Genomic DNA, 557,841 nt, shown 5'->3' on the forward strand with positions numbered 1-557,841 from the left:
TTAGTGGGATTTGTGTGTGACAGACTGTTCCCCTTGCACACTATTGTAATAATCTTTGTCCAGTATATGCCTTGTGAGGTATCATTTGAAAACTCATAATTAGCTGGTCAATATTGTCCAGATACAATTTATGTGGCAACATTGTATGTAAAGTTATAAGATTCCACTGTGTGGTGTTATTAATACATGTTCCAAACCACCGCCCTGCTCAAACAGAAGTTGGCAAACAGGTTTGTTTCAAATGAAAGAATGTGTGCTCTGCTTAATTTGCATTTAAGCAGTAAACAAAATCATCAAGCAGGAAGGGTAGACAAAGAAACCACAAACAGGTGAGGAAAAACAGCAGGCATCATCTTCTCCTGTGGACTCTCTGTCTCCTGAATCTCAGCTAAAAATGTTTTCCAAGGGAGAGACTTACACTATAAAAATGAAAAGGAGAACTTGTGGCACCTTAGAGACTAACAAATTTATTTGAGCATAAACTTTCGTGAGCTACAGCTCACTTCATCGGATGCATTCAGTGGAAAATACAGAGGGGAGATTTATATACATAGAGAACAATTTCTATACACACTGTAACCAGAGTGCTCACTTAAGATGAGCTAATACCAGCAGGAGAGTGTGTGGCGGGGGACTTTTTTTAGTGATAATCAAGGTGGGCCATTTCCAGCAGTTGACAAGAACGTCTGAGGAACAGTGGAGGGTGGGGAATAAACAGGGGGAAATAGTTTTACTTTTGTAATGACCCATCCACTCCCAGTCTTTATTCAAGTCTAAATTAATTGTATCCAGTTTGCAAATTAATTCCAATTCAGCAGTCTCTCGTTAGAGTCTGTTTTTGAAGTTTTTTTGTTGAAGAATTGCAACTTTTAGGTCTGTAATCGAGTGACCAGAGAGATTGAAGTGTTCTCCGACTGGTTTTTGAATGTTATAATTCTTGACATCTGATTTGTGTCCATTTATTCTTTTACGTAGAGACTGTCCAGTTTGACCAATGTACATGGCAGAGGGGCATTGCTGGCACATGATGGCATATATCACATTGGTAGATGTGCAGGTCAATGAGCCTCTGATAGTGTGGCTCATGTGATTAGGCCCTATGATGGTGTCCCCTGAATAGATATGTGGGCACAGTTGGCAACGGGCTTTGTTGCAAGGATAGGTTCCTGTGTTAATGGTTCTGTTGTGTGGTGTGTGGTTGCTAGTGAGTATTTGCTTCAGGTTGGGGGGCTGTCTGTAAGCAAGGACTGGCCTGTCTCCCAAGATCTGTAAGAGTGATGAGTCGTCCTTCAGGATAGGTTGTAGATCCTTGATGATGCGTTGGAGAGGTTTTAGTTGGGGGCTGAAAGTGATGGCTAGTGGCATTCTGTTATTTTCTTTGTTGGGCCTGTCCTGTAGTAGGGGACTTCTGGGTACTCTTCTGGCTCTGTCAATCTGTTTCTTTACTTCAGCAGGTGGGTATTGTAGTTGTAAGAATGCTTGATAGAGATCTTGTAGGTGTTTGTCTCTGTCTGAGGGGTTGGAACAAATGTGGTTGTATCGCAGAGCTTGCCTGTAGACAATGGATCGTGTGGTGTGTCCTGGATGAAAGCGGAGGCATGTAGGTAGGAATAGCGGTCAGTAGGTTTCCGGTATACAGTTGTGTTTGTGTGACCATCGCTTATTAGCATCGTAGTATCCAGGAAGTGGATCTCTTGTGTGGACTGGTCCAGGCTGAGGTTGATGGTGGGATGGAAATTGTTGAAATCATGGTGGAATTCCTCAAGGGCTTCTTTTCCACAGGTCCAGATGATGAAGATGTCATCAGTGTAGCGCAAGTAGAGTAGGGGCATTAGGGGACGAGAGCTGAGGAAGCTTTGTTCTAAGTCAGCCATAAAAATGTTGGCATACTGTGGGGCCATGCAGGTCACCATAGCAGTGCTACTGATTTGAAGGTATACATTGTCCCCAAATGTGAAATAGTTATGGGTGAGGACAAAGTCACAAAGTTCAGCCACCAGGTTTGCCGCGACATTATCAGGGATACTGTTTCTGACGGCTTGTACTCCATCTTTGTGTGGAATGTTGATGTAGAGGGCTTCTACATCCATAGTGGCCAGGATGGTGTTTTCAGGAAGATCACCGATGGATTGTAGTTTCCTCAGGAAGTCAGTGGTGTCTCGAAGATAGCTGGGAGTGCTGGTAGCATAGGGCCTGAGGAGGGAGTCTACATAGCCAGACAATCCTGCTGTCAGGGTGCCAATGCCTGAGATGATGGGGCGTCCAGGATTTCCAGGTTTATGGATCTTGGGTAGCAGATAGAATGCCCCAGGTTGGGGTTCCAGGGGTGTGTCTGTGCGGATTTGTTCTTGAGCTTTTTCAGGGAGTTTCTTGAGCAAATGGTATAGTTTCTTTTGGTAACCCTCAGTGGGATTAGAGGGTAATGGCTTGTAGAAAGTGGTGTTGGAGAGCTGCCGAGCAGCCTCTTGTTCATATTCCGACCTATTCATGATGACAACAGCACCTTCTTTGTCAGCCTTTTTGATTATGATGTCAGAGTTGTTTCTGAGGCCATGGGTGGCATTGTGTTCTGCATGGCTGAGGTTATGGGGCAAGTGATGCTGCTTTTCCACAATTTCAGCCCGTGCACGTTGGTGGAAGCACTCTATGTAGAAGTCCAGTCTGTTGTTTTGACCTTCAGGAGGAGTCCACCCAGAATCCTTCTTTTTGTCGTCTTGGTAGGAAAGTCTCTGTGGGTTAGTATGTTGTTCAGAGGTGTGTTGGAAATATTCCTTGAGTCGGAGACGTCGAAAATAGGATTCTAGGTCACCACAGAACTGTATCGTGTTCATGGGGGTGGAGGGGCAGAAGGAGAGGCCCCGAGATAGAACAGATTCTTCTGCTGGGCTAAGAGTATAGTTGGATAGATTAACAATATTGCTGGGTGGGTTAAGGGAACCACTGTTGTGGCCCTTTGTGGCATGTAGTAGTTTAGATAGTTTAGTGTCCTTTTTCTTTTGTAGATATAAAAATGAGAGACAAACACCCCATAGGACCCCTCCTCCTCCTCTCTCACACTCTGTCGATCGATTGACGGCACCAGAAGGAACAAAGAAGGAGCCGTTACACAGAAGAAGGGGTCCTGGCCTAGAAGTTTGGCTAGTAAGACTATTGCGAGCATGTGGTGAGAGAAAATTTGCTTTGAATTTAACAGAGTTTGTTAAGTTAGACAGCTGCATTTTATCTTTATTTCTCTTGCAATCATTTCTGATTTTTATGCCTCATTACTTGTATTCACTTAACACCTCTTTGTAGTTAATAAACTTGTTTTATTGAAACCAATGTGTTTGAAGTGAAGTGTTTGGGATAAAAGGATTTGTGCATATCATTTTCTATTAATAAAATGATGGACTTTGTATGAGAGGGCTGGGCAGTACAAGATGTACATTTCTGGGGGGAAATCTGGGACTGGGAGTATGCTGGGATCACCCTGCAGTATAGTTCAGACTGATAAAAGCCAAGTGCACACGTACATAGCTGGGAGTGACTTCCATGCCAGAGGCTGACTGTGAGCAGTCCAGGAGTGGAGGCAACAACAGCAAAGGAGTGTAAAGGGTCCTCCGGACTAGAGGAGAGGGGTGACACAGCTAGTCACCAGTCACTCACTAGTCTAAACTAGATTGGGTATGTCAATTGTGCTATGAAGTTATGTTCATGTGCTGGAAAATACCATCCAATATAAATATACTTTTTGTTTAGAGTTCCTGAATTAATACATTCATTATGATAAAAAATTTGCAAGTATGGAAATAGGCAGAGGCCGAGGTATTTTGTTTTTGGAAAGAAACAGGAAGGTCTATAGGAAAATGTAGCAAGAGGCAGATGTTTAGGTAAAAACATGCAAGAATTACAAATACGCAGACATTAAAATCAAGTTGTGCACTAGGTAGTTTACGCGACTGCCTCATTTTATCACTTTACCTTAATCTTTCCACTTCCTCTCCCCCCACCTGATTTTTTGCTACACCCAAATGTTGCATCTTGTCTTAAATTAGATCTTGATCCTACAGTTGGCTCCATGCATGTGAACCCTTGTGTCCTGGAAGAATCAGTTGCTGTTTTGAGGCTGTAGACCCCGATCCTGCAAACATTTACATATCTGCTAAACTTTAAGAATGAGTTGGAGCCATGAACTGTAAGCTCTTCACGCAAAGATCATATCTTACTGTGCATTTGCACACTTCCTAGCACAATGGGACGTCAGTCCCGACTGGGGCCTTTGTATGCTATTTAATAATTAATAAATAATAATAATTAATAATAAATGGATTTCTGAGAGTTGGTCCCTTAGCTCTATTTCTTATCCTTAGCTTGTTTCTTCAAGGCTCCATCTGCTTTCTACATGGTACTCTTTTTCTGCCCACCAGGACTTCCTCTCTTTCTTTTTCCAAGGAATTGTCTCTTCTCTTTTTCTGCACAGTCCTGCCCTCCACAGCTGGAAAGGTCCAGGAGGCGCAATAGCCAGAAAGGTGGTGCTGACTGCTGAGGTAGATGTTTGTAAGACAGATGTCTATGAAGGCCAGACCTTTTGTGTAGCATGCTTCTTGTGGCCCCGATTCTAGCTATATTGAATTGCTGTGTGTCACACTCACCCCAACCCCATATATACAGGCACCACTCTGCCGTGGTGACAGCCCACAGAAGGGAGTTACTGCTACTTGTGAGCTGTATCTTTAACCTGATGCTTGAATCCATCTTTAACCTGGTGCTTTTCCACTGAGAAGGAGGGGTGGGAACCCAGAGGGACAAACGATTCCCACCTTATGCAAAAGATATATAAGTGGGTGGAAGAGAACAAAGGGGGATGGCCATCATGAGAAATCCCCTAGCTACCATCTGAGCTGGAACAAAGGCTGTACCTGGGGAAAGGATTGTGCCCAGACTAGGAAGGCGTCCAGTCTGTAAAAGAAACTTATTGAAACATCTCTGAGGGTGAGATTTTATCTGTAGTTAGTTCTATTACTGTACTAGACTTAGACTTCAGAGTAGCAGCTGTGTTAGTCTGTATCCACAAAAAGAAAAGGACTACTAGTGGCACCTTAGAGACGAACAAATTTATTAGTCTCTAAGGTGCCATTAGTACTCCTTTTCTTTTTGTAGACTTAGACATGCATGTTTTATTTTATTTTGCTTGGTAAGTCACTTTGTTCTGGCTGCTATTACTTGGAACCACTTAAATCCTATTTTCTGTATTTAATAAAATCACTTTTTACTTATTAATTAACCCAGAGTATGTATTAATACCTAGGAGGGCAAACAGCTGTGCATATCTCTCGGTCAGAGTTATAGAGGGCGAACAATTTATTAGTTTACCCAGTGTAAGCTTTATACAGGGTAAAATGGATTTATTTGGGGTTTGGACCACATTGGGAGTTGGGCATCTGAGTGTTAAAGACAGGAACACTTCTTATGTTGCTTTCAGTTAAGTCTGCAGCTTTGGGGCATGTGGTTCAGACCCTGGGTCTGTGTTGGAGCAGACTGGCGTGTCTGGCTCAACAAGACAGGCTGCTGGAGTCCCAAGCTGGCAGGGAAAGCAGGGGCAGAAGTAGTCTTGGCACATCAGTTGGCAGCCTCAAGGGGGTTTCTGTGATCCAGTCCGTCACACTGTGCATCAACAGAATTGTTTCACAAAGCTTCTCTTACAGAATGTGTACCCCCAGGTGGCGATATGTGAGTCAGAAAGCACACCGCTTGGCTTTCATGTCCTAAAGTGAGTTGTATTAGCACCTAGGAGCGCCAGTCATGGACCATGACCCTGTTGTTTGTACAGCACTTAGCACAGATGCTTGTAAGAACAAGAAACAACAAAGAAATATAGGGACATAGAACTGGAAGGGCCTTCCTGAGATATTGGATCTAATCCCCTGCTCCCGCAGGCAACCCTAACATATAATCCCATAAATTTGTCAAGCTACATCTTAAAACTAATTAGGTGTTTGGCCACACTCCTCCTAATGGGAGGCTGTTCCAACAACCTTCTTCTAATCTCCAGAATAAGTTTACTCATGGCCAGTTTATATCCACTTGTTCTTGAACAAACATTGTCCTTTAGCTTAAATAGTGCTTCTCCCTCCCTGGTGTATTTGTAGACAGCAATCATATCCCCTCTGCATCTTTGTCTTGGCCTGTCTTTGTCCATCTAACAACAAGAGGGATTACAAGGAAACAATGAGAAAACGTTGGTCAGCTTAATAGGCAGTGGTCTCAGCACACGAGCGGCCTAACCTAACCGTTGTCAAGATGTTTTGTAACTTTCCTGGCAGAGGAGAGTTTTAAGGAGGGATTTGAAGGAGGCTAATGAGGTAGCTTTGCATATATTTACTGGGTGCTCCTGGGGGGCAAGCATGAAGATGCTTGTTTGAATATTTAACAAGTGGGCGATGAAAGATGACATCATGGGCCAATAGGAGAGAGGAACTGACAGCTTGAGAGTGAGTAAGAGATAATAGGTGGGCTGAGGATAGACATTGAAGGGCCTTGAAAGTGAAGCTAAGTGGCTTATGTTTGGTGTGATAGAGATGAGGAGCAAATGAAGGCATACAAAGAGAGGGACGATAAGGTCAAAACAATGGGCTAAGAAAATGATCTTTGCAACAGCATTCTGAATGGATACAGCCAAGGATGAGATTGCATTTGTCAAGGCCAGAAGGGAAGGATGTGCAGTAATTGAGATGAGAGCATGGACAAAAGTTTTAGCTGTGTGGATGGATAAGAAAAGTTGTATTTTAGAGATTATGCAGAAAGAATCTGCAAGATCTAGACAGAGACTGTATGTGAGGATGCTCGGGTTATGGTTCTGAGTGGCAGGCAAGATTGTGATGGCTTTCATAGTGACCAAGAAAGGAAGCAATGGTGGTGGGTAGACAGGTGGGTGGAAGATCAGAGCTCTGGTTTAGCTATACTGAGTTTCAGCTGACAGCTAGACATCCATGAGATGTCAGAGAGACAGGCTGAGATTTTAGTTCGGACAGAAGGAGACAGGTCTGTCATAGAGAGAGAGATCTGTGAGTCATCAGCATAGGGAGGGTAGCTGAATTTTTGTTTATGAATGAGGTTACCCAGAAACAAGGAGTAGAGGGAGTAGAGAAGGGTGTCAAGGATAAAGCCCTGTGGAACCATCACAGAGTGATGAAGAGGATCCTCTGAAGGATACTTTGAGGGGGCAATTAGAGAGGTAGGAGGAGAACCAAGAGAGTACAAAATCATGGAAGCCAATGGAGGAAAGGAGCTTGACTTACTGTGTCAAAGATGTCTGCCTGGACAAGGAGGATGAGGATGGAGTACTGGTTTTGACGTTTAGCTAGGAAAGACTTGGTGAGAATGGTTTCAGTTGAGTGCCATGCGTGGAAGCTGGATTTGAGAGGGTGTTGGATGGAATTAGAGGACAGGGACTCCAGACAGTGATTCTTAAAAGCGTGTTCAGTGAGTTTAGAGATGAAAGGGAGTCTGAAGTGGCTGTTGGAGAAGCAAGTGGGATTAAGGGTGGTGTTTTTTTAAGATGGGAGAAACTAAAGCATGCTTGTAATGTGAGGGGAAAGAGCCAAAGAAAAGTGAGAAGTTAGGCACAGGAGAGTTCAGGAGACGGAATGGGGTCACTGGGGCAAGTGGTGGGATCAGAGGAGGAGAGCAGACAAGACACATGTCCATCTGTGGTATGGGAGAAGGAGAAGACTGTTGTGGTAGGGGAAGGGAAGCTGAGCTGAAGGGAGGGGGAAAGTCACGTCATTTTATCATTTTTTTTCTTGGAAGAAATTGGCAAGATCCTGTTCAGAGAGAGAAGTGGAAGCAGGAGAATGGAAGGGTTTGAAGAGTGAGACAAAGGTGGGGAAAGGCAGCTAGGATAAAGGACATGGGACTCCATTAATTTGAGAAGTAGAGCTGCTTAGCTAGGAAGATGGCAGAACTGAAAGGGGAGAGAACAAATTTGTAGTGAAGGAAGTTGGCCTGTTCATGGGACTTTTCCCCGAGACAGTCCACAGCACAAGAGCAGGAATGGAGGAAGCAGGTGTTGGGGATGAGCCAGGGCTGGGGGCTGGCAGGAGAGAGAGGGAAAAGAGTCACAGGTGAAAGAGTAAGGAATAGAAAGAATAAACAACTATATGATGGAAGAAAGGTGAGAGGTCAAGGAGGAGAGAGCTGAGAGCAGATAAGAAGTCATCAGTGTGCAATGGTCAATGTCAAAAGAGACCAGGTGATGGTTAGAGGGGGAACTCAGTGAGAGAGTGCAGTGCTTGGTGAAGACCAAGTCAAGTAAATGGCCCTTTTCTTGAATGGAAGAGTCGTACCCACCCTGCCTGTAGGTCAACTGAAGAGAAAGGAAGGCAAGGAAATGTGTAGCTAAGAGGTTGGATAAGCCTTCGAAGTTGAAGTCACTGAAGATATATGTGGGAGACTGCAAGGAAAGGCGGGGAGAGAGAGAGAGAGAGAGAGAGAGAGAGAGAGAGAGAGAGAGAGAGAGAGACTGTGCGCCAGGATCAAAACTCAGAGAGGAAGGCTGTTGGGGAAGGATTAGGTGGATGGTAGAAGACAGCACCACGGAGAGGGAAAAGAGAGACGAGTCAGATGCTGTTCTGTTCAATAGAAGACAGAGTGGGATGGGGAAGAGTTGGAAGTGTCAGTAACAGGAAAAAGCAACAGGAGATAAACATGGAATCTCATGAAACTGCTTTTACAGAGTGTCATGACACTTTAGTATAGTTTCTGATGGACAGGAAGAGGAACATGCATCATACAGCCTCTAACTTCTTCCCCTTTTCTTTGACCTCATCTCTCACTTATAGATTCACCATAGATGCTGAAGAGGGAAGAAAGGAAGTTATTAAGGTTATGAAGGAGGGAGAATATGCAACATAGCTGCTTTGCAGCTCTTCTGCAAGTTATGAACTTTTCAGCTCTACTCCATACTGCATATGTGGAAGGAAGGATATTGTAGTGGACTTTGAAAGGAGCACAACTGTCCTCTCCATCAGTGGGCAGAGCTGCTACAGCTTTGGGACTTGTCAGAGACTGATGGTTTGATGCACAGATGAGTCCCTTCCCCATAGCCAATCAGATCATGATGGAGGTGGAACTAGAAATGGGAGACAGCTTGGAAAATGTTGAGGCAACATTTGTGACACTGAGGAGAACAGGGGAAGCTCCACGGTGTGGAATGAGAAAGAAACTTTTCAAATGAGAGAGAGCCAGCTTCTGGCTTAAAGACAGAGGAGGAGGCTCCAGCGATCCAGTCTGGAGAAGAGGAGGCCTGAGCCAGGATGGTGTAAGGACCCAGAAAGGGAGGAGCCAGGAAAAGCAGTTTGAAAAGGGAGTATTGCGAGAAAGTCTCTGGGAACTCAGTTAATGGCCCTAAGGTAGCCAGGTGGCTAAGCTAGGGCTCAGCAAGACACCGTGGGACTCCGGGGGGACCACTCAGACACAGGCCTGTAGTAAGTGTTAGGAGTATTAGTGATCATGGCTTTTGATATTTTTATATTTTTACTACTATGTGTGAACAAAGACACTGCGTGTTACATCTGCCCACAGGCAGATGGGTGGAGAAGAGATAAGAGATAGAGCTAAAGTGTTGCTAGATAGAGTGGGAGTGTAATATACGAGTGCACATTGAAGGACAGTCCTGCCTGAACTCCTCTCCCAAGATTAGGTCTAGCACCCAGTCAGGATGGGCAAGGAGGATGGCGGGGGGGGTAAGGGGGGAGGTATAAGAAACACTAAAAGCCAAAGAAATGCCTGTCCCTGACCGAAACACAACCTCACTCCTTACCCCCCCCCCCCATGGGATACAAAAGAGGTGGTACCGAAGCCCCAAGACCCTCCAAAACAGAACATGATCATAAATTGTAAAGGGTGGGACCAAGTGTGTGCATTACAGGTATAATTATGCCTGCTAAGGAAGGAAAGAGGGACTCTGGGAAAAAAGTTCTACCAGCATGCAGAGCTATGGATAAGCTTGCTTGATTAACCCCAATAAGCATTTCATTGCCTGCACTTCGGACTTCTGGTCTTTTGCTTTCTGTCTGCATGACAAGAACCAGGGGAGGGTGAAGGGAAAGCCCTTAACAGTAGTCACCAACTCAGAATTCCAGCCTGCAGGGGGAGAGTGTTTGGGATTCTAATTCATGTTGTACCCTCACAGTGTTATCTATTGTTCAGCGTAATCCCTTTAACTGAACTACCCTGTATTCCCTTTGACCCAGGTCTTAAATTCTCACTGAGTATTTCCCAGAGCTTGGATCTCTGGGCTTCAGCCCAGTGGGGTGCACCAGGGCTCCCATGGGTTTGAAAAAAATTACTGGAGCTCTGCTCCATATGGCTCCGGCTGAATTTAAGCCCTGCTCTAACTCATGTCTGACTTCATCTCTTCCAGGCTGGGAGTAAAGATCCTTGTTCATTTTGTGATCTGAACATGTGGGTCTCCCTCCTACATTAACCCACTGAGTGTTAGATCCTCGCATAGGTCTAACACTTGGAGCACCTACAGAGCTTGCTTCCAGGTTTTCTACGGTGGTGGTCATGACTACTAAGTATAACCAATTTCCTTGTGCAACTATTCACACAAGATCAGACTTACAGCCAAGAAAGGGTCAGATGTAGTATGACCCTGATATCCCTGCCCCTGTTGCTAGACCCTGTCATGCACTATAAAAACTTGGGGATACTCCATGAAATTTTACAAAAAAGAAAAATGGTGAAATCTTGTTTGTACCTCTCCTCTCTGCAACAAAGAAAAATCAAGACCTAGCCCATGAAAATAGTTCTGGAAAAAATCTTTTCCAATAGTCTAAAATAACAGCCCCTTAGATCTACTGTGGCTTGTCTGTTCTATAGGTGTCCAATTTCCTGATGGGCTGGCACATTGTTCACTGTTTGTTAAACTGTATATAGACAGATGTTTTAAGCAAAACAGTTCCTAAAGGCTAAAGCACCGGTGAATGCTGACATCTGCAATGCACTGTACTACACAGCTTTGTCTCAGGCCCACGCAAGCCTTTTAGGCAAGGGGCCCACAAGTATGCAGCTCATGTCTGGAAGAAACCAGGATGACCATGAACTTCAGCACCTTCAGAACAAACTGTAAAACTCATTTCTTCAGCCTTCCCTTCCATGTTTACATAGCCTTATCCAACAACAGCAACAAAATCTTGTATTTATAAACTGCAAAGTCCATGCATGGTGAGGCAAGAGAAAGACCTTCTCTTACTCTTCTCTTTAGTCTCTCACTCTCCTCTGGCTCTTTCCCCTCACAATACAAGCATACATTAGTCTCTCCCATCTTAAAAAAACTCCACCCTACACCACACTTGCCTCTCCAACTTCCACCCCACCTCCCTTCTCACTTTCATCTCTAAGATCATTGAACACACTGTTTACATTCAGTGTCTGGAGTTCTTCTCCTCAAATTCCATCCTAACCCCTCTCCAATCTAGCTCCTGCCCCTTGCAATCTACTGAAACTATTCTCACCAAAGTCTCTAAGGACCTCTTTCTAGACTGATCTCAGAAACAGTGGTGGGGTGTTCGTCCCCCACCAGCCCCTGAAGGGGTTAAGGTGCTAGGTGGGTCAATTAACCTGCCTAGGCTGCACCTAGAGGAGGAGCCAGGGAGCAATGATTAAAGGATGAAGCTCACCTGGACAGGAACAGGCAGGGCTTGTATAAAGCCAGCTAGCTGAAGGTGGCTGCTGAGAGGAGGTTTGCAGTCATGCTCTCTAAGGCTAGGGAGAGGAGGAAGCTTAGAGCCACAGGGAAAGACTAGGCCTGGAGGAAGGTGGAAAAGGAGCTTGATACATACAATGTAGGAAAGAACAGAAGGGTGTGGGACAGTGCAGACCTTAGTTGCTGGTTGTAGGGTCCCTGGCCTGGAACCCAGAGATGAGGGCAGGTCTAGGTTCCCCTAGCAGCCCCTGGGTAAATGGCAGCATCGAGGGTCAGTATTTTATGTGTGTGTTGAGCAGGGAGTTTAAAAAGATGTTGCCCAGTTCTGGGGGTGGGAAAGGCTGGCACTGGGTGGGGGAGTTAGGTGGCTGTTATGGAGTATACCATCAGGAGCTGATCATTGCATCACCTGAAGGAAACATGGTTGATCCATAGTATCCAGCCACCATTGGGGTAAAGACAGTGACAGATGGATCCCAGATTTGATTTTTTTTTTTAATGAAGTGACCAATTATTGGGCATTTGTTGACTGTTTCTCTGGGAGGGGATGGGCATGGGAGAGGGGTTTGGCTCAAGGAGTGATCGATGGTGTCATCGGTGGTTGTCATGTTGTTGTTGTTGTAGGGACAGCATTGAAATACATGCATTGCTTAAAAAAAGGAAGAAGGAGAATCTGGGGAACTACAGACTGGTCAGCTGCACCTCAGTCCCTGAAAAAATTATGGAGCAGGTCGTCAAGGAATCCATTTTGAACCACTTGGAAGAGAGGAAGGTGATCAGGAACAGTCAACATGGATTCACCAAGGGCAAATCATGCCTGACCAACCGGATTGCCTTCTATGATGAGATAACTGGCTCTGTGGATGAGGGGAAAGCAGTGGACATGATATATCTTGACTTTAGCAAAGCTTTTGATATGGTATCCCACAGTATTCTTGCCAGCAAGTTAAAAAAGTATGGATTGGATGAATGGACTATAAGGTGGATAGAAAGCTGGCTAGATCATCGGTCTCAACAGGTAGTGATCAACGGCTCGATGTCTAGTTGGTAGCCGGTGTTAAGTGGAGTGCCCCAGGGGTCTGTCCTAGTTTTGTTCAACATCTTCTTTAATGATCTTGATGATGGGATGGATTGCACCCTCAGCAAGTTCACAGGTGACACTAAACTGTGGGGAGAGGTAGACATGCTGGAGGGTAGGGATAGAGTCCAGAGTGACCTAGACAAATTGGAGGATTGGGCCAAAAGAAATCTGATGAGGTTCAACAAGGACAAGTGCAGAGTCCTGCACTTAGGATGGAAGAATCCCATGCACCGCTACAGGCTGGGGACCAACTGGCTAAGCAGCAGTTCTGCAGAAAAGGATCTGGGGATTACAGTGGACGAGAAGCTGGATATGAGTCAACAGAGTCCCCTTGTTGCCCAGAAGGCTAACGGCATATTGGGCTGCATTAGTAGAATTGCCAGCAGATTGAGGGAAGTGATTATTCCCTCTATTCAGCATTGGTGAGGCCACATCTGGAGTATTGAGTCCAGTTTTAGACCTCCCACTATAGAAAGGATGTGGACAAATTGGAGAGAGTCCAGCGGAGGGCAATGAAAATTATTATGGGGCTGGGGCACATGACTTACGAGGAGAGGCTGAGGGAAGTGGGCTTGTTTCTTCTGCAGAAAAGAAGAGTGAGGAGGGATTTGACAGCAGCCTTCAACTACCTGACATGGGGTTCCAAAGAGGATAGAGCTGTTCTCAGTGGTGGCAGATGACAGAACAAGGAGCAATGGTCTCAAGTTGCAGTTGGGGAGGTCTAGGTTGGATATTACTATTTCACCAGGGTGGTGAAGCACTGGAATGGGTTACCTAGGGAGGTGGTGGAATCTCCATCCTTAGAGGTTTTAAGGCCCAGCTTGACAAAGCCCTGGCTGGGATGATTTAGTTGGGGTTGGTCCTGCTTTGAGCAGGGGGTTGGACTAGATGACCTCCTGAGGTCTCTTCCAACCCTAATCTTCTATGATTCTAAGACAGTCAATTGGAATACTGCCTGGGACAGTTGGTACAGAGACTTTGGTATGCAAATCGCCCCAGAAGGAGGAAACTACAGTGACCTGGTTGGAGGGCCAAGCCATGAAGAGAGAGCAGTTGAGTCCCAAGAGAGAGACGAAATGAGCACCTGCAGGGCGGGGTGTGAGACTGACAGAGCTAATCCCCAGATGCAACCACAAGGAAGTGCTCCAGTGGTGAGTACAGTACCCCATGACAATTCTCCTCCTCCTCCTTTACCTGTCAGTTGACTTTGACAGTCATGCATGTTCTTTTCTTTAAGTCTTCCCTTGGCTCACATGAGTCCGTTCTCTTCTGGTTCACTTCCTGCCTCTCTAATTGTTCCTTCAGTGCACCCTTTGGAGGATCCTCCCCATCCCTTCTCCAGCTTTCTGGGGAAGCTCTACAAGCTCTGTCCTTGCTCCGTATGTTACATCTAATCTCCAAAGGGTTAACTAGAACTGGCCCTAGGAAAGGGAAAACCCACACTGTCAGTCTTATACTAATATTTAATGCCTTCATCTTTTCTATTCAGCGCCTTCCTCCCCCTCTATAACTTAGAGCAGGGATTCTAATTAACTTCGTCCCATACCAATCAAAGCCCGGTGTTTAGCAATAATACAGATCACCCCGACAGGTCTGGACTTTTCGCTTGGGTAGTAGCTCCGAGGCAGGTCTCTTTAGAGACCTGCCTCGGAGCTACTACCCCAAATGCATTCTTACCATCTCCACGTTGTTATTAGAAGGGTCCTTCACTCTGTGGAGAAATAGTCTTAGTAGACATTTGAAAAGAAAAACACTAACTTTATTTAGCTTAATAACCTTTGCTGGGAATGCGGTTTTGCCATTAGTTTTTGAATCATAAACGTCAGTAGTGCATTAGTGCTGACTTACCAGAGGCTCCTCTCGTGCTTTGGAAAAAAGACCTGTTTGGGCACCAATTGCAAAATACCAATGCACCAAAATATGACTCTGAAAACCTTGAGTTCATCATGATGGGATACTCGGTCTTGAAATTACAAAAGCCACAAGTCAATATTTATAGATAGAGGGCTCTGTGTGTCAGAGATCTATCTTTTAATACACTACTCTGCATTTGACAGTACTAGCTGTATTAGTTTTGCACTGTGAGCCAGATTCTGTTCTTATTTGCATAGGTGTAAAACTGGAGTAACTCCACTGTCAGGTTTATGTATGTGTAAATAAGAACACAATCTGCCCATGGTCTTTTTAAATGTAGTACAAAGAAAAGCACCCTGCCATAAATCAGTTATATAAATTCATCTGTGTTGTACATTGAAAGCCACATGCTTTTTTTTAAATATACAGTTGGACATGTGTGGCAATGAAAAATTATTAAAGGCCAGACTTTGTTTGGTCTCCTGCATAACTGTGCAAGACTGGAGGGTCTTGTGATGAGGGGGGAAATGTGTCAGGATCACAACAAGGGCAGTCGGGACCAGGGGTCAAAGCTGGGACAAACCTGAGACTGACAGTAGTGGAGGAGTCCATAGTGAGGTTCCAGGCCTGAGTCAATGCCAAAGGTTGAGTCCCAGTCAGGTTTCAGGGTCTGGGTCAGGAGGCAAAGTCCAAATCAAGGTCAAAGACAGGAGTTTCTGAGCAGAAATGATCATGGCAGCTACAGAAGATCCACACTGGTTCTTGGATGCTTCCTGAAATGCCTCTTGCGTTTATATAGGGTGGGGAGCAAATCAGGAACCATGAAGCTGCTGCCTGTCAGACTCCTTGAGGGGGGACTTCCCATGGTGTGTCTCCACAGCAGGTTGTGGGGCCACGGACCACAAGCTGGTTACAGCTGCTGCTTGGTGGCAGTAGGGAGATGCTGGCAGCTCTACAGGCCTGGGTTCTAGGGCTGTAGGGGTCTAACATTGTTTTTAAAAATCAACTTAGTCTAATTTGGGACCACATGCTGTAATTTTATGGCTATTACATAGTATCACTAGAGGGCAGAATTAAAGTTGTTTGGGTACCTTAGTTGTGCCTTTCCATAATTTAACGCATTTTGATATTTTTAATTGTAACCTCAACTTGGAATTTTTGGTGGTGAGATAATTTCAACATCCCTCTAAGGTGTTACATTCTCAAAATGTACTCTCAACATTAACTCCATGTTAACAGAGTGGTTTCTGTTTGTTTTGGTCCAGGAGTAATATCAGGAGTAACAAATAATCTGCTTCTCAGGATAACCTCCCCTGCTAATGAATCACCTGCATAGTGGTTCGGTTTGAGGGGAAAAGGTATAAATGGACAGGTAATGAGAACTAGTGAGTGCTAGTACTAATTGCCAGTCATCTGCTCTCTTCACAGGTAACCAGGTGCTTTCTTGTTTGGATGTACCACAATACTGTAGAGATCTCCACATGCCCTTCATACCAATTCTAGAAGCTTTAAGATTTGCTACATTTTTGCATTTTCAGGTAGTGAGATTTCATTTTGGCAACATCATATGATATGAAATTCACAGTTCATAATTGTGAGGCATTTTTATTTACTTACCTTCTCAAGGTAACTGAATAATGTACTACATGTAACCTCTCTGCATCTTCACTCGGAACACAAAAAGGATGATATATATCTCTAACATATTAATTATGATTTTCATTTTAGAGGTTTTTGTAAACACTTTTTTGCACATCCCCGACAAAGTGGGAATCATTCTTCAAGAGCCTGCATATACAGGAGATCAATAGCTTTAATAATATATATTGAATTTTTAAATTTAGGTATTAACAGGTGAGCCAAAGAAATTTGTTTATATCAATGAAGTATGACCAACTGAATACACATCAGGAAAATGGCCCTACGGGCAGAGATTTTTGCATAGTAAAATTAGATCACAGCTCACAGGTAACTTGTTAGTTCTTTCAAAGTTGTGCAATAATTTATGGGAGATCTCTCCGCAGCCCCTTCACTTATACCTCACACAGTCATTTTAGAGTAAGCTGCATTTTTTCACATGCTATACCACTGAAGAGATTGAGTTCATATATTCCCAAAAGAGCTAAGCCCCTGTGCTCTTTCTAAAGACAATGAAAGTTTCTTCTTCCTGTTTGTTTCTGTTCCTTCCATGAGGCACTACATGCATACCTCGGGATGGAGAAGTAGCTGGAGGGATAGAAAGTTCATTTTCAAACAGGAAAAGATGTCAAGTATCAGCCATTCGAGCTGGTCAGATTTAATTTTATGAGCAAGTGATATGAGTGTCTGGCATTGGCCTTTTTTCCCCCTCATGATATTGCTTGACAAGTTCCATGAGGGGTGGATCTTACTGAGACAGCCATTCGTTGCTCTTCACCTACCTGTGGCCCACCAGGTCCCTCCAGTGTGGTAATGTGTTCAGAGTCCAGCCATGCTGTGTTAGCATTGTGAGGGGCATCTGCAGAAGCCTATGAGGAGCTGGGAACTTTCCCTGAGGGTCTTTGACATGGTATGGTGTGGCAGAACTACTCCCTTCTGATCTTAGGGGCAGTCCTGCTGACCCTTCAAGCCATCAGCCTTTGGTTGGCCTATGAGACTAAGCACTGAGCCTGAAGAAATGTAGCATATGATTCACAAGGGCAGGTTTCCATGCAGCAAATAGTGTATAGAGAATTCCATCAGATGTAACTATTCTAGGTATATCTCCATTCTGTAGTTGGGAGGAAAACTCAGGCATAGAAGTTAGGGCCTACATTTTCAACACTGTCAACTAATTTTGGGTGTCTACCCTATTCAATCCTCAATTGGAGGCCCCTTTTGAAAATATGGCCCTAAGTTCAGGATCATTCAGGGAGTTCTGTCACCTGCTTTAAAAACAAGGCCATTCTTCCTCTTGCATACAGCATAGGAATACTGAATGTGGGGAACTCATATTTATTCCAGGCCCAGCCAACCGTAGGAGTGGGTCAAAACACTGATATAGCCTCTTGCTGCCCAGTTTACCTTTCATGACCTCCCAATAAAGCCAGTGAAGCTGCTGAAATATTTGTCTTTTGTGGAAAGTAATTAAATACCAGATTAATGCTTTAGAGATTAACATGAGCTGTACAGCTGTGTGGGGGAAAAATTTCATTCTCAAACGATTAGCTAGCTGAATAGGGCTTTAAACTGTTTTAGATAGAACTATCAATATAGGAGTCTCTCTGTAGTGACTTATTTCAATAGGCTTTTGTTAATTATTTTCTCTCTCCTTTTCTTCCCATTTCCATCTTTATTACAAAGTTACTTCTAACAATATCATCCACTTGTACCAAGCAGCAGTCCTTGAAAGTATCCTCACACAAGGGTCCTGCAATGTGGTCCTGCAATGCTGGCTATTTTGAGAGCCCGATGGGGGGAAAGTTGCATTAATATGTCCCACTTTTTTTTTCATCCCCAGGTGGCATCTGGCCCAACAATGACCCTATATTATAGTGTGCCAAGGTCCCAAAAGCTATTATTTGCTAAAGAACAGATATTACTAAATTAAAGGAAATCAGTGACTTTTCGTGTGTGTCACAGACACATGCTTTCTTATTTTACTTATGGTCAGGACAGTTTCATCTGCTTTCTAGCTAAAGTGACACCACATATAACAAAGACTATTTTTTAAAGCTACAGAGAGTGAATTATTTAATAAAGAGAGGATCTGTGTAGGAGATTTAACTTTCTTTAATCCCTCAAATCTCCTTGCCAAATACGATAACATTCTGAAATTGCTTGACACTTTTTTTACTCAACATGTGTTAGGGACAAGTAGCCAACACCTATATCAGACGCATTAGGCACGTATTACATACCTAACCTACCTATCTGAGCATTATTTATTTTCCTTCTTCAAAATTCTTTCAAGTGCCGCAAGTCTAGTAAAATCTTCATGTTAATTTACACGTCATATTGTTGTTTTCCCCATGGTGCGTATGTTGAAAAAGGCATTGATATATATTTACTAAACCATTACCTCCCTAATTGGTGAATTTATTAGAGCAGATGCTTTCTTTCATAAATACTGTCATTAAATGCATGAGACTGTTGATCTAAGGCCCTTTTTTGAGAGGCTGCTTTGATTATAAAGAGCAGAGATGGTTCTCATTCAACTGCAAACTAGACTGAATTTCACAATGAAACTTTCATCATAAAAAAAGAAAAATAACCTCACTGTAATACATCAGTGACTTTGTTTCCAAGAAAGAGAGGGGTTTTTTTCCAATTAAAAAAAAAAGTTAAAGAGCAGGCTTCCTGGGAAGACACTGCTTTTGAAAGAAACCACCCTGCTACAGGGAACACTTGCCTCTGTAATTTGTAGAAAGGAGCTCTCTTAATTATGCTCAGTTTATTGCATCTCTCTCTCTCTCTCTCGCTCTCTGCGCCTGTCTGTGTATATGCAGAGGGCTAGAGAAAGCTGGCTGCACTACCTGAATAGCTCTTGAAAGAGTGAGACTTCTCAGCTCCTGCTTCATTACTGGGTAGCAGCTATTCCAGCGTGTAAGAGAGCCTAGCTGCATTCTCCCCTCGAAAACCCTTTGGTAAGTCTCCTGTGCCGACAGAGCTGCAGATTAACTCAGCAAAGGAAGAGGGTGGGGGAAGAGCTTGTGCGCTGCATGAGATCAATTAGAGTTGAAAGATTTTTTTTTTTTTAATGTGTTAAATCTTTTTCTGTATCATTGCAATGCAAAAAATTGTGTGGAGTGTTCTATGTGCTCAAGAGCAACGTTAAGTAAATTAAGGAGTGCTTAAAACGGAGCTGAAAAAATTACTAGAGATGAGATTGGTAATGCTTCTTAGAACTGCAAGAGGATTCTTTTATCCTTCACTTTTTGTCTGTTTATTGTACTGGATGTGTTAAAAGGCTCAGAGTAACAAAATTAGTTTTCTTGCTGGTGGATGGCTTTGGAAATGTAGAACTTTTAACAGAACAGGGATGACAGCTAATGATATAAAGGAGTGTGTGTGTGGGGGGGGTGTTATTTGCATGCACATTATTTTACCTGCTTCTGTTGCTTACCATGCAGATTTACTATGCTCAAGAAAAGTCTAAAGAACTAAGGAATGCACATCTACTGCTCAAGTCGCTGATGTGTATGCTTGTTAAGTATGCTTGTCACATGTTTTATTAGTCATCTGGCTGATAAGTGGTGCTGTCCAAGTCATTCACTTCAAAATAAATATTATATATACACACAGACAGACAGACATGCATTTTTATTTACCTTGACAGCATGGATCAAGTGCATTAGACTCAAGAGGAAATGATAGCACCTAGCTGAGAGGTCAGGTCATGGCTCTCCTGCCCTACCAGAACAAAGATAATGTGAATGCTAGATTTGAATTGTGCAGTTATTACAGCTTTCCAGGAAACTCAAGGCTTGAACAATTTGATTCAGAAGGTGTTAACAAGCTGCACTGGCAATGGACTAGAGGCTGTTGGTTAAATATAGGAAATAAGAGAACGATTGGCTCCTAACTGAATCCAAGTCTACTTCCCTTACAAATAAAGCCAATCTAGCTGCATCAGTATCAGGACATGGTACTGTGGACTCATCAATTACTGTCAGTCCAGTCCAGATCTCTGTTGGATACAGCTGTGCATTGGATCATATAGATGACACTGCTGTATTTAACTGTCAGGAGGGCTGTTCCTTATAGCTAGAAAATATACAGTGATAATTTTAGACTCCTGCTTCATGTCCTAGTCATCACTTTCTCTGTCCCTGAACAAACACGATAGATCTAAGGATTAGGTTTTAGGTCTACAATGGTTACTTTCAAGTCACTGTGGGTATATTCACTTTCCCTGTCCAGGGCAAAAGGGACCATATTGATTTTTTTTTCCAGGTGGCTTTATTTGTAGTATTTAAGGAGCAACTTTTATAAGCTAGTGTAAGAACACAGCTCAGCTCACTGGCAAAGTACAAAATAAGCACTGCTTCCTCACGCTCAGTAATTTCACATTAGATTGATGGAGGAATCATTCTGAAGGGTACAGGCTGACAGACTGAGCTAGGGAATTGATAAATGAGCTTGTATAACTAGTAGCTATAGAACTTATAAATAGGACTACTTCTGTGCCATGTGCTCCAGGTTTGGAGACCTAGCATTACTCTGTCAATAGCAAACTAAATTGTTGCTAAAATTGCATCATTGCCGAGGACATTTAGTGCATTAAATGTATTACAGGGGAGCAATAGATAGGGTAAAAGAAATGGGAAGCAGAGTCCATTTTTTCTTGCATTTACGTCGAAGTTCCATCACTGCTGAATACAATTACGCAGTGCGTTTTCGAAGGGTTTTTTGCTTTTGTGGGCCAGCTTTATCTACATGTATGAAAGTAAAATTACAGTAATGACAAAGAATTTCAGCACAAAGGGAATTAGGGGCTGTAGAGGACTAGGGAGCCCTAGCTATTGGTACATCTGGTTCTGAGTATTGAATTCATACTTGAGCTTCTTCCTGTTAACCAGGTGATTTTGCTGTTGGCCCTTTTGCCATGTAACAATGAGCACGAATCTTAAACCAACCTATCAGAAAATAGGTCTGTGGAAAAAACTCTCATTTTCTGGGGCCAGATTTAATTCCTTTATGCCTGCAGAGCAGACTCAGACTCTGTGAGCAGTTCCCAATGATTTCCGTATTATTCCTTGTAGAGTAAAGTGCTACTCAGCACTGGTAAGGGTAGCAGAATTGGGCCTTGGGTGATACAGAAGTTCTGTATTAACCACAGGATGTGTCTTTACAGGCCAGATTGTGGCTCATCCTTGCATGAGTGCTGGGGCAAAGTGCTCAAGGAGTCTTACCCCACCTCCATCCTTGCACAAGTGATGCTCCCTCCATGTGATTTGGTATTTCACATTGCCCCAAAGGGAGTGAGAAGAGGCAGGCCAAAAGTGATGTTATGGTGTCATGCCTTCTCACACAGTGGGCTAGGTATGCCTGAGAAACCGGCGTAGCCATCCTAAAGGCTGATACATTCTCTGCACCCACACACCTGTGTGTTAGGTAGGCTAGGGAAGGGATGGATAGCGCACACTGCCTCCAATGCAGAGCTATGCCTAATTCTCACATTTTGCCCCATGTTATAAGAGATGGTCAAAAAACCTGTAAAGCACGTGTGGGTTCAATCAAAAATCACATTTTGGTGGGGGGGGGGCAATTATCAATAAACGTAAACTTGGAAAATTTTGGCCTGCTCTCAATGTAACACAAAGTAAATGTGAATTCCATCCTAGGTAAAGGTTTAACCAATCCACCAAGCATAGAACAGGGATATTCCCTAGCAACATTCAAGACTGGACATTTTTCTAAAAGATACACTCTAGGAATCATTGTGGAGAAGTTCTATGGCCTGTGCTATGCAGGAGGTCAGACTAGATGATCACAGTGGTCCCTTCTGGCCTTGGGAATCTCTGAATGCCAAGCACCTCCCAGGTTACTAATATGAGCCTTTGTCCTATAAAGTTTAATGCTATACAGAATCTTCAGACACAGCTAGCATAAGACACAGCCACAGTGATCTCAACACACCTCCAAGCCAACCCGGGTTTTCATCAAAAATTTCCTCTGTTGCTCCTTCAGCTTGAAATGCCCCTCCTCCCTCTCATCCTCATCAAAGATTACAATTCATGAAGCAGAAAATGCCAGATGTTCAAGCACTGGCAAAGAGCTCCTCTAAATTGTTTCTAGTTTTTCACACATCTATATGACAGATTTTCATTACTCCCCTTTGTTTTTATATATTGAATCTATCAAAGCATTTCAGTACCCATCACTTAGCTATCATAAGGGTGCTCATCACAACTCCTAGTGGACAACTTAATTCATTTTAAGATAGGGCTTGACAAATTTATGAGTGGGATTGTATGATGGGGTTGCTTGTCAGGAGGGTGCATCACTCATCAGCCTTGGATAGTTTCTTCCAGTTCATGGCTAAAATCTCATACTGCAGGGCTTCAGCCAGTCACCTGCAGGGATCAGGAAGGGAATGTTTCCTCCATTGTCTTCTGGGTTTGTGGAGGCTGTTTGGTTGTTGGTTTTCTTTTTTCTTCTTCCTTTTTCTGAATCATCAGGGACAGCCATAGTTGAAAATGGGCAACTGGACGAGGTGGGCCAGTGCTCTGAGCGTTCTCTCATAGACTTCAAAGTCAGAAGGGACCATCATGATCATCTAGTCTGACCTCCTGCACATCACAGGCCACAGAATCTCACCTATTCACTCCTGTAATAGGCCCATAACCTCTGGTTGAGTTACTGACATCCTCAAATCTTGATTTAAAGACTTCAAATTAGAGACTCCACCCTTTACTCTAGTTTACACCAGAAAGTGACCCATGCCTCTAGCGTTCTGTACCTCAAAGCAGCACCCTGGAAAAAATATTCACCGTTTCATATAATTATGATATATTTCATACATAGCATGTCATGTAAGATACCATATGTAAGGTCATGATCTGCTGAAACCCATTATTCTGTCCAAATATGTATATCATTACTGTGTATGAAGTTATGAGATTTTGCTGTATGGTTGTTACTGAAATATGTTGTAAGTTAGAGAGTTTCTACTGCTAGGTGATGATCTACTCCCAGGAGGGTGTTAAGTGACCATTAATCAACAGGGGAGTTGTAAACAAGGGATTTACAATGCTGTAAGAGGGCTGCATAAGCATCATACAATGGGGGATTGCTCAACTCTGTAACTTAGCAAAGCCTACCAGGATATGTCTGCGTTAGTGTTTTCCAGGCACATGGACTGAGGATATAAAATAGCGGACAGTGGCATTATGCTTTTACCTTTCTCCTCCCCCACCTATGCTGGAAGCAACAAGAACACTGGAAAGACAAAGACTTGAACTGAGGAGACTGGTCCCAGGCTTAAAGAGAAAGCCCATGTATTAAGAACTATAACCTAACTGCAATGTCCAGTGGGGTGAGAAATTGCTTGACCCACATATTGCCTAGTCTAATAAAGTTTAAGATTTAGACTGTGCACTTACCTTTTATATTCTTTGGTAACTATCTCTGACCTTTTGTGCCTACCACTTATAATCACCTAAAATCTATCTTTCTATAGCTAATAAATCTGTTTTATATTTTACCTAAAACAGTGTGTTTTGCTTGAAGTGCTTGGGATATCGCAGCTCAGTTTACAAAGGCTTGTGTGTGTCCTCTCTACATCAAGGGGGGGCAGACTGGGTAATGAACTTACACTGGCCAGGCTGCTGACCAATGCAAGATGGTTATTTTGGGGGTGCAAGGCTGGAGGCTGGGGAGATTTGCTGGTGCCTTTCTCTGTATGATTCATGAGTGGCTCAGGGAGCACTTACGTAATTTTGCTTGGTGTGGGGCTCCACATGCTGTTGTACTGAGTGAGTTTGGAGCGGTTTGCTGTTTGTCACTAGCAAAACATTGTGAGAGACAACCCAGGCTGGAGAGTTAAGGGGGCACAGCAGTACCCCAGTTCTAAGTTGTAGCCCAGAGATCCTGTCACAATGCCCCATGCTGCAGCGGAAGGTGGGAGTCTCTGCCAATCTGACTTGGGGAAAATTCCTTCCCAACCCTAAATATGAGGATACATTAGACCTGAGCATGTGGGTGAGACCCACCAGCCAGACAGCTGGGTAAGAGTTCTCTGTAGCAACTCAGATCCCTTCCCCTGCTAGTGTCCCATCTTCAGCTGTTGGAGATATTTGCTATTAGCAGTTCCAGGAGGGCCATATGCCATTGTGGAAAACCTAATTGCACCAGAAACTTATGAAGCTCAGTTGCTCCCTCAGCTACTTGGCTGGCTTGATCTTGCTTGCATGCTCAGAGTCTAACTGACTGCCATATGTGGGATAAGGAAGGAATTCCCGGACCTTAAGGTTTTTGCCTTCCTCTGCAGCATGAGGTGTGGACCACTTGCCAGGATTATCCGGGCACTTAATCAACTCCCTCCCATTGCAGGAGCCTTAGGCATTGGTGCACCCCAGTCCCTCCAGTTCTCTGCCTGTGACACATAAGCATTTAGTCCCCAGAGGGCTGTAATACTATGATCTAATTCCAGTTTTTGGGTTTAGTTGGTGGTGGCTGGGGGTGTTAGTGGCCTGTGATTTACAGGAACCCAGACTAGATGGTCTGGTGGTCCCTTCTGGCCTTAAACTCTATGAGTCTATGACTATGACAAGTACCTGTTTTCAAAAAGGTATTCATAGTGTGGGGTGACTTTTGTGTGTTGTGACTATACTCAGAAAAATCCTGATGGATGCATCATAAATGCATAGGGTATGCTGGATTAGAAACAGTTTCCAACATATTTTCACTTTACATATTCTGCAAAGAGAGAAGCTCAGTGTGTTATCTGTGCCAGGGTTTGCCAGGGCTGAGCCCAGGCACCTCTGGGCTTGGCAGTTCATAGACTCATCACCTCTGGGCTTGCTGCATCAGTTATGAATGCAAAGAAAATTGCTTTGAGCCCTGGCACCTCTTTCATTACAAATTAAGCATTGGAGAAGCTGTATCGGGAACATTTTAGAACACAGCACAGGACGTATATGCACTCATTATCCCAGAGAACAAGACACCCCTGCTCCAAAATACAGAAACAAAAAATGAGACCTGCACCAGGAAACAACAATATAGTGGCTCTGCACATTCCCTTAACCACAGCTTTGTAATCCCTGCTTTAAGCAGGTGAAGCTCACTTACTTCAAAATAAATTAAAATAGGAATAAGATGCATTATTAGGTTTCAAAGAGCACAACCAGCTCTAAAAGACTAGAAGCCAGAGTCTGTCATCCTTTTTTTATCCAGAAAAATCTCAGTGACTTCAGTTGGAGTTTTCAGTGGGAAACTATGGCAAGATACATCCCCAGGACTAGAACAGATGCTTGTAAAGCAGCTTCTTTCAATTATGAAAACAAAGTTAAAGCATTGTAGCATATGCTGTGTTGATTCATGTCTTAAAAAATATCATTCTATGTAGATATATTTGGTAAATGCAATAAGAAAGCTGGTGTTACCTTTGAAAAATGTGTTTGACTGCAGCATTAGCCACTTCCATATCATACTTGACAAACACTCAGATGCAATATGGTTTAATACAATGCCATAGAACTTAGGGAGTTGACACAGAGGAATGCCATTCCCATCTTTTTTCTGAATGTATTAAAATGCTATTTGCAAATGTAAAACACTGGTAAACAATTCCGTTTATGGGAGTCTGACCCTGCAGGTGCAGTTCCTAGTGTTTACAACATAAAAAAGCAGTGCTATCCCCCATCTTCAAAACAGAGATAAAACTTCTTTTGTCCCACTCTTTAACTGTGTTGTTTACTCATACTGTAAACTCTTTGGGGAAGAGACTGTCTCCTAGATGAATGCATAGCACCTAACATAGGCAGTCCCTGATCTTGGTTGAAGCCTGCAGGTGCTACGGTATAGAGATAATATGTTCTACACATGACAGTAATGGACATCCTTGGCAGTCTCAGCCAATGGCTTAATGATGCCAATGACCTTCAGAAGTGGTCCTTCCAGGACACTGAGCAGAGGAATACATCTGTGACAGGTATTATTGCCCGTGCTGTACCTGTTCAGTGGTCAAAGAGGGCTTCAGTCTCCACACCTATTCATTTGACACCTTTTACAAGTAAAAAAATACACACACACACAAAGTAAAGAACAATAATAGCAATTCTGGAATCTAAGAGTTTGGAAATGTATGCGATGATGATATTGACGATGCCTGAGGAATACAGATTTCTTTGACAGTTATATATGGCTCTGCAGAAGTGACAATATTAAAAACTTGTTTTTGACAGTTAACTAAGCAGATGTGAGTCAGAAATCACAGGTGGAGCAGATATGTCTACCCACCCCATCCTGGAGCTCAAATTCTTTTCTTGCTCCTCTTTAATCTTTCTACAGATTATACACTTGCAAACAGTGCCTTGCATCTATGGTTATCTGCAAACCCTCTGATAGATCTCCAGGGAAATAGTTTTACTGGTTGCTTCTCTCCTGCTCATGGCTTTCAGATTCAAATGTCATCCACCCCTCCCCAAAATGACAGAATACAGTTAGCCACCTTTAGAGAATTAAACAGTCATTTGGTGGTGACATCTCTCAGCAATGGAGAGAGAACTTGTTTATTGATTGAATTCCTTATAGCCATTACCTGCACTTTCTGAAGTAAAGTTTACAGAATCAGCTGTTCATGTCAGCAAACAGCAGTGCTTACTTAGAATCTGCAAAGAGGTCCAATGTTATATTTAAAAATAAAAAATGGAAAACTGATTTCTGTATGAGAACAGCATGTAATGCAGACAAGCATTCATGCTCTGCTTTATTTGTTGGAAAGCACCATTGTATTACACTTCTAAAGCAACTCCAGACCGTGACACATATGTGAATTACTGCCTCACTCTCATTACAGAGCTCCCTGGAATCCTTTTGGGCACATTTTTCAAGTTGAATATCCTGCTGTTGTACTTTCTAAGGCAGGAGCACAGTGCTCCTCTCCTTCGGCTTACTGCCACCTTTTTAGTTTGACATCCCTTGAGGTGATTTGTAATAAAAGCAAACTAAAAGACAAAAAATAAGGACAATCAGATGTTTTTCTGAGATTTGATTCCATTGTGTAAGGTTTGGGACTCGAACAGAACAAAACCGAGATCTGCTCTAGGGAACAGTGAGGGGACTTATCCCATTCATTTAATTGTTGCCAGTAGCACCTCAGTTCTATAATGTGTTCAATTTTTGGAACATTGCTGCTTGCAGATTAGACAATCATTATAGCCATTGTCCTTTTTAAGTTAGAAAATCTGTGTACCACAAGCATAAATCAGATAAACTACACTTGATTATCTACAGTGATTTCCTCATGCCCCCAATAGTTCAGTTTATGGCATATGCTGCAGAGAACTGAGCTAGTGGGGGCATGAGGCTTACTTTTTCCTAACAAGTGACTATCCTACCCAGATACATATATTCTTCTGAGTAAAGGCCCTTACATCTCAACCACAAGTAATGTGTGTTGTTGTATGTTAACTATTAGAGATGAGGCAGAATTGCAAAGTTCTACTCTGGATTTGATCTTACCCAAAGTTTGGGGATGTTCAGTGCTAGTATGTTGGAGTTAAGAGTTTCTTGAATAAATGCATAGAGAGCTGTATCTGTACAAACCCACTGTCAGCTGTGCCCCACAGCAATTCTCACACAAACTCAGGACATCTGCATCTGACTCCAACACTGTCATGTTTTATTTTTTAAAAGTATGAATTGAAAGTATATCAGAGTAAATGGCTCCAGATCATAGAACCACTGCCTTGTGAAGTCTGTTCAAATCAGTGACACGCAAAGGACAATCACAGCTTCAGTTATTTTCTGCTAAGTTTTGATTCCACTAAGGAAGGGTCAGACTAAATCAAAACACTATTTACAACAGGATCCTTTCTTTTCAGCTCTACTGTTATTAAAGGCCTTTGGTCTGTCTTAGTAAGAGAGAAACTGCTCACATGACTTACTTAAGGAGATACATGTGGCACACAATTTGGACTTTTGAGTACAGTAATTTAAACAAGTAAGCTGCATTCCTTGCCTCTCTCATTTAAGATCTGTGGAATCAGTAATCTTCCATCTGGATTATGAACCTAAACTGGGTCACTTTACAGTTATGTGGCGGGGAGGGAGATTCATCAAAGACTGAGCATAGCAGGGTGAAAATAGTTGTTTGCTCATTTTTTCCAGTTGGACAAAAAAATGGCACTGGGCAACAGCAACTTATGGGGTCCTCAGTTGCTCTCTGGTGACAGTGGGGTTTTTGTTTTCTCACTAAGAGCTAGCAATCTCTTTGGTTTTAACATAGCAGTCACCTAGAATGAAGATCACACATTCGCATACACAATGCACAGTCACCCCCATTCCTCTGTGTAAAATATTAGCATACAAATATTTTAAGTATAGTAATAGCATAAGAGGTGCCATATGAGCTCAATCAGTGGTCCATCAAATCCAGCATCTTGCACAGTTTGAAGCAGCTGTGATTTTTAACAATGATTTCACAAATATTACTGTGATATTAACTCCCATCATTCAGATTTACAGCACAATGACTTAATAGTTATATAACAACTAATACTTTATGCTTATCTTTTTCAATTCAGTAAATAGTACTATAGAAATGTAGCACGCTCTGAGACCTGAAAAGGGATGGGGGTGGGGGGACTAAAGCTAGCTGAAATTTGGGATTTCTGCTTTTGCAAGAATTTTTGACACTTAAATTTTTCACAAACCAGAAAGCCCCAAAAAACTTCATTTTGGAAACACCAACACATGGCCTTTGATTTAAGGAGTGAGAGACAGAAAGCTGTTCGCTAGGAGCCACTCCTGTCCCACTGAAACCAGTGGACGTTTTGCTGTTGACTCCCAAGGAGGAAGGATCAGGGCCTAGTTTTTCAACTTTTTTCTTAAACAAAAACACTTCCTAGACCAGCAGGTGTTGTCTGAAATTGACATTCTTGTCAGTTTCACAGCCGATATTACCTTTTAGTATAATGACACTGTCAAGGTTCCTTCCCTACTCTGAACGCTAGGGTACAGATGTGGGGACCTGCATGAAAACCTCCTAAGCTTACTTTTACCAGCTTAGGTTAAAACTTCCCCATGGTACAAACTATTTTACCTTTTGCCCTTGGACTTTCGCTGCCACCACCAAACATCTAACACAGGCTACTGAGAAAGAGTTCGTTTGGAAACGTCTTTCCTCCCAGAATCCTCCCAAATCTTACCCCTTTTTTTCTAGGGAAGGTTTGATAAAAATCCTCACCAATTTGAATAGGTGACCACAGACCCAAACCCCTGGATCTTAAGAACAATGAAAAAACATTCAGTTTCTTAAAAGACGAATTTTAATAGGAGAAAAAGTAAAAAGAATCACCTCTGTAAAATCAGGATGGTAAATACCTTACAGAGTAATTAGATTCAAAACACAGAGTATCCTTCTAGGCAAAACCTTTTAAGTTACAAAAAGACACAAAAACAGGAACCTACATTCCATTCAGCACAGCTTATTTTCTCAGCCATTTAAAGGAATCAGAATCTAATGCATATCTAGCTAGATTACTTACTAAGTTCTAAGACTCCATTCCTGTTCTGTCCCCAGCCAAAGCATCACACAGACACAGACCCTTTGTTTCTCCCCCCCTCCAGCTTTGAAAGTATCTTGTCTCCCCATTGGTCATTGTGGTCAGGTGCCAGTGAGGTTATCCTAGCTTCTTAACCCTTTACAGGTGAAAGGGTTTTTCCTCTGGCCAGGAGGGATTTTAAACGTGTTTACCCTTCCCTTTATATTTATGACAGACACTGACAAGAATGTCAATTTCAGTACGTGCTGCCCAGGGCTGCCTGCTGGGAGCCAGCTGGCCAGAGAGCTTGAAAGCTCTGGGTCTCTAACCTGGTGGCAGTCTGCCTGGTGGGGCTGCCCCAGAGCCACAGATCCTGTAAGCCCAAGTCCCCAGCACAGGGCGATACTCTTGGTGAGGCTCCCCAGCAGCCCATCAGGAGAACTGGCAGGGAACCAGGCAGGCTTCCATTGGAACACTAGCAGGGTTGCAGCAGGGTGCCTTCCTGTGATGCAGTGGGAGTTTATCAAACTAAACTCACTTCTGCAAGAAATTTCAAGTTTGACGAACTGGCACTTACTGACGAAACTCTGTTTCATTGGAAAATTTCCTAGTCAGGCCCATTGGCACAAGTGGGTTCTTAGTCCAAGCAGGCCCCAAGACAACCCATCAAAATGACTGGAGGAACTTCCGGTGATAAGCCTTTTCTGCTGGAACTCGGCAGAGAAGCCACAGCTGCCTGACTGTGCCTGACAGAGCACAGATTTATGGCCTGTGTTTTAACAAGGAGCTCCTACAAACATTCTCTTCCCTCATCTGTGAGAAACTTCTTGGGCCGGGGATCATGTGTTGCAAAGAGGAGTGAGAGACATAGAAAGTTGTTCACTAGGGGCCTGATCCTGTCCCACTGAAATCAATGAAAGTTTTGCTGTTGACTTCAAGGGAAGAAGCATCAGGTCCTAGTTTTTCAACTTTTTCCTGAAACAAAACTATTTTCTTATTATCATAGCCAAGGTAGGAGGCAGAACTACTTAGCCTTTCAGATACCTTTCTGGTGCCTTACAGACAAGGATAAAGACAAAGCCCCTGGCCTGAACTGCTCACACCCTGGATGATATTAATCCATGGGGCTGGGCATATTGCCTATTATTAGGCTGCCTAACACTTCCCTTTGTAAAACTCTGAATTCAGGAGGTGGGGGGGGAGAGTGGGACAGATGTGATGAGGAGTGGTGTGCAGGGGATAAACCTGGAACTGGCTGGGTAAAGAGACTATGATGAGAAGCTGGGATTAGGTTGTGGGGAGACACTGAGCTTGGATGAGGAGTCCAGGCAGGGAGACTGTGACTGGTAGCCAGTGGGGAAAGGGAACATGGGCAGAAGGAGGGGCAACTAGAGACTAGGATTTTGGGGTGGGGAAGCGAAATGGCTCAGATGAGGAGCTGGGAGAGGGGCAAATGGGACTGGCTGGGCAAGGACACTGGGGACCAATTGCTGGGAAGAACTGGGAATGGCTGAGCAAGGAGAGTGGGAGAGGGAATGACTAGGACTGGCTGGGCAAGGGGAAGACTTACACAGGCAACCTTAATTCTGTCATTTCCTAACTTTTCAGAGCTTGACTCTGCAACCGTAATGATGTTATTTTAGTTTGTGTGTGTGTGTGAGAAAGAGAGAGATTCTTTGATATATTGGTATTAAAAACAGTTTTCTTTTTGTGTAACTGAAACAAGGGAAAGGTGTAGAAGTATCTTCCCTTGGAAATAGTAATGAAAATACCTGATGCTAGGTGTAATCTGATCCATTATAAAAGTAAAGGGAGGGGAAATGCTCTTTAGAAGGTATTTTTATGAGTCCCAGAGTTAAGTCATCTCTAGAAGGGATGCTTTAGCAGTACCAAGAGAAAGGTGCGGAAGCAGAGGAAGAAAAACATATTGTTTCTTAGACACTTGAAGATACTCAGTTCAAAACCAGGTAAGAGAATCTGTTGAAACAAGTATTTCATAGTGATAAGGAGAGATACAGAATCATGCGCAGATCCCCTCCCCCCCCACACACACCCCTTATAGGAAATGACTAGTGGGGGCAGCTGTTCTCCCTTGTTATGGAAGCCTAATTGTGCCAGCTGAAACAGCTTAGCAGCTCTTATAGGAGGCTTTGAATAAACCTGCGTCCCATCCCTATGCACCCTCCTGTCACTTGGGAGCAGGTTCTCTTGCTGGTAGCTGTCATGTGCGCTCCTCACATAGCCTGCATGTGAGGGTGCACCATTGACTGAACAGTCACGATTTCTTGGGGGGCCTTCTTAGTAACACTGACTGCGTAGCGCTGGATGCCTTTACTGTTTGTTTTTAATTCAGTTAGGATGAGGGTAGAATGTTGGGGCAAGTCAAGTGACCAGTGCTTCAGCTTTGTGAGATGGTGATGAAATTATTTGTTCCTTGGGCATATTTGCACATGGCAAGTTCAGATCTGATTTATACAGCTTCAGCTGAATTTAACAGGATGCCAAGTACACAGGGCCTCTACCAGAGTATTTTAAACATACTGAGCTGAATTGTAGCATTTAAAGACAGAACTGGTTAAGGAAAGGTGTGAGAAGGTACCACTCCAGGAGGCATCCTGCTTGCAGATGAGAAGTGCAGGCAGCATGTCTTTTGAGCACTTGTGGCCTGATCCAAATACAGGCAAAATTAACATGAGTCTTCCCATTGACCATAATGGGCGTTGACTCAGGCCCTCAGTGAGCACAGCAAGGAGATGCTCTTATACCTTCCTTTTGGAGATATAGAATATGCTAACTCCAGTGCTAAGCCAACACCACCATATAGAAGGCGGGGTGGGGGGGCATACACCTCTTTCTCCTCCACCCCTTTTGAGCTGTCTAGTCACACTGGTGATGCCATGCACCATTATACGAGTTTACACAAAGTGTAAGGTGATCGATATTCAAGCCCACAACGGCTGAAGTTCGATGTAACACAGATGCTACAGGAACATTCTTTATGCCAGGAAAACAGTAAGTCCCTAATCAATGACCCGTGCAAAAAAGATTTTTCTTCTGTTCACCCTGAGCAAATTATCAGTTTTCTGTACCAACTATAAAAGAAAGCAGATGTACAGGGATGGATTTAATTAATTAGAGCCTATTACAGTTAACTAAGAAAGATTTAAACTGTTATTTTCATTACGTCTCTAAGTAGGGGACACTTGGTACTGTCCAATGTTTGAAAGATAAGACAGTAATGAGACAGCATCAGAATCAAAAGCAGGTTTTTTAAACAATGTTACAAATAGTTAAGCCAAATGGATTTGAACTCTACAACGCCAATGTACTCCAAGTGCTAAAGTACCAGGATGAATCTGAAGATGTTATCCCACTGGGATCAGGAACCAAAAACGCCCACAAGGTGCTATCAGTTTGAGCCTGGGGAATTTGTATCCCTATAGTAGATGAAAAATCAATCAATTTAGCTTTGCAAGGAAAAGCACATTGTGAGATTTGCACCTGACAATATAATCTGTGATCTTTTATTTAGAAGATTCATGCAGCCTTGAAAGTGCGGGTTTGGCAGATAGTGACAGCATGGTTGTCAAAGGCTCTGTCTTTCTTGGTTATACTTTGTAGAAAATTGTGTGGCTGTCCCATTCGTTGCAAAGTAGGTTCAGAAAATGTTAGCATTAGCACTGCTTTTGCAGAACTTGCAGTTTCAGGATAGATGTTTTTATTGCTCGAAAGATGTATGCTCTGGCTCACCATATAAGAATAACAGAGACCTATATGTAAACTTGTGGAGTTAATATAGATAAAGGAATTTAAATTCAAATATTTGAATTTAGATAAAATATTTTAACTCTCTAATTTATTACAATGCTCTTATGTTGCTAACCCAGGATTGCCCCCTTTGCACGGGATATGAATTGTTTGAAGGAGTTATGCAGTATGATTTACTGTATATTTATAGTAGTACCACTTTTGGTTTTACTCTATAAAAAGAGGACAGTAAGGCTGTTTTAGCTATACAATGCAAAACAACAAGTGTGGCCAAGATTTTCAAAAATAGGCTACTAACTGCATATCTCGGCACCTAAATAAGCAATCTGATTTTCAGAAGTGCTGAGCACTAAATGTGGATTTAGGAGCCTGACATTAGACTCCTATTTTTGAGAAAGTTGGCCTCCGAGCCTACACCAAATGTTCACTTTTACAATATAAATTTTAGGGCTCTAATGTTACAACCCACCTGTACAAAGGAAATGTATGAGGAGTGAGGCTCTAGCCCTCCAACCCTTGAATATTTGTTACTCATGTGAGTAGTCCTATTCAAGTCAATGAAACTGCCGGCATGAGCAAGGACTAGCATGAATAATGTTTCACTGCATCAGGCCCTGGTTTTTCTTTTTGTTTTGTTTTCCTCATCTGTGCTATTTTCAGCTAACAGCTACTGCTTATTGTCATTATTAGGTAAGAAAAAGATGCCAGGGTTCTTTCTTTGTTTTCTTTTGTTGGGAAGGCATAAATCAATTCCGACACTTCAAGCAGAGGCCAATATCTGGCTTTGGAGGAAGCCAAAACACAAACCAACCAAACAAAGGCCTATAATACATTTCACATGGGGGAAGTGGCAGGGGGGAATGTCTTCCTGATAATAAATTACTTTTTCAGTGAAAAAGTATGAAATTTAATATTAAAACATTTTGCTCTACTTTCACATCTAAAAAAAGTAATTAGATGTGGTTATGTTAGTGGCTGAATGCATTACACACACTGTGTGGGATTGTCCCTGTCTGCCTTGTCTCACCCTATGAAGAGATGAAGCACCAGCTGTTACAGTTGCATTAGTGGATAGGTTTCTGCCAGTGGTCACATTTCACAGATCAATTGGTAAAATGTGTAAGGTTGTGTAATTTATGAGGAATTAATTGGAAAGAGACTTCCTAACAGAAATCAACATGAGCAAAAGCAAAATATCCAGCCTGAAATCTCTCCCGTACGATGTGTGAGAGATAAGTATGCATAAACATTATCATTTTCTACATATTCTTACCCTCATGAACTATAATATTCCTAGGAAGACATTACAGGTTTTTTATACTGGCAGACTCCTCCGGGAAGGAGTGGAGGCTGAAAATAAACAAGATTGGGAATGTATAAATAAATATATATTGAAGGTAACAAGCCAACCCAGTAGAATTTTGGGGATAAGAACAATTAGAGTTTCAGGAGTAAAAGGTGAGAGAGATTTCTGTGTATAAGGCTGTTCCTTACTGGAAATGGACACACAGATTTTAAAAATAACAGGGAGGTTGTCTCCGTTCTGGGCACTCTTTCATGCAAAAGGGAGGCGAGAGAGAGAAGAGAGACAGCAAAAATCTGCAGCTATGGAATATGTGAGGTTCTCACTCCCAACATTTCACTTTTGTAATGAAGAGATGTATATACCCAGCAACATCCACAGAATAGAAGCCAGTGGAGTGCAGATGTGCACACATCTGCATACCTTGACATAGATTGAAATGAATTTGCAGAGAAGTAGCTGGACTTACAGGAAGAGAAAGGGGGACAGAGAGAAACCGTGGTACTTCAATTCTCTTCCCCTGCCAAAGTGTTTCATTTTTCTTCCCCCTGCCCAGCATCAGCACCTCCTTCCAAAACCAATGGCAATTTCCCCGTAGCTTTTCCTTGCAGAGGAGCAGAAGAAAACCTGCAGTCTGTGGGAAGCCCTCCTGCACTGGCAGGTTTTCTAGCCTGTTCTAGTGGGCTGTGAACAATCCTTGCCCAGAAGAGGAGAGACTTGATGCTTTCCATGATTCCTTAGTTGCATCTGATTCCACTCTCTTTCTTAAATAAAAAGCATTTGATTTAATAATAGCTAAGCAGCAGCTCTCCCAACAGTCCTGGATACATGGGACTGTCCTGTTTTGACCTCTGAAACACCTTGTCCCAGTGAAATAGAGGATTTCCTACATGCCGTGGTGCCTGCAGCCATACGCATGTTATGCACGGTGAAGAGGTAAGGAGGGGACCAGCTTCAGCTGCTTGTGGGCAAGCTCAGCCCCCTTGGGCATGCTCAGTGGCTGTGGGGGAACTTTGGGGTGGAGTGTGATACTTCCCCAGCCTGGAAGGTGGGGGCTGAGTATGGCACAGACTTGACAGGCAAAACACTGGGGCCAGCACGGTTTTACAGGGATTGGCAGTGACACCTGACATCTCCCCTGTTCCCTCGGTGCTGGGCTTGGCAGCCGCCACACTTGGGAACTGCTCTGCTCTGAGTGGGTGACTCCCTTGCGTCCTGCTTTGGCCACGTGGAATGTTGAGAAGTACATTGCAGTGTTGTCAAGATCACCAAAAGGGGCTTGGCGTGGGACTGTGGTCCCTGGCCTTTCAGGTGTCCACATGCTTGTTGAGCCCCCTCAAAGAATTCTAATAGATGGGAGAGGCATGATTTTCCTTTACAGAAGCCATGTTAACTTTTCCCCCAACCTATTGTGTACATCTATTTGTCTGATAATTCTATTCTTTACTATAGTTTCAATCAATTTGTCTGGTACTGAAGTTAGGCTTACCAGCCTGTAATTGAAGGATTGCCTCCGGAGTCTTTTTTAAAAAAATTGTGTTACATCTGGTACAGAGGCTGATTTAAGCAATAGGTTACATACTACAGTTAGTAGAGCTTCAGTTTCATATTTTAGTTCATTCACAACTCTTGGGTGAATGCCATCTGATCCTACTGACATATTACTCTTTAATTTATCTATCTGTTCCAAAACCACCTCTACTGACTTCTCAATCTGGGACAGTTCCTCAGACTTGTCACCTAAAAAGAATGGGTCCGGTGTGGGAATCTCCCTCACATTCTGTGCAGTGAAGACCAATGCAAAGAATTCATTTAGCTTCTCTTCAACGGCCTTGTCATCCGTGAGTGCCCCTTTAGCACCTCAATCCCCTAGTGGCCCCACTGATTGCTTGACAGGTTTCCTGCTTCTGATGTACTTTAAAACAATTTTGCTGTTAGCTCTTGTGTCTTTTGCTAGTTGCTCTTCAAATTCTTTTTTGGTCTGCCTCATTATACTTTTCCACTTGACTTACCAGAGTTTATGCTCCTTTCTATTTTCCTCATTAGTATTTGACTTCCAATTTTTATAGAATTCTTTTTGTCTCTAACCGCCTTTTATGCTGTTGTTTAGCTATGGTGGCATTTTTTTGGTCCTCTTCTTGTTTTTATTTTTTTTAGTTGGGGTATATACTTAGTTTGAGCCTCTGTTGTGGTGTTTTTAAACAGTTTCCATGCAGCTTGCAAGCATTTCTCTCTTCTAACTGTTCCTTTTAATTTCTTTTAAATTATTAGCCTCTTCATTTTGTGCAGTTACTCTTTTTGAAGTTAAATGCTACTGTGGTGGGTTTCTTTGCTATTTTCCCCCACAAGGATGTTAAATTTAATTACATAAGGGTTGCTATTACTGATCATTCATCTTGGACCAGATGCTGTGCACCCTTTAGGACTAAATCAAGAATTACCTCTCCCTTTGTGGGTTCCAGAACTAGTGACTCAAAGAAGCAGTCTTTAATGGTGTCTAGAAATTTTAACACTGCATCCCGTCTTGAGATGACATGTATCCAGTCAATATGGGGATAGCTGAAATCCCTCATTATTGAGTTTTCTGTTTTTGTAGCCTCTCTAATCAACTGAGCATTTCACAGTCACTGTCACCATCCTGGTCTGGTGGTTGGTAATATATCCCTCCTGCTATACTCTTGTTACTGAAGTATGGAAGTTCTATTCACAGAGATTCTATGGTACATTTATAGTAATTTAAGATTTTTATTTTATTTGACTCTATGCTTTCTTTTACGTATAGTGTTACTACCCCACCAGCACAACCTACTCTGTCATTCCTCTATTTTTTGTACCCTGGTATTACCATGTCCCATTGATTATCATCATTACACCAAGTTTCAGTGATGCCTGTTATACCAATATGCTCATTTAATATGAAGTACTCAAGTTCACCCATCTTAGTATTTAGACTTCTTGCATTTGTATACAAGCACTTATTAAATCTGACAATATTTAGGTATCTGCCTTCAAGTGGTGTAACTGAATGAGACTCTTTTTTCATTTGACTGTTTCTCTTCAGTTCCTTCCTGTACTTCTGTCCTCTCCTCTTTACTAGGATATAGAATAACCCCTTTAATAAATCCTCCCCTAAGGGATGTCTCTGTTCCAACCGTGTGTTCCCCCAGCCCTTAGTTCAAAAACTCCTCCAGGACCTTTTTAATTGTACATGCCAGCAATCTGGTTCAATTTTGGTTTAGATGGAGCCCATCCTTCCTGTATAGGCTCCTCCTTTCCCAAAAGTTCCTAAATTCCTAATAAACCTAAATCTCTCCTCCAAACACCATTGTCTCATTCACACATTGAGACCCTGCAGTTCTGCCTGTCTAACTGGTCCTGTGCATGGAATTGGAAGCATTTCAGAGAATGCTGCCATGGAGGTCCTGGACTTTTGATCTCTTACATAGCAGCCTAAATTTGGCCTCCAGCACCTCTCTCCTACCTTTCCCTGTGTCATTGGTACCTCCATGACCACCAGCTCTTCCTCAGCACTGCACATAAGCCTGTCTAGATGTCTTGAGAGGTCCATAATCTTCTCAGCCAGTAGGCAATTCACCATGAGGTTCTTCCAGTCAGCACAGACCCAACTATCTATTTCTAATAATTGAATCTCCAATTACTATTATTACTATTATCTATTTCCTCCTAATAACTGAGGTCCCCTCACCCAGAGAGGTATCCTCAGTGTGAGAGGATGCCATGACATCATCTGAAAGGAGGGTCCCAACTAAGGGATCATTTCCTTCTGCTCTAGCTTGATGTTCTCCTTCCCCTAGACTTTCATCCTCCTCAACAGCACTGAGGCTATCAGACTGGGGGTGGTACTGCTTTATTGTGTCCTGGAAAGTCTCATCTATGTACCTCTCTGTCTCCCTTAGCTCCTCCAATTCAGCCACTCTGGTCTCAAGAGCCCATACGCAGTCTCTGAGGGCCACGAGTTGCTTGCATTGAATGCACACATACACCATCTTCCCACAAAGCATACATGCTGCATTCAGTGCAATAAACTGGATAGCCCCCGCTCAGTTGCTGAACTTTCTGCCTACATTCTCATTACTCCTGAAGGGTTTTTTGTTTGTTTGTTCTTAGGGGGTTTTTTGGGGGGTGGGGTGGGATGGGAGAGGGGCTGTTATTGGCCTAAATGTAACAAATGTTTGTTAGGCATATCTTGCCCTTGGACTCCCTCTCTAAGCTCCCGTTTGCTGCTCCTGTTCGCTAGCTCCTTTGGTTGCTTAGGAGCTGGCTTTTTAACCCCCTGTTCTCCCTGAGTTAGCCCCGGCCCCTTATCAAAGGATTCTAAAGCAATTAGGGATCAGAGAATGGCAGGCTGGAGCCTCATTATGAAGTTCACAGCCTTGCCTAGCAGGCCTCTAGGCTAAGCACTCAGCCCTCCCAAACACACCACACTATAAACTTCAATCAAGTAGGCACATGGCTGCGCACAACAACAAACATGCAGACAAACAGACAACAAACTTCATCCCAAGAGTCATGTAGTCCTAAGGTGACCAGATAGCAAATGTAAAAAATCGGGACGGGGGTGGGGGGGGTAATAGGAACCTATATAAGAAAAAGACCCCAAAATTGGGACTGTCCCCATAAAATTGGGACATCTGGTCACCCTACGTAGTCCCTCCTCCTTCACCTGGAGAACTCCTTGCCTTTGCATCAAACCAAAGACTTGGAAGGGGCTGTGAGGGAAAGCTGGAGACGAGGGAGGGGGAGGGCCCAATGGAGTAGTGCTTATATGGAAATAGTGGCCCCAAGATTGCATTATTGCAAAACTCCCTTACAGAGTAAGGAAGCGATTTGAAGTATTTCTATCAACCCCTGTGGAGTTCCTTATGCAAAATCCATTTAACTTTGGCTTAATGCTGATTTTGTGTATATGTGAACTTCAACCTCAGATAAAACAAAAGTACAGGACTCACCCCCATTAAACTATATAAATATACCGAGGGCTTAGAATTATACAGTTGTAAATACCAACTACAAGAAAAGAGTTCCAAGAATAATTTTTTAGAATATCTGCCTCCTTCATTAGAGCAGAGTTCCAGCAGGACAGACTCAGATTGCCAGACTGTAGCTCACAAATTATACCAGTGTATCTTACAAGAGTGTCAGGGAGGGTGATAACATATAGAATTATTGATCACAATGAATAGAATTAAGTCTTGAACAGAAAAATTCAAAAAGTAACTGGTAGAACAATGTAGATTAGGACAGGTATTACGGGATATCTTTTTGTTTATCTTCTGAGAAGATATAAGAGGAAATACAAAAGGATACAAGAGGAAAAGCATGAAAGAAAAATGATCACCTTATTTCCACTATAAATAAGCTTTAGTAAATCTCCTGTCAGGAAATGTTTTCCAAACTAGTTTTATTTAAAGATTCCTCCCAAAGTGCAAATAGTCTCGTAATCAAGTCATTTTGTGACTTAATTTACCCTGATTAGCATAGCAATTTGCAATACCTTTTCAAAAAGTGCTCATCAATTTTAGCTCCTACTAGACTGAAAACACCACACAAATTGCTGCCATAGTCTTAAACTGCTAATCAATTTTGAAAATCTAAATCAATCTGCATTTTTACACTATCATTTTTCAGTCACTGGTTGTAATGCCCTTCATGACCTTGAAGTGTGAGAAATGAGTTTTCATGAGGAATAATTAGTTAAAATTATGCCTCATTTAGGCATTGTAATTTTTACCCCCTATCTAGTTAAAATACGAAAGGCATACTAAATATTGAGATAGAAAAAAAGAATTATTTTTAGTAACCAAGGACACTGCAAGGAGGCTCCACTTCAGTTATTTTTTAAGGCTGTTGGGGAAAATTGCTACACTTTAAGAGTTTACATTTTTAAAAAATGATGGATGAATGTTGTATAAACTAAGCTACTAAATAGGATGAGTTGACAGGCCTTTTGAAAAACTAGATGCTCTAAAATACTTGTGTTAGTTTATCCTTGTCTTTAAAAAGCATGGAATCATCCCCATTAGTGCTGTGAAACAGTTGAATATGTAGCCACATAGCTTTCTGTGTCAGTGGCACCCCAGAAATTTTTCACATGCCAAAACAACTGAACTCCCTTGTGTCCACTGCGCAACTTCCCTCTCCTGACTGGCTCCCCATGTGGGCACTCACCTCAGCTCCCTGGACTTGTAGCAGGTCTGGAGGTTGTCGCTGAGCAAGTCCTGCAGGCAGAGCAGAAGGGCCTTGGGCTGCTGGAAGCAGGGCACGGATGGGCAGGCCTCTGGGGGGGACCCTGGTGCAGGAGGAGACGGTCCCACAGCAGCAGAAATGGGGAACAGTGATGGCCACCCCATTACCCACTCAAGTTTGGCCTCGCAGACTCCCCCCCCATCGTGCCAGGGGGTAGCAGGGCCAAAATTCAGTGAGTGGCGTTGCAACCTGGCAAACAGGGATTGCAGTGCCACTCAGGTCTGGCCTTATAGCATCTCCATCATAACCGGAGGAGTAGCGGGACGAAAATTCAGTGAGTGGTGTTGCAACTGGGTGCACAAGGGTTGCAGCGCTGCTCAGTGAGAAGCCATGGGGACAAACATGACTAGAGCTGCAACCCCTGTGTGCCAGGTCACAATGCCCCTCGCTCACATTTGCGCCCCCCCCCCCCTGCCCCGCAATGATGGAAGGGTCCTAGTACTAAACCAAAGAGAGCTGATGGTCAGCCTGTACTGCTTCTCCTCACTGCTGCCATTGGGTCAGCTCCTGCACCAGGGCTCTCCCTGCTTCCAGCAGCTTGAGCCTTGGGCATCCTTGCAGATGTTACACATTGTGGGTAATGTGTGTACAGCTGTGGGCTCCACTGTTCTGTACTATTATGGTTTCACTTCCACGTTGCCACAGATAAAAGCTATCACATGTCTTTATGCAGTGTGACTGCACCTCAGAATAATGAATGTTCAGATGTCAGAAGTCTAGACTTTTTTTTAGTAACCAAATCTAATAATCTACCATCTGAAGCTTCTTTTACTCACATATTTATTAGAAGGACATGGGGACAGCTCTTCTCTGGCAATGAAGGAAGTTCCCATCCAGATTCTATGTTTAGAGCCCACTGTACTAAAAAGAATTTTTGTGGGTGTTCTCAGAGTTTTAAGCCCATAAAACTTCTATGCTGAAGTCAGGCTGCTATATGTATTCCCCTTCCAAAACTCATTGCCCCAGAACACGCTGGTGTTTCTGCAGCACAGTGTGGCATCAGCAGTCCAGGGCATGCAGCATCAATAAAAGTAGCGTGGCCAGAGGCCAAGCAAAAGTGCCATATGCTCCCCAAAATGGTATACAGCAAAAGGAACATAAGTAAGGGCTGTTTGTCATGCAGATGGCAATGGTGTGTATACAGCACTGAAGGCAAGTTACTAAATAGATTTGTTGAGCGTCATTTGGTTGAAGGTTTGTGTTTGTGTTTCTGCAGCTCTGTTGACTGCTCATGCTCCCATGTGCCATGTTGCATGTGTGGGACTGTGTGTGGCTCACATCTGACATTCCCACTGCTGCTGTGCTGTGACCAAACAATAGATTGTTCACCAGTTCTACCTCCTCACATGAATTGTCTTCTCACTTGATGATGTTGTGTGTTGTGTCATGAACAACCGGACATAACCACCATATTCTCCAGCATGCCATGAGTGTATGTTTTACTGCTGAGCCTCTGACACGGCTAGTTCTTGGCTCTTCAGTCACCTGACACAATGAATGGTTTCAGTGACATTGTCACTTGCACCTCAACACTTTTGCCCCTTAAGCAAACTCCTGTGGAGGCCATCTCTAGCCAACTATTACGTTTGTCTGGAGTGTCACTTTTGTGGTTGGTCACAGCTGAGCAGGACTACTCAAATGGACCCTTGCCATCTGCCACTGCATACTAGCCATAGACTATGGACCCCTGGGGCACAATGTGAAGGCAGCATAACTTCCTTTTGGCATAATTTTTGTGCACTTTTGGCACTTCTTTTGCATAATGTGATAAACAGGACCCTATGTCTTCCCGTGTTGTGAGCCTGCATCAACTTTTGGCTGAAAGAGATGAGTATTTTTGCCTTTGCAAATACGAATTTTACACGGATGCAAATTTCTACCTTATTTACTACAAGCAAAGCAATTGTTAACTTAACGGTGTCAAAGTCCAACAAATTGTTATTCACAATGAGTTTATGCCTCAGAATGAATATCATCAGCTAAACTCATTTCTTTGTCTCTAATTTATCCTGTTAGGAAATAGTCCTATTAAGTTCAAGTGGTTATCTATAAGATTTTCCACCTGAAGACATAACAAATACCCAATGTTTAATAGAGTAGTGACAGTATTAGGAGATAATCCTGAGAGATGTAGGTGACTCAGAATATAGGAATGCCATTGGCAGCTACCTAATGGTAACTAAATAAAAGTAAATACACTAAAGATAAGCTGTGAGTGCTTTAAATAAAAATATGCACCATCCTCCCTGGGCCCTCTGCTGACAATGTCCTGCTACGGACATTCAAACACAGGGATCATGAGCTCCAGACTTTAAAATACAGCAATCGTTAGTGTGACTGTATCCATTCTTCTCAGCTAGTGTGATAGTACATAAGGAAAGAGGTGTGAAAAATACAGGCGTGCAAGTTCCCCAAATCTTGCTTACTTCATGCTCCAGTTTTATCCAACAAATAAAGTGAAATTTTGATATCTTTCTACCTTCATTTTCTCTTCTAACACCATGAACCAGTGCAAGTTCAGTACTCTACAATATTTTAGAAAAAATCATCTTCTTGCATTCACCACTCTTAATAGTAGTTCATTGATCACCGTTGGACAGAGGGAGCTGCATCTAGACAGGCTGATTGAGCCAAATGAATGACCAGTAGGCTGATGGTAACAGTATGAACAAACACAGAAGCACTGTGCTTACATTAAAGATGGGGCAGATGAGAGGGAAAAAGAAAGAGCAACAAAATTGAGAAGAGTGACAAAAGAGCATAAGAATTGTGGGGAATGGATGAGAATAGGTGAGATAGGGCCAGAGTATAATAGAGGAGAGAAAAACGTAGTAACAGGAGTTGCCATACCAGATCAGATCTTTGGTCCATTTTTTCCAGTATCCTGTTTCTAACAGCAACCAGAACGAAATGTTTCAGAGGAAGATGCAAAAAAACCCTGTAGTGGACAGCTGTGGGGTAACCTCCCTATAGTGTGTATAACTGCTGTCAGTTAGAGGTTGGTTTATGCCCTGAAGTGTGAGGGGAAGATGACAACTGAGATGAAAAGAGAAGAGTTCCTGATATTGTTACCCATTGTTGCCCTTAATAACAAATTCTATATGTATACACACAACAAAAGAACTTTTCTAAAAACGGTTGAACTGACAACTTTCCACACATCCCATGCTTGCTACAGAACCTCAGCTGAATTATATTGTTCTAAGGGGTAAGAACATTGTCTTACAATGTGTGTAATGCAATTTAATTTTACTAACAATGCCACATGATGGTTTCCACACAGCAGCTGCCCAGAACATATCTTTTCTCAGCAAAACACTTAGCCTGCAAAGCTCTCAGACTAAGTCTATATACATTTATTATTAAAATTAAAAATATTCTCTAGCGTGTGCTCTCATGCCAGGGAGCATTTCTAATGTTGTGGCTTAAATATAAATATCTATCAAGGAATGTTGTCATTCCTCTTTTAGGGCTTCCTTGTGCCATTTAGACACAGCTTCATATTAGAAGCAATGCAGAGCTACAACTCCCCCGGTGGGGAGCTCCTGGAAGAATTCTGACCCAGACAAGCAGAATATTCTTCCTAGCACTCTGTGGTATGCAAAATATAAAAAATAAAAAACTCAGTGCTGCACCTCTTCAGGGGGTGCAGGACACTCCCCGTCCAGCTCTGCTGCTGGTACATGGCGGCAGGTACAAAGAGCATGGCCTTGCTTCATCTCTGACCCCTCTGGACATGTTCATCACCCATCTTTAGATCCCTTCCATTTCTCCTGGTTCCTCTGTGATAAGGGGTGACTGGGACTGAACGTAGAGTTCCAGGGAAAGCCATTAGTTATACAGATATTTATAATTTTTTGTTATTTTCTATCCCATTTCCTATACAACTTAATAATTTGTTTGCTTTTCTGACTGCTACTGTCCACAGAGCAGAGGGTTTTCACTGAGGTGTCTATGATAATAGCTCTTTAATCTCAGTCGTTCCCATGGATACCGAACCCAGAAATGTGGACGAGTAGGCTCAATGATTCCTTTAAATGAGTTACTTTCATGATTTCCCTTCATGGCTGCCCAAGGATTTGAAATAAGAGCGAGGACAGGACAGGGCCTTGAGTAAACTCCGCTTGTCAGCGTTCTCGAAAAAAAGAAGCTGTTGCCTATCATGACGGCTTGGAATGGATAGGAAGGAATGAACTTTGCTGGTTTAGCACAATTCTGTCAACTCCTACCAGACATGTAGACAGAGCAGTAGCACCTTGTGATCTGCGTATCAGTGCTGACTGATATATCAAGCCGTGTCAGCATGCTGTTGAGAATACTTTTCATCATCTTTTCATTCACAGTTTAAGTGTCAGAACTACTTAGCCTAATTCTGCAGATGTTTTACCCCTGACAAAATGTACAAATTTATAAGAAAATAATTTCTATACAAGGTGCCCAACCACATCTGTGCATCTTGAACTTGCTTATGCTGTTGTAGAAACGTTCCTCGAACGGGTGTTTCAGGAGAATAACTGAAATTATATTTTATCCCTCTCTTCCCCCTAACCAAACAGGTATGTAATTTCCTAATCTTGCGAGAAATAAAACCCTATAAAACATGCTATGGTTTAATGTGAATAGCTGGCATAAATTCCCACGCACCAATCGCAGATGAGACCCTTTACAATGTGAACTTAAATAGCAATCATCTCTCCAAGATTGCACTAGCCGTGAATCTTCTTCCTCCGGTTAAGTTTTGCTCCTGGTATTTTGGAATTCTTATTCCACTGTTTGCTTTTCATTTTTTGGTCTTATATTGACTACGCTGTCTTAACCTGTAAAACTAGATGACCGTCTTGCTCTGACAAATTTGCTCAGGGTCAGCAGGGCAAAAAAGGCTGACAGAGGAATGATAACAAACTTAATGCATACAGACTTGCCCTAAAGGACAGAGAAGTCAGCTCCAGACTTTTTTTTTTTTTTTTTTGGTCTAGGTCAGTGGTTCCCAAACTTGTTCCACCGCTTGTGCAGGCAAAGCCCCTGGCGGGCTGGGCCGGTTTGTTTGCCTGCCGCATCCGCAGGTTCGGCCACCAATGGGAGCTACTGGAAGCGGCGGCCAGTAAGTCCCTCAGCCCGCACCGCTTTCAGCAGCTCCCATTGGCCTGGAGCAGCGAACCGCGGCCACTGGGAGCCGCGATCGGCCGAACCTGCAGACGCGGCAGGTAAACAAACCGGCCCAGCCCACCAAGGGCTTTCCCTGCACAAGCGGTGGAACAAGCTTGGGAACCACTGGTCTGTGGTATAGCCACCACATTTAGTGTTCAGGGTAAGGAAGGTGAATAAAAGATGTACTGGAGGAATGTGAATATAAAATAGAGAAAGCACACTTGTTTGTCATGGGACCAGTTAGTTCCTCTCATCACACAGAAGTCTGAGCGTAACAGATTGCTTTTTCTGTGAGTTTCAGATTGGAAGTGCTTGGCAGACAAAATAAAAGAATGAATGCAATCTAAAAATAGTTGATCTGTTTTCTGTGATAAAGCAAGGTTAGTATGGACACAAATTAATAAGAATATGCATTTCACATTCCAAGTTCTGACTGTCATATGTAACTCCTCACACTATACTTGTTTTTTTTCTCAAGAAAAAATTAAGTGCAAGAGTAACATTTTTCACACTTTCAAAGGTGACTGTTTTTCATTTAGAAAACAATGCTGCTCTTTGTGTAGATGGAAATGGTAGGGAGCGGGGAGAGAGATACTGGGAACCAACTCTCCACCCTGTGAAAGGACACAGCAAAATTAATGTTTGATTTAAAGCAAAAAATGGCATGATATTCATTAACCTCTGTTGTTGAACTGGAGAGGAAGGCTGCTTTTGTGGGTGAGGGAGCCTGGGAGGGCTGAGTTCAGTTCTCAGCTCTGCCACAGATTTCCTGGGAGGTGGTGAGCAAGTCACTTCATCTTTCTGTGCTTCAGTTCTCTATCCATAAAATGGGGATATTATCCTCCTTCCACCCTTTGCCTGACTTGTCTATTGAGATTTTAAACTCTTCACAACAAGCTCTTTGGTTTATGTGTTTATTCAGCGCCTAGTCCAATTGGGCCCTGACATCCTTTATGGCCTCTGGGTGATACTGAACCACACAGCTAAATAACAATGACTAGTTGCTTCAAGCTTGGCAAATTTCAAGTTTCACAATTGATTCAGCTGAGTGACCTGGCTTGAAAAAATCTTAAACAGGGAATCACCTATGACTTTGTGTTTGACAGAAATCCGACAAAAATCAACTAGGAAAACCTGCCTCCTACGAAATAGACTTTGCCCCCTGTTTTTGTTTATTGTTAGCAGCAGGAAGCACTGTGTCATGATCAGGCACCATAATGTTTTCATAAAGTCTGTTGTACTCATTCCACTGTTGATCCTGATGGTGTCTTAAAAACTACACCAGGACACATCAAAGGGGTTACTGTGAGGTGCTTTAAAAAAAATGCCTGTTGGAAGTTTAATTCAGCAGAAATTGATATTTGTGTTGGAAAATTGCTTCTGCTCCAAATTCGTGTACAAGTGAGCTTAACCTAAGGGAAGAAGGATGGCCTTGAGGCTGGAACTCACGGTTCAACTCCTGACTTTTCCATAGACTTCCTGTGTGTCCTTAGACAAGTTGCTCAATATCTCTGTGCCCGATTTCACCATTTATAAAACAGAAATAAAAACACTATTTCTTTCCCCCACTCTTGGTCTGTTTTGCCTATTCAAATTGTAGGCTCTTTGGGGCAGGAACTGTGTATCCAGCATCTAGCAGATCAGGGCTCAGAACTAGACACTAATCTATAATAGATATAATAAAATAATACCCTTTATTCTTTTTTAATTCAACTGTTCACCAGTTCATAGTGTTAGAGTCACAACAATCCCGTACCTGAAAGTTGCCACATATAATTTAGACTGATTTGGAAAACTGGACTATCAAGTAAAATATGACTAGTGATGGAGGGTGGTCAACATTTTGATGTCACTTTTCAACTTTGATAAAGATGACAAGTGAGGTAATTTTGGTAATCGCCATCTAATCCCTCCTAGACATGTTTCCCCAACTCAGGAAGGCCATGGCAGAACACAATTTGGCATTACAGTAGAACCTCAGAGTTACGAACACCAGAGTTACAAACTGACCAGTCAACCACACACCTTGTTTGGAACTGGAAGTACACAATCAGGCAGCAGTAGAGACAAAAAAAAACCCCAACCAAACAAAAACAAATACAGTGCAGTACTGTATTAAATGTAAATTACTAACAAAATAAAGAGAAAGCAAACTTCTGCATAGTAAAGTTTCAAAGCTGTATTAAGTCAATGACTCCATTCCCAAGGTGTTTGTAATTCTGAGGTTCTACTGTAATTGTATTAATGACACTCAGTGCTTAGAAAATTCATAGCATAACAATAGATTTTCAATCGGGCTACCCTGGCAGAACTGTGAGGGGAAATATGCCATCCTTGCTGGCCCTGCACTATGACTCATTCTAGTTAGTACTCTGAGCCCTTCAGAAACAGAACTGAGAAATAAATAGGGCAGAACAAAAGAAGTGTTTGCATCCCTTAGTTAAAGATTCAAACCCTATTCTTACTACACCACTTGGTCTTGAATTTCAATTCCTTCTCAGTCAAATTGACATTTACCCCATTTTTTTCTGCATCCCTATTTGAGAAATTAAATTTTACAGAAATAAAAGAAGCACATTGAGAATGGATGCACGTTTCATTTACTCTAATTATGCACAGTGAAAAGTTTCCATTTCAACAAGCCTCATTGATATTCTGCTGCAAACTTGACTAGAAAAAAAAAACACCACAAGAGGAGATTTTACCAGTCAATTGACTTTAACTAAAAAAAGCTTTTGTGTGTTTAAGAATATTACAGTCTTAATTTTCTTTTGTTTTGTCTCCCATAACGACTACTGTAATGACAAAACATCTGGAAAGGTCGAAGTGCCCTAATATTCTGGTTCTGCTATTTTATAGATTAATTCCAAACAGCGGGAAATAGTGTGTCAACACAAACCAGGAGTTTGAGCTGTATATGAACATGCCAGCTTTGGGAGAAATACTTATTTATCTCACAGATGTGGTTAAACCTTTCAATATTTCATGACCCCTGTCACTGAAGCAGTTAGATTCAACATGATCTTTACAGTGTTCATATTCAGGGATTTAATAGATCTAGGAGCAAACTTGAGAGTCACAGTGTGAAACATGGAATAATTTAGTTGAAAATATAGAAAACCTGAGAGAGGTTCGTCTTCTTTACAGATGAACACTGAATATTATTAACTATTAGGTGGAGTGAGCTAAATTCTGCGTATCCTGAAAGATTCTCTGTATAACAAATAATAATAAATGCATTCAAAATAATGTAAGAATATTGTTAAGTATCCATATTCTCTCTTCCTCCTGGAGCGAAGAAATTCTGAGTTAAAGCTGCTTCAGAAACATGCTTAATTATGGCAAACATGGTCCTCTCATGAAAAATATCATAATAAATAACCTTACATATGTTCTCAAACAAAATAGATTATGAAGCCAAAGTTAAAGTTGTAACTAGATATCAGCAACATGGGGGAGTTACTAAAACCTTACAGTTAAAAAGTCTAAAATCCAGGAAACACAAAATTAAGGTTACACTTTAATATATCACAAACAGTGGAAAGTGTGGAAATGCAGAGTTAATGTATCTCAAGTAACCTTAACTTCCCTCTGGTTCTACACCTCTCCCCCCCACCCCGCCTTCACACACACTAAAATTTTGTACCTGTACATACAATTTTCTGCACCCAAAAGTTTGTTTGAGCAGTTTTTACAGCAAAAACTGTGTCTTGGAGGTGCAAATGTTTTAGGCCATCTTTGAAAAGTTATCCCATTACATCAAAAGATTTTGGAGGTGTGGTTTGAGAGATTATAACATTTGATTGTTCTGGGCTATGATAAGCAGAAAGCCTTCTCTTATTGTACAATTAAGTCACTGGACGTAGTTAACAGGATAATATTCTGACCTCAGATAAGATGACACAACTCCCAATGACTTCTGTGCTGAGGTTCACATTGCAGAATTTACTTGATACAGGGAAGGGTGCAGGCCTGTCCTCTTCTTAGGATACATTCCATTCTCTTTTGTACCTTCCACATCTGCTACACTTCTATTTTTAACATGCTAGGTTGACCAGAGAAAGTGTGAGCATGTCTACCTGAACTGGAAATTACAGCTCCCGCTCCAGTGTAGACATACCCTTAGAAAGGTTTGGGACCCTATCCCTGTTCTCACCACTTCTTGTTATAGTGAACTTTTTTTTTTTTTGGCTAGAAGGTATTGAATGTGGCCTGCAAACCCCATTGATAGAAGAGATCTAGGGGTAAATCAAACAACACACCCACTAACAGCCAGCTTTGATGGAAAAATGGCTGGTCCCCCACCTTTTCACATCTCAGCACGGCTCCATAAGAACTGAATACAGTCTTGGCTGCTCCCCTGTACAGTCCTGTCCCCCAAGGAGGTTCAGGGGCAAATATCCACTGGGCTCTCAAGGGAGCAAGCTGCACAGCATAGCTGCTTCTGAGGACTCCTCATCACCCTCAAAGCCCCACCTTCACAAACTTGCTGAAGAAGTGCTTCTGCAGACTTCAGGGAACTGTCCACTCCTACTCCCTTCTATGTCCCCCACCTGGTGTCACAGGATTCTGTTTCCTGATGAGTGCATTAGTGGAGTGGTGGAGACAATAGTCTTGAACACACATTTGAAGCTTCAGCTGAGATTCAGAAATGGATTTTAATTTTTTTTTAAAATTGGCTTTTCTGTTTCCTGTACAGAATGTAACTGTACATGGCACCAACATAAAATGGCCGAGCTGTGAGCGCAACTGCAGACATCTCAAAGACTGTAAAATAGCCCTTGAATCAAGCCCAGTAAGAGTCCCCTGAAAGTGCTGCAAAAGGCTGAGGAAACTGTGTCTCTGCATTTGACGTATCTGAGGGCTAGAAAGTGCTTTTACTCTAATATTTCCAAATGCCTCCATCCAGCAAGCTGATCATAGCGAATATTTTTATGAGACCAAACAGGTGGGATTTTTTTAATGTCCGCTGTCTAAAAAGGAATAATGTTTTGACATTTCAAACATGAAACAGTCTTTAGGAAAAGATCTGTAAAGGTAAAATCAAGGAGAGTTAGGGCCTGATCCAAAGCCCACTGAAATCAATCAGTCCTTCCATCCACTTAGAATCATAGAACCATAGGGTTAGAAGGGACCACAAGGGTCATCTAGTCTAACTCCCTGCAGGATTGCAGGATTTCTTGTGCAGGGTTGGTCAACTATTTTTTGTCAAGGTCCAAATTTCTTGGTCAAGGTACAGTCAAGGTCCAGACTCCAGAGAAAATTTAAAAATAACAATAATGACAATAAGTAATATATTTCAGGGTGTCAAAAATATAAAGGAAAGGGTAAACACCTTTAAATCCCTCCTGGCCAGAAGAAAAACCCTTTCACCTGTAAAGGATTAAGAAGCTAAGATAACCTCGCTGGCACCTGACCAAAATGACCAATGCGGAGACAAGATACTTTCAAAGCTGGAGGGGGGAGAAACAAAGGTTCTCTCAGTCTGTGTTGTCTTTTGCCGGGACCAGAGCAGGAATGCAGGTCAGAACTCCTGTAAAGAGTTAGTAAGCAATCTAGTTAGAAATGCGTTAGATTCTGTTTTGTTTAAATGGCTGATAAAATAAGCTGTGCTGAATGGAATGTATATTCCTGTTTTTGTGTCTTTTTGTAACTTAAGGTTTTGCCTAGAGGGATTCTCTATGTTTTGAATCTGATTACCCTGTAAGGTATATACCATCCTGATTTTACAGAGGTGATTCTTTTACTTTAAGTAAAATTCTTCTTTTAAGAACCTGATTGATTTTTTCATTGTTCTTAAGATCCAAGGGTTTGGGTCTGTGTTCACCTATGCAAATTGGTGAGGATTTTTATCAAGCCTTCCCCAGGAAAGGGGGTGTAGTGCTTGGGGGGATATTTTTTTTGGGGTGGGGGGAGATGTTTCCAAGTGTGCACTTCCCCTGTTCTTTGTGTAACACTTTGGTGGTGGCAGCTTTTAACCTAAGCCGGTAAGAATAAGCTTAGGGGGTCTTTCATGCAGGTCCCCACATCTGTACCCTAAAGTTCAGAGTGGGGAAGGAACCTTGACACGGGGTCCATTCAGAAGTGTCTGGCGGTCTGGATTTGGCCTGTTGTCCATCTATGGACTACCCCTGGTCTAAAGCATTCAGGACAGATGGCTACCCAGCCTCTTTTTGAAAACCCCCTGTGAAAGAGCTTCCATGACTTCCCTAGGAAGCCCTTTACTTCAGTGGGCTTTGGGTCAGGCCCTAACTGTCCCTGATTTTACAGGTCCTCAGAGAGGGGGAAAAGCTGGACGAGAGAGTGAGGCGGAGATACTGAAACAGGCCTAGTGTATTAGAGACAATGTTAGTAGCAGGCAGGGGAGGAAAATTAAAGAGGTTCAAGACAGGCTGTAGAGAGCCATTGATCAGTTTAAGGTAGAACAGGTGACAGTTACTACAGCATAGTAAGAGCAAGAGGCATAGGTGAGAGGTTTTGCACAGGAGTGGGTGGGTGAGATTCTGTGGCCTGTGTTGTGCAGGAGGTCAGACTAGATGATCATAATGGTCCCTTCTGACCTTAGTATCTATGAATCTAGGCTAGATGGCAGGACTAAAGATAGCAAGAGGGATAGGGTAGTTTAAAGTCAGTGGACCCTCTCCTCTCAGCTAGCAAATAATGATTTACATGGGGAAGGGGAATGCTCAAACTGCATAGGAACAGAAGTATGTAAGGCAGCATGGAGAGTGATCATGCTCTGTATACCAATATGCTGCCTTGGTTGGGAGGGCCATGTCATGAGAGCGATATATGAGTACTAGACAGGTCTGAGCACAAGCCTTTTCAATGACAAATAGCTGTGACTCCCCAAGGCAGGTAGGTATTGAATTGTTTGGCTCACAAGCAACCCAAAGACTGGCAGGCAACGTGGGTCTGAGCATGAAAATGGCCATGCTGGCTTGTTCCCATGAACAGAAACACAAACTACTTCCAGGTCCAGCCCCTGTGTTAAGCCCGTGTTTGCATATCTTCAAAAGAGATATCCACTGCATTTATTTTCCTTTCCCAACTGAGAAGTATAGTTTTACCACTGTGGCCATGAAGACAACTCTACCTCACTGTGATCAGAGGAGAAAGTTTGCCAGGTTTGATACGTGAGATGAGTTAGCCAACTGATACTTTAAGTGCAGAATATGAGAAAAGAATAATTACAGCAGCACAATGTGCTTTGCTCTAGGTAAGGGCACATCAGCAATTCCATTGAAAAGCTTTGGAACAAATCTTGATGTCCTTCCTCAGTAACTCAGTCCTTCCCTTCTCAGACAAAACTACACTAGAGTTTGACTTGAAGGATTGAGCAGAAATGGAGAAAGAATTTGGCCTTTTATATTTAAGGGGCAGAGGGCAGGGATGGATAGCTCAGTGCTTTGAGCATTGGCCTGCTAAACCCAGGGTTGTGAGCTCAAATCCTTGAGGGGGCTATTTAGGGATCTGGGGCAAAAATTGGGGATTGGTCCTGCTTTGAGCAGGGGGTTGGACTAGATGACCTCCTGAGGTCCCTTCCAACCCTGATATTCTTTGATTTAGTAGCTCAGGACCTAGCTTTACAAATGTTGCTCTGGAATGTTATTATGCAAAGGTAATTACTCTTGCCTATCTTTAAATAGGAAGACTCCTATTTTAAACTCCTGGAATGCAAGAAATCAAGAATTTACAGTAAAAAACACCAGGGTTGGGGTGTGGCTTAAAGAAAAAATTATTTTGGTTTTGGTACAAATTGTTAATAAGCATACAACAATAATATTCATAAACACAGTAAATAAAGCATATATCACACATATTTTCTTCACTGCACCACCACCACAACTGACCCCTGCACTGGGAATTTCCTTGTGAGTTTGGGAAAGGAATCTTTCAAAATCCCACCAGCCACATAGTGCTACCAGAATGACTCCTCCTGGCTGCAGGGGACTATGTACCCCCTGTATTTCCCTCTATTGGGGTGGGGTGCAAATGGCTGGAGGATCCACACTATGACAAATGCACCAGGCCTGCCCCTAACAACTTTAGCAGTGGGACAAAGAGGGTGTCTGTGACATTCAGAGGTTGCTCCATTCCCATATATGTGTCCCATATCCTGTCCCTCTCCACTAACAACATGACAGTCCCACTTTTGATGCAGACACGACTTTTCACAATTGTAGGTCGGGTAGGTTCAGGAAAGAAATGATGACAGGATTTGGCCCATAATTCTTCCTAAATAGAAAAATGGTGGCTCAAAAGTGAACATGAATAACTGTAACTTATCTGCAAAGTACACCTGTAGCTCTAGGGTGCTTCTGGAGAAAAAAGTAGCCGAGATACTGAGATTTATAATGTAATTTCTTTTCATATGCAGTAGTTATTTTTCAAAATATTTTTGATAAACATTTGCTTGTGTAATACCGTGAGGTTTACAGCATCTTTCATACAAAGTATCATACCCTGCTTTACAGAGGCAGTATAATAGATAGCACAGCACAGATTCAAGTGCATTGACTTTCAGGCAGGCAGAGGGATAACTATACAGCGGATAAAGTAACAGAAAAGAAATATGGGGCAGGGGGTGTCAGATCTTTGGCTAGTGTAAATCAGCCCAGCTCCACTGCAGTCAAAAAAAGCTATGCCAGTTTCTATGAGCTGAGGATCTGCCCCTTGAAGTGGAAATGCTGCCCATTAAATATATAATTGTTTTCATATTTTTTTTAAAAAGGAGGTAAAGTAGGTGGAAGGCAGGAGAGGACATGTGGCTAATTTAACAGTTGCTGAGCATCAGCAGCACTTCTAAACATTCCCGTTGCTTGATCTGGACTTTTGTGAATATTGTAGAAAATTCACGGCAGGCACATATGTTCTGAATAAATTATGAGCAATGATACCAAAAATTCAGCCAAATCTTAATCGGACCATTGACATTTAGATTGAAGAAACAATAGCCCCCCCCCCCCCAATGGTATCAATGGTCCCATATCAAGAGGACTTATTTTTGTTCTATTTTTAATACTATCAAAAAAAGAAGAAATAAAAGGAAACTAGCAAAAGTCTGTTAAAACAACGAAGGGTTTACTGAAAGCCACAAATGGCAGAAAATTCTGTTAAACCTAGATGGCCGAAGGAAGATGTCCAAAATTCATCCCATTTTGCCTTGGAATTTCAGTGGGCCTCTGAAAAATTATGACTGATCTTGCATTTGCTGCCTGTTCTTCAATCAGCACAGCACATTAGGGATGGAGGTTTAGTCCAGCTGTGGATTTCATGGCTCTTCAGAGCTGAAGTCAGGCCCTTAGCACTACTTTAACATAATTTTTCAGAGGTTTCCTGACATACAAGTTATTACCTTCATTAGACATACTGTGTACAGTCGTCTTAGCTGGCACCCCTTCCAGGCTCACAGGGTCAAAATGAAAAGGGTGATTTTTTTCCTCAGTGTAATTGCACCATATGCTTTGTGAGCAGTGTCGCCTTCCACATTTCAAACTAGAAAACCTGGAGCCCTGTGAATCTGAATATCGGTGGGTTTAAATTTTGAGTCTGCTCTCTACCACCTCCATTTCAACTGATCCCACCTGAATCTAGACTTGAACAAAACCCCAGTTACTAGTTAAGCATTAAAGCAGAAATCACAGATAAAGGAATCCTACTGTATGCTAATATTTCATTTGCCGCCAAACTACTTTCCATAGCTCTCTGTAGGGATCTGACCTGCTTTTCAAAACAGTAAGTTGTTCATAAAATGGGAGCATGTATAATTACCAGGGCAATGACTTGCTAGGAAACTCTGACTACATGGGTACCTAAAATGACAGCTAGGTTAATTCTCACCAGGCCAATGTTTTAATATTTTCCAGAGGATTTTTTAAAATGTCAATGTTTTATATGTGTGCAGTATGTATTATTTGCTCTTTACAGCAGAGAGCCAAGGCAGGTAATAACACTGTAAACAGAAGTCCTTCATCTAAAAGCTATAGGCCATCATCAGCATATGCTTCCTACCAGTCATCTGCATCCTGATTTGCACAACAAGCTGAATTGAGATGATTTAGTCTCCAAGGTAGCTTTCATTTATACTTCCCTTGAATAGAAGTGGAAGAGTTCTCTACCAAGTGGTAGCTATATTGTGGAAGTTTTCATTTAAGTTAAACCCGTCCTGGAAAACTCTCCTGCTAGCAACAAACTATAACAAAAGGACTATGATATGATATGGTTTAAAGACGAAGGGATTGGGTACAATGGGGAGGTAAACCAGATTAAGTCAAGTTAGACCTGTTTGAAAACACTTGCCTGCACATTACACATTCATTATAGTGCACTAACTCCATATGTATCAGGCACTGTGGACTCCTTTTTCAACAGGAACTGAGTTCGCTTCAAATTGAATTTGTTCTGTCATTTGTGCGTACATAATGCTTCTGTGCACTACTTTGGCAGTCCTCCAACTGCTATCCCACACTGCTTTGCAGGCAACCATTAGTGACTTTTCTGTTTACCTGTGTGCCCCTCGCTACTCTAGTGTCAAGTTGGCTGGATTTCCCTTTGCCTATTCAAAAATGGGTGTGAGGCCAGCATTTGTCAGTTTGCTCCTGGATTTGAGGATATCAGCACTGTGGCCATATCACTCCAGCAGCCTCACAACATGCCTTGAGCAGCTACTTGGAGCCAGGCTGAGCCCCTAGATCTCACCACCGTTTGGGGAGGAGCATTGGTGCAAAAAGCCCTTATGGCCAGCTACCAGAATAAAGATCATTTTGTGGATATTGCTAAGCAGATGGTCACAGCGGGCCACAACCAGGATGCCAACCAGTGCTGGATAAAGTGCAAACAATGCAGGAAGACTTACATTCAAACCAGGCATCCCAGGGAAAAGCGCAGGAATGGAAATGCGACCTGCCCAGTTTTTGAGGAGCTGGAAAGGATTCTGTACAATTACATTGTGACCAAAGCCAGTGTCTGGCAGCAGGGCCTGCAGCAAAGCCAGTCTCCAGGCAACCTAACGAGTGCAGCTGGCCTGTATTAGGCTGCCGGATTGTGTACACTGCCTAACTGGGGGGGAAGGGTCAGCAGACCAGCTCTTAAACTCAACAGCAGCAATTCAGCAGTTACTTAAAGTATGCACCCACAGCTGTGATAGCTCCTGCACCTGCTTGTTCCTGGTCCAGCCCAGCCATGCTCTGCTCTTGCCTTCATTCACTCCAGGTAACCTGCCTCTGACCCCCCAGTTCTGATTCCTGACTTCTGGCCCATGGCTCTGGCATCTGGACTTGGACTCTGGCTCTGACCCAGAGCTCCTATACCTGGCTTCCAACTCCTGCTCCAGCCACTAGCCCATGTCCTGGTCTCTGACACCCAGGAAGGTTGTGTTCCTGCTGCCTGTTCTCTTCCCTGCAACACATATGCCATCAAGGATAACTAGCAAGGCTCCTTGGAAGATGAGCACAAGGAGGACAGTGAAAGACTGTCACCCCAAAAGCCAGGATCTCTTCAGGACTATGATGCTGGCCAGGAAGGAGGCAAGCCCAATTCCTGCCATAAAAGTAAATTTTTTTAAAAAGTGCTTAAGTGATTTAGAAGCCTACATCCCATTTTCACAGGTAACTTAATAACATGCTAATAATCCCGTTAAGATTTTGCTGCAGGTGTTAAAGCAGATGATTAGCATACATTCAGGATATATACAAAGTGTATGTGCTATGAAGGGGCTAAAGATTATCAAGTCATAGAGGATGGGTGGAAAGATAACCAGTTGGAGTTTGGGAAGAAGAACAAAAAGAGCCAAAAATACAATTATGGGGGCCTGAGGAAGGATGGGAAACGGAGGCTGGAGATGAAGTGAGAAGAAGAAGAAAAGCTCCGAGAGCCAGGATCAGAGTGAAGATGTCTAGATAAAACCACAAGTCTGTGGGCAAGTGGGGTGGTGGGAAGAATGGTAGGCAAAAGAAGATCCATAATGGCACACTGGGTGACTGAAGATGCTAGCGGGAGTTGATCTGTTAGGTAACTGTGGATGAGGAGAGCAGATGGACAGCTGAAAGCACATGAGCTTGATGTGGTCCACTTAACAAAGCACATCACAAAGGCAAAGCATTGGTACCTTTTTTCTAAATAAAGCATTGTTTGGAGATAATGTCTAGTTATTTTATTCCCAAATGGGAATATTATCCTACAAGTAATCAACTCCCCTACAGACAGAACTATATATAAGAACAGAGCTCTGATTGCTGTTATAGCTAATAAGCTACATCTGATGAGGAAATTCCCCTTAAATATATATTTATATAACCAATCATCTTGAGCCCCTGGCATTCGCTGACAAATGTTGCTTCTCACATTGTGATAGGTGCTCATCTGTTCTTTCAGCCTTCACTGTGGCAAAGTAATGTAATCTTTAGACATTTGGAAGTTTAACTACAATGGCTGGGGAAACAACAAACTCCCTTTCATTAACTACGGCTTTATCCAGGCCTTTTAGCTAATGAACCAGCCAAGCCAGTGAAAAGCAGTACCAGTATGTTAGTGACTACTGACCGATTAAAGGAAGATAAAATGTGCTCCCTAATAGCTCACCCATGTGCTTAACACTGAATCAATGGAGATGAGGGCAGTCAGCTGGAACAAGCCTGAATGAGCACAGCTCTGTCCTCTGGTTAGGATACTTCAATTCCATTCTTCCTTAAAAGTTAAATTTGAGGACCTACTTTCATCAGCCCAGCTTCCCCCTCCCCCTGTGCTCAGTCTCTGTGGCAGGTTTAATGACTATAAGACCTAGAAAGGGCTGGTATAGTAGTCTGTTCCTGCCTCATGTACCAGGTATTAGAATGAACTAATAGTGTGTTCTTGTTTACCCACAGGAATATGGATTACTTTTGCACTTGATTTTATAATTTGATAATTAGAAACCATTAACCACCTCTCTCCCTTTTTCCTCCTCCCAAAGGGAACTGTGGTAAAACTGCATAGCTTTTAACATGCAATAGCAAACAGTTGTTCAGAGGTTGAAGCAGCTTTATTAATGCTGGAATATAAATAGTCATCCCTTCCTAATTAGGAGTGATTTATGGAATGTGCAGTACAAACTCTGACACTGGTGGGAAGGAGCCTTTGCAAGGCACACTTAAAAGAGTGGGAAGGGAGAAAATGAAATGTGGAAAAGCATTTCCTGAAACCCCTGCCTGTAGGATGCTGTGAGCAGAAATGGGCAGGATAGTTGTTCCTTCACATCTACTACATGATCTGGTACTACTCAGACTTGTTAATCAACCCACATTCATACAGGGCAAGGTTGTCAAATTCATTTTGTAGCTGAGTCCAGTTTTAACTATGGCCTGAGTACCAGGTTATACATTTAGGACTCCGTGCTACCCTCAGACCATTGCAGATATCCCACTGATGTCAATAGGATGTTTGCACAAAGAGCAAGGGGAGAATCAGGCCTTTAAGCAGTATCTAAACCTTTAGCTAGTAGTGTTTTTTATTATTAGTTCAACTTCTCACCATTGCTGTGGGAAAATATTCTCCCCTTTAAGACCACTGCTATTTCCGCCTCTCATTCACCCCATTCTCCTTTCTTTGTTTCTCACCTTCTTCCCTGACTTTGCAAGAAGTCCCTTGTCCTTTCTTCCCTGCATTACCTTCCCTGCAGCAACTCCTCATTTGCAATCCCGAGCTTCACTCCTGTCCCATTTGACCTGCTAAAATGATCGGCAACGAAAATAGGCAGTGCTGACATTTGAAGTGTCTTCATCAGGCTTTAGAGTCAACACCCCGCTAAAATGAATGGGGAGAGGGAGATTCATGCTTCTCGGAGCCATTGTTTCAGACTGACAATACTGTTTTCTGTTTTAATTTGGAACGTTATATTTGTAACCAGGAGGACTAAACTTTCTTTAACAGATACCTGGGAGCCTGAGAATCTGCATATGTCATATAGGCCGTATATATCCCTCAAGTGGGTTGGATGCAGGGCCAGATTAATGCACTGGGAAACTAGGGCCCAAATTCATAGGCGGAGCCGTAACCTGAGTGGTGCTGTGACCTCATAGGCCAGGTTGCAAAGCCATTCACTCCAGTTTGGGGTAGCTGCCTCTCCATCATGCCTAGGGCCCAATGATTGATTAATCTGGAGCTGGCTGGGTGTTTATCAGGGTGACATCCCCAATACACAGCCATTAGTCTAATGGAACCCTAAACAAGTTTTTTACTATCAGATTGTCCACACTTACAGATATAGGAATCGCTTTACCACAACTATTAACACAGCCACTTACAGGGTGTAAATCAGCAACTGTTTAACAGTGCACCAGATTAGAACAGGAAGTGAAAAATACCATATCCAGCTAAAAGGGGGGAATTGAGATAAGGGAAGTGCAGTTATCCTGAGGGTGCATTGTTAAAGTCTGGTGGCTGACTTATTTCCGCCGATGTTAAGCTTGTATACTCACATTTGTGCATGCAAAATGGGTAGTATTACTTGTAAATAGGTCCCCATGGGTGCCAATTCTAATTTGCACATGCATCTACCAAATCAGCTGGTGGGATTTTGCACGCACAAATGCAACACACATTGTTTAATGGTGCAAATCAGATGCCAGGGTTTGAAAATTTGTCTCCAAATGTTCCATAGCACTATGACAAGTAATGATCCTTATCAGACAGCTGGATGCACAATGCAATTTAGTGGATCTTGGCAACAGAAGGTAAAAATAAATTAAGCTCTGTTGGTATTAAATTAAACATATTAACCCTTATTTAGCTGTTCATTATACCAGTATTAAGGACCATCTCCCTGGATCCATTTTCTGAGATATAGTAGAGCGCTTTGGAGGTGGTCACTGTAGACTCAGTTCCTCAATTTAGCATGTAGCTTCTGGTTTTGTTTTGTTTTGTTTTTTAAATCAGCCTCCATATAACAGGAAAAACTATCAGGAATATATTTATTTACAGATTTAAAAATAGTGGGTCTTGTTCTTCTCCCATTTTAACCTGTGTAAATCAGGAGTAACTCCACTCAACAGAGTTTCCACGATGCTGTTTTTACTCTGATGAAAGGATCAGGCCCTTGAAGATTAATAATGGATTATATATAAACGTACAATAATAGAAAAGGAAAATTAAACCAGGGTTGAAAGGATAACAATAATAAAATGATTAAAGAGACAACACTTTCAGTATACACAAGAACAACAAACTAAACATAATGATAACTTGTGAATGGTGATTACTATAGGAGAGATTCTGTGCTGTGCCCTCAAGAGATGCAGCACAGAACTTACATCCCAGGAGGATAGGGGCTAACAAGGTTTTCAGCTATTTATGCACTCTCCCAATCCTGGGCTGCCCTGAGGACCAAAGTGGCCTCCAGCATAACGCTGACAGCCCTGGGGGCCCGTGGAAATTATGGCAGCTTCCTCAGGTTGTCTGACAGGTTGCAACACTTCCCTGAGTCTCTGTAGTTTTGCAGCCATACCTTTCACCTCCCAAGCCCCAGTCCCAATATGAAACCTTTTGCCAGGGTCTGAGGGAGTCCCCAGAAAGACAGCCTATGACAGTCGTCTGCAGTGCCTGCACCTGGGGAGTTCTGCCCAGGCCAGATCCAGGACTTAGAGCCCCTTTACACCATTCCAATCCCTTTACCCAGAATAAAGGGACAAGATGAATAATTGGATGAATAAATGGAGCAGGTCCTCAAGGAATCAATTCTGAAGCACTTAGAGGAGAGGAAAGTGATCAGTAACAGTCAGCATGGATTCACCAAGGGCAAGTCATGCCTGACTAATCTAATTGCCTTCTATGACGAGATAACTGGCTCTGTGGATGAGGGGAAAGCAGTGGACGTGTTGTTCCTTGACTTTAGCAAAGCTTTTGACACAGTCTCCCACAGTATTCTTGCCAGCAAGTTAAAGAAGTATGGGCTGGATGAATGGACTCTAAGGTGGATAGAAAACTGGCTAGATTGTTGGGCTCAATGGGAAGTGATCAATGGCTCCATGTCTAGTTGGCAGCCGGTATCAAGTGGAGTGCCCCAAGGGTCGGTCCTGGGGCCGGTTTTGTTCAATATCTTCATAAATGATCTGGAGGATGGTGTGGATTGCACCCTCAGCAAGTTTGCGGATGACACTAAACTGGGAGGAGTGGTAGATATGCTGGAGGGTAGGGATAGGATACAGAGGGACCTAGACAAATTGGAGGATTGGGCCAAAAGAAATCTGATGAGGTTCAACAAGGACAAGTGCAGAGTCCTGCACTTAGGACGGAAGAATCCAATACACCGCTATAGACTAGGGACCTAATGGCTCCGCAGCAGTTCTGCAGAAAAGGACCTAGGGGTTACAGTGGACGAGAAGTTGGATATGAGTCAACAGTGTGCCCTTGTTGCCAAGAAGGCCAATGGCATTTTGGGCTGTATAAGTAGGGGCATTGCCAGCAGATCGAGGGACGTGATCGTTCCCCTCTATTCGACATTGGTGAGGCCTCATTTGGAGTACTGTGTCCAGTTTTGGGCCCCACACTACAAGAAGGATGTGGAAAAATTGGAAAGAGTCCAGCGGAGGGCAACAAAAATTATTAGGGGACTGGAACACATGACTTATGAGGAGAGGCTGAGGGAACTGGGGATGTTTAGTCTTCAGAAGAGAAGAATAAGGGGGGATTTGATAGCTGCTTTCAACTACCTGAAAGGGGGTTCCAAAGAGGATGGCTCTAGACTGTTCTCAATGGTAGCAGATGACAGAACAAGGAGTAACGGTCTCAAGTTGCAGTGGGGGAGATTTAGGTTGTATATTAGGAAAAAGCTTTTTCACTATGAGGGTGGTGAAACACTGGAATGCGTTACTTAGGGAGGTGGTGGAATCTCCTTCCCTAGAAGTTTTTAAGGTCAGGCTTGACAAAGCCCTGGCTGGGATGATTTAGCCGGGGATCGGTCCTGCTTTGAGCAGGGGGTTGGACTAGATGACCTCCTGAGGTCCCTTCCAACCCTGATATTCTATGATTCTAAGAGCGGAGGAGTATCTCGCCCTGTGACTCTGTCTATAAGCAGAAAATAGGTTCATTTTACTCTTAATCTCTGTCTGGGGAATTGATGATTTTTCCTCTCTGTAGTTTTCAGCAAACTCACACCCTGATCTGCTCAGCACCCCCTGTGTGGGACAACTGAGTCTGTTAAGCAACGTGTTCAGTTGTCCAGTTCATTCCACGGGACTTCATTCCCACTCCAAGTAAAGGGTGCCCCTGGATTTTTGTCTTCCTTTTAGCAAAACTTCTAGAAGACGTACCCTGTGAGTTTCCTTGGCAACTGGCCCACTGGCAACAATATTCTCTGGAGCATGCCCATTCAACTCAATAACTACCTTTTTAATATATTTCAGCTGTTTGTAGGAATAGGGTTTATTATTATCTGTTGAAAATGTAAAGTAGTGTACACCTAGCCAATAAATCTTACAGAGGCCTAGTTTTCCCTCGGTACTTTGTGCAGCCTTTTGTGCCCCCCAGATGAAAAGATTTAAAATATTCTAAAATTCTCAAATCCTGTTTAACAGCTACCCACCCCTGAGACATTGAAAGCCCCGATGCAGCGGTTCTCGAACTTTAAGCATCCTGAGGACCCCCATTTTGATATAAAATTTGTCACGGACCCCCAGGCCTACCACTGTTCCTGAAAAGCTCTATTGTTAATAAAATCACCACTAACACTCTTGTTTTTCCTTATTATTTATGATTAGACGGAGATACATAAATATGGCTGGGGAAGGGACTATTCTTTATTTAACACAAGGTTAAGAACTTGAGCTTCAAGGCACAGGTGCTGGCTTTTAATTCTAAGCACCTGGCCGACCCCTCCCCGCTGTGTGCCCCTGGCGCGCGGATTCGCACCTGGCACCTCTCTGGGAGTTGGTGTCTGCACTGCACCGCCCGAGCCAGTGGGGCTGCGTGCAGAATTCGGGCCGTGCTTTCAGACGCGCCGGCAGGGGCTGCTTTCCTCTGCTGCTGATTTTCACGGGCTCCAGGTGGTCCGCGGGTCATGCCCGGGGCCGCCGGCCCTGCTGATCAACTGCCCGCCGCGGAAGAGCTGTGCAGTGGGGGTGGGTCCTGGGGCTGAGCGTGGAGTTTATCAGCGGCCCCGGCCATGACTCAACAGCAGAGGAAAAGCCCAGGAGGAGCCGGCTGGCACATCTGGAAGCAGGGGGTGAATTCTGCATGCAGCCCCGCTAGCTTGGGCGGGCCGCTCCTGCTCCTCTCACAGCGGTGCAGACACTAGCTCCAAGAGAGGCGCTCAGCCCTGGGACCCACCCCCACTCCATAGCTGGTCCCTGGCTTGCAACTGACTCACGGCCCCCAGTTTGAGAATTGCTGACCGAATGTATTCTTCAAGACGGCCTTTTTTTATGAAAGTGCTACTCCTCCACTAGGGAACAGGGAATTCCATGTACTTTATAACTGGTCAGATAACTCACACGCAGGCATTTTAAGTGTTGACTATCATAAAAACGAAACAAAAAAACTTTTTTTGTGTTTTTATTGGTCAGGTGTATATGAAAACTGTATTCATGGGAGGAAATTGTACTCTGCTTCTGGACATTCAGCCAGAGGGAAAAAGAGGCTAAATTCACTGTGTATGTTATTCACTATAAACTATTCTCCAGTTCTAGACCAAACATTTCAGAGTTTTCATCCAATGTGAGTTAAGTTCCTTGGGTGAATGTAATCAATCCTTCAAATATTGTCTAATGTCACTTCAAAGCTATAGACCAAAGATTGCACATTTCCTGCCCTGCAGTCACTTTGCAAAAATCAGATGAGTACAAAGGGCATGTGACTCAGAACCAGGCCTGCTGGTTATATGAGGGCAGCCTGAGTTAAGTCAGGAGTGAGCTGTTTGCCTTTAAAAAGCAGGAGGCTGGACTAAGTTTGTAGCAAGAAGCCCTGGGAAGGCAAAGGGGTGGGGGCAGTTTATGCTACGAGGGCAGAGAGCCCAATTGTTTAGGGCTCCAAAGCCAGGAACCCAGGATAGACTATGTGTGCAGGGGACTTCCCCTATGCTGCCAGAGGTGGTACAGCCACCTCTATCAACTGGGAGGAAAAGGGACTGATTGGAGCCCAGGAAGGACGGACGGAAGCTAAGCCCAGCAGAGAGGCTAGAGGCAGGAACAGGACAGACCCTGAGAGGAAGGGCTGTGCTTGGCAAGAATTTTTTTGTATTTCCTTTTGGAGTTTGATTTAAACTCTGGAAGGAGTGAATTTCTGTGATTTGGCCAGTGACCTAACAGCACTGGAAACTGGTAAATTACTACAGTATCTGAGAAAGGAAATTGAGGCAGGAGAGGATTGGGCAAGTCCCTGCTACACTCTATCAAAATCCTTTGTTTGATACTTTACTTAAAATATATTGAATTCTTAATTAAGACATAGTGCATGAATTACAGTTATACTTTCTACATGTAATCTGGAATAGGGCTTAAGATGGGATCTGTGCTCAGAGCTACCATAAAGGATTTTATTCTCAATTACCCTCAGGGCAGACAACAGTGTAGAAGAGCCTTAAATTGGATGGAAGGTGATGGGCGCTCACCTGCCTTTCTCCTTGGGGTGGAGAACCCTCTTTTTGCCTTTGGGGAAACAGGCATTCACCTGGGCAATGACGCAAACACCTTTGCGCAAACAAACAGTCCAACTGCCCCTCCAACATCAGTCCCTTACTCTCAGATTGAGGCACCTCTTTTCCTTTAGACTTTGGCTGATTCTTGAGGGCAGGCGAGCTCCTAGTGGCTATATAGGCAGCCCATTCTCTGGGCCTGTCCTCCAGCCCTGAGCTCATATTCTCAGCTTGCGGTGTACTGGCAGCAATATGTGCCATGGATGGCATCCTCTACCTCCAGTCGGAGGAGAGCTGACAGCAGAAAGTAGGGGTGGGTTTTTCTGCCAGCCAGTCAGAGCTCTTGAGGATGGCCCTTGTATGCTGCTGATATATGGCATGCAGCCTCCATAATAAATTACATATATAGCTACTTTAAAGTTCCTTTCCACTGCCAGATGAGTGGGTGGAAGGGGGACCCTAGTGTGAATGAGAATCAGGCCACAGAAAATCAAGCAGCTATTTTAAAATGTATGCAACTTGTCTTCAGAATTATGAGCCATGTACAGGTGATGCTGTAAGTTTTCACTTCAAATTCCTGTCCTGCTTCTCCTCCCACCTCCTCTTGGTACCTAACAATGTGGTAACCGCTCGTGACAACCAGCGATTTTCTTGTCTGAGCTAGTAATGGCACTAAATGTTGATGTCATATAATATTGAACCAGGGAGAATTGTGATGAGGAAGTAGCTGTTGATTATATGCAAACAACGCACAGCTGGGCTCCTTTAAGGCAGGGGTGGCTAACTTGAGCCTCAGAAGGAGCCAGAATTTACCAATGTACATTGCCAAAGAGCCACAGTAATATGTCAGCAGCCCCACATCAGCTCCCCCCCACCCCCCATTCCCAGTGCCTCCCACTCACTGGCAGCCCTGCCAATCAGTGCCTCCCTCTCCCTCCCCCCACCTCCCGATCAGCTGTTTCATGGCATGCAGGAGGCTCTGGGGGGGAGGGGGAGGAGCGAGGGCACGGCAGGCTCAGGGGAGGGGGCGGGAAGGAGTGGGGTGGGGGCAGGGCCTGTGGCAGAGTCAGGGGTTGAGCAGTGAGCACCCCCCAGCACATTGGAAAGTTGGCGCCTGTAGCTCCAGCCCCGGAGTTGGTGCCTATAGAAGGAGCCGCATATTAACTTCTGAAGAGCCGCATGTGGCTCCGGTTGGCCACCTCTGCTTTAAGGCTTCAGGCAGATCTGGAGGCCTAAACTGATCAACACATCAAGTGGAAGCATACTTTTGTGCTCTGAGATCTTTTTTATTCTTCATTTGACTGGTGATTAATGGTATAGCTGAACTAGGCAGTGGACATATTTTTTGACAGACTAGTTTTTGAAGGTAATACCGTCCAAACTATGGACATATGCTAATTTGAGTTTGTAAATGTGTACTTTGGAAATTTCACAACACAAATTCTATATATATTACATGAAAAGATGGAGTTGCCTTACCAAGTGGGGGGTCAGTCTAACGAGACAATTCACTTCACAGAAGAATACCAAGGGAGGAAAAATCACTTTTTGTAGTGGTAATGAGTATGGCCCATTTCAAACAGTTGACAAGAAGGTGTGAGTAACAGTAGAGGGAAATTAGTAGGGTAAAATTAGGTTTTGTAATGACCCATCCACTCCCAGTCTTTATTCAGGCCTAATTTGATGGTGTCCAGTTTGCAAATTAATTCCAGTTAGAGTAATTAACCATTCCAAAACATTACCAAGGGGGTAAATTCTGCATCACGAGGGGTGTTTGGATCAAGACTGAATGCCATTCTAAAAGATATGCTCTAGCTCAGCTACACATTAATGCTCTAAACAAACGAATCCATGGGGGAAATTCTCTGGCCTGTATTAGAATCAGACTAAGTGGTCATAATGGTCTTTCCTAATCTTAAAAATCTATGAATTTGTGTATGTGTTCTACATTTCTCTCAAATTCAAAAAAACAATTGAAATATTACTAACATTGGCTTCATTTGAGTTCTTTCCTTTCATCTTCCTTCACTTCACCTTTCTTTCTGCATATGCTTGTTTCTCTATCATAGAGTGCATTGCCTCAGATTAATGTTTCAGTTATCACTTTAAAAATGTAGTTTATATTTCTCCAAGACAATCAGTTGTACATTTCTATGCTTAATGTTTGCCTGGCCTGGAGGAGGACAACATGGGTGCCAGGGGAGGCAGAGAGGAGGGGTGATTATATGGTCATGGATAAGAGTTTAGCTGTAAGGATAGAGAAGAAAGGCTGAATTTTGGAAATGTTTTGGAGGTAGAAAGAACAATCTGTAAATATGGCCTGCTTTAGTGGGGCCAGGATGGGGAGAGCATCAGAAAAGACCCGCTCCCCCAGTTCTGAGCCTGAGAGATAAGGAGAATGGCGATGGTGACAGTAGTGACACAATGGCGGAGTGGAGAACAAAGATAAGGAGTTCAGTTTTGCTATGGAAAGCTGGAGCTGACAGGCAGACACATAAGAAGAAATGTGAGAGAGAGAGATGAGGAAGGGACAGGTAGATTTGTGACTCCTCAACAGTAACTGAAGCCACGAAAGTAGATGAGGAAAGGATATAAAGTAAGAAGAGGAGGGAGCCACATCAGAGCCCTGTGAGATGCCCAAAGAATAGTCCTCAGCCCAAAGAGGAAGGATTTAATTAAATTGATGCATTCCAGTGCTTGTGCAATACCTTGCACTGCATGTTCTATGACCTCATCTGCTACTATGAGTGTCCGTATATTAGTGGATCATGGTAACGTTTCACTGAGAGCTGCATTAAAGCATTACGCAGAATCAATTTGCTGATTCATAAAGGGTTTATCAATGTAATTATAACTAGGGTCTAAAACTGATGTGAGCACTACAGTTCAGGAGCAAACACATTTGCAGATGAGCTTTTGGTGAAGTAGCAAGGTGACATCTATTATCAAATAATGTGGAATATTGCCAAGCTATACTGACTCATCATTACTCTAAGGGGGAGGGGGAAAAGCTTTGCTATGCATCTCAGATATTTGCAGGACCAGAGACTGAAAATACATAAAGGTTCCATAAGAGGGTATTATTATAATTCTGCAGGAACATACTGAAATTTCTTCTAAGCAGCTAAATATGTTGCCAGGATTAATTTATAGCCATAAATTCTCTCCATGACAAATCTGTTTTTTTTTGTTTTGTTTTTAAACAGCAGTGTGATTGGTCTGGACTCTGCATGGTTAATTGCAGTCTTCAGGTTGAATACTTTGTCAAGGTTCTTTAATCCTAACCTTCGCGGAACAGCTTGTAAAATATAATTGGATCTAATGCGCAGAGTTATAATGTGCATGATACAAGCCTGGATGCAACACATCACATTGCAGAATTAGGTTCTGTTCATTTTTAACACATCATTCCCATCAAGGAGGAGGTAATTTGTTTTATACCAAGGAAGCTCAACAAACTCACTGGCCCATTTTGAGGCATAGTCTCTGTGGAAAAGTAAATAATTGCAAAATATTTGTTTTATGATGTTTAAGTTATAGTTGTATCCTCAGGCCCCTATCAATAAAACCTGGATCTGATATGTCCCACTCGTCACCCCAAAGGTGCCCCCATTTTCCCTGACTTAGACGTTCTCACAGAACAGGCAAGGCGTGTGCTGGTCTGCTGGATGCTACAATATTCTGGTCATTTAATTGTACCGTTATGACAAGCACATCTCTGCGGGCTTCCAATAACCTTACCCCAAATGAGGTTCATGAGCTTGCTCTGGGAAGAAAAATACCAACCTCCCAATAACTACACTTCTAAATCTTTGCTGTGTGCAAGCTTTTATAGGGATGACAGCCATAAACCTACAAAACTGGAATAAATTACTCATTTGCTAGAGAAAATGGTACCCTTCTGTATTACATCAGCTCAGGTGAAAATAGCATTGCACTCTAAAATCATATGCTCAGTCCCATTCCTTATAAAGAGGGAATTGACTTAACTTTGTTCACTTTTTAGCAGCATGACACAGAAGTGATGGGTCTCCATTTTGTTTGTATTAATTGTATACATGCACTGGGAGCTGATAGTATAAGATTGATTGTAATTGAGCCATAAATTCAGCACATAGAAACACCATCCATTTAGCTGGACAGCTCTGTGATGAAATACATTTCTAGAGCCTGGATAGCAGGATAACAAATGACAAATGGCTCATACCACAGCTGCAGGGAGACAATCCTCAATAAAAATGAAATAAAATGGTGAATTCTGAAAGAGCTACCATAAGTTATTTTCCAGCTATTATGCTTTGCAGTGAATTTGTAACGTTAAATATTATTTATCACTCCAATTCCTTTTAGGTGATGAAAATATGCAGAAGATATTAACATTTCTGAAATCTAAAATGTTGTGTAACTTCCCATTGTGTTATGTGTCACTAACCTCCTGCCCCACAACAAAGCGCTTTCAACAATAAATCAGACTGCTGGTATTTGTATAAATATAACTAGGGGAGCTTAGTTTGGCTCAAAAGGGCAGAGCCTCAGCTGGTATACATTGTCTTAGCACCGTTGAACTTAATGGAGTCATGACCATTTTCATCTGCTGAGACTCTGCTCCAAAATCTATACACTGCCATTTGCAAACCATTCCCACTGCTGGTGAGACATCGTATTTTTAGCAATGATAACAGAGAGCATCATTTTCCCCTCAAACGTTTAAGTCTTTTCCACATAATGAGGAAGGTGAATTTCACAGGTGACGGCTGCTGTTTCCATTCTCAAATTTCTCTGCATTGCCATGAGAATGATTCTGCTGCTAAAAAAAGGCAAAAAGTTGTCCTGCAGAAAAGGTGTGAATTTTTAGTCTGACCTCAGACTAAATTGTCATTCTTGTGAAATTTTATAAAAGCTTTCTATCTGTCAAGGTAGTTGTAATGGCTCTCGACACCATAGCATTTGAGCACCTTCCGTTACTTAAAACATGACAATGCTCTTTTTATTCCTTCCATAACACCAAGAAGCTGACCTCAGGTTTAGGTTTTAAATGAACAACTCTGTGAGAATGAGGGTGCTATTGTGTGAAAACCTGGGCGGAAGGGTCAGGATTACCTATGGCTCTGAATGTGGCAAAGTTATAGCTGTTTTGACTTCTTGTGACAGTGAGTTCATTCTCTTGATCAAGTTCCTGTGAAGATTTTCTCTCAAGCGGTCATAAGCTGCCTCCTTGTTGGTTGACAGTATCGTTGTTCCAGCAGAATGAAGCTGTCTTGGGTAGCCATAATGAGGGAGGGAGAGAGTTTCTCAGGTAGCCATAACCTCTTTCATGTAGGGCTTTGACCCCTCAGTTTTACCATGCAAAATTCTTCACTGAACAGAAATAGTGTAATGTATCTCCGGAAACATAGAGAGGTATTTCAGAAGGCTACTTCTTTTGCAGACCCTAAAGACTTCCAGCTTACTATGTGTATCAATGCAAGGAAATGTTCATCACAAGCTAAGCACCTGGTGAGCTACATAGGCGGCTATTTCAAATTGTTCCTGATCTCCCTACCAGCAAAACAGTAAACATTTTTGACACAAACAATGTTTACAAGGAATATAAACAACAATTTATCTTAGATACAGCAACACAGTATCTACCATGTTGGAAAGGGAAAAAATGTAGTTTGAACAAGAGCCAAGATTATGATTCAATTGACGCTTTGGAATAACTCCCTTCAGTAAATACAACATTTACCTTTATTTCAAGTCTATGGTGTTAATTCACTTTATTTTCTTGTGTAATGCATTGAGCTGTCATCTGACAGCTGTCTACATAATAATTGGTTGACTGGAAAGGAAACATGCTTCTTCCCGTGTAAAAGATGCAAAAGATAAAGTATCCTTTGTGGAATGTTAGTAAAAAGCCATAATTTCACTGAAGAGTTCCATTGCTGAAATGCAATCAGTTCGATTAACTGGGTCACATGTGTTGTGTCTGTCCTCTTCTGTTCAGGTTCTTATACTGTGCTCATCACCATTGTATCTGAGAGTGGTATCTATGTCATGGGATTGGTGCTGTACTCCCAGTTGAGCTGGTCAGAAATGTTGTCAGTTATTTTCTTTCAGAAAATTTTTCTTCATTGATCGGAATTTTTCATGAAAGACTAGCTAGTTTTGTCAAAAACATTTCAGGTTTACATTAAAAAAACAAAGCCCAAAACTGGGGGAAAACATCAGTTTTTCAACAAACAAAACAAAAATCAAAGGAATTTTGACAAATGAAAAATTTTAGTTTTCTTCAAACTTTTTCACTTGAAAAAAGGATGATTTCCTGACTAGCTCTAAAAGTGCTGTCTGCCAAGTTAGGATGTGACAGGTTCTCTGTGCCTGGACCCTGAAATTGTAGGGATTGATATAGAGTTGGTTTCATTTTGTAGTGAGCCAAGCTCGAATGGTTTATAATTCTTGATTTGCAAACAAAATCCTTGCTTACAAGAGTTCAGGTTAAAAGTGTGTCCATCTAATTCCTGTTACATTTCCTTTTACAAATGTCTGGAAATTAACCAGTAGGGGACTCAACCTGCTTCCGATTGCCATAAAATTCTACACCACTCCCAGTTACCCCATCCGATGTATCATTGCTTGCCTGTTTTGTTCTGTAATGCTAATGAAAATAATCTATTGGGTGAATACTGTTGCATTTATGTATTGTTTAAATGTGGGATTTAAAAAGTAGCAGAGTCCCCAGGAATTTACCAAATGCTACACATTCTTTCATCGTATAATATGTTGGCGGAGTGACCAATATTCTGTCCTTTTCTCTTTGCAAATGAAAATAAAACACATAACCCCAGAACAACCACACATGAATACAACCAATTAATAGAATGTATAAAGAGAGCTAGGGATGGAGATCAGGGATGATGACGTGAAACTGATGACATGAAACCTTCTGATTCTTATTTGATACTGGTCAATAACTGTCTGAACTTCAGTGGTTTTCTGACCATCGGATCACTTTTGTTCTCAAAACAGTCCTTTCAGCCATGGCCTGCTGAGGTGGATTCACCACCTGGAGCTTGTTTGCTGCCCCTGGTGATTTTGATTGGCAATCACTGGGTGGGCATGTGTTACTTCTGTCAACACAGGAGCACTGTCTGCACATCAGGAAGCAGAGAGCTAGTGTCCTCCTAGGTTTTGTTTAATGTCTTCTGTTTCTCCTGTGGGACTGACACTCAGAGGTAGTTATGACACCTGACCTTGGTGCAGATGAAATAGCTCTTACCTTGGCAGGTTACCAGCTACTTTCAGTTTAAAATCTAACATTCTCTCTCACATACAATTAGGTAACTATCTGACATTCTTGTCCTAGTATGTCTTCTGTTCCAAGTCTCAGAGCTGGTGACGCTATAAATAGGATTGGCAGAATTTGATTTTTTAATTTTTTTTTTGTAATTTCAACAGATAATATTGACATTTACTTTTAAGCATGTTTACATTTGTATTGATTTACATTTTCAGTTGTGCAAAATGAGAGGTTTTACGCTTTTAAAATTGTTATCAATTTAATTTTTCACAGTTGTGGGAAATGATGAGGGGCTCCGACAATAATTATTTGATCACAGATGCTGATATGAAAAACCTCAAACTTTATGACTGTTAGAACACAAATTGCCAACATCGTATGTCAAAATATACAGAGTAAATTTCCATAAACTCCAAGTTCTCAAGCAGCATTTTTCTTACTTTGCCTATCTGTAAATTTCAGTTATTATAGATGGAAATATTTTTTCATCAGTTTGTGTGTATGGTGAAATTAATGTTTACTGACATTTTACTGATTAAAAATCTAGCCCTCCCAAGCATACCCCTAAAGCAGGGGTGGCCAATCTGTGGCTCTGGAGCCTCATGCAGCTCTTCAGAAGTTAATATGCAGCTCCTTGTATAGGCACCGACTCCGGGGCTGGAGCTACAGGTGCCAACTTTCCAGTGTGCCGGGGGGTGCTCACTGCTCAACCCCTGGCTCTGCCACAGGCCCTGCCCCCACTCCACCTCTTCCCGCCCCCTCCCCTGAGCCTGCCGTGCCCTCACTCCTCCCCTCTCCTCCCCAGAGCCTCCTGCACGCCAGGGAACAGCTGATTGGGAGGTGCGGGGAGGGAGGGGGAGGCGCTGATCAGTGGGGCTGCCAGTGGGTGGGAGGCTCCAGGAGCAGCAGGGGGTGGGTGCTGATGGGGGGCTGCTGACGTATTATTGTGGCTCTTTGGCAATGTACATTGGTAAATTCTGGCTCCTTCTCAGGCTCAGGTCCCCCCCCCCCCCCCCCCCCGCTCTAAAGCATTGCAGGCATGCAATATTCTAATAATGCTAAGCATGTTTCAACCATGATCTTCCATATTTATCTGGTTTTCTGGCTCAAAAATGAATGAAGAAAGTTCTGCTTCGTGCAGCAGCACACACTCTTTCACATGCTGTAAGTGGTCGCTGCTTTTGCTAAAGAGAAATGTAAAGGCAGCTTCACAGGCATGCCTCAGTGGCAATCCTATGGACACAGGCTTCAGAGCCCTTTAACCCCAGGGCAGCTCACCTGAAGAAGTAGAGGACCCCAGAGACGCAGACATGACCAAGAAGACAAAGCCTGCCATAAAATGACCTGATTTAAGGGAGTTCAGAGAAGTCTAGCCCCTCTTTCCATTTAGCCTGGCTTAGAATGAGAAATCCTACCTGACTTCCTTGAGGAAATATTACCCCCAGAGATCCCAGGAAATCTGTTCTTCAGTCCAAAATTCAAAGTGCCCCTGCCTTTCAGCCTGCTCATCTTTTTCTGGTGTCGGGGTCCCAAGACTCCCAACTAAAGCTCAGGCCTTTTCAGCCCTTTCCTTCTCTCTTAGCTTAGGTCCCAAGAGAGATGTGTATCAAATCTGACCCTGCTATGTGCATACATACCTAGGGCATGTCTCTGCTCTGAATGGGGGATTTGATGCCCAGCTCAAGGAGATACAACCACACTAGCTCTCAGCATACTAGCACACTAAACAAAGTATCTCCACAGTGGTGCACGCAGTGGGAAGAGCTAGCTGCCCTGAGTGAGTACCTGTCCAAGACACTGGGCACGCATTGGGGTGACTACCCCCTCCCACTGCTTGCATCTCCACATACATGCTCTATTTTTAGCACGCTAGCTCAATCAGAGCTAACAAGGGTATGTCTCCTCAAGCCAGGAATCACAACCCCATCCATACATGCGGGGCATGACCCAAACCTCATGGAAGGCCATGAAAAGATACCAAGTGACTTTCATGGGCTTTGGATCAGGCCCATACAGTGATATGCACACATGCACATCTGAAAATTTCAGGGCCTGATTCTCATTTACACCCTCCTTTCCATCACTCCTTTCCAGAGTGGTATAAAGGGACAGGCCTTGAAGCAAATGAGAATCAGGCCTCATTCTCTCTCTTGCAAGTTGGTATATGGATGGATCTGCTAGCAGAAGCCTATTTGGCATCACAAAGCTGACAGCTGCATGGTAATGAGCCCATTCCAACAGAATAAAGCTCATTACTATTAATATTAACCAGACTTGGAGTGATTCATTAAGTGCTTTTCAAAATTTGTGAAGTACTTAATCAAAAGGTGGGGGCAGAGGAGGGAAAGAGTGTGGGAGAACAAATAAATAAAACTAGTGTCAGAAATTTGTTTATTTCTGACTTTCTGTCTGAATCCAGCCCATTGTTTTGACAGGAAATGGAATGAAAAAAGTAGAAGTTCATTGATTTACTCAGCTGAAAGATTAGATTCTGACTATTTTATATATAAATGTGAAAAACATGCGAAGGATGAAATCCAAATGCCCTTGCTGTCAATGACACAACTCTAATTGATTTCCATAGGGCCAGGATTTTAGCCTCAGGGTCTAAGGAATTCAATGAATTTCCATAATATAGGGTTGTCTCTTGGTCCCATAAATTGTGGCTTCAGAGTTTTTAAGCATGCTGTTCGTAATTATTCCTGTGTGTATTTCTATGTACACACACAAGGTATGTGCTTTGTCACCCAAACTTTCAAAAACAAAATGACTTTGGGCTCATTTTATTCTTTTACAACATTACCAAGCACCACAGATAAATTAATGGGATCTTGGGCAGGAGTCAGGAGGCAGATGAGTTTTGGTGACTGGAGAGGGAAAGGTCAAGATATATGTAGCTAGCAGTATGGGAAGATTTTGTCAGCTGAGAGGACTGGGTGTGAGCACTGTCAGTGTGAGTGGGGCTTGCCTGTTTTATAAATCTTTCCTTACCTCTTCCTATCACCATTTTGTCTCCTCTAGCTTCTGAACCCCCTTGTCTCCTTCTCTGATAATGACTGCTCTTCCTTTTGCAGCACTGCACCTCAGTATGATGTTTCCCAGCTGAATGTTATACATCGTGGTATGCAAGGAAACTTGGGTCAATTAATCCCTGTCTTGGGCACCCCGGGATTTGGAGCACATCAAGGTACATGTTGCTTAGGGACCCAGCTCTAAGACAGCTGCATCCCATGCTAATCTTTATGGTAATGAAAGGAATATTACAGAAAGGGGGCAACAAGGGACTCAACCTGAACTTGCCCAGCGTCTGCCAATTTGTCATCACTATTTGGAAGGAAAGAAGAGATAGGGAAAGTCCTCCAAGTTTTCTGACCTTCATGGATAGTTCTCTTACATTTTATCTGGTGCCCTCCAAACTTCTGCCCCATCCCAAGGTGCCTTCTCTAAAGCGTGGATAGAAAGAGTATGATTTGCAGAGGTGAAAGGAAGTCGGTATGGCGTACCGGAAAGAAAGTGGCTGCCGGTACAGGCTGGTACACAGCCCAAGTTAAAGCACTGTTGTGGCAGTGCTTTAAGGACCGTATTGTCAAGACCGCTGAGGAGGGTGGGGGAAGGGGCAGCTGCCCAGGGCCCAGTGATTTAAAAGGGCCCGGAGCTCCCAGCAGCGGCCGGAGCCCCAGGCCCTTTAAATCGCAGCTGGAGCCCCGGGCAGCGCAGGCCAGGCAGCGCTGAAGGGCTGGCTGGGGGAGTCTGGCTCCAGCCCGTCCCTTCTGCCCAAGGCCCCCTGCCTTCTGGGGGCACAGAGCCACCCTCCCCCACCTTGCCAAGGAGCAATTTACTTTCACCGTGGATGATTTGTTCTGTTTTTTCCTGCCCCAACCCCATGAGCAAGCTGATTTTGAATAATTTTTTCCCTTCTGAAGTTTGGTCTTGTCTTTGACACGGTCAGGGACTTGTAGAGCTGAAAATGATCTCATTTGAAATGAGCACTTGACTCTGTTGTTGTTGAATAGCCTGTGTTATACACTGAGATTTTTTGAGCTAGCATTTTAAATAGATGACCTTTAGTTTGCTCTGACCTGTGGGAGGATTGTCTCTGATTATGACATGTTGACATGTGGCTTTGAAACTTGGGGATGTATGCCTGTAGTTTTGCTTGTGAATGTTAATTCTGCAGTGAATATTTTTCAGTCCACGCTGCTTACAGAGTACTGTTTCTGTTTATTGTCCTCTTGTGATGTTTTCCCCTTCAGCTAGAAACAGGAGCTGAGATTGGATAATTAGTCTGCAGCATGTTTTTTTGTTCTGTTTTTACACCAGAAAACTGAAATCTCATCTATACTTCTTGACTACTCTGTAGCTTTGCACATCCTTTCAATCAGTAGAGTCTGGACCGGGGGCAGGAGGGTAGTGACAGGGGAATGGTTTAATAGCAATTTCCAGATGGAATCTGTGCAAGCAAAGGAAGCACCTATGATCCTTTATTCCAGCTGTAATCCCAAACACCATAAGGAGTAGAAAATCTTTGTAGCAACAGGTATCTATCAAAGACTGACTTCTTGCAGCAGGATCTTCTCGGCAGAATAAAGGTTATATTTTTTTACAAAGAATTCTTGAGACATTTTCTTTTCTTCCACAAGTCTGGATTTTTCTTTCACCTTTTGTCATTGTCCAAATGTAATACATACATAACACTACAGCTCAGAAGAAATTACTGACTAGAATGTGTGTTTCTGCTGCCTCATCAACTAAGGAATATTATCCAAGCAGAACACCCACCAGTCACTCGAGTCCAGTTCATGATGCAGCAAGTTCACCAAAGCAGAGGAGCCAGTAAGATAGCTGTGTTTTAGATCCGGTCAGGAACCAGGATTGCATTCTATGGAAAATTTTGACATTAAAAAAAAAATTCTTCTGAATTGGAATGAAAAAACAAAAACAAAAAACTTCTATCTGAGAACATCAAAACATTTTGTTTTGATACTACAAAAAGGTTTCATTTCAGATTTTATTTTTAATATTTATACATACTACATAATAAGTATTGTATATAAATAAGATTTATATTAAAATTAATTTAAAGTCAAAATGAAGTTAAACATTTCAATATTATTGAAATGAAACCATTTTCCCAGCAAAAGTTGTTGAAACCAACATGTTCCCATGAAACACTGGATTTCATCTTACCTGCATTTTTTTATGGAAAACCTTTTCATCTAAAAATTTCCCATCAGCTCAATCTGTATTATCCTCAGCCCATTATTTCCTAGAGTTGCAGAAGCTATCCTTGTGCTTACCTCATTTTCTGAGACACTTCCCTATAAAGGCTCCAGTTCTGCCAACCCATGTTATGTTGGGACTAGTCCCATAAGCAATACTCCACACAAATAAGAGTGGCAGAATTAGGACCAAAATCAGGAGACTATCATAAAGAGAAAACAAAAAAAGTAGCATTAGAATGAAGAGATGTTTTCTGAAATAGCAAAACTGGAGACACTCTCTGTAACTGATGAGGGAGATTATTTCTTTCTTGGGTCTGGATTCTAATCTCACAAATGTAAATCAGGATTAACTCTTATGAAGTCAATGGGATTATTGTAGTGTTTAAAAAAAAAAAGGGGGGGGGATATCAGAATCAGACCACTTGTGTCTAGAAATATATCCTTAGATTTCACGACAAACTGTAAAGAAACTTCCAAGCTACTTGCATATTGTTGCTTCTTCCAGACTTTGAGTCAAGTCTCGCAAACCTGACCCACACAAATAATCCTTCCTCACAGGAGTGGTCCTGTTCACTTCCTTGGATAAGGGAAAGAATAAAAGTTATGGAATCAGCCCTTCATCCCCTTTGCAATAATCCTTTTCAATAATATGTTCAGCAACTTTGTGACATATCCATTATCACATATGCACAAAATTCCACTAATGATGATTTACACTTCCCACAGCTGCTGTCAAACCAGTAGTGACAAATGTCCTTGCGTAAGTCTTCAGGGATCTAGCATCGTGGCTTTGTTAAATGTCCTCCTGCTTGATTCGCAGCAGTATGCACAAGATGACAAGAACTGCCCATCTGATGGAATTCTTTATAGTCGTACTGACACACCGCTATGTAAGCCCCAGTAATTTCTGAAAGGTATATTAAAGTCAATAGTCTTTTTAACCAGAACTGGATTCATCCAAGTCTGAAGACTGTCCTGCTGTCAAATATATGCAAAGATGCCATTAGTGTACGCTTTGTGCAAATGTTGTAAGAGCCCAAGGACCCCAGATCATTCTTTCAGGACTGGCTTGTCCATCATGGAGCACAGGAAATTACACTGTGGGTTTCAATGGCATTAATGGACCAGCTTCATCTCTGTTGTAATTCCACTGACATTCAGCCTTATGATTAATGAGTATTAAATGCAAAAATCTGTTAATGCAACATTATGGCTGAAATGGTATTTGTGGAAATGTCATTCATGGCTTTTGCGTTGCCCTTTACTTGTCCCTTGGTGCATACCTAGGGCTGGATTCTCCTCTCATTTACATCAGCATAACTTCAGAGTAACTCCAGTGATGTTAAAGAAGTGACACTGGTGCAATCCAGTGTCAATTATTGTTATAACGTATCACTTATATTAGGGTAGTGCCCGGTGCCACAATTGGGGCATGGGGTTGCGGGGGGAGCTGACTGGGACTTGTAAGTACGTATATAGTACTACAGGGAATTTCTTGACTTGTGATATCATAGCTATAATGTTGCATTAACAACATTTCCTTGCATTAATTTTCCTGACAAAACAAAAAGGTGCTAACACCTTGATCTGAGTTTGTACAGACCAACATTGCACCGCAACTCAGCAGAAATGCTGCTTCGCTTGAGGCAGAGAATTCAAGGGGACTCACGGGGTGGGATGACTTGCTAGGGTTTGGAGAGGATCAAGGGCCCTGACTGACTATGCACAGTTATAAACACTCAAGTACATATATATAACTCACTAGCTGAACTCAAGCAGAAAATCCTTAGCTCACAGTCTGAGTAAATGGGTTTTGCCATTGGGAGGGGAGGGGTATGGGGTTGAGAAGGAAAGAAATCTCTCCCCGCAGGCAACATATCCAGAACAGTTCTGTAGACTCTACTGCAGCTTCATGGCTGCTTTAGTCTTAGTTCATGCAATATTGCCAATCCCTAGCACTGAAGAAGCATGAGTCAGGCCCCCAAAACATCATAAGTTTGGTTTAAAAATGATAAGGTTGGTGTTTTTTTTAAAAATAGACATTTGGTCCTTTTTTAATTTGCCTTCCGGTTTTTGAGCCTTTGGGTTCACGTTTTTAGTCTTTTCTCTGGCAGCATGAGGGACACAGACCTAATTTTAAAAAAGATGAAAGCTAAGATTCTTATCTGATAACTTGCCTCTGGGAGCTGGGGCTTTAAGAAAAACACCAAATATCATGAGAGTTGGCAACATGCTTTTGAGTTCATACAGTCACCCAGCCCCCATTTCTCACATGATGTGTGAACACTGTGTTTCAAAATTCCCCTTTTACTGCTGGATGTCGGAGTAACTGCACAGCTGTTCTCAGAAGCACCTAGGCGCTGGAGACCCTGTGGAATTAAGTTAAACTCAGTTCATCACCCTCCAGTTCTTAGGAAGAAAAAAAAACACAATACAAAATAGGACATTTTTCAATAGCATTGGAAACAATCAAAGAGTGAGTCGTATCATCAGAGGAAGATTTCATACTTCTAGGGGTATATTCTGAAGAGAACAGACAGGCATCCTATTCTTCAATGGAGTACCGGAGAATGACCTTGGTTTATTAAGTCCTCCCTATAACACACTCTGATCCTCTTGAGGAACTGAAAGACCCAGAACTCCACAGACCATGTTTGTTCCCTAAAGACAGGCTCTATAAATCCTACCCCTCCCGTGGTACCAAATCAAGGTTCCTCTCTGTCATTTTGGGGGGAGGGAGGGCTAGGGCAGGATTTTAGGGGGCACATTTAAATCACTATGGAAAAATAACATCCTGAACACATGATGTAACATGCTATTTGCACTCCTTTATAAGTTATTTTTTTCCCTAACATAGCAAAGCACCCGCTCTTCACTGAGGCAAACACAGGGCTAGTTCCTCCCCAGAGTAAATCAGCATAGCTCCACTGATGGCAGGCAAACCAGCTATAATCATTGACCCCCAACTGAAGATCTGGCCCATAATGTAGTATGTAAAGATTTAGATCTAATCCATTTTCACTGAATGAGGAACAGGGAGAAACATCTACAAATTTTTTGAACTAGGGAAAAAATCTGTTCTTTCATTCTTAGATAACTGAAATGGCTGAATGGATTTTCTTCAAACTTATCCCTCAAAATTACTTATGGGAGAAAAGCAATAATTAGAAACATCAATACAAAGGTAATTGGAAGAGCACTAATGAGAAACATCAATACAAAGGTAATTGCAAATAAGGGCTTAAAATGAAAGTGTGTTTTCAATCATATGAGGGAAGCCCAAGGCACTTGGCTTAAGTGTTTGGCACTGCGTTGCCCAGGGGGACGTGGCCTTCAGAAATGCCTTGGAAATTTTTTTAACATGCTACATTTTCATAATTATGAAAGTGCAGATAATAAATAAAGAACAGGAAGAATAAAAATCTGGAAGAATGTCAGTCATTTGGATTTTAATCATTTTTAAAATAGAAAAAAAGCAGCAGCTGAAAAGAATGTGAACTAGAGGTCGTGTTTTTTAGGAAGATGGCCTTGCCTCATGGGTCATATTGAATCAATCAGAATTATGCTTGCATAGATATTTGTTAGTCCAGAGACAAATCAAGTTCGTGGCTGGTTGGAGGCCAGGCTGTGAATAACTTGACTATGTTTTTATTGTATGTCACATATTGTATGTTATCACAAGTCTCATGATAGTTGGGGGTTTTCTTAAAGCCCCAGCTCCTGTATGTATTTACTGTAATTTTATTATATGTTCAGTCTATTTTAATACTTTAATACCTACATGAACACTTTTAAGCTATTCTGCTATTTGTCTTTTCTAGATTAAAAAATCAAAAATAATCTGTGAATAGAAAATATTAATTGGCTTGAATGAGAGTATTTTTTATTTTATTTTTGTTTATGGCACTCCTGTTATTAAAAAGCACCTTTTAATGATTTTTGTGAGCTATTAATCTATTATGGGAATGAAGCACACTTTGTATTTTGGTTTTCAATTATTTAGCAACAATTTTCAATGGTTAACTTATCTCTCTCTCTAAACTGGTCAGTGCTCAGATAGTGTAAAAGAGCTCAGAGCATTTATAACATCTAGTTGTATTTGCCTACTGTCTTTTAAAGTACAGTAGACATATAAGTCTTAATCTAAAGCCCTTTAAAATCAATGTGAGCTTTTCCATTGACTTCAATGGGCCCCAGCCTTGTGCTCAGTGCAGTGCCCAAGGCTTTGTATAGGGTATCTGAGAAGGTTTATGGGGTGGGACGTATTCTTCTGTGAGTTGGCACAGAGTGTCTCTGTGCTGTTACTTTAGTCCATGGCTTCATAATTAACTGCTGCCCCTAAGCACAGGGTTTACACCTGTGGAACGGATTGACCTGTGGGTATCCCTTGGCCACAACTTAGTGTGTCTCTGTCACGTCCTCATACCTCCCATCCTCTCCTCCAAACTGATGATGAGAAAGACACTGTGGAGTAGAGCTCCTTGGTGTCTATAGGACACACGCACAGTCTTCCTGCATGGGCTGCCCATGGCCTGCTCCCCGGCACAGTGGAATGCCTTTTTTAAATGCCAAATTTACTACTGTCTACTGTCTGCATCACTTTCATATAATGCAGTCCCCTAGGAAAACAGAACAAAAGACCTCATGTCAAATACTAAATGGAGAACATAGACTTTCTCTAAATCTAACAGCCTGCACTCTCTATCCAGTCTTCCATGATGAGCTGTCTGTATGGAGCTAATAGTATTCAGATGCACATCATTGATCTTCATCAGTAGAGTGCATTATCCTCAGTGAAGTATCCTTTGTGTTTACTGGCAATACACGTGCTACCATTCAACCCCAAAGCTTCTCCTTTCCCTTTGCGGATAACTTCCATTTTAACCTTTTAATGAATCATCAAGATAGTGACGTTGACTTTGAAATATCCAGACATCTTGGGTAAACAAAATAGAAATCTGAAGATGAGCAGCAACAGTAGCCCAGCGTCCTTGAATTGTGATTATATTCTAGAGGTGCATTTGTGAATGTTTATAATGAATTAATTTTACAGCAGTCTCTGGAAGTCCCAGTGGGATCTGGGTTATGCTGTGCTAGGTACCATACACGTGTAGAGACTGCAGGGTCTCTGTTCAGGTGAGCTGAGGCCGAGCGTAAAGCCACTGGTTGCCTCACTTGATAGGCATTCTCCACACGGTTGTCTTGAGCCAGTTAAGCCCTGATCCTTCCTGAAAGGCCACTGGCTCCATGACACTATTATAACTTGAAGGGTATTTGGAGCATACCACACATGTATTGGACCAGTTGTGAGCTTAGTTACCCTGACTTAAATCTGGAGTTACACCGCTGAATTCAGTGGAATACTTTGCCTTCAAATCAGTTTAACATAGAGCAGAATATTGTTGATGCCTTGCCAGAATGTCTACTTACTCACATCTTTTCGTGGGTAAGTAGGAGGAAAAAACTTTTAAAAGGTGGATTCTCTAGACTGTCAACAGACAACCCTGAAAAAATAAAATAGCTCTTTCTAGTGCTTCAGGTTTACTGGCAGCGAGATGACATTCTCGTTTCATAGAAGCCTGTGCTCTAGAAGGCTAATTGCACCATTTAGGCTCATTTGTTAATGTGAGTCAATTTCTCCCTAAGATGAGAAGCCCCCTTTTCCTGTGCTAGAACTTGTTAGCATTTTATGGGAAAGGGAAGAGTGCCAACAAGGCACTAATAGCCTTCGTTAGCAGTTAATTATAACTAACAGTTATGAATCTGAATCAGCATCAGAAACTAATGAATTCATCCTTATCATGAATGAAACTGACTAATGAATATGGTCTGCACATAAATAATAGTGACCCTGCCTTGTTAAGTTATCAAATGAAAGAGCTGATAATGCAAGATGGAGGGTCCAACCCTGCTCCCACTGAAAGGCTGCTGCATCCTTCAATAAGAATGGTACAACAGTGTCTAGAGCCTTGTGAAATTCTTTTTATTTTTTATAATTTTCTGTTTTATTTTAGGGGAATTGTGTTTTATTTCATTTTATCCATTCGGGGTGTCCAGGCCCTCCCTCCAGGAGGATGGGAGGCCTGAGGCAGGGGGCAGATTGCAGAATAAGCCTGCTCTGCATTCACCCCATAGCAGTAGCTCCTGTCCTGTGGGCATCAGGACCTGGCCTGGGAGGTCTTAGCGCCACTCACTCAAATTTGGCCCAGCTGGCCCCCGTTCAGACTGCGGGGGTGACCAGGCCAAATGTGAGTGGCACTGTGACCCCAGCACCAGGTCACACTGCCTGGGGTGGGGAGCCAGGTCCACTCCTGTGGGACAGGAGCTGCTGGCTGAGGTTTGAATGTTTCATTTTATTTCTTTTCGTACACTGGTTTTCATTTTATTTCGTGTTATTTCACTTTTGTGAAAAACCAGGGTCTCTAACAATAGCTACTTGAATCAGTGGCTACTGACTCCTATCCTGTGACAGGGCTTGGCATAACCTTGACCCATGTCACGTAACCAGTGCCAGGAAATAGGGAAGAGAGTTGAGGTTTTCAAAGCTATCCCAGGGGATGTGCAGGCTTATTTTCATTTTAACCTACACTACAGTTTACTTGTGACATCATATAAAGAACTATAGGGAGATTTTTCAAACATGCCTAGGGGATGTAAGCACCTGTTCCAGGCTTCTTCTGGCAGACACATTTCTGTGGCTGAACAGAACTCAACAGAAGGAACTGTTTTCACAGCAAGAACTTAGGCATGTGATTGAAAAACTTTCAAGGTGCAGCAGTAATGATTAGTGACAGATGTCCAATAAGAGTCATTCTCATTTGTCAGGTCTACCTCAGCCTGCAACCTCTCAATTTGTGTGCTTTAGTAATTGGCTGTATTTTTGGTATTTATTTCTAACTTACGTTGTATGTGATTTTTTTTTTAATGGGGAACATGTAACAATATCCACTGGAGTCAGGGATATTAACCCTTTCTAACCATAACCCATGGAAGATGACTAGAGTCCAGAACTAAAGACCCTCTTACCAGCATTTTAACAGAGTTAGCAAAATAGACTTCTTGGTATCTCCTTTGTTTGCAAAGGAGCTGAAAGGCTGCAGAGAAAGCTCCTTGTTGCCTAGAAGGGCAGTGGGGGGAGGGGTCTTCTGAAGATAAAAGTAATTCCCTTCTTTGAAGGACTTAAGGATTTCTTTTCTTTTCTCTGTTGCTCTTTCATTTGCAAATTTCCATTGTGTGCTCTGCAGTTTCTAGGGATTTGAGACCCGGGGCAAGTCTCAGCTGTGAATTTACATCTCTGGCTAGGCTATTGTGAAGATACTGTAGGAAGATTATGGCCTTTCTAGTGAATCAATATGTAGCTACCCTCTGTGTTCCTTATTATCTGTTTAACTGCTGTGTTATATTTCTACTGAATTAATCTCAGACTCCATCTTAAAGTTTTATTGGGTAATTGAAAGATAACAAAGGCAGAAGTAAAGTTAATAGGATTTTAAAGTTAGAATATTTGAATCACAACCTATTTCTGCTAGTTGTGGAATTGAGCATATGGGCGCATACATATAGGGCTAGATCTTCATCTCTGGTAAATCAGCACAGCTCCACTGAAGCCAACAGAGCTATGCCAGTTTGCACCAGAGGAGGATCAGGCCCAACTTGTACCTTTCGTTAATTAAAAGCAAATAGCTACACAAGGAAATCAGCACAATACATTTGGACTTTGTTGTACAACACTTGGAAGTAAGAACAGGTAAGCAGTTGCTGCTGCAGTTTGACTTTAGAATATTTGTAATTCTTTTGCTTTTGAATACCCTAACTTTTGTTCCAGTATAATCATCTTCCTGGGTTGCCACGTGTACATTTTCAACTCCCATTTGAGTTTTACAAAAGGACCAATTCTTAATTCTCTGAATCCAAACCCAACCCTTTGAGTCAGTTCCCAGCTTTCTAAGAGTATCCTCAGTCCCCTTTACAGCAGTCTCTCTGTTTAGACTCCTCCTGCTAGATAGAAACTTTGGATGCTTTATTTCCTCTGACAGCAAATGAAGGGATGCTTTGCTAGCAATTCTGACTTGCTGTTTATCAGTCCCCTCAAGCTCTTTTCCCAGTCCTCTTCCTGCATTTTCAATGTTTGTTCTATCCTCAAATGGCACCGAAAATGCCCTGATACTATTGCTGTTTATTATAGCACCCCCCCAAAGCATGCTTGATGCTTTCCAGCCCCTCAAGAATGGATGGACTCTGGCCTCAGGAGATCACATTCCAAGAGAAGACAGACAGACAGAGGTTAAGGGAAGGGGAACAAGAAATAGGGATTTTTATTTTAATAAAAGTCAATTAGATTCACAGTAGGCAGCATGGCAGAAGTAGGTCTATGGGTATGTCTACACTGGGGCTAGAGGTGTAAGTTCTAGCACGGGCAGACATACCCACACTAGCTCGATGTGAGCTGGCATGCTGAACGTAGCAGTGTAGCCACGGTGACAGGAGTGGCAGGACTAGCTTGCCATCCAAGTACGTACCTAAGGTTTCAGACAGGATCATACGCAAGATGGATAGCCCCCCAGCCGTTTGTGCCACTGCAGCTACGCTGCTATTTTTAATGCAAGAGCTCCATCAGAACTAGCACGGGTATGTCTACTGAAGTTGGAAATTACACCTTCAGCGTCGACAAAACCTGCAAATTTAAATGTGGACTGGGTAGAAGCTCTGCAGGTTAGCTCAGAGAGGTTATAATAAATACAAGGACCATGTGAAAGAAAGCACAGAGGTGATTATGTACCCTCTCATTCAGTTACACAAACATTTTATGATTCAGACTCAAAACCATATACAACTGTTCTATCACACATATAACAACTCATGAGTTTCCAGATCATCTGTCCATCCCTGAGGTGGGATTTTAGCCCCCTGAATTAGCAGATGCCCTGATATCCATAGTGTAGTTAGGTGGCCCTGATAAAGTTAGCTGGATTACCCAAGGTATTATGGGATGGAGCTATGCATCACTCCTCCCTCACTTCCTGTTTAGTTAATGGAGGTTCTCCCTCCCCTCCACCCTGCATAGTAGTGTGTTGTGATGCAGCAAAACAAAGCAGAAAGTTCCCAGCCTGCACTCCTTTGAATAGGCTTATTTTTTTGTTGTACTGAGTGGTCCCTTTCCAAAACATAGAATCTTAGTACCTGTGTATGGCTGCCTGTTGTTCTCCCCAATTGCCTTCTTTCTCTGGCAGCATGATACTTCAAGACCCATGTCAGTATTGGCTGATGATACCTCAAAATTACCAGTACAGTTGCAAAAGAAGGTTTATGGCTGTTAATGTTACATATCCCTCCTCTAGCCTCTCCTCCTGCCCCTCAAATCTGTGGAGACCCACTCCACACAGCACTGAAGGAGGAGTTCCTGCAGGGCACCAGGGCAGAAGCATGAAATGCAGCTGGTACATCTCCCTTTTCAATGCCCCAATTTCTGATGGCTTTGGCTTTTCTCTCCTTGTGGAAGGACAGGGGAGACTATTGCCCACAGACTTTTTATGTCTGTATTTCATTCCAATTATTGGTTCAGATCACATTTTAATACTCTCTGATTTGTCCTCAGTCAGTTCCAGTGCTGGATTTATTGTGAAATGTGATGGTGAGAACAATTAAACATTTTAAAATTGAGAATATACATCATTTTCTACATATTTTAAGTCAGGTAATGTGCTATTTCCCCTGAAAAATGCATTTTCTGCATCAAAGGCACTAATCCAGCACCTTGAAAGGCTAGAAAATTTATCAAGGACATGAGAATCTGAAATAATCAACTGCTTTTGGAGGAAAATCAGCCAAGTGCAACCTAATGCGTATTTTATATCTCAGATTAATCCATCTACCATTGTGAACCTTTAATCCTCAATCCCACTCTACATTAGGGACTGTTTGTAAAAATCCTTCAAAATAAGGATTATAAGGCCCAGCGTCAAATGCAGTCTCTGCTCTCAAATCCTTATGTTGTTTGCAACATGAATGAATTGGAGTCCGTTAAATGTAGCATAAATGAGGTTTTTGATGGACTAGGTCACATTTTATTGGCCATTTAAATAGCAGTGGTTGGACTGCATTTCCCTGGGGTCATCAATATTTTAAACATCTTGTTGTACTTGATAGCATTCTGAAGAAATGTTTGTAACCTATAATAACATCTTAGTCCAGCATGCTGCACATTGTGCCCTTTCCGTAGGAGAGAAGGTTATTTCCATCCAGGATGGGTGTATTAGGGACAGAAGATTTGTTTTTTACCATACCGTACTCTATGCCTTGTTGTTTTGTACAAAATAGGAAAACTAATTTCACAGAATTAACCTGAAAATCCTTTTTTGAATAATTCATTCTGGAACATCTTGCTGACTCATAGAGGCTTTGTTGCTGTGAGTAACTTTCAAGCCTAAATTGCTCTGAACATATCTGCATTTCCTTTGATTGTTAATATGACAGACAGGTTTCACACTGGTCTGTGCCAACATGAAGTAGCTGTGTCAAATGAAATTTACTCTGAATATGCCTAATGTTGCATGAGCTACAAGTTGTCTTCGACTGAAAGCTTTATTTCCCCTTTCATTGAACTTGGGAATATAAATAATTTGGTACTTATGACTAGCAGCTGGGTTGATTTACCAAAATCTGCATTAAGCCATTTCCTGGTTTCTTGTTAAGGTTCCTTGGATTTAGATGTTTGTTTCTAGTATAGAGTATATATATTTTTTTATTATTGTGCAGCAGCAGAATCAATCTGTGGGTTGAGTCAATTAGGCAGAGAAAAGTAATAGATGTTAAATGTACCAGTTTGGATATAATTTCATAAGCAAATCAATTTACCACACAAAGAATCGTCTTCCCAAATCTGGAATAGAAGTCTGCCTTCTAAAACTGTGGTATGGAGTGTTTTAAAATATCCTGCTGCAAAATGGTCACACTTGTTTGATACCTGATATTTAAAATCTTGCAGTCATCATAGTACCTGTCTTTTGTATCTCTCCAAGTATATTTTACAACTAGAACTTCCTACCCATTTGTTACTGTATATTGAATGCACTCTTCAAAAATATACAACAGTCAAGTGGTACACAGCACTGCGGGAATTACAGCTAAAGTCAATTAAAGCCCTGTCAAGTGAATGTGAGGTATGAGTGTGAAAATTAATATATATTAAAAGGAGCTTTTGAAGATTTATTATGAATTAAGTTGCAATATCAGCTTCTTATTATAGCATATGCATTATATAGTCAGTACAGGCTACATTGTGGCATAGTCTGAAGGTTGCTTTAGAAACTGATTTAAACTGGTGCAATAGTTGTGGGTAGACCAGGCCTAAAGAATCCATGTAGCGGGGAGCGGTTTGGGAGGGTGGAGGAATTAAAGCGCCGTCTGCACCTTTGCACAAGGCTGCCTGGACTATCACAGGACGGTAGGGACTGCTACTGAGTAACTCCCCTGCAGGAACAGCTTGTCAGAAAGGCAGTGCTCCAGGTCATACATTATTACTACCCTTGAGAATTCTGCTACATTCCCCTCATCCCATCCCTCCACCCCCAACCCATATGGCCCTGGAGAGCTGACTCTGAGGCAGAATGCCTTCCATGTTCCCCTTGGGGTGGTAGGTCCACACATCATCCCTTACAATGGCACAGTCTAGCTCTCTGTACTTGTGACTTTCGTGACAATCATTGCCGCAATAAAAGGTTATAAATGTTATTAATTTAGGCTCTGATCCCGCAAAGATAGATGCACATATTTAATTTAAAGTTAATGGGGCTACTCACATGCTTGAAGTTAGGTAGATGCATAAATCTTTCCTGGAGCATGGCCTATATGGTGCCCTGAGGGTACCCTGTACTTGTATTAGAGGGAATCGCATGAACAGACCAGACTATAGGACTAAAGGGAGGCTGAGTCTTTTTACTGGGAAAGAACAGTGAATGAGACAGGCTATAAATACAGTTACCGAGGGCAGCGAATAAACAAAATTATGTGACTAAAGTTAAGAAAGTTTCCCCTTCAGACACACCAGGGTACAATCCAGACTAATGAGTAGCTGTGTCACCTCCGCCTTGTAACCTGAGGTGCCCTTTACAATGCCCTGCTGCTGTAGCTTCCAGTCTGGACTGCTCACAAACAGCCTCCAGCATTAAGTCATTCCCAGCTATGTCTGTGTGTGCTGCAGCCAGCCAGCCAGCTAGCCACACCTTGCCTCTTGCCAGCCTCGGTTATGCTTGAGGGTGACCCCAATACACTCCCAGTCCCAGATTTCCCCCCAGAAATGTATGTCCTGTACTGCCCAGCCCTCTCCTGGACAATACAAATTTATATAGGTTCGTTATTCCTTTAAGGGAAAAATATACACACAACTTGTTACCCCAAATGGAGTCACCCAGACACTTCAGCTTGCACATACTGGATTAGATAAAAACAGTAAACCAAGTTTATTAAGAGAGATTTTAAGTGAGTACAAGTAATGAGGCATAAAACTCAGAAATGGTTATATGAAAAATAAAGATAAACTGCTTACTGGTGCCTAACTTAAACTATATTAGATTCAAAGGCACGTTTTCTTAGCACATGCTTTCAGCAGTCTTACTGAGCAACCTCTTTAGGTGAGAACCACTCTCACAGGGTGCAGTAGCTGCTTCCTTCGTCTCTTCAGATGCAGTGAATGTGATGGACAGGGAGAGAGGGGTCTGGTGGGGTGTTTGTCCCTCCTTCTTCATAGTTTCATTCCTCCTCTTGAAAAACCTCTCCAGCTGAGACCTAGGAGACAGAGTCTATGTCAGGGGTGGACAAACTGGCTCATGAGCCACATGCAGATCTTTTACAGTTAAAGTGCAGCTCGCAAAGCTCCCCGCGCCCTCCCCCCATTCTATACCTACCAGACTGGGGAGGGGGAGCTCAGGGCTTCTGTCTGCAGGAGGTGCCTGCCAGGGCTCGGGGCTTCAGCAGGAGCAGGGCTGAAGCCCTGAGCTACAGCAGGCTGAAGCCCTGAAACCCCTACTTCCCGCAGGGCAGAAGCCCCTAGCTGCCCCACCCCACCGCAGAGATGAAGCCCTGAGTCCCGGAAGTTGCGCCCCTGGCTCTCGAACTTCTGAAGATTGTGCTATCTGGCTTAGAGGGTGAGTAAGTTTGGCCACCCCGGTCTATGTGGAAGGAGATTCCCTGCTGGTTTTTTCACCTGTTTGAACTTCCTTTGTCTTCCCTGCTTGATGACTCTGTTTACTGCTTAAATGCAAATTAAGGCAAGTACACATTCCTTCGTTTAGGACAGACCTGTTTACCAAATTGTGTGGGCAGGGCTGTGGGGTTTGGGACATGTGTTGCTAACACCATTCAGGGGCATGGACATCAGGTTTGTTTAATTTTTGGTGGTGCCCAGAATGGGTCCAAGCAGAGCCATCCCATCCATAGGTCAGGCTGGGGCAACTGCTCCAGGCCCTGCACTTTGGAGGGGCCCCATGCTTCAGGGGGATGCAGGGTCCAGGGTGGCCTGGAGGGTTAGTAGGGGGCCTGGCGCCGGCAGCAACGAGCGACCCAGCCCCCGTCCACCCCTCTCCGCTCCACCCCGCCAGCTCCTGGCGTCACTTGGGGAAGGGGGCAGAAGCTGGAAAGAGGTGGGGTGGGGGCGGGCGCTTGGGGGAAGGGGTGGAATGGGGGCGAAGCAGGGGTGGGGGTTTAGGGAAAGGGGTGGAGTGGAGGTGGGGGCAGAACAAGGGTGGGAAGAGGTGGAGAGGGGCGGACTGTGGCCGGGTCACTTGCTGCTGCTGGCACCAGGTCCCCTGCTAACCCTCCAGACTGCCCTGGACCCCACTCCGCCCCTGAATCCCAAGTCCCCCTGAAGTGCGGGGCCCAGGGCAGTTGCCCCGGTCTGACCTATGGATGGGATGGCTCTGACAATATAAGCCCAAACATTGGTGGAGCCAGGCCCACCTTCCTGCGTATTGGTGGAGCAAGGGCACCATGGTCCCCTATGTTCATAAGAATCTTATAACTTCACATACAATGTTGCCACAAAGATTTTGTGAGGCCAATACTGATCAGCAGATAATGAGTTTTTAAATGATAACTCACAAGGCACACTTTGTACAAACATTATTAAAATTGTGTGTAGGGTGTGAATACAGGGGTATATTCTGTCCCACCCCATCAGTTTAATTTTAAAATGCAGCAGTTCAGTCATTGTAATGGACTAAATTAAGAGGTAGCTTCCCAACTTGAAAAATTTAAACATTTTAAAATATGTCTTAATAAAGTGTACAGTCTCGGGTGGGAGATTGGAGGAGCCTGGGCCAACTGGCTAGGGCATGTAACAGTACTCACCGCAGTTGTGGATAATGACCAATGCCATGTGACTGGAGTAAAACTTATGTCGTGTGACTGGTGCCAAAAAATAAACATCCATCCTTTACCAGAAAATGCTGTCCTTCTGTATGTTTGCCTAGTGGCCCATGCGTCTAAAAGACTGACTATAATACAAAAGAACTATGCTAAGACTGGGAAAAGTGATGATAGCAATTGTTCTTGTTTGTGAGTGGTTTTATAAATGTGTTGATGGAGAGAAAGAGGTCAAAGTAGATACAGACCATAAACCTTCAGAAGCCATATTACAGAAGCCCTTCTGCAAAGTACCACCTAGACTTCAGAAAATGATCAGGAAATTGCAAAACTATGCATTAAATGTGAAATACTGCCCAATAAAGAGCTTCTTATACCTGGCATGCTGCCAAGAGTACCTATAAACAGTGAAAGCAAGAAGCTGCAGGAAGGGGAATTTGAACTAAATGTAATTCAAGTACTACCCATTTCCAAAACAAAATTTGACAAGAAATGCAAAATGTCCCAGCTTTGCAAGAGGTTGAAAGACTCATTCTAGATGCAAACTAACACAAAAAGTCTAGGTACCACTACATTACTGGGACTATTGAGATGAAGTTGCTGCGTATATAAAAATATTGTGTTACAATAGTACATAGTATGAGGTCAGAAATGTTAAATATAATCTACATTGCATCCTAAGAAGCACAAGACTAGAACTCAGGGTATCCAGTATTGGTCACAATATAAGAACTTGAATAGGATTCTAGCCAGGCATGAAGGCTGTAATTAAAGATATGGTATCCAAATGTGGAATCTGTAATATATCCAGGGAACAGAATGTGAAAGAATCTCAGGAAACCATATAGGATTCCTGATCACCCTTTGGCTGTGGGAGGCACAGTGTGAATTAACTTAGCAACTTGAATACTTATATCCACACTTAGCATTGTTAGAATATGGCAGCACACTTCACAATGCTTTGTTAGGATCATCAGTTCAGAGAGTCATAAGCAGAAGGACAAAATCTATAGCAGAAGCTTCTAACCAGCTTCTTCAACCAAAGCCAATTAACCCTGAAATATTTACAAAAGAGCTGAATGCCAGAAAAAACTAGAACAATGAAATATGACAAGAATACCAAATAATTACTCTATAACAAGTGGAAGAGAATGTCAGATTCCAAACAGGAAGTACTGATGCCATCTGTACCAAGGTTATAGACGTTGTCGTGCCCACCCCTTAGAACCATCTCTACAGGAGAACGTAAAGATGCTTAAACAAAATCAAGAAGTATAGGTGTCTTTCTGAGGGCACCCAGAATGCTTAACAGCACTTTTGTGTTTCCCACATTTTAGAATAAATGTATGCTAACAGTGGGAAAATACAGGGGCTAGAAACCGTGAGGCAGTGATATACTCAGTTCTGAAGCAGATGGTTAACTGTGTCCCTCACACTGACACCTGTATTATCAGAGTAGTAACAGTATTTTGAGTCTCCTGGTTGGAGAATATCTTGACCTGTGTACACAACTTGCAAAACCACAAGGAAATAGATAAGGGATAATGGGTTAGTGCAGGGAATTGGTAATAGGAAATGGTTCTGGTCTCCTTTACTCTCTCTGTTTAATTCAGTGGAGTTACACCAGTCCAGATCTGGTGTAACAGAGATCAGACTCAGGCCCAGAGAATTTCACCACTAAGTTTCTGGTTCATATCGGCGTAGGTTGTTAGTAGACACACATAGGCAGGAAGTCTTGTGCTGTCCCTACTGCCTCTCTTTTGTGGGAACACAGAGAACTTTGACCAGTAGCTTTCATGAGCACTAAACTCACATGCAAACAAATTAAAGGAGAAACGAGGCCTTCATGAATAGCCAAGTTCAAGTTCAGGACCCTTTCTGCTGACCACCAGGATTTTATGATGGAACCAGGTTCCTTTTGCATTGAATCGCTCCAGCTGAGGGAAGATGGAGCAGTGTAATGTGGCAGCTGCATAGAGCTGGATAAACCTACTGATGAAGGTGGTTACCTATAAGCAAAACACAGAATGGAAAATAAAACTGGGATCTCACCAAGATGCTGCAGAAGAGTATAAGCTTTGTGAATCCCAACAATTCTAATGTAACTAGGGCCTGGTCTGCAAACAGTATACAGTATATCAGTTTGGAGTGTGATTTTTTTTAAAGTGATATATTTATACTGGTAGAAAGCCTAGTGTGGATGCAGTTATACCTGTATAAAGGTGGCTTATACCAGCATAGCTTATTCTCTTTCCCACTTTTTTATAAAAGCACTTTTTTACACTGGTATAACTGTGTCTACCCTAGGAGGGTTGTACCACTTCACCATACCAGTATAGTTAAAGTGGTAGAACGTTTTAGTCTAGACAAGGCCTAAGTCACCACTCAAAATGTTTCAAATTGGAGAAATTCTTAATTCATTGCCGGCAGTTTGATTTGAAAAGATATTGTGGCCTCCAATTCATTTTGCACCTAAGAGTTGGATACATTCAAAAAGAATGCTTTATTAACAGATTTTCAAGTCACTGCAGTGGTTGTGAATCTGGTTAAAGAGCAGTACCCGTGCTGTGACAGTCCCAACATCAGTTTAATGAGGTGCCAACTTAAAAAACAATGGTGGTAACGATGTAACTGCGGCAGTATTAAACAGTTGTTTGAAGTGTTGTTGTAGTAGTGTTGGTCCCAGGATATGAGAGCGACACAAAGTAGGTGAGGTAATAGCTCTGTGTAGCTCAAAAGCTTGTACCTTCCACCAGCAGAAGTTGGTCCAATAAAAATACGTTACCTCACCCACCTTGTCTCTTGCAATGTTAAATGCGTAGCCATAATGACAGACAACACCCAGCTCCAGTCACCACGTGCTGAATAATAAAAGGCAGCTGTGTCTGGATTGGCTTTTGACTCTGAGGATACAGTTGCGGAACAAAAACAATCCCACCAAACCAAAACTTGAGCTGTCACAAAGAAACAACGCACTCTGTTGAAAACTCTTCCTTATAATAATAAACAAATAAACAAACCTGAACCAAAACTTGAGCTGTCGCAAAGAAACAACGCACTCTGTTGAAAACTCTTCCTTATAATAATAAACAAATAAACAAACCTGAACCCGCTAAAAAAAAAAGAGTTTTCCAGGTTCGCAGGCAAGATCCTCAGGTAGTAAAATTAACATAGGTCCATTGAAATCAATGGATATAAACTGATTTACACCAGCTGAGGACCAATTCCCACAAGATTAACCAGAGCTTAATCATAGTTACTTGATACTTATAACATATGCATCCTCCTACTCTTCTCTCCAGTCTATGCAAAATAGCGGTCAGATCTTCATCTACCACCATGCTACTGCATTACTTTCCTCCTTGAATCTCTGCACTGGCTTTTCCTCTCCTCACACATTAAGTTCTACTTGCTCGTTCTCACCTTTAAGGCCCTAACATTTGAGTGCTAGACTTTGCAACCTTAATCATCATAACATAGTTTCTCGTGTGTAGTGTAGAGATATTTTGTCTCCTGTTTTTGATATTGTAGTTGGATAATACTAAAAAAAACCTAATTTTTTACTTTGGTAGAAGAAGAGACAGACAACCAAATCGCCAGTAAGTAATTCTATTTTTTCCCTGTACAAATGTGTGTGGAGATTTAGGAAATCACAAATTATTGCTGAAAGTAACTTTCTTCAACAGCACCAAAAGTGCTTTGGAACTGACTAATATTATCCATAATATGAATTGGCTTTAGAGTAATTCTTGGAGTAATGAGGCCAACAGGACATATCCATCTTCTTCATCATGTAAAATGATTTTAAAGTATTATTTGGCAATACTTTTACAACTTGGTTATTTTTGGCAAGCCTTTCAGCAAAGTTTTCCATTCTCACCCAAGGTTAATGTAATCAAGTCCTCTCTTTCATCCCTTCTGAAAATACATGGAATCAGAAAAAATGTGGAGGGCTTTGGAGCATCATAATGGTTTTTCTGACTCATTTTCCTACATATTCAAAATTGACTCCTTTACTTTATTCTGTTGTGAGGGCCTACCTGAGTCTATTGGCATCAGTTTAAGTTGTGTCGATTTCCCCATAGGAGAAATCAAAGGTTTGCATTAGCATTGTTATGACGGGTTCCCCCTGGGGTGCAGCCTGGGACCAGGATGCAGCCTGGGACTGTGCCCCCTGAACTCTCCCCAGCCTTGGCTGTCTCTCACAATGCCTTGCTAGTGATCAGCAGCAACTCCTCCAGGTGCTGTGATCACTCTGCACAACAGCATGTGGAGCCCCACACCCAGCTAGATTGCATGAATGCTCCCCGAGCCACTCATGAATCACACAGAGAAAGGCACCAGCCAAATCCCCCCAGTTCCCAGCACTATACCCCAGGAATATACCGTCTTGCGCTGCTCAAGATGGGCAGTGCACATGTATTAATTGGTTCACCTCTTCAGCAATGGAAAGTGGACATACACCAGCCTTTGCCTGAGCAGATTTGCCCCACGCTTCATACAAACTCACTGGTAAAGGTAAACAATTAAACAAACTTATTGGCTATAAAAGGTAGATTTTAAGTGATATGAAGTGATAGGCAAACAGTCAGAGTGGTTACCAAAAGGAAAGAAAATATAAGCACACAGTCTCAACTCTCAACCCTATTAGACTGGGCAACATCTAGATTAAGCAGTTTTTCTCACCCCACTGGATATTGCAGTCCTTAATATACAGGTTTGTTCCTTAAACCTGGGCCAACCTCCTCTGTTTGAGGCTTGTCTTCTCAGTGTCTTAGTTGTTTGCAGTGAAGGTGGGGACAGGAGAAGGGCCCAGTATGTGTCCACTCTGTCTGTTTTATACCCTCAGTCCATGTGCTTGGGGAGCACAAGTCCAGGTATGTCTGGGGGGCATTGCTGAGTCTCTCTAGGAAAGGTTGAGCAGTTCCCCTGGTGTGGCCTCATGCAGGTGAGTCTCACTGGATAGCCTGTTTGAGTATCGTTCCTGACAATCTTTTAATTCAAAGCAATGCCACTTCCCCCAGTGGCTGGTAGGGGCACTCAGGCTGTCCTGCTACTCCGGGTTCCAGCCTGGAACCTTTTAATCAGCGGACGAGGTTTGCACTGTCCTAAACCTTGCTGCCATTTCCCTGGGCTGCTTCCTAGTCTACCTCTATAGGCTTCTTTCTCCACCACCCCTCTGGGGAAACTTTTCTTCATGGCCTGGATCCCAGGGCTTCTGTTCTCCCCTGGGTTTCCTTCTTTCCCTGTCTAAGTCCAGAGAGTGACTGCAGCCTTCCACACTGCAGCCCTCTTCTGCCCTTACTTCCTGACCTTATACCAGCCCTGCCTGCTCCTGACTAGCTGGGCTCCATCCTCAATAAGTGCTTGCCTGTCCAGCCAAACTCTATCAGGTTACTTAACACTTTCTGAGTCACATTATCTCTTTCTGGGCTAATGTGGGGTGAACACCCAATCACAAAATCATTCAAATTTCACAATATCCCCATCACTACTCATTACCCTGTATTTGTCAACACTGAATTTCATCTGTCATCACACTGCCCATCCACTTCCCTTTGTTAGGTCCCTCTGAATTGCTTCATATTCTTTTCTAGTCTTGCCTAAGTCAAATGGTTTTGTCATCTGCAAATTTTGCCACCTCCAAAGGTATGTGGGGAGGTGAAGGCACCCATTATTACTGTTTTCTTAGGCTGTTTTTCAATTTCTCCATGTAAACCAGATAGAATTAAGTTTTGCTTGGAGCTTATGAGTTCATCTGAGCCTGAATTGCAAAGCAAAACTCATAAGGTACAAACTCATGTGCATAAAAAGAGGAAATAACCACATGTACCCGTGCAGAGCAAAATGGCTGACTTTCACACAGAAACTTGTGGATAGATACTTGCCAATCTATTGGGACGTATGTTCTGTCTGTATTTATTTAGTATGTGCTGGGGAAAGGTTTAAGGATAACAAATGGAAACATATAATAACTTGATTTTGGGTGGAGGGGTTGTGCTTGGACGCAGCTACCATCTTGCCCTAGATTCGCACACATTCTATCCCCTCTTTTCTTAGACTTGAGGCTATAGCTAGGTGATTACTACATATTTCTAGTTAAACAAAGCATTAAATCCTATGTTCTAAGCTTACTGAAACTAACTATTCAGCCATCCAACAGCATAGGTGTCTTCTCTCCGAAAGAGGGAATTAGTTTCTTGTGAAGCCATTACAACTAATCTGACCATGCTATTAGAGACTATAAAAATGATTAAAACTGTACAAAGAACTCTTGTCCAGCTGTTAGCTGATTTATCCACTAAACCATGAGCAATTCTTAGCATAAAAGTGTAATTGGTCTGTTGAGGTTTCAGACTTGAATTACCCAGAGGTTTACCGTAAGATGATTGGAATTCAGTATTCCATATGGTGAAGCACTTGGCTGCCAGGATAGTCTGGGAATATATAACAATAATAATAACCTTAACTCATAAGAATCAAGTTGGAGATTAGGAGGAAAACTTCGGTAAAGATAAAGAACTAAATAGCCCTTTGTTATTTTTTTCGTCTGAAATACTATGAAAGTGACAATCTTAGTGGTTCAGAAACACATGTCCTGCTGTGTGTCATTAGGCAACTGAACATTTTGATGGCTTTGTTATCAGACCTGATAATATGATGAAGTCAAAGTTTCTGCATCTGCTTTTGTGCATTTTCACATACAGGATACATTGTTCTAGTTTAACTGTAATAAATGAAAAGAACATCCAGTAATGTAAAGGTCATCTCTATCTTGCAAGGGAAAGCTAGTAGCTGTGAACCAAAACTTAGTAAACCTCATATTTTTAATTTTTGAAACCTCATGTTCATATTTACTATAAAGTCATCATTCAAATCACGCTAGGAATTCCTTCTGAATCCTGTGAAGTGTTTGATTTGTCCTAGAGCTCTCAGCTAGAGTACTGTTTCTGTACATACAATATTATATTTGTGTCGAAGCTCTCCATAGCAACTAATGAGCTCCTGAGGGTAAGAAAAGAAATAAAGCTCAAGTTTGATTTCCGAAAATGAAGCAGTCATTTTCCATTTTCAGTGCTGAGTTTGAAATGATTCACAATTCAGCTGCATTGTCATTAGCTTCCTGTACAACTGACATGGAAAACTTAAGCTAACCCTTAACAACTTTACTGTGCTCTTAGAGAACTACATTAGTAGCCTCCGCAAATGCTGTATGTGGAGCAGTATTTGTGCTGTGTGTGCCTTCATTCTTCTATGAATAGGGGATACATCTTGCAAGCTACATGAGCAGTACTGAGAAGTGGAGTGTCTAAGCTGAGCTGTAGTAAGGAGTTCACTGGCAGAGATGTTAGGGCTATTTCATTACAACTCCTCCTCTAGGATATAATAGCAGCCATTTAATTTTATTTTTGCTCTGCATCTGCCTTGTCCTTGTTCCATCATACATTTTTTCCCCCATCTGTTTGTTATCTGAATTCTGAAACTACAAAATGGAATCAGTGTCAAAAGTAGAACAGGAAGAAGACAGGAGATATTCCAGAGACTGTCCTGTTTGTGACACCTAATGGCACATCCTATACATCCAAAGGATGTATTTCTGTAAAGCACTGTGTTTTTGCAGAATGAGGTAGGAGCTAAGGTAGTTGCTTTCACTCTTTCTAGAAAAGGAAAAAAAAATAAAAATGTATTAAATTCATTGTAGTCCCTGAGTTTTACTAGTAATCATCTTATTATCTTGATTGTTGTAATCTTGTCAGGACTCTCTCCCCCTCTCCATGCAATGAGCCCGTATCACCCTCTTTTGCCTTTTCCAGAGTCTTATCTTTCTCTCAGGTTTCAGAGTAACAGCCGTGTTAGTCTGTATTCGTAAAAAGAAAAGGAGTACTTGTGGCACCTTAGAGACTAACCAGTTTATTTGAGCATGAGCTTTCGTGAGCTACAGCTCACTTCATCGGATGCATAGCATATCGTGGAAACTGCAGAAGACATTATATACACACAGAGACCATGAAGCAAAACTTCCTCCCACCTCATTCCCCCGCTGGCAACAGCTTATCTAAAGTGATCCTCAAGTAGAGCCATTTCCAGCACAAACCTACCTTGATTATCATGCGCATTATAAAGAGGGGTTTCAAAGGGGGATGGGCTGTTGCCAGCAGGAGAGTGAATTTGTGTGTGTGGGGGGGGGGAAGGGTGAGAAAACCTGGATTTGTGCTGGAAATGGCTCTACTTGAGGATCACTTTAGATAAGCTGTTGCCAGCGGGGGAGTGAGGTGGGAGGAAGTTTTGCTTCATGGTCTCTGTGTGTATATAATGTCTTCTGCAGTTTCCACGATATGCTATGCATCCGATGAAGTGAGCTGTAGCTCACGAAAGCTCATGCTCAAATAAACTGGTTAGTCTCTAAGGTGCCACAAGTACTCCTTTTCTTTTTATCTTTCTCTATGTCCCTTCTGCATCAGAATCTAGAACTATCCACTCTTTGTTGCTCTCCATGACTTTAGTGTATCCAAAAGATTTCCCTTGTAAGGTAAAATTTAGGATTCCTTCTGAGAGACAAACTTAGAAATTGTGAATGGAAAAAACCAAAGATCTAGCCAGTCCTCCTTCTCTTTCTGGCAAGTGTGTCTTGCTACTCAACAAACATACATACACTTAGGATTCCAAGCATATATCCATCCTTGCTGTAAATGCATCACAAACTGTACTACTTTCCAGTCACCATTCTCATGAGAAAAAAACTCTTAGCTTTAATTTTCTCTTCTGATGCTCTCATTTGTGACTCTCTATTATCCCCTGGCACTGCAAATAGAACTCTTAATTTCCTACTATAGATTTCTCTTCAAGTGTCTGAAAACTACAGTAAAATCTTCCCTTTTTCAGCCTCCTTTTATATGTGATAAACTTGTTGAAATACTACAGGGAAGGGTGCTAGTAATACCTAAGCTAGATAGATAGGTTCTTTATTTCTTGAGCCTTTCCTTCTACTGCAAAACAGCCCTTTTCATATCACAAACCAATCTCCTTTCCTTCCGAGACTTCTCTAAACCCTGGATAACCATTTCTATAGTGTGTGATCTAAACTGTATGCAATATTCCACTTGTGACCCTACATATTCTCTCTTTGAATTTGAAACATGGTCTGTTATTTATCCAATTTATGATCCTTTACCAACAGTATGCATCATGATTCTGCCTTCATTGTATTACTCAGAACCAAAATCCATTTATTTTCTCTCATCCATTTCATGAATATTTGCTTTCTCCCCACATCTGTACCAGCCTATATGTAACACATCAACCATTTCCAAACAATGAAAATCATGTCCCAGTTACCCACTCTATGAAAAATTCACCTTTTACCTCACCAGAAACGTTGCACTGTTCTCCTTTTTGTTTTTGAATGAATTTATACATTTGTCCAATGATGATTTTCATCATTTTAGACTACAAATACAGTTTTTTTGGGATTTCCTCCTGAAAAACTGCATGAGGTCTTGACCAAGTAAGCCTTGGAGGCCCAAAGAAAGTTTAAAAAAAGACAAAAACCAAAATAAACTAAGACACTGGAGTGGGACATAGGAGGTCTGGACTCAGTTCCTGACTCTGGCACAGCCTTCATGTGTGATGTTGGGTAAGTCACATGGTCTCTCTGTGCCTCAGTCCCCCATCTGTAAAATGGAGATAATACTCCCTTTCTCCCACCATTTGGTGTTGTTTGTTTAGATTGTAAGCTCTTCAGGGCAGGGACTCTTACTGGTTTATATAGCCCCTAGCACCGTGGGGCTTTGATCTCTGTTGGGGGTCTCTGGGCACTAATGTAATACAACAAGAGTTCTGAAGGAACTCAAATGTGAAATTGCAGAACTACTAACTGTAGTCAATAACATATCATTTATATCAGCTTCTGTCCCAGATGACTGGAGGATAGCAATGTGACGCCAATTTTTAAAAAGGGCTCCAGAGGTGATTCCGGCAAATACAGGCCTGTAAGTCTGACTTCAGTACCCAGCAAACTGATTGAAACTATAATAAAGAACAATATTGTCAGACCTATAGATGAACATAACTTGTTGAGGAAGAGTCAACATGGTTTTAGTAAAGGGAAATCATGCCTCACCAATCTACTAGAATTCTTTGAGGGGATCAGCAAGCATGTGGATCAAGGGGATCTAGTGGATATAGTGTACTTAGATTTTCAGAAAGCCTTTGACAAGGTCCCTCACCAAAGGCTCTTATGCAAAATAAGCTGTCACGGGATAAAAGGGAAGGTGCTCTCATGGATTGGTAACTGGTTAAAAGATCGGAAACAAAGGGTAGGACTCAATGGTCAGTTTTTAGAATGGAGAGAGGTAAATAGTGGTGTCCCCCAGGGGTCTGTTCTGGGACCAGTCCTATTCAACATATTCATAAATGATCCGGAAAAAGGGGTAAACACTGAGGTGGCAAAATTTGCAGATGATACAAAATTACTAAAGATAGTTAAGACCCAGGCAGACTGCAAAGAGCTACAAAAGGATCTCTCAAAACTGGGTGACTGGACAACAAAATGGCAGATGAAATTTAATGTTGATAACTGCAAAGTAATGTACATTGGAAAACATAATCCCAACTATACATATAAAATGTTGGAGTCTAAATTATCTGTTACCACTCAAGAAAGAGATCTAGGAGTCATTGTGGATAGTTCTCTGAAAACATCAACTCAGTGTGCAGTGGCAGTCAAGAAAGTGAACAGAATGCTGGGAATAATTAAGAAGGGGATAGAAAATAGGACAGAAAATATCATGTTGCCTCTATATAAATCCATGGTATGCCCACATCTTGAATACTTTGTGCAGATGTGGTTGCCCCATCTCAAAAAAGCTATATTGGAATTGGAAAAGGTTCAGAAAAGGGCAAAAAAAATGATGAGGGGTTTGGAATGGCTTCCGTATGAGGAGAGATTAATAAGACTGGGGCTTTTCAGCTTGGAAAAGAAACAGCTAAGGGGAGATATGATTGAGGTCAATAAAATCATGACTGGTGTGGAGAAAGTAGATAAGGAAGTGTTGTTTACTACTTATAACACAAGAACTAGGGATCACCAAATGAAATTAATAGGCATCAGGTTTAAAACAAATAAAAGGAAGTATTTCTTCACACAACGCACAGTCAGCCTGTGGAACTCCTTGTGATGTTGTAAAGGCCGAGACCGTAACAGGGTTCAATAAATAGATAAGTTCATGGAGGATCGGTCCATCAATGGTTATTAGCCAGGATGGGCAGGAATGGTGTCCCTAGCCTGTGTTTGCCAGAAGCTGGGAATGAGCGACGGAATGGATCACTTGATGATTACCTGTTGTGTTCATTCCCTCTGGGGCAGCTGGCACTGGCCACTGTGGGAAGACAGGATACTGGGCTAGACAGACCTTTGGTCTGACCCAGTAGGGCCATTCTTATGTTCTTAACAAAATAATAATACATACACTTCTGGTGGCCCTCATTACCTCCAATATCCTGTCTTTCTGTGGGGAAAGGCTAGCATTCTGACAAAGAAGAACGTCACCCCACAGGGTTCAGGGCTGAGTCCACTTTTGCCACCAGTGACAGCTTTGTTTTTATTGGACAGATTTTCTTCAGGCCCAGGCCTGCAGAAATGCCATCAGAATTAACAAAGTCTTTCAGCCATGCAGAAAGCCAGTTTTAATATAGGTAATTAAAAATGGATGTTAAATTTAGGTTCTGTTAAAATTCCATTTGAATTTACAAACTCCACTGTGGGTTTTATGAAAACACTACAGTGCAGGTTTCTAATTTTGCTTGTTTTGTTGGCACTGGCAATTGTTTTTCTATTGTGCCCATCAAAGCATTCAAAAGACAGAACACTTAGATAAATAAAGTTTGTGTAATTTCCTGAAATTCAAATTAAAAATATCTTTTTATCCCTACAGTTTTAGCAACATGGTAATACCATTTGATTGATGATTTGTTTTCCTGTTTCTTCGAGAAACTTCCCCCAATTTCCTTGTCAAATGCTGCTGATCATCTCAGAATATCAGAAAAGGCAAAGTTAATGAACTGCACATAGGAAATTCAACTGTGCTGAAACCATTATCACCAGAAATTCCTTACCACTCACACACACACACTCCTTTGATATTAGTCACTTCAGCCTGTCCTTGCTGCAAGCTAAGTAAGAAAATGTCAAAGATTTTTCATCTCCGAGATCTGATGAGGTTATACCCAGTTTCTTACTTCTGAAGCCTCGGTCTTGTGTGTGTGTTTGTGTTTAGTGTTCCTGTGAATTGATGAGGAAGGCTTTCTAGTTTAGCTGCTTCACTTTAAGTAGAACTAGGAATTAAGACATGCTGTGTTTGCCAATATCTCCTGGTATTCTTCTAGAAGCATATGAAACCAAGCATTTCCTGAACTGAATCTGTAGCGTATTAATATCTAGTTATTTGTGTAATTATAGAACTGATAACTGAACCCCAAAGAGTTTGGAGGTTTGTTTTGGTCCTGAGGAGAATAAAGAAGATAAAGGATTATCTGAAATTTTGTCATACTTAGAGCAGTGGCATCGATTTAGCAGGTCTGGTGAAGACACGCTAAATCGATGGCAGAGTACTCTCCCGGTGACTTCAGTACTCCACCTCAATAAGAGGCAGAAACTAAGTTGTAACTTACGTAACTCAACTAGTGTAACTTAGATTGATTTACAGAGTTAGTGTATACCAGGCCTAAGTCTAAAAAGCACTCTGGCAGACACAAATATGATAATTGTACATACAACTCCACCCTTTGTTTTCCTTGGCTATTCAGACTGTAAGCTCTTCAGGGCAGGGGACTGTATGTGTATGTATAAAAGTTAGCACAATGGGAAACTGATCTTTGTTGGATGCTACTGTAATACAAATTATTATCTATTATACTGTCGCCAAATGTAGACTTTTAAATGGTGATGACAACTGTGAGCTATAGACAACCGCAACTGAAGGGGACTGGAAAAACTGAAGCATGAAGTCAAGACACAGTTTAAAAAGAAGAGGAGAAAATAGGTGGAAAATGAAAAGGAGGTTACTTGAGAGGGAAAGATAACTAATGTTTCAAGCACACAAGGATCAAGAGGTCAGTGCAGGATATGCTAGGGCCTCTTCTAAGAAAGAAGGGTAATTTACTGATGTAAGAGATACACTAGACAGTGCAAAAACACCAAAATGAATCCTTTTTCTCTGTGACCATTTTTTGGGAAGGATGGGGAAAGATGCCAGGAACAGACATAAATTTCCCATAGGAGGAAAGGGGGAGGGGAAAAGAGAGAGAGAGTAAAAATTCAGGATCTGCCATAAAGGGAGATCAAAATAGAGTCGAAAATATTCCAGTGTGAACATTTCACATGATATATTTTTAGCTCTGATGGAAAAATTAGGCAATGTAATAGTAATTATATATAATATGAAGATATATTATCTTATGAGATAGCAAATAATTTTTAAAATGCAGTTCTAGTGCAGATTGCAACTGTGTGATGATAAACAGCACCTTCTTACTCCAGAGATCTGTGCACGAAAATAAGATTGTACTGTTTATTATTTCAGTTCCCCCTCTGCCCTCCATCCCAGGAATGCATAAAATTGGCACTTGGGCCCCCTGCAATTTCTCCAAAATGATTTTTGACTGATCGATTTCTCTTTAATTCTTTTACATTGCTCTTTACTCTCACTTTAAAAATCTCCCCCTCTTTCAGTAGTCCAAGGTGTGAGCATCTTTTAATCTGTTTATTTCTTGAAAGGTTTGATCATGAGGCATGTTTTCTCTCCCGCAGTAAATAACAAAATCTCTGCAGTATGCCCGAAGGGGGAAAGTTTTAAAAAAGATCACTTTCAAAAGAATGAAATACAGCCTTTTCAAGGCTTTGGTTCAAGTACTTATCAGTAAAGAGCACTGCAGAAACCTTTTATCCCATCAAAGCACATGTCCTTCTCCTTCACTGATGGAGCTCTAGAGGAAGGGCCATGCATAAGTTGTGTTGCTGTGGCATAAATAATAAAGATGAAGACAACTGATTATTTTAAAAATCTGCCACAAATACAATTAGCTAAGTCCACTGCTGGCTTTCTACTTATGTTTTGACCAGAGAAATGGTTCACTGCAGTGTCTGCTAGTGAAATGCGTTTCAGAAAGGACAGCAGGCTGCTATTGCCAGCACAAAAAATAAAGATGACAGGCTTTTCCATATCAAGACACTTTCCTGTCATGTTTTTATAATCAGTGTTGGACTTAAAAAAGAAAAACCTTTTCCCACTTAGTATGGCTGAGGGAGCAGGTGCTCTTATGGAAAAAAAAATCCCTTTTTTGTCCCTAATATCAACCATATGCTGGCCCCTGAAATGAGAAAAACTAAAGAGGGCAGTAAATTAAAGATCACATATGTTATTAAAATATGTTATCCCACTCAGGCGCATGGACCTTTGGAGTCAAGCGACCAGCCAGTTGTAGCAATGGAGTCTTACAAATACCAGAGTGCAAAACTGTGGTGGAGCAATGGTGTGGTTTGAATGGGGAAACAGTGAAGCACTGAAGCAGCAGTTCCTGGGGGCTGTTCTGCTGGGAAGCTGCTCTTGATACTCCCTGCCGTGCTGTTCTGCTGACAGATGTATAGAAGGGAGGGGCCCTGGCCATACAGATCTGACCTTCCCACACACCCTGAGCTCCTAAATATAGCCAGCATAGAATCATAGAATATCAGGGTTGGAAGGGACCTCAGGAGGTCATCTAGTCCAACCCCCTGCTCAAAGCAGGACCAATCCCCAATTAAATCATCCCAGCCAGGGCTTTGTCAAGCCTGACCTTAAAAACTTCTAAGGAAGGAGATTCTACCACCTCCCTAGGTAACGCATTCCAGTGTTTCACCACCCTCCTAGTGAAAAAGTTTTTCCTAATATCCAACCTAAACCTCCCCCACTGCAACTTGAGACCATTACTCCTTGTCCTGTCCTCTTCTACCACTGAGAATAGTCTAGAACCATCCTCTCTGGAACCACCTCTCAGGTAGTTGAAAGCAGCTATCAAATCCCCCCTCATTCTACTCTTCTGCAGACTAAACAATCCCAGTTCCCTCAGCCTCTCCTCATAAGTCATGTGTTCCAGACCCCTAATCATTTTTGTTGCCCTTCGCTGGACTCTCTTCAATTTATCCACATCCTTCTTGTAGTGTGGGGCCCAAAACTGGACACAGTACTCCAGATGAGGCCTCACCAATGTCGAATAGAGGGGAACGATCACGTCCCTCGATCTGCTCGCTATGCCCCTACTTATACATCCCAAAATGCCATTGGCCTTCTTGGCAACAAGGGCACACTGCTGACTCATATCCAGCTTCTCGTCCACTGTCACCCCTAGGTCCTTTTCCACAGAACTGCTGCCTAGCCATTCGGTCCCTAGTCTGTAGCTGTGCATTGGGTTCTTCCATCCTAAGTGCGGGACCCTGCACTTATCCTTATTGAACCTCATCAGATTTCTTTTGGCCCAATCCTCCAATTTGTCTAGGTCCCTCTGTATCCTATCCCTGCCCTCCAGTGTATCTACCACTCCTCCCAGTTTAATATCATCCGCAAATTTGCTGAGAGTGCAATCCACACCATCCTCCAGATCATTTATGAAGATATTGAACAAAACCGGCCCCAGGACCGACCCCTGGGGCACTCCACTTGACACCGGCTGCCAACTAGACATGGAGCCATTGTTCACTACCCGTTGAGCCCAACAATCTAGCCAACTTTCTATCCATCTTATAGTCCATTCATCCAGCCCATACTTCTTTAGCTTGCTGACAAGAATACTGTGGGAGACCGTGTCAAAAGCTTTGCTAAAGTCAAGAAACAATACATCCACTGCTTTCCCTTCATCCACAGAACCAGGAGAACCAGCACAAGGAGAATAGGGCAGTTTGTGTCTTCTATACCTTGTAATGGACTACGGTGCTATCCAAAGCCCAGTGAAGTCAATGGAAAGATCCCCACTGATTTCAATGCGCTTCGGAGCAAGCACCACACAGGCAGAGGCATAATTACATAATGAATGACCATATTAGATCAGACCAATGATCCATCTAGCCCATTCTCCTGCCTTCCAACAGTGGCCAATGCCAGGAGCTTCAGAGGGAATGAACAGAACAGGCAATCATCGTGTGATCCATCCCCTGTTGTCCACGCCCAGCTTGGCAAATAGGCTAGGGACACCCAGAGCATGGGGTTGCATCCTTGACCATCTTGGCTAATAGCCATTGATAGACTCATCCTCCATGAACTTTTCTAGTTCTTTTTTGAACCCTGTTATAGTTTTGGCCTTCACAATATCCTCTGGTAACAAGTTCCACAGGTTGACTGGGTGTTGTGTGAAGAAATACTTCCTTTTGTTTGTTTTAAACCTGTGGCCTATTAATTTCATTTGGTGACCTCTAGTTCTTGTGTTATGAGAAGGAGTAAATAACACTTCCTTATTCACTTTCTCCACACCAGTCACAATTTTATAGACCTCTGTCATATGCCCCCTTAGTCATGTAATTTCCAAGCTGAAAAGTACCAGTCTTTTTAATCTCTCCTCATATGGAAACTGTTCCATACCCATAATCATTTTTGTTGCCCTTCTCTGTACCTTTTCCAATTCTAAGATATCTTTTTTTGAGCTGGGGTGACCAGATCTTGAAGTATTTGATGTGTGGAGATACTATGGATTTATATAGTAGCATTATGATACTTTCTGTCTTATTATCTATCCCTTTCCTAGTGATACCTAACATTCTTTTCTTTTTTTTTAACTACTTTTTTTTTAATATTAGGCCCACAGTATTTTGAAACAAACATTAGTACTATTGGGAACCTATGCTTATGTAGATTGGTGTTTCCCAAAAGGCAGATCCTGATCCACAAGTGGGTCACAGGAAGGTTCTGGGTCTGTCACGGGGCCCTAGGCAAATATACACTTTTCCTGGCCTAATACAGAGGGGAAGCCCTGGAATGAAATGTGTTGGAAAGCAAATCTACCCTGTACTCACCCTGCAGTGGCAGCTCCTGTCCTGCAGGTCTGCTCCCAGTTCCCTCCTCCTGACATTGCAACCTGGTACACAGTCACAGCCCCACTCACTGAAGGGGGAAACTGAGGCAAGGAGCTGCTTGCAGGGTCTCCCTCAGGTCACCAGGGGGTATTTGGGAAGAGCCACTTATTGACAGGTAGAACATGGCCCTGATTCTCCACTACAGCCAAGCTGCATTCAGACATAATGGGCAGTGAAGGCCCCAGGAGGCCTGCTGTGGCTACCTGGTGGAAGTTAGACCAGCAAAGGGCCAACTCCAATCTCTGCCACTGCTGTACAGGAGCTTTCACTCACAAAAGATCAGGAAAAGTAGACCTTGCTTTGACCATGTCCCTGGTCTGTCCTTCCCTTGCTGAATCAAAACGTAAAGCACAGTGCTTAATTTGTAATGAAAGAGGTGCCAGGGCTCAAGCAATTTTTTTACAGTCATAACTGATGCAGCAAGCCCAGAGGTGCTGGGGCTATGAACTGCCAAGCCCATAGGTGCTGGGGCTATGAATTTCCAAGCCTAGAGGTGCTTGGCCATGGCACAAATTAAGCACTGCTGGCAGTAGGGGAGCCCTACCCATGTAGGAAGGCAGCAGAGAGAAAGGCAATATTTACTTTGTTGGAGACCGATTCTACACTAAGAACAGGAGTACTTGTGGCACCTTAGAGACTAACAAATTTATGTGAGCATAAGCTTTCGTGAGCTACAGCTCACTTCATCGGATGCATGCAGTGGAAAATACAGTGGGGAGATTTATATACACAGAGAACATGAAACAATGGGTGTTACCATACACACTGTAACGAGAGTGATCAGGTAAGGTGAGCTATTACCAGCAAGGGTTGGGGGGAGAAACCTTTTGTAGTGATAATCAAGGTGGGCCATTTCCAGCAGCTGACAAGAACGTCTGAGGAACAGTGGGGGGGGGGGAATAAACATGGGGAAATAGTTTACTTTGTGTAATGACCCATCCACTCCCAGTCTTTATTCAAGCCTAAGTTAATTGTATCCAGTTTGCAAATTAATTCCAATTCAGCAGTCTCTTGTTGGAGTCTGTTTTTGAAGTTTTTTTGTCGAAGAATTGCCACTTTTAGGCCCAATGAAGTGGGCTGTAGCTCATGAAAGCTTATGCTCAAATAAATTTGTTAGTCTCTAGGGTGCCACAAGTCCTCCTGTTCTTTTTGCGGATACAGACTAACCCTGCTGCTACTCTGAAACGATTCTACACTGTTACTCAACTACAGGTACCTGCTGAGTAGTACATTGCTGTATGAGTAACCCAGTTTTTAATCACCTCACTAGTACCGAGTAGCACCTTCTGAATAGCCTCCTGAGTGGACTTTTAAAATTATAAATTGGCTTTGCATTGTAGTGATTTTTGATCATTTCACGTGGCCAAAACCTGCTACAGAATCTAGTTTTGACTGTGACACTTACATTCCCTTCAGCGGTTTGATTTCTTGTTCCTCTACAGCAGTCTTCTGTGCTTGGCTATTATTGTTCACTTTCACTGTGTTGCTTTGGGTGACATGTCTAATGTTGGCCTCTCCCATGCTTTATACATGCGTCTTCCCTATTTCACTGTTGGACATAAGTGAAAAAGAAATCACAATGTTGCCATCAATGGTTGATCTCTCTGTCCCTGTTTGCCTTCTTTCCCTCTAGCTTCCATTGGCTAAGTTATGTGACCATAATAAAGTGAAGTGTCTAGACACTTGTTTTGATCTTTCCCAATGGGTACTATGATCCTTTCTTATAAGCTACAGGTGAGTTGCATCATACGTGCATTTAACTTACGCAAATTCAACTATACGCGCTCGGCAAAAAAAAAAAGAAAAATAACAAGATACCTGTAAATAGTGCGGGCGATTCCATCCACAATGAGCGTATGCCCCGGAGTGAGCGTGGGATGGGAGACGTGAATCTGCTGTTCCCTCAGTCGTTCTCAGTTCCCGTGTGCCTCTCATAGTGTGAGCATCTCGCCGCACTTGGTGTGATTCTAGTGTTTAAAGATACTGTACATATTTTTCCTACAACATGGCCCCTATACACAAGTCAACTACTTCGCTGTTTCTTCGGTTGAGCACCAGATGATCTGTTCCAATGGGGAAAAGCTGGCTGTGTTGGACTTATTGAGAGACGGTATGTCAGTCTCCAACATGGCACGTAAATATGGCCACAACAAATCTAGCATCCATGCCATCAAGATTCGAGAGAGAGAAATTCATCAAGCTGTGGCATCAAGTGCTCCAATAACTGCTAAGGTGACAAGTCAGGTGCGTGAAGACTGAAAAGGCATTAAACTTATGGCTGGGAGACATGAACAGTAAACGTGTGCCTATCAATGGCAACACGTTGCGAGAAAAGGCTCTTAGCCTCTATGCGCTGTTCAAACCTCCTGCCGAAGAGGGACAGCCTTCTGATGAGAAGGAATTCAAAGCCAGCCAAAGTTGGCTTAACAGTTTTAGGAACCGCTTCAACCTCAAAAACACACAGTCTACTGGTGAAGCTGCATCTGCCAATGAAGAGGCAGCAAAAGCCTATCCCGAACAATTAAAGAAAATCATAGAAGAAAAGGGCTATCATCTTCCAGAACAAGTTTTTAATGCTGATGAGACTGGGCTCTTCTGGAAAAAAATGCCCAACCGCACTTACACTTCGAAATCAGAAAAACAAGCCCCTGGCTTCCAAGCAGCTAAAGACCGCGTGACAGTGTTGTTTTGTGGTAATGCGGCTGGGCATTTCATAAAGCCGGGCTTGCTCTACAGGGCTTCAAATCCCCATGCCCTAAAAGGCAAGAACAAAAATCTCCTGCCTGTGTTCTGGCAATCAAATAAAAAGGCTTGGGTGACAGCAGCATTATTTCTGGATTGGTTCCACAGGTATTTTGATCTGGAGGTCAAGCGGTACCTCAAAGAGAAAGGACTTGACTTTAAAGTGTTGCTGATCATAGACAAGGCTCCTGGCCACGCCGCAGCACTCCGGCTTGCGCATAATGATGTTGAAGTCTTCTTTCTCCCCCACAATACCACCTCCATCCTCCAACCTCTCGACCAAGAAATGATTCGCTGTTTTAAGGCCATGTACATGAGGCTTACGTTCTCTGATACGTAGCACTATGGATGCTGATCCCAACCTTAACGTGACGGACTGTTGGAAGTCCTTCAACATTGCCGATTGCATCACTTATATTAAACAATGGATGCAATCAAGCCTGAAACAGTCAATGCATGTTGGCAAAACCTATGGAAAGAATGTGTGAATGATTTTAAGGGTTTCCAGACCATTGACAAAGAAGTGAAACACATTGTTCAGGTGGCCAGGCAAGTGGGTGGTGATGGCTTCATCAACATCCTTGAGGAAGAAATTGAAGAATTAATTGAGAGCCATAGAGAAACATTGACTAATGAAGAGTTAGAGGAACTGATAAAATCGTCTATAGAAGACAAAGATGACGACGATGACGAACAAGAAGAGCCAGCAAGTTGGAATCTTCATAAATTTGCTGAAGTGTTCCAAGCAGCAAAACACTTGAATGATTTAATTCCTGAATACGATCCCTCTATGGAACGAAGCCTCAAAATCACACGTATTATTATGGACGATTTGAGACCGTACCAAGAAATGTTTGAGCAGCTCAAGAGACAACAGCGACAGTTGCCAATCACCATGTTTTTCAAGGAAAAACAACCAGCAGCAGATGAGCCTACGCAATCAACTTCTCGAGCTGAACCAGAGCCAACCACTTCGTCTACGACTCGCTCTCTGTCACCCAAGCTCTCAGTCACCTCCGTCTCCTGGACTGACATCAAGCCCTGACGACCCCCTGTAATTACCCCGTGTAATTAAAAATACAATACTGTAAAATTATATTTTGCATATGTATTCTTTATTATATTCTGTACATTACTGTATACATTATACCTTTATACATATTACTGTACAGGGTTGTATATATAACCATGTACAGTATACAGTACCTTATGAGCAATTTAAGGGATTTTCAAGCGTAATTTTGACTATACGCAATGTTCGCTTTACGCGCTGACTTTAGAGCCTAACCCCCGCATAAGATGCAACGCCACTGTATATTTAGCGATCCATTTTGCTAAGAACCATTACAGTTCATACTGAATATCCTTAAACTTTATACATATACATAGATGAACTTAAAAGTCAATGTAGTGCTGTGTAAAATTACAGATTAACATTCCTGAATTTCTCTATTTATCCACAGATCAAGGACAACGTAAACACTGGCAGTTCAAGCTCCCCTCTCATCCTTCCACCTGCTTGCCTCAAGACTGATCCAAAGGACTACTTCTAGGGTGAACAGGTAGGTCACTCTCCATGCATGTCTGTTCAGTCCTTAGCACCTGTGCTAAGGCCTTCAAAAAGAATTCCAGTGAATGCTCATCCTGAGGATGGAGAAGCACTTCTCATCATGCATCTACTTATCGGAAACAATCATTATCATTTCTGAGCCTTGTTGGCCTTTTTGATGAAAAATGATACCAGTTTGACACTGGCATTATCAAAGTCCAATAAAAGGCTTCTTTAAGTTATTGTGTTTTAAAAGGTAACATATAGAAGAAAGAATTAAAATACACAATTAAGCACAAAAAATAGTTAATGAATGTATGAAACCAAGCAAATGGCGTAACAAAAACCACTCATTCAATGGCAGAAAAACAAACAAGAAATTATAACGAAACTCTCAGTAAGGCTTGGTCTACACGAGCAACTTATGTTGGTATAACTACATTGCTTAGGGATGTGGATTTTCCACCCCACTGAGTGATGTAGTTATACCGACTTGACACCCCCCTCCAACAGTGTTGACAGTACTGTGTCTACGGGAAGGCTTCTGCCATCGACATAGCTACCATCTTTCGGGGCAGTGGATTAACTATGCCAATGGGAGAAGCTCTCCCATCAGCATAGGTAGCGTCTTCACTGAGCACTGCAGGAGTGCAGGCAGCCATGCTGCTGCAGCACTGTAACTGTAGATGAGCCCTAAATGTTAAAGAACCGTCGTTTGTGACCCCTTTCCCTCCAAAGCTAATACTGACTGACCATCAGAGACCTTTAGCATTTCATAGTTGAATGGCAATGTTCACATTCTAAAAGGTTCTCAGCTAGGTGGCTTGAGTGGTCAAAAAGCCCATTAGGTTATAGTGGTAGAATAAGCAATGGACAAACTGCAAAGATTTAGAATTTGGGTTCTGTCCAGATAAACACCTAATAGTCTAGAGGATTATCCAAAGCTTATCAAAACCCTCTTGAGTCTGCAAAATTTAGCTAGAAATCTCACAGGAACATGTTTTCTCATGATATTTCCAGCTACATATTACAGACTTGGTTTGGATAAGCTTCAGATGATCCAAACTTATGGGTGCTAATCCAAATTGAACTGAACCTCTAACCTTTGGAGGGTCTCCTGACACTATTAACATTTCTGAATGACAAAATAAACAGAGAACCAAAAATGAAACAGCCAAGGAATTAAGAGATAAAGAAAGCAAGGCATATAGTAAATAGAAAAGTGCCATAAAAGGAAAACACATTGCCTCCTTGAGCAGAATGTACCAGTAGCATCGTGTAAAGAAACAACTTAATCAATTTTTGATTTATAGAGCTGTAGCAAGAGGGGGAAAATTCTCAAGGCTTTGCAATACTTTTATTTTACCTTGCTAGACCAAAAACAGATTAGTTTTCGCCAATAAAATGTTTACAGTGAGTTAGTCTATAATGTGGACAGGACAAAATCTCGGACTCTGAAATGAGGAAGGCTACATTGTGTGAGTTACAAATAAATTGTATTAAGGCCTCTAAGGATGAGTATAAAAAGGTGTAAAAATTTGAAAGCACATGTATAAAAATTACCATGACTGCAGCCTTTAAATTGGATGCTGCAAAAAGAGAAAGTTACTAATGATCATTCCGATGCTGCTACCCTCAGAGGCTTGAGATTTTTTTATTTTGACTTCAAAGGGAAGAAGGATCAGACCCAATATTTGCAATATAAAGCATTCTGCATGATCAGTCTGCAAAGCAACAGGAGTTGACACTCTTTCATGTGGACTGAAAAATATGCAAAGAGAAGGTTCCAGCTGAGCAAGTTTAGCACTGATTCTCTGACTGGGCCAGCAAGAGATTCTCTTTTGGATCATGATACAGATGCTGCTTACAGACCACAGAGGTCCTGGTCCAATTTTCAGCTGCCATAACATCGATACATACTCAACAGGCTAAACATTCTGCTACTGTAAATGGACTTATATCCAATGACACCACTGGATTTTCACCCATTTGTACCAGCAGACTATTTGGCCTAACAAGTTCAATCCTGAAAAAGGGGATTTTCTGTAGTGTCTTGCTACCAGTTAGCCCGCACAATAGAACTAACTTGTGATGTTTTGAAAACTGATATATCAGGATGCTGTGGTTACTGCATAACAAATAGCTGAGTAGAATATTTGCAAAACATTTGTCACTGAATTTTGCCTGTTTTCACAATAGCAAAACTTCTGTAAAAGCGTGGTATTTTTTCAAAATGTTTCGTATTTTTAAAAAGTGAAGTTTTGTGACATATTTTTGCTGAAAATTTTGCAGCTAATATTTGCTTTTTTTTTTTTTAATTTTTAGTTAGGTCAATTGGTGAGAGGTCACATGGTATAAATTTTGGTTCTTCGATTGGTTGAGCCAATTCTTTGTATTCAGAAGGGAGGCAGAGACCATTCTGATTGCGCTTTTTGGAAGGATAGGCTATAATTAGGAGTCTTCCTTCCAAGTAATAAAGCAAAAATTAGTTCATCTTTTTTTTTTTTTACATCAACGCAAAAGTGATCGATTTGATTCACAATTTACCATGTATTTCCCTTTCATTACCAATACATACTATGCCAGATGAGTGTTTGATGTGTCACATTTACATAGTGTATACCTATTCATAGTTTATAACTGTCTGCATTTTCCTTTCTTTGAAAGGTTTGCTATGTACTTTGATATTTTCCTCATCTCTCATCAGCTTTGATCTGACAAGAGTGTATTGCATCCACAGTGACTTTGTTATAATCTATCTGCTTACATCACATTTTGTTATATTGTATTCTAATGGCAACAGCTCACTGAGGTCTCTACAGTGGAGGTGTTGCCATCTCAGTCCCAGGATATTAGAGAGACAAGGAAGGCGAGTTAATATCTTTCATTGGATCAGCTCCTGTTGGTGAGAGATTCAAGCTTTCATGTCTGAAGAAGAGCTCGGTGCAGCTCGAAAGCTTGTCTCTCTCATCGGCAGATGTTGGTCCAATAAAAAATATTACCTCTCCCACACTGAGTTGAGTAAGGCCACCTTTCCACACAACAAAGAGGCACTTTTGCAGGAGCAACAGCATTGGCTAAAATATATATATATATGGAGGGATAAAGCACATCTTCAAAACAGGCACAAGTATCCAGGGGGGTCACAGCAGGGTAAAGAGCAGGAGGCATAACATCAGCAGCATGGCTTCCTGATCACGTCACATTCCATCCTAGAAGACGTAGAGAGCTCCTGCAGGCAAATATCTGGTTAATTTTGACTAGAATTAGCAAATAATCAGGGACTGGGGACATGTTTTGAGGCCAGAAGCTAGGGGCACAGTTTGTTCATACAGAGGCTGATGTTGATTTGTTGTTGTTGCTGTTTATTTATATTGTGGTAATGCCCCCCAATCAGATCCTTGTGCTAGGATCTCTACAGCACATAAGAAAACAAGATCCATGCCCTGAAGATATTATAGCCTAAAGAGATGTAAAACAGATAGAATGTAGGGGAAAGAGGCACACCAATCGGCAATCAGCAAGTGTCTCTAGTTTAAATGGTAAAGCCCACACACACACACACCCCTACCTGTCTAGCTGTCGGTACTTCCCTTGCTACTCCTTGATGAAGAAGGAGCTATTCCTAGGGGCTGGTTCTGCTCTCCTGCCCTACTGCAGAATCTGGAGAGGAGGATTCATTTTGGCAGGATTCATCGTATCCGATATAGCCAAGAAAATATTTCCCCCTATTTTGCCCAGCTCGTCATGGATCTGTAGTTATTGTTACAGCCTGCATTATTAGATAGCTAAGACACGTAAGATGCAGGAATGATTACAGGGCTGTAATTGCTGTACTTAATTAGATCTTGTGCGGTGAGATCTAATTAAGTGAGGGGTGAGGGGTCTAGAGTCAGTGCATGTCACTGCTATATTGAAATCTTCTTAATGCATAGCAAACACGAAAAACCAGATGGTACAATGCAAAGTGCAAACAATTCACTGCCAGGAACATTTCTGCATTGGCAGGGGAGTGTAGTAAATGACAGTCATCGGTCTTTTCCATCTCTGATATCTATATTTCTGTACTCAAACTGCTCTGCTGCTGTTCCACTACCCAACTTGCTGTGCTAATTCTAGTGGAATATATGAAACTGGAAGACTCTGGGAGCTCATTCTGCTAGAGGGGTCTGTTACTGTACTTTGGCAGCAGTTGGCAATCAAACTTAGCTGCTTTGTATTGCTTATTACAGCTTACTAACCACTGCCGCTTTGAAAGGCTCCTGTGGTATTCCACTCTGGAAACGGTGGGTCTGTCACTAAAAATAGAAGTTAAATGCTAAATTAATGACAGAGCAACAATTAAAAATGATCAGCCATAATGCCAAGAAAGCAAGGAAATGCTAAGCAAAGGCTATCACGGGATTCCTAATTCACACAACTGTGCCAGGATTTCATGGAAGGGGCTTCAAAACTTATTATTATTTATATATTTGTACTACAGTAGCACCTAGGAACCTTATCCGAGGAACAGGGCCCTATTGTGCTAGGTGCCGTGTGGATAAATGTCAGAGACAGTCCCCATCTCAGAGAGCTCACTATCTACCTGTCAGGTGGACACAACCAGTGAACAAAACAGACAAATGCGGTGGGTGTGGGTTGTCAGGATGGGGAAACAGTGAAACCATAGAGCTTAGTAGAAAAGCAGAAGTCGTGGTTCATCATTTGCCTAACCAGTGCCAGACTGATGTGATGTGTAGGCGTCCCAGCAGAAGTAGATTTTGAGGAGGGATTTTTAAAAAGAGAATGGGGGAGGGGTATAAGGAGTGGGGTTTATAAACCTTCCCCTGCATGGTGAGAGGTAGGGAACTAAATGCACAGAGGTGCTTGAGAGAGAATCAGACCAGTGGGTGATTGAGGCTGCGATCACTGGCAGGAAAGAGATGGAGGCCAACATGTGGACAAGTTAGTAGATCTGATAGATAGGATGAGGCTAAATGGGGAAGGGCCTTAATAGCAAAGGCAGATGCTTGTGTTTGAGGTGATAGTGCAAGCAGCCAGGGGAGGGACGCAAAGATGGGGGTGACTTGATTAGAGTAGTGAGCAAAGATGATCCTACCCAGAAGCGTTTTGAGTATACTTGGCAAAGGGCAATGTGGCTGGCATCCAGGCCAGAGAGGACGAGATTACGGTAATTGAGATGTGAGATAATGAGGGCCTGAACAAGAGTCTTGGCAGACAGATCAGAGAGAAAAGGTTGAGAGAGAAAGGTTAGGTAATGTAATACCTAATACAACAAAGTTAAGGCCTGTCTACACACACGGACTCATTCCTGATTAACTCAACATGTGGCAAGTTCCTGTTAAACTGAGCACACGTTCAAAGTGCATCAAGCTAAACAGCCTAGAAGGAAAATTCCATTTATTTGCTACTAAATACCACAATACATGGTTCCTTTATATATAAACTTATCTATATCTAACAGCAAAATTATTTTTATTAAAGTAATACACGTGGATATGTCCATATTTCTGTGGCAGTATATGGTGCTGAGTTTATTCCGTGGACACTGGCATCTTAGTCCTAAATGTGGTAGAGGGAATCCCATTGATTTCAGTGGGAAAATGCTCCACTTTACCGTAGATAGGGTATTGCTGCAGTAAATGAGAAAGGATAATGTGCTCCCTTCCCTGCCCCAAAGAACCGGGGTTCCTATGAAGTGTTTTCCGGTACCTGAATATTTTCTTTCCCTTCTCAATAACTAGTCACCTTCTTTTCCATTAACCTTAGTCAAAAATCCTGTGATTTCCTTAATACTTGCATAATACCAAGTAGATTTTGGGTCCTACTGAAATATAAATAGTTTAATATCCAAAAATAAGGAAAGATATAACAAAACCACTGTGTGGCAAAATCTCATAGTTGGCTACCATTGAAAGTAGTGTATAGTCTTGAAATTGTTTTTCAGTTATGGTGACTAGTCTAGGTAACAACAAATCCTTTCCAAATATACATTCCAGGGCACATTTAACAAACAAAACACAACAACATTTTGTTTACAAAGATTGTCATTTGAATAGTATTCTGCAGACTTAAATAACCATCCATGTGCAAATTAATAAACATATTGTTCGGTTCCTCTTTTTCCCCTCTTGCTGGCACCAACAATTTTTTTCCTCTATTTTATTATTATTTATTATTGTGGTAGTACCTAGAGAGCCCAGTCCTTCACTGGGGCCCTTTTCTAGGCTCTGTACAAACATAACAGCCTGGCCCCACTGAAGACAATAGTATTTTGCCACTGACTTCAATAGGGCCAGGATTTCACCCACAGGGCCTTTAGTAAGGGATTCTATACTTCTTCTACTGATGATTTCCTTACTTTTGCAGCTTTATGTCTGGCCTCAGCTTCATTTCAGTATGTGTTTCAAATTTTCAAATGGACGCACAATTTCTCAACCGCAACGTCAGTTTTTATTTCAGGACAGGCTTCTCATGAGCAAAAGTAAATTTCCTACAAAATAGAGTGATAGCCTGGGAAACTTGCATTTTAACAAGAAATGATCATTAACAAAGCAAAGTGTGTGGGTTTGTCTGCATGGGGAAATTGACCAGCATACTATAGAGGAATACTTATCACAGAATATCTATGCTGTACAGTTTCCTCCACGTAGATAAGGCCTATGATTCACCGTTACATTTCTATACCGACTAAACTGGAGCTGGTCCATCCTCATCAATGACCTAGGTAGCTGGGTAAGTGTTACTCTGAGCACATTTAAACCCTTTGGCCTCTTGCATCACAACCATGAATAGGGCGACACGGTCGCCATATTTCAATTTGCTCACAGTGAATGGACCATACAGAAAAGCTCACTTCTTTCGTCTCTTTTAGATGACTTGGTTTAATGCACCACAAATAACAAGAGCTTAATACATAAGACACGGAGTGGTGGGGGGAAGTGCTGCTGAAAGATTGTTTTAGTTGTCTTTAATGATTCCTCACTGCAAACCAATGATCTTTCAGTAGTATTTGTTAATTATCAAAACAGTACCATAGCCAATTTTTGCTCACCGGTCCACAATGTAACCAATATAAAGGAGGCCATGTCCCTGTATGTGCTATCTCTCCCCCACTTAGTGGGCAAGAGCTTCCAAATGCACACTAGAACACAAAATATTTAACTGAGACAAAAAGTCAAAATGCATTGCCTTATGTAGATACTGTATGCAGGGTTAAAAACCAAAAACACAGAGATTTCATTTGGTAAGGCTGTTTCACAAAATAAATGAGTATGCTAAATTAGGCAAAGCCATCATTGTCTGAACTGGCAGTGGTCTGGAACCAGGACCCTTTGCAGTGTGTTATCTTATGGCTGAACAGATTTACTCACTTCTTAGGAGAAAAATTAGGAGGGAAAGAAGAAGGTTGCATCCAGCTCAATCAATATTAGTCAATATTAGTCTGCATTGACAGAGCTAAAAGACAATTAGCGTGCACTCACCTCTCACTCTAATTCTGTAGTGGCAAAGATCAAATCAAATTGCAACTAATGAGCAGCTTTCAACCACTGGAATAATGGATGCCTACACGGGGCAACAATTAGCAACTTCAGCTAACTGAATTGCAATCAAGGAACTAAAACCAACTACCGTATTATCTCAACAGCTGCTGACGGTATCTAGTTGCTTGCATGATGATGTGCTGGCTTCTGCTAAATACCCTCTGAGATATAGGGCGGCTACATATTATATGGGGAATTGCATTCCAATTTTTTGGCAACAAATCTCTTTTGTTTCTACAAATTCAGCAGAGCTCTCCATTAGTTTAATCTCCTATTCATTCAATTTGTGTAAGGTGCTGAAAAGGATATGAATACAAGAATGTCAGATTGTTTGGTTATGCAGCATACACTGTAGAACAGAAATGTATTTTTTGTTATTGTTATTTCACTGGGATTGATAGATCGATCTTGCCTGAATACCCTGCATTATAGTTGCATTCCCCATTGTGTCTATTTAGTTCCTGGCATTTCTGTGGTGCTGTTGCCATTGGCATAGTATTTGGAGACCCAAACATTCAACCTTCCAAAAAGCAGATTCTTTGGGGATTTTTTAGGAAAGGGTTTGCTTTGAAGATGTAAGAAAGCAACATCACAGAATATAAAAGTCCATCTAGTGTAATTTTATTTTTGTATTCCATGAATTCCTGCTACTTTGCTCTGTCCATAAGAATATATCTCATTCTCCCCTGCTCAATGTTCACATAGCTATAAAAATGACATTTTTATTATATTTATCCGAATATTGAACAAAGGCTTAACGTGTTTTAAACTGAACCCAGGTTCATTCAAGACCACACTGATTTCTGTACTTCAGTTTTACCTCAATCTTCCTCACGCTCCCACATTTCTCCTTTCTTCCCTTGCTAACTCTTCCCCTTCCCCGCCGCTGCCAACACCACAATTAAAATTAATAGATGCAAATCCCTCTTTACATTTACAAAGTAAAGCATTTAGGGTTATGTAGTGCTCCCTTGGATTGTATTGTGCCACCCTTGTGGGCCCTACCTGTGTATTCCTCAGATTATTCTTTAACACAGTAGGTCACATCAACATCTGGTCAACTCCTCATGTTCAAGTTACCCTACCAATACCAGCATCCTCTGGTATAACTGTCAAATGAGCTCATTAAGTTTTGGCCGTCATGGAGAAATCTATGAGGAGCCCCATAGGGAACACTGATATGTTTGAGGTCTTCCTTTGAAGACACATTGCCTCTGATCTCAAAAAAAAAAAAAAAAAAGACAAAAAAAGACTGTGACCCTTCTGATGATTCTTCTTTCCAATCATATCAATATCCAGCTGTGCTGGCACAGTCCTCACCATTGCAGTGTGAGAGCTCTGCTATCATGAATCTTTCTTCTGAATTCTTTCCTGAGTGATTTCCTTTCTAGCTATATATTCAAAAGAGAGGAAGAAAAACGAGCACTGAGGTGCAGCTCGGTTTCTGGGTTGATGAAGATACATAGTGCATGCTGGCCAAACAGATTCTCAAAATATTAACCGCTTTTCTAGAAACCACTCTTTCATACCTATCAAGCAGATGCTGTTAAAAACAAAATTATGAATTATAGAGGATTTTTTGCCTCTTTAGTCCATAGGAATTAATTATTTGTTTTTAAAATACATTAGCCAATATGCTTCCCACTTGCTACTAAGGATTTAGGAGAACAAAATCAAGGAAAAAGCCAGAGTGTGTTGCCTATGTTGACTTAACAGACCTCCAGCAGCTGTCCCACAATGCCTAACACTGACTGCTCTGGTCACAGTTGTGAACTCCGCTGCCCAAGCGTCACAGAGCCCCCCCACCCCCCATACCTTTAAAACCCCATGCATTTTTAAATGCTTTTCCTTATTGTCCATCTTGGCAAGCCCACCTTCCAGCTCTCCATTGTTGTGTGCAACTGCCCAGCTGATAATGCTGGCTATACACTCCAGACATGCTCTGGTCTAGATATTGGATCTCCTGGGCCTGTGGGGAGAAGAGTCTGTGCAAACACAGCTATGGACCAGCCATAGAAGCATGGACACCGACGAGCAGACCACATGAGGGATGCAGGAGAAGGAGTATCACAGGGACGAGCAGCAGTGTCGCGTGAAAGAGACGGAACTGTGACAAGAACATCAGAGGGCCAGGGAGGCCAGCAGTCAATCCCATGCCAAACTGCAGACCTGCTGCTTTTACAACAAGCTGCATGCCATACTTGATGGAGACCTAACCAACACTCTGCATGCCACCACGGATACCTTTCAGGAGCCTGAGCCACAGACCCCCTGCCATGGACTAGAAGCAGGAGGTGGAGGAGAAAAAGGAGGAGGATTGGGGACATGCAATTGAGGGGGTCCAGCTATGCCATGAACCAGGACCTGTTTGAAATTCCACCGCACTTCAGTCAGTCCCAGCAGTCAAGCACAGGCGAGCTCTAGGCAGGGGAAGGAACCTCAGGTAAGTGTTTCAGAGTAACAGCCGTGTTAGTCTGTATTCGTAAAAAGAAAAGGAGTACTTGTGGCACCTTAGAGACTAACCAGTTTATTTGAGCATGAGCTTTCGTGAGCTACAGCTCACTTCATCGGATGCATAGCATGAAGTGAGCTGTAGCTCACGAAAGCTCATGCTCAAATAAACTGGTTAGTCTCTAAGGTGCCACAAGTACTCCTTTTCTTTTCAGGTAAGTGTGTAAATTTGTTTCCCATTACAGTGATGTCACCTCCAACTTAGCAGGACACAGCTATAAACTTCATTAATTTACTCATACAAGAGGCAGAGGCACAACAGAGAGGTAGCCTTGTTATCTACTTTTCATGCCTGTCAAGGCTGATTCCCCACTCTGGCACTTTGAGTGCAGAAGGTGGGGGCCCGTAAGGACTCTAAAAATTAATACTGACCACTCCAGGCTTGTATTAAACTCCCAAGGTTACAGCTTTTCTCTGACCTTGGGTTGGTAGATGCTTCCACCACCCAAGTGCAGAACCCCTTTGAGAGACCAGGAAGGTTCACTTGGGAATTCCTTCCTGTGGGATACCCACAAGCCCTCCCCCCCACCCTGCCCCCATCCAGGGAAGAGCTAAAAAAGAAAAAAAAAATAGAATCAGCTGTTGCCACCAGCTAATTTAAAAAAAAAAAACATGCACAGACCTCTTAAGACACAGAACTCCAATCCTGTTCTTAAAAAAGATTAATTTTATTTAAAAAGAAAGAAAGAAATTACATCTGAAAAACTCAGACTATTGCTAGATTTAAAAAGAGCAAATACAGTACAAGGATTAAGCATCAAGAATAGCTTTCTTGAGCTCCAGTTTAAGGGTTACAAGCAAAACAAAAGCACCTGGGGTTAGCACAGAGGAATCCACAAGCCATAAAGAAATAAGAGATAAACCTAATTGCGTCTTCCTAGACATTTCCTGATCTACTTATATATCTGGGGTTTCAAATGAGTAATTTTTATGTATGATCTGATGATTTTTCATACCTGGCCCAAGCTTTTTAGAGCATAGTTGCTCTGTCCCCCTCTTCCCAGGAGACCAACCACAGACAGACAAAGGGGAAGTTGTTTCTCAATTTTAAAAAGTTCTAGCCTTCCCATTGGCTCTTTTGGTCATGTGCTTACTCCTTCCTTTTACCTATGCATAGCAGGGAGACTTTTTAACCCTTTACAGGTAAAGCAAGTAGAGACCAGCTACTAAGAGGGATTTTATAGCTAACTGGCTGGCTGGGTGTCCATAAAAGGGAGCTACCCCTCCCCTCTTCATTTATCACAATTCCCCTGTACAGTTAGGCAGGGGGTGTGCGGGGTGGGGCACGTGAAGCAGTTTGATAACCTACATAGGGATGTCCCTTGAATCCTCCTGAAAGATCTAGATAAAACTTCCATGGAGGAACTCTGCAGTCCTCTCCTGAAGGTCTCTAAGGCTGGCAGCCTCATTTCTTCTTCCTTGATAGGACACTTTCCCACACCAGTCAATGATAACTTCAGCACCATTGCCATACACAGGCTAGCCACATACAGGCCTGAGCAGCTTCTGGATGCCAGCAGCAGCTTTGCTCTCTGTGTGTCTGTTGCTCTCAGGAGGGAGATATCAGGTAAAATCATCAACACCTGTAGAAAATGGTGCCAGCATTTGGTGCCGGTGTCCTATATTCATAGATTCATGCAACCGAACAATTCCCTCCTAATTTCCCTCAACTCTGGTGGGCCATACTTACCATGGTTGGTGCTGCAGGTGGCACCATGCACAAGGACTCCCGAACAGAAGGGGCAATAAGCGTGTCTCATTTAAAACTTTAGGGAGGAATGGAAGGGAGTTTGGAATCTTTGCTTTCTGCTGTGACTATCTGCAGCTGCTGCCACTGTGGTGTTGAGGGTCTCCCCTCCACACCCACAGAAAACCTGAGCTACATAAGGAGGATCAAGAAAAGGACTTGGGAATACATGTTCAGTGCTGCATCAGACCATGGAGCACCGGTCCTGGAGGGTGAACGTTGCAGACAACCTGGAGAAAGAAAGAGAAGAACGGAGACAGGCCCAGAAGTCCCAGCAGAAAACGGAGAGGGAGAAGCACCAGGACATAATGGGCCTTCTCCGACAGCACACACAGATGCTGCAGACTCTTGTGGACCAATAGGTTCAACAATCCCGAGCTTGCCCCCCTTTGCAGTCTATGAACAACTCTAGTATAGAAGCTCCTTATATCCCCCTCAACATTCCATCTGACATCAGGAGCCACATCTCTAGCCTACCCCTCCGTCCTGGGGGACATCAAGGACAACCACAGTTTCACATACGTCAGCTGTGGCTCTTATAGTGTATGGACATGAACGTTCCTTCCCCTTCTTTAAGCTCTGTTCCATACATTTATTAAGGTTTTAACTTGCACACCATTTCTGAAGTATTTTCGTTAGTCAATAAACTCTACAGTTTAGAAATTAATTCATCTTTATTAGTTCCCAACATATGCTGCAGAATGCCTGGTAGTGGTGAAAGTACCCTCTTAGTTGTTGACATAACTCTTAGGATCAGTGACAAAAACAGTGTAATAATCATAAATGTCCAGCAAGCACCACAAAATTAATAGGTGCATTGTCCATGTTATATTCATAGATTTGCACCAAGCGTCACACAGTTCCTAACAGGCCCCCAAACTGCAGATCCAGGTAGCGCACAGTCCACCACGCCTCATTATTGTGGCTTGCTATTAAAATAGTCTTTCAGAGCCCCCCCCCGAGCAGTTGAGCTCTTCTGATACCCCTTATGTCTGGTTGTTCAAACTCAGCAGAGAGCCACTCCACCTCTGTCCCCCACCCCGACAGAAACTTTTCCCTCTTTGCTTCACAGATATTATGCAGGACACAGCAGGCAGCTATAACCCTTGGAATATGGTTTTCACTGAGATCCAATTTTGTGAGTAAACAACGCCAGCACCTCTTCATTCTATCAAAAGAACATTCAACTGTCATTCTACACCTGCTGAACTGGTAGTTGAATCTTTCCTTGGTTGCGGTGGCCAGTGTACAGCTTCATAAGCCAGGGAACTAAGCAGCAGGATGGGTCCCCCAGGATCACTATTGGCATTTCAACATTCCCAATGGGAATTCTTTAGTTGGCAAAGAAAATCCCTGCTTGTGGATTTCTGAAGTCCTGTGTTCTTAAAGATTGGAGCATCATGTGCCTTTCCTGACCAGCCACCACTGATGTCCTTGAAGCATCTCCAGTGATCCACCAGCGCTTGTATAACCATAGAAAACTAGTCCTTTCTGTTGATGTACTCTGTACTCCGTGGCAAGGTAGTCTGGTGCTAAAATAGGGATATGCTTGCCATTTATCACCCCACGGCAGTTTGGGAACCCCATTGCTGCAAATTCATCCATTATGTCCCGCACACTGCTGAGAGTACCGTCCTGCATAGCAGGACACAATTCATGACACTCTACATTTGCATGACAACAGTCCCCAAAGTGGATTTTCCAACACTAGAATGATTTCCCACTGACCAGTAGCAATCTGGCATTGCAAGTTTCCACAGTGCAATTGCCACACACTTCTCCACTGTCAGTGCAGCTCTCAGTCTGGTGTCCCTGTGCTGAAGGGCTGTAGTGAGCTCAGCAGACAGATCCAGGAATGTGGCCTTGAACATCCAAGAGTTCTGCACTCACTGCTCGTCATCCCAAGCCTTCATTATGAGTAAGGCTGTGAGTCTTTCATGGAGGTCACAGAATCCGTGACTTTCCGGGACCTCTGGGACTTCTGCAGTGGCCAGTGTGGCTGACTCCAGAGCCGCCTGAGCAGCTGAGGCAGTCTGAGGCCAGCCGCACCGACCGTTGCTTGGGGAGCCCACGGCATCTGGTCCCAGGTGCTTCCCCGGAGCAGCGGTCTGGGAGCAGCAGCACACCCCGGGCTGCCCCATCTCTGGCAGCAGCAGCGGCATCCCGAGTCCCCCCTCCCCCTGCAGCAGTGGCAGGGCCTTGGCCCACCCCCCCCACCCAGCAGCAGTGGTGGCCCACTGAAGCCCCACCCACCCCCAGCAGCAGCAGCAACAGGGTCTGCCAGAGCACCGCCTCCTTCCTCCGAGCACCTGCAGCACCCTGGAGCACCTAAGGTTTAGTCGAAAGTATTTATAGTACAAGTCATGGACAGGTCACGGGTCCGTGAATTTTTGTTTATTGCCCTGTGACCTGTCCATGACTTTTGCTAAAAATACCCGTGGCTAAATCGTAGCGTTAATTATGAGGTGATCTCACCAGTCAGTGGTCATTTCTCATGCCCAGAAGCAGCACTGCTCCATGACTGCCACCAACAATCTTGAATTGGTTCTTGCTAGGTCTCACAGCCGTCTGCCCTCCAGGAAGTCACTATGTTCCCCACAGCTCTTCTTGTGGCTCTGCAAGTACTGGAGGATCAATGCTTATGACAATACTTCAGAGTTGTGCAGACTCAATGCTTCTGTCAGATGGCAGTCAGTGACAAGTCCTGTGCAGGTTTGTGGAATTTTCAAAAGAGGCACAAAAATTACGGGCTAGCGATGGCATTATCAGCAGGGAAAGTTTCATGATAGGAACTTGACCCCACAGTCCCAGTCACCCCTACACAATTCATTTCTGCCCCACCAGGCATTGCCAAAACTTCCCAAAACAGAGTGCGCTGGACAGTGGTGAGTTGCACACTGGGATACCTAGCCATGGTGCACCACACCTAACATCGAAACAAGCGCTGCTGGTGAGTACATGCAGTGTCGATGCAAGGAGCCAAGTATGCATGTGCACAAGTGCTATCCTAATGGCTGCAGCAAAAAATTGTAGTGTAGAAATGCCCTGAGGGCAAGGAGTGCATGTTCACAGTCTTTGGCCACCGTGAAACTCCACTGGTTTTTGATCAGTGTCTCTCTCTGCCCTGTTTCGCTTGGGAAGGGATCATGTGAATAACGATGAGTTAGGCCTGAACACGGAAGCTGCACAGGTGTAACTTAAATCAGTTTTTAATCTTACACAGGGCTTTGCATTGGTTTACCTAAATCAGTTATTAAACTGATTTAGATAAATCAGTGCAAAGCCCTGTGTAAGACACTCTTACTCTTATTTCAGTTTAGTTTAACCTTGTTCCCAATCAGTTTAAGCCACACTTGTTATAAGCCAGGTTTATATTAATTGAAGAGTGTCCAGACACAACTTTTGCACCAGTTAAAGGCCTTGTCTACCTGGAGAAGCTTCACCAGTTTAACTTAAAGCAGTTTCTAAACTGATTTTAGTTAAGCCAGTAAAACCCCCTGTGTGGTTACTCTTATTTCTGTTTAACAGTGGCTTATTTGGGGGGTAGCTTAAACCCATTCCCAATCAACTGAAAGAAGTGTGTCCCCACAGGAATTGGCAGCAGTTCAACTACATTGATTTAAAAATCACACCATAAGTGAAACTGGTGTAACTTTCTCATGTAGAAAAGCCCTCAGTTGATTTTTAAATCAGATTCCGGTTAAACTAGTGCAACTTTGTGGATAGGCAAGCCTTCTGGAACAAAATCAGCTCTGTCGCCGCAGTCAGTTCTAAAATATAAAACTAAGGGCTTGTGTACATATGGAGTTATTCAGGAACATCAATCCACTTTCACAGTGCATTAAGCTACACAGGAACAAGGCACCCTTACTCCAAAACATGTGTCCACACAAAGAGTTAATCAGGAATAGCTCTTCCTGAATAACTCCATGGGTAGACAAGCCCTAAGCATCAAATCAGTTCTTAACAGATGTGTCTGCATCACAAATCTACCCTGCATGATTAATGCACTTGCTGGAAGTCCCAGAAGAGGCCAAGGACTGAAGAGGCCAGGGGGAAGACTGAGGCCATGTCTACACTAGTGAACTTACAATGGCACAGCTGTACCGATGCAGGTGCGCCGCTGTAAAATCACTGTGTAGCCGCTCTATGCCAATGGAAGAGAGCTCTCCCATCAACATAACAAAACTGGCTCACTAAGCGGCGGTAGCTGTGTTGGCAGGAGAAGCTCTCCCACTGACATAGCGCTGTGCACACAAGTGCTTGTGCTGGCCAAACTTATCTCGCTCAGAGGGGTGTTTTTTCACACTCCTGAGTGACATAAGTTTTGCTGACATAAGTGGTAGCGTAGACATCACCTGAACCTACCCTATAATAATATGGGGAGTTAATCTTTCCAAAGGAGAGTTGAAGCATAATAATGTCAGCATTTAGATGACCCTCTGACATTGAATTTCATTCCTCTATTGCTGTGAATAGGTTCAGGGAAAGGTGAGTTTAAACTTTTGCTACTGTTCTAGGGTCTAATCCTGTGAGGTGCAGAACAGCCCAGATCCTTCAATGGCAAATTCCACATGAAATCAACAGGAGTTGGAGCACAGCATGGACTTTGCCAGCTCCAAAGGCCGGCTCTGACTACAATGGTGGTGTCTGCAATGCCGGGTTTCTTAGTCCTGGTCTGTACTTAACATTTAGATCAACCTGGCTACATCACTCAGGAGTGTCAAAAATTCAACCCCCTGAGCGCCACAGCTTAGCCAACCTCACCCGATGGATAATTCTTCCATCGATGTAGCTACCACCTCTCAGGGAGGTGGATTACTTCCATCTATGGAAAAACCCCTCTGTCAATGCAGGAAGCATTTACACTACATCACTGCTGCAGCTGTATTGCTGTAGTACCCGTAGTGTGGACATGCCCTTTGGTTAAAAGGTGCAAAGACAATAATAATCAGAGAGCCTCAGGGTTTTGACAAGATTAGCAGGAGCCCCACATTAACTAACCACATACAAATAAAATGGAACTCATGATTAATTTGTACATTTTTTGGCTGATACTCTTCGGCCAAATTCTCCTGCATTTAAACAGTTCCTTTTTCAACCACACCCATATGGGATGGAACCAAAGGAGTTGCATCCGATGAAGTGAGCTGTAGCTCACGAAAGCTTATGCTCAGATAAATTGGTTAGTCTCTAAGGTGCCACAAGTCCTCCTTTTCTTTAAACTTCAGCTGCTCTATGGTGATGAAAGAGCCCACTGAACTTGCTTCGTAACATGAGTCTGAATTTCCTGAGGTTAGAGCTGAGCCCTTGGCCTTTTTTTTGTTTGTTTTTTTATTGGATCTACCCATTCATCAACATCAGTACCCTGGGAGATCAGGGCTACCTTTTGTGTTTGAACTCCAAGGGGTTGCATATTTCACTCTAAACAAAAAACAACAGCGACAGCACCCCATTACACACTGAGATTTGATGCTATCTCTGCAACCGCTTTTGTGCCAGCCGCAATGGATGAGAGACTGTCAGGTTAAAAGGCTGCAAAACCAATACAGCAGAGAGGGCAAATGCTGACCTAGTTTTTTCCATGAAGATTCTTCAAGCAGGAAACCTTCTCTCCCCATCCCATTGGCTACATTAGAGTAAGTTACAATGTCTGAGCCTGTTCACAGGTATAAATCTACTGTACACAATGGGAGGGGGTTTTGCCTAGTAATATGTGTAGCCTCTTTTTGCCTCGGGAAGGGAACATTCCTTCATGTTGTTTTCACAACACTGAAGTTCACACACTTGGTGACATTGCCACCTGGTTGTGCAGCATGCAAAATTTAGTATTGCAGGACTTGATTCCTCATGAAGGTAGTCCAGTTTTATGCTGGTTCAACTCCATTGAAACCAGTGGCATTATGCCAGCGTAGAACTGGTGTAATGCAATGATGAATCAGCCCTCAGAGTCTGAGTAACTGCACGGTTTAATTTTCCAAGGGCAAGATTTTGATTTCTTGTTTACTTATGTTGATTATTTTCTGCACAACTCAGAAAAAAATTGCAAGGGCCAGATCCACACCTGGTGTAAATCAGCATAACTTCATTGACTTACTTGGAGCCACACCAGCTGACATCAAATGAGGATCCGTCCCAGCAAGTGGAAAGAGTTCTTCACATTTCATCCTAGTTCTGTTGTTTGTTTTTCCAGCAATGCTGCTACCCTTAATCCCTTTAATTTATTTATTATTTGTTTCTGGTAACATCCATAATGCATTCGTGTGCTTTCGAAACACAAAACAAAGAAAGAGTCCTTGTCACCAAAAACTGTTAAGCTGGAGCACATATATATAATTTTGAAAGTCCATAATTATTTTTAAATAGCTAGTTAACAGTATCTCGGCATATCCAAAACTATCATTTCAATATAATTGCATTTTTATATTGCCAAGGTTATCGGAAATTAAAATTCTAAGGATGTAGATATTTAACTACATACAGTATTCTAGAACTCTGCAAACAGGTGGCTCTAAATCACATAAAGCTGACAAGATTGTAGTATTCCATTCACTGTAGGTCAGATTTGTGGTACAAATTCTTGGCAATAGGTTTATCGTTGACTGGAGTATACAGTGTTGTTTGTTTCAGTTACTGATTACTACTACAGTAACATCTCTTGGCACTTAAATCCATCTAGGAAAAAACATGGCAGATATGTACAGGCACTCTATGTTAGGAGGAAGATGTGCCGCCCAAATACAAAATAACTGTACCTCACTGTTAACCTCCTTCCAAATTCTGCTCTCAGATATGATATGCAAGTACTATTGACTATTGACTTAGGCCTAAACTTGCAGTGAGCTCTGTGCAGGAAAACTGATGTGTCTGTAAGGATCTTATTGCGAGAGCTGTTAAATGGGGGTGGGGATGAGGAGCGCTGTGCATGTAATCACAGGTAAAGCAGAACCCTGATCAGTTAACTCTGTTTTGTTTTAAAGTTGCACAGAGACTCTTTTCATTTAATAAAGAGCAGCAAGGTGTTAAAAATGTGCATATTTAAAAGATTTTTTCCCCCAGTTTTGGAGAAGGCTTTTTCTCCTGGATGCTATCACATTAGATTACATTAGAAATGTCACATTACTGCACTTTGTGCTTGATGTGACATGATTGACTAAACGTGATGCGATGCAGTTTGAAGCAGTGTGACACACAGCGTCACAGTTGTTAATAAGAAAAAATAGAAAAGTTATCGCAGTGCTACAGTTGTGTATTGATAATTTGGCATGTATCTTTGCAAAGACACTGCCAAAGCTAGCATCCATTAAAACTAAATAATTAACACTTTGTGATGGGACATATTTACTTACCCTTTGGGGTTCAGGAAGGGATTCCTTCTAGGCTAACACCATCTCACTCTAAGCTGTCTCCAGAGAAGAAATTCCAGTACCTATCTTTCCATTACCATGGCTCTTTCAGGACCAGCAGGAGTTTAACCTCTGTCACTTCTTTAAGGAATGGCATTTAGTTCACAGATGGGCCTTTTGAACTTGCCACTTGTGGCTATGTAACTTGCAGACCTTACCAGGTGAGGCTGAAGAGGAAAGGCAGCAAATCAGTGATGTGATATGAGAGGAAAGTTCTCCAGTAGAATGTTTTGAGCTATTTGTTCAATAATTGCAGATGTTAAGATTATAATGAAACAGTGGGCCTGTGACTTGGTGCATAGGAGCCCATTGTGGTTCCATGGTTTTTATTATTAACATGATGGTCTGCAAAGGTGTGTTTTTTAATTTTGGGGTGAGGCTTTGTTGGATGGTGATTTTTTAAAACAGAGACAAAGGAAGGGAAAGGGACATGTCAGGGTAACTGGGCAGGGAGGGGAAGGACAGGTGCAAAGGAAGTATGGTGAACAGGTGGAGTGAAGTTGATGTGAAGAGACCCTGAGGGAGGAGGTGGGAAGGAGTTGAGAGCAAAAAGTCTATTGGCACAAGGCAGAGAATATCCAGAGTAAAACCTGTAAAAACTAGCCAGACCTGATGACCTCATCAGCATCCAAAGATCCCTGTTGCAGCTGCTTCTCTCTGCTCCTGCTGGCTCTCTTTCTGGGTGACCTTTCACAGCAGTTTCTTTTTTTCCCCTGACCTCACATGGCTGAGTGGGGGAATGGTGGGTTGCTTGGGCCCTGCTGCCTCCATGCCTTATAACAGTGGTTTTCAACCTTTTTTCATTTGTGGACTGCTACAAAATTTCAAATGGAGGTGCAGACCCCTTTGGAAACCTTAGACATAGTCTGAGGACCCCCAGGGGTCCATGGACCACAGGTTGAAAACTTCTGCCTTATCAGATTAGTTTGTAAAAAGCCTAAAATAAACACAGTGCTCCAAGAAGAGGAGACCTTGTTCTCTATCAAACAAAGGGTCTGGTGCGCCTGTGTGCCAGGGAAACCTGGGCATGCTTACATGTATGTGGTTATGTTAGACCCTCAATAGAGATCTCTCTATGGGATGGGAAGCAGGCAGATACTGGACACAGTGTTGGTATATAATACTCTAAAAATGCTCTTTATTGATTACAAAACAAACCTTACTCATTCCGCATTCACACCCCAAACATACTATACCTGAGTCCAAAGGTCAGAATGGTCCCGATGGCCAATTGAGATTCCTTCCGATCATAAAATGTGGGGAGCCAGCGAAAACCACATCTATATCCACATGGGGCTCTGGATCAATAAATGACTCCAATTTTCAGAATTCGTAGGCAACCATTTATAGTCCATTCTGTCACATCATCGGTTCTTTGCCTTTATTTATTAGGCCTTCTACCCACACAATTCTGAAGAGACAATCCTGGGCAGGCCGCCATGATCCAAGGCGCACCATATCCTCCAATTCTTCTACAATTTAATATCAGTCCAGCTGGTGTTGTTTCCTTTTCTGCTGATTTACCATATTTTTCTTGGAACATAACAAGATTGTTTTTGCAAAAATAGTTCTTGATCTTAAGTTCTTGCTTCAGTTGCCAACTTGCAACACATGTATTCATGTCAAGCACGCATCATTCATACCAGGCCTCAATGACCTATAACATATTACATGGATATATGAATCACTATATATATCCCAACAGTTAGAGCTTGTGAAAAGTTCAGAATTTCTGTCCTGAGGAAGATTTTGATGATTTAATACGTCGTTTTGTTACAAAATCAGGATGAAAAGTCAAAATATCTACATTTGTATTTGAAAAATGTCAGAAGAAACACTTCAACCTTTGATCAAAATGTTTCATTTTGGTTTAGTTCAACAGTGAACTGTGTCTGCCTAAGCTGCCACAGTGTCTCTCAGGAATTACAGTTGAGGTGCCTCATGACCCCATTCTCCTCTATGGGCCAGAGAACAAACTACTTCTTACATCGTGCACCACATCATGGACTCCCAAGAGGCCCTGAAGCAGTTCAGCCAGAAGGGAGGCCACACTGCACCATGGGAAATGTAGTCCAGGGAAGGAGTCTGGCCCAGAGAGGAAGATTGGTATGAGGCACCTGGACTATGACTCAGATGAGGCATTACAGCAGCTAAGACTGACAAAGATTAATGTCAAACAGACACAAAATGGCATGCTCAGGTTTGGTTTGGCACAGTTTTCCATCAGAAAGTGCTTATTTGACAGAATCGACACATTCCAGGGGAATATGTCAATTCAAATAAACGCTTCATATAAACCAGGCAGCGAGGCTTTTTCTGACTGTTCCTATTTGGAACATTAAAATCTAGCAATGCAAATTTTTCTGTGAAACAGAAATTCTGGTTCCTGCACAGTTCTAGTAGGTAAGGTAGGAAAATCTACAGGAATCTTGGAATGCTTCAAAGAGTGTCGAGCTTGTGATGAAATGGAACAGCCCATTCTTTTCAAAATCCAGTTCAAAGTTTCATTGCTTATTTCCCCTCCCTACCCTCTACCCCTGCCACTCAAAGTACAGGTATCAGTTTAAAGAGAAGTTTGGTAGGTTATATTTTTGGCCTATCATATGGACACTGTCAGGTTTAACAATGTTCTTGAATAAAGAATCATAGAGGCCAAAAGTCTTGAGTCAGATATTTGCCATTTAAAAATTTCTTCTGATACATCCAAATATCAGTCCTAATGGGATGCTGAATGGGCTTTGATTACTGCTGTTGGAGTACCAGGTAACTTGATAAGCACAGTTTAGTCATTCATGGATCACAGTTTGGTCATTCATGGGTCATAACATGTCAATAGCCTTAGTTAAACTAATGGTAAAAGTGACTGGGTGTCTGTGTGGGAGGATCAGAACATGTTCGTAATGAAACACTCTGGCCATGTCTACACATACAGCTAGGGTGACCAGATAACAAGTGTAAAAAATTGGGACGGGGGTGGGGGGTAATAGTTGCCTATATAAGAAAAAGCCTCCAAAATCGGGACTGTCCCTATAAAATCGGGACATCTGGTCACCCAACGTACAGCACTGCAGTTGGGTGGCTGCAGCACAGCTGATGAACACGTGCTATGCCAACGGGAGAGAGCATTCCTGTAGGCATAATAAAACCACCTCTGTAAGGAAAAGAAGCTATGTCATCAGGAGAAGCTCTCCCGCAGAGATAGCGCTGTGCACATGAGCACTTACGTTGTTGTAACTTATGTCACTCGGAGGGTGGTTTGTTCCCCCCCCCGAGCAACATAAATTATGCTGACATAGGCTGTAGTGTAGACATAGCCTCTGGTACACCCGTTGTGGGGGTGAAGAGGGGTGGGGAGGGAGATTAGAGGTGAGGGAAGGGGTGGCAAGTAGCAATTACTTATCGCTCTGGAATCCTTGGCTGAAAGGTGCTCAATATGTGTCAAGTATTATAAGGGGGTTGTTTAACTCCCAACTCATGAATGAAACCATATGGATCCAAGATTTCAACTCAAATATAAATAGTATTTGATGTGCACTTCTCCTAGGAGATACCGTGAGAAAAAGAGCATAGACAGGGCAGCAAATAAATAAATAAATACAATAAAACCATTGCGTTAAGAAATTAATCAGAATAAAATGCAAATACGGAGAGACTCAGTGTTGGTCTACACTCAAAAGTTATAGCAGCATAGCCACACATGCTAACTGACATAGCTAAGCCAAAAAACAAAACAAAACAGGTACCCATCACTATGCTGGCACAAGAGTGTTTTTATCGGCATAGTTAACGTCATTCAGGGAGAGGGTGTTCCTCCACCAGCAGAAAACTCTTTCTGTGGGTGCTCATTGAACCTACATTGGGGGCTACGCCAGCCTAGCTAGTATAGGCTCTGTCATATAGATATTGCCTGAGACAAAGAGGAGAGATGTGAAGAGAAATATTTTCTTCATTAGAACAAATGTAGTGTATAGGCAGCACTTACAGACCAACCACATGTGCCAGTCTGCCTTTGGGAAGATGCTTCTTCCCGTAATATGTAGACAAGGCTTCCCTGCTGAGAGAAAAACAGCCTGGGTTTTTTTTCTTAATAATTAAAAAGAAATCTAAACGTGCCTCACCTTAAAGGACAGGCTGCATGTACACCCTGGCCAATGTTATCCATGCCAGTTCTGGCATACCATTTTTATGCTGCTACTCCTGTTGGTAGCTGCCTCTCTTTGGACCTCCCTGGTCCTGCCTTTCACATTTTCCTGCTTCCCAGCACCCCACTATCAAACCTTATCTTCCTCTGCTTCTCACTCTGCCTCACTCCCTCAGCCTTCTGGTGCACCGGATGCGCCTCACCTTTTCCCATCCCTCCCCTCACCCAATCTTCCCACTCCTTCAAATCGCCATAGTTTCAACAGCTGATCCCTCCCCGTGTCTCCATGCTGTTGCTCCTTCCAATAAGCCGCTGGCATTCTACTTAGCTACTTGCTCTGCATCTGCAGCTACCATGCCCCAGCTGTACGTCTACGTTCAGCAAACTAGTCTGAGTTTCAATGCACTACCTCTTAAACAAAACAAAACACGTGAATAAGCACTTGTGGACAATTCTGCTTGCATGGTTAATGCCCCTCTGCTCCTCATTAGGCAGGTTCGGGGGTTTGGTGCAGTGCACATGTTTCTGGTTGACATCTCTGTTCAAGACTCCTGTGTAATGACACCACTGATAGTGTTTGACTGGAGTTCAAGGACTTCACTATTTTGTCTCTTTGCAGTTGCAATTGTCCTCATCCTAGTATATGCAATTTTGGAGTGTAGTTTAACTCACTGCCTACGATACAGAGACAGCCGTGTTCAGGACTGCGGCGATGGCACATCTGAACGAGCAATGTAAGATGCTACGGGTTTTGCCTAGTATCTACTGTGAAATGACAGTCTGCAGCTACAATAGGGGAACTGGGTATTCTGCGATTTTTGTGGCTGAGGAATTGGCCAACAAAATTCCCCTCTTGGTACAGAATTGTGCTCCAGAATCTAAGCGTTCATTGATAAAAATATAAAAAACTAAAAACAAGGAAAAACTTGGCCGCATTTGAGGCTTCTTTTGCAGCATCTTAGTCAGGGAAATCGGCTATAATGCTGCCCTAAAACAGGCAGCTGAGGAATCCTCAGGTAACATAGAGCCTTTAGAAGGCTTCACAACACCTACTCTGCTTGACTTCTTGTTGGGGGTGGGATGGAGCATGCCAAGGTGGGTCCAATGCAGTCACAGATTAGAGCAGTCCTCAGGCACAGGGCTGGAAGAGCGGAAATGGGGCTTAGTCACCTTCTTCTCCCCCCACCCTCTACCCGCCCTGCCTCAGCTGAGCAGAGTGCAAGCATGGCACATATGAGAATCTGGCCCTGTGTTTCTAGCACAGGTTGCAAAGAAAAGCTTGACTACATGAACAAAGTGTCACCAATACAGCAATATGTGCCTGAGTTTGCAAACAGCATGGAAACAATGGTTCTAAGAGGCATGGACTGTATCGTTTTGATATTGTCAAAAACAAAAATCAGGACACTTTTTTAAGGCTCTTTTTTTTTTTTGAAAGGAATGTGAAATACATGTGCAGCAGGCTCTCTCCTATCTTCCATCTGCTCAGTCAGAAAAGCTCCCCCTGGAGCAGCAGAGCAGAACAAAGACAGGCTAAGCACTGCCTCAACTTTCTGAGCCCCTCTGTCTCTCACTTCCCCCTCTCTATGTCGCTGATTGTAGAGAGAAGGGGAGCAAAGGACAGAGAGGCAATATCAGGTCCGCATCCTGCCCCTCCTTAACAAGAGACCAGAGCAGGGTTTTGCACTGACTAGATGGGGTCATTTACTCAGAGGTCTGCTGCTGCAAAGCTGTTTCCTGACAAGCTCTGATTTTGAATAGTGCTGGCATAAAACACACTCCCTATGTGCGGAGAGTGAAAGAGAGGCACCAAATACTTTATATCAGGGTAGCCAAATACTTTATATCAGGGTAGCCCCACAACAGAGACAAACATTTCACAGTTAGAAAATTATCAAAAGTTTTGTTTGATTAAATGAAAAACGAGGTCACTTCAGCCTCTCCCACGCCCCACCCCCCAAGATGTTCTTGGGAAACTGGGACAACCAATGAAAATGGGACATCTGGGGCATTACCTCTGCAACCTAGGGATGATAAATTAAATGTGAAAACTAAATGTTTCACTGTGAGTCACTTTGGCAGAAACATCTAACTAATTTGCATATCTCTGAACAAATACAGAAATACAGAATAAGTAGCTAAAACTGAATAAAAACCTTTATTTTTTTCTTCAATTTATCTGAGGCTGCCACAGAATTTGCAACAGTGTGCTGCAGAATCCAGAAGTTTTGCCACAGAGTTTAGGTCCACCTTGTAATGAAGGACACAGGCTGGACCTTGGCTGGACCATACAAAACATTGTAATCAGAACAAGTTAGAGCTCCTGTAGTCGACAAATGGACTTACGACTGAAGCACGTGCTGAAATAAGCAGTGCACTCATCAAATGAACTTGGAACATGACTGCATTTTTCTTTTGGTGATTACTGTGTGGATAATACACCTGTCTACCCATGTGTCGAAAACCTATAAAAATGAAAACATGTGCATTAATAAAATGCTGATGATTAGTCTTGTTGACCTCATGACTTCTGTAATCCTATGCTGAAACTCCTACTGTTTACACAACACTAAATCCCAGGCAATGAAGCTCAGTCAGAGAATTGCTCCCTCCCCCGAGCAGATGTTCTTGTTTTTAGGAAACTGGATCTTCATTCCTGCAGGAACAAGTACTGTAACAAAAAAAGAGGGAGACTCAAATGACTGATCCTAAAGTTGGGGAGAATATTGTTTGTTATTTGTATTGCACAGGTGCCTAGGACCTCAATCATGAACCAGACCCCATTGTTCTAGTCTCTGTACAAACAGAACAAACAGATGGCTCCTCTGCCCAAGCACTTACCACCTAAGTATAAGGTGAGGGGAAAGAGCTGAATGCAGCAAATTGAAGGGGAGCACAAGGTAACAATGGAATTGTGACCAGCACGATAAGCACTGCATGCCAGCAGACTGTAAGTACTGCAATAAAGGCGTTTTAAGGAAGAATTTGAAAGAGGAGAATATGGTGGCTTTGTGGATCCCTAATGGGGAGCTCCTCCCATGTATGGGGCCGGGGGGATGGCATAGGAGAAAGCACAAAGGTACTTGTTGAAAAGTTTGACAAATGGGCAATCCAGGACTTGCTTTAGAGGCGGAGCCGAGGTGGGAGTTGATATCTTGCTAGTGTATAAGAGATGATGGGTAGGCTGGGAATAGGCCATGAAGGACTTAAAAGTGAAGAGAAGCAGCCTGTGTTCAATATGGGGTTGGTGCAGGGGCTGTTGTTGGGGGAGATGTGGTTGAAGCAGGAAAGCAATCTTCACAGCAGTGTTTTAAATGGATAGAAGTGGGGCAGCATGGCTCCATGAAGTGGAAGCTCTCTACCAAATTATTCATTTCACTTTTTCTTAGAGTCAAGTTTCTTTTTAATTGGAATGAGGAACACATTGCTCTTTGGCAAGGCTGGGGAAAAAATTAATTCTCTAATCAAAAGATAAATTCAAGGAAGTAATTTGGAAGATTCAGGCATCAGATCCAACTACAATTGAAGTAATTTCTCTATTTTACTTACCATGGTTTTATTGTGCTGAAACTACCATTAACCGAAGTAATTGGAAAGGAGGGAGGAAGGAATTGCCTATTGCAATTTAATTTCCACACAGGTGCTGAACACTCAGTGTCCATATTTCAATGTACTGCCATTGGCAGACTAGTCAGAGAGAAGCCTCTGGTTTCTCCAAGAGCAAAATGGCTCTCTGGTGGGCCCTAGTATATACACGGATGCTGTGTCTACGCTAATGACAGCCTGTAGAGTACATACACAGCACACACCCCTACCACATGTATAAATAGCAGTGTAGATGGCAAGGCACTACTTAAACGAGTAACAACACACCAGAACTTCAGGGTATATCCTCTACAAGGCTCTCTTCTGTACACCCAAGCAGTACCTCCCACCGCTACTCTGTTGTTTTTCACAGTGTAGTATCCCACGGCATCTCTTCTGACAGAGCCTTTCCCCGCTGCAGGGAAAGGCTCTGGAAGTGGGAAAAGGCTCTGGACATGGGAAGACAGTGGGGAAAGGCTCTCACAGCTCCCCTGGAGCTTTTTTCACTGGCTCCCCACTGCCAGAACCTTTCCCTGTGGCATGTAGCTGCACACTACAGTGTGGCTACAGCTTGTTTTTCACTGCAGCGCATAGCTACACATACCGTGCATGCCATTGCCAGTGTAGACAAGGCCTATGGGTATGTCTACATGGCTATGTAAGCCCAGACTCAGGCTTGAGGCCACCCCCACACTCCCCAATCTGTCTACACACAATTCTGTCTGACTTGGGCCTGAACCCCAGGAGCCCATAGCGTGGGTGGGTTCAAGACTGGGTCCTGCTGGGACTCAGGACCAAACTCCCTGGTTTTGAAGTGTGGATGTAGCTCAGACCCCGGGCCCCCCAGACTCAGGTCCTGAGAGTCCACCAATACTATCCCACAATCCCATAGGCTCTGTTCTTTCTGTCCCAAGTGTAGCCAATCAGTTTCCAGGAAATAGAAGCATCCCCTACCCCCTTGTTCACGTACAGAAGCTTGGCATTTAACCCTTCCATTTTGTTCTGACTGCTGAGGTGCAAACCCAGTGAACCTTCTCCTACTTCTGACCAGAAGTCTTTTGCCAAGCGCACCACTTCCTGGTCGTGGGAGCACAGCCAGATTTGGGTGAATCTGTGGTGCGAGGCAAGCAAAAAGTTCAGTTTTAGTAAGATTACCAGGAATGACCACACATGCCAGGAACTAGTGGAGATGCTGGTAAAACAGGGGATTCACCAGACTAGTGCAGGGAGTGGACTAAACAGCTCAAGGCTGATTACTAGAAAGCCAGGGTTAAGAACTTATTAAGACTGAGTTTGATAAGTTTATGGAGGGGATGGTATGATGAGTTGCCCACAGTGGCAAGTGGGCCATCTGTGACTGCAAATATCTTCAGTGGCTGGAGATGGGACACTAGTTGGGAGGGCTCTGAACTACTACAGTGAATTCTTTCGCAGCTGTGTGACTGATGGGTCTGGCTGACCTGCTCAGGATCTGACTGATCACCATAGATTCTCTGTAACTTGAAGCTTAAGTCATGATTTGAGGACTTTAGTAACTCAGCCAGATGTTATGGATCTATTACAGGAGTGGGTAGGTGAGGTTCTGGAGCCTGTGATGTAGTCAGACTAGATGCTCATGATGGTCCCTTCTGGCCTTAAAGTCTATGAGAACAGCACTTCGGGCACCTCATTTGTCATCCTGCTCCTTTTTGAGGTGTTTGACCAGGTGGTGGGTACTGTGCTGAGCACAGAGCAAACTGCTTCATGAGTGCCTAGTCAGCCAAGAAGGCAATCTTCTGATGCTCAAACTAGAACAAGACTGGAGGGGAGCCAGCAGGCGCCGGATCAGGCTACCAAAGTGACACTGGTCCTGGAACTGGTCCCTGAGGAGGCTTTGCTACCGGAGCAGCTGCAGCACTTCCTGGGTCCATGCTCAGAGGCACTTTTTGATGCCTCCCCTTGAGGAGGAACCTGCTCCAGAAGGAACAGCCGAAACAGAATGCACCCCATAGCCTGGTAAGTTTCTGGCTCCATGTTTGTTTTTATTAGTACAGAATGGGAGCGATTGTCAGGCTCTGCACCAATGCAAAAGTTATTACAGGCCGTGGGCAGTTGTGGCTATCCACTAATGGCAGATTGCATGCCAGCACCTCGGCATCTTCCTCCCATATTCCCCCACCCCTGGAATTCAAAATGGAGACTGGGAACCACACTCTGAAACAAGCATGTAAAAATGAAGTTTTATTAGAAATGTGCACATTCTTGCTAAGATGGTCCAGGGTGTTAAAAATAACCCAATATTGCCTTCCCTGGTAGTGCACCATGCCATGCTAATATAATGGTGTAATGAGCTGCCTGTAAACAATGAACTGTCCAGGGGAGGTTGAAATGTAGTCCATACAAGCTAAATGGATTCTATGGATGTCTGAAGTACAGCTGGAGGTTTGCATGCAGTCCAGAAGTGTTCTGGAGGTGGGGGGCCAGTGATTTCTTCGCAAGCCTGTATTAGCATGTGTTTGTGTAACCCACACACCTTCTGGGTGTGGTGTTCTGTCCCATCTAGTGGCATCAAGACCACTTAAAGAGAGAGATAAAGTGAGTTTGCTCTACAGCCTTAGCTAAGAGCCACTTGGCTTTTAGCTCATGCAGTAGAGGCTCGTGCACTAAGCTCCAGAGGTCCCTGGTTCAATCCTGTCCGCCACCAACCAGGGTCTGTCTGTGTTATATTTGCATATGGTCATAAAAGCCTGTACCAAAGCTATAGGGAGGCAGTAATCCATGCAGATGCTACTGCAGCATCCTGTGGATTTTCTCCTCACATTTTGCCCCAATCCCAGATGCTCAGAGCTGCAAACTTTTCCTGTAGTGGAAACTTCTGATGGGTAGTCACCTTTTGGGAAAGGGAGTATTTTCCAGGACCACCTCAGTAGTTGACCAGCCCACTGCAGAGGTGTGCTGTTCAGTCACCATAAGTTTGACTACTCCAGTGGCATACATGGCTGGCTGGCCACTGGAAGTTTGGAATAAAAACCTCTTTGCCTCAGGAACCATAAGAATTGTTACATCCTCCAAAATGTAGAATGCCTGAGAGGACAGAGAAGGTTTATGTTGTATGCCACAGCCACTCTCTTTTCCCCAAAGCCCAAGGTGGTCTACAATTTTTAAACAATTGTGATTTTTAACTTACCCTTTTTTGTGTAGTCTTCTCACTACAGTTAACCTGGTTGCGTCCCCAGAGCTCCTAGGAGATGAAGCATTCCTCTCACAACAGATTGAAGTTCAGTTTTATAGAGTATAATTTTTTGTCCTTGAGATTCCACAAGGATTTTTTGTGAATCACTGAGGCAATAGCAGTCTGTTTTATGTCTGCTTAGGCACCTCGAGTGGCCATTGTACCTCAGCAGCTCACACATACTCCAGCAGAAGACTAGGTCTCCATACCATCACAGAGTGGTCCAAGAGGAAGCAGTTCTTTGATGAACTTATGGCTGATGTTCTGGATAGCAGGTTCAATACTCAAGAGAAGGATTCAGGCAAGTGGAGAGGCAAAGAGAAAGTCACGAGCAAGCGGCAGAGCTTGAAGACAGAACTGCTGGCTGTTCAGAGAGGAAGATAGATCACAGCAGAAAGACCTAGTTGAGTGGCTGCTTTCGCTAATGGCCTCAAGAATGGGGGCTCCAGCTGTGCCCATACCACAGCCTATGTCCCTGCCACACTACCATGCGCTGCGTACCAGGAACTCTTTGGACAGTCCCATGTTTGGGTGGCCCATGCAACCAGGACTTAGCAGCTGGACAGGGCAAATCTACTCATGGCATACTTCTGCCCCTCTGGTGATCTCCTCCTCACTGCACATATCCACCCCTTCCCACACATGGACCTTTCCCCCCTGCAGGTCTCCACACCTCTGCAATGGCAACAAGTATGTGCCATTTCACAAACAAAGGAAAGGAGAATATGGTAGGGGACATGCAAAATTAGGGGATGTGTGTGATGGCACTGTTCAGTGTTTGATTTATGCATTTTGTTTTACTACTGGTTGTGGTGTTGGTTTACTACTAGGGTCTCGGTTGTTCTAGTGGCAGCCAGCCTACCTGGCCATGCACTAATATTTTTGTAATACAAATAAAGGCTTTTGTTTTATTAAGAAAGTTTATTACATCTCGATACCACATCTTATAATGTGTAGTTTGAATTATAAAGACAAACACAGTGTAAGACACAATGGGTAAGTTGTATCCAAAACAATTTCTTGATACACATCAATGTAAATTAGGGTGACCAGACAGCAAGTGTGAAAAATCGGGACAGGGGGTGGGGGGTAATAGGAGCCTATATAAGAAAAAGACCCAAAAATCGGGACTGTCCCTATAAAAATCGGGACATCTGGTCACCCCAATGTAAATGCACAGTTCTCCCCCCCCCCCCCCCCCCGCAACACTACATTAAGTCATGTCATCCAAAATAAATATTTATATTAATACCTTCCTCATTCACTGTGTTCAGTGACAGTTACCCCCCACCCCCATTTCATTGTGTGATGTGGCATTACCTCCTTTACTGTACAAAAACATTCATAAATGTACCATTATCCTTCTTCCTTGGGCCCATGCAAGTCCTTCATAAGGGGGCACAGAGCAGCCCTGATTTCTGTTGCCGAGGTGCATCCTGCTCCAGCTGGGATTGGTGCATTTTCTGATTGAGTGTACTGATTCAGCAATCTACTACTGTCATAGGTCCATTCAAGGGCAAATAGCTCATCCTTGGCTTCACAAAGATTGTGGCTCGCTGTGCTCCTCTCAATAATGCAGACGGTGGAATCCAAATGAGTTTGTAAACAGCACCAGTGGGATTTCAGTCTGCCAAATGCACATTCAGCCACCATTCTACCCCTGCTGAGAATGTAATTAAGCTTTCTTTTGCAAGGCCTTCTGAGATCAGAATGTGGTTTCAGAAGCAAAGGCAAAGGGGGGGTCGGCAGGGTCCCCCAGAACAACAGTAACTCCATTTATGACAATGTCATTTGGTGAGAACAGTATCCCAGCTTGTCCGTGAAGGTAAATTCCTGTCTAGCAGAAAGCCCTGCCATCATAAACCTTTCCATGTTGGCTTCTGTGATCCACAAGGGCTGGCATAACAATGTAATAGTACTTTGTGGTTTATGCACTCATTTGCTCCTTGAGGAGGGAAGCTATGGGCACCTGAGTCCTATCAATGGCCCCCATGTGATTTGGCAACCCCATTCTCTCAAAGCCAGCAATTACTTTAGGAATATTTTTTGTGCCTACCACCATTGGGTAAATCTCAAATCTGAGCGCCTTAGAAACCTCCACCACCACTTTACCCACAGTTGACTTTCCAACACCAGTCAGTTTTGGTTCAAAACCAACCAAATTATTTGGGAGGGGGGTGATTTTTAGGTTTAGACAAAAAAATCAATTTGCTCAGCTCTACCACAATTTTGCAAGCAGAGCAGATCATTACACATCTCCATTGGTTTCAATGGGGCTCTAGTCTGTATGGAAATAAGGATTGGCCTGTGCGGCTCTTCTTACTAGATTGAGGCCTACATTTTTGGCAAATCAGGAAAGTGTCCATGCACTCAAGAAGTTTGAGAGTCACTGTGTGATATCATATTATGGCACTCCAGTGATCACACTAAAAGTTTTCACATTTTAGTAAGGGGTTAGTAAGGGAAGGGGTTAAGTAGTTTAAAGTAACTTGTAAATGGTCTAACTGACTTAATGGCTATTTTATTACTTGCTTCTCATGGGTTCCAGCTGCCTTGTACAATGTTTACTAGCTGACTCTAAGTACTGCAGGAAGAGTAATATGTCTGCAACAACAATAAAATGTCAGTTGTCTCCACAAGCCTGTTGTGGTGGAGACTATCAATTGAAAATACACTGAGTGCAGCCCAAATCTGATCTCTGTGATGCTCCTCTTACACCGCTGCGCCATTTACTTCAGTAGAATTACTCCTGATCTCAACGAGTATAAGTGAAATTGGACTCAGCCCTGTGTCACATCTCCTTTTCTCCAGCTCTGAGGCAGTTTCTGGATTTCAGGATTTACCTCCAACTAAAAGACAAAGGATTTCACAGTTTCTCTCTTCAACTATTTAATATTACACAAATCTGTTTTGTTGGGGGCAGATTTCCCCTTTCAATAAAGGAAGGGATTAAGAAACTCAGATTTGGAGGAATAATGGAAACTGATTCAAGATTCAAATCACTGGTATGGGTCAAGGGTGAGCTCTTGTAGCACATAAAAGCACTTTAGGAAGGAATCAAGGAAGGTCAAAATGTTACTTTCCACCATTTCCATAGTTCCTTTGCTGTTGCAGAAGAGCACACAAGAGAACCATTCTTCCATTCCCCCTTCAAACAATATTGTTCCTCATTACAAAGTCACCGTATAGAATTTCATGGTAGGTTGGACGTGATTCTTATCTCTTACATCATTGTAAGATAAGTCACTGACTTCAATGGTGTTACACCAGCAAACTGCTATAAGTTAGATGAGAATCAGGGCCTATGGGTCTGAAAGCTAGTTAATGGTATTCAAGTAGTCAAGTTTTTGTAAAGACCAAGGACGAACTGTTGCGCTGAATTCAGTTAAATTGGACAGTATTTCAAATATGATTCCAGAAAACAAGTGGTATGTAAAAGTGTTTCCAATGCAACTCAGTCTTGACCACTCTGAATGGCTTGGCATAATTTTCTTGTCCATCTACACACAGCATTGGGCCTGATACTCTTTTCATACTAGTACAACTCAATTGAGTTCTATGGAGTTATTCCTGATACATGCCACTGTAAGTGATCAAAGAATCAGTCCCCAGATTGTAAGCAGCTGCAGAGAGGAAGCCATTTGCAGTGCACAGACACAAGCTTTTAATGATCCTATAAAAAACTGGAGCACTCAAAAGTATTTCGTGTAGCTATCTACTGGCACCTTATCCAGTAACTATTTACATGTAGAGAGATCTCATTTATAGAGCAATCCTGTAACTGCTCCAGAGCTAGGATAGTGATCAGCTGTATGGCCAACAGCTGAGGAGACATCAAAACTAGAAACTATAACATTTTGTACACCACCCTGATATACCGTCTTTCATTTGATTAACTCCAAGTGCTGCAAATATGAAATAAACCTTTGAAAACCAAGGGGAGGCAAATGCAGTAAGTGAAGTATTATCCTCGTATTACAAATAGGAAACCTTAGGCACACAGAGACACTATTGTCAACTTTACTGAAAATCTCAGGATATCTGGCAGGTGTTTTTTCTTAAAGCCCCAGCTCCTAGAGTCAAGTGGCTACATGAGAATCTAAACTGTTTGTTCAAAAAGTCCATGTTGTCACATGGCTGTAACGCATAAAGGGAAATTCGTAAAGGGAAAATGGGTATGAACTTAAAAATTGGATGGTAACAGACCATGAATCCCAGTGAGGATTCAACCTGGTGATGTTCTGAGCAAGAAGAGCTCTCAATCATACTTGCCACTGTTTCATCATTTCACAGTGCCTCAGACATTCTAGGATTCAGTGAGACAGAGTGGGACAACCCTGTAATCTTATTCTATTGACAAGTTATAAGTTTCTAGATCTCAGGGTAGTTGATAAAAAGAGCTTGAAAATGACCCAAATGAACCCTAAAGGCTCAAAAGCCAGAGACAAATAAGACATGTCACAGAGTAGCTGGTCCCTGTGAGTAGAACAGGGCCCAGTGCCCCTGTGCCAGAGCAGGTGAGCCCAATCCAGCCAATTAAAGGGGGTGGATCACACCTGGGCCAAAGGGCAGGAAATGGAAGGGGGTGAGTGGGACAGGCTGTGCCAGGCGGAGGGAAACCACAGTGGAGTAGAGCTAACTCCTGGGGTATCTTCCTGGAGCAAGTCACCCTCAGGCTGCTACTGCTCCAGGAAGGAAGCAGAGCTGACTAGAACTAGGAAGCTGTTAGGAGTCAGGGACATCTGGGATAGATGGGCCTGAAGACAGAAAGGAGTGAGTTAGAAGACTGTTTTGTTGATTTACTTGTGTCAAGGTTCCTTCCCCACTCTGAACTTTAGGGTACAGATGTGGGGACCTGCATGAAAGACCTCCTAAGCTTATTCTTACCAGCTTAGATTAAAAACTTCCTCAAGGTACAAACTTTGCCTTGTCCTTGAACCTTTTGCTGTCACCACCAAGCATGTTAAACAAGGAACAGGGAAAGAGCCCACTTGGAGACTTCTTCCCCCAAAATATTCCCCCCAAGTCCTACACCCCCTTTCCTGGGGAAGGCTTGATAAGAATCCTCACCAATTTGCATAGGGGAACACAGACCCAAACCCTTGGATCTTAAGAACAATGAAAAATCAATCAGGTTCTTAAAAGAAGAATTTTAATTAAAGTAAAAGAATCACCTCTGTAAAATCAGATGGTAAATACCTTACAAGGTAATCAGATTCAAAACACAGAGAATCCCTCTAGCCAAAACGTTAAATTTCAAAAAGACACAAAAACAGGAATATACATTCCATTCAGCACAGCTATTTTACCAGGCATTAAACAAAAGAAAATCTAACGCATTTCTAGCTAGATTGCTTACTAACTTTTTACAGGAGTTCTGAAGAGCATTCCTGATCTGTTCCCAGCTAAAGCATCACACAGACAGACCCTTTGTTCTTCCCCCCTCCAACTTTGAAAGTATCTTGTCTCCTCATTGGTCATTTTGGTCAGGTGCCAGCGAGGTTATCTTAGCTTCTTAACCCTTTACAGGTGAAAGGGTTTTGCCTCTGGCCAGGAGGGATTTTATAGTTCTGTATACAGAAAGGTGGTTACCCTTCCCTTTATATTTATTACAACTTGCTTGTATTAAGAGACTAAACCTTTGAAGAGATTGAGTCTGGCACCAAGTTTTGGAAGCTGGAGAGGAGCTAGGCTCTGTGACAACTTAAAAACCACACACACAGTTTTGGTTGGGCCTGACTAAGGAGTTTTGAATACTCAGCTTTGGCAACACAGCAAATCTTAAGTGATTGGGCCAAAGTGTCAAAGTCTATGGTAGAGCTGGGCATAAAACCTGGGCATCCTGATTCCCAATCCCAGTCAGCTTCTGTACTTACTATTAGACTAGATTTCCCCCCTAACTATTCATGTTTCACTTTCATAGCTTTACCCCAAAGCAAGAGCACATCCACTATGTTTTTCTCCCTCCTCTTTGCGCCCCCACAACTTTGGTCAATATTACCAGCAGAAGTGTAACTTATTGAGAAATTACTCTGTACAATTACTGTATTGACTATTTTGCTCCATACAGCTACAAATGCCTAGAGCTTTGAAAAAGGTGCATTTTTATAGACATCTAGATAAACAAAAATAATTTAAGACATCAAATATTAGTGCAACATAGTCATTAGTATTTAGGATAAATTCTTAGCCTGCTGCAGAAACTCCACCCAAGATTTATACTGCCTGCAAAACTAACCAACTGTACTGAGCATACGGTTTAATGCAAACAATTTAACAAATTGTAAATCTAGTGCTAAATAAGCACATGACTATGAGCCCGGCCATTTACTCAAGCCTAAACCAAGATTTACTAAGAGTTATGAAACAGTGGAACCCATTATGTAGTACAGAATCCTGTTTATGACCACAGTTAAATCTGAGTTACTGTGCTTATTCTAAACACCACTTTTCAAGGATTTATAACTCAGCTATTTTATTACACCCACCGTTGAAACTTGCCGTTGATGGCCACAGCTCCGGAGCAATTTTCCTTCTAAAACTTTGTTCAACTAATTTCAATCATGTTTTAGAACTAGGGGAGTTAAAAACTCTAGTAGACTTTTTGACGAGCTCTATCTTTAAAAAGATGAGAATTTTATATGCTAAGATTTTTCATGCACTAAGGTGATCTGGTACTTTACCTACAGTATTGTTGTTTAAATGTAAATGGCTGAGAAATGTGCTTCTGAAAAGCAGCTACTGCACATTCATAACACAAGTAGTAACATTCCTAACGTGATTATTTTGCCCGTGTAAGTCTCATTGAAATAAAAATGTTTTCAAGTTATTCCATTGAGACCACAGTAACTAACTGAATGAAGAATCTGAGTCTGGGTCACAGGCTTTACTGTGTATTTAGAGCAAGTGATCTTATTTGGCTCAAGGTCTGTTCCAAAGTCGTGGTGTTTTGTGTCCTCTTCCCTTGTTGGACTCCAGCAGTTTATCGACTCCTATATTGTGGAACTGAGCCTAACACACTCTGCCATATAGTTTTCTTTATAGTCACGACATGCTCTTCATCGTATCATAGTGGCAGCAGCCTTTGTTAGAATGGAAATCTGGGGTCAGATCCTCAGCTAGTGTAAGTCCGTACAGATGCACTGAAGTCAGTGGAACTACAGAGGGGTGCAATATTTCAGCCAAAACTTTTAACTGACAAGTGCCGATACAGAATGACCAAAACACTGAAAATGTGTCAGATTCAGCAAAATTGTTCCGGTTGAAGGGGGAAAAAAACAGAAAGGTCAAAATGGATCATTTCAACATATCTAGCTTCTGGGGTAGAAAGCGCAGGGGTGGGGAGACGTTCTACAGTCACAAGGCAACTTAGGTGTCATTCAAAAAAGCCCTGGTGGTACTGCTATTCTTATACTGAATAGACAAGTGGTTATGGCACTCAGATTGGATGTGGGAGACCCACATTCAAAGCCCCACCCTAGAACAGGAACTGGAACCTCAGTATCCCCCACTCATAGGTGGGTGCCCTACCACCATGCTACAGAGTCATACACTCTCGCCCTCTGAATATTTAATACAACATGGAACAGCTCCAGCAGGCAGTAGAGAAATCTGCTTTAAAACAGCCACTTAGCCCGGTGGTTGGGAAGACCTGGCTTCGAGTTCCTGCAACACCACTCGTGTCTTGTGAATGTCTCCTAAAATCAAAATGAGGGATTCATTTTGGATTTAAGAAAACAAACACTTTGTGTGACCTGAAACACAAGTATTTCTGGTTTTTTTGATTTGCCAGAAATTCAGTATTTTGATTTTGGGTTGATCTGAAATGTGTGTAGAGTTTTTTCCTCAGAACTGCCAGCAAACCAAAAAATTGATTAGCCCACTTCTCAGAGGAGCTGTACTGGTTTACACACACAGAAGATCTCACCTGAGGGTATTTTTATTAAATTTTTATTTCCTGCCAGGACTCCAGGCCATAATACTAGCAAAATGTGGCTCTAAAAATGGCTTAATTAGGCCAGAGAGGATCACCTGAATAATAAGGGTGATCTTTTCATGGCTTAAAGGCTGAGTCCCCCTTGCCTCTCCTCAACTCTGTTTCCCAAGCAGGGAAAAGAAAAGAAAATATAGTTGAAGGAAAGGGGGCATGGCTAGAAAACAGATGACTCATGCTTGCAATAGTGTCGGGGGGCGGGGGGAGAAGCAGAGTGAGGACATGCTCAGTACAAGCCAAGCAGCAAATCTGGGGTGGTACATGACCCTGCACACCCTCTCCCTATGCATCATCTCTGCTAGGACAGCATATGTATTGACCAGTCTTCCTGGGTATCTTTGGCCCCGTGGAGCTGTTGTATCCCTTTGTAAGTTAGAACAGCTCTTAACCTGCTTTAACATGGCATGAGCTGCAGCAGTATCAGGTGACTGAAGTGTGAGCTTTAACCTGCAATGCATATATTCAGTTCCTCACATTCCTACTAAAGTGAGTGACTTGAATTCCTCCCTTCTGCTTTTTCGAGTACAACACCACATGCCTGTAGGGCTCACAGCAATCTGCCTGAGGTTGGAGCAGAGGTTGTAAGGCTCATAAGGAACAGGGATGTGTGGTGTGGGAGGCTGGAACTGGAAGGGAGTTTGTAGAGCTGAGGATGCTGTGTCTGAGTGTTATGGATAGATGGAGTGCCAAGGCATGAAAAGTGAGGTTAGTGTGGATGTTAATGTTCCCTCACTGGTAACTTTGTTTAGCAATTGCAACCTTCTAGTTTTAAGGAAGTAACTTGTCTGGGTCTAATCTGATTTTCTGACACATGGTCAAACTGAGTGGAGTTTCCATATACCGGGATTTTGAATGGCTGGCACCTCCTATATTAACTGTTTAAACAGCTCAACCAACATTCCTTTCTTTAAAAAACATATCACTAACAAAACATCTAGCAACTATGAGCCAGACTTCAGCTAAAATAAGTTGGCACAGTATCCCCTCAATTCTCCCAACAGAAGGAAAACAGACCATCATGGTTAATGGTCTTATCATACTTAGGCATGAACCAGAAAGACACGGGTCACGGAAATCTGGTTCCAGTCATGTTAGTTGTAGAGGTGAGGTCAATACTGGCATTACTGCTGCTGTATGTGGCTATATGCTGACTTAATGACATTTCTCACAGGAACATGACACTTGTGCTCTATAGGCTGAATGGGAAGCCAGTGCCAAATATTTGTTTTGATCTGTAAAGCCCGCCCTGGCTTGGGCCCTGTCTAACTTAAAGCATGAAGAAGTGCAATGTTTAAGTAGGCAGTTGAGATCAGCAAGGATGTTAAGCTGATACACCTTAAATATGGCATAACGTTCTTCTTGGAGAGGCCTGGACTCTGGAACTTATTCTGGGAGCACAGGGAGTTGAGTGGGCAGGGTCTTGGTTTTGTTATCTGGAAATAGTTTTTTGGGGTCAGCCTGAACTTGTAGCAGGGGCTCTTTAAGAGTGATTGTTGAGACACTTAGTGCTTGAGGACAAGCATATTATACAAATTAAAAAAAGATTTTGTACAGAAGGGGAAAGACTGCAGGCTTCATCCTGTCATACTTCTGTCCCCAGGGCACACCCCTAGCAGGGAGAATTTGTAGATCAGTTTCCCTTCTCTCCTCTTTAAAAGAGTATCAGTAAGGAAGTCAATCTAACAGGAGCTCACCTATTGTTAAACCATAGGAAGGCCCTTGCCCAGCTCTTCTGTCAAAGCCTGCATGACAAACAGATTTTTTTTTTTGGAGGCCTTGGCTGCATGAGCTATGTGGTGCTGAAAATGGGTGATGACCTTTTCCTTGTCACAGTTATTCAATGGGAAGGTAGAGCTTCTATAGTGGGAAACCTTTTTTCATGCTGGGTGGCATCAGAGACTCTTCCTGGTAATGGGAAACACATGGACTTCCTGTACGAGGAGTCTGGATGTGTATATATGAAGGTTTCAGAGGAATGTCTGACTCAAGCTTCATGCTTGATCCACCACCAGGGAGAATTAGAAGCTTCTTGAGTACATAGTGATCAATGGCTCCATGTCTAGTTGGCAGCCGGTGTCAAGTGGCGTGCCCCAGGGGTCGGTCCTGGGGCCCGTTTTGTTCAATATCTTCATAAATGATCTGGAGGATGGTGTGGATTGCACTCTCAGCAAATTTGCGGATGATACTAAACTGGGAGGAGTGGTAGATACGCTGGAGGGGAGGGATAGGATACAGAAGGACCTAGACAAATTGGAGGATTGGGCCAAAAGAAATCTGATGAGGTTCAATAAGGATAAGTGCAGGGTCCTGCACTTAGGATGGAAGAATCCAATGCACCGCTACAGACTAGGGACCGAATGGCTAGGCAGCAGTTCTGCGGAAAAGGACCTAGGGGTGACAGTAGACGAGAAGCTGGATATGAGTCAGCAGTGTGCCCTTGTTGCCAAGAAGGCCAATGGCATTTTGGGATGTATAAGTAGGGGCATAGCGAGCAGATCGAGGGACGTGATCGTTCCCCTCTATTCGACACTGGTGAGGCCTCATCTGGAGTACTGTGTCCAGTTTTGGGCCCCACACTACAAGAAGGATGTGGATAAATTGGAAAGAGTCCAGCGAAGGGCAACAAAAATGATTAGGGGTCTAGAGCACATGACTTATGAGGAGAGGCTGAGGGAGCTGGGATTGTTTAGTCTGCAGAAGAGAAGAATGAGGGGGGATTTGATAGCTGCTTTCAACTACCTGAAAGGGGGTTCCAAAGAGGATGGCTCTAGACTGTTCTCAATGGTAGCAGATGACAGAACGAGGAGTAATGGTCTCAAGTTGCAATGAGGGAGGTTTAGATTGGATATTAGGAAAAACTTTTTCACTAAGAGGGTGGTGAAACACTGGAATGCGTTACCTAGGGAGGTGGTAGAATCTCCTTCCTTAGAGGTTTTTAAGGTCAGGCTTGACAAAGCCCTGGCTGGGATGATTTAACTGGGACTTGGTCCTGCTTTGAGCAGGGGGTTGGACTAGATGACCTTCTGGGGTCCCTTCCAACCCTGATATTCTATGATTCTATGATTCTATGATTTGGCAGTTCCAAATGACAATGAAAACTGATTTAAGTTGACAAGGCTCTGAGAATACTGTTTTTTGGCAGACCTGCCTATTCTATGGTGATGCTGATTCTTTTCAAAAACCCTTCCAGCTTCACATAGTATCTTGGTCCCTCGGCATGAGGGAAGATCAGTGTGGGAAGAATTGGAACCTGACCTTGGAGGAAAAGAAGTCCCTTGCTGAGGGATGATGCCTCCATTTTCCTGCACATAAGAGATTGTTGGCCCAGGGGAGCAGTGCTGAATGAGAGACTGCCATCAAGGAGCAGAGACCTTGGGCCTAGATGGAACTACCCTTTGGTGTGATGGGGCGTACCAACCCCACACTAGGCCTGAAGGAGTAAAGGAGAACCTGTGGGTGCAATCAGCCTCATCCCAGTACACCTGCATTAGGTGTCAAGCCTGGAGGGAGGAGATAAAAGAAGAAAAGGCCAGGTTGGTGGTGGCTGACTGGGAGAGGAAGTAGACCTCTTGAGCTAACTCTGTGAATGTGGGCTTGGCTGGAGCCAGAGCCTAATTAAAGATTGCCTTGAAGGAATGGTCAGCTTGGTCTAGACCCTAACTAGAGACTCCTAAGGGTCAGCGCCTCCTTGAGACAGGTAGGCATGGTGCAGAACCTTTTGTTTGTTTTGGTTCCTCAATTAGTTTGATTTCCCTTTGTTTGAGGTCCTGCAGAAGAGTCAGCTGGGGAAAAAGACGGAGAAAGGCCTAGTTACAGGCCATAGCAGGAAGCAGCCCAGAGATACAGCAGAGAAGATAAATAAACAGACCATGTCTGCATCATACAGGGTCCCTGGGTCAGAACCCAGGCTAGAGGTTGTGCCTGGGTTACCCTATCAGCCCACAGACAGTGGGGGTGTGAAGAGACTGGAGTCAAGAGCTGGCTGGCCCAAATGCCTGAAGTTGGGCCAAACCTCCAGCCATAGGAGTGGCATGTTGGATTTGGGTTTCCTCGGAAGGGGAAAGACTAAAGGACCTAGCTGGAGGGCTAAGTCTCGTGAGAGTCAGACCACTGATAAGGCAGAGCATCTGTTGGTCTGGGGCAGGAGGGGAAGGGGAAGGGGGAAGGAGAGCCACTATGCTATGCCCAGCTAGCAGAGGGTGCATTGCCTGGCTCTGAGTTACGTGCCTATACTGAGTTGAGAGTGTGGGGAAAACCTTACGTTTACCGGCTGAAGTGAGGCATAACTGAGGGACTCTAAAAAAAGGAAGAAAATGTGGGAGGAGACAGTCACTTCCTTTGTAGGATGGGAAAAGAGACTACTGAAGGCCTTCAAAACCCTGGTCTACGGGGTTGATTCTGTCTACCCTTCTGTTGTCCAGAATAGGAAGGCCTCCTGCTATTCTACATTACTGTTTCTGCAGAGGACAAAATCATGAGAGGGGAAAGCTGAATGTGATAGATCCAGTAATTTCTTAATATATTTTTAAACCTGGAAACTACTGGCCAGATTCTCAGCTGATGTAAATTGACATCTCTCCAGCAACCCACTATTGTATTTCTGAACCTCAGTTACAGTTAACTTTTGAGTCACTGAAGTATTAGCACTGTAACTGTGTAGACAAATACATGTAGCTTTGCACCACAATTAAACATGCATCACTGTGGAAAATCTAGTGATGAGCACTTTTATTGCAGATTCGCTTGCAAGAGCATAACTGACTTTCCCCTAGAAAGAAATTATGTCTAAATGAAAGCGAAGTTAGTTGCAAATTGCACTAATTGCTGTACTTTGTACATAAAAGCAGCACTCGCTTAGCTGCCTTCACAAGGCATAACATGGAGTTTGGCACTTTTTAGGAAACTCATTACTTAACAATACATTATTGTATTTGATTAAGTTAGCAGGGACCTTCTTGGCAAAGTTGCAAGAAAAATCAGTGTTGTCAGACAAAGTGTTTGAGTAATGGGATCCCCACTCACCACTAGCATGCCCTGGTGCATCTGTCAGGGAATGCTCATGCTGTATTAGGTTCCCCCTTGCTGCTCATTGCTCACTTTGCAATACCTTTTCTTCTGGTAACTCGGCCCTCTGGCCATGTCATCATTTTGTCCACTGCTTCCAGGCTCGGAAAGGACAACAACACCAGTGTCAAAATGCAGTTGCCAGACGGCATTCAGTCCCTTCTCTAGCTCTGTGCCACTGTACCAGTGGCTGGTATAAGGAATCCAGGTCCACCCACTACACCAGGTTCCAGCCCAGGGACTCCATTACCCGCAATCCAGGTCCTCACAGTCTCCATCCTGGTTGCTGTTTCCCTGGGCTCCTTTTATCAAGCCTTCCTATCTTCTCTTTTCTGAGTCACCACAGCAGCCTACTCTACTCCCCTTAGCTACTTCATCCCTCCTTGCCTCTTGCCAGAATCAGATCCTAGGGCCTACTCTCCTCCAGACTTCCTCCCAGGAAACAACTACAGACTTCTTCCTCTGCAGCCTCCTTCTGTGCTCAGCTTCCTGGTTTTATAGTGCAGACCCAGCCCTTCCCCAGCTGGCTTCTCTTAATTGACCCAAGCCCGCGTCCTCTCAGTTGAGTCCAGGTAACCTAATTGGCCTCTCAGGCTTATGTTAACCCTATTAGGGGTTTGGTGGCCTGCACACCCATCAAAGTGTTCCAAGGTCTGGAAAGGTAATCCACAATGCATATGGTACTCATTTTTGTACTGTCCATACATACTTCAGGGAGATTTCATTAGTTCCTGAAAAATCCATTTTGGTAACGTACTATTGGAAGAGCAACTGAAGAACTATAAATATAAAATGTCTTTTTATCTATTTACCAGATAATGACCACACAAGTTTAATGTCTTTAGTGTCTGGCTTTAAATTATTCATAATTATTTTCAGAACTATATGATACATAGTGCCAGTTTCAGGTAACTGCACCTGTAATCCACCCACCCCCTTCAATGGTCTGCTCCAGGAATGCCCCTCAGGGCTGTTCACCTCTCTCTGGGCAGGGACCCATATCCTACTCCCTTCTGACTGGGGTTTTAGATTGGAGTCCCCTTGCACTTTACTGTGACGTCCCAAGCCGGTTTGACAAACATCCAGTCCCTGGTCCTTAGTTTCCGTCCAAGGACAATGATAGTGATTTACCAGTGACCCAAACAGCTCTTCCAAAGGAGAACGCATTTATTTAAAGACAAAAGCATGCAGAGCAAACCTATGACACGATAAAAAGATCTTGTTGCATACTACATGTCCCAGAAGTTGCCCATCAGTCCTCTGGTGACCCTATTGGGTTCAAGTCCTTCCAACCCCTCAGTACAGTTACGTCCTCCCTTGGAAATAAAGGTCATGTCCATTTGTTGAATCCAAATGGAAGGCCCTCACTCAGTTCAAGCTGACCCTTTTATACCAACAGCCTTTTGTCTGTCTCCTTGGTCTTTAGTACCTGTTTGAGCTAGTATATGCAAATCACCCCAGGGGATGGTACTTCTCTGGAGCTGTTTATAATCCCAGGTTCTGGACTAATTACCCCGCACTGTTACACTTCCTGGATGAGCTGTGCTAACTGTCTCCCATCAAGTAGAATACAATCCCTAGCCTACTGCGAGACACAGAACAGTCATAAATGTAATACAGTATGGTCCCCAAAGATACCGCATGTGGTTGCATATCTGTCACATATAGTATAACCATCTCCAGCTTTTATAAAAGAGGGCAGTGGTGGAGCAGAGCCTGCTTATTGGGGTTTTTTTTGTCTAAGTCTGACCTAACATTCCCCACTCCCTTTATATGTCAGCATCTAATTGCAGGTTTTCTGATGTCCTCAAAGGGAATGTAATTCTGAGCAGGCTGAGAAGAGAACACAGATGAGCAGAACACTGTTAGGTCTCTCCACCCGTAATGAGATTTTTAGAATGGGTTTAACTAATTCGCATCCACTCTTAGTGCAGCATGACTATGTGTTATGGGACTGGGATAATGACTAGAAAATTGGGACTGCCTCAGGAGAAATCACAGTAAAGGATCTTAACACTGTGTTTTGTATCGGTTTATGTTGGTTAGGTATGTGGCTTTTTCCTTACCAGATTAGTTAAATCAGTACAATCCCCTCATGCGGACACAGTTATACTAGTATAAAGGTGCCTTTTTAAGTGTGTAGTATGTAATAAGTGCTACACACTTAAATAATAAGCAACACCAGTATAAGGCCCCTTTATACTGCTATAACTGCATCCACGCTAGGGGTTTGTGCTGCTTTAACTAGACCAGTACTGTTACAGTCACACAACTCTGGCATGTAGACAAGCGCTTGGAGCCCTTATGATTTTTCCAGGCTTTCGCTGTCTGGTGCTCTAATACAGTTTGTGCTGCATCATTGAAGTCAGAGCCCATCCCTCTCACTGGAATGGGATTTTAAAAAGTCATTCTTGGTTGGATTAAACAAGATCACTCTTTGCTTTTGCCTGGCTAGGGATGATTTTTTTTCTTCCTTTAATGCCCCAGTTTCTGATATCTCTTCCCCATTCATTTTAAGACCTTCCTGCTCCCATCCTATCTTTACAGCTAATCTTCCTGATGCCTTTCCTGCCCCTGTTTTCTGGTATTCTCCCGACTTTAGCTCCCTACATTACTGCCCTAGTTAATAACTCCTTTCTCCTCTACTAGTAGTTTCTGAAAATCTGGACTTGCTCGTCACCTTCTTAAATATCTTCCCTTGCCAATGGCACATTTTCCCAACTTCCCCATTTTTAGCTTTCTCTTTCTCAGCAAAGTGTCTTTCTGCTGAGTCTGAAAGATAATACAGTAACAGTTCCTACTTTCTTCACAGGCACAGAGACTAGAAATGTAACTTTAAAAAAAAAGAGATTAAATCCTGCAGAAAATGACTGATAAGGAAATAGCTGGGTGCAATAATGAGGAGCTTCTCTTATTGGAACAAATCTTTCTGCTGCAAGTTTGGTACAGTGCTGACTCAATAAAGCATTCAATGAAAAAGTTTAAAACTCCTGATATTCAAATTGAGGTCCACAGTTGATTATTAGCTATTCTAGCAGGTCACAATGGGAAAGTTGTGAAAATATATGGAAAATTATAACTTACCCAAACTCTGAATCATATTTATTTGGGAATCTTCACACCTCCTCATGGTGCCATCTATCTTCAGCACTGGCACAATAGCCAGCATGGGGCACAAGAGGTAACAAAACTCCTGCCTTGACTAAATGTAGATGATCCACTTTGGCTGTGGTCTGATGGAGTATGGCACGACCTTTACCTTGCAACATTTGGGTTGGTTGACCCAATCTCTTCTATGCTGCCTTGAAACAAAACCACAACAAAGTTTCTGAAACTCTGCAAGTAAGCCTGTTTCACCATCATGTGACTATCAGGTTAGTTCAGCTGTAACTTTTCAAGCTACAATTGGACGTGCAAGGACAACTATCTTCCTTCTTTTCCCACTAACAGTGGCATTCTGTTTGAGCATGGGGACAATGGTCCCTACAAGTGACATTGCAGCTCCTGGAACAGCCTCCATCGGCTGGTTAGATTTTTTGTAGTCCTGCACAGATACAGGAGAGAGGGTGCAAGGAGCCTTCCCATCCTTCTGCCCCCTTGCAAGTGTAGGCACAGGGGTGGTCTGGGCACTCACGATGCACAAGGAGTAACAATGGCGCTCCATTCCCTACTGGCTGCAGAGCTGGGTCACCAAAAGACTGGGTGTTGAGTTATGATTGATGCTATAACAGGGTGTAGCAGCAGCAGCTTCTGCTGCTGCTTTTTGTTCTCCCACAGGCATTTTGCCTGTCACAGTCAGTATATCTTCAGGAGCTACCACCTTTGCCCTGTCCCCTTGCTGGTGGAGGTGGCTTCCAGCCACGATCTAGCCCTTAGTTTGTAAGTTGCTTGGAGCAGGGATTATGATTCCTTTCATGTTAGACAGTGCAACCCACACTGAGAGTGCTCATTAAAAAATCATGTTCAGAAGTGATCCCTGGGGCTCTAGTTAATGCTCTGTGCTCTAGCATGAAAGAGTCGAGTTGGATCCTCAGGACCAGCCTCACTCCCTGGTTTGGCAGGGACTGGGCATGCTGCAGAGGAATGTGCCCCTCTCCTAGCAGGAAGACCCCTATGGGTGATCTGTTGTGAGAGAGGGTTTTTTAATGGACTTCACAGTGAGACTGTGCTGCTCAGTTAGACGGATGGTGAATGGGTCATGGAACCCTGAGGGAGGTTGAATAGGATGACCATTCATGCAACCCCAGAATACTGGACTTTGCAGTACTTCCAGGAACAGCACGGGCCCACCCCCAGTGGCGTGACCTTGCAGTGGCGTGATCATGCTGCTCATGCGAGGTCATGCCAGCAGGGGTGGAGCGTCGTGATTTTCAAAATGCTAGCCCCCATCTGACACCAGACAACACCACATCCAGTTCTCTCTCGGTACCAGCTGGGGGACAAACCTCAGAAAAGGAGCACTGTTTGGCTTAAAACCTGATGAATGGCTTGCCTGTTGAAGAACAGGGACATGAAGAGATCCTCAGGCCTCTAACAGCTTAATGACCCATTTCCATGTCAAATAGCAGGGTGACTGGTGTAGTACAAGAACCTGACTGGAATAGTTCATAACACTATTCGTGTGTGACGTTTTGCAGGTACCTAGGAATATAGTTCCCTGCCCAGAAGCTCTAGCAATCTAAAAAGACACAATGCAAAGGAAGCAGGTAAAGGACTTGACTTAGAAGCAAGTAATTAAGCAGTTAAGTCTAGCCTGCATCACATTAGCTTCAATAAACTTTTTCCTAATGATTATACTCTGAGTTAATTACATGAGGCAAGGAAGCAGAGATAGATAATGGAGAGCTTAGTGATGCAAACGACCCCTAGAATGGAATACAATACATGTTCTGTTTGTCAATTAAAGTAAATATCGGTCACACTAGCTTTTTCTATTTCATAGTTACATTGTTGCCATACTACTCAGAACCCCAAACAGGACTGGGATCCCATTGTGCAGCCTGTTGTACAGAGACAGTTGCTACCCCAGAGCTTGCAGTCTAAAGCTTCTGCCTTGCAAACTGCTCCCGTTGACTTGTCTGGGCCTCCACACAGGCAGTGGGGTCCTCTCAGGCACAGCAGCTTGCAGGATCAGAGCCTACAAATGAAAATGACGTAGGGATGGTGGAAAGTTGTAAAATTACTTCCATTATAAGCTCTGTGTTGACAGGCTCATGACTTTCAGAAATGTTCACCTTTTGGGATGAGATTTTTCTATGCATGGTCTCTGCCTAAAGATTTTTGTTAAAGTTTAAGCCAAAGCCCTCTAGCCAGTGCTGAGTTTTGGGGAAATGGATGAAATAAACTGTTCTCACTGTTAGAAAATTGTAAGCACACTTTTTGAACAAAGCTACAGGGATGGCTGAAGTTTGAAACATGCTTGTTGGCAGAAACAGTCACCAGTGAGCAAGAACATCTTCTGCTTAGTTTGGGGAACAAAATTAAAAAGAGATAAGTACAGAAAGTGCTCTAAATTCCCAATCTTGAAAACACTCAAGGATCTGATTAGCTTTACTCATGTGTCTCCACTTTCCTCAATAAAACTACTAGCATGAAGTTAATCACATGCTTAGCATTTTCATGATTAGATCTGCATCTGTACTTTTAGCAACCCACTCTCTTTATGATGTATACTTTTTCCCTATATAGCAAAACAGGAACAAATTACTGCTGCTTCCTGCTAGCACCATCTGCATGAAAGCACTAGCCAACTGTCTTACTGGGAGGTGTGACAGGGTGCCTGGGGTGCAATCTGGACTGTGAGACCACTGAGCCTTCTGTCCCACCAACCTGGGGTATCCCTATTATACTGTGATGCTGTGTAAAGCCACAAATCCCTAGCAGATACTGCATTTACACACAGACATCCACAGGCAGGGATACACCCAACTGAGATACATGAATGCTTTTGCAGCCACTCATGAACCAACAATGGAAAAGCTCCAGCCAATTCCTCCCAGCTCCCAAGACTTGCACCCCAGAACTGTACCATCTTGCCCCCATCAGAAGCCTGGCCAGTGTAAATTCATTACCCAGTCCATCCCACCCTCAGTGTGGAGAGGACACACACTAGCCTTTGTAAACAGAGCTGAGATTTCCCAAACACTTCAACCAAAACACACTGTTTTAGGTAAAAAATAAAACAGATTTATTAACTACAGAAAGATAGATTTTAATTGATTATAAGTAGCAGGCATAGAGACCAAAGTTGGTTATTTAAGAAATAAAAATAAATTTGTAATCTGAGTTATACAAACTAAACAGGATTTGAATCAAGTAGTGTCTCACCCTGACAGATGGTACAAACAGGTCACAGATCTTCAATACACAGGCTGGGACCACCCTCCCCAGTTCAAAGTCTTTGTCCTCCAGTGGTGTTTCTGGTGAGTTGTAGGAGGAGCGCGTGAGGCCTGGTGATGATGTCACTTCCCCTCTTTATAGTTTCTTCCAGCTTGTGGGAAATATCTTTTGACGTGGGGATCAGGCAGTCCCCATTCGTGAAGCAGTCTCCATTGTCTACGTATTCTCTCTGATAAGTCTTCTGGGATGGCCATTGGGAGAGTGGATTGCCCTTAATGGGCCATCTGTGCATCTGGCTACTCCATTGTAGTACCTGAAAGGCTGGTTGTGGGTGTTCCCAACCTCCCAACATATTTCAGTAACACACACACACCAAAACGTCATAACTGCCAATACAAGGGCAGCACATACAATTCAACAGTATGTTAATGTTCAACTGATCAAGACTTTTAAGATGATACCTCATAAGGCATACTTTGTACAAAACATATCATAATTACATGACAGTGGTAAATACGGGGGTTCCAGGGTGCTGCTTTGAAGTATAGAATGTCACAGGAGAGGAACAGGAAAACACTCAAAATACTCTGCATTAACACTGTGGGCAAATGGAAAATATTGAGGAAGGAAAGAAAGGGGGCATACTTAGAACTTGCTGTTTTAGGTTGCCTAGAATTTTTGCTGTATCCTACCTCATTCTGAAAATGGCAGAAGCATTTCTATTAAATTAAAGCTTCCCTTTTTCTGCTGTAAAGATACTCCACTTGCAACATAAACAGATGTGCTGCTGACCTGCTAAACCAGCCTTGAAGGAAAATATCTCCAATGAAACATAAGCACTGGCCCTTTCCATCCTATTAACACAAAGAAGGCGTAGCTTTGTCAAACAAATTGGGATTTAATTGCTAACATTATTTAGAAGCATTCTTTCTTTGGAAAAAAATTGCAAAATGGGCTGAATTGTTCCCTGTGGTATCTACTGTTCCTGTTTTTATTTGTTGTAAAATGTCTGCTGAAAAACATATGCAGTGCAGCAGAGTCAATGTTTTTCATGGAACCTTAAAGTGTTTCTGCTCTGAAAAGTGATTGAGTAAAAAATGGCATCATCTTACTCAGCAAATCTGCCCTTCTCCCACTCTGTCATATATCCTTAATTACTGACAACAAAAAAAAGTCTGCTTGTTGTCTGTGAGAGCTCTACAGTGCTAGGAGAGAGTACTCTGGATTCTATTCCTTGCGGGGCTTCAGCAAAAGAATTATTTCTACACTGCAATATGTTGCACCTGAACAACTCCATTAAAGGCAGTGGGGATTGCCCTGGAGTCTCTGATAGAACCTGAAAATGCTGTAGCTGCAGAAGTGCCACTGAGCATAATTTGTCGGGCAGAAACTTTACGAAACATAGATGATGGGCACACCATTTCAATCACTATCTTTCTCTTGGCACTGGAAACTTGGCACTCTACCAGTGTATTGTCATGATGCCTGGGTAGTTTTGACAGCTGGGGTATGTAGACCATCTTGTCCTAAAGAAACAAACAGACTGTACAGCCTGAGTGCTCTCATTCTGTGTCACTGACACTGTCAGTGATCTGACTTTAGACCGAGGGTGCTAGAGAACCTTCCTCTGACCGAGAGTGCAAATGGAGCAAGAGGAAATGGGCCCCCCGTGGGAAAAAGACATCTGAGAAAGACTTGCTCATTTGTGCCTGAGAAGATAAGCTTTTGGCTCTAAAAAATATCATCAATTTGGCCTGTCATGGTACCATCTGGAGATCATTTGTAATTACTATAGTTCCATGGGGCTGCACACTCCTTCCAACAAGCTTGGGGAGAACTGATAACTACCATGAACTGGCATCTTTATTTATAGCAATGCTAAAAAAGTGCTTAATTGGTTCAAATGCTGTAAAATTGCTTTTCTTAATACTGACTCTAGTTCATCAACAAAAGCATTGGAAATAATTAGGAGTAATCCATTAAAAGCGATACCATTTTATGTTGCTGGAAATAAGCCACTGAGATGCTTTGAAATGAAAGTGGGTGTTTTGGTATCCTTTTAACAGCTTTCCACTTTTCAGGTGTTATTTTGCACCTCAATTTATAAATGACAGTTTACTGCTGTACAATGGGAGAAAGCAAGCTTGTAGTTCAGGGTATGCAGGCACAAGTAAACCAGTTCCTTCCAGCTGGAACTAGGCTATTGCTATAGCAACATCCAAATGATAGACAGGTTTTTGAATGTGCAGTGGTCTACTGTGCTGTAACAGAGCTTCTGGGATTTCTACCAAATGGCTTCAACCCTGAGTGCAATGATACCAAATTGTCAGATTTTTTTTAAAAATCAGTTTCCAAATACAGTTTAAAATAAACCCCACTTAAAACATGGCATTTGTATTCAAATACAATATTCTTATGCTGACAACTGTGTAGTGCACTAACATTCCAACTAACAGGCCATACCCAGGGCTTTCAGAACCCCCAACAGGGGCAACTTAACTATTTCACTCCAGGCGGTATAAGGAATAAATCATGAATCTTATCAGATGGAAGTGCTGTGTTCCTGCTGATTTATTCCTTACGCTGCCTGGAGTGAAATAGTTAAGTTGCCCCTGTTTGTTAGATTTAAGCATACACAAACATAAGCAATAGGTTTAGAACATGCCAGATATTTACCTAACATCTGGAACAGTATAGAGTAATTAACATCAGGTTCGCAGTGGCCAGTTGCTCACCCACCGGGGAGAAAGGGTGTCAGGAAAAGTCTCTCTCAAGATGGCTTCAGAGGACTGCTCCAAAGTACTCTCTATAAGCTAATCTTTTATAACTAACTTCTACAAAACACATAGGTCACAAGGACCCCTACTGGATCATCACTTTTCTAACTTTCAATAAACTTTTAATATCAGAGGCGTCTAGATTCAAGGTTTTCCAACCACCAAGGTTTTCAGACTGAGTTGTTTATTTGTCCGTCTCCTCCTCCCATTCTGATTAGCAGAAACTGCCAGCTAGATTTGACCTTGTCTCTAAAAGCCTGTCTCCAAATTAACTCTTAACTACATGGTGTTCTATTTCATTAATTCATAGTGGCTGAATGCACATAATATGGTTGCAATTAGCTTGATCACATTCCAGAGTATACATAGCCTTCAAGTCCAGGGCAACACTCTAAGCTTAACCCTGTCTACATACAGTCCCAATCATGTCATATGCAAAGTGTCTCCTATAAGATGCTTTGCCCTCAACTCTTGGTCTTGAATCAGTGGAGCTCCACATGGGCACAGAAGTCTGCTCGTGTGCTATCAATTGCAGCATTGGGGCCCTAGTAACCCCATGACTTAGGGCTCTGCAGCTGTGCCCTATAATCATGAAACATCCCATGAGACTTACTGGAGAGGCCAATACAACGCAACTGGCATAGGGAACTGTAAAATACATCCGCATCAGCCAAGCCCATTGCACCCGTGGATGGGGGAGTCTTCCCTCAGGTCAGCAGGCAATATTTCTGCCTCTGTTCCCTGGAGAGTTTCCGCTGAGAGTGGAGGGCAGCTTTAATTTGCCTGGCACCCCATAGAAATGCTGTAGATGGGAGCTCATTCAGACAACAGCTGCTACTTTAGCAAATTTCAGGAATGCTCTGTCCAGACCCCTTTTTCAGCCAACACTGCTGAGTTCGGGTGTAACAATGACCCCTGCAGTTTCTTTCTCAAGGGAGTTTCAGTGGCTTTTAGCCACTGCAACCAGTCCCTCGGGGAGAGCTCTTGTCCCAGGGAACTCTGCTACCAATGACACTGGTAAAAGCAACCAGTGAACTTAGCCTTATCTGGGTGGAAACTTCTGGAAATCCCCCCTCTTTTTTTGTTTTAAACATCTAAATGTAGTGTGCACTGATGGGCCACCTCACCCTAGGATCTAAGCACTTCACTCTCCAACTGGTTGAGGAAGAAGCAGCCAAAGCAGGGACTGCCCTACTGTTGGGAAGGGGCTAAAATGAGGCCCAGCTGGGGTCACCTCTCTCTTCAGCACTCCCCTGGACCTAGAACTGTGCAGGGGAGACACCCCCTTCCCCCTGCCAGCACGAGAACCCAGGTGATACCTCCCTTCCCCCTGCCATGCGGGCTTGAGAGAAAGCTGCAAAGAGGAGCCAGCCAGAGACTCCAGCTGGTGGAAGCAGAAACAGCCAAAGCAGGGACCTCATTGAAGGAACTTCCTGCAGTTTTGACTGGACTCTGTTTTGCCCCCTTCCCTTCAATATCCCCTTTCCCTTCTCTTTAGCTGATCCCCTTCTAACTAACCCCCTCTCGCCCCTGCCCACGCACACCCCACAATTATGGAACTAATAAGCCTGCTGCCATTGTTCACTCTGCCTGTGTGTTACAGCCTTTCCCTCACCCTGTGCATGTCTGGTCTCTTTTGATTGTAAGCTCTTTGGGGCAGAGACTGTCTTTATGTTCTGTTGTACAGCACGTAGCCCAGTGGGGCTCTGGTCCACAACTAGGGCTCCTAAGCGCTATGGGAATCCAAATTAATCATGAATCTATCCTTGCAACACTCCTGTGAGGTGAGCAATCTGGTGACCTTGCACGAGGCCCTGCAGGACGGCTCTGGCAGAGCTCAGATGTAAGCCCAGATCTCATGGGTCCTGTTATGGCATTTTGACCATAGCACTGTTCTTCCTCCAAACACTTTCCAGATAATAAAGAAGATAAAGCAACTTGTCCTGTTCCTACACGCTAAATTCTTCTTCCCTGCAAGAGGAATTACGTGTGCAAAGGGGTGCAGAACCTTAAACTTAAACCGATACTGGGATGTGAGAATAGAGCTGAAGTTTGTGAATGAACATAAAATGCAATTCTTGATTAGTTTCTGTGGTAGTTTCATTCGTGGTAGCTTTTTTTATTGTATTCTTAAAGCACTCTAAAACTCAAAATTGACTTTTGACCTATTTGTGCAGGTTTGACAACATCCTGTAGTTGGACTAAAGTGAACTAAAAGATAGAAAGCCTTTATAATTCACAAGACAATCTGGATAATGTATTTCTCAGCATTCATGGTTTGGCATGGCATCATCAATTTTTCAAAATATTCATGTTTTGCAAACATACCTTCTGCAGCCAGTCATCTTATGTCAGAAATCAAAATGGATAGTGGAGATATGAGAGAGCTATAAACATTTTTTCCTTGAAATTTTAGTGGTTGCATGCTGGTTTATTTCTCATGTTGAAAATTCTGTAACAGATGTGACAGAACAAGTGCTAAGAAGGAAAAGGAACTGTCAACGTATCTTTGATATATTTGAAATTGACTTTCTTCTCTTTTGTTAATATACTTTGGAATCTTTAAGCTTGTTGTTTTTACTGGGACTAAGAGCCAATGGGGGGGGGGCGGGGGGAGATGGTGAGAGGGAGGGGAAACAGATGAAGAGCTGGGGTGCAGAGTAGGGTGGAACTGGGACTAGCTGGGCAAGGATACTGCAACAAGGAGCCAGAGTGGGGGAACACTGAGATTGGGGTTGGGCAATGTGGACGGGGAAAGGTGAGGGGGCAAATGGAGGTCGGGCTGAGGGAGAGAGACATTGGCTGAGGAGCTGGGATTGGCTGGGCAAGGAGACTCTAGGAAGCCTGAGAAGTGTAGACTGGGATTGGGTAAGCAAGGAGAATGAGACTGGGACAAGGAGCTGAGGTGGCCAAGAGACAGGACTGGCACAGAGACAGGCTGGAGGGCAGGGAAGCAGAAGTGGTCACATGAGGTGGGAGAAGTTATTGCAGAAGAGTGTGTTCCCACTGGAGCACACTCCTTTCCAAAGCAAGGAATGGAGTCCAAGATCCCACAACTCCTATCTGCTAGTAGGTTTCACAAATACTGTATTTACTAAGGATGTGTGTCATCCTCTGTGTGGACCAACACTAGAGGAGGAGGACAACCTACTAATGCTATCAATGACTCCATTAACTCAAGTGGCAGAGGTCTGTGGTGGTTCTCAAGGCTCCAACCCTACTGATGACCCATGCAGTATATTTACACCCATTTGATGGAATTTATTTTTTCAGGATTTTTTTTTAAACAAGAGGAAATTACACATACACACACATCTGTTTAAAGTACACTACTAAGATTGCAAAGTCAAAAGTTGGGAAATGCCAGAATTAAGGTTGCCTGAGCAACTCTAATTCAGACCTCTTGTTCATATGCATTATGATACCATTTTAATTAAGTGATCACACACTATTTTTTTACACAGGATCCCTGCCTCATTCAGTACTAGCCAGTTGCCCGGAAAGTCAAGCAGCCCATGACAGCCCATCAGGACATGATGGGCTGCCCCAGAGCCACAGACTGTGGAACCCCTGGCTGCCTCTGAGTGAAATTGACATGAACTTGTCTGTTTCATGGCTGCTATGTGGTACACAATAGTAAAATGGACAAAAATCATGTCAGTTTCACTCAGCAGCTGCCAGATTCCATGAACACTTTTCCTTTTGGGAACACCATAAGCTGATGTTCCAGGGAAAAAAATCAGAATCTGTAGTTCACAGGAAATTTCAAAACATTGAAAGCTCTTGTAAACTAAAAATTCTGAGTTCTGGCCAGCTCTAGTCAAAAGCTCTATTGAGCATTATTGAGGGGTTTTGGCTCTCAGGCATCATGTGACGCAGGAAACAGGTATCTACTTTGCATTGAGCAGAAGGTACCTGCCTGTGAGCTAGTAGGGAAAGATTTGGGTATCCAGGAGGCAGAATCAGGGGGAAATCATTTATGCAGGATTATGTAGCCAGTAAAGAACTCCAAAAGGTTCAACAAAGTCACCTAGATTAATGCAGAAAAGTTTCAGCAATAAATTAGGCCAAAATCAACTTTGCACTGGATTGCACAAAATAGGGGAAGATTTTTTAGCATTGCCAGGCATGCATGCACAGTAACATATGAAAGAAACATGGTAAAGAGACCCTTGTAAACATGCCAGCTATGTGATCAGTCTCTCCACTAAGACTAGCACAATACTGCAGAGCCTGGCACTTCTCTCTGAATGTAGGCACTCTTCTTGGCCATGCTCTCTGATGAGTTAGCCCTGGTCTACATTAGAAAAGTGTTTATATTTTTTATACTGGTATAAGAATGTTGGGTAGCGGTGTGGTTTGTTTGAGTATTTTACTTGTACAGGATTTATAAACCCTAGTTTGGATGCAATTATACCAGTATAAAGATGCTTTATACCAGTATAGAATCATAGAATCATAGAATATCAGGGTTGGAAGGGACCTCAGGAGGTCATCTAGTCCAACCTCCTGCTCAAAGCAGGACCAATCCCCAATCAAATCATCCCAGCCAAGGCTTTGTATATCTTATAGCTTATATCACTTCCTGAATTGGAATAAACTATGCCAGTATAAGCGCTTTTAACCAGTGTAGCTGCATCCACCCTGGGGGGTGTGGAAGGTTTCTCTTCAACTATAGTGGTATAGTTAAAGCATCACATTTTTCTAGCATAGACAAGTCCTTGGATGAATCTGTTTTTGATACCTTTGTTCCCCAGCCAAACAATCTACCTTTCCAACTTGCTGGGGGCACAATTTTGAGTTTAGTGGGAGAACCTGGACCCTGACATGAACTCCATACAATCTCACTGAAATCAAAAACTACCACAACTAAATTAACCAGGTGCATGGGATGTAAGTCAGGGTCCAATTTGATCCAAACCATATTAGACAACTTCAGAGATAGTTGCAAGTCTCCTTTCACGTGATTGCCCTTAAAAACCAAATTCATTGAATGGCTAGGCTTTAACAGCGGCCCTGTTTTTGCCAGCTTGCTTCCAGTGAGTAGTTCCCCTGAAATTGACAGCACTGTTCATGCTCAGCATGAACAAGGTCATCAGGATCTGGCCTTAAATAAATTAAGATAACCTGATATTTAAAAAAAAATACAGACAGGACTAAATCCTGCTAGCTTTACTCCAGCTAGTACATGCTCTGGAGTCATTGATGGTGCTACATACAATCTTTTATACCATTCTGTTATAACTGGAGAAACAATTTGTTCTTCGCTCTGAAAGAAACTATTTAAACTTGGATCTTGCCAACCACAGGCTACCTCAGCAGAAGGAGAATAGACAAGATGGAATTTACTTTAAATAGAGTAAATTTAATTACACAAAGCAAGAGAACTTTGTCGAGACAGAAAGATGCCTTTATTTTGGTGTTTGGAAAGAATTGTGTGTGTATATATATATATATATATATATACAAACTTGGAGTAAAGGAACCAGATCTGGAAAAATCACCGTTTTCGTCAGGTTTTTTCCAAGTAAAACATTCACATTTTTTCTTTGTGGTTACAATTGTTTGACAAATTAACAACTGATCTGTAAATATTGTGGTGCTTAAATGAACAGTAACTTTTTTGCATCGAGAAAATTAGGTTTAACATTTTGACACAAGCTGACTAAATTCAAAATTAAGGTTCACTCCATCCTACGCTTCTCCTGTTGTCCTGAAGTACTGCAGCATAAAAATTCACACCCGAGAATCCTATGTAACCCTTTCGTAAGCCTGGATGACTGAAAGATGTAGTGCCAGCCTTTAGCCCGGATCAACTCTTCTCTATGGGGAAACAGTTTGGTGAGGTAAGTGCCCATGTAATGACACTCCCTTCCCCACTCTGCACATCCCCCGAGGATCCACACAGGTGCTGGGAGAAATGGAGAGGTCAGTGCTATTTGTGGGGTGGCCCAGCGCATCCCCACAAACTGCATCCTCTGGAAGTCTTTCTCCCTGGCAGCACAGAAATGTGGCTCTGCTGGCAGGGCTTCCCCCTGGCTGCAACTGTCCTAGGAACCTGGGAAGGAACAAATGTGGGGATTGTAATGTCTTAACATGAGGGTCTAGAGCACAGAGATGTGTTTTCCCCTCCCTGCCCATTCTCCAGTCCCTCCCCTGGCATAGACTCTGGACTGCATGGAGGTGTATCTGCAGGGTTGGAAGGCTTCTGCGTGGAACAGGGGTGATCCATATCTGCAGAATCCCCTTTGTACGCAGGTGTACAGGAAACTATCTGAGTCTCTGTACTTGCTTTGCTTTTTTAGTGTATATCGCAGCCCTTTGTGTTTCTTTTCCTTTGTTTCATTAACAATAAAAGCAAAACAAGAAGCTCTTCATAGGCTGAAACAATGGGCACCCCAGTGGCTCAATCCATTGTGGACTATTTCATGAATAGAGGCGTAATTCCTATGTTAAGACATATTTGTAAATACACATTTGGGGCTCAATCCTGGTCCCTGGGAATCTTTCACACATCAAAGTACTATAACAGGGGTAGTCCACCTGAGCCTGGGAAGGAGCCAGAATTTATCAATGTACATTGCCAAAGAGCCACAGTAATACGGCATTCCCCCCAGCTCCCAGCGCCTCCCACCCACCGGCAGTCCCGCTGATCAGCACCTCCGCCTCCCTCCCCACACCTCCCGATCAGCTGTTTCGTGGCATGCAGGGGGAAAGAGGGAGGAGCGAGGGCACGGCAGGCTCAGGGGTGGGGGAGGGAAGGGGAGGTGGGGGCAGGGCCTGTGGCAGAGCCAGGGGTTGAGCAGTGAGCACCCCCCGGCACACTGGAAAGTTGGTGCCTGTAGCTCCAGCCCCGGAGTCGGTGCCTATACAAGGAGCCGCATATTAACTTCTGAAGAGCCACAAGTGGCTCCGGAGCCACAGGTGGGCCGCCCCTGTACTATACTATGAAAACATGAAATGGCTGGAGACAATGGATTACACCTCCTCTGAAATCCACCCCAGTGTGGAGAACGCCCGTCAGATGCTCTGCATTCCACTCCAGCTACAGCCACTGTGCAATGCCCCTCTGATTGATCAGCCTGATGAGTCACTAAATTCATTGCAGATACCTATTAAGTCCCTGTGAAATGCTGTTGAATCCTAGCTATTGCACACATTCAGCAGCCTGTCTTCTAAATGGAAACAAATTCTCTCCCTACCCCCCCACCCCCCACCCCCATTTCCCCAGCAACTATATGTAGCTCATATTAGGAATTAATGCCCCCACGACTTCACTTCAGCCCATCTCCAGTCATCAATCCCTGCGTGGAACACGCCATTGATTTTTATACAATAGAAGAAAACTGCCAAAAGCAATTACTTAATTACAGTGAATCAAAAGTGCCTGAAGCCAAGCACTTTTTTTGTGCTCCTATAAATTAAAAAATGGCAAATTTGATTCCCTCTCCCCACACTCTGGTCCAAAATTTTTTAATAATAGCTAAGACCTAGTGTGTCAAGACTGAGTCTGGAGGAAATGTTAAGATAAATTGTAACCCCTGACCTAATTTAACTAAAGGTCCTCCAATAGGATTGCTGCAGTGTTTAGGGTTACCATCTTTCAGGTTCCCAAAAAGAGGACACTGTCGGAGGGGGAGGGAGAGGGAGCTGGAGGGAGGATACAGTTGCGGGGGTGATGCAGGGGTGTGTGTGTACTGGGAAGGGTATTTGTGGGGGTTGTGGGAGGGGGGTGTGTGTACTGGGAGGGGTACCTGATGTGCTAGAGGGGGTACCTGTGGCCTCATTCTCAAAGTGGGAGGCAGTGTTGCTCCCTGTCACAGTGGCAGAGCGGCCGGTGCAGACCCAGGCCGCAACGACAGCCATCAGTCATCACCTCCCTGCAGGGCTCTCCCCCTCCCCAAGGCTGGGAGCCGAGACCTGGGTGGGCAGCATCTGGCAACTGCAAGGGACCAATCAGCTGCAGATGCAGGAGAGGGACCAATCGGGGCTCTTTCGGAGCTGCAACATCTGCTCTGCAAAAACCCTGGACATTTCCTCTTATTTGAAAAATCCACCTGGATAGAGGGTTAAGGATCCAAAAGAGGCAACGTATGGGAAAACCCGGATGTATGGTGACCCTAGAAATGTTGCTTTATTCTTTCCACCTCTGGCTGATGCTGCAATAGGCAGCATGTGATAATTTTAAAAGGTGGCAAATCTGTGCATTAGCTTCTGCAGAGAAAGGAGTCCATCTGCTTGTTTGAGGGATGTACGCAAATAAAGAGTCCAAAAAACACACGTGGAACAAAGCAAGAGCAGAAGTATAACTTGGTAGCTCTTTGTGTGATATCCTGTGACAATGCACTGAATAGACTGGTCTTTAAATGCAAAAAATAGTATCTCTTTTGAAAATAAAATGCTGTACTTTAATTTGGGTGTGTGGGTTTTATAGAATCTCATTTTAATTGTGCGTTGGTGGAGTGATTACACTAGAACTTGGATTCTTTCCTACAAAACAGCTGCTGTTGCTGGAGTATCCAATTACCTCCCCACATCCGGTAGAATAATCTTAATATCTCTATATCACCACTAGGGGGTGTGGCCAGGCACCCCTTCTCTCCATCAATCTCTGGCTACTGGAATGGCCCCCTAAGGCCAAAGGAAGCTGTATGTAAGTCTGCCCTACATTGTGCCATGCCCAGAATTTGTACCTGGTCAGCCTCAGGATCAAAGAGCTTCCAAGTGGCCTAAAGCAATCTTTCTCTCCCACCCTGCAAAGTCCAATCTCATCAGAGAATCTGGACCAAGATGCAGTATCCTATACCACAAGCTTTGATTCTTTCCACATAATGCCACCTCTGGGCATGTCCCAATGCATGTTGCTTTCATTAGTGAGAACCATCACTGCAATCTCTGATTTCCTTATAAAAGTCTCTCATGAACATGCTTTATGTGGTGATTTCTCTAGAACTAGGATGGAGTTTCCAGCCATGGTACAGCCTCTTTTGGTTGAAGGTACATGTCCACAATTGGTGAATGCGAGCCATAGTCTGAGTACTCTTGGATTCCTTGCTGATGCTAAACTCTCACACAGCAACATCCAGGAGTAACACCTTGTACCATTTCCACTTGACTATGAGACTACAGCCATGAGAAATAACTTGGTGTGAAGCCTTCAGCACTTGGGAACTTCCAGCTCATACAGAACGTCGCAGCACATCTCCTTAGCGATCAGCAGCAGCAATCAGTGGTGAGGATGATCTCTTTCACAGGTTTTATTTTATCATGGGTCCTTTGGTGACTGAGGAGTCTGATCCTTGAGCCACAGGCTCGTTGGCCGATGTTCCAGGTGGTGTTGGAAGACAGGGTTGGACCACGAATGCTGCGTGACAGTTGCCTTTCCTTTCTTTTCTAGCATTTTCTGCGACCAGGGCAAGGCAATTTTCTTCAAAAGTGGACGTCCCCTCTCTGACAAGTCTTTGCCAGTTATCGCTATCCTGGGCTACTGTCTCCCAGTGTGTGGTGTTGATGCCACATCTCTTGATGTTTATCTTGAGAGTGTGTTTCAAGGTTCCTTCCCCACTCTGAACTCTAGGGTACAGATGTGGGGACCCGCATGAAAGACCCCCTAAGCTTATTCTTACCAGCTTAGGTTAAAAACTTCCCCAAGGTACAAACTTTGCTTTGTCCTTGAACCGTATGCTGCCACCACCAAGCGTTTTAAACAAAGAACAGGGAAAGAGCCCACTTGGAGATGTCTTGCCCCAAAATATCCCCCCAAGGCCTACACCCCCTTTCCTGGGGAAGGCTTGATAAGAATCCTCACCAATTTGTACAGGTGAACACAGACCCAAACCCTTGGATCTTAAGAACAATGAAAAATCAATCAGATTCTTAAAAGAAGAATTTTAATTAAAAGAAAAGGTAAAAGAATCACCTCTGTAAAATCAGGATGGTAAATACCTTACAGGGTAATCAGATTCAAAACACAGAGAATCCCTCTAGGCAAAACCTTAAGTTACAAAAAGACACAAAAACAGGAATATACATTCCCTCCAGCACAGCTTATTTTACCAGCCATTAAACAAAAGGAAATCTAACGCATTTCTAGATAGATTACTTACTAACTTAACAGGAGTTGTAAGGCTGCATTCCTGATCTGTTCCCGGAAAAAGCATCACACAGACAGACAGAACCCTTTGTTCCCCCCCACATCCAGATTTGAAAGTATCTTGTCCCCTCATTGGTCATTTTGGGTCAGGTGCCAGCGAGATTACCTTAGCTTCTTAACCCTTTACAGGTGAAAGGGTTTTGCCTCTGGCCAGGAGGGATTTTATAGCACTGTATAAAGAAAGGTGTTTACCCTTCCCTTTATATTTATGACAGTGTTTTTAAGGCGTTTCGTTTGGCCTCCCCATTTCCTTTCTCCTTTGGTGAGTTGGGTGTACAGCAGTTGTTTTGGTAAGTGTATATCAGGCATGTGCACACAGTACCCGCTGCACCTCAGCTGATGCTGGATAATCAGGGCCTTAACACTGAAGATGTTGGCCTCTGTGAGGACACTGACATTAGTGTGACGATGCTCCCACTTTATGTTGAGGATCTTCCGAAGAAAGTGCTTATGCTGGCATTCCGGGTTTTTCAGGTGTTTTCGGTAGGTCACCCAAGTCTCACAGCCATAGAGGAGAGTTGGGATTACCGCTGCTTTATAAACTAAAAGTCTAGTATGTGTTCTGATGTTGTGATTGTTGAAAACCTGGCAAGACAGTCTGCCAAAGGCAAGGCTAGTGCAAAGGATTCTGTGCTGAATCTTGACATCTGTGTCTGCCCTCTGTGAGAGATGGCTGCCAAGATAGGCAAAATATTCTACATTTTCCAGTTCTTCTTTGTCGACGTAGATCTTCCTTGCTGGGTCTGATGATTGACCAGCGACTGGCTGGTGGAGAACTTTTGTTTTGCCGATGTTCAGAGTTAGCCCTAGGTTTTTGTAAGCTTCAGAGAAGCTATTAAGAGCTGTTGAAGATCCTCCTTTGAGTGTGCAACTACAGCACAATCATATGCATACTGGAGTTCAGTTATTGTTGCCAATATTAGTTTAGTTCAGGCATGGAGACGAGAAAGGTTGAAGAGGTTGCTGTCAGTCCGATATTGGATGCCAATGCCCTGTGGTAGAGGGTCTTGGGTTAATGTTTTCATAGCTGCTAAGAAAATGGAGAAAAGGGTGGGTACCGGTATACAACCTTGTTTTACCCCGGTTCGGATGACAAAGGGGTCAGAGGCAGCCATCTGGTCATGGAGGAGTCTTACAATGGTGATAAATTTGTTTGGGCAGCCAAACTTTGACATGATTTTTCACAGAGCCTCATGATTGACAGAGTCTAAGGCTTTGGTCAGATCGATGAAGAGCATATACAGCTTCTGGTGTTGTTCTTGATATTCTTCCTGGATCTGCCTGGCTGCGAAAATCATGTCAGTGGTGCCTCGTGATGGCCTGAAGCTGCACTGGGACTCCGGAAGTACTTCCTCTGCAAGAGGGAGCAGGTGATGTAGTAAGATTATAGCAAGAATCTTTGCAGCGATGGAGAGGAGGGCAATGCCTCAATAGTTGCCACCGTTGGCCCTGTCTCCTTTTGTGAAAATAGTGACAATGTTAGCATTAGGTAAGTCAGCAGGGATTTCTTCAGTGCCCCAGATTTTGAGGAGCAGCAAATGAAGCTTGTTAATCAGTGTTTCTCCCTCCACTTTCAGTACTTCAGCTGGTATGCCATCGGGGCCTGGTGCTTTATTGTTCTTGATTTGTTTAATTGCTTTGCAGACCTCCTCAGGTGTGGCTGGGTTGGCAAGAGTTTCCCAAATTGGGTGCTGAGGGATGGAATCGATGCTGTTATCAGTCACAGTTGATTCTTGATTTAGAAGCTTTTGGTAGTGTTCCTTCCAGCGCTCTTTGATGCATTTGTTACCTTTAAGAAGGGCACTACCATCTTCGGATCTCAGAGGTGTGAGGCCACATGAGCTTGGTCTGTACAAGGTCTTTGTCTCACAAAAAGAGCTCTGTGTATCATGTCTGTCAGTGAATGTTTGGATTTCTTTGGCTTTGTCCTCCCACCATGTGTTTTTGATTTCTCGGATCCTCCTTTGAACTTCAGCTTTGAGTTGATGGAAAGAGCTCTGCTTCTGACTGGATAGTGGTTGGTTTTGCCAGTCACAGAAAGCTTTTCTCTTCTGGTCCAAAAGGGCTGTAATCTCAATGTTGTTGTTGTCAAACCAGTCCTGATGCAATGGGTAGCAAGGCCAATGGATTCCTGCAAACCTCATGGGTGGTCTGATTTAGGGCTACCCAGTCTTCTTCGACACTTTTGTTGTCATTTCCAGGTGTGCGTATGGCCAGTTTTTCACTGAGGACTATTTGGAAGTTCTCTTGGTGCACTGAGGATTGAAGTCTTTGGATGTTGTATTGCCATCTATGTGATTTGGATTGCTTTGTATGTTTCAATGCAATCCTGATGGACATGACTGAACTCTCTGGGCAGTGGTCAGTCTAGCAATCATACAGGGAACTGTGAGCACATCAGACCTGTCCTCTGCTTTCTACACTGGCTTCCCATAGCATGTCAAAGTCTCAGTCTTCATTTTCAGGGTGCTGTGTGGTCTAGGGTAACAGCGCCGGAATCGCAGTAGAAGTGGGAGGTCCATGAGGCCCTGCCCCCTCCATGGCCCCACCCTCTGCTCCTCCCCTTCCCCCTGAGGGCACCTCCCTCTACCAGAATGGAAGTCGGAGCCGGGCTGTGGTAAGAGCCTCCCAGATATCCTGGGCTGCTGTAGGGAGCCCCAGACCCTCCACCTGTCCTGGGCAGGGGGCCGGGGTGCCCAAGAACAACCCCTGGCTCATGTCCCCACCCCACACCCAGAACAGGTGGAGGATCCAGGGCTCCCCAGTGCACTAAGCACAGATACTACTGTGATGAGCACAGTATAAAAAGCTATATACAACAGAACACTCTGTTGGGTTTGGCAATACAAGCTATTTTGTATTTCCTTATTTAAGTCAAACAAAATGCTTAGGACTCAGTTCTAACAGCATGATTACAATTGATTGCAGGGCTCCGCCCCAAACAGCACTCCATGTTTCAAAGACTGCAGATTTTCACTTCTGTCAGTTACCTGTATTAGTGATGTGAGATCCCAAAGATGGGCATGGTTTAGTGAATAGTGAAACTAATCCAAACTGGGAGCAGTAGTCTAAGCACAACTGCACCAGAAAGAGTCCAACAAACTGTAGGAAATTTTAAAAAAAATCAGCAAATGATTAAAGGACTTGGGGGATTAATTTATAAAGAAGATTAAAAGAACTAAATATGCTTAGCTCAGTTTCTCTAGAGGGGATAGGATAACTCCGTAGAAGCATGTGAAAGGTATAAATTCTAGGAAATGAGAGGAATTGTTTAGGGTGATGTGAGGAGATAAGTGGTAGTAAAGGAATTAAACTGATCAAAGGAAAATTTAGACTGAACCAGAGGAAAATGTTCCTAACATTGATTCATAATAGGGCATTTAATTCTGTACTAAAGGACTTGGTGGAAGTCCCATTTCTTGAGTCATTTTCATCTAGAGTAGTCAAATCCTCTATCCATAAAAGGAGATGGACAAGATGTCTAAGTGACTGAATCACAGGATAAAACTGTGCATCTTAAGAAATACTACCACGCTGCTAGGAGAGGATGGAGATGCACAGCTCAGGTCTCAGGAGGCATTATTCTTTTGAGTCATAATGCCTCTGCAGTGACGTGCTGCCAAAAATTTACAAGGGGCTCTCTCAAAAATGTATTATCTCAGTCACTGATTCATGTGACATTCCTTGGGAAAAATGCAACTTCCTTCTTCATGCCCTCAACCTGTAGTCTGGTACCTCTTCATCCACCATGCTTCCCCTTCTCAGTACCTCACAGAGGCTCTTCTTGGTGGCTTCCCTACATGGGATCTGTTCCTCATGGTAGCAGTGGTGGCAGATAATTCATTCCATGGCCTCTAGCTAGGAAGTGGCTGGTCCAGGTGGGAACTGGGGCAGTTTTGATGGTGGGATGGATTGCCTTCTTTGGTTCCTGTGGTGGGCAGATCTCCCCTAGTTGTAGGAAGGTCTGGGAGCAGGTCTCTCTACAGTGGGGTCCCTGTCAGTACCAGCTCTCCCTGTCCATCTGTGATGGGTGTATAAACCCTTCATTGGACAGGAGAGGGAACAGCTATGGGCAAGGAGGCCCTGCCTCTACTCGTTGGCCGAGCATGCTTGGATTGGAGGCGGGGTTTAAAAGCCATCCAGGCAGCTCAGTCTGGGGCTGGCAAGCCAGGGTAGAAGACGTGCCCTGGGAGCTCTAGGGGAAAACTGAGCTGAGCCCACTGTGATGAGTTGGATCCCCCATCCAGGATGGTACCTGATGTGCTGGGGTTCCACTGAGCCCACCCGTTCCACCAGCTTGGGTTTCCTTGCCCTGTCCTTGCTGTGCCAGGCCCTCAAGCCTTTTCTAGCACACATGCAGGTAAGGCCATACCCAGCTGCAGACATAGACTGAAATCAGCTCTGTGTGGGAGGATTCAGCTCTGGACTTTACTCAGCACTCATGTGCACACCTCCTTTGGGGTGTAAATCCAAAATTATATTGCCTTGTGCTGTATAGAGAGATCTATATAGCAAAAGCTCATAAAAATTGCCCCCTCCTTCAATGTGGAGGGAGATATGCACAGTTTCGCTCCCCAAGCCCCCAGATATGACTTGCACAAACTGGGTTTTGAAATAAGCAAGAAATAAGTTTATTAACTACAAAAGGTAACTTTTAAGTGATAATAAGGGATAGCAAACAGAACAAAGCAGATTACTGACCAAATAAAACAAAACACGCAACCTAAACTTAATTTACTAAAGAAACAGGTTACAAAATGTAATTTCTCACCCTAAATATTGTTTTAGGCAGGTTGCAGAGTTTCTGAAGTTTAGAGTTCCAGTTATTTCTCTTTACAGGCTGTCTCAGCCTGGACTCAGCCCTTGCCTTTCCCCAGCTTAGTTCCTTTGTCTCTTCAGATGCTCTCAGCAGTCTTCCTTCTTGGGAAGAGAAGCAGTGGAGAAGAGCCTTGATTGACTTACTTCCCAGCCTTAAGTAGGATTTATATAAGGCGGGAATCCTTTGTTTCCAGTGGAAAAACACCAGCAGTGTCCAAGGTGGTACTCTGTACCAGCTGACATCCTCACATGATCCTGCAGTGTCAAAGCAACATCCCAGGAAGCTCCTCAGGAAGGTGGGAGATTAGTATCTTCAAAGTTCTATTGTCCTTCTTAAATGGCTCATTCAGGCTGATTGCCTACTGTCTGGTGGGCGTTCCCCCAAGTATACACACAATTGTAATTGTTACATAGTCAATATTCCTAATTTCAGATACAGAAATGATACATTTATACAGATTCGATAATCACATTCAGCAAATTATAACCTTTCCAATGATGCCTTACATGACCTATCTTACATAAAATATATCTTAATTATGCCATATTCATATTATAACAATATTTCTGTGAAGAATATGGGGTGTCGTGTCACACCCACATCGAGCTGGCAAGCAGGGGAGTTACAACACTCAGCAACTGGGATGAGAACTGGAAGCTCAGAAGGTGACATCCCCCAAAGACAGGCGGCAGCCAGATGAGTATGAACGGAGGTAGGGAGAGACCCAGGGAACTTGACTTAGGGCTGATGCCATACAAAACAGACAGACTCACAGGGCCTTGGGCCAGAACCCGGTGGAGTGTCGGGCCTGTGTTCCCCTACCCTGCCTGAATGGTGAGGGTAGGTGGGAGCCCTCTACACCATGCCCTGATCATACCAGCCTAACGGGTGTCATAGAATCATAGAATATTAGGGTTGGAAGAGACCTCAGGAGGTCATTTAGTCCAATCCCCTGCTCAAAGCAGGACCAATCCCCAACTAAATCATCCCAGCCAAGGCTTTGTCAAGCCGGGCCTTAAAAACCTTTAAGGATGGAGATTCCACAGCCTCCCTAGGTAACCCATTCCAGTGCTTCACCACCCTCCTAGTGAAATAGTGTTTCCTAACATACAACCTAAACCTCCCCCACTGCAACTAGTTTTACTAGTGTAAAAACACGAGTAGAGAGAGTTGGGCTGCAGTGTCTTTCAGACTCCCACACAGTTCAGCAATAACTTGACCCCGTCTCCCCTTGCTACTTTCTGCATGTGATGCTGGAGTGGCTGGCAATGTTAGGATTACATAGTGCAGGCTGCAGCCCATTGAGCTGCAAGAATGGAGTTCCCCTCACAGCAGTTGTCATTATCTTGGCAATAGTGGGTGAAATCAGAGGGCTCAAAACTGTAACAGGCAGAGCTGACCTGTCCATTTTCAGGTGTGTTGTAAAGCAACTTTTTGTGATCTTTCCTCTCCAGCCTTCCCCGTGATCTTATCAACTTTTGTCCATGATCATCACACCATTCTGCACAGAGCTGGCCTCAGCATTGTAGGGAGGGTTAGTGAGACAGCTCCTTAGACACATGCCACATGTAACTGACTACTTTTTACACACACATGGCTCCCACCCCATCCACCTGCTGCAGAAGTGAACCCTGCCTTCATATTGCTCTCTGTCTTAGCAACTGGTTAATATGGCTTTGAGGGAGAGTGCTTGCGACTTTCCTTTATGTAAGTATTTTTGAATGGCAGCCGAGGTTCTCTATCCTGGTCCCAAAGGCCAGCTCTTCAACATGAGACTCGTGCAAACACCTTCAAGTCCCCTCTGGCTTACGTGTTTGCTTTCTGAATGCTGGCAAAGGATTTTAAAAGGAGGAAAAACATCGAGCCATTGCTCCTCGAAATGTTCTTCTGACAAATGCCTCCTCTTTCCCCACCCCCTGTGGCTGTCAACACTGCACCCCCATGCTGTGCTTGCCACTGTGCCAACACCTGCCAGTTCCCCTAGATGAATATGTACTTTCATGGCAAAGAGTAAACAGTGTAGGCTGTGAGATGCTGCAGTCTGAACACTATGGGTTAAACACATAACTAATAATAAAAAAGCCTACTTAATCAGCCCAAGAGGAGCAGAGTGAAGATTTCATCATACTCTGCCAAGCTGGAGTTTCTGTGGGCTTTGAAACGCCACCTTCAATGCTGATATGCACACTTGTAAAAGTGCTCTTTTCCCTTCTAAGCCAAGCACATTTATCAACCCTGTGACTTGCATGTTAAGTTAGAGACTTGAATATAGTAAGAGAACCAATGGATTTTAGGGAATTTCTGGATACACCAGGGGGCAGATCCTGCCCTATTAGCTTGAGTGGGATTGCATATTTATTTAAGTAAGGGCAGGATTTAGTCTTTTCTGCATAATAGTTTATTACTTAGATATGCTGTTCCTAAAATTCTATCCAGACAGAGGACGTGAATGCTAGTACAAAAGATTTACATTCCCAAATTATGCATGGCTGAAGATTTTCAGAGTCTTAGCCATAGTCACCTAAGTTGCTGTTCACCTTCTATGTAAAACTGACTGCAAATACAGCATTTTTTAAAAAAAACTCCTAATGAAAATACAAAGGAATGGCCTCTTTCATTTAGAAAAAATGAAAGTCATTAATTGAACCCGATTTCCACAGGTTTACAAGCACGTGTGTATCACAGGGATTAGTGAGAAATGTAATTGTCAAAAATGTATTACCTTTGAGTGTACTGCCACATCCCATATCTACGATTGTTCTGATTTTGTTCTGCCTCTTCAAGCTGATGTCTCTGCCTGCGTTTCTCATGCAACTAATTCCTAGGTTAAGTCAAAAGAAGAGAGCTTAAGCATGTAGGGCATTAATATTAAAAGTGACTTTCACACTGGAACAAACTCAAAATTATTCTAATACAAGAAGCAATGTACTTTGTCGGTAATTTTTCGTATGGTTTTGGTATTATTTCAGCTGTGATTTTAAATGAGTTCTTTGCACTCAGCTTCACTTTCCTCTCAGTTCTCCAATGAAATCTGAACTCTGCATTAGTGATATCACATTTTGCCTTGCTGAGGATATAATTTGGGGTCAGATTCTGCTCTCAGTTTAAGGCCCTGATTATACAGGGAGTTTATTTCAGATCAGTGCCCTTTGGGCTGCCCACCGTAAAACCTGGGTTCAGTGATGGCGACATGGGAAAGAATCCTGTCCCACTTCTCATAGTAGAAACAGGTAGCAGGAGCACTGCCGGAGGTCCAGTTTTCACCTTGGATCTCCTGTAAGTGCTTTGAGCTCCTTACTTTTGTTGCAGCACTAAATAGGGTCCTGGCAGTGACCCCTGGGGTTGGGGCCATTGCCTTAGCAATGACTTTGTACACCTCTGTAATGTGGTGATTGTTGGAAAGGACTGCCCACCCCTTAGTCTTTCTGCAGAGGGCAAGGATATCTGGGACCTCAGCATGGCTCCATGTGGCTGCAGTGCTGACGTATGTTACTCTAGGAGCATGCATCCACAAATAGACTGATCCTGTCTTTGTACAGCATTTAAATGGGGAAATGACATCTGGTCAAGATGACCACAGATGTCTGGAGAGCACAGAGTCAGGCCAGTCCTAGTACCATGCAAAGCAGTGTGGAATGGCTGTTGGAGGACTGGTAAACCATTGCAAAGTAGAGACGCATCCCAAGAATGTTAGTCCTCAGTAACTCAATTTTCAATTAATTTCAAAGTGGATTATGGAATTCGTATTAACTGGCCACTTAATATACACTAAGAATTGTATTGTGTGGATGTGGGCCATTTTAATAGGAACAAATGAAAGTTAGTGCAAAATAACTATCCTGGCCCCATATAGACAAGGCCTAAGTTTGGAAGAAGGATGGAATATGATGAAAAAGCTTTTGTTCAACCACTCTGCTACTGAAAAACATACCAGTATGCTCAGTAAACCAGAATCTCCTATATGGCTACACATAACTGGAATCTCCTGAAATATCTATTGATTTTAATGTAACATCTATTTAGTGCAGCACAAAAGTGTGCATCTGGGCCTAACAGCAAAGGAGTTTATTGTGCTTTTAATCAAATGTGTTTATTCTAGTAATAAACATAGACCCAGTTTTATTATTTCTATGGCAGTAAGGATCCCAAACAGGGATTAGCACTCATCCTCTCTCTGACAAGGTGTACCAGGCATTCACTGTCCCCTCCTGGAGACCCCACCACCTTGGCACACTCCACCCTACAAAGGTCTCCTGCTGGAAGGAAGGAAGGGTGAATTCAGACCCCCAGGGGTTGCCTAGAAAAGCCTCTCATGATCAGCTGCATGCAGAATGAGTGAGAGTTGGTCCTGTGGAACACAGAAGAGCCAGAACCAGGCAGAGGCCAATCAGAGCCCTGCTGGTCAGATTAAAAAGGCCAGCTGCTGTTTCTTCTGCGTAAAGCCAGGACAGGGAAAGAAAACTGTCCCTGTCCTAACCCAAGTAACCTGGCCCAATCAAGGGCCTAACCTTGACAACACTGGTCTGGGATCTCTAGGATGGACACGTGTTTATATTATAGACTTAAATTCATCTCAAAATAGCCAGCTGGGCATTAGTCTTCTGTTAACCCCAGAAGGGGACTGGACTCAGAGCAGACCTGGCTGGAGGGCTGGGTCGTTGAGGCAGCACACCATTGTGGAAGAGGATGCAGATGGGCACTAAAGAGGAAGAGTCCTTGCAATGCTGCATCCTGACACAAGGGGGTGATAGTACACTATAATGCTCCGCCTGGCATGGCATCAGTGTTGTAGTGCACAAGACCCTTCCAAATATTTGCTAGTGTTGTTCTTTGTACCATGAGCTCCAAAGTGCTTCAAGCACTAGGCGCCACAGAGTCTAGTCTTTGGTGGGTTCTTGATAAATGTGCTCTCACACTTACTTCTGGGAGGGATAGCTCAGTGGTTTGAGCATTAGCTTCCTAAACCCAGGGTTGTGAGTTCAATCCTTGAGGGGGCCATTTAGGGACTTGGGCCAAAAATTGGGGATTGGTCCTGCTTTGAGCAGGAGGTTGGACTAGATGACCTCCTGAGGTCCCTTCCAACCCTGAGATTCTATGAAATCCAAAGAACGGGATCCTTTAGGAGGGCTTGCAGGGAGGAAAGGGTGCAAATACTCCAGCAGCAAGACTTACACAGTTGCTGTAAAAGATGACAAGTGCTTCCTACTCAGGCCCTGGGCATAGTTCAATAGAAGGGTATACGCAGTATTACCAACCTCAAGAATTAAAAGTCATGAGTCATGTCTCACAAATCACACAATTGGCTTAAAAATCATGAGAATTTTTTTTTTCAAATAGTGTTGGGGTTCTTTTTATTGGCCTTCTGGTTTCTGAGCCTTTAGGGCTCCACACTTACAAGCTTTTCTCCAGCAGCAGGAGGACTAGAAAGACTATTTAAAAAAATAAAAAGAAAGAAAGAATTAGAGCTGAAATTCCTTTAGTTCTAGTCAATGCGGCCTGAAGAACAACCCAAAAATATCATGAAACTCACAATCATGGGAGTTGGTCATACTGTCTATGGGTGAATATGCCCCATAGGTACATACTGTGCCAAATATCTGGACTGCCCCTTTACTCTAACCTCTGCAACCAATTAGGTATTGCTTTGTAGGTCTCACTGGCCAGAGCTGAGTCCTGTTGTTCTCTGTGGCTCATTCTGGGGGAGGGGCACTATCAGTAACACATCAGCAAGCTCATTACAGTAATTGTGTAGGCAGCACAATGAGGATATCTTCTTCCTTTACTGGTGGAGCAGCTTTCCAAAAAGAGGCTGAATAGCAATATTGCCATCTAATGGTGCCACTGTAACCTAATATTTTAACAGGCTGAACACTGGTTAACTCCCTGGTGCATTATGAAAGGTAAATATACATATTTGATAACACTTGCACATGCCCATTAAGAATTGTTGAAGAGCATGCAGAGATGTTTGCGCCCATGTGTATGCACACCCAACAACAGAAGCTGAGAAGAGGCCTACCAGACGCTGATTTTGGCCAAAAACATAGGATCTGTTAAAATAAATAAATATTGTATTGCTAGGAGCCTCTGTTTGGGGGCGGTTAGTGGTAACAATGTGAAATTATAAGAACCATGGGGTTACATTTTCAAAAGCTCTTAAGTGACTTTCAGTGAGACTTAGGCAGCTAAGTAGGCAAGTCACTTTTGAAAATGGGACTTAGGCTCCTAAATCATGCCCTTCTGCAAATTGTATCCACAGGTAATTATTGAAGTCTTTAAAAACAAACACCAAAAAAACCCTATTTTTTCTGTTTGTGTTTTTAATTGCAATTTCAATACTTACAATTAGAGGGGGCAATTACTGAACTATACCATATGCTGTATTTGTAACATAGTTGGGAGCCACCAGACAGGCTACTTACAATAGTACCAATAAGTTCTATTTAGCTCTAGGTGAAAAGCTTATTGTTAGCTGTTGTAGTTGGCTGCTGAGCATATAGGCATAGGGTGACCAGATAGCAACTGTGAAAAAACGGGACAGGGGATAGGGGGTAATAGGAGCCTACTTAAGAAAAAGTCCCCAAAAATGGGACTGTCCCTATAAAAACGGGACATCTGTTCACCCTATATAGGCATATTGACTGCCATTGTTTCTTTCACTGACTTCTTTCTTGAGGGGACAACTGCTGCCTACAGGATATACACAAAAATACAATTCATTAGTGGTATGAAAACATTACATTATTGGATGACTTGTAAATTTAGAATGAGTCTGTGGAAAGAACACTGTGCAGGACTAAGGAGTCTTAGCTGCTGAGAGAGACTGGGAAGGCATGAATCTTCCTGAGGAGTGGAAGAACTTCAGACAACATACAGAGTTCTCTTTGAGCATCCCCTCAAATCCACAGATGAGGAAGAAAAATGATATCTGCAAATCTGATCAGGAGAAAGAGGTAGAGACATATATACTGCTTGCTAGATGTCAGCTGAAAATCTGAGTGTATTACAGTAGGTTTTGATAAATCTATCACCCCAAAAGCTAATTCAGTGTTGGCATGCTATAAATTTCATGTGTCACTACAAGGTCCAAGTGAACGCACAGAATAGTTTATGACAAATGTGTTGGCTCAGGACTCTGCATTTGCTGACATGGAAGAAATTATTCAAAACAAGCTACTGTTTTTGACATATTTAACAAAATCTAATAGAGTGGGGAGCAAAGGCTGTTTTAAATAAAGCAGGAGACAGTGCTAGAGCATATGAAATGACACAAGTCCAGCTAAAATCAATTTCTAACATGGAGGCACTGTATGGAGTAGCAAAACTCTGTATGCAAGCAGGCTATAAATCTATAAGCAAAGGGACAGTCAGTGGCAAATGTGGGAGAACACAATGCCAGCTGGATGTCTATCAAAAGGACACATACCTTACAATGGTAAGAGGAAATCTCTTTGCAAAACTCTGAAAATCCTAATAAATGCATAGAAACCACAGTGCAACACCAATGATGTTTTAGTGAAAGTTATCAGCATCCACTAAGAACAGAAGTAGCACCAGTTTCAACTGTAGTGTCTCAACTGGATTAAATATTGTTACTCCTAGGGAGAAAAGTTGCCACTAAGTTCAAGCTGAATGCTGGTGCACAAATCAGTGTAATGGTTACATATGTATATGAGCAGCTCTCAAAACTCTTCCCTCTTCCCCCCAACAGAGACTGGCTATGCAGGTGACTGCTGCTTGTACAAGGTGTGTCTGTAAGCAAAATACACATGAAAAAACCTATAAGATATATCCTCAACTAGTGTAAACCAGAATAGCTCTGCTGGAGATATGAATAGTGCTTAGCGCTACCATGGAAGAACATGATGCAGATCTGTGTTATGCTCCAGACAGCTTGGGAAAAAGACATGGGCACCACACAGAATAAAGCATTTTGGTTACATTCTTTCATCTTAGGATATCCAACCCTACCCTAAAAAACTGGCAGAAAATTGTGTGATTACTATTGGATTTTAAACTAGAAAAGATTCATAGATTCTAAGGCCAGAAGGGACCCTTGTGATCACCTAGTCTGACCTCCTGTATAACACAGGCCACAGAACTTCCCCAAGATAATGGCTAGAGTGTAACCTTCAGAAAAACATGCAATCTGGATTTAAAAATTGTCAGTGATGGAGAATCCACCAGGACCCTGGGTAAATTGTTCCAATTGTTAATTATTCTTACTATTTAAACAAATACACCTTATTTTCAGTCTGATATTGGAGATGGTGATTTCTCACCACGTTTATACCATACCTTGCAGAAGCATTGATAACAATAAGATCTTTTGAAGACTGAGCTTCAGTGGGATACTAGCAAGAATCCACCTTCATTAAAATGAAGCAGCTAATTGTTAGCACACGCACAGTGGCATGGCATGATATAAATAAATATAAAATTCAGACGGATGCATCCAAGCAATAAATTGTGACTCTATTAGTGCACATAGAGCTATGAGTGGTTTATGTATTCAGGTCTCCCACCACTACAGTAATAACTTATTAACAGATGGGGAAAAAGTGATGTATGTAATTAGGTTCAGCTAGGAAGGCTTCCATCAATATGTGCGTGGGTGAAAAGAGCCTCTGGAATCTGATCATATGTTATCCATCCTAGTTGTGTTTTTAGCACCATCTGAGAGTGAATCCATAAATATTTGTTATGAAGTTCATATTTGAATAGTGTGGCTTGCAGTTAAATACCAGTGCTCTGAAATATCTTCAGCAAATCTGAAGCCCATATTAAAATAAAACCTTAGGTTTTTTTCATAAACACCAGATTTGTGAACGACCCATTATATGAACCATTTTTCCCAACAGGGAAAAAAATTGCATAATGAAGGTGATATTGATGAAGAACAACTCAATGTCCTTTCATATTCTGATGCCTTCAGTGCATTGGAAATTGCTTTGCAGTAGTTTGCACAAAGGATAAAATGATGCAGTGCACCAGACCACAACGTATGCACCATAGCTCCTGTAATTTTGAGAGGTTCAATTTTATGAACTTTTTGATATTGTTAATTCCTCAGTTTCCAAATTGTTCATAAAATAGGGGTTCTACTGTAATTGATTTGATACTTTTTTTCTATTTTTTCCTTTTATAAAAGGGGCAGCTGTAACAGGCCATCTCTTGGCTCCTAATAATGTTACAGATTTCTGAGGCCTGATTCACCTATGCCTGGTATACAGTTGAAATTACTGGTGTCAAAACACCCAATACTCCTGTGTATAAGGCAACTTTGTAACTTCTAAAGAGGGCTAAATGTTCAATAGCAAATACATTACCAAAATGACCTAGCATTTGACTGTATTTGTGTCTTATCAGCCTTCTGTTGAGAAAGGATGAAGGGCAAAGCACAAGAGTACATGTAGAGGAGAGGAGATGGTGCCTAGCATTAATTAATGATGTTAATCCTTCATAAAAAGCTCAGTGAATGAGACTATATCACTCTTCTTGCTACAACTCAGTTCTCTAGGATGCTATTAGACAGGTATACATTATGCAATCTTTCACAAGTTTCTTTGTGACAATTATATTCTCGATGGCTTAATAGACATTCTTTTATGCTGTGAATAGATCATCCAACTGCGTATCTAGCACACGGACAACCCTAAAACTAGACTCTCTGGAACAGAGGTAGCAATCATAAAGCTGACATTATTTTCCACAGTAACAGCCAAATTTTTCCCTCAGTTACTCCAGGGTAAATTTGCAGATAACTCTGTTGAGGCCAAATGAGCTACTTTGAATGTGTCCTGAAGTGTAACTGAATACAGAATCCAGCCCTCAATGTTCAAACTGAGCACTGCAAATACTAGATGCTCAGGTATACCATAGCTCTGTTTGATGTATTTGAAGAAAGTGGACCAACGTGACTGTGACATTCCCCAGGGTACAATCTGGACTGTTGAACAGCTGTGTCCCCTCAATTCTCCAATCTGGGGTGCCTTTTACATGGCTTTGCTGTGAGAACAACCACTCCTCGCCTGTTCACACACCACCTCTAGCATGCAAGAAATGGCTTTTTGTTATGTCTACATAATATGTAATCAGTGGAAAAATATGCTTCTTGATATATGCTATCACATTAAATATGTCTGAGGCCTCAAATTCCCAAAGGGCCCTCTCTTCCCCACACCTTATGAGAGCAGGGATACCCCAATCTAATGCTGTACATTGAGAATGTCTTGCGAAATTCTCAGTTACTGTGATAAAAATATTTTCGTATTACTTGTATGTTCCACAAATAGCAAGAAACTATATTTTCCCCGGCACTCAGCGAGAACCGCTGGATTTCCGCTTTGTGGTCACACGTTTTGTCTTATTAGCACAACATTTAATTCGTGCTAATCAGACTGAGGTGGGTAGAGCGCGAAATTAACTTGACTTTCATTTTGTGTTGTACAGTACACTGACTTTGTAGAATCATGGTAGAAATCTGAGTTGTGGATGATGGATGAGAAAAACCAGAGGGTAAACAGGGTACTGTGCCATTGCAACTGTGTGCTAAAAGGGACACAATATTCAACTCAGACTTTGCCAGAAAAGCCCAAGTTCTCTGACAAATCAAAGGGCAAACTCCGCTCTCAGTGGCCTGGGTGTCACTTTGTTATAACGGAGAGCAGTTTGGACCCAAATGTTTTTCTTCAGCATCTCCTTTGTTTTTTGAGGTATATATTCATCCATTTTTCTCTTTCTCTGGCATCTTACCCTGCTTCACTAAATGAAGCTTTTCAGAGATGGGAGACTCCTACATAGACAGAAACCACAACTGCCTCCACCTGAAATAACAAAATTTCCTTTTAAGCGCAGGAAAAATAAAAGTGATACTTCACAAATAATGCTCTCTAACATCTTAGTAAGATTTGAGCATATTTTTTCCATTGGTGGATACAAAGATTTGTCTCCTCATCAGGAGCAAACTGTAATGTGGGCTGGCAGTGCCGGGAAGCTTCAGAAAGGTCTTGGCACAGAAAGGGCAGCTTCTGGGAGAAGAGAGAGTAACTACAACCATTTCCCTCAAGACAGCAATATAAAATGGACAGAGGGTGGAATTAACCCAGGTGCAGAAGGCCTGTGCACCTCTCAAGCTGAGTGGTAAAAGCAGCCGTCAGACTCTCTGGGGAGGAGTTCTCTCTACTACTTGCATGCCTCAGAGAGATCTGTGTGCAAGCTCTCAGTAAGCCGAGGGCTACTTTGTTGCTGGTAGGTCTAGGGGCCATGGCAACTGTTCTTCTGTTAATCCAGTGGCTTAAAATCCCTGCTAGCTGGCAACAGCAGGGATAATGCCCTCCGATGCTCCTGCGATATTATAGGGCATGCTGTACCTCTGAGCCTTCCACAATCTTTCTGGGATTGTACCCTTCTTAGTGAAAGGCCCTGGGCTACCACTTTGATGAAGGGCAAACCCTGCAACTCCACTGCTCTAAGCCAGGGTCCTTGGCATCAGCACCTCTGGTCTCACCATAGCTTCTTCAGCAGATCCAAAGGACCTTGGCCCCCTGTTTGGTACCTATGGACCCAGCTGATGTTTTCCAGTAACACAGAACAGCCTTTTCAAAACAAGACATTATTTATTAGTCAGTAGCAGTACAGTGTTCAGGGACATTGGGTTAAAATGGAAAAGAAAAGCCTAAACGTGTACTCTCCCCTACCGGCCAGCTTCGTCTTGCTTGGTTAGAAGAGTCCCACTGTGTACTGCCTGGAAGACAGACTACATGCACCTTATCACCGTGTCTTTTGTTTCAAATCCCACTCATGCTGTTTTAATGTGGACTGCCTTCCTCTCCCCTCATCTAAGTTCAGGTCAGGGTGGGCTTCAGTGATATAGTGCTTAATTTTATAGTGCAGTAACCCTACAGAAATTATCTCAAATTGGTAATTCTATCACACATGAGTCTCCAAAATCCATCTTGTATGTGCTGTCATCATAAGGTAAAGCACCAGTATTCCAAAACCTAACTAACGTTTTACCAGTAAGTTTTATCTAATTGAAAATCTGTGCAACAACAATTATGAGACTTCACAGATTAGTAATAAATATATATTGTGTAAAGATCTGTTCTCATCAAGTTCTCAATTTTATTTCATTTCAGTGTGGTGATTTAGCTATTAAAACCTCTTTTAAACTCAGTCCATATTGGAAAGAAGCTGGCCTCCCTATTCTTAGAGTGAGAAATGATCACATCCTTTCAACTAAGCTGTTTAACTATAGGTTGTCATCTATTATTTACAATGTTATAGTGGTCTCCATTAAAGAGTAAATATTTGCCAACAGAAATCAGACATATAGTATCTGAAATAGATATCATGTAAAATTATAAAAGCACCTTAGAAATACCACACATAGCTTAGTATGCTTGACAGCTACTTCCACAGGAAATGTGTGATGCATCTAAGATATCCTTCTGTGGTAAATATTAGCAAATATTGATTATTTTTAATGGCAACCACTGTGCATGTATTTTATATCCTGATGTAAATAATATCAATGAAAATATTAGGCACTGAGATACAATAGACACAATTCAACTTAGCTGCAGAAAATATGACTTTGACTTTCAGAACATAGCTTTATTAGTTGCTTTATTGTTGGGAATTAGTTTAATAGCCCAGACAGTGAGGTTTCATTTTGATTAAACGGAAAGTTCCAGAAACTTCTGATACAATTTAAAAAACTTTGTCATGTTAAGAAATATTAAAACTTATGTCTGAAACAATTTTAAAAAAAAACCTTTGGTAGTGTGGATTACGCAACAGATGTGATCGGTCCAAGGAAGCTGATGGCCATATAACCGAATGAATTCCTGTAAGCTTAACTGGAAGGTGGCTGTTGCTTAATTGAGACTTAAGGGAAACAATACCATTGAAAACTAATGGAAGGTATTTTATTTCACTACTAGTATAGCCAAGTCTCATGTAACACAAGGGGGCTGTGCTCATTTGACCTCTCTCATCCCAGTCTGAACACTAACTGCTTAGTCCCATTTCATCTTCCTTCATAGGTGGGTTTAAATAGAACTCTTGGCTGCTGAAAGTCTCAGGCCCATTCACTGAGGAACGGATTCATTGTATATGCAGCAAATTTGCCAAGCGGACATTGATCCTACATCTCACAACTCTTAAGTCCACTATGCTATTTAAAGGGTACTGGACTGTATTTTAGAAATGGATATAAAACACTATCTTATCATTGCTCATCTTTTTTTATCTGGTATTTGTTTCTTTTGCTTGGGGCTGTCTGACATTTTTGTTTTCAGTGATAAAAGCAGTTATGGCTTATTTAAAAAAAATAAAAACCACTTGCAAAGTATATTACATGCAGATACACATCAACTTCAGTCAACTGGATAACTGCTGTTTCAAATATTTTTGTAAGTGTAATTAACCAAACTACACACACATATGGGTGTCAAAGTGTGTTTTCTGCATCTCTGCTGTTTTTCCAAATATAGCCATTATCCCTTTATTCAAAACATGATGGGCTGACTTCAACCTTTGGGGTGCACCACAGCGAGCCTCCAAACAAATTCAGACTGCAACTAAGGCCTCAATTTATAATGGTGAGAGTACTTAACCATTGGAACAACTCACCCTGGGTCACTGACCATTTTAAAATCAAGATTGGCTGTTTTTCTAAAAGCTCTAGGGATTATTGTGAGGAAGTTCTATGGCCTGTGTTATACAGGAAGTCAGACTAGATGATCACAATCACCACTTCTGGCCTTGGAACATATGAATAATCCAGTCCATGGACTCCCAAGGGCAGGAGAAGAAGGCAGAGTGGCACAAATTTCCCAGCAACCTTACTCTGCAGAGGAGCCTGAAACCAGATAATCAGTTCACGAGTGAGCAAGGCCATATGGAAAATGAAAAGGGCAAGCTGGCTGGGAGATTATTTGATTCACAGCATCTCCTGGAAAACATCTGCTGCATAGGTTCCTATGGACCCTCGCTGCTATGTACAGCTTCCCTCCCAGGAGTACTGCCACCTGTCCTCCCTCACGAGAGAAGACACCTGACAACATAACTGACCCAACGGAGGTATGGGGGTGCAATTTGCAGCCTCCTGTGCCTGAAGAAGAATTTGGCCTAATGAGTCTAATTCAAGTGTTGTAATTTTGAAAACTTTCTTTCAATTTAGGGCTAAGTCATCCTTGCCCTATCTACAGTATCCTGAATAAGCAAAATGAATTCAGCTTCTTTATGTACTTTAATAGGAATCAGTGCATCCAAGACTCGGACAGAAAAAGGAGAAGGGTTTGGAGGTTCCATGATGAAGAAGAAATACAGTATTAATGCTATTCCATATGGAGTGGATCCTTGTGACACTATATTTCTGAAGAAAATTGAGACTTTTCTGTAGACAAGTTTACATACCTTCTTTGGTTTTGCATGCACTTCTGAGTGCTGCTGCTTATATGGAAGACAATTACTTTAGCAACATAAGATGAAGAGATGGGAAAGAGAAGGACATGAGCTTCTTTTTGGGTAAGAAACAACTTTCTCCAACAAATGACCCTATGCCACAGATGCTATAGCTGATGTATTTGATGTATTTAAATGAAGAAACATATAAAACCAAATCTGGCTGCTTCTTCCTCCATAATGTCTCTAAAATCCACCCTTTTTATTCTGTCCATGCTACTAAATCTCTTGTGTAGACCTTCTCCTCCCTCATGCCACCTCCTCCTCTCTAGCCTTCCTGACACCCACCTCGTTCCCCTCAGATCCCTTCAAAACTCTGCTACTGAATAGTTTTGAATAGACTAGTTTCTACCCTGTCATTCTGACCACCCCTTCTTTGAATCCCTCTGGTGGCGTCCATTGCTCCATATCAAATACAACCTTTGGTCCACACCTTTAAGGCTCTTTATAACTTATCCTGTCTGCCTCTTCCGCTTTCAGTGTGAACTGCCACTGATGCTATCCTCCGATGCTTACTTGTCTGCTTCTTCCCCGAGGACCTTTATGCTTTTTTATACATGGAAACCCACTCTGAACTAATCAGTTCAGCTGAAACCCTGTCCTTCTAATCCTTCCACAAGACCCACTTCTATTGTGATACCTATGGGAAACCGCCAAGTGCTAATGGCTAGGTAGATAATGGCTATTATAACTATTACATTATATTTTGTGTGTTTTTATCTTATAACTTCTAAAAAGAAAAAGTAAATTGACCAACTTGCTCTTATAGCTGGCCTTTATAAACATACCTTCTTATTACTGTCTTTCTTCCTTCCAATTGTTTGTTACATCCACTTGTTGTACCTAGTCTTAGTCTGTAAATGTTTCAAGGCTGTCTTCTACTCTTTATCTGTACAGCAACTAGCACAGTAGGGGCTCAGTCCTGACTGGTGCCTCTACATATTACTGTAATACTTATACTAATATTAAGAGACAGGTTTATTACAGGTAAGAACAAGCTTTTGTCTACTATTTTACAAAAAGATTGTGTGATTGACAGTCATTCTTAAAACACTCCCCTTACTCACCACTTGACCTTCTAATCTCTGGATCCAGCCCTACCATAGAGGTTCACAGCTCAGGAATTCTGTAAAAGGGGAGTAATGCAATGGGGAATCAACCCCCAAATTTTTACAGCTGAACAGCTCCTTACCTCTCCCAACTGGCTTGAGCCCTGTCCCCCCACCTGGGGTCCCCAGAAGGAAGCTGTCTCCTCATCCCGCTCCTTTCCCCTCTCTGCTGGCTCTCAGCTTCAGGCCAGTCCCAAGCACTGAGAGGAGCTGCGCATGGATTCTGGCAAGAAGACCCAGGAGGCAGAGCAGGACCCAAATGCCAAATGCATGTGGCTTAAAGGGAACGTTGATGGCTGGGCCAAACTTGATTGGTGTTGGGAGGGTCCTATGCAACAAATGCCAGGGGGCTGCTCCAGGCTAGATTACAAGTGCCAGAGCAATGCTCAGGTTTGCTCAAGTAACACTACACTGCTGGAAGTCTTGTCATCAAACAGGTAGTCACTCCTCTGGGCCAGCAGTCATTGGTCTCCTTTGTATCTCATAGGTAGCTCTAGACACACGTTGATAGTTCTTGATAGTTCATTCAAACCAGCACATCTATGTGACCCACACCCAGTTCACTGTTTATTCTCCTGTACTCAATGAAAGTTACCCTTGAGACCAGTAGGTATCATTATAAAAGTGAATGGGTAAACTGAGTCACACCTAATTTTCATAAAAATAATAGACATTTCCTGCATTCTCCACAGATGCTCTGTATATGTGAATTCCATCTCTCCCCTGATATAAGGCCAAATTTTTCCCTTGCTTGTACTGCAAGGAGCTGCCAGGATATAACTAAGAGCAGAATTTGCCTCTTTGTTCCCTGAACAAAACCAACTAATTTAAGCTTTGTTCAGGAGAGAGGTGAATTTTGCCACCCAGTGAGAAATGCTGTTTACTATGTACTATCTTTGCACTGCGAAATGTAGTGGAAAATAAAGACTTTGATTAAAATTGTCTTTTCTGTTCCTATGCCTGGTAGCAGCCCTCTTACAGCATTTCAAAACACATCTTTCCTCCCTAGTCTATACTTATTTTTCCCCTTCTGATTATAATGTACTATTTAACTAACAATTATTTATGTATGTAACTTATTTAACTCTAAGTGTTACAGAATAAAGTTTTGTGATAGCTTTTGTGACTCCAGCAATATGAGGACCCAATATAAAAGAGACTGTAGAAAAATTTCATTCCTAGTTTAGCCTCAGAAGAACTTTCATCCTTTACTACATAAGCAAATTGTAAATGGTTATACTGTAAAGTTATGATAAACTAATATAAACTAAAAGAAAGTAGGAACTGATTTTACAGGCTCTTTCTCTGAGCTCTTATATTTCTGGAGTCACAAAGGCTGTCACTGACTGCTATCAGCAGTTGGCTCAAAAATGCACATTTTTTTAATGGGAGGTTTTTTAAATTATTTTAAGTTTCTTTTTTGTTATCTGAAAGCATATAGGTGTATATGTAAAGTATGTTTTATGGTATTGTGACAGGGTCAGGCCAGATGGCTACCGGAGAGTAATAGAAGGCAGATATATTAGCCCCATGTTAAGTAGTCCCTTTTCCCTGGGTAAGGTAATAGGGAAGGTCCCAGAACAATCAGGCACCTTCTGGAGACAATTAAGACAGACAGGCTGATTAGAACACCTGCAGCCAATCAAGAAGCTGCTAGAATCAATTAAGGCAGGCTAATCAGGGCACCTGGGTTTAAAAAGGAGCTCACTTCAGTTCGTGGTGCACATGTGAGGAGCTGGGAGCAAGAGGTGCTAGGAGCTGAGAGTGAGAACGTGGACTGTTGGAGGACTGAGGAGTACAAGCATTATCAGACACCAGGAGGAAGGTCCTATGGTAAGGATAAAGGAAGTGTTCGGAGGAGGCCATGGGGAAGTAGCCCAGGGAGTTGTAGCTGTCGCACAGCTGTTCCAGGAGGCACTCTAGACAGCTGCATTCCACAGGGCCCTGGGCTGGAACCCGGAGTAGAGGGCAGGCCTGGGTTCCCCCCAAACCTCCCAACTCCTGGTCAGACACAGGAGGAGTCGACCTGGATTGTGGGTTCACGAAAACGGCCAAACTGAGGGTTGCCGTGAAGCTCCAAGGTGAGCAAATCTGCCAGTAAGCGCAAGACCCACCAAAGTAGAGGAGGAACTTCGTCACAGTAGATATCATGTGCCACTTACAGCAATACATTAAAATATAGGTGTATGGATAATGGTGAGAAATGGTCAAATCACAGCAAAAAAAGCTAAAAGCTCTTGATACCATCATTCTAACAAAACTGACAGAGCTGTTCAATGAAGTTTGCAGGAAAAGAGACTCCTCCTGACCAGTGGAAATATGGAATCATTGTCAGAATACCCCCAAAAGGATGAGCTTACTGTTGGTAACAAGTGGAGAGAAGTTAAATTATCCTCTGTTGCAGGGAAATCTTTCTGCAGTATGATACTACACAGGATGAAAGAGGCAGTGGATGCAAGACTTAGAGAAAAACAAGCTGGATTCAGGCCCAAGAGATCACGTGGAGTCAAATATTCACACTAAGGACCATTATAAAAGAATGTACAGAACAGAAAGTTCCCCTCATCAATTTCATTGATTTTTTTTCCAAAAGGCATTGACAACCTGCACAGAACAGACATTGTAGAATATTCTTCAGTCCTACGGAATCCCAGCTAAAGTCATCAACATCATCAAGGCCAGGTACAGAGATGTGAAGTACTCTGTAAGGCTGAATAACAGTGGTTCAGCGTGGACACTGGCATGAAACACGGCTGTGTTTTCTCTCAGTTGTTGTTTGGCATTGCCTTGACTGGATAATGAAGAAATGTATTAGCATCATAAAACACTGGTCTAACATAAATAGATAACAAATACCTAGAAGACCTAGAGTTTGCAGATGATATTGCACTCCTGAGCGATACCTTAAAAAGTTATGGAGACAGACAACCTGGCAAAAACAGCAGGTCGAAAAGGAGTGACAATTAGTTATGCTAAAACAAACATCCTTGAAACCCAGGTGTCAAGCAGTGACATCACATTAGATGGCAAAATTTTCAAGAAAGCAGAACAGTTCGCCTATCTGTGCAACACCATATTGGCCACTGGAGACCTCAGGAAGGAGCTGATATCAAGGACAGGAAAGGCATCCACAGCATTTACTAAACTCAACAATGTAGGGACAACAAAATATAGAGCACTAGACAAAATGGAGAATTTTCAGGTCAAACATAACCTTAGTGCTAACATATAGTTTTGAGGGCTGAAGATCTATCAAAATGTTTGATAGAAAACTAGATCCCTTTGAAACTAAGTGCCTGCAAAAGATTCTGGGCATTGGTTGGAAAGACTTCATCACCAACAAAAAAGATCTGAGAAAATTCCCACCCAGCAGCTCATTCATACCAGAATCAGAAGGAAGCGCTGGACATATTTGGAGCAAGTACTCCAGATGCCAACACACAGACACCCACATGAAGCTGTCAAGTGGAAACCAACTGGTGTGAGGAAATAAGGGCATCCAAGAGAAACCTGAAGAAGAACCCTTAGCAGGGAGAGGAGAACAGTCAATCTCAATGCCATAGAGCAGATGGAAGCAGCAGCAAATGCCAAAGAAGAATGAAAGGGACTAGTTTCTGCCGTGTGCACGAACGTTGGCACAGGGAGGATTAATGTAATGTATGTTCAACAATATTCATATTTCATTATTTGTCTTAACATTTTGCAGTGCATGCATGTTGAGAAATGTTTTGTTACAATGTGACAGTCTAGACTGCTGTGCTAACAAAAACTAATAGTTTTCTTTTCAGCTAAATTCTGATGGGGTTATTTTGGACAGTAAATCTAACCTTCCCATTCCAGCTACAATGAACAGTATGTGAGTAACTAAATGACAATTCTACTCATGGGAAAAGCTCTTGTGGGGGTCTGAACTTCAAATAATAAGTAATTGAATCAACTGATTGTATACAATATTACTGTATTAAAAAAATCTTATCAAGTAAGGTCTTTTATGAAAGCTAATGACAGACTGGTGATTAATATTGTCATAAATATGTGTATTAACACTATATGAGGAATAATGGATACTCACTGATATAGTTTTAAAGTCTGTGACCAAACACAGGGAGAAAAAGGTTTTATCCCAGACAGGAGGGAAGGCAACTATCTACCTGTCTCTGGTGAAATTAAGCAAGGTGTGACCAAAAACAATGGAAGCCCCAGTTACATATGAATCAGCAGGGGAATAGGAAATCTATAGGAAGTGAAGAACCGCAGGAGTGTGGGGACAAAACAAGGAGTTTGGGAAAATATATGCTACAGAAGCAGTCATTTTGGCATCCATTGTTGGACAGACACACAGGGCCAGAGTTCTTGCAAGCTGAGAAAGATGGATCCTTCAATTAAGGGGACTGAAATTTCTGGGAACTGAGTATAAGTGAAAAACCTGCTTAGGCAAAGATCTTTCACCTAGGGAAACCAATACCTTTACTTCTGTGGAAGGCCTTGACTGAGAGAAAGTCAGCCATGGCTGGAAAGAAAGTTTAGTAAGAAATCTACCTTAAACCGAGACTGTAGGTTGTTAAGTCTTAGCTGCTAGAAAGTGCATTTTATTTGTATTTGCTTGTAACCATTTTGTCTTTATCCCTTGTACTTGAACTCACTTAAAACCTCTCTTTTTGTTAAATTTGTTTTATTTTTAATCTAAAGCAATTTAGATTACTTTAAAAGTTTTACTTTTTGTTTTACTTTTAACCAAAAGTGTTGTGTTTGAATCTAAGTGATTGTTAACTCAAAGCTATAAGCTGTGCTTTTCTCTATTTAGAGGCACAACAAGCCTTATTATTTCTCTGAATTGTCCAGGATATGTCTAAACACTTCAAGGCAGATGGTTATGGGGAAATTTGGGACTGGGTTGTGTGTAAGGATCTCCCTACAAATAGTAATCAAGACTGGTGGAGACCAGGATGGGGCTTTTATATTGCAGGCAGGCTGGTAGGGTCAGATCACGGAACCAGGCTGCACAACACAAACACATTCGGGGAACTGTATATTTGTCTTCTGGCTGTTGGTGTCCAGGTTGTGAGCCACAGAAGCAGTGCATTTAAGGCAGCCAGGGTAACAGAGCAGGCAGCGATACAACTGCTCACTGGCCTGGGTTGAACCCCAAAACGTGAGAGGCTCTAAAATATTAGCCAGTTGTTATCCTAAAAATGAATGTATGAAAATGCATACATTTCTGTGTTAGTGTGCCTTATTGGCACAGATGTATTTCCCATTCTGAATTATGCACACTGCTTTATTTTGTGAAAACTGTCATTCCAAATACAATCATCTTTTCATTCTCATTTTTTGATGAGTCAGCAGACATGGCATTTTTTTTTTCTTCAGAAACCTGTTACATGAAAAATGATTTTCAGTTAACCTTTTCAACAGAAGAAATGACCCATTGCAGCTCATCAATAATGCCTCCATAGGTCACAAAGAAGCATATAAATGCTGCATTATGTGTAGCACCCTCAACTTCTATTGAAGTCAACGGGAACTGCAGATGCAGAGTGCCTATCAAGTGGGACAGCTACGAATACATTTTTTTAAATGTAGCAGCTTCTAGGATCAGGCCTCTACAACTTCAGTGGAAAATGTTAGGAGACCTTTGGTTGAGTTCCTCAAAGTTAGAAATTTTAAAAAGTTTTTACTGCACATTTCCTTCAGATGCTAATCATCTCTTTCTTGAAAAGAAATTGCAATTTCGTTAACATGGAGTCTGTATCCTTATCCACCTGATGACTATCTGTTTGATTGTGCCTAAATTCTAGAACTATCTCCCAGTGCTATTGTGAAAAACTGATCAGACAGTGATCAGCTAAGGTTGGAGACTGAGCCTTGGAGCAGACTAGATGCAGTCTCCTACTGTGCTCATGCTGAAATCTTCTCCACTTTGTTGATTTCTTCTTTTACCTTGTATAAAGTCTGTTTGTGGCAGGCACATAATGGCTTACTGGCGATCTGAAGATATGACAATTAGTACAAAGTTTTAAATGACAATCAAATGTTAGGGTGTTTTTCAATTTTTTAAAATTTCTTCTTAGTCTTGTTCTTCTACTGGAAAAAGTCACAGGACAGGATTGTGACTTGTGCTACATGCCAATGCAAGAGAGTAAGAAACCCTTTACACCCTTATGCAGACATGCTGGATCTGCACACACAGGTGAGGCTAAATTCCTACTTCTCCTTGGAACAGGTATTGGAAGGGGTGGGGAGTAGGGCCTTGGCTGTACTTGCTGGCAGAAACAGCTAAGCCAAAGGGCTAGGAATTTACAGCAGTAAAATATGGCCCTTCAAGAGCAAGGAAGAAGCAGGAAAGGAATTATGACTGAGAAGTGTGTCTCTGAGTCACAGTGTATCCTGGGCCCATCTAGAATGGTGAAGCTTACATTTTATGTCAGATTTATTATAAAACTTACTCATAGTGAATAGCACTTACTCTGCATCTAACTCTTGTTCGTGCTGAATGAGTTTCAGTGTGTATCCGAATCTGGCCCATGATTAGATTGTTTTTCAGATACGTATATTTGAAAGGGATTTTTAACAAAATACCAGGCTTATTTTAGCAACAACCTGCTAATTTGGTAAGCACTGCATCCTTCCTGCCTCACCCCTCACCCAAATTCCTTTGAGCCAGGATGCTGTAGTCACTGAGTCCCAACTTGAGTTACCTATATTCTTGAATTCTACCCTATCATTCTGCTACTGAGTATTTCATCATGGTGCTTATGAAGGGCAGAGAAATAACTTCCCTTAGAGATAAAGCTATTCCACTGATCATCTTCTAGAAGATATGAAAAAAGAAAATTGGGCCACAACCTCTCCTGAAGGCAGGATATTAATTCCTTGTTGGCTCAGTTCCTAAATCCACGTACAAATGCAAACAACTGCAAACCCAATATACTTTTGAAGGACCAGGAAGTCAACTACAGTAACTTTGTTATTAAAAATCCACTTCACAATTAAAAACAAAACCTGGTTCAGCATTTGTCAGGTACACAATATATAAAGTCTTCAGAATTTCTTTTGGCTGCATTAGAGGTGGAACAGGGAAGAAGCACACTGAAGGAGACAAAGTATCCAGAAACAGTGCTTTTGAAGGGAAGCAGCGCTTTTGAAGGGATGCAGCAGGTATTCTGCCTTCAGAAGTACTTGATGGACCATGCTTAACAGGTCATATAGGTACATTATACCTATATGACAAAGAGGTATGTCATACACTTTCCCCATTGTAGCCTTCTATGCTTGCTGGTTTGCAGAGGAGTGGGGTCTAATCTACTTGAATGTGTTCCTATGGGGTGGTAAGCATTATTGGTAGGAATAGCAGTGCCCGTGGTGCTCACAAAACATGCAAAGGTGAGGAGGTAAGAGCTCCCTACACATCCCCACCCTCCCCCACGCCACCCCACATCACATATTGGGACAGCCATAATTTAGCTCTTTATGTTCAAAGCTAGTCTAATTCTAATATGTTCTTTTGGGTGAAATCCTGGCCCCACTAAAGTCAATGGCAAAACCTCTTTGACTTCAGTGGGGCTAGAATTTCACCCATTAAATTTGCTATTAACATGTCCTGGGAGTGATTAATTGATTTGTAACAGGGCTTTGGAGTCTTTAGTTATAAACTATATCTTGTAGGTTTAGATGATCACTACACTGATCTGTTATAACTTTATGGGCCTGTCTCTCAAGATCAGGCTAAATTAGGTTATTTATTCCCTTTATATATGTGCCACTAATTCAGCAACAAAATAATAGATGCACTTACACCAGTATTTAAACTCAGTAACAGAAAAGCAGAAACTATATCTGTGTGTGTATATAGTATCTGAAACTTTATCTTCATGCTAACTATATATAAGAGAAACGCTCACCCATACTCAAGCACTTGCATGTAGATTCTTGAACCTCTAGAAAAGCTGGACTTTCCAGCAATTACTGTCCTCTGAACTTCAAACCTTTTCTCCAGGTGTTTTGAAATCACTGGGGGGCTGATAATAATAATCTCACACAGTCTTTACTCCAATATAACTCCATTGAGTGGTTCTTTATTTACAGTAATGTAAGTGAAATCAGACTCAGGCCAGTGGTAGGAACTGTGGGATATATCGCTCTTTGTTCTTCAGAGTTCACTGGCTGAGCCAAAAGCAAAATGCACCCAAAGCTAGAGGCAAAAGCAAACCTTACCTGACTGCAGACAACCTCCAACTCCCTTCCCAGAGATAATTTTTACATTTAGATAGACTTTAATATCAGTAGCATCTATCTATGAGAGTTGTGCTCAAACAGTTTAACTCCCTATTGTTGAATTCTTCTCCTGTTAGGGAGACAAATTTCCAGGTGAGGTGCTGTCCTTATATCACATGTAGAATATCTTTGTGCTACCAGCTTTCTCATAATATTACTTAACTCATACTCTTCTGCTTCTAAATTGAAATTAATTTTCACTTGGAATAATAGAAGTGGAATGACTATAAAGAATAGCACATTTTAGAACTGTGATATACATATCAGGAGCTGTATTTCTATATAGTCAAATTCCTACTGTAAAAAAAGAAAATTGGGTTAGGAATATATATCTTGTACTGTATTTTTGTATGACACATGCTTATGATTAATTGTACCAGCCAGCAGGCATCTTTGTAGCGTGATGCAACAAATTTGAAAAAAAAAAATTTTACGTGGTAGGCAAAGCATATATAAATAAAATTTGGCATTAAGTTAAAATTTTAGATTTTTGAATGACTGTGGGAATAACTTTCAGGCAGCAACAAATGCTTAGAATGATTACCCAGCAGTTGCCAAACTCTTAATTGCATCTCTGGTAAGAACTTTTATTGAGGCTGCTTTTGCTATTAGTCTTCTGTGATGCTTAAGAAGTGTCAAACTATTTACTTCACATTTAATGTCTATATCTACAACTTACTACTTTAGTTCAGATAAAGTAACTTCTTTTCCAAAGCCTGACTTCATAAGTGTCCTAACTTGAAGAAAAATTATTTTGTTTTCTTAATCAGATTTATGCTTCACAAACTTCCTCTTTCTTCAGTCAAATACAGTAAATAGGCTAAGTTGATAAAGTGCTTAAGGATTTATAATCATTTGTGTATGGAGGGTTGCTTTGTGTATGGAGGGTTGTTTCAACAGTTTGACTTTTCTATTTTTAACCCTCTGCTTCTTGATCATGTTTTGTCTTTAACACCTTTGTTTTATTTGTATGGTATTAATATGCTATATTTTAATTTGTCTTAGCATGTTGTCTCCTATTTAACTGTAATGCTCACTGTTTTGATTAACTTTTCTTGAACAGTTTAAGAAGAAAATTCTTTCATAAACTTTGTTTTGAATATTTTAGATACAACAGATACAGACGCAATAAAACCCTAGTTTTGCAAAGCTTTATGTAGATGCTTAACTTTAAGCAGTTGAATAGTTCAATTCAAGTAAAAAGTGTGATCAAAGCACCCACCTGTCTGTGGTAAACTACTATTAAATCTGAAGTCCTTGCAGCACCTTAGAGACTAACAAATTTATTTGGACATAAGCTTTTGTGAGCTAAACCCCACTTCATCAGATGCATGGAGTGGAAAATACAGAGGCAAGTATAAATACACAGCACATGAAAAGATGTGAAAAGATTTATACCTGCCTCTGTATTTTCCACTCCATGCAGCTGAAGTGGGTTTTAGCAGACAAAAGCTTATGCCCAAATACACTTGTTAGTCTCTAAGGTGCCATGAGGACTCCTCGTTGTTTTTGCTGATACAGACTAACATGGCTACCACTCTGAAACCTATTAAATCGGAGTAAGGATAGCAGAATCTAGCCCTAAAATAATAAAATCAATGGCTTTCCAAATACTTGTCTAGCAAGGATTAGGTTGCAAATAACTTTCTAATACATCTGCTTGTGGGAGCTAACTGAGAATCCAGCAGGAATCAACCAGTCTAGGTTGGTTACTTACAAATGCAGAGGTACAAAGGCTTATTTACAGTAGTTCCTTTTAACATTTATTTTATTTTTCGTTTTCTTTGCTGGGGCTGATCTTACAGGCTTCATTGTATTGTTTTTGAGTCCTTAATACACAATTTGTGGACATGTAGATAATAACTTCAACCAAGCCTTTAGTAGCTTAAAATGTTTCCCTAATGAATGGAGTGTTATCTTAAAACCCTTTTCAATACTCCCTGCCTGCCATGCTTTCTACCGGGGTGGTGGAACGGTCACATCAGCCCCCTTTCTGGTGTTTGCGCCCGCCACATCAAACTAAATCGTACCGAAAACTTTCTTGCGTGGGCAAAATACGTCCCCTCTTCCCCTCAACCGCTGCTGCTACTTTGCAAGATGCTTTATATCATCCTCATGTAGCCTCCAAAGCTGCCAGTGAAGCAGCTGGAGGGCACTACTGGGGGCATGTACGGCAGGACGAGCCACAGGGCAGTAACTAAAAGGCAGCGTGGCGCCGCTGGACCTGCTGCGGATGCCCGAAGGTCACCTGCAAGGCAACCTGCGGGCTGTCTGCAGGCAGCGTCTTGCAAACGGAGGTTGGCATTGGCAGCGGTGACCCTCCAGCAAGCTCGCGGTTGTTAGAAACCGCAGGCTCGGGCCGGGGTTTCAACGCACCCTGCCCCGGCTTCACCTTCTCTCCGCACGCACAGGTTTTGCGGGATTCACCCCGCAGCGATCTCCAGCGGTTCTGCGCGGCCGGGCCGGAGAGCCCCGCTCACGCGGCCAGCTCCCCGTCGGTCCTGTCTCTAGCGGGGGGCGGCGGCGTGGCTGAGCGCCCGCAGGCCCCTCCCGTGTGTCAGCGGCCCCCCGAAGGTGCGGGGGGGCGGGAGAGGGCTGAGGTTCGGGGTCCCCAGCCGGGCAGCGCCCCGAGCCGCACCCACCCCCGGACACGCGGGGCCACAGCCGGCCAGGGCCATGGCAGCGGGCGGGCGTCCCCCGGGCACCCGGCGGCGCGGCTCTGCAGCGGCACATGCGAGGCTCCCCCCCACCCCCCGCAGCCCGAGGCGGGGCACCGCGCCCCCAGGCAGGCAGCCGTGACCCCGCCCCCGCCCTTCCCCGAACAATGAGCCGGGCAGAGCCGAGCCTGCTGCTGCCCACCCCTCCCGCGCTTCCCTCCCCCGCCGCCTCAGTCCGGGGCGCTGAGCCGGCGGCGGCAGCTCCCAGCCCGGCGGCACAGCAGCAGCAGCAGCAGTAGCAGCCGCCGCCTCAGCATGTCCGCCCCGCAGCAGCGAGCTGCGCTTCCCGCCCGCCGGGCAGCCGCCCTGCAGCCCCCGCCGCCGCGCCCCAGCGCCCCGCGGCTCTCGCCGCCCTGCTCCTGCTAGGTAATGGGGGGACGCGCCGCCCGCTGCCGACCGGGGAGGAGGCGCAGCAGCAGCGGCAGCCCCGCTCCCAGGGGCAGCGATGGGCGAGGCGGGGAGAGACAATAGCAGCATCCCCCGCCGCGGGGGTGGGGCGCAGGCTGGCAGCGGCTGAGCACGGCGGAGCGATGCCGAGGCGCCCCTGGGGCGGGCTGCGCCGCCTGGGCAAGGCGCGAAGGTCGGCGGGCGGGCGAGGCGCCGCCTTCCCGCAGCCCCCCGCCGGCTCGGTTGAGCCGGGGCGGCGCTCGGGCCAGCAGCCGGGTGCCCCCCGGCGCGCGCGGACGGGTACGGCCAGGCGCTGAAGGGGCTGGGGAGTATGTTGCCCTTCGGAGAAGCGCCGCGGTTTCTGCTCCCCCCCTCCCACCCCGTGCCGTTCTCGTCTGCCGATAGAGCAATCCGAATTCAAGCAAAGAGCTCCGGGTCTGGAGGCTACAAGATTGATCCCCCCCCGGTAGCGATCTCGAATATAAAGATGCGAGGAAAAGCCCGTGGTTGGGCCGCAAACACACACACTCGCTCATTCGCAAAATGTACTTTTTGCGGGGCGGTTTTCTGCTGTCCACCGTTTACTGGGTGGGCAATAGATACGTGACGCCGGACGGAGTCTCCCGGTGGCATCGCTCCGTCTCCGCGTTACAGTCGGCAGCGTGTGTGTTTTAGCAGGACTTGCCTGCTCAGAGAGCTGAATAGATATATTTAGAGACGCGGCGCTTTCCAGGAATTTAAATGAGACCTTTTCTGTGATACTGCTTTCCAAGGCTTTTTTACTAGCTCCCTCTTTGTTTTCTCAGGTTGAACTTGGAATAGTTATGCAACTGTTTAATATTGTAAGAATCAGTATTTTCAGGGGGGGGAAGATACTTCCTTACCAATGTACCTTTAATATGCAACTTTGGTCTTTTCTGTTGAATGATTATATTTTTATCAGGAATTTTAGCCTCAGTAATATTCAGCTATTCTTATAGTTATTTTAATTATAATTGGTGTCAATGGATATTAGAAAAATACTTTGAATTGATTACTGATATGAATGATTTCTTTAATCACTTATGGATAGGGCCCTACCAAATTCACGGCAGTGAAAAACGGATCTGGTCTTTTGTGTGCTTTTACCCTATGCTATACAGATTTCACGGAGGAGACCAGTGTTTAACAAACTGGGGGTCCCAACCGAAAATTGGGTTGTGGGGGGCGGGGGTTGTAGGGGAGTCATGGTATTGCCACCCTTACTTCTGCACTGCTTCAGAGCTGGGTGGCTGGAGACTGGCAGCTGCTGGCCAGGCACCCAGCCCTGAAGGCAGTGTCTCAACAGCAGCAGAACAGAAGTAAGGGAGGCAGGCAATACCATATATTACCATGCTACCCTTGCTTCTCTGCTGCTACATTCAGAGATGGGTGGCCAGAGACTGGCAACTGCTGGCCAAGGGCTCAGCTCTGAAGGCAGCAGCGCAGAGAGGTAGCAATACCATACTGTGCCATCCTTACATTTTCGCTGCTTCTGGCAGTGGTGCTGCCTTCAGAGCTGTGCTCCTGGCCAGCAGCCGCTGCTCTCCAGCCACCCAGCTCAGAAGGCAGTGCCGCTGCCAGCAGGAGCGCACAAGTAAGGGTGGCAGTACCGCAACTCCCCCTACAATAACCTTGCAACCCCCTCAAATCCCCTTTTGGGTCAGGACCCCTACAGTTACACCATGATATATCAGATTTAAATATCTGAAATAATTAAATTTATGATTTTTTAAATCCTATGACCATGAAATTGACCAAAACGGACTGTGAATTTGGTAAGGCCCTACTTATGGAGTATTAAGATTAATTTGTTTTTGCATGTAAAAATGTTAAATCAGCAGTGATGTTATAGTAGAGCCAGCAGCAATCATTATAGTCAAGGTTGCATAATAGTTTTTATTCTAGCCTTCTGTTTTTAGTCTCTCAGAACTTTGAGTTTTCATCTTTTGGGATGAAACTTTCCAGGCTTGGTCTCTGCCTGAAGATTATTTATTTTTGAAAGCTTGAGCAAAAATAATTCAGTGGTTTTGATAATGCGGGAGGGGGCATTTTCCCCACTTAAAAATAAAGTTCTTGCAATTTTTGTTTAAAATAACCCTTTACTCTGAATGGCTGTGATTTGGAATTTGACTTGGAACTAGACCTTATTCAGGAGAAGTGTTTTTGAGTTTTCTGGTGAATTTGATTTGATTTGACTGAAAATCACAGGCTGGGCATGTGTAGTACATTTTGCATCATCTTTTTTTTTTTTTTTTTTTTTAACCAAGATTGTCAGTTGTACAGCTGAGAATGTCTGTGTTGTGCATGTACGACTGGCTAATTTAACTATGTACTGAGAAGCGTACTAAAGTTGTGCATGGGGTAAGTCCTGTGCACCTTTTAATGAGCAAGGAATTAGGCCCTGATTCTGCAATTTGAGTGGGTCGACTACTACAGTATCCATGCAGAAGCCATTCAAGTCAGGGAAGCTCTACGTAGGCACGGCAGTTGCCTGTGGCTTGTACAGTATAAGATAGGGACTTCAGTGAGGGCTGCTCTGCACTTTGCATGATTTGTCGGAGGAAGCCTACTGCGATTTACCTTAGGAACTGTGCAGCTGCTGATATTGATGATAGAAGATGTTTTGTCAAGTGACCCCACCTGTGCACAGGCAAAGGTTATCCAGGGATGCCTGGGCAGATAATTCCAGATTTGGCATTTACACAAACTACTCGAAGACAGCAGGACAGCTGACTTGTGAAGTGCCGTCTCCTTTATGTTCTTGCTTTCCCCTGTGTTAAAGAAAAACTACAAAACCACACAATTAGGATATTGCATTATAAAATGATCTTAAGAGAATGTTAAGGTTGTCCATTTAAATGCTCAAGTAAGGAAATGCCAAAGTGAAAGTTACACACCAAACATAAATCTGTCCCTTAGGCATGTGTGTCACAGTAGTGTTTACAGGATTTCTCATTATACAATACAATATCACAGTGCATTTGGGGGCAGAATTAAGGTTGTTCATTAACAACATCTGCATATCCATTTCCTGATTTTGAGTGCTTTCTCATGCAAAACTTACATTGTCTTAATTTTTTTCATGGAATCTGATACTTCAATTCAATTTGGTAAGAGCTGTGGTAAATAAAACGAAGGACCAGACTGACCTTGCTAAATTAGGTCATGGTCGAGTTATTGAAGATTTACAGTACTGGAATACTCTGGATTTGCACCATGGTATATTAGCACAAGGTGCTGGAATATCTGCTTGTCTAGTCCAGAATTGTATGTAAAACTCTCAGCAGGAACACACTCCTCTGCTATAGCAGCAATTTTCAAACTGTGGTTTGGGGACTACTCAGGGTTTACAGAGCACGTACTGGTGGTTTATGTAGAGCTAGCTGGCATGTGGTGCTGGCTCCTCTTCCTTGGGTTAGTTGTCAATGGTATTAAGAGAAGCTAAACGTGTACTACTTTTTAGTATTACTTGTCCATGTAAGCAATTGATGTAGTTTCTGTTGGGTTTTTACAAATGGTAAGGGAGGGTGTTCACCAGAATACAAATGGACTGCAGATGATCAGTGAGACAATTTCTGGGATACAGTCTACCCTATGAAAAAGTTTGATTTCTCCTGTGCTCCAGTAACTTTGGAACTAAGGAGTTGCGACCTTGATACAGAAGACACAATACTTGGGTTTGCTCCCACTTTTTAAGTGCAGAACCAAATACTGTTTTGTTTGATCAGACGTTGGGGACTTCAGTGGGGTTTCTCTTCAGTAAGGGTTAGCAGGGTTAAGCCATTAAATAGCATTTTCTAATACAACAGTCCCTTTTTGTGCACTTAGTGTATTGGAAAATACGGGTTGGTAATGCTGGTGGTATTGATTTACAACGAAAGAAACTTAAAACAGGAGATTTTCCTCTAATTATTAAACAACTGTTAGTTATTATAAAGTACTAGACTGGCACAGTTCAGTTATAATTACTGTTATAAATGGTTTATTAGGTACCATCTGACCTTTTGTCTTGTTTAATTATGTAAGCTTAATGCAGTGATCTATGTACACTGTATCCAGCAAAAATAATTACTTTCCGATTTTTTTTATCTGCGCATGCTTACTTTTAGAGCAGCTGCATGCATTGATCTACCCTGAACTTTGTACCCTTAGGGCTCTGTTCTGTAAATATGCTTCTTGTTTTTCACACTTTACATAACTAAAAAAAGAGCCATCTAATATGATTCTCTTGGTTGTACTGACTCAGATCAATATTCTGTATTTCATTATATATTGTATATCTTGGGGTACATGAAAATTGGGTGCACATATCTATTAAATTGTGGGCACAGATTTACACAAATTAGCAAGTTACATGTGTTTACCCCTGAAAGTTTAGAAACTTAAAATATTTCAGGTGTATAAATCAGAGTTTCCCTTGGTGATTATTACATTCACAGATGTTGACTATTTTGAAAATAGCTTTCAAAGATACAAGAAGTTATGTTAGCTGCTGTACAGACACATCTGAGCCCTGAAGAACTTACAGTCAAGGCCCCAGTCTTGCAAACACTTATGCATTTGCTTAAAGTTAAACACATGCATTTGTTCCATAATGGATTTTGTTTCCCCACAATTGAACGATTTGTGTGCTTCCAGGTAAACACATGAGTGGTTGCAGGATTGGGGCATACGAGTGTTATAGACCATTATTATGACATAACATTAAAAACATGCAACAAGCTTTTTGTAAATCTTGTGGGTAATCTTAGATTACATTCTTGATCCGGTCCTGAAACTTTTACTCTAAGGTGCCACAAGTACTCGTGTTCTTTTTGTGGATACAGACTAACACAGCTGCTACTCTAAAACCTGTCATTTTGAAATATGAACACTTAACTTATTACCATCCCCCTCCCAAGCCAAATGGCAGAGAAACCACTTTCTCTGAATTTCAATCGTTTTTTAAATGATGACTTCACGCTAATATTTTGTTATGGAACATAATTCACTAGGAGTTAGGTATCTTATGTCTGTGTTAATATCCGTGTTAGTAGACCTTGTTAGTACACCTCCTTGTCATCCCTCCACGCCTGAATGGAGACACAAGGCATATTCTTCTTGCTCCCTCAGAGCATACTCACGTAAACTCTTACATGCACTCATAAGAATTAATTTTCAAATACTGGATAATTATAAACATTATAAACCAGCCAGCTATTTTCTTCATTCACCAATCCCTTAGATCCCACTAAACACCCAAAGCAATAGTAAACATTGTCAGTGGTAGAGTGGCACCACCAGCCAATGTAGATTATATACTTACAACTGGAATTCATCAAATGCAAGAATTTGAACGTAGCTGGCCCACAGCACTCTATGCTAGAATACTGAGTAGAGACACTGGCATTGACAGACAAAGCATGTACAGGTTGGCCCAACAAAAGTATTTGACATTAACCATATCTATTCAAGAGTGGTAGGCCTATAAGCAAGTTCACAAGGGGTTGACAAGAATATTTTGTCACATTAGTTAGCTCCAGTACCATAATCAATGTTCCCTTAGTCTGGTGACATGAAGATTGCTCAGGCTAACATAAAGAAACAGAAACTGCTATCACAATTAAACTAAGCAGTACCCTTGCGGTAAGACTCAGTAGAATGGCCAACAACTGAATGGCCAGTTCAGCACTTCCTATACTTTATGACACAGGAAATCTATCACTCACCACAAAAGCAGCAAAATGTAGAATCCACAGAAATACGGGAGAAATCAAGGTTGTATTTGAAGGCCATAGGAAAATTCCCATTGAGTTCAATGGGTCAAGGTTTTCACCACATATAATTATTGAGGGCCCAATCCAGTCCCATTGAAGGTAATGGAAGCAGGATCTCGCCAGGAATGTATGTCGGATACCAGTGCATTGACATAGAGGTCAGTGTCCAATTATTAACAAACAAATTTGCTTTGAATGTAAGTCCTCTTATACCCATTGTAATTTTATTGGAGGTTTATTGCATCCATCAGATGTTAATTCAGACATCTTGAAAACCCTGTGTCTTTGCAAAGTATATGTTTGCAAAAAACAAATGCACAGGATGGTTGCAAAGAAAAGACAATTTTATACAGTGCAGGAATATTTACCAAACTATAAGGTTAGTAATCCATACAGTGCATTATGAGCCTAATCCAAAACTCATCAGTCTGAAATAAGCTTTGGATCAGGTTATGTATGATTTTTAGACTAGTTTGTATTCTCATTGGAAGCTGTTGTCAACAGCAAACAGTAAACTTAAGAGGCAGGAAACAAACACCATAGAAAATATCCCTGAGTTAGGCTGACAAGTTTTGATGTATCAAAGAAGCTCACTGGTTATAAGAGAATAAACTGCCAGGGGTGACTATATCATAAGGCATTATAGTATGGTTGCCAACTTTCTAATTGCACAAAATGGCACACTCCTGCCCCACCCATCCCCGAGGCCCCACCTTTGCCGCTCCAAGGCCCTGCCTCCCCACCCCCCCCAGCTCACTCCATCTCCTCTCCCTCTGTTGCTCGCTCTCCCCCACCCTCACTCACTCGCTCATTTTCCCTGGGTTGAGGCAGGGGGTTGGGGTGCAAGAGGAGGTATGGGTTCTGGGCTGGGGGTGCAGGCTCTGGGGTGGGGCCGGGAATGAGGGGTTTGGGGTGCAGGAGGATGCTCTGGGCTGGGGCCAAGGCGTTTGGAGTGTGGGAGGGGGCTCCGGGCTGAGGCAGGGGTTTGGGAGGGGGTATGGACTATGGGCTGGGAGTGTGGGTGTCCGAGGTGGGGCCAGAAATGAGGGGTTCAGGGTGTGGGAGGGGGATCCAGGCTAGGGCAGGGGTTGGGGTGTGCGGGGCAGTAAGGGTTCCAGCTGGGGGTGCAGGCTTTGGGGTGAGGCTGGGGAATGAAGGTTTTAGGCTGTAGAAGGGGACTCCAGGCTGGGGCCGAGGGATTCGGCGTGCAGGAGGGGGCTCCGGGCTGGGGATTGGGGCTGGGTGAAGGTGCAGGCTCCAGGCGGTGCTCACCTCGAGCAGCTTCCCGCAAGTGTCGACATGTCCCTCACCTCCTAGACGGAGGCGTGGCCAGGCACCGCCCCCGCCTGCGGGCGCTGTGGTTCCCAGACAACGGGAGCTGCGGAGCCGGCACACAGGGCGGGGCAGCACATGGAGCTCCGTGGCCGTCCTTATACCTAGGAGCCAAGGGACATGTTGCCACTTCCTACCTGGCTCTGCGTGGCTCCCAGGGAGCCTGCCAGCCACGCACCAACCAGACGTTTAATGGCCCGGTCAGTGGTGCTAACTGGAGCCGCTAGGGTCCCTTTTCGACCGGGTGTTCCATTCAAAAACCGGACACCTGGCAACCCTACATATAGAATAAGCGTTTGGAATAGGAAAAATGGGGTTATAATAAGAGTTCTTGAAATATGTAATGTATACAATGTAACTTTCTAAAAATCGTGGCATCAGCAATCATTCTGTTTTACAAGTTACAGTCACATAACTGAAGTAGTTTACAATAATATAAATACAAATGTGGTTTGTACTAAAAATAGGTAGTGACAAATGTTAAGAAAATGTAACTCAGATATCATACAGTATATAAGATACAGATACAAGGCCAACCTAACCTAGTTCCATGCACAGACTTGCCACAAACATTAATGTGAGTTTAGTACAAAAATAAAGAACATGCCAAAAGATTGTTCTTATGCTGATGGGTTTGCATGACCATACCCGAGGTTGTATCAGCACTTCCTTAATAATCTACTTTCAGAGGTTTATGATTCAAAGTACACATATGCAAAAGACAGTCAACTTCCTTTGTTAAAGCTGCCTTACGTAAACATTGTCAAGCAATTAACTTTTATGTTTGTTAAAACCTTTCCTTCTCAGAGGGAGACCTTTAAAAAACAAGCTTCAGCCCAGAATGGATTTTGTGTGTTTTGGGTGCCTTCGACTTAAAACTGACAGATAGAAAGCTGCAAGTCCCCTAGAACAGTCAGTTTCTTTCATTATTTTGACAAACCTTTGAAAAGTGTCTTCTGTGCAAGCACAGTGCTAACATTTGAGAAACAGTTCTGAAGAATTTTATTACGTGTTGAAACATGTATTTACACCAAACACCATAATCTGTTAAAAAAAAAAAAAAAAAGAAAAAAAAAAGTGTCCTAAGAGCCATATGCTGCCATCCATCAATTGGGAGAAATACATCCTTATTCAAGTGTTAACCAGGGGTCAGACTGTGTCGGGCCTTATGTGGGTCTGTAGGGGGTGAAGATGCATAAGGAGCCTCCCCCAGTCCTTGCATGCCCTACTCTTTGGCTTGTCACAGTGCTGTCCCTGAGTGCATCCTGGTGGTTCACACCACTCCAAAGAGGGTGCTTCTTTCACACTGGCCCATTGAACGGGCCCAACACAGCAAGGGAAGTACGTTGTGCCGCCTTAAGAGATCTAGTAGCTGGTGTGCTTCCCTTGTGCACTGGTGAGGCTCTGGAGTTAGGGGGAGAGAAGCCTATCTTCCATAACTTCCCCTGGGAGCAGTATGGATTTGCACTGCTCCAACATCAGACAATGCCCATGCTGCTTGACTGAGCCCTGGGTATTCTCCTGAGACAAATGTCTCTCTCAGGAAAATTATCTGTGTTGTGTTCTAAATGCAGACAGTTTACCGGAGGAAAGGGTGTGTCTAAAAAAAAAAACCCCAACAACAATACAATACAGTGTTCTCCACGTCATAACAAATAAAACAGCCCTGACCAAGAGATGTGGAAAGTCTTTGTGCTACTCTTATCTCCTAAACAAATAACTTGAATTTTGTGGCTTTAGAGGTTTTGTGCCATAGCTTTAATGGTATTTAAATTTGAGGGGTTTTTTCATGGCACTGAGTCTAGTCAACTACTGCAGTCTATTGTTTCTGAAGAGCTGAGAGGAAAATGCAGTAGGGGAAAGAATGTGTCATTCTTAAAAAGTGCTTCTAGGATGGATCAATGTTTGGTAAATGTAGACACTTTGAAGCCTATTCTCCTATTGATGCACTCTCATAACTCCTGTCAATGGGAGTCATGCATCTGTGCATCTCAAAAAGAATAAGTCCCTTTGTAGCTGAGGTATGTTGTGTGCAGAAATGTACTTCATGGAAAATCATTTTTAAAGCAAGAATACATTCCTAAGATTTTCCACCATTGATCATCTGTACACTTTTAAATTTTCCAGACAACTTAGCTGGTGATTGTTGTTGTCAAAGAGAGTGACAAACATAGAGGGGAATTGCTGAAGAAGATAGTTGCCTATATTGATGGCCGTGTCAATAAATGCATGAGGCTGTCCAACTATCCTTTATCAAAAACAAAATGTTTGGGAAGCTTTACTTACAGGGCAGTCCCCGCTGGAAGCCCATTCCGGACGCCCGTGCTTTCTTGGGTTCATCCAAGCTCCAGATTTGTGGAGAGGAAATTGAATCTTGAGGGCTGAAACTCCCTCAAATCGTTTCACTGTATTTGAAGTTTAATGAAGTTTTTTGTCGAGGAATTTTAGAATGTTTAATGAGTTTAAGGACTGATCAACGACAGGAGTAATTGTGGAGCTTAATAGCTGGGCAGGGACACATAAGGTATGTTTATGCAGCCTGCAGAAACAAGCCTCCCAGCCTTGGTTGACAGGTTTGGGCTAGTGAGGCTTTATGCTAGGGCTCTAAAAATAGCCATGTGGACAGTGCTTTGAAGTTGTGTCTTGGGCTGGAGCTCAGACTCTGAAGCCCACTCCCATTCCCAAGGCTTCAGTACCCAAGCTGCAACTTCAAAGCACCATCCACACAGCTATTTTTCAAGCATTCACACAAGCCTGGAGAGCCTGCATCTGTTGACCCTGGTAGGCTTACTCCTGTGGGCTGTATAGACATACCCATATGAACATTATGGGGCATAGTTTAGCAGCCAGTGGGTATGTGGAAGAGGCATCCAGAACTGGAAGAGGGGAGTGGAGGCTGAAGGAGCAGAGAGAAAGAAAGTGCCAGGGAAGGGGAACAGGGACTGCAATAATGAAGCTGCATCCATCCAGGAAGCAAGGAGCCCTTTGCCCTGATGATGCTTATAAACCGAAGTAGAGCATCAGGCCAATAGGATACTTGTGAACTTCATAGGGTGTGAAGTTCCTTTCTTGTGGAGCTAACAGGTGCTTCAGAAGCTAAGACCGTGGATTGATGGTTCAGAGTGGACAGTGAGGTGAGGACAGATTTGCCATCCCTGAAGTGCTGGTGGTATTTGCAGGAAAGGAAATTCAGTCGTTGCAAAGCTTGTAGGCACCACAGAAACATTTCTGTCTGACTTAGGGAGAAACAGGTTGACTGTGAGCCTTGTAAATTCCATAGGAGTTCCTAAACCCCACTGGGCTTGAGAGCACCCAGTGTTTTGTTCTTACATTTTCTAAACAGCACATGGAAGTGATGAGTTGAATGAGGTAGCTTGTAGTCGGCCAGTATAACTTAGGTCCTACAGTGCACGAGCCAGCATGTGGTGTTAACAACACTATGGAGCTCGTAGCGTGCATGGAATCCATGTTTAATAACAGAATAGCCTGAAACTAGTCAAAGTCCCTCACCAAGATATATTAAAGCAAATTTGGATATCTAAGCCAAATAGTTCTTAAATTATGATGAGGGGGGAAAATGTGAAACTGTCCAAGAAATGAAAACAGCTCGCTTTTTTGGAACACTCATATCCTCAGTGCCTTATTTGATTTGCCTCAAACTTTCCAGAAAATCTTTACCCTGTTATAAGATCATCATGCCTGTGAAACTTCATGTGAATGTGTTTCACTTTGACGAAGCTCAAAGTTGGAGGTTGTAATGGGAAAGCTTCAGTATGGAAGGGACTAACATCTTTCCATGTTAAATAGTTCTACCTGCTTGTATTCAGTTACTTTCTGACTTTAACAGATAACTTTTATATTTTTACAATGACTAATTGCTCACTGCTCTTTCTTTTTTGGGGTTGACTGTGTTTTCTCTAATAATCTAGTTTAGAGAGAGAATAGAGTAGTGTAGGCTTGGAGTCTGTTCTCTTCAGGTTCACTTTTGGGTTGTTCTTTATAAGGTCTCCACAACATTAATCTGAGAGGTTTACCTGCCCAAACCACACATTTAAAAGAAAACTAAATATAGACAGAGAGACCACTCATGGGACAGGTACTGTAGATAAATTCACTATTTTAAAATGTTTTACTTGACAGTGTCCCTTTAAAAATGGAGAGAGGCGGGACTGGTGTGGATGTCATGGCAGAATGAGTGCCACACCATAGGGGACACCAGGTAGGGTGTGGTGATGGTCGAATCCCTGAAAGACTGGTGTTTGCATGAAATACCTGTCGGCAACTTTCATACATAGCCAGATCTATATAATTAGGGGCTTTGATTTTTAGATGGCCCTGTTGATCTTTTTAATCTGCTACTTTATAGGCAGCCAATGTAAAGAATGCAGGGTGGGCGTAATGTGATCACAGTTACTTAAACCAGTGAGCAGACATCCTGCCGCATCTGCAAAAGTTGCAAGAGTCAAAGAGAGACCCTGCTGGAAGCTCCGGTACCAAGGAATTACAATAATTAAGCCTTGCCGTCGCTTGGATATATGTTGCTCTTGCAAGGTTTTCATGAGCTAAATAAAGGCACAGCCGGAGCAAATTGTGTGTGTGTGTGGGGGGGTGGAACCGCCACCACTTTTGTACCATGTCTGACACATGGACTTTATAAAAGTTGTGGTCAAAAGTGACAGCAGGATTTTTCACTTGGTTCAGTACCTCAGTAAGCAGGGCCACAATGGAAGAGGGAATCCCCTCTTATCAATGAATTGTCTTCTCAGAACTGAGGCCAAGAGAGTCACATTCAGGTAGCATTCATGCATTCCTTCAGGGCTGAAACTGGTTCATGCTGCAAAAAACTAGTTAACTGTACATTATTGACTAGTACTATGCAAGTGACAATCCAGCCTGTGTTTAGAGATGAAGTTAGAAAAAAGTCCCATAGATGTTTTGAACAACGTGGGAGAGAGAATAGATTATTGAGGGACACTGCAAATCCAAAAGTACCGACAAAGTCAATAATGACGTTAGTGTCCACTGCCAGCGATTGACTGCTATCTGCTATGTATGCTTGGGACTGAAGGGAAGCCCCAGATGTACCAGTAGCATTTTTTAATAATAGGTGAAAAAGCCAATAGTAAATCATATCCAGAGCTGCTGAGAGAGTGAGTGAGCAAGGCTAAAATGGCTATCTGGTCCAGATTTAAAACCAGCAAGCGAGAACTCATGAAAGAGAAGTATTATTTTTGTGATATTTTGTATTTATCCATTGACAGTGCTGTTGTTTCCTCTACTACATTTCTAGAACTGCTTGCTTATTTATTGCAGAATCATTAACTTGTCTGAACCTAAAAAAACCAACAAAAATAAACCCTGTTAACTTTGTGATACTTTTGTAACTTTTATCTAATATCTCTCAAGTAAATGATTAATAGCCAGGGTGTGATTCAGCTACAAAACAAACACTAGTACATGTAATGGACCTTGAGAATTCTTTATATCATCGGGTGAGATTGTGCCTGTCCCTGGGAGAGCTGCCTAATTTGTGTGTGTGTGTTTGAGAAAGTGTGAGGTGCTTTCCTGGCATACCCCACATGCTAAGATCAGGCACAGTAGTTCAGTAACTCCTTGCAGTGAGTCTTCTACCTAGATTGCCATGACCCACCATAAAATGGAGGCACTGTGGGTTTTCACTCCTCTGGGCTGAGCAGCGGAGCTTGTCCTGCACAGAGGGAACCCTGCACCACTCCAACATCCCAACCTCCCTTTGTGTGAATCCTCATCATCCCCAATGTGAGCTAGTACCTTCAAGGCATAATCTGACACTGAATTTCTAATTCATATCTGCCAAACAGAATTGAGGTCTGTTTCCTCTTTGAAATGTAATACTTTCTCTAATCAAAACACTCAGTCGCTTTTCATTTATCTGTGGCTGAGACAGCAGAGGAAGAAGATCACAGAAGTCACTGACACTTCAAATGGTTTGGAAACAAACTAAGTGAATGAAAATTTCATAATAGCAAAGACAGGTTGGGTCAAGGCGTACCATTGTAGTAACTGGTTCACAGGTCTTCTTCCTGTGACAGATATAGTTAGGAATGCTGCTATTCAGAGGGATTTTGAAATTTAGAGTAGCCACCTTGGAAAGAAAGCATTTGAGATAAGATGCAGTTTTAAGCTTTCAGCCCCTGTGGTTTTTTCATGATCAAACACTATAGTGGGAGTAGAAATGGAGCACAAAGGAAGACAACAAAATTAAGTATGAATGATATTGGCAATGCTACAGCCACCCAAGACAACACTTTATAAAGTAAGTATGCTAAAAGAGTCTTCTCGAAAGGCTCTGATCCCCTACGAAGCCAAGCAAAATTAACTTTAAACTAAAGACACCAACATGCCCATTTCTTACAACAATGTGCTTGGCAGCAAACTGATATATTAGAATTCACATAAACTTGGATTCTGTGATTCCTGGAAAGGAAACTGCATCTGTTACCTGCTGCTGAAAATGCTGGCTCCTCTACAGCATGCCCTTGGGCATGTTCTATTTAAGTGGTTTGAAAATATGTGATTATGCTTCACATGCTTGTCCAGATTCGGTATCCTTATGGAGACAGTGACATTTATAGTATCTGCAGGCTGGCGCGTTTCTTTTGCTCTAGCTTTTAATGGTTATCCTTGTTTTGTTGCTGAAAACTTTAAGGAGAAATCCGGGACTGATGGGGGCAGAAAAGGTTTGACACACACAAGCTGTTACCTGTGTGTGGTGGTAATGTTAGAAATTCTACCCCCCTGCCCACAAATAGTCAGCATTTGCATTTGTTTGGCCGAGTCCACAGAAATGCTTCTTTAGTTTCTCTTTATATGTCTTCTATAAAGACACCAAAAATGATTCAGACCTGAGGGACACTTGTAATTGGTAAGTAATTAGTAAATAAGTCAGATAAACACTGTTCATTGAGAAATGTAGAAGCACATTGGACAGGATTAATAAAAAGCTTAATCAAATCCTAATAATTAAAGCTTCAAACATTATTAGCAGTTGGTGTGATAAGTCCATTTCTGTGTCAATTTGTTCACTGTTACTAATATCTGCCTCTTTCTGAGCAATCTTTGAAATGATTTTCAAATCTGGAAAAGCAGTACATGTGTTGGGGAGGAGGGGTAAGTCTTTAAAATTAGATCTTAAATAGTGACAACTTTGATCTTACGAATCTAGTCGCTGGGCCTGGAGAGTTTAATTCCACACCAGTCATTTTTTGCACGCATCTCTGGCTGAAGCTAATGGGAATTGTGTGAAGAAAAAACTGCAGAAGCAGGCTCCAGATGGGAGTGTGATAAAATTAATTCTCTTCCTTTAAATCATGTTCCTTTAGGTTCTGATACAATACAGGACTTAAGCATGCCCTTATTAAATAGCTAGCATGTTTTAATAGAAGCAGAGCTGTTTTGTCACTTCCTTACTCTGAAGTTAATGGAACAATTTATACACATGAGTGAAGTGTAGATTAATGTAAAGTTTGCAGAATTGGACCCTTTATGATTTGCCTGAGTTAAATATGTTAAGCTGAAACAAAATATGAGCTGTTTGAATATGTACAGTATAAAACAACCAGTCCGATGTACAGTTCTTGTCTTTGTTCCTGCTCAAATCTTTCTTTTCCCCACATACTAGTCATGGTAAGAATATACAGTGGGATTCCACCCATTATTCAATAAAAATACTGATAAATAATTAGTGAAGTCATACTGTATTCCTATATATTATCTTGCTTACTGTATTGTTATATTACTGTATTGACCTGAAGAAGAGCTTTGTGTAAGCTCAAATGCTTGTGTGTCTCACGTCACCAACAGAAGATAGTCCAATAAAGCAGTGGTTCTCAAAGCCAGTCCGCCGCTTGTTCAGGGAAAGCCCGTGGCGCGCCGGACCGGTTTGTTTACCTGCTGCGTCCGCAGGTTCGGCCAATCGCGGCTCCTCCTGGCCACGGTACGCCGGTCCAGGCCAATGGGGGCTGCGGGAAGGATGGCCAGCACGTCCCTTGGCCCACGCCGCTTCCCGCAGCCCCCATTGGCCTGGAGCAGCGAACCTCATTGGTCAGTGGGAGCCGCGATCGGCCGAACCTGCGGACGCGGCAGGTAAACAAACCGGTCCGGCGCACCAGGGGCTTTCCCTGAACAAGCAGCAGACCGGCTTTGAGAACCACTGCAATAAAGGATATTCTCTCACTCGCCTTGTCTCTGTACTACTATATGGCAGTAATACCCAAAATGTGCTGAGAGACATATGAACACATAGGAAGAAACAATCCCTCCCCTGAAAAACTGCACATGTTCATATCTGAAGTCTTTCCCTATCCTTCTTCAGCAAAGATTTATTAGCTTTAATAGCAGGTGCTGGATTGAGGTTTCCTATTGAGAAGACTTCATTATTTTTAGTAAATATATTTCATTACATTGACTAGGATACTATGCAGTATTATCATGAATAATTAAAATTAAGCATCAGTTGAAAAATAAATGAACTAAGTACATGTTTGTGATGCATAAATTCTGTTTATTTTACTTTATTTGTTCATTTATTCGCTAGTTCACAAGTTCAGTGATTCTTAACAGGTTTGCCAGTCACTAGTGCAAACTAGCAAGGTTCTGCTGTACTTCCTCATGTGCAGGTGTGAAAGCACAAACCGAATGCTCCTTTACCTGCGCTGCTCCTACACTGCATACTGTACTGTTACACAGCAGAGCTGTATATTGAAAAACTGAATACAGAATGTATTACTGAAAGCTGAGGGCTGAATGTAAAACTGAGGATTAGAACAATACTCTAAGTGAGTGGTCACCAACCAGTCGATCATGATCCACTGGTCGATCCTGGAGACTCTCCCAGTTGATCGCGATCTCCGGCCGCTAAAAGTCCGGCTGTGTGGTGCAGCGGGCTACTGCTAAGGCACGCTCTCTGCCTTCCCCGGCCCCCCACCGCTCCGGAAGCGGCCAGTGCATCCCGCCCCGCAGAGGTGTGGAGGGGCAGGGGTCTGTGCACGCTGCTCCTGCCTGCAAGCACTGTCCCCGCAGCTTCCATTGGGTGGGAACGGGGAACTGCAGCCAGTGGGAACTGCAGGGACAGTGCCGGCAGAGAGGGGCAACGCACAGAGCCATGTGCCTCCCCAGGGGTCGGGGTGCATTGGCCCCTTCCGGGAGCGGTATGGGGCTGGGGCAGGCAGAGTGCCTGCCTTGCTTAGCCCTGCTGCACTGCTGCCTGGGAGCCGCCTGAGGTAAGTGCTGCCCAGCGGGAGCCCACACCAACCCCCAGCCCTGAGCCCCCTCCTGGAGCTAGCCCCCTATAGCCCCTCCTGCACCCTGTACCCCCTCCTGCACGCCAACACTCTGCCCCAGCCCAGAGCCCCCTCCTGCACCCAAACTCCCTCCCAGAGCTTGCACCCCTTGCCCCCTCCGGCACCCCAACCTCCTGCCCCAGGCTCAGCCTGGAGCCCACTCCCACACTCTGAATCCCTCGGCCCCAGCCCAGAGCCCGCACCCCCTCCCGAACCCCAACCCCCTACCCCAGCCTGATGAAAGTGAGTGAGGGTGGGGGGGAGCAAGCAATGGAGGGGAGAGGGGGATGGAGTGAACAAGGCAGGGCTTCAGGGAAAGGGTGGGGCCTCAGGGAATGGGCGGGGTAGATCCTGGGTTGAACTTAAATTCAAAAAGTGATCTTGTGCATAAAAAGATTGAAGACCACTGCTCTACACTACCTTACACCCCAACTCTGTGTAGGGGATGTGCCAGGGTCAGGCTAGAATTCCTTATTATTCTAGACTGGCGAATACCTCTTGGGACCACTACCAGATGGCACAATTTGAGCTGCTCTGAGGCTGCTGTAAATTTACACCAGGGGCTTAACTGGACCCTGGCTAACCTCAGGTCCAAGAGAGATGTGAAGGTGGCGTAATGATATTTCTGTCTCCTCTCCCCACTTGGATCTTTTGACAACCGCAGTTTAGGTAAACATGAGAATCTGGCCCAGAATTTGACTACAATGCTCGTATATACAAAATATTTTGTGTACGTAATTACTGAAGAATTCCAGGAGAAACTAAGAGCAGGATGCCATAAGGGATAAATAAAACCAGAGATTCTTTGTGAAAGATCTGCGTTAGCCAATGCAAATTATTGGGCTCAATAAATAGGTAACTAGGTGAAATTTAATGGCCTGTGATATAAAGGAAGTCAGGCTTGGTGATCTAATGGCTCCTTCTGGTCTTAAACTCTATGAATCTATTCATTCCTCGTATTCATAAAAATAAGTGTAGGTTATTTTCTGTAAACTTGGTCTAATAAATTGCACTGCTCAGAACATTCTTGAGCTCCTGCTGCTGTATGAATAAATTTCACAGTGGTTCATCAGTGAGCTTTACATTAAATGTTAATGGCCAAATTTTACCCATGCACAGCTCGCATTGAATTGAGTGGGAGCCAGATTTCCCCCACGTGAGGGGGAAAGTTTAGTTCATAGGCACAGCTTGAGTCCTTTGTTGAAGGCACAGGGACTCTGCGCCTTGCAATGTAAGGGCCTCAACTAGGTGAAAATCTGAGAGAACAAGGGAATGAGGAAATACCTTTTATTGGACCAATTTTGGTGGTGAGCGAGACAACCTCTGTGCAAGCTTGAACGCTTATCTCTCTCACCAACAGAAGTTGGTCCAATAAAAGATATTTCCTCATTCGCCTTCTGTCTCTAATATCCTGGGATCAGCGCAGCTACAACAACACTGCATACAACAGTGAAAATCTAAAACAGATGGGAGTTAGTGCTGATTATACTAGGTCAACACTATGAAATTCTCTCAAGCTTTCCACAGCAGTTTGGAAAAGAAGAGTAAAATCTTCCAATCAGAAAGATGAGCCAAATAGTGGATATAGACCAGTTTGGATCTCTCTCTTTACTTGTCAGATAGGCTTTACAGAGGTGGGGCATTCCAGACTTATGAGGACTTACACTGCTCAGATACCTAGTCATTGTTCATCCAGAATCTATGGCTAAATATAAGCTGTAGTTTGTATGTCAAATGCCAAACATAGGCTTCAGAGTGTATCCTCCTCGCCTGGGCCTAATGTTGCCTGATGGACATTTATTATGAAAAATCAGGGCCACAAAAACTAAACGTGAAATATTGAAAAGTAAATTATTCAAGATAATGTTTTTTCAAGATCACTATGTATCATACATAGATTAAAATTCCTGGAGCTCTTCTTCTGGACCCTCTGTCCAGTCATTTTGATTGTGCTTGTAAGAAGCTAGACTTCATAGAAGCATGAAACAGAGGGTTTTTTGGTGGCATGTGCATCTGTGTTGGAGGAACTCTGTGTCACTGCATGTATATCCTTAAATTCTACTTAAAGACATCATTGAAGTGCCGTGAACATTGTTGGCACTAAAACAACAATTTCAAATCCATGCAATGGATAGTATATTTTTGAAGGTAGTTTGGTACTTGAGAAGCATGAAGGACATATAGTCTTCTTACCAGAACAGGTACAGTATGGTCAATGGCAGGGGTGAGCAAGCCTCCCAACACTTGGCTCTGCCAATGTGTTTTAGCTGTGACCATGAAGGACCACCTTTAGAGGCCAGAGGGTAATTGAGTCTTCATGCTTTTTCAGTTTTTCACCTTCCAGCTAAGAGCTTGTCTACACATGGAGCCATTCAGGAATAAAAAGGCATATTTATTCCAGAATAAGAGTGTCTACACATGGAGTATCCCACTTTAAATTCACAGTCTACCTTATTCTGGAATAACTTCCATGTGTAGATAAGCCTAGATGGCAGGATGTCAGAGGCTGGGACATGACCACGCTGAACTTAATGGAGGAAGACGTCATGGACAAGAATGAATGGTGGTGCGGTACTTGTCCTTGTTTCTGTAAAGATGCTTTGTGAGAAGGAGGAGAAGAAGAATTAACAAAGGTAGGCAGTGGGGTAGATTCACAAAAGGATTTAGGTGTTGAGATATTCAGCATCCCAATGTCTAACTTTCAGGTGCTTAGAAACTCACTGAGATTCACAAAGCTAGAGGTAGGCATTCAGGCTTCTAACGAAGGGAGGGTGATAGGTACCTAAGAATGGGATTCACAAAAGCCGACGTGCTAGGCAGTGTCCCACCTAAGCTAGCCAATGGGAGATGCCAAGGAGATGGGTGTATGCTAAATTCTGCGCCTCTCAGGAAGTTGGGTGCCTGAATCAGGGCTGGAGGGAGGGAACTACCTCTGCTTGGGATTCTCAGCTGTGACCTTTTTTGGAGGAAAAGGACAACCTCACTTACCTGAGAGGTGGCAGATTCCTGTTCAAATCCCTTCTTTCCCTTATCCCAAGTGAGTAACCTAACCACTGCGGTAAAAGTTCTGAGGGAGGTCATCCTCCTTCTTTCCTCCTATGCGTTCAGCCATTTTGTATGGAATTAGGTGTGGTCTGGGCACATTTACCAGATCAGGCTCCGGAGGCAAGTTAGGCAGAGGAATTCTCTGTCTTCTCCAAGTTCGTACATTGCATTGGGGCTTAGGCAGGAGATAGGTATCTGGATGCTGAGAGTGAGGCAGCAATACATATTCAGAGAGACAGAAACATAGATGCCTAGGAAACTTTTACAGCTGGGGTAGTCAATAAGTGGACCATGGTCCATATTTGGACCGCCAGATGCTTTTGAATGGACCCTGAAATCTTTTTGTTTACTTATTATTACCATTATTATTTCTTTTTATTATTTTCTCTGGAATCTAGACCTTGACCAAGAAATTTGGAACTTGATAAAAAATAATTGACTACCCCTGTTTTACAGAATAAAGTTTAGGAGCCTACAGGATTCGACAGAAGCTGAGCAGGGGGTTTGTGAGTACCAGTGGAGCTAAAATCTGTGATTTAAGCATTTAAAGTGGCAGTTAGACATCTCAGTTCCTTTGCGAATCTAGCCCTAAGAACTATTCAAGAGAGGAGGACCCAGAAAAGAAGATGGAGGATGGGCAGGCTGGGGCAAAGGTCGAGCAGGGGAAACCTACCACTTTTAGCTTCCAGGAGATCCCTCTCTGTGTAGATATTGTAAAGGGACTCCACCTTGTATGGGGATATATAATTTAGGGTGTGTTCAGGGTGAATCATCTGTTTTCTATGGAAAGAAGGTGACCCCGCTGCTGAGACGAAGGGGAAGTGCAAGTTGGAGGAGAAGGGAACGTTTGAGGGACAAAGGCAGGCCAGTGTGGAGTCTGAGCGAGAGAGTCTGTGAGTAAACTGAGAAAAACTGGGAGTGACTGAGAGAAACCGAGGGTAAGTGGAGAGACTGAGTTTTGGGCAGGACAGACCGCAGATGAGGGTCTCTTTAGTTTAAGGCTGGCTGGTCAAGTCAGTCCATGTGTGATGGTGTGTTCCTGAGCATTCATTCCTGTTTGTTCCTGAGCATCGGTTCCAGTCATCTCCTATCATTGAGTCATGTTGTCCCAGACATCCAGAACAGGAGAACCAAAGGTCCTTCAGATTCAGTGGGTCTGGTCTAGTGCTCAGCAACCCTCCCCCGACCCCCCCCCCCCCCGCAAGCATCCCTGGAGTTGAATCCATCTCTTCAGGAAGTCACAAGGGTGCTTGAAACTCAAAGACAGACTTGGGTGTTAGCACCCAGTGAGAAATTTGGGGAAAGAGGAACCTTGAACAAACTTATGATGACCTATAAGATAACAGCCTGTGCATATAGAGATAGATATAGATTTATTTATTTATTTAGTTAGTTAGTTATAGTTAGTTAAGTACACTTAGTAGTAAGTGAGAGTGTGTGTATGTGTATTTGAACCATTAATTTTTTTTTATTATATATATCCTTCATCTATTTAATGTTGTTGTAGGTCGGTGGAATCCTGTTCCATTTGTTCTGGTTTAAATAAAATCCCTGTTTTGTTTGTTTGTTTTGTTTTTTGTTTTTTTGGACAACCAGTTGTATTACCGTGGATACTTTTTATCACAGTGTAACACACACACACACCCCAGCTCTCTCCTGCTGGGTAATTATTATATCGCCACTGTGACGGACCATTACTAAATAAATCTTGGCCGGTGGTTTTGGGATGGGGTGACCCTCAGAAATAGTTCAAATTATAACACAATAAGCCTACTCTGAGAGATCTGTTTACAGGAGTGTAAGGAATTGGGTCGGGGGAGAGAGGAGAAGAGAACTTCAAATGTATCTAACATCTGCTAGCTGATATGAAGGACAGAATCCCAAGCAGGGCCCAGGGGCAGCATCTGGGAATAGGGGTTGTCTCTGGGCTTGAAGCAAACTGCCCACCAGCTGCATGTCTTCGCTTCCCCTTCCCTTCATGAGGAAAACATCTTAAGCAGAATTTGCTTATCCTTGTTACTTAAAGGTGATTAGAGAGACATGTTCAAGTGAAGTGAATGGTATTTCATAGATCTACTTATTGGCTGAAAACCAAAAAGACACAACATTTGAAACAAGTGCTAACAAATGTTGCGTGAAACCGGAGAATTTTACCTGTTGGGATAATAGGAGAAGGGGAATATATTCTACGTAAACTGACTGGCTTCCGACTTCAGTCATTATTTAAATTGAGCCTTTCCTCGAGAGGTAAAGGCACAAAAACAGCCTCGATCAAAAGTTGTTGTTGTTTGTATTAATGTAGTTCCTGAGAGCCCTAAATCACAGACACAGACTCCACTATGTTAGGTGCTGTACAAACACAGAACAAAAAGACAGTCAAAGAGCTTACAATTTAAGGCTTTAGAAGAAATATATTTACTGTTTAACAGATCTTCTGCACTGGCTTATGGATCTAAAAATACACCTGGGACCTGATTCTGGTCTCAGTTATACTGGTGTAAATCAGGAGTAAATTATAGAATTACTGAGGTGCAAAACTAGCATGGGAACAGTTAGGACCCTTCTTTTAAATTTCACAGCAAAAGTGACTAACCAGGCTAATTTTGCAGTCCAGACAGACTTGCTTACACCAGTTTTTCACCAATATAATGCCATTGTTTTCAAAGGGCCTGTCATAAATATAAAGGGAAGGGTAAACACCTTTAAATCCCTCCTGGCCAGAGGAAAAACCCTTTCACCTGGAAAGGGCTAAGAAGCTAAGACAACCTCGCTGACACCTGACCAAAATGACCAATGAGGAGACAAGATACTTTCAAAGCTGGAGGGCGGGGAAACAAAAGGTTCTCTCTGTCTGTGTTGTCTTTTGCCGGGACCAGAGCAGGAATACAGGTCAGAACTCCTGTAAAGGGTTAATAAGCAATCTAGTTAGATATGCATTAGATTCTGTTTTGTTTAAATGGCTGATAAAATAAGTTGTGCTGAATGGAATGTATATTCCTGTTTTTGTGTCTTTTTGTAACTTAAGGTTTTGCCTAGAGGGATTCTCTCTGTTTTGAATCTGATTACCCTGTAAGGTATTTACCATCCTGATTTTACAGAGGTGATTCTTTTACTTTTTCTTTAATTAAAATTCTTCTTTTAAGAACCTGATTGATTTTTCATTGTTCTTAAGATCCAAGGGTTTGGGTCTGTGCTAACCTATGCAAATTGGTGAGGATTTTTGTCAAGCCTTCCCCAGGAAAGGAGGTGTAGGGCTTGAGGGGATTTTGGGAGGAAAGACGTTTCCAAGTGGGCTCTTTCCCTGTTGTTTTTGTTAGACGCTTGGTGGTGGCAGCAATAAGGTCCAGGGACAAAAGGTAAAATAGTTTGTACCTTGGGGAAGTTTTAACCTAAGCTGGTAAAAATAAGCTTAGGGGGGTTTTTCATGCAGGTCCCCACATCTGTACCCTAGAGTTCAGAGTGGGGAAGGAACCTTGACAGGGCCTGATTCTGTACTGCCTTGCATATTGCATATTCACATGTATACAAAGTGAATATAAAGTGCTAAAAGTTCAGAATGGCAATGTTTTATATCTATGGCATGCACGTGTAAATGACTATACAATGTGCAAGGCAGGAGAGAATCAGACTCATAATCTTCATTTAATTTACAAGGTTCCTCACACTATTTGAATGATGATAATGCTTAGACCTCCTGCATAGCTGCAAAGTTTCCAGACAGGTAGAATTCATGGCCAAGTCCGGTGGTTAGCATCAGATTACATACAGAAGAAAAGATCTGTTGATCTAAAGTTGGTCTAAAGTAGTAAATCACTGAGCTATGCACACAACAGTGCCAGAATGGAGAAAATGCATTAATACCACATTATTTTGTTTTATAAAGCCAAACAAAACATCTAGCTAGTGTTGGTTGGCTTGTCATCAGCAATGTTGGCATGTTAAAGGCTGTAGTCTTTTTTAAATATGCAAAAGAAAAATGAATATATGTCATTCTAGAAAACTTCAGTTTTTGATTATACTTATCTAAAATGGGCCAAACTGATTTTATTCTTTAGTTTGGCCATCTTTCCCGCAGGATGAAATCTTTCATTCCAACTTTCAGCCCAGACGAAGTAAGTTTGTAGGGAAGACTGAATATACATATGTGCATGTGTGTGTATATAAATAAAACATTAATTATAATGGTGAAGACTCAAATGCTCCTTATAGTTCAATAAATTACATTATACAGTTAAAGAAGGATCAATTGAATTTACTTCTTGTGTGAGTAGTCCCTTATACTGCTAAAGATATGCTTGTGTAAGGCAAGTATTATTTAGCCTAAAGATAGAACTAAGAAATGAGAATTATTTTTACCACACTTCATATTTTTAAAGTTCATTTTAAAACAAGGTCTTGTTTCCTTTCTAGTACCAATGGAAAATGGCCAGTTTAAATGTGATTATAATTGAAATCTAAGATTTAAAAAAACCAAAGTGCTACAGTTCATACATTACCGGAGTATACAATAGAGATTTATTCTGGAGGTGTAGAATTTACCATTATATTCTGACAGTTTAAAGGAAGGAAAAATGTCAAGAGCATTATAGACTTCAAATGGAAAATCAAACTCTTCAAACCATTCCTGCTTAGATATCAGATGTGAGTTTGGGCTAAGTTTTTGTAATAATGTTTAAATAACTTTTGGAACCATGATTACTGTGTTCATATGATTGTGAGCATAAACATTTCCCTCTTCCAGGAAGCAATTTAGAGTTCTATTTTGTGCTGCGATAACTGCTGTGTTAAGTTAGAGTCATACAGCGACTACAAACCTTTATAGAGCAAAGAAAAGAAGCCTTTTATTTTAACCTGGCTGAAAGCAGAAATAAAATGAGCTGTTGCATACCGTGTAGAACTGCACAAAGACTTAAAACATTTTTTCTGGTGAGTCGTCACTGTGGTTTGTATGATTTGGTGAGACTGCAAATTGTTCATCCTGTCAAGCTTAAAACAAACAAACTCAAAACACTTCCTTTCTTTTGTTAAATTATGTGTTTCTGCAGAAACACATATCTAAAGCTATCCCTAAAAAAATATGCTGGTTGAGTATTTTCCTTTTCTTGAATGGGCCATTTATTTCCCTCCCTCTATATTTCTAGCTGCAATGCTATAGAAGATTCCTGTAGTCATGCTTGGTTAAGCCTGAGGTCAGAATACAGGAGCATGCCGCTTTGAACTGCAGTTTTGCAGGAGAAAAGAAATTCATTAACTTCTCTAAATTGAAAGGAGTGGGCAGGGGGAATCGGTTTCACAGAAAATCAGAGAGGATTGAAAATGGGTACAGTTTCCTGCTTGTGTTCTAAATGATTGGTCACACCGTGCCAATGCACTTGTATTTTAGAATTTCCTCTCTCATCAACAGTTACTACTGTGTGTCAAATAACACTCCTATGAGGCTTATGATAAAAAATATGCATTCTGTTTCAAATACAGACCAACAAGTCCATCACAGAACTCAGAGCAAGGAGGAAATCTGATTTAATAGAATAGTAGAAATAAAAGGGGCATGCTTTACCCACCAGGCCCAGTGATTTCTCCCTTCCTCATACACCATGGGCTGGGGGGACCAGTGAAGCACCTCCTTGGGATTGAGCCAGCCCTTTGGGAGGGGCAGGGAGACGCACAGCTAGGGTCCTGCAATTCACCCAGACTGTAATGTGGGGATTCCTAAGGCATCAGTGGCCTCCTTTTCCCAAACGACATAAGCTAAAGGAAAGCAGAGTAGGACACACATGGGTGAAGCCAGCCTTGCTCCAGAGCAGCAGGAACTCCCCCAGTGCAACTGGTGGCGGCAGTAGGACAGGAAGAAGCCCAGCAGAGACACATCATGCCCCTCTCCCATCCCCAGGTGTCACACTTCCTGGATGTGGGCTGTTTGTTTGTTTTTTTTCCCAGCTGAAACTGTGAACACTTTCTGTCTCATTGGCTGCCTGTTTCACAGTCTCTGTGCCGCCAGCTTCACTCTGTGCTGTTCTCTAGCCCAGGGGTTCTCAAACTTCATTGCACCGCGACCCCCTTCCAACAACAAAAGTTACTACACGACCCCAGAAGGAGGGACAGAGACCGAGACCGCCACCCCGGGCAGGGGGCCCAAAGCCAAAGCCCAAGGGCTTCAGCCCCAGGCAGGGGGCCTGTAACCTGAGCCCCGCCACCCAGGGCTGAAGCCCTCTGGCTTCGGCCCCGGCCCTGAGTGATGGGGCTTGGGCTTTGGCCCCAGCCCCAGGCGCTGGAGCTCGAGCTTTGATCCCAGGCCCCAGCAAGTCTAAAGCCAGCCTTGGCGACCCCATTAAAATGCTCTACTCTAGCCCTTCCTTCCTTCTGTCCTCTCTCTGACCCTCAATATCCCCTTTCCTTCCTCTTTTCCTATTCCTTTCATCTGAGTTCCCTCCTTCCTGCCATTCTCTCTCACTTTACTGTGGTCCCTCTCAATAAAAAGAATAATATAACTGAATAAATAGAAGAAGAGCTAACAAAGCACACACCCATCAACACAATTGCTTTACTTGTATGTTTCATCCTTATCCCCACCTTTTGTTTAGTTTGCGTTTTAGGTTTATGATCTTTGGGGCAGGGACTGCACGTAGATAATTAGGTATGTACAGCTCCTGGCTCAATGGGACCCTGATGCTAATCAGAGCTGTTGGGCACTATTACACTATAAATAAACTTTAACAATAATCTCTATTCCAATTCGTGATAGGCGAAGGGAAATAAAAAATGTCAGACTAGAGCAAATTGAAACAAAATAACATGCTACTTTAGGGCCTGAGATCAGTGAGACTGGACTGTTTATGTGTAAATACTACTCACATGAGTGAGAGTTGCAGGTTTGGGCCCTTACCAGGTACTGTTGTGACAAGCTGAGAAATGGATCTCTTTCAGGACTATGTGTAACAGTGTGGTAATGCTGAAGTTCATTTCTAGAAGTTAATCAATCTAGAAGTCTAGATTTCTAGAGGTAACTGACACTTTCAGCAGCTGTATATTGCTAACACATACTGATAGTTTCTGTTGATTAGACAAATAACATGCTGTTTTCTAGAAACATCAGTAGGTACTATTATATACTGTATAATGTTTTCCAGGAAACCTATTTGAAATGAGGATGATCTATATAATATCTCAGCTGATTTTTGGCTCTTCTCTGTATTCTTTGTACTCTTGTGGCATCAGAACGAGGATGGAAAGCTGGTTTAAACAGCCAGTTGGGGATTCTACTTGTGGAACCCACGGGTGGTGTAAAGCTGCCAACTCAATACAGTTGACTTATCTGGTAAATATGAGGCTGTCCAAGAGCGATTCATTAATTAGAAGGCCTAATTATAGCCAATAGACAAGTTCCTATGCCACAAACAAACCAATATATATATTTGGCAGACACCATCTGCAGGGGTCTGTCAGTTTTGCTGCATACTGTACAGGCCTATGTAGCAATAGTGAGATAATGCTAAAAAATAATTTGGCACCTCCCTCATGCAAGGGTGCGTGGCGTTTACCCTAGAATTGCAGCCTCCAGCTGTCTTGACTCATGACAGAGGTTTCTTAATACCATGGAATTAGTTGACTAAAGCAGCACATCCTATCTACTCAGGCTACGTAAGGTTTCCGTGAAATAAACTCTAGTCTGATTTCCAGCACCCTGGGAATGTCTGCCTGCAACTAACATTCAGTATCCCAAATAACCCCAAGGTGACCTGCTCTTTGTAAAACTGCAGCCAAGAAAAACCCTGTTTAACATAACAGTGCAAAACTTAGAACATCAACTTGAACCATGCCGACCTCTTAGCTGCTAGGGTCTATGCAGATTAATTTAACAATAGGCAGCCTTGAAAGGGAGGAATGTTCCAAAGGGATCTCCTTCACCCATCTCTTCTCAGTTTAATAAATAGTCAGGAGGCCTGGCTTAGAAAAACTGAAAGTGCTCCTTGTTACGAAACAATGGGAGTTACAGCAGAGAGGCAGCACACCAGTCACTTGAATCTTAGCAGAACAAAGTTACGCCTCCCATAGACTGCTGCTTTCATTGGAAAAATTGTGCTTGATTTAATTTTGATTGAGAATTAGGGTCATTTTCTGGAAATTTAAAAAATATACATGGTTTTGCCTTTTGCTGTCCATACATTGTTAGTATTTTATTAAATCAATAAATGACCCTCTGACCGAGATATAGTTTCAACTGGCTTTTCTGCAAGCAAACTGGCTGAAGACAAAAACTCTCCAGACAGGAGTTGGAGCTTAGACATCAGCTAATGCTTAGAAGTGTCGACTGCTCAGGAGAGATGCAGCAAGATAAGATCTTGAGCTACAGGGCTGCCAAAGGGACACTATTACCTTTGCTGAAGAAGATACTATCTTATCTTCAACTACATTCTCCATTGTGCCAGCCTTGCTCAGTGTGGGTAGCCTCTTAATACCCAAGTAGTCTCATTGTGTGTAAGTAAGGGGGTAGGTAAATCTGGGGTGGCACATTTAGAACTTATTGGACCAAGGAGAAGACATGGAGACTGGTCTAGATTTCCTTTTATAGTCTGAGATTTGCATCATGAGCTAGCTGCCTGGACAGAAGTACTGGAAATCCACGGAAGTCCTTAGTCCGATTAATTCGTATACTATGAGCTTGGTGTTATTTTTCTGTCTTTACTAAACATCTCTTGTTTCCTATGCAGCATTTTTGTCATCTCAACAATTGGCATGTTCATTTTCAAGAAACAAAAATCATTCAGGCCCAGTTATGAGCATCAGAGCTGCTCACAGAGAGACCCCCTCCATGTGTGACTGTTCCACCCCTTCTACTCTGGAAAATGTGGGTGGGGAAGGAGGGGTCCTGGACAAATCTGCACTGCCTTACTTCCTTACCTTCCCAAGACCTCACAAAGCCTGGATCTGTGAGATGGGAGGGGATTTGCTAGGAGTGGAGAGTTGGTAGCTGCATGCTTGGTGGAGGGGGCCAGGTCAGACTGATGGCTCTCTGGACTTGCAGGTATTCCTTGGGGCTATATTACTTGTGTCATGTGGCTCCCCTTTTAACTGGGGTAGTGGTGGCCAGAGGTCAATGCTAACTGTGGGGGAATGGGGTGTATATGTGGCCTTATTGGAAGCCCAGAGTTGGTGAAGAAGCACAGAGACTCACCTGGATGGCCCAGGTGTCCATGAGATCCCTGATATCCTTCATGTTTGGGGCCTGACCTCACCTCCTGTTCCATGGGATAAAAACTTTGCAAAGGATCTTATACATCCAAAGGTTGTTCTGTAAATTGTTGATGTTTTTACTAAGGTTTCTGATTTAAGCTTGATGTGTCACTACTTCTGTTTGCATTAACAACTATACAGCCGTATAAATGTCCGTTGCTTTTTGAAAAAAAAATTCATTGCGTGACAAAAAACAAGCCAACGCCTACCAAAACTGTTTTGCCTCTTACAGTCTTCTGGTAATAAAATGTAGTGAAAATGAGAAATATGTAAGATTTCATGCTGGATTATTTTTAAATAGATGTGTTTCACAAATCAGTGGAAAATGTTAGTGCCTTCTTCCTCAATGACTTAAGCCACTGAAAACTGGACTGTTAGAAGGGTTGTGAAAGATACTTCCTTTGTGAAACTTACATGAAATGTATAGAGACAAAAAGTGGGTGAGGTAGTATCTTTTATTGGACCAATTTCTACTGGTGAGACAGCTGTCTGATCTTAAACAGAGCTCCGAGACCGGAAGCAAAGCTCTGTGTAAGCCTTAAAGCTTGTCTCTTTCACCAAAGTTGGACCAATAAAAGACATTATCTCACCCCCCCCCGTTCATCTCTCTAATATTCTGGGACCAACACTGCAAACATGAAATGTATACTTAGCTAGAGGAACACCTGAATGAGCAAAGGGTAACTTATCATGTGTGCTGTCCGGAAGGCAGTCATTGAAAAGCAGAGGGTGGATGGAAACCAGCAGGGAAAATGATAAAAAGGGATGAGAGTGGTTCAGACAGGCAAAGAATGCTGATTAACAAATGCAAATCATTTGAACGCTGAGTGGGCAGGTTAGAATAACGTCAGTGCAGATCTAAGTTACACAACAATCACACTGTAAGCAGTCTCCTGACAGAAGTAGCCTTGAGCCTTTTAAAAGTGGAAACAGCACTCGTGAACATACTGAAGAGACTCATCTTGCACCGACAGAGTGGGGGAGTAGGAAATGGGTCAGTTTGCATAATAGGTATTTTTCCAGGTGTTTTGTATAACCCAAGCTGAGTGTTTGCAGCGCATGGGAATTATCTGTTCACTGTTACACTGATTAATTTCTTCTGTGTATTAGAAGTAAGTTTGTTTGCAGTGAAACTTGGCCACTCAGCTATGACACTGTGATATTGTGTCTCTACTTGGACATTTGTAAGGCCCCAAGTCAGCTACTCTTTTGCTGCTCGAGGCTTTGCCTAGACTAGAAAAATAGGAAATAGCTTTACTACACAGTTAACTTGGGTGATTGGCACCCCCGGGTCTTAGCATCTGCAAAGCCCCACTTGCATTACTGCATCCTCCCCATGTGTGTCTGGATGTATGGGCTGATCCTCTGCCCCACCCTGCCATAATATGCTCTTCTGTTGCTGGTCAGCTCAGTGGTAAAGAGCATCCCAATGTCTGTGACAAGCCAACAGCCCTGCAATGTATCTTCCTTGGAGTAAAGTCCTGTCACTCAGATTTTACTTCATTTTTCCAGGATTTTGTCCCTAAAAGTCCTCCACAATCCCAGCATTGTGGGTAAAGTGCAAATTTCCGAGCCTATACCTGATTTTTTTTTTTTTTTAAAAGTGTTGCTATCCTTGAGCTGCATATTTAGTGGCTTGTCCGATTTTGTCTGCATATTTAGTGGCTTGTCTAAAAGTTCGCTCTTTTAGAAATTGGCTAACTCTTGGCATACAAAAATCCACTGTGTTCTTTCCACTAATACCACAGAAAGTGTTGTACAGGGGATGTGAAAAAGACAGTTGTTTTGCATATAAAGGGCCTGATATTCTGCTGGACTACACCGGTTTTAAAGCCATTGGGCCAGATAAGATCGTTCAGATGGTGCAATGACGCAACACCAATTTACACCAGCTGAGGAAAATTTCAGTAGCGATACATCAATGTAAAACCAGTGCAACATGGGATAATCAGGCCATAGAAGTAGTAGTATAAGCATGAGGTGACACAGCTGAAATAGACATACACTGTGCTCGATGTTATTCTATGACAAATGAAATTTGTCCTTCAAAATACAAATGTGCCGCCAGCATATTACTACATGCAGCCGATTTCTGTTTCTGTAGGAGTAGTGGGCCTAATTCTCCTTTCACTTGCGCTGGCTTTCCTCCAGTGTTACACCATTGACTTCACATGAGTTATTTCTGATTTATACCTGTGTGAGAGAAGAATTGGGCTCAAAGTCTGCAGTAAGACCCATCCATATTTGAAATTCATGCTGAGGTTACACAGTTATCCACAGCACAGCCTGAGGCTAATATGTTGCTGAATAGTTTGTAGAACAACTTGCAGCGGTGTGTACATCCACTTGCATAATTTAACCATATAAAATGGAGGTATCCCATGTAAATGAATAAGGCCCCATCCCAGCCTGCCTCCCCTCACTAGCTCCTATGCACAGCAAGGCTCTGTGCCATGTAGAGGCCGTGTGTACTGTCTACGTAACTCCTTGACATTTATACAGAAGAATCATAGTAGTTTGACTGCACATAACCTTCCATGGCCACAGAGAGAGGGAGCTGGACTTTCTCCATAGTGCACATTATTAAGTTTGGTGTATTGGGTACAGCAGAAGCCGACAAGTAAATGACCTCCTCCAAAGCAGGTTCCAATGTTGCTCTATAAACTGGCCACCAGAGACGACTTCTGTAGCCAGCAGTTGTCACCATGTGGATAGAGACAAAGTGTGTCACCTATATGGTGTCCCAGAGTGGCTATGTTTGTTTCTTCCCCTGAGACTCCCACGCTGCTGTGTATGCACTGAGCCTACTCTTCCCAGAACTTGTTAATATACTTCTACGTTTTTTCTGTTTTCAGAACAGCTCTTGATTAATATTTGATATTTTTTTCAGGTTTCATTCCCCTTCACCAATACTTCAAGGCACAGAGGAGTCGGTACAGGCATTGCCATGAAACCTAACTTGAAGCAATGGAAACAACTAATGCTGTTTGGGCTATTTGCATGGGGTCTCCTTTTCTTGGTGATCTTCATCTATTTTACAGATAGCAACGCTGCTGAACCAGTTCCAAGTTCCTTCTCTTACACTGAGACGAAGAGGCTCTTGCCCATTCAGGGCAAGCAGAGAGTTATTATGGGAGCAATACATGACCCATCATCCTCCGAAACCATAGATAGGAACGAGGTGCTTCTTAACGAAGAGCTCTTAGATTCATTTAATTTGGGGACCGGAAGCATTAAAAAGTGGATTGATCTAGAAGATGGCTTTGAAAATGAAGAAGAGTATTTTCCTTCCCAGATAGGGAGAAAATCAAAAAATGCTTTCTATCAAGGGGATGACAACTATTTATTTGCTGCTGGCCAGCCTCGGCAACACAGCAACATTCAAGAGATAGTGAAATTCATCTCTCCCAATGAGGATGATCAGAAGGAAAATGTTTTACAGGAAAAATGGACCCATGAGAAAAGAACAAAGAAAAGAAACCCGACACACAGGAGAAGCCAGCTGTTTGATGAGTCTGATGATTGGGATGGTTTATATTCCACAATGTCAAAATCCGTCCTTTATAGGCTTTGGAAAGGGGATGTCTCCTCCAAGATGCTGAACCCTCGCCTGCAGAAAGCTATGAAAGACTATCTGAACACCAACAAGCATGGGGTGCGGTTCAAAGGGAAACGAAACTCCAGACTGACAGGAGACCAGCTCATCTGTGAGCTCAAGGACAGGGTGCATGTGAAAACAATAGATGGCAAGGAGGCCCCCTTTTCAGCTCTTGGATGGGAAAAGCACGTTCCTCAAATTCCACTGGGCAAACTGTATCCACATGGCTTCGGAAGCTGTGCCGTAGTTATGTCTGCTGGTGCAATACTGAACTCGTCTCTAGGGGATGAAATAGGTGGGTGAAAATGCTTCTCACTCATAAGTGTGTGTGTTGTGTGTGTGTTCATCTATCAAAGGGTCCATCCTTTTTCAGGGATAGGCCTGATGATCCTTATTCTTCTCTCTCCCCAGCTTTACATCCATATAACTCCATAGACTTCAGTGGAGTACTCCTGTATGAAACCAGTATAACTGAGAGAAGATCAGGCCCATGGTAGTCATTCATTTTAAGAGGGTGACATTTTATTTATTTTATTATGGATTGGGTCACAAAGAATGCATTGAGTTTAATAGAACAGTGACAGTTTTGCATATTGGTATGATGCACTTTTACTTCCTTAACAGGATAGATTTATTCTCAGGCTTTCATTTTTAAAAGATTCATTGTATTTCTGTCTATACATTAGTACATTGTAAGGAAAAGCTTTTGTTTTGTTTGTTGTCTTAGGATTTCTTTACTGATGTGACATAATCATAGTATGTTAAAAGGATCAAGAGAAGGAAGAAATGTATGCATCAAATTTCCTCCATTTGCTTCGGGAGGACAAAGAATTATCTGTCCCAACTTTCTATAGAAATCTTTGGATGTACACTAGTAATTCCTCCCATCATCCAGGATTTCTCATCCTCGTATCTGCTTCATCTTACTGCTTTGTCTCTTTGCCACGGGTTTCCCTTAAATCTCTGTGATCTATTAGAACCGCTGTCATTATTAAACTACTCTACTGGGCTTCCAGCACAGCACAAGTGCCCTGCCAGCCTGCAGCTAAAATCAAAACTGAGCAACCCCCAATTTCATGAGAAGTCCCACTGATTTAGAAACCTCTGAGGTGAAACAGCTCAACAATTCCTTCCTCCGACTGTGTGCTGTCACTGAAATGAAGCAAAATCCTTTAGTGTCAGAGTCTCAAACCAGCACAGGTATTTTCAGTGTGGTATTGGGTGCTCACCCTGACATCGTGGTGCCTTTAGTGCCCATTTGACTCCATGGCACTAAGCATTCCCTCATAACTATTCTGGTCATGGCAGCCTCATGCCACTCACTCCATATTCTTGTGGAGCCTTCAGTTTAATTGGGAATGTTCACCAGATGTGTCTCTCCTGAGTGGAAGAGTCCTAATAAAAGTTTCAGGTTTGAAATGCCACCATTAATAAGGCCGTCGTCTAACATTTCAAACCCCTCTATCGGAAAAGCCTGTGGGGAAGGAACGGGGGAATGAAAATTAAGGTTCCCCTCAGAAGCCTCTGCCCCGAAGCTTCTCCTTCCTGAGGCACAGATTTTCAGTCCCGAAGAGAGGCCATCTAGAAAGGGAGAGATCTGCTGATGGAAGGACATGGGGTGCAGCTCCAGGTTGCATGCGCCTTCTCATAGTTTGTGATGTGCATATCAGGGTTGTAACTAGATACCTTTCCAGAAGCAAAAAATTGATAACAGAGGATCACAGGGACTTTTTATTAGTAGCCCTTTAGCTCCCTCTTCTGTGTTCCTATTAGAAATGCTGTCACAGACTTTAATTTGCTTTTTGATTCTTGGACTCTCATCATAGGTGTTTTTGAAAGAAGATAGATGTTGCAACTGTAAACACTTGTATTGCAAGTCATGTTATTTAATGGAAACACAACTGTTTTGGCAGCATCACAGTTTGTTGTGAAGTCATGGGGAGGTTTTATTTTCCCCTTAACATGTGAACAGCAGTCAGTCATTTTATAGCTTTATCCTGAATACCTCAAAATACTTCACAAGGTTTAAAATCACTTCTCTTAAAAGCAGCTAATGTAAGTGTTAAACTGCATCCCAGTTTACTTTTCTTTTAAAAGAAAAGGTTTTTACACATGATATAAAAGCAGCACTAGTGGATGTTGGAAGTTTTAAGACGCTGTGCTAAAATGTGTTTACAAACACACAGTGAATTGTATAACTCCCCTTGTCACAAGATTGTGGTCAAAACTTTCAAATCTGGACACCTAAAGTTAGGGTCCTAAAATCCATATTTAGGCACCTAAATATAAGGGGCTTAATTTTCAGACGTGCTGAGCCTGCAGCTCCCATTGATGTTTCTGGGGGAAAAAATCAGGTCACTTATGTTTAGGTGGAAGGGGCCAAGATCTTTAGAGCCAGATTATGTGAGGCCATTGCATGGCGCACAGGGATGTACAAGAAGCCTCCCCTCCCTGCTTGGTACCAGAAGGAGCTGAGGTGCTCAGCACCTTGCAGATTTGCAGGGCTCAGTCCCGAATCTCACATTCACACAAGTAGCTCCGTTGACCTCAGAGTTGGGATGTGTTGCATTGCAGTAGCTCTCCACTGTTTTTCCAGGCAGAGGGCCTGGGTGAAGAGGGGAGAGTCCGTTTGGGTGGGACTGGCGTGCAAAGTGAATGCTGGGCTCCATTTTGAATGATTTTGTAGCTGTGCCCAGAGCTATGGATGGATGCATTTTAAATATAGTTAAATTAATAACTGTTATAGTAACTCATTGTACTCATCAGTTAAATTGTCATATGAGAAGAGGTGGGTAACATGCTTTGGCCTAGATCATCCTCTCTCTCTCCATAGGCCTAGGGACAAAACTTGTGTGAAAGCAGGAGAGTACTGTCTGTAGTGGGAGTGCCATTCTCACTAACCCCCTTTCTTATAGTTCCTCTGCACCCCCTTCCAACCTCTTCTGAAATCTACATAAGCAGTAGGGAATACTCACAAAGACAATACAGATGCAAGCTTCAATCCAGCAAAGTGCTTAAACTGAAGTCAATAGGACTTAAGCATGTGCTTAAAGATAAGCATATGGTTGACCACTTTGCTGAATTGGGGCCAAAGTCAGTTGTCTCTTATACAGAGCTCCTCTTCCTAATTACACGACTCCAGTTTGTGTGAAAGCCCTAGCAGTGCAGCCCTATTGGAGCCCAGGGTCCGGGAAGCCAGAGAGGGCCCTAAAGTTGCTGTGGAGGAATCAGGCCTGTGTGCTGACAGCTCTGCCCACCCACAGATTCCACACGAGCTGCACAGATTTGGGGAATGAGGTTGGATTTGCAGGTTTGGGGGACAGAATTCTGCTTTATAAAATATAAGCCTATTATAGACCTCTGTATCTAAGCAGTGATGATCATTACACAGCTGCATACTGACCTAATTTAATGCATCTTTGCATGAAGTATTTGTTTTAATATATTGCAGTAGAAATAATATGCAAAGTTGTGTGGACTAATAACCTTTCCATCCTAATTTTATCCAATGATGGTAAATCTGTATACATTGCAAGAGACAAGGTGGGCGAGGTATGACATGGCTGCAACTACACTGCATATGCATTGCAAGTTAAATTAGTATTGGATTGTTCTATATTTTTCCAGTGGATTTGAACAATTGTAGTAACATATGGCAGATAAAGAGGATTTTGGCTTTGCCTCATGGTAGAATATTTATCCTCTGAATACCAGGATTAGGAATATTTACAAATCCATTTTCCTTGAAATTAGATTGTTTTATCTTACTAAGAAATATATAAATGTAGCCCTTTTGTGCCCTTAGATTCTCATGATGCAGTTCTGAGATTTAATTCTGCTCCTACACGTGGCTATGAAAAAGATGTTGGAAATAAAACGACCATGCGCATCATTAACTCTCAGGTCAGAATCTTTTGTGAACTCATGTGTTTATTATTTCTATACAATATAACATTGCTTAATTAACATCTTAGAAATCAAACATTTTAAGGACAAAGATGGTTGGATAATCTGGTGAGCAACTAGTGATTTACGCCAATGACATAACAATGATGTAGAACTGATGAAACATTCAGGGTCAGTTCTCCCCTACAGGGTATTCTTGCATAGTGGCAGGAAACTTGATGAGTCTGGAATCACAGAGTTCCCCGAGACAAAGAAATCAAGGATGGGTTTGCAAAGTTTTGGATGAAGCCTGGAGATCTCAGGGTACCTGCTTAAGGCCAGAGTCATCACTGCAGAGGATTTGTGCCTCCATACTGCTTCTGGGTCCCCGTGATCCCGTAGGAGCATGGCTCCTGGAACTCCCCTATCTTCCATTACAAACCGCCACCCCACCTTTTCCTGGGAGTGAGCTGTCTTGGAGCATGACCTAGGCCAAGTCACTGCACCTCTCTGTAAGTCCAGTTGGAAATGTATACAAAATACAGAAACCTCAGTGAAAACTAAACAATGCATCTGAGCTGAACTTCCTCAAATAACCAGAAAAAAGTTTTCCTCCACAGAGGTTAACACTTGTTGAGTTGTAGTGACATCTTGTGGTTGAAGTATTTTTTTCAATTTTCAAAAACTGCTAAAACTGATTTCCTAAGCTCTGGCCTTGGACAAACCACTTCATTTTCTCCTTTCAGTTTCCCCATCTGGGGATTGTGAGGATTTAATTAGTTAGTGCCCTTACAGTGTTTTGAACATAAAACATGCTATATAAATTTTAATTATTATTATTTTTATTATTGCATTTTCAAAATTGTGTCATAGCAAACCTTGCGTAACAGTAGCATTACTGTTAAATTATTCCTTTTCTTAACTATTTGTTTTTAGCAGTGCCCCCAATGTGGTAGGTGCTGAGCAAACTTAAAAGAAGACATGATCTCTGCCTTAATAAGCTTATACTCTGAAGACAAGTGTTCACAGTATTTTAAAAAGCACTACCCATAGAAATGGAAGGTTAGGGATACTGTGGTGGTTTGGACTGATTTTTCTGGTATTGTAGAAACCTGATGAAAAGTCATCTAAGCTCAAAGTTTGTGGTAGGGAAAATACTGCTATGGCAATAAAATTATTTTTCTCAAGGAAATATGGCTCATTGAAACTAAAGGGAAATGACAATTAGTTTTGAATTCATTTGTCTGGAATTCAGATTAATAAAACAGCTGGAGCCAAATTAATGCTGTTTTAATCACTGTTGAAATCATTCTTCCCAATCCTCCCTGGGTTTGGATGACCCAGGGATCAGCAAGATCTGCTTTAGGAGCCAAAGGAATAGCAGCTCAGGGAAAGGATGGGCCAGGAGGAATGAAAGGAAGGCCACAGTGGGCTAGAAAGATTAGGGAGAAGATGTATTGGAGAGAAACAGAAGGGCAATTGACAGCAGTGGATCTGAGTTGTATTATTTAAGCTAAAAACAACAGAACACCAAAGTAGAATCCTGGAGTCACATCTCTCCTGTGAAAGTTGCTGGCTCCCCAAGAAAAGGTTCCGATGTGCAGTTTGGGCTAGTAATACTTTAATTTTAAATTTCCAAAATACATAGCTGTGTCCACACACAACTGGTGGGCTTCTGGGTGGGCCTGTAACATGTTCCTTACTGGTGATCCACTGTGGACACAGTTGTAATTCAGTGAACTGAATCTTCACACATGCACGAGTGCTGCTTACGGTGAAACTCTTAACATGTAAAATTGATAAAAGTTCACTGAAGGTTCAAGTAACACAAGTGCCTGAGGGAAGCTTTTATTTCAGAGAGGAACTCCTGACTATTTTCTGGACACACACCCTATGTGTATCCACAGGGCCACCAGATAACTAGGAGCATCTGAAGCTGTGGAGGGGGATGAGAAGGCCTTGGGGAAGTTGATTATTCTTTTTGTACTTCCTGTGGGCTCAGGTATTTTTACGTGTTTAAAAAAACCCAAACGCCTTGCATTTAGCCTTAGCAAGAAAAGGTTGATGATAACCCCCCTTTTCCCCCTCCCCCACCATTTTTGTTGGCTTGTTGAGCATCCAGCAACAACATGGATGTGTATCTGTGTTGCCACTGATGTGCCGTGTTTCAAAAAGCTTGATGCTCATAGAGTTCCTGGACTTCACTCTGGTACTCGTTTGCATTTACTAGTGCTGTTCTTTTGCATGGTCTTTTGTAGAGAGAGGATTCATGTTGCTCAGGTTTCATTAAAAACTTTTTGTGTGTGTGTTTCTTTGCAGATTCTCACCAATCCAAACCATCACTTCATTGACAGCTCATTATATAAAGATGTTGTTTTAGTGGCCTGGGATCCTGCTCCTTACTCTGCAAATCTGAACGTGGTAAGTCCTCAGTTTGCTCATTTCCTCCCAACCAGCTGAAAACGGTGGACAAAGTTACTTGCAATGAATAGTTTGATTCTACAGCCCATAGCTACCGGTCAGTTCAATGATCTCAAGATTTTAATGTGGTACTTATAACTAAGCACACCATTTCTATATGGAGATATATATTCACTGGGCAGTCTTTTGAATGGCCCTCACTTCTACCTGAGCAGACTACTTATTTTAAGAGATACTGAGGGCAGATGGATTGGTAGGGAGTTGGGGTGAGGTTTTACTGTTTTGTGTATTCAGAATGAGAGTTAGATAATAAATATGGGAGAAATTGCTGTGTGTGGCAGGTAGGGAAAGTGCCGTATTTTGTGGAGGGGCATGAGCTAAGGTAAATCATCACATCTGTATTTTCCATCTTCCCCTATGTCCCACCACAAAAACCCTACACTTAAATAAAAATACATAATACGCTTCCCTAGTCTCTTCCAAATCCATTGACCCTCAAGCACACCCCCATATATATTTATTCACAAGTCCCCAGACTTCCAAATTAATTTGCTGGTGCCCTCCTCTCCCAAATCCCTTTGTTTCCAGTCACCATCACCCCCCAAAAATCCATCTTGCAGTCTCTGGAGGGGCTCTGTAGAAAAGGAGGCTATTAGCAGTGGGAGCCCAGGGAAGCAATAGAGCTGAGCATGCTGCAGCTGGAGATAAGTGTGCCTGTTTCATCAGGTGAACCCCCTTTAGTGCAGCTGACAGAGTGCTTTCAGCCTCCTCCAGGAGCTGCTGCAGCTGGTGGGGACAGAGAGGTGCTGTAGCGATGTGATGTTTTGGAATGAAATTCTCTCCACTAAACCTATTTAACCCCTAATTAATTACTCAACACGGGTTTGTGAATGGTGCATAGGCCTTGTGTTGGTTCTGTGCACTGGAGTGAATTGCATATTGGGAGCACATGCATGTAGAAGGGAGCAGAGCAGCCCAAGTTCAGGACTGGCTCACTAAGAAAATGTCCAGCAACCCAGGCCGGCTTGGTGACTGCTTTCGTACTTTAGTGTCAACATAGAGCCGCTGGTCATAGAATCATAGAATATCAGGGTTGGAAGGGACTTCAGGAAGTCATCTAGTCCAACCCCCTGGTCAAAGCTGGACCAATCACCAACTAAATCATCCCAGCCAGGGCTTTGTCAAGCCTGACCTTAAAAACTTCAAAGGAAGGAGATTCCACCACCTCCCTAGGTAACGCATTCCAGTGCTTCACCACCCTCCTAGTGAAAAAGTTTTTCCTAATATCCAACCTAAACCTCCCCCACTGCAACTTGAGACCATTACTCCTTGTTCTGTCATCTGCTACCACTGAGAACAGTCTAGATCCATCCTCTTTGGAACCCCCTTTCAGGTAGTTGAAAGCAGCTATCAAATCCCCCCTCATTCTTCTCTTCTGCAGACTAAACAATCCCAGTTCCCTCAGCCTCTCCTCAGAGGTCATGTGTTCCAGTCCCCTAATCATTTTTGTTGCCCTCCGCTGGACATTTTCCAATTTTTCCACATCCTTCTTGTAGTGTGGGGCCCAAAACTGATGAGGCCTCACCAATGTCAAATAGAGGGGAACGATCACGTCCCTCGATCTGCTGGCAATGCCCCTACTTATACATCCCAAAATGCCATTGGCCTTCTTGGCAACAAGGGCACACTGTTGACTCATATCCAGCTTCTCGTCCACTGTAACCCTGAGGTCCTCTTCTGCAGAACTGCTGCCTAGCCATTCGGTCCCTAGTCTGTAGTGGTGCATGGGATTCTTCCGTCCTAAGTGCAGGACTCTGCACTTGTCCTTGTTGAACCTCATCAGATTTCTTTTGGCCCAATCCTCTAATTTGTCTAGGTCCCTCTGTCTCCTATCCCTACCCTTCAGTGTATCTACCTCTCCTCCCAGTTTAGTGTTATCTGCAAACTTGCTGAGGGTGCAATCCACGCCATCCTCCAGATCATTAATCGTGTTGTATTTTATATTCTGTTTAGTGTGTATTGAGAAGCACCCTAGGACTGATCAGTTTCTCACTTTTGGTTGTTTTCCCTCCACCCCCACCCCCCGCAGTGGTTTAAGAAGCCAGACTATAACCTGTTCACGCCTTACGTGCAGCATCGCAGGAGGAATCCAAACCAGCCATTTTACATCCTCCATCCCAAGTTTATATGGCAGCTCTGGGACATCATTCAGGAGAACACTAAAGAGAAGATACAGCCCAACCCACCTTCATCAGGTTTCATTGGTAGGTGTGTCTAGCAATGCCCTAAAAGACATGTTATCTAAATAATGGTTAAATAGATACACTCCTCATAATCAGGCCTGTTTTCATGCATTATTTATTGTGCTAGTATAATGACAATGACCAATTAAAATACACAGCATGGGAAACATGGTATAAAAGAACAGGGTGACTCACTGTGAATGTTATGGGTTCTTGACCCTTAAATCAATATTTTATGAAATGCTCAAGTGTATGGAGTTTTGCAGTGAGATATACGGGGGGTTTGTGTGAAACAAAACTATTACTTTTACTTACAGGTAAAGTCCACCGCAGGTTATAGATACATTGAAATTCCTGTTGGGCTATTACTGTCCATTGTAAAGTTTTAAAATCTTAAACCAACCAGTCAAGCCGCATGCTTCCTCCACAAACGACGGGGGAGGAGGAGTCTTCCTGCCCAGGCAGGGCTCTGTGGTACTACTCCAGCCTCAGAGTAGCTAGTGCATGCCACCCTCCCCTTACACTAGGAGGGACAGAATTTCAACTCAGTTTCTTGGCCCTTCCATAATATTTCCCTGAAGAAGGGATGATTTGGCCCAGAGGTCACATTTCCTGTTGTGTGATTGTCAATGCCTGGTAGATGCTTATCACTAACATGTAGGGATACATGTAAGCAATGCATTATGAAGTCTCAAGACCTGACAGGATTCATCGCTACTGGTGGATACACAGATAACAACAGTTCAGCAAGGGTTGCCTTCCACCTCTGGTTTGAGACTTTACCCTTCCCCCCACGGATAAGGATCTAACCATAGTGATCCATGTGTTTATCACAGTCAGAAAATACTGGGGCTGAAGATGAAGATTACCTGGATACTTGAGCTAGTACAACAGGTAGGAAAAGCCATGTCTCCCCAGTGCTCTGCATCCTCTGGTGGCTTCCCATTGGATTCCAGAGCCAATTCAAGGTCTTAGTGAAAGTTTTTAGGCTTTCAGTGGCATAGGATCGAAATCACCTGTCCAGTCATGATCCACCAGAAGAGCTGCGTTCATCAGAATGGTGAAGCTGCCAGTTCCCAGCGTGAAATTTTTGGAAGCTGGAGCCAAAGAATTCTGGAAATGATATCAGGGCATTGCTCAGAGCTCACTGTTCAGCAAAATCTTTCCTAGAATAATGAAAACTTTTAAATAAAATAAAATAACAGCTGCTGAACCTGGGAATAGTGAAGAGGAAGAGTCCAGTTGTCAATCCAGAATCTGTCTTTAGGAATGCTGCAAAAACGTCCTCTCTGAAAAGACCTTTGCACTGTAAGAGAGACAACACTGAGACATTTTCCATGACAGGCTAAACTGTTGTGGAAAACTTCAGCCAAAACTGTTAGGCTATTTCTGAGAACAAGGCTAGCAGAAAATACTTTTTTTTTTTAAACATTAAAAAAGTTCCACCTTGTAAACGCCTACCCCCCGCGCACACAAAACAAAAAAAATAAAAGCCCCAAAAAACCCAAACCAGAAATGCAGTCAGAAATAAATCAGCCTTAAAAAAAAAACCCACACCACCATCTTTACCTCATGCAGTTTTTTAATCCCAAAAAGGGAGCTGTGCCAGACTCCATGAAATTAACTAGGGACATTGCTTTTGCTGTTGATATTACACGAAGGGCACTCTGGACAGCAGTATAAAATGCTAAAATAGATAATTGGACAAACCAACTGTGAGCCTTAATTGCCTTATTTGTCATCTAGCTACTATTTCATTAGGTGCATTTGAAAGCTCTTCAAAATAGATATTTCACATTTAAGAGCATATTGAATATATACCTATACAGTGCACATGTAATGTAGTTTAAACTGAAAGCGAGCATACTACAGCAACTGTGTATTGTCAGTGGTAGATGTAAATGGGATAGGTCGGTGGTTGGAGCATTGGCCTGCTAAACCCAGGGTTGTGAGTTCAATCCTTGAAGGAGCCATTTAGAAATCTGCAGCAAAAATTGGGGATTGGTCCTGCTTTGAGCAGGGGGTTGGACTAGATGATCTCCTGAGGTCCCTTCCAATCCTGATATTCTCTGATAATGCATAAATAATGTAATTCAATTTGGCAGAAATCTGATGGGACATGTTAGTGTTCAGACTGGTTATCTATCAACAACTCAAGTGGCAAATATCTGTTTGGAACTGAAGCTGACAGACACAAATGAGAGGGACGGTATGATAGCCATGTAATCTAAATTGCACGGCACTGCTTGTTTGTTTGTAAATCTAAAAAATTAGCATATTTAGGGATGAATATCCCTAGCAAATATAATTCAGATTGAATAGAGGGACTAGATAAATGAAAGTTGTTATAAAATATAACAGTAACTTATTTTAAAGATGACATCTAGGAAATGATTTATTAAATGCCCATACTATCTTAGCACAATCTCATTATTAGCATGAAAACATCAAATTAAGAAAGATCCTGCTGTTTATAGTAGCCTAAAATGCACTTATGAATTTCCACAGGTAGAGGGACCTATTTCCTTTTAATCTAAGCCTGCATTTATAACTTGAACCAAAATAAGCATGCCTAAAATCAGTTTATTAGAATGCCTTTTTTCTAAATCAAGATTTGCAGCTGTACAGTTAAAACAGACGCATAGCCCTTGTCACTTATTTTTCTCCTAAAGGGACAGATTCTGTCATCCATACTCACATTGTGTAGCATGTTACTCATCATAGTCCTATTGAAGTCCTTGGGATTACTTCTGGAGTAAAGTTCTACTTAACATGGTTATAATAATCTGTATCTAACTAAACAAAGGAATAGGGGAATGTCGCTCTCCTGTTTAACATATATGTTCTGGATATTCTCCCATTGGAGGTGGTTCACCAAGTTTCCAGCTATTTATTATATACTGAGAAAGGGGTGTACAACTGAAAACAGTCCGGGGATGCAGTGAGAGAGAGAGAGAGAGATTCCAGCTGACCACGCTGTACAGAAGGATAGACCCATCCACATATTGTTAAGGTCACTAAGTGGCCCTTTTGCTGGCTGAGCTTGAAAACCTTCCTAGCACAATAGTCAGGATAGCAAATCTTTAGTGATGTTACTAGTGAGATTGCTCTGTATTGTCCACATTTCGTACATTGCAAAGGGTACATACTCTGAGCCCAGACCTGGGTAAAAGTACATCCATGGTATGGAGTCTTCAGGAGCTCTGCAGCCTTCCTGGTACCACTACCTATTATTAGGTTGCCCAACACTTCCCATAATAAAGCCCTGTTTTCAGATGTTGATAACTTTGCTGAATTTAAACGATCTGGGCTGAAATTTTCCATGACAGGCTAAATTGTTTTGGAAAACTCCAGCCAAAATTGTTCACCTATTTTTGAGGAGAAAATACTTTCCATTTTTTACATTAAACAAAAATTCTGGTGACCTTTCCTTTGGAAATGCTCTAGCGCTCCCATGTTGTGGAGTGGGGACTTGAAATTTGGCAGAGGAGTAGCCTTTGTGTCAGGGCTGTCTCCTTTACCATCCTCATGAAAATCTGCCCAAACTTGGCCAAGTTATAAGCCTTTGAAAAAATCAAATCTACGCAGACTGGCTTGCTGTGGATATCACAGTGGATGGCAGGGGCTTGTGCAGCCTTAATACTCCCAGTCAGAAGAGAATGGGACAAGGGTCCCTACCCAGTGACAGATGATGGCAGGCAACCTGAGACCTGACTGAGCACTCCAGGAGTGGACGATGGAGAGGGAGGGGGAAGATATAGGTGCAGTTACCTGGAACTGTAATACACACCTTCCACCTTCTGCAACAAATGAGGCCCAGGGGCCCTAGAGAAAACAGTTTACTTCATTACATAACCCTGATTCATCCCCAGATCAGCTCTGTCCTATACACTGAATGAGGCAGGGCCTCTGTGGGAAAAATACATAAGAACATAATAATATGTGACCATGTAATTAAAGACTGTATTCTAATGTATATGCACAAGGCTGTGTATGTGGCGTGGGTTGGGGGAGGGAGATTGCGCAGGCAACCTTAATTCTGGCATTTCCTAACTTTGAAGTGGTTGACTTTGCATACTTAGCTCAGTGTCCCACCCCAGTATGGGTGGACGCATGTGGAATTATTTATATTTTTGGCAGTTTCCAGAGGCCCCAACTGAAATCAGAGCCAGATTGAGCTTGGTACTGTTCAGACATATAGGAAGACACTGAACAGCTGACAGACTGAGTGTAAGCACATACAGAGGCTGGAGGGGATGCATACATATCTACAATTTTAATCTTCATGTTTTGTACCTTATATTAAAATAGAAAGAAAAAATGTTTATTAAAGTATAGCTGTAACTGCCTTCCAACCTCTCTTTGATTAGCTAGTGAGTTGTATGTTAGCATTTCAGAAGCACTGGTTCTCAAGGAGAGATTGGAAGAAGGAAAGGTAAGTGGCATTATGGGTCAGTTCAGGGAAGGCACCCATTTCTGGGAGGTAGCCAGGAGGAAAACATAAAGATGGCTGTGACGAAGAGCCCAGATCCACAAAGGTACTTAGGTGCTAAAGTCCTGTTTTGTGAGCCACAGCATTCCTGCTTCTGGCTGCTGAACCCTTTAGGCACCTAAACTCACTCAGCACCTAAGTGTTTGCAGTAAAAGTTCCCTTGATACGTGTGTTTCTAACTCTGAGCATATGCAACCTCCCTCCAGGTGTCAGGGCATCTATCTCCCCCATAAGCCTCAGAGCAATCCATGAACTTGGGGGAGGGCAGCGGCACTCCTGCAAGGCCTGATCCAGTAGATTTACACAGAGCTGGGGAGGAGGAGGAGCTCTATTATAATTTTTAGCCCAGTGGTTAGAGCACTCATTTGGGATGTGGGACAACCAGTTCAAGTCCCCCCTCTGCCTGAGGAGGAGAGAGGATTTGAAGAGAGATCAGCACCTCTCAGGTGAGTGCTCTAACCACTAGGCTATAGAGTCATTCTCTTTCTCTGGCCTAATTAATATTTAATTATTCATTTATTTAATTAAAAGTGCAGTAGCTTCCAAAGGAGACACTGAGGGAGCCCTTCGTGATGGAGCCCTTTATTCCATAGCTCAGTGGTTCAGGCACTCCCCTGAGAGGTGGCAGTTCCAGTCTCTTTTCCTCATGCCTGGGGGTGGAAATCGAACCTGGGTCTCCCCCATCCTGTGTGAATGCTCTAACTGCTGAGATTAAGGTTATAAGAGAGCTGCTCCTCCTCCTGCGAAAAACAGAGGCGGGGAAAGGCAGAAGGAAGGAGATCTAGTAGGTCTCTGAGCAAACCTACTGGATTGGACCGTGCATGCGAGTGAGGCAGAGGAGCACCTCTCTCCCCCCAGTTCATGGATCGCTAGCAGAGATAGGTGCCAACCTCGGGTGCTGGGTTTGTTGGTCACATTCATCGTGCCTGTCTCTCCCCATTCATTGTACAGGGACCCTAGGTGCCTAACCCAGGCTTTCTGAATTACCATGTTGTTCCTGGGAGTTTTTTTTTCCTAGACTCCTAAAAGTTAGATGTGGAGGTGCTGAACATCGCAACACCTAGGTCCTTTTGTGGATCTGGGCCAAAATAACTATACATCCTGATGTGGGAAACTTCCACATGCATTCCCTGTGCGTAAAACAGCTCCACTCCTGCAGCCTTGAGAATAGGTATGATTCCCCATTGGGCTGACTGCTCCAAGATTAGTCACCCAATGTACAGAAAGTTTATGCTGCCTTTTGGGGCTTACCAACAAACCCTATCCATTTATGCAATGGCACATGCTTCATCCATCAATGATAGGTAACACATAGTTATGGATTGTCATAATCAGACTGGATGATAATGAATTTCGAGCAGTGCACACATTTAAAAGAAATTCATACAAAGATCGCCATGTCTGTAATCATGGAAATATAACAAAACATGGTTTCAGCACCACTCCAGTAGTGTCTTTTAATTTTCAGCCATGCAATGAGACATATTACTGGGATGAAAGTTGCATTCACTGGATACTGCACATTATAAGAACCACAAAAGATGAAGCTATTCTGAGTGAAAAGTGAGACACTAAAGAGAGAGAGAACATAGAGTGTGAGACTTACAACATACAAGCAGACAGAGGTGCCGGTTTTGGCTTGATACGGCACAACACCATGACAGAGGTGCATCACTAGAGAGAAGAAAACAGCAGGAACGAAAGAGAGAGGAATGGAAGAAGAGGAATGAGTAAATGGAAAAATAACAAAAGAGGAATAAGCAAATGGAAGTACAGACGAAGTAAGAACACACACCACCTTGTTTAGAAAAATGGTGTGTTTCATTTACAGCACACAATTGTATCCTCGCCAGTAGCAAAAAGGCACTGAACAGATGGTGGAGGGGTGGGGAGGGGGAGCTTCATTATGATGTTTGTTAGAGAGGTAGGCAATCTTTGGAATGAATACCACTGCTTTTTTAACTAATTGAAGCACGGCTATGAGCCAGAGATAAAACAGGAACTTTTAGTTAGAGGAGGGACCACTGCATGTTTTTCATGACTCATAACCCCCTCAGCACAGTTCATCAGCACAGGAAGGTTGAACATGAATGGAACATTTCAGTTTTGTTTAATCTTCTACTTTGAGCTGAAGGAATTTTATCTACTCTTGAAAGGGATGTTGAATTGGGGACTTGGTAAGTTGGGAGAAAGTTGGGTATTTACTTCTGTTATGCCATAGTATAAAGCAACTAGTTAGAGCAAACTGGTGTTTGGAAGCCTATACGGAACTTCCCCCTCTGTGTGACTGGTGGCACTTGTTATTGCATCACGCTGGCCTAGTTCAGTACTGAAACATCCAGTGGCAGTGGTGGATATGTTGCTCCAAAATATTAATATACATGTTTTATACAACAGCGGTGGTCAGGGACCACAATCAGGGTTGAGGCCTCACAGTGCTAACAAACACACGGTCCTTGTCGCAGAGAGCTTATGATCTAAACTGGGCCACTGCACAATACATCAGGGTCACAATTCCAGTTCTACACAGAGTAAATACTGTTCTGCAGTTAGCACTCAGCTGCTCAGACTCCTTCACTTCCCATACACCAGAGTCAGAAGGGTTGGGCGGAGGAAGAAGAGGGACGGTTTTCTGACTTCGAAAGCAGCATATCCTTACTGGGTCTTATAAGGGAGCATTGGCCCCTGGTACAAGTAACTGCTGAGGTGGAAGAAGAAATGGGCCCTTGTTTTGTGGTGGGTACAGCCAGCATTCCAAGCCACAAGTTACTTCTAGCACTGTCCCGGAGTAACAGGCCATAAGCCATGGCTCGCTGTGACATCAGCACCCTTCACGTCCCACTGAATTTTTTTGTATTGTCGTTACGGTTCCTGTTAAGTCACTTTACAAGAGGCAGTTGCCTTTCTGTGGTCCCACCCTCGTGTGCTAAAGATTGTCGTTGGGACAGCTTCCCGTTTAGAACATGGAAAGGATGTGCCTTTGGCTGGCGGTGTATCACTGTATGGAGGCAACCATTCTCTTCAGCCGCTGCCTAGGGTAAGGGATTCTTGTGTCAACTGGTGTGCTCCAGTCACCATGTGCCTGAGGGATCTGCACCAGCAGTCTTGGGCATTGGAGTTGTGACATTTAATTGGCTAATGCTGTAATGGCCTCTTCCCTTTAATACAGTGGCTCGCTGTCGCCCATCTTCTGTGCACACACTGCGTTTTGTTGCTGTAAATAAGGATTCTACTTTTCACAGTTAATTTTTGGCAAGATGCCATCAGGTGTTGAATCACTCTGGCTACATCTGGAGTATGTAGAAGGGGAGCATACCTCTCTTGCTTCTAGAGCCTTTCATGACCCTTCATGCATGTGACATGGTACATGGGAATTATACCAAATCCACAGCATAGGTTCTTATGGCTGTGAGTACAGAGCCATACACAGTTGCATATCTGCCTGATTTGCAGTGTGGTGGTGGTAGTAAAATAAGTCAGTCTTATAGTAGCCTATGTGCTAAAGAACACCTGCTTCACCTATTAAACAGTGTCACTGCTACTAGTTAGTCGGACTTTACCCCGAGTAGGTGTAAGAAGGGAAATGAGATAGGATAGGGGAAAATTCAAAGAGAGCTGGGTTTTAAGAAAATATAAACCGTAACTAAATACATATATTATTATTGAAAAAGAAATTCTTGTTTCAGCATTTACAGTTCACGGTACAGTTCAAAACTACAGGTTGGCATTAAGGATTCTCGATAACACTACATTCAACTTCCTTTGCATGCATAATTCAAAATGACAACACAAGCAAGCAAATTATAACACTGGTACATTATCAGATTGTTTGTTTTCCTTCAGGACACGGATATAAAACCATTTCAAATGGCATGCTGACAAGAAGAATGCTGGGGATCTCTACCTTGGCTTAAAAAGAATGTTTGCATAACTTGAAAAGAAACAGTGACAATGTTAAACATATTAGTTGTTTTAAAACCATTTGCCTGTGTTATTGTTACTTTGGCTTAGCTAGTAATCTGGTAACTAGTTGCTAAAAACAAAATTGGACTGGTGTAGTGGTTACTCTTTTCAGATATATTATCATGCAGGCAGAAAACACTCAAATATTTAAGAAGCTTCAGCTTCCTGGTATACACAGAGAGGGGAGTAAACTCATTTCAAATAGCATTTCAGGCATTATGTTATTATCCATCACTTTTCATCTTTTCATTCTGTGTATCGGGTTTAATACTCCAGCATGTCATTTGACCTTGAATAAAACACTTAACAGCACATGGTAATCTTGGTTAGTATTTTCATATCTATGAATTTACAGAATACATTATAGTTATTGATAAATAACTTTTTGGGTTTACAGTAACATATATTGATTTCTAATCAAGCTACACGATGCAAAAATCTACATCAAACACCAGTATATTACTGCTTACGTCTAGGCACAAATGCCATTTGGTGACATTTAAATTCTTTAATTAGTGTTGATTTTCTGTAAATTCAAGTAGTGTTCTCTTGTGATTAATATTTGTCATCTTTGATTGACCAAACAGACATGAAATAACCTTCTCTTGAAAATGAACACAGCACTTTTCTTCATTTAAAAAGTCTATTAAACCCACAGAACTGTGGGTAACATACTGCGGTCAATCCACGTGGATATCTGTGGCATCGTATAGCCCCCTGTTACAAACATGAACAAATATTCCTGCATCCAGCATTCCTGAACACCAGAAAAAAGTAAATTTCATATATACATGTGTTTTGTAATATTACTAGGGATACACCTCAATGATAGCTTAGCTACAGTATTTACCATTGCTTCTGTTCTTGCCTTTTGTTTGTTAAATTTGACAGAGTCAGTAGCATCCACCTGAGAATGTCACTTTTACTTTGACATCCATGTCTCTTCAAAGAATGACAAACACACAGTGTACATATGCAGACTAATGTGCAGAAAACTGTATTTTCTTTATGCCCTATGTTCAAAAAACCTTAAATTAAAGTACTTAATTAATTAAATTAATTAAAAATAGTTAGTTACATTGTTAAACTTAGTTCTGTGGCTGCTACTGTGATGTGTGGGAAAACATTGGCGTATACTGAGTGTGTGATAATCAGATTACATATGTGATTTTGTTCAGTCTCTCTCACATAAGCTTGTTACGGTCTCTTTAATGCTGACTTTTTAAAAAAGTGAAATGGGCCTATGGGCCTCATTTTTCAGAGTTACTGAACATCGACAACTCTTAACAGAAGTTGTGAGTGCCCAGCACTTCTGAAAATCAAGTCCTGTATCTGTACTTCTGCACTCTAAATAATTAAACAGTTTTGCTAAATCAGAAGCAGAGCTGAAGTCTTGGTTAATGTTTGAATTAGATTCCTTACTTCAGATGCTTTTATATATCATCTGTTATACTCAGGTATATTAAATTAAATTTTATATATTTACAAACTAAGAAAAATGTTTTAAAAATTAATTTGCTAACCACAATGCGCAATTGTACTGTGCAAAAGATGCATGTTGGAAATTAAAAACCTCTTGAGTTATTAAAACCAATAAACAAATTAACACATTTTCTCCTTTTGATTAGAATCTGTGTTCATTTGCATAAGCCATCCATGCAAGTAACTTAATATTTTTCATTTAATTCTGTTTAAATATTTTCAGCCGCACAGATGGCAAAATCCCAAGAGTTTAGTTGTGCCATTTAGACTCAATTTAAGCCATATCTAAATATTCTAAAGTTAGTTTACCTTCCTTTTAATAGAAATATAATATATCCTATTGAGCATTTTGAAATATTTAAATTTTTATTAGTGTCCAAAACTGTAATATTATAATAAAGAAACAGCTGGGCAGCAAGCTTGATAACTTGATCATTTTATTTGAATAATATATATTTTAAAAACTCTTGGGGATTGGTCCTGCTTTGAGCAGGGGGTTGGACTAGATGACCTCCTGATGTTCTATGATTCTTTTCAAATGAAAATGTTTTAGTGCTAATCGTAATTTTCCCCAGAGTAACTTATCTACAGAATACTCATAAGTCACACACACATAGTCTATACAGCAACTTTTCTAGATTTTTCTGTATCTGGGCAAAACTGTTTTTAAAATGTCCTATTTTACAGCTATTGTAATCCAAATATGGCTTTTGGACCATAAAAAAAAAAGAGCTAGGGCAATAGCATAGACTAGGTTTGGCTTATCAGGAAATCTTTTCAGTTCCCTTTTTGCACGTATGGTAATACTATAGCCTCACCAGTTATTCTTGCCACATCTAAGGTCAGGTTAAATTTTTCTTTGTAATCTCCACAGTCTCTTTTATTTTCCTTATTAAAAATAGATGTGATGTTTAAGCTCCGAGAGCTCAAAAATAGCGTATTAGAGACATCAGAACTGGAAAAGGCCTATAAATCATTTTTTCTGCCCACTTCTTGATTCTGGATCCCCACGGCATATTCTTGAGTAGTCTGTCTGGCCTAATTTTTACATGAATCAACTGATAGGGCTTCCCCAATTTCCTTAGAACTAGTCCGTAGGGGAGTAGGTCTCATTGTTAAGTTATTGCTCATTTGAAATACAGTGTTCATTCCTGGGCACCTCAATGCCAAGCTACTGACAATATCAAGGGGGCTTGAGAAGACCACCCAAAATGCTCGGGGGATGAAGAAATTGAACTGTGAAAACTTAAAAGAAATGTAACTTGGCACAGCAACAACTAACTAGCTGGGGCCAGCTGACATAAACTTCCCATTTGAAGGTCATAAACGCTAAAGAAAATGGAAAAGAGTAGACTGGTGCAAAAGGATATAAGAGAACTAAGGAAATTAAGAAAGGGAGGCTGGACTGTGAGATTTACGAGGCTGTGGAATGCTCTCCCCAGATAAATGTTGGTAGCCCTATTGCTTGGAACTTTTAAAGAGCAGAAAGTGCAGAGCATTAGAAAATGCACAGTAGGGAAAAAATATTGATATTGGCAGGGGGCTGGACTAAGTGTCCTAGTTCTTTTGCATTTCTAATTTCTATTATTTGTTTTAGATTCCTACTATTTGCCTTCTATTTAATGTTTTTTCTAAATTTAGTCCTAGGATATCCATCAGACAGTAGGTTTGTTCTTCGAATGGTGAACTGTTATAAATATAAAATTTTAAAAAAAAAGTATCTAAAAGCTTTTAAATAAACCTAGGATGTCTAGTCACGCTCATGCAGAATGAAGAGGTTAACTTTCCTGTTTGTGCACTTTTTTTTACAGTTGTGTGAGGAAAGAATGGAGTGTCATCTCTAATTTAGAATTTTATTCGTTTTTTAGTTTTCATCGCTAGCTTTAAAAGATGTTTTACTGGATTATTAGGATTTCTTGGCAAGTTTTATGCTGTCAGTTTTATTAAGGGAATCAGAAGTTACAGATGGAAAAGAGCTATTCAGTCTTATAGTATATTTCCCTTGCCAGTATGTACGCTCTAGTGACTTAATCTTCTCCCTAAATAAGGTTGGTTAGATGCATTGAACTGTGAAGTACTCTGTACCAGTGACCCAATTAAAAGAACATCACTGGTTATTGTAGTTTTTATTGTTCTTTGTTTACAACACGTTTTTAGAGGCTTGAAAATAGAACTTTACCAATTGACTCTGTTTACATTTTAAAAACAACTAATATTTGTCCCTTCTGTTAAGCTTTGTCTTTACTTGCATGTATGTTCACCAGAATGAATCACAGTATTGTTCTCTTCTAGTCTTTAAATCAACTGCTATTGGAGCCAGGAGGATACTGGAAAAGTTGTGGAATTCTTTCTAAAATGTCTTAATAGTGGAATAAGCATTGAGGAAATGCTTTAAATATCTACTCACACTTCTAAAAGGTGACCCACCCCGTATTTGAGTGCATGCAACTTTGCAAGCACTCATTTACACAACTGATTTTTCGTGCCCTACCATTTGTGTGCGCAAATTAGATATTTATCACATGCACAGATGTATGCTTGATTTATGCAAGAAACTGTGTTTGCATGTGTAAATTTGATAATTTGCTTGCACAAGTGATAGTGTTCATCTGTACATCACATTTTGGAAATTTGGCCGATAAAGGATAATGGAAATAATTCCATTATGTGAGCAGTAAGTAGCATAGGTTTACATAAATAAATAAATGCAAACTTGATGCATTTATTCTAGTTTGGGACAGAATTAAATTAGTAGATGTGAATTCAATAAAATATTTCATCACTGCTCATGTAAATCTTACAAAATTCAGGCTGTGGTAGATGAGGGAAAATGTATCTGGAACATGAACAAGAGGGAAAGCAGAAGAAGGGCAAAGTGTGCCTCCCATGCCTTTATCCAAGCCATGGGTGGGGGAGGAGGGAGCTTTTAACAACCAGCACTTCCCACATCTCCCTTATTCTTTGGCTGGTACAGGGAGCACTTTCCCTCTTTTTTCCCCCCAAGTCTACTTTAGGCCCAGCAGTAAATGTCTGGCTGCTGGTCCTGGAGAGTTCAACCCCAGGAACAGACAGACAGCATGCCCTACCAGACTGTAATAGTTGCAACAAGCATTGAAAGAAAGACATTGTCTGATACCTGGGTCATCAACCACTTAAAAAGATTGAACTGCACCTGGAAATAAATAGGTATTAGCCAGGCAGGGTGAAGAATACCAATAAATAGCCACATGCAAATGTGGAATTGTTGTAAATGCTAAGGATGGAGATTAATGTTATAGGCTAAAGGGGTTTACCTAGGAGTAGTTGAGTGAAATTAGGGGGAATATCAGGAAAATCTTGGAGCTTTTTAGGCTTTGTCCTAAGGGAAGGGGTGGAATCTCCATCACTCACTTTATAAGTATAGGAGACCAAAATACTAGTAGGGAAAAATCTACTGGCAAAGGGATAAACTAGATGACACATATGTCCTTAATATAGATTGACTCTTGGAGACATTGCTCATCAGATTATAAAGATTTAAACCTTCACTGCTTTTCAGTTCTCCATTAAAGAATTAACTTTTACCTGGAAGGTCACCTGTTTTGTTTTAAAACTGCCATATCAAACAGTTTCTTCAGTGACTTTCAATCTTCGTTGCTATTAAGAAGTAGTAACAGAAGCCTGTTTTTGTTCTTGTCATGTTTTTTTTTTCCTATTCCACAAATAGCAGTTTCCTTTAGGAATGTTAAAGTAAACTGGGTAGCATGGCAATAAAGCAACGTACACTGGTTAAGGTGTGTGCCTATTCATCCGAGAGAATTCTCCTTTAACATCTGTGGTGTGTCTTCTGAAGCTGTCTCTACGTTTGACTCTGGGCTCCGTAGACAGGCCACTTGTTCATCCGTTTCAGGAAGTACTTGATTATTACATGTGGCTCCACTGTCCACTTTCTGATTCAGCTGGATTACAGTTACCTTAGACTGACATAGGGAGTCTCCATCAGCAGCCGAAGGAGGGTAGCAGTGGAAAAGTAGAAGAAAGCATTTGTAAAACTGAAAAACAAAATAAGATCAGAGTTTCTTTTTTACACATAACTGCTAGACAAATGTAAAATTCAGTGCATCTCTAGTTACAGGCTGGCGTCATGGATTCACTCTGAATGATTAGTCTCATAATTTTTTTCAATTTGTAATTCATCATTTCTCACTCACGTTCTTTGTTGCTTGTAAGTGAAACAGTAAATTTCACATATGTTTGGGAATCTTTTCTTTTGGATTAGTATTGTTACTCTTTAGAGTCATAAATTCCATCTAATGTAAAAGGAAACTTCAGTATAATTGAAAACATGTTCTAATCATTGCATCAAATGATAAAAGAAGAGTTAATTAAAAATACATTGTTTTAAAGTGACTTAAAAGGAAAGAAAAGAAAAGAATGGAAGCCACCACCTTGATTATCTGATGATGCAGGGCAGGATGAAAAGAATCAGCCTTTGCATTAATAAGCATTGGAAATCTGAGTTTTAATGCTGCAAACTACATTTTAAACAATTGTTTTGCTTAATTTTAGTAGTAAATTAACTTTTTTAATGTTGATTGATTTTAAATCGTGGGATTTAGCTCTCAACCCCTTTCTGGCTCTCTAATTCCAAAACTTTGTAAAGGGAAAGCTAATTATCTAACTTCTAATTTGTAACACCAAAAGTTGGACAGTATTATTTTTAATGTAGCCCTGCTATGAGAGACAACATTCCCATTCAGTGAACCAGGATATTTCCATGCATGGACATGGGATAGAGACAACAATGCCTGGAACAGTGGAGGTGACTGTTTCTTAGCTTTAAACAGGAAGTGAATCTCTGTGCTGATACTGGTGGATGTCTCAGAAATCTTGGACACAGTTGATGATACGGTGCTGATGATACATACGAGACTGAGCCAGAGTAAATGGGTCTGCATTATGCTGGATCCACTCATTCCTCAGACAAATCCCAGAGTGTCACAGTGGGCACCTGCTTGTCCTCATCTACAGTGTCCCTGTCACGTGGAATCCGATCCTCTTAAGCATTTATATAAAACTCTTTGGAGAGATCTGCGAGGCCACAGACTCTAGTGCTACCAGTACACAGATGACACTCAGCTATATCACTTTGTCCACCTTTGCAATTTCTGTGTCTCCAAAATGTCTCAATGCCTTGAAAGAAACCAACAGATGGATTAAGAGCAACTGGCTCAAACCCACTCTAAGAAAGACACCAATTATGATAACTGGAAGTAAGAAATGCTTTGAAGAACATCTTAGTCCTGTAACCTCACCATTGAATAGTAGCATCAAGACCAGAGGTTGTCAAAATGGTGGGAAGAATCTGGGTGAATGCTGGACAATTTAGCTTTTCCCATACCAATGACTTCCTAAAACTAAACTGAAGTCAATGGGACTACTCATATCTTTAAAGTTAAGAATGTGCGTAAATGTTTACAGGATCAGGGTACAGATAAACATCTGAAACCAGGGAGAAGAGAAGGGAGAAGACTCTTAAGTTTCTTTGCCTTTACATAATTTTGTTCATTGTTTAGATATGAAGATGATGGGTATCCAAGAAATACTTCGGGGGGGGGTTACATATAATTTACACACCATCTAGTGTGCTAGGTGCATCAGACAGATATAAAGATAAGGTCTGTATTGCTAAAGAACTATATAAATAGACAACGTAATAAGGGAATGCATTAAAGGGGGTAATAATGAAAAGTGATGTGATTTGAATAGTAAGGTTTAGGATATGCCTGGGTTAGTTCCATGATTTTGTCATGGAATTTTTGGAGGGGCAATCTCTTCGGTGAATTGAGCAGGATGGAGATGGTAGTCCAGGGTTTTAAAGGGCTTTTATGGGTTTCATAAGCCTGCTGTCCTATCATGTCAACACTGCAAGAGATCATGGTCTTTATATAATAGTGTAACGGGGCAACTGTTTTATTACATTTGAATATATTTAAACTAAGTACAATAAAGCATTTTGAAATGCAGTGGTGAAAGACAGTAGATCACAGGATTGCAGAAAAATTCTAAGGAGGTGAAATAGCTATATTTTTGTTTCTAAATTTCATTTCAGGGATCCTCATCATGATGTCCATGTGTAACGAAGTGCACGTGTATGAATACATCCCTTCAGTCCGACAAACTGACCTTTGTCACTACCATGAACTATACTACGATGCAGCTTGTACCTTAGGGGCTTACCATCCACTGCTGTATGAGAAACTGCTGGTGCAGAGGATGAACAAAGGGTTACAGGATGATCTGTATCGGAAGGGGAAGGTAATCTTGCCAGGGTTCAGGTCTGTAAAGTGCCTGGGACGGAATCACTTCCCACACTTGTAAAAGTGACTCGTTCAGAAAAATGTGCAATAAGGTACTACTGTCGTACTATAAACAACAAAGGAATACTTGAAAATGTATCTTAGACCAACCTAGTCTTGAGTCTATAAACTGTAATTAAGTAGCAGGCATGAGAGTTCCTTCCTTCCTAAGCCTGAGTATGTATTACTGCTTCGCAAATAGTTAAAGAAAAAAAGCTTCGCTCATGAAAGGTGCAAAGGCACAGTTAGGTAGAAATACAATGTATTGTTGTGGGCATGACCTGTCAGAAAACATCAGGTTTCTTATGCCACATGTACTAGATGCCAAACTTAACAGTTAAATCTGACATTATGAAGCAGCCTGTATCATTCATACACAGGGCTGTCTGCTGAGAGATGGATGATTTCTCTTCATACCATAGGATTTTCACATCTCACCCCCACCCGCCCCCCCCAGATAAAATAATCATGGTTTTGAACTGGGCCTGCTATGAGTATAATGGGCCTGATTCTCATTTACACAAAGCTCCCTTTACTCCATTCTGGCAAGGTAAACGGGCTTTAAAGTGAATGTAAATTACCAATATAAAGGGACCTTCATAAATAAGAATCAGGCCCAATAGCTAGTCATTGTATTCAGGTAGTTTCTACAGCCAGAAATTAACAAGTGATATTTACTCACTTTTAAATGGATATTACTGTACACACAGCCAGGTTATTTAAATAAATACAGTACTACTGCACAGATCTGTCATGGTCCATGCAGACGCTGCATTCAGGCACAGGGTGAAGAGAAGAGAATCTTCACCATTCTTCAGAAAGCTCTCATTCTGCCCTCATTCAGCTTGTGCAGAAGACCAGCAAGAGGGCGTAAGTGAGACCGAAATGGTGCATGGGCTTTCTGCCTGGGGGCAGTTCCCCCCTCTGTGCACATATGTAGATAAACACTCCAGGGGAAGGGAGACAATGTGCTCTGCTTGCACACATACATTTGAAACAGATTTCTTACAAAAATGTAGGCCTGCCTTTTCCAAGGAAATAAGCATTTTGGATGGGGAGATTTCAGAAATTAGGTGTTTGCCTATTTTGTTGTAAGCCAAGTTAAATTAATTTATTATTGCTTTTAAAAAAGCATGGCATTTCGTGTTTTGTTTTTGTGAGGAAAGAACAGGATGTCAGTATTTTTTTAATTCAAAATTATGAATATCCTGGAAACATTGTAAAGCCTTCAGCAATCTTACTCTGGCTTACACACTGAGACAATCTCATAATTTCATTGTAAAAACACAGCATGGGTATTCTCTAAACTACTTCTAAAATCCACCTGGATGTTAATGCATTTAAAATACGTTTTCTCTGGCAAGAGTTCAATTTCAGGCTGGAGATTGGTTAATGCTCTTGTTTGCTTTTTAAAATTTGGTTTTCCAGTGAGCAAAATTCAGTAGGAGTGATTACGTACAAGAAATCATACATATCCTATCCATATCCATTCAACAAAAAGGTGATTGGCTGGTAGAAACACTGTGTTATTAACAGCAGTGGAGTGGAAAAGCATATTTCACATATTTAGCTATTGGCTACTGAGAGAGAGCTGGCGATGGAGAAACCCATATTAATTATTTTCGGTCATCTTTGTTTATAAAAATCAGTGCTTTTCAATCTTTCTTTCTTTTTTGGATCCACTAAAAAATTTCAACTGGAGGTGTGGACCCCTTTGGAAATCTTAGACATAGTCTGTGGACCCCCAGGGGTCTGTCGACCACAGGTTGAAAATCACTGATATAAATATAAATCAGAAGAATTTTGTAATTCTCCCATCCAACCTTTCCTGCTGTTTTTCCTCCCTACAAGAGCAGAATTAGTTTACTGCATTTTAGCCTTCTTTTTTCAAGTTGTCATTATCTTGGGCTTTGCCGTCCTTCTAAAATTCTTCCTAGCTGACAGAAAGTGTGTCCATGTGTTCCAGACATGCCTTGTGTTGATTGGATAGGTATGTTCATAAAGCATTTTTTTCATACTGCCAAATGGACAGCATTCATTAATTTCAGCCTTAGTGTCTGGATGCATTACATATTGATTTTGGAAAACACATTATAATAATATTTTATGTCCATTTTTGTTTTTAACAGTATCCAGCCTTAGTAGTGCTATATAGCCTACAAAGGGAAAAAAAACCTTTCCCCATATATTTGTTTCACTTAATTCACCTTCTGTGAAACACGTTAAATCGTATTTTTTCTGCACGGGCAGAGTGGCACTTTGTCATACAGTGATCTTAGTATTAGATCAGGGTTTCCCATGTGCCAAGTTCAAATTAGATTAGTTCCCACACCTTTCAATAAATGGAGTTGATCATATTTCTAGTACAAATGAGTACCGTAAGTCACTGTGCCCTGTACAGAAGTCTCTAAGACTCCACAAAATAGCATGCCAGTTTCCCACTCATTTGCCCATGCTAAACTTAAACTCTTGTTTCCATCAGGAATAAAAAAAGCTAACCAGCAATACTCACAATTGTCCATAACAATAGGAGTGCATTGTATTACACGCTAGATAGTCTGTCATCACAGTGCAGCTTGTACGCAGCCCTGTGGACTCTAAAGATTCCCGTAAAGAAAAATGAGAGGCTGCATACTAGCACTCCTGCTTAAATGAAGTGCTGCCCTTTAAAATTCTCACACAACCCTGGGTATACATTCATCCAATGGATTTTATACTTGCATACACATCCTTTTTTGGGCAGTAATAGTGCGCACTTGCGGCACCTGAGCAGAAAATCTTTCTTGGCCAAGTGCAAATGCCAAGAAACAGTCACCTTTCCCTCGATGATATAATTATTTACATTGGTGTGGATCTTTCAAACACCATGTCATCTGTCCTAATTCTATCCCCGTGTATATTACAATTCACCAACCATATGAATGTTATATCTTCACGCTCGAGCTTAGCTTTGCTTTAGAGCTGTGCTAGGTGCACCAGCCTCTTCCCAGAAAGGAGGCCAGCATCAACTCTGTGAAGCACAGGGTTTCAATCGTCCCAAGGAGGGAGGGCCTTAAGGTGGCTTCCAAACCCTGGTTTCCCCTGTGATATTTCATTGTTCTACAAACACAGGCATCTTGACACTTTAAGATTTTCTCCTCCCACTCCTGCTGTCTATCTTTAAAAAAAAAAAAGAAAAGAAAAGAAAAAATCAGTACAAGTTTAGCTGAGCCTGATTTGCTAACTGAGAATTCAACTGAAATTTTACTTTGGAACAACAAGAGGCCAGCAGGGGGAAGCAAAGGGCAACATGAAGAGAACTACAGAACTGCTGCTTTCACCAACCTTCCCTCCCGTCATGGTGCCTCCCTCCTGAGTTTTGGTATTCTTTGCTTTTATGGGAGGCCATTGAGGTTTTTTTGTCTGTTGGGTTTTTTTAAAAACCTTTGAGAGCAGAAATCATTTATCAAAAATCCATACAAATCAGTTGCATTTAAAAGAGTGAATGAATGTGTATTAGGTGTTCAATAGACATCTGGATAGCTCTTTAATAATGGTAACTGGTGACTGATATTTTATATATACATAAGTGACGTGTGATACATTTCCCCATCCAAATCATTCATCGATATTTTAGGGTGCGATCTTGTCACCCCTGTATGTATGTAACTCCCACTTGAAGTGAGTGGGAGATTTGCCTAGGCAAGGCCTGCACATTCCTGCAACATTACACACATGACGCAAATGCTCAAGTTAGACTCATCCCCCTTTTATGCCTCTATAGTTACAAAAGCCTAGTTGTTGTGCACTGATGGTATACGATTAAGAGGTGAGACGGTTGCACTTAAAAAAAAAAACAAACAAAGAAAAATCACCCACAAAGCTTGGGTAAATGCGCTGAATTTATGTTAATTTTTGGTTTGCTGTGTTTTCCACTGTGAATTATGCAGCTTTTTCAACAGGTCATGGCTGTATTGTTTTATGCATGAAGACTTTAGATGGTTAAATCAAGGTATTCTTCTGTTAATTCCAGAGAAATTATTAAAGTTTTGACTCATTTTGAGCCACACGTTTTTAAGGGGGAAAATATTTCTGATATTCCATTCCTTCTGTTTTCCCAAGGCTTACCTGGCCCTCATTCTCCACACTGTTAGTCAGTGAAGTTACACCACTGTAACAGATTTGTATGTGGTAAAGAGACAGAGAGATCTATGTATAATTATATTGATCTACACACACAGGGCTGGTCTACACACTGAGCACAAAGATTTAGCTCAATCAATGCAACGTACTGGTGTTGACATTCTTTTGTTTCAGATTAAGGATTCCTTCTTGATTCTGTTTGCATCAATTTCTTGCCAAATTAAGCAAAATTGAAATAGTTCGTTTTTAACTGGAAGTGAGTGCCACATTAAGAGGTTGCACAGATTTAACTCAATCCATTTAGAAACAGTTTGAATTAAATGGGTGCTCAAATTGTGTGTAGATATGACCACACCTGGTTACTTGTGTGTTGGTCTTCCTCTTCAGTAAAGCTCTCATAAACCGGGAAATGCTATTCAGACACTGGTACAAACTTATGATGAAAGTAATGTGAAATACATTGTCTGTGAAAGTGTCACTTTGAGTTCTTTCCCTTCATCTCCAATCCATAGATATGTTAGACTGTTTTTTGAAGCAGACTGTGAAATGTCATTAGAGAGCATATACAGATTTCCTGAATGCTATCCTCTACAGTGCAAAGAGGATACCTGATTTAACTGTTTGAACTTTTAAAGTAGCCCATGTCTGGGCATGCCTCTCACAGGCTTATTTAATTAAATGAATTTTGACACTCTGAATTTCTTCTCTTCAACTTGGCAATCAAATCCAGAGTTTTGTTCTTTAAATATCAGCTATGTAGAAGTCTTACATGTATCCATATCATCTCATCCTCTGTGAAATGTAGTCATTGAACTATTCAAATATGGAAGACTGTGTACTTTTTTAATAGCTTTGAGAATTATTTTGTATGATGATTTTTTTAAATGAATGTGTACTCTTCAACAAATTAAATCTTAAGATTTTACAGGAGTCACATTTTTAAACAGTGTTTGTATACATTTTAACACTTTTCTATTTTCTATTTTGATTTTGTATATTTTTATGTATGCACAGTGTACAGATTTTTGCTGTAAATAAAACATTTGTTTTCATTTATTTAGCAGTGCTGGTCCTTAGCTTGAATGGATGAAATTGCACATGACATGAAATGAGGATGTTACTGGTCAGTTTTACATAGTGAGGAGACCAAGATTGAAACAGAGGTAGAGGCTGACAAGTAGCTTGTTTAATTAAAAATGGAAAACATACAATAGAAGTGGATTGGGATACAGAGCAATAAAAGGGATTATGGATGAAATGGTTGCTATAAACCACTGATCAATAAAAGGATGTGGGATGACTGTGAACAGACTTCGCTCAGCGACAAGAATAGGGAGAATACACAGACGCTGAGGGCTGGTGTACACAGGGAAGTTGGCCGGAATATCTATCGTGGAATCATTATTTCAGAATCAAGTCCCTGTTGCTATAGACTAGAGCGTCCTCATGGGCAGTTATTCTGGCATAGCTATAGAAGAATAGTTTATTTCACTATAGCTGTGCTGGTCAATTTCTCTGCTTAGACAAGTCCTAAGAAAAGGCTGCACTCTAGTGACTAGATGCTCCTAGTGACTAGTGACTAGATGTCCTAAAGTTAGTAAAGCAAAAATTTCTTTACACAGACCATAATTTAAAGTGAAGAATGAATGACAAAAGGGAAAACATAACTGCACAGACACTTAGGGGATAAAATACAACATTGTGCAACCACGAGGGGGCTGACCCAAAGCCCATTGAAGTCTATGGGAGTCTTTCAGCTCATTGTAAAGAGCTTTGGATCAGGCCCCTAATTTAGAGAGGTGGACTAATCTAGATAGCCTGCATTTTTTTTCATCTCAGAGAGTTCCTGTTTACTAGGTATGGTCAAATTGTGAGGCAGTCAATTAAACAGAAGTGACGTGTTAGATGTTGGATTGTTGTTTAGATAACCACAAAGCCATTACGAAGTCAGAATCCCACCTTTTATTACAGCATTTACTTGAGAGGAGTGTGCTCATGTGGAAACTAGCCATTTTCACTTTTTCAGAAAGGAAACTTAGTCATTTACACTTACCACACAACATGAAAGTAAGATAAGAGGCCTTTTTTGTTTAATAATGCTCTGATCAGCTAGGGGCTGAACAAAAAATTACTCTTTTGAAAAACTTGATTTGAAGAAGGCTTCCCCTTTCAGGCCCTTCAGATTAACTTAACTTGTGTTTTTTACCTGTATTTTTTCACAAGATCACTGCATTCTTCATGGTAAAATGAACCTAGCAAATAGGGGGCGTTGGAGGGGGAGATTTCTTGCTGAAGAAGAAGCGAGCACTAATTCTTGGGGTGAGTGGGCAAGCTTGTTTATCTGTTTGGTTTTTCTTTTGGCTTGCTTAAAATGTACAGTGTGGCCTGTTGGGAATTGTGTGTAAGGGGACAGTTGGAGTGGGGGCCAGGGGTTTACTAGCTGCTACCTGAGCAGGCACTAGCGAGGCTCTAGCCTCCTGTCCCCTGATCCTTGATCACCCTTGTGGCTACCCTGCCAGTGTGTGTTAATGAGGGCGCAGGTCTGACCTAGGAGAAAATGGCTTACAAGCTAGATGCTAAATGAACCAGGGATAGCACACAGGGGAATTTGAGAAGGAGTTTGTAGGAGGGGAAAGAATAAAATCACCAGGGTTTGGAACAGCTGTGATGCCAGTAACAACACTGCTCCTGGCTCCTCCACCTGTGTCCAGACAGAGAACCTGACCATGGATGCCTCTACCCAAGTCCTGGTGTGGATTTGCAGAGACTGTGGACTGCATTTCCCCATCAAAGAAAGCCAGGCTGGGGAGACCATCCAGAGTGAAAGGTGCCTGCTGGTGGAAACTCTCAAGAAGCAGGTGGGAGAGCTACAGGAGGAGGTGGCTAGGCTGAGGAGCATCCATGCACATGAGGAATTCACTGAAAACATGAAGGTTGAGGAAGCAATCCAGCTAGAATGGACTGCAGTAGTACCACCAGGGGAGGAGGAAATGGCTCCTTCACAGGGAGAAAACTGGTGCTCCACCCCTGCTCCCAACCCACCGTGCATAGAGATAAAAAGTGGTATGCTGCCCTGGCCATGCGGGATGAGGAATCTCCCCCAAAGGTGGAGGAGCAGAAGCCACGTACCCCCACTGGCCACTACTCCCACGAGGAAATGGAGGGTAGTGATAGCCAGTGACTCCCTTCTCAGGGAGGCAGAAGCATCGAGCGGCTGACCTGATCTGGCATCCCAAGAAGTGTGCTGCCTGCCAGGGGCCCATATTCAAGATCTTATGGAAGGATTGTTGAGAATCATCTCTGACCCTCTGATTACTCTCTGATGCTGCTCATCCATGTGGGCACTAATGATACTGTGAGGTCTGGCCCTGAGCAGACCAGAAGTGACTACAGGGCTCTGGGAATAAGGGTGAGGGAGCTGGGAGTGCAGATGGTGGTCTCTTCAGTCTTTCCGGTCAAGGGTAGGGGCCCAGGCAGAAACAGATGCATCCTGAAGGTGAATGCCTGGCTGCGAGGATGGTGTCGCCAGGAGGGCTTCAGCTTCCTTGACCATGGGATGCTTTTCTGAGAAGAAGGGCTGCTGAGCAGAGATGGGGTCCATCTATCAAGGAAGAGCAAAATATCTTCAGATACAGGCTGATTAATGGAGTGAGGTGGCTTTAAACTAGGTCTGACGGGCAGGAGACAAAAGCCCATAGGAAAGTCCAAAACATGGAGACTTGAGTGAAGGGTTGGAATATGTGGGGGGGAACATGGGCAACCACAGCTGGGACAAAGGCGAGACAACAGGGAACACAGACAAGAGGGAAATCTAATAAACATTTTAGATGTCTGTATACTAATGCAGGCAGTATGGGAAACAAATAGGAAGAACTGATCACAGTAAATGATCATAATTATGACATAACTGGCAGCACAAATGTTAACTCGATGGGATAATTCACATGCCTGGAATATTGGTAAAGAAGGGTACAGCTTGTTGGGGAAGGAAGGGCAGGGAAAAAAGTGAGAAGGTGTTGTCTTGTATATCAAATATGTATAAACTTGCACTGAGGCTGAGATAGAAGTGGGAGGCAGAACTGTTGAAAGTCTCTGGATAAGAATGAAAGGGGTTAAAAAAAAGTGATGTCGGAGTCGACTACAGACCACCGAACCAGGAAAAATAAGTGGATGAGGCTTTTTTTAAACAGGAGTCGGTGGTGATGGGAGACTTCAACTACCCAGATATCTGTTGGGAAACTAATATAGAAGGGCACAGGTTATCCAACAAGTTCTTGGAATGCACTGGAGACACTATCTTACTACAGACGGTGGAGAAACAACTCGGGGAAAAGCTAGTCTAGATTTGATTCTGACAAACTGGGAGGAACTGGTTGAGAATTTCGGTGAAAGTGATCATGAAATGATCGAGCCCCCATGAGTACAAGTAATGGTAAGAGGGGAAACAGCAGAATAAAAACAACGAACTTCAAAAAGACACAACTTCAGTAAATTCAGAGAATTGGTAGGGTGAGATGCCATGGGAAGCAAGTCTAAGGGAAAAAAGAGTTCAGGAGAGTTGGCAGTTTTTTAAAGAGACATTATTAAGGTTGCAAGAGCAAACTATCCCAAGAACAAATCATGTCAACCCAACCTAATAGCTTTCTTTGACAGGGTAACAAGCCTTATGGATCGGGAGAAAGCAGAAGATGTAATATATCTTGACTTTAGTAAGGCTTTTGATACTGTCTCACATGACCTGCTCATAAGGAAACTAGAGAAATATAGCCTAGATGAATCTACTATAAGGTGGGTGCACAACTGGTTGGAAAAGCATACTCGGAGAGAGTAATCATCAGTGATTCACAATCAAACTGGAAGGGCGTATAGAACGGGGTCCTGCACAGATCTGCCCTAGGTCTGCTTTTATTTAATATCTTTATAAATTATTTGGATAATGGCAAAGAGAGTACACTTATAAAGTTTGCCAAACTGGGAGGGACTGCAAGCGCTTTGGAGGACAGGATTGGAATTAAAAATGGTCTTGACAAACTGGAGAAATGGTCTGAAATAAACAGGATGAAATTCAATAAGGACATGCAAAGTACTTCATTTAGGAAGGAATAATCAATTGCACACATACAAAATGGGAAACGAGTAGGAAAAGGATCTGGGAGTTATAGTGGATCACAAACTAAATATGAGTTAACAATGTAACACTGTTGCAAAAAAGTGAGTATTATTCTGAGATGTATTATCAGGAGTGTTGTAAGCAGCAAGACACACAAAGTAATTCTTCCACTCTACTCAGCTGGAATATTGTGTCTAATTCCGGGCATCACACTTCTGGAAAGATGTGGACAAATTAGAGAAAGTCCAGAGGGAAGCAACAGAGGAAAGCAAAAGTGATTAAAAGTCTAGAAAACATGACTTACAAAGAAAGACTGAAAAAAATAGATTTGTTTAGTCTGGATAAGAGAAGACTGAGAGGGAACATGATAACAGTCTTCAAGCATGTGAAATGTTGTTATAAAGAGGAGGATGATAAAGTGTTCTCCTTAACCGCTGAGGTCACGACAAGCAGCAAAGGACTTAAATTGCAGCAAGGGAGATTTAGGTTAGACATTAGGAAAAACTTTCTAACTGAAAAGGTAGTTAAGCACTGCAACAATTTGCCTAGGGATGTTGTGGAATCTCCATCACTGGAGGTTTTAAAGAGCAGGTTAGACAAATACCTGTCAGGGATGGTCTAGATAATACTTAGTCCTGCCTCGGTGCAGAGGACTGGACTAAATGTCCTATCGAGGTCACTTCCAGTCCTAGATTTCTGATTCTATTATTTAAATTCCACTGTTTCATAAGGTGATAAGTGGTAATTTTATCTTATGGTGTGGGGCTTAACCTGCACACCTCCAGGTCAACTATCGAGAATGCAAAACCTCGTGGATTTCTACAGCTTTGGCACTGGTCACAGAGTAGGCCCTTTAGCTCATATGTGAAAATTCCATTTCCCTTAGTCTGCAGGGGACCTGCACTAATCAGCTGTCTGCATGGTGGGCTGAGGGCCTCCTGGGAGGTGCTGAACATTGTCCACTCAGGTTGACTTAATTGGGAGTTGAAGGTTCTTGGCTCCTCACTTGACAGAGCCTGGGATCACTTGAGTACTCTTCACTTTTATCAGGTAGATCAGAGTAAATGTAGTGATGTGGGAGCTATCCAGCATTTCAGCAGGAGGTTGAGAGCCATCAGGAAAGATGATGTGTTGTCTTAACCCACTCTGTGCTCAGTGATGATGGCTGTGGAAGGTGAGCCACTACCTTTCTGATGACACTGCAAGGAAACAGAGGTAACTGGTGTAGATGTCCTGTATAGATTTCATCAGTGTCAACTACTGTATGCTGTAGAATGACTGGAAGTTTGTCTTCTTGGAAGGAGGTTCTGATGATCTAATTTATTAATGGAAGTCAGAAGTTATTTACTAGACTTTAGCTATCATGAAGAGCATAGTTCTGTTTTACAGGTGGTGACGTTGGACATTCCTTAGAACTTCCAGGATCTCTTGTTTGGTAATTAGTCCAAATTTCATCATAACAGATGGTAGCAGACATTCCTCATACTGGGGTGGTTACTTTTATCCCAGCAAGGTCCTGTCTGGATTTGATACTTTTTGTCTCTGGAGTAGACCAAGAACTTCTTGTGGTAAGTAGAACTTGGATCTGGGGTCATGCATACATATTTTGCATCAATAATCCAAGAGTTTTAAAGGAACTGGCCGAGGAGCTTGCTGGACTGTTGATGATTATTTTCAATAAGTTGTGGAGCACTGGGGAAGTTTCAGAAGACTGAAAGAAAGTAAATTTTGTGCCAATTTTTAAAAAGGGTAAATAGAATGATCCAGGTAATTATAGGCCTGACATCGATACTTGGGCAAGATAATGGAGTGGCTGATATGGGTTTAGATTAATAAAGAATTAAAGCAGGGTATTATAATAAATTAATGCAAATGAACATGGCTTTATGGAAAATAGATCCCGTCAAACTTACTTTATATCTTTTTTTATGAGATTATAAATTTTGTTGATAAACATAATAGTGTGGATGTAGTATACATAGATTTCTGTAAGGCATTAGACTTGCTTCCGGCCAACATCTTGATTAAAAAACTAGAACAATATAAAATTAACATGGCACACACAGATCGGTTCTTGGCCTTATGCTATTTAACGTTTTTATCAATTAGCTGGAAGAAAACATAAAATCATCACTGATAAAGTTAGCAGATGACACCAAATTGTGGGAGTGGTAAATAATGAAGAGGACAGGCCACTGATTCTGAGTGATCTGGATCACTTGGCAAATTGGGAACAAGCAAACAATATGCATTTTAATATGGCTAAATGTATAGATCTAGGAACAAAGAATGTAGGCCATACTTACAGGATAGGGGACCATCCTGTGAAGCAGTGATTCTGAAAAAGATTTGGAGGTTATGGTGGATAATCAGCTGAGCATGAGCTGCCAGTATGATGCTGTGACTAAAAGATCTAATGTGATCTTTGGGTGCATAAAGAGGGGAACCTTGAGTAGGAGCAGAGAGGTTATTTTACCTCTGTATTTTGAAGTGGTGTGACTATTGCTGGAGTACTCTGTCCAGTTCCGATGCCAACAATTCAAAAAGGGTGTTGATAAACTGGAGAAGGTTCAGAGAAGAGCCTTAGAATGATTGAAACATTAGAAAACATGCCTTATAGTGACAGACTCAAAGAGCTCAATCTATTTAGATTAACAAAGAGAAGGTTAAGGGGTAATTTGATTACAGTCTATAAGGACGTACAAGGGGAACAAATATTCAATAGTGGGTTCTTCAAAACAGCAGTGAAAGGTATACCATGATCCAATGGTGGAAAGCTGAAACTAGACAAATTCAGACTGGAAATAAGACATGAATTTTTGACAGTGAGGTTAATTAACCACTGGAACAATTTACCAAGGGTTGTGCTGGATTCTCCAGCACTGACAATTTTTAAATTCAAGATTGGACGTTCTTCTAAAAGATCTGCTCTTGGAATTATTTGGGGGAAGTTCTATGGCCTGTGTTATGTAGGAGGTCAGATTAGAATAGATGATCACAATGGTCCCTTCTGGCCTTGGAACCTATGAATAAGCAAGTCTACTGCATGGAACAATTTTGCTGGTTGTGATTTTGCTGATGTAAGGAAGGTCACTATATCTTCCTTTATAGCTTCAGGGGCTCCTTCAGCTATTAATGAATTGTGGATGAGCAAATCTTGTGCCATGGGCATTCCAACCATCTTATGCAACTTTTCTGAGACTCGTGGTCCCTGCGGCAGTGATGCGAGTGAAGGGGTCACTTGGGGGCTATTTTGTCAATGGTTTTGTTAAGAAGTGAGTTGGAGTGTTCTTCTTCAACACATTAATCTTTTGATTTGGTGGGTTTTTTTATTCCAGGATCTTCTGGGACCAAAATCTACTGAGGACTAGCTGATTTGCTTGGTTCACTGGCGTGGCAATGATGGATCTCTTGAATACATATCATACAACAGGAATGTCTATTACAGACCTGGGTATATTTCCTTATTTAAATTCTATTTCACAATAAAAATACGTCACTTCATGCAATGCACTTCAAAGCAGTGATTGCACATCTCTGGAAGTTAAATTCAGTCAGTCTCTGGCTTTGTGCCTTGTTGCCCAAGGCAAGCTACAAATGCACTTCTTGTCATTTCTTCTTACTAAAAATGTATTAGTGCTCAATTAAATTCTTATCAAGATTGATGGAAATGTTAATTAGATTCATTAAAACATTTGAATCCAACTTTAATGTTTTAATGTAGATTTTATAGATTTTTTGGGGGGGTAGGGAGGGAATCAAAGATGTCCACCGAAAAGATTGCAGCTGCAACAGCAAGTACAAATAAGATATAATGGAAGATATCGAAGAAGCTATGAATGATATAACTAGATGTACATTAACAAAAAAATGTCTCATTCAGTCATGGCTGCTGCTAAGAAAACAAAGTAATTACAGAAATTACCGGTCAGTGAAATGAAAGATTTTTATTTTACTGGCAAAACATTAGAGATGGTTGACGTAAATTCATGAAAGCAAAATTTCACAATGATGGTGTGGGGGAAAGTATTGTTGACCTGACCCCAGCCCACTCTGTGACAAGATCTATGCACTATATGCAGCATAGGCAAGAGCGGTAACACAAGAGGCCTACAGGCCGGCATCCTGTAAGACTTAGCTTAAGCTAAGAGCATTTGCATATGATGGGCCGTGGTATTTTGACCCAGATAACAAACCAGGCCAACTTCTAGCCTAGCTCAAGTCCTTAGCTGTCCATTATATGCAACCCCCACCCCAAACCTGCAAAAGCCCCTACACAAAACGCTGCCACAAGCAAACCGCAGATCTTGATAATAATGAAGTGCGTCAGCACAGTGCTAATTATGAAACTGTTTGTTTTAGCTCCTTATAAGGCTTTATTAACAATGCTTGAGTGATAAAAAAAAATTAAGAAAATGTATTATTTGACTTGGATGTAAAAAAACTATATAAGACTGGTATTAAAGGGGCAGGACAGAGAGAGACCAGGGTGGCACCTGCGTGAGACCATCTCTATCTCCCTCTCCCTGCACGCTTGTATTCAATAAAAGGACCTCAGACTGTTTGAACCAAACAGATGGTGTGACTCGTTTTCCACAACAATGGGAAAGTAGTACCAGTAGCACTGGCTGACTAAAAGAAGAGTGGCTGGGACAGAATCTGAATTAGTTTGTCAAGATCAGGAGTGTTCCTGGTGTATTCAGTTGGACTGTGCCTCCAAATGAATGATGTACTGCTATGTCAGGGTAAGCACAGAGTATAGGCAATTAATGTCTATAGAACTGTAAATGTACATGACACTTTACAAACCACAATAGGGGAAAACATTTTCCTACCTCTAAGAACTTACTCCCTGAGATGCAGGACATGAGTTCCATTAAGGGGGGAGGGAGTGGAGAGAAGAATTGGGGAGAAGATAAGAATGATTTACATATGTGGTTCAGGGTTATCAGATTTCCTGATTCACTCCCCTAGCCCACCCAACCCAGCTCTTAGAGCTAACCTTTATAGTGAAGTTACAGATCCAGCTTGCTGCCTTCTGTTGGGCTTTTCCCAAGACCTCTTCCACTCAGTTCCCCAAGAACTCAGTTCGACTCGTCTCATCACTTAGGTTCTTTTATTTGGCATTAAGCAAAGGTATGCTGAGTTAATCAGACTCAAGCGTAGGGGGTGAGGGTTGGACATACCACACATCCAAAGTTACACAGCAAACCTCTTCCTTCATATCCATTGACACATTACACTGCATTTACTATACATTGCTTTACACATTTTGGGATTGGCTTGGTTACTTTGTAGGAATCAATTCCTGTATGGCATACTCTGTTTATGCACTGTCCGCGCTTGACCTACTTTTTATCTCATTTTTACATTTCCAGCTTATTTTGTCCATTGTTATTTTGCTCACAAGTAAATGGTTCCCTGTGTGTTTTCCCTCTTATCTTGGCTAGCTCAGACATTGTCTCTTAGTTTACTGACCCATCCACTTATCTTAGTTGGCATAAATATTGTGCTTTCAGCCTGCTAATTAATCTCCCTACGCCTATCTTCCAGCAAATGAGGCCTCCCCCACATCCCCATGTTTCATTTCTTATGTCAGGCCAGGCCTATGTTGTTCTAACATGCCAGAGGCTTTTCATCTTGGAAACTTGCTGCTGATATGGGTACCGCCTGGTGTGAGTTGTAGGTTTTAAGGACAAAGTTGAAGAAAGGAAATGGCACTTAGTGGACAAAACATGGAAACCTGTTTTACTTATAGGGAGCTACATCTGTGAAGGTGAGAACTGATGAATCCTGCTGCAGCCATTGAGGGTGGGAGCATCATCTCCCCCCCCCCCCCCCCCATCTAAGGAGAGGGCAGAGGCAGATGCTGACCTGTAGAGGGGGAGTGATGAGTTAATGAGTGGAGGGAGCAGAGGATAAAAAGGTGCTGGATCAATATGGATTTCTTAAATATAGATTCTGAGAGAGCAGGAAAAAAGGAGATGGGGAAGGATAGAAATAAGGTTAGCAGGAGCTGAACATAAACACTGGAGAGAGTGGGAGAGGATGGATGGGCATGAAAGGGTGGACCTGGATTGGAAGAGACATTACCTGAGGGGAGGAGGAGGCAAAGAATAAGTCTGAAATGACATGAAGATTTGTGAGAGTAAGAAAGAGAAGGTCACACTTAGAGTGATGAAAAGGTGGAAGAGAAGAGAAGCAAGTGAAAGAGAGGTTAGAAGTAATGAAACAGATAAAACTGCTGTTCCCTACTAGCTACCGCTTTTTTATTCTTTTTATAATATCTACAGAGAAACCTGACCAATCCACTGCTGTACTTGATGCTAGGCTTAGTGCTATCCATTTTATATGAATATAGAGAGTATTAAACACTAGGCCTGGTATTAAAAGGTTTAAAAGTCCATTTCTATTTGCCTGACTGCCCTCAGAATTTAGATGATCAAACCCCAGATTCACCAGAGTCTCTACATGAGGCATAAATCTAAGCACAAATTTTCTCATTGGGTTTTTTTTTGTTTTGTTTTGTTTTTTTGGTCTTTCATGTTCACATTGCTCTGACTTCCTGATTCAATGCACTCAAGTTTTCTGTTTGCTCTGAGGAATTCTTGAGGCAACCTTAGAATTGGTTAGCTTGTTCCATGCAAACATAACTTATGGATTGGTGACTTTCCGGAGTATAACTGTAACATTTTATACAAGTTCTAATCAAGCTCCACTGAACAGAGTTGTTCAAATGGCTCAGCTTGACACTTCTCCATTTTCTTATGACATTGTTGGAGTAAGTGATAATTAAGGGGCCAGATTTTGCCTGGTCCATACAAGGTGCATGCAGAAGGAGAGGAAAGACCAGGCAGAATTGCAGTCCCTGCTCTCTGGGAAGTTTAGGGGTTGCTCCCTCCCTACTACTCAAGTCTCCCAAAGGGGGCAGGGAAGGGTGGGCAGAAGGCAGAGCATTTGGCTTCCTCCTCATCTGACCCTACATGCATCAGCCAGCAAAGCTGTCCAACTGCACAGGAGGGAATGAACTGTATCGCACAAGAGGCTGTAGTAACAGGTGTTTGGAAGGTGTCCCTTAGGGTAATGTAGCACCATGCTGAGTTGTGCCTAAATGGCCCAGTTTGGCCTTAAATTACTAGCTGTGACAGAGTGAGATATTTTGTGTCAAATTGCCTCTATTTTTCAATGAAGGCAGGTTATTGTGATGCATTCCAGACAGGTGCCCTGCCCAAGGAAGATGTTCAACACCTTGTTGTAGGGCCATCAAGGAGAAGCATCAGACCACAATCTAAAGCTATTAACTGACTGTCCCTCAACTGCTGACCCACCCTCCTGGAACGATAGTTTTTTCTGCAGAGGGATCCACTTGGGGGTAGAGACAAGTGTTCCAACCAAGCAGGTGGCAAAGAATGCTTAAAAGCGGGGTGCTGCTCAGAAAAAGAGGTCATCCATTGCCACAGTACCAAAGGGCTTGCAGGGATGAGAGGCCAGGAGGGACTCTGCTGGGCCTGAAATGCTAACAGAACTCAGACTCTCAGTAGGAGTAAGATCAGATTAGGGAGGGCTACATCTCAGGACTTTCATTATTTTGTTAAGAGCTGTAACCCTTTCGTGCCTTTTAAGTCACTGTGGTTAAGAAATTCCTTTTGTTGAGTCTTTGTCCCTTGCTTTCCTGCTACATTGTCTCTGAAGGGCTTAAACTAGCCCAGGCTAGGTGGAATGTGTGTAAGTGACTGGGGGAACCCAGAAGACATGAGGCACTGGTTTCAGGGTCTAGGCCATCTAGGAGGCAGTGCCCCACATCTAAAGAAGGGGTCAGACAGGGTCTGAGCATGAGAATGTGACTAGACTCTACCTAGACTGAGTTGGCTTGGAAGCACATGGGACTCAGTGATTGGGCCCACTTGCAACAGACTGGTGTCTGCACAGTGTGGTGTGGGGCCAGATTATAACTCTTATCAAAGACTTCCTCCTCCACCTTCTCAGCACTTTGTTCCAACATAACTCTCAAAGGAGAAAGTCCGGGCTTCTGGGATTTTGTGCCTGAGTTTATGAAAACGTATGCAAGTGCACAGTGTACTGCCCTTTCTATTAAAGACTGTTGGCAGGTATGGGTTAATCATGGCGGAGGGAAGAAATCTCTTGTGCTGTAGCAAGGGGACTCCAGAATCCCAGCATGGTGGAAAGTCAGAGGGTAGGGACTGCAGCTGTCCTGATTTTGTAGAAGTAGCTGGAGGGGGAAATTGCCAACAATGCTGCCTGCAGAGATCTGACTTGAGACTGTTTCTGCTACCATTGATTCCTATTGGTCCTGGACTTTGGTCTTTCTAAGTGTGTTGTACCAATCGGTTGCAGTGTTTACTCACAGAGGGATTCCTGATTACTGTGTAATAGCTGGCAACTTATTAAAATCACCCTCTTTCTCAACATAATCAGCAGCTGCTGATAAAAAATAACACAACACACAGTCAAGCTGTCAAACTTGTTGCCAGGGGATGTTGTGAAGGCTAAAAGTATGTTACTATACCAGAGGATTTCTGTAAGATTTTTAATTTTATATGGTTTAAAGATCCCAAAGTAATGTTAATTAGAAGGCCTTTCCTTTTTCCTTTCTCTGTGAGCGGCTTACAAGGCCAAACTGCTCAGCACATCTTGGGACAGAGAGTCTGTTCTCAGAAGAGATAAGACTTTGCAAAAACTACTGTTCCTTGAAACAGCACACAGAGACCCCCACCCTTCTCACATTCTTTATCTTGCTTGTTATGTATGTTATATGGTAAGGGGGTTCAGCAGTTTCGTTATACCCTAAGAGTTGTTAAAGTCGGAAGAGATATATGTTGAAATAAAGCTCGAAAATGCATGTGAATGGATGTTGTGTGTAAATAGAAGATGAATAGTTTGGAGTGCCAGCCTAAGAGTTACCACTTCAGTATTGATTGGCTGAAGAATGCGCTAAGTGGAGATAATCAGATAATCCCCCGGAGGGCAGACTAGAACCCACCCAACGGCCTCAAGGATGGGAGAACCAAAGAACAAGATAACATCTGGCAGCAAGGAGCCGTCAGGGATGTGTCACCTGCTTATTGATTCAGCAACAGCATGATGAAGCCACCTTCACAGATTGGCATAGGAATAAACTCCTATAAAAACAGATCCTAAAGACTAAGAACTTTGAGTCTGGTTCTACAACCTCCCACCAGGAGCATCGGATGCGCATCTGACAAAGACTCGGCTCCACACTCACGCCCAGGTTACCTGGCCAGTAACTTGGCATGAGCAACCTCTAGGCTGGTAACTATAACAACTTTGCAGAACCTGTATGTGTATGTGTGTAGGAGTGAATGGGATGTAGTAAACATGACTGTTTACTTGCTTTGCCTCTTTTGGTATTTTGTGTGAGTACATGGGATAGAAAGTTTATGATTACTTGTTTACTGTGCCTCTTTTTGTATTCACAATAAACACGGCATTTTTTCTTATCCCCTTTTAAAAGATCCTGTTGGGTTTTATTTTATTGGTATAACATTTAACTGGGTTCAAAAAAGAATTTGGTAAATTCATGGATGATGGGTATTATAAGAATGGCCATGGTGCTCTGGGTGTCATAAGAATGGCCATACTAGGTCAGAGCAATGGTCCTGTTTCCTGACAGTGGTCAATGCCAGCTGCTTCAGAGGGAATGAACAGACCAGAGAAATTATCAAGTGATCCATCCCCTGTTGTCCATTCCAGCATCTGGCAGTCAGCAGCTTAGGGACACCCAGAGCATGGGTTGCATCCCTAACCATCTTGGCTAATAGCCATTGATGGACCTGTCTTCCATGAACTTATCTAGTTCTTTTTTGAACCCAGTTATACTTTTGGCCTTCACAACACCCCCTGGCAATGAGTTCCACAAGTTCACTGTGCATTGTGTGAGGAAGTACTTCCTTATGTTAGCTTTAAAACTGCTGCCTATTAGTTTCATTGGGTAACCCCTGGTTCTTGTGTTATGTTAACGGGTAAATAACACTTCCCTATTTACTTTCTCCACACCATTCTTGATTTTATAGACTTCTATCATATCCCCCCTTAGTCATCTCTTTTCCAAGCTGAAAAGTCCCAGTCTTATTAATCTCTCCTCATATGGCAGCCATTCCATACCCCTAATAATTTTTCTTGCCCTTTTCTGAACCTTTTTCAATTCCAATATATCTTTTTTGAAATGGGGTGACCACATCTGCACGCAGTATTCAAGATGTGGGCGGACCATAGATTTATATAGAGGCAATATGATATTTTCTATCCTATTTTCTATACCTTTCTTAATGATTCCCAACATTCTGTTCGCTTTTTTGACTGCCGCTGCACATTGAGTGGATGTTTTCAGAGAACTATCCATGATGACTTCAAGATCTCTTTCTTGAGTGGTAACAGCTAATTTAGACTCCACCATTTTGTATGTATAGTTTGGATTATGTTTTCCAATGTGCATTACTTTGTCTCTAGACCTCTGACTGCCAGAAGCTAGGATTGGACAATAGAAGAGAGATCAATCAATAAATTGCCCTGTTCTGTTCATTCCCTCTGAAGTATCTGGCAACAGCCACTGTCAGAATACAAGATACTGTGCTAGATGGACCAATACGTCTGACGCAGTATGACCATTCTTGTGTTCTTATACATTTAGTATGCTTATTAAATCCTACATTGCAGGAAGCTGCAATACACTGCTGCTGAGAGGGATAGGAGTTTGGATAAAGAAGAGATTTTTGATCTCTGTAGCACTTTCACTTGGTGATCTGTATAACAAGAATCCAACCAGTCTCCTTTTCATATTTTATGCATTATCCTGCCATTTTTATTGGCTAAAACAAACTTGGTGTGAATGTATCTAAAACTCACTGGGAAAATGATCATATATTACTTTTATGTGGTCTGGTGCTTTATAGATAAATACAAGATGATGGCCCTGCCCTGAGGTACTTACAATCTACAAGTTAAGACAAGGGATGCTGGCAAACACCAGGGGCAGATTAGGCAAAACGTGACACATGAGGTTTTGCTGAAACCAAATACGGTCTTTTAAGCTTCCCTGTGATTTTAAACTGCCTCTTTCTCTTCCCCCAACCTCTCCGAGATAAGATGGCCTTTTGGAGACAGTAAGTGGCCCTCAAGCCACCTTCAGCTCTCACTTTCTATTACAAAAACTCAATTACAAGCTCTTCAATAGTCCTAATTTAGATTTTACAAATAAATTGGGCTGAAAATAGATATTAGGCCATTAGGCTGGGTAATGGGCAACTGGGGCACATGGAGAAGAGAAAAGAGGATACAAAAAGGAAATACAGCAATGACATATGGCAAGAATTATATTAAGAACAACAGAGGTGTGCCAGCAGGAGAAGTCATTGAGAGCAGAAGAGAGACAGGCTCCCTGCTTTCAGTTCCAGTGCCCAGGCCCACCTGGCCCAGAGCAGCCATTACAGGGAAAGTTCAGCTTTGCCCCAGTAACCCTGGGATGGAGGGAGCATGTCCAGTTGCTCTGGGTGGATGGCACATGTGCAGTCTGGTTAGCACTAAGAGCTGTGAGAGGCTCACACATGCTCAGTGAGGGTGGAATCTTCAGAGGTTTTAGCAGCTAAAATCCAAGAAGTCTCTACTGAGCATGTGTGAACTAAGATTATTCAAAGGTTTATAACTTGGCCAGATTTGGGAGGATTTTCATGAGGATAGCAAAAGGCCATTCCCCTGCCAAAAGTCAAGTCCCTGTTCCAAAGCATGAGGGCCCAAGACCATTGCAAAGAAAAGATCTTAAGAGTTTTTTACCATGGCCAAAACAATGTATTTTCCCTAGCCTTGTTCCTGGAAACAGATAAACAGTTCTAGGTTAAATTTAAAAAAAATCAGCCTGAGGCAGACAATCAGCACGGAAAATTTCAGCACAAAAAGTTAAAGCTTGGCAAAGTTAAAAGCAACTGAAAAAATAATCTTATAATCGGAAGTGACAGGCAACCTTAATAATAGGCATTACTATCAGCCCCACCTATAATCCAGGAGCCATATCTAAAAACAATAGGACACCAGAGTTTACATTAGTTGCCTACATGCACAACTCTCAGGTGGTATAAAATATTTGGCTTGTCTGTGATGATCACTAACAAACATCTTGTTGTGACTTATTAATGTAGCATCTTATTTTGCATAACAGACCTGTCTTATTTCCTAGCACGCACACCATGATGTTCCTACCTTAGCTGCTACCGGTGTGCATGTCATAGAAACACTTCAGTGGAATTGCCAGTGGAATTTGCTTTTGATCTTACACAACTAATATAAAAGTAGCAAGTATTAATATGGCATTTAAAAATAATTCTATATAACCAATGATAGTTACAGGACTTTGTTTATAACTACAAAGTCAATTAAACGTTGTATGTATCTATCTAATACAAGCTACCCATCAGATTTCAATAGAGAAACTAAACCCAGTACATTACTTCAAGTCCAGCACATGCAACCTGAGATAAAGTAATTTGTAGAACAAAAACCTCCCAAACACTGAATTGAACAGTACTAAAGAAGCCATTGCATCTAGTTCCTATTCCTACCTTTAAGTCAGAATCATTTAGAACAGTGAAATCTGATTGATGGATACAGGCGGACAGTGCCAGAGGCAAATCTACCAGCCACTACGGCAACATTTGTTTTAAAGATAAAAAATAAAGTGTCTATTACTGCTATAACACTCAATGAGCATTTTCAGATTATTTTATTAGTTCCCATTTCTTGGAGAGTCCAAAGCATAAAAGTGGAGATATTTTGATGGTTTTTAAATATATCTTGGATATTTTTTTGAAGTAAGTATTACATTCTGCCTATCTACATTTCCCTTGTAATTTCAATTCTTCTCATTCAAAGTTCACTAAAGTCAATGGAAAGACTCCCACTGAATTCAATGGGCTTTGACTGTCCCCATGCTGTCCTGGACCCAGTGCAGTAACTACATCAATGGAGGGACGCGGGAGGCTATGATATCTGTAGTGCAGACAATCTCTTAAAGGAGTGAAACCTATCAAGAACTTATTTTAAATAAGCAATTATGACTCTGGATACACACAAAGGAAGTCTCTCTCTTTCTCGTTCAGGAGATCAGAATTTAATTTAGAGTAACCTGCCTGACTTTATTCAACTACATTGGCCTACCATTTTCTTGCATTACTTGATCCATAGTGTATGTGAACTCAGCACTTCATGACTGGCTTTCTTCTGAATATTTTAGTTCCATTAGCTTTCTGAATTAGTGGATTAATTAGTGAATTAATGTATGAATATGTTTGACAGTATATCTGAATCAGTACACATTTCTATATTTCAGCTCATTCCCAAATGTAGTACAAGTCAGAGCAGATGGGTGCACAAACACCCATTTATGCCTGGCTGAGCTTTTAAAAATGTTGGCTTCTCCCAAGGATACAGAGATTGTGGAAGAACCAGGAACAGAACACATATATCCTGGAGTACCTTAAATCACAAGACCATCCTAGATGGTGCCCTTAAAGCTGGTGCAGGAATAGAAGAGAACCTCAAGCTATATGAACAGTGCTGAGAGAGCTGTAGCACCATGCAATCTTTGTGCCACGATAGTGCACTATCTTTGGTTTAAGTTCTCTTTGTTAACACCCACAGATCAGCAGAAAGTGCAGAATCAGAATTCTGCTGTAATCCAAAGAGGGAGTGAATGCTTAAAAGGCCTTAAAATCTCTTTGCTTTTGAAGTGTCTGTATAGCCTAAGTTGGGCAATTTATCTCATAACGAATCAAGTTTGCTCAAAGTCAAGGGCATTAACGAAACTGTAAGACAAAAAAGAAATGTTGCTAGTGATGTTTCTTTCCTGTATCTTCTGCTACACTCAACATGCATCCTGTTCAATCCATCTCATTTTTAACCCATGCTGTACCGCCTAAAAGATATTGCCTGAAATCCAGTGTGACTTCTGTCCTGTGTGGGGTACTTCAGGCATGATCTTTGCACTCTGGCGAATTCAAGAGAAATGTTGTGAGCAGAATCAAGTCCTATATATAGTTTATGTCCATCTTACTAAGGCCTTTGGCTCTGTAAATCACGAAGGCCTGTGGACAGTCCTCCACAAATTCAGTTGCCCCGATAAGTTTGTCAACATTATTAAATCTCTTAATGCAGAAATGCAGGTTCATGCCTTTAACTAAGGGTGCTTCTCAGCTACCCTTGTTATTACCAATGGAGTCAAACAAGGCTTTGTTCTTGCTCTGAGATTATTTAGCATCATGTTTGCAGCTGTTCTAATAGATGCATTCAGAGACATTGATCACGGTCTTTATATGCGGTACCATATGACTGGAGGTGTCTTGAATCTGCATCACCTGGGTGCAAAGACAAAAGTTAGTAAGACAGTCATATGCAAATTACTGTTTGCTGATGATTGTGTTTTACTGGCCTATAACCTCAGGGACATTCATTTGCTGTGATTGCTTTCCACGTGCAGCAAAATGTTTTGGCTTAACAATCAGCCTGAAGAAGACAGAAGTCATGGGTCCAGCCTTGACCGGAAAGTATTGCAACTACTTCAGTTGTATCCATTGATGATGTACCACTCAGGGTCATTGACAAATTTTGCTACCTAGGCAGTGTCATTTCATGAGGTACAATGATTGATGATATTACAAAGCTCATTGGTGCAGCCAGCACTGCCTTCAGAAAACTTCAGAAAATGTCGTCTCTGGCATGAACACAGTGTCAGAGTGCAAACAAAAACTGGCGTTTTCTGCAATGTCATCATCACCACACTCCTCTACAGCTGCGATACGTGGCATACTTATCGATGCCACTCAAAATGCTTGGACCAATTCCACCTATGATGTCTACGGCAGATAATGGGAATTAAATGGCAAGATTTGGTTCTAAACTCTGAGCTCCTTGACTATACAACGTCACAGGCACTGAAGCTTTTATAGTGAGCACGCAGATGAATTGGTGCAGTTGTGTGGTCCATATGTCTGACAGTAGAATACTGAAGACCATCTTCTATGGACAATTGCAAACGGGAGCTTGTTTCAGGTGCAGACCAAGAAAATGTTACAGAGACACTCTCAAGGCCAACCTCCAATCTTGTAATGTTCATCTCAACGTCTGTGAGCTCTTAGCCCATGACAAGATCCAATGGCAGCCGCTCTGCCACCCTGGACTGAAAGACTCCAAGAGCTCACAGATTGTGGCAATCAAGGAGAGACATGTGAGGCATAAAGCTAAAAGCAGCTCATATTCATCTACAATTGCCTTCACCAGTGGCACTTGTGGATGGGACTGTAGGGCTGAAATTGGTGTTTGGTCTCATCTCAGGATCCACAATAAGTAACTGTAGCTCATCCATCAAACTCAACAGGAGACTCCATCACTGCTGTCTTGAATGGTAGGTAACAATCAACCCAGAAGGAGAGGGAGCAATAAGCACCATGGTACAGAGGGGTGAGGGAGGGCTCTGGCAAGTTTTAACTGGGAGTTGTTTATCTGAATATTTTTGAGAAATAAATGGGATGGAATTTTTAAACTGTGTGGCACAGTCCACATCTTGAGCAATGAGGGTTGGGGGGATTAAAAGACACAGAGGCGGAGAAAGGGTAGACCAACATGGCCGTGCTCTGACAGTACTCAGAACAAAGTTGTTTAAATCCTCCAGGACAGTTGTATTGTAATATAGCACAAAACACTTATTGGAAGAGGTCCCTTCCCCAAGTTGAGTCTCCATCTATGATTCGGGGGACTCCTGGGCTTCCAGCATTGGTTCTACCTTGTGGATTCAGCAAAGTGACAAAATCCGGGATTTCAGGATCATTCTCCTATGTCTCGGTGTCCTACTCGACAACCACAGAGATGTCCTGGATGGTGTCCATAACATGCCGTGGTTCAGTGACAGCATCTCTGCTAAAAATATGGTCCAGCTCCTCTTGGTAGCTGCAGACTTGCAAGCTCTCCCAAAACCTTATTGTTGTCTCTAACATTCTTAGGAACCTCTTGTTGTGGCATTGGCTCTGGTCCTAAGATTGCCTCCTCCCTTTATTTACTCTGATAGCCTCTTGTAGACTAGTGCACTACAGTGACTGCTCTTCACCAGGACCTGGACACACTCCTCTCCCCAGAGGGCAATATAGATCAGGACTTCAGCAAAGGCCCACATACAAGCACAACCTTGGCTGCTGAATAATTGTTTTGTTTTTTTTTAATTCTAGATATGAGAACTCACCATGAGTTTGACTTGCAGAGGGCCACACCTAGCTGTATGCCAACATTTAAATGGGGAGGTGACATCCAGTTAAGATGACTCTGGAGCAGTAGAAGGTACACAGGTGAACAGAGAGGCCAACACAGGTAGCCAACAATGCAGTGTAGGATACCAATGGGAGGCCTGCCATATAGACGTGGTACAGTTGTTTGAGGATAGGAGTGCATCTGCACCTTCTTGGTTCCAGGTAAACTCCTTCCACATCTCAGTAAATCTACTTCCAAAACGGGTTTATCAATGCAGGTTAAAGTGCCAGATGATTCACAACAACAAATGTTGCAAGGCACATTATCATGAAATAATTCAAATGAATCTGCAACCACTTTCAAATGTACACAAACCCACAGTCTCCCTGCAGCTTGTCCCTAAACACACTCCACTGGGCAACCTTTATTCACACCACTGAACTAATTATTTATGTGAGCAATCCTACTGCAGGCAATGGGAGTCTTTGCATGAATAGGTGCTCACCTAAGGCTTGCACAAATTTAGACCCATGTCTTGTCTAGAGGCAATTTCACATGCATTATGGGCCTGCTCCAATGTCCACTAAAGTCAATGGGAATCTTTGCAGTTTGATGAGTTCACTTATATTTTCCCACAATACTGTCCCTCCTCTGTTGTGTGAGAAGTTTTGGATGGTCACAGTATTAAACTTTTTCAAGTGATGTGCCTAGTCTTTTAAGCATCACTTCTTTCCCCAAATCTTTGAGAAAATTACAGTCAGCTTCTATTTTTATAAGCATAATTATTTTAATACAAAAAGACAGACTGCGTGGAAATCAAACCACTAACCAGGGACTTCACATTCACATCTAATTTAGCCCTTCTCATGCATGCTCTCCTCAGTTATGCTCAGAAGCACTTTTTCAACATCAGGAAGAGTTCTTTAATAATCACGGTATGATTTTTTCACAACACAGTATTACCCATACAAGCTTTAGTGGATGTCTTTTCAGGAGCAGAACTTGAAACAGTCAATATTTAGGAATGGCTTTTGTTCTGTGTAATTAGACATAGCTTCATTGACTTCAACGGAGTTTACGGTACTTAACATCAACAGAAGATGTGGCTTGTAATCTTTACACTGGCATCCAAGCAAGAGGTTCTACAGAGCTTTAAACAATTTACTTTGGTTTAAATTAGACTAACATGAAGTATATGGCACTTCCAGAACTCTTCAGATATTAACAGTGAAAGGAAAACCCCAGATTGAGCCTTATAGCATGAGAAATGCACTGACATCTCTTCTTTAGCTGCCAATATTGCTTAGCTGACAGAATTAGAACAAATGCAGAGTAATTGAGTTGTTATGACGATCCATGACCCAGCCGATCAGAGTGTTCCTGTTCTGAAAAAATGGTGAAAATATGGATTTGTATTGACCTTCTACTTTTGTGTTGAACTTACACACTTAAGTTCCACAGTTCGGAGAGAAAAAATCACTCTATTTTACTTCTGACTCAACTTTCTAAATGGTATGAGAGCTGAAAAACAGCTCTGTGGGCTAGAGGATTTAGAGGGTTCAAGGTTTAGGCATCCTGGCAATCACAAAAACCCTGTTCAGCTGTGTCCCTAACCCTGTAGGGACCTAAAGTCCCTAAGCACCAATGTTTCCATTAGTAAAGTCCCCCTAGGCACCTACATTTCTGTTGGTAGGCATATGCACAGTGTCAGAATCCTGACGCTGCACTGAGCTGGTTGGTGTCTAGCTCACACTGAAGCCCTAACAGGATTCACAAACTAAATATTCTCCTGCCCTCACCTGTGGGGCCTGATCTGGTCTCCCACATATTCAGTGTTCAAACCACCGGGCAGTTGGGTATGAGGGTGGTGGCACCACTGCTACCTCCTCTGTTTTTTCACAAGAAAGAAGCGAGCTGGCTTAGTTACCTAGCTGTGGGAGAGAGTTCATGGCTGTGCACCTTGAGTGGAGGATGGCATCTCTTTTCAGCCTAGAGTTTAGGCAGGGCTTAGGACAGCCACCTCTCTTCTGCGTTTCCTATCGGCTAGCTTAGGTTGCTTCTGGCTCAGTGTGATGGCTTCTATTAATCTCTTTTTAGGCACCTAATTCTCTCCATGCATCGTATAGGGAGTCTGGCTAATAAACAGGGTTGTAAATTCCACTAGGTGGCAGGGCACCTAAAGGTTAGGCACCGCAATGCCCAATGCCCAAGTGAATCGAGCCCCATTATTAATTATTATTATTTTGATTTCATTACACTGAAACCTGACCCAAGTCCTTTCTTAAAACTCACTCCTGCCATGAAGCTTACAAAAACTGAGAATGAGAAAAGTAACTATTAAAAAAAACCAAACCCCAAAACAGCAAGAAACAGCAACACAAAGAGTAGCCACAATTTTAAGCACTAGCCTTGATAGCTGTGCAGCTTTGTCCCTCCTCTTTGCTTTGCTAAACTCTGGCTATCATGTTAAGGTAGACAGTAAGAACAAGTGGTGTAAGCTGTCTAAGGGCAAAGATAAATGTAATACTCCAATATCCTATATCATCAGAGACTAAGCAAGGACATTTCAGAAGGAATCAAAGACATCTGCAACTTTTTCAAAGTTCCTAGCATCTCTGCAGACTGACTTTTCACTTCCTGATGTTGCCACACTGTAGACTCTTCCAACAGATTTTGTCCCTAAACAAAGAGACTTTCCTATGGCTCTTCCTCCTCCTTCCAAAGTTTATAGTATTTGGATCATGTAACTAGAACACCATCCCAATACAGTATCTACCAAGAAGGAAAGGGGAGGTGTTGCAACAGTAGAGTGTCTTGCTACTGTGCCAGCTATGTTCCTTGGGTATATGTGCTAAAAGTTTTTCTTCTTGAGAAACTGCCTGGCTGTATTTTCCCTGACTGTAAAGATCTTCTGTTGCAGGTGGAATCTATAACACAAACAATTTCAATCCAGTCTGATTTTCCTATGAGCTTATGACACTCTGAAAGACAGGGTTCTTATTACATGCTTGGAGCAGTGTGGTCTTTCCGATGCTCTTCTGACAAGACCTCAGTCCTGCGTATCTCTCTGGGTGTCAATTTATACACTACATATAATTATTCTTATGACATTGTTCCTGTGAAATTTTGAGATACTCAAGACACCGTGCTATGCTTATGTATTTCAGTATCTATATTGTTCCTCAGGCTTCCATAATTTTATCATTGATGATGTGGTTCTTTTGTGCAGATGATACCAAAACATATCCCCTTTGTTGAATCTTCCTGCAGCAATCTCAGTACTCATGGACTGAAACTAAAGACCTAATCATTCAGAACCCTTTCAGAATAAATACAGATAAGACACAGGCTGTTTCTAAGGACTACCCAGGAGCTTTTTGAGGTGTACGGAGGAAGAAAAGGAAGTTGCTGCTTTGCTTCCATCTTAGCCCCTTCCAGTAGGAGCAACTTATCCTCCTCCCCAATGGCTCAAAGAGGACTTCAGAGGCAAAATCCTGGACTTATTGAAATCAATGGAACTTTTGTCATTGACATCAATAGGGCCCTAGTATCTGCCTGGAATCTTAAAGCAAGCTCAACCCTTGATGCAAGAAGCATATTAGTTCCAGTCAAACTTCCTTTTCCTGTTTGGAAACATGGGTCTACATGAATCATAGTGAAGCAGCTAAGTGCTCTGAGGTAGTTTGATAAGAAAGGCAATGTTAGCATATCTTTGTTTATTACAATCTCATTTTTCCATATCTAAGCTGAACATAATACTGCTGGTCATGTATATTAATAGTAGATTCCAGTGGATATATAATAAAGAATCCAGAGCCACTATTTGTTTTGTTATAATATAACTAAATATGTTGATACTATATTGAACTGGGGGTGAAATTCTATAGTAATTTTAACACTTATAGTATCAAAAAAAGACATCTTTATAAATCACATGTGTCATAACCATATAGCTAAGGGTAGCCTAGAATTCCTCCTTACCTGTAAGGGGTTAAGAAGCTCAAATAACCTGGTTGGCACCTGACCAAAAGGACCCAATGGGGAAAGAAGATAATTTCAAATCTTGGTGGGTGGGGGGAAGACTTTGTTTTGTGTGTTCTCTTGGGAAGCAGAGAAGCATCAGGTCAGAAAACTCCGCCTATAAACCATCCTAAAAGTCTCTCGTATTACAAAAATTGTATGTAAAAGCCAGGCAAGGCGTGTTAGATTATCTTTTGTTCTGCTTATGAATTTTTCCTTTGCTGGAGGGAGGTTTATTCCTGCTTTTTGTAACTTTGAAACTAAGCCTAGAGGAAGTTCTGCTGTGTTTTTGAATCTTTTGTTACCCTGTAAAGTTATTTTCCATCCTGATTTTACAGAGGTGATTTTTACCTTTTTTTTTAAATAAAAGCCTTCTTTTAAGAACCTGACTGATTTCTCTATTGTCCTAAGACCCACGGGTTTGGGTCTGTGATCACTTTGTAACCAATTGGTTAGGATATTATTCTCAAGCCTCCCCAGGAAAGGGGGTATAAGGGCTTGGGGGGATATTTTGGGGGAATTGGAACTCCAAGTGGTCCTTTCCCTGATTCTTTGTTAAATCACTGGGTGGTGGCACCATACCCTCCAAGGGCAAAGAATTTGTGCCTTGGGGAAGTTTTAACCTAAGCTGGTAGAAATAAGCTTAGGGGGTCTTTCATGCAGGTCCCCACATCTATACCCTAGAGTTCAGAGTGGGGAGGGAACCTTGACAACATGGAACTTTTAGAATTCATAATTTCAATGTATGTTTAGAATTTACAACAATGGATTCACAATTTTCAACATCAAAAACATCCACAGATTTTTCCCTATTGCAAATTTAGCACCTGTGGCTAGAAAGCACCTGCTGGAGGATCTAATTTGTCCCTTGGGTTTCTACAGTCCTGTTCTGTAGAAAAATATGTGGGTCTTTTATCCAGGCTATTTTTGAACATCTCTGCAGCTGGTGGCTCAACAGGCTCCCTCAGCAAAATATTCCATAGTTGCACTGAAATTGTTGCTAGATGTTATTTTTAATGTCTTTCTTTTAATTAACAGTTTTGTTTTCCAAAATAACTAGCACCCACTATTTAAGTTCTACACCAACTCATTAATTTCAAACATTTTGGGCAAGATCTTCAGCTGGTGTAAATCTGTGAATGCACTTCAATGGAACTGTGCCGATTTATACCAGCGGAGCACTTGGCCCGTTAAGAGCCAAACTCTATCCTCATACATTAGCATTCAGCTATCTCTGCATTTGAAGGGGAAGAATGTAGCATTTGGCTCTCAAACTTGCAACTGTAATGGCAATTTGTTTTCAAGGGTCATTGTCAAGACTGATAAATAATAAATATTTCTCCAGCCTTCTTTTCTTGTATATCCAGGTCATGCATTTTTAAAAACCCTTCCCCGCCCCGCAAAAAAACCCCAAATGGTTCAAGGGCTCTTTCTGGTAAATATATGCCAACATACCCCACTTACATAGGGAACTCTGCAACTTACAAATTAACATCCAGTGTGTGTGAAAAAGAGAGAAAGCAATTTCAGTAAGCAGATACATTTCCAGGGTGGTATTACATTGGTCTCAAACTTTTCTATACTGGGATCCTGCCGATGTTGCTTTTCATCTAGCTAAAACACCCCTTTTACTTAGCAATATGGGAAGGGTAGGCTGGTTATGACCCCAGACTGAGAACCCCAGGTGTATTGTGAACAGAGTACAGTATCCCTAAGGACAATGTACGTCTCAACAGAGCGTCTGCCCCATGTCTTCCAACTGAAGAACTGATCTCTCAGACCATCATGCAATTCCTCTTACATTCTTACTCAGTCCTGTCTAGCTTCTGTAGGGCTTTCAACCAACCATGCCCAATTAAAAAAGACACTTTAGACATCATGTATATCATGCACATCTTTTTCCACAAGGCAGTAAATTGGCACCACCACAATGATGCAGCTCTTTGAGTAAAAAGGCTAGTGGAGTACTTCATTTACTAAAGCACCCAAAACCTCTTGACCATTTTATTCTGTTTGTTACTCTGGCTGTGAGGTGCTGAAATAATACTTTGCACCTTTAATATAAGAACTACTTTACAGAGCTGGATATGGGTTATCCCCATTTGAAGATGGGGAATAAGAGGGTAGCTGTGATGTGGGATTCTGTCAGATATGCAGAGGATGTTGGGATGGGGAGAAACCAATGATAATCATATAAGATCAATTTGAAGACAATCAGTACAAATATTAGGCATTAATCCCTTTAAATGAGTCCAAACTATTTTCAGCCCTGAGGTTAACAGGACATGAGGTTTCCTTTCGGTTTTGATCATGTAGTAACAGATGAGCCATTTTAAAAGACTGCTAATCAGTAGTGAATACGTAGTGACAGCAATGTTCCTTACCTGCTTGTTCATAAGTATGTAGATAATTGGATTGCATACGGTACTGCTCTTTGCCAGGATGGAAGGTATGATATATGCTACTGGAGAAACTGCACCTGGACTACCAAATGTTGCGAGCAGTGCTATAACTCCATAAGGCATCCAGCATATTAGATAACAGATTATTGTAGTAATCACCATAAAGAGGACATGGTATTCCCTTTTGCGGGCAGCATTCTTCCGGATTTTTCCAACCTGGTGAAAGGTAAACAATAATATCAACTTATGAAGAAGCTAGAACAGTCATTTTATCACTAAAACAGCTTATAAATCTTGGACTACAATTCAAAGTATCACATTCTGACTGACAAAAATAACTATAGAAGCAAACTGAGGGCCTGATCCAAAACTGATTGAAGTCAATGGGAATCTTTCCACTGATTCCTCTGGGCTTTGGATGATGCGCTGAGTGCATAATGCTGTCAACAGAAACCAGAATTCCATTAGAGTTTTAAGAAAAGGTAGGAAAATGACAAAGTCATCACTTAGTTTTTCTTGTCTCCTAAAACATCCCCAGGTGTTTTATAAAAGATGTACAATAATTTAACTCAGTTTTTTCCAGCATACAGGACTTGTTTGAAATGGAATAACTTCATGATATTTACAAAGGACCATTAAAAGTTTATCTGGTTGAGATATCAAAATGAACAAAACATTATTAGCACATCTCCTGAGAGTTATTACAAACTTTCTCTTACTGGACTGTTTCGACTATATCCATACCCCTGATGGCCTTGGTAATATTAGTGAGTGCACAGAAAACACATATTCCCCTTAGGAAGAAACCTCACTAGATATTGAAGAGGAATAGACTGTGTTTTGTGAATATATTCCCTTTTTTTTGGTTTCTCTACGTGCCCCCTAAACATGGAATTTTCTTCCTGAACATCTACGCCACAGAACCTCCTCGCTCCCCCATCCCCCATATTTACAGCCCAACTTTTCCCACAATATTTTAAACAATGATCCTCTCATTAATAACATAAAAAGTGTAATTCTAAAAGACACTCTCATTAAGGCCTCTTAGCCATGGCAGGGGGGTATGGAAGGGCCTTGGTGAAAATGACTCAGACCCAAAGGATCTAGAACTTTGAGAATTTGTAAACAAAAAGGCAGCTCGCATTAATATCAATTATCAAACACTTCAAACAAAAAACAGATAAGAATTTGAAGTGAACTGATTTTGGACAGATTCTGTTGTAAACTGCAGAAATGCACATAATGAAGGCTCTGTTTCAGGGGAAAAACATGTACATTAAATCATTAGAGCCGAAGGTGGTAACTGTTGACAATTTGAGAAGTATAGCATCTTCCATTGCAATCTGCGGCGTATAAGCCACGCAAATTCTAATGACAGTTGTATACTCAACCTTCTATATACTAAGCTGAGAGAGAGAGAGAGAGAGAGTATATACACCCCTGACTGCAAGTTATCAACAAATATTATTATACACTGTGACTAATGTTAAGTTACGTGGAAGGCAGAGTAATATGATGTGATGTCAGTCTTTTTGGTGTGGCGTTTGTCTGGTACCACAGTAGCAAAACAAATACATTTTACTCTAGAGTGTGTACATAAAGCAAACACAATACTGCACTACACAGAAGGATTTTGCCAAATTTCCCAGGGCCCTCTAATACCAATTCTCTCTGTAAGTAGCAATAAAGAAATCCGGCTTTTCTGAAAATGTAGGGGGAAAAACATTTAGTAGGAACAAAGCTGCTTATATATAAATTGTATCCTATGAGACACTTTAATAGATAAAAAGGTCCAATCATGCATTGCTTGTTCATATAAAACTCCCACTGGCTGTAATGGAAATTTTGTCTGATTATAGAGTGCAGGTCCAGCTCCTATGGGAGCTGGAATAATATTAGGGACTTAATATTAATAGAGGCAGGCAAAGTCCCCAGCTCAGCCATGTTAATCAGAGTTAAAGATTGCCAGTGAAGGCAGAGGCCTCAGACAGCACATTTGTGCTCCCTGTTTTAGATAATGGCCCTGCCCTGAAGAGTTTACAATCCAAGTAGATGAAATAGATGAGTGATAAGGAAAGGGATGCCATGTAAAAGCATCGTACTGTGGCTGTGATGTTTGGCACACATCTAGCTAGTTCCATTGTTTTTATGGGTTTATTTTTACCGGTGTTGCCAACTCTTGCGATTTTATTGTGAGTTTCACAATGTTTGATGTTTTAGTTAAGGCCCCAGCTCCTGGAAACAAGGGATTATGTGAGCACCTCAACAGTCATTTAAAAAAGGAAATTTCTAGCCCTCATGGTCGCAGAGAAAAGCTTGAAAATGGGACCCAAGTGAACCCTAAAGGCTCAAAAGCCACAAGGCAAATAAAAAAATTGCCTAATGTATATTTTTTAAATCTCATGATTTTTAATGGACCTGACCCATGATTTTTTAATGTTTGTCGTTGGCAATATTGTTATGTGTTTATGTGATCATGCAAGTTAGGTAAGCTCTCTTCTGCTTCCTGATTTTTTTATATCATGTTCTTCCCTACCCTCCTTCTTAATAATAACACCTAGCTCTTATATAGCACTTTTCATTCGTAGATCTCAAAGCAGTTTATAAAGGAGGTCAGCAGCATTCGCCCCATTTTACAGATGGAGAAACTGAGGCACAGAGGGGGGTGTCAGGAAGTGCTGGAAGGTTTAAAAGGGTAGCTAAAATGTAATTGCATTCTGCAGGGCTGTTCAACCTACAGCCAGCAGGCTATGCACAGCCCACCAGAGCATTTCATAAACCCCCCAGCCTGCTTCAACACAATATACTAGAGGTCCATTCATTAGTGTTTTGTCATCATGTTTACATCATTTTAGTTTACACAAATAAACTTTAATAGCTTTAGCTTTCTTGACAGGATAACGCCTTGTGCGTGGGGGGAACTGGAAGATGTGGTATATCTTGACTTTAATAAGACTTTTGATACTGTCTTGTATGACCATCTCATAAAGAAAGTAGGGAAATACAATCCACTATAAGGCGAGTGAGTAACTCGTTGGAAAACCATTTCCAGAAAGTAATTATCAGCGGTTCACCATCAAGCTGGAAGGGCATAACAAGTGGAGTCCTGCAGGGATCAGTTTTGGGTCTGGTTCTGTTCAATATCTTCATCAACTATTTAGATAATGTCATAGAGAGTACACTTATAAAGTTTGCAGATGATAAGCTGGGAGGTGTTGCAAGTGCTTCGGAGGACAGGATTAAAATTCAAAATGGTCTGTACAAACTGGAGAAATGGTCTGAAGTAAATAGGATGAAATTCAATAAAGATAAATACAAAGTACTCCACTTAGGAAGGAATAATCAGTTGAACACTTTAAAATAGAAAATGACTGCCTAGGAAGGAGTACTACAGAAAGGGATCTGGGGGTCAGAGTGAACCACAAGCTAAATATGAGTCAACAGTGTAATGTTGTTGCAAAAAAAGCAAACACCATTCTGGGATGTATTAGCAGGAGTGTTGTAAGCAAGACATGAGAAGTAATTCTTCCGCTCTTCCCAACGCTGATTAGGTCTCAACTGGAGTATTGTGTCCAGTTCTGAGTGCCACATTTCATGAAAAATGTGGACAAACTGGAGAAAGTCCAGAGAAGAACAGCAAAAATTATCAAAGGTCTAGAAAACATGACCTATGAGGGAAGACTGAAAAAACTGAGTGTGTTTAATCTGGAGAAGAGAAGACTGAGAGGGGCATGGTAACAGTTTTTAACGTAAAACGTTGTTACAAGAAGGAGAGAGAAAAATTGTTGTTCTTAACCTTTGAGGATAGGACAAGAACCAATGGGCTTAAACTGCAACAAGGGCAGATTATGTTGGACATTAAGAAAAACTTCTTGTCATGGTAGTTAATACTGGAATAAATTACCTAGGGAGGCTGTGGAATCTCTATCACTGGAGATTTTTAAGAGCAGGTTAGACAAACACTGAAAGGGGTGGTTTACATAATACTTAGTCCTGCCGTGAGTTCAGGGGACTGGTCTAGATGACCTCTCGAGGTCCCTTCCAGCCCTAGAATTCTATTATTCTAAGTGTGTAAATAGACAATACTGTACAGAGAAACAATATATGTAAATACATATTAAATAAGCTGAACTTAAAATATAAATCAGTACAGGTGACTTTAAAACTTATTAATGAATGCTGTTTGGCCCACGCAAGGTCATGCTTAAGTTTATGTGGCCCTCCTGTGTAATAAGGTTGGGCACCACTGGTGTGCCATCCCAACAGTCTAGTTTTTGAGGACATACAATGTATTTTTATGTATTTAACTCAGTTGTCATTGCAGCTTTATAGTTCACCTTTAAAAGGTGTTACCTTTTAAAGTTCACCTTTATAGGTGTCAGAGAGCCTCAAATACAATACACTTCAAGGTTATCAGAGGCCTGAAAAGTTATGTTTTTGCCAGGATCAAGAACACTAGGCAATAAAACAATAAAGAAGTGGTTACAGTCCATATTTTAAAACAGATATTAAGAAAGCCACTAGATCTTATTTGCAATAATCAAATATGAACCCCTCCCAGAGAAAGCTTTGTGTCTAGACAAAGAGAGTATTGGACAACAACAACCGAAAGAGTGTTCAAAACCTGTTTCCATGTATATGGCAACTGAGTTTATGTTAAGCCTAAATTAATTGCAATGGGGTTCAAATGTTTTGTTTCTGCTATTTTGAGTGAAATGTATTTTAATTAAATAAAGCAGTAAACTGAAATGATAGTAAAATATATATATTTGAAGTCTGTTTTCGTATCTATAATAGAGATTTATCTACACTGGGCTTGAAACCACTAGCTACCTCTGTACAGCTGCCCCAATGCAAATTCCTCGGATGAAACTCTTACTCCTGCTACAATCCCTGTACTCTGAGGGGAAAGGCTGAAGCAGTGTGAAGTGGCTCTCTAAGCCCCAGTTCTGATTCCCCTGGCACAGCTGCAAGTCTGCCTTCTCAGGGCAAGCCCCGACATAGGGAGCATACCTATAGGGCGTGGAAGGGGTGTGTTGGGGCTGCAGGAGCTGCACTGCAGGGATTCCAGGCTGTGCAGCAGCCCAAAGGGCAGCACTCACAGGCTGCTGTGACTGTAACCCAAGTAACACTAAGGGCTGAGGAGCAGCCCATGACTGGGAGAAAATGATCTTTGCTTGAAGCCATCATAGCTCCCCTGTCAAATGAGGCACAGCAAAGAATCTCACCCCTAGTATAGATATGATCTGTAGCAGTGCAGTTTATTTGCCCTGCTTTTATCCTGGATTAAGAAGGATGTGGTTCTACAAATCACGCTGCATTGGTGTAAACCATGGCTACGCTAGGAGTTTGCATCAGTTCAACTATGCACATGGCTGAAATCCCAGTGTGGGGAAAGTTTGTATTTGTTCTGAAGATTAGGGAGCCAACACGTAGATGGACTTGTCCTGGGCCAAAATTTACATGTCTGCTTTGTTACCACTGATCTTAGAAGACAAGTTATAGTTACAGCCACTCCTGGAAAGGACGTAGTATGGCTGAAAACACTCATGTAGTGACGACTTGTGCCTGTCATCATAATGACATTTATACTTCCTGTGGTCTCTAGATTCTAGACTACACAGGCTCAGGATGGGTTTCTAAATCAGATGAAATATCAGGATGTTGCAAACTCCTTCTATATTATACATAATGTTCTTTTAACACAATTTGTTTGATAAGGTTGTGAAGTCAAGCACTCAAATGTTAGAAAAGGCCACAATTAAGGTTTCTTGTGCAACCTTAATTCAGCTTTCTTGTACATATGCCTTATGGCACAATCTTTAATTACATGATCACACATTATTTATTCCATTATTATTATTAATTTCTTCCCTCATTCAGTACAGCTCCTTGTCATATATGCTCTCCTGCCTCCCCTGCTTCCTAGTCCCCTTGTCCAGCTACTCCCTGTCTTCACCATCCTGCAACCCAGCTCCTCATCCAATCTCAGTGTTCTCTATCCCCAGTCAACTGGCTCCCAGTCCCCCCTCCAATTTCCCTCACTAGCTCTGAATACCAGTCTCCACCACAGTTCCCAGTCTCCTTTCCCAACCAGTCCCAGTCTCCCGCTCCAACTCCCAGTCAGAGTTTCTCCCTCTTTGGTCCCAATCTTATTAGACTCCTTGTGCCTATCGAATCCTTTCCCTGTCCCCCCCATTCCAGCTCTGCATTTGATTCCCCTTTGCATTCCAGTCAGGCAGCTTTCTCCTCCATGGGGCCACTGAGAGCACTTGAGACGCTGGCTCCCTGCTCTCCGCTCTGGAAAAACCTCCCAAATGTTAGTTCTGAACTCTTACTTGGACATGACCAAATATTTAGCTATACTACCAAAAACCGAGACATAATGCAATAATCATAATCAAGTGCCAGTCCCGGGTTATCTAGTCAGTTAAAACTTCTGGAAATGAAAAGGAAAAAACAGAAGGGAGCTAGACTTTTTAATGGGAAAGTCACAGCAGAGAAAATGAGAGCAGGGAAGAATCATTTTTCTTCCTTCAACAACTACTCAAGTAAACCAAATAGTCTTCTCTTTTAACTGTCAATCATTAGACACTTAAATACTTCACACACTTTCTATAAAAGCCTAGGCATCTCCCAAGATAGGGAGTGATTACAATGTTGGTAGCCAGCAGTTGATGACCTTGGTTCTCTCTCCACAATCTGGCTACCAGTCTCAAAAAAATTAAATACGAGCTGTTAAAAAGCTACTGGAAAAGACAGGAGATGGAAGAGGTAATCTGTCTCAATGTAGCTATCAAGCCTGGTAACATAGTTATTGGCACTTTATGAATATCAAGCTATACACAATGTCTTTGAGTTTACAGTAGGTAGATTACCATGGGAAAGCTGGTAAAAAGGGGTATTTAACTTCAAATGACTGTTCAAAACAAATGCTAATACCAAAGATATGTAAGATCCCTCTAGAAATTAGGAATCAAACAAAAACTTCTGCTTTACCAATGGCCTGTTACCCACCTATGGGATCTGATTCAACACAGCAATTTAAGTACATGCTTAGATCCCACTGATTTAAATGGGATGTGCTTGGGCTGAATTGGAATCATAATGCATTTGTTAAAATCAGCAGAAAACACAAAATGAATAAGTCATGACATCATAAAAAGGGTGCTTTACTCTTATTTATTTTAATACCGTTGTTATGATTATAAGGTCAAGTCGAATCAAGGATATTTTATTAACCTAACTCTGGCATTATTGGAATCTTGGGTATTGAGGCTGGAATAGTTATTGATCCTAATATTAATGTTTCAGCCGAAAATGCAAATACAATGATAGACCCAAATTGAGGGCCACGTACAGTCCTTGACCCACAGATGTTATTCATTAATATCAATTAAACTCTCTTGTGAACTTAGGGAAGTCTATGTTCCTCTACCATTAATCATTTTAGCTGAGAGGATTCTCTTACCATAGTAGCTAAATGTTTCTTAATAATATTCTGACTTGGTGAACACCTTCTCATGCATTAAGTCTCATGCATTGCTCCATCACATACTGCTGGTAGGATTTATTTCCCAGGACCAGATTAGCACACAGCATAGAAGTCCTAAAATAGTTAAATTCATGTGTTTTTTCTTGCATATCTTTGAATTACAAAATCCAGCGAGTACAGTTATTTTGGTTTCCATAATAAAGCCTGGTTTTGAGAAAGTGAAACGTGTTGCCCTCTTTTGGTGCATCAGATTTATGCCTCATCCATTTCTTGTTCCAGCAAACTGAAGCTAATGGGCATTTATCACACTGAATGCAAGCCTTTCTATGGGGTGGCACTGAAATTAATTCAGTTTGTTGGAATACAATTTAAGCTCTTTCATTTTCAGGATCAGCAAAACTATACGATACTGATCTCGCAGAGAACTTAATCTTCACCTGTGCACTAAACCACCTTTCTACTCACTGATCCTGGCTGTCTAGGAATAAAATCACCCCTGGAATGACATTCATGTACTTCACAGCGTTAGACTTTTAGAACTTCCCTGCACCCAGCAGCCACAGCTAGCCTCACCACCCACCAGAACCAACTCATAAGGTGGTTGGGGTTTCACTGGAGCACAGCAAGTAGCTACCCTCACTAGAGGGGAGTCAGGACCATTGTGGCCTGTGCATTCTGGAACTTCATCCCTGACCTTTCCTCATGCCTCCACTGGGACTTGTGAGAACCATTTCTAGGAAATAATTCAATCTATGCGTCCATTCAGTCCTGAGTGTGAGGTGTGACAGCAACCAAGTACAAGCAGAGCTTCTGACTGTTACCCGTCTGGGTCAGACTAGAGTTGATGATCTCAAAGTGAAAGGTCTAGTATCTTATTAAGAATTTCCCAAACCATCTAGTCCACAGAAGATACGGAATCTTAAGAAAGGACTGGGTGTGTTCCCACCCCAAATTTTGTAACAAATAGTTTCTACTGATCACTGCTGGTAGAAAAATAATTTGAAAGTAAATAACCTTGGATGTAACATTTGAGAATTAATATGCCCGCAGGCTTTTCTGGCAAACTGTTGTATTCTGAATATCAAATACACCTCACAGTCCTTTCAGTCTCCATTTTCCACATCTTATTTTCTTCACATATATGATTTTTTCAGACAGATGAATGATGTGGAAGTGCTGCTGTAAATGTCAGCTAATGCGCTCTATTGCCCTGGCTTGCACCAAACATACTCCACTACCACTAAAGGATATAAAAATAACATTTCAGAGACGTGAATATTGCCATAAACAATACATCTGGTTATGAAATTAGACAAAAATGCTGCAGGGACTTCATCTTTAGCATTATCCTTCTTGACCCTAGAAAGAGGTTTTTTCCGTTATTACCCCCACAGACTTTCACACTTCATTGTCTGACTTTCTCTTTTTCCATCTACTTGACAGTTTCCTTTAGCCTCTTCAGTTCATCAGTCCCCTGGAGAAAGAATATTTTCAATGGGCCAGATTATGCTTGGCCTGGCCCACACATGAAGCACAGGGGCTTCTCCCTGCCTTGTCACCCCATGAAAGGACCAAATGCCCCAGGACCCCCTGTTTGGTGGAGCAGCAGTCCTTGATTTGTAACTGTGCGTCCGAAGGATTGTTCTCCAGAAGGCAGTATTCTAGACTGCCGGAACTCATCAGGGAGCTGCAGACAACAGGCTTTGGTTACTGTGTTTTGCTACAATTAAATAACAATAATTAAATTGTAGTATTGCCAACCCCAAGTGTTCAAACTGTATGAGCCAGGCCTCCCCAAAATCATGAAATTTTAACAATTATATTACAATTTGTCTCCTGATGTTGAAGCCTTTAGGTTTCATCTTTTTGACTTTTCTCTGCAACAATGAAAGGTAGAAATGTATGGGTTAGAAGGGTTTTTTTTGTTTTTGTTTTTAATGAAAGCGGAGATGCTCAGGTTATAGCATGATTCCAGTAGCTGGAGCTTTAACAAAAACACCAAATATTAGACTATGATAAAACTGAGAGTTGGCATGGGTGTAATTAAATATAATCTCTGTGCCTTAATGCTAGGGCAGTGGTTCCCAAACTTGTTCCGCCACTTGTGCAGGGAAAGCCCCTGCTGGGCTGGGCCGGTTTGTTTACCTGCCGCGTCCACAGGTTTGGCCGATTGTGGCTCCCCAGTGGCCGCAGTTTGCTGCTCCAGGCCAGTGGGAGCTGCTGCAGGTGGCGGCCAGTACATCCCCGCCTCTTCCAGCAGCTCCCACTGGCCTGGAATAGCGAACCGCGGCCACTGGGAGCCGCAATTGGCCGAACCTGTGGACGCGGCAGGTAAACAAACCGGCCCGGCCCAGCAGGGGCTTTCCCTGCACAAGCAGCAGCACAAGTTTGGGAACCACTGTGCTACGGTGAGCAGACAGCAAGTGTGAAAAATTGGGCAGGGGGTGGCGGGTAATAGGCACCTATATAAGCCAAAACCCCAAAAAATTGGGACTGTCCCTATAAAATCGGGACATCCGGTCACCCTACTTAATGCAGAGTAAACTACACCTGTGAGCAGGGACTGCTTGCCATCTCTTACCTCTCTAGAGAAAATTACCTGAAAGGGGACAGGCATAAGTGGGACTGAGGTGGGACTAATTCCTCCTCTATAATACCAGCCTGCAGAGCAGAGCTAACATCCCAAGGCCAACAAGTTGCACCATCCCAATGGATGGTGCTGAATGCACACTCCTGAGGCACACCAGGAACTCTGGGAGAGACTGTGTCTCCTGGAGCAGTTTCTCCTGGTGCTCTCTCAGCTCCGCACCATTCCTTGCACGCAGCAGTGTGTATCTTGCACAAACTATACCTAATAGTTGGATTTTTTTTTGTAAATAAAAAATGAAAAGCAGAGTAACCTGTAAAAAGAAAAATAGATATCTGCTATCCTTCCTGGAGGTGGAATTGGCAGCAAGAAGACCAGAGTTCAAAATCTAGGGGTTCATCTTAACAATACAACACAGACCCGGCTCAAGTACCCACCCAGTAATCTAGGAAAACTTAACACCACCCCGGGTGCCTCAAAGAGGCAATACAAGCTCTGAGTCTTGTACAACAAAAAGAGAACTTTTATTAAAAGGGAAAGGGAACCAAACATTAATTTGGGAAAACACCACAACCACATCCAAGAGCATGAGTTCATGAGCAAAGCAGACCCCACAGTACATTGGACAGTGTCCCTTGCCTCAGTTTCCCAGTCCAATGAATGAATGTGCCTTTAGCACAACACTCCCCTCTCCCTCCACTGCATCCCATTCTCAGTTGGTTGTCCTTGACCCAGAATTCAGAGGTTCACCTCCTACCCTTTGGCAGTGGAGCACTGAGCAATGCCTCAGCTCACAGAGAGACCAGAAAGGGGACGTAGGTGCAGCTAGCTCTGTAACTGTGATTTATTGGTGGCAGCGTGTGGGCGCTCATGACAGTGGCAAAAAATTTCCAGTAAGTGACAACAGCAATAGAAACAAGTATTGCAGAAGGAACAAACAAGAGGGAATTGTGTGATCTTTTTGGGAAGAGAGTAGGAAAAGGCAGACAGGGAACATGATCTATGAACAGCTCAGGAATGGAGCTAGTGGAGTTGTTCTGGGGAACCAGACTAAGACACAGTGCCCTGCTAGGGGTGACTGAAGAAGTTACGCGTGCCTACTCTACCATCAGAGAATGGTTAGACTTTAGGTAAGACATGAGTATAGACTGTGACACTGGTAAACCGAGTGCCAGCTCTGGCCAAGGCTGTAGGCACTAGCTAAGAACTGACAAGCTCATAGCTGGAAACCAAACCAGCTCACCTATATGTTAGTTTTGTTCAAAATAGACATCAGTCTTATAAGAATGTATTTAGTGTTCAGACTCTGTGAAATGCTTGTAAGTTGCTGCATGCATGAATCTCACTTTTAATGTTGGCATTCCATGCTATAAGGAAATATGTAAGTTTTGCTTCTTAATTTTGAAAATGTTTGCTCTGAACTTGTGAAACCCAGGCATGAGAACCAGCTCCCCTCTGCCTCCACCCATTCAGGAGGCCTATCAGGATTAAACAAGCCTTAAGGAACATCACAACACAAAGGATTGGTGAATGGCCCTATGTCATAAATATAAAGGGAAGGGTAAACCCCTTTAAAATCCCTCCTGGCCAGAGGAAAAATCCTCTCACCTGTAAAGGGTTAAGAAGCTAAAGGTAACCTCGCTGGCACCTGACCAAAATGACCAATGAGGAGACAAGATACTTTCAAAAGCTGGGAGGAGGGAGAAAAACAAATGGTCTGTGTCTGTCTGTCTGTGTGATGCTTTTGCCAGGGACAGAACAGGAATGGAGTCTTAGAACTTAGTAAGTAATCTAGCTAGATATGCGTTAGATTATGATTTCTTTAAATGGCTGAGAAAAGAACTGTGCTGAATAGAATGAATATTCCTGTCTGTGTGTCTTTTTGTACTTAAGGTTTTGCCTAGAGGGATTCTCTATGTTTTGAATCTAATTACCCTGTAAGGTATTTACCATCCTGACTTTACAGAGGTGATTCTGTTTTACTTCTATTAAAAGTCTTCTTGTAAGAAAACTGAATGCTTTTTCATTGTTCTAAGATCCAAGGGTTTGGGTCTGTGGTCACCTATGCAAATTGGTGAGGATTTTTACCAAACCTTCCCCAGGAAGTGGGGTGCAAGGGTTGGGAGGATTTCGGGAGGAAAGACGTTTCCAAACAATGTTTTCTCAGGAACCCAGATAAAGTTTGGTGGTGGCAGTGGAAGTCCAAGGGTAAAATAGTTTGTACCTTGGGAAAGTTTTAACCTAAGCTGGTAAAAGTAAGCTTAGGAGGTTTTCATACAGGTCCCCACATCTGTACCCTAGAGTTCAGAGTGGGGAAGGAACCTTGACACCCTATCACACCTTGGAAATGCTATGTGCAAGGGAGCTCATTTCATGGGCTGGAAGGCCAAATGTAAAAAGATAAAAAACAGTCACAAGAAAAACATTTCATCTCTTTGCTACTTGAACTCTCACAGGGCCAGAAACTCTAAACTGAAGTGAGAGATTCCTCTTTAAGGTTATCCCTGGGTTTGCCCTGAAAGACATTTTGAATTGACAGATCAAATTGTTTGCATGCTTTAACCTGTAAATAACACTGATTTCTTTTTCCTAGTTAATAAACTTTTAGATCATTTATTGCAGGACTGGCAACAGACATTGTCTTAGGTGTAAGATCTAGGATACCAATTGATCTGGGGTAAGTGACTGGTTTCTTGGGACTGGAAGCAACCTGAATATTGTGTGATTTTTGGTGTGACCATTTATCACTGAGTCCAGCTTGCCTGGGTGGCAAGATGGACTGGAGAGTCTAAGGGGACTGTCTGTGGCTCTGTGGTAAGACTGTTACAGTGATCCAAGAGTTCACATTTGTTACTGGCTTGGTGATGTGTAATTATAGTACACATCACCAGTTTGGGGTGTCTGCCCTGTTTTTGACAGTCTGCACTGAGGCAGGCACTTACAGTCGTGAGTCACTCCAAACAGCATGACATTGTTATTCTCTGAATGATTTGTTTTTTCTATCAAAACAAACAGTTCTTTGGTTTTAGTAAGGCTGTTTTGTCACTGAACACCACTGATCAGACTCCTGAAGGGAAGAACCACAGATGCTCAACTGAGTTGGATCTGCAGGGTGAGAACACTGGATACGCAGGGTCTGTAGCCCAGAGCCCAGACTAAGACTGGGAGAATTGCAGAATTCAACCCCAGGATTAGTAAAAGCACAAGGCCTGACACCAGAGGGGCTGCACTCAGAGAGGAGACGGAGGTGCAGCTAGTGCTGTAACCATGACATGAAGTAACAGGAAAAAGAATATAAATTATTACATGCTACTCAGCTATGAGGCATGCTGTTATTGATGTCAATGGAAGATCCTGGGAGCACTTTCAGAAATCAGGGAACTAATTTAGATGTCTGAACATGAACTTATGTGTCTAACGTAAGGATCCTATTTTTGAAAAAACTTGGCAATAAGCTATGCAGAAATTTTTTGCATTTTTCCAATAACCAAGTTCTATTATATTATTCTCTGTTTTTATTAAATCTTTTAATGCTTTGAGCTGATCTAACTGTTCAGTGAGAGCTAAGAAAAATGGAAAATAAAGCAAGCCAATATTTAAAAGCTGGCTTCAGTGTATTTTGCATTGACTGAATTGCTAAAACAGAGTGTGAAAGGACCTATACTCAGTGTCAATCATTCATTCCCTGCTCATTTATATGCACCTTCTCTCAGAGATAGTATCTATTCAACTGGATAGCTGCAGTATTGCAACTGTGCTTGAACTCTTCAAAGACTGAAGTTAAATTACAGATGAGAAGCTTCAGTTACAGAAGTTGCTATTGGTTGCCAAGCAATAAAATGTTAAAATTATTTGTGTGTAGGAAATAGAATTTGCACCTACACCTGGAAGTGTAGCATTGGACGTCAAGAGTAAAACAGTGTCAAGATAGAGTGAAACAACGATAACTGAAGTAGAAAATAAGAACAGCCACATGTCTTCATTAGACAGCTGGTTAGGAGAAGGGCAACAGTTCATTTCAATTGAGATGGGCAAAGTGATTTGGCCAAAATAAGAACAGACCAATAATCTTGTCCCAAAACTCAAATTGGACAAAACTATTTTTACAGTTTGGTTCACATCCTCTTCCTTTCTTTGTTTTTAATTTCCGGTTTGCCTCCTTACTTTTGTATTCCAACCAGAACGGAATAAGTACTGGAAATTTCACCTGGGAGCCTGTTCTCACAAGCTTTTGTGCCCCATTTTGCAGACTGACAGTATGCCTGCACTGCAGTGTAAGCCCAGGGTTGGAACTCAGGCTCAAGCCTAACCCCCATTCCATCTACACCCAAATCACGCTAACCCAGGGTTTGGGCCTAGGGTCCGAGGCCTCCACAGGGGTAGAGGGTCTGAGACTGAGTCAAGCCGGGACCTGTGGTTCAAGCCCCATAGCTCTGCAGTGTAGATACAGCCCCACTGGATTTGTGCTCTGGGAATCCACCAAAAGAATCCCACTGGCCAAATTTCTTTGTCCTCTAGACAGTCAAGTTTAGTGGACAGCCAAGTTTTTCCACAATGCAGCACAAACACAAGGTTAGAGTGGCCACATTTTGGAAGGGTGCTAGGAAGTCTGGGATATGAGAGGTTGGACTTGGGCCCACATAATGCAGTGTAGACACTGGAGCCTCAGGTTGGGACCCAGGTTTCAACAATTCATAACCTGGGGTTACAAATTAGTATAGATCGAACCCTAAATTACAAACCCAGAGTCTGCTAACTCAAGTTCTACTAACCCCTGGGCAGTGCAGATATATCCTTAGGGCACAGATAGTTTGAAGAACTTTTGGTTGTTTATCCTGACAGAAAGGAGAATTTCAAAAGGTTCATCCAGTCATCACTTTTCAGTTCACTGCAGCCTAGTAGTAACAACAAAAACCTCAACAGCAATATGTTCTCAAGGGTCCTAGAGTGAATGTCCTAAGTAAGAGATTAAAGTCAAGGACCAGTACGGTAGCACTCTCTGAAACGCTTCCAGTTCCACATGCAGGGCCCGTAACACAAGCATAACTGCAAGGTCTAAATTAGTGGATCAGATGATGATGTAGGAAAGATAGATTTAGGTTCATTATGAACTGGGGAAACTTTTGTGGAAGGAGGAGCCTATACAGAGGGATGGGCTCCACTCAAACAAAATGGAACCGGACTGCTGGCACATAAAATGAAAAAGGTGGTAGAGGGTTTTTTAAACTAAAGTCTCGGGGAGAGCCAACAGGTATGGAGGAGCACACAGTCTGGATGGAGACGTCCCTTAAGGTAAGGATGAATTTTTAAGCTGGTACTGTGACGGGATGGCCTAGGCCCTGAGGCCCCCGGCTGGAGGCCTTGTGGCCCGGCCACACTGCCCCAGAAAAGGGCAATAGAGAGGTCCTCCAAGCTGCCTAGAGCGCCTGTGTGGGAAGCAGCCAATCAGGGCCCAGTGGTGGGTACCAGTGATGTGCCAGGCATCCAGAAGGCCCCCTGCAAAAGGAATAGGCAGCAGTTTAACAAAGAAGTGGGCGTCCTGTGGCACAAATACTAAGATTCCATGCACAACGGAGGCTGCAATAAGGGCAGTAGCCCCTCAGCTACCCAGCAGACTACAGTGAATAGCTCTCCAGACAGAGGTCTGAGAGGGACCCAGACTAACTGGGGCAAAATATTGTTAAACGCTCTCCAGGTAGAAAGAGACCTGGGAGAGAAACCCTGATAAACAAGGGCAGAAATTACTGTGACTAGCTCTCCAGGTAGAAAGGCCTGAGAGAGAACCCGGATAAAAAGGGGGCAAGGATTATAAAAGCTCTCCAGGAAGAAAGGCCTGGGAGAGAAGTACCCTGAGGAAGCAGGGCAAAATTAGTAGAAGGTGTGTCACAGACCTACTTAAGGAAGGAGCCTGAACTAGAAAATCTCCCCAGGTAAGAGAGGCCTGGGAGGGAACCCTGACCAAAAGGGGCAGAGATTACAAAAGACCTCTGGGTAGAAAGACCTGAGGGAGAAGATCTTGATCCACAGGGGTGAGAGACTGCCAGATTACCCAGGCAGAGAGGCCTGGAAGGGAAACCCTGAGAAACCAGGGAAAGGACTACTAAAGCTCCCTAGGTAAGAGAGACCAGGAAGGGAGAGCCCGGACAAATGGGGGCACAGGCAAAGGAACTCTCCAGACAGAAAGGTTGGAGAGAGTAAATACCCTGCCAAAGCAGGGTGAAATACTGGGTAAGCAGAGACATTACCTGCAAGGGTACCACTTCAACCTTGTCTGAGGGAGGTGGTGTGTGACGGGTGGACTAGGCCCTGAGGCCCCCTGCCGGAGGCCTGGTGGCCCTGCCACACCATGCCCCAGAAAAGGGCAGTAGAGAGGTCCTCCAAGGTGCCTAGAGTGGCTGTGTGGGACGCAGCCAACCAGGGCCCGGCAGGCTAGTATAAGAAGAGCTGCAGAGGCAGAGTGAGTTCAGTTCCTTGTTAGAGCTGGAGGAGAATGGATAGTGCTCCAGGCTGGTTGCTAGGATTGAGTCAAAGAGAGATTGCTAGCAGTGACCGGGGAAGCAATGAAGGAGCTCCTGGCTGGCTGCGGGGACTGAGTAGGTACTGAGCCTGGGGAGGGCTTCAGGAAGGTAGTGTCCCCAAGGAGGAAGCCCTGGGGATATGGCCCCATAACAGGGCTGGACTAGTTTAAGACTTCAGACGCACCCAACCAGAGGGGGTGCTCGTGAGAGGTGAGTGCTGACCCCGTTACAGATACTTGGTATCCTACTGCAGAAGATAGGAGCTAGTGAGGAAAAGTCAAATGTGAAAGAGTCCCAGTTAGACATAACACATGAAGGCAAGCGACTAAATATTGACAAACTGTACAAGTACTTGTATATAAATGCTAGAAGTCTAGCTAGTAAGATGAGAGGACTAGAATGCCTGCTATTATATGAGGATATTGGTATAATAGGCATTGGGGATATTGGTAGAATAGGCATAGTGGAATGAGGCTAATCAGTGGGACATGGTAATATGAGGATCCAAAATATAGAGGAATGACAGAGTGGGACATGCTGGTGGGAAGTGTCACTCTATGTAAAAATGAATCAAACGGTACCATAGAATCTCAATGGATAGAAATTCTATGCTTGAATAACAAGCGTACAGCCAGAAGAATATACAACTGACCACCTGACTAGGATGGTGATGGTGACTGTGAAATGCTAAGGATGGTTAGAGAGACTACAAAAGCAGAAATAATAATGATTGATTTCAACTATCCTCATATTGACCATGTAAATGATACCTCGGGGTGTGACATAAGGATAAAACAACTGCTTCCTGGAGCAGCTAGTCCTAGAACCTGCAAAGGGAGAGGCAATTTGTGATTTTTGTCCTAAGTGGAGCCCAGGAGCTGGTCCAAGAGATACCTATTTTACCAAGCAGTTCAGTTAGTGACCATAAAGCAATTAAATTTAGCCTGCTGGGAGGGGAGAGAACACAAAAAACAAGAAAACCGCATAGTAACATTTAACTTTAAAAAGGGGAAGCGTTGTAGTAATTTAAATGGAATATATGGGCCAAAGGTGTTAATATACCCCAGTCTGTCTAACATTAAACACTTTTGGGTTTGGCATACAGAGACCTCAGTCTGTTTAGTACCATGGCAAACAAAGCATTAAAAATCCTTTTAATCTTAAAGATACAGACAAGAAGGAAAACCATTTAAATCATTTGAAATGTAAAGTATTAAGTAAGTCTTTCCTTTTAATAACATTTCTTGTTCCCTTTCCCTTTAGCTGGAGAGAGTTTTGGAAGGAAAAACCAGCTTGACAAGTAATAACTGTCCTTTTGGACAGTCTCTTAGATATCAAAGATGGTACAATGGGGGCTGCGGGCAGTTCATTAGTCACGTTAGTCATGCTTACTGCACCACAAAACAATGTCCCCAGAAGTCCAGGTAGTACACACAGGGGAGCACAGCACCAGTGAGGACACAGTAACTTGGGTGGGGCTTTGCAGTGGGGCTGCTCCCACCTAGCCCAGGCTGTCCTGGGGGACTCAGGCACGGGAGCTAATTGCCCTGGAAGTTGCACTGAAATTGGCCATAAGGGCCTCTAATCCATGCTGCTATTAGTTCATTTCTCTCAAATGTTGGCGTGTTCACCGTAATGGAAACGTACTCTGTAACAGCAAAGTTACATACGCTGACTCCGCAAAGTGTTGCGTGTCCTCAACACCCATTCCACTGATGCCAGTGGAAGTTAAGAGGGCTCAGTACCCAGGCAGGTTTCATTCATTTACTTCCTCACTGCTTGTGGAGGAAAGAAGGTTTCAGTGTAAACCTGAAGGAGATAAATATTTCTACATCAAATTTACATGTCAAATAGATGTTTATTTGTTGTTTTAATAGGGAGGTCATGTATCCAGGACCATTAAATGCTTGAAAAAAATAATTACATCTTAACTGGGAAGAGTTAGGTCTCTCTAACCTCTGCCTTGAGAATATCCGAGATGTTGAACATAAAGAAATTACTTCAATGAATTATATTCAACCTGAGTATTTATAAAATGAATGCACAATAACATCATGATTTTCTCCTAGACAGAATTAAGTACTTCCTAGAGTTTGGGTACTAAAGACAATCTTCTAGAAATTAAATTTACAAGCTTCCAGTTAGGATATATATTTATTTTGTAATAAAGGTTTATATTGTTTTAGATTATCTTATCTCTATTTTCTCTGCTTTTCCTGACTTCTGACAAAACTATTGTTTTTATCAGTCTGATAAACTATCCTGTAAGTCAAACATTGACTGTGCAGAGTTATTTCTGCTTGCAAAAAGCCCTTGTTGAACATACAAATAATAAACAAAACCAAAGCCTATGCTAAATACTGTGTAATCCTCCCACCAAATCCCTCACAGTTAGGGGTCAGGAAGTCTCCAGAATGTGATGTTCATACAAAATTGTCCAGTAAGGATGTATGGGGCTAAATTTTCAGAAGCTTGGGCATGTCTAAATCCCCACATGAGCATTTAATTCTAGGTGCAAGTGGGATATGAGCATGTATTGGATTTTTTAAAGTTGGTGGTTGGGTATGTGCAGGAACTGGGTGCCCTAGAGGATATACACACACTAATGAACCAAGTTCTGGACATGCTCACGGACACAGATGGGCCTTTATTCTCCAGAGTTTTGTTTTGTGTCTGGGTGCTGGTGATATACAGAAATTCAGACTAGATGATTGGGTGGTTCCTTCTGGCCTTAAATTCTATGACTTGATTCTGTAGAGGCCCAAAATCTATTTTCAGAATTGCTTGGGAAAGTGCCCATGCTAATTTGGATGAGTGCCAGCTAGCCTATGAGCATATGGGCTGTCTGTATCATCAGGAAGGCTTTCATTGTTCTGGTGGCCCAACACTTGGAAGCCACAGTTGTTCATTCCAAGGAGGCTGGTTGCTGGGTGAGGCTGCCCTGAGTCACTTTACATAAAAACACATGTACTTACATAGTGTGTAATCATGAGTAATCAAGCTACACTCATTTACAGGATACAGAGACTTTGTCCTATGCGCCTGGCTCCATGGTCCATCCCTAGATCTGTTAGAGATCTGAAGGTCTCCTCTGTACAAAGAGAACCTTTAGGTATGAAATATTCCAGGCACCACTCTGAGTGGCAACAAAAGAGTCCATCCTGGCCGGTTTGTCAGTCTGAGTGTGGCATTGCAGCCTGTCACAATATGCAGTAGATATTTTTGTGTATCAGGCCAATTTGCATACGCTGATGATGGATTTGTATATGCTAACAAGATGGGTATGGCTGTAGTCATAAATCCATGGGCAGTCAGGCTCATTGACCTCAATGTTTTGGAAATTTGTCAGCCAGGTGGCCATGTTGCTGGGTGAGCATACCACAGACATTTGTGCACCTGAGCTCTGGCATAGAGAAACAAACCAGCATGAAAATAAAGGCCTGGTTGCCTAGCAACTGTAACACAGGCCTCCCAAGGGGGAAGAGCACTGTTGTGTCTGTAAATGCAAAATGACCATTTAAAATAGGCATATTACACTCTTGGAAACAGGATGGTCTATCTGCTTTTGAGTGAATAATACCGTAAGTTTTGCACCTACACTAGCAAACTTTGTAGCTGTAATTCACCACCAGTGCAGCTCGACTGCTAATAGAAATGGTGGAAGCTATAATGTTGACAGAGCTCAGGTGTTTTTAATAGGGCATCTAACTCTAGTCTGAGGAGGATGAGACAAGTGGTGAAAATGACTGAGCCCTGTCTGTACTACAGCTTCCACTGGTGGTGAATTACAGCTACAAAGTTCGCTAGCATAGGCAAGGCATAGCTGTGTTCTCTTGACCTTGGTTGGGCACTCCATCCCAGGGCAATCTCTTCCTTCTCCCTGTACCCTTCACTAGTCATCCTGCAAAGAAATTCATGCTAGTCAGTAAGAGTAAGGAGAAGTAGGCAGAGGTAAGCCTGTACATAGAATCATAATAAGGTAGGACTGCAAGGGAACTCGAGAGGTCATCTAGTCCAGTCTCCTGCACTGAGGCAGGAGTAAATATTATCTAGACCATCCCTGACAGGTGTTTGTCTAACCTGTTGTTAAAAACCTCCAATGACAGAGATTCTACAACCTCCCTAGGTAATTTGTTCCAGTGTTTAATTATCTGTACAGTTAGGAAGTTTTAAATCTCCCTTGCTACAATCTAAGCCCATGGCATGACATGGCATGGCAGAATGGATTGCCAGTGCTCCTAGCCTGTTTCATTGGAGCTGGACAAGCAGAGACATAGGCAGCCGTTCAGGAGAGAAATTGCTCTGATATTTCATGGTGTCTGAAGCTTTCTGAAAACTCTGATGTGCAGGGAAGAACAGGACTAGCCCACTACACCTCTTGTCCATTCGTTGTCATGGCCCATTGAATCTGACTCACAAAATGGCATTTACACACTGCTTTCAAAATTAGGAAAAGTTTAAAAGACAACACTAAGCCTTTTTAGGCCAATGCTTATTTGTTGCTAATAAAGATGCTTCAGGCAGCAAAGGCCTGGAGAAATATTTTTGAAAACAAATTTGTAAGTCATTATTAATGACAAAGTTTTAATAAAGTAAAACAAATTCGCTTTATGAAACATTGCTTAATAAATTCTCAACAACTTTACCTTGTAAGCTCAGGTGCTGCACTGGGTCTCTAATAACTCCACTAAAAAACCACAGAGCAGTAGTGTGAGGTTGTGTATGTTTTCAATCTATGTAAACACATTTATTTTACAGAATCCCTTTCTAGTGTCTAGACTGTGCCTGCCCTCTCTGCTCTACAGACTGTGACGCTGGCAGACCAGGTGCCAGCTCATGCCAAGGCCCCTAGGTCTCAACCAAACCCTGATAAATTCATAGCTGGAGACAGTGACTAGACTTCACCCAGATCCAGGTGGCTTGGAAGCATGTAGGACCCAGCAATTGGGACCCACTTGTAACAGACCGGTGACCATACAGAGGAGTTCTGTGCTAGTTTGTAACAGAGTCCATGCCACAGTCCTCATGAAGCACTAAGTGAAAGGGAAATTTGCTCTCTTGAGCATTTTTGAAAGAGAAAAATAACACTCTTTGCACAAGTCCAGACATGCTACTTTTTACGTCCTTATGTTTAAAAACATGGGTTGGCTGATCTGCTTTAAGACTTCCACCCATATTTATCATGCACATAGATAAACATGATATGTTATGGAAGATATTAAGACAGAAAACATCATAATGCCTCTATATAAATCCATGGTACGCCTACATCTTGAATACTGCATGTAGTTCTGGTCGTCCCATCTCAAAAAAGATAGATTTGGAAAAGGTACAGAAAAGGGCAACAAAGATGGTTAGGCTTATGGAACAGCTTCCATATGAGGAGAGATTAAAATGAGATGACTAAGGGGGGGATATAATAGAGGTCTATAAAATCATGAATGGTATGCAGAAAATGAATAGCAAAATGTTATTTATTCCTTCACATAACACAAGAACCAGGAGTCACCCAATGAAATTAATAGGCAGCAGGTTTAAAGCTAGCATAAGGAAGTACTTCTTCATACAACGCACAATCAACCTGTGGAACTCATTGCCAGAGAATGTTGTGAAGGCCAAAAGTATAACTGGGTTCAAAAAAGAATTAGATAAGTTCCTGCACAATAGGTCCATTAGCCAAGATGTTCAGGGACACAATCCCATGCTCTGGGTGTCTCTAAAACTTTGACTGTGAGTAGCTGGGACTAGATGACAGGGGATGGATCATTTGATTATTACCTGTTCTGTTCATTCCCTCTGAAGCACCTGGCACTGTTGGAAGACAGGATACTGGGCTAGATGGACCATTGGTCTGAACCAGTATGGCCATTCTTATGTTTTAGAGACCTACTGGTATCACTAATGGGCCAAGCATGCAGAAAGTGGTTTTGCAATACTGACTCCATCACCATCAGACAAGTCCCTGTCCCCTCTCTGTGGAACATCCAATACAAATAAGGTATTGGAGAACATTTACAAAATATACTGTTAGTCTATAGGCAAGATGGGAAGATTATGTACTGAAGTAAAGTGCTCGGTTTTGCAAAGATTGTTTTATACGAAAAATTGTTGTTGTTTTTTTGTTTACAAGAGGAGCAGGAGACTACCGATTTATACAATAGGCCCACTCGGTTTGAAAGAAAGGAATGAAAGACATTAGCACTTCTGTCACTTTGCATTGACTTTGTTGAATGCTGCTGCTATGAGCTGAGTGTTATGGATTGAGTTGAAACCTCATTGAGATTGAGAGGTGTGAACTCATCCTTCAATAAATATAACTAAAACAAGGAGTAGGTGAACTGACCCAGGAGCTTTTGCTGAGTATTGTTTTGGGTGTGTATGGGAGGTAAGGCAGAACACACAAGAACTGAGTGAAAGAAAGTGAAAGAAAGACAGAAGGAGAAGTGAATCACGATGTCTGACCCTAGAAGAAACCTGGGGTAGAGGTTTTTGGGACAGGGATGCAGGCTGAAAAGCGTTCTTGGTGCTGTGAACAAAAGAAGCTGTTTCCTGCTGTTTGATTCCTTCTCTGTCCAGGTACACTGGATTTTGTATATATTCTTTGTAAATAAACAAAACTGCACCACAGAAATATCTATTGTCAATTTCTACTCCCAACTGAAACAGCTCCAGGGCCCCAAACATTGATTAACCACTCAGTTCCGACATGATATTGGAATCAACCACTAGTGGTCTGAGTCTTTCTATCTCTGAGAAAGGGCTTTAGAGAGATTGACAATAACTACCTCCAAGAGCAGCTGGATATGAGACATCAGGCACTGTAGCCTAAATTTCTAAGAATGTTGTTTTCTCCTTTAAAAAAAAAAATCCCATAAAGAAGAAAACTAAACATTTCACTAATGCATTTCTATGCTGCTGCTGCTCTGTTGCCCTGTTCTGGATAGCACATTTTACCAATGATGTATGAAAGAAGCATAGATTTGTGTTATACAGATTCTGCATGGAGTGAAGAATAACAGTCAAAAGATTGGTTTCAGAGTAACAGCCGTGTTAGTCTGTATTCGCAAAAAGAAAAGGAGTACTTGTGGCACCTTAGAGACTAACCAATTTATTTGAGCATGAGCTTTCGTGAGCTACAGCTCACTTCATTGGAATGTCTTCTGCAGTTTCCACAGTATGCATCCGATGAAGTGAGCTGTAGCTCACGAAAGCTCATGCTCAAATAAATTGGTTAGTCTCTAAGGTGCCACAAGTACTCCTTTTCTTTTAGTCAAAAGATTGCTGTAGGGGGTGGCAGCTCAAAAACCAGTATAGATTGAAAATCTCTTTTGTATGCTTTACCAGAAATTTGGTACCGTATTGTACCAATTCATCTGGGCTATTGGTAGGTATGCAAGCCCCTCACACACTGAGATGGGATAAAGGCACATTAGGAGGCAGTCTTATCTTTGGATTTTTGTACTCTTATGAGTTAAAATTGACCACAATGTTACTTTACAGATTTTTTTTTGTATTTAATATTTAATAGGTTATAACTGCAGAGAAGTGTGGTGGCAGTTTAGTAGATAACATGCTAATTTTTCACCAGTAAGGCCATCTATGATATGCATAATGCAGTACCTGCTCATACTCTGGCAGCTTTTAGTCAGGAGAAATATAGGAGTAATCTAAGATAAGAGTCAGAAATATGCTTCCATTCAAGCTTTCAGACAGCAAAAAGGCAACGTAGTCATGTCTGCACCTTAATATACTTGTGAATTAATATAAAAACAGTTGTTTTCAGCAAACTCTCTTTTAACTAAAGCTAAAATGCATCTATCTGAAAACAAAATAAAGAAAAGAGATTAAAGGAAAAATGGTCCACAATTCTCACTTGTGAAGCACTATAAAAGAACTCCCAACAAAGAGGCAGGCCCAAACCTTTCAGTATCCTTCCTGCATTCAGTCTCTAAAACAGTTCTATGACATGCCCATGGACTGGAGGAGCTGCAAAAGAATCATGAAAAAGGAAAAACTCATTTGTTATTAGAATTAGCAGAATGTTATAGATTCTCCATCTCTTGGTGCCTTCAAGACTGGATGCCTTTCTGGAAGATGTGCTTTAGCCAAAAACACAAGTTATTTGGCTCAATATGGGGGACACTGGGTGACATTTAATGGCCTGTGTTATTGTTGTTGTAGTAATAAACACCAATAAATTTCTGGGAAAAATTAAATAAAATAAAAACTGAAAACACAGGGTTCTAGTTATAACATACAGCTTATAAATTCTATTTGATGTTGGGGGCTGTCTCTGTGCAAACACCATTCTGGGTCTTGTTTTCCTTCTCTGTTGTCTTCTTATCTCCATGTTGCACTAAAATTCTGGGGGATGGTGACACTGGGCTAACAATGAAGGGCTGTGAAACCTTGATGGTCTTGTAGTCACAAGAAAGCCCGCTTGGACAAAGAGTTGGCCAGGGCAACTAGTTTTTTTAAGTCTGAATTCCAAGGGGGAAGTAACAGATCACCTAGTGGGGGTCACCTGACAAAGGGGACTTGCGCTTACAGACGAATCTCTCACTGGCTCTTGTAGAGAGAGAGAGAGGGAGAAGAGACCAGAAGCAGACTGCAAAAATGACAGGAGGCACCAAGTTCCAGAGTAGAAGCCATATGCAGGAGAGAAGTGGGAGAGGATGGATTCTGGATTCCTTAAGACTCTGACATAAGCCAAAGAATGTTCAAGTGGTAAGAAGCCATCACTTCTATGTGTCACATCTTTTATTACATGGGGTGAGGGTCTTCGGTTTTCAGAACTTGGTCACGCATTCCTAATTATTGGGGTCAGTAGTATAGTAGAAAGAGAGAGCCTGAGACTTGAGGCCCAGTAGGAAAGGGCTAGTGTAAGGCCTAAACAGAGTCAAGCCCTGCTGATATAAAGCAAAGTTAGCAAAAAAGTCAAGCTGTGAGCAGAAGTCAGGCCCAGTTACAATACATGCCTACTTGCCAGTTCACAAAACCTGGCAAGAACAGGGCTGGTACTGCAAAAGCACAAGCACTCCTAGGCACTAAGTATTCACGTAAACACATTCCAGAAAGGTAGTACCAGAACACCCCAATACAAGGTTATGGTGTAAACACACTCCCTGAAGATAATACAAGGACAAACCGACCCCTCTTAAAGATCAGGATGGCAGGGTGAGGAATAGAGAAAGTCAGAAAGTCCTGCCGTTCACTGAGTGGGTCCATTGCAATGGGCATACATGTCTTGGTATCCCTGTAGAGTCTACAGGTGCTATTACCATGCTTCATTGACAATAAACCTGGCCAAGTGCCTTCGCTACTGAACCGAGTCTGTGGTCATTTTGGGCAGTTTGATAGAGTGTGCTGTACTGGCTACTTGACCAGAGCCAGCACAGCACACAGAGAAAACCAACACACAGCTGACAACTGATGGCAAGTAGAAAGGGAGGTGTTGCTCATTACGTTGTACCATTTACAGCTCTCCATGTTAAAGCACTCTATCCTCATGCAAAACACAACTGCACTGACGGCAACTTGAAAAGTTCCGCCAAATGACTGGGACAATAGGTTCCATGATGGAAGCTATTTCAGGGCAGACTAATTAAGGGGATTACATTCAGTGATACATGTGCCACTAACTTTAAAATCTGCTGTGTGACATTACTGATGCAGTTCAATTTTTGGTAGGGCTCCAGCAGCAGAGTTCTGTGCCAAAAGACTCTGTCATTGTGCAGTGAATAATTAGTGTAATGGCTAAAATTCAAACACCGTTTAAAGCCAGAATCTCAGCAGCCCACAGCAAAAAGGATGGCGTAATCTTAGAAAATTCTGTAATTTGGATATAAAGACCTAATCAAGCAAGTCATGAGCCTCCCTAAGGAAAGGTCAGAGTCAAAAATAATGCTGAGATAACCAGATGATTGAGCAGGTTGAAAGCATATTTCTTGTAACTTGGCATTTAGACGGAATTAACATTCTAAACGTACTTGTCAAGGGCTGGAGCTCAAACTAAATCCATTCAGTTTTATATTAAAATGTGTCAGGTATCCATGACTAACTGCTTAATGAACCTGTGGCCTGAAGGGGGTTAAAAGGCAATGCTGGGCCCATGTAGCCCCACCCCTACAGGCCTGCTGAGCATGCTCCAGAGGAAGGACCAGGTTAAAAGGAGCTCAGAAGCTCCCAGTCAAGGGGTGGTGGACAGGCGAGAGGAGAGGAGAGGAGAGGAGAGGAGAGGAGAGGAGAGGAGAGGAGAGGAGAGGAGAGGAGAGGAGAGGAGAGGAGAGGAGAGGAGAGGAGAGGAGAGGAGAGGAGGTAGTGCCTGAGGGGGGGGGAGCACAGAGCAGGTAAGGACTCTCCTCTTCCACCCCCGCCAACCAGGTAGAGCCTTCTCCAACCACCACCCACTCTGTGAACCATGAGGTTTTGTAGGGCTTTGGATTTTGTGTGACGCTATTGACTCTTTAAACTTTACGTGCCCCAAACTTAAGGAACGTATAGGTAGGAAATAGCCCAAGGGCATGAGCTTAAACTCTGTGTAGGGAGGATCCTGCTGCTGTTACTTTCTACAGGGCCCTGGGCTGGGCCCTGGTGGAAAGGGAGGACATGGGGGCCCCTGCCATGCCCCATTTAAGGACAAAGGCCTAGATGAACTGGGAGGCCCAAACACTCCTAGCCTGGGGTTAGCTGCTACTTCCCCCCGATAGACAAGGGGTTGGTCAAGTGTGCTATCTACTAGGCCACCCGGCTCTCCAAGCTCCCTATCACAGACCCCTTGTCCATTCCAGAAAGAGAATAGTGAGCAGGGGCAGATAAGTAAATCATCATATGCTGGGGATAACTGTTGGTAGTAGAAAACGACTAGAAGGAAACCCACAGTAGCATGCAAATATTAAAGAGCTGAGGTCCAGATTGGTGGCGGCGGCAGCAGCAGGAATGCAGGGTTCCCCACGATGGGCCTAAAGCTTGATTTGGAGAGACCAGGTTGAGAAGATAGTTCATGAATATTCAATTCTTGGCCTCTCAGTTGAGATGGCTTAAAAGTGCGTCAGTAAGTGCCAGTTGTTTTGGGTTTTGTTTTATGCAGACTCCTCTCCCAGGGAAACTAGAAGGAGGCCCCCAGATACACATCCCAACAGCCATCCGACATTAACTTTATATCTCTTCAGATTGTCATGCCTGATTGCACTAAGACAACATTCACAATACCCAAGAAAGGATCTAGCACACATGCAAGCCCAGCACATGGTGAAACTTAAAGCAAAATTCAGTTGTGCTAACCTATTATGCAGCTCCTAGAACTGAAGGTGGATAACTCTTAGGGCTCGGCTCCTGTTTAGGCACCAAAATAAGTGGAGCTACTGGAAGCTGAGCCATTTTGAAAATCCTGCCTTTACCTGCTAACAGGCTGTACCCTAGTGAAGGGTGTGGCCGAAAGCTAGTGGCATTATCAAACCCCTTGTTCTGATTCCTATTACAATGGAGCACTGATTTCTTGTGTAGTGCTTGACAGAGTACAGCCCCAATCCTGTACATTCTCAGTGGCGATACTTATGTGAATAGAGTTATGATGTACTTAAGTGTTTGCAGGGTTGGGGAAATCTCCATGTTTTTTTTTTCAAAGTAATATTTACCTTCTTATCTTTTAGGCTCAGTGTATTGATAAGCTGCTTTTATTTCTGCTTCCAAATAAATCTCTCTCCCTCTCATTTAGCCTATTGAAGATATTAAAACTCAGAATAAATAATGGTGTTTATTGAATGTAACTTCCTCTCCATGCACAAAGGCCAATATTAGGAGAATAGGTTATATTACTAGTTAAAACAGATGTTACAGCCTTCTGAAACATTTTGGCATTATGTGTGCAGTCTTACTACCAGTCTCTTGGTAAAAATCTCACAAACGTTTTTCAGCTAGAATCTACTTGCATAGCTGAGAGAGATCCAATTTGAATTTATATTACCAGTCTTAACCTGAACATAAGGCCTGGGATATACCCTAAGGGCAGCTGTAACAAATATACAGCTGGTTAGCGGATATCAGTTCTATTAGTTAAAACAAATGAAACACCATTTCATCAGCTAAAAACAAACACAACTCCAAAAAATCCTAACTCTAGAGACACATTTGTTTAGCCCCATGGTTTTAAGATCGTAATCAGATGCACACTGTCTTCTGTAAGAATAATCAAGGGAAAATGTTCAACCAAATGTACAGTTCAGACTTAAAACTGGAAAAAGTCAAGGTTAAGACTCTTTATTTTGATACTATATAGCACAAAGAACAGAGTGAATTGAGGCTGTGAGGAGACTGTATGTAGACAGCCCAATAAATTATAGTAAAATGGGTATATTATCACCCACGATCCTGTTTTATATCTACTATATAAAACTCCAAAGCATTAGGAAGTATAACTTTGCATACAGAGCAAAAGACTGTGTGTGTGTGTGTGTGTGTGTGTGTGTATATGCACACACACATAATATGTAGGAACCACACAGGCCCAGTGGGGTCCAAATATCAGCATTCACTAAATATAGAATGTAAGGCCTAGTTAACTGTACACATCCTGCTCAGGCAGGGTTCTGGTGACTTGAGACATAGAAGATAGTGAGGACTACTGGAGGGCTCACAAACTATTTAAAGGGATAGTACCCACTTTTGATACACTACAGTTTACCTTCAGGTTTTGAGAGTTTTTTTATTTCATGGCTCGTTGTGGACATTTTATTGGGTTTTTTATTTCCTAATTTTAAACAGGTAGGGAGAATTGACACAATCAGCTGGTGTAAATACGCACAGCTCCATTGACTTCACAGAATACCAGAACATCATGTTTGTAGCATGCTCTCCCCACAAATGTGGGATGCACCATCATTGCAGATTAATTGCTTTATTAGATTTCTGAAGATCAGTCATCATCTCAGGTCAATTAACTGTATGAGAAAGTTTTAGAAAACTAAGTTTATCCACAAATATAGGCATACTATAGGCATATTACCGTGTGATGGAATAAATCTATACTTTACCTATCCTCCCTCATTTGATTAATCTTGTGAAGATAATGTATTTTATTACTGAATCACTGGACAATTTTTCCTAACACAGCTTATCATAACCAAATGGGCCTGACAGTTGGATAAACTCTCAAAATCTTTTCTTTATGCATTCCTGATTGTTTTAAAAGGCAGCTCATGTAATCTGATTTTTAACTGTTCCAAATAACAGGGCCACAAAGCAAAGGAAGCAGTCAGAAATCACTAATTCATAACCTCTTCTGTTCTTCAGATCTCTGACATTGTTTACCCGCACAGAAAGTTTCAAACTCACCTAGTGGTTCTCCATTTCCCATTCTATTTCTTTGGTTCTGATATGGAATTCCTACACGGCTTTCCTTTTAATTGTGTAGTAAAATATTATGAAAGACATAATAAAACAATAATGCTACTTAGTTTGTCTGAAGATCATTCAAAATAGCATTACATCATACCTTCTGACCTGCAGCATTTACCAACATCCCTCGCCCTAAAATGGACAGTGTGACGTTTGAAGAATGTTTTCTAGATACAGTGTATCAGTCAGTGTTCTGAAATGCAGGCATGCGGAAGTGCATATGCACAAAAATGTAAATATATGTAGATCTCCCTCATTGTGAGACATTCCTAATCTGCTTCCCAGAATGTGATCACTTTCAAATAACTCTCAGGAGCCTTTGTGGCATCATGTGCTCTCTCAACATTTTTCTATGTAGGCTATGAATGCAAATTCCAGAACACGTCAGCATAGTTTATCAAAGGTGACCTATGTGCCATGGTTCCAGAGCTAACTGGATTTCTGCCCCCTTCTGGTCTCTCTGAGAGCACCCAGCTCAGGTCTCGAGCCTCTTACCTTTACCTGTCTCAGGGTGTAATCACACACTTTGTCCACTCTTAGGGTATGTCTACACAGCAAAGAAAAACACGCAGCTGGCCCATGCCAGCCGACTCCGGCTCGCAGGGCTCAGTAGACTTTATAACTCAGCAGGTTTTATAACTCTGTAGACTTCCCGGCTCAGGCTGGAGCCTAAGCTCTGGAACTCTCTCACCTCGCACAGTGCTAGAGCCCAGAAATCTACAGAGCAATGAAACAGCCCCACAGCCTGAGCCCAAGTTGGCTAGCACAGGCAAGCTGTGGGCTTTTCTTTGCTGTGTAGACATACCCTTAGACTGGGATCTGGGGACACTAATCTGTATGTACCAACTACTTATTGCTGAGCAGATCTGACTGGGTTTGGGCACCTGCTTTTCTCCCCTTTGCTCAGTGATATAGTGACTAATAACCTTCTTAAAATATTTTTTATTTAGCAGTAGAAACAAAGCATTAGCGAGAGAGAGCTTTAAAACAAGTAGTCCACATGCATGTCTCTTACCTAAAGTCCTACCCCCCCCTATGGCAACCTAGGCAAGCCTAGCTTCCCCAGACACTTCCAGTGGGTTCCTGAGTCTGCTTTTAATCTGGTTTTCCCCTGTGCTCTTTTTAAATCCTGCCAGGATTCTTTCGTCAGACAGTCTTGACATTTTGTTTTGGGGGGCTTTCCTCCTAGTCAAACCAGTCCAGCAGAGGACTAAGCCAGAGTTGTCAGAGCTGGCTAGTTCCGGCCTTCCACTTTAATGACTCTGAAGGCATTATATTATCTACTTTGTACATATTCAATAAATTTACACTCTGTTTGCAGAATCTATGATTGGTCAGGTAAATCACATGGTATTGTTTCTGACTGGATGAGTGTGCAAGCACTTACAGAGCAAATACTGAAATTCATTTTCTGTGAACACTGGGGTCAGTAAACCTAGAAGGCTTGAATGCTCATGGAAAGCATATGCAAAAGGAGAGTAACTACGACCATAAGAGAATTTTCATATTTTCAAATGAATAGTCATGAATTTTTATTACCCTCCCAGCTCCAGTTAACAGTGTCTTGATCTTCTGTACATTACCTTTAAATCAAAAAAGCAACTTAGTATCTGTGTTTCTATATTTTCTAAGTGACTCCCAGTAATCAAAACTAATGACCAATACAGATCCATAAATAAGGAAATAGGAAACTCCTGGATGATGACACTGATTTAAAAACAGCAGCCAAAGGATTCAAATTTGAGGGCCCATAGTGAGGATCCATATGTGTGGAGAAAGCGGCCAGGGTATACATTTAATATATGTTTTAATTCAGTTATTCACTACTATGAACACAAACTTGTGGAAACATTATCTCATTCTTATGAGCATGACGTTATCACTAGATTGTCTTCTAAGTTCTTAGTATATCACACTCATTTGTGGTCAAATAGATTGGATGTGCTTTAATTACAACCTTTTGAAGATAAGGCAGAAAAACTTAATAGTCAACACTGTATTTCTCCCTACTTAAGCTAACCCCCAAAAATACACATGTTGGTGTAAATTCCAGTTAAGCAGAGTATTGTAATGTGAGACGAAGTATCTTTAAAGGTTTTACTACTAGAAATACACGACAGGTTGAAATTCTGGCCTGATTCAAGGGAACCAAGATTTCACACTAGGACTTTATTCCTCCACAAAATAGTGAAAGATCTGTAATTTTCTTTTGAAACCTTTAGAAGTTTTACATCTTGGAGGGGAGTGGGAGAAGCACAGCTGGGCAGCCTATGATGTGGCACTTTTCTTTGGTATGTCAATTTTGCTAATGACTTAATATTTTATTACAAAAAAAAACAGTAATGGTCAGGGAACAGGGTCACAAAAAACCTAAAGGGCTAGTTTCTCCAACCAATCTGGTGGGGTCCAATTGAAAGCAGAGTCCCTGGCACTTTTTTAATAGAACAACAGTAGTATTGTACTAGAAACAAATATTTCATTTCCCAGGTGGCTTAATTAGTGGCTTTGAGGGGCAAAGTAGTAGTGGTAGAAGAAGCAGAGTATTGGAGGGGCACTGGGGAAAGCATTACCAGACTGCCCATTTCTCACTCAAGTGGGCTAGTTTATTTTCTCCCCACATATTCAAAATTGTTGTGGGCTGGTACCCAATTAGGAGTTAAATCTGAACCTTTGGACTATACTTCTCTGGAGATATGTTAAAAAACAAATTTCTACAATGGGCAAACCTTCAAGGGAGAGAAAGAATGAACGAGTTCAAAGTCAACTTCTCTTCTTACTCTTTATGAATTACAAAGCTCTATCAATCTTAGTTTTGGGGTTTTTTTTAATCCTACATATGTAGTCACAATGGCCATCCCTATTGCAGTAATTCTTAGCTTTGTGATTCTAGCCTAAAGTGGGCTGTGAAGTTGTTTTGTAGTGACCACAAAATACTCTACAGCTTTATGTCTACACTACAGACCTTACAGCGGCACAGCTGTACCCTCAGTGAACGCTGGTAGCTATGTTGGCGGCAGAGTGTCTCCTGCCAATGTAGTGCTGTCCACATCGGCACTTACGTCAGTCGGGTGTTTTTTTAAACAAAAGGTCTCGTGTAGACATAGCCTTAAGCTCTCTCTCCTTGCCCTTCCTTTCCCCCCTTCCCCCCAGCATTTCCAGATGACATCTCTAAAAAAACTAGAGCTGGATGAAATTTTTCAACCAAATGTCTTTTTCCTTATAAAAATACAGTTTTGTCAAAATTAAACTGTTTGTGAAAACAGTTCAATTTCGACATTTCTATGAAAAATCAAAATGAACATTTTTCATGTTGTTTCACATTCAAGTTTCATTTTGTTTCAGTTTTCAAAAGAAATTCAATTTTTAGTCTTTGTATTTAGGGATCTCATCTCTCCTTCCCCCTCCCCCCACTCGCACCTTCTTGCACTAGAAGATGGGGGGGGAGTGAAAAAAGGGAGAAAAGATGAGGAAAACAGATTTTTCTCTAGGTTTTTTTTTCCCTCTCTCTCCCTTTTCCAGTGGAAAAAGGCAGAAAAAATAAAAATGGAGAGAAGTGGGAAGTGGAATCTAAAAATCTCAATCAAAAATGGGAGGAAAAAATTTTGTTTTTGAAAACTAAACAAAAATCAAAACTAAATAAAAATTTTCATTTTTGTTGAAAAATTATATTTTTTTCTTGGGGGCTGGGAACTAATTTTTTTCCTCCAACCAGCTCTAAAAGGAATCAGTCTGACCATTGGCCATTTTTCCTTGTTCCTCAATGGGACTGTTCACTTAAGGTCTGTTGCATGAATAAGAACTGCAGGCTCAGACTTGTGTGTTAAATTGCACATTTCATTGAACTACTACTCACACTCCTTTTGTAAGGCATTTTTGAGCCTTGATGAGAGAGAGTCTCCTGATGAAATAGATTAGGAGATTGATTCCAGACTGGCTTTGTGTGGAATCTCTTTGTTAATGGATCACTTTTCTGGCTTGTCATTTGTCCTTTTGGCAGGTCTCTCAATACTAATCTGTGTAATTCTACATTTGGGAGTCAGGTTTCCAAAGTATAAAACAACTATGTCAATTTTATAGGTATTTTTTTTCAGAGGTACACAATGATAGAATTATTTAGAAGTATCATAATCCAAGGACCAAAAGAAAAACAAAAACCCAAACTGCAGTTTAATGAATAAACTGGTTCCAATTCCCTCTACTGTTTAAGGTGCAAAATGTGACCAGAATATATGTGAATAGTGTACTGTGATAATGGTGGTAGTTTTTCTGTCCCCTCTCCCTTCCAACAGCTCCTCAGTCCAAGTTCCTCTAGTGATCTTGCTCATCAACAAAAATCTTAAAGTATAAATGAAACATTCAACATCTGCAACAGGGAAAAAGTGATTCTCATAAAAACATGATATAAACTTTACACAAGCTTAACAAGAATGTACTTGGAGACTTTGAAGGAAAGTCAGATAAAGTGTTTGTATCTTTGTGTCTATCTTAAAACTTTGATATACCCGTGAGAAGCCTAACAGCTTCTCAAGCCATGGTTTATTTTATAGCTCTCCATACAGAATATTCTCTGCCTAAATTATGCTCTCACAATACAGAACGTTCTCTGTTTTACTGTTTCCCAATCACTGTCCCATGACTCTTTTGTAGTCCAGCCCTTACTGGGGTGGACACCTCTGTTTCCCAGGTGCAGCCCATGAGATTGGCAGCACACAGTCTAACCAAACCCAGCCATCCAGGATAAATCTTCTTCAGGAAAACCTATCCTAAGGTCACATACTTGAAAAAAACATCCAAAAGTCTTCTGAGACCCTTAAATCACAGGGACTCTGATAATAGATCAGTCAAGTTTTTTTAGTTTAGTTTAATACTATTTGCATCTAAAAGGTGTTCTTCAATATTCATACACAAATTCTACTGACATGTAACTTTCTATAAATTTATTACATTCTTTGGGAAAAGTTATCCTTTATAACACCCGTGTGTTAATGAAATTCTTGCAAAATTCTGCCAATGAATTACCTACAAATGACTACCCAGGGTACTAATGCCTAGTATCCCAGAAAACTATAATATCCTGTTAAATTTTGAAAAGGAAAAGAGAAAAGTAGATCCACAATTACAGTCCCTGAAAATAAAATGTAGGCACCATGCCAGTCCTTGCATTATCTATTCCCTGTCTATTAAGATATTTCTTCTACTTCAATGAATTTACATGACAGGATTAGTAGTGGCATAACTCCTGTGTTCTTAATCTCAGGGTATAATATAATTTATGCATGTAATTTTCTAATGTACAAACTTCTTTCATAGCTTATAAAAATGTAATAATGCATACTTAGAAAACTTGCCAGCAGCTACAGTATAGTTATTATGCTTATTATGGTGTGTTGCAAACCTACATCACTTCTAACGTATTACTGGTAATGTTACAAAAAGACTCACCTTTTCATCTATAAAACAAGAATATGGTTCTGCTTTCTGGTAATGGACTCTTTTGCTCACTCAAAAAAGTAAGAACATTAACATGCATATAGTAATCTCTCAAATATTTTTCTATTACCAAAAATACTCCCTCTTTCTGTATAGAAAGGAACTAATTTCTTATCACCCACAGCTCATCTGTACAGTACATCAAGCCATAATGTTCTATAGCATTTTATAGAAGATGGTTGCATATAGTAAGATTATGAATAGTTAGATAACATGAAACTGGAGAAAAAACTCTCTATCTTCTAAGTAAGATTGCTATAGAAAATTTTTGAAAGTTATATAGAAGACAAAGGTAGAAACTTCTGGAAACCATGGAAATCTTCAGAAAAGTCATGTCACATGAATGTGTTACAGCAAATTCATACCACTGAATATTAAGTACACATTATGAATGTGGTCAGAATTTTGCCATATTATTTTTCAGCAACAGAAGTCTTACTAAGAAGATTTTTAAAATATTGACAGGATGTGAATTAGATGTTGTGTCTAACAGTTCAATGTTTATCTGATACAGACTTTGTAGTAATCAAATCACTTCTGTAGACCTGGATCTATACATCTTTTATGTATTGATATGGTCTAATCCAATATGGTAATTCTTTTGTTTTGAATTAATCTGAGCTCCCCATGTCTCCTGGGACCACCCCTCTAAAAAATATGCAAGACTCCTATTTGACTCCTTTCCACTTCCATCATTTAATAAAATCCATGTGTTTCGAACATAAATGTCCCAATGTTTTCCAGTGATCTTCTGACTTGACCAGAAACCAGTCTTTTTAAAAGCCTCAGGAGAGAATTCACACCTTTCCTACTGCTTATTTCTCAGTTATGGTCAATTACCAATAAAATCAAGACTTTTTTCTATATCACATGCTGCAGAAATCCCTTTGGGTCTAAATTCAGTTTGGCTATGGATTGTATTCAAATCTTGTCTCCAATATTCTGCTCTTTCAGCATGCTCACTATTCCAGGTTGAGACCAACCGCGCATACGTAAGAAAAGAATATTACTCATTTTTTAAAAATAAAACTTTGAATAAAGTGATATTGATGTTTACAGTGGTACCTAGCAAATGAGGCATATGCCAGTGGTTCTCAACCAGAGGTCCAGGGCCCCCTGGGGGGGCCGCCGAGCAGGTTTCAGGGGGTTTCAAGCATGGCTGGCATTAGACTCACTAGGGCCCAGGGCAAAAAGCTGAAGTCCTGCCACATGGGACTGCAGCCTGGGGCCAAGCCCCACCACGCAGAGCTAAAGCCAAAATCTGAGCAACTTAGCTTTGCGGTTCCCCCATGGTGTGGAGTCCCGGGCAATTGCCCTCCTTGCTACCCCCTAACACCAGCCCTGGCATATATGCCGTAAAACAGTTATTGTGGCACAGCTGGGCCGTGGAGTTTTTATAATATGTTGGGGGGCGCTTGTAAAGAAAAAGGTTAAGAACCCCTGGCATATGGTATTGGCACTTTATCTATATAAATATTCGTATGCTATGATGATGGATGATAGTACAAAATATTTAGGGAAGCAAGAGATGAGTATGAAAATGATACTTTTGTGATCACTGCTAGGAGTATGCACTCTATTCTGGGCTGCCTCTAAGAGCTTGTATACACAGGGACACCCAGGAGAGTTAAGACTAATTAACTAAAGATGTAAAATGAATCCCCAAGGCTTACACCAAAGCAGGACCTAAGGCTAACTTACTTCTGAATGACAGCATCCACTCAGGGAATGAATGCCCTTTAACTTCACACCTTTAGTTAATCCATCTTAAGTTTCCAGTGTTCCCATATAGACAAGACCTAAGCATTCACTCCTTCCTTCCTTATTCATCACAAAGCTGCACCACTGTTCCAACAGTAAAACTTCAGTCCCCTATCTTCCAGCCAGCTATGTCTGAAGATAAAATTCAGAGTGCCTGATACTCCATTCTCTTCTAAGTAAGAGGGGGCTATGTATTGAGTCTTTTTTTTTTTAAATCAATTTTTTAAAAGTGTATCAGAGTTGAAAGGTCAAACTCCTCTTTAGTGTAACTTCACTGCCTGCAGTGGAGTTAAGTGAGTATTGAATTCGGACCTAGTATTTTAAAAGACAGAGATATGAGAATGTAATCTATGTAGGACTGAAATGGGGAACAATGATGAAAGTCCTCGTTATGACTGCAGGGCTCATCCAAATGCATTGGCTTGTTTAACATATAATATTTTGCTGTTCCATTTTGATAATCTGAGAGCCTGCATGCTCTATAAGACCTACCTCGCTACCCAGACATCTGTTTCAAGTTGAGAAAAATAAGAAAACTTGGTGCGGTCCATCTTCCTTCTCCACAACTTTTTCTGCCTTTTTTTTCTCCTTATCAGTACTGCATCTTAAAACCAGATACTTAAAGGAAAATATTTCCTAGAGGTAACATCTCTCAGATCATTTATACTGCCTATATTTAGCATATCATAGCTTACCTGTTTAACAGCATAAAGGAGACGTCCATAGCAGTATATCATGACCATTACAGGGATGACCAAGCAGAATATGAAGAGACAGATGATATAGGAGACAGACTCAGCTGATTCGGAGGTCCAACGTACTGAACAGCTTGTGCCGGCCCCCTCAATCCCATAACTGCTCCAGCCAATGAGCGGTGGTACTGTCCAGATCAGAGAATAAAGCCAGGAACCACCAACTGCTAGCAGAGCCTTCTGATAATCAGAGCCCCGTTTGTTACCTAGGGTGATGGTGCTATAGCGTTCATAAGACAAGATAGCCAAGGAGATCAGGGACACAATACCTGCAAAAAAACCAAACAATTTAGGGATTTAGTACCCCTGTTTTGTATGGCACCAATGTGACAGATACGACAATATCCTAAACACACATTACTGAATTATAAGTTTAAACCTTACTGAATTACATTTAAGTATTTTAGGAGTACATTGTATTCAAAGTGCAAATGTTTTCGTACTATTGAGGGATTGTATGAATTACCATGTGGGAGGGGGACCACAGTCTTCCAGGAACTAAGAACAGTGGGAGGGTGATTAGAACAGTGGGAGAGGTGCCACCAACTGGTGAGATAATCACTAATATTGGTTCAGACTAGATTCTCCAGAGACCAAAAGTCAAAGAAAAGATTTTTGGTTAAATAGCCTGAGTTAAAACTGACCCAGCGCCTTCTCTCTGATACAGTAAACAGACAGAACCTTCTGTCCCAAGGGGAGGGTTGGAAGGTCTTTGGCTCACTGAAGCCCCATAAGAGTTGGGAGCTAGTTCTGCGCTGAAGCTTTGATGAAGTTGTGACCACAGGAAAAACCACTGTGTGAGGTTTGAAGGACTAATCACCAATCAGAGCCCTTGTTGGGAGTCACAGGGAGATGCCTGATGAACTACACACATGCTAATCAGTTTAAATTGTTTTTAATATGTTTTCTCTGCAGCACTTTCACCTTAAGAATAAAAGTGCTTGCTTAGAAAGGGCCGTGTGGTAACTTAACTGTGGCAATTACACTGTGTGCCGTCTCTGAGGAGAGAAGCGAAGCAGGCCTGCTTAGGCAGTCTGTCTTTGCTGGGAAGCTCACAGTATAATCGGGGAACTGTGCAGCCTGGAAACACCTCGCTCAGAAGAGGGAGAGACACAAATCTCTGCCCAAGGAAGGTAACAGCTGAGGAGCTGGAAGCCTAGAGTGGATACCTTTTCTGGACTATAGAGTGGGGAATACAGCTGCAGTTGCACTGGACTATGACTAGCAGCAAAAAACTAAATACCCTTTTCTACATTATTAGAGTATTTGATGTATCAGTGGAAATGCCTTTTTGCATTGAAATCCACACTAGAGCCAGTAGCTCTATACAGTATATCAAATTCTTCTTGACTAAACTGTTCTTTAAAGGCACTCATTCTTTCAAAATACTAACATTCAAGATAACTCTCTGAAGCCCTAACATTTTTAGTTTTTCCCAATGGAAATACATTTTCTACATGAAGTAATAAATTTCTTGAAAATATTACTTTCCAAGGTGTATTACTACTTTATAATTGGGAGAATTTTCAAATAGCATATTGCTAGTCAGTCATACAAACAGCATAAATTCTGGATTGGAGGAGCTGGAGGGTGTAGAAATTTCTGCTGTCACTACACCCAAAATTATACATTCTTCCTCTCATGAGAGCCTGATTCTCCTTGTCTTGCATCTTGTATAGTTATTTTACCCCTGTGCAAAGTGAGATGAACATGGATAACCACTTTAGGCCTGCTACCATTCTGGCCTGATAACATTTTGCACTCAGGCTGCACAGGCATATATGACTATGTAGGATGGAAGACAATGGAAAGTCAGGCCAGCAGTATATGTACACTTGCAGGTGTGAACTGTCATAGCTCCACTGACTTCATTTGAGCTACAACAATTTACATAATCTGAGGATCTGAGCCACAGATTTTAAAGCCTGGAGAGACTACTGTGGTTTAGTTTGACTTCCTGCAAAACACAGGCCATAGAATTTCACACAGTAATTCCTGTATCAAGCCCATATCTTGTCAAAGAAAGACAGCAAATCTTGATCGAAAGACTTCAGGTAACTGAGAATCCACCACATCCCTTGGTAGGTTGCCAATTATACTCACTGTTAAAAATCTGAACCTTATTTCTAGCTGTATTTATTTAGCTTCTGCTTCTAATCTGCTTTCAGAAATCTTTTTTCCTGTGCCAATACTTATATACTGTGGTAAAGTCAACTCTTATCCTGAACTAAATAGATTGAGCTTCTTAAGTCTTTCCCAGTAAAGCAATTTTCCAGATCTCAAGTCATTCTTGTAGATCTCTTCTGAATTCCAAAATATCAGCCCTCTACATTTCTCAGTTTGAGTTAAAATGTCTTAATGTGACTGATCAGTGTTATAGCTTAGTCATTATAATATAATTGATACTGTAGCTGAAACTATTTTGTTATAGATTCTCACATATGCTACCTTGTCACAACTGTAATTGTTTGCAGTATTGGTTAGCCATGTTGATCACATGATATGAGACCAGACATGTGAGGTAATATCTTTTACTGGAGCTCTTCTTCAAGTCTGTGTGGCTCAAAATCTTGTACCTTCCCCCAGTAGAAGTTGGCTTAATAAAAAATATTACCTTACCTACCTTGTGTCACTTGATGATTACCTATTCTGTTCATTCCCTCTGGGGCACCTGGCATTGGCCACTGTCTGAAGACAGGATACTGGGCTAGATGGACCTTTGGTCTGACCCAGTATGGCTGTTCTTACGTTCTTATAACTTTAATTGCTCTTTCACTTCTTTGCACTTTTATCTACCAAATAATTAATATGAAAAAGTACGCTTAGCTTTTCTCATTCCCATATTGTTGATGGATGTGATTTGAAAATAATTACAGGAACATAAGTAAATGATTCCTTTTGTATGGAACATAGGCCATATTTGAATTTAGGCCTGAGTGACTTTATTTGGCAAAATGTTTAAGTTACCTTTATTAAGAAATGCTTGAAGCAGCTTTCTGGCTTGTAGGCAAAAGGGTAAGGTCACTCATTCACCCTAGGCTCTGACTCTGCCTTTCAGAATCCCTTTATCCCGTGCCGTGCATACTGTCATGAGGATATGTGGAAGTGGATAGGCAGGGGAACTACGGGTGTGGGGGTGCTGCAGCACCCCCAAGTTTTACATGGGATCCCGGCCACCGGCCCCGTACCCAGGGGCTCCTCTGCCACCCAGGGTCCCAACCGCCAGCCTCGCACCCGGGGCTCCACTCCTGGCCTCAGCCTGGGGCTTCGCCCCATCCCCATCTGTAGACCCAGCCTTGGCCATCTTAACCCAGTCCATGTTCCCGCCTCCCGGAGTAATGGCTCTGCTCCCAGCCCCAGCTGTAGCACCCCCACTCTAAAACCTATTCCAGTACCACTGTGGAAGTGAGTGAATGTTTAATGCTAACTAGCCATTAAATATATTTAAACGATTAAGCTACTTATGTAGGGCCTAAACATAAATCTGTTACCAGTTCCTTCTCAGATGGGCCTCTTACATGTCCTGCTTACCAGGAGGACATCTGTTTGTGATCATCAAGAGACTTCTGCAAGAAAATGTCCATCTTAGACTGGAATCTTTTACTGTGACCTCAGATCAAGATACCAAATTATTGGTCCCTGATGAGGTACAGCCAACATGCTCAACTCTTTTATTGGAAAAGGGTGGTCCCCAAGATGCAGCAAGAGGACACTGAACCCTACAAAAGACTCTATGTGGAAGGAAAAGGTGGGGACTCTCAAAATAAAAATTATACCTGAAGTTATATCCTGCTCTCATCCCTGGATTGGCCATCCAGAGAAGTGAAAGACCCTGACCATCAGCTAAACCAAGCCTGAAGCTACAAACAAGGCGGGGACACCTACCTGCATGCTAAATGAGCTAAAGTTATTTGCAACATCAAAACTACTTCTTAACTAAGACAAACCACGTGAGTTTGAGAATGTCTACACTACAGCTTATGTCAGCAGAACTTATGATGTTCAGGGGTGTGAATAAACCACCTCCCTGAGAGACATAAGTTACACCAACATAAGCGCTGGTGTGGACAGCTCTATGTTGTCAGGAGAGCCTTGTAAAGAAAAAGGTTGAGAACCCCTGGCATATGCTATTGGCCCTTTAACTACATATCCTACATAGCTACCACCGCTCATAGCTATATGCCTATGGGAGAGCTCTCTTCTGCCAGCCTAGAGCATCTTCACCAGATGCGCTGCAGCACTCCACGTGCACACATGGTGCCGTGAGTGCTTTTGTATAGAATTCTCCAACAATGCCATAGAGTGAGTGTGTGGTTTTGTACATCCCTAACCGTTTCCCCATGAAGACAGTAATCCACCCCCTGCCCCAACACACACACACACACACACACACACACCTGGCAAGTTTATCTGTAAGAGACTAGTCTGGGTTAAAAGTGTTATTCCAAAGCTGCTAAATGCCTGATTTAACACTTCTGCCTCTTTGTAAAAGTGTCAAAAAGATGCAGATGCTGTATAATGTGTAAAAAGAGAATAATTTAAGTAAATAGACTAACATGGGTTGTATGTTCAGAGAAACTTAGTGGAACACCAAAGTGGGAAGCTATAAAGAAATCATTCTGAGAGTTATACTTCCTTAGAACAAAGGCAAGAGTCAGCTTCTGTCTTTAGCAGACTTAGCCCAACTGGTTAGATGAAAAGAGAGGCATTTTTCCTTAACTGTCCTGTGAAATATTGAATGAATTCTTGTGTCAACCTTATACATTGACTTAATAGTAATTGCCAATTCAGATAAATTGAACCACTGATTTACTGACTGAATTCTAATTGTAACCTTGATTTGATCATGGCATTGTGTTGTATTTGATTAGTTTAGGGAAACTGGAAATAAATTAGTGACATTTTGCTTAAATTTATTTTTGTTTGCTAAATTATCTTAATAAATCCATAAAACACACAAGACTGGTTCCTCTCTCAAAACTTCAGCATGGGAACACAACCTATTTACAGGTAAAGGTAAATACATTGAGTAAGTCCCAGACCTGCATTTTAATTATTTGATAAAAATCTTATTACCACTGCACTTTCTTTGAACTAAAGAAAGTTCTCTTTTGAAATAACACAGAATTGAAGTTCAGCTACTAAATTAGGACCAGGGCATTGTCAACCATGAACAATAAAATATTAGCAATCAGTTTAAACATAAACTAGCCCCAAAACTCATTTTCTTTAGAATATTGCATAGGAAATCATTTTTCTTATCTACACAAAAATTTACACACATACATTCCTTGCCAAAAGCCTTTTCAGTTTTACTTCTCTTTTATTGAGTTTCACTGACATAACTACTCTCTGCAGGACCAGGGCGATGATATGTGATCCCACAGTACAGGAGTTCTAAAAATTCATATTCCTCTTTTTGTTACCATAAGACTTTAAACCATGTATTGTAGTTGAGCATATAACGGTGTTGAAACTAATATCAGGCCACACTGAGTCCTCGGGCTTTTAAAAGAGTAGATAGGAATTCAGAGAAGAGCGGGGAAAAAATATGGAGGTGCTAAGGGGGGACTGACTTATGCATGGAATATTAAAGAACACACTGTAACTTGGCTAAATAAAGACTAAACAGTTATGAGACAACTATCTCTTGAAGACTACAAATACTGATGAAAGGGAAAATGGTTGTACAAGGGACTGTATAAAAAGGAGCAATGAGATAAAATTAAGAGCCAGAAAAACCCAAACCAAAAAAAACCCAGGGTTATCATGAGGGAACACTTCCTAAGAATGAGATGTATTTGAATGAAATAGGTTTGTAAGAGAAATAATGGAAGCCCTTTCACTTTAACATTTAAACAAGACCAGACAAAGTAGAAGAAGATACACAATAAGGACCAATCTTATATCAACACAGAGGTGGAAAGGAGGACTGGGGACCAAACAGTTCTCTTCAATCTCTACTTTCAAAGATTCTTTTATTTAAAAGAATTTTTATTTTATTTATTCTTTTATTTGTAAAAAGTTAAGTTCTTCACCATCACCACTGACAGTTGAATCACCATGAAAACGTGAGAAATAACAGGTTTAACTGGCTAACTTGGATTGAAAGATTCTAATTTCATACCAACGGAAAAAAACAGGTACTGATTTTCTAGTTTGAAACTGAAACTACATAAATACCAAGGAAAATGTAACAAATAGCGAATGAACTCTCAGGATAGAATGAAAATTTACCACTGGATCCAAAGAGTTTTTTGGGTAACTCTCCTAAAGATGATTCTTCACAAAACTTTCTGCATATTTTTTATACTTTATGTATTAGTTGGCAATGAAAATAAGACGGTCCTAAATGGATTTCACAAGCTTCAGAGGGTGCCACCAATGAAGAACTGGTGTATAGATTGAGAAATAGATTGTCAACAACTTTGGAATCCTTGCTTAGATAAAGTAGTATAAATCATATTACTCCGTTATATTTCCTATGTTTATAAAATCAGTCTACTTGATGCAATATAAATATCAACTCTTGTGATTTTCTTATTGTGACTTTCACGGCAATTGATGCTTTCCTAAAATCCCCAACTGCTGCAGTCATGTGAATGTGAGAATCAGCTTTTTAAAAAGAAAAGCAATGTGTTAGCTTGCATGGTTGCAGAGAAAAGCATGAAAAATGTGACACCTTCCCCAAGTGTACGCAAACATTTCAATCACCATAATGGAAATGAAAACAACGCAAACTTCAGTGTTGGCCTTTTTCTTAATCTCATGATTTTTAAGCCAATCATGATATTTCATGGCTTGTTTGATGGTTTGCCCTTTGGCAACGGCAACACGGTGAATATCCATGTCCATAAAGAAATGCCTTCTATAAATAGGGACCAAACTAAACCCACTAATTGTAGACCTGAATCTGTTATCTTTAAATTGAAAACAGCAAAAAGGCTCAGGGCCAAATCCTCAGCTGGTATAAATCTGTCTAATTCCATTGGAGTAACTGGAGCTACACTGGTTTATACCAACAAAGGATATGGTCACCACTCACTTCAGTTGGAGCAGGACTGAGCCTTCCATTTGTACTCTTGGAACCCTCAGCTCACCCATTTCTGTAGTTTTGTTTTATTCATATTTTGAAAACAAGCAATAGCATAACAAACTGCAGCACAAGTTTCTCTCTGAGTGTGGCCATGGTTAGGGCTTCCCTTCTGAACTTTGGCCCAGATCTACAAAAGGACTTCAACACCTAAATCCAACACTTAACACCACCTAAATCCTACTGTCATCAATCACAGTGAGTTTGTTAGTTTTCTTTTATACAACTGTAATATGTAGACAAGGTTTGCTCAGCTGTATAAGCAGCCATACAGAGATATAACTGAAATTCCAATCAGCAACACACAAGATTACCTGTAGAGGTTCTTTTCCCTTTTCTTAAGACTTCCTTAAGGCCTGTAATTCTGCTGGTGACCCACCATGTTAGGAGGTTTTAGAGTCTTGTCAGGAGACACTGGCTGCTTCCCACTGAAGACTCATTGCAGCAGATGTGGCTCACTAACTCCAACCTGAATAAAAGGGAGGTGGAAGAGCCCCCCTGATGAGTGAACCTTGTCTATATAGAACAGTTGTATAAAAGAAAACTAACAACTCAAAGTGACTGGTGACAGTATTATTGGATACTTGCTGAAACACTTAAAAATCTTTCTATATTTTCTCTATACAGATAAAGGGAGAGTGGAGTGACTTATGCATTGATGCCTTTTACTGGTCTCAACATTTTGGTATGTGACGAGAGCTAGGAGGATGTCCGGCTCAGTTCCTGATTGTCTGGGTAGGTTTGAAAGCCACATGAAAGAGATGAAGATTAGAGAGAACCATAGTGAATTCTTTGATAAAGATATTGTACCCTCATGCAATTTCCTCCTGAAATTATAATGTATTTCATTATAATTAAAAAATAACTTATTTGAACATTTCCAGTCAAGCTATAAATGTGTGCTTATTACAAATAATTCAATTACCTTGCTTTTTTAATACTTACATGAAATATTTTCAGTTTAATTATCACTTGCTAATCTACAAAATAATATAAAAGAATGGACTAATTATTTTTGGATTAACAAAGAACTGACCCAAAACTTTGTCCGAAGCATTAATAAAACTTCAATAAAAGTTTAGTAGGTTTTTTACATATTTATTCTCCCCTGAGTTGTTTTCACTGTAGTATGCCTCTTAACCTCAGTCTCCTGAAATGGAAGTGCTGAAATATTCAGAGAGATAGTACAAGATTTCCAGCCCAGCTTTGCAAATCCAAGAGGTATGAATGATTTAACTTTTTTGAGTAAGCAACATCATTATAACAAGAATAACCATGTTCAGCTCTACTAGTAATGAGTTGTCCTTGTGCTGCCTTTATGAACTAAGGAATTCATTTATGAACTGCAACTTATACTGGCAACAAGACATGACCAGTGATGAACAATAACCTCCTCTTTAACAAATTGAAACTTTTACATATCTATCCCACTACAAACTTGACTTGAACAGGTTGTGTTCTTTCTTGATAAATTCCATGTAGACCCCATTAATGCTCATAGAGATTGTGTCCATGAGAAAGTTGTACCAAATTAGTTAAATCTGTTTCTTGTGTAGACAAGACCTCCAGTTTCATTTGCAAGTTCAGCCCTGGTTATTTTCTGAATAGTCACATTACTGACTATTCCCATTTCTGCCTGATTCTTTTCCAAGTCGATTAAAAGGTGGAAACGAGAGTTTTTAGAGGGACTTTAGAGAGGGTGTTTGAGAGGCTTGCTTTCCAGGTACAGTTCTACTCTCAAAACCATGATGGGCATCAGTGGAATAGTGTTTGGGACTTCCAATAGACGTGCCATGTTTTCATTTTTGTCCGAAGCCAGAAGGGACTTCCTGAGTATGAACTGATGGCTGTGCTGGAAGAAACAATTCATGGATTGGAAGGCTAAGTACAGACACTACAGAGTATCAGAGAAGCTGAAGAGTTCTTGGACAACCACACTTGGAAGAACCTCAGATTCAAGGAAGAAAGGAAACCCAGAAAGAGAAAATCAGCAGTTCATAACTAGAATTGGTTGACATTTTGTGGGAAATTGTGACTTTTCAAAATTTGTTTTCATTCTGAATCTGAACAAAAACACACTTGCAAAATTTCCTGCAAAATGGAAGCTCTGAAAAACTATTTAGGAAACTTCTGTTTCCAAATTTACTTTGTTTTCAGTTTTATATTATTTTATTGTATTACATGTCATGAGTAGTGCATAATATGAGATAACATAATAGTTGAAATATTCAAGTTTATTTTTAAAATCATTAAGGGCAGCTGCTACTTAGTATAGATTAATCATCTTATTTTATTTTCTAGATCAAAGGATCTCCTGTTTATTACAATGCAGCAGTTTGACACTAATACCTTTTTTTTAACAAGAAAAGGTGAGGCACACAATGCTAATTAAAGGAGCAGCTCTTCTCAAAAGCCTAGAAAAATATTGAAAACAGCTGCTCCTCTCATTAGTAGATTGAAAGAGTAGACTGTCCAAGTGATCATCTTGGAGATTCTTCCTGTCCCACTGGCGATGGAAGACAGAAGGCAGAAGATTCTTGAAGAGAACTGCTGACTAGGTATGTAGTGTTATGGTAGAGGGTTTTCATTTTGTGGAATACTAGTCCACCTTGCATGCGGAAAGGAGGCGATACAGTTTGGATGGTCTCTATCTCGTTAGAAGGGGAATCTGTCTTCCAGGGGAGAGGCTGGCTAACCTAGTTGGGATGGTCTTAAACTAATTAAAAGAGGATGGTTAAAAGAGGGAGCAAATTAGCATTTATTTGGCATAAATCAAGATGTTGAGAACAAAATTAATCAAGTCCCCAAAGGATGTGAAGGAAATTCATAAACTATACACCAGTGCTAGGAGCTGGAGTGAAAAACAAGAGAAATTGGAATTTCTCACTTATGAGCCTAAATTTGACTTAATTGGTATTACTGAAACCGGTTAGGAAGATGTGCCTGATTGGAATGTTAAAATGCACTGGTTAAAACCTATTTAGGACTGGTTAAAACCTGTTGGCACTGTCATAGGGTGGGCTGGGCCCTTTAAGAGAGAACAGGTCCAGCCCACCTCATTAACAGCTTCTTTATGGGGCCTGATAGAAATCAGCTGCCCTCTATGAAGAGCAAACAGAAAGCTGCAGAGAAGAGGGGGATGCTCGAAGAGCCAAGCGTGGCGTGGAACACTGAGAAATCTGGGACTGGAGAAAGACAGGAGCTTCCTGCAGGAACCAGAAAGCTGCAGGAGCATTGGAGACACGAGGGGAACAAGGCTCCAGCCAGGTAGGAAGTGGGAATTGCTAGAAAGAGGGGATTGAGTTGGACTTTATTTTAGGGACTTTGTGTTTTTGTTCTGAATTTTTATGTTAATAAACCCAGACCCTACAGAGAGATGTCTGCACAAATACAGGCCTATGCAAAGTTTACTGAGGAGCCAAGGAAGAACAGAAACTGAGGTAGGGTACCTAGTCATGAGGGGATGCTTGGGAGGCAGCAGACTCTGTTGCAGGCACTCTGAGTCAAAAATAGCATTAGCTGTTTTGGGGACACTGATAACTCAGAAGCAAATGACCTTGAATGCTTATGGATTAATGTTCTAAGTGATAAAGGACAAGACGGGATACTAACTGGGGTCTACTACAGATCACCAAATCAGGTCATCCTGTTCGCTAGCATATCTTATAATGTATAGGGAAAGAGCCAGTACAAAAATGTCCTCTTTTCTAAAATGTACAGATGACAATTTCCTAACTCAAAAATGGTGCATCCAACATGGGGGAATTCTATATTAAACCTTATCTTGACAAATAAAGAGGAATTGATTACAGAACTAAAAGACAGTGGCAGCTGAGGTATAAGTGATCATATTTTTTTTTTACAAACCAGTAATATACATCTGTGGTGCTGTAGAAGGGCCAACTTTCACAAAGATGAAAACAATTATGAACCAAATCAGTTGCGAGAGTTTTTTAAACAGAAAAATGTGAATGATAAATGAGAACTATCTAAGAACCCTTTACTAGATGCCAAAAAGCCACAGATAAGAGAGGCCACACTAGTTTAAAAAAACAAACAAACCTGACTTGGGGGGGGGGGGGGAGTGAAAGCAGCTATATTAATAAAAACAAACAAAACAATATAACAAATGGGGGGAAGAAAGGAGAAGCTGATAGTAGTAATAATAAATCAAAAGTTAGTAATATCAGAAAATAAGGGAAGCCAAAGAACACATGGAGAAATCTATGGCCAGCAGAGTTAAAGAAAATGAAAATGAGCTTAAGGAATGAAAGAAATCCTAACAATGGTATTGGTCCATTACTGGATGGAAATGGCAGAACTGTCAATAATATAGAAAAGACAGAAGTGCTCAATAAATATTTCTGTTCTGTACTTGGGTAAAAAGCAACGATGGAATACTTTCCGTTCCAACAGTAACTCAGGAGGTTGGTAAACAGCAGCTACAAAAGCTAGAAATTTTTAAATCAGCAGATCTGGACAACTTGCATCCAAGTGTTTAAAAGGGCTGTCTGAAGAGCTTTCTGGACCACTAACGTTGATTTTCAGTAAAGCTTGTAATGCTGGGGAAGGTCCAGAGGACTTGAAGAAAGCTACTGTGACAATATTCTAAAAAGGTAAATGGCATGACCTGGGTAACTATAGGCCTGTCAGCCTAACATCAATCTGTGGGCAAAATAATGGAGCGGCTGATATGGGACTCAATTAATAAAGAATTAAAGGAGGGTAATACAATTAATGTCAGTCAACATGTGGTTATGGAAAATAAATCTTGACAAACTCACCTGATATCTTTTTGGATTTGATTACAAGTCTGGTATTGGCATTAACTCAGGGAAGTCCTAATGGCCGGTGCTATTATACAGCCGTCTGAATGGATGAATGCAATGGTGCCTTCTGGCTTTATATTATATGAATGAATCATTGGCGGGGTTAGGTCTATTTGATGAAAGATCTAGGGCCTGATGCAAAGCCCATTGAAGTCAACAAAGACTTTCACCGACATCAGTAGGCTTTAGATCACAAAGTGTCATTAGAGGCTGGAGAAAGACGACTTATGCCTCTGTGCATATTGCTTTGCCTGATGTAAAGTGGGGGTGTTTGTCAATCATATATGTTGTAACCTCCAACCTCCCAGCATTGTTGTAAGTTAGTCTGATAAAAGGGTTGTAAGAGTTAAAGGCGGTTACCTGCCAAACCCATACGATCCCTGTCTGTATGTTTGCCTGTATTACCTTGACTGTATATCAATGTAGTTCAGTGCTTTATTTGTAATGAAAGAGGTGCGGGGGCAGAAGCAATTTTTTTTTACATTCATAACTGATGCAGCAAGCCCCGAGGTACTGAGGCTATGAACTGCTAGGCCTAGGTTCAGCCCTGGCACAAATTAAGCACTGATGTAGTTAGACTTAAGCTCATCAGGGCAAAGACCATGTCTCATTTTGTATCTTGTATAGCACTAAACACCTGGTAGCGTTTGACCCTTCAACTCCTACTCCCACTGAGCAGCACTTACGCATGTCAGTGTCCCACTGAATTCACTTAGCGAGAGGAGAGGTGGGAGAATTGGGCCCCATGCTATTAGTAAATGGTTGCTACTTGAAGCACATGCATTTTTATATACTGGTCCTAAAGTGGATGAGGCCTTTGTAGTGTAGACAGTTTTCTGATGCTCTGCTATAAAATAGAAAATATGGCCAATATCCTGCATTACATAAAAATACTGTATTTGTAAGATCTACAAATCTACAGTACATGAAATAAATAGAGAGCTTTTAATGAGTTTGTTAGCTGTTGCATATTAATATAATCTAATCTTAGTGAGTGAAACTTCTAGGACACACTGAAGAAAAAGGCAGGTGAATGGGATAGTTGGTCAGTGAAGTACAGCTACATTAGAATAACTAGTATCTGTTATTACAGTTACATTTAGCAATTGTGCTATATTGCTAGTCCAGATAGAACTCGGGCAATCTGCTCAGTCTGAGAATCTGCTCATAGGTTAAAGTGTCATGTTCTAGGACTTCTGCTATTGATACTGATGTAGCACAACCTCTGAGGAAGTTACTGTAATAAAAGTACTAATTTTTCTAGTATATATACAAGGCTTTAGAAAAACCTGTGTACAAAAGCACTGAGACTGGATGAAGAGCTGGGAGGAGGGAGAGACTGGAACTGTTCTGAGAAGCTTCAGGAGGGGATTCTGAGACTGGGTAGGCCACGAGAATAGGCCTGAGACAAGGAGCAGGGAATATCCGCACTAATACATAAGAATGGCCATAGTGGGTCAGACCAAAGGTCCGTCTAGCCCAGTATCCTGTTTTCTGACAGTGGCCAATGCCAGGTGCCCCAGAGGGAATGAACAGAACAGGTAATCAAGTGGTCCGTCCCCTGTCACCATTTCCTAGCTTCTGGTAAACAGAGGTTAGGGACATCATTCCTGCCCATCCAGGCTAATAGCCATTGATGGACCTATCCTCCATGAATTTATCTAGTTCTTTTTTGAACCCTGTTATAGTGTTGGCCTTCACAACATCCTCTGGCAAAGAGTTCCACAGGTTGACTGTGCGCTGTGTGAAGAAATACTTCCTTTTCTTTGTTTTACAACTGCTGCCTATTAATTTCATTTAGTGACCCCCCCCTCCAGTTCTTGTGTTATGAGAAGGAATATATAACATTTCCTTTCTTTCTTTCTCACATCAGTCATGATTTTATAGACCTCTATCATATCTCTCCTTAGTCGTCTCTTTTCCAAGTTGAAAAGTCCCAATCTTATTAATCTCTCCTCATATAGAAGTTGTTCCAAACCCCTAATCATTTTCCAGTTCCAATATATCTTTTTGAGATAGGGCGACCATATCTGCATGCAGTATTCAAGTTTGGGTGCACCATGGATTTATACAGAGGCAATATGATATTTTTTGTCTTATTACCTATCCCTTTCCTAATGATTCCCAACATTGTTAGCTTTTTTGACTGCTGCTGCACACTGAGTGGATGTTTTCAGAGAACTATCCACAATGACTCAAAGATCTCTTTCTTGAGTGAAAACAACTAATTTAGATGCCATCATTATATATGTATAGTTGGGATTATGTTTTCCAATGTGCATTACTTTGCATTTATCAACATTGCATACAAATCTATTATTAAAAGAGCATCATTAAGTTTGCAAAGTCTAAAAGCTAAGAAATGCCAGGATTAAGGTTGCCTGTGATCACATAATTAGACTATTACAGTGCATACAAACAAATTAGCATTGTATGGGCAACCTCAATTCTTGCATTTCCTAACCTTTCAATGCTTGACTTTGCAAGCTTAATAAAGCTATTTTAATGTAGATTTACATATATAGTTACTTATTCCTGGTATTGTGGTTGTTTCCGGAGACTCAAATCAGTATCAGGACCCCACTGCACTAACACCTAGTGAGTGACAGATCCTGCCCCAAAATTGCTTAGGCTCAGTCTATACTAATTACCAAAAAAAAAAAAAAAAAAAAAAGCAATAGGTTTCAGATAGTACAACATTGACGTAAGTCAGAATAGGGCTTAGTGTGGTTAAAATGACATTTGAAAGCACTATTGGGACTATACAGTGCCAATGTGTACATACAGTGTTATTCATAGAGTTCTGCTCAATGCATTTTATTTTTCTCACATACATACATTGCCTTCTCTTGACAGTTGTTTTTCAGAAAGGTAGCTTACTCATATGTGCTCTGGCCACACTGCAATTCAAAACTGAGCTGGCTGTAATCTGGTCTTGTTAGCTAGAGTAGATGTTTGATCACCATGGCTTTAGGTTCTAATTGAATAGCTAGCTTTCATAATGCTTTCCTATATACCCTGAAATGGGCCCGAAAATAGAACAAGCAGGTCTCAGATGTAACTCCCTAACCCCCATTCCTCAATATAATAAACAAGCACTGGACAGAATTCTCTCTAAATGAAGTGTCAACCAATAAAATAAAAGCCTAATAGCTAGCTAAATTGGGTCTCAGGCATAGGGAATTTCTTGTGTGGCAATTAGTTGCAGGGAATAGGTTGTAAGAAATTCAAGTTAATATCACAAACTAGGACATTCAGACAAATCCAGAACTATTAACTGAGGCTTAATTATACATTATATGTAAGGTGGGTATACAACTATTTGAATGACCATATTCAAAGGTAATTATCAATGGTTCACTGTCAAACCAGAAGGATGTATCTAGTGGAGTCCTGCAAAGATTAATCCTTTGTCTGGTACTATTCAGTATTTTCATTAAGGACTTGGATAGGACAATGTGCTTAGGAAACTTGCAGACGACATCAAGCTGGGAGGGGTTGCAAGCACTTTGGAAGCCAGGATTAGAATTCAAAACTACCTTGACAAATTGGAAAATTGGTCTGAAATCAACAAGACAAAATTCAATAAAGACAAAGTACTTCACTTAGGAAGGAAAAATCAAATGCACAACTGCAAATGGGGAATAACTGGCTAGGTGGTAGGACTGCTGAAAAGGACTTGGGGGTTATAGTGGATTACACATTGAAAAGGCCCCAAAAATATGATGCAGTTGCAAAAAAGGCTAATATAATTATGGGCCGTATTAACAGAATGTAGTGTGTAAGACATGGGAGGTAATTACCACTCTACTTGGCACTGAAAAAGCCTCAGCAGGAGTTCTGTGTCCAGTTCTGGGTGCCACACTTTAGGAGAGATGTGGACAAACTGGAGAGAGTCCAGAGGAGAGCAACAAATATGATAAATGGTTTAGAAAACCTGACCTATGCGCAACAATTAAACTGGGCATGTTTATTTCTGAGAAAAAAAGACTGAGCAGGGGACCTGAAAAGTCTTCAAATTGTAAAGGGCTGTTACAAAGAGCATGCTGATCAACTGTTCTCCATGTCCACTGAAAGTAGAACAAGAAGTAACGGTGCCCATTCCTAGCTTCTGGCAAACATATTAGGGAAAACTTTCTAACTAAGGAATAGTCTGGAATAGGCTTCCAAGGGAAGTTGTGGAATCTTCATTGTGTTTTTAAAAACAGGTTAAACAACCACCTGCCAGGAATGGTCTAGGTTTACTTGGTCCTGCCTCAGCACAGGGGGCTGCACTGATGACTTCTGAAGGTCCTTCCTGTCCTACTTTCTTTGATCTATTACCTCTGTTCAAAATATATTTGTACTCCCAGAACAAGTACAGTAGATAGTAATATGCTAGTGGAGGGACACAGTAAATCACCAGGCTTCTGAGCCCCCATTTAGAGCCTTAAAGTCATATTTTCCTTTTTGCCATTCTGAAATGCTCACCCTGTGAACTGACTGGAATTTGGATGCATATGGCTGAGACTTCTTGGGATTGCGAAGAGCCGGCACAGCCCAAAGCTCCAACATGTACTTGATAAGGTTTTTGGCTGCTAACTGATGAATATCCTCTTTCTTCAAGTCTCCTGGGTCACAACCCCAGATCACGGCTTGATTCCTGCAGCACAGGGCAGGGCTGCATGATAGCAGGCCTCATCCTCCTACATATTCTGGCTATGAATGGCCAATAAAAATGAGTGGAAGCCCCAGCTGAGCTGAGCCAAGGAGTGTTCAGATGCTCCCTCGTCTGTGCACCAATATGGTTGATGGCCAGCACTCAGCTTAAGAAAAAAAGATCAGCTGCTGGGTCTGGAGCCAGGCAGGGGAATCAGCTGTGAGACAGGGTCAAGGCCAGGAATCAGCTGTCAGGTGGCACTCCTCGTCCCTGGCCATGCTGCTGCTGCTGCTCCCCAGTACTAGGGATGGACCCCCCCGGACTCTCTGGCAGTAGCCTACTTTTCATGGATCTAAATTTGTTGATTACCCCGGTCCATGTCCAGACACTATCTTGATCCACGACTCTTGGGCCGGTTCTGATTCAGTAGGATTGAAGGTATGACTGATTGTGGAGTTTTTCCTATACTGTGTAACAATATACAAAGATCTGTTAAGTGTTGGAATTAATAGGAAATAAGTCTTACTTTCAACACCCATGCGAATTATATTAATGCTGAGTTTCAGGCCTGTTTTACGCCTCCAAAAGTGCTCTATTTTTTGTGGAGGTTCTGCCTTAATGTGGGAAATCTTAATAGTGCATGAAAAGTTAAGAAGACTATTGGCAGATTTTATGTAAAACAGGAGCAGGATTTGTTCATTAGTTAGTAGCAAGGAACTGGTTGAGGGTGAGGATGGCAGGTTGCCTTAAAAGAAGGGCTACTACACCCTCACGGTACTACACCTCTTAGTACTCATGTACTGTAGATTGTGTGATGACACTCTTTACACTGGAAGATGTTCCCTTCTCAGAAGGTACACTCACTTCAATCTAGGCCCTCAGTTTAACTGCAGTTTGCAGAGAGCTGGCTGGTCACATGATGCTGAGTCTCCTTGTTTTCATCTAAGATATTGCATTAAGAGAAAGCTAAAAATATACTAAAACTTCCCTAATATTACTTGTAAGTAACTGCTTCAGTAGCCAGAGTGTGATCATAATTAAGAGAGGATACTCTTGGGTACTAGAGTGATTGGGGACACAGAACCTCTCTCCTCTCAAATAAGATCACCCAGATCATCCTCCCCCTCCACTCCTCTAGCTGTTTTTTATATTCTCCCCTCATGGAGTTGTTGTACTAACAAGGGCTTCCTTCTGAGGCTTGGTGCTGTGCTCAGTACCAGAGTCTGTCTCGGGAGTCTCTCAGTGCAGTACCAGGTATGACCTAGCCTCCAAGACAACGGAGTATGAGTGCCTTGAGGAGGTGCCCCAAGAGTTCCAAAAGGGCCACTGCGTAGCTGCCAATCCCCATGGACCTGGTGGCTAAACGTTTGGAGGTACCACTGAACTCAAGGCCGTGGATTGAATAGGAATGGCCCGGGGAACAGCAAGGTTGGCTGCTCCATAAGGGGAATAAGATCCCACCTCCAAGTCCGACGAGCTGCTCTGCAGAGACCAAGGTGGTGGTGTGCCTCTCAGTAGGGAGAAGGTCGCCGGGGTGGAGATCTTGAGGCAGTCAGTGGAGGTTTTCCCCTAGACAGTGGCCTGGGCACCAGGCAAGGACCTGGTGATAATTCCCTGCTGTTCGCCTGCACCAACAGTGCCAAATCTTGACCCTCCATGGACACTGGTACTGGTAGGGTAAGAAGCTCCCCAGCTGCTGCAAAAACCTCAGGGTTCGACAACGCCGCAAACAGGCTGGTATGCCATCTTCTCTGGGGAGGTGGCTCCAGTGCAGGTGACAGGGGAATTGATGGCAGCACCAGAGTTGCAGGCACCGGACAATGCAGTGCCAGGGACAAAGAGTGCCCCAATACACACATCACTCTATTTTTGTTTCCTTTCGCCTTCGGCACCAGGGACCAGCTCTTCTTTTTGGTGCTTGTGGTGCTGCTGCTTCAGCACCAGGGAAGAGGATCGGTGCAGAGATTCACGGATCGTTGTAGGAGAGCTCTGCACCGAGGCGGAGGTGCTTGGTGCGGAGTCGGAACGCGACTCCAAGGAAGGTCTTAAGGCTGCCTCCATGAGGAGGACCCACAGTAGCTTGGTCCTACTTGGTTCGGGGTCTAAAGTGCCTGCAGATTTGGCAGTGGTCTTTCCTATGAGCTTTCCCCAAGTACTTGAGACAGCTCAAGTGCAGGTCACTCAAAGGAATAGACTTACCACAGGATGCGCAGGGCTTGAAATCTGGCAACCGAGGCCTGCCCTGGCACCGGGGAAGCGGACAATCCCACTAACTAAGCGTGGAGGCATCCACAACTAATTCCTAACTACTAAACTACAACAACAATTTACACTAAAAACTGGGGAAACCCATAGGAGATGAATTGCCTGAGCAATGAGGGGTTCCAGCAGCTGTCACGGGCGGTGAGAAGGAACTGAAGAGGAGCGGGGTTGTCAGGGCCCTTTATATTGGTGCTCTGAGCACGCAGCACCAGAAGGCGGTGGAGGTGAGCCAATGGATATCACTAGGGGGGAAAATTTCGGCAACTAGGGACATATGCAAGCACTCAAAAAAGAACTTAAATATCGGCCCCGGGAGAACAATTTGTACAGCAGTTCCAGTCCTGATAATACCTTGTACATTGAGGCTCCTTGGGTGGCTCCATTTTAAGATTTCAGGCTTAAATCAACACTGTTAGGAAGTGGTAGTTTTTGAATATCTGCTTCAGTTATATAAATAATTTGCTCTGACCCAGTGTGAGAAGGCCTGGGGCTGGCTTTCAGGGGAAATAGTTTTCTTACTGTATTTAAACTAGTGTGTTTTATTATAGTCTCCTACGGGAATAATGCACTGTATGTATGAAATACATAGTTTAAGCAATTCAAAAGTGAAAAGGTGACCTTTCAAGCACACTCATCCTTCCATTTCTTTTCTGAAAACCTTTTTAATCACACATTCCCGTAATCAATAGCATATGAAATACGAGCACAGGAAGCTTTATGTGAAGTGCATACAAGTGGGATTGGAGGAAAAGGCAATTGGTATGAAGATGTCATTTTCAAATAGACATCAGGCCCAGTTGCATCTTGCCTACCACCTGCTGCAGGTCCGTGGAGACCTAGAAGAGTGTGTAAGGTGTAAGCCAGGCACCATTTGGGCCTCTGGGATCATTTCTCATGCAATTGACTAGTTACTGTACTGAGCAAAACTCCTTCATCAGGTTTACTATAACAGATCAAAGCACCTAGAACACAACCCCCCAGAGGTTTCCAAATCTACAACAGCTGCTGCTGCCAGCATTTTTCTTGTGAGTGTTGATGTAGAAATAATATAACAGCAACAGCAGAAATTTCCAAAAGCTAACTCACTGTGCAGAATGGAGGTAGGGGGAGCTTGATGACCTGGCAGTTGAAGTCCCCATAGCAAATATGAGCATGTTTGCAGAAACAAGAAATTATTATTGCAAAACATAACGCTAAACATGAAGGAACAACAAAACTTGCTCACTGTACGAGTAAAATGTTTTATTCTAACTCTGAAATCTGCAAACTTTCTGAATTTTGACAGTCAATCTGGATTTTCCCCATCATGTACACAATCACCAGTAACATGTTCTGCAGATTAAATCATATCCTCAACTACAACTGTGCAACCCCATCAGCATTTAGGGAGTTTACAGATTATGCCCTCAGCAACATCTGTGAACACAACAGACTTGCACAGGTGGAACCGAGCATACTTTGCTCTGCAAAATCTCTCTTATTGGAAACGGTGCAGAGGATGAAAAGAGGTTTATCTTGATTGTTAGAGCCCAGTTTGAGTTTGTGGGGCTGACAGAGAAGAAAAAAATCATATACACTGAGCAAATTTGATATGGAAATGAGTGAGACACAGTGAATACAGAAGACCACAATGCCATTTTTTCCAAAGTCACTTTTTTTAGGATAGAACCACAAAAGTAGGGGGCATGCACTGGAGCAGAAATATAAATCCAAAGCCAGTGCAGAGCACAAGAACTCCAGCAGATGGCCTTCTGTCCTTACGCCACCCTCAGAAAATATATGAAATCAATGAAAAGGAGGACTTGTGGCACCTTAGAGACTAACAAATTTATTTGAGCATAAGCTTTTGTGAGCTACAGCTCACTTCATCGGATGCATTCAGTGGAAAATACAGTGGGGAGATTTATATACACAGAGAACATGAAACAATGGGTGTTACCATACACACTGTAAAGAGAGTGATCAGGTAAGGTGAGCTATTACCAGCAGGAGAGCGGGGCGGGGGTGGGGGGGGGAACCTTTTGTAGTGATAATCAAGGTGAACCATTTCCAGCAGTTGACAAGAACGTCTGAGGAACAGCGGGGGGGGTGGGGGGTGGAATGTTTATTCCCCATGTTTATTCCCACCCCCCCTTCCTCAGACGTTCTTGTCAACTGCTGGAAATATCATACTCAGTATCTCTACTGAACATTTTTGATAAACTTAACTATCAGCCAAAACCAAAAAATACTTTTATATTTAGATCCTTTTATTCCAGTGTGATACTCTCAGACTTTAACTACCAGATTACCATTTCTTTTATGTCTTACGTTCTTCCAGAGACTTAAACTTGGAAAAGCATTTCATACAGAATCACTTACGATCAATTAGTTCTAAAACCCAGCTTTTTAATGTCTCTGAATTAGTCTTTCAGAATAGAGCCAACTTCAGACATCAACTACATCTTGTGAGTCCAGAACTTGTTATGCTTTTTTGCTTTTTTTCTTCTTCTACCTGTATAACTGGTAGTAGTGGTCTATTAAACCAGCACAACTTTGCAATCATTTTTTTTAAAGCATAGCTCTTCTCTATTTGACTCTACCAGACATAAGATCAGTTGAATTCTGACTATATTTGAAAGGAACTGCTATGGAACCATCCCACAGCCCAACCTTCTAAGACAAGCCTGGAAGCACAAAGTACCAGTCTCGTTCAATAATTTATCCTACTCTTTTCTCCTTACCTATTATTTCTCTTCATCTTCCCTTACCTGAAATTCTGTCCTATCTTTGCTTCTCTTCTCTTTATCTGGTAAGATCTTTGGGACAGGGAATAGGTTTTACTCTAATTGTAAAGCACTATGTAAATGATACCTTAAAAAAAATCAGACCACTTTTTCCTTATCTTTTTTCTGTAGAGCGATTTAATATAAAGTTTTTCTGCTTTGCATTAAGGATGATTCTAATTGTTATTCCTGCTTGGTGATTTGACATTTTCTAATACATAGCACCATTTTTAATAATGTTTTTAACATACACATATACACCCACTTTCCTTAAAAATGTCTTAATGTAGAAAAGAGTTCCCTCTTGTGTCTGAATGATATCAATACAGATATCAAAAATATCATTACCTGTAGATTTCTGTGTATACTGCATTTTCATTAGAGCTTACAGAGCACAAAGAAGATTAATTTTATATTCACTCTCCAGTATCCAGCTCCATCATGAAATACAAAGCCAGCGTGTGAACATGAAGCCTCCTAGACTCTCAGCAGGCCACCATGGTCCTTCTACTATCCAGCTGCCTTTGGGTTACAGAATATGTAAAGTAACATTGCTAATACTAGATGATGCTCTCATATGACATGATAGAAATAGCTTTATACTAAGTATTTAGGCTTGGAAGAATTTGATTTTCTATTTTTATAATTTAATTGGATAATCTATTTAGTTTGTTTCTATTTTACCTATTTAAATTTAAATATCCTTCAATTAAACCCTACTAAGTTCTCAAGCACCATTTTTCTTTCTTTGCCTATCTGTAAATTTCGATTATTGATGGGGGAAAAAAATGTGTTGGCTTGTGTATGTATGGTAAAAGACATTTACTGCCACGTACTGGTTAAAATTCTAATCCTTCCAAGCCTGTATGTGTAGAAAGAATAGTAAATATGGCAGGCGACCAGCTTGGCTTAACACAAAAAAGCTTACAAGATGTGGAAGATTGGACAAATGACCAGGGAAGAGTATAAAAATATTGCTCAGGCATGCAGGAGTGAAATCAGGAAGGCCAAATCACACCTGGAGTTGCAGTTAGCAAGAGATGTTAAGAGTAACAAGAAGGGTTTCTTCAGGTATGTTAGCAACAAGAAGAAAGTCAAGGAAAGTGTGGGCCCCTTACTGAATGAGGGAGGCAACCTAGTGACAGAGGATGTGGAAAAAGCTAACGTACTCTATGCTATTTTTGCCTCTGTCTTCACGAACAAGGTCAGCTCCCAGGCTACTGCACTGGGCAGTACAGCATGGGGAGGAGGTGACCAGCCCTCTGTGGAGAAAGAAGTGGCTCGGGACTATTTAGAAAAGCTGGACGAGCACAAGTCCATGGGGCCGGATGCGCTGCATCCGAGAGTGCTAAAGGAGTTGGCAGATGTGACTGCAGAGCCATTGGCCATTATCTTTGAAAACTCATGGCGATCATGGGAAGTCCCGGACGACTGGAAAAAGGCTAATGTAGTGCCCATCTTTAAAAAAGTGAAGAAAGAGGATCCTGGGAACTGCAGGCCAGTCAGCCTCAGCTCAGTCCCTGGGAAAAATCATGGAGTAGGTCCTCAAGGAATCAATTCTGAAGCACTTAGAGGGGAGGAAAGTGATCAGGAACAGTCAGCATGGATTCACCAAGGGCAAGTCATGCCTGACTAATCTAATTGTCTTCTATGACGAGATAACTGGCTCTGTGGATGAGGGGAAAGCAGTGGACGTGTCGTTAAAGTTAAAGAAGTATGGGCTGGATGAATGGACTATAAGGTGGATAGAAAGTTGGCTAGATTGTCAGGCTCAATGGGTAGTGATCAATGATTCCATGGCTAGTTGGCAGCCGGTATCAAGTGGAGTGCCCCAAGGGTCGGTCCTCGGGCCGGTTTTGTTCAATATCTTCATAAATGATCTGGAGGATGGTGTGGATTGCACCCTCAGCAAGTTTGGGAGGAGAGGTAGATACGCTAGAGGGTAGGGATAGGATACAGAGGGACCTAGACAAATTAGAGGATCGGGCCAAAAGAAATCTGATGAGGTTCAACAAGGACAAGTGCAGAGTCCTGCACTTAGGACAGAAGAATCCCATGCTCCGCTATAGACTAGGGACCGAATGGATCGGCAGCAGTTCTGCGGAAAAGGACATAGGGGTTACACTGGACGAGAAGCTGGATATGAGTCAACAGTGTGCCCTTGTTGCCAAGAAGGCCAATGGCATTTTGGGATGTATAAGTAGGGGCATTGCCAGCAGATCGAGGGACGTGATCATTCCCCTCTATTTGACATTGGTGAGGCCTCAGCTGGAGTACTGTGTCCAGTTTTGGGCCCCACACTACAAAAAGGATGTGGAAAAATTGGAAAATGTCCAGCGGAGGGTAATAAAAATGATTAGGGGTCTGGAACACATGACTTATGAGGAGAGGCTGAGGGAACTGGGATTGTTTAGTCTGCAGAAGAGAAGAACGAGGGGGGATTTGATAGCTGCTTTCAACTACCTGAAAGGGGGTTCCAAAGAGGATGGATCTAGACTGTTCTCAGTGGTAGCAGATGATAGAAAGAGGAGTAATGGTCTCAAGTTGCAGTGGGGGAGGTTTAGGTTGGATATTAGGAAAAACTTTTTCACTAGGAGGGTGGTGAAACACTGGAATGCGTTACCTAGGGAGGTGGTGGAATCTCCTTCCTTCAAAGTTTTTAAAGTCAGGCTTGACAAAGCCCTGGCTGGGATGATTTAGTTGGGGATTGGTCTTGCTTTGAGCAGGGGGTTGGATTACCTGACCTCCTGAGGTCCCTTCCAACCCTGATATTCTATGGTTCTATGTATTACATCTCTCAATTGCCAGGGGAAGGAATTAGCAGACCATAATTACTTCTGCTGCAATAGTACCACTTCACTGTGCCAGGGCCATGCTTCTAACATGGTGTTAACATTGCTGAAGTCCATTGCCGAACAAAGTAAACACTAACAATACAGGATATGCTGAGTTAAGGTTCTTTCACCACCTTTTAGAAATTGCTTTATTTTGAATACATAATGTTGCAGTCAATACTCACATATAGAGATGAATAAGAATAAAAATATACATAGCAGCGTTAGCTCTGACCTTCGTACATAGGGCTGTTTCTCATGCTATGTCAGCATCCAGCACCTCTAATTGTACATAGGGGAGTATGGAGCTGCAGGGCTCAGAAGACTGGTCCTGCCCCCAGAGCCCTGAATGACTGGAAATGTGTTAGAAGGAAAAAAAGGAGCAGGTTGACCCAGAGGCAGATTTGAGTATGGGCTTCTTTATTGCGATACTTGTTCCCCTTGACCCAATTGTCGAGTAAGCACTGGATTAGTTACAGCACACTCTTTTTAGCTGAGTTAGTGTGTAAACACCTACATCTGCTACAACACCCCAAAACCCCTCGTTAAGTAATAGACACTCCCATACTATGATCATACTCACCCCTCTTGACTGATTACAGCATTACGCATATTATACACACATTTTTACCTTGAAAATACATCTCTTTGCAGTAATTTGTTGCTACAAATTCCCTTAATCTGCAGTTCTAAGGGGAGGGAGGAAGGGGCCATGAGCAGTCCTCAGGGGAGGGAGGAAGGGGCATTGACCCAGGGCTCGCTTATGTAGCTGGGAAAGGAAGGGAGGAGGAGATAACACTTCTTTACCCAAAAGGTATCCTTCAAATCCCCACATTCCTTATGCAGCTGCAACACTTATCAATCCTTAAAAGGAGAAGGGAGGGGAAAGGGGTAACACTTTATCTACCAAGCGAAGGAATAGTGCATGCCTGGTCCTACTCTCTGATACCATGCCAGAACACTAGCAGTTTTCCATGTCTTTACTTAACCCTTATGTATCCCAACAATGTGCACTGAAAAGAAAGCTCACTTTTCCTCTCTCATAGAACCCTGGGTGGCTAGGGAGCTGGCAGGAAATCCTGTGCTTATTTCTTGCTCTCTGGTTGGAGTGGGGGATGCCATTTGAGAGGGGAGGGCATGGGCTTTAAGAGAATATATGTGCTGCTGCTTCAGAAACACAGCAGGCTCCAGTGGAGCCTGAGCGGGGAACAGGCTCAGGGAGCAGAGCGACTCGGTGGTCTCCTCTCGGAGTTTTCTGCGTACACGATTCTGCCACTGTTCAAAGGGAAGGATATGGCTTAATGCAGGACTATGAAGCTGAGACTGGAGGGGCATTAGATGTAACTGATGGACGCAGACTCTCTTTTAGGCATCATGGATTTATGCCTTACACACATTGACTCTTCTTTGTAATGATGCTGGGGTTCTGCCTGCACTAATGATGGCACTGGGTTACAACTAGGCATTGGCAGTGCTTAATTTGTGCCAGGTCTTACCAGGGCTGAGCCCTGGCACCTCTAGGCTTGGCAGTTCATAGCTCCAGCACCTCTGGGCTTGCTGCATCAGTTATGAATGTAAAAGGATTGCTTGAGCCTTGGCAGCTCTTTCATTACAAATTAAGCACTGGGTGTTGGTGTGATTCCTGTGTGAGTTCCTGCCTTCTGGGAGGCAGGAGGAGTTTGGAACTGCCTAGCAAAGAGGGGAGTCCTCACCCCAGGAGGAAAGAAGGAAGTGTGTCTTTAGCAGGTTGTTTTATTTGTTTAAATAAAGTGGTGTCTCTTGAAAGCTGCTCAGAGATATGGAATGTGAATAGTCCCAAGGGAGATGGATTAATGGGAGGAGTATGGGTGCAGTGGTTTGCTGTATATGACAACTGCAGATTACCAGAACCTTAATTTTCTGAGTTGTGTGCAATTGTGCAACTCTAGGTGGTTTATTTTGGGGGGATGGATAATGTATAGTATGGACAGACATACACACTCTCCATGCTCCCTCACAATGAACAATATATTGTACTTTTAAAACGGTAACAGGTAACAGTAGGACAGCTAGGTACAATGATCCTCCTCCACCAACAACATTATTCTTTATATCTCAGTGGTCTTGTAATGAGCTGTCCAGTCCTAAAGAACACAAAGTCCTACTTATGCTCATCCTCAAATTCAGTTTTAAGCTATCAGTTGTGCTCTGTCTAATGCAGGCAAAGTTTCATAAAGTATTTCCACTGTCAGCTCTCACCATGAAGAACATTTAATCCTTAGCTTTATTTCTTGTGTGATAAAGTGTTTGTATACAACAGGGTGTGACAAAAAGACTATTTAAATCTGGACTAACAGATATTTTTTCCTGGCATGCCATCATCCTATTCCTCTGCTGCAGTCCTGTAGGTGATGGAAAAGCAATACACCTATATGTAAAGGAATATTCGCAGGACAGTAGAACCCTGGAGTTACAAACACCAGAGTTACGAACTGACCAGTCAATGACCACGTCTACACTACCCGCTGGATCGGAGGGTAGTGATCAATCTATTGGGGATCGATTTATCGTGTCTAGTGTAGATGCGATAGATCGATCCCCGATCGCTCTGCTGTCGACTCCGGAACTCCACCATGGTGAGAGGCGGAAGTGGAGTCGACGGGGGAGCGGCAGCTGTCGATCCCGCGCTGCGAGGATGCGAAGTAAATGATTCTAATTCGATCTAAGATACGTCGACTTCAGCTACGCTATTCTCATAGCTGAAGTTGCATATCTTAGATCGATCCCCCCACCCCCAGTGTAGACCAGGCACACATCTCGTTTGGAACTGGAAGTACACAATCAGGCAGCAGCAGAGACAGGGGGAAAAAAAGGCAAACACAATACAGTACTGTGTTAAACGTAAACTACTAAAATAATTAAGGGAAAGCAGCGTTTTACTCCTGAATAGTAAAGTTTCAAATTTGTATTAAGTCAATGTTCAGTTGTAAACTTTTAAAAGAACAAACATAACGTTTTGTTCAGAGTTACGACTATTTCAGATTTATGAACAACCTCCATTCCCGAAGTGTTCGTAACTCTGAGGTTCTACTGTACAATGCTCTACCTGCTCCTGCTGCAGCTGATGCTGTGACTGTTTCACCTCAGCCTGAGGTCTGAGATGCTCCACACTGCTCCACACTCTTCCTTTGGAAAATTCTGCCAGGATTTACCAAGTGGTTTGTGAAACTCAGCAAATCTTTTGGTGAATTAAGGCTGAGTCCTGGGGAGTTGTTACCAAAGGCCTGTACAGACCAAACAAAATTTTAATTGTAGCTGACTTGGGGAAAAGAAGCTGCTTCTACACTCATCAAAGTCCTAGACATATTTACTACAATTGACTTTTTTACTATATGGACATTAAAGCCCCAGAGAGACAGTATAAAACCACTTATGTCTCCTCCCTGAAATGCTGAATTCTGAGAGGGTTTATATGTAACTTGTCAGCTTTGCTATGCTAGTTTCTAGTCTGTATTACATTTGCTGCTATGTGGCGCTCTAATGAATTATTTAACTTCATTAGGCTTATTAGTTAGGTGGATTTAATGAGGTCCTCTGTTAACACAGTAGGCAGAACTCAGAAGGCCACTGATGTGCACATTATCGGTTCTGTATATAAAAGTGAGGTGTGAAACTCACGAGCTTCAGTTTGAGTAACAATTTAGATGCGTATCCAAAGTCAATGCCAACCCCTGGCTGCTAGTTCTAGAAATCTCATTAAAGTACACTATTTTCTAGTTCAAAATACACTAAAAGTATAATAGGATTTGCTCCCCCACTGGCATTTCAGTATTTCTGCTTCAGGCCCAGGCAAAACCCAGAAGTGTAGAAATAACTGATGGTTTTGAACCTTATAAATAATTACATACATATTTTATGCAGAGCCATGAGCTAGTGCTGATTTTAAAAGACGTTATGCGGAAAAAGTTATGCTACCTACTTAGCTTTCTTTTTTCTGTTCATGAATTGTTCATAAATAGGTTTTGATTTTTACAAATATATTTAATTATCCAACCAGCTTATGCAAACAAATTTCAGCCTATTGGTTGATTGAAGACTTGCCACTTTGTCTAACTGCTGTCTGTGTGGCGTGATTGATCCCTTAATTACATGTTGTCTCTGCTCCTGACTCTATAGCTGAAATGTTTGAACAAGAACATGGTAAATAGTAAAAAAAATGGCAGCCTCTAACAAACCTCTGAGTATGTGCAAACTGATATCTTTTCAGATGTTTACAACCAGGAAGATGTTCCTGCTTCAAAGCACCTAAGTGTTAGAGCAGGGATCTCGAACTCAAATCACCCCAAGGGCCACATGAGGACTAGTACATTGGCCCGAGGGCCACATCACTGAAATCTTTTCAAACAACGATACAAAAGTATAATAAAAAATGAAGAGTAATATAGTATGCTATTAAAAGTCAAGGTATTAACTTTTTAAAAACTGTAATGCGAAGAGGGGTTTTAATAAAATATAAACACCTGTAACTATTCCTTATGTGGTCAGTAACACCGATGATGATCTACACTAACAGTCTATCAACATAGCTGTAATGGCAGGAACTTTTTAAAGTAACTATTCATACAAAATACATTGCCACTTTTAACAAACCTTCTTCCCAACTACTCACAGCAAAGACTCATACATGCTGAACTTCATACCTCAGACTGCTCATCTAGTCCATGAGGCCACACCCCTGCCCTGCCTCTTCCCATCCCTTCCCTGTCCCCATTCCAATCCCTTCCCCAAAGTCCCCACCCCAACTCTGCCCCCTCCCTGCCCCTATTCCACCCCCTTCCCCAAATTCTGGCCCCGGCCCCGCCTCTTCTCCGCCTCCTCGCCTGAGTGCACCGCGTCCCTGCTCCTCCCCTCTCCCTCTCTAGATCAGGTATCTCCATTGATCTCATCTGGGGTTGTGTGGCACTGGGAAAGAGGCGGTCTCTTGAGTAACCAGATCCCCAATCACTTAGGGTCCATAAAAATTAAATGCAATATGAACATTTAAAAGAAAAAATAGGACAAGGACGTCAGTGTATTGCAGCTGCCCCCAGAGTGACTCTCCCTAGCATTTCCAGTCAATCGCTAGCGTCCCATCTGTGTCAATTATGGAAAAGATTAAAGCAACAAGAGGTCATATTAGTTCAATAATCCAGAAAACTTCTGATTCCCAGGTGGGGGTATAGATTATTTAAGTAGTACTTCTATTGGCTGTGAAATATACAAAGATTATAAATGGCTTGTGAATCAATAGAGGCTGTGGTTTATTGACTCACATGCCATTTACCGAATAAGTGTGTTTGGAAGATACTTCCCCTGTAATGTTGGTCCCTTTTCGAAGTATAGGAAAATACAAATCTAAACAACTTAGATATATCATTCAGAAGCCCCCCACTTTTCTTCAACAATACACTTATTTGACAAAAATTTGCAAAGTATTTTTTTTCATTTCAGGAAGTGTTCTTGTTGGATAAAAGCAATAATTAATACATTTATGTTATAGGGGAAAGTATGAGAAAGGGAAGGCTCAGAACAGACCCTGGATTTGGCCTGACCATTAGAAAGAAATATGCTTCTCAGCCTGACTGAGTCTGTGCTAATTGAAATATTGCTGTCAAGTTTACAAGGTCTGCATTAATTACAGGAGAACATCCCAAGACAAAAAGTCTGTTCTAAAGTGATAAGATAACATTAGGACAGCTGTTGTTACAACTCTGTTTTCCGGAACTCAGGAATAAAATTTGTTAACCCCTCACTCTTTCATTCTTATCTTGCTTGTTTTCTTCTCATATGTAACAAGTGGTATGAATGGGCTTACTGAAGTCTGTCATGCCCCAATGATTTTAGAATGGTTATGTTAAAGAATGAATCGGCAATAAAATGTAGATGTGATAGGAAATATGTTAAGTGAAATAGCTTGTGATTGCGGTGGGATGTTTGACAGGTAATAAAAGGTTGTAGTGCCGGCCTTAGAATAAGAAAAACAACTACCCAAGATCATTTGGCCGAAGAATGCGCTGGCTGAGACAGTCTGATAACCCTGAGGGCACACCAGAATCCATCCACAGCCACCCCAAGGACAGGGGAGCCGAAGAACAAGATAACAACAAGCCGTCATTGCTGTGCCATCTGCGTGATTGACTGTCACTTCAAACGTGAGACCAGCATGATGAAGCAAACCCTATATACTTGTATGAGGATAAATCCCTAAAAACAGACCCTGAAGACTAAGGACTTTGAGTCTGGTTCTGCAACCAACTTCCAGGAGCATCAGATGCGCATTTGACAAGGCCCCACTCCCTCCTCGTGTCCAGGCCACCTGGCCAGTGATTGGGCATGAGCAGCTCTAATGCTGGTAACTATAACAACAACCTTGCAGAACTTGTGTGTGTGTGTGTGTGTGAATGAATGTGTGAGTGAATGGAATATTATAGCTATAACTGATTGCTTACTCTGATTCTTTCTGTATTCACAATAAACGTGGCACATTGCCTTATCCCCTGAATAAGATCCTGCTGGTTTTTATTTTCTACATATAACTTTCTTACTGAGATGTTTCAGAGTAGCAGCCATGTTAGTCTGTATTCGAAAAAGAAAAGGAGTACTTGTGGCACCTTAGAGACTAACAAATTTATTTGAGCATAAGCTTTCATGAGCTACATCTCACTTCATCGGATGCATAGTTTTCCACTGAATGCATCTGATGAAGTGAGCTGTAGCTGACGAAAGCTTATGCTCAAATAAATTTGTTAGTCTCTAAGGTGCCACAAGTACTCCTTTTCTTTTTACTTACTGAGGACACTGGCAGACACATTAACAAGCAGAACTGTAATAGCTCTACATGAGAAATATCTTATGGCTGAGAAGTTGGACAATCTTAAATATTTTAATTATCACCTATCATCATGTAATTATTTGGAATCATTGAATCAATGACTGTCTATGAGCATTCTCTAAGCATTCATTTGGCTCGTGGTCTGGAAAACGTCTATGTCCTAATTAAACATTTCCTAAAAGAAACTGTAATGGAAAATAAATGTCAGTCATTATGAAGGAGCCATTTGCCTAATTAATTGTAATTTAAATAGGCAGAGAAAAGGCAATGTCTCTCCCCGTTGGCAAATTTCAGAAATTGCTGCATGAAATGTTTTTAACTTACAAAATTTAGGAAAGTGATTTTAACGACCTTCAATTAGGAGGTGCTAGAGCAGGTGGAAGAAGATCAAAGTCTACTAAAATCAAAGAAAATTAATAGCTTTTCATGATAAGCAGTTAAGAGCTCTCCCATGTTTGTTTGCTTCTTTTGCTTGATTATATAGAATACATTTTACCATACAGTTCCTGGCTTCACTTATACCCATCCACTTCCATGGATGTCAATGAGGATGCAGAGTTATAACTGAAGATAGGATTTGGCCTAATATATTTCAATAATATATTACTTCATAGATAAGTTAAATGATTAAAGACACGGTTGGCCTCGGCATTTTATTGCATCAACATGAGGCCATTAATACAGCATGTTTGACATAAAGCACAACATTTCCTGCATTAACACTGTGCACTAAGATTAAGGAATAGTGCTATCAAATGCAACTGACTAAATCTAACTTCACCAGAAAAAATGTTCCATCTTTTTAAAGAGAGCTGACAACCATGACCTTTTATAGTTGGCTCGTATTCAACATCACTTTGCAGGAAATCCTAGATCTAAGCCCCTTTCAGCTAGCTATGATCTGATATGTTGTTTACATATTTTCTCTACACATTATAGATGTGTATTCTGGTTGCTGCAAGCAAGCAATCAAAAATGGCCCTCACATGTGACCAGGTAATGGAACCTAAAACATGCAACAATACCATGAGTTTCTCCATTTCAGTGAGTATCAAGTACAGAATAGGGCTTTGTGTTCTGTTGTTTGTGTGAGGGTCTACACTTAAAAGTTAAGTTGACACAGCTAAATCGGTCAGGAATGTGTAAAATCCACATCCCTGACTGAAGTAACCATGCTGAAATAACCCCCAGTGTAGATGCAGCTATGTCAACAGAAGAATGAGAGGAGGTGGTGAAAAAAAACCCTCCTATAGGTGTAGGCTGCATCTACACTATGGGGTTACGTGGTTACATTTAGACTCTGTAGTGTAGACATACTCTAAGTCAGACTGGACATGGACTGAACATGTTTTACAAAACGTGACAGTCAGCAACACAGAGACAACCGCTAGCAGTGAGGCAGGAAGCCTAACCTACATTACAGACGGAGCACAACTGCCCTGTTTACTCGTTTTGTGCTTCTGTGTTTCGATCACTTCCACTGCACAGAAAAAAAGACTACATGCCACCAGAAACGGATTAGGGTATTGTGGGGCCCTAGGCCAGAGCAAGTGGGGCTCCCTCCCTACCCCTTCTGCCTGTAGTCCCGTCCCATCTCTCCCCCCGCCCGCAGCGCTCCTGCCGGGAAAATGGGTCGAGGTCCAGGGGCTTGCCCAGCTCCGCTCGCCTGGCACGTCTGCCAGGGAGTGGGATTGGGAGCGGGAGCTTCCCCTGCCCTCCCAGCACTTCTGCTGCGGAGAGAGGGGTCAGGACGCAGGGGCTTCCTCTGCTCCATGGCAGGAGTGCCAGGCAGGCAGAGTGGGGTCAGGGGTGCAGGGGCCCCCAATTGGTCGAGGCCCCTGGGCATGGGCCCCGTTGGCCAATCCGCCACTGCATGCCACCCTTAACTGTTGGTATGTCTGCATGCTGTTGGGCAGAGAATAAGTAACATGCTCCAGACCTTCCTCTATCAAAATGAGGACAATTGTTTTCATAATCCCCAAAGGCTGTGAACCAGGTAGAGCAGACAGTGCTAACAACAGCTACCTGACAATGAACAGAGACCTGGCCATAGTGCTTGAGGCACATTGAGCATAATGATGTTAGCAGGAATAGCTGCACCTCCCGGCACCTACAAAAGGATTTCCCTTTTTAAAAAATAAGGCTGATAAATGTCATCTGAAAGTTAGCAATAGGGCAGAGAATGGGCATATATCCTAACATGGGCACACTTCCTCTGACCCTCAACTCCGTACCCTATTCATATATGAGTATTCAATATTAATGTTTCAAACAGTGCAGTACAACTATTGTAGGCTATAATGCTTTGCAGCATTCCTACGGCATATGATTTACAAACTCACACAAGGTGCTACCAGGAGACTGCTCCCAGCTTCTGACCCCGGTCATAAGTATATGGCCCATAGGTCCAAATTAAAGTCCCAGCTCTTATGCATTCCAAACTCTCTGAATAAAGCCAAAGGGAGGTTTTGGTGCACAATGGATGTAGGATCAGGCTCTAAGGCAGGTTTCTGAGTTATCTTCTCATGGAAATAAATGGTAAGTTTCCTGAACATTCATATTTAGCCAAATATTCCCTATTTTTAAGCTGTCAATAGGAGCTAGAGATGATAAAGTAACAGCAACCAATGTCCTGGAACAGGGCCTTCTGAACAAGAAAGTATGTGATGAAAAGGAAAAGTGGGGAGAGAACAGTGAAAGTTTAAGAGGAAGAAGAAGGGTCAACAGACACCAGGTCTCAATCGGTGATCAGAGCTTCACATTTAGATGTAAAAATGGTTTTAATAAGCACAGGGATTAGACTACACTAACAGAGGCTCCAGTCCTGCCAGTTCCTCTGCACAGGCAGAGCCCTGTATATATATGGTGCTGCACTGACTTCAATAGGACTCCATGTGGGGTGCAGGGATCCAGGCATTGCGAGAAATTTACAGGATCAGGACCACAGTGTTAGTCACTGCATTAGTATTATTAAATGGATATTTTCATTCTGTCAGCCTTACTCTAGAATTAGTCATTCTTTTTAATAAAAAAGAAGAATGTCCTACAAAATTACCAAACCTGTTTCAACATATGCACAGCCCAAGTCTCCAAACCCATCCTTCAGGAGTTGCTCGCATGAGTAAATACTAATGTAAGTATGGGTTTGCTGGATCAGGTGCTTAAACTGGTAAGAGACTATTTTGTGTGGTGTCAGTGTTACTTTTTCTCTCTGACTATGTAACATGTATTTGGCTTAGAGGCACCCGGGTAACCATGCTGAGAGGGCTTACATGAGTTGTACATGGTGTTTGCTTGTATTACAACAAACTCAAGTGGAAATTGTTTTGTCACCCTCACCAGGAGCTGAATTCACAACACCAAACTTCCAAGTGCCTAGAAAATCACAGGAACAACACTACAATCCACAAAGCCTGAGGGTCCCTCTACAACAAATGGGGAGATAGGGTCACTTTAGATTGCAATCCACAAAAGCCAAAGCCAACATGCTAGGCGCGGAACTACCTAAGCTAGCCCGTGGGAGATGCCGATGAGAGGGCTGTGTCTTAAACCACCGCCCTCTCACTGAGTTCAATATCTACACTGCAAAAACAGATCTGCAACAGCAAGTCTCAGAGGTCAGGTCAACTGTCTGAGGCTTGTGCTGCAGGGCTAAAAATAGCAGTGTAGTCATTGAACCTCAGACTCACCCAATGTGAGTAAGGATTCCATAATCTGGCCCCCAAATTGGTGATATGGGTGTTAAATTAGAAAACTTTGGTACTTCTTCACTTAAATGAAGTGCCCCCTCCACCATGAGGTATCTGTAGATTCCAAGGTCAGAAGGGACCATTGTGATCATCTAGTCTGACTTCATGTATAACACAGGTCATGCAACTTCCCCCAAAATAATTCCTAGAGCACATTTTTTAGAAAAAACATCTGATTGGTTTTAAAATTGCCAGTGATGAAGAATTCACCATAACTCTTGGAAAATTGTTCCAATGATTAATTTCCCTCACTGTTAAAAATGTACATCTTAATTCAAGTCTGAATTAGTCTAGCTTCTACTTCCACCCGTTGGATCATGTTATACCTTTCTAGGCTGAAGAGCTCATTATCAAATATTTGTCCCACATGTAGGTACTCATAGACTGTAATCAAGTCACCCCTTAACTTTCTCTTTGTTAAACTAAATGGACTCAAGGAGCTCAATCTATCACTATAAAGCATATGTTCTAATCCCTTGAGCATTCTCATGGCTCTTCTCTGAACCCTCTCCAATTTATCAACATCCTTCTTGAGTTGTGGATACCAAAACTAGACACAATATTCTAGTAGCAGTCACACCAGTGCCAAATACAGAGGTAAAATAACCTTTCTGCTCAAGATTCCCCATACATTTGTGGTCCTAAGGTAATATGGGACTAAGGTATTTTGGCTTTCTAAACTATGTCCAAGCAGAGGCCCTGTCATTATTTATAAGCTGTGTTTAGCTTACTGTTTTGAGTGCAAGCACCAATTTTAACATTGTTCGCTTGAAATTTTACAAGTACATTCTCCCCTGCAGGTTTTAATATTATTTCTGGGGGTATAAGGGAAATGGCATTGTAAAAATAATGGTATTGTAAGCATCCGAAGTGCACTCCCACTGGTTGTCATCATTTTTCTTCATTTGTTTAAAATAGTAATATATTTTTAATGAAAAACTACCACCCATGAAAACTCATTTACGTCACACTGATGACTACAGGCGTATAAGTGCAAGAGAGAGTCAAGTTTACTCACTCAGAAAGGAGAGCTTTTAGGCTAGGCGGGGAACTAAAGCTTCTGTAACATAAGACTTCATGCTATGCTTCATTTCAGACTTGTTTATAACAAGCATCCCTTAAACCACAGTCTGAGTGCCAACCAGCAAGATGCTAAGCAATCTTAACGGACTTCATTGGGAATTGGGGATGCTTAGACCCTTGCAGGATTGAACCCTTTTGTGACGGGGTGAGCACCCCATGCAAAGCTTCGAGGGATTAAAGTGGCTAGGCAGGCCAATTAACTGCCCGGGCTGCACCTGAGGAAGAAGACAGGAAGCAGGTCACTAACTGGAAAGAGGCTTAGCTGGGCAGGAATAGGTGGGACCCATATAAAGCCCAGGAGCTGTGAGCAGCAATAGGCTGTTAGGACATAGTCTACAGTCACTCCCTGGGAGGACGGAGCTTGAGGCTGGCAAACCCAGAACGAGAGGGAAGCCCAGGAAAACAGCAGCAAGGGGTAGGACCATACAGACCTTGGATGGTTGTTATAGGTTCCCTGGGCTGGAACCCAGTGTAGAGGGTGGGCCTGGGTTCCCCTACCAGCTGTGGTAAGGTGAGGCCCTTGCATAAGCCCTTGTATCAGAGGCCCGGTATGAGGCCTAAGGCCTGAACTAAAGTAATGGTCAAGACTTTCCTCACACAAAGCAAAGTTAAGCTGTGAGCCAGAGGCAGGCCCTGCTCACAGAAGCTGGCAAGAAGAAGGCTGCTGCTGCAATTAAACACATACCTGAAAGGTGCTAAGCACTAATAATATAAACATGCACCACGATGGTACCAGAACAGTCCGGGACAAGCACATTCAACATAGATAACAAGGAACAGGCTGACCATCCTAAAGACAGGGGCAAAAGGGTAATACGATGGATAGAGTTGCTTTGTTCGAACCAACATGTACAAGGTGAAAGGCAGCACCTTACTACATGGAGGGGTTGTACCTCAATACGTGAGGAGTGATGTGTAACTTGTTTGTACTTGTGTATAAGAATGCATCCCTGGGGCGGTGTCTTTGTCCAGTCTAGGCGGAAGTGGAGAGTCCTGTCACTGACTGAGACGGTCCATTATCAGGGGGCACATATTAGTAGTATGTCCTATAAAGTCTGCAAGAAACTACTACTGTGCTTCATTTGGCAATAAACTTGGCCAGGTGCCTCGTACCTTATCAGAGTCTATGGTCATTGGGGGTTCTCTCGGGGTCTGCTGTGTCAGCAACCTGCAGAGCCGGGGCAGCACACAGAAGGAACACATGCTCGCAGCCGACTGTTATCAACATTAAACAGAGCAGAGCACCACACCGGTGATGTCTGACGACACCACCCACTGGGAAGTGGTACAGGGCGTTGGAGATGCCAGCCAGTCTGGAAGGACTTTGATTTCCCCAGAAGGAGAGGTCCTTAGTGACCTGGCCGGAGGACCAAGCCACAAACAGGAAGCTGCAGCTCTGAGAGTGAGAGGGGCACAGGCTGAAAGAGATGATGGAGAGAGACACCACCAGAGGAGGGCAGCATCTGGCAAGAGCTAATCCCCAGAGCTGCATTGGAGGTGCAAGATGCAGTGAGTGAACCCCGTGACACCTTTTTACAGAAGAGAATTAAGACCTTGCTCCTGCAACAAGCTCTGCATAGACAGAGCCTTGAGTGGCATTATTATTATTTATTTTATCATAGCAACTAGAAGCCCTAGTCATAGACCAGGATCTTACTGTGCTAGGTGCTGTACAAACACAGAACAAAACTGTCCCTGCCCCAGTGAGTATCACGGAAGTCAATGGGATTTGATTTACATGGAGCTCCTTAGTTCGTGCAATGCAAGATAAAAAGGTGATAAGTAACCGTATAAAATTCTCACTACAGGATTTACTTTGAAGGAGCACGTCATTGTCCTTTAAATTGGTGAAATAACTTACAAAACCTTCTGTAACAGCAAAGGAGTTGCCAATAACTTCAAACTATAAACAAAATGGAAACATCTGATTACCCGCCGTGACCTTTTCTGGAATACTGCTTCCTTAGTTCTATTGCCTACAATATATACAGCCATTTCTTTGACTAATTTATTGTTTTGTTCAGTGTTTATTTTAGTAAAGTCACAAGGTCATGTAGATCAACTCAAACTTTATTACTGATATATAGGCTTTCTACAGTGCATATTGCCATGGTATCTGGGCTCCTCACAAACACTGATAGATTTAGCCTCAAAATACTTGGTGAGTTAGGAAAGTATCACCCCACTTTCCCGATGGGAAATTGAGGCACAGACAGGTCAATCCTGCAAATGCTGAGCACTCTGTCCCTAATCCAGCAAAGTACTTTAAGCATGTGCCTAATTTAAACATTCAGTATATGAACGGTCTACTCATGTTTAAGTTAAGCACATGCTTAATCCTCATCCACATTCATGGAGTAATGTTGTACTCTGCAAGCATATATATTGCAATAACTCATGAACTAGTAATCCTTCAACCATGCTGTTTTAGGACACTGTCACCTCAGTACATGTAATCAACTCATCCAAAAAAAAAAAAAAAAAGAATATATGAAAAAAAAATTGTATCAAAAATGTATGTGGGGTACAAATGTACCCCCAGGCGTTGCACTGTTATCCTGTATTTTTAGTAGTTCCATGTTCTCGTTCACTTCTAGTGAGAGTATCTTGCAATAGTTAGCATATGGTAATTGACAATGCATTGCAGTGACAGTGGTTGCTGCACACAACCACCCTAATATAGAAGGTACTCCAGGGAGGTTGGTCCCTTCAAACCTGGGCACGTTAGGTATCTTCAGCACAGAGTGGATTGACACTGGTTTTCTTCTCCTAACATTCTTGCAGGGATTTTCTGGCTAGATATTGTGCTTCAAAACTACAGACTCAGGAGATTCTTGAGGCTATTTTCTGTGATGCACATTTCAAGATGGCAAACAAATGGGCACAATTTTCTGCTTCTGAGCTTATCAAAAGGATTTTCAACTCTGAAAGTGAGTTGTTGTGTGATGACAACCTATTAGATGATAGTGACTTTGTGCCGGATTGTGTCAAGAGCTGGTCTGAGATGGAAGACCATACAGTATTTCTGTTGATTTATCATCAAGTTTGTGTTCAGACAGTGAGGAGTTCATGTTCAGCCCTGGTATAAGACTGAAAGAGACGTAGTTGGTGATAACTTCTTCACTAATATTCAGCTTGTTGAAGGTCAAATTTTTGTTGAGTAGATCTATATTGGAACAATCTGATGAAAAAAGCCAGATATATCTATTGAGATGCATCCACACTGCAGCAGAGAAAAACTGTCATCCGTGTTCAGCTATGCTTGGCCATGTAACCTAGTTTCCAGTGTTCCAAAGAAGGGCAAGTTGGTGATGATTCATCATGACAATGTTGTAGAATAAGACAAAAAGAAACCCCACATAATTCTCCACTACAATGCTACTAAAAGTGGTGTCGATAACATGGACCATCTTGTAAGAATGTTCTCCCGTAAGTACAAGATAAGCAGGTGGCCAGTGGTTCTTTTCTTCAGCATGCTTGATGTTTCTGGCATAGGAAGTTTCATCTTTTGAGTCGGCAACAATCCTGCTTGGCAACACACTCAGCCAAGACAAAGAAGGTGCTTGTTCATTTTCAATTCAGGAGAACAACTAATAGAGACACTTATCAAGGATTCCTCTCTTTATACACATCTCACCACGTCCATCAAAGCAGCACTCTCAACCCTTGGCTACCATCGAAAAACAGCGACCATGGGAGCACCCAGCAAACTTGGTCAAATATGATAGTGTCCATGCCAAGATCAGCTGACTGGAAGAGCCACAAGCAATGTGAAGAGTACAGTGAATTTGTATGTGCTGACCACGCCATGTTGATGCTGATGTGTGAAAATTGCATCTAGACTCTCACTGAAAGAGACTCCTGCTAGTTCTTTCAATTTGCTAGTTAAATAAATTGGGGGGGGGGTCCCTAAAACATTAAAGAATTGTTCTTAGTTTCTAAATGCATTTGGGGTACAAATTTTTACCCCACAACACAGTTAATTCATCTTTTTTCTTGACACTGGATGGAGGTTAAGTACTTTGCTAGATCAGGGACAGAGGGCTGAGAGAGGTTTAGGCCCCTATTTTAGAGACCTACCTTAGCTTTACACATGTGAAGTGCATAAAGTGAACATGCAGAAGTGCTTACATGATCGAGGAATAAATTACTTACCCAAGGTCACTAAGCAATGTCTGCTGAGGACCCCAGGAATAGAATCCAGTGCTCCAGAGTCAGTCCAGTGTCTTAATCATAAGTCTATCTTTCCAAATAGTGCTTTTACTTCAGGGCATAAACCAACCACTGACTTGATGTGATTAAAAAGAAACATCTCCTATGGGCAGATTATTCCATAATTGATGTTTCTGATTGAGCCCTGGTTCAGGGATGGATCCCCATCTGGGAAAGCACTTAAGCACATGCTTAATTTGGACTTGAATAGGCATGGACTTAAGCACATGCTTAAGTGCTTTCTTGAATATGGGCCAAAGATAGGATAATGGACTGAAGGGTATGATCTGGTATAGCAGAAGTCAGATAGGAATTGCCATACTGTATGTTCCTCTCTGTGCACTGGTACAACCTGTATACCACATTATCCCGTATTTGGTATACACCCATACAATTCACAGGAGAAAAACAAAACTATTTTAGAAACATTTGAGGGTTTTTCTTAACTATTGGAACTCTAGTCTTTTTATCCCTTCAGAGTTCAGAAATAAAAAATTAAAAACTAGTAATTTGTAAACATCTCTAAAAGTGAGCCAAAAAGCTTTTCTATGCACAACACTGTCTTCATTTCAGAGTCCAATATTTGCAGCGCTTTCCAGGTCTAGAATCCAGTGCTGGGTTCTACTAGGCAGGGAAGAATCTCATATTTCCAATGGCATAAGGCTCCTATTTAATTTATAGTCCTGATGGGTCACTGGATATCAGACATTAAAATGGTCCCTGGTTGAATACTGCCTATCCTACTCCTTGGGAAGGTTTAAATTTGGGCAATAAAACATACGTTTGGGGAAAAAGAAGGAAATATGTCTTTGCCTGAAGGATGTGGATGTGAGGTCAGAGGGTGTTTTTGTTTAAATGACAATTGCTTGAAACTGCCCGGCGGATTGAAATGTCAGAAATTGCCCCAGAAGCTGGAGGTCAGTGGGCAGAATGCAAGTGAGATAGGCAGAGTTGCAGGGCAAATTGAATCTGAGTGGATATCACCCCCCACATACATTGTCTTCTTTTTCCCAAAAAATTCTAAATCGCAATGGAAAAATTGTCAAATTGTGAATTTTGAACATTCATGACCAGCTCTACTCAATATCTGATGGGATCAGGCCCGTTGTAGGTAACCATAGTTCACAAATCGAGCTCTTAGATATTTTCCTGCAGAACTGTCCTTTTGACATTGAGAGTGCATCAGAAACTCTCGTGAGCACTAGAGTAAACTTGGGGTTACACATAAACACTAACTTTAAATATGAGCTGAGGACTCATCTTCAACTCTACCACTACTAGTTTGGTTATTTAGGTAAATTTTGATGTGATCAGTTCCTTTAATCTAGAAAAACTGATCAATAAGTAGTTTTGTCTCTGTTTTTCTTTTGAGTGAAAAGAGCAACAGTAGCAGATTATAACTAAGACATCCTTTTATTTCTGTTTTATTTCCAGTGCCACAACAGAAGAGCTGGTAACAGATAGGAGACCTGACATGCCAATGCACTACAAATGTCACTTCCATGTACATTTGCTAACCCCTTAAATGTACATGTTATTCTATTCTTTCACCTCCACCTCCCTCCATGAATGATAGCAATAAGCTAAATTATAAGGAGGGGAATACATCTTGAAGTTATTCCTCCCCATCTATTATCCCAAAAAGCACTGGACGGAGACTGAATTTTTCAAATCTCCTGTTCAGACCCTCCAGTAGTAACAAAGATCAGGGCAGTAGAGGATTTGGTGTGCGCATGTATAGGCTGAACTAAAGTGACACAAGCAGTGGTGAGCTGGAGCCGGTTCGCACTGGTTCGTGAGAACCGGTTGTTAAATTTAGAAGCCCTTTTAGAACCGGTTGTTCCGTGAGGGTTCTAAAAGGGCTTCTAAATTTAACCGGCCAAAAGTGGCACCTTAGGCACCGACTCCATGGGTGCTCAAGCCCTGGAGCACGCAAGGGGAAAATCTGGTGGGTGCAGAGCACCCACCGGCAGCTCCCCGCCCCACCCCTGGCCCTAGCTCACCTCCGCTCCACCTCCGCCTCCTCCCCTGAACGCGCCACCCTGCTCTATTTCTCCGCCCCCCCTCAGGCTCCCCGCAAATCAGCTGTTCAGCAGGAAGCCTGGGAGGGCTGAGAAGCAGGCGGCGGCTTCGTGCTCAGGCCCAGGGAGGCGGAGGTGAGCTGGGGCGGGGGGGCGCGAGGAGGGCTGCCCGCGCCGCAGGAGGTAACCCGGGGAGGGGGAGGGGCCATGCACAGGGGAACCGCTCCCTGCCCCAGCTCACCACCGCCACCCTCAGCCTGAGCGGGAAGCCGCCGCCTGCTTCTCAGCCCTCCCTGGCTTCCAGCCAAACAGCTGATTTGCGGAAAGCCGGGGGAGGGGGCGGAGAAGCAGAGCGGGGCGACGCATTCAGTTGCGGAGCACAGCGGAGGTGAGCTGAAGCCGGGGAGCTGCCAGTGGGTGCTCTGCACCCACCAAATTTTCCCTGTGGGTGCTCCAGCCCCGGAGCACCCAGGGAGTCAGCGCCTAAGGCGCCACTTTTGATGTGATCAGTGGAGGAGAAGCCGCTCCCCCTGCTCCCCCCCCAGCTACGCTCCCCCACCCCTAGGAGCCAGAGGGACCTGCTGGATGCTTCCTGGGAGCTGCCCCCGGTAAGCACCGCCGGGACTCCCCACCTAGCCCACCGGCAGGTGCCTCTGGCTCTTAGGGGCGGGGTGGGCACCCACTACGGTGGCCCACGAGACCCTCCTGCCCGGTTCTGGGGGCAGTCAGGGGACAGGGGAGGGGGGTGAATGGGGCAGGGGTCCGGGGGGGCGTCAAGGAACGCGGGGGGGTTGGATGGGGCAGGAGTCCCGGGGGGCGGGGGTGGGCAACGACCCCCTCGTGGGGTGAGGAGGGAACCCGTTGTTAAGATTTTGGCAGCTCATCACTGGGCACAAGGGTCATATATCTAATATATTCATGTGAGCAGATTGGGTACTAAAGTATACAGCAAACCTGATCTCCAATTAATCTAGAGAACAGAATTCTTGTATATTTCAATACATCGGTGGCTCACAAAAACAGAACTGACAGGCAGAGCAAGATGACAAGCTGATCTGGATATGTTTTTAAAAAACAAGACAGTCTTAGTGCTGAGAATCTATTTTCAGATAATCTAAAAATACACTTTAATTATACACTGCCACTTTACTATTGACAGCTCACTGTGGTAAAGTGGCAATTGCCCAGTGGAAGATGGCTGTCTTGGATGTTTAACATCAGTAGAGCATCAGTCTGGGGCTAGGAAGGCCACATTTGGTGAAATTATGCTGCATGGGAGCATGACTATACATCAAATACTACAGGGGTGTATAATCCAAAGTGGTACGTGTGGTCTTAGAAAGCTAGAAGTCTTAGAACCGTGCTAGTCGCACTGATGGTACACATACACTTTCCACAGCCACCATGTTATAAATAATAGTGTAAGACAAAATCTTTAAACTCTTACCAAAGCAGGAATTGACAAAGCCATACCACATGCAACCATACTCTCCTCCAATCCATCTGCCGTGGATGTTGGATGCAAAACTGAGTGTGGTGCCAGAGATGCACACTAACATGTCACTGGCACTGATGTTCAGCAGTAGCATGTTCACAGGGTTGCGCAGGGTTTTAAACTTGCAGAAGAGTATGAGAACAATCAAGTTATTCATGAAGCCAAATGCCAAGATAAATCCAAGGAAAACAGCCACTATGGTGTGCCCTGTTCTGGAGAGTCCAGTTCTTGGCTCATGAGGATCTGTAGATGCTCCAAAGCTCACGTTGGCTGTCCAGCTGGTACTCATTTCTGACATTATAGTAGGCTGGAGAGTGCAGAAATATTAAATGTTCTACTCCCAGATCTTCTAGCTACTTTACAGAAGTACTTTTAGACCAAAGGTAGAAGGCATCTTAAAAAACTGCCAGGTCTTCAGAGCAAAGCAAGTTCTAGTAATTGTGATCAGTCCCATTGTCACAAAGGAGTTCTTCATGGCAAAAACATCCTGCACACATGGAAAGAAAACAACAAGCATTATCTCCAAGACAACTCTTTTCATATTAATACCAAGAGGCTACATTGTCTGTTAACAGTTCTTCCCCTTTGGCAAAAAGAACTTTTGTTAAAACTCAGTCTTTTGTTTTCTCTCTGCATAAATAAAATCCGTTATTTGAAGTCTTAGAGTGCTTTTTGTATTTATGAAAGCTATTCTAGAAGGATTCCCTCTAGCCAGCAGTCTATTACGCAAAAGACCACTTAGGCACTTTATAACCCAGGCACTAGCGTGAGAAAATATTTAGTAAGGAATCAGTGATGAGCTGCCAAAATCTTAACTCCTGCCCCATCCAACCCCCAGCGTTCCTTGACGCCCCCACTCCGGACCCCTGCCTCATCCATCCCCCTCCCCTGTCCCCTGACTGCCCCCAGAACGGGGCAGGAGGGTCTCATGGGCCACCATAGCGGGTGCCAACCCCGCCCCTAAGAGCCAGAGGGACCTGCGGGGGGCGAGGTGGGGAGTCCTGGAGGTGCTTACCTGGGGCAGCTCCCAGGAAGCACCTGGCAGGTCCCTCTGGCTCCTAGGGGTGGGGGAGCGTAGCTGGGCGGGGGGGGAGCAGGGGGAGCGGCCGCTCCCCCACTGATCACATCAAAAGTGGCGCCTTAGGCGCCAACTCCGTGGGTGTTCCGGGGAAAATTTGGTGGGTGCAGAGCCGGGCGTGGGGCGGGGAGCTGCCGGTGGGTGCTCTGCACCCATCAAATATTCCCCATGGGTGCTCCAGCCCCAGAGACCCACGGAGTTGGCGCCAAAGGCACCACTTTTGGCCAGTTGTTAAATTTAGAAGCCCTTTTAGAACCGGTTGTCCCCTAAAAGGGCTTCTAAATTTAACAATCGGTTCTAACGAACCGGTGTGAACTGGCTCCAGCTCACCACTGTAAGGAATATGTTTTATTTAAGCTCTCCAGTGTCTCTCCTGCTGTGTTTGTGCAGCTCCCAACACACCAAAGTCTCAATCCTGACTGGGGCCTTGCGGGGGGGTGGCAGGGCCTACTATACTATATGTGATTACTGATTACTAACAATCTGAAGGGAAAGAGGAAGAATTTTCATATCCAAGCAGCAGCATTTTAGTGCATCCCTTGAAGGTAGAACACATTGCAAGATTGAAAGACCTATTTCATATGAGATCTATTTCATCTACTGCATTCACTGGCTACTAGACATTAGTCTCCACGATTCATAGACTCCAACCAGCTTCTCAATGCTTTTTCCCCCCACAGCCTTGAAAATGTATATCATATATTCATTATATAAATATATTGTATTTGATTAATTAAATTGTAATTGATTAATACCACAGAGACTATAACACAAAGAAAAAGGAAACTAGTAAAGTACAATATCATGAAAGATGTATTAACTCTTTAGCCACAGCTTTCAGAACAGGTTGCTGAGAACATAATTAGTCTATATTCTTATTTTATATAGATTTTTTGTTAAAGGGGAACTACAAGGACAGTTACGATGTTGTAGAGATTTCCATTCTGAATTTAAAAGTGCATGGTATCTTTAGCTTCCTGAACTAAAAGACAAATGAAAAAAGGGGAGTTAAAATTTCTGTTTCTGAAGCCAAGTGTTCCCAGAAAGATTATTCATTAAGAAGAAGGGATATAGATAAATGAAATGTGTTAACCCTTGCATTTCTTCTAACTAGCAGTTTCTCTGAGAAGTACATGCTAGAAAGATGCATCAAAACAGCAGAAAGGTATGGCACAAAACAGCTAAACAGAATTTACTAAAAATTCTGTTTAGCTGTTTCATGCAATGTCTCTCTAGTGTCATGATGCGTTTTTCTAGCATGTATTTTTTCTTTATATTGTACCATACTTACAAGTCATTGTGCACTTCCAAACAGCCATATTGCTACATCCATCTCATTACTGTAATGATTTTATTTAAAGTACACAATGTATTATGACTTTACCTTTGTGAATTATAAAATATAGATGCTTTTCAGATCAATCTAAAAATGCAGTCTACTTTTTTCCCATAGCCCATACAGCTTTACCCACCTCTTTTGCATCTGATCACTTATTTTAGACTCATCCTGCTCTCAGCCCCCCAACTCTGTCCTTGTTTACACCCAGACAATAGTATTGAAGAATTTGGCTTCAAAGTTCATCCACACACAGATTTTGTAGTAGTATAACTATTTCAAAGGCCACATCTACACTACGAAATTAGGTCGAATTTATGGAAGTCGGTTTTGTAGAAAGCGTTTTTATACAGTTGTTTGTGTGTGTCCCCACACAAATGCTCTAAGTGCATTTAGTCGGTGGAGTGCATCCACAGTACCGAGGCAACCGTCGACTTCCGGAGCGTTGCACTGTGGGTAGCTATCCCACAGTCCCCGCAGTCTCCGCCGCCCATTTGAATTCTGGGTAGAAATCCCAATGCCTGATGGGGCAAAAACATTGTCGGGGGTGGTTCTGGGTACATATCGTCAGGCCCCCCCTTCCCTCCCTGAAAGCAACTGCAGACAATCATTTCGCGCCTTTTTTCCTGGGTTACCCGTGCAGATGTCATACCACCGCAAGCATGGAGCCCACTCAGCTCACCATCACCGTATGTCTCCTGGGTACTGGCAGACGCAGTACTGCAATTGCTACAGAGCAGCAGCTCATTGCCTTTTGGCAGCAGACAGTGCAGTATGACTGGTAGCCATCGTCGCTGTACTCCAGGGTGCTCTTTTAGCCGACCTCGGTGAGGTTGGTCAGGGGCACCTGGGCAAACATGGGAGTTACTCAGCCAGGTCATTTCCCTTTTAAGTTTTGTCTAATGGCGATTCAGTCCTGCGGCAGTCCTACTGCACCGTTTTCTAATGAGCAGCCAGGAGACGACGATGGCCAGCAGTTGTTCTGCACCGTCTGCTGCTAACAAGATGTATAAAGATAGATGAAGTGGATCAAAACAAGAAACAAACCAGATTTGTTTTGTATTCATTTTCTCCTCCCTCCATGAAATCAACGGCCTGCTAAACCCAGTAAGCCATGTTGTCAGTCACCCCTCCCTCCGTCGGAGCAATGGCAGACAATCGTTTCGCGCCCTTTTCCCTGGATTGCCCGAGCAGATGCCACAGCATGGCAAGCATGGAGCCCATTCAGCTCACTGCAGCAGTAATGACCATTGTAAACACCTCACGCATTATAGTGCAGTTTATGCAGAACCAGCACCTGAAAAACCAGGCGAGGAGGCGACGGAAGCACAGTGAGGAGGACATGAACACAGATTTCTCTAAAACCGCAGTCCCCAGCAATTTGGACATCATGGTGTTACTGGGGCAGGCTCATGCCATGGAACGCCGATTCTGGGCCCGGGAAACAAGCACAGAGTGGTGGGACCGCATAGTGTTGCGGGTTTGGGAGGATTCCCCGTGGCTCCGAAACTTTTGCATGCGTAAGGGCACTTTTATGGAACTTTGTGACTTGCTTTCCCCTTCCCTGAAGTGCAAGAATACCAAGATGAGAGCAGCCCTCACAGTTCACAAGCGAGTGGCAATAGCCCTGTGGAAGCTTGCAACGCCAGACAGCTACCGGTCAGTCGGTAATCAGTTTGGAGTGGGCAAATCTACTGTGGGGGTTGCTGTGATGCAAGTAGCCAACACAATGATTGAGCTGCTGCTATCAAAGGTAGTGACTCTGGGAAATGTGCAGGGCATACTAGATGGCTTTGCTGCAATGGGATTCCCTAACTGTGGTGGGGCTGTAGACGGAACGCATATCCCTATCTTGGCACCAGACCACAAGGGCAGCCAATACATAAACCAAAAGGGGTACTTTTCAATGGTGCTGCAAGCACTGGTGGATCACAAGGGACATTTCACCAACATCAATGTGGGATGGCCAGGAAAGGTTCATGACGCTCGCGTCTTCAGGAACTCTGGTCTGTTTAAATGGCTGCAGGAAGGGACTTACTTCCCAGACCAGAAAATAACTGTTTGGGATGCTGAAATGCCTATAGTTATCCTTGGGGACCCAGCCTACCCCTTAATGCCCTGGTTCATGAAGCCGTACACAGGCACCCTGGACAGTAGTATGGAGCTGTTCAACTATAGGCTGACCAAGTGCAGAATGGTGGTAGAGTGTGCATTTGGATGTTTAAAGGGTCGCTGGTGCAGTTTACTGACTCGCTCAGACCTCAGCATAACCAATATTCCCATTGTTATTGCTGCTTGCTGTGTGCTCCACAATCTCTGTGATAGTAAGGGGGAGACATTTATGGCGGGGTGGGTGCTTGATGCAAATCGCCTGGCCGCTGAATATGCGCAGCCAGACACCAGGGCAGTTAGAAGAGCACAGCAGGAAGTGCTGCGCATCAGAGAAGCTTTGAAAACCAGTTTCATGACTGGCCAGGGTACTGTGTGACACTTCTGTTTGTTTCTCCTTGATGAAAACCCACCCCCTTGGTTGCCTCTAAATTCCCTGTAAGCCACCCGCCCTCCCTACTTCGATCACAGCTTGCTTGCAAAGGAAATAAAGTCACTACCATTTAAAAAACCTGTATTCTTTATTAATTGATTATAAAAACAGGGAGATAACTCACAAGGTAGCCCGGGTGGGGTGTGGGAGGAGGGAAGGAAAAGGCCACTTTAAAACTTCTTGAATGACAGACTTCTGTTGCTTCGGCTGTCCACTGGGGTGGAGTGGTTGGGTGCCCCGAGCCTCCCCCACCCTGCATTCTTGGGCGTCTGGGTGAGGAGGCTATGAAACTTGGGGAGGAGGGAGGGCGGTTAAACAGGGGCTGCAGCGGCAGTCTCTGATCCTGCTGCCGTTCATGAACCTCCACCAGATGCCGGAGCATGTCCGTTTGATCCCGCAGTAGCCCCAGCGTTGCCTCATGCCTCCTCTGATCTTCCTGCCGCCACCTCTCCTCACGTTCATAGCCCACTTTCCTGTACTCTGCTATTGTGTCCCTCCACACATTCTGCTGAGCTCTGTCAGTGCCAGATGACTGCATGAGCTCAGAGAACATTTCATCGCGCGTGTGTTTTTTTCGCCGCCTTATCTGACATCGCCTTTGGGACGGAGGAGGGAGGCTTGAAACATTTGCAGCTGCTGGAGGAAAAAAAGGGAGTGAAGTATTTAAAAAGATACATTTTACAGAACAATGGCTATACTCTTTCACGGTGAACACCACTATTCACATTACATAGCACATGTGATTTTGGTACAAGGTCGCATTTTGCATCTTATATTGAGTGCCTGTAGCTTTGGTGCTAGAGATCACACATGCAGTGCCGGGCAACAAAATTCAGCTTGCAGACGGCCATGGTAAGCCATAGTCTTTCGGCTTCTGCAACCTTCATAACAGCAGTGCCCTCCTCTCCCATACCAAGCAAAGCACGTTGAGTTGGCCATTTCGTGCCGCTGTTTTCCTGTTAACATGCAGCAGCAGAAACCAAACTAACCCCCCCCCCACCATCCAATTCTCTGGGATGATCGCTTTACCCCTCCCCCCACAGTGTGGCTGGTATCAGGGAAGATTCCTGCTAGCCAAATGCAAACAGCTCAGTGCCAATGCCCCTGCCCCCAGCTAACTGTGGGGAGGATTTCTTTTCAGCCACAGGCTAACAGCCCAGTAGGAACGGCCACCTCTGAATGTCCCCTTAATTAAATTCCCCTATTTCAACCAGGTTACCATGAACGATATCACTCTCCCTAGGATAGCACAGAGAGATAAAGAACGGATGTTGTTTGAATGCCAGCAAACACTGGGACCATACGCTGCCAGGCTTTGTCATGCAATGATACCAGATTACTTGCTACTAGCATGGCGTGGTAAAGTGTCCTACCATGGAGGACGGAATAAGGCTGCTCTCCCCAGAAACCTTCCACAAAGGCTTTTAGAGTACCTCCAGGAGAGCTTCATGGAGATGTCCCTGGAGAATTTCCGCTCCATCCCCAGACACGTTAACAGACTTTTCCAGTAGCTGTACTGGCCACGAATGCATCCAAAGTCCTCAGGGCTACTTAATCATTAAAAAACGCTTTCTTTTATAACATGTATTATATTTAAAAAGGTACACTCACCAGAGGTCCCTTCTCCGGCTTCATTGGGTTTGGAGGGTATTTCAGTCAGGGTGATAAAAAGATCCTGGCTGTCAGGGAGAATGGTGTGCTGTGTGCTCTCCTCAAGCTCGTCCTCCTCCTCATCTTCCCCATCCACAAAATCTTCAGGCATAGCGGAGAATACCCATCATCGGAGTCCACGGACAGGGGTGGGGTAGTGGTGGCAGCCCCCCCTAGAATTGCATGCAGCTCAGCGTAGAAGCGGCATGTCTGGGGCTCTGCCCTGGAGCATCCGTTTGATTCTTTGGTTTTCTGGCATGCTTGTCTGAGCTCCTGAAGTTTCACGCGGCACTGTGTTGTGCCCCTTCTGTAGCCTCTGTCCCTCATGGCCTCGGAGATTTTTTTGAAATGTTTTGGCATTTCATCTTTTGGAACGTAGTTCTGATAGCATGGATTCCTCTCCCCATACAGCGATCAGATCCAGTACCTCCTGTTCGGTCCATGCTGGAGCTCTTTTTTTCTATTCTGGGACTGCATGGTCACCTGTGCTGATAAGCTCGCCTGGCCAAACAGGAAATGAGATTCAAAAGTTCCTGAGGCTTTTCCTATACACCTGGCCAGTGCATCCAAGTTCGGAGTGCTGTCCAGAGCGGTCACAATGGTGCACTGTGGGATAGCTCCCGGAGGCCAATACCTTCGAATTGCATCCACACTAACCCTGATTCGAAACGGCGATGTCGATTTCAGCACTAATCCCCTTGTTGGGGAGGAGTACAGAAATCAGTTTTAAGAGCCCTTTATGTCGGAAAAAATGGCTTCGTTGTGTGGATGGGTGCAGGGTTAATTCAATGTAACGCTGCTAAATCTGACATAAACTCGTAGTGTAGACCAGACCATAGGGGTGTGGAATATTTTTAAACCAAAATAATTATATTGGTACAACCCATAGTGTGGATGCAGCTATACCAGCGTAAAGGTGCCCTTTATACCAGTATAGCTTATTTCCTTTCACGTGGTATGGAAATAAACTATACCAGTATAAGCACTTTCATACCAGTATAATTGCATCTAAACAAGGAGAGTTGTATCACTTTAATCGTACCAGCACACAATATAACTTTTGTGCACAGACAGGATCTTAGGTTACAAACTTATAAACAAGCATGTGAGTAACTCTACATGGGGGGGGATCTCTACTGAGTTCATGAATAAATCCTTGGTGCACAAAGCAATATACCTGCATATTTGCAGAGTTGGGACCTCAGACTATCAACTCCTTAAGGCAGGGTATGCGTTTGTCGTTGCTGTAAAGTCCCATAGACTCCTTATGTATATGACAATAATACCTAGCTCCTATGCAGAAATATGTATGGGCTAGAGAAACAAAATATTATTTTTTTTAAAACCACACACACATTGGGGATGTCTGCTGATACTGCCAAATAAAATAAAAAGCAGGCTGAGTAAGGTTTGCTTAAGTCCCCAAGAGAACATAAGGGTATCTAATGGGGAAAATCTGAAGTTCCGTTTTAGCTAAGAATAGGTCCCATATTAAAAACACAAATGCAGATACAAATATCCCAAATTTCTTTATAGATTTAGACAAACCACACGCCAAATGATGGTGTCAAGAAAGCCCTGGGCTTCATTTAATTTATTTATTTATTTGAGACCCTGAGTTGGATTTATCCTGGCTTAATATTAGTGTATAATTGAGTAATATGGATTTGATCCTCCCAAGTACTCAGTTCTGCTGTGAGATGCTCAAGTACTCTCAATGCCAACTTACTTCACCACTGTGCAGGATTGAGCCCTAGATCAGTATGATTTTTCAGTTCTTCTGATTAGGAAATTCTTAACTGAACAGTCAATCCCATTTTTTTTTTTTTTAATATTAGATCTCTAAGTGGCTTTCCAACTTTTAAAAAATGGCATTAGTAAATGAATTGCATAGCGTTCATCAAATGGCATGGCAAGGTCTCTCTGTATTAACTTGCTTTTGGGTGGGAAGGAAAACACTGAAAATGATCTAAAGCATTTGGTTTAAAGAAATGGCTTGGACATCAGTACAAGTCACCAACTAAATTCAATAGTGCATTTTTTTATTTTATGCGTTACAAATTTCAAAAATAGTTCTGACAAATACGAGTCAACAAGATGCTGAATGCAGGGACTCCCATCACTGTTGGCAGTTTCTTCTGAAGCGATCTTGTGGGAAAGAGGGAAATAAGTATGATCAGTGCTTTGCGTTGATTAAACAGTTCTTTCAACTTTGCCCAGAAAGAGGGACGTAGCTTGTGACTTGAAAGTTATTGAGCTTGCTAGCATTAAGGGGTTTTTATTTATATTTTTGAAATTGCATTTTTATTTCCAGTTGAGAGATTCTCAATGTACATTATCTTGCAAAGTTGTAAACTATGCCAGAGAATGGTCCTCGATTCACTTCCAAACTTAATTGTTGATAAAACTGTAAAAAACACATTCAGATGTCCAAAACCTCTTGCAAAAAAAAAAAAGATTCATTCTACTGGGACACATCAGAGCAGTATAACAAACTTGTAGCTTGTTGTGGATATAGCCCTGAACAGTTACCTGATTTAAGATTTCACAGTAAATGCAGTGGTTCATTTAAAAAAAATAATAACTTTAATACATTTATTCAGCATAAAAGTATATTGAAAAATGTAACATTTAAAACTGTTTTGATATTTCAAAGTAGATCTTGGCTGAAAGTCTTTTAAAAATGCAAACAACTAATTTCTTGGATTTTATGCTGGATTAATGAACATCCACCATTTATCTTAATCTGTTGAATAAAAGGCTAAATTTTACTTTGAATTTTGAAATAGTAAATATAAGCACGATCAGATCTGACCTTTTTAGTTTATATATGACAAACCAAATTAATATAATTAATTATTTGAGTTCTCCACATACAAAAGGGGCAGACAAAAAGAATCCCTCTTGAACACTACTGAGAGAGAGAGAAAATTTATGGGACTTTCAAAGAACAACCCAGGATACACGGGGATGGTGGAGCCTTGTAAATGCCCAAAGCGACATTTGATGGCACAGGAAAGATTTAGATTCAAGTGCTTAGAAGCAATTAAGAAACAGAACTCAGGCCAAATTTTTTGAATCACTCACAGATCCCATTGATTGCTGGGTCCCCAAACCTCTGAAAATCTGAAAATTACTTGTTTAGATAATTAACTTTAGAAACCCACATTTGAAAAGTTTGTCCTCTCTTTACACTAGTGTAGTAAAACAAACTATAAAACCTAGACTATTTAGCCTACCATGCTTAGGGGAAAATGTACTAGTTGTAAAGATGGGCAAGGAATTTTTGAATATTAAAGCAATGGGGGGTGAATGGGTTGCAGGAAAACTTTGAGCCACCTTTGTAGCTGGAACACTTCTTTAGCACCTTAAAAATTAAACTCACACCCTAGAGATCTTTGTTATTCAACAAGGAAAAGCAAACAATTGTCAGTACAGTTCAATTCTAACTGCCAACTAGACAACACAGTTAAGATCAACAATTGAGCAAAAGTGATGAAGAGGTGCCATTTTGGGGAGTTGGGGAGTAATTCTGGGATAGTATTTCAGGCTTTACCAACTGCAACAGGGCAACTCTTCAACAGATTAATAGACAGCATCTTCACTGAGTACCTTAAAACGCCCCAAGCATGTAAATTCCCTCACATTTGTCAGCAGATGTATTTGGTATGGCCAAATACCACGGGAAAGAAATACCACACTGACTAGATCTTTGTTTGTGACTTAATCTGATTTATCAAAACTTTTTTATAGATTTTTCAGACAACAATTTTAATCCGGCATGGAGAAAAATACATCTACATCTGTTTAGAAGTCAGGGTTTAAAGAAAATAAGGTCTTCCGCCCGGGGATTCTTAGATATGATGTAGATGAGATGTAATCTCCTGCAGTTCAGTCCAGGCTGCTTCTCCGCAGCCCGAGGAATTAGAAAACAAAATCATGTCTAAAGGAAAGGAGAACTTGTGGCACCTTAGAGACTAATAAATTGGTTAGTCTCTAAGGTGCCACAAGTCCTCCTTTTCTTTTTGCGAATACAGGCTAACATGGCTGCTACTCTGAACAATAATCATGTCTGAAAGTTACATGCAGGTTTCTCAGTTATGGGTAGGAACAAGGCTAAAGACATGGTAAGTGAAAAAATAATTCTGATCGGAAAATGCCCATCGCCTAATGAGCTCATCCCCACCAGCAGGGAACCCTGCATCATTTAATTTCTTGCTACCAGTACGCTGCAGAGGGGCAGAGTTGGAGGGAGCCTGACGACCCCTAGCAAGACGGAGTTAGCCTCCCTAGTCCTCAACGCAGAAAGGCTGCTGCTCCGGGCCGTTGTAATCCCCCCCGCACTCACCGTCCCGGGATTTCGACTCGACTCAGCCCAGCCGGGCAGGCGGGAGGGAGGTCGGTCTATGCAAACGCTACTTACTTTCCGAGGTGCTGGGGGCTGTCCAGCTCCCGCTCCGCCCAGCCGGAGCCACACGGGGGAAGTGGGAGCCGGCCCCGGGCAGCCTTCAGCGGGCGCCCCGAAGCCCGCCCCGCGTGGCGCGGCCACCGCCGCGAGGAGGGTCCCCGCCAACTTTGCCGGCTGGTGAGTCTCCGTCTCCCGCCCCGCTCCCTGCGGGCCGGGGGCTCGGCGCTGCCGGCTCGGGAAGCGCCGCTCCGCAGCCAGCCCGCCCCCGCCAGGCCGGCGCTCAAAAAGGGCGAGCGGCTCAGCCCAGCCCCCGACCCCGGCCAGGCTCCTCCCCGCTCTCGGCCCATGGCGGGGGCGGGGTCCCAGCGCTAGCGGCTGTGCTGCCCCTTCGCCGCCTCCCCGCGCGCCCCTTCCCTGGGGCGCCTCTGCCCGCCCCGGCGGCGGGAGCTTTGAGGGGGGAGCGGTGGCCGGGGCCAGCGCAGGGCGCCCCAGGCGCCTGGCCGGGGGGCCCTAGGAGCCTTGCAGAGAAAGCTGCAAACGCAGCCCCGCCCCCAAAAGCCCCCGGGGTAGCAGCAGCTGCTGGAAGAGACGCCGCTGCCAGGGCTCAAGCTGTGGCCGCGGCCTCGGGCACTGACATCCAGCCCGGCTCCACGTGCCTAAGGAGAGATGACAGACGCGCGCATTTGTGTGCCTGGAGTGGGGGCTGCTTATCCTGTTTTGCGTTCGGCTTCTGGGTGCACATCCTGGGGGGGGGGGCTGATCCTCTAGGAGACACTTCTCCCCCACCCCCACCCCCACCCCTCGCCGCCCTTAATGCAACACCTTGGGGAGCTCCGCATCTCAGTGCCCTGGCTTCTTCCCTTTCCTAAGAGCTGGAGGAGGCTGCGGGTTTATGCTCTTGCTAGGGTTGCCAACCCTCCAGAATTGTCCTGGAGTCAGGGATTCAAGATTAATCTTTAATTAAAGATTATCTGGAGATAAAATGTCCAGGAATACATCCAGCCAAAGCTGGCAAACCTACTTGTTGCCCCTGCACATTAAAAACCAGCGGGGGCAGAAGGAGGACTGGACACTGTGTTCCTAAAACACTGTCTGAAATCACTGGCACTTTCTGTCCCCTGTTGCTCCCTTCATGAGAAGGGTTCCGGCAATTCCTGTCCTCCCACTTCAACCCCCAGCGTGGGCTCTGTGTGCCTCTTCGGAAACGATCGAATGGGGAAAGAGACAGTTTTGTCTCTCAAACTCCAGGGTTTTGGTCTCACACCGTTTAAATAATAACAAGTAGCCTCCCCGTTTAGGAGAAGACGCTTTGCCAGAGCAAAATACAAGGAGTTAGGGAAAATTCGTCTCTGAAGGGAGAAGCAGTCATTTGCTAGTTGAAAGGCCATTTTGGAAAACAAAACAGAAGTGAGATCACGAGATTATCCAGCAATCTGAATGACCTGGGCTGTGGATAATCCACAATTCAGGCTTTCAGCACAGATCCTCCCAGTATCTGCTGTACGGCATACTGATGTTCCCACTTGCTCCGTGTGTATACAGTCACTTTTGAGTTGTGTCGCTGTGTAGTGTTGTGTCACGTGATTTACTGAAGTTACACACTGGAGTGAGCCAGCTGAGTACAGTGATAATGTGAAGCTGGTTACACATAGATCGTTCTTTCAAGAAAGAAAACACAACCTGCAGCGACTGAGGAACCCAGCTCCTGAATATTTAACGTGGCAGAGTTGCAGAGAAGGCAGTATCCTTCAAAGAGTAATACAATTTGATCAAAGTGTGTGTGATAACAAATGTAGGTCTTTACGTCTTTATAGCTAGATGATAAACTGGGTTTCCAATATTTCTTTCTAATCCCTTATATCTCTCTACTAGGATTGCAAAAGTTAACTCTAGGGTCTTGGACTTCATCAATTTAGGGCAGCAGGTGAAAGGGCTTTCCCTCAGGGCTAATAAGCCCGTTCTCCTTCCCTCTTGTTGCTGTGTGAAAGACCCACTGACAAGGGGGGAATTGATTAATTGTCTACACTGGGGAAACAGTAATATTGACTAGAGGCAAATTAAACTATAACTGGAGCAGGGGGACGGGACTCTAGGACTTCCCTCCTAGCCACCAGGTGGCCCAATGACTATCTAAGTTTTTATCCACAGTGGAAGACATTTCACCAGATGAGACTGAGGGAGCCACACATCAGAATATCCCATAACTCAGCGCTTAGGGCAGAATCCTGATGATTTGTGAGATGGTCTCCCACTTCTTTCTTCCCTTCTGGTGGGGGGCAGGGGAAATAAATACAAGTTTCCCACATCCCAGGGGAGCGCTCTCACAACTGGGCCACAGGTTATAAAGTGGGCACCACCCCCACCACCTCCTCCTCCTGTCGCCACTGCTGTTTTGTGTGGATTAGAAGCTTACCTAAGTCATTCTCACAAGAAACACTTTATGTTCCTGAGCCACCTGACTCCTGTAGAGGGGTTCCTAGTTCATGAATTCCAAGCAGAGGCAGGCAGGTCCCTACAGCCCAGACTCTACAGGTACCTCTCTCTGTTAGAGGAATGGGATCTAGCACACACCTGTCTGGTCCGCATTTCTCATAGGCTAGCTTAGGTGGCTCTCTCCCTAGCATGCTGTCTTTTGTGAATTTCATTCTAAAGCCCGTCTCTCTCCCCCATCGTCATACAGGGATCTCAAGCACACAACTCAGGCTTTGGGAAACTCAGTGTTATTGCTGTGATTTTCTAAGCACTTATAAATTAAGCATTGTGATGCTCAGCGTCAGTAAGCCTAAATCCCTTTGTGAATCTTGCCCTCAGAGACTTATTTTGCATGCAGTTATCTGTTTGCAGATTTATCCACATTTGCCAGGTGCAGCTTTGTCTATTTTTGAACTTTCATGACTTGGGGTAAAGTAGGCAATTCTAGGCTTAGGTTTATTCTGTGCTGAAGTATATATTGTCCAAAAAAGATCAAAACATACAAAAATACAAATTTAAAATTCAAAAACTTATACCATCAATAATTCCTTCTAATGGGGGGGAAAGACTCTGGGGAGTGCATCTGTAGACAAAATCCTTACAGATAAAATTATTCTGGGGCTATACCTTTCTTAACACGACCCCTGCTAGCTCCGTTTCTTCCTGAGCTTCTGACATGAGGCTTTTTAAAACTGTAAGTGGAGATAAAAGCCTGCAGTTGAACATCCTCCTCCTACTCCACCTCAGTTAGGTAGAACAAGATCCTTTATAAAACTGGACTCAGGCAGTTCTCCACTTCCTCTGGCTGATAGATGGCTAGTCTGATGCATGTAACAGGTCAGAAAGAGAGGTTATTTCAGAGATTCAAGCAGAAACAATTGAGATAAGCTTGGTTTTTGTATTTGTTTGTTTTTAAATTGTCTAACACAATGGGGCCTTGATCTATGACTGTCATCCTGATAATACAGACAATAAATAATGGAAAAGAGTCCTGTGGCACCTTATAGGCTAACAGACGTATTGGAGCATAAGCTTTCACAGGTGAATACCCACTTCGTCGGATGCATGTCACATGCATCCGACGGAGTGGGTATTCACCCGTGAAAGCTTATGCTCCAATACGTCTGTTAGTCTATAAGGTGCCACAGGACTCTTTGCTGCTTTTACAGATCCAGACTAACACGGCTACCCCTCTGATACTTGACAATAAATAATGTTTCTCTGAAATAGTTTTGAAACAAAGCTACTTGAGGCAATAAGCCGGAGAAAACCTAACACAGGCCTGCCAGTCCTGTGAGCAAAGAGACAATATCCCACTTCCACTAATTGCTGGTTGGAAGTCCCCTTCCAGGTAAGTTAAAAAGAACTGGATGGCCCCTACAAGTTTTCAGCTGTTCAAGGCCCCCTTTCCATGTGAGTCCGAATGGATCCGCTATGTGGAGGGCAACCCAAAATGGGGGAAAAATTGAATGGCCATTTTTTCAATGTAAGTCATAAGGAATGTGCCTCCACCCCCATCAGCTTGGTGTAGCAGTGTGCAAGTAGATACACAGTTACCAAACTGACATATACTAATGCCCTTTCATGTGCATGAAAGTGATCTTTTGCAGGTATTAAAGAAACCTTATTGTCAGATGAAACCAGGTCAGGTCAGTCTCTTGTCTAAACTTTGAAAATTCAGTCCTAAATATCAAGTCTCCAAGCCACAGGAAAGATAGGAGTAAGCTGTCAAAGGAGGGTACACTTTCAGATAACCTATATCAACAATAAGCAGGTTGCTAAACAATTTACATGCCCCCTTGCCGCCATGAGATTCCATTGGTTTCTCAGATCAGAAGCCCCTGTAGTGGCAGATCTGTGATAGTGGAGAAGAGGCAGGCAATAAAATGCAAGATGATCTCTGTTTGGGTTTTGGTGTGTGTTGGTGAGGTTCTGGGTGGAATGCCTGGGAAAACAGTGTTGTGACCTGTGATTTGGACCACATCCTTCTCGGCTTGCAAAATCTTGTGAAAAGATAGTGGGTGTATTGCTGCTGGAGATTGTCAAAGTCTGCTAAGGTGCCAACATCACTCAAGTAGGTGGTTGACAAATACCTATTAAAAATCCATGTTGTCAATTGGTTGGTCTCTAATGTTGCTTTTGGCGGAAGGACAGTGAGAATAGGGGGAAACCTTTCCCTTCTGTCTGTGCACAGCTACCAAGAGATCCGTAAACAAACACTGGACTCATGTGTAAGTCTTGAGCTTCTTATTCAAAAGGTTCTTTGTATATTTTAATTCAAACAGAAGTATCTTAGAAAAGTCACAGCAGTTTATAATCTATATGTGCAAATCCAAATAGCTGATTTGAAGAATACTTATTTACAGCACACGACAGGTACATTGGCTTGGAATACATGTTTAAACACAATTTGGATGGCACAGAAAGCCTATTTTGTGACTTTTGGAGAGAGAATAGTTGAATTGAACCCAAGATGAAACTGCTCATAATCCTCTTGTTGTGCACAAAGCATATGATTATAAACCTCAAAAGGCTGCTATAACAGCTAGGATTAAATATTGATACAATTAACAGAAGTTTTGGAATATAAAATAATAATACTTTGAGATCTTCGGATGGTGAGTGCTATAGAAATGCCAAGAGCTTTGCAAACATGGATTAAGTATCCCAGTAGTGCTGTGTAAAGCTGCGTGAATAATTGGATTTTTCAGTTCAGTTCTGAAAAATTGAAAAACTATTTATTTCAAGGAAAGCCTTGAGTGAATTTTTTTTTAATTGGCAAATCAAAAAGTGGGGAGGGGGGTATTCTTTTTAGGTCAAGCAAATCATTTCATTCAATCCAAAATGCACTGTGAATTTTGATTTTGAGCAGTTAATTTTTATGTTAAAAAAAATTCAGAAACACTAAAGGAAATTTTGAAATGAAGTTATTTAAAACCAAAATACTGAAATGCTTAAAAAAAAAATTGACAAGCAATTCAGGAAAATTTGTATGAATATGTTAAATGATTTGGGGTGGCCAAATCTGCATTTTTCACCCCCAAACAATTGTGTGTAAAAGATTTTGCCCAGCTCTAGTGTGTATTGGCTTACTCCACAAATTGGGTAAACTACACCACAAAGAGTTTCAATAATTTGCACAAAGAACTCCAGCCAATAGACCTGATCATAAATTTTTCAACAAAAGTTTTAATCCAATTTGGAACAAAAGCAAATTCCAAAAGACCACATCTTTTTGAGAACTGAAACCTCCACGTTTCAGCCAGCTCTACCAGCAATAAAACCCAGATTTCCTAACTTTAACCACCAGATTATTCTTTATGTTTGAGCTGTGAGAATTATTGAGAGCCATAAAATGGTTAGTGTGCTCTTAGAGATTGCTAGGACATAGAGTCCCACTGTCAGGATCACTAGTTACCAAACTTCTGTTAGTGAATTTTAAGTCACACAGAAAAATGATGAAAGACAAAAACACCCTATCACCCATAGACAAACACTTTTCACAAAGCAATCACTTTATATCTGACCTCTCACTTCTCATCCTAAAAAAAGAAACCTGCACAACCCTTTCAACAGATGAGTCTAGGAACTTAAATTCATAACTCTGCTAGATATTAAAACACACAGACTCAAAAGAGACACAGGGTTTATGGCTCATTACAACAATTTGTAACACAACCTATTTCCTACTAACCCTTAATTGCCCACTTCATCTTAAATGATGCATGTGATGCTTAATCTGACCCACCTGGTATTTAGCTTGAACACTCTGGTTCCTTTCCCCACACCTGAGAAAGAGCTCTGTAACACTCAAAAGCCTATTCCTTCCTCCAACAGAAACTAATCTAATAAAAGATATTATCTCACCCACCTTGTCTCTGTTGTTTCAGTGAAGTATTCTTATAGTTTGTCTTATTCCTTGAGGATGCTTTTACTCAGTATCCTGGAAGGCTTAGAAAAGCTTGGTTTGTGTAGTTGATCTAAGTTCCTTAAACAAACCTGCTGCTGTCCAATTCACTTGCAGGCTTAAATTGGACTGGAGTTGTCCTCCCTGTGGTGATTCTCACTTTGAGGATTATGGTGAGTCCCAAACAATTCATAGTCCTATTTTACATGTCTATACATTTTAATTTAGCTATTTTGGGGGCACCTCAGACAGACTCTCAGCCTTGTCCATGAATAAGTCCTGCCTCATGTTGAGAGTTGCTTGCCAAGTCATGAGCAGGAGGGAGCAACAAGAGCTATTGAAAGTCAAGGCTCAATCAGCAGCAGCCCTTAGAAGATTTGCTGGTTTGGGTAGTAGGATGGAAAACAGAAATAACTGGAGACATCCCTGTACCTTACCTGTCCTCAAGGTCTGGTTGCAGGGGAACAGATGATAAACATTCCCCCTCTTCCGAAGGGGAAAACTCTATCGGTGTATACAGATAAGCCTGACTGGTGTGAAGAGCTTCAGAATATGTTTGCTTGGAACTAAACCCAAATAAACATCGCATTGCCTGTACTTCAGACTTCTGGTCTTCTGCTTTCTGTTTGCATGACAAGAACCAGGGAAGGGGGTGAAGGGAAAGCCCTCTTATATCTTGGTGCCATGACTCAGATGCATCATGTTGGATAGGAGAGTGGCAGCCAGGTAAATCCCCCTCCCTAACAACCCGTACAGCTGTTTGGAGGGGTATGGTGGGCTCTCATTATGGTAGTTGTGAGTCCTTGAAAGCTGGGGTAACTGCCCATTCCAGCTACGTGGATGAGATTAAAAAGGAAATGGGGATAGTGTTAGGGGACCCAGAGGGATGGGGACTGGCTGAGGAACCCGGCTGAGGAGCCCACCCTCCTTGGTAAATGGAGAGCAGAATGAGGTCTGTGCCCATGGGGACAAGATGCCTTCCAGGGAAAAGAGGCACTTAAGTCCACTTGTAAGAGGTTTGAAGTAAAGACAGCATGATGGGAGGCTGCCAGTAATCTTTCAAGTTTGGTGCTACTCTGGCAAAGGCAACTGGAGGATTGTAAATTAGAGTTAGGGGTGGCTAAAAATAATTTGGCACTACAAGGTTTGGATTCAAAAGCAGAGTGAACAGACCACCTTAAGAGAGAGGAGCTGGGACTTGGTCCTAGGGGAGTGAAGGGGGAAAAAAAGTTTCAAAGTGGAAAACAGAGAGTGAGCAGGTTAACCCATAGAGGTGCTTGGAAGCAGTTAACTGCAATGGAGAGGGGCACTCCTGCAATGCACTTGGGGTGCAAACAAAAGAAACAGACTCTGGGGGAACAAATTCAGGGTTTACAAAAGCGAGTAACGACCCCCACTCTTCTCCCAGAGGAAGGATACAAATCTAAAGGTAAGGGTTCCTAACTGTTTTAACTGTTAGCCTGTACTGTAAACTAACCTCACAGGGTTAATCGTTGCTTTCCAACCCACCCACCCCTCTCCCACTTTTGTTCTTCTGAAGTTTAATTGGATACTTATGGGAAATTTTTGGACAAAGCAGGACAGAGGTCTGCTATATTCCATTGAAATTTTTGGAGTAAAAGATCCCTGAGCAACCATGGAGACAAATATTTTACTGCCTTTTTAAATAATCCCAAGGTTGAAGAAGCACAGGGTAAAGCAGTTGTGTCTCAGGGGTTACAGGCAAAATGTACCACCTTAAAGAACTGAATGCAGAAGTAAGTGCTTTAAAGTGAGTAAAAAGTTTCAAGTAGCTTTTGTAGAAATTAATACTACAGAGTTTGGAGGGAATTTGGAGGGAAGTAAACAGTTGGGAGTTGTGGAAATATTAAAAGGTAACAGTTGTGAAGATGTTAAAGAGTAACAGTTGTGGTGTCATGAGAAGGAAGTTTGTGGTTTGAGAATAAAACCCAGTTATGTAAATGTAATATATGTGCAACTCGGTACAGTCACATTGAATGGAACACTGGTAGTTAAACAAATTATACAAAATTATAGTAGTCAGGTGACTATTACCACCACTATGTTTTTGTCCCCAGGAGCTTTTACAGCTATTCTGAAGGAAATGGGCCCTTTTCCCACATAAATGGTTTGTAAATATGATTTAATCAAAATCACTAAAGAAATATAAGGGGTTTCTATGGAAACTTGACTGTCTCTGATTGTACAAGGTGGGAATGTAATCTGGGTAGAGTTGTGTAAAAAAAATAATGAAAGCAGTGCAAGGGTTGTTGGGCAAAACAGAATTTTGGGGTGTGAATCTTTTTGAGTAATTATGTAAGGTTTTAAGGGCCTAAACCAGCACTCATGGTTTGTAGATTTAAGAAAAATTGGTTTTGTTTTGTTTTTTAAATTAAAAACAAACCAATGCCACTAAAAGTTCATTTGAATCTCTCATTCAAAGTTACAACACTGACGGGGGGGGTACTGCTGGAGGTTCCAATACAACCTGAACTACTAGTGCTGCGGCTGCAGCCAGGCTGGCAGAATGATCCAGACAAGGAAGCCTCGATTAGCATGGTGATCAGGGGAACACAAACCTGATGGCACACCAGAGATGGGGGGCTTGCCCCTCCAAGCTCAGCTGCTCACAAAACACCCCAAGGAGAAGGAGGTACTCTAGTTTGGGAATTGAAGCTGGAAGGCGGTTTGGATTACCTGCTGTTTACATTAGCATTATTCTGTTATTGAAGTGGGAAGAGCTCTGTGCATTGTATCCTTGCTGGGATTATATGTGTAACGAGTAAATTTTTTAATTGCTTGACAGCCCTATTTTTAAAAAATCTCATGGTTTTTAAAGCCAGTTGTGCTATTTGGAGCCTGAGCTGTGCGATTTTAAGCTTTTGTCTTAAAATTAAAGTAAATCTTTAGCTATTATGTTTCCAAGAACATAAGAACGGCCATAGATCCATCAGACCAAAGATCCATCTAGCCCAGTATCCTGTCTTCCAACATTGGTCAATGCCAGGGGCTGTAGAGGGAATGAACAAAGAAAGCCTTTGATTAATAAACTGAGTGCAAATAGATGCCTGAGTTTACAGAGTCCCTGAAACAATGAGGTGGAAGGACTACCCCAAGGAGACTCTCTCTCTCTCTCTCTCTCTCTCAAAAAAGACCAAAAATATCACCAGTGCCCTCCCAAAATGTCAGATCAAAAAATTGTTTTCTCCACCTGTGAATGTAGCTTTCTTCTGACCTTCTATGTTGTTCTTGGTCATCACCATCACAATTTAACGATTCTGTGCTTGTTTACACTAACATCTTCACAGAATAAAGGGTGTATATATCAAAACGGCCTCCTATCATCGCTCACCCCTCTTAATTTGCCATTTAATTCTTGTATGAGATTCAGCAATAGTTGGGCTGTGATTTGTGCCTTAATTATAGAAATGTAAAAAGTTAACTCACTTTTGTGTATTTTGTGCATTTAAGAGCATCTACTCCTGTGTAGATTTTAGTGTAATACTACTGCCAAAAAAGCAATCATAATTCTGGGATGTATTAGCGGGAGTGTTGTAAGCAAGGCAAAAGAAGTAGTTCTTCTGCTCTACCCCACACTGATTAGGCCTCAACGGGAATATTTTGTTCAGTTTTGGGCACCACATTTCAGGAAAGATGTGGACAACCTCAAGAAAGTCTGGAGAAGAGAAACAAAAATGATTAAAAATCTAGAAAACATGACCTATGTGGAAATAGTGGTAAAAAATGAGTTTGTTTAATCTGGAAAAGAGAAGATTGAGAGTGGACATAACAGTTTTCAAGTACATACAAGTTTTTTTACAAGGAGAGGGGGAGAAAAATTGTTCTCATTAACCTCTGAGGACAGAACAAGAAGCAATGGGCTTAAATTGCAGCAATGGCAGTTTAGGTTGGACATTAGGAAAAAATTCCGAACTGTCAGGGTAATTAAGCGCTGGAACAAATTACCGAGGGAGGTTGTGGAATCTCTGTCATTGAAAGTTTTTAAGAACAGGTTAGATGAACTCCTGTCAGGGATGGTCTAAATAATATTTAGTCCTGCCTTGAGTGCAGGGCACTGGACTAGAAGATCTCTTGAGGTCCCTTCCCTACGTTTCTATTATTCTATGATTCTATAGGTGTATGTGCCAACAAGAAGTCGTATCTTTAAAGTTTAAAAATGGAAAACAATTTTGAACTTCCTATTTTAGAGTTGCTTATAAGATAAGATTCAGCTGCAACTTTACTACATCTTGCCAGCAGCAGCTACCTTACCCCAGAAGATGAATGTTTGCAAAAATATGTACATTCCTTTAGCACAATAACAGCTGCTTTTTCTTGGCAATGGTAGTTTACAAACCCCATGAGAGAGCACTTTGGGATTTTTCTTAAATCCTTGTCAAAATATAATTGAATAAAGATCAGAGTTTTTGAAGAATGACTTGCTGGACAATTGTGGGGTTTTGTGTTAGACTTTGGTGCTGAAGCATTTTGGTGTTAAGCACTGTTGTTGAATGAGCTGGACAGAAAATCCTTCAGTAGAGTGTGGATGACTGAATGTTACATTGTGAAAGTCTTGGGGGAGAGGGTGTTGTATAATGTAAGATTTCCTTGATGTTGTGGGAACAGAATAGTTTTTATGAGCTGAGCAGTAAGAAATCAAAGGAAACTATTTTGCCATTAGAAAAGGAGTATTTGTGGCACCTTAGAGACTAACCAATTTATTTGAGCATAAGCTTTCGTGAGCTACAGCTTCATCGGATGAAGTGAGCTGTAGCTCACGAAAGCTTATGTTCAAATAAATTGGTTAGTCTCTAAGGTGCCACAAGTACTCCTTTTCTTTTTGCGAATACAGACTAACACGGCTGTTACTCTGAAACCTGTTATTTTGCCATTATAATATCTGGGAGGGGGTTGTTACTATTATGCAAACAACTTTTGTTTTTGTGAATCACTTATGTTTTGACTTTAAGATGTTACAGTGTTAGAATGTTGAAAGGCTTAAGAAAGAGAGAGAGACTATATGTCTAAGATGAATGTGTGCGTGCCTATGTGTGTGCTTAACTTTTATTGTAGAATTAAGGAATTGGGCCTGATTCAACCTTGAGATCTGCACTGATAAACGGAGAGAGGCAGACTGCTCCTGGAGTCAGGCAGTGCACTAGGAGTGTAGGGGCAGGTCTATACTTAAGATGTTTCATTGGACAGGAGAGCTCTCCTGTCAGTGTAGTTAATCCACCTCCCCGAGAGGTGGTAGCCATGTCAGCAGGAGAAGTTCTCCCGTCGACACAGGGGTTAGGTTGGTATAACTATGTCACTCAGGGGTGTGGAGTTTTCATACCCCTGAGTGACGCTATACCGATATAGATCTGTAGTGTAGACCTGGTTTTGGTGCAGCAATGTAAATGGCCCACAAAACCTGTTCTGCCAGGAGGCCTACAGAGCAGCTACTCCCTACCATGGGATGGGTCCCCCACTCAGGTGCCTGCTCTCATGGGTATAGGGAAACAATCTGAATTTGGCCTGTTGTCTCTGAGTTATGTATACAACTACTTCAAAGTCAGTTTATGATTTTGTTAAGCTAATTTTGGTAAAATTATGGAAAATACAGTTATATTTACAGAACTGTAGTACCTGTGGTTAATGTTTTGTGTATTTAATCACATTTGTAGGTGCCAACGTTGTTTTAATGTAGGGTGACCAGTCAGCCAGTATGAAAAATCGGGATGGGGGTGGGGGGGTAATAGGAGCCTATATAAGAAAAAGACCCAATATCGGTACTGTCCCTATAAAATCAGGACATCTGGTCTCCCTATTTTAATGCTGCTTCTTAAAAAAGTGTAAAATGTACCAGTCTACACTTCCAGGATCTTTGGATACTTAAAGACAGAGAATCATTGGTAACTGGCAAACAGGTGATGTTTGCAACCCATGTTTATAAATATTACATTATTCACAAGTACAGCTGGATATAGGCAGGGATGAGCATACATTTTACAAACAATGATATGCCAAGATAAAAGGCATACTCTTCTTGACATAGCAAGTGACTGATGATGACAGAAGGAGAAGGAGAACTGGGAATGATGCTTGTGAGTGTGCTGTGCTTAGATTCAAATGTTTATGTTTAACAAATGAGAACTAGCACTATAAGTTCTCTTGCACGCTACATGCATAACAAGATTGCAGACATTTAAATAAGTAATTGTGCTTGGTCACTAACCACTTTTATGCCTGTGTTTTGAATATGATGTTTGTGAAACATTGTGGCATGACCAAATATCCGATAGAGGCATTAGCTACGTTGAATCTACATCAAACAGAAAAAAAACTTTATTATATGTAGCAAGGCACCTCCTCCATCTTGCCGGACTCAGCACTTCCCCCTCTGGCAATGGGGAGTCTGGGGTAAATCAGCCCCACTCTGGACAGTGCTTGGCTTCCTCCACTCTGGTTTTACTTATCAGTATTTTCAAGGTAGGCCTTTGGGCAGCCCAGGAGTGCTCCTCCACCAAACAAAGAGAAACAAATTTACAAACACAAAAACAAAGGGGAGATACCTTTCCCTCGCTGTGGGTGTTGTCCTGGTGTTGTCCCCAGGGTGTCAGCCCTTCCCCTAAACGGGAACACAGGTTTGGTTGTTTCCCCTATGGGGAGGAGAACAGCCTCTCACCCTGGAGAAACCTATCTCCCTGCTTCCATTAGCCCTGCAGCAGCTTGTGTCTCCTCCCTCTGTCACCAGAGGAGGGGTTTTGAAAGGTCTCAGGCAGCCCTTAATTAGACTCGGGTGGCAATGCCTGGGGGAGGGGCATACAGGGTAAAGTGCCCCCCCTACCTGATTGGCCTGTCGAGGGTGGAAGGGTGAGGGGCTCTGTCCTGCTCTCCCTGTGCCTCCCCCCGGCACAGTAGCTCACCCTGGAAGCCGGGCGGGGAGTGGGATGGAGCTGCTTCTGGCTGGGGGGCAGGACTGGCCCGCTCCCTGCCCAGGCTCAGCTGACGGGCACAGGGGCCAAGCGAGCCAGAACCTCCTTTTCCCTCCCTGGCATGTTCAGCCCATGTCCCTGGCAGCTGAGTTTAGGCAGGGAGTGGGCTGCTGCTGCCTCCCAGCCAGGCTCTTTCAGGCAGAAGCATCTCTGTCATGTTCCCCACTCGGCTGATAGGGAGAGTGGCTGAACAATCCCAGGTCGGAGGCATAGGGAGAGAAGGACAGAGCCTCCCCTCTGTGATGTTGCACCCCACAATGCTTTATGGGAATATGCTTATGAATGTACATATAACATAACTAGAATATGTTTTATGCTACATATGCATTGTAACATATCTCTGTAAAGGTTATGATCTACTGAATCTATTCATCCTATTTGTATGCATGTGTCATCATTGTATTCAAAGTTATGAATATTGGCTGTGTACTTGTTTGATTTTAAGTAGCCTTTAGTAAGGCATTTGGTCAGCTTCTTTAGAGAGGAATGTGCAAGTTAAGTGCCCAATCAAGAAACATTTAATGGACAATGGATCTTGGAAGGCTCCAATCCGCATAAGAAGTCTACCTGAGGACATTCAAGGTAGCATTTGAACAATGGCTGCTACCTGTAAGTTCTGAGTCATGCATGGACATGTAACTTGCCCATGTGACTCCAAATCTCCATTTTGTAGCTGGATTTTACACAGGGTGGGGAGGGGTGTCCACCCACAAGAGAAAGTCTATTTAAACCCTGGGGAGACCCTCTCCACCCCCAAAAGATACCTGAAAGAAACTGGAACAAAGGACAGTAACCACAGGGGGCGTGAGTGCTTGCTGGACCCAGACTAGCAGGGGACTAGTCTGTAAAAGAAAGCTTACTGGAACACCTCTGAGGGTGAGGTTTTATCTGTATTCACTTTTCTTACTGTATTAGACATAGACTTGCGTGTTCCATTTTATTTTGCTTGGTAATTCACTTTGTTCTGTCTATTATTACTTGGAACCACTTAAATCCTACTTTTTGTATTTAATAAAATCATTTTTTATTTATTTATTAACCCAGGGTATGTATTAATACCTGGGTGGGGGCAAACAGCAATGCGTATCTCTCTCTCAGTGTTATAGAGGGCGAACAATTTATGAGTTTACCTTGCATAAGCTTTATACAGGGTAAAAGGGATTTATTTGGGGTTTGGACCCCATTGGGAGCTGGGCATCTGAGTGTTAGAGACAAGAACACTTCTTAAGATGTTTTCTGTTAAGCCGGCAGCTGTTGGGGGACATGGTTCAGACCTGGGTCTGGGTTTGCAGCAGGCTAGCATGTCTGACTGGCTCAAACCAGTCAGAGCACTGAAGGAGTCCCAACCTGGCAGGGAAAACGGGTTAGAAGTAGTCTTGGCACATCAGTTGGCAGCCCCAAGGGGGTTTCTGTGATCCAACCCATCACACCCCCCACACAGGTAACATGGGGCAGGGAACGCTGGAAGCCCCAGGCTTGGCTCGGGGTGGGGGGTCATTGGGGAGAAGAGACACGTGGGGCAGTCACGTATCCCCCCCTTTGATTGTGCCCCCCCATTATGGGGAGGCATGAGTCGCTTGTAGAGAAGGGCCTTTATCATTTTGGAGCTAACATACCTGCTTTCCACCACCCTCTTTCAGCTGTCCAGCCTGACTTTGTCACTTACAGAATGGATTCGTCCTTTGAACTCCAAAATGTAGGAATGGAAAATCACCCTTGAGATTTTTCCCCCATTTATTTATTGCAAAGGTGTTATAGAGCTGGAAGTTTCCCAGTGTAGCACACCCTTCTGCTATATTAGAAAAGTAAAGAAAATTCCAGAGGATAATCTCCTGAAAGGAAACACCAGATGGAATAAACCACAGAAGGTTTATCCTGCAAATGTCATTTTACTCATGCAAGTAGTCCCACTGAAGTCCATAAAGGAGAGTGATCTACTTATAGTCCCACTGATCCGCTCCATTGAACTCTACAGGAAGAGAGAGTACAGTTACTTGTGTACATGTTTGTGAGATCAGGCCCCAAGTCAGTACTAGACGAGCTTTACTAGTAGATGAAGCTCAGAGGGGTCAGGGAAAACAATGTTCTGTTGATACCAGCTGTAGTTAAAATTAGGCATTATCTCAGTGCAAAATTATAAGGCACATTTGGCCCAAAGTTTATCAACAGGTTTTTCAGTTACATTTCCTTTCTTGTTGTTGTTTTTTTTTAACGCCCTTTTAAAGGGAGGTGAATAACAGCCCTACAGACATAACAAAATTTATTCAGACAACTGTGGAGCTGAAACCAAAGAACTAATTATGGTAGATAACCCTTCCTTCAACTCTGCCCATTTCTTTGTGGGAGGAAAAAAAAGGCAACCTTTTAAAAGTACAAACAACAATTAACTGTTAAATAAATCGTATAGTTAAAAACAAAGCCTCAAACCTGAAAACATTCAGTCAGAGGAGTAACATTATGCAGTTAAGTTGTGTCATTGGATTAAACTGGGCAAATTCTGCTCACATTTCCTCCAGCATCCATGCAGAGTACAGTGAGTATGGATATTCTGCTGTATCCGATAGTAGAATTCAATCCAGTAGCACTACTTAAGTGCATAAAAGTAAACCATTCATTAAAGGTTTGTAGGATCCAGACCGAATGGAGAGGACAAAACGTCTCCATAGTACACACTCCTATAGTCATGGAAAATTGCACTACAATAATCAAGAGTTGCAAGTGTGAATTCTGACAGCTGAAAGCTAAAGCTAATGGTAATGTTCTGGTTGTCTTTTCAAGCTCTGGTTTCAGACTTTGAAGAATCTATAAAATTCTTCAAAGCAGAGCTAGCTAGCCAATGTTGTATCAATATAACTGTAACTTTAACAGTTTGCTTCATCCAACTAAATTCTTTTATTTATATAACTGTCCACATTTCACTTGTGATATTTCTAGAAATGACCCCCCTGCCATGCTCATTTAAATAGTGATAGATGGCATTTATGAAATGAAATACTGAAGTTCCAAAGCAACAGATAAAAGGATTCACTTTTACACCACACTGAAATCGTTTCGTTCCCTAGAATTTGAGCAAAGTTGTAATGAAAATGCTCTTTCTCAGGATATTGAGTGCTCTGCATGAAACTTCAATCGTGGACAAGCATTTAGGTAAAATCTGGTCTTAGACCTTGAAGTGTCAGCCAAACCTCTGCTGGTGCCTTGTAAAATCTTGTGGCAAATTGCTAGGTCCATAGTGAAGTTAGCTGGGAAGCTGATATCTGTGTATTGTCAATTTCCTTAAATGCAACCCCTCTTTCCCTTCCCCCACCCTTTGTTTGTCCCTTCAGCAGACAATAAAAAGTAATATTGAAACGTTCATGTCATATTGATGTATTTTTCCCCTGCTTTCTTGGAAGCATTTGTTACCTTATTAGATTTCAAAAGTTTAAGGATATGTAGGCAGATCTGTGCTTGTGTTATTTCTGCCGCTCTACCCCACCAGTTTTGGATCTGACACCCTGCGTGAGGCCTTCCTACGTAAAGAGTGGGAAGCTGAGGGTTCAGTTTAAGGGTGTCAGAGAGCAATTTCTGAAGAAAACCAATAGCACCTCTCTTCACACAGTTCTAATATATAAATGTCGTTTTTTCTAGGTCTGTTTGCCAGCCTGTCCTCTTTCTCTTTGTATTTGTCCATTCTGGGTTTTTTTCCAAAGAGGCAGTTGCATCCATAAGCTTGTTCATTTCAACTGCAGTTTTTGTAATACGCTTTCCAAGTATGGCATGTAAGATTTAATATCTGTGACATCGCCAGAAGGTCCAAGAATATTTTTTGTAATCCTGGCCAGTCTCCCTGTTTGGTGTCTTTCAGTGCTGCTGTGCCTTCAGCAAAGATCCACAGAGGTGCAGCTTTCAATGCTATGATTCAGCTGGCCTGGGACTTGTGTTACCTTTTTATTAACAGGAATCCATCTTTTTCTTCAATTCTATTCAGGCAATTAATTTAAACTTTTTATGGCAAACTTGTTGCTTGTCCAAAATATTGAGGAGCGAGCAGGTCAGAAATCAGGCAGTCCTCTCCTTGCCAGGTACCACATGACACACTCTTACCCCATCAACTAATATAATAGAGGTTGTTAAACAGCCATCAGTCTGTTGGGCCCAGATTCTCAAAGGTATTTAGGCTCCTAATCTCCATTGTACTGCCTGATTTCTGACCTGCTCACTCCTCAATATTTTGGACAAGCAACAAGTTTGTCATGATTTCATTGGGAGTCAGGAGCCTAAATACTTTTGAAAGTCTGGGCCTTGATCCCTACTAAACTGGTGTGGAATTGACCCAAGAACCTTCCTCGGCATTAGTAGCCACCCAATATGTTAGTTTCATCCTCAGGACAATGACGCAAGCATTTGTTGCTATCCAACTTAAATACTCTGTTTCAATTCATGACCATGTCATATTTTAGCTTGAAGAGACTGATTCCAAAACATTTGAGGGTTCCCATTGTAAATCATCATTACATTTACTCACAGTGCTCCTTTCTGTCCCTGCTGTGCCAGCCCAAAGCTACACATGTTAGTCATGTTGCTTAATATACTGCTGGAAGGCTCTCTAATACTACAGTGATGAGAACATGCATAGAATAGAAAACTGAGACCTCGCAAAACTGAGTCAACTATGCTAAAGTCAGTGGAGTTGCAAGAATTTATATTGTCTCAGCTGAGTCCATTAAATTATTGAAACCTCTTTCTTATAGATGTCCAAAGTACCCTGTTGCTCTTCTCATTACTTGATTGGATTAAAAGGAGCAGGGGTGAGAGAAAGAGTGTCACAAGAAAAATAGTAGTAACCATTGTTAGGGGGGATAGGAACCCTGCTCCAGAAACATAAACTGAGGCCTTGCCATGAATTTGTATTTCAGTTATTCAGAACAGTTGTCTACCTTCAAAAGAAAAGAAGAATCTTCTAGATATCTGTACCTGCTTCTGTTGACTACAACCAAAAGATGGCAGCATTCCACTGGGCACTGCTATGCAGGCCATAAAACTGCACAAGCTGCAGTTGTCCAAACCCTTCAAGGTGATGCAAAACCTGCATCATTGTATAAACTGAGGCCTTGCCATTGTATTGGCCTGGAGCGGCGAACCGCGGCCAGTGGGAGCCACGATCGGCTGAACCTGCGGATGCGGCAGGTAAACAAACCAGCCCGGCCCGCCAGGGGCTTTCCCTGAACAAGCAGTGGCCCTAGTTTGAGAACCACTGGTCTAGCTGACACTACTAAACACATTACATTTTGTTGTCATTTTTAAGGATAGCAACTGCGTTCATTTTTGAAAGAGCTGAATGCTAAAGTAGTTGCATACCAAAATACAGCCTTGTTCTTAAAGAGCACTTTATGAAATAAATGACTGGAACATCAAAACATGAAAGCGTGGCTGGGTGTAAGCTCAATAGCAGGATATTACTGATCCAGTGACCAATGTGAAAACCTTAACAATATTGATACTTAATTTTAAACTCTGTTGTGATTGTCCCTTAACTTGAGTGGGTTATTAAGAGATCATATTTTGGGTGATGCTATTGTCTGTCAGGCTCAAAAAGTCTACGATGCACTAGCTTACATTCTAAAGCTTATCAGCATATTTAGAAGAGCTGAAAACTCTAATTTTAAATGAAAGTTTAGATCATATACACTGAGTTCCCTTTACATCACATGCTAGATGTCTGATTTCAGAACTGTAGGATCAATGAGGTAACTATAATAGGACCGCTTGGAAATAGTGACCATAATATAACAACATTTAACATTCCTGTGGTTGGAAGAACACCTCAGCAGCCCAACACTGTGGCATTTAATTTCAGAAAGGGGAACTATGCAAAAATGAGGAGGTTAGTTAAACAGAAATTAAAAGGTACAGTGAGTGAAATCCCTGCAAGCTGCATGGGCACTTTTCAAAGACACCATAATAGAGGCTCAATTTAAATGTATACCCCAAATTAAAAAACACAGTAAAAGAACTAAAAAAAGAGTCACGGTGACTTAACAACCATGTAAAAGAAGCAGTAAGAGATAAAAAGGCATCTTTTAAAAAGTGGAAGTCAAATCCTAGTGAGGTAAATAGAAAGGAGCATAAACACTGCCAAATTAAATGTAAAAATGTAATTAAAAAAGCCAAAAAGGAGTCTGAAGAACCGCTAGCCAAAAACTCAAAAGGTAATAACAAAATGTTTTTTAAGTACATCAGAAGCAGGAAGCCTGCTAAACAACCAGTGGGGCCCCTGGACGATCGAGATACAAGAGGAGCACTTAAAGATGATAAAGTTATCACGGAGAAACTAAATTAACTCTTTGCTTCAGTCTTCACGGCTGAGGATGTTAGGGAGATTCCCAAATCTGAGCAGTCTTTTGTAGGTGACAAATCTGAGGAATTGTCACAGATTAAAGTAACACTAGAGGAGGTTTCGGAATTAATTGAGAAACTTAACAGTAACTAGTCACCGGGACCAGATGGCATTCACCCAAGAGTTCTGAAAGAACTCAAATGTGAAATTGTGGAACTATTAACTATGGTTTGTAACCTGTCTTTTAAATCAACTACTGTACCCAGTGACTGGAAGATAGCTAATGTAACTCCAATATTAAAGAAGGGCTCTAGAGGTGATCCTGGCAATTACAGACCGGTAAGTCTAATGTCAGTACCGGGCAAATTAGTTGAAACAATAGAAAAGAATAAAATTGTCAGACACATAGAAGAACATAAATTGTTGCGCAAAAGTCAGCATGGTTTCTGTAAAGGGAGATCATGTCTTACTAATCTATTAGAGTTCTTTGAGGGAGTCAACAAACATGTGGACAAGGAGGATCCAGTGGACATAGTGTACTTAGATTTCCAGAAAGCCTTTGACAAGGTCCCTCACCAAAGGCTCTTACGTAAATTAAGTTGTCGTGGGATAAGAGGGAAGATCCTTTCATGGATTGAGAACTGGTTAAAAGACAGGGAACAAAGGATAGGAATAAATGGTAAATTTTCAGAATGGAGAGGGGTAACTAGTGGTGTTCCCCAAGGGTCAGTTCTAGGACCAATCCTATTCAACCTATTCATAAATGATCTGGAGAAAGGGGTAAACAGTGAGGTGGCAAAGTTTGTAGATGATACTAAACTGCTCAAGATAGTTAAGACCAAAGCAGACTGTGAAGAACTTCAAAAAGATCTCATAAAACTAAGTGATTGGGCAACAAAATGGCAAATGAAATTTAATGTGGATAAATGTAAAGTAATGCACATTGGAAAAAATAACCCCAACTATACATACAATATGATGGGGGCTAAGTTAGCTACAACTAATCAGGAGAAATATCTTGGCGTCATCGTGGATAGTTCTCTGAAGACGTCCATGCAGTGTGCAGCGGCAGTCAAAAAAGCAAACGGGATGTTAAGAATCATTAAAGAAGGGATAGAGAATAAGACAGAGAATATCTTGTTACCCTTATATAAATCCATGGTATGCCTACATTTTGAATACTGCATATAGATGTGGTCCCCTCATCTCAAAAAAGATATACTGGCATTAGAAAAGGTTCAGAAAAGGGCAACTAAAATGATTCAGGATTTGGAACGGGTCCCATATGAGGAGAAATTAAAGAGGCTAGGACTTTTCAGCTTGGAAAAGAGGAGACTAAGGGGGGATATGATAGAGGTATATAAAATCATGAGTGCTGTGGAGAAAGTGAATAAGGAAAAGTTATTTACTTGTTCCCATAATATAAGAACTAGGGGTCACCAAATGAAATTAATGGGTAGCAGGTTTAAAACAAATAAAAGGAAGTTCTTCTTCACTCAGTGCACAGTCAACCTGTGGAACTCCTTGCCTGAGGAGGTTGTGAAGGCTAGGATTATAACAGGGTTTAAAAGAGAACTGGATAAATCCATGGAGGTTAAGTCCATTAATGGCTATTAGCCAGGATGGGTAAGGAATGGTGTCCCTAGCCTCTGTCTGTCAGCGGGTGGAGATGGATGGCAGGAGAGAGATCACTAGATCCTTACCTGTTAGGTTCACTTGCTCTGGGGCACCTGGCATTGGCCACTGTCGGTACACAGGATACTGGGCTGGATGGACCTTTGGTCTGACCCAGTATGGCCATTCTTATGTTCTAATGCACTAACCTGCACTCTCCAGGCACATGTGGTCTAGTAATTCTGTGGTCATTGTAGCAATGGGTTTGTTGCAGAACGTCTTGCAGCTGAGTTTTCAGAATATCATGCCTGGTTGCCAAAAATTATGTACTGGCCCAGTTGGGAGGATCCAATAGACATTCCAGGAGCTCTGGAATTGCAGGTTATTCAATATACTCACTATGACCCACTAAGTAGGAGCTCTTAGTTCAAGTTTCAACCAGGGTTCCATTATCAGACGATTTTTTTATGCCCCTTATATTTTTGAAGTGGAAAAATGCATTTTCAGCTTTCAACCATTATGGTTATGCTCAGGGCAGACTAGAATTAGAGTCTGAACATTTTAAGGCAGCTAGTTAAACCATTTCTTGGTGCTTAAAAATGACTAACTCTCTTTTGGATCCCCCTAGTCAAAAACAGTTCAGCTGTAACAATTCCAGCTTTAAATACAGCTAAACATCATTAAAATCTTGATTAGATATAATCTAATCCTTTAATGGACTAATTAAAATACTTACCTATAAAAATTATCCTATTGTTTGGTCCACTTCATAAAATGGGCATGACCCCACGCATCCCTTTTAAGGTGTATTCCGGGCAAGGAGAGACAAGGAGCAGCCTCTAAGGGAGGGGGAACTGGTTACATCAGAACTTCACTGGGCCGGGCAGATGAAATGAGGCTGAGCTGGAAGTCTTCAAAGATGTAAAGCTCAGCAATGGATATGAAGGTAAGGAGAGCCAGTTCCCCCATGGACCTTCATGACAGTCACTTGTGCCAGTTAAGTCCCTAGGTAGAAACCTACTGAGTCAGTTTGGGGGTTAAATGCCAATAGTGTTTCCAGAGTCATTGGAACTGCCTAAAAGAAACTAAGGGCAGCAGCCCAAGGCTTCGCACCCAGACATGAGATAATCCAGTGCTCCTCAGTCTGGATAGGAGAATCAGGCCCTAGAGCCTTGCACTTATGTCTGAGTAGATCAGGAGTAATCCCACTGAATTCAGTGGTGTCTTACCTGTGTGAAAGAATAGTCTAGTTGAGGGGTTTTGTTTGTTTGTTTGTTTGTTTGTTTATTTAAGAGTATAGGCTGCTTTCAGGAAGCTCTAGAAAAGACAGAACCAAGTCCAGGGGTTCTGGAGAGATTTAAAGTTGTCGTGTCCATATTATTTTAGGGCTTGAATTTTCCAAGCTATCCAGTATTTTGAATGTGTGAATTGTGGGGTGCCCAGCACAAGACTCCTAGGGCTGACTTTCAGAGGTGCTGAGCTTATTGCTTGTATTGAAGGCGCCATTTCTGAAAATGAGACACTAGGTCCCAAGTGGGGCACCCAAAATTAGTGAGCATGTTTGAAAATGATTCTCAGTATGGAGTATATTTCCTATTGACTTGTGTGTGATCAGTCCTGCACAGGCGTGCAAGAGAGACCCTTGTGCATCTGCAGGGGACAGCAACAATTTCCACTGGGAATGGAAGTGCTGTCAGTGATAGTGTCAAGACTGAATCCCCACTCTGTCACTCCGCGTGCAGAAGGTGGGGGCCCACAAGAATTCTAAAATTTAATACTTGCCACTCCAGGCTTGTATTAAACTTGTATTACAGCTTCTCTCTGACCTTGGCTTGGTAAACGCTGCCATCACCCAAATGCAAAAAAACCCCTTTGAACCTAGGCAGGAGCACTTGGGGTTTCCCCCCTGTGGGGTACCCTCAAGCCCTTTCACCCCCCTCCAGGGAAGAGCTGAGAAAGAAAACAAAGGAAATTAGCTGTGGCCACCAGCTAATTAAACAACATATGCACAACCCTCTTATGACACCAAAAATCCAATCCTGTTCTTTAAAAAGGTAAATTTTATTAAAAACAAAAAGAAAGAATATACATCTGGAACTTAGGCTTTTGCTAGATTTTAAAAAACAGTTCCAAAAATGAAGCACTCAAAATAGCTTTCTCGGGGATTCAGCTTAAAGGTTACAAGCAACAAAAGCATCTGGGGTTAGCACAGAGGAAATCCACAAGCCAAAATAAAGAATAAACCTGATCGCATTTATTTAAATGTTCCCTATCCAAATGATTCCTTCTAGGCACAGAAGATAATTTTTCATACCTGATTCAAAACTTACACAGCATTCCTGCTTATAACATTGCTGCTCTGCCCCTGCTTCTCTGGAGAACAGACAAAGGGAAAGTTTCTTTCCCATTTTAAAAAGTTTTAGCCTTCCCACTGGCTCTTTTGGTCAGGTGCCCACTCCTTTTCTTTTACCTGTGGGCTTGTTAACCCTTTACAGGTAAAGCAAGCAGAAAACAGCTACCCAGAGGGATTTTACAGCTAACTGGCTGGGTGGGTGTCTCTCAAAGAGAGCTACACCCCGCTTCATTTATCACAGATAGTCTCTCAAAAAAGACAAGGGATGTCAGGGTGGGAAATAAGGGTATGGCCCCTTTTCCCTCTTTCTGCAGAGCTGGCTCTGTGTGTGTGTGTTGGGGGTAGATACATTGTTCTCTCAAAGGATTGTAGGGCTGTTGATCCCAATATGTTCTCCCCCTTGTTCTGCAACATGGCCCCTTCTCACAACCCAGAATGTGGGCCAAGTCTTGTGTAATATTTCTGCAAGCTGTCAATTTCTAGCATCATTTGGCATATATAGCTGAAGATTTAATAAATAGGCAGTAAAATTGCAAGACATCACTGTTTTTATGAGAGCCCTGTGCAGGCCTAGTGTAAAGCCCTGCAGAAGAATGATAAGACATTACATTTATAAAGCACATTTCAACCTGAATGATTCCTAAGGGTTTCCAAATTATAAAAATACACCATTGAAAAGGAGATACTTATGGGTTGTGGGGCATCAGTTGTCTGGTACAGAGCACATTTCACACCAATTTGAGGAGGGAAAGTTTTGGCTAAAGCTACTTGGGAAAAGATCTAATCCAGGGATCAGCAACCTTTGGTACGCGGCCCATCAAGGAAAGCCACTGCCGGGCCGGGACAGTTTGTTTATCTGCAGCGTCCGCAGGTTCGACCTATTGCAGCTCCCACTGGCCGTGGTTCGCTGTTCCAGGCCAGTGGAGACTGCGGGAATGTCCATGCAGAATAGACAGACCTCTGTTTCTGAACCTTGATTTGTAGAGGGGAAAAAAGGCAGAAGCATTTATCCCTAGTCATAGGAATCAAAGTTAGTTGCCTGAATAATATACCCAAATAATTGAATACATCTTGATGTTAGGTCAAAGGGAAAAGAAACAAACATCAGAAGCACTTAATCTTCTGTAGGGCAAAATTTGGAAAAAAAAATTGACTGGTGTACAAAAGACAGCAGCAATCACGGTGATTTTTATAACTATTAGAGAGATTAATTTAATTTGTGTAGGCTGGGACTTCCCAAATTGTGTCACAAAACAGTTGAGATGACTAACCATGACGAGATAAGAATGAAGTGCTAAAACTGGACGGGACTACTATATTCAAGTCTTGTTAGTTAGCACAGGCTAGGCTACAATGAAGCTATGCTAAAATCTGTAACAGTAAACATGGATTAAATATGGGAAGGTCCCATACATTATTAGAGAGACAATTGACAGGAAGTTACATGAGAGATGGCAGGGTGACGGAGTCACTCTCTGTGCATAATGCTGTATACCTGAGCTAAGCACCGCCTGAGCTAAGGAGCTTAAAATATAAGGGTCATATCCAGTACTTAGGGCAGAGCCCATGTAACTATGTTACGCACTGAGGGTATGTCGACGCTGCAGTTAGACAGCCGCAGCTGGCCCATGCCACCTGACTCTGGCTCACTGGGCTTGGGCTGAAGGGCTGTTTAACTGGAATGTAAATGTTTGGGCTCAGGCAGGGGCACAGGCTTTAGGACCCTACGAAGTGGGAAGGTCCCAGAGCTCAGGCTGCAGCCGAAGTGCCATGAGCCTGAGCTTACAGAGCAGCCCCAGAGTCTAATTGCAGTGTAGACATACAGAGACTGTGTAGACAGCAGGGATCCTTCCTTCAGACTCTTGCAGAGAAGCCTGGACTCCTCAAACTTAAGGTTACTCCCTTCTGAATTTCAGCTATTCCTACCAAGAACATTTCCCTCTTCTTCCTTCCAGTGACACGATAAATATGAAGCTGGGCATATTTTCAATTAGCTATCTTTTGTTTGGTAAAGTGCCCAACCTCTTACTAGACAGAATTTCATTAACATGCAAATGAAAAATTCTCACTGGTCCATAAAGCAGTGGTGGTGTAGCCGTGTCGGTCCCAGGTTATTAGAGAGACAAGGTGGATGAGGTATCTATCTTTAATGGGCTACTTCACCTTGAATATGCGTTAACTACTTATGCATAACAATCGGTTCCATCTTGTATTTAGCTGTCACACTCTGGGGGCACGTCTACATTTAAAATGCTTCATCGGCGCAGATGTACCGCTTTAGTGTTTTAATGCAGACACTCTACACCGACGTGAGAGAGCTCTCCTGTGAATGTAGTTAATTTACCTCTGCAAAACATGGTAGCTGTGTCGGCAGGACAACCTCCTGTTGACATAGCGCTGTCCACACCGGAGCTTAGGTTGGTATAACTGCATCACTCAGCGGTGTGGATTTTTCACACCCCTGAGCGATGTAGTTATACTGGACTAATTCTGTGGTGTAGACCTGTCCTGAGAGAGTTTCCCAAACCTAAGAAGAGCTCTGTGCAAGCTTGTCTCTCTCACCAATTGAAGTTGGTCCAATAAAAGATATTACCTCACTCACCGGGTCTGTAACACATTTCTAACTCCCATGAGCAAACTGCAAGGAAGATGGTTTTCATGAAACTATAGTAAAGAAAATAATTAAGCAATCTGCTTGGTATTTCCTCTTGTGTGACTAACTTTTTTGTTGAGTTTTAGAAAAATATGCAGGCATCCACTGAGGCCAAATTTGACTTCATGCAATTGCTTCCAAGTGGTAACTTTTGTGCCAAATAGAGAGTATGTAACTTGCAGGGAGTTTTTTCCATCCATTTGTAATTCCCAGTAGCCTTAATTTGTTTCTTAACACTGACTCAGTGAGAGAGATTTGCTATTCATAAAATAAATACTTCAAAGTTATATTGGCCTCTTCCCTTGCATCTGTGCTGCAAAAGGTCACGCTGTGGGAAAGTCAGCTAGATATTAGGTACAAATACCTCTGATTTCTGCATCAAATTCTTTTCAGTTGACATTTAAAAACTATTACTGGGCTTTTTTCCTTCTTGCCAGCAGTGCTTCTGCAAATTGTGAGTACCCTGTATTATTATTATTTTATTTTTATTTCATACCTCACCACCAATAGTACACATCAGAAATTCTGTAATTTGTCCACTATTGTTTGATTCATGAAGTGAAACAGAGAACAGCTCAATAAATGCCTGCAACGTAGACTCAGTGGACCTCAGAGTTGCGAAGCTTTCTGCCAGATACTGTCATCCGTTGTTATAGTAACTGTATAGTATGTCTAATTTGCTGTTAGGCCTTTTTGAGGAAAACTCTACAAAAAACTGAGAGAAAAATGAGAATTCTCTACATTTGATTGAGAATAAGGACGAATTTTTGTGAACTCTTAAATTTGAAATAGTGATGAAAGAATTCCGATTCTGAGGTGTCCATTTAAATGTGTTTCTTTTCTTTTTATAGATTTTTTTTCAGCCCCTATTCCTGTAGCATCTGGGTGCTATACACAATGTAAACAAAATATACAAACAAATAGTGTATATTTAAACAGACTTCTGTTTCTACTCAATTCTGTTAGTTTTGTTACCTGAACCACACACCTTTACCCGTATTTACTACCTGCTAGTTGTACAACTTCTTGTATCTCAATAAAAAAACATTGTGGAAATAAAAAAATCCTTGTCGGAAATACCGTGAGGTCGATAGAACAAAGAATCTATTTTATGAAACTTCTAATCTGATTTCTAGATGGAAAAATGATTAGAAAAATGCAAATAACACAGGAAAGCCTTGTATAAACATCATAACTTTTGGATTTTTCTTCAAACCATACTTTGGGCCAAAATCACTAGCTATTTTTGAAAAACTTGATCTACCTGTGTTTTAATGAAATATGAATTATACTGTTCAGAAAATATATAGCATGCAACAAAAATAGTTTATGGGAAAATTTGAACCAACACTTTATAGCATGTATTTGAGTGGGTGAATCCCTTGATAAGCATCCTTTGAGACAGAGTCCTGTCAGGTTTGTTGTGTATCCATTACAGAAGTTCCAGTATTGGATCCCCTTTCCTGGATGTTACAGGAAAATGACAGACTTATGTGGGCAGTAACCCTGAATTTTTTAAGGTTGAATTATAAAACTCGACAGCAGGGCAGTGCTATTAATTTGTAAATGCCAGTGGTGGTTCTAAATGTACAGGCATTCTAGATTACCGGAGGTAATCAATTGTAATTAAGAGCACTTTTGAAAGTGCTCTGATCCAACCAAACCAGCCAATCAGTGCTGTATCCAGCCAAGTTTTTCAAAGCAATCCTGTTGCTGACGTACAGTGCTTGACTGGAATGTGTTCTATATAATCTTATACAGTAGGAGCAGCTGACTAGGGGCTTGCTTCAAAGCTCATTTAAGTTAATGGGAGTCTTTCAATTCACTTCTGTGGGCTTTAGATCAGTCAGTAAAGGAAGAGCAGCTAGTCAATGCTGACCCTGAAGACCAAGATCATCTACACTGCAATAAAAGACCCACCGCACGGCTGCAGCTGGTTCAGGTCTGCTGACTTGGGCGTGGGCTGCGGGGCTATAAAATTGCTGTGTTGACTTTTGGGCTGTTTTTCATCTTTGAATGAAGAGGCACTTACAAAGTTTGGGTTTTTTTTTTAAGGTAAGTTCCATTAGTTTTAAAAAAATCAAGTTTTCTCTTTCAATAGCTTTGAAAGTCTCCGGCTTGCTTATGCATCCAAATGGTGAGCTGTATAACATGATTCCTACTGAGAAGTATCAGAATAGCCGCTGGTAGATCATTTAAGTTATGGAGACATTGAAACAAGGGCAGCTATTTCTAAAAGGTAGTTTGAACATTCATTTTATTATGTATATTTTTCAGGAACCGTTTATTTAACTATTGAAGTTGTGACGGGTTGGACCCCCCTTCTGGGACACCACCTGAGGTAGTGGGATTTCACTGAGCCCGTCTGTTCCACTAGCCTAGGCTCCCTCTCCCTGTTTTGCTGAATTAGGCTCTCCGGCCTCTGGCAGCACACACACACAGGTAGGGACGCACCAGCTATAGAATCACAGAGTCTGCAAACAGCTCTCTATTAGAAGACTCAGCTAGGAAATCGCCCAGCATTCAAGTGCAGCTCCCCTCTGGAAAATGCACCCAAAATAATATTGTCTTGTGCTGTAGAGAAATGTATACAATGTAAGTTCATAAATTCGCCCCCTCTCTCAATGTCTAGGAAGGTATGCACAACTTCTTGCCCCTTGCACCCCCCAGTTAGAAATTGCCTGAACTGGGTTTAATAATAAACAAAAACAAGTTTATTAACTATAAAAGGCTGATTTTAAGTGATTATAAGGGATAGCAAACAGAACAAAACAGACTACCAAGCAAATAAAACAAAACACATATACTAAGCTTAAGATCTTAAAGAGACTGGTTTCAAGAAATAATTTCTCACCCTAAATGTTGTTTTAGGCAAGTTGCAGAGTTTCTGTAGCTTAGAGTTCCAGATATTTCTCTTTACAGACTAGACTCCTCTGTCTCAGTCTGGACTCAGCCTTTGCCTTTCCCACAGCTCGGTTCCTTTGTCCCTTCAGGTACTTTCAGCAGTCTTTCTTCTTGGGAAGGAAGGCAATGGAGAAGAGTCCTGTTTGCCTTACTCCACAGCCTCAAACAAGATTTACATAAGGCAGGAATCTGATGTTTCCCAGTCTTACTCTCCACCTCCTTTGAGTAGAATATTACTAGAAGTCCAAGATAGTGTTTAGTACCAGGCAGCAGGACCACCTGACCTAGTAGTGTCACAGTTACGTCCCAGGACGCCTCTCAGGAAGGAGAGAGATTTGTATCTTTAAAGTCTTCTTGTTTCTTCCTAATGGCCCATCAAAGCTGATGGCCTGTTGCCTGGTGGGAGTCTCCCAAATACACACACAGTTGTAATTGTTACATAGCCAGTAGCCTAACTTTAGATACAGAAATGATACGTGCATACAAATTGGATAATCACATTCAGTATATTATAACCTTTCCAATAATATCTTACAAGACCCATCTTGCATAAAATATGTCTGTTATGTCATGTCCATATTATAAGCATATTTCCATATAAGAATATGGGCGGTAATGTCACAGAGGAATTGTAATGACTCACTGGAATCTTCCTTTAATCACTGGAGTTTCCATGAAGCAGATCTGAAATCCAGAATGCCATGTGTGACACTTGTGTATGTGTAAAATGGGGTAGGGGAATCTTATATATAAGAAATTTTACACTCGTCTTTCTTGCACCTCTATTTAACTCTGCTGAATCACAGGACACAGTTCTGTCTTCTCAGGACTTTTCCAAAAGCCCTGCGCAGAGTCAGATTAAGGACTATTGTATTTGAAGTCCTGAATTTACTTCGTCCCAGTTGCCTTCAGAAACACATCACACAGTTGACATCAGTGGAAGATCAATCTCAAAGCCTTCAGCACCATAACCACAGGTCTCTACTACTTGATCTAAAGGAGAACTCCTTCAGTTGTAAGTTAATTGTAGGGTGTATTTTTGCTGAAACTAGCCACTAGAGAGATCTACAATATACTGGCCAAGCATGTGATGATAAAGTAATACTCTATTGGATGAGCTCATCACAGGTGTCTGAGATCCACAGAAGTTCAAGGCCCATTTAGAGTGCTATTTGTTACAAACCCTGCATGCATTCCCCAGAGGGACACCACCTGGTCACTGGTGGAGATGGAACCAGAGATTCTCAGCACTAAAATCACAGGCCTTTATCACACGAGGCGTCTATCTCTCTTAAAAGAAAACTCTGGTTTTAGCTGAGAGAGAGCACTAGGTTGTTTGCTGTTGGGACCATCCTTTAAGGTGGCACATGAGCACATACACCAGGCTGGTGTGTTACATTTCCATAACTTATTTTCCTTTGGATCTTTAGCATATAAATCAGTCAAGTTGAGCTGTATCTGTTGGAGATTTTGTGTCTTTCGCAGCTCCTTTCCCCCACATACACTCAAAACAAGTTTGGATAGCTAAAATGCTTGGCACCATACAATACCTACAATAAGTCCTCACTTAACATTGTAGTTATGTTCCTGAAAAATGTGACTTTAAGTGAAATGATTAAGCGAATCCAATTTCCCCATAAGAATGAATGTAAATGGGGGGGTTAGGTTCCAGGGACATTTTTTTTTTTTTTTTTTTTGCTGTACAGTACAGTACTATAGTTGGGAGGTGCCCCCGCCTTACCCCACACAGGCACAGCCCACTGGCACTGGAGACAATGGGGCAAGCAAGGAGGCTGAAGGTGCTGTAGGCTAGGAGAAGCACATTGCGCAGCAGCAACAGCAGCTTCCCCTACTTTGCAAGCACCAGGGGCGGGGGGCTCAACCCTTAGCCTGCCCACTCCACCCCTTCCCTCTAGCCCCCACCCTTAACCTGCCTCTTCTTCCCCCCACTCCTCCCCCTTTACTCCGCACGCCGCGTCCTCACTCCTTCCCCCTCCCTCCCCTGCCTCCTGCCCGCGGCAACCAGCTGGCTTGCGGTGTTCAGGAGGCAGGAGGGAGGGGGAAGGAGAGAGGACACAGCGCACAGGCTCCCCATCCCTCCTCTGCCTCCTGAATGCCACAAGCCAGCTGATTGCCGCAGGCGGGAGAGGAGGGGGAAGGCGCTGATCCGCGGGGTCTGCTGGCGGGCAGGAGGCACTGTGGGGGGCTGTAGGGGAGCTGATAGGGGGGCTGCCAGCTGTGGACAAAGCAGGCAGCCAAACGACGTTAAGCATTGCACAACTTTAAATGCAGCATGTTCTGTAATGGAGCAGGGACGTGAGATGGAACCACGTTAAGTGAGAGGACATTAAGTGGGGAGTTACTGTATTTATAATAAAAGGAGTACTTGTGGCACCTTAGAGACTAACAAATTTATTTGAGCATAAGCTTTTGTGAGCTACAGCTCACTTCATCAGATGCGTTCAGTGGAATGCATCCGATGAAGTGAGCTGTAGCTCACGAAAGCTTATGCTCAAATAAATTTGTTAGTCTCTAAGGTGCCACGAGTGCTCCTTTTCTTTTTGCGGATACAGACTAACACGGCTGCTGTATTTATAATACCAATTAGAATACCAATTTATTTATTTTGAAATTTAAAAATAATTATTGAACCCTAATTTTAAAATATTTAATTAAAAACATCAACCTCCAATACATATTCTTGTGTTTTTTTCCTTTTATGAGAAATGCTGAAAACTGAAGAGTTAGGGCATGTTGTGAAATTAATTTTAAAGGTAAGAATGACATGTAGCCCTCCCCCATCCTTCTGTCCCCACACAGAAGGAACTGTCTACCCGGCACTGGCTGCATAGTTCTTATTTCTTAGTTTACAAAATTGTGAAATATGCTGAAGTACAGATAGCAAGAAGCAATAATTTGACTAATTATTTTGAGTGCATAACTTCTACTTTGGATTTTGAATCCTTTCATATTTTTATGGCGTGCCTAATTTATTTGCTAGTAAATTTGGCTCTGGATATTTGAATAGTGTGTGTTTTAGCAAAAGCCTCAGCAAATGCCCAGTGTAAGTCAATGGAGTTATGCTAATTACACCATCTGAGGATATTGCCCAAAATGTTGCAAACTGCTCTGAATCTGATGCACCCTGCCCACCTGCAGGTTGTCTAACCAGTGCTTTTAAAACACCTTGAATACCTGTTTGTGGGGGCAAGGTGATGTATAGGTGTTGTAACTTAAGGTGACCCTACCACTTAATTGTTGCCACACTTTCTCACCTAGCATAGACAAGGACCAAGGGAACCATGCTCAAATTCAGTTCTAGTTGGAAAGGTACTAATATAATTGGAAAACTCAGTGGAGTGGAGCCTTTGAGGGGCACTTCCTTGTCCCATCACTATTGCCACACATACTTAATGTTAATGGGAACTGCTTATGTGCACCCCTGGGACAGACGGGACTCCTGGACCAAGCCCAGTACTGAAGTCCAGAATCTTCTAAATTCTTGTTCCCAATTTGCTTTGTGACCTCTACCTCTCTCCTAGTAGTGTTTTAAGGTTGAGTTAGTTAAGCAACTGGGCTTCCACCATTTTCATTTGGAAATTTAAAATTAGACTGGACAAAGCATTAGAAGCATACTACAGTAAACAATTCTGCATTGGCACAAAATGGACTGGACGATCTAAAGGCGCTTTTATGTGCCCAATGGCCATGATTCTACAGGTCTATATAAAATATGGCAGTCAAAGAAAACACAGTATCAGCTGAATTCGACTGCCTATTGAAATGTTTAGATCAAGCTTTCTGAATGAAGGCTATTTTGCTTTTAAACACACTCTCTCAATCTTTTCTTGCAGTTTTAGTTCTAATTTAGTTTTTACCTTTTTGAACAAGTCTGCCACTCGGGTTAAAGTCTGAGACCTTTTGTTCCGACTGAATTCTACACAAGACACCACAGACTCTGGGGCATGTATTAATATAAACAAATCTGATTCTGCTTTTATGTCATAATAGAAGATGACCAAACATCAAATTAAGTAATATTAAATACTGGCCTTTGATGTTTAAGGCTCAAATGACAATAGACTACATATTTTAAAGGTTTTTTTATTAATTTTGAGCCTGTTGACAGAGCAAACTCAGAAATATTAACTATGGATATCACCTGGGGAGCTAGGAAATCCTGGCTCCTTTGAAGTCAATGGGAGTTTTATCATTGACATCCTTGGAACCAGGATTTGGCCCTTAGGGAGTACAATCTAGTAAAAGGCTTGCTAGATATGCAACCTCTAGTGAACAAACCACTCCAAGCTTACAAACTACAGTTTTTCATGAAGGCTTTATAAAGCTTCATGTTTGGAATTCTTGGATTTTCTCTTACCCAAAGACCAAGTTATACATTTTTCTGTATAGATGTTAATTATTTCAGCTTAAGGGGGAAACAAAGAAGGAACAGAGTCTCCAGGAGAGAGACAGAACAAAATGATTTATTCTCTCTCTGAACTGAAACACAGAAACAGCAGATGCCCCTCAGCTACATCCATCATACTTCTCCCCTGTAATTTTTATAAATCTCTTTATTAGAAGTTCATGTTTACAGGAGGTCTGCATTGGTGATGTGGCTGGAGTATCTGCCAGGTCTGCTGATACTTACTCTTTCTTGCCCCCTGCAATTCGTCTCGTAGAGTAACACTGTATCCAGTTGTTTTTCTCTTGTCTTATACTTAGATTGTAAGATCTTTGGGACAGGGTCCATCTTTTAGTTCTATGTTTGTGCAGTGCCTTGCACAGTGGGGTTCTAGTCCATGACTAGAGCTCCTAGGTGCTATGGTAATGCTTATGCCAATAATAATAATTAATAATCAATACTACTTTAGGACAATAGAAAAAGCATAACCATTTTTCCTTTCAGGAATTGTATTGTCATTAGAGCTGAGTGAAAATCGGAATTTCTATCCTGTGGGGAATTAGAATATTTGATACTTGTTTTTGTCCAAAACAGGACAAAAACTCAAAATATCAAACTTGTTCCAAAAAACAAGTTCAAAAATATTAAAACATTTAATTTTCACATCTTTGATCAAAACACTTCAACATTCCCAAATCAAAACTTTTTCATTTTCATGATGAACTAAATCAAAAAATTTTGATTTAATTCAGTTCAACATTAAACTGCATCTACCTATGGAGCTGCAGTGCCTCAATGGGAGTAGTAGTTTGAATACCTCATGACCTTATTCCCCTCTATAGGTCAGGTTAGCCGGCTGGACTGCATCTCCCATGATACACCAAGCATTCAGTTAGAGGGGAAACCACAATGGATCATGTGGTCTAGCCAAAAAGTCTGCCCCATAAGACTGAATGGGAGCATGAAACAGTCTTACTAGAATTCCCAGGAGGCACTGGGGCACCATAAGCATATATTGTTTAATGTTGAACTGACTCTAAAGGAAATATTTTGGTTTTGCTCAACAAATGGAAATGTTTTGATTTGGATTGAATCTACCCGAAACAAAGTATTTTGTTTCAATTTTCCATCAGGAAAATTGAAAAATTCCAGCAAATTAAACATTTCCTGTGGGGAAAAATTTCAATGTTGCAGAACGATACTTTCTGTCACCAAAAAAAAAAAGAAAAAGAAATCATTTCATGGAAAATTCCTGAGCAAGTCTAGTTGTTAGCTTCAGTGCCTTTTTCCCTTTTCTAAATCATCTAGTAAGAAGTGATCAGTACTTGATTCCTCCCCTCCCCATTTCTACCTCAATCAAGTAAGTCACTGGTGCCAGTACTGACCTCATCACAACTTTTCCCTACTTCCTTCCTCCCCTGTAATTGCATGCCCATACCCTTCAAGTCCTAGTAAAAACTGACACAGTATATGAAGGTTTTACTCTTCAATGATGCAGTTTCTAACAGTGCTAGGTTCTTTTAACAATCTATTTGTAATATTCAATAATAAAATTTACCAGCTATGCTAAAAAGTTCTCTGGGCATTTGTATCTTCTTGCCCTGCATTTGGAAAGGGAGATAAAGGGGTACGACTGGATGATGTGTGAAAGAGAGAACAACTTCCTGACGTGTTTTTGAAAAGGCATCATTCTTTTGCAGATTCTCATTTAGGGATAAGTGCATCTCACTGAACTTGTCAGGTTGTCTCACCCAAACAACAAAAACACCAAATAGCTCACATGAGAGCTGTGTGAAACCTTCTTTATGAAACCATGCAAAAAAATACAACTGGTTAGGGGTTTCACTATCAACCAAACTCAGCGTAACTAAGTTCATGAACCTGTCAAATAAGTATGGCCATCTTGGTCTCAGTCCATTCAGCATTGCTTTCCACAAAAACATGAATGGTGTATCTGTTTTTGTGGTGCTCTCTGAACCTGTGACTTTTTAGGTTACGGGTTGGGAAGAGCAGGTCAAAAACCAGCAGAACAGATTTGTAAAGCTAAAATTGTAAAGCCTATTAAACCCATTTTTAAAATGTGTAAATTTTTATTTCAATAAAAAAAATGGACCAGATTCTGCTCTCCAGGGTGAATCTGGAGTAACTCTACATAGATTTCAGTGGTGTTTGACTGGTGTTTCAGAGAGCAGAAACTGGACCATTATCTCTGTCCTCACTGGACTGTAACAAGTACTTCAATACTTGTCTAGATAGTGCTAGACACATTTCAATGGATCCTGTTCTGTAGGGGCAAAAAAACATTTTTTCTGTTTTTTTCCAATGTCTTGTACCTTTCTGGAAATACTGCCTCGGGGGTATGTGAAAAATAATGTTTCACTGAAGACATTTATTGTGTTGCTCATGGACTGAATTACCTTGGAAGTAGCAAAACTCAGCTCTAATCTGAGTGCATTGCAAAGTTAATAGGTTCATCTAGATATCAGTGTCTGTAGTCTTTCTTGTATGCCATGTGTCCTGTAAATCTTAATGTTGTGAGAGCCTGGGAGCCCACTTTTTATAATAAAAACATCTTACACATTTGACTGAACTTAAACTTAAGGAATAATTTCAGAGTAAGGTTGGAAACGAAAGAGGGCTCAGACTAAATTGATTACTGAAATCAGCTACATTCTGTGGGAGTGGATGCGGCAGAGGACTGAACTGGTATAGCGGAATGTGAGAGCAGCCAGACTCCTGTTCCTTGATGCAGGGGAGCTCTCCCCTCAGGAACCCATAATTAATTACATCAGCTATGTCTGATAGAATTCAAAACATCAAAGGGATCACTATTCGCTTTTGTCCCATGTGTATTAAAGCACTGCGCTGGGTCTGAAAAGTATGATATACTTCCTAACTCCCTCCTTAGACCTTCTCAAAAGCAAAATCTATTCAGCTACCAGCTTCCAGGTGGGTGTGGCTAGCTACCAAATGCATCTATCTAAATATGACTATATGAACTAGGACAAACTGTCTTAATTTGTGGTCAGGCTATCTCAAGAATTCCAAGAGGAACTAAAGACCATCATGTGTAAAGGACCACTGATAACCTCTACTTCCTCATGAGCTGCTCTGAATGCGTCCAATGCAATGACGCATGTTGTGGCTACATCAGTGACCAAGAGAAGATATTCCTGCCTCCAATCTTTAGGACTTCTCAGGGAGGCCCAAACAAGAATTGAGGGTTTTCCTTTTGAGGACAATTGACTTATTAATTCCAAGACGGATAAGGCCCTCCATTCCTTACAGGAATCTAGGGCAACTTTGTATTCCCCTAGGTCTCTATGTTCCATGCCAAAGAAGGAAGCAAGCAGGACCACAGACTTCCTTTAGGCAATATTCCTCTGCTCAGCACTATTATTCGCCTCAATGCCCCCTGGAGCTGCTGAGAAAGAAGCAGAAATTTCTGTGACAATGACACTCTACTTCTGCACAGTCAGTGTCTTACATCAAGCAGCAGGTTTGATGCCAGCGTTAAAAGCCTGGCAGAATTTCCAGAAGATCTCTTCCCTTTTACCCTTACCCTCCATCCCCACTTTGGCAGCTGTCTTTTTTATTATTATTATTTATTATTTTTGCAAAGCCTGGACAAATAGTCTAGTGTGATTCTTGAAATTGTAATGAAGAGGTATTTTATGCAATTCCAGTCCCTTCTCCTTCTTTCTCATCCCTTTTCAGGTCCCTTTGCATGAGATACTCTTAAAACAAGAAGCAGACTCCTTTCTACAACTAGGACTAGATGCCCTTAGAATTCAGGGGCAGAGAGGTTAATTCCCATTATTTTCTTATCCCAAATAAGAGAGGGAATTGGTATCCCACTCTGGACCTTCAATGTCTCACTAAATTTAGCCATCATTTCAAGTGCAGGATGGTGCCGCTGGCCTCCATAATTCAATCGTTAGATCCTCAAGACTGGTTTGCAGCTCTTAACTTGCAAGATGCTTGTTTTCATATATCCATTAATCCAGCCTATGTGAAATACCTCAGGTTCCTAGTAGAAACTTCTTGCTACCGGTACAAGGTCCTTCTCTTTTGTCTTTCCATGGCACCAAGTGCTTGGCAGTTGTGACAGCTCATCTAAGAAACAAGGACAAGTGGCTGAACCAAAGATCACTCCAACAGGTAACCCACTCAATCCAAGTAACCTTAAACTCTTTGCCTCTCTGAACCTCAGAGTCAACAGAGAAAAATTCACACTTATTCCGACTTATAGCAGGGAGTTCATAGCAGCCATGTTAGATTCCAGGACAGTGAGAGTTTACCTTCTAAAAGAAAGATTCTAAATTACAGTGAACCTCATCAGTTAACTTTAAGTTCATCAAAAGACATCAATGAGAGAATGCCTCAGAACCCTGGGACATATGGCCTCAATGCACCTGCATGATGCACTTTATCACATTTCACCTATGCTCCATGCAACGGTGTTTAAAAATCAGTGTTATCTGCCTGGCAGACACCATATGAACATGGTTGCACAAGGTCTTGCACAAGTCCTTTCTTCATTAAACTGGTGGACAGATCCATTTCAGGGATGCAATGGAATATAGTCCCCTGCACCTCCATCTACCAATACAATTGTGACAGACACCTCCATTTAGGGACAAGGGAGCTCATCCAGATTGCCTTCAAACTCTGAGCAAACCAGTAGTCCCCTCTGGAAGCTCATCTGCACATAAATGTCACAAAACTCAGTGCCATCCATCTGGCATGCATAGCATTTCTGCCTTTACTCCTGGGATCCACAATCCAAGTCAGAAAGACAACACCACAGCTGTGCATTACGTCCACAGACAGGGAGGAGCCAGGCCTTCTCCACTCTGTTAGAAGGCCCTTTGGCTCTGGACTTGGTTCATTGAGAGCCACTGTTGTGATTTGATTTGCAATCATCTCAGCTTTCAGAACCACCTCAGCAGATCAACTCGGCAGACAGTTCTCAGACAACCACGAGTGAGTGGTCTGTGAAAGACTGTCCAAAACAACATTTGCAAGATGGAATTCCCAGAAATAGATCTGTTTTGCCAAAGAGCAGAACAACAAGTGTCAAACATTTTCTTCAAGCAGGGGTTTGAGCCAAGGTTCCCTGACAGACATTTTTCTCGTATCTTTGTCACCGGTGTATACTTTCCACTGATCCCCATGATATTGAAGGTACTGAGTCAAGATGCAAGACTGGTGATGATGATAGCCCCAGCCTGGGACAGGTAATCTGGTGTTAGGTTCTGTTTGAACCTCTGAACACAGTCCCCACTCTACCTAAAACAAGCTCACAGAACAACAGTTTGATCCTGCACCTGGACCCAGCACCATTACACCTGAGAGCCTGGATGCTGGCTTGATGACATTCACTGAAAGAATCTGTTCAGCTGAGGTTCAGAACACTTGGCTCCAAAGCAGGAAACCTTCAGCCAGGCTGACATATAAAGCAAGTGGAAGAGGATTTCTACTGGGGCATCTCAGCACAAGTTGTCTCCCTTGATGTGACATTGGAAGACCAGCCAACCTGTGTATGACCTATAACAACTTAACAAGAGACATTACAGCTGTAATCAGGACAATTCACTTGTGTGGATAGCAAATACATCTTAATTAGGCTAGCAATCTCTAACCCATTTGTTTGTATCGATAAGAATTAAAAAGTAGATGCTAAATGTATTTGTCTGTGGTAACCTATGTCTTGTTAGAAGAAACCAAATTAGCTTGTAGATGCTAAATCCTTTTCATGCCTTGTAATGCTATATTACTATACTCAATTGTCTCTAGATCAAAAGAGATATTAATATTTAAATGAAGCTTGGGAAGTAATAATTGTCCTCATCTCTCTTTGAAACTTGTGATTCCACATTGTGAAACATCTGTAAACTATCTTGATAGTTTAAACGGCTGTTGCAAAAGGCATTATATTTGAATAAAGATCACAAACTATTGGCATATGCTTTTCTTCCATGCCCATATGGTGAAGTTGCCTGTCAGCTTGCCAGCCTGCTTCAGCTATGAAAAAGGAACCTTGGGCTGATCCTACATCTCTAGTCTGCTGAACTTTGAACAGGGAAAGTTTAAGCTGTGGGACTGAGATCTTCCAAATAGTTCTATGGAATACCCTGGAAAATGCATGGAAAAACTCTAACAGACTACATCTAAGCTGCCTTTGGATTCTGACCTGTAGATAATTCCAAAGAGACTTTTACAAGCCTGCAGATATAACATCATTGCTATGATCCTGATCTATGAATAGTGAAAGTCACTTGTATGTATATGATTCCTTAGCCATTTAATAACTCTCCCTTCTCTTCTTTTATTAATAAATCTTTAGTTTATTAAGGATTGGCTGTCAGCATGACATTTGGGTAAGATCTGAACTATATATATTGACCTGACAACACGTAAGGTCCCAGCTACCTTTGCTTTTTACAGTGATTTTGTTTAGCTCTGTTTTATATTTTGCTTGGTTTTTTGTTTTTTTTAATTCTCTCTCCAATTATTTTGGCAATTAAATGCTGCATTAGTTAGGACAGATGCAATTGTAGTGGCTATATTTGTGGGAAAATATGACTGGATTTTACGTAAGTGAAGCAGTCTGACCTTTGAATAAACTGGGTCAGGGTTGAGGTCCAGCCTAGACACTCTGTCAAAGGCAAAAGAACATCAGGGTCTCTTCCTAAAAGTGGCCATGAGAGAGCAGGCAGTGATGAGTCTGGGCAAAGATAGAGCTGTAGGTCTGAAGGGTGGGAGGCACAGTTACAGTCGGGAATACAACCTCTCACTTTACTTCAAATGGTTTCTATCCTGCAGTTGGTTTTATTGTTTGTAATACAGTATTGGAAAAAAATGAGTGCACAATATCACCAAGCATAAAGCAAAAGGGGATATAATTATAGATGAGGATCAGTTTTTACACACAAAAGGGAATTAGTCACCCATCAGTTTAGAATTAAATTGAAGCCCTTTACATGAATTGTCCAGAACTACATTTGTTCTTGCCATAACATAAGTACTAAGATAGTAAATGAAAATCAAACCATATCTGGAAAAGGCTAAGGTGCTAATATATCCCTATATTATAGGCAGGGCTGGTAACATTGCCTATTTGTTGCCTGGCACTTCCCATTATGAGCCTCTGATTTCAGTTGCTTATAACACTAATCCACGTTAACCATTTGGGCTGAAATTTTCCAAGCCAAGGGTCTGCCTTGGGCTGATTGTTTTGGGGAAAGTTTCAGCTAAAACATTTCAGCCACTTAGAATCATAGAATCACAGAATATCAGGGTTGGAAGGGACCCCAGAAGGTCATCTAGTCCAACCCCCTGCTCGAAGCAGGACCAATTCCCAGTTAACTCATCCCAGCCAGGGCTTTGTCAAGCCTGACCTTAAAAACCTCTAAGGAAGGAGATTCTACCACCTCCCTAGGTAACACATTCCAGTGTTTCACCACCCTCTTAGTGAAAAAGTTTTTCCTAATATCCAATCTAAACCTCCCCCATTGCAACTTGAGACCATTACTCCTCGTTCTGTCATCTGCTACCATTGAGAACAGTCTAGAGCCATCCGCTTTGGAACCCCCTTTCAGGTAGTTGAAAGCAGCTATCAAATCCCCCCTCATTCTTCTCTTCTGCAGACTAAACAATCCCAGCTCCCTCAGCCTCTCCTCATAAGTCATGTGCTCTAGACCCCTAATCATTTTTGTTGCCCTTCGCTGGACTCTCTCCAATTTATCCACATCCTTCCTGTAGTGTGGGGCCCAAAACTGGACACAGTACTCCAGATGAGGCCTCACCAATGTCGAATAGAGGGGAACGATCACGTCCCTCGATCTGCTCGCTATGCCCCTACTTATACATCCCAAAATGCCATTGGCCTTCTTGGCAACAAGGGCACACTGCTGACTCATATCCAGCTTCTCGTCCACTGTCACCCCTAGGTCCTTTTCCGCAGAACTGCTGCCTAGCCATTCGGTCCCTAGTCTGTAGCGGTGCATTGGATTCTTCCATCTTAAGTGCAGGACCCTGCACTTATCCTTATTGAACCTCATCAGATTTCTTTTGGCCCAATCCTCCAATTTGTCTAGGTCCTTCTGTATCCTATCCCTCCCCTCCAGCGTATCTATCACTCCTCCCAGTTTAGTATCATCCGCAAATTAGCTGAGAGTGCAATCCACACCATCCTCCAGATCATTTATGAAGATATTGAACAAAAACACTTCTGAGAATGAAGCTAGGAAATAGTTGTTGTTTTGTAATTTAAAAAAATTGACAACCTTTTCTTTGAAAAGTTCTATCACTATCATGCTTTAGAGTAGTGACTTGAAATTTAACAGGGGTGGCTTTAGTATCAGGGATGTTTCTTCTGCTGTTTCTGTGAAAATCCACCCAAGTCTGGCCAAGTTACAAACCTCCAAAAAAACTCGGTTTCCATATGGTCAGTAGAAGCTTCTTAGAGTGTAGCAGCAAAAATCTTCAAAGATTCTGGGCATGCTCTAGCCCCTCATAGTTTCTAGCGCTCACCAAATTGCACATGAACCATCTCCACAGGGAATGAGCATGCGAAGCAGGATTTTCCCTGTGATTGTAGCTCCCAGCTGCTCTTTCAAGGATCGGGAGATGCCAGGCACTAGAACTGAGAGCAAGGAGCTTGTCTCCCCTGTGCTCTGCCATGCACACACACCTTCCCTGCCGGCACCAGGAAGAAGCAGCGTGACTCGAATACAAGGGGACAAGAGCCAGACCCTGAGGCTGGGGGAGGGGAGGAAGGAGGAGAGAAGGAAAGGAAAAGATTGGGACAAGGAGCCTGGTGAGATGGGGAAGGGTGGGGGAAAGAAAGAGAAACCATGACTGAGAATAGTGGTAGAGGGAAAGAGAGAGAGTGGGACTGGAGCCAGAGGAGGCTGGGACTATGGGAGCCAATGAGGGAAATGGGGATGGGGGAGAACACTCAGACTTGGGGGGGGGGGTGGAGTGAGGGAATGGGAGACGTATCTAACAAGGAGCCAGGGTGCAGGGGGAGAACTGGAACTGACTGGGTGAGGAGACTGGGACAAGGAGACAGGGAGGGAGGAAAGAGTGGCGAAGGGGGAACAACCAGGCCAGTTTGAGGAGCAGGGTCATTGCTAACTTTCAGGGGGCACCACAGTGCTGTACCATTCAGTGGCTTTTTTTGTTTGTTTGTGTTGTTGAAAAACATTTTCCGCCCAGGGCTGGCTGGTTGGCAAAGCACCTAGGGCTGCCATGGGAGCAACTGAGGCCAATTGCACAGGCAACCTTCATTCTCACATGTCCTTACTTTTGAGTGCTTGACTTTGCAACCATGATATTCTTTTAAGGCAGTTGGGTGTTGTGTATTAGTAGTACTGAGAGGAGCTGACTGAACAATGGGAAAATAGGTTTGACCATATTTACATATAACCTGATTAACATCACCCCACGGCTATTTGTGAAGTGACCTTAGTCAGATGACTGCTTAGCAGGTGTCAAAATGTTCTCTAGTTCTATGGATTTTAGTATGAATGAATATTTCTCCAGAAATTCATGATTCCCTGTTGGTCATTTGACATTTTTCTGTTTTTAAAAATGTTGTCATCTAACGAGGGAGCAGAAACAATAGCTATATGGGAGAAATTCTGCCCATTAAAACCAATGGGAGTTTTGCTATTCACTTCAGGAGGGCCAAGATTTCACCCTAGTGTGACTTCATAACTAATCACACACCATAAATATTGAATGCAGAAATTAAGAAACACTCTCAAGCTGATCAGAAGGTTCTCAAAACTCTCTGAGAAATCCGATTCTTTCTTGAGAATAGACTCTGCTAATGACATTTACAGTGCTTCCAGTTTTCAGCCTCAGTCACAATTACTGCAAAAATAGCCTCTTATTATGTGTTGGTTTTCCTGTTCCGCATGAAATGCCAGCGTGCATAGAGCGGTGGGGGGGCAATTGAACAAAACTGTAAATGGCTTTTTTGAACTTATGCAAAGGTTGAGTTTGATTTTCATTTACCCAAACCAGTTTGTCTATCACTAATTATGAGGCATCAACTGACTTTAACCTTCTGGGAAATTCACAAGTTGCTGGGGAACTTTGTTTGAATCATCGTATTCCTATTGTAAAATGGAATTTATAAATGGGGAAGAGGGGAGAAAACATCAGATTTTGTCCTGACCTGACTATCCAGATCTCTGAGAGAGAAAGAAATAATGTAACTTATACATTTGAGAAACCTATGAAGTTACCTGAAAACCCTTGTTCAGTATGTAACAATTTCTTTAAATAATCATTTCCTTAAAACAAAAATGTTGGAGTCCAGTTATTAACTCAGCCCAAATCCTCTTTTGCTCCACCATCAAAAGCCAAAACAGACCCCAAAACATTCGAGATAGAACAACAACAAAACAGCAATGAAAAAAACAAGGACAAAAATGAATGCATGACTGAAAGACAAATAATTTTTAATAATGAAATCTTCATTATACAGCAGGTATCCCAACAAATATGATAGCAGAATATCATGTTTTCATGCTTTAATTCCAGACTCAACTATATACTCTATATTTCTCCTTTTAACTGGAGCGATCCGCTAATATTCTGGGTCTTGCTGCAGCTTGTTTATGTTAGGAGAAATAGATGATGGACTCAGATATTTCTTTGATTCTTTGTAAATAAATATGACAAAGTCCTGCTTTCCTGAACACAGTAGGAATCTGACAATAGGTGGTGTTTTCTTTGTTCACAATTCCAAGCCTCTTTCCAGCCAGCACTCTGCCCATCAAGCTCTTTCTTGGCCTTCTCTCAGGGCCACATTACGTATACACCTTCACCAAACAGTACCCACCTTCATGTTTGCATTTGCCCTGCAAAACCCCACTACCCACAAACCTCAACTTCTGATCAGTCGGGCATGTTGCTTGGGTATCTAAATCCACCATTTAGGAGCCCTGACATTTTTAAAACCACTGCTCACCTGTCCCCTAATCCCAGGGGCCTGTTTTCCCATCCATTGGGACTCAGCGGCATCTAACCACCAGTGTTCTAAGCGGTGGTGCTATTCCATGGCAAACAGCCTGTCATAAATATAAAGGGAAGGGTAAACACCTTTAAAGTCCCTCCTGGCCAGAGGAAAAACCCTTTCACCTGTAAAGGGTTAAGAAGCTAGGATAACCTCGCTGGCACTTGACCAAAATGACCAATGAGGAGACAAGATACTTTCAAAAGCTGGGGGGAGGGAGAAACAAAGCCTCTCTCTCTCTCCGTCTGTGTGATGCTTTTGCTGGGGACAGAACAGGAATGGAGTCTTAGAACTTAGTAAGTAATCTAGCTAGATATGTGGTAGATTCTGATTCCTTTAAATGGCTGAGAAAATAAGCTGTGCTGAATGGAATGGATATTCCTGTTTTTGTGTCTTTTTGTAACTTAAGGTTTTGCCTAGAGGGATTCTCTATGTTTTGAATCTAATTACCTGTAAGGTATTTACCATCCTGATTTTACAGAGGTGATTCTTTTTATTTTTTCTTCTATTAAAATTCTTCTTTTAAGAAACTGAATATTTTTTCATTGTTCTTAAGATCCAAGGGTTTGGGTCTGTGGTCACCTACGCAAATTGGTGAGGATTTTTATCAAACCTTCCCCAGGAAAGGGGTGTAACGTTTGGAAGGATTTTGGGTGGAAAGACGTTTCCAAACGGACTCTTTCCTAGTAATATACCAGTTAGACATTTGGTGATGGCAGCAAAAGTCCAAGGGCAAAAGGTAAAATAGTTTGTACCTTGGGGAAGTTTTAACCTAAGCTGGTAGAAGTAAGCTTAGGAGGTTTTCATGCAGGTCCCCACATCTGTACCTTAGAGTTCAGAGTGGGGAAGGAACCTTGACACAGCCATAGCCACAGGGTCTGGGGCTCACACCTAGGAACAGCTACAGTCTCAACTAGCTGTACAGATTAATCCTGGCCCCCTACCTGATGTGGAGTTCCCTGAGCACCTATTGGCATTTTTAAACTAGGCAGGGGCCTGCCTATCTTGCTGTCAGCAGCTAATCATGTAGGCCTGCTTGGCTCAATCATAACACCCAGTACCTATAATGGCCTGAATCCAGAAGGCCCCCTTGCAGGCCACCATTAGGTACCATTGCAATTGCTCAAAAAGCAGCAGGTGCAAAGGGAAATTGAGGGCAAAAGTGAGCTATCTATTGAGTGTGAACCAGCAACAGATGCATGTTGGAGGACAGTTTTCATTTAGACAGACAGGCTGTAGGTTAGCTGGTCAGGGTCAAGGATGGGGTTGGCCGAACACTTGGAGGGGAGAAGAGAAATATATAGGTTCAGGCCAGGTAATTAGACAAGGCAGGGAACCCAGATAAGTAGGTCTGGGAGGGCATTCTGGGGGAGGGGTGCGCAGGATGGGTTAGGACTAGGAAACCGAGAGAATCACCAGTGCGGGGAAGAGGGAGCGGACTGCTAGGTCTGGAGGGGGAAGGCTGGAGTGCAGAAAATCATATGGAATGACTGCATGGTCCTGTACTTGCTAGAAATCAAAGCAGCACTCCAACCTGAGCCCAAATCCAAGGAGGGGCGGGTGACTCTTATACCCAAACTCTCACACCTACCATCTGTACAGCAGCTTTCTAAGCAAGTCTGCGAACAGAGATCTAGGCTGACCCAGAAGAACATCCAAAGCCTCTGCAATCTCCTCAGTGATGATCTCGAGTCTGTGGCGCAACCGTGCCTGTCCAGGTTACCACTGCCCTGGGTATTCTGGCTACTGGATTGTTCCAGAGGGTCATAGGCCAGACCACAGGAATAACCCAGTCTGCTGCCTTCTGCTCCAATTCCTGAGGGCCCTGTTAAGACACGCCCTCGACTTCATCCATGTCCTAGCAGATGGACCCATACAGCAGAGGAACATGCAGGAGTTTTCTGTATGTCAGTTCCCTATCTGTAATGTGGTGGTAGTAATGGTTTTCCTACTTCACAGGGGATTAATACATTAAAAGATTGATAGATGCTCAGATAATGGGGACCATAAAATAGAAATGTAGGATACATAGTTTGTATTTCAGTTGCTTACGTTCATGAAGAACTTATTTTAGGATGAAGGCACCACACAGATGTAAGAAATAAACATAATGAAATATCTACAAGAAACTAAATATCTGAACCTTGATATGGCAGGCTTACAAAAAAAAGTTAAAATCAGAATCTGAAACCCTGTCCTCAGACTCAGTTAGCTCTCCTTTTGGACAGTTGTTTAACGGAATATGCAGGCCGTGAATGACCAGGGGGCATGTTCACGGTAAAATATAAAACTCCTCTGTTCTCCTTTTCCTGTCCAACTTTGCATCAATATAAAAATTAGATAAATTAGTCACTGAAAACTGGGGCAAAAATTATCATCTTTCACAGTCACCTGGGTGGTTTCTGCAGCTCCTTCCCAACTCTGAATTTAGTCAGCTAAACTGGCTCCCATCAAGCCTTGCCCATGATAGCTTATAAGGACATAATGTAACTCTGCTGACACAAAAAGAAAAGGAAGACTTGTGGCACCTTAGAGACTAACAAATTTATTTGAGCATAAGCTTTCGTGAGCTACAGCTCACTCCATCGGATGCCTACACAGGTGACACAGCTGTTGAATTCACAGATGCTCTTTAGCTCCTGCTGATTAGCGTTGAAGCACCGCGCCTAAAGGCACTTGACGTGCATGCAGAGATAAACCAACTCTCTTTCCTTCTACCAGAATAAGTCTTTCAAGTTCTTCTGAAGACTCATTTATTTCATCTAAACAAATTGAGGGGCAGACCTACAATGTAATAGGAAAGAGAAACAGCCTCGTATGTACTTAGCATTACAGTATATGGGATTTATAGCTCTCATCAATAACCTGGCATTCCAGTTTTAGCAAATCTGGTATTTTTTTAAAAGGATAGTTCCAATATCTCCATGTCCCAATGTTTATATTGGCTCGTTAAAGTGGTGGTGGTGGTTCTGAGGTTGGTTTAATTCCAGCCTGAGTGTTGCCCTTCTCCCCACAAAACCATTTGTAGTAAGGGGGCGTGGCCTCCCTCAGAGACTGAAGGGGAGGGGTGGTCACAGCCTCTTACACCATTTAATGATTTTGCAAGTCTGTGGGCCAGATCTTCAGCTAGTGTAAACCAAAGTTGATGGAGCTATAAGGATTTATCCCAGCTGAAGATCTGGCCCTAAGTTTCCCTGATTACATCCAACATATAAACTTGCCTGTCAGATTCTTCAGGAACTCAGTTCCTGTGATATTAGTCATGCTTTAGAGACACAAGGTTTGATTCTCTAGTGCTTTGTCTAGATATTTCCTACTGCACACAGTGAGCGTAATAGTATGCCTTATATTTGATAACCACAGGAGACTGGAAATTGGGAGTTGTTTAGCACTGGCTCATTTTACTAAGCAGTATATTAGGACATGCATGTCACTGTATGATATTGTAACCTCTGACAACGAAAATGGTGGAAAACGTATAAAGTGGTGTTAAAAATGGAGATTACAACAATTAAATTAATGCACAGCTCCCTCCTTCCTCTCTCGTGTTGCTGCTTTTATATCCCAATCTTAGAGCACTTTTCACCTTCCCCATCACCCTGAATATACAGCACTCAGCCCTAGGGCAAGAGAAATGCTGCTTCAAGAGGCTGGGGAGCCATCACTGCAGTCTCTTGATGGGATGCTGCCTCCAAGCTAAGTGCCAAGTGACCAACAGGGAAGAATTGGAATAAGCTCCAGCTGAACTCAGCAGCACTGTTCCCAACTAGGGTTGCCAGGTGTCTGGTTTTCAACCAGAATGTCCGGGCGAAAAGGGACCCTAGTAGCTCCGGTCAGCACTGCTGACCGGGTTGTTAAAAGTCCGGTTGGCCTCCCCCAGCGGGGCAGGCAGGGGGCCTGCCTGGCTCCACGCATCTTCTGGGAAGTGCTGGCAACTCCCTCTGACTCCTAGGTGCCGGGGCGGCCATGAAAATTCCGTGCGCTGCCCCTGCCCTGAGCACTGGCTCTGCAGCTCCACTGGCTGGGAACCATGGCCAATGGGAGCTGTGGGTGGCGCTGGCAGGCAGAGGCACCGCATGGAGCCACCTGGCTGCCCCTCCACCTAGGAGCTAGAAGGGGGACGTACCTGAGGTAAGCGCTGCCCGAAGCCTGCACCCTGAACCCACTCCCATGCCTCAGCCCTGAGACCCCTCCTGCACCCCAAACCCCTCATCCCCGGCCCCACCCAGAGCCACATCCCCATCCGGAGCCCTCATCCCCTCCTTCACCCCAACCCCCTGCTCCAGCCTGGAGGCCCCTCCTGTACTCCAAACCCCTCAGCACCAGCCCGGAGCCCCCTCCTGCACCCCAAAACCCTCTCCCCAGCCCCACCCTGGAGCCCTCACCCCCTCCCAAACCCCTGCCCTAACCCAGAGCCCTCTCCTGCACCCTGAACCCCTCCTTTCTGGCCCCACTCTTGCCATGAGCCAGTTCCCATCATCCTTCGCGCTTTCTTGAATTTCTATTGATATTTATAAATATGTACAGAAATACCATCTTAATCACATCAGTTATATGTAAACTGAGAATCTGCCAGGGAAGAAATTATCTTTATTGCCTGGAGAGCCAGAAATAAAGGAGGCAGATGCCGTGACCTTCATTTTCCATCTTTTTCCTTCCCTCTACCCCCAGCACAGGGAGAGACACTCCATTGTGTCATCTGTTTCTGTATCTCACAGCACGTCAAAACCTATTTCCTAATCAAAGCAGCACTCTCCATGCAGGCATGAAAAACAGCATCAACTTCATTTCAGCAGCCTTATTCTCTGACTGTGTGTAAACGATCAGCAGAAACTAAGCAGCTGACCGTGACCTATACCTAACAAACTGCTATTACTGACATGTGAGAGAAATTAAAAAAAAAAAAGGCAGCAAAAGAAAATAGTGCAGTAAAGCCAGACATTAGTCACATGGCTACTTAAAACAAAAATGATGTATTCCATGAGCCCAATTTGATCAGTAGCATTTCTGATGTAAGGTCCAGGTCCAAAGCCTGTTAAAGTCAGTGGACAGACTCCAACTGATTTGAGTGGGCTTTGGATCGGGAGCTACATGCTCTACAACAATAAACATGAAATAACATGAGGTTGGTGTGGAATGGGGGTTAGTTTAGGCAATATTTTTGCCAATAAAAAAATTGGGCAAGATTCAAGATCATTTAGGGCCAGAGCATGAGACATTCTAATCTGCAACTTCCTTCTCTGAATAATAAAATCCACCACTACTTCCATCAAATGCCAAACATGCAAGAAATTCACTCTTTATAGCTGTATGTGGGACCTAGTATCTAATAATCATTAGTTGGTGAAACGTGGTATTGTGAATAATACAAGAGAAGTCATTGTGGAGCTGGTTCTTTTTCCAAATGTAGAACAAAGCATCTGTAATCTGGAGGCCATAGCACTAAATGGAGGGTACTCTCCAGAGTCAAATGGCTAGGACATTTTTTTGAAATTATGCAACATAATAAACCCAGTAATCTAGCCTTGTAACTATTATTATGCGAGTTTATTTAAGTTGCACGGCTGCACTGTTAGACAGTTGTATAATTCATTAATACTTCATGCATAGTAAAGTGGATTAAAATGTAGGCATAGCTGCTTACACCAAAGGACAAGTTAAAAATAGTAAATGAGTTATGAAAAATTATTTTAGCTTCCTTAGTTGGAACTGCTTTGACGCTGGATTTCAACTGAATGCGTTGTTACTAGACAAGGAGTATGTGCTAGTCTTGGGGGAGAGGGGCTCTGGGAGGGAATGGTGTATACAGAGCAGAATATTCATACATAAAACAAGGGTGTTTGATGTTTTCCCACAAAAAACAAAGGAGTCTTGATCCTTCTCTGTCTTGACTAAGGTAACATTTTGTGTGAAAGTGGACAAGACTTAGTTTCAAGGTCACTAAAGATAGAGGGGTTTTAGTAAGAGATAGGAATCAATTCCTAGAAGTAAAAGGAGACAAAGAGAAACACAAGTGCAAGCGCGCTTGAAAGTAACAGGCAACTGGACTAGCCAGTATGTAGCTACAAAGTGTATATAGGGTGAAAGCCTAGGCTGAAGGTTTAAGTTCCTCCAAGACCTTCTTCAGCAGAAGCTGACAACTGACAATGTCAATACATACAATGCGTAAAATGCTCCCTCATCTGCATTTTGGTTGGTTTTGCAGTGCGGTGTATGAACTGTACATCTGCATTGTGCTAAGATACAGCATCTGCTTTTTAAATTGAACTTTTATTATTATCAATAAAGAACAACAAATCAGTTTACTATATGAGGAAATTCCCAAGTCTTCTATCTTGGCTATACAGAATGCTAAATTTTTTTTATTTTTATTTTTTTTTGAAGGAAAAGCAGCCTTATGATAAACCTTCTAAAAAGTTAAGACTTTGTTTAACTTGGGTTCCAAGTGACTAACAGGGCTTGCAGAAACATTGCAATAATGAAGAGGTGCCTGATTCAAGGCCCATTGACTTCAGAGTCAGTCTGCAAAAACTTCTTTTCATTTATTCTATAGCCTATTTCAGCAGCCCTGAGAGGTTTGCTTAAATAAATTATTTATGATCAAATCACCAGATCTTCTTTATTCCATGACTAAAGAGCAATCAATGATATTCCAAAGTGCAGTAAAAATAAAAATGTCTGTTCCACTGTGCAGATATTATAATGCTTTCTGACTTCTTTAGAAGAACATTTTTCTAATATACTATAGCACACACTTCCAATTGTATTATGATTATCCCACATATATAATGCATACGTTAGTTATATTTTCTCCGACATACGAGCTACAAATTTTCAGAATTTTTTGCTACACCTCTTCAAAAGAATACTGTTTGGACAAAGGAAGTTGTAGCATGTAGTACATTCTTCACTAAATCAATATTTTTTAAAAGTACTTTTTGACCCTTGTTTTAAAAATTAGATACACCGTGCAATGACGTAACCTTGATAAATAACGAACACATCTTGCGCTGTGCTAATGATATTTACATGCATAAATCAGGTAGGTAGGCAGGCTCCAGCTGTTTGATTTGAACATGCAACTGTAATGCCCCCTCTCCACCCAGTTACCTCCTTTAATACCAGTCTGCTTATAGGTTTTGATGGACAGGCCTGGGTTCTTCCGGATCCCGCCACCCACTTAGCAGGGCATAACTGCTTTATTTTCTTCCCATATGAATATATTTGGCAGTATTCTCCACCCCCTTCGCTCTTTCCTGACAGGGGCAGCTTGGGAGGAAAATTCTAACCACAGGGTAACCCCCACTTCCTTCCCAAATAGTTGGAGACTCTCAAGAAATAACAAAAATACATACAATATATTCAACACAGTAATTATATTAAACGGGAGATAGAATCATAGAATCATAGACTATCAACAGAACAGAGTAAAACACTAGTCTTGGGGTCACCGGTAGCGATGCTGATAATACCTGTGAAGTTCCCCAGTCACATGACTGATATAGCAAATGTCAAATCTGGGTCTCGTTGGTACGCATACTTTGTTGGGGGGCTTGATGACCTGTGACCATGATATCTTCTGTACAGTGATTAGCAATGTGGCTGACTGGGTTCAGTACAGCCTAAAGGACTCACAAGTAGGATAAGGTGGTAAATCCCTCCTCAGGTTTCATAGGCAGCAGGTAATAAAATCCCCAAACCCTTCCCCCTTGGTTTGAGGACACAGTTCAAGGAGTGAGGGGGTCTCCCAAACTATTTCCCTGACTAGCTAACTAAAAGATGGTGCACTCGCAAACTCCATGAATGATCCTCAGAGATGGCTCTGGACTCCTCAGTCTCTGCAGGGGGGCTGAGGATCACTGCTGGCAGGCATCCTCTTCATGCAGGAGTCAGGCTGCTTCTGGTGCCAGATTTCCCCTCACCACCTAAGGGCTCAAGGTGCAGATTACAAAACTATCCTAAACTCCTAACTTTAATCTCAGACACACTCAGAGCAGGCAGCAGCCCTGGCCTAGCAGCCAGAGCAGAACTGGCCATGTGGTGACTGATCTCCTGCAGGGCTAACTCAGCCTGGCTGGCAGAAGTTTTCCCAGCAAAACTCTACAAACTGGGAGTCACCTTGGAGAAGGAAAGGGCCAAGCTGAGGGACCTTGCTTTCAGGTCCCCAGAGGCCAGGTCTCAGGGGGAATCCTGCATGCAGGCCTGGGACTCACCAGCTCCCCACACAGCCAGTCCTGACCCCTGGCTGGCTCCAGACCTCTCCAAAATGGCTTCTCCCCTCTCCTCAGCTCCCTGGGAGGCTCTCTCACTCCTTACTGGTTGCCAAGCAGACTCTGAGTCTGCCCTGGGCTCCCCCTCCCAACCAGGTTCAGTGTGCCTCTCCCCGAGCTACCAGCATACAGAGCCCCAGAAACCTAGGTAAGCTCCTTGGGGGTTACACAATGTTGTGGAGTGCAGGATATGGAATGGAAAATCACTTGTTAATACCCAGAGCTAAAACTCTGCACTGACCCAAGTGATCTGTCTCAAGACTGCCAGGCTGCAAGCGGCTCTACTCACACACCTATTCCTAAAATAGTGAAGGAGGTGGTGTGGCCCTTAGCATTTCTTTAATAAAAGCCCTACTGTGGAGGTTATAGTCATAGTGAGTGGTATTTCTAGTGGAAAGAGCTCTCTTCGACTGCATCCTGTAGTGAGGGTGGAAAAATTCCTTTCCAGAAAGATGGATCCTTGCAATTCATCCTACTGTACAATGAAACAGAAGAGAACTACAGAGAAATCGACAGAAGGACTTGAGAAAGTGGTTGATTTGGACAGGACAAAGTTATTCATTTTGGAAGCAGTTACTGATACTCCTAGGAAAGATTATTTAGGTGTCTACATATGGTCTTCCTCATTATAGTATCTGAGCACCTGTCACTAATGTTCTGGATTAAACACAATAACAGCGCTGAAAACACCTCATAACTTCATATGAGCCCAGGGATTTCCCAATGTGCTTGGGGGAAGGTACCCAGGATAGATTTAAAATAAATTAGTTACTTTCCATCTCTAAAATCTCTATCCAGCCAGGAAGGCATATTTCTGGCCAGTGTAAAGTGTCACAACCTGTGGAGCCCGCAGCCAGGGAAAGATTAACTGGGGCATCTGAGAAGCACGTATCTGAAACTGTGATACAAGAAGTTCCCATCCCAGACAAAATGTAAGGAAACCTGTTAATAACATTTCTTTTCTCTTACGAAAGAGACTAGAGCTTCTGATTGGTCCACCAATGCTGCCAGAAGTTGTTCTACGGGATAAAAGTTCTCGTCATCTCTAGAGTTACCCTAGCCAGAAAAAAGAAAGATTTTTGATGTAAACAAGAGATATTCAACTTGGGAGCTAAGTTTTCTTTTTTATATATTCTCTAATTGTTGGGTGGTCAATTGGTCTGCATGTTCTATTTTTGTGAAGTAAGTAGAGCGATGTGAATAACAGATTTTATGATTTACTGGTAATTCTGAAAAATTTAAAAACAAATAATTTTGGGTCGCTCAAAAAAATTTTATAAAAAATGTCTGAACCAAAAAGTGCAAATTTTGTATTGAATGAAATGTTTTGTTTCAATTTAAACATTTTAAAAATATTTGTATTTTAATAAAACTGAAGAACATGTTTAAACAAAATAATTTTAAATTGAGAAATTGATATGCTTCATTCTGAAAATGTCAAAATGAAACATTTTGATTTTTTTCTGTTTTCTTTTGGGGGGAAGGGTGTTTTGTTTTGGATTTGGAAGGGGAGAGGGTTTTTTGGTAAAATCAACATGAATTTGAAATGTTTTGGTCAACCTGAATCAATATTTTTTTTCAGCCAAAAAAAAAAGTTTTGGACAAAAGATTTTGCCCAGTTCTAGAAGTATAAATATGGAGCTGAATTAAGAATTTCTGTAAAAGCATATATTCTTGTGTCGGATTGCTCATTCGCCTGAAATGTGTCAGGTCTGATGTGGAGTGAAGAGATGTCCTTTCTGCTAGAAATATGCTGTATTTTAAAAATGTACATTAATCTAAATGAGTCTTACTATTACAAGGGAATTGATGAGGTGCACATCATGGACCATAAAGGTAAACGGACAAATTAATTGAGAACTAGGTAGGGAATAGGCTAACATACAGGTAACTCATCAAAGGAATTTAAAATGTTATGAAAATGTGAGACCATGTGGAAAACAGAACGAGCAAATTTAAAAGGTTGGTTTACCACTGTGCCAAAGTATTCTTAAAATAGTCAAAGAGACAAGATGGCTGTTTACTTTACTTCAGCTCACAGACTTCATACTGGTAAAACGTAGAGGAATCATCAAATTCCATCAAGGTTGCCCAAGTCCTGTCTCATGCTGTTCTAGTCTCTTGTAGACTGTCATAAAGTGATGCAACATGACAAGACACACAGGGTGAGTGTAAAACCACAGCATGTCAAAGGCAAGGCACCCAATGTGAGATAAATATCTGCTAGGGATTGTTTGTTTGTGCATGTTTGCTTATCTGTTTGATTAATGGATCTGCTGTAGGGGATGCATTCATTATAGCACATATTTTACCCTAAACTATATCAAATGAGATGAAGAAAACTGAAGGATGAAGCCTTCTGATATATGGGGATGGCATCTGGATGGCAAATTGACATAAGCCACCAGTAGAGGTTAAAAATCATGAGGAATATTGAACTGAGGACTAAAACAGGACCTCAGAGTCCACTCTGTCCATCTTTGCAGATTGGTGCCACAGGGCTTTTATGGGTTTCCTGATATCTAAATGAATTTGCTTCAGTGGCTTGCTGGATCACCAAATCAGTTTCAGAAAAGCAGTGTTTTCCTTAGAAATTAATTTGCAGAAACCTGGAGCAGTAGAGAAGTGTGGGATGGCATATAAGATGGAGAGCACTTCTCGATGGACCTCCCATCTCCATGCAGACCACACAAATTTACCTGATATTTTGGCACTACAACTATGGCAGCAGAAGGAACTTTATTAGATCAAAACTAGAGTCTTTCCTGTAGATGTGGGGAGTGGTATAAGGAGTCTCTCCCATACTCCCCCTTTGCAAGGCCTACACAATAGGTAGAATTGTAGCCTTTGAGCTCTGGGAGCACAAGGCATGCTCACACCCTACTGTCCTGGGGATGCATAGCACCCCCAAGTGGACAGGAGGGAGACAGGGCCATGGTGGAATTGGCCAACTCTGCTTTCTAACAGTCAAAAAATGTGCACTAAAACATGAAAAATACAAACCGTTATTTGGCCTCATTGGATACAAATATCACTTACAACCAGCCAAGTTTGCTAAACCAAAAAGAACTATTTACATATTCCAGAACTATTTACTATCAAAAAAACTCTTTACTGATCCTTCTGTTACCAGTATGTTTTCTCTCTGCTAAAAGGCATGCATTGCACCTGTATAGAATTAGAAAACTTCTGTGCAGAAGAATTTCAATTTGAAGAACTTTTCAAGTTAACTATTAGTTGGGTTAAAGCTGCATACTTTTACTCAATTGGTTTTCTCATATAAGACATTTATTTGGTGCTCATCAAAGCTGAAAATATTGTACTAGGGGGATGTCATCTGAAAAAAAAACGAACTAAGACTAAGAACAACTAGATGCAGTGTGGCCAGCCTTTGTCCCGTGTTCTGTACTTGCACAACCCTAGAATCAGAAAGGTAGATTCAGATAGGTACCCAATAATTTAAACAATGGACCATGTTGTAATGAACCGTGGGGGAGTGCTCGAGGGAAACCTGGTATCTGAGAGTAAGCACATGATTTTCCTTATGCTGCAGTAAATTTGGATTTTTTTTTCCTGGTATTTACTTGTCCTCATAGTCCAGATTAATTAGATAGGTAACAATGATCCGCATTACTTTCTGCACAACAGTAAATGGCTGTGTTCTCTATATTAGAGCCATGACCCTGGCACACATTCATTATCAAAAATGACTACAACAACAAGCAACATTAAGGAGATTATTGCTACTATGTCATACACTGTTATAAATGCTTCGTCCAGTTTTATACATTTTTAAGTGTATCAGATAGGGAACATCTGTATTGCAAAAGGGATTTATTTACTTAAGGGCTACCTGTTTTGATGCAAATAGCAGAAATAAACAAATAACATGTCATTGTTTCATGGGCCATTTATGTTATTACTTATTCTGCAGGGAGCACAGTCATTAATGCCATGCTTCCCTTCAGATGTATTTCTTTCATCTAATAAAACCACCATTGACTCTTTCAGAGTTAAAACTAAATGTGTGTGTTAAACGCAGGGCCGGCTGCAGGCAGCCTCTGGAGTCAGCCTGCTGCCGAAAGCACCCAAGGGCCACCAGCCATTAATTTGCTACTCTTCCTGGCAGGCAGTCGGCAGCTTTGGAGACGTGTCCTTTTCTTTCTTTCCTTTCCTCCCCTGTCTACACTGCCAAGTTGTCAACAAAACTTTTGTCTTTCACGGGTACTTTAAACAGCCCCTCCCCACCCCAAAAAGACAAAAGTTTTGCCCCGGCAAGTGGCAGTGTGAACGCGGCTTTGTCGGCAGCCGCTTGCGGGGCTAGCAGTATTTGGTCAGCAAAAGTGCCAACAAAGAGTGCTTACACATGCCACTATTTAGCAACAAGGCTGTGTCGACACAGCCTTGTTGCTAAAAGATGTGTGGTGTAAGTCTTGAAAGCATGTCCATTATGTTTGGGATGATCGTTTATTTTGTTGTTCTGGCTTTATTTCTCATCTAACGTAAAGATTCAACCTACGAATACTACAGTTTTAAAGCCTCACCACTATAAGCGCAGAAATATTCATCTGGTCACAATGACACAATCTAGAGACAACTCCATTGAAATCAAGGACGTTTACACCTGCTTACGCCAAATGTGAATGTGGCCTAATATCAATATGAAATGAGTCCTAAAAGACATCATTTAAGTATTGCCGTGCAGTTAATAAAATACAGATGGGCAAGTCCTATGCTCCAGCTGGCATCCTGGCTGGGAGTTTTGCATCAGAGTTCAATGGAACCACAATTACTACCACTGTTCTAGCCTTGCAGCAATTGTGTGAAGATCCACTCCTCAGTAGCACGGAAGAGGAGGAGATGTTACGCTTACAGTCCCCAGATTACACTGTAATACAGTTAAATTGAATCTCCTTTAATTTAAGGGAGTACAGCATCTGCTTTTTGACCCCAGAGTCTATAATTAAAATCCTTGCAGAATCATAGAATCATAGACTTTAAAGTCAGAAGGGACCATTATGATCGTCTAGTCTGACCTCCTGCACAATGCAGGCCATGGAATCTCACCCACCAACTCCTGTAACAAACCCCTAACTTATGTCTGAGCTATTGAAGTCCTCAAATCGTGGTTTAAAGACTTCAAGGTGCAGAGAATCCTTCAGCAAGTGACCCGTGCCCCACACTGCAGAGGAAGGTGAACTCACAGACTGCAAAAACACTTGGATGTAAAAGGGACTGATTTAATACTGCTATATGAAGCACTATTACATCACCAGCGGCTTATAAAATATAGTCATTATGATCGCCATTTGCTGCTTATAAATTCTGCTACAAACTGTGAAGTGTGCACAAAGATATATTTCTCTGACCCCTTCATTCAGCAGGGACGAGACTGGACTGTGTTTATTTTGTAGGATTTTTGTTTGATTATGTGTTTTATTTTTTAAAAAAATATATGATGTTACAGAGGAAGAGATCAGTCAAAGTACTGCATTTTGCTCAGATACACTGAGGTTCGTGGTGGTTCTGATCTCACCCAGGAGTGTGTTTCAGATTTATGGGCCAGTTGCTGAGGAAGTTCTGTCTCCTGAATGCGCAAGTTTCACTTGATTGTTCTGGGGGAAGGTGGCTGTCATGGGACGTCGTGTGAGCACAGGGTGATGATCAGTCAGATAATCTGGGCCATTTCTATGAACAGCTTTGAAGATAAAAACCAAAACCTTGAATTTTACCTCGTATCCCATAGATAACAAAGCAGACCACTGGGAGGATGTATTCTAGGTGTCCTGTATGACTGAGCAGATGGCTTCTGTGTTCTGAATCAAAGTAGCTTTTTAAAAGATGATGGGTCCATAATTAGCTATGTAGAATCACCATAACCCAGACCATTGTGGATCACTGTGGCTACATCCAAGATTGCCTGTGGTGTCCCCAGTGGAGGATGATGATATAAACTCTAGAGATGAAATTGTAGCATGCAAACTCCCTGCATCATATCTCCCCTCATCTCCCTCCTTGCTTGCTCCGCCTGGTAGAAGTGTTAGTCATAAAACATGGTAATTCCCAGAGGATGCAGAGTGGGAAATGGAACATAGATGCTGCATTATACACTGACAGAGGAATAGTCTGATTTGAGTCATAAATATAATGACGTTGAATGAAGTAAGACAAAAAGTCAGAGAGAAACTTCCAGGTGTGACAAACTGCCGTCATTAGGAGAAAATATAAATTGGCAAACCTAGCTTTATTACTAAAGCTGTCTGAAACTCAGGATTTTTGGTTAATAAGAAATTTCAAGATTTCGAAATGCAACCGAGAAACAGCCAGGGAGGGGGGCATGCTGCCCCAGAACCATGGACCATGGAAATCCAGGGGAACCTGGCCCTGGGTCAATCTGTATTGCAGGGCTGCCCTGGAGCTGTGGACCATGGAAGCCCTGGGCTCCTTGGCAACATGACAGGGATCCAGGCAGGTTTCTCACAGAAATCTGCCTTTGACTTGAGTAAAGTTGTCAAAGCTGACTCACTTTCTTCAGACATTTTTCAGTGAAACTCTGTTTTGTTAGAAAATTTCCAACCTGCTCTATGACACATTATGAAAATATTAAATATACCTAGCAAGTTGGATGGGTACATTTTTATAAACTGAAAATAATCAAATGAAATATACATATAAAATCTGACCGTGACACAGAGTTTAAATTTTTCATGCAGTCCACATCACAAGAAGCAGTTCTGCCTGAATTATATCAGAAATTTGTGATTGAAATAGCATCTTCCCTTCTGAAATGCAAATAACAGTGCTGGAAAGCATACTTTAATGATACATGAAAGACCGTAAACCTAAAACAACTCTTTCTATAACATATGGCAATGACATATTGAAAAATAATATTTAAAAGCATAGAGATTATTCCCTTTCTGCCTAATGCTACCCACAAGAAGAGAAGATTTGCCATCAAACCCTGGCCCCTGCTTTCAACAATGATGTATGTTTGACACTTCAGAGTAAGGTGGAATAAACCCATAATGCACTTGACCCATTGTGTAATACTAATGCTCGAAGACTTCATGTGTGCATTGCTGGCTCTTTTTGGTCCAAATTCTTGGGTAAATTTGTAGACCTAATGAGAGTGCATAGTAATGACAGATGCCACAAAAGGTGTAATGTTATAATTGCATTAGAAAGATGCCATCCTTAGGAGTATGCTTTTATTTCCATCTGGTCATTATGACTGCAAAAAAGAACATGGCTTAACACAAAAGTAGGGTCTGTCCAGTAGAAAGTCACACAGGAGTCAGGTACTGTCTTTTTTTGTTCTATTTGTACAGCGCCTAGCACAATGGGGTCCTGGTGCATGACTGGGGCTCTTAGGAGCTACAATAATATAACTAATAATTAACATAAGCAATTTAGGATTTGTATGCAAATGAATTATTGCACTCTGCTACACCTCCCTTCACAAAACAACAAAATCCTTCAGATGAAATTGACTCTTTTACCAATCATTAGCAATATAAATAAAGATGATGATGACAGGAGTATATAGCCAGACATTTCAGACTTCACCGTGAAAAAAATATATAGTGCAGATGTGATCATATTTGATGCCTTATGGCCAATTCACCTGTATTCCATTGGCTTATGTAGTAGTGAAAGTTGGGAACAGAATCCAGCAGAACATTTAAAGCAGTTGCATTAGTTTCGTATTTTCTTCAACTGTCAGTTTAATTTCTTGTTACAGGCACTATGTTAGGGCATGAGCCAAAGCCCACTGAAGTAAATGGGAATCTTTCCACTAACTTCAGTGGGCTTTGCAGCAGGCCCTTAATGTAGCTTGAAAACTCCCCAGCTTGGTGTTCAATCCATTCTTGGGACCCCAATTTGTGTAGCCCTACATTCCCACAAGCATTCTGCTTCCTCTGTCGCCCAAGAATACACTTCTATAGCCCTCTGCAGTGGTGTGAGGGGAAATTGGGCTGAAATGTAATCCTTTAATCATTGGAGAGCAGGTAGTGGTTGTCAGGGCCGGCTCGACAGTTTTTGCCGCCACAAGCAGAGAAAAAAACTACTGCCGCGGACGGCAAAGGGAAGAAGCTGCCGCCGGTTTGCCGCTGCGGCCGGCGGGACAGAGGAGCTGCCGCCGAATTGCCGCCGCAGCGGAAACACTGCCGCCCCTTTCTGACTGCCGCCCCAAGCGCCTGCTTGGAACGCTGGGGCCTGGAGACGGCCCTGGTGGTTCCAAGGCCATGATCATAGACAGGATACTGGGTTAGATGGACCATTGATTTAAGAGGGAATCCCTCTGTTACTGTTCAGTCCTGATCCTCAGGACCAGTTGAGCTATGCTAGGTAAAGAACCAAAGTAGGAGAGCAAAGGCACACCAGCTTTATTTTGGGGGGCTCAGTCGCACAGTTAACATCCTCATTTTCCACATGTCACTCTGAATACTGAACAAGCAATTAATAAAATAAATGTGCAGAAATATGAACCATACCCTGAAATCTTCCCAAAGGGCCTGGCTCGTTTTCTGTCTGATCCTGATTCAACCAGACAGTGGTGTGCTTTCTTGGTAGGTCATATTAATTCTCAGAAATGTTTCCCATATCTGAAAAGACATTGGAAAATAGAGACTTTTTCATGCATTTTATTGCAACATTTTTCCAAAATAATACCAAGCATGTAACCATTCAAATGTAAACATGTTGTTCAGTACATAACAATTAAGAAATATTACAAACCATAACAAATGTAAACCCAATACATCAATCTCAAGGAGGAAGGAACCCCTTTATTTTCATTGTTCCAGATGGCGTTCAAATTATTTTCATCACCTAAAGCGTATTTCAGTTTCTTCCTAAACTTCTTAAAGATCTCTTATGAGGTGAAATTCCAAAGTGTTCTGTACAGGCTTTTTCAGAAACAGTCCTGGATGCTTTGTGGTAATTGTTGAGTAAATAGGTACCAAGGCCTCGCCGTGTCTCTATTTGCTCAGATGCAGGTAAGACCATAATCGGTGACATATTGCATAATAGCAAGGGATTCAAAGATAAAAAATTCCTTGGGAGCCCATTTCTTTAGTGTACACCTCTCTGCTATGGGAAAAAAAAGAGTACCCTCTTCTGTAACTCCTTGGCTATACCAGGTGTTTATGATTGGGTCGGGGGGGGTGTATACTCCACTCAGGAACAGGGAAACAAGGGGTTAATTCCCTACAAAGGAGACCAGGCAGGGGGCCCGCCTTTCACCCTAGAACTTGTATTCCCTGCCAATTGGAGTGAAAAAGCTTTCATCAGCTCAGGAGGGTGAGTATTCAGTCCAGACCAGGAAGCAGAGAGAGGGCCTCTCAGGGGTATGTCCACTCTGCAGCTGGGAGGGAGTCTCCCAGACCAGGTAGACAGCTTGAACGAGTGTACTAAAAATAGTAGTGAGGACATTCTGGGCTCTCAAGCCCACCCGCTCCCCAGGTGTGAGAGCCTGAGCTCCAGCTTGAAACTGAACTTCCACGTGACCGTTTTGAGCCCCATGAGCATGAACCCCACTTGGGCGAGGCGGTCTACCCAGGCTGGGAGGGTCTCTCTCAGCTGCAGCATAGACATAAGGGGCGCTGGAACAATGTGTATAGTGGGGGTGCCATTGAACCAAACTGTAAAGCCTGTATATAATGGAAACCCCTTCAAGCCAGAGGGTGTGGCAGCACCCCTAGTTCCAGCACCTATGGTAGACATAACCTCAAAGGGGAAGAGAATCCGCTCGCTCCCCCTACTTGGTTAGGAAGGAAAGGATCCGGGCCAGACCAAGGAGAACCCGAGTGCCTCTTGGATGCCAAAGGACTGGATTGGGCCTTGAAAGACTGCAGATATTGAAGATTCCTTATTTCCTTTGTTGGAGAGATGGAAAGGAGCCACCCAGCAGGATTTTAGGGGATTCCCCTGAACTGACCCATAGCTAAGGGAATTCTGGTTTTTCGTTTTGGGGGGATTTTTTTCTGTTTAAAAACAAGCCAGTGCGATTAAAAAAAAGAGGGTGCTATAATTTTTCTTTATTTTGGAGCATGATGTTGCAGTCCCCAGTTAGCCCATGCACAAGGTCCATATTACATTCGTACTGCAGTCCTTAGCCAAATACTCAGAACCAAAATCGTACGATGCCCTTACTCAATAACAGTACAAGCTGCATTTAAGGCAAATAACTGAGTTCAAAATACCAACTTTAAAACTTTGGTAGGGCACATGTACATTCACCTTAACCATTATATCTGCTGGCATAGGCCTCAATCAGGAGTATAGACAAGGAAGAACAGAGGCATCTACCTGTTATCAATTCTCCAGAAATAATTCTTTTTCCAGTATCAGGCTCCCAGGTGCTTTAAAATAATTCCTATTTTGGAAGATATTTACTCTTCATAACTTTGTAAAGAAGAGGATTTGAGAACCAGCCCGTGATATCTAAAACACAGTGAGAACTAAATTTCTTTTTGTGTAACCAGGACTAAAATATTTCAATTCAATGTAACCAAAAGAGATTTGGGTTTGGTAAATTTTAGTATCAATTGTGGAAAGGAGAATGCTGTTGACTAGACCTGGCTGCATTTTTTCATTCTAAACCTTTTGCAGTGAAATATCACCATTCCCCCCCCCCCCCCCCCCAAAAAAAATGAACATTTTCATGGAGAATTTTGTTGTTGTGGAATTTTTCTAATTTTTCAATAAAAGAGCAGAGAACTTTTCATTTTCTATTTTTTCCATGTTTGTATTCTCGCTCCGCATCCCTACATTCTTTTGTCACTAACAGAGGTGGGGTAGGGAAAAGTGTAGAAAAAGGGTAAAAACTGAACACTTTTAGGTGTTTGTTGTTTTTGTCAAAATATCGGAAAACTTAAAACTTTTTCAAAATTTCATCAAATATACTTACCGTTTTTTGACCAGCTCTGTCATTGACTAATCTAGCCAATCATTTCCATTAGAATTGCAATGTTTTTCCTAAGTAACAAAATAAATATTTTGTGTGCTAGATACAAGATGGCTGTTGTTGGTGAAACATCAGAAGAGAAGAGAAGAGTTCCCAAATGAACATGAGCCCTTCTCCATGCTGGCTAGAATACAAAAGCAGCATTAGAGTTTACTGATGCAGGTAATGCTGTGTATTCATCTCGAGGGTTTTAAGACAGTGTAATTTAATGTGTAATCACATGAATAAGTAATTAAACTTCTTCATCTTGCTTGGCTAGTACCTGATGTGCTGTAATTGGAAACTAATGTTGCAGCTGTTATAAAAAGTTGTTCTGAAAAGCACTTGTGACATTGATTCAGCAGCTGCTAACACATTTGTGTTGTGTGGGTGTTTGTAACAGGGAAAAAGACAATTTCAGGGGCAGATCCTCCACCCTTTACTCAAGAAAACTCTAGCTATATAAGTAGGGATTGCCAGATTAGGCCATCAATATTTATCAGTTCCAAGGGCCTTTGAGACAAACAACTGGAAAAGTGCAAATAATTGAAATGAAAATGAGTAACTACAGCAATATTCTCCATATATTTGTAGCTAAAAATAACAGGCTTTTTAAAATGAATGGGGGTAATTGTAGAGCATAAAGGGTTCGATTTTGAAAGAGGCTGACCACACAAAATTCTCGTTGCGGGTGCTCACCTCCTCCCGGGATAAGGCCCACTGTTCCCAAATGCGTACAGCATGTGGACAAATTTTCAAAGTAGCCTCAACTTGGTTTCTTAATTTCTATCTTCAGTTTTGTATGTGGATTTTTTTTTTTTTGTACACAAAACACCTGCATCATTGAAGTCAACAGGAGCCTCTCCTTTGATGTCAGTGAGCATTGAACCAAGTCCAAATTGTGTAAACTTCTGACGACCTAATTTAAAAGTGCCCAGGGGATCAAAACCATGTATGCAAATTTATGAGCTGATTTAAAAATTGAGACCTCATGGCGGGCAGAAGAGTTTGGAGACACTGGAAAGAATTCTATAATTTTAAAATTGTGTGAGAGAGGTGGTGGGAAGGGGGGGGGGTCCTGCACTAAAATAAAAGCCTGCACTTCAAGAGAGCCAGACAAAGCTCCACAGGCTGCCAGATTTAAGAACTGAAAAGTCTAATCACAATTTGAAACCCTGCCTAAACCCCCTTGTTGCAGCTAGAGAAAGGTTGCGTTAAATATTCATGGTGCTCTCCACCTCTGCTATGGTAACCTGCCAGTATCATGTGGTCACCGTATTTGAACGGGGCTCACTCCTCATTACGTGCCAGGCCAATTCCCAATATAAGCCAGGAAGAGATGCTTCTATTCCCTCATGCGTTCTGGAGTGAAGGGGAATATTTCCAGACCATACTACTGGCTGTCTCTCCTTTAAACTGAGGTCAGGAATGACCAGGCCAATCAGACAGGAAAAACAGGTAATATTAAAATAGCAAGACTGTTGATAAATTATATACTCAATTTCTTGACCACACTTTGGTTCATTATTTCGTTGTGAAATATTCTCAAGAGACCAAATAACCAACAACAGTCATTAGAAGCAAGAGGAAGATCAAGGACAAGGTAGACCCGTTATTCAATAAAGGGAGACAGGGAAACAATAACAGAAAATGTGGAAATGGCAAGTGACTTTTATTTAACTGGGTGGATATTTAACTGCTTGGAAAACCGTTCCCAGAGAGTAGTTATCAGTGGTTCACAGCCAAGTTGGAAGGGTGTATGAAGTGGGGTCCCACAGAGATCAGTTCTGGGTCGGGTTCTGTTCAATATCTTTATTAAAGACTTGGATAATGGCAGAGGGAGTACATTTCATAAAGTTTGTGGGTGATATCAGACTGGGAGGGGTGACCAAGAGGCAAGTGAAGGATAGGATTAAAATTCAAAATGATCTGGACAAACTGGAGAAATGGTCTGAAGTAAATAGGAATGAATTCAATAAGGACAAATGCAAAGTACTCCACTTACAAAGGAACAATCAGTTGCACACATATAAAATGGGAAATGACTGCATAGGAAGGAGTATTGCGGAAAGGGATCTGGGGGGTCATAGTGAATCAGAAGCTAAATATGAGTCAACAGTATAACACTGTTGCAAAAAAAGCAAATATCATTCTGGGATGTATTAGCCGGAGTGTTGTAAGCAAAACACAAGAAGTAATTCTTCCACTGTACTCCATGCCGATTAAATCTCAACTGGAGTATTGTGCCCTGTTCTGGATGCCACATTTCCGGAAAGATGTGGACAAATTGGAGAAAGTCCAGAGAAGAGCAACAAAAATGATTGAAGGTCTAGAAAATATGACCTATGGGGAAGATTGAAGAAATTGGGATTGTTTAGTCTGGAGAAGACAAGACTGAGGTTGGGACATAGCAGTTTTCAAGTACATAAAAGGTTGGAGGGAGAAAAATTGTTCTCTGAGGATAGGACAAGAAGCAATGGTCTTAAATTGCAGCAAGGGCAAATTGGGTTGAACATTAAGAAAAACTTCCTGTCAGGGTAGTTAAGCATTGAAATAAATTCCCTAGGGAGGTTGTAGAATCTTTGTCGTTGGAGATTTTTAGGAGCAGGTTAGAAACACACCTGTCAGAAATGGTCTAGCTAATACTTAGTCCTGTCTTGAGTGCAGGGGAACTGGACTAGAAGACCTCTCAAGGTGTCTTCCAGTCCTATGATTCTATGCATGAATGTATAATTTCTGTGGAATCAGGCATTGCACACTCTAGTGAAGTGCAGAGCACTCCTAACCTCCCTGTGTTTGGGCAACATATAAAGATTTTTTTAAATGGCTTTCACAAATTGGTTGACTTGGTACTTATTCTGCCAACTGGGAGTACAGCTAGAGCTGGTTAGGAATTATCTGATGAAACTTAGCTTCGTAGGAAAATGCTGATTGTCAAACCTGAAATGTTTCATGAAAACATATAAGATTCAACAAACTTTTGCTGAACTATTTGCAGAGTTCCAATGGAGGACCCCAGAGACTGGGCACCTCAGTGCTCCCAGTGTCTGCAGCTCTGGGACAGCCTCACCATGTGTACTACCTCAGGTTGGGGACCCCAGAGCCTCCAGACTCCTGGGCCATCTGGCTCCCCAGGCTGCTCAACCTCTGCCACTTGGTAAGCCAACTGCCCTAAGAGTTGGGAAGCCTGCCAGCCAGGAGGACTGGTAGCTCCAGGGTCTCCAGTCTGGGGCAGTCCACCTCAGAGAGCTAAGCCAGAGCGGCACAGATCACTGAATTCCTGGCAGCTGCTGTGGGAAATTGACATGCTTCTTGTCAGTTTCATGACCAGCCACCACTGAACAGTGGAGATTTGTTTTGGAAATAGCATGCCTCTGTATTTTTGAAACAAATGTTTTTCAGAGTACAGTTTGTGGAAATTCTGAGTTTGGGACAGCTTTGTGTAAAGCCCATTTTCATGGCATCAGTAGATGTGCAGAACTTTCTTCACTGCAGTATCCAGACTTTCCCCACTTCCTACACACACACCTTAACTATGGTCCTAATTTGGAAAAATGTGCTGACAATTGAAGGAAAAAGTAAATAAAAGTGGATCTGACAACCACCATTTTTTTCTCCTCAGCAAATAAAAATAATCAGCTCTTTAATCTTGCATTTACGTTTCAGCTCTATCCATGGACAACTTGTCCCTAAGCGGCATGACTGTTATCCTGTTGTCCCTGACTACTTATATTACGCAGTCACCACACTTATGAGAGATGTCAGGGCATTTGGAGTTGGTCAGATATAGTACACCTGCAGAAACATACATTTTAAATATCCTTTGTTTTTAAAACCCATAAGGGGTCATATTTTTTAAAGGTTGTTTATTTGAAGATAAGTAGGTAAACTGACAGATGAACTCTCTAAGGTTCTGGCAAGCTGCATTTTAATTAATGAAATGTTATGCTTATACAGAGAAATAATTTTATTTTTAAAAGACCTTTCAAAGCCTGTAGGAGCTAAAGTTATTTCAGTTTCTGCTCAGTTATTTCAAATAATCAGTCTTGGTCCCAGCTCTGTACTATCCCTTCTCTATGGGGATCTTTATTCTGTTGGGCATAAACAAGCAGAGAACTGCAGCTGTTCTTGCAGTAGAGCAGGACTTATATAAGAGGAGAGAGACAGAGTTAACACTGTTGTGGAAAAAAAATTCAAGATGATTAGGCAGTCAAATTAAATGCACATTTGTTCATAATCCTCAAAACACCACAATATTATTGGATTTAGTTTTGAATACTAAGAACCTCAGTGTTTGATCGTAATGACTCTAGAATGTACACTGGACATTTTAATGAATAATCAAATTGAAAAAAGTACCGGAGCTTTCCTATTGAATGGATTTAATCACATTGCCAAGCAGGGCAATTGATCATTTGGAATAGTTTTGCAACCTTCTCTCACTTACAAAAGTAGATATTCAAAGAATTGTTGAGGTTTTTGCTATGGGATATGTCATATTTAGAATTCCTAATCCTTCTATTAAGAGTGTGGAAAAAAAACCTACATAGAACTCTATATGGTTTGTGCAGTGAGACATGAAGGACCATGCTATAAGTAAAGCAGTGACGTATGACAAGATGTGCAGTTTGACCAGGTATCCGCACATTACAATGAATAGTATTGGGAGTGGGTAGTTCAGTAAAGGGACATAATGAGGGGGCAGTAAATAAGTTATTTAAATAAATTAATTTCAATAAATAAGCCTTAAAATTTGAGAAACAGATTCAGCTCTCAATTGCCTGCATGGAGCTCCCACTGCCAGTAATGGGAGCCCCACATTCACATCTAATGCCAGAACAGATGTCGGAATAGACTACACAATAATCCCTCGAAACCTACAACATTTAGGAAGAAAATGAACCTTATGAAATGCACCATTTTATAGAGGGATTTGGGGGGAACCTCCAGAGATATTTAATCAAAGTTAATGTAAAAGCTAAATAATTCCCTTTAAATATCTCTTTTTTTCCAGCATTTCTCTATGGCTAGACTCTAACAAGTCACATGAAACTGCAATTAAGATAAATTTAGTCTTTTTATGTAATTAGAATGAGGTTGGATTTGTTCTATTTTGCCTTTATATGGCTAAGATTTGTATTTTTGTCCAGCGAAGATCTAGTTAATTTCTGTGCTTGTTTAGAAACTCGCTTGCATGGTTGATCCACCCATCTGATGACAATCTGTCTTAAATGATTATGCCATGCTCTTTCTGTCACTGTATAATTCCTGCTATAATTTTATTGGATTCTTTCTAAATGTCTTGTGCAAAGATATCTCACTTAAAGCAATTCTCTGAAGGCATGTTCTTAAAAAGCTTCCCTTACAAGTCACATCATGAACATTTGTATAAATCATAAGCTTTGAATAGATTAGACATTGCTAGTTCCCAGCTCTATAAAATATACAGGAAAGATATGCTGAATTCAGAAACCACTGATTTGGCTTTTAAACCAAAATGGCATCAGCTCCTTGTGCTGGAATCAAACCAAGCTTCCCAGTGGCTGCTACATTATTCACAATTAAGACTTCACATTTTTCAGTGACTTTATTCTACTGTAATTCCATCAGATAGTACATGGCATGGTGCCATTAAAATATAGGCATATTAAAATATAGGCACTAAATTATACTGGATTTGTAAATATATTTGTTTTGCATTCACATTTGGAAAAAAATGTCCATCATTCTCTGAAAGAGAACATTTCTAGATCTTAATTTTTAGTGTACAAACAATGTTAACTTTCAGGTTGCACAATAAAGCACTCCAGTCAGATATTGCATGCTTTAGACTGAAGCGTGCAGCTTTAACTCTTCCACCCCTTCTTCAGATGCATCCCAAAACAGTCTACTTTACTGGAAAAATATTAAAGAGTAATAACTCAAGAAGGAGGCTAAGCCAGCCTAAGAGATGAAAAATATCAGCATCTGAAAACAGGCAGTTATAATGAAAACTGTTTTGTAACCTTAAACAAAACAGTGTTTATCACCAGCAATTTATCATAATGAAAATACAAGTATTTAAGGCTTTCTGCTCTGCTTTTGTTTTAGATTCTATCTGTAGCATACAGCTCTAGACTTGGGTCAGGTTCCACTTATGTTGGAGCCTTTTTTTATTCTGATTGTATGTGCGTAATTATTATCATTACAGTTACTTTTCTTTCAAATATCAGGGCTGAATGAGGTGAAGTTTTAGCATTTGTCGACGTCATGTTATTTCATTGTCTCACTTGGGCTGGGCTGAATGAAGACTCTGCTCTGGAGATGCATGTAGACATTCCTTGCCACTTTCCTCAGGTAGGCTCCAAACCTGTAATGAGCTTTGGGGCTCTCTGAGATCACACACAGCTCATTGCATGACTGGAGTCTCATTTTGTACCAAGAGCTGCTAAAGAAGAAACATTTTCCTCAAAGAATTGTGATGAGGCTCAATAGCTAAGCACTATAAGAAACGTACAGAGAATTTCTGTGGACCTCTGGTGTCAAAGTCTAGATCTAAAATCCTCTTTTTTTCCTTCCTTAATGCCATTGACAGTTGACATCATTACTTATAAGTCTACAAATTATATTTGTGTCCATATTTAATATGGGTTACTTTATAGAAAGCAATAGATGCTAAGCATATTGTCTGAATCTGCTCCCTGTTTGATTAAAAAGGGTGAAGCTTTGCTCCAGTCCTGCAAAGTCAGTTCTGCACAGAGTTTAGAATCTCTCTGTAAATCCAAGGCAAAGCAGGGCCCCCGGAATAGTCCACCCGCCAGAGCAGCCATGGTCCACTGGCCCCAGCAGCGGTCCCCAGCTGGCCGGCCAGCTGGAGCAGCCAAGGTCCACAGCCCCCAGCAGCTGGTGCTGCTGGCCCTTGGTGTTGCCCCCAAGATGTCTCCCCCAGCCATGGACCCCCTACACTCCCCCATTATCTCCCCAAGATTTAATCACAGGTATTTTTAGTATAAGTCATGGACAGGTCACAGGCCGTGAATTTTTGTTTATTGCCCATGACCTGTCTATGACTTTTACTAAAACTACCCATGACTAAATCGTAGCCTTACACAGAAACATTCAGTAGTTCATGTGTCTCAGTAGCTATTCAGCTGCTATATATTTTAAGGGCTTTGGTTTACAACACATCAATCTGCATATCATACACAAGAGGAATCAGGCAAGGGGATGTACTCCAGTGAAATTATGCACTCTCTTGCTTCAGACAGCAATGCACAAAAAGTCAAGAGGGTTCTGTGGTACCAAGATTCAAAACATGTTCCAGAGCCATTGACACCCCCCCCCACACACACACACACCAAGAATGTCCTCCCACCTGCCCCTGCCTGCTTATGCCAGGTGTTTTTAGCTCACGTACTCTAGATGCTTTCCACTTCTGCAGTGTCACAAGAGGAAGGAAGCAGGACCGTCCTAAACCATTTAGGGCTGTATAGACAGAAAAACTATATTTTGATTTGCAATTGCCAGTCAATACAGAACTTGAGTATAACATGTTCCTGGAGGGAAATACTGCTTAATAAATGGGCAGCCACATTTGACACTAGCCATAGGTGCTGACTCCGTGGGTGCTCCAGGGCTGGAGCACCCATGTGAAAAAATGGTGGGTGCTTAGCACCCACCAGCAGCCCCCTATCAACGCCTCTCCTTCCCCCAGTGCCCTCTGCCTGCCAGCGGGCCCCGCCGATCAGCGCCGTCCCCTCCTTCCCAGCGCCTACTGCCTGCTGCAGATCAGCTGTTTAGCAGCATCAGGAGGTGCTGGTGGGGAGGAGTGAGCGAGCGAGCAGCGTGCTCAGGGGAGGGGGCGGAACTGGGCGGGGAAGAGGTGGGGAGGGGCAGGAAGAGGCAGGGCAGGGTGAGAGCAAGAGTGGGAAGAAGCAAGGCAGGGGCGGGGCATTGGGGGAAGGGGTGGAGTGGGGCGAGGCCTGGGCGGAGCCAGGGGGGAGCACCCCAGGCAGATTAGAAACTCGGGGCCTATGACACTAGCTATAACATCCAATGATTTCAAGGTGTAGCCCCAAGTACAACACATTGTAACAATCTAACCACAAGGTGAGGTCTGCATCTGGAAAAAAAATACCGCCTTCTTGCCAAGTGCAGAAAAAGAGGCCCAGTTGGCAGCTACTCCTATCTGGATAAAAAAACTTTAGTACTTCCTCAAACTCCCCCACAAGCCAAATTTGAGATGATACCACCAGAGCAAATCTGACCCCTGCTGCCCAGGAAGGAGCTGATTGGGAAGCTAGAATGTCCTACTGGATTCTGAATGATAGGTTCCCCCTGTGTAGCTCAGTTGCACCCTAGGGCTATTTGTCTTCTATGTTTGTCAAATAGTTCTCATCTCTGACTCTGCCATTTGCATGTCTTGTGCAGCATGTAGGCTATTCCGATGTGCTTAAATGTAGATCAAATATTACTCTTTTTAAAAATATCCAAATGGATAAAATGTCATTTTATTAAAACAAAATATTCCAAGTCCCTCCAGATTTTTAGAGGAACAGATGTTTTAAAATAAATATTCCCTGGAGACCTTAAAAACATAAATTTGCTTTAGGACAATAGCTTGACAAGCTTTATAGCAAACACAAAACCTCTTATATCAAACAACTTACTACTTCCTGAACATTAAAAATTGAACTCTATTTTTGTGCTTCTTTACTCGTAATGTCCTCTTAATAACTTATCTTTTACTGGTTGGAACTTTTCCAAAGAAACGGACTAACCTCATTTATGGAGCTGGTTGGAATTTTTTTGTTGAAACAGTTTGCCAGTGAAATATGCCATATTCTTTAAAATTGGAATGTTCTGAAAAGCGCGTCTATTTTGATGAAATTTTATTTTGAAAACCCCCTGGATGAAACATTTCAATTATTATGTCAAAACATCCCATTTCAACATTTTCTTAATATAATATTTTGCTTTTGGTTTCAAAAGAAATTCATTGTTGTTAGATACAAAAATTTTAGAAAGTTTAAAAAAGGTCAAAATTAGAACAAAATGTTTCAGACAACCAAAAAAATTGGTGGGGGGGGATTTCATTTCACAGGAAACTTCCCTTTTTTTTTTTTTTTATTTGTGTGTTTTTGTTTTACAATGGGAATAAAATTAAAAATCACAGATTTCCTTTGAAATGGAAAATCTGGTTCCCACCCAGCTCAGATCGTTTATATCAATTGAAAAATAATGACCTATAATATCGTTATCGACTACTACTGAGACATATTTTGGCATCCAGTGTTCAGTGGTGAATATGCCATGAGGAATAATCCTACTATGGAAGGAGGATAGACCAGATGTTTCAATGGACCACATTTTCAAAGGTGCATCAAACCTTCTTCTAATCTGTGCACACAATTGTATATGCACAGACATTTGTGGCTGCCAATAGAATATTGAGAGCAGAAATATTGTTTCTATGTAAATCATGTAGTTGAGTCACTCTTCTGTTGCGTTCACCCACACATGATTATGCATGTGTCATTAATTGTTTTAATTATTAGCTTATTTTCCATTTTATTTTGCACCATACATTTGAAAATATGTGAATTTGGACAGAGGCACCAGGAGGGAAGGCTTTGGGTGGGAGAGGAAAGGAAGGCACATAATCTTGTTTATGCATCATGCTACATGCTATTCAAGGACTTGCAGGGTCAAGGCCTGGCTGTATGTCTCAGTGCCTACACAAAAATCTAAATATCTTTTTTTTTTCATAAATTAGGAAGTATTTGCCCTAGTAACTATTACTATATGTTGCAAAAAGAACATTTTAAAACTTATAAGCCATGAATGTTACCTCTTTCTATGACAAGATGGCATTGTAGTGGTGCCATTTTGCCAACTTGATTAAAAAAAATCTCAGTCATAGAAAGTTCATTTTCTTAAAGTATTGCTAGTCTGTTAACCAGTGTACATCCAATCCACCTGTAGTATTATTATAAAATAGATCCCAGCTTCGTTTTATTCATTTTTTACCATCTGGAGTTATTTTGTTTTCCCAGAATGCATATTTTTGTCAAAGTAGACACTTACAAATGTAGGGAAGGGGTCAATCGGAATATCGTGTTTTTTCTGAAATATAATGCATTTTGATAGGAAAACACAAGAGGTATTTCTTGGTAATTCGTTTGTCTTTTGCTCTTTACAAAACAAAATCAATGTGAGGAGCCACGCTGAATTCTTGGATCCCAAATAACCCTGTTCACTAAAGATACACAAACATGCAAGGCCTAGCTACATACTTATTGCTGCTCTGATGGGTTTCTGGTAACCTCTAAATACAGTGAGAAACACTGGAAGGCTCACAAACTATTTAGAAGGATACTACCCTATGCGCTATATTTTCATGACCTTATTTCACAGGATAGAACTGTAAGAATTATTTTAAAAACATTTTTAATATGCCTACAAAGTTGGACTACATTTCATGGAATAGCTAACATTATGATAATAGATTTTTAATACCACACTGTTGTGATGCTACAAACTGTAAGTGAACCAAGGCACTAGGTTATGGGCCCTGTCACGTGAAATGCTGAATGCTGTAAGATTTCACTGCTAACCTTAAGCTCTGATCCTGCAAATACTATGCATGTGAGCAACTTTATGCACACTGGTAGTCCTGTTTCCAGTGGCTGTCCACAACAAGTCTTCCCAAAAGTTCTTGCAGTTGTGAACAGCTTGCAAAGTATTCAACTGTCACGTGTCTAGGTGACTGAACTGTAAAGGCAACTTCCTTTTCAGCAGGGAAAGAAACAGGCACCAAAGTCTAGGCCACGGGTCGGCAGCCTATGGCACACATGCCAAAGATGGCACGCGAGCCTGCTGCCGAACCCAGGCTGGGACCCCGGCGGGCAGCAGCGTGCCATTAAAAATCCTGCCCACCCCAATCCTCTCTTCTCCTCCCCCACCCCCACCCACGGGGGCAGGGTGAAGAAGCTTGGTCCTGCTGGCTGCTGCTGCAGGGCAGGTGAGCTCCCCCCTCCCCCGCCTCTTCCCCCACCGTGTGGGGTTCCTGCCCCTTCTCCTCTCCCTCCCTGCCTCCCATCAGCTGATGGCTCTTGCCAGGAGGGGAGAAGTGGAGCCGCAGAGCGCTCGTTGCTCCGGGGAGGAGGCGGAGAAGAGGTGGGGACGGGGCCTTGGTGGAGGGGGATGGAATCAGGGCATATCCCCTCCAGCCCCCTGCTGTGAGCCGCTCTGGGCAGGGGGCTGGGAGCACCCCCACGACCCTACCCCCCCCGCCCTCTGCCCTGACCCCTGCACCCCCCTCACAAACCTCCAGGCCTCTGCCCTGACCTCTGAACCCTCCCACACCCTAGCCCTGACCCCTGCACCTCCCACGACTCCATCCCTGACCCCTGCATCCCCCCACACACCCCAGCCCCCTGCCCTGACCCTTGCACCCCCCTCACACACCCCCAGCCCTCTGCCCTGACTTGTGCACCCCTCACACACCCCAGTCTCCTGCCCTGACCCCTGCACCCCCCCACGACCACAGCCCTGGCTCCAGCACCGCCCAACATACCCAGCCCCCCCCACACCCCAAGCCCTGACTCCTGCACCCTCCTCACACACCCGCAGCCCCCTGCCCTGACTCCTGCACCCCCCACACATACCCAGGCCCCCCACACCCCATGCGCTGACTCTTGCACCCCCCACATTCCCACCCTGAGCACCAAACAGGAGCACCTGCACCCCCCCACACACATTCCCACCTGCCCCCCTCACACCAAATGGGAGCTGCCCTGGTAAGCACTCCACACCCAAACCTCCTGCCCCAACCCTGAGCCCCCTCCCTCATTCTAGCTCCTGAGCAGACCCTGCACCCCAACCCCCAGCCTGCTCCTTCACCCCCAGCCCTGTGCTCAGTGCAGAGGGAGAGGAAGAGAATGGGCTAGAACCAGGGAGAAGGTAGGTACCCACTCTATGTGGGCAGGGCCGGGATCCCAGACCGGCAGTGAACTGAGTGGCAGCAGGTTGAGCCGCTCAGCCCACTGCCAGTCTGGGGTCCCGGCCGCCATCCCCGCTCAGCCCACTGCCGGTCTGGAGTTCTGGCTGCCAGCCCCTTGCCAGCCGGGGTCCTGGCCGCAGGCCTCACTCAGCCTGCTGCCGGCCTAGGTGAACGGAAACCCAGGCTGGCAGCCGGCTGAGCAGGCCGGCAGCATAAGATCAGCATTTTAATTTAATTTTAAATGAAGCTTCTTAAACATTTTGAAACCCTTGTTTACTTTACATATGACAATAGTTTAGTTATATAATATCTAGACTTCTAAAAAATGTTAAAATGTATGACTGGCATGCAAAACCTTAAATTAAAGTGAATAAATGAAGAGGACCTGTGTAATGAACATCAATAAAACCTCTGTATATCCAGGCCAGCTTCTGTGACAATTAAGATCCATTCAACAGAGCGGTTTGGATTATTTTCCTTCTCAGGAAAGCACAGAAAATTAGAGGCTACAGTCCTGGTAATATAAAGTCAGATGTGAACATTAAGAGAAGTAGTATGCCTAATAGGATTAATGTCATCATGCCTAGACATAGTTCCATGGGCAAGGCTTCACTCATACTCTCTATGAACTTGCCTCTAAGTGCAATTAGCTCAGCATCTGGACTGAGTGATGTTTACAGACACATAAAGAATTCCCCCCAGGTGGTGGTAAACATCAACAATCTGTTAAGAGGATGTACTGACAAAGCTGTTATGGGTCATAATCAGTACACACTCATCCTCTCTGCAAGGCATGTGAGTAGTTCTCAGGAGTCACTTTGTGGTTGTGCAGGACAAATGTTCAAAGCAGGAGAAGAGGAAACGTTTTAATGAGCCAGAACTCGAGGCAGTGCTTTGAGCAGTGCTGGATCCAAAACTATTCAGTATTTAAAAGGTAGTGCTCATGAGATCAGACAACACTTCCAAGGTGTCATATCTGTGTGGCCAAACAGAGGGTCATGAGGACCGTCTGTAATGTCAAAAGAAGTGAAATTACTGTGGTGGGCAGAGACCCGTCCGGTAGCTCTAAGTCAGCAATCAGTTTAGCAGGAACTCTGAAATGAACTGCGGTTTGGCTGAGCTGGAAAACAATCTTTCCAGGACCATGTCTGAAACAATCTTGAAATTGGATTTACTGAAAGATGTACACGTTCATGACAAAGGACAACTCAAAATTACCATTGTTCTGCAACTACATCTAAGAGCTAATAACTTAAGTGATAGATGCATTCTCCTCTCTCTTACCACGGCTGCTGCTTGTCTTTTCTTTCCTTAATGCAAGGAATTCAGAAGGTTCACAGGGACGTAAAACAGCATAAAATGCTGATAGCTCCAGAGTGGTCTTGGAGGTCATGAGGTGCCAGGCTCCTGGCGATGTTTGTCAAATACCCTATTCCCTTTCCACTGTCAATAGAAATCCTATAGGCCAAAAGGGCACAGGAATGCAGGGGCCTAAGACTCAAGAACATGGAGATATAAGTTTGTTTAGAGCAGTTTCAAGACCTAAGTCTGATTTGCTCCTGTTTACTCCACTTCAGAGTTTTTGGGCTAGAGCCTCAGCTGGAGACTTCAATGGAGCAATGCTCACCTAAACCTGCTGAAGACCAACCCTAAGTCTGGTTCTGAATAAACTGTGTTCCCCTGACTTTGAGCTTTTTTCACTGGTGCTCCTGAACTTAGGGGGGCAGATTCACTAGAAGTCATGAAAGGAGTAAACCACACCTCTTTGCATCTCACTTGCTTCGTTTTACTCAGCTCTTTTTACTTAAGCTGTTACTGAGACTTCCTGCAGTAGGAGCAGCTTTAGTTCCCGCTGAAACTCATTAGGAGCTCAACTGAGTGCTGTCATTTATTGGAGGCGCACTCCCTGGCTTCCATGGCCAAACCCTCCTCCCAGACAGTGGATATACTGGCCTCCTACAGTTTTCCAGGCATATCTGCGTCTACAACTAATATAACCTCGACCAAAAGTCCATCAGGGACCTTCATCAGGTTCCATGCAGGTAGAGGCATGGGCTCTGTAGTGAACCTATATGTTCGCTACAATATTAAACCTCTTCCTGAGTAGTGTGTCAGATACTATGTAGTTCTCTTAGGCCATTCACTGTATCAGGTAGGCATAGTGATAATAACACCTACCATGTATCTAGCACTTGTCATCAGTAGATCTCAAAGTGCTTCACAAGTGCTTCACCTAATGCTCGTGAGTGAACAGCTAATTTTCCGAACAACAGTATATCAGAGTTAAGGATTGCATTGCCATGCGTATGTCATACATTAATATATTGAACTGTACTATAATTTTGCACCACATAAAGGCTTTCATATAAGTAGCTTGAAGGGGTAACACTAACTGCAGTCAGTAGCCCTACACATTTCGTTATTGAGGGTGACTTGATTATAAAATGCCTGACATTGTCTTAGCCAATTTGACAGAAGGGGCTAAATAATGCTGATAAATTGTAAAGGAAGAGATTACCAGCTGTTCGAGGTAATGACTGTTCATCAATCATGCGATCTAGTGTCACGTACAAATCTCACCTGTTTCTCGCAGTTTAAAGATTCAATGGTTTAAAAAAAGATAATGATGCATGGAATGTAAGATCTTATGGTTACAGATGTTGGCTGCTTCTCCACCTTTATTTTAGTATGCCTCAGTCCATTTGTACAATGACAATAGATGAAGGTTACAAAACCGTCCTAGCAGAAATGCGCAAACATTCACTGTAATGTATATTTTGGTACCGAAAACTCTGCGTTTATTGTTGCAATCATTTACACGTCTGTAGTCCCACAGAAGACAGTGGTATTATAAGGCTGTAAATAAGAGCAGAATTTAGCCCTCACTTCTCAAGCTGGTGACTTGGTGTGTATCTGCTTAGTATGGTTCTCACTGCCATTATTCAGTATGCCTGTATTGCTAGTCATTAATCTTGCTAACCTACTGCTGGTTCCACTGCATCAGGCCCTTTGCATTCACTCTTTTGTACCTTTGGTCTGCCCTCTCTCCAACCCCACTTCCTACTGCCTGGCCCTTTCACCACCTCATGTTGGCTAGGCAAGGGTTAATGAGCTGCTTTGAGCCCAGTTAAGCTCAACCTGCAAGGAATGTCTGGCCTGGAGGGTGAACCTAAAAGGGGTAAGCCCAGCTCAGCAAGTGGCAGACCTGGGAGCAGAGCAGACCTTCAGTCCTCAGCTCCTGGAGCTGAACTGAGAGCAGGAACTGCTCAAACGACTGCTGATGTGTCCCCTCTTGCACCTCTCTCCCCCCTCAGGGGAAGGTGGGCCTGGTATGGAACAATCACCTGGGGATTATCACCAGTGATCACCTGTGGGTGCTGAACAGGACTATGGCCTACCATAGGCTCCCTGAAGGAAGGGAAGGCTACTTGGGGCTTGTGTTCCTTCATTCATGTTTCTTTTCCCTTTGAATCTTTAATAGCCCTCAAAGGGGACAACTCTCATGGGACTCAGTTGGAGGGCTGAATCTCCCACAGCTGGAGCTGTGTTGTTGACTGCCTTGACATTGAGGACCAGAGGCTGGTGAGTCCCCAAGGTGGGAGATCAACCCTGTGACAGTCAGTGACCTCTCTTCAATAAAAACATGAAATGAAACAGGCTTTAGTAGAGTCATTATGAAACAAAAATTACTCGTTAAATCTAAACTTGGATAGTAAATTCTTTGAGGCATGGGCTGTAGGGCCCTGAAGTGGCCTCAGCCACTGACTGGAAGTCAGTGGAGGGACTGGAGCACAAGGTTGATTTATTCACTGTGGCCTAAATAATAGAGGAAGCGTGCAGCTGCATTTTACACCAGCTGAAGACTTTGCATTGTGTTTGCATTCAGCTTTACATCCAGTGAATTACAGTAGTCCTGCCTGGAGGTGACAGGTCCTGCATCCAAGTTCTTGCTTGAGAGGAAGTGGTGACATTTCCTAGTTAGCTAGAGGAGATATCTTTAGTCACTGACGCTATCTGGTCATCCACGCTTAGCTGTGAGTCAACCGGGACTCCAAACTATCTAACCACAGTGATGAATTAGGGGGTTTCTCTTCAGTGGAATCCAGTCCCTTCAGTGGTAGAGAAGCAATAACGTCCCAACTGGTTCTTTAGTGTTTCTCCTCTTCTGAAGAGAATCACTTTGGTCATGCCTGGGTCATGAATTTGAGCCAGCTGCTCTTCATTCAGGAGATTATATATGTTTTCACTTGAATGAATTTGCTGCTTATAGAAATGACGGACTGACAATACTAGAAGGAGCCAGATATAACCTATCTCCCCTCAAAACCTACCATTCTTCTGATGCCTACATATTACTGCCATCTGGCACTAGTTAGATTGAAATCATGTATCTTCTGTGACCAGTCTGTTGGCTAATTTCTGCAAAAATACCTGTCTCCTATATCGTCATATAGCCCTCCCATATTATCTGTTTATTCATGTTTTGTACAAATGTTAGATTTGAGCTTTCTGGGTCAGGGATTGGCTTTGTGCTATTTATTTGTAGGCTGCCTCGAAGAACGGACTTCTGATTGGAGTCCTTAGATGTTACTGCAGTAGACATAATAATAATGTGGACAGATGATTTAGAAGTGTCACATCAAACAGCTCCACTGATGCTTTTCAACATTGACCTGCAACATGCTTAATTTCTGCATTTAAGATACAGATACTTCTATGGTTTCCCCAGACCAAAGTTTGTTAAGCAAATGGTCAGAACAGGCATTCTAGAAACCTGATGTAAAAGCATAGTCTTCATAAAATGTGTATGATTTTCATTTAAATTCCTGAAAGGCATTCTGCTTCTCATAGTGTAGCTGAAATAATCCGCTCTCCCCCCCCCCCCCCCGGAAGTTTTATACTTTAATGTAATGCCAAGTCAAGTAAAACATATTTTTAAGTAAAAAGATGATGACACAGAACAACTGGTCTTTGAATTAGACATGCAAACAAGGTGAAGTGCAGAATGGATTCATTTTTTCAAACAATAAATACAAGAATTAATTTAACAGCTAGGCTTTCAAAAACACAATATAAACAGTATGGGTCTTGCTTATCAAATATTTGTGTTATAAAATGCATACTGCCCTTACATAGCCTCCCTTTTTTCCATCCTATAAGTAGAAATATTTGAACTGCATTTCCAAATGGATCTCCTCTAGAAATGTGTTAGCACTAACACAGAAGTATCAGTGCAGCCATGGTCATGGCATGACCCCTGCTGGTAAGAAAGAGGGCTTACATGTGATAATTATATCTACTAATGTATGGGGGGGGAACACCTTCTTTTGTTTTTAAATTAATCGTGCATTTATTTGCAATAGTAATTTAGAGAAGCCATAAGAGGCAACATAGGGTATATACATAACTTCTGCTAGCTTCTTAAGCAAAAGGTACAAATGGGCAAAGTACATTGTTAACTAGATCCCATCACAAGAGGAAGAGAATATCTGCTCTCTTAGTCCTCATGTACTTGCCAACATACAGCAAGTACAATATGTATTGCTTTATGCTGAAGTAGAAGTGCCTCAGATAGGTTCTAATGTGCTTGAACACCTGTTTCAGATGCTGGCTTGACAATTTGTTTTCTTTGTACAGCTAGGACAGAGGCCCAGTGCCCAGAAGTCTCGTCTTGCATCTGCAACGCATTGTTATTATCAAACATATCACAAAAATGTCTGTCTCGGTATATTAAGGTAGTGAATAAAGCTTGGTCTCTGTGTAGAGTTTCTCTGTTCTACTATTTTGGCATGATTGCTGGTTACAGTGAATCCCTTCCGCAGTGAGCGACGCTCCAGAATTGCACTCTGCCTTCTGAAGCAGATTGACCACATTACAGTGTCTCATCTAACCATTGACACACATGGTAGCGTATTTCCTGCCGACAAATGGTTTGAGGCTGAGTAGAACAGAGCGGTTAGAGAACAGAGGTTTCCTCACTGTACGGTCTCACAGAATCTGCAATTTAACCACACATTCATGCTGATATGAAGATGAGACATTTTATTTGGATTACACATTATATCCCCTTTCTGATGCAATTAAATTTAATCTCTCTTAGCTTACTTTATTGTACATTTTGCTGATGACAACTGCCTGCAACTGGTTCATATATCACCTTTATGGGGATGGGATTTACCTAAAACCATTGTCCAAGTCATGTCTCTTCCTTGGTCATGGTGGCACCTCTCCAGATGTTTGCCCACCACAGCCTGATGGCAACACACTTTACTGGGAAAGAACAGCTCTGCCTGTGTCCTTTGATTGAAACTGAGTATGTCATGTAGGTCCCATAAGCTCTTTCTCCATTCTCTCTCCTTCCAGGTTGCAGGGTTCTTTTACCCTTGAAATCAGTCTGAAACACCCATACAACAGTAAAATTATTTGTAAAAGATTTATTAAAAAATAGAATTCAGGCACATCATTTATGATACCTAGATTTACACTTCTCATAAGATAAACTAGGAAGGCATTCTGAGCTGCAATAAAGAAACAAGCAAGAATTTTGTATGGTTAGAAAATAATCCTTCCTAGTAACATTTCTCTCCAAAACCTAACAGGTCTACACCCCTCCCCTAGCTGGGGCACCTCCATCCCAGTGGGAGTTTTTTCTCTGCTTCTAAATCTTAAGTATAGTACTGCACAAGTCATCCTGCACGTATTCACCTGACCCACCAAATTGGCTGCTTTCTGATGAGCCTATCCATTGTTCTTGGGGATAAGTAGTTCTGGCTGGAGTTTTCTTAATCTGATGCTCACCTGCAAAATTTCCTCTTGCTGAGATGCAAAGTGAGCCAACTAACCTGAAACACCCAGCTTTACAGGGAATATCCCTCTAAGCTAGCAGTCCCCAAAAACCTGAGCTACCACAGGCATCTGGAAGCCAGTTCCCCTGCAACAAGTAAGCACTAGCCACCAGCTGAAACTAGCAGGTACAGAAGACATAAACCTGCCTAAGCCTGGACAGAAGAGAGGAAAGCAGAAGCTCCTAGATTCTACTATCCAGGGAGAGAGAGACCAGTTTTATCCATTAGGTCTTTTTTGCACTAGAAGTCAAGGGAAAGCCAAAATTCGAGCAATTCAGGGTCTTGTTCCATTCCAGCACCCCTTGCAGTGGGACATCACAACCACTGTTCCTTCTAAGCTGTGCGCGTGTGGACGCGCACACACATCCTAAACCCCGCACACACAGCGAAACACCGCACGCACAAAAATTTGCACAGAAGCGCAACAATTTGCACAGAAGAAATTTTTTGCGCACACGGCCTGTCAAAAATTAGAGGGAACATTAATCACAACTGTATTTCCTATATTGCACTTAGGGTGTGTCTTCACTGCAGAATTATCCTGGGTGATCAGTGCCCAGGTTAACTGATCCTGGGCATGAGTGGCCGCACTGAAAAGCAAGTCACTGGGTGCTGTACTCCCCCACGAGAGGTGCTAGGAATTCTGGGGGCACATCCCATGTTTCTCTGCATTTCAGTAAGCAGAGCTGCTGCATGATTCTTTCCCAGTAAATTATCTGTCCTTCTTGCACGCAGGGAATTGTGAGAAGGCATTGGAAAAAACAGACAGACAATCAGCACTGGACTGGTTTACCCTGTGTCCATCATGCATAGTGGGCAGGTTATCAGGGACTGTGAGCAGCAGCACCCAGGCTTTAGCCTATACCCTAGACCAGTGTTTCCCAAACTTGGGATGCTGCTTGTTCAGGGAAAGCCCCTGGCGGGCCAGGCCAGTTTGTTTACCTGCCGCGTCCGCAGGTTCGGCCGATCGCGGCTCCCACTGGCCGCGGTTTGCTGTGCCCGGCCAATGGGGGCTGTGGGAAGCAGTGGTCAGTAACGTCCCTCGGCCTGCGCCGCTTCCCTCAGCCCCCTTTGGCCGGGCACGGCAAACCGCGGCCAGTGGGAGCCGCAATCAGCCGAACCTGCTGATGCGGCAGGTAAACAAACCGGCCCGGTTTCCATGAACAAGCGGTGTCCCAAGTTTGGGAAACACTGCCCTAGACAGTCAGGCAGCTCTGTAGAGTTCCAATGAAAGGAATAGTGTACACACACCAACTACCCATCTCATAACTTTTAGCCCTGTGATTAAAGCACTTGCCTGGGATGTGGGAGATCCAGGAAGTGACAGAGGAGGAGAAAGACTTGGGTGTGCTGGTTAGTCACAAGAGGACTATGAGCCACCAATGTGATGCAGCCATGAAAAAGGCTAACGCAATCCTAGGATGCATCAGGTGAGGTATTTCCAGTAAAAGCACCAGTACATGGCACTGAAAAGACCTCATCTGGAATACTGCATGCGATTCTGGTCTGCCATGTTAAACAAAGATTAATTCAAACTGGAACAGGTGCAGAGAAGGGCTACTAGGATGATCAGAGGAATGCAGAACCTGCTTTACAAGAGGGGATTTAAGGAACTTGGCTTGTTTAGCCTAACAAAATGAAGGCTGGGGAGAAGATATGATTGCTCTCTGTTACTATATGACAGGGCAAACACCAGGGAAGGTGTTTTTTAAGTTAAGCACCAGTGTGGACACAAGAACAAATGGACATAAATTGGCCGTCAACAAGTTTAGGCTTGAAATTAGATAAAGGTTTCTAACCATCAGAGGAGTGAAGTTCTGGAACAGCCTTCCGAGGGGGATAGTGGGGACAAAAAACCTAACTGGATTCAAGACTAAGCTTGATAAGCATATGGAGAGGATGGTATGATGACACTGCCTGTAGTGGCATGTGGCCCACCTGCGACTGCTAGAAGCAAATATCCCCAACAGTCAGTAATGGGACGCTAGATGGAGGGCTCTGAGTTACTACAGAGGATTCTTTCCCAGATGTCTGGTGGGTCTTCCCGACATGCTGAGGGTCCAACTGATCACCATATTTGAAGATGGAAAGGAATTTTTCTCCAAGTCAGGTTGTAGAGACCCTGGGTTTTTGTTTGGTTGGTTTTTTGCCTTCCTCTGCAGCATGGGATGTGGGTCACTTGGAGGTTTAAACTAGGGTAAATGGTGGATTCTCTGTAACTTGAAGTCTTTAAATCACGATTTGAGGACTTCAGTAACTCAGCCAGAGGTTTTGGGTCTATTACAGGGGTTGGTGGGTGAGGTTCTGTGGCCTGTGATGTGTAGGAGGTCAGACTAGATGATCATGATGGTCCCTTTTGTCCTTAAAGTCAATGAGTCTATGAGGGTCAATTTCCCCCTCTCTGCCTGATGGGGAGAAAGGATTTGAACAGGGGTCTCCCACCTTTTAGGATAGTGCTCTAGCCACTGACCTATGGGATATTCTGATGTGGGGCTCCATTATTCTCTACCATTGAAACCGGTCCACTGCGGATAAATAATGAAAGAGGGATTGGAGCAGGGGGACTGGACCTGGGGTCTCCCACCTCCCAGCTTGGTGTCCTAACCACTGGGCTACAGAGTCATTTTTTCTCTGTCTCTTTGGCCCAGTGACTGTTCCACTGAGAATAAATACTTAAATAGTCACTGGGCCAGAGACAGGGAGAGAGCAAGCTAAAAGTTACAAGGTGGGCACCACCAACATCTCCTTCATGCTTCCCCCTACTCCCGTTTTGTGTGAAGCAAGGCAAGCACCCACTTATTCCTACAGGAAACTGATCAGGTGCCTAAGCTACCTGACTCAAAGAGAGATGTTTCATGCGTCAATCACTAAGCAGAGCTAGGCGCCTCCCTGCGGCCTGGACTTAGGCGCCTATCTCTGTGAGAGGACGGGGCTTAGCACACACGCCTGTCCTCAGCATCTCCGATTGGCCAGCTTAGGCAGCTAGCGTGATGGCTTCTATGGATCACATTCTGAGGCACTTCTCCCTCCCATGCATTGTATAGGGAGCCTAGGCACCTAACTCAGCTTTGTGGATCACAGCTTTGTTCCAGGGATTTTCTAGGCACCTAAAAGTTAGGTGTTGCAAGGACTAAATCCTTTTGTGGATCTGAGTTGTAGGGCCAAATTCTATTTTCCTTATTCCCCCAAATAATTCCAAATAAGTCAATGGGACTACTTGTAATTAAAAAACCAGGATATGGCCATAAGTTGCTGCCGAAACAAGGAAAGAGAAATATTCTATACATCTAGGTACTGCACAAAAGAGACAAAGAGATGAAGAGAAAATCATGATTCATTATCCTTGTTAAGAGGAACATAATTACTAGTAATACGTTTTTTTCTAGGTCGCTGACATGATGTACCACAGATAATAAGTACCTTGATGATCTGTTCTTAAGTGCATTAACTAGATGAAATGAAAGCTAATTGAGAACGATCTTCCTGTGAAAGTCATCAATAAGATGACTAAAGCAATCCAGATATTGGTCATCTAGCTGTAGGCATTGAAAGGACTTCATTAGGATTTAACCTTGTGATACTACTTACAAGCAGAATCGGTCATATTAAAAAAAGAACATTACCGTATCTCCAAAGAAATCTGAAGTGAAACTAAAAGTTTAATCAAAGAAGTTTGTTTGTGTTACAGCTTATTTGGAATGAGATTTCTAAACGAGAGGTATTTTGTTAAGAGTATGTAAAAGGAAAACATTTCACAGGCCAGTTTGGAAAAAAAAAAGGAGTTAAAAATGTCATAGCTAAGAAACATGCCCATTAGGAAAGGATTAGCCTTTTAGAGGGTGAAGTTAAAATTAAATTTTATTCATCCTCCCTCCTCAATTCAGAGCTCCCATGTGTAGTTTTATTGATCTTAAGGAGCGGAACAAGATGGGAGCAGGAATATAGGGGAAACATCTCCTTTGGGGCAGAAGCTCTCCCAAGCCCTGGTCTGCACATCCCCAAACTGGAGAGAGAGTGTAACAGGGTTCACTCACCATTGTGGCACCTCCTGCTGGCTGTCCTGGGGATAAGCTTTGTCGGCCAATGTACCCTCCTCTGGTGGTGCCTCACCGCCATCACTTTTGTTCCAGGACCTGAGCCTTTCCAAGGCCCAGGGCATCCTCTGGCTGTGCCACACACTGTACTCCCCCTTCTGGGGGACCTGCATTCAGTTGTTCAGCCACTTCCCTTAGTGGCTACTGCAGCAAATTGTCTGGCCATTTCCTCATGGCCCCAGCATCCTCTTTGCCCTTGCCTCAGGGCCTCAGCCTGAAAACCCCAGGAGCCAGCCAGGAGCTGTCTCTTGCTCCCCCGGTCCCTGCTCGCAGCACTGTTCTGTCCAGGGTGCTGGCAATTCTCTCAGCCCTCCAGAGAAACAATCCTTCCTCCCTGGGCTTCCAGTAGAGAACTGCCCTCCTCAGTCCTGCAGCTCCCTTTTCATATGGGCCTGCTTGGCCCTGATTGGCTGCTCAATTCAGCCCTTCTCTGATAGGCTGCCTCCTGTGCAGGGCTCTATTAACACCCTTAGAGCCCAGTGTGGTGCAGGAGCCCCATCACAGACAGAAATAATGATGTGTATTAGGACAACAAAACTAGATCAAGACCTTCTCAGGACTATAGGAGATTTCCAAGACTTGGGCCCTGATTTAGCAAAGCACCGAAGAGTATGCTTAACTTAAAGCATGGGAGTGGTTCCAGTTATGACAATGGGACTTAAGCACATGATTAAGGTTGAAAATGTACTTAAATGCTTGGCTGAAAAGAATGGGGGTAAGCACATGTTAAGTCTGTGTTAAAGTGCTTTGCTAAATCCGGACCTAAGTTCTGAATTTCATTAGCCACGGTTGCTTTACAAGGTGGGGAAAAGTAGTCTGCAGCAGATTCCACATGGCCTGGTGCCCTCTTTCATAGGAAGATGGAAGCTTATTTACAAATAAATGATGGTCTAAAACCACAGATCATAGGATACAGATAGCAAACAAACAATAAAAAATACTTACATTACTGTAGGGGATGGTCTTGCCATTAATCACAACTGGAAACCAGAATGATGACTGCCATTCGACCTTACAGATGTTTCCTTCCATCAACAACAACAAATGTATTGAGCATGGAAATGAATTCAAAGATTATTCTTTGAAAATAATCTGGTTTTGCATTTCCAGGCTATGGAATAACTGTTTTTACTTGCAAAGGCAGGAGAAAATCACCAAAGGCCACTAGACACACATTTCTCTTAAAACAAAACAACACTTACCTCCTGTGCCGGAAGAGCAAGAACTCTTCCTCAGTGTGGTCTCTCTCATATGCAGCAATTCCATTCTCTTTATAATAGGACTTTTTAGTTCATAGTTGTAACAATATACCGTTCTGATAAGAGTTAACATCAAAAATAGAGCTCTCTATATAATTGGCAATTCATAATTTTCTTTTTCTGCTTGCAGAACATCCAATCAGATCACAATTTTCTTGTTCTTAACAATTACATGACAAATGTGTTCACAATATTTTTACCATTATTCGTTGCTTCTGAACAGATTACCATGAGTATTTGGTACTCATGCCCAGTTTCTTGGTTCTGGCTGTTCTGCATGCAGGGCAGAGCAATTGTGATGATTGTGCAAAAGTGGCGTAAAGAGACATAACTATGCCAACCTACCCCTAGTGTAGACAGCCCTCTACCTCTTGGGGAGGTGGATTAAGTACAGCAACGGGAAAACCCCTCCCATCACTCTAGTGAGTATCTACACTGAAGCGCTACAGCAGCACAGCTGTGCTGCTATAGCATTTTAAGTGTAGACATAGCCAAAGTCTAGGGTTTACAACTGCTTTGGCTTTACTAGGACTGTAACACAGGTGAATTGAATATGAATTAAAAATGTACCTTTTATTCTTAGTGATAATACACTTTAAAATCCTAGTCTAGACAAGGCCTGTGAAGCTCAGCAAACTTATCAAGTGTTACTTATTGAAAGTTACCACCAGTCCACAAAAATTTGGAAAAAGAACAGGAGGACTTGTGGCACCTTAGAGACTAACCAATTTATTTGAGCATAAGCTTTCGTGAGCTACAGCTCACTTCATCGGATGCATTCAGTGGAGTCCACCTCTTTTATTGTCAAATTATTTACATGAGGAAGGCCCTACCTGATCACGGGATGATTGTCCAAAAATTGCAGCTGAGTTGTGGACAAGCCATGGAAAATCACAAAAAAGTAATAACGGACCTTATTATTTGCTGCAATTTTCTGCAGTCAGCCACCCAGAGCTGAAAGTGGGAGTCACCTGGGGCTGAGAGCGGGAGCTCGGGGAGTCCGGGGCTCCCACTGCCAAAATTATGATGGAAGCCTAGTATTGCAGGATCAGCAATTTCCTCAATATCACAAATTAAGTAGGGCCTTACACATAAGAAATTACACACACACACAAATCCTGGCATTGAGGTTACAGAAATAGTTATTTGCACCAAAGGAATGAAGCTGACAACATTTTTAAGTTTCCTCCATGAATAATTATGTGTGTCCCTCATTTTGGCTCTTTGTCATGCATTGGGTCCCACCTTTGGGCCTTGGCAGGTTGAGCGGTTCAGCGGTCTAGCCCATCTCTATTCATAACACACTGTAATGAAAACAATACGAAACCAAATCTATTCAGGAGAGAGATTTCCCATAGAAGGTTTACATTTTCAAACCATTACTGGATACTGAGCCAACCCACTAGCAGGCATTTAAATGAGCAATGTAAACTACTGATACCACTCCGTCTCCCTGAGAGAGAGCTCAGAGCACCCGTTGTCTCAAGGACAAAGATTCCTCTGAACTGTGAGGATGGCTTCCTTTGGTCTAATAGTGCGGATACATGTGCTCTATTCCAAGGCTAGGGTAATATTGATTGACATCTGGGCTGCTTGACTGGCAAGGGTGGGGGAGTGATCTTCAAAGCTTGACTACAAGAAAAAATTGTAAAATTTCAAAAATGGTAAAGCTTTAACCATACCAAAATAGTCAAATAGTTAAATCAGTACAACCCCAGAGTGCGGATATAGTTATTACTCCCACAAGCTGTACAAGCATAAGGCACCTTTATACCAGTATAACTGCACCCACACGAGGGGGTTATACTGATTTACTATTCTGGTAAAATGTTACATTCCTCACTGAAATAGTTACATTGGTACCAAAACTGTGTGCACACCAGATGGAAGGACAGCATGAGCAGAGGAGATAATAGAAAGGATTTAAGTGTGCGTGCCGGGGAATTAAATAGATAAAACCAACTGGAAACAGAGTTTACTTCACAGTTCTGATTAATATTATTTATCTGACTGCCATTGTAATTGCTTACTGCATCCTCTGTGTAAAAACCTGGGACCAATGCTGATCTCATTTACACTGATGTGAATCTGGACTAGGTCCTGAGAAGTACACTGCTTCTGCAGCCTTAGAAGGTGGACTGCTGTAGAGAGAGGTTGAGCAGGGAACCCTTGCATCATTCTGCAGACCTTGAAAGGTGTGAAGCATTTGAAAAAATGTGGTAAGATGTGCACAGGAGCTCTGAGCCCAACCCTTGCACATCTTAGAAGGCACACGGTAGTGGTGCTCCTCTCCTTTGGCTCACAAAGGTCTCCAGAAGAACAGGAAAGCGCCTTTCCTACAAACCTTGAAGGGTGAGGGATGTAGAAAAGGAGCTCCTACAATTGGAGACCTCCTATTTTTATAAGAAAACCCGGATATATTATTTGAGAATAGTATGTGATTACATGATTTAAAGACTATATCACAATCCATATAGACTAGAAAGTAGGGTTATGGTAGCACATCCAGTCTTTACTCTGTTAGTCCCTAACCTGGGAGTGCTTAGCCATGTACTTTCCTTGAATGTAGCTTTTTGCATGGAACAGAATATTACATCTCAAAACTGGAGCGGCAGCAGAAGAAGAAATGGCATCTCACATGCTAAACCAGAATGCTTCCTCAGAAAGCTACAACATTTAAATAAGTCATAGGTGGACATGTATGTGCAGGGGCATCAGAGTTCCCTTCTAGTTGGCTACTTCCCATCCAGTCATTTCTACCTTCAAATATCAGAAAACTGCTGCATTCAAATGTAACAAACTTTAAATATAGAATGGGGAACTCTCAATGAGAGAAGAAAGCAGGGGTCAGATGCATGTGCATTCTAAGTTTTTTAACACCAAAGGTTTGTGATTCTATACTTCTATGGCTACTAAAGAAAGAAATTCAAATTAGGCTTGCTTTGTAGACCATATTGAGAAGAAGATTAGCCTAGCTGCTATAGGCTGAAGGCTTAATTTCTCTTACATATTTTCCTGTTGCATAAAAGTGGATACCATTTTTCTGATAAAGAGACTCAACGGCACATATCCAGAGGTTCATAACTTTTATTCCACAATCATGTTTTTTTCAATTTTGAAGACTTTTATACTTCATGTCAAGTTTCATCTTCTAAGTTTAGCTATTTTTTATTTAGCCCCCACAAAAAAAGACAGTGAGGACAATTGCAGTGAGAAGAAATGTACCTTTTTCATCCTTACTTAACTCAAAAAAGAATGAGGGTTTACTCATATTTTCCAAAACAATCTACCAGGGGACCAAGATTGAGATGGGAACATTTCAGTACAAAAAGTGAAAGTTTCAAAATTATGGGTCAGACCCTGAACCCACTGGAAAGACTCACACTGACTTCAGTGGACTTTAGATCAAGCTCTAATTCAGCAAAACACTTAAGCATGTGCTTAAAGTCAAGCATGTCCATAAGTGCTTTGCTGAATAGGGATGGTCTGATGGACCTAAATAAGCACCTGAACTTGGGAAGATCTATCTGCTCCATGCCCCCAACAGTGTAATATCTGAGCACCTCCTTCTCTGAATGCCTAGAACTATACCCTTAGCTGCAGTAGCTATTGTCTGCACCTCCTGTAATAAGTGTAAAACATATTGACTGTCATGAAATGGGTTATTTAACAGAATCAAAATTATAATGTAATTCTACAGTGTTTACAGCATTCATTTACAACTCATTCATTTAGTAAGGAGTGTTAAAGTTGATGCTCTCTCATCTATAGTTGTTATTCTGTACAGAAAAGTTATCAATCAGCTTATTTACAACTAAATAAATAACAGGTGTGCTCAAGAAAGGACAGCGATAACAACTAACAATCAAGTTACATTTCAATAATGTAAGTTCTTAGTGTAAGGGAAGTGAAACAAAGTTCAGAGAGTCTGACTTTCTTTGTTAGTCAGCCTTATGAGAAAGCTCAGGTGTGATCATCCCAGCAAGTTACAGTCCCCAAGAAAGATTATAGAACTCCTTCAAGACTAAATCAACCACCGGGCCACAAGACTCTACTGAATGCCCCAGGTGTATTTTTCCATTGTTTCATTTAGCTAAACCAAAGAGCATGTAATTGGCCCAAAGGAAAGAGCGCTTTTAAAATAGGTTCATGTGAGTCAGACAAATGGATTCTTCATTTGCAAATGCACCGTCTTTGGGACCCTGGAGGGTTGCGCACTTTCTCACTTGCTTTATTGCATGTTCCTTACTTTAATGGTGACTGAGCGGCATCCTGAGGAACAAGAGAAAATTTCATTTGGAAATACACTGGGGGAAACCACTGCAGTAGCTTTCAACTCTAAATAATCTCTTCTGCTCTATGAGGGAGTCATCACTGGACCCTGCTATCAGTTGAGGAGATTTTCACTTTTTCCCGTGTGTCTACTGAAAGGTGCAGCCAGAAATGATCAGACATGAAAAGAAACTGGTTTCTTTCCCAGTTGTTGGCCATGCACACAGAGCCTAATCTTGTGAGGTGCTAAGCATCACCTGCTGGTTACGAAGTGCCCTCCATTCCCATTGGTTTCAGTAGAAGGTTAGGCAGGATCAGGCCAGGGTTTGTTGTTTTTTCCCGGAAGTAAATCACTGCTATTATCCCATTTAAATTAGACATGGGATTGTCTCTGGGAAGAGAGGTAAACATTTTAACTACAGAAAACTTCTGTGCTTTCATGAAAATGCCTGCTTTATTGCAGAGAGATTGTGAAATTTCACATGGCACTAAACATGACATAAAACAAGCATGGCTGAAAATCTTTCTCTTATGATTGCGAGATGTAAAAGGTTCTTCTCTGCAGAGAATAAGGTTTGATGAAGAGAGTAAACTTTCACAATCAAATCCAAACTTACTCAATTACAAATCTGAGCAGTTTGCCAAGGCTGGTGAACCTTACAGGAAAACTGAGTTTAGTTTTGAGTGAACTTGGGCTGACTTTCAGGGGACAGGAATTATGCCTTGGAATCAAAACCACTCCACGGTTTTTGTGCTGAAATCAGAATAAATTGCTGTATAAACCATTTCCTCTGACATTTTCCATTAGAACCCAGAGCTTGCCGTGAAATTCAAGGGGCAGCATTTAATCACGTACAAAATGAAACAAAAAAAGTTGTTCACACTGCTGAATTTCACACAGCTCTGTTTATAAGGCACATTAACTTCATTTCCTGAAGGATCACGGGGTTTTCATTAAGGTGTTTTTCTCTAGCTAATGACTGGCCTACAAAAGAAAACTGCACCCATATAATTTAAGGTGTGAATGTAAACAGACATAGTTAAACTGATGCAAAAGGCTGTGTGGACACTCTTATTTTGGTTTAAGAGCATCTTATTTTGGGTTATCTTAAATTGATTAGGAACTCATATAAGCTAAACCAAAGTAAACAAGTTTTCTATCAAAATAAATGTGGCCACACAGCCCTTTTGTACCTGTTTAACTATATCTTTTTAAAAAGCCAATTCAGGTTGTATCGGAACAACTTTCTTGCGTAGCCGAGGCCTCAGAAACAGCTGTGGGGGAGTAAGGAATAATGAAGGGAATATACAGGAATGTGGAACTTTGTATATATCCATATTTCATCTCTTATACCCATGAATGTACACTGGTGTTGGGGTGGGGGGCACTAAGGTATGTATTGACCTCTCTTTAACAGCGTGCATCCCTCTCTCCCACTTTTCATCTGAAGGATGGGCGAAATCATGCCTACTCCTACTGCCAGCTATACTCACAATCCCAGACAGAGATAGGAGCTTGTATATGTTGTTTATCCTTTTGGCAGATTTGTCTTCTGACAGCCAATCAGAGACAAATATGCACAGATGTGCTGTCATTGTCAGGCTTTTGAATAAGAGGAGCCATGGGGAGAGCCCAAGTGCAACAACATCTGTCGCAGTCCAGTTCTACTGACATCGCATCTGAGTGCAGGGATATTGGAGCCATCCCCTCCCCACAAGATCACTTTCTACAGTTCTGAGAAAGGAAACCTGAATGTTTCCCGGTGAGGTTCCCCATGCATTTGGTGGCTGGGGGTATATGTCAGTGTATGTGGTGGGAGGGGTCAATAGAACAACTAAAATAAAGAACTGTGCATGAGAGACCTGCACAGAAACCAAGAGCCTTTGGGTTTCCTGTGTTAGAGATATGGGAGTAGTTCTTCATTAGTACTTAATGAATGAGAGGAAGCATATGTCAGTGGAGAACTATGTCGTTTTTTTAAAGTTTGCAAAGTCTTTCTGCTTAGTTATTCTTCTACGTATGCGGTGTTGCTGTAGTTGTGTTGGTCCCCGGAGGCTAGAGAGACAAAATGGGTGAGGTCAGATCTTTTATTGGACCAACTTTATTTGTGAGAGAACGCTGAGGAAGAGCTCTGGGTAAGCTTGAAAGCGTCTCTCTCTCACCAACAGAAGTTGGTTCGATAAAAGATATTACCTCACCCACCTTGTCTCTCTATTTATTTATTTGCCGCATAACAGAAGCCATATATATTGCAAGAGAGCAATTCCAAGAGGGATTGCCTGGAGACCAATAAACATTCCAGACAAAAAAGAAAGGTTTCAGAGCAGCAGCAGCCGTGTTAGTCTGTATTCGCCAAAAGAAAAGGAGGACTTGTGGCGCCTCTAGGGCCTTAGAGGTGCCACAAGTCCTCCTTTTCTCTTTATAAAAAAGAAAGCAAACCAAAACAAGCAGCGCGTTGCTGTATGCAGATCCCCTATGGGTCTCATTAACTGTCAGAAATTATGCAAAGACAAAGGCGTCCTCTACGGTGACTCTTGCTTCTGTTGCTGAGAGCATTCAGATTGATGTCATTATTTCTGAAGTGCTTTAGAGCTGCTTTCCGCCAACACGCAGCTGAACCTTTCAGCGACCACAAACATTGCATGTTGTCAGGTTACATTTTCCTTATGCTGCCTGTGCTGTAGCACTGGAGCTCGGCACAAACCCACAGAGCCCTGCCTGGTACCTCCGCAGCAGACAGAAAAGTCCGGGCTAGTTTTTTACATTTAATGTTGAAGAGTGCACGCATCCGATGAAGGGAGCTGTAGCTCATGAAAGCTTAGGCTCAAATAAATTTGTGAGTCTCTAAGGTGCCACAAGTCCTCCTGTTCTTTTTATCCTAAGGAAATAATCTAAAAGTTGCCCATCATTGCTATTACTAGCAATTTGGGAACGCCAGTGTAGCCCGGTCTCTGCTTTCAGTACCCCTGGTCAGAGCAGATACATGGTACGGGACAACCGGGAAGTTTATGAAAATACTATTTCTCAATACATTTCTCTACATGAAGCCATACTGTAAATCCACAGTTCTTAAGCGGTCGTGTCGTTCATAACTACAGTGCATGGTAATCCATCCCCCCCATACACTTTTCACTGCATGATGTGACAGTGCCTCATTTACTATAAAGATTGTACGAGCACATTCATAAACATACTAGTCTCCCTCCTCCATCAGTCCATGCAAGTCCATATCGTGGGAGCACAGAGCATCCCTGATTTGCGCTGCCTCAGGGCATCCTGCCCCGGCTATGATAGGTGCACTCTCGGGCTGAGTGTACAGGTTCAGCGATCCACTACTGTGATAGCTCAGTTCAAGGGCAAATGCCTCACAAAGATTATGAGCAGTACATCAAGCCACAATAGTGCGGACAGCATTGATGACAGAGGCACCTAAATGTGTCTGTAAACAGCACCAGCAGGATTTTGACCTTCCAAACACACATTCAACCACCATTCTGCACCAGATGAGAGAGTAATTGAACCTTCTTTCGCCAGGCCCCCTGAGATCAGGAGAGAGCTCTGCGTCAGGCTATTTTTTAAATCCTGCTCCCGTCCCACCCCGCAATACCCACTCCCACCCACTCCCACATTGTGTTTTGCATTTTTATCCCAGTCCCCACCTGCAAAAACCTTAGATCCCACAAATCCCGCCAGAGAGACAGATTCCCTCATGCTACTAAAAAACCCAAACCCCACAATGGTCAGCTAATATATTATATATAATGGAATTCAGACACAATTTTTACCACTACATGAATAAAACAAATCTTGCTTAAACCAAGGGGGGGAAATACTTTAACTCCCGTTATAATAGATATAAAATCTCCTTCTATCCCTCACTTAAATGTAAGTATTAAAAGTTTTAAGTGTTTTCCTGCAAATTACCACAGTCTCTTTTTTATTTTTGCCCACCCAATCCTGCCTGCAACTAAGTACATTTTACCCGCTCCCGCTATTATGGCAGCAGTCCCGTGGGACCTGCGGGATCCCAGTCCTAGTGCAGGGCTCTGGATCAGGATATGGTTTCACAGACAAGGCAAAAGGAGGAAAGTGCCCCCCCCAGGATAATCAGGGGGACAGTAACTCCATTTATGAGAAGATCATGTGGTGGAAATAGTGTCCCAGCCTGTCTATGAATGTAGACTCCTGATTGTCAGAAAACCCTGGCATGCTAATTTTTTCCCATGCAGCCCACTTTGGCATCTATATATTGGCTTCTGGGGTCCATAAGGGCCTGCATAATAACTGAGTAGTACCCTTTGTCATTGGTGTACTCATGTGCTTCTTGAGAAGGGCAAATGATAGGAACATGAATTCCATCAATGGCCCCGGTGCAGTTTGGAAACCCCATTCTCTGAAAACTAGCAATTACTTCAGGGATATTGTTTGTGCCCACCACCATCGGCTAAATCACAGTCCTGTTTGCCTCAGAAACCTCCACCACCACTTTACCTACAGTTGACTTTCCAACTCCAAACTGGTTAGCAATGGACCTGTAGCACTCTGGGGTAGCCAGCTTCCAGACAGTTATAGCAACCTGCTTCTGGACAGCGGATGGGCGCCTTCCAGGTGGGCAGCTGAGACACCGAAATAGTCTGTTTTGGGTTTTCCAAAATGGAATTTTTCTTTAAATCCCTTCCAGTGAAAAATGTCACAGTTCTTAGTTTCATGCTGGCTTGGTAGGGAAATTTTTTTCAAAAATGCAAAAAATGTTGCGGAAAAAGGTATGCATTTTCTGGCCTGCTTTACTCATAACACTAGTCATGTGATTACTGTGTTAGAGACAGAGGCTTTTGTTCCCCTGTTAATCCTAGTCTATGTATTGTGTGATCCTGGGGCTTCTGACGTAAGAATTCTGATTACTCTGAGAAAAATCTTTCAATTTACCATTTAAAACTTCTTAACAGCAGTATACTTACGCTATGAAATGTCCGACTGTCCAGGTTCTGTTTCTTAGAGCCATGTTGTTTAATGTCTTTCACTTTGTCCTCCCTCTGAAGTAACTGACATTCAAGTCATAAATGCTCCAACACAAATAAATCCAAATGAAAGCTTTAATGAGAACAAAGAACTTTTAGTATAGAGTTTTCCTTCCTTCATTTAATGCAGACATCTAAAATTAAATCTATTTAAATGCCATATAAATATCTAGCAAATGCTATGAAAAGCACGACATTAACTCTGCTGAAACAGCTAACTTTGCTGGGCCAGTGTGGAAAAAGTAATATTATGCCCCTTTTATCCTATTTGCTACCAATAGGTCCCTGAAGTTAAAAATTATCATTGATGGTTGGGAATAGAGAAAATCTTTTTTCTACAGCCACAGTGGAGAGATTTGGTTAGTGAGAAAGTCATATTTTTTGTTTCCAAATTGCTATAATCAAAAAAGGACTTTCTGAGGATTTTGCTCTCATCCTTCACATATATGTTCAATTAGGGGTGGGGTTTTGGGTTTTTTTCTTTTTTTAAAGATATGCACTTAACCTGCAAGGATTATTGCAGACCTCTTTCTCCATTACAGTGCAGTAAATAGTATTACACAACAGCTTGTTTTAGACAAGATGAAGGATCATTTCCAGTAGGTAACTAAATATTGGTTCAATCTAGAACCTAGGCTGCAGGGTTTCAGAATATAACTATTATCAGAAAAGCCATTATGTGCTGTGCAAAGCCTGTCTTGAAACAACAAGGAATATGATCTGGAGAGGTACAGAGCACCCACAACTCCTGACCCGGGCCAAAGGGCATGATATAAACTAACAAATATTGTGAAAGCCCAAATTAAAACCCCAATCCTGCACTTTTAGTATGGTGGGCAAAGCTCGGTTCATGACGGGGACCTATGGATGCAACTTTTTAACATCTGAGTTATATAGCAGAGTAAATCCATGTGGTAAAAGTCCTCCTGGCCTTTTTTTTTTAAACATAACACATTATTTTATAGGCATTTTTTAACTTCAAAATTCCCTTCATGAACCACTTCATGTTGTGAAATAGTGTCCTTCAGCATGCTAATTTTTATAAAAGCCACTTGACATTGCAGTTAGTGGTAAAATATGTATATGTGTTTGTTTCCACTGTAAAGCTCAGAGCCAATAGTGCTGCACAAATTAATGACATTTACATAGTTAGGGCTCAATCATGCTAACGCATATTCCTGTGAATAGTCCTAACTTTCATGAGTCATTCCAGTGACTAGAACAAGCACTCCTGTGTCTCAAGGTGACTCCTGAGTAAAGGTCTGATGCGACTGAAGAATAAAAACATTGCTCAGATTCTGCCAACTCTTAACTATTCAATTCTCCCTTTCAGTGCCATGCAGAACAATGGCCAGTGTACTCTGTTCTTCCGCAGATATTTCTCAATATTGACTATAATGCACCCTACAAATAGCAGCTATGGTATATATGTTTTATGATGGTTCACTCCTGAAAAAGTAAGCATATTATTTAGAGTGCAACATGGTAGTTCATCTGTCTTCCAAAGATATTCAATAAGAGCACAAAAATGACAAGTATAAGACATACTTCCCTCTTTTTAGCCCCTCTTGGCATTGACCAAACTATATTCAACATCCGTTGCAGATCAGGAGAGCTGGAGAGATATGTATCATGCTTTGTGTCAAGTTAGGTTTCTGTTGGCTTACAGAAAAAAACACCTGTTTGCAAGTTTGATGGGTCTGTTTCTTTAACAAAAAAATAAAACCATTATTTACCATTATCTTTAGCTACCATTCCTTATCATCTCAGTTATGCTATTAAAATATTTTCACTAGCCCAAGGGAAACTCTAAAGATAGTTTCTCAATAATTTTATTATAGGTTTCACTTCAGTTCCATAGGAACTATAAAAGAGAAAAATGTCTAATGCAATTTTCTCCCTAATCTGGTGGAAGTATAATAAAATATCTGTGGACAACTGTGAAAAGTAAGTGAGAATTCCTCTTTGTTTATTTCACTGTATTTATTTTGTTTTCTAAACATGGGGCCATACAGTGCTTTTTAAGTCAGTAATTAAGACCTGCAGTGTCAAAAAAACTAAGATCCTCCTCAATCAAAACTAAAACTTTCCCACCACCCAACCTGTCATCTTATCCCTTCCTCAGTACTCAGATAAAGTCTCGGAAAACCAGAGCTTGCAGCATGACCTTTAAGTAAAAAAATTAGGGTTTAACAAACTGAACAGCAAATTCTAGAGGCGAGATTCTTTCAGTGAAAAATATCATGAGTAAGCTAGGGTGGGTGCTGTTAGCCTGAGTGCTTCAACTGATCTCACTTGTCTTGGCATCACTGTAGGAGAGAAGTGGTTTCTGAGTAGTCCACTTAAGGATTTGTGAAGTTCTGTTCAGGACACCCAGAAATATACGTCACTGTATTACCCCTCTGCCTCACCAAGGGAGAGCTTTGCTGGAGATTATACTGTGTGTCAGCTCCCTGCTACACCGATCTGTCTGCTTCACCAGCAAACTCCACGAGACACCGCCAGTCTGAACCTTGCCTTGCAGGTGACATATAATGAATCCCAGGTCTTGAATTCCCCCAAGACACCTCTGTGCAGTGCCCAGTCCTTCTCACTGTGACACTCAGAGAAATTATTAAGTTCACTGCTCCAAAGAAACAGGGCACACATCAGTTTGTTAGGTTAGCTGAAGACTCACACTTCACTTTAATAGACAGCACTGAGATGCTCTTGTAATTAAACAAGAATACGTTTATTAATAAAGAACAGACGTAAGTGATAATAAGCAAGAGAAAGAGACAGGAGTGGTTACAAACAAAACAAAAATAACACACTTTCTAGTGACTTAAGCTTAATAGATTACATTGTTGGTCTCAGGCACTTTCTCAACTATAGTCAGTTCCCAGAGACTTCAGCACATATGGTTGAAGGATCCACCTTTCACCGATTCCAAGAACTCTGTCTTATTTTGTCTCTTAAGCGATGAATAACTCTTTTTGCTCCTGCTTATATTCTCCCCAAGTCCATTGTCTTTGTCTCAAGATCCAGGAAGACCTCCTGGGGTGCAGATGTAGACCCCTGGTGAGTTCATTATGCTCCTTCCTCTGTTGCTTGTTCGCTCGCTGACTTTTTTTTTACCTTATATTCAAATGTATTTTCATTGTCCTCCGCCTGTAATCAAGCCAGTCAGACAGGTAAATCCACATTCTCTTGTCCAAGGCAGGCCTGGTGTGTGCTCTGCCTCCCAAACACATTTTAAGAATGTATTTCCAACACACATACATGACTCTTGGTACACAACCCATACAGACATCACACAGTGATTTTGAGGGCAAGCATGTCAGCAGTTTAGATATAATACCTTACATGACATCTTTTAGATACATCTTATGACAACAGTGTGTTGGGGGTAGTGAGTGTGCCAGGTCTAATATGAGTTACAGTATATTGGGCCCTCTGCGAGCGGGCACTGAGGGTGTCACAGAGCTTAATAGGTTACCACTTTGAATTGCACCAAAACCAAATTGGCAGCCATTTTATCGAACTTCTTCCTCAGAGGGTTGCACAGAGGTTTTCGGGAGTCTGGAGCAAAATCTGAAATTGAGGATCCCCACCCTTCCAGACAGGAATCCCTGGAGGAGGGCGGGGTTGGAGAGTGAGCCTGCCCTGCTCTCACCCCACAGCAGCAGCAGCAGCAGCTTCTGTCCTGTGGGGCTGGGACTGGCTCCCTACTTCAGGAGCTGTGACCTGGTGCAAGGAGTCACAGAGCCACTCAGGTGATGGCCTGGCCAAATCTAAGCGGTGCTATGACCCAGTGCACCAGTTTGCAACACCACTCACTCATATTTGGCCTGGCCTAGTCATGGTGGAAGGGTGGCCAGGCCAGACCTGACTCGTGCTGTGACAGGCCACAATGGTACCCGCTCAATGGGTTTGGGGGCCTTTTCAAATGAGGGCCCAGGGCAAACTGCCCCTTTTGCCCTCCCCCCTGACCTACCCTTTTCTCTGAGTTAAATACCTCTGAAGAAGCAGGCTGCTGAATTTTGCAGCATCTCAATGCATCATACTGTTTAGGCATTTAGGGCCAGATTTTTAAAGGTAGTTAGGCACCTGAAGATGCTGCTGGTATGCTGAGATCACTGCTTTTCATGCTGACCAATAGTATCTCACTGTTTCCTTATACTTCCCATCTGTCTGTATCCATCTCTTGTCTTAGACTTGGACTGTAAGCTCTTTGGGGCAGGGACCATCATTTTGTTCTGTGTTTGTGCAGCCCCTAGCACAATGGGGTTTTCACCCAGGACTAGAGCTCCTAGGTGCTCTAGGAATACAAATAGTAAATTATAACAGAAGAGTGGGATTTTCAAAAGCATCTAGGTGCCTAACTCCTATTTTGGTGAAATCAGTGGGCATTAGGCACCTAAATGCTTCTGAAAATCCCACTGGATGCCTACCTGCATCTTCAGGTGCCTAAAGACTTCTTAAAATCTGACCCGAAGGGCCTACTGTTCAGAGGAGCTGCACATTCACAGCTCCACTTTAATGCCATGGCAGGTGCAGGAGCTCATCTCCTCACAAAATCAGCCCCTGTGGGTTCACAAAAGGAATTTTGCAGCTACTCCAGACTCTAACCCTCTCCCTTTAGCTTCTGAAGGCAATCACAACAAGCAGCACTGCAAAGAACTGCTTCATGGCATCCATCCCTTCCACTTCTCATAATGCATCACTATGTGGCTCCTCAAGGGAGGTTCATCAGGGACAATATCCATTAGCTTAAAGAGAACAGAAGAATTACGAACAGGAATAATACAATCTAGGGCACCAAGCACTGTAGGTAAGATGAAACCAAGCAAATTAACTGCTGAACTGAGCTGTTACCTTCTGAAATGTTTCAACAAAAGGGAGCATTCATTATGTACACATTTTTCAGAAGGGAGTAAAATGTATACGCTGAAATATGTCAACTTGACAGCAGCCCAGTTAATGTGTCAGCAGTGCTAAATTCAATGCATCTATCATATGCAATAGAAAAACCTTATATCTCTGAAAAAATGTATCACGCTGAATTTTCATCACAGCTTTCAAATAACTCATTACACAAGATGAAAACTGAATCTACAAGGGTCTGTTCTTCCCTTGATGCAGTACCTGTACTCCCATCAATGCCAATGGGAGTTGTGTGTCGTATGATAACTTGACTCCACTTTAGATTTAACCTCATTATATCAAGTAAACATGCATTATAACTCTTCTAGAAGCATCTGAGGGTTTGGCTGTATGAGGAGGATCTTATAAAGTTTGCATAAAGGACTTTAATCTTTATAGAGGGTGTATCTGTATGACTGGAATAATGAGTTACAAACAAATGACAAGAGAGAATAGATATGGACACGGTGGGTGAGGTAATATCTTTTATTGGACCAGCTCCTTCTGGAGCTCAGTGTAAGCTCAAAAGCTTGTCTCTTTCACCAACAGAAGTTGGTCCAGTAAAAGATATTACCTCCCCCACCTTGTCTCTTTCATATGCTGAGACTAACGGCTACAACAACACTGCAAACAAGAGAGAACAGGCAAACGAGAGAAAGAGTAACTCCATTAGCTACACAATTTGGGGATGGGGGGGGGGTAATGAGTGTATTACAAATCACATGTGAGTTCCCAGAGTTTTAGTAAATGCTATAATATTATTGTACCTAATTCAGAAGATGATTCAGATCTCCCACCCAGTGGATTGAAAAGACTTTTACAATCACCTTTCCCCCACTTCTCTGTGGGCTTCCAGCTATATGTAGGGCAGCATTAGCATCGCCTGGGGCAGTTTAATCTACCTGAGGACAACAGACTGCTGCTTACAGTTTCAGATGATAGGAAAATTGCTTCTTCCATTGTCTGAAATGGCAAAACTCTGTGAAAGACCCTTTGTGCTGAGCTTCTTTTAACCTCACCAGGAGATTGTCTGCTGGGTGATTTTTTTAAAGCCAGCATCAGGAATGGTAGTCCGTAATGTCTGTGCCAATGCAATCCTGTGAGGAAGAAAATGGCATAGAAGACTGCACAAAGAAACAGGATGATGTCCAGGGTGCTGTGTCTGTCATGCAGTGCTTTGTTTGCACACCTGTCCAAATACCTTGGGTTATGCAGATACTCTGTACAGCATTTGACGCTATGGCCCTTGTCAGTTTGCCATACGCCTGTGTGTATAGTTCCGGGACAACTGTATTAAAAATAATATTTTCATCTGGCAGCTGATATCAGAGTCTGGCGAAATACATACCTTTGAGGGATGGTCTGACTTCTACAACGGGAAATGGCCAATTGCTTGAGTTAAACACTTTGTGATGAGATGGATTTGGCCATATTTCTTCTTATGATTTATTTATATCACCATTCTCCTTTCTATCATTTCTTCAAGACTTAGCCACGTTTTTTTGTTGTACCCCATGGGAGGGCATCGCTCAGTTTGGTGAGGCGGCTCAGCAGCAAAAGAGCAGCAGTAATCAGCAGATTTTTCCACAGAAGCAAATCTTTATTTGTGTAAATGAAAGCTAGTTATGATATGCAAAAACAAACAAAAAGATCCCTCCCCCCCATTCAACCCTCACTCCTCCCTTCCCACAAACATTCTCTCCTCCCTTCTCTGTCTCCAGCTGCCCTTCTTAAAACCCTTCTCCTGAGCACCTGTGGAAAGAAAAAGGAAAGGGAAGCTACATTGTAGTTAACCCCTTCTATAGTGAGAACCAAGTACTGGCTCTGAACCCAATCATAGGTCAGTGAGAGAAGCCTCCTATAAGGAAAACAGCATGTGTAGGCTGGAATCAAGGTTAGTGGAACACTCCTATTGCAAGGACTATGGCATTACATATATGAGAACTAAGGTCAGTGGAAGATTAATGAACTAAGTTTGTATCTATCTATCTACACCCCCGCCCCACACACACACACAGTGGAAGCACAGATGGAAGAAATCTTATGAGAATGTTCTTGCAAGATTTCTGGCAATTAAAAATCAAAACTGGAAATTCTCTCTCTCAAACACACACACACAAATTCACTCACACATCTAGATCCTCAAAAACCAGGACACCATTTCAATTTATTTATTTGTTTCAATATTGCAAAATCACTGTGAGTGGTGTAAATGGGTTTCAGTTTGTAGCACTATTACTGGATCTCATTATGAACTTTAAAATAACTGCTTATATGGTAAACATTTAATTTGATTTGTGTGAGCATTGTATCTGGTGGTTCCACTTGAATCTGCAAAATTAGACATAGAGAGTCAAGGCAGGTGTTCACTGCTTTCAAGTTGAGTGAGGCAAAAGACTGAGAAGGAAGTGTGTTCTATAGAACTTTATAGTGGCCTTGATAGACAGGCACAATTCACCTCCTTGCTTAATGGTAGATGGAGACATTCTCCTACCTGTCAGGATCTTTCCCTAAGACAAATAAAGAGAGAAGATATGACAACTAAATGATAGTCTCAACAAATTTGTTTTATAACAGTGATAGCTCAGAGTACTCCAGCAACAGAGCGTGTGGGATGTGATGACAGCAGAAAGTGAGATTTGAGGACATTAAGAAAGCAGTTTGGGAAGTGCTTTTGTTTTACCCTGATAGTGGTTCCAAGAGAGGAATGATTGCATGGGGAGGTTGATTGACACTGAAGCTGGAGGAAGATTGACAGACAGAAGGTTTCTAATCATCAGAGGAGTGAAGCTCTGCAACAGCCTTCCAATTGGAGTAGCGGGGGAAAATGACCCAACCAGTTTTAAAATGGAGCTTGATAAGTTTATGAACAGAATTATATGATGGGGTAGCCTGCAATAGAAGGGAACTGCATTTAATGACCCAAGACATCCCTTCCTGTCCTGTTTCATGTTCCGAACACTGTTCCATTCATATATACCCTGCACAAGTGCCTGAGTTATATTTGTAGGGGTGATGGGGTGAGCTTCCCCACACTAGCCCTGCAAGAGCGGAATTGGGCCAGGTGGGCCCAATCAGCTAATTAGGCTGCACGCAGTGGAGATTTTGGTTGGAGGTAGCTAATTTGGGAACAGGCTCACCTGTGCAGGGACAGGTAGCGCCTATAAAGCCAGGTAACTGCCCACAGAGTGAGGGGCTGCTGAGAAAGGACAGTTACTCCCTAGGAAGATGGTTCTTGGAGCTGGTACTGCCGGGAAGGGGAAGCAGTCCAGAGAAGAAGTAGTTAGGGCAGAAAGAAGAAGCTCAGAACTGCTAAGCTGAGGGTCCCTGGGCTGGAACTCAGAGTAGAGGATGGGATTAAGTTCCCCAACCAGAGACTGAGGGAGTCGCACCAAATGGGAAGACTGCCTAGGATTGTTGATGGACTGAACCTTGGAAGAGGGAAAGCTATGTGACCTAGCTGGAGGGCTAAGTCATGAAGCTGACACACTGGTCCTGGAGCAAGAGGAACTGCTGGTCAGAGTAATGGTATGCAAACTGTGGATGGGGGTGCTGGCCTTGAGCTGATCTCCAGAGTGACCAGGAGGAGGTGCCATACTGGTGGTAAGTGGACCAACCCATGACAATAGGCTTCCTTTTTTTTTTTTTGTCCTGTTTCTTTACGACCTCTTTACTGTAAAGTAGCTTAAAACATTCTTCCCCATGCCCCCAAATCCTGCATCATATGTAAATTGTGGCTAGTTTGTAAAAGAATATATGGTAGAAACTCATTCCTGGTTTAATTGCATTGATTTAGTGGCGTTACATCCACGGATGAATTTGGCACACTATATGTATTAGGTTTACTGGTTTTGGTTCTGTTTGGTTTTTTTTTTCTGGGATACTGTACTCTTACATAGATGCTACTGATGGCAAAATTTAACTTTGAATTGGTGCACTAAATCACTCATACACCGTGGGCCATTGCCTGTTAGTACAACTGGTAGTTACTCTAACAAAACTCATGTGTTGATGGAAAACAAATGCCCAGGGATTGCAAATATGCTCACATCAAAATTCACTTTTAAACTCAAATGAAGAGTGTGACATTTCCCCCCACCATTGCTGAGCTCTAAAGATTCTTTAAGGTCCCTTCCCAAACCCCCTGTGGTAAGGTAATGAAGTAGACTTTAGCGGGATCTCCTTATTCTAGCCTGGAAATTGAATTGTGTTGGCTGCTGGGAAACAAGGGAGAAAATAACCTGACAAATTTCCAGTGAGATTCCAACCAGTGTGCAAGATAAATGCAAAAATGCTCTAGTGACACCCCAGTCAGACCTGACTCCCAAGAGGGTGATGCAGCAGAGGGAAATATATAGGCATGTATACATCTATACATTACATCTATACATTACATCTATATTATGTATGTAAAGAAACATAAGAATTATGGTATTGTCTCCAAACCAACCTCTGTCCAGTAAAAAGGAATAATGAGTTCCTATGTTATTTAAACTCAAATAAGATTTAGCATTTATCAGTTTGAAGGGAAATATAGTACAGGTCAACCAAATTCTCTTAACAAACAGTAAGAGAATAGTTTATCGCAGTTAGTTATGGACTTTCTACATTTAGTGTGTAAAAAGGAAAAAAAGCAATAAAATAGTGTCGTGGCAGTCTCCAGCTGTTATATTACAAAATACAAAGAGCAGGAAAGGCATCAATGGCTTAAAAGAAAGTGGGGGTGAGCTAATAAACCAGGAATAGAGTGAAGCTTTACATTCGTTTAACACTGATGAAATTCACAAATATACAGGTGTGCATGCTTCCTGATTGATAGTTTCATATTCAAATTCAGGTTTATATGATGTCAGATCTGAGTTGGAGTTATTGTGTTACTACAAAAAAATTAAATACCCTGCAATTAACTTTAATATCATATTTATATTATGTGGCTGAATTTCTGTGTGCATTCTATAGAGTGTGTGTAAGAAATATTATCATTTCCCACAGGCGAATGTGGAATTGTTTTGTTGTATAGTCACTCCAGGACACACCTTTTATGCCAATTTTCATCTTGAAGTGCATATTTGTGGCGAAGTTAAAACTAAGAAATGAGGTATGTATGTGTTTTTATTTAATGAAATATCATCACTCTGTAGAACAGACTTGCTAATATTTGTGGGGTAGAAATTTGCCAGTTTGGCAATTCCTTTAACTCACAGTTGCAGACAAAATATCTTCAGTCATCCCATCTAAACTTAGCCTAAAACATTATACCTAAGTATTGTGTTACGTTTCTTTTCAGCATTGCTTTAGTATTATGTCTGGTTGCATATACTTAGGCCTCATAAAATATACAGCAGATCATTAAGTTTAAAAAAACAGTTTTTATTAAATAGTTCTATAGCTAATAAATAGAGCAGAATATCTGCCACCTGAAGTTTGACAAGTAGCCTGTGCTTGTTACTTTCTGTGGTCAGTGTTCAAATGTTTTAGTACTTAAACATGCAGTATGTACCTGAGTTAGATTTAAACATAGCTCCTATCAAACCTACATTTCTATGTCTAAAGGCACAGTACAAAGGTGTTTAAATTTTAATTATTGTCTAAATATTCTGTTTAAATCAGCAACTGTAACCATGGGTGCTGGAACAAAGTGTATAGTGGGGGTACTGAGAGCCATTGAACCAAACTGTAAACCCTGCATATGATGGAAGCCACTTCAAGCTGTGGGGTGCTGACACACATCCTAATGAGCCTCATCCAAACCAACTTAAATCAATGGAAGTCTTTCCACTAGTGGGCTTTGGAATACGACAGGTCCTATGGCTACTCATGGGGGAATTCTGTGCCACTGCACATGTGCAGAATTTATGTCCGCTGCCGATTTCTTTGGTTCCCTGCAGGAAAATGACTTTCTCATGGGGGAAGCAAAGAAACCCCAAGAGTGGTCATGCAACCCTCCCCAGCAGTATGTTTCCAGGTGCCCAGGGCAGCCAGCAGAGAGGTAAACAACTGTGGGGCAGGAGGCAGGACTGGGGAAGACCCGTCTGGTTGTTCCTACCCAGGGCCTGGCTCAGCTGCTAGTCCTGGCTGCGCTGGGGAGGACAGGACTTCCTCTTCCCCTGCATGGCATCCAGGGCTGTGTCAGACCCACCCCCAAGATTTCTCCTCCGGCTGCAGGAAGCTCTGCAAACTCCCTGTACCCATTGCTCCTCAGCTTCAAGGGGAGGGATTCCTGTACAGGAAACTGCTCCCCCATCTGCACAGGGGCAAAATCGAGGATTTTTCAACAGGAACTGGGGAAGAGTTGCTTGGGATCAGTATTCAGATAAGTAGCATATGCAAATTACTTCCACTTTATGAACAGTAGCTAAAATTTTGCACAAGCAATAACCTTTGAGATCCTGGCTGCCTTGACGCTTGGCCATCAATTTGGATGCTCAAGAACATCAATGTGCCTTGAAGACCATGCTGAGAGGGAAGCTGATGGTATAGGCTCATGGGGCAGTTTGAGTGCTTCTGGAGCAGATGGTGATGGGTTGTGTGAGAAGCAGAGATTTCAGATGGTGAAGATGAAGGCAATGCACGAGTGGGCAAATGATGAGATGGCATCCATTCAGAAGCAGATGAATATGGCATAACCCAAGAGACTAATTCATGTTCTGAAACACCTTGCATGGACACTTGGATGCTGATTCCATAACATGTATTGACATGGCAGGCTTGTCAGACAGGCTTGTCGGACAGCCTTCCTGTGAAGTTCAGTGTTGATACTCAAGTATTTCTTCAAGACCGAAGACATTTTGATGCAGGCAATCCAACCTGACAAAGTATAAAAAACTGACTGGAATGAGCCAGATGTTCAGTTTGTTATCGAAATAGCACATTGTCAGTCTCCTTTTCTTTTTTTAAAAAAGAATCCTGCTTGAAAACAGGTTCCCTTGTTAAATCAAACTTTGAGAGGGACCCTGAATGAACATGCAGAGCAATTTTGCTGTCAGCCAGATCAGGTGGGTCATCTTAGAAAGGGTGGAGAGTCTCTAGATAGACAGGAGGTGCGTGAGGGAGAGCCCTAGCAGCCTGCCTGCTCAGAGAAGGGAGCTAGCTAATGCTGTGGCCACGTTTGTTGTGATTTTGCTTTCCGATACCCCAGTGGGATGGGTATGACACCTCCAGGGTGCAACCTGGAACTGTGAGACTGCAGAGTCCCCTTAAACTCTCCTTCCTGGGCTGTCTCACTCAATGTTGTGGTAGTGACAAGCAGCCAACCCTCCACGTGCTGTGATCTTGAGCAGGAACCATAACAGCAGATATCCGAGCCTGGGGAGAATCTTGGGCTGACTTTTATTGTCTGAGTGTTAGTATATTAATACTGCCAAGCCAAGGAAGGGAATGAGTTTGGACTGCATAATGTGTGGACTCTCTCCTTTTAGATGATTAAGGAAGGATGGAAAGGGAAGGTATAATGAGGAATAGAGTTAGAAAGAATGGAGTGTGAGGGACAGAGGGAATAGAGTGGTGATAGGAAGAGATGAAGTGTGAGGCACCTGGATTAGGGCAGAGGTCAACAGCAGCTAGGCCAAGGAAGTGGTTCAGGTGAGATTTGAGAAGGACAGGAAGTAGGAAAACAGTAGGAGGAAATGAGATAGGGGCCCATACGCAAAGGGATTTAAGCAGTGCAATGTTCAGTATTGCAACACCTTACTTTTAAGCACCTAGAAAATCTCAGGAACAACAATGGGATCCATAAAGCCTGAGTTATGTGCATAGGCTCCTTATACCATGAATGGAGAGAGGCCGGTGCCTTAGACTCCAATCCACAAGTAAGTAAACTAGGCAGGGAGCTGGCTAAGCTAGACAACGGGAGGTGCCAACAAGAGGGGTATGTCCTAACTCCCACCACCTCAAGGAGTTAAGTGCTTAATATCAAGCTGCAGGGACACACCTGTCTCTGCTAGCAATTCAAGCCAGGAACCCCTCTCCTGGAGTCAGGCGGCTTAGGTGCCTAAGTCATTTCATATAAAATGGCCGCAGAAAGCGAATGTGGTATCTACCTTATAACTTAGCTCAGTGGTTAGAGCACTTGCTTGGAATGTGGGAGACCAACATTCAATTTGCCCCTGGGCTTAATGAGAAGACCGGATCCAAACAGGGGTCTGCCACCTCTCAGGAGGAAACTCTAACCACAGAGCAATGGGATATTCTGATGTGGGGCTCCCATAATCTCTGCTGGTGAAGCTGTTCCACTTTGGCCCAATAACACCAAGTATTTATCTAAAGACCAAGAGAAATCAGGAATGACTCTGTAGCCTAGTGGTTATTGCACCCATGTGGGAGACCTCAGGACCAGTCCTCCTGCTCCTTTAATTATTTAGCCACAGTAGAACAGCTTCACTAGCAGAGATTCTAGGAGCCCTGTCAAGGTTCCTTCCTCACTCTGAACTCTAGGGTACAGATGTGGGGACCTGCATGAAAACCTCCTAAGCTTACTTTTACCAGCTTAGGTTAAGACTTCCCCAAGGTACAAACTGTTTTACCCTTTGCCCTTGGACTTCCACTGCCACCACCAAACTTTATCTGGGTTCCTGAGAAAACGTTGTTTGGAAACGTCTTTCCTCCCAAAATCCTCCCAACCCTTGCACCCCACTTCCTGGGGAAGGTTTGGTAAAAATCCTCATGAATTTGCATAGGTGACCACAGACCCAAACCCTTGGATCTTAAGAACAATGAAAAAAAGCATTCAGGTCTTACAAGAAGAATTTTAATAGAAGTAAAAAGAATCACTTCTGTAAAATCAGGATGGTAAATACCTTACAGGGTGATTAGATTCAAAACATAGAGAATCCCTCTAGGCAAAACTTTAAGTTACAGAAAGACACACAGACAAGAATATCCATTCTATTCAGCACAACTTAATTTCTCAGCCATTTAAAGAAATCCTAATCTAACGCATATCTAGCTAGATTACTTACTAAGTTCTAAGACTCCATTCCTGTTCTGTTCCCGGCAAAAGCATCACACAGACCCTTTGTTTTTCTCCCTTCTCCCAGCTTTTGAAAGTATCTTGTCTCCTCATTGGTCATTTTGGTCAGGTGCCAGCAAGGTTATCCTAGCTTCTTAACCCTTTACAGGTGAAAGGGTTTTTCCTCTGGCCAGGAGGGATTTTAAAGGGGTTTACCCTTCCCTTTATATTTATGACATGCCCCACATCAGAATATCCCATAGCTCAGTGGTCAGAGCACTCGCCTGTGATCCCTGTTCAAGTTCTCTCTCTTTCCATCAGGCAGAGTGGGAAACTGAACCTGGGTTTCCCACATCTCAAGTGAGTGCCCTAACAACTGGGCCAAAACTCCTCCTCCCAGGGCCAGATTTTGAATGGGACCCAACCTGGTAGTTGTGCTCAGAGGCCTCGCCGGGAAGACAGGCAGAGGCGCACCTACTTCCTCCACCTCATGAATCACACCAGGGTTTAGGTGAGAGAGCTGTCCAGACCCCTAAAGTGAGGCAGCAGTGCAAATTCACAGATGCAGAAACTTGAGCGCCTAGAGAATCTTTACAATGGGAGTTTAGACGCCTATTGGGTTTGGCAGCAACTGACTGGGGGGTTTTGTGGATCCCAGGGGTGTCTAGTAGTTTTGTGGGCTCAGGCCAGGGTTCCAAGTAGAGCTGGCCAGAACATAGAATTGTGTTTTGTGGAAAATTCTGAGAGTCTGAAGTTTGTTTTCCTTCCACATCGGGAGGGAAACATTTCTTCCAAATTTTGTTACAAAATCTAATTTTTGTAGAAATCAATATAATTTCATAAAACGTTTCCATTTTGATAAACTGCATTTTCCGTAATCTATAATAGTTTATTTCAGCCATTGGATTGGCCAGGTTTCATAACCTACCTACTTATAAGAATTCTCCATATTTCATTATACAGTAGCTCTGCAGTAAATTATAGTAGGATTAGCTCATTTACCCACTAGGTCTAGTTTTCTAGTAAATCTAGAATATATTTTAATTGTTTAGGGTCAAATTCTGCTGACAGTCGTAAGCCCAGCAGGATCATTGCTGACACATCTAAATGTAGAGATTGGACTGAATAAGAATGATTCATTGATAACAATAATTTAGTAATACTGAACGATGGTACACACACTAGTAATGCAGCCAATGGAAACCTCTCCTGTTCAGACCTGCGAATTGTCTAGTATAGCAAACAAATGCAGCTAGGAAGTCCTATAAAGAGGAGGGAATGGGAAGTGATCACTTCCCTGTACTTATGGCATCAAGACAAGATTAAGGATGGAGGAAGGCCCCCTGTTTGGAATATAAAAAAGCAAACTGGGAACTGTTAAGAAGCAAATGTAATGAAAATATTAATGAACAATCTAGAAGTGATAACATTGAGGAGTTTAGTACCAATATAACTAAGGGAACCATGATGACAACAAGGTTAGCTATACCGAAATTATTAAGTCTCTAAAGGTAGAAACCGTGTACCTTGGTGGAATGAAGAATGTAAAAAAGCAATTAAGGAAAGGAACAAAGCATAAAAGAAAGAGGGGGAAAAATACAATGAATAGTGAGGACTTTATGCAATTGCCTTGTTTTTCATATTTCGTTAAGGGCTATTAAAAAGCAAAAGAAAAAAAAGCTGGAGAAAGTACCATGGGGGAAAATGGATACTAAAACAGATATTTAAGCAGATTAGGACAATGAATGGAATACAGAGTAAGAGCAATTCTATACCAGGCTTCATTGTAGAAGGCCAAGGGTAAAAAAGCTCTAATGAAGAAAAAGCAGGAGCTCTAGCAGAAGTATTCCGTAACATTAGTAATGGTAAAAAGCAGAGTATAGAAATCCACAAAAGGAAACAAATTTCGTTAAAGAGAATCATGAGAACTGGAAGAGGTGGGAAGAAGACGGGGATATGATCTTAAATGAAGTTCTCCCCTACAGATGTATGAAAGCACCAGGCAAGGATGGCATACCTAATGAAATGTTTAAACACCTTGATGAAGGGAGTCTGAAACTATTGCTAAAATTATACAACTGGGGGGGTGGGGGGGAGGGGAGGAGTTGAGCTACCAGTAGAGTGGAAACATGCAGCTGTAGTCCTAATATGGAAACCAGATAAGCTGCAAACAAGACCTGATGCGTACAGGCCAATTGCCCTTACCTTATATATGGGTAAAGCCATGGAAGAAATAATCATTGAAAGGTTAACAGCATACCTAGAGAGGAACTTCTAGACAACATGCAAAGTGGGTTCAGGAGGGGAAGGACTACAGCTGATCCCATAGTAAGAGTAGAGATGGAAGCTCAAAAAGTATGAGGAAAAAATATATGGTGGTAGCGTTCCTAAATATTGACAAGGCATATTATGCAATAAGCCCTCTCTCCATAAAGTATAAAATAGCATCCATGGGCATAAAAGGAGGAATATATAGGTGGATAAAGGATTTCTTAAGTAAAAACTGCAGGTCAGAGTTGGGGAAACCTACTCTAGCATATATACAATCACAAATGGCACTTCACAGGGATACATACATACATAAGCCCTACCTTAATCAAGGTAATGATAAACTAAAAGGATAAGTGCAAGAACAGGCATTTTTGTTTGCAGATGACTGTGCCATATGGGCTAACCACACAAACCAGGAAATAGCTGAGAAGTGAATTAAATAAGCACTTCGGAAATGCAAAGAATGCAGAAATGTAGTGCTTTAAATGTGCAGTTCTCAAAACTATAGGAATGATATTCACTAAAAAGAAAACTTAAACAATAGTTAAACTGTCTCTATTTGGACAGCAAATAAATATAGTTAAAGGGTACAAATTCCCAGGTGTGACATTTGATAGCAAGCTAACAATGAAGGATCACATTGAAAATACTGTAGATAAATGTAAAGGTAAATATCAATCTACTTAACTGTTCTGGGAACCTGGGACACAGATAAGAAACCAGAAATTCCTAGAGCATTAATAAAACCAATCATTGACAGATGTTCAGCATCGCTCATGGCATGTGGTGCCTTCATCACAACGCCCTTTGTATGTAATGCAGATAGCGGCTGGTGAAATGCCAGTTTCATTAAGAATGAAATTATTGGACTTAACCTTTTGGGCAAGTCATAGGAGGCAGGGAAGATGAGAACACTAAACAAACATATGAAGAATACTTGGAATTCAGTGGACAACATGGGGGGGACCCCACACTAAAAATGCTTCATGTTAATAGAATTAAAGTATTGACAAAAGAGCTAAGAGACCTAAAAGAAACAAGTTTCAGAGTAACAGCCATGTTAGTCTGTATTCGCAAAAAGAAAAGGAGTACTTGTGGCACCTTAGAGACTAACCAATTTATCTGAGCATAAGCTTTCGTGAGCTACAGCTCACTTCATCGGATGCATACTGTGGAAAATACAGGAGATGTTTTTATACACACAAACCATGAAAAAATGGGTGTTTATCACTACAAAAGGTTTTCTCTCCCCCCACCCCACTCTCCTGCTGGTAATAGCTTATCTAAAGTGATCACTCTCCTTACAATGTGTATGATAATCAAGGTGGGCCATTTCCAGCACAAATCCAGGGTTTAACAAGAACGTCTGAGGAACGGGGGGGGGGGTAGGAAAAAACAAGGGGAAATAGGTTACCTTGCATAATAACTTAGCCACTCCCAGTCTCTATTCATGCCTAAGTTAATTGTATCCAATTTGCAAATGAATTCCAATTCAGCAGTCCTCGCTGGAGTCTGGTTTTGAAGTTTTTCTGTTGTAATATTGCAACTTTCATGTCTGTAATCGCGTGACCAGAGAGATTGAAGTGTTCTCCGAGTGGTTTATGAATGTTATAATTCTTGACATCTGATTTGTGTCCATTTATTCTTTTATGTAGAGACTGTCCAGTTTGACCAATGTACATGGCAGAGGGGCATTGCTGGCACATGATGGCATATATCACATTGGTGGATGTGCAGGTGAACGAGCCTCTGATAGTGTGGCTGATGTTATTAGGGCCCTGTGATGGTGTCCCCTGAATAGATATGTGGGCACAGTTGCAATGGGCTTTGTTGCAAGGATAGGTTCCTGGGTTAATGGTTCTGTTGTGTGGTATGTGGTTGCTGGTGAGTGTTCGCTTCAGGTTGGGGGGCTGTCTGTAGGCAAGGACTGGCCTGTCTCCCAAGATTTGTGAGTGTTGGGTCATCCTTCAGGATAGGTTGTAGATCCTTGATAATGCGTTGGAGGGGTTTTAGTTGGGGGCTGAAGGTGATGGCTAGTGGGGTTCTGTTATTTTCTTTGTTAGGCCTGTCCTGTAGTAGGTGACTTCTGGGAACTCTTCTGGCTCTATCAATCTGTTTCTTCACTTCTGCAGGTGGGTATTGTAGTTGTAGGAGTGCTTGATAGAGATCTTGTAGGTGTTTGTCTCAGTCTGAGGGGTTGGAGCAAATGCAGTTGTATCGCAGAGCTTGGCTGTAGACAATGGATCGTGTGGTGTGGTCAGGGTGAAAGCTGGAGGCATGTAGGTAGGAATAGCGGTCAGCAGGTTTCCAGTATAGGGTGGTGTTTGTGACCATCATTTATTAGCACTGTAGTGTCCAGGAAGTGGATCTCTTGTGTGGACTGAACCAGGCTGAGGTTGATGGTGGGATGGAAATTGTTGAAATCATGGTGGAATTCCTCAAGGGCTTCTTTTCCATGGGTCCAGATGAAGATGTCATCATCAATATAGCGCAAGTAGGGTAGGGGCATTAGGGGACGAGAGCTGAGGAAGCGGCGTTCTAAGTCAGCCATAAAAATGTTGGCATACTGTGGGGCAATGAGAGTACCCATAGCAGTGCCGCTGATTTGAAGGTATACATTGTCCCCAAATGTAAAATAGTTATGGGTAAGGACAAGTCACAAAGTTCAGCCACCAGATTAGCTGTGACATTATCAGGGATTTTCCACAGTATGCATCTGATGAAGTGAGCTGTAGCTCACAAAAGCTTATGCTCAAATTGGTTAGTCTCTAAGGTGCCACAAGTACTCCTTTTCTTTTTGCTAAAAGAAACAAGTGCATAGAGCCATGGGAAAATGCACTATAGGTAGAATATCACTCCCCTCTCCCACCATTAATATGAATGTGGAACTATATAATGAAATTAATAGAGGTAAAGGAGAGAAGTCTTTAAATATAGCAAATCAATATATAGGTCATAAATGGGGCAAACATTGCCAAATTTACAGATGGGTCTAAAGATGAGCACAACATTTGGAATACAGAAATCCATTAGACTATCAAATTTTGTAACTGTTATGACAGTCAAACTAGCGGGGATAAAAAGGGAGTTATATTGGATACTGACTGTGCAACCCCTCCATTGTCATCTTGTCAGATTCACTATCAGGACTACTGGCAATCAAAAATAGGAATTCAGATAGCAGAAATAATGATTAATGAAATATTGTCATTATCAAAATTGGCACAGATGGGAGTAAACATTGAAATAGCAAGGATCTCCACATATGTTGGGATAGCAAGAGATGAGGAAGCAGACTGAGTAGCAAAGAATACTGTAAACAATGAAAAGACTGACCCTTCTAACTACACAGTTTAAAAACCTAATTAAAAACAAACTGAGGAATGGCAGGAAGTATTGACCAAAGAAACACGGGGGAAAGATTTCATGACATGTACCCTAGAATCAAAAATACTGACACACTGCAAGAACCTGAGCGAGTGAGGTACCCTATTTCAAATACTTAACCAACACTGGCTTAAACAGTAACTTGGCCTTTATTAATAAACACAAGGATGGGCTATGAGAGACATGCAAGGTCAGGGAAACAATTGATCATGTGACAAGATTGTAACCTTGATAGGGGAATTTTCTGTAACAAACTCAGGCATTCAAAAGTGACAAAGATTACAATAACTTACCTAACAAATTTATTTGAGCATAAGCTTTTGTGAGCTACAGCTCACAGGTGTAGTTCACGAAAGCTTAAGCTCAAATAAATTTGTTAGTCTCTAAGGTGCCCCAAGTCCTCCTTTTTCTTTTTGCAGATACAGACTGACACGGCTGCTACTCTGAATAACTTGCCTAGTAAGAGCATCAGGAAAATGGTGCACCTTTAAGATAGCCATATTTTTAAAAAAAAAAAAATGTAAAAACCAGGAAAAGAGTGAGACTGTAACTAGATACCATGAAATCCAGCACCTGGCATTTAGACTGGGAATGTGGCCATGCCACAAAATACAAGAAGCAGCAGCTGAAAGGCCTTGCTTGCTCCCTGAAGGAGGGGCTGGCTAGGGCTAGGACCCAACCAGAGACTGCTAGATGCCAGAGCCCCCCTTGAAGGAAGGTAGGCCTGCTGTGGGGCTGTCTTCCCTTTGTTCCCATGTTTACTCTTCCACTCAGGAACTACTTATGGTCTCAATGGGACTACTTCAGTTAAGTCCCTTTTCCCCAGAGAATGACCCTCCTCACTGAACCTGTAACACTTTGCCCCTACTGGAATCCATGCAGTGATTTGTCACAGTTCATGTGTGACCATGTCACTTCTGGGCTTATGTCCTTGTTAGCCTGAAAAAGCTGACTAGAAATGGCTGGATGTAGCTGTCACATAGATTGATGTGATTTCACTAATACTTGCTACCTTCATGTAATTTATTCAATGTTAGTACTGTGGGCCGGACCCTGACCTAATGTAAATAGCTGCAGCTCCATTGATTTCACTGTGTCCATTTACACCTGAGGATCTAGTCCGCTCTGTTTTTTGTTTGAAAAATACAAAGCATTAGAACTTGCAATACAAACCGGTTTTTTCTACCGTTAATACATACGCTAGTCAAGCAACATTGAATAGTGGGTACCATAATTATGCAAAATGCTGTACTATGTGCTGCTAGGGGAGGGATAGCTCAGTGGTTTGAGCATTGGCCTGCTAAACCCAGGATTCTGAGTTCAATCCTTGAGGGGGCCATTTAGGGATCTGGGGCAAAAATTGGGGATTGGTCCTAATTGGAGCAGGGGGGTTGGACTAGATGACCTCCTCAGGTCCCTTCCAACCCTGATATTCTATGATTCTAGTTGACAGTGACCATGCCATGCATTGTATGGCATGTTTTTTATAAACCCTGTTCTTTGTAAAGTATCCTTATTTCATTAATAAGTGTTTAGGTTTAATTGTTAATGTTAGCTATTTATTTAGGACAGCTTAGTTATTTTATACTATTCCTCTAACAGCTGCTAGAAGGTCAAAGCAGCACAGGTGCTTTATTCAGTGTTAAGAATCTTATGGCTCCAAATGTCAAAATCAATCATTCATGTGTACCTTGTCTGATTGTCTCAGGTAGGGATTTTGCCAATACTTTGAAGAGCTCAGGCAAAAATAGATTCTTGGCTGTCAGAAACTGATGACACATTATTGATTTATAAAGCACCTTTCACAGCTATCAGGAAGCTGTGCAAATAACTTAAGATCAAATCAAAAGTAAATAAGCAAATAAAATGGTTTGACTTTTAAAAACTAGAAACTGGTGAAAACACTGCTCAAAGCTTTCAAACTTTTCACCAAACAATGCTAACAGCACACTTTGCTGTTATCTGCTCTCATAATTAACTAACCTGCTGGTGGTGCACAATTGAATAAATGCTTCACCTTATGGCCTACTCTGAAGATCCATAACCTTGAGCTCTGGTGAAATGTTCAAAGGAGTAAATCCCAGTATGAGTGGGAATCAGGAGAGTCTGCTACTGATATGTTGTGCAACCTTGGGTTTGTCACAATATCTCAGCATGTAATCTCCCCCTCCCCCACCTCCACCTGCAAAATGGAATTTTCTCTCTCCTAATGCTACCTGCTCCCTCCCTAGGTCCAACAAGGGTGAAATGGTAGGAGCATACTGTGCCCAATTCAGGGACACAGGACCTTCTTTGACCTTTCCACTGCTCACCTGAAAGCAGACATTACTACATTCTTGGCTGACAGCTCAAGGTATCCACCTCAAGAATTAGTGTCAATGCTACTGATGTAGCACTGAAAGACCAGCACAGAAAATATCATTGCCTTTGTATAAATCCATGGTACACCCACATCTTGAATACTGTGTGCAGATGTGGTCACCCCATCTCAAAAAAGATATATTGGAAAAGCTTTAGAAAAAGGTAACAAATATTAGGGGTATGGAACAGCTTTCATATGAGGAGAGATTAATAAAACTAGGACTTTTCAGCTTGGAAAAGAGACAACTAAGAGGGATGTGATAGACTTCTATAAAATCATGACTGATGCAGAGAAAGTAAATAAGGAAATGTTATTTACTCCTCAACACGAGAATTAGGGGTCACCAAATGAAATTAATAGGCAGCAGGTTTAAAACAAAAGGAAGTATTTCTTCACACAATGCACAGTCAACCTGTGGAACTCTTTGCCAGAGGATGTTGTGAAGGCCAAGACTATGACAAGGTTCAAAAAAGAACTAGATAAAGTCATGATGGACCTATCCTCCAATGGCCATTAGCCAGGATGGGCAGAGATGGTGTCCCTAGCCTCTGTTTGCCAGAAGGCGGGAATGGGTGACGGGATGGATCACTTGATGATTACCTGTTCTGTTCATTCCCTCTGGGGCACCTGGCTTTGGCCACTGTCAGAAGACAGGACACTGGGCTAGATGGACCTTTGGTCTGATCCAGTATGGCCATCCTTACCTTCTATTGGTAGCCAACAAAGAAGCAAGCTCTTTCTAAGGCAACTTAGAAAACCTTACAAAATGTGCAGGTGGAAGGGAATTAAGCACTCTCAAGCCCACTATTAACTCTTCAGCACATGGCAATCTCATCTTTGTCTGATGTGGTATGTACCCCATACAGGCTCTGAGAGGATTAATGTGGGCCTGAGAGGCCAATCATGCTACTGCATCTGGAGCATACGCCAGGTTTAATTAAAGATGAGTCCCAGCTCAGAGAGGAGCTGGGTGGTTAGTTTAAATTGAAGTTTGAAGCAAAGAGTGCTATAGGGACAAGAAAAGGAACTCTAGTCTCTCTCTGGGATTAGAGAAGAGAGATACTGGAAGGGTCCAGAAGGAAGCCCGGGGGGAAGTTTTGTCCTGGGATCTTTTCCGAAGTAGTAAAGTCTGGCAAGAGAGACTTGGAGTGGCCAGTGGGGTGGAGCACATTGCATTGATGAGTACTGCTAATGGGATGGGATCTGGACTTGTTGATGTGCTCAGCTGAGGAACAGACTGGGATGAAAGGTCAAATCTGGGGAGGGTAGATGGGAGTGGGGCAAGTTACATTTGGGATTTTGTTTGTGAGATTCCAGGGGAGGACCCTGTGAGTCCTAAATCTAGAAAGGTTGTGTGGAGAAGGTCTATAAAGGGGTTATGGTGGGGAGAAGTCTGGGAAGGAAGCAGCAAGGAGTTTGACAGAACAGACTGATTGCTAGTTATAGGGTCCCTGATCTGGAACCCAGTCTGGAGGATGGGTCTGGGTTTGCCCACAGGCCTATGGTAAGGTAGCATGAGGCCCTGAGTAGGGGACAAGGATGATGGAGAGCCCTGAGAGAAGAGTGTCAAGACCACAGGGCACACAGTCAGGGCCAAAGTCCTTTTTATAAGGACATCAGTGGCTATTTGAACTTCCTGTTACCCTGGAAGGTGTGAGATGAAAACATGACCTGGCTGGAGGGTCAAATTGTGAGAAGAGAACCTACAGGCCTGGTATGACTTTAAGCAGGGAGCACTAGACAGGTAAGAGCCTGTTACACCATGCTTAGCCACCACCTCTACAGTCTGTGAATGGAAACTTGTTACAGATTAACTTGACTGTCTGGCCATGAACAGTGACTAACCCTGGGTAAAATAGTCAATACAGGTGATCTGCTTTAATAACACTAAACGGTGAGCCTGTATAGAGATTAAAGAAACAGCATTCTAGCATCATGTCTGCAGCAGCTGTGGCCATGGCTGAGGTGAAACTTCCATTCAGAGACCCTGATTCTGGTTACTTTACATAACCTTCCACAGAAAATTCTCCTTTGAGCTGAAGTCTCTCATGTTTGAAGCCTAATCATCCTCACTTGTAATTCAGGTGTAACTCGACTGAAGACAAGGGAGTTAAACAGCAGAAGAGAGGAGAGTCTGGTCCTTGTGTTCTGCCCAGAAATGTAGTTACATGAAAAAACTGAAAAAAATCTGTCTAGAAACTTGGTACAACACAATGAAAATCAATGGTTTGCAGCCAGTGATAAAAACTTTGACATCAGTTTTGGATCTTGAATTTTCCAGGGGCTTGGATTTAAAACTTCAGGCATGGTGTGCCTAGTGTTTCCTGAGAAACACAGTTTGGGAGAGTGGACCAGCCTGTAAACTGACAAGATAGCAGAAAACCAGGGGCTCCAGAGAGTGGTTCATCCTTTCTGTGCCTAAGGATGTCACAAAGGTATTTAGGCACCTACAGATGTAACTGTGCTTAGTGGGCTATTCAAAGGTGCTTAAGTGAGAGTTGCCTAATTCCCATTGTTTTTTCCAAGGGGATTAAGTGCCTAACCTGCTGCTCTAAATTGTCAATTGTCCACTGCTGAGGCCAGCCCTGATTTGACAATTATGCACCCAAATCATAGGTTAGATTGTGTCTTAAAATGACAGGCCATTCTGTACTCTGGAGCGGTCAGGCTACAGTAACAGCCCCCAGGAAGTACTCTGAATTTTTCCCAGCGTCCGCTGGTGGACACAATGGCAGCAGCAGGATCCTGCCACCTTGGATATGGTGTAGCTTCTGCTACACATCAGGAAACCTTTGCTGGCTGGTGCAGCAGGCATGGCAGAGCCTCATTACTTCCTTTTGGGGGAAGCTAGTGCCATTGTTAGGAGCTGTGTGCAGTATCTACATTCCCCAGCTGCACTGACACAGGAGCATAACTAATGGTTCCTTATACCCGGCTCTTCCTCCCACCCCACACTTCCTCTTTTGTACACCTGCACAGTACCATCCATGTCCTGGTTCTAAACTGGCCCCAAAATGTTGCCTTCCTTCCAACCATTCTCCCCTGCATTCTCTCACCTTAGAGACACAAGCTTTTGAGCTACACAGAGCCCTTTTTCAGGCCTGGGAAATGTACTCAGTGTCACAGCACTACAAGATGGAACAGATTCTTTAGCATAAGTAGCTAACACATTTCAAGGGACTATTCAAGGTGAAGCAGCCCATTAACACTTCTCCAGTCATGGTGGGGACAGGAGTGGGGGGAGAGGAGTAAAAAAGGCTGGGGGGGGGGGGAGGGCTAGTGCGTTATAGATGGTTATAATAAGCCATGTATCCAACGTCTCTATTTAGTCCATGAGTTTTGGTGTAGCAAAGTTGAGTTTAAGCTCCCAAGCTCATCTTTTGAAGGTGCTGTACAGGTTTCCTTTGAGGATGAGGACTCTGAGATCAGGTATAGAGTGATCACTTTATGGAAAAGTGTTCACTCACTGCTGATATGGTGTCTTATCTTTTTCTGTCTAAGATTCAAGAGCATAGGTGAAATGAGACAGTTACTGTAAGGACATCGAGTGCACTATAAGGCACCCCCTGCCCCCCGTTGTGACAGGCATGTGTAGGACCCACGGATATTGAAAGCTGTGTTGTGTGGGTATTCATCATTGTAGCAGTGGAGAGATGCCTACAGATTTTGCATCTGTTGTTCAAGCAGGATTTGATGTCACTTTGAGTTGGTGTCATAGACTGGGGAGCTTGCTTCTGATCTTGGAGAGGTTGTTTGAAGGCCAAAAGAGGGGCTTCAGGAAAGATTTCTTTCAGGATGTGGTCCCCATTGAGCAGGGGTTGTAATTCTTGGAAGGAGTGGTGAGCTGGAAATGAGCTGTGCCATGCTATTTAAGCTTTCCTGAAAGATACTTCAACAGCTCATTTTGTGCTTAGGCTTTTGAAGGCAATGGGATAGGTTTCATATACAGCATTCTCAACATAACTTTGACTAAGGTAACCACATGAAAAATGAGAGACTTTTGCATTTATTACTTCTTGAAATCTCAAAGGCACTATAGTAAGTTATTAAAGTACTAGAACTTCAGGTGTTAATGAGCTGTTAGGAACAATACTGTGATTAGTCTTGGTTACATTCTACAGGAGAATAATCTTCTTAATGCCTCATACAAAAGGAGTTCCATGATCTTATTTTCATTCACATCAGCTGGAGCTAAGACAAGTACTAGATAAGACAGCTGTGTATAGTTAAAAAAAAAAAAACGCTTCAGCTATAGTGAAGCACAAGTAATTTAACCCTATAACTACTTGAAGTGTAGCAAATGAATAAAGCCTCTTTAACATACTAGATTTGTAGACTTCACTCCTGATTTATGCTGGAAAAAGTATTGAATCTCAAATTCTACCAAAATATTTTGTCATGCGTGCATTTAAAGCCAATATAGATCAACATAAAAAACTCTAATACCACTGTGGGGCTTTACAATGCAATGGAGGCATCTTTGTATGTGGTATTAGAGATGCCTCCATTGCATTGTAAAGCCCCACAGCTGGAATCAGATCCACATGGGCAGAGCTCCAGTGGGACTCCATGTGGGTATAAGGGTAGGTGCATCTGATTACTAGCTTAGACCTAAGTACCCAGCCTCATCCAAAACATAAAAATAGAACTTATGCCCCATCAGTAATAAATATACAGTAAAATGAAGTCTGTGTGCAAAATGTACTGTGTACCCAGTCTCACCATCCTCTGGCAACATCCCTCCTGAGCAGGTATAGTAACGGAATAGCAATTCTACTCTTGCATTGTTACGTATCTTGAAAGACTTATACTTTCACTCTTCTTGATATTCTGCAACTCTATCGGCTGTACTCACTGGAAATTGACCCTAATTATTTTTCTCTGCAGTGTTACATTTTGACCTGCATGTGCTTTTACTATAAGAAGTTTCTGCCCTGAAGAACTCTTAGGCAATACTTGTGCCCTTTAAGAGTTAACGAGAACCTGTTGAAGAATAACTTTGTGCCCTTTTGGCAATGTATGACTAAGCATGTGATTTGACAGCCTCCCTGCAGTTTCTCGCTGCTGGTTTTCCCCTACCTCCATACTGTGCTGAAGTTAAGACTTATTGAAATTTCCAGCTGAGATGAAGAATGAAGGCAAAATTGTCTAGGCACTTAATGTCAATTTCTGACTCCACAGGGATACTCCTTATAACATGTAATTTTGAGGGAAGTGTTTACCTATTAGAAATCCATGTCTCGGGTGCTAAGCTAGACTAAAAGTTTTAAAGCTATTAGAAGTGATTGAGAAGTTTTATTACAGAGTTTGTATAAGTTTCATTCACACACACTGAAGCTGAATGCAGGTTAATTTGAACAAGTGCAACTTTACTAAACCCTCCAGACAGATCTGTCCATGTGGCTGAGTTGCTTCAACCTAACACCCTGCATTCACGTTCCACTAATGTCCCTCCAGTAATAGGCTCTGATTCCAGTTGCACTTTCTGTAGCCTCTGATTTTCATCAACTTCACTCTTTAAACTTGGAGATTAAATCCATCAACAAACATCACTATTCCCTCATCCCCCTTCCCCCAACTTACTGATCCTGAGTGTGTATATACCCTGTTCAAGGTGTCAGCTAACACCAGTAACACAACACCTTTGTTCTTTTGCTAGGGGCCTGAAGGACATTCATCAGCTCGCTGCTGTGGCAATGTGCTGGCTATCAAACTTAGATATAAATTTGTAGTCATGGCTACCTATCTGAGCCATACAAAAAAAGACACTTCTGATCTCTACCTGGTAGCAGTGCAGTGCATGTTCATGCACCTCTACTATCTTTGGAGCACTCAGAAGGGCTTTGCCATGATTATCCCTAGGGGTTTGTGGTCTGATCGCACTACTGCTGATGGAATTGCTCCACTCCAAATACCATAGCCAGAAGCTCTGTCTATTTGGATGTATTCCCTATGTGACTGGATCAGGCAAGAAACCCACAGGAGAGTGCTCATATTGGGTGCTGGGAAATGGGCAGGCGCAAGCATCCCCCCAGCATGGGGAGGAACTAAAATACAGGGGACCACAAAGAAAAAAAAATAGGAACAGATGTGGGGTCAGAGCCAAAACTAGGGAACTGGAAGGGGACACTAAGCAGAGAACCCCAGACAGCACGCACTGCTCCATCTAAGGAGCCAGCAGATGCTGCCCAGAGGAACTCTGCCTGGATGTGGGAACAGATAAAAGAATGAAAACAGGTCCCAGAGTTGCAGGCCCCCCCCACCCAGCCTCCTCTCCCTGATGTTATAAATGGCCACTTTGGTCATAGCTAGGAGGATGTTGACGAGGTGGTCCCGTGACTTTGTGGGGCCACAGATAGGGTGTGCATGTATAAAAAGGTGCAGGGAAAAGTGCAGCCAGAACCTCAACAAGAGGTTCTGGAGGAGCCAGAAGAGGGGCTGCAACCTGCCGCACTGCAGATAGGCATGTGCCAGGGTCTCCCTAACACTGCAAAAAGGGCAGGCTTCAGGAATAGGGGTGAACCGTGCCAGGTACCCACCCATGCTCACAGCTCCATGAAGGAGCCACCAGCTAATATCCCCACAAGAAGTTCTGGCCCCTCAGTGGCCACCACAAATCTGGTCACCGAGACCAGCTTCTAGGTCCAGAGGAGGTTCTGGTAGAAGACCGGCAGCTTGAAGAGGTCTCGCAGAAGACCTCTCGGATGGAGATAAGAGCTGCTGGTCATATCAGAGGCAGCGGAGGAAGGCATACACCAACGGACTGCACACCCAAGCTACCTGCACTGTAAAAGTCTCTGCAGGCAGAAGACATGGACCGGAGTGTGCAGGCACACCAGGCCCTGTCCTCCTTCCTCCAGGGGAAGATGCAGAACCCCCGAACCAGCTTCTGGAGCCGGGCCAAGAACCCCAGGACTGGGCACAGGGTGTTGAGCCAGTGCCAGAGCATGAACAGGACCAGCTGATTGAGCACCAGTGCCTGCCCAAAGGGAGAGGCACCAGACCAGTCCTGCCCACCTCTGTGACCACTCAGCCACCCTGCCCTCCAAATCATACCAGTTCTCCAGCAGAGAAGGATGCATTGCAGAAAGATAAACACTGAGAGAGAGCAATGGACTCGCACCACACTGAATGGCCTGAAGCACGGGAGATCACCTGTCACCTGGCCCTGACCATCAAGCCAGAGCTCTTGACACAGTTGACCCAGGTGGAGGAGGCCACCAAGTACACAGCTTGGCAGGTCACCCTGTCCTGGACCACGAGGTGCACGTTGTCAGCGTACGCAGCCAGGACCAGCTGCATCTCTGGCTCATGGAGCACCATCCCTGTCAACCTCTTTCAGAGGAGACAGAGGAAGGGATCAATGGCTAGAGCATACAGCTGGTCTGACAACAGGCAGCCTTGATGCACTCCTCACCCGAAGGGTTCAGTCAGGGTCCAGTTGAGCCTGACCAAACACTCTATGGAAGCATACAGCACCTGGAGAAAACCCATGAATCGGGGCCTGGAGCCGAATGTCCACAGAGTGCCTAGGCGATCTGGTGGAATGCCTTCTCCTGATCCAGAGACAGGAGGGAGAACAACAGACCATCCCTACACCTAAGCTCAAAGAGATCCTGGACCAAATAGAGGTTGTCGAAGATGGTACGGCCTGGGATGGTGTAGGTCTGGTCAGGATGGATCACATCCACCAGCACAGACCCCAGTCATAGTGAGATGGCCTTCACCATGACCTTATAGTCCATGCTGAGGAGTGAGATGGGACACCAATTCCTAATGTCACAGAGGTCCCCCTTCTTCGGAAGCAAGGCAGGCATGACCAAGGGAGGACCCTGCTCTCCAAGGACTAGGTCCAGGTCCAGGACATCCCAGAACACATGGTAGAGCTCCACAGTCAGATCATCCATGCTCAGAGATTTACTGGTGGGTATGAGATGAAGGGCTTCCAAGAACTCAGCCAGAGTCAGAGACCGCTCCAGCCAGTCCTAGTCACCCTAACTGTCAGGCGTTTGTCCCAAAGCACCCCACAGGCATCAGCATTGCTCGGATCTGGGGAGAAGAGGTTAGCATAGAATGCCCTAGCCCTCTCTCACATCTCCACTAGATCTGTGAGGGGAGGGTACCATCTCCCTGCCAATAGGCAGGTGACATGCTTTTTAGCCCCCCTTTTTCTCCAGGGCATAAAATAAGTAGTTCGATAAGTAGGATCGAACAAAGGCACCCTGGGCCTGAAGGTCATCAAGGGCCCAGAGCTCCTCCCACTTCTCCCGGCAGGCTCCGCAGAGGGATGGATCCCTGGAGCTGGCAGCCAGATGCCTCTCTAGCTCTAAGACCTCCAGTTCCAACTGCTCTATCACCACATCCCTTTTCCGGCTGGCCCCCTGGGTGGAGCTACGGCAGAAGAGCTGGGTGTGAATCTTCTCCACATCCCACCACTGCTGCACTGAGGGAAAGGCCCGCCTCTGCCTTCGCCAGGCCAGCTAGAACTCCCGGAAGGACACCATGAGCCCACATCCTCCAGCAAGCTATTATTGAAGTGCCAATAGGCCAGCCCCAGCCTCTCTGAGGTGAGAGAGGCTGTCACAGCCACCAGATGATGATCCGAGAATTGGGCCGGCTGGAGGAGTAGGCCCATGAAAGATGGTGACGAAATAGATACATGCGATCCAACTGGGAGTGGCATGACTGATCGACCTCCACCTGGACATACATAAAGGTGGATTCATCAGCGGGGTGGTGGTTGCACCAGATGTCCACCAGGGAGTGATGATCTCCCAGAGGGCGTTCGCAGCAGCCTGGCACTGCTCAGTCCCTGTGCAGTCCCACTCTTTAAGGGTGGTGTTAAAATCCCTGCTCAGGACCAGGTACTTGAGGATTCAGAGAGCCGAGGAAGGTGGACACCTGCTGCAAGAAACACACCTGCTCCGGGCCTGATGTTTGGGCATAGACATTGACCAAGTTCAACATCAGCCCCTCCACCTGGGCCTGGAGGTGCAGCAGGCGACCCAGCATGCCCTCAGCTGTCCCCAGCACCTCGGGCCATAGGTCAGGGGAGATCAGGGTAGCCACCCCAGGCTGACAAACCGAAAGGTGGCTAAAATACACCGTATCCTCCCCACTCCACCCACCAGCTAGCTTCAGAGGCTGGGTCCGTGTGGGTCTCCTGCAGGAAGGTTGCAGAGTACCCTCCATTCCTGAAGGAAGAGGAGCACCTGACACCTGCAGAGACTAACCATACAGTCCTGGGTGTTCAGAGTGGCAAAAATGGTCAGTGGCATAAGGAAGGCTGGCTGGCATGGTAGCAGTCCCCATGCAAACCATGACCAACCCCCAAAGCTATCAGGGAGTCACAGAAGCAGCAGGTCTGCTGGTAGGCCTCTGCATCCTGCCTCCTGGTCCCTTTGCTTTCCCCCCAAAATGGCCCTCATGGCCTTGAGGACAAGATGAAAGCCCCACCCCCCACCACCCTAGAGAGCGAGCTGCACCCTGGTCCTGGAACCACAGGTATCCAGTAAGGACAAAAACAGAAAGGACCCCTCTACAGCCTCCAAGCCACATACTGCTGGCGGCAGCTGGATCCGCACCTGGCGGCGGAATGATAGTTCATGATGGAGGGCAAGGTCCTTGCAGCCCAATGGTAGGGGGATGAGGACAGATGGGCTGGGGGGAGGGATAGCTCAGTGGTTTGAGCATTGGCCTGCTAAATCCAGAGTTGTGAATTCAATCCTTGAGGGGGCCATTTAGGGATCTGGGGGCAAAAATTGGGGATTGGTCCTGCTTTGAGCAGGTGGTTGGACTAGATGACCACCTGAGGTCCCTTCCAACACTGATATTCTGTGATTCTGGGCTTCTCCAGCATGGAGAGGAATGGCAGAAGGGCAGCATTAGGAAGGAAGGGCAGAATGGAAGTAAACACCACCTGTACGCCCAGGTCTGCCAATGGCTCCAGTGGAAGGTGGAGGCCCCCCACCACCAGGCCCCTCTCCACCGCCTCCTAGGCAGCAGCCTCGTATGGGAAGATGTTTCTTCCTGCCATCAATCTTAGAGGCCGCTACCACAGCCATAGGCCCCACCACCTGCGCCATTGCCCACATGTAGGTTTCCATGTGTGGCAAGGCTGACAGCAGGAGGCAACAAATGCCATGTTTCCTGGTGAGAGTGGGAAAGGGGCCCTGGCCTCCAGGGATGGTATCAGGGGAGGCTGCTGGAGCAGACAGCAAGGCAGAGAGCGGAGGGGTCGCATCTACCTGGGCGTCCTCCCTTGGGGCTGAGAGAACAACACCTCCAGGGATGGTGGAGGGAATAACGGGTCGGGGGAAAACGAGGGCCACAGCAGTCAGCAGGGCCACAGCAGGAGAAGGAACCATCGCCACAGGAGGTTTTGCCTTCCAGGTGGGGGCCTCGCCCTCCTTCGCTCCCTTGGCCAGTGGGAAGGGCCAGGGGATGGTCTCAAAAGCAGAGGTGGTAGCGGCAGCAGTGGAGTCTCAGGAGTCGCTATCAGTGCCTCCCGCCAGTGCCTCGGGGCAGCGATGGCAGTCAACCCAGCAGCGGCGGCCGAGGCAGCCATCGCAAAGGGGGGGCGGGAAGGGTAACTGAAAGGGAGCAGCAGAGGTGTCCGGGGAAGTCCCACCCCCTAAATCACCCACCGGAGGGAGGGAGGGAGAGGGACCGCCACTAGGGCAGGAAACAAAGGCTGAAAGCAGGGCAGGAGGGTGTCAGCAGAAAGGGACACAGGAAAATAAGGAACACAACCCGCAGCACAGGGTGAAGAAACTGGCTCCCTGGGCTGCACTAAGGAGGTGGGAGGGGAACTAAACCATCATGGAAGAGTGCCTCAGTGAAGGGAATGACTGAAGGGAGGGGAATCTCAAGCGCTGAAAATGTAATGTGGGCACTCGGGCAAAGAGGGTAAACCAGGAGGGGGGCAAACAGCAAGGGATAGGAATAAAGCACAGGGGGGTGCAGAACAAGTATGCCACAAGCAAGGAACAAAAAAAAGGGTGGGCTCAAAAGCAATCAAGCTGAAAAAGGGGGAAAAGGGGCTGGCAACAATGGGGCAAGGGTGGGGCAAACCAATCAATGACCAACAAAGGAAGAGGCCCTGCAGAAAACAGGGCAGGGCCAATTGGAGTGAACATGGTGGCTAGAAGTGGGGGCAGGCAGCAAAGGGGAAGGGGGCAAACAGCTGCAAGGACCAGGCAGTGGGCAAGGCAGAGGGGAAAGCAGCAGGGGAGGGGAGATGCGCACCCCCAGGCACCCAAAAAACAAGTGCCTGCTTGCTGCTGCTACTGGCCCAAGATGGAAACAAGGACAAAGCAAACTGCTGGGCTGGGGAGCAGAGAACAGAGCCAGATAGTAATTGGAAAGGTGGAGGGGGTAGGGGTGGTAGTAGGGGAACAGACGGACGAGGGGAGAGCTCCACGCCACTCCCCCTGCTCTCCACAACAACACTACCTACCACCACAGAAGCAAAGATGTTACAAACCCCCTCCACAAAGCAAGGCCTCCTCCACTCCCTCCTTAGCTGCAGCAGCAGCAACCCAGCTAGGGGAGGCCCCAAAAGTGATGGGGAAAAGCGGAGCCTCAATTTCCCTCTGGGGGGTCAAGCCAGCAGCGTCCTCCCTGCAGCAACCAGGGGGGCAACCAGCCAGCAGGACAGCTACAAGAGGGTGGTCTGGAAGGCAGGGATATTAGCCCCAGGATAAGCAGGTTCCTTTTCCCCTGATAATTGAACAGGGGTTACTCCAGGTTAAGGAGTAACCAGTAGCAGGTTGAAGTAAGGGAAGCTGTAAATACAGGCATGGGGAATTCAAACCCCTGGGACAATACTTGAAATGGTGATATCTGAGCTAATGAAGATGACATTTTGGGAGCTAAGGAACTGATTGTGGGGGGCGGGGGGGAGGCTAACTCTGCAGAGGCTGGAGGGAATTAAGGAGTTGAATGCTCTAAAAATATTGGAGGCAAAGAAATGATTTAAATCAGATTGTTTAACTATGAACAATTTCATCAAATTTACTAAAGAACATCAGGGGCAGTTAAATTCCAATAGAAAACCCTTAATGTATGAAAGGGAATGTATGCTATGTACAGCTCTGTAAAATAATTAAAGCTGTGCAATGGATGTTAAGAACCTAAACCAACACTCCTGGTTTGTAAAATCCTGTTTTGTAGGTTTGACGAATTGGTTTTGTTTTGTTTGTAAATAATGCCACTGAAAATCCATTTGAATCTTTCAAAGTTGCAAAACTGACAGATGCTTTTTGCCAGACACGGGTAAGTAGTGTTGTTTAGTTATGGTATTTAGCATTTAACTCTTAAACTTTATAAAGCATTGTGGTACTTTAATATGTTCTTAAAGACCGAAGTCATGGATGTTAATAACAGGCAGTCAAGAGCTGCAGTAATGATATTTAAAAAGGAAAGACAGTGCCCTCTGGAGGAACAGCAGTGGTAAGATGCACAAAGAATCAAGGTTAGAAACACTGAGTTTTGGGTCTCTAAGTAATCTGACTGCACTGTCCCTTTAATAAAAGTACATGTACTCTGAGCACAGAAAAAGGCATTATAGTAATAATGCTTCTCATTACATCATTCTCAATAATGCTATTACCTGTGTGTAAAAAAACAAACAAACAAAAAAACTGTTTTTGCTGTGCTAAACTTTATTACAAACCTGGTCTGCTATATAAAAAGGAAAACTGAGGTACATCACCTCATAACTGCACAGTGGGATAATTCACCCTAAACGTTTAAAAGGTGGAAGCCATTGAAACATGGCCTACCCATAGAACAAAAACACAGAAAAGTATGGGGGTAATTCCCATATTTTGACTGCAATCAGCAAGGAAATTTTTTTTAAAGTATTTTAAGCAATAATCTGGGGGGGGGTAAGAAGTTTTCTTGTCTTTTAGAATTTCGGGGGGGGGGGGGGGGGAATGGTACCAGCTGAGGAGCAAGTCAGAATACCATGGATCTACTGTTGCGACAGTATCGTGTGTTGTGGCTTGTCTTGTTGCTAGCATTGGGTGTGTGTGGCGGGGCGGGGGGTGTATTAGGGGAAAAAATGATTAACACACATTTTAACCACAAAATAAAATTACCAAGAAAAAGAATGGTATGTGAAAACATTGGTTACTGGAAAAAAAAATCAGTAATAATTGGAAAATCTTCATCAACTTCCAGCCTCCACGCACAGCTAAATGTATCTGGGTCTAGTAATCGGGAGAGGGCAGGCAAGTAGACTAGCAAAAAGGCACTGCTAGAAATACCAGCCGCCACAGATGTATTCCCCTTGCACGTCTTGTTGGATGGATTCAATTTCCTGCGGCCACATGGTTACAAGTATCCTGAGATTACACTTCCTTTATGGAAACTGTTTAAAGAAAAAGACTCAATGGGAATGGGGGCCGGAACAGGATTCCACCCTAAGTACTTTAAGGCAAAAAGCAGCCACAGCTCCAGCTTTACACTTTCCTGACGAGTCAAGGCCATTTATTCTCCGTCTGGCTGCTAATGACATAGCAATAGCAGCTACTCTACTGCAAAATAATGAAAAAGGAAAGCTGGTGCCAGTAGCCTATGAACCAAGAAAACTACAAGGCGCAGAATTAAATTTTGGTCCTTTGTGAACATGAATGTCTAGCAGTTGTCTGGGCAGTACAATCCTTTGAATCACTCACAGCACAGCGCCCATTACTATTCAAAGTACCCACATTCCCCTTAAATATATTTTGTCAGGCAAACTGATGGGAGATGAGGTTTCTAATACCACATGGCCCAGTGGACCCTCATTCTAGTTAACAGAGGAATCGCTACTGAAACAGTGTCCAAACCAGACATGCTGATGCATGCTTTAATTAAAAAAGGAAATAAATATGAGTGCCCAGAGATCACTCTGGAACAGAAGATTGCTTTAGTGCCAAGGAAAAACACGTTTGGTTTACAGATGGGAGTTCAATGGTAATCAAAGGGAAAAGATTAATTAAATATACTGCTATTAACCTAGAGGAGGAGGTTATTCAGGGACATTTGGCCTATGGGTCAGCACAGCATGCTGAACTTCACGCTATATACCAAGTTTTAAAACTGTATGAAGGCTCCCCTCCACTCCCCCCCCCCCCCCCGGACCTGTGTATATTTATGCCGATAGTGATTTTGTGTGAAAGGGATATAGTTTTGGATGTATGACTGCCAAAGAAATGGGTGGAAAGCAGCTGATGGAAAGGATACAGAAGTGGTATGCAGGTATGGGACTCCCAAGGTTGTAGATGCAGACAATGGGGGTGCATTTGTGGGGGAAATCTTTACGTTACTCCAACATGCTACTGGGATGAATTGGATAATAGCACCACCAAAGTATACTATGATGGAAAGAATTGTTTGTATTAGTGGATTGGAGAAAATTGTGTGGCAGGAAAAGGATACTCAAAGGCCACCTGTACAACAATGTATGTGCAATGTAACAATATTGCAAACCCCCACCATGACTTACTATTTTCCGGTTCATGAAAATAGGGATGTTAACCTAGCAGATGCCAATAATGCCCTAAGTTTTAATTTTATTTTGTGGGTTAATTGGACCACCTCATACCAATGGCTAGCAGGGAATAAGCAAATTAGTCAATTAACTGCAGCAACCCAGACAAAAGTACTAACACGAAGTCTGTCTATTTTTCACCAAGGAACTGAAATTCTAAAAGTATCCACACAAGCTCAACAAATGATGGTGCACCACTGGTATGACATTTTTAGAGGCTGGTCCCCCCTTGTGGACATCAGTTTTTTAAATATTATGATTCATCCCATAATTATTTTCTTTGTACTGATGGGAATAATGTTTGTAATGTGTTTTATGTGCTGTTGGATAAAGAGACTGTACCTCAAGTTAAAACCACAAGCCCAAATTGCTTCACAATACATTGCCTTAAAGCAATTACACAAGATGTGACCCATTTAATATATTGATATTAAAGGGTCAAAAGGGGAACAATGTAGGCCAAAAGCCTAATGGGAAGAAATTGTCTCAAGTAAATTATACTCCATTTTGCTTGTTTAGCTTTATACTCCATTTTGCTAGCCCTGAATTGTAAGAAGAAATTGTTTTAAGTTTATTCTTTGCTGATTTGTGTTAATGATCCTTCTTAAGGATAAAGTGTTATGGCTGTAATTATTGCCTTACATACTGTTTGGTATGTGAGTGGAGAATGTATGGTAATTAACTGAGAAAAGACAGCTGGGCCAGAGGTCAGGAAGGGAGTGGAGGAGTTGAGAGGCACCAACTTTATCAATCACCTGGATGGCAGATTGACAACCCTAAAGCAAAGGCATACACCCCAAAGACCAGACAAAGAGTGGAGCCAGAGGGATGAGATAAGAAGCAGCTGTGGATAACTCCTAGTAACAACCCAAATCTTGATTGAAGCAACCTTGACTACCTAGTGATTAACAGCTCCCGTGTGACACAGAAAGGTCCAGAGCCTTGTATGGGAACTTATTACTATAAAAGAAGAGTGTATTGCCATGGGACTTTGGGTTCGTTCTGCATCAACATTGGAGATTCGAATGTGTTCGACAGAGGCCCAGCTCCCCTCCCTCATGTGCAGTTTCAGCTGGCCACTAGAACTGACTGAGCAACACTAAGGACTGGTAACTATAAAATCCAGCTGCAGAACCTTTTGGGGGGTGTGTGTGTGTGTGTGTGTGAATGGAACCATATGTTGATTTTAATGCTTAAATTGTACTCTCAATAAACACAGCATATTGCCTTATCTCCTTTAAAGAAAGATTCCGTGTGCTTCTAATATGCATAACAAAAGCACCCATCACCTTTGAAAACATCTCCATTTTTTTGTAAATTCTCCATTGTTCCTGGGATGCACCCTTTTTTGCTTCATGCACTTCAGCTTTAAATTTCTGATGCTGTAACCCTCACTGGATTCACTTGGGACAGGGTTCCACAACTCACCTTGGGGCTGTATAGTAATCTGTAATGGTTTCTCTTCCTCCTGTGGAACTGTGCTTCTAGGGCCATACGTGGAAAGAGGTTGGCTGCCCTGAGCCACACTGCCCTTAAAGGGGACGGATCACCTCGTTATCTACTATACATATTATTTGTGGAACCTGGTTTTAATATGCAAAATTATGCAGTTGATACAGGCTGTCAGTTTTATTCAGAGAACCATCAGGCTTGTTAAATGCTCTTCCAAAAGAATGGATATGTTAGAATAAAGAAGAATGACAATTGTAACCATTCAAAATGTGAGCCAACCTGGTCCAGATCTTCATCCCATTAAAGTCCATGAAAATTTTGCTTTTGACTTCAATGAAAGTAAGTTTAAGACATTGGCTCCATGCAAACCAAGTAGATTATCAATCCTATGTGTAAGAAAATCTGATGCTAAAATGAATGTATTTTAGATTAACCTAAGGAGTAAAGGAATTTCCTAATATTGCTGGGAAGATCCTGATTAAAAGCCAACTGCTGATTTGAGATGAGCATTAAAACATGACACCATGCAATTTTTGCCATAACTGAGCACCAAAATGTTAACCAATTACCATGTTTTCTAAAACTTACTCCAGCTAACATTGTCATTCCAAAACCATTTGCTTTAAGCATGTCTCCTTAAACCCATTCAATTATACAGTGCATTTTTAACAAATATAAATGCATTCTAGTACAATAATTCTATTTTAGATATTTTATTCTGAATTTGATTAGTACAATTAACGTTTCCAAAGGATTTGGAATCAAAGGTTAATTGTCAACATAACACCAATATGATTAAAGTGAATAAACAGATGTCATTTTGTGCTTTTGGTAAATATTAAACCACTCTAAAACTGTAAATTTATTTAGGCCAAACTGAGTCACTCTAAAAATATATTCTGTACTGTCACTCGAAGCCAGCCCTCACTGTTGTAAGTAGGTCCTTTAGAATAGTGTCTATAATCAAAAAATCTGCTTCTCTACCCCTGCTTCTAGTAATGTTTGTTCTAGATAATTAGAATAGTAAATCTGAACACAGGCTGTGTCCATCCAGGGCTCAGGCCCTGAATCAGCAGAGCACTTATGCTTGTGAGTAGTCCAACTGCCTCAACGTAATGACCTGTTTAGGTGCTCTGCCAGATTGTGGTTAGGCTGCTGAGTACCTTGCAGGATCAAGCCCCAAAACACACAAATGATTAGCTGAATAGGAACCTATATCCTGTAATATTGAACTCCATTATGAAGGCAGAAATCCCAGAGTTGTTCCAGATTTATACTGGAGTAACTGAGGATCAGAAATTGCCACTTTCTTTTTCCAAACACTCTGCATAAGTATATAAAATCTCTTGATCATGTTTAAGATCTTTCCAGATCAACATCTTCCTGAATGGATACAGGCTGGGCCATGACCCAAAGCCTCGATATGTAGGTGTACCTCGACTTTTAAGGAACACCTTGCCAAGACCTTGCAGAAAATAAAACAAACTTGATCAGCAAATTAGCTGGTTCTACGTGGGAAGCCAATGCGCTGACAGTAAGAAACTCTAAGCTTGTCTGTGCTATTCTATAGCAGATTGTTTCCCGGTGTGGATCAGCTCTCTTCACACAGGACGAAGAGCCACTCAGCTGAATGAAGCCATGCATATACTAAAAGGTACTAAGCGACCAACCAACTGGCCTTAGTGGTGTTACTGTCCAATATTGCTTCTCTTGATATCAGATGCCAAATCACCTTGCAGAATCTGTTCCTTAAAGGACAAGACATGTCACATCTACCTCTATTTAAAGCTGTGTTTAATCCACCGAGCCACCGTCTCAGTTCTAGGCAGCCAGGTTGGGCAATTCTCCTAAGGAAACTGTCACCTCCAAGGGGCAAGAACAAGCCTTAGCCATAGCCCATGCCTATCTTGTGACAGATCCAACAGTCCAGCCCCCGGTTTTGACCTTTCATGCCATCTATGGGTAAAGCTCAATCACTTCAGATGTGGAGTGACACGATGTACAGCTAATGACTAAAGTGGGGCCTTGGTGACTCCCCTTTTTGCTATTGTGGACTGTTAGAAGATGCAAGCTACATACTTGTAGGTTACACCCCTTGCTAAGTGCTGCCTGGTTCCCTCCTGGACTTAACCATTCACTAGCTGAGGGAAGGGCATTGTGCAAGACACTAATGATCAAGTCAAGTGTGTTAGTTGATGTACTGGAATTGCTAGATAAAAGCTTTAAACCAGCTACCCATAGTCGTCCTAGGCCACAACAATACTGCATCAGATACCTTTGAAACTAGGTGGAGTCAGACGTGTCCTATTGACTTCAGCATGGTCAGGATACCTCCCATAGTAGGCAAATCAACCTATGGCCTTGGAGAGGCAGGTTAGCAAGTCCTGTACTGAGCAAAGAGCACTACCAGGAAAAGACTCCCCTCTTCTGCATGGAGTAAAGGGCACAAAATTATCGTGTCTTACCCCTACTCCTCACACAATAGGAGCTGGAAGGAAGATTCCCTACACTGTGTTCTGATAAGGGCAGGCCAACGCTCTAGAAGAGTTCATATCTAGGGGTTACCAAAGTGTGGTACACCTGCCACTTATGGAACAAACTTGATGATATTCCATCAGTTTCACCTCAACAATTTTTAAAGGAAGTGTTACCTGAAGGAATAAAGTTTGGGAACCACTGAGCAGACATTCAACCAAACCGAAAGGCTTTAAGAAAACAGCTAGTTTACCTTACAGCTGTGGCTTTAACATACACTGAAGACAGTGTTCATGTTATCCCCTAGCAAAGGCCCCAATGACAAAATATTGAGAATGCCTGTTGCTCTTTGTAAAATACTTGTATGTACTCTGTACACAATTTTGGTTAAGTAGAAAGTTGACATGTTTGACCCTACACTAAAAAAAAAAAAGTTTGGTTCCCAAGTTTCACTTTATTCCAACATAGAAATGAGAGAGTTTAATTCTAGTTTTTAACATTTTTTTTCCATATTCCTGGAGCACGGAAATCCCTACGTACCACATGACCTGTTTTCTTCTCAGCTGTTACTGCTAGGTTATATAAAAGTTTCACAACAAAATTTAACAGTATAGTGTGTAATCTGTTTGGTTGTGGGCTATCAATGAACCCGCAGTGAGCTGTGGCTGGGACCCACAATCCCACCACAGAACTTCCTGTTAGTACAGTGAGCTCTGGGGTGTCTCGGATCCAGGATGAGATACTGAGTAAAAGAAAAACTCAGCAGCAAAACCAAGAGGAGCCTTTCTGGGTTCTGAAGAAATGCCACCCCTGCAAGCCCAAGAAATACCTGCTACCAAGGAGGATTTCAGATGTCTGCCTCTGCAGACATTGGAGCAGGCTCCTCCTAAAGAAGAGGGCCACTGATCTGTTACTTGGGGAAGCCTGATCTTACTGGAGCAGGTTCTCAGCTGGAGGACATCAGCCAAGCTCCACTGGTGTCAATGGAGTTACTTGTTTATACCTCCTGAGAATTTGTCTCATTGAAAGAGCAGCAGCCTTCTGTGTGATGCTCATACCTCACAGGACCCAACCACTCTCCAGGAAACTTAGTTAAACTCCCTGGTTTCCCTTTAAGTTTTGGACAGCCAGTAAATATACCTCACTGGATTATGAATCAACCTGCCAAAAAGCTTCACTAAGATCCAAGTGAACAGAAACTGGGAGATTTTACACAACGTTAGTGGCAGCTATGGCCCTCATGGGTGAAGAGAACTGGATGCTATTTTGTGTGCAGCACAGCATTTCCACTCCTCAGTCAACCAAAAGAATCACTTGAGGAACACAAGATGCCCCCCTTTCCCCAGGGACTGAACTTTTCATTTCCACACAGTGTCCCTACCCTAGAAAACGTGTCCAGGCCTGGGAACTGAACACAGCCTGCTGCTGCACAAGGCTGGCTCTGGGTCTATAGTATCAGTTCTTCTGGAACAGATCAGAGCAGCTGCTGTGCATTATTAAAATAATTAATGCCATGTTTGGAGTAAACCATTTGTAGAATTCTAGGTTCTTCATCCTTCGTGGAAACAATGTACTTGCTGTTCAAAGTCCAAACTTGTGATTTCTTCAATCTTTCTACATCAGTATGAGATCACAGCACATTATCCAACTTGTGGAATTGCTTTATGCTTCAAGTTCAAGTGCGGTTTTGAAATTCTCCTCTTTACTAAATCAGGAAAGAAGATTTGATTAAGCAACCAAAGGCACTAGTCTGTTATGAGGATTCAGATTGTACACATGCCAAGTTTAAGTTTTCAAACTTGAGACATTTTTGCAATAGCCTTTGTGATACAGCAATTTCCTGTAATATCCAGGACAAACCTTACTGAATTGTTAAACCTCATTGAATTAAGTATTTTAGGAGTTCATTGTATTAAATGTAAATATTTATGTATTATTGAGGCATTGTATGTAATGTCTCTAGGGAGGGAGATGTGACTAATGTAACTCCTGGGAAGCATTATGAACTTCAAAGGACTCTTTTAAACAATGTGCTGGATGGGAACTTTTAGTAAAGTGCGTTTGCTAGGGAATAGTTGGGAGGAGGGGAATACCAATTCCCACCTTCAGACCCAATCTTTTGAAGCTATGCCCTGAGAAGACCACTGTTTGCTGATTACCTGTTCCTATCCCCCCACCCCCCCAAGATCAAAGGCCCAAACTATATAAGGGAGTGACTCGGGTTCATGGGGGTTCTTATTCTGAGCAAAAGGTGTTACCACAAAAAAACCCATTGTTGGAGTTTGCAGAACTGAATCCTACCAGAACCCTGGTTTGAGTTGGAGAGGTCTCTGGTAAGCTTATTAGCATGTGTGTTGATTTTTAGTGTGTTCTCTGTAATGCTTTCACCTTAAGATTAAGTGTCTTTGCTTAGAAAAGGTTGTGTGGTAACTTCTAACTGTGGGTTATTACACTGTTTATAGCCTCTGAGAAAGCAAAGCAGGCCTGCTTAGACGGTGTGACTTGTTGGGGAACTCGCAGTGTAGGCAAGGAACTGTGCTTCCTGGAAAAACTCCAGTCAGGGGCGGGAGAGATGTGGGTCTCTGCCCATGAGAGGTGACAGCTGAGGAGCCAGAACTACAGGCTGTCAAAGGACCACAGAGAGGAAATACAGGTGCAGTTGCCCTGAACTGCAACAGCCTTGCTCAAAAGAGAGTGGTTAGAGTTTGTTTACAATTGAAAGACTATTTTGGTGTGTGTGTGTGTGTGTGTGTGTATATATATATATATATATATATTTTTTTTTTTTACTCTCTCAACTTCAAAATGGTGGTGGGATTTTGTCAAACTTTCCAGAAAAAAAATTCACTGGCAGGAAGTAATTGTGCATGGAAAATATCAGCCTTGAAAGTGAATGCTCAAGACATTATGAGCATGTTAAAACAAAGCTTCATAAAGGAAACTGCTTTGCACCATTAATTGTAATGGTTGCTACTGGTGACAGCTGTCATGCTGTTTGCAAACCACTACCTGTTTCATAGAAAACCCTGCTTTTAATTCTATCTATTTATAGCTCAAATTATTAAGTAAAACATGTACTTAAAACTCTTCTTCACTGAATGGAAGGATCTTACTGCTAAGAGGCTTCAACTACAGCATGGGAAAACGGAAGGGGAGAGAGGTCATGTCAGCATGATAAATGAGCTCCTTTTGTTTACTCCTGTCACTCAGCACAGCTGAGCTTCTGTTGAGAGGCTGGTGCTGAATTGTGCAGGGGAGAGTGTGAGAGGAAGAAATGACAACCATGCAGCAAGTCTTGGCTTCACTGTTAAAATTCTCCTGTAAATTATTGCATGATAGCGGGGATGTTTTCCGTTCTCCAGACTCATTCCTCAAGCAGGTCACAGGGTCACTGTTATCTGTTGCTATCTAAATGTAAAATAACCCTTTTGTTTAATTGAGACCTTCTGTACAAATTCAGCACATGCACTTCCCTTGTGGAATTGTTTTATGCTTAAAGTTCAGTATGCAGTTTTGAAATTCTCCTCTTTGCTAAATCAGGATAGAAGCTCTAATAAGGAGCTTACTTTTATGATCATTCATTTATTCTGTAACTTTCTACCCTTTGCTGCTGTTTACTCTGCTGTCTCATTGTCATAGGGTAGTCTCACTTGGGGTGTCCTCAGCCCTTTTGTTATCTAAGAAAGGTATTGAAAAACCCTGTTTAAAAACTACGCTAGGATCCATTTAGAGTCAACATTGTCAACTGTTGCTGGTTACTACAGGGAGTTCCTATGTTAAGTGTAGGAGAGAACTGTTCTAATGTCAAATATCAATGCATTGTAACGGTTGGCAAATTCTGACTCTAATGGCAGCCATGTGATCTCCCTGTTCCATAGGGACAATGCAAATTGCAACATTCCAACAGGAAATCTAGGAAATGCAATTAGAGTAAAATATATAGTATATATGATAAATCCAGTGACAAATTTATATCCTGCGCCTGGCTGCTCTAATCCCAAATGGCATATAGCCCAACAATGATAGGCACTTGACGAAGGTATAGTGCCATACTTAGCAATGAGGGTTGCAGCAGCTTTTGACCTGCATCTCAAAGTGAAAGGCATGTCGCACAATTCATTGCTTAGTCCCGAAGACTGTGTCTACACTAAAGAACAGCACCAGCGTGAGCTACAATGAGCTACAGTGCATGCACCCCACGCATCTTTTTTCATGTGGGCACTCAGAAATATTATAGGGGCTGTGAATTGTTGCATCTATCTCAATGCCTGGCACAGTTCCAGGAGCAGGTGCACAATGTCTATTAATATTCTTAATGCAGTGTTTCCCAACGTGTGAGGAGTGTCCCCTTGGGAGGCAATCAAGGAGTATCCAGGGGGTGCAAATAGACTTTTTAATTGCACTCCAGAGTCCAGGCTTTCATTTTTAAAGCAAGTCCTTAGCAGTTCTGGTTGTGGGGAAATGTGAAGTGAGAGTAACCAGTGCAGCCACAACTGTCTGATTTTGCAGAGAGCCTGAAAAATAGCTCTGAGGTGTGAACTGCCCCTATTCATTTCAAAGGGGGCTAACTCAGATGCCACTCGTACTTTAAATGTCAATGTTAACTATTTTACTGCTCATCAAATCATGAAAAGTATCATACAGTGAAAATCCACACTCTACTGTGAGTGACCACTCATTTTGGACGGGCTTTTAACACACCGCAGGACTGAAGTGAGGCATGATTGGCTCAGTTTTCCTTGAGGGAGGCTCAGCCTTTTCAGAGTCTGAGAAATGTTGTTTTAATGCCTATTTACACCTGTTCATGTTTGCGATTTGCTCTGTTGCCTATTTCAAATGGTTCTGTCCTGCATGTAGATTGCCGCATGCATCGTGAGGCAGGGGATACATCCTTCTAGGCCCTCATACTTTCACACCAATGGTTGGGGAATCAGCAGCTCAGACTGCATCAGGTGCTAGACCATTTCTGGGACTGCAGGAGCCGATCGGCGCTGTGATGAGCTGGGGCGGCTTTGGCTGACTGTAATCAAAGAGGTAAAGAGCAAAGCTAGTCAAAATCACTGGAAACATTCAAAGTTTTTGATGATTACTTTTCCATGGCAAAATTTCAGAATTTTGCCTCCAGCTCTAATAAGGAGCTTACTTTTATTATTTTTGTTCATTTATTCTGTAATGTTCTACCCTTTGCTGTTTACTCTTCTGGCTTATTGTCCTAGGGCAGCCCAGCTTGAAGCATCGTCTGCACCAAGCCACAGCACAGCTAGTGAGCCTGCCTCAGCTTCCCCTCTCGGGTAATTCAAGGACTGCATATCTATATGTCTGTCTCTCACCTCCATTTACATACTCCTTAAAATCCCATGATGCAACATACCACACTCTGGCATCTTCTGCTACTCCTAGGCTACTCATTGGCCCTCTCCTGTCCCTCTGCCAGGACTGCCACCTGAGCCCTTCCAGTGGGAGTGCAATCCCGCTCTTGCCAGCAGGGACCCCAAGAGCCTCTCTGCCAGGAGATCACCCTTTTCAGAGAAGCGTCCCTCGCTCCCCCTGGCCTTCTCGCTGTTGTGCTGGGTCCAATTTTCCAATGTAGAGATGTCGGCCAGTAACCCCCTTCACTGCTCCCCGGACTTCAGACCTCTCGTTTTAGAGCCAGCAGGCACCTCCCTCTGCTGCGCCCCCATCTTCAGCCTTCCAGTCCAGGCTTTGAGAGTTCACCTAGCAAACCCCTCTTGCTGTTCCCTTTGCCTTCAGACTTCCCCTAGGAAATACTTTCTGGCTCTGACAGCTCTCACTTGTCCCTTTTCACCACTACAGCCTCAGTCTCACTGGGTCTCTGACTCACCAGGTCTTTTTCCTCTCTGATTCCCCCTGATCCTTTATAACTCCCCAGTGCTGCCCAGGCCTCTTAACTGACCAAATGGGAGCACCTGTTCTGGCACAGGGGTGAGGAACCTACTTTATTTTCTGGGGCCAGCCACCCTGTGATCCTTTTTGCTTTCTTTTGTAGCTGAACTAACAGTTTAATTCAGGATTTTGGAGGGACATAGAGAGAGACAGCAGTGATCCAGGCCTGGGTCTAGAGAGCAGACATACTTCCGGCCCTCCCTTGCAGTCCAGTGAGTCCCCTTCTCCCACATTCTGCAGTTTGGCTCTTTGGGAGGGTGAGTTAGGGGATGCAGTGAGTGGGTACTGGAGCATGGCAATGTAAGTGATGGTGATGCCTCATGAGGATTGCAATTCAGTTGCCTCTTGTCCCCATTGTTCCTTATGGACCATGTTCCCATGATGCAGTGCAGTGACTCAGCAAGAGATGAGACATCATGCATGACATTATGTATGAGAGATGAGTGCATCATGGGAGACGTATTCTGGCCAGAGGACCCCTCGTCCCATACATAGAGGAGAAAGGGAATATGGGGCACCCAAACAAGTACAATGAGGCACTGTGTGGTGCCACTTCCAAATCAGAGTGACAAAGTGTAGGATGCAACAGTACTTATCAAGCACAGTCACAAAGGTGCTGTGAACATTTGTGCACTGTTGCAGACCATGTAAGTGGATATGAGGTGTGTTACAGATGATGGCTATACTTCTCAAGTGTCTTTTGTTTCAAAGGATGTTCCTCACTTTTGTTCCCAAGTTATCCTGTTACACATGAATTTGATGTCTTCTCACTTCTGTTATTGAAACATTTACATCAGAAATATAGAATCATGGAACTGAGTTAGAAAGATACTTGTACTGAGGGAATGAATTTCATAGCATTTTCCACTCCTTTTCAATTGCCTGCACCAACATACCACTTTCTTCTGGTCTGACCACTACCACATCCAGTCAGAAGTCACATCCTTCCCACAACAGAGGTGAGCTATTTCTATTCCTAAAGACTCTCTAGGTTTTCAACTTGCTCAAGGGGAACAACCCACACTAATACAAGATCAACATGCTGATGAGTTAGTAAAACAGTGCAATCACATCATGTCTACTATCATCAGCGCCTTGGCCCAAAGTTGCCCACTCCTCCCACGCTGTATAAGATCCCTAGGGTTCACGGAAGAACTACAGCAGATGATGTGCACAGGCAGAAAGGTGATGCATCCGTGTTGTAAAACATATTCTGAATCTCTCCACTAGCAGCACAAACGCTTGCAGGACTTGAATACTGTGTGCAGATGTGGTTGCCCCATTTCAAAAAAGATATATTGGACTTGGAAAAGGTTCAGAAAAGGGCACAAAAATGATTAGGGGTATGGAACGGCCACCATATGAGGAGAGATTAATAAGACTGGAACTTTTCAGCTTGGAAAAGAGACGACTAAGGAGGGATATGATAGAGGTCTATAAAATCATCCTGGTGTGGAGAAAGTAAACAAGGAAGTGTTATTTACTCCTTCTCATAACACAAGAACTAGGGACCACCAAATGAAATTAATAGGCAGCAGATTTAAAACAAACAAATGGAAATGTTTTTTCTTCCACACAACGCACAGTCAACCTGTGGAACTCCTTGCTGGGGATGTGCAGGCCAAGACTATAACAGGGTTCAAAAAACAACTAGATAGATTCATGGAGGATAGGTCCCTCAATGGCTATAAGCCAGGATGGGCAGGGATGGTGTCCCTAGCCTCTGTTTGCCAGAAGCTGGGAATGGGCGACAGGGGATGAATCACTTGATGATTACCTGTTCTGTTCATTCCCTCTGGGGCACCGAGCATTGGCCACTGTCGGAAGACAGGATACTGGGCTAGATGGACCTTTGGTCTGACCCAGTATGGCTGTTTTTATGACTACACCACTGCAGTAAAGGAGGTCGAACAAGCCCTTTACTCCCTTGCAATCAACATGACAGAATCATGGGCAGCCAAGTTTTCACATCATGAACTGGCTAATCAACTCAGACTGCGTAGCTCAGACACCATACCCACGCATCAACAGCTGTGAAGAGCCATCAGCAGACTGCACTGATAACTCTATGTATTTAGTTGATCTTAACTAAGAGAGAGAATTCCATCCTGACCAGATTGCATTATTCACCCCACCATAGCTGACTGGATTTGCTCCCATCACACATGCCGAAGCTCAAGAAGGCCTGAAAAATATTAGAGCCACAATTTGGGAAATGGATCCATATCCCTCCTGGTTGGTAAAAATCAGCAAAGAACAACTTTGCCCACTATTGATGGAAATGGTCAATGCCTCCTCCAGAGAAGAAGTGCACCTACCAAACTCATTGGAAAATGCAATAATTCACCCAATCCTAAGGAAGCCAACACTCAACCCTGAAGGTCTCTCCAACTACTGTCCTCTCTCCAAACACCCATTCCTGGGCAAAATTAACTGAGAAAGTGGGAACCACCAATCTCCCACAACATGTGACATCCTGGATGCCTCACTAACAATGTTCAGATCAGGGCACAGCCCAGACACTGCTCTAGTAGCACTAAGAAACCATCTCTGCATGGCCATGGACACAGGTAAGAGCTCCATGCTCCTATTTCTGGACCTCTCTGCAGCCTTTGACACAGTGGACCAAGGTGGCTTAGCATTACAGTGGCTTCAATTATTCTCAGGCAGAACTGAGTGGTGATGGTAAGTGTCTCCTGCTCTTCAATGGCTCTTGCCTGCAGAGTCTCACAGGGATTCATACTGTCCGCTTTTCCCCTCAACATCTACATGAGACCACTGGAAAAAATTAAGATATGCCATGGGGTCAGCTGCCAGCAGTGTGCTGGTGAAACTCCTCTCTCTGTCTCATTCTCAACTGATACAACCATCACCACTATTAAAATGTCACAATGCCCACAGGAAATTACCTACATCTGGCTCAAGACCAAAGTGATGCTGGTCAGAAAGTGGAATTGCTTTGAAGAGCTGTTCAGGACGTTGTTTCCATCTTCCATTGAAGGCATACAGCCTGCTTTTTGTCAGGGTGGTGTGAAGCCTCAGGAGATCCTGTTGGACTCATCACTAAGTTTGGATGACCGTGTAGCATCAGCTTCCAAAAATGCCTCCTTTCACCTCCAGCTGGCTTGAAAACTTCATTCCTTCCTCCTGGATGAGGATCTGGCAACAGTGATCCAGACATTTGTCACCTTTAGGCTGCGTCACTGTAGTTCGCTGTATCCAAAGTGGAATGTGAAGATGATACACAAGCTCCAGCAGATACAGAATGAGCACATCAGGCCCATGCTCAAGGTCCTCCACTGGCTCCCAGTTAGCTTCTGATGCCAACTTAAGACATCGGTACTAATTTGCAAAACAATTAAGGTTCAAGCCCCCGCTACATTATGGATCAAATTTCGATCTATGAACCATTGCAGCAGCTGCACTCTCCCGGGACAATGCAGATCACAAAGCCCAGGATGAAGTGCCTGAGAGCTGGGGACAAAACATTTTCTGTTAAGGGGATTTGGCCAAGGAACAAATTTCTACAGCAAAGCAGATTAATCCAGTCTGTCTGTCTGTTCTTTAGGAAATGCTGCAAAACCTTCCTCTTAATTTAAAAAAAAAAAAAAAAAGGCATTTCTGTCATAAAAATGATGCTGCCATCCCCAGTAAACCTCTACCAAGCAAACATTTAATAAAAACTCCACTCCAAGCAGTTTTACTCTGAAAAAGGAAAAATGCCAGAAACTTCTTGAAGTCTTTGCTACTGCAATTGATTTTACAATGAAGGTGCTTAGATACAATGGCAATGAGCAGCAGTGTAAAACCCTAATATAGATCATTATTTTGCATTCCTCGTTTTGGGTCTTTGCCATACATCACATCCCACATTTGGGCCTTGGCAGGTTAAGAGAGATGGTTGTGACAATGCCAAAATTCTCTAGTATGGAGAAGACCTAAAAGCTTTGGCTGTCCTCAGCAGACTAGCATTACCTGCTGGACTGTCACCAGGGCTCTCGGTATTGAAGTGAACACTCATTTAAAAGCTGCTGCTGTTCCAAAACTCATCTGCTACTCTGCCAGAATTCTGGAATGGTTCAGAAACGGTTGACAGATGCATTGTTATCACAACCAGCAACCATGCTCTCCCAACAGAAATGGGCTCACTCAGTTTGTTTTAACATATGCTGTTTACTTACTAATTTAATAGTCTTGCAACTTTTGTTGCTGCTGTTAGCTGCAGCAAGGTCAGCAGCAGTCTCATTAGTGCTGACTGGCAGAGAGAAATGGCAACGTTCAGAGTCTATTCCAGAAGACCCAATTTCCTGAGAGGTGCTAATACTGACCGTTATTGATAGCGCTGCTTTACTACAAAGTGACTCTGCCCTTTTATTAAGAGGGGTTGGAGTTTGAAGAAGCACCATTTGCTAACCCGTCTACTGTAGGAACAGAGATGGAAAATTCAGTGGAGGAAGATCCAGAGACAAACAAAACAAAGATTGTAATAAGCTATAATCTCCACTAGAAAAAAAGATAAGTGTAACCACTATATCCTATATAAATAAATAAAACTCTAAAAGGTGTTGATGGAGGATTCAAAATGTTACCATTAACTGACATTTTATTCTAATTTAGTTCCCCACAAGGAATTCTTCAGAAGAACTTCAAAATAAAAAGTTTTAACTCAACTAAATCATCTCTCTAAAGCTGTAATGGGATTGTTAGAAGAAAGTTCTCAACCTCTTTACTCTGCAGCTTTCCCTTCATCTGATAACCCTTGTTTGGCAAGTGCAAAGAGGGGAAACTATCAACTGGAAACTGGTGATCTCAAATGCAATTTGCCATAGCTTTGTTAATTTTTGAAATTGTTCAAAATCTAGCTCAACCATAAGGTTCGGGAGAATTAAGTTCAACAGATGGAGTTGTAGAAGTTCACAATCCTGGTGACTTTGGAATCGACACCCATGGGTTTTAAATAAAGTATATATCTAGTGTAGATTATTTGCTGAAATGTTATACAACACCATGAAAACAGAAAGCAGCTGGAGCTGGTCAATGGAACCTAGAATTTTTGGTGTGTATTTGGCCATAGCTATTTTGAGAATTTTTACAAAGCTCTTAGGGAGGTTGGGTTGGAGCCACAAAGGAACTTAGATTTCAAACCTCATACTTTAGACACCTAAACTCCAGATTTAGGTGCCTAAGTCCCGGTTTTAGGTTCCACTGTGATCCATGAAACTCCCACTGACCCCTGTAGATGCCTAACTCATGCAGTACCTAAATGTTCAGGGTGTAACTTCTCCTTGGCACCTTAGTTATCTCTCTGACTGAAGAGAGAGGGAATGACTGTGTATCCGAGTAGTTTAGGCATCTAAGTGGGAGAGCCCATGTCCAGTCCCCCTGTTCCACTACTATTTATTTATTTTATTTTATTTATTTATTCAAAGTGGAACAGTTTCAACAGGAGAGAATGAGGGAGCCCCATGTCATAAAATCCCATTGCTCAGGGGTTAGTGCACCTCTCCTGAGATGTGGAAGACCCCTATTCAAATCCTTTCTTCCCCTCAGGCAGATGAGGGAACTGAACCTGGGTCTCTCATGCGAGTGCCGTAAGCACTGGGCTAGAAGTTATGAGCTGGGACTCTGGTTCTGTATGGGAGGCAGGTGCCTGCCTAACTAATTTTCACAAGTAATGCCATAGGCACCTAAGCTGCCTGACTCCTGGAGAGGGGCTCCTTTTATGGATCGCTGACAGAGATAGGCATCTCATAGGATTGGAAGGGACCTCGAGAGGTCATCTAGTCCAGTCCCCTGCACTCATAGGAGGGCTAAGTATTATCTTGACCATCCCTGACAGGTTAGTCTAACCTGCTCTTAAAAACCTCCAATGATGGAGATTCCACAACCTCCCTAGGTAATTTATTCCAGTGCTAACTACCTTTACACTTAAGAAGTTTTTCCTAATGTCCAACCTAAACCGCCCTTGCTGAAATTTAAGCCCATTGTCTCTTGTCCTATCCTCAAGAAGGAGAAAAATTATTCTCAATCTCTCCTTGTAACAACCTTTTATGTACTTCAAAACTGTATTCATGTTCCCGCTGTCTTCCCTTCTCCAGACTAAACACACCCATTTTTTCAATATTCCCGCATAGGTCATGTTTTCTAGACCTTCAATAATTTTTGTTGCTCCTCTCTGGACTTTCTCCAATTTGTTCACATCTTCCCTGAAATGTGGCGCCCAGAACTGAACACAATACTCTAGTTGCAGCCTAATCAGTGTGGAGTAGAGCAGAAGAATTATTTCTCGTGTCTTGCTTACAACATTCCTGCTAATACATCCCAGAATGATGGTTTGTTTTTTTGGTTTTTTTTTTTTCGCAACAGTGTTACATGGTTGACTCATTTAGCTTGTGGTCCACTATGACCCCCAGATCCCTTTCTGCAGTACTCCTTCCGAGGCAGTCCTTTCCCATTTTGTATGTGTGCAACTGATTGATTGTTTCTTCCTAAGTGGAGTACTTTCCATTTGTCCTTTTTTGAATTTCATCCCTATTTATTCAGACTGTTTCTCCAGTTTGTCCAGATCATTTTTGAATCTTAATCCTATCCTGAAAGCACTTGCAGCTTGGTATAATCCCCAAACTTTATAAGTGTACTCTGTATACCATTATCCAAATCCTTGATGAAGATATAGAACAGAACCAGACCCAGAACTGTGGCACCCCATTTGATGATATGCCTGAACCACTGATAACTACTCCCTGAGAATGGTTTTACAGCTAGTTATGCCCCCACCTTATAGTAGCCCATCTAGGTTGTATTTTCCTAGTTTGTTTATGAGTAGGTCATGCAAGTAGTCCCTGCAGCCTTGACTTAGGCACCCTGTCGGTGAGAAAGTCAGGGCTTAGGACACACCTTAGTCATCAGCATCTCCCATTGACTAGCTTAGGCAGCTACCTGACTAGCGTGCTGGCTTGTGTGGATCAGATTCTTAGACTCCTGTCTCTCCCCATTCATTGCCGAGGGAGCCTAGGCGCTGAACTCGGCTGTGTGAATAACAGTGGTATTCCTGTGCTTTTTCTAGGCATCTAAAAGTTAGATGATGTGACGCTCACTGTCAGACTGCCTGAGTCCTTTTCTGAATCTAGCCTCTCACCACTTGATTGGGCCTTAGGAGACCTAGGTTAAATTCCTGGCTCTGCCACAGACTACCTCTGTAATGTCAGACAAGCCACTTAGGGTCTGTCTACACTGCAGTTGGACACCCACGGCTGGCCTGTGCCAGCTGACTCAGGATCGCCAGATTTGGTGTTTGAGGCGTGGATGTTCTGGCTCAGGCTGCAACCTGAGCTCTGGGACCCTGCCATCTAGCAGGCTCCGAGAGCCCAGGCCCTGGCCCAAGCCCAGATGTCTACGCTGCAATTAAACAGCCTCTTAGCCTGAGCTCTGTGAGCCTGAGTCATCTGGCATGGGCCAGCGTGGGTTTATAATTGCAGTGCAGACATACCCTTAAAGCCATATTCTGTCTCACTTATTCAGGCTGAGTAGTACCTTTATTGCATAAGTAGTCCCAGCTACTTCAATAGGAGTGCTTGTGGAGGAAGGTATGACTCAGCCTGAATAACAGAGGCAGAATATGGCTCTTTATCTTTCTGTGCCTGAGCTCCCCATTTGTCAAATTGGAATATTAGTAATTCCCTGCTCCTCGGGGGTATTGTGAGGCACTCGGGACCCTCCTCACTGTTGCCTTGTGCCTTGTATAGTGACTTATGCCAGTGCAAAAGGAGTGTAAAGTGCAGGGGTGAAAGTAACACAGAAGACTTACTGTTACGGGGGCCTGGTTCCAGGCCCCCGGAAAGAGCAGGGCCTTGGGCGGAAGGGGCGGGGCTGGGGATCAGCCTCCCCCAGCCAGTGCATCCGTGCTGCCTGGTCTATGCTGCCCAGGGCTCCGGCAGCAGCCGGGATCCCTGGGCCCTTTTAAATTGCCAGGGCCCAGGGCAGCTGCCCCTTTTACCACACCCCCAACCAGTCAGAGGCCCTGCAGGTAGGGTCCCTACCGACAGGGCTGCTGATGAGGAGTGGGGGGGGCACAAAAGGGGCAGCGATGTTAAAGCGCTGCTGCAGCAGTGCTTTAAAGAGGGTCCTTAAAGCGCGGCCATGGCAGTGCGTTAACATCGGCTGCATACTGCCCGGTACCGGCAGCCACTTCTTACCGGTACTCTGTACCAGCCCGTACCAGCCCACTTTCACCTCTGGTAAAGTGTCATTATCAAATCACAAGGAAGGTGTTTTACTCCCTGGATCAATGACTGCACAAGGTTCAGGGCAAAGGTGAATTAGACCCGCAGATGCTGTGGTGATGGGGAGCCATGTAAGTACCTGGACAGAAGCTGGTGGCAATCCACAGCACTCCTCTCAGTTCTGGAATTGGCTAAGGAATTTCATAGATGGAGCCTGTCTGCAAAAAAAAAAAAAAAAAAAAAAAAAAGGTATATTTCTTCCAATTGTATTTATTTTTAATGCATTTTTAACTGAGAAAATCATTATCCAAAATGTACATCTGGTATGGTAGGGAAATGCAATAATGGATCTGGCAGCTGCCTTGTCTGCTCAAGGATGCACACACAGCTCCCGCAGGAGCCAAGCTATTATTGGCTTCTCTGTCCATAACTGTGCAAAACCCCCACTCTGAAGTGGTGCAGGAGCTAATGCTACTTGCAGAAGCAGTTACTCATGCTGCTAGATTCGTAGGGACTCCTCCTCTTCAGGATGCAGTAGCTTCCCTAGCACTGCCCACTGTTGTACTAATTGGCCTTAATTTATCACAACACCACCCAATTCCAACCCCACATACTTGGTGCATATGGACTTTGTTGTATTGAAGGGCAGGGGGAACATGATAGGGAGCACTTCTCCACACCTTGTGACCTCAAACTCCATTCGCACTATCTTCTTTCCCCATGAAGCTGTGGTTGTATACTACAAAAAAGGACTGCTAAGGATGAGCCTGGCTCTTACCGTGGGAACCTTTTATTGTATTGACAAAATACATGCATTTTAGTAAAATACAACGTTATGATTTTGTCCTTTTGCTAATTTGATCAAAATTATAGCAGAAGAATATAAGTAATTAAGGGTGATGTGTAAAGGCAAGGGGGGGAACAGAAACGATCCCCCCCACACACAAAGTTTTTGGTTTTTAAATAAAATTCCAGGTCTTGTTTACACTGGAAAAGTCTATGGAAAACTGGCAACCTGGCAAGATTAGACCATCATATATACAAATGATGTTTAAACCTGGTTAAGTAAAAGGAGATGTTTTTAGTTAGACTGTTAACAACAAAATGACAATACCCCAGAGTTTTAAACAAAACACAACCAAACATTTATTTAGCTAAAATATGTGAAAGAAATGTAATCTCTGTTAATGATTCAACAGTGCCACCCTTTCAATTATAAGTGCTGGCAGCTCCCCATATTTCTTTCTGAAATGCCAATAAGTCCTTCAGCAAAGCAATGAAAGACAAGACTTGATGTTCCTGATCTTTCTAAGGTTATAAAGAGCATTAAAAAATAGATAAACCCTCCCCAAACAAATCAGGGCTTCTTTATACATCGTTGGAAAGCAAACACCACCACAACCAAAATTCATCTTCCTGTGTAGGTCACCTTTAGTGGAATATTAGGTACGTACTAGCTTGTTGATTTAATGCCAGCCTAAGCTGGCTTTAGACCAAAATGTTATACTGTTATATCTTAGTCACATGGGATGACATGCAGCATGCTAGGAATGAGTGCCAAGTCACTGATGCTATTTTTTTGATTGACCTTTCCAAGGCAACAGATACAAAAATTCATTCAAAACCATTTTATTTTCTCAATGGACAATTTTCATTGAGCTTTCTGTTAAAACTGACAATTTACCTCCATAAAGCCCAAACAAATGTAGTTTTTGTTACATGGAGGAGGTGGGGATTGGGGAAAAGTAAGGGGAGCCTCCATTAGAGGTCATTTTAGGGTTATCTTTTAATGTCAGTTAATATCCTGTACAGTCCTTTATGTATGTAATAGCCTCACTGTTAGCAAGTATGGGATGAAATATAAGTATTATTTGTAATAATTGTAGCATGGTGCTTGATGTAATTCACAAGTAGTAATTTCATTTTAACATTTCAAATTGATTCACTGGGAATAGTTGACTTTTCTTCAAAAGGCTTAAATCTCTATGGTAACAAGTTCTAGAAGAAAACTGAATGCAATTCTACAATGTCATAACTTTATAGGACCTTTTTACTAGGAAACTAGTTCACATAATTGAGCCTATATCCATCTTTAATGTATTATTCTGATACAGAAATGTTATGGATGTAGGCCTTCCAGTGATAAGTATTACAAGCTAAAGTTGAGTCCAAAATGAACTTTAGCGCCCTGTCCAAGGTAACCAGTTTCCTAATGTTTAGCAGAGTGTTTAGTGGGAGCTGTGATGAGAGGAGGAGGGGATAACTGGTGTATCTAAATCCTGCTCCATGATGCCTCTAGCTAGCTAGAAACCCCTACTTGTTCTCCATTCCTGGTTCCTACACTCCTTCATCTCCCCTGTTCCTGGGTCTGACCCCTTGACTCTCACGAAGAAGCATCAGGAGACAAGTAGCTAACACAAGAAGCAGTGGCTGAGCACTAGGTAGGGAGCCTACAATGACTCCATGCTAAGGAAGCCAGCAGGAAAGCTGGTAATACAGCAGGCTGGGAGCATAGATTGGAAGTATCTTCTCATTGTACCGTCAGCAATCTCTCTGAGTGGGTTTGAGGGGTGGGGAGTTGGTAGGAGATTGCTACAAAGCTTGGAAAGAGAGGAGATAGGAAAGCAGTTAACCTGACTCCCATCTATTGCTTTAGAATACTAAGTACCAGTATAGTTGTTCCTAGAGTAGACAGATTAATCTATTTTACAAGTATGGCTTCTATCCCTACACTCAGCTGGCATTGTCTGGGCAGATAGTACACCAGTCAAGTTGCAGAAAGATGACACCATTTATAATTCTGTGCAGATTACTATGAGTATCCGTCCGACACTATAATTGATACAACACACTTCTGCTGTTTTCCCCCCAATAAATGGAAGGGTTGGGGACATACTTAACATTTTTATAAAACCATAAATATTAGAACTGGTTGGGAATTTTCCAATTAAATGCTTTCATCAGAAAATGCCAATCTGTTGAAATCAAAACTGTTTGCAGGAAAGGGTCCTCTTAGATGAATCTCCAGATTTGGAAAGGGGGGAAGTTCCAAAAATGACAAAACAAGAAGTTTTGGATCAAAATGCCTTTTTGTTTTGAAATTTTAGTACAATGTATTCTAAAAAAAGTTTAAAAATAACTATAAAGGTCAAAATCAAAATGAAACAGTTAGAAATGAAATGTTTCCACTCCCTGACCCAAATGAAATGTCAGATTATCGGTTCATGACACTTTTTGAGATTTCAACTTTTCATTCTGACTCAGGAAGGAGGGGGAGGGAAATTTCACAATCTCAAATTCTCATGGGATGGGAAAACCAGACCCTACAAGCTCTAATAAATATTATATATCTTACATGTTCAATAGTGCTTTTCATCTCAAAGTATCCCTATTTGTTGTTCAAACCTAGGTCTTGGTCTATCATTGACCCTGGTGCCCATTCGAAATCCCAGTAATTCCACTAGGATTCCAGGCAAATACAGGGATGAGCCTTAACATAGATGTATGTTGGTTATATAACATTGGTCAGTGCATATGTGATGAAGAATTGGAGCTCTTCATTCAATAAAAAAAAATATCTGGCATGGGAGTCAGAGGGGCTAGCTACAGCATTCAACTCAAATTACTTTAGGGGTGTTGTGTATGTTACTAACGTACGTATTCACTGAAACCTACTGTCTTAAAAAGTGTACGCGTTTTTCAAATGTAATATACTATTATGGCCACCCTTTGTTACTGTAGGAGCACTCTAGATCAGCGGTTCTCCACTTTTGTGGACTCAGGAACCATTTGTAAATGTTTATGCCCCGTCATGACCCAGTAAATAGTCTGAGGGTAGAGGCCCTGGAGTGGTTTTGGTCTGGTCCTGCCCCCAGTGGGCTTGGGTCCTGCCTGGCACTCACCCCAGAGTGGCAGCTTCTGCACCTCCTGTGCTGTCGGGCTGGCTCGGTTTGGCTCTGAGTTGTGACCTCCAGGTTTGCAGCACCTCTCAGGTTTGGCCCGGCCGCTCTGAGTGGACCAAGTTTGTGTGAGTGGAGTTGTGGCCTGGCCCATGGGATTGAAGTGCCACTCAGTCACATTTGGCCTACCTAGGCTCCCGTCATCATGACGACTAGGCCAAACCTAAGTGGCGCTGGGACCCCAGAGGTTGCAGTGCCTGGAGCAGGGAGGTGAGCCCAGCCAGCCCCATGGGACAGGCCCCCTATCTGACCCTTTGAAACTGAATCTCAAGCCCTGCATCTGGAGTCCTCTGCACCCAGATGCCCTGCCTCCGGACCCCCACCCCTGCATCCAGACCACCACCCACTGAGCTCCCTGCACTCAAACCTGCACACTGACAAGCCCACCCCCTGCACCACCCTGAGCCCCCGCATCCAGACCCCCCCCATGCCACTGACCTCTAACTAGCTGCACCCAGCACCCACCCCACCAAGCCCCACTCCTGCAGCACCCAGCCCCCCCCCACTGACACCCCCCCATGCCCAGACCCCTCCGCTGAGCCCCAACCATCTTCACCTGGAAGCCCCCCCAGAGTCCCATTGCCCCTGAACTCTCCCAACGAACCTCTGTGCATCCAGATCCCCCCACATCTAGACCCCCTGCTGAACTGCCTTTACCCAGATTGTCCCACACAGAATCCTCCTGTCCCACACCTGGATGCCCCCACACTGAGCCACTCCACACTTGGATCCTACCTAGTTGAGCCTGCCTGCCCCACGCTTGCTGTGCCTGGCGCAGAGGAGCAAGGCCCCAGGATATTTCTGGGGCAGGCCCAGGCCTTGTGCTCTGTCAGGGTCACATGCAACCTCACCACTGAGTCCGTGTCCCGCCAGTGAGGGATAGGGGGGTTGCAGAGTAATCTCCTACCTTCGTGCAGCCGCTGGCCTGTGCTCCCCATTGCCATGCTGGAGCCTCTGCATTTATTTAGTGATAAATAAAACTTACAGACTTTTAAAATATTGTGTGCAGAATTTTTAATTTTTTGGTGCAAAATGCCCTCTGGGTATAAATAAATTATCCATGGGTCAAGTGGCTGGACTGAGAAAGACAGCATAGAAAACTGGTTTTACTTACACTTTTATAATGTTATCCGTTCATCCCTCATTGGCTGGGACTGAGAGGTGAAGTGTTAAAAAATACAATCATACCAAAGCCGCTTGAAGTAACTTCTGTACTGCCTGTAGAAAAGTGTTATAAATTAGGACCCAGCTCCCCAAAATAAATAGAATCCGCATGTCCAGTTTCACTATTGTTGAAAGTGGGTGCAACTCCATTGAACTCTGTATATCATTAACATGAATGCGATTGGCTCTCTTTCTCCATCTGTACAAATATTCTCTTCCTTTTATAAATGCTGTGTAGCACTGGATGTGGATTTCAATAAGGCTCTAAATCCTACCTTGGATCTTTGTCCTTTATTTCCTGACATTGTTTTCAGGCCTTTTGTTCTGTTTTGGGGTTTGTCTGTTTGCTTATGTTTGTAGTGAGAAACATTAATAATTACAGCATTTCCTTTATGGTATTCAGTGACTCTTTCCTTGTTTCACAACTTTTTATTCACCCTTTTTTCTGTCACTTTCCATTTTTCTTTTGGATTTCATTCTTCTGGCATCCTAGTAATTTCTCCTGGGATGCTGACATTCTCTGATCTGCTTTCTTGGACCACGCTTTTGTTGCAATCACCAGCCTAAATATACATTTTAATTGTACTTTTAGCAAGCATTAGTGACTGAGGTCCAAACTCAGGTCCTTCCCTATTCAGCAGAACACTTTAGCATGTTTCTAGAGTAAAGCATGTTTTAAGTTCCATTTAGAGATGGGCAGGAAACCGTTTTCTATACCAACTTAACAAAAATAAAGGGGTTTCCCTTTTGGCTTTAACAGTGAGTTCATTGCAACTTGTAAAGTCATTTAACAGGCATTCACCAGGTGAATTTACTGTTTACTTTGCACTGTAAACTAACTTTAAAAATGCAGCCATGGAAATTTACTTGGCAAAACCTGATCATCAACCAGACAATTTTTCAAAAAATTCCTAGCCACTCCCTACTTTAAAATTGAAATTTGATGCTGCATAACTGCCTCCTGCCCCCTTTGGCTATAATTGCAAAAGAGAATAAGGTTACACAGAAGGACCCCAATCCTGCAGTCTGGCCCATGTGCGTATATTTACTCATATGAGTAGTTCTGTTGGAAACTTTAAAACCAAAGGGATTACTCACAAGAGTAAAGTTATGTAATGTCCACAAGTCTTTGCCGGATCAGAGCCCAGAAGAGCAGTAAAACTATTAACTCTTTAAAAGAGATCTGCAAAGGAAAAAAGAATGGGGTTTGTGCCTTTATTTGCTTGTTTTGCATTAGAAGTTCAAGTCTTGTTAACCCTGTTTTTACTGGAAGACTCTACAGCTGAACGGAAAACAACTAGGATTATGACATCACCGATACCAAGGAGGTGAAGCCTGAACTGATGGGAGGGAAAGACTGCATAAAACTCTCAGGGCCAGATCGTACCCTCATGTGGTAATATGGGGCAGGAAACTCTGTGAGGTTGCCCTTGAAGAGCCTCCTCTACATTCCTCCATCCATGGGGGCAGGGTCTGCACCCCTGTGTGGAAGAAAGTAAAGATCTGCCCCAGTGGCTATCCTGAGATCTTCAGGAGGCAGTACGGGGTTTACCACGGCGCCAGTGGTGCCATGACGCCAGGCCCAGAGTCCGAAGGGGCCCCAGCCAGCTGCTGGGAAAGCTGCTCCGCCCCTATTCTGCCCCCGCCCCGCCTCTTCCCACCCTTGCTCCGCCCTAACCCCTCCCCCATTCCACCCCTTCCCCTGAGCAACGTCCCAGGGGACTGCAGCAGGGGAATAGTCCCGCTGTTGTGGGGAACTTTCCTGGCTTCTGCACTACCCCGGTGAAGTGAGCTAGCGAAAGGATCTGAATCCTCGCTCCCACTTCCTTTACCCAGTGGCCTCCCCTTCCACTCTCCGGCCTGGCAGAGTCCTCGTAACCCCAACAACGCTGGGCCCAGGATTCCTGGGGGGCTCGACCCCCAACCCTGCTGTGGTCACTTAGGACAGGGGCTAGGGTGTCCCCACTCCGGGGTACTCTCTCTGCACTGGGCACTTCTCTGACCCACTGACCATTACATACAATTTGAAGCAAATGCAAGTTATTTAATCAACAATTAATTTTAAAAAGAATAAGGAAAAATGGGAAAGGTGAAAGGAAACACATCACCCCGCCCTGTGGCAGGGAACATCACAAACAGCGTCTCTGGAATGTCCGGGCAGTTCACAGTCTGTTCCTTGTAAGTCCCAGGCCTCCTTCTCAGGCCCTGGCTGTGCTGCCGGGATGCTGTGGGTTGGACACTTGCTCTGGTGGTGGCCACACGCTCTCAGGCTCTAAGTGATAGGACCCTTCTGCCCAGTGTCGCCCCCGCCCTGTTGGGGTTACGATCCAAGCCTGGCCTGCAGAGCCTCTTGGCTGAGGTGTCTCCCTGTGCTGGGCCCGCTGCCCAGGGTCCCCCTCGCTCTCACCAGCTGCTCACCGCACCTAGCTCCGGACTGCTCCAGCCCCAGCTCCACCACTCGGTCTCTGCTGCTCTGCCTCCAGCTCCCTGGGCTGCTTCTTTGGCCCCTCTGCCTCTGGTTGTTACAGCTCTGCTCCCAGGACAGGTCTGCTCTGCAGGCTGCTTCTGTGACTCTGCTCCCTGCACTGACCTGCTTCGTGGGCTGCTTTTCTGGCCCCTCTGGCTCTGGTTGCTGCAGCTCTCCTCCCAGGGCAAGTCTGCTCTCTCTGGGCTGTGCCTCTGGCTTTGGGGCTGCAGCTCTGCTCCCAGGACAGGGTCTGCTCTCTCTGGATCTGACGCAGCTCTACTCCCCAGCTCAGCTCGGGCCCCTGCTTTCTCCTTAGCTCGGCCCCACTCTGTCTGACCCAGGCAAATCCAGCTCACATGGAGGATGGGACCTCCCTGGCCTCCTGACTCCCTGAATAGCCTGCCCGCCCTGTCATTCAGGCTGACCTGGAGCATTGGCCTCTCCCCATTGTTCCTAGGGACTATCAGTCTCAGGGTCCTGATTTCCCATAGACCCTTCTCCTTTTAGTACTGGGAGCTAGCCAACCAAAACACCCCCACTGAATGTTAGTAAGGGGGCAAGAGTCTCCTTACACCTGCACTCACCGGGCGCCGGGAAGTGGAGCGACCTGGCTCCAGCCCGCTCCGCGCCGCCGGTGAGTGCTGGGGCGTGGTTCCCCGCTGCCCCCCAAGTCCCAAGGCTGGGAGCCAGGGGAGCAGAGTGGAGTGGCCTGGGGCCAGGTCACTCAACTTCCCGCCACCTTGTGAGTGCAGGGTCAGGCCTGCCCTGCAATCACTGGGTAGGAAGTGGAGCAACACAGCCCGCTCCGCCGGCTCATGCTGGGGGCAGTTTCCCTACTGCGCCCCAAGCCTGGGGAGAACATGGAGCAGTGGGGAAGGGGCATGGGATGGTGAAGAGAAGGGGATGGGGAAAGCGGGGGCCCAGCATGCAGCATCCCCTTGGCAGCAGCTGGGGCTCCCCTATTAAGCAGGCCCATCAAACCCTCACCCTGACAAGCTCCATCTCCCCTGCATCTGTACTACCCCAATGAGCCCCCCCAGACACCCTCCCCACTGAGCACCAAACACCTGCACCTGGACCCCCATCCAAATGAACCCCGCCTCCCCTGCACCCAGATCCCCTGCCCCACGCTGAGTGCCAACCGCTTTTCACTTGGTCCCCCCTGCAGACTCCTGTTGCCCCTGCACCTGGAACCTCCCTGTGCATCCAGATCCCCCACTGAGCTGCCTGCACCCAGACTGCCCCACACAGAACCCTCTTACTGCCGTCTGGATCCCCCCACACTAAGTCCCTGTGCACTTGGATCCTGGCGCCAGGCTGAGCCTCCCTGCCCACATCTGGTGTGCCTGCCCCCAGGGTGTTTCTGTGGCAATCATGGCCCTTGTGCTGTGCCAGGGTCAGGTTCAGCCTCACTGCCAAGCCCCTGTCCCAGGGGGGCAGGGAAGGCTGCAGGGTGATCTCCCACCTCCATGTAGCCAGTGGCCTGTGCTCCCCTCTGCCATGGTGGAGCTTCCACATTTATTTATTATAAAAAGAAAATTGCAGAATTTTAAAATATTGTGCACAGAATTTGATGCAGAATTCCCTCAGGAATATAGGGTGCTGTACAGCTGTGATGGTGGGACTGTGAAGGGGGTGCTGGACAGTAGGGGATCTGTGGGTGGGGGAGCTGGGCAGGGGGTATGGTGTGCAGGGTGCTTTGCAGTTGTGGTGGGAGGTCAGCGGGAGGGGTCTCTGGGCAGGGGGTGCTTGGCATAGCGCAGAGGTTGGCAAACTACAGCCTACGGGACCCTCCTGTCCAGCCCCTGAGCTCCTGGCCCAGGAGGCTAGTCCCCGGCCCCTCCCCTGTAGTTCCCCCTCCCCTGCAGCCTCAGCACGCCGTGCTGCCAGCGCAATGCTCTGGGCAGCCAGGTAGTGCAGTTGCAGAGCCATGGCCTAACCCAGCGCTCTGGGCGGCGCAGCTGTGCGCTGCCAGCCACTGGTGCTCCAGGCAGAGTGGTAAGGGGTAAGGGACAGGGAGCGAGGGGGGGGGTGGATAGAGGCCAGGGGAGTTCGGGGGGTGGTGGTCAAGGGGCTGGGGTGTGGATAGGGGGTGGGGTGGTCAGAGGGTGGGGAAAAGGGGGGTTGGATGGGGTAGGGGTCCCAGGGGGCAATCAGGAAGGAAGGGGGGGTTGGATGGAGCAGCAGGGGGCAGTCGGGGTGGGGGAGTACGGGGGTTGTCAGGGCACAGGGAGCAGGTGGTGGTGGTGGTGGATGGGGTAGGAGTCCAGGAGGGGCCATCAGGGGACGGGGGGGTTGGATGGGGCAGGAGTCCCGGGGGAGCCATCAGGGCAAGAAGCAGGGGGGGTCGGATAGGAGGCGGGGGCTGGGCCACGCCTGGCTGTTTGGGGAGACACAGCCTCCCCTAACCAGCCCTCCATACAATTTTGAAAACCCGATGTGGCCCTCAAGCCAAAAAGTTTGCCCGCCCCTGGCATAGCGGGTCCAGGGGCATTGGGCATGGAGATCTGTGGGGGAAGTCTCTAGGTGAGGGGATGCTGGACATAAGGACAGGGCACTGGGCAGGTGGGCAGTGTGGAAGGGCTGCACGGGCCAGTGTGCGTCTAGCAGTTGTGGGTTTGTTAACAGTGCCCTTGTGCTGGGCTGAGTGGGGCCACTCCCACTGCGCTGCGCCTCACTGCCCCCAACCGGCCCCTCGCTCTGCGGACCGCCCCGCATCACATGCCCTATTTCCCCAATGGGGGCCCACAAAAAGTGAACTCGGACCTCTCAGGAGGGCATGATGCTATCTGTGCAGAGAACTGCTACCTCCACAGCAGCTCTGGCCTCCTGCAGATTTAGCCCCATTCCTTGGCAAGTACAGGTGCGCTGGAGCCATGCTACCAGGGATTCCTCTGTTTGCAGCTACCCCAGCGCCTTCTTCACAAAGGCCCAGAGGGGTAGGCCATGGAAAGATAATCATGCTTCTCTCTGTATTACATTTCCAGGTTCCAGCATAGGGCTCCTATCAAAAGGATGCTTCAGCCATTCCCCCTTCTGTTTCTGACACATGTGACCTTGTTCCACGCCCAGAATATGCAGCCTCTTGTTAAAGGCCTCTTGTGCTGGGGATATATAAGGGGAAAGGGTGAGTTGTGCTTACTTTATGGCTGCTCTATGCTAGCATGGCATCATAGGATGAAGATTAATTCCCCTCCAGCATGAGTGAGGATGGCAGAATCCAACCCTAATTAAAGCAGTCCAAACTCACTGACCATAGAAACCTCCTGAATGCTTCAGGGAAGAACTGTGTCAATCGAAAGTCCTTTTAAGACTCAGAAAAGATAAGAAATGTACAACAGTAGTGAATGGTCACTTATTTGTTTGTCTGCAGAAATAAGCTAGTTACCTTGCTGGATCAGGTGAGGACTTTTTTTGGATCGCAGCTGGAAGGTTTCTGTAATCAGTGGTTCAGGATGGCATGTTTAAATTCTTTGTCACTTCATTCAAACCTGAATATGGAAGACTCTTGTACTAGTCCCTGCACATTTTCAGAGTGGAAATGGTATTTCTAAATCTCAGGCAACTCTGAAAATGTATGGGACTGTCTTCTGTCACCTTAGGGAAAAAATGCATTATGGAAATTGGTGCTTTGTTCATATAAGACTACCAGGCGTCTGAAATTGCACTGAGTATTATTTGACAGTACAGCATGTAAGTATCAAAACACCCCTGGGAGCCTTGAACAATCTTCCTGTTGAGGTTGGTGGGGATAGATTTCTGTTTTCACCCAAAATAAAGGATTTTAACATCTATAGAAGGAAGTAAACTTAACCTAATACCACAAACATTGTGATGCCTAGGGGATCCATTGTCTACAGCCAAGCTCTAAGATACAACCGCATTTGCTCCAATCCCTCAGACAGAGACAAACACCTACAAGATCTCTATCAAGCATTCTTAAAACCACAATACCCACCTGCTGAAGTGAAAAAACAGATTGACAGAGCCAGAAGAGTACCCAGAAGTCACTTACTACAGGACAGGCCCAACAAAGAAAATAAGAACACCACTAGCCATCACCTTCAGCCCCCAACTAAAACCTCTCCAGCGCATCATCAAAGATTTACAACCTATCCTGAAAAATGATCCCTCACTCTCACAGATCTTGGGAGACAGACCAGTTCTCACTTACAGACAGCCCCCCAACCTGAAGCAAATATTCTCCAGCAACCACACACCACACAACAAAAACACTAACCCAGGAACCTATCCATGCAACAAAGCCTGATGCCAACTGTGTCCACATATTTATTCAAGTGACACCATCATAGGACCTAATCACATTAGCCACACCATCAGGGGCTCATTCACCTGCACATCTACCAATGTGATATATGTCATCATGTGCCAGCAATGCCCCTCTGCTATGTACATTGGCCAAACTGGACAGTCTGTATGCAAAAGAATAAATGGACACAAATCTGACATAGGAATCATAACACTCAAGAACCGGTAGGAGAACACTTCAACCTCTCTGGCCACTCAGTAAAAGACTTAAGGGTGGCAATTTTGCAACAGAAAAGCTTCAAAAACAGACTCCAACGAGAAACTGCTGAGCTTGAATTAATATGCAAACTAGATACCATTAACTTGGGTTTGAATAGAGACTGGGAGTGGCAGGGTCATTACACATATTGAATCTATTTCCCTATGTTAAGTATCTTCACACCTTCTTATCAACTGTCTAAATGGGCCATTTTGATTATCACTACAAAAGTTTTTTTTCTCCTACTGATAATAGCTCATCTTAATTAATTAGCCTCTTACAGTTTACATGGCAACTTCCATCTTCTCTGTATGTATATATATATCTTCTTACTATATGTTCCATTCTATGCATCCGATGAAGTGGGCTGCAGCCCATGAAAGTTTATGCTCTAATAAATTTGTTAGTCTCTAAGGTGCCACAAGTACTCCAGTTCTTTTTGCGGATACAGACTAACACGGCGGCTACCCTGAAACCTGATAGAAACCAGGTACATAAGAATGTTCCTACTGGGTCAGACCAAAGGTCCATCTAGCCCAGTATCCTGTCTTCCAACAGTGGCAAGTGTCAGGTGCCCCAGAGGGAATTAACTGGTAATCCTCAAGTGATCCATCCCCTGTCACTCATTCCCAGCTTCTGGCAAACAGAGGCTAGGGACACCATCCCTGCCCATCTGGCTAATGGCCATTGATGGACCTATCCTCCATGAATGTATCTAGTTCTTTTTTGAACTCTGTTATGGTCTTGGCCTTCACAACATCCTCTGGCAAGGAGTTCCACAGGTTGACTGTGCGTTGTGTGAAGAAATACTTTCCTTTATTTGTTTTAAACCTGCTGCCTATTAATTTCATTTTGTGACCCCTAGTTCTTGTGTTATGAGAAGTGGCAAAACAACACTTCCTTATCTACCTTTTCTACACCATTCATGATTTTATAGACCTCAATCATATCTCCCGTTAGCTGTCTCTTTTCCAAGCTGAAAAGTTCCAGTCTTATTAATCTTTCCCCATATGGAAGCCTTTCCGTACCCCTAATTATTTTTGTTGCCCTTTTCTGAACCTTTTCCAATTCCAATATATCTTTTTTGAGATGGGGCGACCACATCCACATACAGTATTCAAGATGTGGGCATACCATGGATTTATATAGAGGCAACATGATATTTTCTGTCCTATTATCTATCCCTTTCTTAATTATTCCCAGCATTCTGTTAGCTTTTTTGACTGCCACTGCACACTGAGTGGATGTTTTCAGAGAACTATCCACAGTGACTCCAAGATCTCTTTCTTGAGTGGTAACAGCTAATTTAGACACCATCATTTTATATGTATAGTTGGGATTATGCTTTCCAGTGTGAATTACTTTGCATTTATCAACATTGAATTTCGTCTGCCATTTTATTGCCCAGTCACCCAGTTTTGAGAGATCCTTTTGTAGCTCTTCACAGTCTGCCTGGGTCTTAACTATCTTTAGTAATTTTGTATCATCTGCAAATTTTGCCACCTCACTGTTTACCCCTTTTTCCAGATCATTTATGAATATGTTGAATAGGACATATTCCTATTCATAGGTAGGTGGGATAGGGACTTCTGGAATGTATTTTAGTTATTTTTTTATACCTTATTTATTCTTTTTTTAAAAAAACTAATTCCAACCTGTTTATCTGTGCTCCTGCCTGGTCTATGCAAATACATGTTCTTATTACTCTTCCCACATCCTACCTTCACTGTTGATTCTGATTGATTGATTGATTGTTTACATTCACTTGCGGATTCTTGTCTTAATTAGATGGTAAGATTTCAGGGCAAGGATGGGTTTTTATTCTGTATTTGTACAGCACCTAGTACATTTGTGGTCCTATCCTGATTGGGGCTATTCCATGCTATCACAATCCAAATAATAAATACAAATTCTTTAACGTATTTAACAGTACTTTTTTTCTTTTTAGAGTCTAATATTGAAGGATTGAATCAGTTCCCAGAATTGAGTGTTCCGTTTTCGTTTGTCTTCAGAAAATGATAATAACTAGACCAAGAATTTTCCCTTATGAGATACATCACTCACATTTTTGTCACTTCCCCCCTACTGATACAAGTAGAACTGCTCTAAAAAAATCTCAAACTTCAAAAAAAAATGTTGAAGAAAAAGGCCATTTTTAACAAAAAAGGTTCCATTTTTTGACCACCTCTAGTTGCGGGTAATGCCTTATGCCCTGTACCTAAGTATCTAATGGTTTTTTAAAACAAACCCCATGCAATTGGACCCCGAGGGCCTCTGTACTGGCCCAGAGCTCTGCCTGTTCAGAATTAATTGCGGAGATGAAAGGAAAATTGTAATGCCTTTTTTCCTAATTACGTTATTATTAGCACAAGTGTTGGTACTTTGTGTATCACTTCCTTGTCTCATGCACTAGCATAGTGGTTCTTTCTGATGTGGTTCTCGGAGCCCATTGCCCACTGTTTCCTAGCTCACACGGGAGAGTGTAGCAGTGCAGTCTCTCATATTCCCAGAATCCTTACGCAGAGTCAAGAGAGGGAAGGGAGAGGCCAATGGGGGCAGACAGGTGCCTTCCCATGAGGCAGGGAGAGGCCTCATGAATCCAGGCAGGGAGGCAGATAGTCATCTTCCATGATTCTGGAGAGACAGCTGGCTAATTACACTGCGGTAATCTGACTGTCATCAGTGAAAATTAAAACGGTTACAGAAATGCTGTTAATTGTAAGATGCCTTGAGGTCTTCAAGTAGTTAAGCCTAAAAATTGCCACTTACTATGATTTTACAGGCAGTTGCCTAGTGAAAAATAAAAGTAATTTATTAAGGAGCTTTGAGATCTACAGATGAAAAGCACTATATGAGAGCTAGATAATATTTTATTATTACTTGACTATTTCTCTGAAAATCTTTCAGTGAGACCTTCCCATTCTTCCCCCTTCATTTTTGCAAATCAAATCCTGCCATTGGTGCTCCCCTTGATTTCATTGTCAGTTTTGCCCGAGTAAGGAATGCAGGACCAAGTCCTGGAAAGAGGAAAAGGTTGAGTCTATTATACTGATTTATCCCGTAGGAACAAGTACTTTCTCCTCACGTGAATTTTCCCAGTTTAATCCCTGATGGTCATATTTATCCCTGGTATAAAACTCTATAGCTCTTTGTGTTTGCACCAAAGGTAAATTTGGCCCAAGGTTTTGTTTTATATCATTGTATCTCTACTTCCTTTTCCCTACATAGGAAACAATAAGTACATCAACAACACAAAACAAGGGAAACAAAAACTAAGAGAGAAGGATGGTCTTATCATTAAAACACAGGACTGGGAGTTAGGAAACTTTAATTTTCCAGCACGACCACCAGCTTCCGGTATGTCACTTTTTAGGGTACGTCCACACAGCAAAAAAAATCCCATGGCAGCAAGTCTCAGAGCGCAGATCAACTAACTTAAGCACACAGCAGCACCAAAAATAACAGCGTAGACGTTCAGCTCAGAAACTAAACAATGGCGGAGAGTCTCGCCCAAGCCCAAATGTCTACATTGCTATTTTTAGTTGCCCCCTTGAGATTTGCTTCTGTGGTTTTGTTTTGCTTTGTTTTTGTTTATTTGCTGTGTAGATGTACCCCTAATCTCTCTGGAGCAGATTCTGATATGCTCATTCATG

The 557,841-nt window shown here is 42.7% G+C and overlaps 2 protein-coding genes and 1 long non-coding RNA gene across 9 annotated transcripts; 2 read left to right on the forward strand and 1 right to left on the reverse strand.

Annotated features, from left to right (window-relative positions):
• Window positions 1–19,056: 19,056 nt before the first annotated feature.
• On the forward strand, window positions 19,057–270,688 carry ST6GAL2 (ST6 beta-galactoside alpha-2,6-sialyltransferase 2). Of its 6 annotated transcripts, XM_043536342.1 has the most exons (8): window positions 57,022–57,497; window positions 76,240–76,352; window positions 114,049–114,147; window positions 239,979–240,981; window positions 244,492–244,589; window positions 246,891–246,992; window positions 249,082–249,256; window positions 265,264–270,688. In XM_043536342.1, exons 4-8 carry the CDS (start codon window positions 240,036–240,038, stop codon window positions 265,530–265,532), a joined length of 1,590 nt encoding a protein of 529 aa, XP_043392277.1. In that variant the 5' UTR covers window positions 57,022–57,497; window positions 76,240–76,352; window positions 114,049–114,147; window positions 239,979–240,035; the 3' UTR covers window positions 265,533–270,688. The 6 variants fall into 6 exon arrangements, with proteins under 6 accessions (XP_007054673.2, XP_043392309.1, XP_043392277.1 ...); XM_007054611.4 differs by lacking the exons at window positions 57,022–57,497; window positions 76,240–76,352 and adding an exon at window positions 19,057–19,228; XM_043536374.1 differs by lacking the exons at window positions 57,022–57,497; window positions 76,240–76,352; window positions 265,264–270,688 and adding exons at window positions 19,057–19,228; window positions 255,196–255,618.
• On the reverse strand, window positions 257,194–390,534 carry LOC119566118 (opsin-3). Of its 2 annotated transcripts, none has more exons than XM_037897669.2 (5): window positions 390,287–390,534; window positions 379,210–379,744; window positions 335,369–335,694; window positions 297,410–297,643; window positions 257,194–263,203 (listed from the first exon to the last, which is right to left on the reverse strand). In XM_037897669.2, the coding sequence occupies exons 2-5, from the start codon at window positions 379,553–379,555 to the stop codon at window positions 262,958–262,960; spliced, it is 1,152 nt and encodes a 383-aa protein (XP_037753597.1). In that variant the 5' UTR covers window positions 379,556–379,744; window positions 390,287–390,534; the 3' UTR covers window positions 257,194–262,957. The 2 variants fall into 2 exon arrangements, with proteins under 2 accessions (XP_037753597.1, XP_043392319.1); XM_043536384.1 differs by lacking the exon at window positions 257,194–263,203 and adding an exon at window positions 292,176–292,390.
• Window positions 390,535–495,230: 104,696 nt separating this feature from the next.
• LOC122463873 lies at window positions 495,231–525,153 on the forward strand. The gene is made up of 4 exons (XR_006287555.1): window positions 495,231–496,114; window positions 497,504–497,609; window positions 521,653–521,754; window positions 524,163–525,153. It is a non-coding gene; the product is annotated as an uncharacterized LOC122463873 (long non-coding RNA).
• Window positions 525,154–557,841: the final 32,688 nt, after the last annotated feature.

Source organism: Chelonia mydas, chromosome 1 (assembly GCF_015237465.2).
Source record: "Chelonia mydas isolate rCheMyd1 chromosome 1, rCheMyd1.pri.v2, whole genome shotgun sequence".
NCBI classification, from domain to species: Eukaryota; Metazoa; Chordata; order Testudines; family Cheloniidae; genus Chelonia; species Chelonia mydas.

Coding starts and splice junctions, on each gene's coding strand:
- ST6GAL2 (XM_007054611.4), top strand. CDS start 240,036: ATGAAACCTAACTTGAAGCAATGGAAACAACTAATGCTGTTTGGGCTA. Junction 240,982..244,491: donor GTCTCTAGGGGATGAAATAG/GTGGGTGAAAAT, acceptor TTGTGCCCTTAG/ATTCTCATGATGCAGTTCTG. Junction 249,257..265,263: donor ACCTTCATCAGGTTTCATTG/GTAGGTGTGTCT, acceptor ATTTCATTTCAG/GGATCCTCATCATGATGTCC.
- LOC119566118 (XM_037897669.2), bottom strand. CDS start 379,555: ATGTCAGAAATGAGTACCAGCTGGACAGCCAACGTGAGCTTTGGAGCA. Junction 297,644..335,368: donor TCCTTTATGCTGTTAAACAG/GTAAGCTATGAT, acceptor ACCTTTCACCAG/GTTGGAAAAATCCGGAAGAA. Junction 263,204..297,409: donor ACATACTTATGAACAAGCAG/GTAAGGAACATT, acceptor TTTGTTTTTCAG/TTTTACAAATGCTTTCTTCT.